This window comes from Cheilinus undulatus, linkage group 2, assembly GCF_018320785.1.
Source record: "Cheilinus undulatus linkage group 2, ASM1832078v1, whole genome shotgun sequence".
Lineage (NCBI taxonomy): Eukaryota > Metazoa > Chordata > Actinopteri > Labriformes > Labridae > Cheilinus > Cheilinus undulatus.
In genome coordinates, this window is record NC_054866.1 from 31,477,528 (window position 1) to 32,008,752 (window position 531,225).

The 531,225-nt window shown below is 38.9% G+C and overlaps 6 protein-coding genes across 10 annotated transcripts; 3 read left to right on the forward strand and 3 right to left on the reverse strand.

Moving 5' to 3' along the window:
* Positions 1-20,126: 20,126 nt before the first annotated feature.
* grik4 (glutamate receptor, ionotropic, kainate 4) lies at positions 20,127-328,690 on the forward strand. The gene is made up of 20 exons (XM_041814181.1): positions 20,127-20,419; positions 104,975-105,108; positions 166,091-166,255; positions 170,384-170,481; positions 208,634-208,799; positions 214,829-215,007; positions 222,694-222,747; positions 251,010-251,171; positions 255,821-255,973; positions 257,175-257,279; positions 283,702-283,809; positions 299,263-299,466; positions 301,864-301,977; positions 315,957-316,066; positions 319,004-319,177; positions 319,623-319,788; positions 320,516-320,741; positions 321,508-321,636; positions 321,747-321,865; positions 325,399-328,690. Exons 2-20 carry the CDS (start codon positions 105,027-105,029, stop codon positions 325,786-325,788), a joined length of 2,904 nt encoding a protein of 967 aa, XP_041670115.1. The 5' UTR covers positions 20,127-20,419; positions 104,975-105,026; the 3' UTR covers positions 325,789-328,690.
* Positions 328,691-335,071: 6,381 nt separating this feature from the next.
* Positions 335,072-341,398, reverse strand: ccdc153 (coiled-coil domain containing 153). The gene is made up of 6 exons (XM_041813799.1): positions 341,316-341,398; positions 341,160-341,228; positions 338,261-338,380; positions 337,933-338,025; positions 337,710-337,840; positions 335,072-335,386 (listed from the first exon to the last, which is right to left on the reverse strand). The coding sequence occupies exons 1-6, from the start codon at positions 341,365-341,367 to the stop codon at positions 335,258-335,260; spliced, it is 594 nt and encodes a 197-aa protein (XP_041669733.1). The 5' UTR covers positions 341,368-341,398; the 3' UTR covers positions 335,072-335,257.
* Positions 341,399-341,836: 438 nt separating this feature from the next.
* On the forward strand, positions 341,837-399,554 carry cbl (Cbl proto-oncogene, E3 ubiquitin protein ligase). 2 transcript variants are annotated; one of them, XM_041801686.1, is made up of 16 exons: positions 341,837-342,717; positions 351,877-352,124; positions 376,670-376,816; positions 377,475-377,631; positions 381,938-382,059; positions 385,934-386,071; positions 386,833-386,920; positions 387,615-387,746; positions 387,923-388,144; positions 388,940-389,071; positions 392,277-392,696; positions 392,829-392,917; positions 393,035-393,241; positions 393,349-393,437; positions 393,839-394,084; positions 396,437-399,554. In XM_041801686.1, the coding sequence occupies exons 1-16, from the start codon at positions 342,571-342,573 to the stop codon at positions 396,751-396,753; spliced, it is 2,901 nt and encodes a 966-aa protein (XP_041657620.1). In that variant the 5' UTR covers positions 341,837-342,570; the 3' UTR covers positions 396,754-399,554. The 2 variants fall into 2 exon arrangements, with proteins under 2 accessions (XP_041657620.1, XP_041657628.1); XM_041801694.1 differs by having other exon boundaries at positions 396,458-399,554.
* A 5,034-nt stretch (positions 399,555-404,588) lies between these two features.
* On the reverse strand, positions 404,589-470,517 carry mcamb (melanoma cell adhesion molecule b). Of its 4 annotated transcripts, none has more exons than XM_041805864.1 (17): positions 470,339-470,517; positions 420,409-420,533; positions 420,100-420,331; positions 416,808-416,878; positions 416,605-416,692; positions 416,301-416,480; positions 414,886-415,016; positions 414,651-414,780; positions 414,436-414,551; positions 413,693-413,834; positions 413,359-413,483; positions 410,538-410,679; positions 410,118-410,204; positions 408,196-408,237; positions 407,654-407,777; positions 406,270-406,381; positions 404,590-406,146 (listed from the first exon to the last, which is right to left on the reverse strand). In XM_041805864.1, exons 1-17 carry the CDS (start codon positions 470,400-470,402, stop codon positions 406,117-406,119), a joined length of 1,941 nt encoding a protein of 646 aa, XP_041661798.1. In that variant the 5' UTR covers positions 470,403-470,517; the 3' UTR covers positions 404,590-406,116. The 4 variants fall into 4 exon arrangements, with proteins under 4 accessions (XP_041661814.1, XP_041661823.1, XP_041661798.1 ...); XM_041805872.1 differs by having other exon boundaries at positions 404,590-406,151; XM_041805880.1 differs by lacking the exon at positions 410,118-410,204 and having other exon boundaries at positions 404,589-406,146.
* A 21,086-nt stretch (positions 470,518-491,603) lies between these two features.
* On the forward strand, positions 491,604-495,040 carry rnf26 (ring finger protein 26). The gene has a single exon (XM_041813321.1). It carries the CDS (start codon positions 492,064-492,066, stop codon positions 493,405-493,407), a length of 1,344 nt encoding a protein of 447 aa, XP_041669255.1. The 5' UTR covers positions 491,604-492,063; the 3' UTR covers positions 493,408-495,040.
* An 11,396-nt stretch (positions 495,041-506,436) lies between these two features.
* c1qtnf5 (C1q and TNF related 5) lies at positions 506,437-513,107 on the reverse strand. Its single transcript, XM_041813297.1, has 3 exons — positions 512,869-513,107; positions 507,425-507,669; positions 506,437-507,347 (listed from the first exon to the last, which is right to left on the reverse strand). Exons 2-3 carry the CDS (start codon positions 507,654-507,656, stop codon positions 506,827-506,829), a joined length of 753 nt encoding a protein of 250 aa, XP_041669231.1. The 5' UTR covers positions 507,657-507,669; positions 512,869-513,107; the 3' UTR covers positions 506,437-506,826.
* Between the last annotated feature and the right edge of the window lie 18,118 nt (positions 513,108-531,225).

Here is a 531,225-nt window from a genome sequence, read left to right on the forward strand (position 1 = left end):
ACCTTGACTATATCTGGCCCTAAAACCCTTGTTTGTATTTTTATGTGCCAACAACAGTTGCTTGCCACTTACTCTTCGGTTTGTTTTTCCATTTTAACCACATACATAACGCCAACTTTAAATTGTATCACGGGCTCCTCTTGTGTATTCAGACTTTATTTTGCTGGGGGTTAATCAGTTACTGCCAGACGATATACATAATTGAGATGATCAAATTAGTTGGGAGGCTAAGGGACACTGGGAGACATGGAGTGGAGGGGTGTGTAGGAAAGGAAGAGATGCATGAGGAGATTAAATGGGAAGAATCAGCAGGGAGCAGGGGATGTAGTCGAAGCAGGAAGGTTTCCAAGTTTGAAGAATGAGGGTGAAAGCAACAACACAAAGGTCTATCATATAAAAATGGTAACAAAACAATAAGTAGAATTGGTTTGAAGTTTCCCCCCTTTCCCTCTGTTTTACAAAAGTGGGACTGATAGCTGAAACTAAAGTTGAAGCTGAAGATTTAGTCTCTATAATGAAATCCATCTTGAATTAAAGGAACTACTTTGGGATTTTTACAGAGCTTTGCCTTTTGGATTGCTGCACACAAACCTTTATAGTCTCAAAGATAGCATCCAGAAGAGTGTACTATGCTGAGCTTCAAAAAGCAAGACCAGACACACCACAGGCAGCAGAAGTTTTTTTTTTTTTTATGACATTTTTAATTTTTGTGTAAATCTGCTCTCTTTGTTTTTGCTCTCTCCACCTATTCACACGGTGCTCACCTGATATAATAACAGCATTGAGGACGACACCTAATGAAACAAAGCAGGAAGATGATGTCAGTGTGCTTTGACCTCGGTTATTATAATTTCTTAGCATCATAATCACTATTTCATTGTATGCTTGCTTGAGTGATCTCAGATTTCAGCTACCGCTCTCTGTATTTCAGTGCATAGTAGATTAATACAACTATGAACCAATGATGACTCCTCTGTGTCTGTCACTCAACTGTTTCACAACCACTAGATGAATAAAATGAAGATTCCAGAAAAAATGAAATTAGGTCTTTTGTTCACTGCATGACCATGTGTCACAGAATAATCACACTGGAGATTATGCTTAAATTGCTTAATTTTCCATGCCTTCAAGTCCAGGAAACCGAAGTAATTACAACAATGTCAAACAAATTTCATATTTATTTGTATGTATTAAGCTGCAGTTGAAGGAGTTATGCAGTTATGATAGTCTAGTAACACAAGAACTCTCGTAGGCCCTTTGTTGTCAGATAAATGCATCACTGTGTGATAGTGGGGCTGATCAATGCCAAAATGGATGTAAAAGACATTAAAGAGGACAAATGACAAAATTTTGCATGAAATCAATAAACTAATGCATTAAGATGGCTAAACATAAGAAGGTTCAATCCAAAACTCAAGCGCCCCAAATCTGGTTGTACCGTCTATTTCATGAGAATAGTTAATAATGTCAAGCATATATATTTCATATCACATACCCCTAATTTTGCTTTTTTTCCTCACAGGGGCTACCCAAGTGTAGTCTATAGGGTTAAGGAATGTTCTTTAATACCAAACATTTCCCCCTGTTTCCCTGTAAGTTCAGGTTAAAGTGCTATGGTGCACTGTGCAGATATATTGTGTAGGAATACATGTACCCCATGTCAGTAGATACAGCATTTAAAAACCCACAAAGCAGCATGGGTGTTTCAAACAACATACATCCAAGCAAACAATAAAGACAAAATCTTTGACTTCTCTGAATTTTATACCTGAAACATGATTGCTGTTGGCAGGCTGTTCTTACAGTGTAGAGCACGAACAAAGAAAAAAAAAAAGACTTGTGCAGGTCTATGTGCTGTGACCATACAGCATGCTGTTAGTAGTGATTTGCACAGACTGAAGTGGTATTTGGAGTTACATTCCAACTCTGTTTGATGAGCTGCAGCAGCGTCACTACTGAAGCTGATCTGCTAAACTGACATTGCAGTGTTCTTTCCATGGGCTAAGTTTTGTTTGATCAGTCTTGGCCAGAAGTAGGACTAGAATTATTCATCTCTCTTACAGTGAATTCAGGGAAAATCTACAAAACTTAAAAAACATCATGTGAAAACCTTGTCAAGAATGAAAGAGAAACATTACATCTAAAGATTTTAAGGTGACATGGAGAACAAAACTGTTAGAAGCCATTTCAGCCAAATGGATTCTGTCACTTATGAACACAAAATCACAATGAACAGAAAACCCTGATGTACTGAAGGATCATCAGTGTTAAAAAACAACAGCTGCGTAATTCCTCATAAAGCACAATTTCATTAACACACTTAATCATTGCCATGGTTTTTAGTTGGATATGGGCCATAGAATTCAGCCTGCAGGTTGAGAATGTAATTAAGCTGATGGCTTGTGGTGGTAGAAAGACAATTTTAGGGAACTATAAAGCTCATGAACATGTAATGCAGTGAAATGAAGAGCTGAAAATCTCCCCCTCCTAGCCTTTGTAATATTGTCTCTTTCCACAGTGATTATTGATTTCTCTCTAATGAAAATGGAGGAAAGATTTGGTTTAACAGTTGAAATGCCAGGCTGTTTTTCAAAGGTTGCTATTCTGTAGCTGTGAGTGAAAACTGTCATAGTGGTAACAAATCAAAGGACTATATAAAGATAATTGTTCTTTGCATTTTGCAAGTGTAAACATTTTCTAAACAACCAATTCAGTTCTTAATTTGCTTGCAAAGACCCAACCAATCAATGAAAGGTGCACAACAGGTATAAAATGAAAATGCTTGAAATCCTGAAATTTTTCCCACATCTGCTCTTAAAGTGTTAAACTCTGGCATTTTCCCTGATAAGCCTAACACCAAGTGCTGTATGTCTATTGTGATTATTTGATGTAAAACCACTCACTTAGTCATTTTTCTCACTTTATTTTACATTAATGTATAGTTGTAAATAAAAGTCCAAATTAACTGCAGCCAATGTTAGATCTATCATGGGGTTCTCATATACTTGAGATACTTGAACTCCTTTACCTTAGGAAGCAACTCTCATCCCACCCAGACGGAGCAATCCGTTTTTTGGTAGAGAACTATGGCCTGGGAGGTGCAGACTCTCATCCCAACTGCTTCACACTCAGCTGCAAACCGTCCCAATGCTTCTTGAAGGTTCCCAGCCAAGAAAGCCAACAGAACTACATCATCTGCAAAAAAACAGAGATGGAATTCTCAGTCTCTGAACTAGAAACCCTCATCCTCTCGGCTGCGCCTCAAGATCCTGTCCATGAAAATCACAAACACAATCTATGATAAGGGGCAGTCCTGGCAGAGGCCAACGTACTGGGAACATGTCTGACTTAATGCTGAGAACACAGACAATTTGGTTATAGGGAAACTGCAACAGCCACAAGGCCCCCCTATTCCTGACGTACCCCACACATGGCCCCTGAGGGACATGATCACAAGCCCTCTCTAAATCTACAAAACACGACTGAATGAGCAAATCACATGCCCCCTCAAAATGTTTGGGGTGAGACCTCAAGACCCCCCTTGCCTAATGGTGCCAACTATTTCATAACAATGTTTAACTACTTCATGCTCTGACTAGCAGGTTGCTGATGAAAACAGATTTTTTTTTCTAATGGACTTAACGTGTAAGTAGTTTGTGTGCATTGAAATGCTATATAGTACATGTTTAGTCTTCAGGCCAGTAGCTTTCAAATCAGCACTTGGATCAACCGAAAAAAAAAAAAAAAAAAAAAATCGCAATTAAGTAGTGATCATGATCATTATCCTGCCATAAAAACATCACAATATTTGTAGGGTTTCATTTGAAACCCTAAATTAGACTTTCAATATTTTCTCTAAAGAAAGGAATGGTAATTAGTCATATCAATACTGTCATGGACACGATTATTGAAGTCTGATAATTAATACTCTTCTTAATTCTAAATAATAAGAATAATAAATAATAACTTTTCATTTAGTTAAAGCTTTACCTCCTGCTTTTCTGATGTCTGAGAGATTATTTTAAATTTTTAATAGAAATGGTAAAAAACATAAGACAATAGTGGATCCACTCATGTCTCTAAATTTGTGTGTCATCATTTACAGGGCAACCCCTTGTAACCTTTACAAACTAAGTCTCAGAATGACCACAAACCACAAGAGAAAATAAATAGAATTGATATTTGAATTAATGAGACAATTAGCCATATATGTCTTCTATGAATATGGCAATCCATTTTGAAGACTCCTTTATGTTGGATATAGTGAATTAGCTGTCAAGCTTGTCTTCTTGTTTTATTCTGTAGAGATGTTATGTCAGGGGGGATTCAGATATAAAATACAAGCAGCAAGGTCAGAAATATTTTGGATGTAAAGGGCGGCTAAAACTCTGTCAAGCTAAGCTTTAAGCTGACAAGACATGATGGGAGAAAGAGTTTTGAAGACGGGACCTTTTATGTGTCTGAACAATATATATATATGGGCCTTTTTCTGGTTTGTGGAAGAAAGATTTGTGTTTATAGCTCAGCTGTTGATGTACTTGTGTGAGGAAAGAATGTTCTGTAAGGGGGGATTTGAGTCTTGAAATATTTAAGTGTAAATGCTTGTTGCTGGAATTACTGTCATCAGTAGGATTTCCATATAAACCACATTCCTTGGAGGTGGTGCTGTGTTACATCTGCTTTCACGGAATCTGTGGTAAATTATGCATTTGACTGTGTACCCTCTGGGGACGAATATTGTACTCCAGGTCATGCATTATGAATGAAACTGAACAACTGTAGGATACATAAACATCCAGCATCCTCAGGTGAGGGTTAACACCCAACACGATTTCAAAGTTATGTTAGCTTAGTTATTGGGGCTATCCAGGGGACAGATACAAGGACGCAAAGGCACTGAGGACATGTGCCTTTGTTATTGCTAAGTATCACTCACAGGCGTCCTGGATCTCATAAGTCTCTCTGAAATCTTTCCCTTCTGGGAGGACAGTACACCTCAGGCTGACCTCATCTTTTTCTACAGTGTCCATAACAGTCCATCAGTTAGAGATTTTGTGAGAAAGCTTGTAACCAATCTTAAGCACTGTTGTATTTAGATGTCTTTTTACTGCACCTCATTGGCTGGCACCTCACCATGCTGATCCACTGCCAAATCTCCTAAATTGTTTTTTTACTACCTGAACGTTGTCAAGTTCAAGGTCAATATTGTCTTCTTAAGCCTCATCCTGGAGTCACAGTGAGCAAATGGAGCATCTCTGTTGGCCATGAGAAAGAGAGTCAGGGAGAGACACAGCAGGGGAGAGAGAGTGTGCATGTGGGTGTGTGTGGGTGTGTGTGTGCAGCTGCTCGTCGGTGTGTCTAGTGCAGAACTGATTTAAGGCCCCAGGCCACAGGAAGAAGGCTACTCTACACTCCAGGCACGTCCCTGAAACCAGCAGCAGAGGAAGCACTACTGCCATTCAGTAGCGTCGACTGCAGACGCCTAAATGAGTCGGTTCTGTCCTGCAATGCCCAACATGGCAGTCCGCCACTTACTCAGCTCCTGATACAACCTCCCCCCTCCTGCTGCTACCTCTCAATTCCTTCTTCCAGTTCATCCATTTCTTCCTCTGCCTCTTTCAATCACTCAGTCTCACATCTTCCCATTCAATCTTACTGCGTGCCTTTCTCTTAATCTCATGCATTCATTATCTGCCCATGCATTTGATCTTTCTGTCACCTGTTCTTCACATTTATAGTTCATCCTGATAAGTCACTTCATTCTGACTCGTTACTCTCCTTGAACTGCAAAGGCCAAACAGTCCTCATAACAGAAACTGTTACAAGAGCTACAAATGCCTTATATTTATAGTGCTATACAGCTTTGACAACTCCAAGCCTTTAACAGTTTCACAAAGAAACGTTCAGACTTCTTTAGCCTTTATTATCACAGACTAAGGATGTAAACATAATTCTCAAGACAGTCAAGTGTATGTTCGAAAAAGAGGTTGCATAAATGTGAGATAAAGCGTTATCTTTTATAGCAGTAGAGTGCACTACTTGCCTTTGACCTTTCTTGGTTGACTTCAGTCTTTAGTGTTTCATGCATTGGTTGGTGAAAAAGTGTACTGACTTGTGGAAATCAGAGGTGGACAATTGCAATAGAGTGATGGTAGCACAACCAACATGATGTAGAATAGAAAACAACGGCAGGTTGAAAATTCTGACATTAAAGCTTAAAATGTTTAGTTTGATGACTACAAATTTTAGTTTTTTGGCAGCTGTGTTGGTTAGATTTGAAATGGTTTATAGTAACTTTGTAGCAACTTTTACATTAGGAAAACCTTTACTGGAGCTGGGTGTACAGCGTGAATTTCATGTGATTAAGACATTAATTTTAAGTTGCACGACTCACTTGGAAGTCACAGTGCATCATATGCCGTGCAGTGTAAAGCAGGATATGAGAGCCAACCACAAACTAACTATGCCCTGACCAGCTGCACCCAACTAGTTGGACTGGACTGATTTTTGATATGTTTGATATTTTGGTCATTTTACTCCACACACTCACACATTTAAGACCAGAGCCATGAGCAGAATCCTTAACTTTAGGTATCCAACACAGATGGTGATGCTATATAGAGATATTTAAGGAGACACAGAAAGAAAGATTATATGAGTAGATAGGACCTCAACCCCAGTAGCTTTTGTGAGACTTTTTCAAAGGAAACCTCATAGATTTTTGTCACAGTAAAGCAGCAAACAGGTATTTGAAGCTGCTGGTGCCTCTGGAGTCCCATGAACCTTAAGGTGTAGGATCCTCCAGAGGCTTGCATTCATAAACCTACTATACAGCCACCCCTAATCAATGCTCACAAGCAGAAACGGTTGCAGTGGGCCCAGAAATACATGAAGACTCATTTTTAAACAGTCTTGTTTACTGATGAGTGCCGTACAACCCTGGATGGTCCAGATTGATGGAGTAGTGGATGGTGGGTGGATGGCCACCATGTCCCAACAAGACTGTGATATCAGCAAGGAGGTGGGTGGAGTCATGGGGAGAGAGCTGGTAGATCCTTTAGGGTCCTTGAAGGTGTGAAAATGACCTCGGCAAAGTATATAGAGTTTCTGACTGACCACTTTCTTCCATGGTATAGAAAAAAGAACAGTGCCTTCCGTAGCAAATTATCTTCATGCATGAAAATTCACCATCTCATGCTGCAAAGAATACTCCTGTGTCATTGGCTGCTATGGGAGTTTTTATTAAACAGAAGTATTGATTGACAGAATTTCGCACTGAAATGTAGACATTAAGCTTCAAAGGGGACTGAGGCTGGTGGCACTAGCACTGCTTGTGCCACATTCTGTAAAATAGCTTCACACTGTTTATTAGCTGCCACCACGATCTGTGATCCTGTCTCAAGGAAATGTATTTTTTCATGACTTTAGACTAGCCAGCAACATATGATAATAATTTACATTTAACTATATGTGAAATTATTCCCCTTGTGACATGACTTGTAGCATGACTTACAAAGTTATAATAGTTTTCATTTTTCAGTAATTTTTATTTTTATTTCGTTTGCCCTTTCTGTGTTTGATTTGAGTTTAGTTTTTATTCATTTTGACTGCTATTTTTTTAGTTAAGTTTTTATTTAGCAAAAATGCTTCTTTTTAGTTTAGTTTTATTAGTTTTAGTGTTAGTTTTAATTTTTTAAGGATAGATGTCAGGGCTGAGTGAGCGTCATATATTTTCAATGTAATAAAGTAGGCCACTCTTCACTTATCATTTATTTATTTAAAGATGATGTTTGACTGCAACTCTAGACATTAAAGTACCACTATGTGAAGTCTTATCCAATCAGATCAGGCAATTTTACACTCCCACACTTGGGTGTCAGAGCCAGTTAGTATAGCTGTGTAAAAGTCTAAAACTAAGGATATTTTGTCTCCATTTTTATTTTATTTCAGTTAGTTTTGTAAGGGCACAATATAGTGGTATTGGTAAAGCTTAGTTTTCATTTAGTGTCAGTTAACTAAAGGGATTTTTGAATTTTAGTTGTAGTTATTTGTTTTTTTAATTAACTGTAGTAACCTTGATGGCTTATCATGAAAAAAACTCTAAAACTAGGGTAGAGTCAAAATTGCTTTACATTTTATTCTTGCACAGTGTCAACTGATTCCCATTTGTGGTCTGCTGCAGTGTCTTTTCTAACCCCCCACCCCCTTTTTCCTGAGAAAAATTTTCAGTGCCTTAAAAGTTTGGGGCTATTTTCACTGTTTGGCATCAAAATTCCTAGTGAAAATGTTAAGTGCAAATGTTCTTGAAGCTAGAAGGATTATGGTCTGATTACGTCTGTTTGCCTGTAGAAAATCATTTATGGCATTAACTTCTATGTTTGTTTAGAAAACAGGATTTGTTTCCTAATGCATGCATATTTGTGGAGTCACAGTACAAAACTTTTCACCCAATGTCCCCTTTGCCACCTGAGGGTTGATAAAGGAGGTGGGTTAGTATCAGGGACGGTGTGACGACAGCTCATGAATTCTAAAAGCTTTATCAGTCCCCTGCAGCCAGCCTGGGTAGCTCACTGCTGCCTCTCGTCTCTCCTGTGTGTTGCTCTGAATATGGCTCTCCAATTGGGGTCACTGGATGGTCTGATAGGAAACTATACCCCCTTCATAACCAGAGGCAAAGAGTTCAGCAATAAGAAAAGCAGTGGAAAGATGGCACGTCTTAAGACATGCTCAGTGATGTACTGAGACATAAACATTAACAAAACAAGAAAAGCATTAGAAAAGACATGATTTTTAAAATACTCTTCTTTGGTAATTGTGCAAATTTCAGGGAGGGCCCTCTTGTGGACATAGCACATATATCAGTCAATTAAAGCTAAAACATTTCCCACTAAAAAGTTTGCTTATCTACTGTTGAATAAATTTAACTTTCAGCAATTTCCACCTCAGTTTCAGCTCATGTCAACAATTTTAATCCAGCTTTGTTAGACTGACTACATAACAACCTCATCTCAGATATGTCAAGAAGTTTTTGATAAAACCAAGCTTTAGTCTGTAGAATAAATATTACATGCATAACGTTTTTTTAATGATTCTTCTTTTCACTGTTGTTCAAGCATGTGGCCTTTATGTCATATAATTTTTTTTTTCAACCTCAGTTCACCAAAGTCATAAGTCATATATATATATATATATATATATATATATATATATATATTGCCAGTCAACTGTACAAAGACAGTGTGGAGTGTGAAGTTTTATTTTTAGGTAATTTTTTTTCCAGTTGTTTTAGAGCAGCTCAGTCTGCTGATATTTTTGGTTAAATTGTAGCGGATATAATGAACCAGTGTGTGAAATTATTGGCTTGCAGGTGTTGTGAGTGGACACTACCCCTTGAACAATGTTCCTGTAGATGAGCGAAAATGGTTATTTTCATTGTTCTAGCCTTGTTCCTTGGGTCTGTGTCAGAGCGTATGAAAGATTAAGAATGTGTAGTGTGAAGGCTACAGAGTAGTGTTTTATCTAGCCGTAGTGTGGGAAAAAAATGTTTGTTGACACAAAATTAGGGGAACCAGTTGTTTTAGATAGCCCAAGCTAAAATGTTTCCTTCCTGCTGACGTAGTTGATTGGTATCTGTCAGCTGGGTATTTTTGATGTGATCACCCTGCCTCACGGGGCTACGCAGAGGGCTTTATCTTTTGGGGAGTTAACTTTTGTGGAATTGAGACCACCTTTGCTCGTGTGTACAAAAGCGTTATTTTCCAAGTTTTCAATCTTTAGTTGGGAACTGTGACGCACTACTTACTCATTAAAACATTTTAGCTGCAATAGATACGATATGTGAGTTGTAAATTGCCGCTGATGTGTTTGTGAATGTGTGTCAAATCTGTGACTGCAGCAGAGGCCGTTAGGTAAACACACCAACAGCTGGATAACGGAAACCACTTAGCGAGGAAACAAGTAGGGCGTTAACACCGATAGCTGTGCTGTTGTGTGTGCGTCTCTGGTAAGGGAGGGGGAGGTTGCCCAGGAAGAGAGGAGAAGAGCTGCTAAAATCTAATTAAAAGTACAGATTTTTATTTTAAAATCATCCTAAAAGAAACTTGAATTAATCAAAAAAATCAATATATCACACAGGCCTAGTAAATTGTTTCATGCGTGAAAAGCATGGCTAAATAATTCTGATATAAGATCAGGAAAGGTAAAGAGAACTGTTGGAGCACAGCAGAGGTTTCGTGCCTATTAAGAGAGCAGCTGTACGCCCATGTCCACTTGAAAAGTACACTTTAAATTAAAATCAAGAAAAATCAAGTCATTTGTCTACATAAGATGAAATGAACTCAAATAAAAGCACAAAAATTGTCAAAACTTTGTGGACAGTCTCCTACAGAACCTCTTTTATTTTCTCTATCTGAAAAAGGAGCAGAAAAAGCTGCTCAGACTGTAAAAAATACATAAACACCACTCTATATTAATAAGAGTCTGATTTGCACAGGATTAGTATTATCTGTGGACCTCTGTGTGTGCTGAAATAAGGTAGGGCCTTTGCCCTAGATTTTTTAATCTGGAACTTTTGCATGGAATTCAAAACACAGATGTCCTGCAGGATTAGTACAAAAATTACCAGAGGCCCCTTGGTAATAAGGCAACCATGTCTTACAGAGTCTTAAGTCAATGTTGAAGCTATCTCAGCTGGTGCTTCACCTTAAATCAGGGTTCCCCAATTACTTTTTCCCAGGGGCAAAAATATTTCAGCAAGCCGAGGGCCGGACATGGATTTTTTTTTTTTGACACCTTTAAAATTTCTTGGATTTTTGCATATATATATATATGTGTGTGTGTGGGGGGGGGTGTGTGTGTGTGTGTATTGGTTAATTAGCTACTTTAGACAGAAGATTTACCTGCAAGTAATCTAAACAGGTCAGTCATAAATATGCTGTCCTTGTATCAGGTGGCATTTTTTTTTAACATTTTTAATGTTTGTGACCCACTGATACTAAATTCATAAGACTGGAATATTACTTAAACATTCATTCAGCATGACTGTTTTTGGCTTTAAAATGACAACCTGCTGTCAGAGAGATAGTAGGATTTTGCGAAGATGTTTCCCAAACTGCTGCACTATTACTGATCAAAGAGCTATAAACCCTCGCCTACTGAGTTAAAAGTTGACTTATAAACACATGTCTGAGCTACAACAGTCGTTCTTCTGCATGTACCTTCTCTCTGAATCCCCCTGACATCCCTGCATGTGTCATGAAGTGGCCCATCTCCGTGCGTAATTGTATTTTCGCGCTGCATCAAGACCAAAAATGCCGACCTCTCAAGTCATAGGACAGCCTGTGTCCAAATTAGGATTAAATGTTCAGTGTTAAAGAATTTGTTGTATCATTATGAGAGGAATTTATTGTTTGATGAGACCTGGAGTCAAATATGCCACAGGATGTCCCGTATAAACGTAAATGATCAAGACCATAATTGCACTTGTTGTTGACATAAAACTACATCTTATGTAAGTAAATTTAGCTGACATTAGTTTGGCATTACACATTTTTATAGTTAGTGATTATATCAGGCTGGAGACTGAACTAAATCACTCCAAAAGTGAGATACTATGTCTGCATTTGTGGCTGACGGACTATTACACAGGGAAAGTATTTGCTATCATGAGAGCAGCTGTTTCAATCCCCCACAAGAATAGATGCTTGGTTTTACAATGCAAAAACCTCTGACATTCATTAGGCCTGAGATGCAGAAAAACTGTCAGAGGCATGGGCAGAGCTGGACTCTATGAGAGTCTGTGCAGCTGTGCGCGGTGGTAAAATTTGTCATCTTAAAAAAAGAAAAAATCAAAATTAAACAAAATAATCCTTCTCCTTCAGTCTTAAAAAAAAAATCATGCAGTCTGTATCAGCCTCTTTTTGGACAGCATGTTTGCAGAGTTGAGGTGAAGAAGCAGTTGCACTGTGCGTCTTTTTACGATGTTTCTCCCAGCTCTAAAGAGAGTTCATTGTACCTATCCAACTCATTTATTGTATCATGTAATGACCTTTCCTTGCTATAATTGTGGAAAGATCACCATAAATGAGTGAAAATTTGTCTTTTAAACACCTAAGAAGGTTAATATTGAAAATGAATATATTTTTAAAAATTTCTGTCTTTTTTCTCAAATGTCTCGTGGGCCAGATGACACCTGATGGTGGGCTGGAAGTGGCCCGCGGGCCGCCATTTGGGGATGACTGCCTTAAATGTTAGTAAAGAGTAAATACAGTCGTAAGCAAGAGCTTCTATTCAAACTAGGTTTTGTTTAAACATGTGCATAGTTGGTCTACATACTTTTTTTCTTTTGCAGATGAATTGTGTTGCCATAATAATCAGCTAATTTTAGCACGCATGTCAAGGTTACTAGCAGGGATGTTCCCACTTGTCTATTACCCATTCAGCTAATTGCTTATTTTAATTGCTTTTAACCAGCTAATCTAACAAGAAGGAAATACTTAAAAAACAGTCAAATTCATCACAGGGTCACTGTTTTAGCCACACTGTACAAAGTATAACAGGCTCACATCACACCTGCTAACATTAGCAGCTAGCTCCGCCAGCCTTCAGTCCTCTTTGCAGATTAGTATTGTGCTTTGGTATGTGGCCTTTTCACTTCAGTTCAGTAGTTAGACTTAAGCCTACATACCACTTTATTTCCCATTTATTACTTTAAAAACTGTCATACTGCGCTGTTAGTACGACATGCTAACAGCTTAGCTTCTCATATTCACAATCGTTTAAGTGCCAGATGAGAGCTCAGACAGAAAGGCAGCAGGCATTCACTGAAGCTACAGCGACCTCTTGTGGCAGGTAGTTCATCACAATTAAAAAAGAATCACAGACCAGGATGTCAAGCCTGTGTTTATTAAAAGTAGGGTAATAGTTTAACCAACCTGTAAATGTTGCCTCGGTTAATTTGATGAGCAAATTAACCGTTTAACTGTGTGAATCCCTAGTTTTTGGACGACTTAAAGCTTTAGACAAAAAGCCTCCGCTTAAAATGACATTGTAACAACGTAATGTCTTTTTTTTAAAATGATAGGGTACATACAGGGACAGATACCACTGTTGACCACACAGTTTCATTTCAGATCAGCCTTAGCAGCCTTTACAGACCAGAAAGGCTGGGTCGGTCATACCCTGGCATGAGACACAGCTTATATAATTGCTGTTTTGCTTAAAAAAGATATTTCTTTTGATAACTTCACCAGCATTAATACTAACTAGCATTTAATGTTTATGCAACACTTGACTGTTCTGTGGCTGACAGTGCAGACACATGGTGATGATGATTTGTAGCTCTGAGGCTTAAATTGTGAACATCCTGACACTAATTTTGGAATCTGTGGTAATGTGTGCCTGTCAGATGCAATAAATGTATTTTTCCTTAGAGGACACTTCAAGCTTGACTGGATGAGCAAATCCTGAAATCTTCCATTTAGATTTTCCACTTGTAGCTGGAGTGATGGCAAGTGTATTTCCTTCTGGAAATATGTTGGAGTCAGGGGTTGCTATATTTCGCTATGAAGGGCAAATAAATCAAAACCTTCCTAACGTGTGGCCTCTGCTGCAGCAGCCCTTTGCTGCTGTCTTGCTTGCTCTCCCCAGGTTGTCCCCTCTCCCAGATTACCTATAGGGATTGATGGCCATGCCAAAGCAAAAACAGAAAAATCCATACCTCTCTGCTGCCCTTTCCATATTGCATTGATTTCGTGGTGAAATATCAATCTGCATATGACGTGGTGTTGCACATTCACAATGGTCCAGCACAGGTTTAGACGTAAATCAACATGAAGTGGCTTGAGAACAACATTTGAAAAGTTGTGTTGGATACATGTTTTCATCCTTTCCATGAGGTAATACATTTTGATCATCGAGAATTTATGAGTACACCTCAATTTATTGCTACTTATGCACTCACGTATACTGACATAAAACACACAGAGTGCACCTCTTCGGCAAATTCCAAATTAAGGGCTATAAAAAAGCAGGACTCATAAATTACAATGTTTTACCAGCAGAGAGGCCACATAATTACTAAACCCCTGTTTAAATGTATGCAGCTTGATGTCCTTTGATTTTTGTTTTGAGAATAGAAGCACATCCACAACCACACCTTTTCTTTTGACTTAATCTTTCATTCATAATTACATTTTTCTGTAATTTTGTGACAGATATTAAAGGCGCATTCTAGTTGCATTATCTGATAAATGTTAAGATTACAGAAATGTTGAAAAAAATGTTATCCATGTATTTAAAACTTTCTCAGTTAACATTTATATTCATGAAAGTGATTTGCCCAAAGACACAACAGGATACTTTTAAGAAGAAATAATAGAAATAATTATACTAAAAAAGTAACTATCAACATTATGTTACCATACGATACACTACAATATCAAACCATACCACACCATACATTACAATATGTTACAATGTATCGTAATGTGGATGAGGACATGATATTTTTTATATCAAAAAATCTGCCATGATAAAAGTCATTTTGATTTGATTCAGCAGCCTATTGACAATAAACAATATTTTATCCATTAACATTTACAGAGAAAAAGAGCTCTTTTGATGTTTAATTTACTAAAAGGTTTCTGTTTCATCACCTTAGAGCTTTACAATGACTGCTCACTTTTCCAACAGCTCTTACCTTCAGTAGTTGCAGCTGATGGCTGAAACAGTGAGCTCCTAACCTGACACGCCAGAAGGATTTGTTTTACACATCCATCTGGGAAAGCTTCAATAGGAAACGTTTGAGAAAAGGTAGAGGTTTTGAAAAATCCTCGGAGTATGATTGGGTGAACGTTCTGTCTGTCACATCTCTACGGGCCAATCAGAGCAACAAAGCACGTGACGTAGCCGCTAGCAAGCTGTGCGTGCGCAGTTACTGGGGAATAACATGAAACATGGCGGCTATAGACATGTCAGTACACGACTTTTGTCATTTTTGAAAAGAAAACAACTCACTGCTGTTCTTTGTTCTTCTTTTAACAAAAAAATGTCGTCAAGTTCTGATAAAACTGGCGCTTTAGCAGCATCCACGCTACTCTCTTCCTCCATAACTGCACCAGCTCTTGCTGCTGCTTGTGTACATCATGACTCTGCTGCACCTGAGAATACTGCCCCTCATTGCTGATTGGTCCTGTCACTTTCTAACTGGGCCCAAAAGGTTCAGATGGGAGCTTTGCAAGATGGATTCGCCAGTGAAAAACAAGGGAGCGGGCGTATCCATCTGCTTTGCAAGGTTAGTGAGCTCCAGCAATTGGACACAATGCTGAGGCACTCTTGTAGATTCTGTGGTTCTTTTACCCTGAGACTGTGAATAGGCTATGCTTTGTTTCACATAAAAAATAACAACAATTGTGTGCCCTACCCAAGCATAAGCCCTCATAACACTGTGTAGCAGCCTAGACTATATGGTGTTCTGACTGATGGAAAGGGAAAGAAAATGTGTCCATGACTTTCTAGAAGAATTTTTAAGTTAACTGCACCTTAGCTAAAAAGTAAAAGGTGAAATTATTCTTTAATAGAAAAAAAAAAAATCTGTAATATTGATATAATTTACAGAACTATTTTTTCAATACATCATTGGCTTTTTAACATCTACTTTCAACAAGTCTCACAACTCAAATGCCACTATAGCTGCAGTGGTAGAATCTGTTAATAAATGACAATGTTCACTTACGTGAAGTCAGGTTTTTAATTTTGCAACAGGCATTGTAACAACAGCGGTATTATAATTACATATTCTGAACAGCAGACGTTTTGACTCACTAGAGCAGAGAAAGCACTGGTGTTATTAATCATAATAATGAGGAGCCTGTAACTATAGCAACTATAGGGAATGGAGCAAACATAATTTGATTAATTACACCTGTGATTTTCCTGATGATATTTGACATTTGCATTTAGCTAAATTTGTTAACCCACTGTATATGTCAGAACTTTTTCTGCTTAGTAATTTTGCTGCCCTTTTTTTTTATATATATATAATCCTTTTACCATATGGACATATCTCTGTCTCGGCTGAATCAGGGAGTACGGAACACAGGGTGCAGAAGAACAAGATGTACGATAATTTTGGCTCCTTGAGAGTCTTTTCTCTTTGCTACTGCAGTTTTGATACTTCTGGCTTAAGTTTTCTTATTTTGCTGTTTGTTCCTTAAGCATGCCTGAGCATTATTTGGCATAGAGAGTAGTCCACATAATATCTTCACAAAAACTTGAGAGTAAAATTCTGTCAAGGATGTGGGCTTACAGAGAAATTGTTTCCTAGTGGAAATGTTTTCATTATTACATAGTCCAAAAATTTAATTATGACAAAATTCACTTCAGTGTTTTTCCAATGTAGCTTTGCAGGATAAAGTGCTTTGGACTTTTTTTTGTTGTTGTTGTTACCTATGACTACCAATAGAAGACACTAGGTCAACCAACCCCCCCCCCCCCCCCCCAAAAAAAAAAACAACTAACTAAACAATAAAACCCAAGCCATTATATTATACTAAATGTTGTTGTATTAAGACATTAAAGCAATTGAAAGCATTTTTGGTATTGAAGTTCATACTGATAGGTGTTCAGTAGGGTTCTGAGCAATGTGTTCCTACTAACAGAATCACTACATTTGACCATTTAGCTTTAATACAGAAGCCTGATGCCACAAGGCAATAAGAAGTAACTGGTCTATTTAGAAAATAATGTAAAAAATAAAAAAAACAGAGCTGGGGGAGTAGGAGCATCTTTTCTCTAAAAATGAAAAAAATAAAAAAACACAAAACAATGTTGTCAAATTTAGCATAGCTCACTGTTTGTACAGAGAAAACTGTTTGTGGCTAATGTAGGATGTGTTCACCTAGACTGCAATGTTGAAAAGAGTGTAGAACACAAGACAAAATAAAATGTAGGGAAACATAGTACCTGATTTTTGACGATTCCAATATGCTAATATTTACAAATTACTTTTAGCAAATACTGATACTGATATTTGAATGTAGTTTATACCTAAAGCCTACTTCTTTTTAAATATTTGAGGATGAATATACATATTAACACATTTACAGTCCTTAAACAAACTTTAAAGTGAAAGAAATGATGAAGATAAAAGAAAAAGACTGCCTGTTGGTCCAGACTAAAACTTCACTAATTTATTATTACATAAAGCCAGTATTTACAGCTAACAGATTTTTAGAACCAATGTATCAGTTTTACATGTCAGCTAAAAATGTCATGTCTGCCAGTACTGATATTTCAGTGTATTACATTATATCTGCTGATATGGGTATATATAATATATATAATTTTGTGCAACCCTAATAAAAAGTTGTATTGATTTAGAGCAAAAGAGTCTGCATTTGTAGCAACAACATTGCGTTGATGACTATTTCAATAATATTTAATATACACCTATAAATCAGTTACTATGAGAATCAGGGATGCCAGAATTCACAATATAATAATGAACCATGTAGTATGGCATCCATGGTTTGACACACCAGTTTTTTTTGCCTTTGACAAAAAAAAAATGTGGTACATATGCACAAAGTTACTCACACATACATACTAAACATTAACACATCATAGAAAGAAAGTGTAGGTTGTTGAGAATGGCTACATCCTTTTCCTCTTAGCTGTTAGAACCATGTTCATTTAAAAAAAAGATCTGAGACACTAAACTGACAAATACTTGCTCCCAGCTAGCCATTCATGTCCTTCTTTCCATTTTGTGAAGGGTTGGACTGCTGCATAGGCAGATGAGCCACTTCTTCAATCTGAACTTGTGTCGTTAATGTGGCATTTAGTAGTGGGTGTTTTTTTTCAGCATTGAACTTGATTGTTTTGTGGTTATTTTTGTGCTCTGGTGAAATGCTTTTTACACCTTGTTTCATTTCACATATTCCATGTTAATGCTTGTAGTAAGAGTATGATACTTGCTATCAATGCCATCAATCTGTCAACATATTGCTTTACTTATGCCTGAAGTGTTTTACATCCTAAACATCTCTTCTCTGAAATCTCTTGTCAAAGGAAATGCTTTCAATGTGAACAGAAGCAGGGATAAAGACATATCCCAAGCATGGATGTCAACTAATTATCAGAGAAGGGGAAATCTAAGGAAGGCAGGGAGCAAATACCTCCTGTCACCTTGCAATTTGCATTCTGCATACATGTTTTGAATGTATGCATATATACATGCATGCATGCATACATTCAGCTTTCAGAAGAAATTAAACAAAAATATATGTCTTACCTTAAAGCAATGCTTTATGTCTGCCATTTAAACTTTTTGAGAAATTCAAAGCAGGCCTATTTTTCCTGTTTGGAAAACAAAGAATCAGTTTTAATCAAATATTCAGCCTGTTGAGAGAGGAGGCAGCCAAGTGTAATGAGATCAAAACTGTAACGACTAACAGCCAGAACAAAACCATTGTTTCTTGACAATCTAATTCCAGGAGGGTTGACTGGGTGGTCAAATGTTAAACTTGAATTACAATGAAACAGTGTTTTATAGTCACTGTACTGTTAGATTTTGGAATAATTCAGATCTTATTTTGAAACCCTCAAGTGCACTCTTAATATAGTCAGTTTTCACAATGACATCAGTTCACAATTTTAGTCATGCATTTGGAACCGTTCAAATAATTCTTCTTGCACATTTTGCCTGTATAAAAACTGAAGTTAAATCCCAATGCGAAAGGATGTTTTCTACTTGTGTGGTTATTTGTTCTGTAGTCCTGTGAGACAACTGTCAAAGGTAATCAAAGTTATATCAAGTCTGAACTTAGTTACTCGAGCAATGACTTGTTTAATGAGAAAACTGCACTGACTTATTAAAAAAAATAACTCCTCAGGTTTATTGCTGAAGTTGTCTGTTAGCATAATCCTCTGTCTTTCTTTTACTTCTCTTGCCATGTGTGTTTGCTGGCTTTAGCTCTGCTCTTTCGTCCCTTCAACTCTGCTTTCATCTTTGTCAGGCAAACAGTGACATCTCTGATAAAATTGCTTTTTCACCTTAATCAGACTGCTGGTAACCTCTGCACAACCTTGGTGCAGAGAAGGGTCACGAAGGAAACTCTATAAGGTCTGAAGCTGGTTGTCACGGCATCATTCTGAGAAGTGATTATTCCTTTAATACAGACTGAATGCTGTCAACTTGTCTGTTTCTGACACTGTTTTCCGGTAAACATTTCATAGTCTTGCAGTCAATTGTCATAGAAAGTTTCCACAACAGTAAAAACTGAGAGCACTCAAAGTTCAAACAATGTATTTTCTCACCCCTGCAACTGGAAAGAGACTGTGTTAAATGCTAAGATTCTTATTTTCTTAGGTGCTACAACTGGATGTTGATAAAATCTTTAAGATTAAAATTAAAAACATTTCTTAAGCTGTAATACTCTCAAAGGTCCCACCTTTGTTTCAACTTCTCAGCCAATTTATGCATCCATAGAAACATACAGTGACAGTGCTCAGTTCTCCTGTCAGTTGTTTGTGTTGAGGCAGATTTTGTGTCTGCTGTGACGTAGCAGGTGATCTCAGCAAGGTGCTGAGTGATTAGGTTGATCCCGAGGGAGAAGTTTAATTCTCCCCTGAGTAAGAGTGCCATTAAAATGTAATGGCATTAGATTAATGCTCAACTTGTAAGTGACATTTTCTCTCTCATTTGCTGTGGAAATTGTCTCCCTATATTGTGTGCTGAACCTTGTTTTGAATGCTGATGAGTTTCAGAGGCTGTTAAAGTCTTTCACATTGACACTTTGAAAAATGTTGGATGTGGTATATAAAGAGGAAGGATATTTAGCTGAGTAAGGGACAAATAATAAAACAAAACCATCAGCAAAACGGGACAGTGAACTTTGAGACTGTGGTAAAAGTGCAGACCCCAGTCTTACTGTATATGGATAAATGGCTGTCCTCAGCATTTAGAATATGACTACAGAGGCTAAAACCTGAACAAAAATATTTGAAAATGCAAAGTTCACTCTGAGAGGACAGTAAACAGGACAGACTTATGACTTACATTTCTTGTGCTGCCTTATGGATCAGTATTACTCAGACCTTGTACAGCATTAAATGGGTTGCTTTCCTTGATGTTGTGTCTGTTTGTGTGCCTTATAAAATAAGATTTGTCCTCTTTGTATATTCTGGTCACATGTCTTATCTTTTTTTCTTTTCCTACAGTGTCTGAAGGCAGCAGTGCAGCAGAGCAGAGCCCAAGCTGTGCATGTGTGTGGAAACACATAACTGTGCAAGAACTGGAGGTACATGCTGTTTGTGTGTGTGAGATGAGGAGAAGCTAAGTGGCTACCACAACCACCCAGATCAGACAGCCTCCTGTGCTGCAAGATGGATTAAAGCCCCACACCTCAGGAGATCGAAGGTAGGAGATGTTTGGTAATCAGCTGCCTCTCACCTACTCTGTTCATTGACTGCAGCAAGAGAAAGGAAATTATGAATCACTGTGTTGTTAGGCTAAGGTCTCTGCTGTCTGTGTATTGGAGGTTTGACAGGACAATGGCAAGTCATTATGGAAGATGTCTACATAAAAACCCTTTATTTGATTTTGTCAGTGATTCCAAATCCACGTTGCACTTGTGAGATAGAGAAAGAGATGCAAGGAAAAAAAAACAGCTGCCAAGGCAACCTTAGCTCTTTCAGTTGTGATAAGTATACTTTATTACTCATTTTTTTCATAAATGAAAGTGATACACTAGTGGAGGTCAAAGTTGAACATAATTTTTGAAAGTAATAGAAACAGGCTAAATTTAACATGACACAACACATTGATGAAACAAAAATAAGGACAATAATGTTATCACTAACTGCACTGACCCTGATAAACATGATGGGCTAAAGGCAGATTTCACTGTAACAATACAGCAGCTTCTAGGTTCTAAATAACATAGAGATACTTGCTGCTTAAGAATTTTCTGCTGCAACTGCAGTGAAGGCTGCAGGGTGTTTTCTGGGAGACCAAACTGGGGCCGTGGCACTAGTTTAAACAAAACAAAAACAAAATTACAAAAAAGTTCATTGCAACCTGGCAGGGACACTCTGTTGTCTTCTATTGCATGTTTTTACAGAGCTTACTTAGGAGAACAAAAGCTGCTTAGTTGACTGTAATTCAGAAGTGTGTGCATGAAAGGGGATTATTTTATTGAGATTCTGCTGCTGGAAGTTTTTTTGTACCAGTTTTTTGTTGGTTTTGTATTCACGTTATGGAGCCATAAAAATGCATTTTCTCTATTTTTCACTGGATTCCCCTCTGGGGGGGTCTTGACCAGTTATGGAGATGAACTTTTACCTTCTGTTAACCTTCTTAGTTGGTAAACAACAACTTCTAGCTGAGTATTTTTAGCTGAAAAGATGGAAGAACCATCCAGAGGAAGTGAATATCTTTGATTCCCTTCTCTGTATTGTGTTTTTGTTCCCTTTGTGTTTTTGTAACAGCCACTGTAGGTATGACACATTCAACATTTTGCATATTTGTGCTGTAAAATACTACTCTTCATCTCCCTTTAGCACTTCAATTTAGATGGAGATCTTATGCAATGCTTAAAGTTCTCCTAAATTAAGGGGACCATCTCATTTGCAGCATGATTTTATCAAATGATTGAACTTTATGAAACTCTACATTATTTTTAATGATTGGAATCAGAAGTATTTCTACTGAAACGTGTATATTTATAGCTACAACATGATTTTAGTATATCAGACAGTTTTTCCAAAAACTTTAAAAGGGGATTTTCTGATAAACTGTTTTTCATTCAAGAACACTCTCATCATACATTTTACCATTTCATTGCAAAATTGAAATGCAGTTATACTTGGTGGAGAAGACTCTGCCCAAAAGATGCTCCCTGGATGAGTCAATTAGTCTGCTTTGACTTTCCAGGGAGTGCATGACTGGAAACCCCTATGTGGATAGTGTCCACATAGTGTTGGATGTTGTGTGTAAAGCACTTTGTGCTACATTGCATTGTATGAAAAGTGCTATATAACTAAAGACTGATTGATTGATTGATTGATACATTTATGACATTAAATATTAAATACAATAAAGTTAATTAAAAAGCAATTAATTCAAAGTGGCATGAATCTAAATATGTGGGTGCATTACTTTTTTACAAAGGGCCAGATAGGTTTGGATTTTTTTTCTCTTAATAAATAAAATCACTTAGAAACTGCATTTTGTATTTACTTGGGTTGTCTTTGTAAGATATTAAAATTGGTTTGATGATCCGATACATTTAAGTGTGATAAATATGCAAAAAAACAAAACAAAAAAAAACAAAAAAAAAACAGGAATCAGAAAGGGGGCAAACACTTTTTCACATCACTGTATGTGAGGTGACGTGCTGGAATATATTGATTCAAGTTTATGTTGGAATCACAACTACTTATATTTCAAATCCTGTTTGTACCAATGTTTTTTCTTACGTACTTTCTGCTGGCATTTTCTTCTATATGCTCCTCCACTTTCTTCAGGTGTGTGTCAGTCCTGCGTCATCAGCTTTGTTGCTAACTCAAGCAACAACAGCTCTCAGCACTGAAAATGTATTACTATGTCCATCATACTAAAATAGGGCCTGCGCTTTGTAAGGAGCAGTAAGACCTCCAGCCAATCTATATCATGACCCTGAAAATAATAATCATATACAATATTGAGTTACGGAAGGATTCACACCCCATCCTCATATGAAATCAGTTAACTAAATCCTTAATCAAGTCCTGAAATTGTTATCTCAGTCACTGTTGAATAATTTCACCCATCATAATTGCCTTTCTGTGTGATGTTTTCTTTTACAATGAAAGCATGTGTGCTTTCTTGCGTGTTCAGTCTGGTTTTACAGAGCCCATTTGTGCAGAGCCCATATTTTTTTCATCTACATTTTCACCATGCTAGAGCTGGCTGCCCATCTAAACTGAGCGATCGGGGGAGAAGGGCCTTAGTCAGGGAGGTGACCAAGAACCCGATGGTCACTCTATCAGAGCTCCAGTGGTCCTCTGTGGAGAGAGGAGAACCTTCCAGAAGGTCAACCGTCTCTGCAGCAATCCACCAATCAGGCCTGTATGGTAGAGCGGCCAGACGGGAGCTACTCCTTAGTAGGGCTGCAACAACGAGTATCGATAAAAATCGATAATTAAAAAAGTTTGCAACGAATTTATATGTCAATTCGTTGTGTCACACGATTATGGCGATTATGACCCTTAGCACACAGCCAAGATATCAAAGGAGTGTCTTCAGGACAACTCTGTGAATGTCCTTGAGTGGCCCAGCCAGAGCCCAGACTTGAATCTGATCGAATATCTCTGGAGAGATCTGAAAATGGCTGTGCACTGATGCTCCCCATCCAACCTAATGGAGCTTGAGAGGTACTGCAAAGAGGAATGGGCGAAACTGCCCAAAGATAGGTGTGCCAAGCTTGTGGCATCATACTCAAAAATACTTGAGGCTGTAATTGCTGCTAAAGGTGCATCGACACAGTATTAAGCTAAGGCTGTGAATACTTATGTACATGTGGTGTCTTAGTTTTTTTATTTTTGATAAATTTGCAAAAATTTCAAAAAAAAAATTTTTCACATTGTCATTCATCATGGGGTGTTGTGTGTAGAATTTTGAGGGGAAAAAATGAATTTATTCCATTCTGGAATGAGCCTGTAACATAACAAGATGTGGAAAAAGTGAAGCGTTGTGAATACTTTCCAGATGCACTGTATACACCATATAAAACAGATGAATACCATTTCTCCAACTGACACTTTTGATTAGTATAACAAAAGGTTTGTCCACCACACAGAGGCACAAATATGCACACTGCTCTCAGAATGTATTGCTTCTTACTTCACCCAAGTTATATTATACATTATTGAGCGGACTGGTAACAGAAAACTACTTTTCATATCCATATGGAAGGTTCCCCACACACAGCTTTATTATACTGTGAATACAAATAGCAGAACTCACAGTGTATTGTAAAGACTGAGTTTTTTCTGAGGCTTCAATGCCCTGTGAAATCTAAGACTGACAGAATTTGACTTTTTACTGACTTTGACTCAGTGAAACTGGTTTGAGGAGAATTTCATTGCCCGTGTGTGCAATCTTGCATGAGATGCAAGTGGTGAATATCACCTCTGTGCAGATGGTGTATTATTGTCCCTCAGTATGTGTCAGCTACATCATTCTAGTGCCACTGGGTAAATCCTTCTTCACAGTTTTACTGGAAACATTGTACTGGTTTTGGTATGTCATGCTAATATAATCATCTTTGATGCTGCGCTGTTGACTGAAGCTCGCTGCTGCCCAGAGGAAACTCTTTTTACCTGTTTAAGAGAAACACAGCATCTGTCTAATGAACCCATTCCCTGCTGTCCAAAAGAAGTTGTATGGGTTGTGGTGTGTAGATTGTGTGTGTATGCATGGATTTAATGAACTGTTTCTGGTGTTTGCGTGTTGACTAAATTCCTCTGTCTGCTCCTGTCTGCGTTGCCTCTGGGCCACCTGCCTTTTCCCTGCCTCCTTCTCTAGCTGCTCCTGAGAAGAAGAGATAAGGCCCACTGATGTTTGTCTGCTCCCTGGAAGATTACTGAGGCAGACAGGTACAAGGACTCTGGCAGACAGCTACAGTATACTGGAGGCCAAAGAAAAACTTGTTTGGGATGCTTTAGCTGACCACAGCCCCAATCCAGCTTGAATGCCATCTGGCTTCTTTTATGTCTGCTGTTGCTGCTCAGCTAATTACTGTTCAAAGAGAAACACACAAGTCAATGTGGGAAGTTTCTGGAAGTGGGTTTGAACTGTGGTCTTGTGAAGACAGCAATATTTGAACTCAATCATTAAGTTTTAGTCTGATTTACTGCTATAGAAATATAACCAGTATTTCAAAAATTGCAGTAATCGGAATTATAAGATCTGTCAGTAGGTTATCATACCACAGTTTTAATAAAACCACCGTTAATGTATGAATGAATTCACCATGTAACTTAAATGGTCATCCAAACTCATATTTCCAAAAGGAAACTTCAGTACTTAACTTTGGGAATATCTCATACCAAACCACTTAAAAAAACAAAACAAAAAAAACAAAGAAACCAAAGAATCAAAAATTCATCGCACTGCGCAAGCAAGTGCCTCTTATTCTGGCCATGAGATCAGTGCATACAGTTCAAAAAAAGAAAGAAGTTAAATGGTGCTCTGCTCTGGGTACTGAGGAAACATAATTCATCATCTGGATGATACCTTCATGGCCTCAGTAGTACAATATAGATTTGATTTCTTTTACACAATTAAAATTTAGCCCAAAGTTCCTGCTATAGAATGGTATAAAGACATGTTGAATATTGTTGAAGGGGTGTCTGCAGCAAAAAAGTTGATGATGATGATGTCGAGGTTGAGTTAGGTAGGTGAGTTAGGTAACTCAGAGGGTTCTTGAACACCTGTTTCTTCCAAAAGTATTATTTGTGCAAATTACCAAACAAATTGGGCTCATTGGCATCATCTGACATTATGAGCTTCTGTAATAAAAGAGTCCAACTCCAACTATGTTTATTTAAAACTGTTGCTGTAAGATCACTGCTGTCTTACATAGCCTTCAGCCGCTGTATGATGTGGACATATTTTTCCCCTCTGTGTCCATTGTTTCAGTTTGACTGACTGTCAAGTTCTGCCTTAGTTTGTGCGGTTTCCCCACTTGAAAGGAATGGATAAGTTAGATGCAGATTTTAAACTGGATTCCATTCAAAGACCAAGCAGGTTCTCTTCTCTTTCTGTCTTCATTTATTTGCAGTTGCAAGTGACAGACTTGGTTAAGAGGTAGGTCTTGAGATAGGTGAAAACCTTTAAATAACAGATTCACAAAAAAGAAGAAAAGAAAACACTATTTATAATGTGCATGCGTTGTAATTGCAAATACATATCTTTAGCAGCAGAAACCCAACAAAATAAACATCTAAATAACCCACTGTGCATCCCTCCCCCTAAGGGTGCTAAAATAAGCATTTAAGTGCAAATAAAGTGATCTCTTATGATCCTGCTTCAATTTAGACAATGTAACCAGTAAATATTTACATTAATCATGTTTTTAACTACTGTTTTAAACTTACTGTTTACAGTTTTTTAATGTCTGCATCTTAAATTTTTACATTGATGTTTAACACTTATTTAAACAGATCAATTTAGATACATGAAATCATGAAATGTTTTATCTTACATCTTGAACTCATGTATTTTTAAACTGTAGAATGTTTTTATGGTTTTTATCTTTTACATTGTTTTAAATAAATTACTAAATGTGTTCAGTATGAAATCCTTTCACATCCGCAAATAATGCAATTATGTCTGAGCTTAAAGAGACTTAAGGTAAATTGAGCCCCTTTAATTGCACTTAATAGTCACAAGAGCAATGTACTGTCAAATGAAATAAGAAAAACAACACCATAAGCACAGCAACCACACGTGTAAATCATTTAAGCCACATGTAACTTGGCGACCGACCCGGTGGCTAAGTAAGCATTAGCAACATTAGCAACGGCAGCACAAACATTTTAAAGCACAACAAAACCTCCCCCCCCAGACAGTCTCTATCAAAGCTTGCCGTCTTACCGGCTGCCTCTCTGCTGTTCATAGACTCTCCACTTCCGCACAGGCTTGCCATGGGCAGGTTAGTTATCTTCTTCAAACTTTGTTTCTCAGTTTCATTCATTCATTCACTCGTTGTTGGCTGCTCAGCTGATGCTGCGGGATGGTGTGCGTCGCTTTTTATGGTCCGTGCTGTACGAACTCACCATGATGGTTCCTTCCGGCCGGGCGGATCTGTGGCTTTGCGTGTTTTTTTCTTTTCCCGGTTTGACTTACCACTGATTGGTGTTTGATCAGAGCTGTTCAAATAGTTGTCTCAGTATTTATGTGGCTAATTGTGAAGATGCTGTGTGATTGTAGCTCAACAATGAGAATATGAATTGGTGATGTGGTCCTTCCACATGCCTGGCGGCTTCACTGGAAATGAAATTAAAGTTGAGATGTACTGGCAGGAGCATAGGACAAGGGGATAATACATGATTCACATGCAGTAAGCCTTAGCTGTGTAGCTCTTTGAATATACAATACATGGCAGAGAAAGCAAAGATGGGATCTAAGGGTTTGGAAAGAGTTGAGAGGCAGCCTTTAACAAGATGAAGTACAGATTATGAAGGGAGCTCTGACTGAATTAGACACTGAAACCAAGAATCACAGATCAACAGAATGACCAATGATTAATTAAGGAATAACTCTTAACAAGCAGGACAGAACAGCTGTCTGTATATAAACTATATTTTACCAGCAACTGTGTGAACTGTCTCTTCCATTGAGACATAACCACATGTGGCATGGTCTTGTTGAAAGTACAGTTGCAAGAAAAAGTATGTGAACCCTTTGGGATTTCTTGCATTTCTGCATATTGGTCATAAAATGTGTTCTGATCTTCATCTAAGTCACAACAACAGACAACCACAGTCTGCTTAAATTAATACCACACAAAAAATAATATGTTTTCATGTTTTTATTGAACAAAACATGTAAACATTCACAGTGCAGGGTGGAAAAGTATGTGAACCCCTAGGCTAATGACCTCTCCAAGAGCTAATTGGAGCCAGGAGTCAGCCAAGCTGGAGTCCAATCAATGTGATGAGATTGGATGTGTTGGTTAAAGCTGCCCTGCCCTGTAAAAACACACACCAGTTTTGAGTTTTCTGTTCTCAAGATGCTTTGCCTGATGTAAACCATTCCTCGCACAAAAGAGCTCTCAGAGGACCTATAATCAAGAATTGTTGACTTGCATGAAGCTGGAAAGGGTTACAAAAGTATCTCTAAAAGCCTTGATGTTCATGTGTCCACGGTCAGACAGACTGTCTACAAATGGAGAAAGTTCAGCACTGTTGCTACTCTCCCTAGGCATGGTCGTCCTGTAAAGATGACTGCAAGAGCACAGCACGAATCCTCAATGAGGTGAAGAAGAATCCTAGAGTGTCAGCTAAAGACTTACAGAAATCTCTGGCACATGCTAACATTTGTGTTGACAAATCTACAATAAGTAAACATTAAACAAGAATGGAGCTTCATGGGAGGACACCACGGAGGAAGCCACTGCTGTCCAACAAAAACATTGCTGCAAGTTTGAAGTTTGCAAAAGAGCACCTGGATGTTCCACAGCACTACTGGCGAAATATTCTGTGGACAGATGAAACCAAAATTGAACCAACATCAAAACCTCATCCCAACTGTAAAATATGGTGGAGGGGCCACCATGGTTTGGGGTTGCTTTGCTGCCTCAGGGCCTGAACGGATTGCTGTCATTGATGGAAAAATGAATTCCCAAGTTTATCAAGACATTTTGGCAAGGCAGGCAAGTTTATTTGTATAGCACATTTCAGCAACAAGGCAATTCAAAGTGCTTCACACAGGTCATTAAAATAATTTGACAAAGGGAAAAAGAAACAAAATCAAAATATTTTGCAGGAAAACTTAAGACCATCTGTCTGCATACTGAAGCTCAGCAGAGGATGGGTGATGCAACAGGACAACAACCCAAAGCATAGAAGTAAATCAAGGGTTCACATACTTTTTCTTGCAACTTTAGGTAAATGCCTGGTTATTGTGTGATAAATATACTTTGATTAAAAGTAAACTCCTTTTATAGGAACTGAGAAACATATGGGTAAAGGGAGGGTGGCTGGTGGCAGTTTTTGGCTTGCAATTAGTGGCAACATCTTGTCAGTCCGCAGTAATAACAGCAGTAAGATGTAAAGAGCTGATTCAATAGACAGCTTTGTAAGATGAATATGACACTTAAATTTGACAGCAGTTAGTCCCTTAAGTTTATAGTTGAATTATGAAAATTACTAGTTAGTTATTTTGACCGTCCATAATGTTTTGTGTGATTTTATACATTTGTGACATTTGATGGTTTCAAATATGGTGCAAGACTGAACCACTTCTCCAGCATTACAATGTAATGGGAGAACAGGTTGTGGAATGCTTAGAACGCAAAAAAACATTTTTTTAAACCTGGATACAATAGAAGTTTAAGACAGTATTTTCTTTCTTGATACCATTGTATGTTTTGTAGTTTTACTTGGTTCTTCAGGCTTTCAAGCAGTGGTGTGGAGCTCCCAGCCAACAGCATATATGCCTTTACTGAGAAAAACATGGCAGTGACATCACTGACTTTGTCCTCTAGTATCTGCCAAATGTTACAGGGTGACGTCTTTTTTGTCTTTTTGGAGGGAAAGGATAAAGCCTTTCAGTTTTATGCTCCTGGAATTAGAAGTCTGTGGTGTAGTTGATGTATAGAGAGCTGCAGGTATGGCTGAGGGCATAGCAGAGAGGTGACTGGAGTCTGCAGATTGTTGTGTTTCTTTGGCTGCATACTTGGAAAACCTAAAACATCCTTATTTTTCTCTTTACTGAACCACTGCTGCGATGCCCTGATTGGATCATTTAAAACACTTGCCACTGAAAGTGTAGAAATATCTATTCCATCCAAATCTCTTCCTCGGACCATGGTCTAAAATAAGAACCCATCACATGCCAAATTATGCAGGAATATGATTTAAGTAGAAAATATGTAAGACTGAAGCACTGTTGATGGTTGCTTTTGTCACTTCAATGGACACTTCACATTTATGGCCATATTAAGTTTTGCACTGACATGCTGCTTGTGTTTGACAGTAAATGATTGTATCACAATTCTTTGACTGACCCGTTCTCACCAGCGCTAACATAATTGTGTTTTTGGCTGTAGCAAAAAAATTGCCAGTTGTAAGCAACTATTTTATGTCTGAATTGGTAGATGCAGTCTCTGACTTTCTACTGCTTCATGGTTTGCATCCTTAAGCCAGCCACCATTCCCTCACAGTACTATGCCATGGTTTACAAGTGATTCCATACTACTAGTGATGCTATCTTCACAGTGCTGAGAAGTAACAGACCCCCCCAACACTTTCAGCAGGAGACATTATAAAATATTTCAACTGTAATCTTTAAATTATATAAATGATATAATATCAAACTAGAGTGATCTTTGGTTAAGCCCTTCTGTCATGGGTCTTTGGTTTGGTTGTTTTTTTTCTGGTTGCATGAATTTGGTCTCGATTCACTGAATACGACTGCCTGTTGACTGCCTTCCTTGATGATTTCTAACACAGAGAAGGAAATGGAATGATGGACAACTGTCAAGTTGCTGCAATAAAAGACATAGACAAAAGAAAGGACCCACTGAGAGAAAAATTAAAGACCGAGGGTATGAGGCGCATCGGTCAAGAAAAAGACAATGATTAGAGAGAGGCTTTCAGAGAAAAGAGAAGAGCAGACTGTCAGAGGATATAACGAGAGGAACTGAGGCAGAGAAAGACATATTAGAAACAGTATGAGAAGCAGAGAGGGGCTGTGATGAGTGAGTGCAGTTGGCAAAGTCGTCGCAGGATCTCCATGTGCGATCACCGTAAGAATGAGTTGTGGCCGCGGGCAGAGAGGACAGATGCAGCAGCTGGCTCCAGCGGTGTGTGGTGAGGGGTGGTATTGTTTCAGTCTTAGTAGCCACTCTCAAATCCCTTTTAAAAATTGTAAGGACCACCAGGCACAGTGACACAAAAACTGGCTGCTGTCATTGGGTAAGCTGTCTGATGGATGGGACCACTTTGCTAGACTGATAAAATGATAATGGGGCAGAAGAGGTCACAGTTTGGTAATAAGTCTGAGGCTGACAATGCTCTGTGTAGTTTATTAAGCTGGTGTGTTCAATTTGACTGTTTCGGCTGGTTGGAGGTATTAATGATGCCCATCAAAGTCCAGACTGATGTGAAAAGTCCAAAGGAGATGCTGAGTACGCCTTGTATTTGTCAAGTAACAATGTCTGTTAAACATCTAAATTAAGTTCTTGAATTTCTTGCCATAAAACTGTTGCTTTGATACAAAATGCATCATCCGTACACTGTTACAAAAAATAATACTATTTTAACAGTCAAGTTTATACAGTGAAACAGCTCTGATCGGGGTGAGTTTTTGTTGCCTGTATTGTTCACCATGAAGGGTATGATGCATGCACAGCCAGGCAGAGCTTCATGCACAGAGAGGGTTTTTCTTACAGCTTTGGTTCTGTCACAGTCTGTGTTTGGTGAAGCTGCATACATTTAAACTCTAGCTGATCTTGTGCTGTACAGCTGACACCTCTAGTATTATTTGCATAGGGCCCTATGAAATCGGTTTTATTTTTTGCCAAATTCCGTTTTTTCCGTTTTGATTTTTTCGAATTTAGTTTTTTTAACCTTTCCACTAATTTTACCATAAAAGAGTGTCCTGTTTATGTAAATGAATAAAATGTTCACTAATTAAATAGAAATAACCTTAAATTTATTGAAAAAGGGCCACAGTTGGCCCAGGAGCCGTTGTTTGGATAACCCTGATATAAAATAACTAAAACCAGTGTAACACTCAGATATTTCCAACATTTTAAGACACAGTCACATGTATAATCACACTGGGTCATCACTGATGTTTATAATGTAAATGAAGAAATCCATCTGTTCTCTCAAACACAGAGTGATAGTAACTTGATGAGAAAGTAACATTGAAGTTAAATGGTTAAAAGCAAACCTGTTACCTAGTTTCTTTACTCTTACAGTCTGCAACAGTCCATGCTACGCCTGACTGTAACGGTTCTCCACTCATCTCTCGCCATCCTCGCTGTCTGTCCGTCTGCAAAAATTAGCCGACACGGAAATTCAAGTGTTGACGCATCGTATTATTGTTTTTTTATATTGGTAAAATCAAATACCGGCCAGTAAAAACTCATCTGTACTTGCAGTTCACTACTTAAAGAAGAGAGCCAGCCTCACACCAGAACATGTTGACATGCTCACGTTCCTGCACCGCAATTTAAAGAAAACTATAATCTATTGTTCAGTCACTTGGGCTGGAAGTTTGATTTGTTGACATTAAACTTTACTTGTACTTTTGGACTTTGGATAGGCTGTTTGCTTTATTTATTTTTATGGACATACCAGTCACTTTCACGAAAGCCATCCTTTGGTTATTTGTAACCTGCAAGGCAAGTGAACTACTACTATTTAAATTGCTTCTACTTATGTAAAATGGGGATCCAAAATAGTATGCCAAGTAACCATGATCAGTCAACTAACTGGAAAATTTATTGATAGATTAGTCAACATAAAAAATAATCATTAGTTGCAGCCCTAAACCAAAGGGAACTTCAGTATCTATGGGAGGAATTATTAAGCTAATTCATACTCGAATGTAACATCATTGACAACTAGGAGCTGCATAGACTAGTCAAACAGTCGACTAGTCGGCCAGTCAACTAGTCAGCCAGTCGACTTTCCTGCTGTGTGATGATTTTTTTTGCTTGAAGTCGACTAGTCACTCATCACAAGATTAGACAATTACAATGCCTAATGTGTAGCCCAGGAGTGCCCAATACCTCGAGCTATGCTGGTCAATCTTTGTCAACAGATCATTTGAATAAAGTCGTATGTCAGTCGCCCCAGCTGTGACGTGATTGACGTGAAGAGTGGCCAGTCTACCAAGCCCAAAATGCACGGTGTGCCAGTGAACTAACTGATTTTGCAAGCAAACATCTCAGCCTATCTTAAATTAATATGTAACACGTGGGGAGCAAAAGACGACAGAAATACAAGGAGCATGCTCAGCGCACACAGCATGCGCTTCAGAGCACGCGCTTCAGAGACTGATAGTCCACTCAGACTTTGACACATGCTCCCAAGACTTTGCTGTACTTTACATATATACCGCTGCGTTCATATGCTTTTCGTTTGGAGAGGACAGCAAGGTTGAATCCTTGGCCTCAAAAAACGCCACATTGTTTCATATGATCTCATCTGCGCTGATGGAAGAGATCTTGTCATTGCGACTGACATTTATTCCAAATCACGGGCCCACGCTGGACAGTGGTGGAACTTACAGAGGAACAGTATCTCAGCATGATAAGATGTGTATGGGCATGTGCTTTCACAGTGAAATGAAGGGACAGTCAACAAAAGGGGGAGAGGGAGAAAGAGAGTGAGAGATTTGCAAGCAGCAGTTTAAACATGCCTACTATAAATTATGAACTATTGTGTGTCTATTAAAAACAAGAATTTTGAGGGACAGCTGATATGTATAAAACTCCTTTAAAAGATTGTGCTCTGACAGCTCAATTGGCTTTAACATGTTAAGATTCTGCAAGTCTCATACAACAGAGAGTTGACACTCCATTCACTTTCTTTCAGTGAAGAACTCACATGTTGTGTTGTTTCTGGTCTTAGAAAGTTGTTATTATCAAGCCCCCTTGCAATTTTGTGATTTTTTTGTTTTGTTTTGTTTTGTTTTTTGTAGGTAGATCACGCTGAGCTGGTCATTTCGTAAGTAGCTCACAAGCCAAAAAAGTATGGGCACCCCTGGTGTAGCCCTTTTAATTTATTTATCTAAGGCTTTTGACACTGCAGACCACAATTTACTGATAAATGTGCTTCATCACTTTGGCATGTCATACCAAGCAGCATCATGGCTTGCCAACTGTTTAATTGGCAATGTGTTTCGATGGCTGGGTCCACCTCTTCTTTTCTGGAGGTCCTAAAGGCGTGCCTCAAGAGTCAGTCTTAGACCTATTCTATTCTGGTATGTTATATACTGCATTAACCTTTTGTTGTGTGCGCTCATACCAAAAGATGTTTGTAAGCTGCTTGTTCTTAGGAAAGTATGGATTATGATTTTCAAAATATATAAAGTGTTGGTTATTTTAAACGGTACCCCTCTCCTAGAACCATTCATGATTTCATTAGTGACTAGTTGAGACCTTAAACCTTCTTAAGTTGTTCAACCCCTATTTACAACGGGACTTCATAAAATGTGGAGTCCATCTGACTTGAGTTTGAAGCCTCCGAGGGGTGAGTAGGTCTTCAAGTTGTGACTTCAGCTGTGTGCCTCACACACAGACAAACCTCTCTCTCCATGACTCTCTGGTGTGGTGAGGTAAAATAACTCAAAGCATGGATGAGTTTTCTTGAAGGTGCAACATTATGTCGCACAGTACTGCCCTGTGTTGAGCTACGTGATGTTTGCCTGTGTTTCGTGCAGCTGCTTTGACATGCTGTTTTTGTTTAGGAGGGGGTGGGGTGGGTGTTTGTGAAGTGAGGCACAAGTTGTGCCACACCTCAGTGATCCCCTGGAACATATTCCCCAGATTTATGTTCCTCTTTCTAAAAAACACAGCATTTTAGAAAATGCATTCAATTTCCATGTTAAGTAGTAAATTCCGTTTTTATTGGCCAATTCTGCGATTCTGTCCGTGATTCCGTTAACGCGGAAATCATAGGGCCCTACTTGCAGCTGTTGCTGAATTCACTTCTTCCTGGTTAAAAGGACACAAGAAGTGGCAGGATCTGCTTTTTGTGCAAAGTTTGATATAAGTGAAGATTTCTGATTTCAACTATCTATTAAACAACATGTGCACTAGGGATGTTGTAGTGCCCAAGTGTTTACATTAGTGGATCATCAAACAGAACAATATGACAGAAGTCACCCTTTGTAACCTAGCAACAATGAGTGCTGGTGAGCCATGCTCTGAAACTGAGGTTGTGGGCGCTGCCAATAAAATATACATACGGACACAGGCCCTTGGTGTTGGCTCTGGAGATTTCCTGACTAATAATAATGAAGGAATTGATTTGTATTCCACCCTGTCGCTATCCATGCAGTGGTGAGTGGAGAGCTGGGATGAATTTGTACAGCTCTTGCTACATATTTCTGTTCTCGTTGGGCTTTTAGTTTTCATTGAGCTGTGAACAGCTCTCCCACAACAGACCAGGTGGGGAGCATCTGCAAATGGAAGAGACAATTTGCTGTTGAATTAGCCGATGTTTGCATGTGAATGACAGGTCCTTATCAGCGCTCACACTGGCTGATCAAAGTTGAAAGGGGGTCAGGCTGAATTAAAGACTAGCTAATTAAAATGTCCAGGGAGCATGCCAACACTCGTTTCAATTGTCTCTTCAAGCTTTGGTGAGAGAAAGAGAGAGGTGATATTTGAGAGAACAAGAAACTCTTGGGGTGTGTTATCCTACAAGTTCATCTGATACAAGAGGATCGATCATTTAAATGTTTCTGTATTTTACTGGTGTGAAAGTCCCACCTATGTATCAGTGACTGCGTTTGGACTTGAATATCCCGGTTATGCATCATATCCCGGTTTTTTATCATATTCGGGATACTGTGTTTACATGTGCACAGAGAAACCTGGTTATTCATATCCCTGTATACATGAGAGAGACTAGTATCCCGGTTCCTGATCACTGAATCATATCTGCGCAGATAGTTATTTTACAGCACCAGAAAGTTAGAAATTTGAGAAAAATTAGATCACTGTTATTTTGGGTTTAGAACAGTTAAATACCAACATTAGGAATGAAAGGAAGATCTCAAAAGAATAAGCTTTTTATAACTTGATATTTCAAATTTTATCACAATTAGGCGATTATCTATGTTATTATTATTATTATTATTAGACACTATGAAAGTTTGGCAGAGACGCCAAGAAGTAACGAAGCATCTTGCAGTTGACTTACTTCACTAAATAATTTTTAAACAACTTCAAAATAAAAGTTTGTGAAAACTTGGGCAGCTCAAAGTGGTTCTTAAAAAGGATACGTTTTTATTTTGAAAAACACACCGGAAAAGTCATTGTTTCTACTAAATGTCAGGACTAGGAGGAGTTGACGGGCTGTGCAGGTCACTTACCGAGTGCCTTTTTTCCATCTTCAGCTCACAGAGCTCTAACTCATGGTGTGAGCGGTCATTGTCTGTCTCTGCAGTAAACTATGCACACATTTCATTCATGGCTGAAAATTCAAACTGTTCAGTTCACGTTTTATCTAAATTTGAGCGTGTTTTGACTGCCGTCAGATCACAGACATATCCTCTTCAGACACAGCCGCTCAGCTGTCACTCTCGCCGGGCAAAGCAGATCAGCTGTTCCTCCGCCACACAGATGCAGTATTTACAAGTTCTGTTAAATCAAAGTTGGCCTGCGCAGGTAGTCTACAGCAGCCAGAAAATGGTATACTGTGTATACTTGGCACAGTATCCTGTTTTCTTTTGGAGTTCTCCAGGTAGCAAAACCGGGTTTCTCAAAACCGGGATACTGTAATATTCCGGTTTCTGCAGACGTGTACATGTACAAAGAGAAACCGGGATACTCAAAAAACCCATCAGAAAACGGGATTCTCAAGTCCATGTAAACGCAGTCACTGATAGGCAGATATTGGTTTGAACAGATGAGTTTGGCTGAAGTTTTCATGCATGATTTTCTCTGCCTGAAAGCAGAGATGTGTTGATAAAAAATACAGACCGAAAGGCAAAGACACACAGCTGTTATAGCATCCACAAATGGCCCTCTCTGTTTTCAGCCTGTTCGCACTTTGACTCTATGATATGGCCTTTTTTAAACCTCCTATTTTCACCTTCTATTAAATAACAGACGCTCTGTGGTTGCTGTATGCATGTATGTCTGTATAAAGTACTGAGGCACTTTCTTTGATGGTTTAAAGGTCAGTTTTAGATGTACTGTAGATGTGCTGAATAGACTCTGTGCTTTGACAACAAGTGCAAGTAAACGCTACAATTTGAAAAGAAAACTTGTGGTGGTCAATACCAGCAAACCTGTTGCCAAAGGAAATGCCATTGGAGAAATGGACTGAAAATTCACTTACACTTGCAAAAGTTTAAATGCAAATGCATAAACAGCAGAAGCACTGAGATTTTTAGAAATGAATAAGATGCCGTAAAACCCACAAAACACATGTAAAAGAAAAAAACTTTAAATCCAGTCATCAAGATGACAGTGCTCAGGACCCACAGAGCCAGCTTCAGTACATTTATACTCTTACTTCAGAAAGAGAGACAATGCCGGAGCAGAATATTTCCAAAGAGCAATGCACTACTGGCTGGGGGGAGCCTGTTGGTTTAGGCTTTTATAGGTGAGGAGGAGAATCTTAAATTGAATATGAAAGGGGATGGGGAGCCACTGGAGTTCTTGTAGGACAGGGGTGATGTGGTGACGGGATCAGGTGTGGGTGAGGAGGCGTGCTGCGGAGTTCTGAATGTGCTTGAGTTTATTGAAGACTTTGGAAGATGTGCCACATAGATTTCTCTTGCAGTAGTCTAGTCAGAATGTTATAAATGCATGGATTAAAGTTTCTGCTGCTGGGAAGGAGAATAGTGGACAGATGCGGGCTATGTTTTTTTTTTGTTTTGTTTTTTTTTTTTCTTTTCAATTTAGATTTTATTGTTTCCTTCAAAAGCAATCATCTTAAACAATATTACAAGAGTCACTCATTTGCTCCAAGTAAAACAAAACAAAACAAAATTACAACTATACTTAAACACACTGGTATATTAACCAGTTCTGTATCATATACCCTGCATTGAACCTATCGTCCTGCCCATTTATGAGGTAGCCCAGTATCTGGTGGAGATGCTTTAGCAAGACAATCCCTTAACTGTAGGTACCTCCAGAAGTCCTTACTACTGAGATTATATGCTTCTTGGAGATTCTCAAATGTTCTATAAGTATTACTATGATACAGATTTTCTATATTTTCAATCCCCTTTGAATGTCACTCTTTCCAAAAGAACATTTTCCCTCCTATCTTTAGTTTTGGATTGTTGCATACTGAGGCTGATCCTATACAGAAGGGGGATATATATCCTCTCTCTTGTGCATAGAATGCCAGATGTCTTTAGTATGTGCAATTATTAGATTCTGTTTTACAATTTTAGGACACTGAGTTAAATAATCAATAGCCTCGGGCTATGTTTTTTAAGTGGAAGAAGGCGGTTTTGGTGAGTTGTGTAACATGTTGTTGAAATGTGAGTTGGGGGTCAAAAATAATTCCAATATTGCAAATCTGAGGGGAGGGGGATGAGGTGGATGTGTCAATATGTAGGCTGAAGTTTTGAGCAGATTTGATGAGGGATCAATGACCATGATTTCAGATTTACTGTAGTTTAGTGAGAGAAAGTTGTTGATCATCCAGGTTTTTATGGCAGTGAGTTGTTTAAAGTGGAGTGCGTGTCTGTGGTGATGGAGGTGGTGGAGATGTAAAGTTGCATGTCATCAGCATAACAATGAAAATGGAGACCGTGGCGATGTGTGATACAGCCAAGGGGTAACAGGTACAGTTGCAAGAACAAGTATGTGAACCCTTTGGGATTTCTTGGATTTCTGCATAAATTGGTCGTAAAATGTGTTCTGATCTTCATCCAAGTCACAATAATAGACAAACACAGTTTGCTTAAACTAATACCACACAAGAAATAATGTTTTCATGTTTTTATTGAACAAAACATGTAAATATTCACAGTGCAGGGTGGAAAAGTATGTTGTGATATTCAAGAATAGCCACTTTGTTCCTGTAATTCTTGTCATGAAAAATTTGCTGTGTAATGTACGTATGTTGATAGAACAGTACATACTATAAAGATGTTTCTGTTTTCAACACCGTCAACACTGCCTGTAAGTGAAGATGCTAAAGCGTTTTGACAGAATGCCAGTAGAAATGATGTAAGTGTAACTTATTTTATTTTATTTTATATTATTAATGGAAGAGCTTTTATATGAAGAACCCACTGTTTAGGAACTCTAAGCCTAATGACATGGTTGCACTGTGCTGTGCTCTTCTCTAGTTGAGTTGTAAAATGTATGGGAATCAAGAAGTAGGTAATATGCAGATTGATGATCAATTAAATTGTTATGGAGTGCTGGTCTTTCATACATATCTCTATAACCTTGATAACCATTTTACTGATGAAGATGATTGAATACAATTTGCCGAACAGTGAAGGAAAATGCTGTTTACAAACAGAAATAACATTTTTTCATTGGTGCCAGTGTTCTGTAGGTGTTTGAACCTGTTCTATCTAACAACCTAAGTGTGTGTTTTCTTGAACACCAGGGTTTTTGTTGAGAAGGTGTGATTGACTGACACTCAGAGTGAATCAGCCTAATGAGATGCTGTGTTGCACCTTGGAAATGATTACCTCAGGAGGGAAGGCATGAGATTGATGAGGGCAATCTTTGCCTCTGTCCCTGAGATGCACCAGTGCCTCTAACACCTTCCCCACCACTACCAACACACTATTTAGTTGAGGAGAAGTCACTTATGCATAACCTAATGACCCATAATAGTTCCTCTGATAGTAGTAACAAAAAAAGTCAGTAACGTTTTGTCAAACCACATCAGTTTTAGTTAAAAAAAAAAAAAAAAAAAAAAAATATATATATATATATATATATATATATATATATATATATATATATCACTTTAACCCTCTCACTTCAAACTATCTTAATGTCACTGGTCACAGCAGTTTATCACTGTGGTAACTGGAGGTTCCCCTACACTGCTATGGTGGTGTAGGTACATAATGATCCTCATTCTTTCAGCCTTGAAGTCTTTAATGAATTAAATGGCCCTTTGTCCAAGGAGAAAGTTTTAGATATGTTGTAAAGACATGTCACACACCAACAATTAAGTCTTGTTTCTCCTTTAAAACTTTAATGCTGATCAATCAATAACTGAGGTTATTGATGCTATAAAGAATGACTACTGAATCCCCCATTTGTTATGGTTTGGCCCAACCCTGTGGGTGGGCTTGCCTCCAAAGGATGCTTACAGACCCATTAATCAGGTCCCGGTTGATCTCCTCACAGGCCAGCAGTGAGCTGAAGGGAAAGCTTCTGGAGGTGAGTAGAGCAGCAGAGTTGGTGGCTAACAGTGGACAATCTAGCAATGGTTACACTGATCTCATACAGATAGTGCATGCAGACAGAGATGTTTTTACTACATCAGTCAATTGATTTTCTAGCAGATAATCATGAACGCCAAACTACAGTTAATTCTAGGGCTGCAGTTATTTATTATTTTAGTAATCAAGTATTCTTCTGATCACTCTGGTGATAAATAGGGAAATCTGATTTTAAAAAAATTGCATAAGCAGCATACTTGAAATGAAATCACCTTTGCCCTATTCAAGAGTCTGAGGAACTTCTTGTGTGTTTGATATTGCCATTATTGCAGATAAAACAGCTTCTTCTAAGACAATATAGTTAAAAAAGTGCATTCAAGCTCAATTGGCATAAAACATTTTTTTTCCAATTCTAAATGATATTTTCATGTTCCAGTTTGTCATCAAATTCTCTTTATTTTGTAAAGGTCTACTAATTTCAATTTCTATTGAAGCTTTCCCAGATGGATGTGTGAAACAAATCCATCTGGTGTGTCAGGTTAATCACAAGCTAAAACCTCTTCACCAGATTGTTATAGTCAACAATTTCCCATGACAAGACCATTTCAATTTTTTTTTAATTTTTTGGTTTAAAAACAATTGCTGTTAAAAAGAAAAGTTGAGAATAAATGCTGATAAATAAGGACAGTTTTCTAAGACTTCTTTCATGTGTATTAAGATGGGTCATGGTTACAAATGAGTGCCAGAGCTAATTTTATATGTGTCTTTTGATATTTGAGTGTTTTCAGAAGTGAGATAGGTCGTGTCTTCAAAGAAGCTTTCTATTCCACCAGGATGTTTTGTGCAGTCTACACTGACGCACAGAATGTCCTTGAGCTCCAAAGTTTGTCAGGTGAACAAAAGCAGAAGACATGTCTATGATACGTTAGCCTTTGTTTCCTCTCTCCACTCGCTTGCTGACTCTGGTTGCCTTTCTTCATCTCTCTAAAATCAGGGCTCTTTTTCCCTTCTCTCATATACAAACACATAGACAGTGGTGTTTCATATTCAAGAGCTATTAATAGAGTGTGTTCCCAAAAAGTTTGTCAGCATTGTGTGCTCACAAAAGGTTTCACATTCTCTTTAAGTAGAATACAGAGGTAACTACTAATCAGCTGCACAGAGCTTTCAAAGAGTAACCTCTTTTTGGATACTGGATACTAGGTCAAATGTTCATGCACAGAAAAACTATAAAAAAGTAGACCTGGGGAGACCTCTGTGTAGACTTCTAAAAAGTATCTGCTGTACTCTATACTGGTAGTACAGGTTTATAATTTTTGCTTTACAAGCCTCAGAATGATGGATATGATGAATAATTAAAAGACTTGTAAGATATTTTTGGAACACTACTTTTGCTTTTAAGCTTGGTAAAGAAAGAGACCCATCATGTTGTTTACAGATGCTGCTAAAATTGAGACAAAGTTTCTCAAAGAACTTTAGAGGAACTCATTATTTATTTTCCCACTTAAACATGTATATAATTAGTGTTGTTCAAACCAAATTTTGTTTTCGTAAAGAAAGCTTGAAATGAGTCTTAATCTTGATGATATTAGTCTTCACATCATTCGGACTGTGTTGTTAAAATGATTTAAAGGAGTGTTCACTTTACAAAGGTTAATGAACGTACTGTACAGAAAATACATTGACATGAATGTATAACGCTAACATTTATGTACTGGGTTTTCAGTGCAAAAAGATGAATCTCTGTGCTAAAAATTGTTGACAGCTACACTCCAAATAAACTTCACTTGATAAAGTATCTAAAATATTGGAGTGGTTGTAAAAATAGAAGCTTTTGTCAATTTTTAAAAGAAATGAGGGCCATAAGCCTGAGCTTTGTGAACCTCTGTCCTTAGACATCAAGAGCAAAACTTGTTTTTACAGCAGTGGTCTAGTTTTTAGAATTTCGGCTATCATTTTTATTGGTTGTGATCACACATCACCCATCTAATATTTTGCAGAGATCCAAGGGGTGAAACGGCTAGACACAGCTTTAATTCTGGATATCCTCAAGGGAAGCAACATGAGCTGTCAGGCAACCAGAGAGGTTTGAAAAAACATCCTCTGCTCAATACACCCGTCACAATTGATTATTTTTAAATGAAAAAGCAATGAACAGAACCAAAGTCAACACTTTCGTTATAGAGCCACATGCAGGTGTTAAGACAAAAGAGCAAAGTTTGAGACATATAGAGGATGGTTTAAATGTAATGGTAGGTTGGAGTGAAAACTTTTTGTGAAAACTGAATACTTTTGGAAGATCTCCAAATAGTTAAATACAATTAAAAGGATAACTTAACCTGTCTAATTTAAGCTTTTTTAAACTCATCTTAATGAAAATCCCCAAGGAACACTCCCCTCTTTCCTGAAACCACAAAGTAGTTTATTGGAATTGATGAAGCATGTTTACTTTTGGAAACTGGTTTAGTTTACCTCCTATCTGTAAATCAGCTCTTTCATCTCTTTCAGCCAGCGCATTTCTCCTCTTAGTGCATGTCAGGCTGCCACTGACCTCCAGATGTGAAGGTCTTTTAATGAAATATTGGACAGAAGGGTTGGCACCAGTAGGATTAAAGAAGTGTCATGAAAGGGAAAAAGGTAGCACAATGGACTGTGGGGTGGAAAGCAGGAGGGGCATGTTGAAAGACAGATTAACAACGTCTGACTCAGAACTTAAATACCCCCCTCTTTTACCCTGTCTAAAGTGCTGCTTTGACAATTCAGCCTCTAAGGCCTGTTAAGGTTTCTTTTCTAAAAATGTATAAAAGCTAATAGAATAGTGCTTCATCCAAAAAGATCGCATTTAAACAAAAGACAGTGCCTATTTAAAGTATTCAACCCTTTGGATGTTTTACCCTTTTACTGATTTTATAAATCAATCATGATCAATATAGTTTGCCTTTATCACTTAAAAAAATACAATAAACCTCTTTTATTTAAAAAATTTCTACAAAGTAAAATCAGTTAAATAAAAATATCTAATTTAAAATAAGTGACAGCATTAATATTCACTCCCTGCAAGTTAGTATTTTCTGGACGCAAATGTCACCACAATTAGGCTTGCACATCGGACACTGTAATTTTGCTTTATTGTTCTTTGCAAAGCTGCTCAAGCTCTGTCTGGTTGCATTAGGATCAGGCATGAGCAACTCTTTTCAAGTCCAGCCACAAATCCTCTATTGGATTGAGGTCTGAACCTTGACTCAGCCACTTCAGAACATTCACCTTATCGTCTTTAAACCATTTCTGTGTATCTCTTGCTGTGTGTTGGGTCATTGTCTTACTGGAAATCAGATCTTCCCCAAAGCTGTAGTTATCTTGCAGACTGAATAAGATTGTCCTCCAGGATCTTTTTATATTTTAACAAATTCATTTTACCATCTAACTTCACAAGCCTTCCACGGCTTGCTGCATAGAAACATCCCCACAGCATGATGCTGCCACCGCCGTGCTTCACTGTGGGGATGGTGTGTTTGTGGTGATGTGCAGTGTTTGGTGTCTGCCAAACACAGCACCTTGTCTGATGGCCAAAACTGGGGACTTTTTATGGACACCATATATCTATCAACTTTTTTTTCAACTATTGAGGATAGGCCCTGAAACCTTTGTTTTTATTGATTTAACACCTTTTTTGAATGCTCTTTGAGCACAGGATGAACCTAAAAACTCATCTGGGACAGTATAGAGATTGTCCATCCATCATAGTGAGTGCTAGAGTAGATGCCTCAGACAAGTCATGCTAAACAGCTGCTGAAATGTGGATGAGAAGGCATTTTATATCGCAGCTTGGTTATATTTAACATGCATTATAATCTTTTCAACCTCTCATATGATTGTAGATCTGTTGCTATAATATCAATAGAAGTTTTTATTGCTTTGCTTGTTCACTAAGAATTACCAGTAAAGGGCTTTTAAATTCCAAAGGGAGCCTTGTTTGCTCTACAATGCCTTTTTCTTGTTGCCGTTGAATTCAAGTTTGCGTTATGACATTTCAAATGTATTAAATTGGATGAATTGTCAATAACGTATCTGATTCTAGCTGAATCACGTCCCACACTATATTCCTTTCGTCCACTTGCCTTTGTCTACTGTTAAATATTGCTGGAAGACCAAAAGTCTTCTCGAACTTAAGACCTCAAAAATAGCAAGGAATCATCAATCTTTTGGTTCTATAAGATGTACTTAGCTTTACCATGCTGTGTGCAAACATTCTGCTTTCTGGTCTTTGTGGGAATGCAGATTTCAAAGTGCATTTGTTTTGCACGTTCTTGGATCTGTTCTCGTCTGTACTGTACCAGAGGTCTTGTACTGACACAGTTCAGTATGAATACAGTTGTATCTAAACACCCCTAGTATGTTTGCACTGTCAAGTGTGTTTGTATGAAAGGGAGTGAATATTCTAATCAGCACTGAAGACAGTCCTCAGGCTAAAAAAGTAAGAGGTAGCACATCTTGTAAGTCTACATTACAGCCTCCTTAACCAAGCATGCTGAGGTGTGCTGCATTTAAGACGAGGTCTCAGACTCCTCCCACAGATGCCTTTATAACACTGAAAAAAAGCCGGGGATAAACAAAACAGCCAGAAAGACTGACCCTCAGGCCATCACAACAAAAAGTAGAACAGTCTCTTTTGCTCTGCGGCAAACAGATGATATTCTGCTACATGCTGGGGGAAAAGTGTCCATGCTGTTCCAAACAAACTGCCATCTCTTTGTACTTCTGTGTCTTTGTAATTGCACCCCTGCATCTTATTCACACCAGCCAGGTTTACCCCAGCAGTAAGTCTCACCTATGCAGCACTACCCATGAATCTCTCCCACTGTCCCTGACATGGCAGTCCATTAAACTATCGTGCATCCTGCTCACAAGAAGAAATAGAAGCTGACACCCACAAACACATAGTTAAGTGCTTCAATTGCTATTTCCTTAGAGTTTTGACAGTTATCACATTAGGAGAAAAGTAAGTGAGAGATCTTGGGGATTTTAGGATGGTGCAGGGAGGCTGTTTAGGGACAGATATTGCCATTGTGACCTTCGTGGCTGTTCTCGGAGTTGCATTAATGCTGTTGTTTGGCTGATGCTGTTTGAATGAGGGGTTGCCACAGACATAAAGGGGTTCCCTGGGACTTATTTGGTTGGGTCTATGGTTGATGTTGCAGATCCTGCATGCGCCTCTTGGCATCCTGGGTGTAGGTTTTAGAGACAAGATGTGCTACAGGTTACCTGTTAATACTGCTGTTTAGCTAGGAAATGATTGGGGAGTTCATTTTAATAGGGCATGTGCTAGTTATTGCCTTGGGAACTCACTCTCTTCACAATAATGTTTACAGTGTGGGTCAGAATATAAGTGTTGCACCTTTACATCTTTATGCTGATGATACAATTTTTCATTGTCGTGAATATGCACTGAGCTCTGCAAAAAGGTTTTCTGCTGTTGTGCTTCTTCAGCCTAGAACAAGTTAAAGCTGCCATACATGATCCATCTAGGGAAACTAAAATTTGTTTTAGGTTTACAAGTGAAAGCATCTTTGGATTTTTCCTGGTTTTATCATTTAACCTGCTTTCACTTGGTACTCTTACTTTAATACTGTATGTAATGCGATGACATATCTGTTTGCCAGTAACTAATTGTTTTTGTGTGACCGTCCATAGCAACAAACCAAAATGGTCTCTGAGATAACCTATATCAATATAAGTTAAAAGCAAATACAGAAAACAATGGCAGAATACAAAGGGACTGAACATTTTATTTGCATTAAAAACATCTGACATGCTTTGTTCAAGTAGATATTTTTTCCCCACAACAACAACCAACTGAGGTTATAGTTTTTATTTATTTAATTTATAATTTTTAGGCTTTATGAAGGGAAATGCTAGTAAGTGGGTGTACTGGAGTGAAACTTTAAATTTAAAATGTAAAAGTTTGACTTTACATTGAAAAATCTCACCCACTGGATGAGAAATGAAACTATCGTAGGCCCAGCTCCATGCCTAAATCCTGCTGTATATCCACAGTATGCTACTGTTTGCCTGTCTCTTGGCCTGAGTAAGAAATTAGTGAGAGACTATCTACCAAGGCTAGCTCTTACTTTAGAAAATATGTGAAATCAGTCTGAATGTCTCTTGGGGTGAAAGCAGCCAACATTATTCCATTACTGTAGTCCATTCTGGCATTTCTTTACCTTTTGGTTCTGTGCTTTATCTTTCTCTCTGACAGAACTACTTTACAGCTCCAATGCACCTAATTTATAAAGTCAGTGACATGCATTCATACATTTTCCTCCTGACTCTGTACCAATATCCCAAACTGATTTCCATGCTGCCCGGCAGAAACCATTGCAACAGAGGAAGCAGTAGCAGCTAGACCAAGGCGGTTTGAGGAAATGACTGTTCCATTATTTATGCTCCCTTCACTTACTTTATGATGCCGTTAGGTGGTCATGCTGTTGTCCTCTGTCTCCTTTTATTAGCTGTGGTTCACCACTGCATTTTAATGGATACGTCAAAAAATGAGCTTCGCCTTTTGGCACTGTGGCAAACAGCCTTGGTCTCAGAGTCAATGAAACAAAAGGATAGACAGTACAAATCATAAGATGGAGCACAGTTTTAATGAGTTGGTTTGTTTGCCTGCTGAAGTTGAGATATGAAGCATTTTAACAGATAAGCATCTTTTTTCTTCGTGTAAGCAGTATTGGTTTGAAGTTACTTTATATGCAAGGAGTTTACAAAAATGAACTTCTATAATTTTTTTGTTCAATATCCAAAGTCCTGAAAAACATTCTATGTGTTTATGTGTGCTTTGTGAAGTTTTGATGTAAGTTCTTTTTCACTGTCCTTTTAAACAAGTACAGCAGTTTATTTCCCAGTCATTGTGAACACTGTTTACTTACTGCCCTGCAGGTCTAATGAAGACATAACTAGAAGTGTGATTGCCCCTTGCTGTGTTTGCTGTGTGTAGCTGCTTTAAGCGCATGTCTGCAGGGGCTGGACTTGTCGGCAGCACATATGGAAAACATTTGTACCAGGTGCGATGCACTGACAGTGTCAATATAACCCTTTAAAGTGTAAAATGTCATGAGAAGACTAGATCAAAGATGATAGACCAAAGACTGGATTTATTACTTAGGGGCATTTTTATTATTGTCTTCATAGAGTGCTGTAATTAAAGGGTTGAACAATGTTTGACTTGGTGTGTGCTCTGAAATAAAGTCTTTATATCTACTACACATTACATAAGTCATGCAAGAATAGAAGACAGGTGTTCCACAGATGTATGGAGTAGTATGTAGTAGTAGTTTGTATGGCAGCCTGTGGGGAAAAGTAGCTGAGGGAAGCCTGAAAGCCTGCCTCCCTAGGTCATTAAATGAAGTGAGGCTCAAGCAATAAGAGGCCTTCTGGAGTCCTCCTCTGGGATATTTTGAGCATCCAACATTTAGCTTCCAGCAACAATTTTTGGTGGTAATTCATTCATGTTAAAGAAATACATTGACTTATGAACTTAATATCAGCAACCAATGGAGCTCATGAAGCTCACATTGCTGTAGAATTTGAACCATTATTCTTCACACAATAATTTAAAAAATTAATCATTAAATTCAAACGAAGATCTTATACAATATTTGTTTACCATTTAAATTAAATGTCTTAAAAATCTTTTAAGAGTTTAAAACCTATGTCATCAACCTTGCATATCAGCATAACACTCATTTAGAGTACTTTTTCTGTTTTTATCAAAATGGTACAGTACCAGAATTTCCTGGCATTTGGTACCACTTGTTGGTCGAATATTGATCTGGTGCAAGTAACTGGTACAGTTTTAGATGGATCTCTACAAGATGGCAGTGTGAGCAAGGAAGGCAGGCGCAGTGTCGACATTGAAATAGACAGCTGGCTCAGTCATCCATTCAGTTCAGTAGGTTGTTTGCAATATCTGTTAGGGATCAGGTAGTAGGGGACAGCCATTAGGAATGAATGAGAATGGAGGAAGAGTGAGTAATTAACAGCCCTAAATGGATCTCTATGCTGTAATTACCATCAGAAAATTTCTGCATCCATTGGGTACGATCCCTACACTAGAGACCTGTGCAGGACTGTTTTCTTCATCCCGCTCCTGCCTGCTCCGGCTGAATTTCTGACCATTACCACCCGCACCCCCAACGTGTGTGTTACACTCCCACCCGCACCCGCAATGTGTATGTCCACTCCCGCCCGCGCCCGGCGGCAAAAGTGTCATGGAATACATCAAAAAGAAAATAGTGCCTTGTGCAAAAATGGGCCAAGAAGATCATGTGAGTGCTAACAACCTATTAATCTAAATGACTAAAAAAAGAATCAGCTGCACAAAAGCACGTACTATCACCCATCGACGGAGAGCATCTTTCTCCCTCACTCTCTCTCTGAGCGGTAGCTGTCAGTCAAATCTGCCGCGTTTCAGCACCAGGGACAGCTCATTTAGCCATTCTCAGCATAAACATTAATACCTTTCACAACACAAAAACTCGCTTTTTCAGTTGAAATAATTATTTATGAAACTGTACTTGTCTTGCCATTTAGTATTCAGTAGTAGATATTAATCTGTTATTCCATCAGAGCTTGTCTGCAGAAACAAAACTTGTCAGACTTGCCTTGTTTTCTTTTTCTGTTGCAAAGACGTTGTTTGAGCTCCTTTTCTACATCATTTGTTGACTCAATCATCCTGTCGCTCGGCTACATCCAGATCCCGCAGTGTTTTTTTCAGCCACCACAGCAAAGTTCAAACCGCCCGCTCCTGCAAGATTTGAGTTGGGTCCCGCGGGACCCAATCCCAATGCAGCCCTCTACCCTACACTTTACAGAAAAAGTAATTTTTACCACAGTTTAACCGATTTACCCAGTATGGAGGCGATCAATATCACAAATTACTTAGTCCTGCAAACCTCCTAGCTTCTAATGTTGTCTGTTCTGTACTGAGCAAAGAGACTAGCTGATCACCTTTAACATAAAAAGTCCTTGTTTGGTCACAACCATGCTTTTAATGGAAACAGTGATATACTATCAACTGAATAAAGCTTTTTGGGTAAATGATCTAGTGACGATGAGCTGTTCAGGAATGAGCCTGTGCTACGAAAGGGCTCTTCTATGTTAGCCGCCATGGCTGGCTCCTGTTTGATTGCCAGTTTCTTTTCCTCCATCCTTGTCATTATTCAGTCCCCAGTTAAAAAGCCAAAGTGGTACGAAATTAGGGGCCGTTTGGGAGCTAAACAACCACCTCTACTGAGCTGAGCCAAATGATCTGGATCTCTTAAAACAGAACGATTTTATGTCACAACAAGAGAGGCTGGAGGTTGGTGAGATGGACATCAGCCAAGGAAACACAGGTGATATCAGACTTTAATGTGTTAAACCATGGCAAAACTGTACTGAACCAGACTGGACCGTTTGTGGAAACAGACCATACACAAGGGTTGTATGATGCCGCTCATTCAGGCTTTAGAACAGGAGTGTCCAAACTATGCCCTGGTTGCCAAATGCAGCCCGCAGCAAACTTTAAAAATGAAATGAAAGATGGCCCATGTTAGAACATAAAGCTTTTGCTTGGCTGCATTGTACTTCTTTGTTTCAGCACAAGGCGGTGCCAACATGCTTATTCTCTAAACAAATGCTTTGACAATAAGGATTTAATTTATTTATTTATTTTTTAATTTGTGACCAAACTAAAATGACACTGTAAATGGTAAACATATTGGCAACCAAAATAAAACCGATGTCTTGAATTAAAATGTCCTTACTGATTACCGCAGCAGATAGCAGCACCAATAGCGTTCCAGGTGCGTAGCCAGTGGTAGCCAGGGCCCCCTGAAATGTGACTGATCACCAAGAATCCTTAAATTGATTGGCTATTTGCCTTTTCAACAACTAACTAGCCTAACTAAAAATAAAGCTACATTAGATTGGTTTTACTAACTTTCATATTCTCAAGGTGTGGGATATGAAAGTGGCCCAACCATTCTTATATATTTCTATATGTGGCCTTCAGTGGAAAAAGTTTGGACACCCCTGCTTTAGGAGGCTTTTTGATTCCTGCCTGCTGTCATTTCCCTGAGGTTTTAAAAACATTTGAAAAAAAAAGATTGTCTTAATACGTTCAGGACACAAAAGTAGCTTAAGAATTAACAGTGTTTGTATTTCTGTACTTTGAAGACTTGGCATAGTCACAAACTGCTCAAAACATGGCCTTTCTGGGTAGCATTTCTCAATGCAGAAATCATTCTTTGCTGCTGCCGTGTGACGTCACCTGCAAAGAGCCTTTACAGCCGTGAGCCTCAGCCATGAGAGGAAGCATGTCCACAACAATATCATTACACCCCCTTGTAGCTCCACATCCTGTATGGCTGAACGGAATGGGTTTTTGAAGTCGCCCCTGGAGCTACTTCACCCACAGAGCTGAGAAACAAAACAAACTCAAAGATTTTAGTTTGATTTAGCATATAAGCTTAGCTGGCTAGCCTGCTAGTATGCTATACTATGTTCACAGACAAATGTAGTATCAGCATATCCTTAGCATTTGGGTATCTTTAAAACACTACATTAAATGAACTAAGAAACTAAAATTAGGAGAACAGTTTTATGTTAATGTTGCAAAACAGAACATTTTTATCTAATATCATTTTTATTTCAATTTGATAAGCAACTGAAAGAACCTAAAATGCAAATCACAACCTGTTAGTCAACCTATTTTATTAAGTCAAAATGAAAGAAAATAAAAAGTACCCATGTTAAATGTCTATACTTGGATGTTTGACTGGCAGCTGGTGCTTCTACAAAGCTTTGAGAATCCAGCAGAACAAGTATTTCACTCGAGACAGGTTAGCCAGCAGCTGTGCTGGTCTAAATTTGGCTCAGGCTACTTTGGTAACATGTTGAATAGGTGCACAGACATGAGAGATACACTTTGCAGAAAGTTAACGTGGATCCTAATAAACAAGTCCATGAGAGATAGAAAGCTGAAAATCGTACCCCTAAAGCTGTTCATAATCTAGCTGTTAATGAGCTGCTTATAAGTGGTTGGTCTGGAAACCTTGTGGGCACACACCTATACAGTAGTATGAGGAGCAAAGCCATGGGACTAGATGAGTAATTACATGACATGGTCGCTGCCATAATGAAGATTTTCCAAATGAAAGCCTCACTGAAATTGTGCAAATTCATTCATAACAAGATTTCAGGATTGAAATACAGCAATGTAATGACTTTTGGCATTTTCAACAGCAGCTTTATCCTTGCCACAAAGCTATATTTGGGTTTTATTAGCTAATTAGAGATGTCAATTAATTAACATTAACAGCTGTGTGGAAATGAAGAGTGAAGTTCATTATCACCTTTCATTGCTACAGCACACTGCATCCTCTGCTCTTACATATGTTGACAGAAATGCACATTAATTTCCAATCCATCTGCTCAATGTCACATGGCATGTGTGAAGAGAGATCACCTTGAGCAGAGAAACAGCACCTGCCCTTGACAAGTCGTTTACAAGCCAGCTCATGATATTCAGGTGAGATTACAGTAACCCTTCATCTTATTCTGTTAATATGTTTTTTTCAATGTCAGAGCCCACCATTCTTTGCAACAGCAGGGACTACTTGTGTCAGCTTCATTTCAAACATCTTTAGTTAATTTTTCTATCCCTGCACTCTCAAGCTCTCCCATGACTTGATCATATTGTTTTTGGTTTATTTGGTGCAGAGCATTTGTGAATTAAATCATTCTCAACTTTCTCCACAATCCTCTATTCTATTTGAAAATCCCAAGGTGGGGTTGGGGAACAGAATATATAACAACAACATCAAGGGCCCTATTTTGATGGCATAGATCTTAAAGTCTACAGTGCATGACATAAGGTGTTTTGGGGCAGGTCAGTCTAGATTTTGCTATGTTGACACTGCGCAATCCAGGTGCAAATGAATGCACATAGCACAAAGATGTTGGATTACTTTGCCTGATGATACATGGACATGTTTGGCTGTAACACAACTTAAGCCAATCAAAGTGTCAGCTCTTAATGCTTATAATAGCCAAGTCTGCAAGTGGCTGGTGTGTTGATAGTTACATGACAGAGTTCAGGCTTTTTTCTTAAATCAACCAAACACAAGTCTGCTTCTGAATTTTTCTCCTTTCATTGTGCTGCTGAACCCACAGGATACATACCGAACACTGAATGATCTATGTAAATTTAGGATTACGGAGGATTATGTTTTATTTCTTATATTTCTATATTTCTTGTCCAATCCAGATGTGTTTGGTTGTTGTGTTTTAGAATCTCAGAAACAATGTTTACATCAAAATATGAAACTCAAGTCTGCTTCTTAATTTTTCTCCTTTCATTGTGCTGCGGAACACACAGGATACACACCGAACACTGAATGATCTATGTAAATGGAGGATTATGTTATATTTCACTAAAGCATCCCACAACATCAGAAGCAATCAAAGAGGCACAGTGGGCATTTCTGCAGTGTGCACAACAGTGTTAATTCATTAATGATCAATAATCACCACACAAGTTTGGGCAGTATCTATTAATCTAATTAATCCGTGTATTAAGGTAGACTATAAAACATTTTACTCTTTTCCACTTGGCAATATGCATTCGTAACAGACACTGGGTGGTCGGTTTTGCTATCTTACGATTTTTTTTGTTAATATGTTTTAGTACAAATCCAGGTCCTTGCTACATGAAAGGGTATGAGTCTGAGCACCTCTGCCTGTGCTTCTGTGTGTGTGCTAGATTGCACAGAGGAGAACTTGTAAAAAAAAAAAAAAAAAAAAAAAACAGAAAAAAAAGCCTCCTCACTGGATAACACAAGATAGGAACACACCACCTTTGTGCCTGACTACATCTCATTTTAAGACAAACACACCCATGGGTGCTGAGAAGAGCGCAAATTCATTTGCTGTTTAAATAGACTTTAGCGCTAGGTTTAAAAAATGAATTTTGTGTCGGTTGGAAAATAGGAAAGACACAGTCTTCATTCCAAGACACTTCACACGGGGCACCAAGTGTCTTAGCTAAAATCAGCCAAACAACCTCAGTCCAATTCTTGTCCAATCCAGATGTTGTTGGTTGTTGTGTTTCTGAATCTCAGAAACATTGTTTACATCAAAATTTGAAAGGATACCCTCTCATAAAAAAAATCTCTGACTCTACATTCAGACCAGAGACTTGGGACTCATCAGACAGCTTTGATCATCAGACCAGCAGGCCAAGCCTGCAGGGTCTCATCTTCTATGCCCCCTGCTCCCTGCTGTCTTTCCTCTTGCCTAGTCACAGTGAGAGGAAAGGAAGCATACAAACTGTTAACAAACTGTTTTTAAACCTTACTTGGATTACTTTTAAACCCTTCCAGTTCTCATACACTCTTTTTATGTTCTTGTTGGTTTATAAAAGTCTCAATTCAGACAGCAGACACTTTGAATGTGGTTGACATGGGTAAGTTGAGTGGTGTGGACTGGCTTTTCTTAGCATGGCAGACTCAGACTTTTATAAATACCTCAGCTTTAGTTTCGATGCTTTTTCAAGCAGTTTTGAACCATACCTTTATCAAATGAACATCTCATTAATCAACAAACTATTGAAATCTTAACTTCGTGTAAAAGGGGTTAAAATCAGATGACTCTAAGGAAAGTGAGACTTTGAGATGCAAAGATATAAAAAAATAAAATATTCACATTTAACATTTTATTTTAGTCATGTGAAGATGAACACTTGCAAACAAAGCTACTAATGTAAACACAAGAACAAAAGGAGTATACAAAATGGACACTACATATTTGTATAATTACCACAGGTGTCAGGTCCCAGCCTAATTTTGCCTTCAAAATATTTTATCCAAATGACTCTTTGTTTTTTCTTTCCATGTTATGTTTTATGTATTTTTAAGGTGTTCCTCATGTATTGTTCTGCAGCCTCCACATCCTTCTTTAGGTCACACCACCCTGATCATTCTCTATTCTGAGGCTTAGGGCTGATTGCAGGTTCTTCTTTCAGATAATGTCAGGTCAAGGATTGTTCACTACTTCCAGCTATCAGCATTTCCCTCGACCAAATCGAAAACTTTAAAAGCTGTCTTTCTGCTTGCACCCTTGTGATCCCTCAGATGAGATGGGTTGAAAAACGCTGGAAACAAGTAAATAGCTCTACATGCAGAGGAGTACATGAGCAAACACTCCCACATAATGTGGTAACATTGTGTTTGAAGTAGGACTTCAATTGGACTCCCCTGAACAGAATGCATCTTGGTTTCCCACACAGCACATCTCTGCTCCCTCAGATCAACATTCAGCTACTCTCCCATGTGGCCGGAGCTTGGAGGGAAAGCAGAGCATTGATGTGTGAATGCAGAGAGGAGCAAAGTTAAATGTTTGATAGTCACAACAACAGGACGGTTTCAGAGTAAGTATGTTTTGATCCTTGGTATTTATTTAACCTGAAGATGAATTCTTATTCCTCAAATTGTACAGAAGAAAAATGTTAATATTTTTTTTTAACAAACTCATCTCAGTATAAAATTTTGTTTTTTTTTTTGGTAAGTCTGTAGATCTGGAAAAAAGTCTGAACTGAAATTATTTGCAATTGTCTGCACTGTTTGAGGCACACTTACACTTATATCGAATATCCCACACCTAGAAATAACAATTTTATTTCTGCAGATGCCACAACAACACCCCATACACAGTCTTTACTATGTGTTTGACAATAGGTTCCCAACCTTGGATCCGGGCACCCCAAGGGGGTCTGCTCTGATGTCAGCATTAGATATGCATACATTCTCTGAAAGCCATGATTAGACATAATGTACGGTGTTGCAAACAGTTTAAAAAATTAAAATAAAGAGTATCCATTTACTTTTCTAAGAAAAGAAAAGTCAATTTTTTTTTTTAAGAAAATCTTGAAATGTTTGAGGTTTGAAGGCAGATATTGACAAGAAAACAAAATGAGTATTTCAGAGTTTAAAAAGCAGAAATTTATGAGATAAAACTCATAATTTTCAAGCTTAAATGATTGTAAATTTAATCTTAATTCAAAAATGTCAAGATTTTTTAAATTAAGTTGTTGAATTTAAAATAAAGTTTAAATAAATTTGTAAATTTACATGAAACAAAACTGAAAACAGCAGTTGGATAGCCCCAGTTTACAGAAATGTCTGTTCTAAGTCTAGATGATTAAGAAAATGTGCTAAGGAAAAAAAGGCTGGGAAACACTGTGTTCGACCATGTGGAGAAGAAGGGGCTTCAATCCCCTATTTCTGTCACATTAAACAAATATTTTTAATTGTCTATTATGTTTATGTCTTCAGATGAACAGTATTTGTAGATGGTGTCTCAGTTTGAACCTAATCACCCCTCGCAAATTTATTTTACATTCAAAAATTGTGGAGTGATGAGAAAACATCTGAAACCCCAGACTGGGTGGCGGTGAGGCTGAAAGTTGAAGTGCAGCATTGTATGAGACAGCAAAAGCAGTAATAGAGCAGAAGGTACAACTGAAATTTTTGAACCAAATTAGACAACCATCAGACAACCAAATTGGTGTGCTTGATAGGTGATTTTGAGAATGATTCATGTCAAGTATGTACTGAGTGCAGCTCAAGTTGTAGAAGTAGTTTGCAGGCAATTTGTATGAATGTGTCTGACACCAACACTCTCTTGCTGTATTAAGGCAAGCCTGGAATTTAAGAATTTCCTGAGCTTGTCCTGAAATGATCAGGAAGTCTGTCATGGTAGGGGCTTAGGTTTTAAGCAGAGACATTTAGAAAATGTATGCACTGCATAACTGTTTAGAAATTACTAAGTCATACTGAGAAACATGAAGAATTTAAGAGAGATTTTAAGTAATACACATAAACTGTAGAAAGAATTCGACAAACCCCGTGTGACATCAGCCGTCTACTTACAAAAGGCGGACTCAAACAGCTCTTGAAGCCAATCCGTGGAGGCTTCCATATTGAAATCATGGTCTCAACTGAACTTTGGATCAATCTAACAGCCCGCCCACTACGACTTCGTGTCAGCTAGCTAGTTAGCATTCTGGTTGACAGAAACGTAACCTCTGCCTGTCAAGCTATCTCTCAACCAAATGAGACACGCCAATCAGCGCGAAGTGAGGTTTATCCTAAATATAATCCAAATGATCATGGTACAAAAACATTCACCCCCCGTACAGTGAGAGCACAATAAGACACTAGCTAATGAGACACGTTTGGTATTTTGAACCAGGCTGTAAACCAGTTTATTTCTAGTGTAAAAACCATCTGTTTAACAGGTGTCCAGACAGGACTTTGGGTGTTCCTGCAGCCAGCATCAAGTGGACACTCGCAGTATTGCATTTTTTTGCACTTCCGCATTGGCTTGATTTTTCAGGACTGGAGGTTGCCGCTTGGTAATTCATTTAGAATAGTTTTCTGAGGGGCCTGTGCCAAATGTTAAAGTCCCTGTAAAGTGGAATCCGAACTTTGTGTCTTAATACACCAGATGTGTTTGAATATGGTTGCTGTAAACATGTTACAACACAGATATATGTGTGACTGAATTTCTGATTTAGACAGAAGTTGTTTTCCTCTTTCCTGGCTTGGTTTTATGAGCAGGACAAATATATGAGCCCATGACACCACCAGTTTTGATGGGGAATTACCCCACCCCCCTAACGCTACAGTGATTACAGTCAGTTGTTAGCTAATGTCACTGCCTTTGTTGAGAGTTAACAGCCAACTACATGCTGTGTTTTTGTTCATTGTGAGGTAAATATCCCTAGTCTTTCAGCCATGGTGGTCATTAAAAGCATCATAATGGAGAGATTTGTACCAGAAAAAAAGAAAACTAGAATGGCCATCTGAGGCAGCAGACCCACGCCTAAGCAGTGCCACCGAGGAACTTACGCTCCCACTGATTACTATGGTGTTCAAAATTGGAAGTCTGAGAAAAACTGAACGGGTGTACGGATCATCACCAAAATCTAATCGATTCTTCCCTGTCACTATCTCAATATTCCCTGAAAGTTTGGTGAAGATCCGACTTTCCGTTCGCGAGTTATCTTGTACACATACAAACAAAGAAACAAACAAAGATATGGAACACTTTACATAACCCCCTGCCGATTTCATCGGCGTGGGTAAAAATGATCCCCAACTTCTGTGTCTCTGCTCTGGCACAGAGCCAGGCCGCTGCACTCTGATCAGAAGCAGTTTTTGAAATTGAGAAAATGTTTTTTTCTCATAAGTGGGTGTGGCTTCATTCCATTCAGCTGACATGCCCACACCATCCTGGAGCAGATTTGACTGCCTCATTTTGCATGATTTTGAAGCCTGTGTTCAACAAACCTAAAAACAATATTTTTTGTATCACTTCTCTTGGATTTTAATGAAGAACAACTCTATTTCACTGAATAGAAAAAAAAATCTTCTGCAAGTCAAACAATTGTGATAATCATACACAAAAAATGAAAACAAAATCATCCTTGTTTTCTTGTAGTAAGTGAACTAGAGACAAGTTCTTTTTGAAAGTATTGTCACTTTCATTAACAAAAATATTATATGTTGTAACCATCTGACTAGAATTTATACTTAATATTTGATGTGTAAATCTTGCTTAAATTAGCCAGCTGTATTCATATATAATTAACCATAATTATATACAATGATATAAACCTTTTAAGCATTTTATCTCCAATTTTACCAATAAAAAATAAAATGATAAGAAGAATGCACTGTGTGTTTGTGTGGCTAGGGAGATTGAGGGAGTGGTGCAGGTCATTGAAATGTAGACAAGCAGTCAGCCAGATGCTGCAGAAATCAATCCCAGTGTAACAGATGGCAAGATCACTGGGAGCATGATTCTCTCACCTCTTTGTGTTGCACTACCTCATGGGATTCTCCAGATGCCTGTCTTCTGTAATGAGTGTTGCCTGCAGCACACACATGATTTTTGCAGATGCTTTCACACCTAGAAATGAGATAAAGAAGAGATGTTTTTTTGGTTTTCAGTTTTTGGGTAAATACTTGGGCATTCGGTAAGAAGTTAAAGAAAAAGAGAATAAAATCAAGGTGAAATATCTTCAAGCATTGTGGTTTCCAACAGAGCCTTCAGCCTTTGTTCAGAGGAAATTTACATTTTCCAGAAAAGTTACCATGTTTCAGGGACTTGATTGATTTCAGCCCAAGTGTTGTTCAGCAACTGTGTTAGCATAGAAATGGTGTGATGTTGACTTTTGCATGAGTGTACAGAAGAGTGAATGCTCTGTTACCTTTTCAAGGTCATCACAGCTGTTATTCAAAAGGTGGGATAATGTTTGATCATCAGGCTCAGCCTTGGTTGAAGTGGGTGGTAACTGTGCTCCAATCATACCGTAAAGATGGCTTGAGAGGTTCTGAAAAAGCTGCATTATTTTCTCGGTTGAATGAAAGGAATATTCTCAGGGTAGCATTTTTCGATCTGCTCAATGGTTTTCATATCAACTCAATCTGTGATTTAGCTGGATTAATTTACATTTTGGTCTTTAGTTCAAACCTTTGCTCCATTCTAGCATTGTACCATTCTACAGCAAATTTCACAGCTGTATTATCAGAAACAAACACATCAGTTTTCAGTTTGCTTTTGAAAACACTGAACTGTTTCGTGAGCTGTTGGACAGCCAGTTTGTCCTTGACACTGAATTATCATAATTGAGCTCTCTGTCTTTGTTGGCACAGCTTTTAATTTTGTCAGAATAAATGGCAAATGCTAGATGCAAAGTGGAATATGTTACCAAGGATTTTACTATGAATGAGCTTGCCTTCTCATAATGGTGAATTGGATCTTAATTGCTGAAAGGACGTATTGTTGATGATAGGGCAATGTATCAAATAAGGCCCCAGCCCAAACACACAGAAACACCAATTTGTATCTTAGAAGCCACAACAACATCCCTTTCCAAACATAGTCTTCACTATGTGTTATACTATCCTGAGACAGTAAACTACCTTCCATCCACCATTTCTGTCACACTTAAAAAAAGGCTTTGTTCTTCTGACAATAGAAAGTGTCTGGTAGGGAACTGTTATGTCAAGTTGCTCCTCCTCATTTCTTCTCTCCAGAGTGATATCTAACAAAGGGGCTGCAGGTGCTGTGAATCCCCCTGGTGCTTCCTATGCTACAGTGCGGCTGTACAGTCACTGGTACCTCTGGGGAAAAATAAGCTGGTAGAGAGAGCAAGTCCACCCCTGGAGAGCTTCAGGAACAGAAGAGAAAGCAGCAACACAATTGTATTCACACTGACACACTGTAGCGGATGCAGTCGGGGTTAAGTCGGGGTGCCAGCCAGAGTGAACTGTGAAAAAATAATTGTTTCTGTCACTCGAATGCTTCACCACAAAGGGTTTGTGGTACACACACAAACCCCACTATTACCCAAACCCAGCACAACAAAAAAACAGCAAGCATAAAAAACCACGCAACACAAATGCAGTTTCAATGATCCCCAGTGTAATCAACAGTTCGATGAAAAACCCACAGCTCAACCCAACACTAAACCCAAACAATCCCCAAAACCCTAAAGGCACTATCTCCGATCACCTATTTAAAAGTCAATACAGTCGCTTTCTGCAACAGTTTTTCCCTTGGCTTGAGACCTCCTGTCTCACTTCCTATCAAAGCCGGCTAACCGGCGTTACCTCTCTCCCTCGTTTCGCCGGGGAAACGCCACCGTGAAAAGACGTGGTAGCCTTCCAGGTGAACAGGACAGGAAAGAGAAACCAGTTCAAAGGAAGTGAGGAAACGTGCAGGTTTAACAGACTTAACCCCTTTTGCGCATTTTACGTGCTTTTCATTTTTCATTTTTCGATAATTTTGGCTGAGTTCATGCATTTGGTAGGAATTTTGGTAAGATTGTGTTTTTTAGTTTGGTCTTGATATTTCCAACTCAGCTCCTACAGTAAGCCTAAAATACACTGTGTACGAGCAATTGTTACACTTGGGACCTTTAGCGCGTAAAATGCGTTCCTCATACTGTAGCTGTAAACATATTATACATTTATATTTTCTGTTTCTGGTGCATCTTTGATGTGATTTAAGATGCCCCATATTTTGATTTACGTGAAGTGGTATGCTTGTGTGTATAGACCTGTGTGAGCTCCATGAAAGTAGAATAAAATATAAATGTATAATATTTTTTATAGCGACAGTATGATGAGCATATATTATGCACTAAAGGTCCCAAGTGTAACAAATATTTGAACAGTCCCAGGGGTTAATCAGACAGGCTGGCTGAGGAGACAGACGCAGGACGTATTGAGGCACTTCTTGATACGTGCTCCCTGGTAAGGTTGTGCCGTTTTTCTTCAGGGGCGTGTTCATCACACAGAGGAGCACGCAGGTATGGGTGCCAGTCGCCACAACACACACAGGCACAAAATCTCCCTCAGTGAACACAATCTACAAAAAAGAGAGTTACAGTAAAGATGTACAGGTTTTACACATGACTTCCTCCCATTTCTGACAGCAGTTAGGAAGATAAAAGCAACAGCTTAGCCTGTTCTCAGTTCAAATGTAGAGCCTAGGAAGCTTCAAACCGTAGTCTTCTTTTCTACACTGTTGTGCTCAATGCCTGACCTGACCCTGTCTTATTTTGATAATTTTTAACCTATTTATTTTGATGCACAAGTTCGTTCAGCTGTCCAAGCAGTGAATCAGAAACCATACTTTGTTGAAAAAAAGAAAATATGGTGAAATAAATAGTTCCTGTCAGGCTAAGGTGTCAGATTTCTATCAGGTGGAATCATAAACAGTTAAAACTGCAGGACTTTCACAACCATGCTCCTACAATCTACTTGTACCAAACCCATCCACAGCTAACAGTCTATAGAAAAGTTCATTCAAAACTTGTTTTGCCAGCCAATGTGACCACCAAACCTCTAGAATTATGGTTAATAGAATAAATACCAGAAATATGCTTTGGATAGCCATATATGGTAAATAACCTGCATGTAACAGCTATGAAACATCTAAAAAAGCAAACTCTATGATCCAGCATTATGTCTTCATTAGAAGCTAGTTAGATGTGCATATTTCTGTCTGAAGCCAACCTGCCAGACAGTAGGAGCCTGACCTCAACTTCTTAAACATTTTGTAGTGTTCACAAAAGAGCTGAGCTTGAAATTAACTGTAAAATGCAGTTTTCTTTACACTGATATTACAGCTCTAGTGTAGACAGATTACAAATGATGAATGAATTTTAGAATGATAAAATGATCATCAGGTGACCCGCGGATGGGCCACTCAGTCAGTCTGTATAGTAACTGATCCCCTCCGATATTCATGGCACACCTGCCCCCACACACCTGTGAGGGACCGTATTTCTGCCTGCTGTGGTGAGAAGATCAAGGAGGTTTCGGTGCAGACATGAGCCCACTGTCGCTGATTTTACCAGGGGTATGTCTGTTTGCAGCATGACATACGGGGGATTGCAGGATTTTCCTTCATTACAAGTGTCAGATGTGTTGCGAGAATTTAATAAATCATGCGCAATTGCTGCAATCTTGTGCCAAAATCCAGCGCTTGTTTAAGTATCTCAGACATAATACAAAGGGGGGGCATCGGTTATACACAACTTTAGAGGATAAATCAGTTACATTGGAGAACTCTCTCTCATGATACTGAGTCAAAGCATCCCAGCAAACATTAGACCCCAGCTCTGACACAGGGAGGATGGGGTGGGGCTGTCTGGTCAGTGAGCATGTGGGTTGGCTTATATCTTTTATTGTGAAGAGCTTGACGGAAGTACTGTGATTAGCATTGAGTTAGCTTAGCTTTGGCTGCTGTACTGGATAGTTTTTTGCTGATAGTTTAAAACAGCTTCTGACCTTATTTAACATCACAGCCTGGATCTTTGACTCACTGTGGACCACGTGAAAGTCAAAAGTTACTAAAGACCTCTAAACAGTTCTTTAAGCTGTTGTAAGATGAAGACCTGCAGCGCTGGGCTCTTGACAAGCTGAGACCAACCAAAGCAGTACTTAGCTTGTGTTAAAGCCCCAGGCAGACTGACTGAGACGGCACACTGACTTTGTTACGGTACAGCTGTCAAACTTTGAGAGCAAAGAACACGTGTTTTTGCCTGCTAACTGTGCTTAGTATCAACGGCAAGAGCGGGTGACATTTGGTTAGTTACCTGGCTACACGTAATACTAGAGCTAAATGTGCTATTGACTGAAAAAAAAAAGATTTTTCTGAGCTAGCAAGCTGGCAGTCATCTGCTTAACTTTCTGCTCTTGGGTTGCAGTTGGCCCGCGGGCCATGGTTTTGACACCCCTGCTTTACAGGCTTTAGACGAGATTCTTATTTTAACAGTGATGAAGTTATCGTATGTTTTTACAGAATACTGCATTGAAGCAGCTACAGAGCAATGCAAGGTCATCCTCAGTCTTGTCATCACTCTTTACAAAGTGACCGCTTGTGCCAGCAAGCAGCCAGATAAAGAGCCCATGCCAATGTCTGCATGTGCTCTCATGGGACTTCCTTGCCGACACGCCTTTGGGGGACCTTTACTTCTTTAGCAAGGTCATACCAAAAATAATATATGAAATATTTACTGACTTCAGTATTTTTTAGCAAACCTGTGAGTCTGCAAACACAGAACTCCTTTAATTCCAGTATAATTTTAGGGGGGAATTTGAAATGCCTGCCAATTTAGAAATGGTTTGTCTTCGATTTCTTATAAAAGTGATCCAGACTTGATAAAAAAAACAGTACATTTTCTTCTCTATGGAAAAACATTGACCTAATATTAAACAGTGATATAGCCTGAGATGAGGCTAAAGAGTCAGAGTTGGAAGCAGCAAGGAGGTGTGGAAGCGAGGCTGAAAGAAGTAGAGACAGAAAGCTAAAATGTGTAGGTGGCACCCACGCAGCCCAGCTTGGCAAAGTGGGCCCTGCATTAGCCAGAAGGCTGGGGCCCATTTGTCTGGAATCTCTTAGGAAGGGACAGATCAAAGCCAGGGCAGGAGGCCACAATTCAGCTTACACACACTGAGGCAGCACACATACACATTTATGCACGCAAACAAAGAAACACAGAGCACCCTCGCTCCCTTGGCCTATATTGATTTCTTTCTCTTTTCCCCTCCTCCAGTTCCACAGTCCCTACAATAAAAGCCAGTTCACACTCGCAAAGCATTTAGCATTTGGATACATCAGATTCAGCCGACAGCCTGTACACAGTAAACAACATGACACACTGTACAAGCTTCTGACACAAATTGTACAGAGGATATGTTTTTTTTAGGGATGCACGATAATTATCGGTACCGATAAATTCTCAGCCGATATTGCATATATTTTACATATTTTGATAATTCCGATAACAAAATATTAACCGATAAAATCAACCGATAACAAAGGCATTTGTTTTCTCTCTCACGAGACTACGCATTCTGAAACAGTAGGTGGCGCCATAGTATGAGACCTGCTGTTAACCACCAGAGAAGAAGAAAGATGCAGCCTCAGCTGTACTGACGGAGTATTTCAGTATATACGGGGAGGATAACAAGACAGTGTTTGCAAAATTTGCCCCGCAAAGCTCCCAAAGAGTGGAAAACAGTCCTTAAATTCTCAACTCTCACACAACGGATCTTATAAGTCACTAAAACACCATCATCCTAATGACGTTAAAAGGAAGTGGCAGTAGCCCCGAGCATTAGGACCAAGCCAAAGGTTAAGACGAGGCAGAGTGCTGATTAAGCAGGCACTCGAAACTGCAGAAAGTTCATCAGAGCCAATAGGCACTGCTAATAACGACAAATCAGTCTGACACTGCTACTTTCATAGATGTACCCCTGCCTGCTCTGTTTGATGTGGTTTCATTCAGTCTGAGCGATATTAGGAACAGAAGTTTACCCACAGACCACGGCTGACTTTACATTCTTAACCTATCTCTGATATGACTTATGTCAGTGCATATTTTTAATCTTTATGTAAAAAATCAGGTCTATTTCTGACTTATGCAGCAAAAACAAAAAAGAGACCCCCAAACACCTCCATTTGTTAAGTATGACAGCCTGTTATCATTTGGTTTTATGTCTAAGTCAGCTGAATTCTTTAGTTTATTGAAATGTCAGATTTGACCACTTGTCAAGATATTTAAATTTATTTCAAGGGAATGGGGGAAAAGTATGTCAGTTCTTTGTGTATGTTGTACTTTGGTACACAAATGTTTAAAAAAATAACAGCTGTAAAGTCAGAATTGTTTTTTAATATAAACACAAGTGATGTCAGTTAGAATTAGTTATAAATATCTTTGCTCACTACATATTAACCCCTTCTTACCCCAGATGTGCATAAAAACATCAAATAAACATATATTTTTTTAAATCAACAATTGAAAAAAAATATCAGTTCTTAACGGATTGGCCATCAGGAGTAGGAGATTAGCGGTTATCGGTATCGGTTCAAAAAAACACTTATCGTGCATCACTAGTTTTTTTCTTTCAGTTGCATTTTTTTGTTACATACTTGTATACTCAGAGACATAAAGGATGGCTGCTCCATAGAGACCATTTTTCTAAACATTTAAGAAGCCTGTTTAGTTATTTCTGAAAGTTGGATGACAAGACAGAAAAACTGTACACTCTGCATAGCCATTGTTAGCTTCTTGGCTCAAAACTTTGGCAGCTAACCAGTCAGAAGTCTATCGGACAAGTTCCTTCGGACTAGTTCCTTCGGACTAGTTCGTTCAAATGCAAGGACTGTAAGTTGACCAAAAAACGGTCAAATTTGAACACTTTTCCTTTATAATGTCACTTCCTGTGCATTTTAGAAGATGGTCCCAAGAGGATTTTTTTATTTGTCTAGTCATGATACACATGTGTATCAGGTTTCATGCATGTCATTCAAACCTGTGGGTGGGACTCTTGAATACCAGTGAAAACCAGGTTTTGGGGCCCCTGATGGGCCATATTTTGAGCGAGATGAGTGCAACCACCAGAATACGAATTTTTTCACCAGGATCGAACAAGCCACCAAATGTCGTGACTTTTGGAGCGTGTTAAGGCCCCCCAAAATGCAAAAGTTGCGAGAGAAAAATAATAATGAATAATTCCTTGCATTTCAACAGGGCTCTCGCACCGGTCGGCGCTTGGGCCTACAGTTTTAGTACAGATTCAGTAGGGTCCTTGCTCCGAGGTTAGGGCTTGGGCCCTAATAAACATCCATCCATCCAATTTACAAGAATCTCCAATTATTATTTAACATAAGTATAAATCAAAATCGGCATTCATTATTCTATCACTGGATATCCCCTGACTTTTTATTAATTATCTTTATGATTAAGGTTTAAGTGTCTAGTGTTTTGGCTTACCCACCTGTAGATATTTCTGACATATTGTCTTTCACAATGATCCTCACAGCTTCACAGAGCCCCTTACATAGCAGTGATCTCCACTCTGTAAATCAACAGCTGAATAAGGCTCGTGGGAACACTATTGCATGTATAATACATTATCATTTCACAAACTGACACATGTTGCACCTTTAACTGTGAAGTCTCCTCCCCTGATTGGCTGTTTGATTGCAACACAGATTTAACAAGGCAGATGACAAGTAACAAGACGTTTGATTTGTATCATCCTCACTGAACTTCGCTTGGGTGGTTCTTATTATATTGTCTGCTGAACAGCAAGGATGATCCTCTTATTCTATGTGTCAATCAATAATAACTGCTGCTTTGTTCATAGCGAGAGAAACATCTCTCAAGTTCTCCATCAGTTCTTGTCAGAGTTTAAGCAGCTTTTAGAGCTAATTTTTTGGATTAAGAACTACTGAATTGTTCATGAAAAATAGGTCAGAGGACTTAATGGGCAGTTTGTGTGGTTTTTTGACTGATTTATGACCTGCACATTCATGCTGTATTTTACCTTTGTTCTTTTTGAGTCAGCTTCAAGATGGGATGTAACATGCATGCATGTTTATAGTTTTTACTCGGTGTTTGCCTGTCCTCCTACCTGTTTTACATGTCATGAGGCAGCAGGCCTCCCTCATGACCTTATTTCACTTGTCATCTCCTTCAAACCCAGGCAGAAATTAAGCTGACAGTGTGTGGCAAAACATGTCAAATCAAATGATTAATATTTATCCACCCCCATCTTTCTTACTCTGTGTGTTCTGCCAGTGTGTGGGTATGGAGGTGTGGCTATGTACACCATGTGCATAGTTTTGATTCATCTCACTGAACTACTCCATAGAGGTCTTCAAATTGTTCATCGATCAATGATGATTGGTGGATCACAGGATAAAAAGCAAATTAACCCAGAGGGAACATCACTGTTTGTATTGAGAGAAAGGGGGTCACAGTCACAGTGAGCACAAAATTATTACTTTAAAATGTGTTGAGTGGGAAAGACTACTTGTAACAGTCAGTAATTCATATTTTCAGAACCAAAGATGAAGTAGCTTTGGTTGCTGCAGTGGCACTAAATTAACTGATCCAGGAGACTGAAGGGTCTTTGAATCTTTTAATTCTGACATTTAATTTTCTCATGTTGATCATGTTGGTTTTATAGCTATGTTGGGTTTAAGTGACTGATACTACTGATTAGGGCTGTTTTTGACAGGAATCTGGCAATACTATATGTATCCTGATATGGGGGTGCCGATACAATATATTGCGATACCATAAGCAAGGTGATATATTGCAATATATTGCACACACACAGAGAAAATAAGTCCACATATCCGCTTTGAATGCAGCAGAAGCAGGCGTGACTGGTTGCAGCCTGACACTCCACTGGATAGGCACGGGCAAACGGCTCGCTGTGTCTGCAAGGCACTTGTGAGTTCAAATGGTGGAATGTCTGCTGCCAACTAGTGGCCAGAGGTTGAAAATACATCACGGAACTACTGCACCGACAAAGAAAATTAATGATCAATAGAATATCAATACCGCATCTTAAAATGTCAATACAGTATTCCGCGGACAACCTCTGACACCCCTACTAGAGATGCAGCCTTCCATTTTTTTCCACTTAGGATCTGATTTTAATACACATGTCCTGATACCAATATTGATTTGTATGTTTTAAATCATAATTAAGATTCTTATTAGGGGTGTAACTGTATATATATTCATCCTGACCTGTCATGGTCCAGGATCCCGGTTTGGTGTCACACAACGGGTACGCTTGAATTCTTTTTACAGTCTATGGTCTGACTGGAGAAAAATGGCAATCACAGATGACTGTATTACCCTCAAACCTGGGTGGCAGTAATGCTCATAACTAATTTACTAATCGCTTTTAAACAACCAATGAAAAAAGAAAGAAGCAGGTAAAAAAAGAAAAAACACGTGAAGAAGAAAAGTAGCTATGGGCAGTAGTATAATGCCTGCAGTAGTAGAGGACAAGACCCATCAGCTTGTTCCCCTCACCAACATGTACACATTGTTTTTAAAACCCTTTGAGTGTAAAAGCCAAGAGGATGGAGAATATTAGAGACCCCATGACTATAAACTAGTAGGGGTGTACGAAAATATCAATACACTGACATATTGTGATATTTTGCGGCACAATACTGATATTTTTTTAATTAATAATTTACTTTGTTAGTGCGGTAGTTTGTGGTGTAATTTCACCACCTGACCGCTAGTTGGTGGCAGGCAGTTGACTCTTCCCTCTTCTCCTCCGCTTAGACAACGACATCACGCAAGACTTCCGGTCTGAGCGAGCTGGTTGCTTGGGCCTACACAGCAGTGGACTTTTTTTGGCTTCCAAAACATCAAAGACAGTACAATGTCAAGTTGTTTGTAGGATATGCCACGCCAGAGTGAAGTACTCAGACAGCACGACAGACCTGACAACATAGCGATAGCTTAGCAGCTAAAAGCTAAAGTGAAAGAAGCCTGCTAAAGCTACTGCTGTTTTTTACTCATGCAACCATAAATACAGTCAATACTTTGTTGTATCTGTAAGGAACTGTGCCGTGTAGTGAACGTTAGTGATGACGGCTTCCGTAATATGACCAAAAAACTGGCCCGTCACATCATGTCCTTCTCACGACACAGTCCATCAGTCCTTAAAGCTGGACATGAGGATCAGCTTGTGTCCATTAGTCTCCCTCCACAAGCACCTTGTCATTACATAAAGACATACAAGCTGATATACCTTGAAATATAAAACATTTGAGTACATTTGCTGTATATTGATTTATTTTTCCAATTTTCTCATAAAAATCCTGAAAGTATTTTAATTTACTACAACAAATGGGAAAAATCCTCATCTTCAGATTGCATGCAGGACCATATATTTTATAATACACTATATTATTTTTATTTATTTACTAAACAAATAATTTAATACATTTTTATTAATAGATTAATTCTGTTATATTACATATCAACTTAAAATTGCATAGCTGTTATATATATCAAAACGTCACAAGATGTCTCAAGGTGAAAATCATCTCTCGAGATCAATATTGCACAGACACCAGGAGCAACAGCGCTCCTGACAGAAAACAATACCTAACTGGAAGTTATATAAGATCACAAAGATACCCTGGAGACTTGAAAAATGTTGGTTTGCCAACTTATGAAGTACCAGAGCTGATCCGTGACCCATTCTCAGGGCCGTGCATGATCCGCCAATGCACAGTAAGTTCATCATAATGGTATGGAATGATTAAATGCTGCTGCTGGAAACCTGTGCAGTCTCCATGAGTTTGTGAATGTGCGCAGACTTGCTCATAGTGCCGGTATCTTTGACTTTGTAACTTCGATTCAGTCGCTGTTTCGTCATGTCTCCTTGTCTCACCGTCTGTCAGCCACACATCCATCAGCTGTTGGCTATGCTATCATCAATCAGAAACTCAACATGTGTACCGCAACGGGCCGTTGTATACAGTAAATGTAGCAAAGCAAACTCTGAACACCATAGAGTCCACTGTTAGCTCCAAAAACCGAAGTTATAGCCCCAGTTAAACACGCCGTGCTTGTTGTCTGACAGCAAATGGAGCAGAGACACAGACGCTCATCTGTGCGTCGTGTCCAACCCTTTCAAAGCTCATATGAGAAAAAAGACCACAAAATGATAAAACAATCTGTTTCTCTAAATTACTGTACAAAAAACAAACGTGTTATTGACAGAAATATTTCTTTTAAATATTTGAAATATGGATATACTTAAAGAGGATGAGAAATAGTTTGATTTTACTGATACAGCTCTTTATATTTCAGTCTGTTGTAAATAATTCCTAAAGTACTTTAAAACAATCTAAATGCTTTTAATATTACGATAATTATTATTATTGTAGCAATGAGTGCATAGTGTGGTAAAATAAAGATGTGGTAGACTTTTAAAATGAAAGGTTTGATTTGAAGAGCATTAAAATTAGGGCTGGGGAATTAACCATAATGTAGATTAAATTGTAATATGGCCTGCTGCAATTTTCAAATCCCAGAGGATGCAATATTTCCTAAACCTGAAATTTGTGTCCAAATACTAGTTTAGAATGTTTTTGCAGCAGAGATGTTATGCAGTACATATCATGCAATCAGTCTAGTGCCATATTTTCAAAATAGCGTAGAAAAAATCCTTTTTTTTTCATTTTTGTATGTGTTTCTTATTAAATTAGAGAACTATATAAAAATGATCATTCCTTTTAATACAAAAGTTAATATCAAATTTCCAAAATGAGTAAAAAAAATCATCACAATTAGATATTTAAAAAAATTATTCTGCCCTAGTTCAATCTAATAATGTGTCGGTTGTAGTATGGAAGGATTATTGCTTGTTTTTGTTGTAAAATACATGAGATGAGGATCTTAAGAAATAATCGCAATATTGGGTAAAAAAAAATTGCAATTTGATTATTTTTCCAAATTGTTCAGCCCTAATTAAAATGTACAGTTTGACTCAGAGTTAGACAAGATAAACTACATGTATCCATTGATAGCCTATTCAGTATAACAGAATTTAAACATTTTTGAATAGACCTTAATGCTTTCCAATTTTGACTTTCAGTTGTATAAAGGACATATATTCCGCTCATATATTTTTTTTCTAAAATTAAAAAAGTGTAAAATCTTGACTGTGTCTCATGGGCCCAAATCTTGTCTCGTCTCATTAGAAAAGTGTCTCGTCACACCCATACCGATAAGGCAAAGCAGTAGCTGGATAGGATTTTCATCTGTGAACTGTTTATTATGTTCTTACTTTTTACTATTCATCCTTATCACAGTCGGTTGATTTTTATGATTCCAAATAGATTCAAAACCCACTTTCTGTGTTATAAATGGAATAAGGTCTTATGCCAGCTCGTTTTAAATAAATTTGAAGCTTCTTAATCCACAGAATGTCCTTATGTAAATACTTCACCTTCACATTGCACTCTCTCATTATAAGCCAGCGAGTTTGCATCAATAGTTGCCTGGCAACTACAGTTGCTTTCCAATGTCTTCCTTGTGAGACTGGTGTAACCTCCTATCACTTGAATACCTTTACCTTCTACCCTTTCTCAGATTGATATCTAATTATTTTCTTAGTTATCTGCAGTTTTATCTTATTTTCCTATGTGGCTAATCTACTTTTTCATTGTTCTGAAAGCATAAAGAACAGATCAGTATGCTTTAAAAGTCTTTGCATTGTAGGGCTGGTACAAAAGCAGATGCTCAGAAGAAATCAATCATCTGTGCTGCCTTTTAAATCCCCCTCTGATGCTCTTTTATTCTCCTGCTCCTTTGAAACAGGAGCATTCACGGTATAAATAACAGCCTGTTATTTGAAAGCTGTGGTAAATAAGTCAGATTTACTTTTATAGTACCTCTCAGTCAAAACAAATGCAATTCAAAATGCTTTGCATGCAGAAAATGTTTTTTTTCTTTTTTTTTTTGTATCATTGAAATTATTCTTCAAGTTGTGAAAATTAAATTATAGTCTCAAAAAGTTAAATGTTTATAAAATTAGAGAATGTAACAAATGATGATGATTTAAAAAAAAACATCAATAATGATTTAAGGTTGTTCATTGAAAATGAAGCATTAAGAGCTATACAGCAGTGAGAGCGAGATTAGGTTGTTGGCTTGTTATTTTATGTATGAAACTACCCTCTGCTTTGAGACAGCCTCTATAGAAGGCTTAATCCAACTAACAGCTAGTCAGTGTAGGACTGTGTTTCAACAATATCACCAGAAAATTAAGAGAACATAAAAACTAAAGGTAAATACATTGAAATGATTTGGTACATGTTCTTTTTCATTAAGAATTCAAAATTTCTACAGATGATTACAATTCTCTGTGTAGCCAAAGTTGAAATACCAACTTTGGAGTGTGCTGTGTTGTTTGGGCATTACCCTCTGGTAGGTAAAGGTAAATTGATACCAGTGCAGTGTCCAGGTAAAGAGAGATAAAAAAAATAGTGACGGCATAACAAGAACAAAGAGATATGAAGAATTTCTTGTGTGTCCTAGAGAAGGCTGGGGACATACAATCCAAGTGGTCCATAATCAAAACCTCTCTTGTGATAGTGGCTGCTTGGATGTCCATCAGGAAGCTCATTGGTGCCTGTAGTGGTGGAAACCCAGCAACCTGCTGGTGGATACTGGTGTTGCCATTAGGCTAAAGGAGTAATCCTGGCTAGCTCAGGGGTCTCTGGAATCCCTAAACAGGTGCTGGCTGACTCAAAGGGCTTCAAAACCATTAGATGACTCAGGAGGGGAAGTCAAGGCTCAGGCTCAGACTGCTCTCAGAAAAAAAATGGGCTTTGGAACAGACAGACTGGAGATGTTGTTGGAAGGTGGAAAGAAGTCTCTAAGGAGCTACTTAATCCAACTACCATATTGTCTGGTTAGGTGGCAGGGACTGGCAATCTAGAGCAAGCATTACCTAAATCCTTAGCAGAGGTCAGAGTCAGTCAAAAAATTTCCTCGGTGGCAGGGCACCACGTGTAGATATGATTGTTCCTGAGACGCTAAAGGCTCTGGACTGGAGATGGGAACGGTTTCCGTTGAGAACCGGTTCCAATCAGCTCTATCCATCGACATCATTTACATTTATTCTTAACGATTCCCTTATCGATGCCTCACCTTTGCATGCCATAAAATACAGACCTCACATGTGAAAGTCAGCTGAACAGAGAAGCTGAGAAAATATACATTTACCGGGCTATACATTATCGCTGCGAGATATTTAAAAACACATTTTTATAAGCACTTGTTGGCGTGCAGGCATACGCACAGCAAGCAGAGCGTACGCCTCTCGAGCACTTCATCTAATCCTTTATCAAAATACTTTGAGTCTAAAATAAAACAGGTTTATAAGGAGATGTTTACATGAGCGGGAGAAGTTAATTGTTTAGGTAAAACAGGTTAAATCAGAGCAGGGGATCAAATAAAGTTTCTCTTTTCTCTCTTTCAATGACACAGACGTGCGCTCTTTTCCTCCCTCCCCTCCCCTCCTCCCAGATGAGAAGTAATAGCCTAATCCTAATCTAATATCATAGAATCTGGGAATGTGATGTAGTGTTATGTGTGCTTCTAAACAGAAAAAGAATTTAGAATGTGCTTCAAAGGCAAGCTCCATCCTGCTGAGGACGCAGGACACAGCACCTGTGAGTGTAATAATTTGTCATCACTGATTACAGCCAGAAAGTAGAATGAGAGCGTTTATAAACTCACGTTGTCTTAGAACACATTGGAGCCAGTGGTGCACGTCTAACAGTTTGACTTTAGAGAAGACCACCGCGGTGCCAAAACTGTGCCTGTGCCGTGCAAGGCCTTGGCGTGCGAGTATCTGTGTGCCGGTCTATACGTGAGTGTTTGTCTTTTGCAAAACTGTCCCGACATCATTAAGAGGACTTCAGTCATCACTTTAAAGCACGGTCATACACAGGCAGTGGTGCTGAGTGTTGAAAAATACACATATTCTCGAGGAATTTGTTATTGATGTGCGCTGATCCCACAGCACCGTCTTCATGATGCTAATCAAAGCAACCCATTCTTAGTGAACTGTCACAAACACAGACTAAAGTGGTCAAAAGTGTGGCTTCATTACTCCAAAAATGACGCACACAGGGCAATGTGAAACGTCTGTCAAACAGTGATGTCTAATGCATTACATGAATCTTTTTGTCCAATAACTGCTGATTTTGTACAAGAGTTCAATTTATTTTGATACCTCAAGAGACCTGGAATCCAGAGACTACTTTTATATGTATTTTAAAGTTTTTTCTTTTAAAGAAAATGAGCAGTAGTATTGTATTCTAATTCAAGTTAACAGATTAAAGATCCAGAGAGCAGTTTGTTTTAACTGAGACTTTCAACAAAAAAGAGATTTTTTGTATATTTTAGAATGTTGTCCTCCCAAACACTTGATGTTTAACAGTTTTAGCAATCCAAAAAGAAAATTCACAGGAAGGAATCAATAAGGGAATTGATAAAGGATCGAATTGATAAGAAGAATCGATAACAGCATCGATAAAATCTTATCAATTCCCATCCCTACTCGGGACACACCTCTTCAGTGTCACGTGGAAGGCTGCGACAGACTATAGGATGGCAGATGTTGGTTCTAAAAAGATATACAATTTAAACTGAAACATACACAGCATATACTAAAATATGCTAATAAATCTTAAACGTAGATGCAACACTGTGCTCCAGCTCTACATTCAAAGTTACAAAAAAGAAAACATAATCCTTAGGTCTCCCTCCAGCAATGTGCTAATACCAGCCTGAATAAGATAAAAGCCAAAAGTGCATGAGAAAATGATTCAAAATGGTCTTAAATATTCAAACCAGGTCTCTTTGATCAAAGGCAGGGCTTTTATTTGTGTCTGCTACAAATTGTATGTCTGTTGAAGTAATAGATATCAGAAAATGTGTTTAGAAGGAAAATGTATGACATCCACAGTGACTTCATACCTCTTAAACTATTCAACTTCATCAGAAAGGGTGTGCTTCCTTCCCTGAATATGTTTTAACCACTGCATGTTGCTGTCGTTGTATTTCAGTGTAACTTAGTCAAACTTAAAGAGGCTGCTGGGCTCTGCCATGATCTTCTTTTCTCAACTTTGTTCGTGTCTGCATCACAAAGGATATGATATGTCAGGGCAGGAGGTCCTGGCAGATAGATCCTGCTTTTATGAAGTGAAAAATTCTTGCTAAGGTTTAAACCTGAGAGATTTATGCTGCTATGAGGGACTTAGAGCAGGACTGAAATTCACATGCCTTATCAAGTCCTTGAATCTCAAAAATTTAGAAACAATTCAAGTTTTTGGATCCAGTGCTTAATACTTGAGCCTCATGACAAGCATTTGAATACAAATACAGAAGTAATCAGTATGCTTCTGATGTTGTTGTTTGTTTTTGGTTATATTATGGTACTGTCATAAGTTGGTAAAGTTTGAAAAAAAGTTTGGACATTTTAATTCTTATAAGAAGAAATCTGAAATGACAAAGCCATCTTTACACGGGCCTCTGATGTCTTGACATTGCCGAGAGCGTTAACCTGTTGAGGTTAAGTGTCCTCTCATGTTAAGTCCCTTTTTACCCACGCCGATGAAATCGGCGGGGGGTTATGTAAAGGGTTCCATACCTTTGTTTGTTTCTTTGTTTGTATGTGTACAAGATAACTCCAGAACGGAAAGTCGGATCTTAACCAAATTTTCGGGGGAATATTGGGATGGTGACAGGGAAGAATCGATTAGATTTTGGTGATGATCTGCGCACCCGTTCGGTTTTTCTCGGACTTCGAAATTTTGAACATCATAGTAATCAATGGGAGCATCAGTTCCTCAGTGGCGCTGCTTAGGCGTGGGTCTGCCACCTCAGATGGCCATTCTAGTTAATAGATCAAATCATTTTACAGGACATAAGATTCAGGCAGGTCTTCTTTTCTTTTTTTATTGCTGTTAAGATCCCTCTGCACAAGGCACTTTGCACAGAAATGAAGCACTGGGAAATATTCAAGTAATGTTTCTGAGAAGCTGCTCATAAAACTAGTCACTGCTGTGAAATGAACTACATGCTTGTTAATCAGTCACATTACTCAGTAAGAAAGAAAAAAATGTGAAGAATCAGAATAAACAAGATTGTGAAAATACTTAAAAATCAGTCTGTCTTTTCAGTCTGAAACCTTTTTTTCTAGTTTGGGTATTGTTTTGTGTGTGTGTGTATGTGGGTTTATAGAATTTGTATAGGCTGCCTCATGTTTACAAGCTTCTGTCTAGATCAGCTACCGGACTGCAGAAAGCCACTGACTGGCTTAACAGCCTGAACATCTCTGCCTTTTTTTAAGTTATCGATATGAGCAGCTCCTAGCCTCTGTTTGGTGGACAGTGATCAGTTTGTTTTCTAATGAAACAATGGGCAATAATGAAACTGACATGTTTGAGGAAAACTTTATTTTATATGGAAAACATGCTTTTTATCACAGAAAAAGTGACTGGGAGTACACCACCCACTCTTGAAGGCTATTTAAGTATTGTGTGTGTGAAAAACTTTGAATTCAGTCAAGGCATGTAGATCTAAACATTGTCTTCTGAAAACCATAAAACCCTATTCGCAGATCCATGACTGAGGATTTTGTCCATTTTAATTTTAGTGAGAAAATCAACATTTTTATGAAAATGACAAAGGGCCCCATATACTGACCTGCCAAAAGTGTCTTTAAGACAAATGATTTTCCATTAAATCTGTTTGCTTTGGACCTGTCAAAGCTGAATCAAAATAGTTAGCAATTTTAATGCTACATTTTTTGATAATCAAGGCTTTTATTAAAGAGAAGAGACTTTCCATCTCCTCTTGTTGGCTTCCGGTATGATCAAAATGAGATAAAAAGCTGCCTGTAAAACCCTTTGACAGGCTGAGTTAAAAAAAAGTTATGTATCTAAAGACATTTTTCATAAATCGGGGGTGTTTTGGTCTAAAATCCACAAAAACATTAAAAAGTTCAATTTGTTTGTCCCAGGGGGAGAGCTTCAACCTTGCTTTGTCATACCAACAGTTGAAACCAAACCAAATGTGCATTAACTAAACAAAGCAGACATACTGACTCATTTTGGAGGCACAAGAGTGTTTGTCCATATTATTATAGGAGCTGGACTATTTTTGGTATTTTTAGAACAAACTAATAATTGAGAAATTAAAGGTGCAGTGTGTAATATTTGCACTTGGTGGATCAAACTTGGTAAAAATGAAAAGAAAAACATTTATAAGGCCTATCTTAATGTGCCTTATTTAAAACAAGGGCAAAGAGCAACACTGAAAGCTTTCCATGACAAAGTTTTCTTATTATGTACATGCTTGATGTACACTTTATGTTTACCATCAACCTGCCAGGGTATATGGATGGAATTAGCCAATGGCTATAGTCTGGCACATTTACATGCCCATGTTCACTAATGTGCACTGCCCCCTACAAAAAACACTAAAAATAAACAAATACATGAATGAATAAATGAAATATCACCTTGATATACATACATACATACATACATACATACATACATACATATAAATATGTATGTATGTATGTATGTATATATATATATATATATATATAATTTTTTTTTTTTTTTTTTTTTTTTTTTTTTTTTCTTTTCCTACACTTGGTGATGATTCCAAGTGGCTCTTTCCTAATCCAGCAATGTACATTTAAACTGCATTTAACTGACTAGTTAAAGTGGATAAAATACTCTAAAAATAATCAAATTCACCACAGGGCCATTATGCTAGTGGGTGTATGGTGTGAGGCTGGTTTGCTGAACAGAGTTTGGCTAAAATTAGCGGCTAGCTCTGCCAGCCTTTGATATTCTCTGAAGATAAATACTGTGCTCAGTGGCACTACTTATCATCTCAGTAGAGTAGTTACACACTCGACAGCCTACATCCAACCTTATGTCTAACTTCTCATTCAAGATACTGCCATTCCGCACTGTGCCTACGACTTTGAACTGAAGTGAAGTTTATTTTGAATTTGTTAAATCAAAACAATTAAAAATGGTTATATACCTTCAGTAGACACATACAGAATCGATAATGTGTTGAAAAGAGAGAAATGAAACAAAACAAGAACACTTAATGAACAAGATTTCAAGTTCAAAAACTTTCAGACAACTAACTTGTCATGCTGTCTAGCAAAGAGCTTGGGAAAAGCTTTAGCGGGAAGGCATCGGCCACTAACTGAAGCAACAGCTCTTACATTTGAAGGATTTGATGGGTCCCCTTCTTGAAATCCGCCATCTTTTAAGAGAAATGTTTTTTAGAAATTTGCTTTCTGCTGGAAACAAGTTATGTAAGCTTTCTGTAATATTCTAAGCCCCAATATGAAATTCATACATAGCGTTGTTTGGTTGTTTACCAAAATGCAGAGACATCACCTGTTAGACTGTTTGGTATCTCAGGAATAGGATAGTGCTCTGGCCCACAGGAGGCTGCTTTCCTGTGATGCCCTGTGATGTTCTGTCATTAAGGAGAGTTGTGGATCTTTTTTGTGCCCTCTCTGAGCTGCCGTTGTTCTCTGTGGTCAGCAGTGTCTTTCCCTGATAGTAGGTGAAGTATTTGAACAAGGGAAGTGAGGCAAAGAGGGAAGGAAGAAGTTTTATGGAGAGACAAATGCTGAGAAAAAGGAAAGATAGAGTGAGGTCTGTGGTGAGGATAGAGGTGGGATGGGAAAAGAGAGCCAAAGGTAAAAACAAACAAAAAAATGAGCACAGTTAGGGTGGTACACTTTGATACTCTCCTGGTACTGCTGGAACTAAACATGTATCAGTGCTGCAGCTTTCCTGCCTGTTACTGGCTGATGAAACCTCAGTTGCTGGAAATTAAGTTTAATCAGAAAAAAATTGCCACACACGTTAGCTGTGAAATTTCATTAAAGACTTGGTGTATGTGAGTGTACCCTTCTGGAAGTATGTGTTTTTGTGTGTGCTGTCTGCATAAGCATATACCTGTACGGCTGCATGCAGTATTTGCACAAAGAGATATTATATTTGATGTGAGTCAGTAATGATATGCCGAGTAACTGTGTATTTGCAGCTTTGAGAGTGAAGACATCACCTTTGAAACCACCTTTTATCTCCCATGTCCTCTATGTTTATTCTTTTTTCATAACAGTTATTGAACATTTTAAATTCCAATTTAGAGCTACACCTTTGACAAGCTTCAATTTCACACTGAAGAAATTGTCACCTGCGGGGAAGGGTTGTATTTTGTACTGTGAAGAATTTAGAGCATTTGATGCATGAGCTTTCCTTTGGTTCCTTTTTGTCATGGTCTAGTGTTTTTTTGTTAAATTCACTTTTTTTTTAGTTATTTCTTCATAATGTTCGGAAATGTTGAATGTTAAGGATATTTGATTCACTGATCCAGCTTGTGACTTTTTTCATCATCTCACATTACCTGCAGTTTATTTCACATTTTTGTGTTTAGGGGTAGAAAACACGAAAGCACTAATTTTAACATATTTCAGTAGGAATAGAAGTTACATATCCTTTAGATAGATGTTTTCCTTTGTAAGTAATGTTTCAAATTACTCTTTTCTCAACAACTTTATTTACAGCATGCCTGAGTTTAAACTATTAGCCTTTTTCCCTACTTACATAGGTTTATTTATTTAAAGTCATGGCAGTTATATCTGTTTGATTTATGTTCTTGAGCTCCCTCCTAAACAACAGTTATTTCACATCCACAATGAAGCTCATTAACATAATTTATTTATTAACAAATACCATTAATCCATTTGTTACAGCTGCATACGTCTTCCTCTGCCCTTGGCTTGGAGTTCTGTCTTTATTTTAGTATGCTAGACACTCCTTAAACAGGTAAAGCACTGATAAGTCTGAGCAGGATTAAAGTCCTTCATCCTGCTATTCAGGATTAAACTCTCTAATCCTTTCTTCCACTATCAATGCCCCTTGATCAAGAAACAGGTCTCCACATGTTTAATAGGTGCAAGTTCAAGTTGTTTAAATTTTGCCACATTGCTTAGTGAATCCATTTAACACCTAAGTACCTAACATGATTGAAAATATGATTAAAAATTATTGAATTACTCTTTTAATGAGAATACTTGCTGAAGCTTTTCAGCTTGTTCTCAATCCAAGCTTGCATCCACTTTATGACACACTACAGAGTGATCCAAGCTGCAGCATTTTTCATTAATAGTAGTGATCAATATTTGGCATTTTGCTGATAATCGGTATTCCATTCATTATTCCACCGATAACCAATATGATTAATTAATTAAAAAGTCTGCTACTTTAGTTCTGCTGCATGTATTTCTTCCCCTTCGGCTCAGCCCCCCCCCCACACACTGTCTCACCTCTTATGTCCCACCCACAACACTGTCTGATTGGCTAAGACGTCACAATGAGAGCCAATGTATGCAGCAGCCCAAGGTGTATTATAAGAAGGCTGGAGCGATAAGCAAGTTTCTGTTGTGTCTTTCTGACAAGGAAATACAGCGGTAATTACTGAAGTTTAAAAATAGCGATCCTCCACTCTGAAGTTCTTAAGACACCACAATCTGTGCACTTCCTACGATGACAAGTCTGCCCAGTTTCACAGTTAAACCACAGAATATGCCAAATTAGCAAACTTTTTTTTGCCGCTATATTAGCTTCCAGTGTAAATAACTCGGGTTTGAAATTATGTATTGAGCTGCTGCTCATGTTGTTTCTCAAAGTTATAGTAGTGCCACTGAAGCAGGGTCCTAATAGGAGCCTCCTGACCGCAAATGTAGCATTACTCATCTGTTTGAGATTATGCTATTTAATGTCATGTTAGCCAACGAAAGTGTTTAATGTCTTGTCTCTTATAATGTATTCAGTGTGTTAGAAAACAAACTTTGATGGCTCATTATGACTAAACAATGATAGACAGGTGTTTTTCCTTCACTTAAAACATTAGAATTTTCTTTTAACAGTAATGGTGCTAAGATGTCCTGAGGCAGTTTCTGGTATTGTCATATAAATGAGGGAAATTGCTGCTTAATATCCTAAATTTGAGGAACTTTACAGGTTCTTAATGTATTGCCTACTTGCATATCACTTTGCTACCAGATTGAAGAGGGCAAAATACTGCAATATAATCAAAGATGATATAGATGACTAAGTTAAGTGACCTACCTGATTCAGATTATTGATATGAAAGTCTACTAAAACATTCCTGTTCTATTATAATTAAGATATCCCTCTAAATAAGCTGCTTCTAAATCAGTAGCATTTAAGCGATGACAACATTAATGCATCAGTAGTTATAATTGGGGCTGGGCAATTAATCTTGAATTACATTAAGGGTGCTCTCACACTAGGCCATTTGTACCGTGCCGTATTCTAACCATGCTGAAGCCCATTTGACCTCCTCCCCTGTCCCCTCTTTGGCCCGCACTCACACTGCTCAACACATCCAGGCCTGGGCACGGATATGTCACATGCCGACGTCATCACACGAAGCATCCACCGTTGAAAAACTTAAATGTGTTGATGATTCAGTATACATAAGTATTGTTTTTTGGCTGTAAAATAGCAACAGATTTATACGATATCTGCTCTAACACCAGAATTATTTCACCTGACCTGGGATCAGTAGCTACATTAACTATACAGAGTCCAGTGAGAAGAGAGAAAGCGGTTCATAGTGGCCAGTGCACTCTAAATTGCAGAATGGCATCCTGCAATTGTCTATGTCTTTAACCTGAAATGTGCGATAATACCAATTTAATGTAATTTCTATGTAGCAGAGATGTTACGCTCTGTTACGCAAACATGTAATTGTCTTTTTAGAGTAGTTAACAAAAATCCTGCTTTTGTTCTACATGTATGTGTTTCTCTTAATGAAAACAAGAATGACATAGGAATGATTTTTTTCTTGTTTGATATATAAAACATACGATAAAGAACCAAAAACTTCATATTAAATTGCAAGTGCAATATTGGAAACATTACATTCTTGCAAATCATACTGCCCTAGGTATAACCTAGTTGTGAAACATGTTAAAATGAAATGCTGTTTTGCTTTTATTGCAGAGTAAATTTATTTTGACATGAATATACTTATTTACACATTATATTTTTTTGACTTATACTTGTATTTGTATATTTTTACAATGTGGTTTTGCTGCTTTTACTCAAGTTAGGGGCACTAACATTTTTGGTTAATGCATAAGTGAAATGGAAAAGTCATATCTATCGATACCAATTCAGATTGAAAAAAATCACTTAAAGATTTCCACTTTTGTTGTACATGAATAACTGTTTCAAGTATGGGTTATCAGTTTAATGCACAACTGATAATTGGTATCAGTACCAAAAAAAATCGGTCGACCCCTTAATAATTGATTTGGAAAGTTTTGAGGGATAGTTCTCTTGCTACTGAGGAGTTAGTTGGTCTATAGGATAGAACAGTTGAGAACCACTGGTTTGAACTTTTACAACAAAAAAAAACAAAAAAAACTTTCAAGGACTAGAAACAACCAGAACTTTCAACATTGACAAAAATGCCTTATTTTTTGCTTACTTGTCATCTTCTGTTAAGTAAAAGGAGTTCCGCTGGGCAGAAATACAACTCCTCTGTCATTTACAGACTTTAATTGGTGCATCTGTATCAGGAAGGAAGTCTCAAACAGTTGTGCTGATTTCAGGGAGATTATTATCCTCAGCAGTTTATGCACATTGTTTTGTACAAAGACATATACCGTATATTTACCTTGCATTGGATATTCATGTTGAGAAAGTACATTGAAGTCATGCAAAGGAGAGGTTTTCAATTAGCTTCCTCTCTGAATATTGTGAGCTTGTGGCCTTGATTTACTGCTGATCTCAAGGGTTGAAGAGAATATGACCTAACATATTAATGAAAGCCTATAGCATGGTTTTCATGGGTATAGTGTTATGCTGAAAAAGATAAACGCAGAGGGGAACAAGTACTGTAGAGTGCTTCATCATCATCTTTTGACAAAAGGCTGGGATTAGGTTGCAGAGAATGATTGCACTTTCCATGTTAATGATCCTGTTTGCCTCAAGTGAATGCAAACTGTGAGATTGTGCTGCATGCAGATGTTTCTCTTGCATCCATAAACAATCGCTTCAGGCAAAACAAAAACATTTGTTTGCATCTTCAGATCCTGTTTCTCTCACTTTGGATGGATGTGCTGTGTTGGTTATTTTTTTTCTGAGGATTCGCATTACAAGCCCACCCTGTAAATGTATTACTCATGCGCATAAACACACATACAGTCACATTAACATCAGCCAAAAACTGCTATTCATCATGCCAATTGCTCATATGGATCGCTATCTTCCAATTCATGATTATATGAAAGTCAAGCCTGAGGACAGCAAGCTGTGCTCATACATGCTGCATTTTTTCCAGTACAGCAAGACTCAAGATTACATCAGTATCTTGTATCAAATAAAAAAAAAGTTTTGGTTAGATAAAAGCACAAAAATCTGTTAATTGACTGATGCCAGATAATCCAACTGGGAGACTGATACTGTTTCAATCACATTATTGGTCACCAGGAGTTGTCATATAAATTAGGACACTCAGAGTTAAAGTGGTTTTGGTATCAAAACAATTAAAAGTAGGGGTGGGATGAGATCTTGTGCCTCAGTTTCTTGTTAGATTGAAATGTCATGAGATTTCTTGTTGAGGTGAAAACTGTCTTTCGAGATCAATATTGCACAAATACTAGGTGAAGCAGCTTTCATGAGTGAAAACAACACCAAACTGGAAATGATAAAGATCACAAAGATGCTACTAACACTTAGAAGTCGGCATCTTGGAAAGAAATAGAGAAGATCCTTGACCTGTTCAGATCCCACCCCCTCCTCTTCCACCATGTGTGCTACTTGGCTCTGCACACGATGCACAAATGCATTGTCATAATTGCAGGAAATAATGGAATCTTACTGCTAAATACCTGTGCAGGAGATTGTAGTATTTCTGCCAATAATCTCATGTTGTTGTTTGTTTAAGCATTTATTATGGCAACATAACATGTTTGGCGTCTTAATCACTTCTCACAGATTTTACATTCAGATTTTGAGTCTGGTATGAAGCTCTACTGTTTACTCCTGTACATGACAAACTATTCATTTCTGAGCATGCGTTACCAAGTTTCAGTGTAACTTAGTCAAACTTCCTCTTGGGTCTGAGGACACAAACAGGTTCCTATTACTGATAACGGTAACAGCATGTTTAATATGTTCTTTCATCTAACTGACTGCTGATGTGGAAGGATTAGTACCAACAGATCCAGATATAAAACAAGAAAACACTCGCTAGAATAACCCACAGGTGCCTGCTTGTTGTGTTTAAGCCTTCAAATCCTGTAAAATTAAGCCTTAATAAGAGCACTGAGGTGAGATTAGCTTTGATTATATCATTAGTGTTAATGTAGCCTTTAAAGCTGTAGTAAGCGATTTATTTTTATTGTCGTATGCCCACAAAAACAACACAACCTGTCAGGGTCTTATTATTTGTTCATGCTGAAACTAGGTGTTTTCTTGCCTGTGATTCGGCCATTGATTTTAGTGAAAAAGCGGAGCAAAATCACTCCGTGAGAGCTTTGCCACCGTCAGTGTCCGATTCAGTGGACATGCGCATTCACAAGGAGGTATGTGAGAAGAGGGGCGGTGCTACAGAGCTCAAACACAGAGAAGAACAGGAAGGGAGGGGGGAGTAGAGATGATTCTACACGGTTCTCATCGAATGTTACATACTCAAGCTTTAACATCATGTTGATATTAACTTTCTGCCTTATTGCAATTTGAGGTTTTTCTTTTCAGGCTGCAGCAGCAAACAGCCTCCTTCCTCCTGTCATGTCACTGACTGCTCTCTGAAAGCACCCTCTGAGATTCGATTATAGTGGGTCACCTGTCTGAGCAAGATAGTAAAGTCAGGCTCACTTAGATATGGATGGTGAAGAAGGTACAGCAGAGGAAGAGCTGGAAGAGAGCCGAGGAGGTGCCAATGGCAGCCTTTGTTTCTCGAAGGATGCACACATTTAGGGCGATTTTTTGTGTTGGTGATACAGTAAAATCTTCCTGTGATCACAACAGCTTGGCTGACTTCACCTCCTCTCTTTGCCCTGTGTGAGACTCAGGAAAAATCCCCCTCCCACCCTCTCCTACACTCTTCCTCTCCTCCCTCCTCCATTTCCCTCAACACCCTCTCTGCCTTCATCTTCACCTCTCCTCACCCTCTGTTTTTCTTTATCCCTGCCTTCCTACCTCCTCACTCTCTTCCCACCAGTATGCACAGCACTGGAGTCCTCCTGATCCACCTCAGCTCCTCTGAAGTCTCATTTACTAACACATCTACAGTTTTCTCACTCCTCATACTCCCTTTATTTTATTTCATTCCCCTTTCCCCTTATCAACTTTCAACTTCCCTTAACCCATGCAGCCCTGCAGTGTCCATGCTTCTATTCAGTCACCCTCAGGGCTGATTCAGTTACATGCCTCTGCCCTGCTGTTACCTGTACGCCAGCAAAATACAGCATGTATAAAACAGACATGACCTTTGCTGCTTCTTTCAGGAACAGGTGTGCTAGAGGTGTGTAGACACGAGCATGACTTACATCAGAGATAGAAGGAAAAGACATGTTGATGTCTAAGCAGTTAAGGCAATAATGCCTCATAGCAGTTGCAGTTTTTTATAAAAACTCTTTTCACACAATGCATGCCATGGAAGGAAATACACATTTAGATGGATTTTGTTCATTTTGGGCCAACTGTAGTCACCCTTTTTAAAACAAATAAAGTGTATAACAAACTGACAGCTAGGGATGAAATGGTTACTGGTTGTAATGGTAACCATGATAAAGATTTCCACACAGTTATCATATCACTCCCATTTTATTCGTCATTAAAACCGTTAGCAATAACTGAGCTGTACCCTCACAGTAAATGATGTCCAGGCATCATATTACATGAAATTGTTTGAAAGATTGTGTTATCATGATGTGTTCAGGGTCAGCTTGATCCACTGATGATATCAGTGTAGACATGATGTTATGGTGTGTTACAATGAGATATCAGGAAATTTAAGAGGAAGCTGAATAAATGCAGTTTTGAGAATTTTTTTCCTGCAATATAAGATAGATGAACCACATTAAATCAGGAATTTTTTATCATTTTCCCCCCAAGCTCTACTCATCTTATACCACTTCAGTTAAGACAAAATGTTGTCATTTTGCCTTTCTGTTTTTGTTTTTTTTAACAACAATAGAAAAGTATTATCGTAGCATTGATAAGGACTAATATTGTGAAGGAGCTTTGGGTTGAAAAAATGACTTGTTTATCTGCTTATTCATTGGTAACACTTGTACTTTACTGTCCTTTCAAATAACAGTAGATATATTTATTGTGTTGTTTAAAGCATGTGGCATGCATGTTTCCTGGGTCAAAACAAAGATCCGGGGGATGCCTTGGACGCTGCCATTGAATCTGTGTTGATGAATGGTGAGAGTGTTGAAGTTGTAGAACAGTTCAACTACCTTGCAGCGTAATCCATCAATCCACTACTGCAAAGCTGAAATCAGCTGCAGAATTTGACTCATGCATAGGTCAATGGATTTGCTGAGCAAGACAGTGAGGCGTTCCCGGTATCTGAGCATGCGGGTGAAAATAAGAGTCTTTTTGGCCCCTTGGTGCTTCCGGTCTTACTGTACTCTTGTGAGGCCTGGATGCTGACTGATGGCCAGAGGTGCAAACCCTGACTCAACACATATTTGGGTATCATCGGCAAGACCATGTGTTTAATGATGGCTTGCTTAGGTGAGCAAGGATGGCAAGGGTCAGTTGCCTGATACGGGAAAAGCACCTGGCGCTCTTTCCTGGGCTTGACCCAGCTCACCGGATATTGGATGCCCAGGGCCCGTGGGCCTTTCCCGACACCAGGGGTGACAGTGTGCGTTGTTCAGGGGCAGCTGGGAGGATGCCATGAGAGACAGGGCATGGGCCTGTTGCAGGCCTGGAATCTGAGGAACACTGTTAGCCATGCCATGACGCAAAGACAGGATGGAGTCTTCCAAAGGTACTGAATTTTGGTTTAATTTGATTCACAAATAGTGCACTGTTTCTTAAATAAAGAGACCATAAATCATGGGAAGTCCCTAAAAGGCTAGTGAGAATTTTTGTTGAAAGGCAGAGGATTAGAATTTCTAAACTTTGGCTCAGTTAATTTTAACAGCTGTTAAAGCCATGTTTTCTCAACAGCTTACATGGTTGTAACTGCTGTAAAAATAATTTTTACCTCTTTTGTCCTCTCAGAAATTGCCAGAAAGGTGCTGTAAAACTTCCAAATGGAGCTGTTTCCTCTGTTTTTTCTCCTAGTCACAGTGACATTTATATTTGTGTGGTGCTGTTTCAGATGCTTTAATTATTCCGATGGATGTGCGGTCAGCGACACACCTGCTTCCCAAACAGGAGACTTTAATATTCAGGCTGTCTCTGTTGTTTGCTGTGGTTGTGGTTGCCAGGACAGTGTGGGTTGTCTCACTCTTGTTCTCCATCTGTGTGGGAGCTTCGGTTCACATGTATCCATTGTATCCGTACATCTGTACCATACTGAGAGGTCCAAATTGGTATGGTCCAAATGTGCGTACCTTTACACCCCTACTATTTTAAAAAGTTTTTTTTTTTTTTTAGTGTATTTGTGTGTGAGGTAAAGTGAAAAAAGTTAGTGTATCTAGACACATTTTTTCTCATGACAAGCCAAGGCTGACAGTTGAGATATTATTATAAGGTGTCAAGGTGTCCATGACAGTTCTATTCTATGAGAAAACAAACTAGAGGTCTGGAGCAAAGTGACATGTATATCTTGGTACTGAACATGTGAACATAATCCATATCTTGTACAGTGTGTTTCACATCTCTTATACAAATTGAATGAAACTGCAGTTATATTCCAAGGTCAGAGAGGATCACACTGAATAGTTATAAAAGATGAAATGACTGTGGTTCAGATTTTTTTTTTATCTGAAGTCATTCCTTCCTTTGTGGCTACAGACTTCTAATGTGTTTTTGTTCCTCAAATAGACCTATATATCTCATAAAATATGCGAATCAAAGGCAACCTTGAAACTCTCTTTTATTCTTTGCTCTTCTCGACAGCTACAACAACAATACCATTTTTCAGCATAATTCTCTACAGCAACACATAGCAGTTATGAGTACAGTAATTATGTTTTTGTGGCGAAAAGAACTACAGCCACCATAGATCATACAGCCTGATGAAGTGAATCTGTGTGGTTGTAACAACATATTTGCAGATGAGCAGTGTACACTGCAGCTACACAAAGATTATGTACCTAACCTCCAGAATCTACTGCTGCTGTAAGCCACGCAGAGCCTTGCGGCGGCATACTTCATTAATCAGAAAATTAATCTTTGTTGAGGTTTAATGGGTGATAAAAAGATAAAACTGCTGTTACATCCGTCTGTGTGTTTGAGGGTATTTGTGTGTACTATGTAGGAACGTGTTTGCATATTTCTCTGTTTCTTAATGTATGAATGCACAGACTGATGGAGTCAGATTTCAAAGTAATTATTGTGCAGACTTGGCAGCAAGCAGTGGACTCTCTCTTCCTCTCTCTCTCTCTCTGTTCATTAAATAACTTTAATGTAGTGCGTTGGACTAAAGGACAATATTTCTCTGTGAAAGTAAAGCCAAAAGAAGCTTTAAATTCTTACATGAACACTACATTTTCTTAATTCAGAGTGACCTTTATCCACTGTTGAAAACAAATGCACTGGCAAAGACTGCTTTTCTATCAGTTGTGTTGCATCTGTGAGGGCAGCTAGTTTCCAACTCAATTGAGACAGTGCATCATGGGTGACTTAAGTTGTTTCATGTAACATTTCATAAATACGGCAATGTAGTTATATTCCAACATATATATGGTTAGCAGGCTACCTGTGCCCAAGTAAATAACCCAGATGAGATCCAGAGGAGTGTGTCTCTTTATAGAACTGTCTCTGCTGCATCAAAAATACTGAATGCATTTTGCCCCCATATTCTTTTTCCCTTGTTTTAAGATTTTTGCTGCTCCTGTAACTTATGCCAGGACAACCTAGTGTAGAGGGACAGCAAGCTGAGGATATTCACAGTCATCCATGTTTGTTTTTCTTCTGAAGTCATGTTTGATCACTCAAGGTTATGGAGAATCTTGTGTGTGTGAAATTATCCTTATGTCTGTAGTCTCCCACATTATTGAAAATGTCAAAGATCTGAAAATTGTCTAGCCAGACAGCCTTACTTATTGTTTAGTTTGTGTGCTTAAATGTCATAGAATAGTTTTCAAGTACTAATTAGTTTCAAAAGGCTTGGATTGTCTTTCATCCTGAAAAGTTCATGTCTTTTTTTCAACCCGTCAGTCGTCTCTATATGGGCTTGACTTTTAGCTCCCTCATTCTTGCTATTTTTAGATTTTCCTCATGATTCTCAGCAGCTATATTTTTCTTTCTTTTTCCTTTGCCAGTTTGTGTAGGATGATGCCGTTTTTAATGTCATCTCTACCTTCTGTCAGATGAGCTAGAACTTGCAAACACTGTGCAAACTAAAATGAAGCAAATGTAAAAACAGGCACAGCAGAACTATGTTATTTTGACTATAAGTCCTTGTCCCCACCTTGGTTTTCTGTATTTGTTTCCTTTTTGGCAAAATAGTAAACATGAGCATCTCGATGCACATGTAGATTTTAGTGTTTGTGTTGCCTTTCACCTTTAAAATGGTAGTCCATTACAAATAAATTAAAATATACTTAACATCTTAATATGAACACTGAAAGCTCAAACATTTGAAGCATATGAATTCACCAAGGCAATAATGGGATTATTTTTTTGTTTTGAATTGTTGAGCATCTTCATCTTACTGTGTGCGCTTTTGGTTAATGAGATTTGTACCTTCAGGCCACATTTGATCAGAACCATTATTAGAAAATATTTTTTAGCAGAGAAGCAAATTCCCATTTACACAAGGTATTTATGATGTTGTTGTTTTTTCTTACTAACCCTTCTTCTGGTTTTCAAAGGCACATCGTCCAAGGTGATTTTAAGAGTTAAGAGTCAGTGTCAGGAGAAACATCCTCAACAGGCGAAATCCCTTTCTTTTAATTTATCAAAATCTAATTCCATTATTGTTTATTCTACCATCTCACAATTTTCCATATAACACCATATCACAACAGTGCCAGTCCTTTTTTGTCATTCTTGCTGCTGTGCAAAGCCTTTCAAAGGGCATGACAATGGCATTGTGTCGGCTGAGAATATGATTAATAACGTTACAGTCCTTTGTATTTGTGGCAGAAATATAATAGTATTTGTTCTCATACAGCCTCATTGTCCTTGCGCTCATGACTTTGTCCTTTGTGCTTGTTGTAACACTGTAAAACAGAGTGTGTGATTTCTAAATCTCAATCTAAAATTGCTCTCAGAGTAACATGAGCTTCTTCACTGGAAGGACAAAGACAGCTTTTGCATTACTTTTATTGATGTGTTCAGAGACTTTAATAATTTTAGACTTAGTTGACTCCAGGACAGACACTGAGCTGCTACCAAAGCATGGTTTGCTGCCTTTGATGCTAACCTCCATTATCCACCACCCCGCAGGTATAAGCCATTTCTCTCCCTGGCTGTGTGCTGCCACAAAGGCGGGTTAAATCTGTGATTGTTTCCAGCCAGGCTTTTATGATGGATGACCAGCACGGCTGCTTAATATGACGCCTACACTCCATACATACCTCCAAGAAGTGTGTCCAGATACCCTGTACTCACTGCTAGTGCTGATTTCTATCTTCCATTAAACTCAGTGATGGCTGGTTTCAATTTAACATTGGGTTTTAAATTGACTGGTTATACAGGAGACATTTATACTGGATGAATATAGACGTAGTCACAGGACAGGTCTAGATCTGGAACATGTCAGATAATGGTTGTCAGGGCACAGGAACAGAAATGGTTGGGGTTGGGGTTCATGTCTCTCATACCTTGTGGGTGATTTTCATCTACAGTGCGCATACACAAACATGTGTGGATAAACATCACTGGCCAATCAGACCAACTCCTCACCAACAAACTAAGTTAACTCGGCTACACCCACTGAGCCCTTTTAAGTTCACTATTATGTTTTTTTGTAACTTGCACCTCCCCTTCTCCCAGCATATTATAAATTGTGTCTCAGAAACATGGATTCTCAGTAGACATTGGCATAGCAGCCTCCTATAAGAAGAATCCAACATTCTGGCACTGACTCATGTCATTGCAGTTTCAGCTGCCATTACAGAGTAATTAGCAGTGGATCCAAGAGCTGAGAGGAACAGCCTTTAGTTAATTACATGAGATGTTTGACCCACATTGGCATCATTGTTTATACCTTCTGAATTAATTAACAGATAACAAACTGTATATTCTACACATTCTTCATTCCATCAGCGAGCTTAGTGTAGGAATGACCCTCCTTTATTACTTTCATGCAAGAGATAGCACGTGGATTTTATGCATCTCCGTTCATTACTTCATGATATGTAGTCTCCATTGCAAACATACTGATATTCAGCTATAGGAGAATGTGGCTGTGATGATAGTAATTTTACTCTGTCCTAAAGTGTGATAACATAATATCAGAGAAAATTGTAAATTATTTTGAATTTATGCCATTTTTGCAAAGAAAAACTATCACATCAGTCATTAACATGCACATGCTGAATAAAGGTACTAAAAGTCAGCCGTGTTTTTTATCACACATGGTGACCTTTCAGCTGTATATGAATGGATGTACTTTTGATGTATGCCTTGGAAAAGGGTCCAGGTTAGAGCTGTATGTGGATTTATGGATGTGGCTGTACTCAGCAAGGAAAACAAGCCACAATCCTATAGATGTGACTATAATTGTGGCATGAGGAAGACTTCTTAGTATTAGGAAAGAGCTCAGCAAACCTCAACAAATGGGGAGAGCTGGACAGAAAGACAGAGAGAGGGAAAGAGGATGATAGTGCTTTATCTCAAGCTACACAAGCACAACTTCCCCATGGCATATGTATGCAGTACACCACACACTGAACAAGCTTACTCACCTTTCCAGTGTATGCCATCAAATATTAGTTATTAGTTATGAGTTTTGATTTTTGAATTATATTTGTATCCAATTACTGTGTGTGTGTGTGTGTGTGGGGGGGTGTGTGTGTGTGTGTGTGGCGGGGGGGTTCAAGCCAGGATCACAAGTACTAATTTCATAGATGCAAAGCATTAAAAAAAAACAATATTTTTAAATGCACTTTCTTCCATCTTTAGTAGATTTCAACCAGCATCCATTTAATTTGGAAATATCAACATATTGTCAGTAGGGCTAAACGATTTGGGAAAAAAACTAATTGTGATTTTTTTCTCCAATATTGCGATTACGATTTAATATGAGACTATTTTTAGGTCCCTCATCTTATATATTATTCAACAAATAAAAGCATAAATCATTCTATATTATAACCAACACAATAACAGAAAAAAAATATGAAATGAGGATTTTGTCTCATATAGCAAGTAGCAAATTTGATATGGATGGCTATACTGAAGGGATAATAATTTTATAATGTTATTCTCATTTTGATAAAGAAAAACATCTACATGAACAGGGAAAGTAGGATCTTAGTAAACTATTCTGAAATAAAGACACTCTATGTATGCATAATGTGTAGAGCATGAAATCTCTGCTGCAAAAACTTAACGTATCAAATTGTTATTTGGACACATTTCAGGACAAAAAAATATTGCACTGTCTGCGATTCGAAAATTGCAGCAGGCCATATTGCGATTTAATCTTATTGTGATTAATTTCCCAGCCCTAGTTGTCAGTGCTGGGACGCTTTGCCTTAAACCAGTGACAAGATACACCTGTGTTCAACTAGATACAGTTCCTCAATGACAGGAATAGAATGCAATTTTCTTGAAAATTAAGATTTAAGGTCTTTATTGGAGGAACATGACTAGTTGAAGGAGTCGAGACTTTGCCACATAACTTCTTTTATCAGCAGTGTTTTGTGGTTTAAGTCCCCTCAAGCACTAATGAATTACCTGCCTGTGTACAGCTTGTATACATGAATAGGAAATATTACTCTAAGTAGGAACAATGGCTAATAACAAGGAAAAATACCCCTTAAGAACCAATATTATTCCTCTTACTTGCCTCTCTGCGCCCCCTCTTAAACAACAAAGAAATAATAAATTATATTCATAAGGAATAAAAAAATGCTTTATGGGATATTTGTTGCACTCAATGAGCTTTGTGTGTTACATTTTGTATTCTGTGCTGACAAAAACAAATGCTTTCAACACAAGCACCTTCTGTCTACTCTCACAACTGTTTAATCATAAATACAAACGTGGACAAAATCGTAGGTACCATTCTGTAAAGAAAGAAAAACCCACAAGGTGAAAAGCAGTCACTGTGCTGTTTGGTGTGCACCACACTGAGCATGGACCACAGAAAGCTAAGGAGACAGTTACCCCAGGAGATTAGAAAGAAAATCACAGACAAGCATGTTAAAGGTAAAGGTTTTAAGACCATCTCCAAGCAGCTTGATGTTCCTGTGACTACAGGTGCACATAGTATTCAGATGTTTAAGATCCACGGGACTGTAGCCAACCTCCCTGGATGTGGCCGCAGGAAGAAGATTCATGACAAATCGAAGAGACAGATAATATGAATGGTAACCAAAGAGCCCAGAATCACTTCCTAAGAGATTAGAGGTGAACTCCAAGGTCAAGGTACATCAGTGTCAGAATGCACCATCTGTCCCTGTTGAGCCAAAGTGGACTTAATGGAAGATGACTGAGTCTGACTGACTCCACTGCTGAAAGTAAATCTTAAAAATCAAGACTGGAATTTGTCAAAATGCATATTGACAAGACACAAGGCTTCTGGGAGAATGTCCTTTGGACAGATGAGATGAAACTGGAGCTTTCTGGAAAGTCACATCAGCTCTATGTTCACAGACACAAAAATGAAGTATACAAAGAAAAGAAGAGTGTACCTACTGTGAAACATGGAAGGGACTCAGTTATGTTCTGGGGCTGCTTTGCTGCATCTGGCACAGGGTGTCTTGAATCTGTGCAGGGTACAATGAAATCTCAAGACTATCAAGGGGAAATGTGCTGCCCAGTGTCAGAAAGCTTGGTCTCAGTCCCAGATCATGGGTCCTCAAATAGGATGATGACCCAAATCACACAGCTAAAAACACCCAAGAATGGCTAAAAACAAAATACTGGACTGATCTTAAGTGGCCATCTATGAGCCCTGATCTAAATCCTATTGAACATCTGGAGAAGGAGCTGAAACAAGCAGTCTAGAGAAGGCACACTCCAAACCTGAAACAGCTGGAGCAGTTTGCTCACAAGGGGTGGACCAAAATATCTATAGACAGATATATCAGTGACAATTGTGGGTTTTTGTTTCTTTAACAGAAGAGTACCAACTATTCTGTCCACATGTGTATTAATATCAAAATAAAGTTTTGTTCCCTGAAATGGGTTTTGCCAACCAGGAAGTCTCTGCTGCCCCTGGTAGTGCAGTGTTGCACAGTATGATGGTGCAAATGTGTCCTGATGATTGAGCTCAGAAGTGTGAATGGCTTCATATTCACAAACACACACCTGGTGTGCATTGATGCAAACAAAACAACACCCACTCACTAAAACAGAGTTTGTTGAATAGCAGAGGAGCACATTGTGAGATAGTGGTGATGGGACAGTTTAGATGAGCATTTTTTTCCAACATCCTTTCATCTCTGATTTATCCCTGCCCTTTTCTTCTCATTTTCTCCCCCTTTCATTTTCCCTCTTATGATTCATGAAATAACACTGATTTGTGGCTCTCTACAGGCCACTTGTGAGGTGACCCTGCCTCTTCAGTTCACAGGGCCCTTCAGAATATGAAAACACCGCACCAATGAGACACAGTCGTTGGTATGATGGCAAGAGTTCATTACAGCCAATTTGGCTCTCTTGGTTTCTGGAGGATTAAATGCATTAGTAAATATTGAATGAAAAGATAACTTATTAGTCTTTTATTATTTCAATTTTGCAATTCAATTTCACATACATGTATTGTGATATAATCTGCATCATAAATGCTATTTTGCAATAAGATTCCTATCAGTAAATACACAGTACATAATGAAGAAGTGCTTTTACTCACCTTTACTCCTTTATTACCACTGGATAAAAGAGTGCCAGCTTAGTCTAATAAGAAACATGTATTTCTACATTTATTTGGATACAGGGTGGACGTGTTTCTAAAATTGTATAAAACACGAGGTACAACAGATAGACATAGTGAGTCATAGATAGCTGAGTTGCAGCCTTCTTCTGGTCATTAAAGAGATATTTCAGAATTCTTGAAGTTGGTTTGTATAAGGTGCTCGGCGATAGTAGTGCTATTAGACTTGAGATATTTCAGTGTCTATTTCCCCTTTGACAAGAAATTGCTTTGAGTCGCTAGGCTATATAGTGCCATTGATAGGTATAATTTCTCCAAGTAATTTATCAAGTTCAAGGTAAAAATTGGCTTAAAAAACAGTGCTGGCTCAGTTGTTGCTAAATCGAGCATTTTTGTAGCTTTCATTTTTCACCCAAGAAGCTGCTGTGCTTGGCACCTCAGCGTATCTGATCAGCTGTTTGGGTCTGCAGGCTTCAGCAGAGGAAACAAGAGATGAATCAAAACTTAAATGAGCGATTTCAACTCGAGTGACAATGGCTTGCCATTTACTGTGGAAAAGAGGGGATACTTTTATGAGCTGAGTTACTCATATTCATCCACAGATAGAGACTCAGCTGAAAGAAAGAGAAGGAGAGAAATGTTAGTGAAGAATGGTTAGCAGGAAAGATCCAACATTACCTGGTGGTGAAGGTGTGGAAACTTTGAACCCATGCACAGGAACACTGAGAGCTGCTGCTGTCATGAATGGGACTTCACAACACTTTTTCATGACATTTCTAATAGAGGATAGGGGCTCACAGACATCTGCACCACTCTCCATCCCTGCCTCACTAAAAGCTTGTGTTATGTTATGGACCTTAGTGGTATTTTCTCTGCCAAAACCAGCAGACCCTAACAGCTGATCAGATACGCTTGGACGGATGAGCACAGTAGCCGAAGCTCGCATTGCAAAATAGTGCCAAACACAGCGGCTTTCTGGTTGAAAATGAAAGCTACAAAAATGCTTGATATAGCATACAACTGAGCCAGCATTGTGCTTTGGCCAATTTCTAACTTAAACTCGCTACATTATGCAGAGAAATTACACCCGTCAACAGCACTATATAGCATAGCTACAACAGCGCTATATAGGGTAGCTACTCAAAGAGATTTCTCATGAAATGAGAAACACACACTGAAATGTCTCCAGGCTAAAGGCACGGCTATCGCGAAGTACCTTATACAACCCAACTTCAAAAACTCCAAAATATCCCTTTAATCACAACTCACATTGTTATTGCAATACAGAATGAAGCACATATTTTTCTTATTTTACTTTTTTTCAGTCTTGAGTTTTGGAGTCTTAATTAGACTTCTGTATCTCATGTCAGCATCTTAATTGTTTTGTTGATTTGTATCTTCTTCATAGCTTGATCACTTCTAGTGAGTTGGGGGTGCTTTTTTGTTTTCCTGTTTTTTGAAAAGAGTAAAATTCCTGTAGAATATCTGACCTCTTCTTGTAAGAAACATTGCACACCGAAAAGCTTATCAGAGAACGTCTGCATAAGTGCACTGAATATTCTGAGTTTCATTGGTAAAAGTGGGATAGTTTGTGGATAGTGAGGCAGAGCAGGTTTCCATTTGTCCAATTCCCCTCATCAAGATAGGTATTGATTAGCAATTTGTTATCTGAAGTCACTTCTGTCTTCCTGTGGTCTGACTGGCAATAAGCTTGTCAGAGAAAATGGGAGGATCCTCATGATGGCCTGTTTCTGATGTCCTCACTAGCTTTTATCTCTTTTCAATCCCATTTATCTTCTTTACTGTTGTAGTCATCTTTTAAGGATCTATGACAAAATATGCTTATCACTGGTGCTGTTCTTCTTTTGTTTCTTAATGACTTTCTAGACAATATTGCCTGACCAGAGGCTGTAGTTATCAGATGTGTAAGAGAAACACTGGAAATGTTCAGGAAGCCTGAGGGCAGGGCTCACTTTGACTCTATTTGTGTGAGGGAATTGAAGCTTGGGTTTTTAAAAATGCAATTATAATCTATACCTGAGATAATCATTTAATTAAGTTTTAAAACAACTATCCTTTAGGGGTGATTCCACTCCTGGAAAAATAATGAATAGTTATTAATTGCTTTAACTGCTGTATACTTTTTAAATCTTCCCAGAAACATTTCTCTTAGAACTCCTGCTCTCAAAATGTTTTAAAATTTCATGGTCCAGACTAACCTGAGATCATCCTTTACTGGTCCTTTTTCTGCTCCTTTATTTTGAAGCTAGTTGCATCACTTTGAGTCATATATTCAGTTTATCCATCTTTTATAGCAACTTTTGCTCCCCACCATACAGTATCCTAGTCTTCATGCTTTTAAGAGTCTAGCTTTTCATTTTTTGATGCTGAATTCAGTTATACAAAATTTGTTTTCCTTTATTTGCTGATAGGAACCCTATGCAGAGCCCCACACCTGACTTTAAATGGCATGTTTTTATATTTCATGTTCACCCCCTTGTGTTAGGCACTGTCATGCTGCAGTCATTATGTGTGAATGAGAGCATGCAAATTTCTATGGGAATTTACTGGGGTTTTTTGCACCCTACTGTGAGTATGTTTACATTATAATCTTGAGATGCTTAGATTTTGTTAAAAAAGTGAGCTTCAGAGCTCTTTGTCTCTTAGAGTGTGAAACAAACAAATTAGGTTAATTTGACACTGTCTGCACTTTGTTAAGTGAACACCTTGTTCCTCTCAAGTTAAAGGCATTCTCCAGTTTCCCAAAAAAAAAGAAAAAGAAAAAAAGAGAAGGACTTTAATATCTGCCATAATATTGTGCAGATGATTTGCTCATGATTAGTAGTGTTTTCAGATGGAAAATCAGTTGCTGTAGCGTGGTGTTGGCACATTTCTCTCTCGGTACACTGTGATGCTGATAAATGCAAAAATTTTGCTACCCAGAGCGGCATGAGGGCAAGGCTGATTCAGCTAGTGTAACAAAGATAGAAAGTGTGGTGACAGGCAGAACAATAGGTGCTTGCACCTCAGATGAACACTGAGGACGCTTGTACCAACATTGCAGAACAGCATGTTGAACCCAGGAAAAAGGGCAAACTGTATATTCAAGAGGTTACACGAGTTATTTGACTCTTTCCTTGTGTATCTATACATATCTGTATTTCATTCCTTGACTGCTTGCTTTTCTCTTGAAAACTAAACTTTTCTTTCTTGATAATTGGCCTTTCAAGGAATTGATTTCGCATTTTTTTGTTACCTAGTAGCATTAAATAACAAAAAGTGTAATCTATTGGGAGACTGGGGCTTTCAAAACTGGAAACCATTTCTAAGAGCTGCAACTCCCACAAGGAGAAATGATTGCAGTCGGCTCAGAAATACATGAAGACTAATACTCAAACAGTTTTATTCATAGATGAATGCTGTGCTATACTGGATGGTCCAGATGGATGGAGTTCTGGATGGTTGTTGGATGGCTACCATGTCCCAATATGGCTGCAACATCTGCAAGGAGGTGGTGAAGTGATGTTTTGGGCAGGAATCACAGGAAGTGAGTTGGTGGGCCCATGCAAGGTGACCTCAGCAAAATATGTGGGGTTCCTAAATGCCAATTTCCTGCCATGGTATAAAAAGAAGGCCCGTGACTTCTGGAGTAAAATCATTTTCATGTAAGACCACACACCATCCCGTGCTGCTGAGGCCTTGGGTGTTATGGGCTTAAAGGGAGAAAAAATCATGGTGTGGCCACCATCATCCCTACTGAGAATCTATGGAGCATCCTTAAAAGAAGCTCTGTGAGGGTGGATGGCAGTTTACCTCAAAACAGCAGCTCTGGGAGGCTATTCTAGTATCCTCAAAGAAAATACAGGCAGAAAGTATTCATGGGCTTACAAGTTTGATGGATAAGAGAGTTGTTAGGGTGATATCAAAGAAGGGCACATTTGTTAGTATAAATTCAACTTGATCTGTAAAGATGTTTTTGATCGAAATAGCTTTGACTTGAGAAAAATTACCTCCTCATGCAAAGACTTACATCAGATTTGTATTTTCTTTCCTTTAGAAACTATTTAGTGATTTTTAACTATGTTTTATCATTTAGAACACTGCATTTTAAGTTACTTTGTAAAAAAAAATACCATTGTAATATTTATTCATTTTGTGGAATAAAATCCAGATTCTAATGTAATTGTTGAGGAATGAAAAACCTTTTGACTGCCAATTATGTAGACCATTTAGGAAAAAATGAACAAAAACAGTATATGAATAATAAATTGGAACAGTGTAAACATTGCTATTTATTCTAAAATAAACGCTGGACTCCCCACTGCCAATAACTGACCCTGTTCTCCTCACAGGGCAGTCACAGTGCTGTACATCAGTGAAAAGCATGTCATGCTTCCCTTTTTTACTTTGTTCCTCATTCCATTTGATGAGCCACTGGAGCATCAGACCAGCTTCCATCAACCTCAAATCACTCCTGAAAAGAGAAGGCTTAGTTCTGGTGTTTACTGCTGGGAGATCTAAGTGAGCATTACACTGGCTGTAACAGTCCAGTTCATCCCAGAGCACAAACTGTTGGGTCATTTTAGAGAACTGAACAATGAAATGCATATTTTTTTGCACACGAATACCTCATACTTTTTTCCTTTGTTCAGTGCTTCTTTTCTCTCATGTCTAGACATTTCTAACATTCTCTCTGAACTCTTAGCAGATATTCACCCAAGGAGTACACATTGAACATGCATATTAATTTTCTGCAGACTGTGACAGTCTCTCAAACCTCCTTCAGCATTGGTCACACATCACTTATTTCTATCTACAAGCTGCTTTCGAGCCAGTTCTGAGACTCCCGATGCAACAGCACATGAATATATGCAAATTTGGCAGACTCAATATGCGTCTGCCTTGCCTTTGGTTCAAACTGTCACTTTTAATGGTCCATTTGAAATTGAATTACACAACATTTGATGCATGATTGACAGTTTTGATATTCGGGTTGTGTAAACTGATGCTTTCACAGGCAGGTCAAACAGCTGTCAGACCATCCTGGTCTGTTGAAGGCTGATCCTCCTCATCTTGTCCTGTTGACAGAGTGCAGACAACCTGATGGTCTTTATTAACAAACCAATCTGACACCTCTTATCACTGTCTCTGACAGTAGGTCTCTCTGGATGTGTATTGCCTCCTCTGTTGATTTAGTTTGCAAGGAAACATGATTAATATCTATGCTGTCTATCTAAGGCGAGTTTGTCAGAAAGCCAGTCCTCCATCATCAGAGAGTGTGTGAGTGTGGAGATGGTCAAAGTAAAACCTGCTGTATTTTCAGCTCTGTGTAGCTTGCCTGAAGCAAGACTGATTCTCTCTTAAAAAGTTTCACTCCTCTCTGCTGATCCGCGTGCCCATCACCTGTCTGTCAGAACAATGCAGTTTCTTAAAATATGCATGTAGGGTCTAAATCAGGGAGAGTGTGGGTCTTCATTTGTCATTTAGCCATATTACTAACAGCCTGTTTGCAGTTTTTTTTTCAATTTCAATCTCTTTTGTATGATGAAAATAGACAAACATGTTCACTTAGTTGTACCAAGTTGTTTCTTCACTCTGTGCTCCTCCACAATATTTCTAAAATTTAGTAAATTTTTCCAAGGAAGCAACATCCTATTATGTTAAATAAACTTTAGGATTGTCCTGTATTCTACTAACCTACCCCAATTTTTCTTTTTTCTTTTTTCTTTTTTTTTTTTTTTTTTTACTTTTTAAACAGCTGTGATTACTCTGCAGTTCTCTGATTTCATCTCGGTTTCATCCCAGCCTCTGCTGGCTGTTCTGTGAGCAAAAAAACAAAAACAGAAGGAGAGTTACAATAGCCAGCATTTTATTTCATGATCCCCAGGCTATTCAGTATTCAGGGAAAGCTTGTACTGAAAATACAATAGGAACGATTCTCTACAGTATGATTACCTACTCATGCCAAATCACAGTAACTGTAATCTGTGCAATTGTTCCCACCATTCACAAACGATCCAGTCACTGCAGTGCAGTTGTTGGCAGTTCTGACGTAAAGGAGGAATCATAAGTGTTACATTGTCATGGAGTTTATGTGCACTGTGTTAATATCATAAGGATTACAAAACTTCTGTAACTGCAGCAGTGGCTGATCAGAACTGACATGTAGTTTTCCATTCTGTTGACTTGGTTCCATCAAAGGAATGCACAAGGATCCATGCCTGACTTTGGGGAAGTAAAACAGTAAAGTGAAGACGAGATAGTTTGACCCATAGATATGAAGGCATTGAGTTTGAAGATGATGGCTGCTGGGAATCAAAAGTCAAAAGAAAGAGAGAGAGAGAAAAGCTGAGATCTGGAGACTCAGGGTTCAGTTCTGTGTCCTTGAAAGATAATCCAAATAAGGTCAAATAGAGTAAAAATTAAAAAATCAAACCACTGTTTTCATCTGATCACTGTTCATTGCATAGTGTACTTTTTCAGTAAATACTAGCACAGATTAAAAATGCATACTCTCAACCTTTAAAACTGAGAATATGAACGCTTTGTATCCTGAACACAATTTTTTTTCCCCATTTAGTGTTTTCATTCTCAGATCAGGTCTAACTAGGGACAAGAGTTGGAAATTAGCAATTACCGTGAGCTCTCTGTGCAGCACATCAAATTGATGCTTTATGAAACTATGTTAAACTGCATCGTCCCTATCAAATAAATAAATTCATGCTGAAACCAAACCTTTCTTTTTTTTACAAGGGCAGGATGCAGTTCAAGTTCTGTCTCACAGAAGCAATAGTCAGAAAGGGATAGATTAGCTGGTTGTGTCTCAGTTCAGAGAGACAGAATCCCATTTTTTTGTGTGTTTTTTTTTTTCCTTGACAGCTGGACAGAGGTGATGTCCAAATATGGTCAGCCATGTACTTTTTATTCGAACCAGCCTTTGATCACCACCACAGTGGTACATTTATCCTGGCTAATAATAGTCTAAAACCTCCTCAGTGGTTTAGTTACACTATCAAACATCTGAAACTGTCCCAACATGAGGATTACTCTGTGTGAAAGACGATTATTAATGTCAAACAACTAAGATGCAGCTGCCAAGGCAGGAAAAAATATCAATTAAAGCGCAGCAAAATCTGTGTGGTCAAACGGACAGTCCGCAGTCTTTGTAGGTGGTCACATTTTCTTTGATTTTCATGGAAGTTGTGACAACATCATTTTAAAGAAAACACAGTTACTTTTAGGAAACATTAGGGCCCAGTAGCATTGCAGTTGGCACATTGCTGAGATAGCAGTTAAAAGCTTTATAACTCAGTCTATCAAACATGATGCTTATTTTTATGTCTGAAATCTGGCTTGATGTTTTCTTTAGTTGAATCTCTTGGGTGCTGCTGTGCTAAAGCATTCACTTTTGGTTATAAGTGCTGTGAAAGCATCTTACAATGTTTGAAACATGATGCTTTGTTAGTAAGCCTAATTGGACATTAAAGTGTAGTAATCCCTGTGTTCAAAAGGATATAAGCTGCAAAGATTTTTCAGTAGTCAATTAATTTTAGATCAAACCTCAAATCTGATGCTTCTTTTCTGTTCTTCGCCTCATCTGAGGACCTTGGGGGAAGACTTTCAACAGCTGTTATTTGCGTAGTTTTCCAAGGAAAGGTCTATGAAATGAGGTTGATGTGTTGACAGTCCTATCCAACTGTTCCCCAGGGCTCTCCTGAGCAATAACTCAGTAAGGCAGTCTTTGATCTCAAAGGATCTGTCTTATTCCCATCACAGACAGAGAACTGATAAACACTACTTTAATACCACCAAAGTGAACAGGAAGACGCTATAAAAGTCAACTTGATATTAACTCTAATCGTGCTTATGGTATTAAACAATGCAGAGGTTAGGGATTCAGTTTCCTCTTGAGAATGGAGTTCACTGATCCTGAAATCGAATCTACTGCCCCCCTGAAATAAACCGTGATTGTTACTGTCAGGGTATCAGCTTTATTTTATTCCTCTGGCAGGTCAAATAAGTTCAGTAAAAATATGCTGTTGCTGACTGAGTGAATCTTGTCAGGAAGTGTTACAGACAAAACAACCAACTCCCACAGAGTTGTACTGAATGATAATTATAGACTTGTTCTGTTCCCCGTGGGTCGCATGATTTTCACACTAACCTAAAGATGCTTTCCTGTCAGCTCTGCATAAACATCTCTTCTTCCCCAAATTGGAATGGCTGATTTGAAATCATAGTTTTGATGAGGAAAAAAGCAGGGTCTAGAAGATTTAATGTAAGCAAAATGTACCATTTAAATGAACTATTCATCATACAGTACTGCACAGCTGACATTAGCTGGCTCATACATCATGTTAGATGTTACTGTAGCTATAGACCTGTCCTCTGTAATCTGTCATGTGGAATCTACTGTCAATGGACTCAATTAACATCAAATGCATTTAGTCATGTCGGTGTAAAATGACGTTGTGGCCACAATGGCATCTTTGCTGGCTTTGTGCCATTACAAAAATGGAAGCCCTTGTTTATTCAGTATGGCTGCTGTAATCTTGCTGTCTGTCATCTTCACAGGTGCACTGCCTGACACTTGGATGTTTCATCGTCTGTGCATCAAACATAAAAAACTGGCTGACTGTATTTGAAAGAGAATCTTTGTTTTTTTTTTTCCTCTGCAAAGTTAAGTCCTCTATTCAGTTCTTTTTCTGATCACAAGGATCAAACACTCGTGATTTCTGTGAGAGCAGTACAGAAATCTCCCCTTGAACAGAGCAGCACTTGTGTTTTTCAAGCCTCTATGACCGTAAACTGATGAATCGTGTTAAAATGGACTTGAGATACCTGGAACATTGGTGTTTTATTGTTGTAGTCTCAAATTAATATTTCAAAAATGATGCCAAGTGAATATTCTCAGTGTTACTGGTGGCAAGCTAGACTATTTCATCTGCCAGACTGAACCATACATATTGATTCAACATATTAAAACTCAGCCAAATAGGAAATGTTGGATTCACAGTTTAGTTAACACCACATTTGAGAATTGCTCCAATAAATATTGTGATTAAAGCCTGTTTTAAACATTTTCTTCCACATTGCTATCCTGAATTGATTTGTCAGTAAGGCTGTTGCAGTTATTTGGTCACCCCATGATCATAGTGCTGTATGAGTTAAATAAGTCATTGGTAAGGATTTTCCTGCTGCAACATTTGGATATATTTGCATGGTGTGCTTCTCTGGATTTTTGCCCCAAGCATATTGTCCCATCATTTGTTTTTTATCTTTTGTGCAATTCCTTGTCAACCTTCTTTTAGTCGGGGAGAGACTATTGAACATGCATGGAAGATGGGCTATGGAGTGCAATAAAATCAATTACGGCTTATACTAAATCAGCACTTTTAAACCATCTTCCCAGGTTTTCTATCAGGCATGAAATGAAAGCCCTCTTCTGTGAAAGTCATGGATGATTGATGATGCAATTACCCCTTCACTTAAAAGACATAAAAGAGGAAGCTTTTCATTCTTGAAATTAAGAGTTTGTCATTTTTCCACACCATGAATATATATGCATGTAGACCCTTTTGTTGTTTTGTTGAAGAAATGTTTACCTTTTCTCAAGGGTATAAAGTAGAATGAAACCATGTCCACCACTGGTTGGAATGTGTCCCTATGAGCTGCTTTGCTTCTGTGAAATCTCAGACAAGTGTACGTCCAGCTGTTCTTGCACTTAAACTCCACCCATGTCTCAGAACATTATGTACCCTCCATAACAGCCACTTTCCTCATTGTCCTCTCTGCTGTTGGTATCTTAAAAGAGAACTACACCCAACTCCTGTCTGATTTATCACCAGCTCTGTCTGTTTTACCCTCCCAACATGAAAGTTTAAACACTGTTCTGGCACCAAACACAGTTTAACTGAGACTGATAAATGATCAATCACTGAGGACTGAAGGATATGGACTGCTGGCCACAAACAATCAATATTGCTCTTCACACATTAGTAACATATCTGCATTTTTTACCCTTACATTCTCTGTTAAAAACATTAGGGTTTCCCATCAACCTCTTGGTGTTCAGAAAAGTATTGTAGCCCGTACTCTTATACATTTGGTAAATTTAAATAACAGAGCCCTATTTTAATGGCTATAGTCATCCAGATTTGGCTGTTCTTGTTGTATCATCAAACCAGTTCTGTCATGAAAACACAGTTAAATCATCAAAACAGGGATATATGTATTTGGCACAGTATTAATTCTACACACACAACTATTACTGAATAACTTATAACTAAAGAATAGACACTGGCACAACCAAAGTCAGCCAGAAGACATCCACAGCATAGCCACAGCCTCATACACCATGCACACATATGACTAGTTTCTTATATCTATACTGCAGCACAGAATTAAGGTCATCACATCATAGCTAAAATGTTTATCAGAAAGGAATTTACAGTATTCATTAAATAATTCTATTTGTCACAACTGGTAATCACACAAGAACTTCTGAGAGGTTGGATTAAGTCTGCTTGTTACTAGGTTAAACTCTGTTAGATACAAGTCAGGCTTGAAGTGGTGAGATCTTCATCAGGGCAAATGTTTGATGCAAGAAGCTGGAAAACCTGAGCAACAACCTTGCTCTCACCAAATAACAGGGAAGAATACACAGTAAAGGAAGACAAGTTGTCAGAACTCCTGTGCGCCTCAGATTCACTCAGCAGTACTTTCATGCTCTCAGTAACTGATTTCCAGCATGCAACAACAGAGGGAGCAAGCGAAGAAAGGGATAGAGAGGTTGCTATACATCCGCAGGTTTAACAGGGTGCTGAACTACTTCGCTTTTCTGTGTGTCTTGATGTTGCTAGAAGCCTCAGTGATGTCCTTTCTGTATTTTGCAGGTGGCTGTGACAGGGGCACCCCCGGGGCAGGACCCATGAGGAGTCATAGAAGATGCTCACAGCCTGGGCGCTTCTGCTCTTCTTAGCCATGTGGGTGAGAAGCAGCTCCGGTGGCCCGCTCTCCTTCAGAATAGGTAAATAAGAAATCTAAAACCTTCAAAACTAGTTTGTCAAGTCATATTGAAAATAAACTGTTGCAAAAACATATTAACTCATGACATCTGGCAGAATGAGACAATAACTTGTATAGAGTAGTGAGCTTAAATAAACGGCATTATGATCAATCTAAAAGTGGAGCTAACTATGGACCTTTTGCATCAGACATCATGGTGTCTGTCCCATTCAGCCCAGGCAGCAAAAGGGACATGAGACTTACTGGATACCAGTGCTAACTAGATACTATTGACTAGGAGTAGACTTATTATCGGCTTGACTGATTATTGAAGCAAATTTTTGGCATTTGGCCAATTATTGGTATCACCTTTATATTTTATCAAAGTTCAAAATATGCTTTAATGGCATGAACAGTTGACACCTTAGTTGCCAATGCAGAGTACATCAAAAATGAATTTAATGACAATCTCGAAATAAATAAAACATCATATATACAATGTTATCTATAATCAATTATTATATCAATTATCAATAATCCATAAAGTGAATTAATCAAATAGTGCACAACTTTGGTTCCACTGCAGAGTGCATCTTCCCCTCTGGCTTTATTTTCATTGTCCACAGTCTCTACAAATGTCCTTTATGCAACACAGTCTGATCACCTGGATGTCATGAGTACCAGCCAATCAATACTTAAGCCTGGGTATCACTGACACAGTGAGCGTATGACATCACTTCCTGTTTACCTGCTTCTACTGTGTTGCTTTGTGCTGTTTACCATGCTGATAGAGCTATTGTTTAGTTGTCTATTTTCCTTTATTTTATTTGATCACATGTTTTTAGTTTAGCCTAATTAAGTATATTTTGTGAAGTAGTATAAAATTATATTGTTACAAACATAAGGGGTCGTTGCTTGACCCCTACTATTGTCCTTAAATGTTCTTACAGTAATCTCTTATAGAGCACATTTTGTACAAGGAAAGCTTGAAAGCTTTGAAAGCTTGAAGAGTCGAGATTAGATGTCATCATAAACTGATTAGGAAATCATTTATAATTAACCATCACAAATTAGAAAGGTGAGACTGTTGAGCTGGTTTGCCTGAGAGAACAGGTTTAAGTAACCAAAACTTAAACACACCCAAAATTAAAAGCAAACAAAATGGTTCACAGCTACCATGTTGGCGGTCAGGTGGAAATAAGGAGGCAAACCATACCAGGGTTTTTCCTGCACAGAGAATTTGGTGGCGGCCAAATTCCTTACCACCACCAGTTCATGGCTCATTTTTTTTCAGTCGGATATTCCACCAAGCATTTTCCTGTCAGGATCTGTCATTTCAGTCACATGTAACTGCAGTTGCATGCAACCACCAGTAACGACGGTGGCGCTGTGTCGAAATTAGCACCGGCCTGGTGCTAATGGTTTTAACGTTAGGGTTCATTTTTAGGCTTTGCTGTTTGTTTTCATAGCCCGTTCTGCGATGCTCTGGCTCAGCAACTGTAATCTCGCGTGACCCGCGATGACCTTTTACCTTTAAAAGAGAGTTCTGTTCACCCTAGCTCACTAGGTAGATGGCTGTGTTTCACCGATCGTCTCCAAAACGTCCCTCAGTTCCACTTCTGCGCCTCAGGAAAAAGTCATGTGGACTTTATATGAAGGAAGCATAACTTTCGGAATGTCTGCCCGTCTGTACACTTTGGAGAAAAGTGTTTAAGAACAATGGCAGCTCTTAAATCTCGGTGGAGAGACGGCAGAGCTAAAGTTTAACTAAGATGCTAACACCAAACGTAGCACAACAGACCCGAACATAAACAATTTTCTGAGTTAAAACTCGGAAAAGTCTTCAGTTATCACAACAGCCCCTTTATTCACAGGGTTTAGAACCATAACATGTTGTTGGGAGTGATTGATTTGGTGACATAATCAAAACATCTGAGCCCACTGATATGATATTAAACAGAGAAGACTTCACTGAGCTGGAGATCAGCTGTTCTCCAGTGAATTAATTCAGGAATGAAAACAATCAAAATCATTCAGATACACGGAGAAAGGAAATAACCATGTTTTTGCCAAATGTAGACTGAATACTCACATTAAGAGGAATTATGAAAGGAAAAAAAAGGATAGAAGGCTGGTTTAATTTGACTGTTTTCAATATTATTTTAACCCCTTGTTCTCCTGTACTAGCAGACACACAGATCTCTGTCTGTCCAAATCTCCTTGTGACTTTAAATTTGTTTTAAATTGTGCTTCTTGGAAAAAACTTGGTATTTAGTTTGTACTGTGATTGGGATTAATAATGCTAAGGAAGTTACAAGTACAGAAGGATGAACATGTAGCAGTAAAAACTCATTTTTATATTTATCTCCCAATTTAATGTCAAAGTAAGACACCTGGGCACCTGGGTGTGCCTCTCTACTATAGCCTGCTCTCAGCATTGCAGCTACAATAGCCCTAACAGGACCTGCACAGACAGCAGATGTTGAGAGGCTATTTTCTGCACTCAAGATTGTAAGATTTGGTTTAGAACACTATCACAATTCACGTCTACACAAGAATATTGCAAAGTTTACAATGCATGAACTTTTTTTTTAAGATAATAACACCCCTGCACAACAGACTTAAGGAGAGGCACCTGGATGTATGCTGTAAGGTAGCCATTGATGGTCCAAACCAGGAAGTCTTTGAATAAAAAGACTGCCTCAGGAGGTTCTACAAAATGTAACCACACTGTAAAAAATGTCCGTAGAAAATACGGCAAAAGACTGTCAAATAGCAACAGTAAAAGACCGTAAAACAAATAAACATATATTACTGTATAAAATACACAGAATTGCTGTAAATCAAGCAACGGTATGAAACATAAATTTTTACAATTAAAGTACGTAATAATTACAAAATTGTACCGTTTAAACGAAAGAAGATTGTGAAAATAAAGGAAAAATACTGTAATCTTCAAGACGGGCAATTACTCTAAAAATTACAGTAGTATTTTGTTAAAATTACAGACTTTTCTCTCATGTACATTTAAATTCACAGTAAAAATCTGTGAAAAAAATTGCAATCACATACCGTAATTTTAGCAGGGACAAGAGGTTAAAAATACTGCATGATCAGGAAAGTTCTGTAGAAAATACAGTAAAAACCTGTCAACCTGCAAAACCTGTGAACAAGCACCAATTTGTTGTTATGTCCACATTTGTTTCTCAGTGCTACACCACATGATGCTGCCTTGTGAAATAAACGGACAGTTACAGTTAATATGAAAACCTTATTGAAACCAAGAATGGTACCAAAAATCATTTTGTTTGTTCTTAATTTGATGGATGAAAGTGGTCAATTATTTTAGTTTAACTGATTTATTGGAAAAGAATGATGTTAATTGCTCTCACAAAGAATGCCATTGCATTTGTAAAGCCATTCCACTTCCTTTAATGCATCTAACACAAAATACATTGATGTACTTTAATGTTTCAGTCAATCTTTCAGAACTGGAATTGGATGACACATATTACCGATAGGAAATATAACAAGGTAATTGGAAAGAACTACTTTATATATACATAAAGAGAGAGAGAGAGAGATACATACTGTATATATAATATGTATATAATACAGTTGAATATATAGTATATACATTATATAAATACAATAGTTATTTTTACTGGTTAAACAACTTAAACATGAATGCAAATAGAATGACAAGAAACCCTCCATAATCAGTTTTAAAAATGAATGGGAACTGTACATATAGTCTATCAAATTGATTTCTAAGGGAAAAAAAAAATCTTAAAAAAAAAAACAATATGAAACCATGGTTTAGTTTCTGAAATTTTAATTTACTTCTCATACCTTATGTAATTTAATCTAAACTTCTCTTTACCTGTATGTGGGGTTATTTGTGTCTAGTAAATACGTTTTGTTTCATGTGCCAATGCTGTATTAACTATTGGAATCTGTTCAATAAAGTTGTATCAATATAAAAAATAAATATATAAAAATAATTTTGAAAAACTGTTTCCCGTCGCCATTCAACCCTGTCTACACAGGAACGTTTTCTATTCTGTCTGTACTAGAACAGCGATTTGGGTGTTTAAAAATGGAACAATTTGGAAACGAGCTACAGAGTGAACAGCTTTCAGTCACCTCCCTCCATGTACACTAACAGTGCTGCTTTCTCGAAATGCGTTTGCGCACTGTGGTTGCAGTCAATTGCCATGCGCGAATACGGTTTCGCGCAGGCGCGGGGAAAGAAAGACCTTATACGCATGCGTGTGTGGTTCGTTGGAAAATCAAACCGCCAACGGCTGCCTGGTAAACTACAGCATTTTCGTGTCTTCTGTGGTCTCGTGTGCGCGGAAATATTTCATAAAGTTGCTGTCTGCTCGTAGAACGAGCTGCAAACGAAGATGGAATACAAAGCAGGACATCGGCGTGTATTAATTCGACGTCACCCGGAGCATCAGCCTACGAGCTATTGGTAAGGTATGTAGAACTTCTTTTGTCGTAGTGTCAAATATTTCTTGAGTTCTTTTCATTCAGTAACACCACGTGTTTATAGGTAGAAGTTAAATGGGTCAGGAGGCATTTTGTTTCAGTTCTAGACCAGCCAACATTGCTGTTTGATTTGTATTTTTTGCTGTCATTTTAGCGTGGAGAACGTTTAACACTTGCTGTGTTGGGGACCATAAGTGAACCCCAAGCTCAGAGCTAACTCCGCCCACTTCAGACTTTTGAAAAATGCACAAAAAATGGGCGGTTGGATACTGGGAACACTGGGAAGAGGGAAAGAAAAAGGACGGAGTTTTCCAGATGAGGTGGGAGTGACCGTGAGGACCGTGATGTCCCCTAGCCAAAAAGTGAGAGTCCCGCCGCAGCACTGATGCTTCAGAGCGACCTAAGGTGAAGGATTTTTTCCCCTTCAGAGTCACATTCATATCTGTGTTAAGAGTCATATTCATATCTATGTTCAGAGTCATATCCATATCTGTGTTCAGAGTCACATTCATATCTGTGTTCAGAGTCCCCTGAGGCAGGCTTTCCAGCTTATTCCTACCCCTCCATGAATATGGGCGCAACTTCCGCTCCGTTCTATCTAAATGGGACTTTGCATAGAAACCAGATGCTAAACGTGACTATTAAAGCAATTTTAATACCAAACTACATAAACTTAGACTGCTTCACCTCAGACGGGATAATATTATTATTATTTCTCTAGCCTCTACTGGAGAGTTCAAATTGATGACATTACTTTAGATAACCTACAAGGGCATATTTAGCTAACTTTAGTAGCTTTATATCGGTATAAAAAGATACATTTCTAGTTTGTGGAGTTCTGAAATTCTCATTTTACAAACTAATCCCTCTTAAATATGGGAATTATATTTATAAAATTATCCATGACTCAAGTTGCCAGCTCTTCAGTTTGGTAAATGTCAAGTTTTGTATTAAGAATTAATGATAAATTAATACTAAAAGAATCACATCCCCGATGCATTTAGACAGTGGACAGCATGTTGTGAGAGACATATTTAACTTTGTCATAATATTAGTACCATGAACATAGCAGCAGGTACTGAGCATTACAGAAAATATGATTAAAACATTTCAGCTCATTGATTTAACAAAAATGAAGCAGTATTTTACAGCAAATATTTATTTATTTCAGAACAACCACTGTTGACACTAAATCACTTTAGTAAGCCTTTGGAAATATCATGTTTTTGCTATTATTGTTACTGTACTGGAAGTTCCACTTCCATTCATAGCTACAGTAGACCCCCAGGAATAATGTGGTATCCACCTTATTTACTTATCTACAGCTTATAATACAAACAGTGTGAACATGTGATAACAAAAATATAAATATTTACAAATTCCAGAAGAATTCCTATTGAAACAACTGTCGTTCTTTGTTAGCGTCTATAGTTAGCTGCTGTACTAGAATACATGTATTTAATGTAGCCTACTTCCGTTTTGGCACCGGAAGTTTCGCCCATATTCACATTTGCAGTAGCGGCCCCAGGAATAAGGGGGATAGTGTGGTGGTGGACTGTGGTGGTCCTGGGCACTACCTGTTGGCTCCAGCACCTCCTAAATGCACAATGGGGATATGTGCACATCAGTGTCATGGCACTAAAGATTTAATAGCTCACTTGATTTTTGCAGGATGCCACAAAGCTCAAGATTCAGAGAGGACAGTTGGAGGGCTGCTCAGAGGACATAAAGGGTATGGTGTTTCCTTCTCTCCTGTTTCGACAAAAAAGAAGACAACCTCTTTTGCCTTGTTGAAACATTCTTGCCAGATGGGGTACCAGTGGAAAGCCTGCCCCATGTATTGTTTTTTGTAGTAAGTGGATCTCAGAAACACTTTAAAGACTCATTTGGATGGTAATGGATGATTTGCTTGTAATTCTTTTCTACTTTTATCATCCTCCCAGGAGCCTCTTGCTAGGCTTCAAGGCAGCTCATGCTATGCATTGACCAGCATTGGGATCCACTCAGGAGTTCCTACAGAGGTAATAATTTTTCCTCTTTAGAGGTAGTTATATGGTATAGTGTAATGCTGGCAAAATGTTTTATTTCCTTCCAGCCATGTGCATCATGTGATACAATATCAGTTATTTTTATAACCGTGTTATTGTCACCTGTAACAACTGCTATCCTGAGGAAGACGGTTCAGGACAATAAGAGCCAAAACTAACAGACTGAAAAACAGCACATATCCCAGAGCAGTTGCAATAATAAACTAGAAAAGCACTCAGAGAGCGCAGACCTCCGCCATTAGCCCTATCTCCCAATAGTGAAGAGTCCTTTAAAATTCCTAGATCCAGACGATGATCTGGATCAGTCCCAAAATCAAATCAGTTCTTCCTTTTGCCATTTCTGACATTCCTGGAAATTTCATCAGAATCTATCCATAACTTTTTGGGTTATGTTGCCAACAAACAAACCCTGCCGATCACATAACCTCCTTGGCAGAGGTAATAATAATTGCACTGAATGGAACTGTGCAAAATTTACTTTGTGTACAATGACAATAAAGATTCTGGTTCAGATTTTTAGGTTTGATAGTATCCAAATTTTCAAATTTAAAAACAAAAAGAAATAGATGTGCAGCATTTTTCTAAACCAAAACTGTTGTGAGCAGAAAAAGCGCAAGGGCAAGCAAGATGACATACAGAGCTGTGGGATCAACACACACTCTAAGTGGAGAGGGTAGCACCAGTCACAGCTTAGTGTTGATTTTAGAAGAACATATAAACACAGCAACACCCGTCTGATAACTGCTTGACAGCTGGATCACTCTACATGTATGTCTGCATTTTGTGTCTGCTGTAGCTTCTGCCACAAAACACAAGGGATGTGACAAGACATTCAGCTCACGGGACAAGAAGAGATTGGGTCCCCTCCTTTTTTGAGTGAATTCAAAAATTGGATAGTACTTTGCAATCAGTGCATACATAAGTGTTCAAAACTTCTAAGTTGACATGATTTGGTGCTTTACCTTGTCTTTCTATTTTTCCTTACTCTTTTTTAAGGTCCTGTTTCTTCTGCTAGTGGTGACTAGGACTCCATTACTTTATACTGTCTCCGGTATTCCACTCTTCTAAAAAGACGCCAGTTATCAAGGAAAAATAATGGTAAGCCTTGCACAGCATTTGTACATACCTCAATAAATTCTTTAGATTAATCTTTCTTTAAGCAACATGAAGCCATTTTATGTTTATTTTATGTAGTTTACACCAAGCACTGCATTAATCTGGTCATGTAGAAATACCCAGAATACTGCCATGCCACTGCTTTGTCCAGCTTGTTCTCAGTGTTCTGATGATCCCACCATATGGGGGCCAATACAGTTTTCTGTGTGAGTCATATGTTTTCATTATGATTGATTTAAAATTCAGCGCCCATCATCTTTGTTACAGCAAAATCCTTTTGTACCCCAAAGCATTTAGGGTAAGTGTACCCATTAGGCCCACCAAAATCTAAGTTCACGTATTTTTCATAGATACTAAGATGGTTTATAAACATGATAATTTGTTAGAATGAAGGATTAATCCCTCATTTGAAGGTATATTTATTTACTTATGCATATTTTAGAGAACAAATTAAAGAAATGTTATGAATAAAGTCAAAAGTCTGGCATGGGCTTAATTGGTACCTAAGTACCATTTAAGCCCACGTGTGTTCCAAATAAGCCCACAACCACGTTTATTGACAGAAATTTAAAAAATCATTACATTTTTCATGTAGTAAACATATATTAATTCAGTAACATGTTATACATGTTAAACACAATTTATTTTTTGAACTTGGATTTAATGTTTGGCTTGTAACAATGGACCACCACAAACATGACTAAGTAGGCCTAAACCTAATTTTCATTGGCTTCAGTATTTAACATTTCATTGAACATTTTATTTAATATTGACAAAATTTGATTCAATATTGACAAAATAAAGAAAATGTGTTTGTTTTTAAAAGTATTAAATGACATTACAGTGAATCAACAATATCTTATTGAACTTGGATTTAATGTTTGGCTGTAACAATGATGATTTTAGGACAGTTGCTGTAATTCCTCTTTTTTTGTTGGCATTTTTCTCACTATAAACAATTTATTATGAAAAATTAACTGACATAACAATTCTTCTGGTCAGTGTGTGATCTGTGATGTACTCGTGTTAATGAAGTTAGTATAACAACATCCAACATGATTACAGCGAAAAGCTATCAAACCTCAAAATTTCTTTTTTTTCTATTGAAACACATAAGATGGGCTTAAATGGAACACACTGGGCTTAAATGGTACTACAGTGACTACCAGGGAAATGAAGATAATATGTTCTCACCAAAATTAAACAAATGTTTAAAGAAATGCCTGTAGGCTAAATATGCTGCAAAACTTGCCATCACAGTTATTCCTCTTCTGCCAAACTTTCTGAATCATCAAGGAATTCTTGTTCAAAGTTTTATGTAAGATTTATGTAAAATGAATCAGAAAACACTTAGTTTGTGTACTTATCATTTTTAATCATTAAGCAGTGTATCTATCAGTAGGGCTACATGTATTGACTAGTGATTAGCTTGCTACGCTAGCTAGCATGACTCATCTTTTCACATAAAACTAAATAGTAAGAAATTACAAAAAACTACCTGTTTATACACAAAAAAAAAACAAATCAATAATCTCTCAAATTACATAATATGAATGTACTTAACAAGTCAGTGGCTGAAAATGGTTGAAAAGAGGTTCTTTCTGAGGGGTCCCAAAACACCAAAGTTTTGAGGCGACTTTATCTGAGCCTTCTTGAGACTGCACAAATGTAGGCGGGCCTTTTTCAATATCTACAAATGTGATTGGTGTCAAACAAAAACTGACATATAATTAAGAAATTGTGTGATTGGACAAAATAATGTATAGCATAAGACAGGCCCCTCTTTTTTTTTTTTTTAAATTGACTTCAAAGTCACAAGTGGGCTTAAATGGTGCCTGGGCTTAATGGGTAGGCTTACCCTAATACAATACAATAATAACTTTATTCATCCCCGAAGGGAAATTATATATAAAATTATATATTATATTTACATGTAAAAGCAAATTCTATATTTATTTGGGTGGTCTTACAAGTAAATATATAAATAAAGAGCATAGTTTGCAAATATTTATCTTGTGGTTCAACTACCTAAAATCACAATATAACCCTTATGAATGGTTCATACCAAGGTCTTTTGCTAACACTTGTGGTTTGGGCTATTGTGTGTAGCTTTAAACCAGTGTTAATTAATGACTAAAACTATGACTAAAAATGTTCATCGACAGCTTTGTTTTCCATGACAAAAACTAGACGAACAAAAATAGATCTGTGATGACTAAAACTGACAAAAACTAAGTTTAGTTTTTGACTAGAATGTAATGTAGTTTTCGTTGGACATTCAAAATCCATGATATCTCTCCACTGTGGGTAATTCTGTCAAAAAACAATGCAGCTGTAGCTCTTCTGTCTCTCAGCTATAGAAAGCAGGGACCCCAGGTTTGGCAGGGTGCAGAGAACATTCCACTATGACTTGGTACCAGATTTAAGCAAGACAATAAATGCTTGGACTAAAAGTAAAACCTAAAATGTGAGGACTTTTATGGACTAAAACTAAATGGACAGAAATGACTAAAATGTGACTGAAACTAAAATTCATTTCACTTAAAGACTAAAACTAAGACTAAAATTAAAAATATCTGCCAAAATTAAAACTTCTTTAAACAATGAAATCAATTCAAATTTATGTTTAGTTTTTACAGCAATAGCTATGTCACTTTTTTTTGTGGTTCCGTATCTTCTTGGATATGTGAAGGAGGGGAGCTCAGTGGATACAAGCCTGGGCACCACAGCTCTAAACTATAAAGGAAAAGCAAATTGCAATTAATATGTCATAACTGTCTCATTATAATCAATAACGGAAAAAGTAATTGGCTGTTGTTAGGTGATTGCTGACTTAATAGCTGGCACTTGTGGGTACATTTGCGTTTCTTCACCATATTCTATTATAGAAATGATCTGTATGTACTGTACACACTGTTTATTTTATTCTGTTGTGCTGATTGTAAGCATGGCTTATTAGAGCCTAGTTTTCTCAAATTTACATCTGTGTAGGCATTAAACTGAAGCACTGAATCACTCTAACTTTGTTTTGTATATGTACTTCCTGCAGAGAGGATGGAGCCAGTCCAAAGTAGAACACCTGATGAACTGTGCTCGAGTCTTCAAGAAGATGAAGTTTCTTGGCCATGTGAAGCTTCCCAAGTGGAAGGCCTTCTTCAGTCAAGACTGGACTCATTACTCTTGAATCATTTAGGGGCAAGTGACTTTGTTTCATCTTCATGCATTACACCAAGGACTACCTGTCATACATATGGACACAAGCTTTTTCTTCCAAGATCTAAACTGCTTTGTGAGTATACAGACAAGTTATCAGATGTGTTGAAAGGTTTTTTATTGCAAACATATAACTGCAGAGTTTCTTATTGTTTATCAGAGAGCTTGAATCTTTTGTTAAAAGTAGGAGTATTAGGGCACTACTGCAAAAATCTAGCAAATTAACTGAAATTTCACATGTTTTGTACTTTTTTTACAGTAAATTTCTGGCAACCACAGCTGCTGGTAATTTACCGTAAAATTTAAAGTAAGGCAGTATTAAGCTATTACTGTAAAATCTGCAAACATCAGCTGTAATTTCTCATGTTTTGTCCTGTATTTTTTACAGTAAATTTCTGGTAACCACAGCTGCCAGTAATTTACTGTAAAATTTAAAGTTGGGCAGTATTTTGCTACTACCGTAAAATCTGCAAATATCAGCTGTAATTTCTCATGTTTTGTACTGTATTTTTTACGGTAAATTTCTGGTAACCACAGCTGCCAGTAATTTACTGTAAAATTTAAGTAGTTATAATAAAATACCGTTTAACTTTATACGGGTCTACTGTTTTTATTACTGAGATAGATTGTATTTAGGTTTACAGGATTTCTGGTGTTTTTACAGTAATTTACCGTAAACAGGTTTGTTTCATTATCGTTATTTTTACAGCCAATCCCTGTAGAAAATGTTGTAATAGAGCTGTAACTTCTACATCAAATTACAGTAAGTTGTACAGCAAATTACCGTAAATATGGTTACAGTATAACTGTTATTTTTACAGCAAATCCTTGTATAAACGGTTACAATATTGTATTTTTTTAACAGAAATTTACAGTTAAAAAAAAAACAGGTTTGAACTGTAATATTTACAGTTGTAGAATGAAAACACCGTTTTTTCTCATACATTCTCACCGTAATTTTTACAGTAAATCTCTGGTAACCACAGCTGCCAGCATCTTACCGTAAATTTAACGGAATTTTTTTTACAGTGCAAGGAGGGCCAAATGTTCTGCCACTGGCTGTGCCTTGTGCAAGTAAATGGTGGTTAAGCTGCCATGTAACCAAACTAAAATGTTAAACAAAAGCACATAAAAATAAATGAATATGCTTCAGAATAATACTTGTCATTTTTTAAATTCATGTAATTACAACTCCTAAAACAGACCGCTAGTAAAACACTTGTTTGAGCCAATTGAAGGCACGGTACATGTGCACCTGTGAGCCCACAATCAGGTACCACCACCACCTCATTTTAAGCCAGAAAAAACCCTGCATACACACATCTTTTGGAACTGTCTGAAATTACACTCATATTGGGATGATGTACACAACACAATTAAAAAAAAAAAAAACATTCCAAAGGAATATAAAGTAATGTACTCAGAAATATAAGTGCTTATATTACTGATAACGGCAAAGATTTAACTGAGATATCATTGTAAGTAAGAAGGCAATAACAAGAAACTGGTACAAATCCTACTGTAGAACAATAGTTAAAGAAGTATATAAAATGGAAAAAAATGACCTATCACGTATGACTAAAAGAAAAGCAGTTAAAAGAAATAGACTATTTATGAATCACTGTAAGGTACTTATGAACTGACATTCACTTGCAGATACTGGATATGTATACTCCTTTTTTAGATAATGGACTCATGTAACCGTGGCTGTATAATCCCTGCCTTTTGTTCAGTTTGTCAACTTTATCTATTTTCTTTATTATTTATTATTAACTTGTAAAAAAGTAAGATGTTTTACGTCATAATATTGTTAAGTATGCTGAGACAAAATTCAATAAAAATTCAAGTAAAAAAATGCAGAGTAGCCTCATGCTAACAGCAGTACTTTTGCTTTCACTTTAATGAGTGACATTATGAGTCATGTGTCTGCTAAAATAAGTATCTTTAATATGAAGTCAGTCCATTCAAACACAAAAATTTAACAGTTATAACAAAAAAAAAATCAAATTATACCAGGTATTGAATCAGAATCTTTATTGTATTACAAGATGAACAGTTTTAACTGGAGGACAGTCCTTTTATGATGCAACTTTTCCACTTTTATATAACATTAGTTATATAACCTAGTTAGTCTTGCATTTTTTTTTTTTGTTAGTCAGTGATAATATTATTTATTTTTGTTATAGCCAACACAAACATGGGAGTGAAAGTAAAGATATAGAACTATTACCTTAAATACCTAGGATATCCTATATATATTTTAAAAAATGCAATTGCATTTATCTCTACAAAGTCAAAATTATTACAGAAATTCCAAGTAAAACTGACAGAATTTCTGAGTATTTATAGTTCAAGATATTAGCTCAAAGTGTATCAGAAATCACTGTGACATTTTGCTTCTGGGTATAGTGGCAGATCAGTGGACCAAGGTTGAAACCGAGCAGCCTTTGTATCTTAGCGGACATGGTTGAAAAGAGTCATAACCTGCCTGACTCTGTTGGTAGCCAATGGGAGTTGTTCCGTCTTGTTATTATTCCTCTACAGTCAGCAGGTCTCTGACACCCTGTCACTTTCTCCCAGACTATGAAAAGTTTGACTGGTTTTTGTATAAACTGCTGATCTTAGGTGTGCCAGTGAATAGAAACAGCCAGAAAATAAGTTAAAACAGATGCTCAGATTGATTCTAGAGCTCAAGGACAATGCTTACATTACACATTCAGATTGTCATCAGTAGAGAATGATGGAAATTCAGTATATTAAATTTTTGTTAATTCCAGTGTGATTATTGTGAGGCTACTTTAAAAATTCGAGCAAGTCAAACAGTACATTAAAGGAGTTATTTAAGATCAGATGAAAGAGGACTTTTAGAAAGAAAAAGACTAAATAAACTATTGAAGATGAAAAGCTGCTTTTTTGAACACTCTTCTGCTGTTGTGGATTTAGTTCTGACATGACTAAGATCCAGTCTGTATGTTGTGGAGAAATCAGGTTCCTTACTGATAAAAGTAACATAAAAATTCAGAGGCTCATAAATGAATATTGGAACACAATTCAACCTCTTTCTGATCTTTCATGCTTTGTTTACATACACTGTGAGAAAAATAAGTGGTTAAAAAGTATCAGCATTTATTTAATGCATTTTTTGAAAATTACTTTCTATCCTGTCTGCTCCTGTCTCACAGCTCTGGTACAGTTCAGAGAAGGTTTGCAGACTTTTCTTTGTGCTTTGACATTATATGCTCCCCCAGAAAAGCAACAAACAGCTTCAGAGTGCACTAAATCAACAAGACTATGAACAAATCATTCTTTGTTCCTGAATAATATAAAAAAAAGATCAGTCAGTCCTGTGTCTAAGCGTTCCTGTTCATTCGCCTCTGTCTAACTGTACAAAAGCACCTCCACAGTCATGGTGGTGTGTGCTTATCTCAGTCATGTTGCATTTTTGAAGGATAATTAGGTAGCTGGCCTGCTTCTCCTTTCTTAATGTCATCAGTGCACAGCAACAGTCTCTTTGCCAGTGTACTGTCAGTATTTGTTTATGTGCTCTACAGTGATTGTGCTTCTGTGTATTCATGCACAGCACAGTACAGGACATAGAGCTGCACAAGCAAAGACACACAGGCTCACACACATATTTCAAAGCACACTGAGGCGCACAAACAAACCCCAAAACAGCACCACAAACTCCTGCCATTTGAGCTCCAGGAGATGGTATTTAACACGGCTGTCCCTCGAGTCCAGCCTGACTGGCATAATGTCACTGTCTGGCCTTCTCTGAATGTATCAGGGCCAAAAACAACCTCCCACCCCCGCCACATTCCCCAGCAGGACCAAACAGCAGCCAGGAGCAGACTCAGAGGAGGTGAACTGAGGAACTTAACCTTGTGTTTGCTGTGTTGTTGGTAAATCTGGAAACAAAATGGAGTTTAGTTTGAAGGTTGGTGGTACCTTAGAATAAGTTAGGATCACACAACCTCTCGTTAATATTCTTACCTAAAATATACAAGTACAAAGTTGTTTATTTCTGTCAATTTTTACAATTTTTTTTGTAATTTGCTGTGTTGTAGATGAATAGATTTTTCAGTTATCACTTCCAAGATTCAAACACTACCCATAAAGATAAAGCTGTAAGAATTAATGAATAGCATAATTAATATGAAAATAGGTCATTTAGAATATATTTGCAAAGAGACGATCTGTTTGATAAGGGAAATATTTAGTCCTGTCAGAAACGCACATGCCTAAAATGTTCAACAAGGAGTGATGCTGCATTACCATTTGCAATGAAAAAAAGTTTTAACCACCATATGGTAAAGCATTTTGCTTTCCCAGAACTAAAGCCACAAAGCTGCTGGTGTTTAATTTTATCCAGCCAATAAGGCGCAGCTTATATTGTCTTGAAGAAATCATCTTTAGCAGACACACATAATCACTGCTGGGAAATGATGTTGCTGTTTCTTTAACGCAGGGAGTGAAAGTGTTGGCAAATAGTCAACAGAGTCACATGACTGTTAATTCGAGCTTCATTCATCAGTGCTGCCAACTTTGTCTCAGACTCACTCTGTAAAAACTCAAGTACACACACATAGCCTGCACTGCCTCAGGAGAGTTCAGTACCTGAATATTAAGCAAATTATCTGCTGTTTGATTCAAATTTTGTTTGATTTTTAATTAAGGATGGATTGCTTTCCCATTGAGAAGTTTTAATTGAAATAAGATCAACAAAACATAGGAGCTGAAAGTGGTGATAATTCATTTTTACTATATTTTTAATTGAACTTTTCTTTAAACTGTTGTTTCATTTAAATGATTCATAGTTAACATTCAATTACTCATGGTACTTTACTTGAGTACTGTTTTCTGTACTTTTTTGAGTAGTTTTTAATGTCACTTATTTCTCTGGGATGTATTGCATGTTGCCACATCTCTCAAAGTATCTGTTTCACAGGAAACAAGCCTGGGTGAAAACCTGGTATATGACTGACCACAACTATCTGGGATGACTGTTGAAATGCCTGACTGAAATGTGTCTTCTGGCAGAGGGATTTTTTCACGATTGTTATTATTACTCACGCTGATGAAATTGACAGGGGGTTATGTAAAGGGTTCCGTATCTCTGTTCGTTTCTTTGTTTGTTTGTTTGTATGTGTACAAGATAACTCGAGAACAGAAAGTCGGATCTTCACCAGACTTTCAAGGAATATTGGGATAGTGACAGGGAAGAATCAGTTAGATTTTGGTGATGATCACAGAAAGCTTGTGTTACTCTTTGCGCTTGTTTGAATTAAGCCACATTATCCAGTTCAGACAAAACTGCTGCGGCTCCATCCAAGCTAATGACTAATGACTCTGTGTCACTCTCAGCGCTTACTGTAATGAATAAATGCTGTGGATTTCTGAAGAAAGTCCTGGTCTGGCCAAGTCAGGAGCTAACCGCTCCAATAGTAGGCTCTGCATTCAAGCATTCATTTAAGAAACCCTTTCCCCCTCAGCTATCACATAGTCATGCCAAAGTAGGTCAGTAAAAGAGTGAAAACATCTTTGCCTATATGAAAAGCATACAAGATTGTTTTATTATTTTTTTCAGAAAGAAACATGGTCCAGTTCTAGTAAAATGGACGCAATGCTAAAGCTATATCTGAGGCATTTACCACAGTAGAGGCAGCCATTACCGAGGGCTTTCAGTACAAGTGTGCTTAACTCTGTGTGATATGACTCTGAAAGTGAAAGTAGCATCACTCGGTCAGTCACTCACTCACTCACTCAGACACAGACAGATCCTTCTGTAGGCCTACCTCAGCAGTCAGCCAAAAATATATATTTGTACATCTAATTTTGACAATGTCAGAGCAGAATGGGTCCTGCACTCCCCCTGAGATATTTGGCACCCCCACTAGGGGTGGCCGTGCCCCAGGTTGGGAACCACTGGTCTAAGGAGCCTGAAGTCAAAACTAGCTGCAGAGGCGAGGTAAACATGATTGCATTGAGCGTTCAAGTTTCAGTCATTTGTCAAGTAAATTAAAACAATGAAATGTAATATGGTGAGTTTACAGTAGCTGGTCATACTGGAGAATAGGGATGAGGCGATTATATGGTTACATAGATAACCATGGCGTAAAGAGTCATGGTTAATTAATCCTGAAGGCTCTGCATTGCCATATGTCTCTGTTCTCACTTGCAATAAGGATGGGATGGAAGGTTATTTTCAGTGAAACAGGTGCTGTGGAGCTTTAGCAGACCAGTAGCCTGTTAGCAGCATAGCTTCTTAGGCTATGCTACCTTAGCTTTACTGTTGTTACTGTTGTTTGTGTTCCAAACAAGAGTTTGTGTTATTTCATGCATTAGAATTCAGAGATCAGTGCAAAATAGTTGTGATGATTGTGAAACTGGAATTATTTCTCAGAATGTCCAAATTCCAAAATAGAGTGTGTTTCCAAAGAACAAAGATTTAATTTACTTAGTGCTAATATTCTAACCATGACAACTAGAGTGATAAACTTATATTGAGATTGTTTGTGTTCATCCTCAGTTAATTGTAGTTGTTTCATGTCAGCATTATCTACAGCCTGGCACATTGTCGTGTCTTTAAAGCAAGCAGCTAACTACTTAGAGGCAGCCGAAAATCATGAGTTTTTGTTAGTGGAGCACAAACTGCAAACTGTAGCTAAGATAATCTGTTTTGGTAAGTGAGCTATCTGCATACATGTTTTATTGCTCAAAAAAAGAAAAAAAAACACTTGGGTTAAAGAATGTGGCAGGAATTTCAGAAAGCTGGATTTAAACAGTGCATTCATCCATTAACTTGTAGAGAACACTTTACAAATTGTTTTCACTCTCTAGAATAAGTGTCGGCATAGTCCCAAAAAATAATGTCAGGCACTATCACTCATGCCTGTGATAAATCAGAGAAAATTTATATGGAAAGTTATGTGAAAGTAAAATTATGAGCTGACTACTTTCCCCCCAGAGAGTCTCAGAGTGTCATCATATACAGGGGACATAATTAGTCATTTGGCTGTGCTTCAAAATGAATCTACTGAACTCTGCTTTCAAAAGCTTTCTGGATTTCTTTCAAACTCCACACCTGTCTGCCTGCCCTCAGCCACCAGTGAGGGTCTCTTCAGCTGTTCAGACTGCTGTTAACTGCTAAGCCAGTTAAGATCAGCTGTGTGAACTTTGAAAACCAGCTGCTGTCACAACTGGACCAAGGAACAGGACCCAAAAGCACAACAAAAAATCAGATGGAAAACTCAAAGCCAATTTGATAGGTAAAAGCTTTGTGCACAGGAGTCCAACATTCTGGCAGAGATGTCCAAAAATTGGGCAGAAAGCAAAGTAAAACAAATTGTTAAAAACTGGTCAGAATACTACACCAGGAAACACAGGGGAAAAAGGGTGGACCGTTTGTCAGAGGGATGAAGATGAACTGGAAGGGACTGGGGAGTTTAAACACAGTGGAGAGAGGGAGACATTGAGACACAGGTGAAACACAGGGGGTAATAATAGAGTCAGGGAACTCGTACACATGGAAAGGTCAAGAAATAGACTTGAAACGGGAGACAAAGGTAAACAACCAAAACAAAACAGCAAACCTGAATATGAACACATGGTTCACTGTAAAGTTAAACTGTGATGACCATATTTTATTGTATTATATGTAAATTTTATTTATTCATGCTGCAGTACAAATACAGCCTTTCTCAAAATGTAAACTATTTTTCTTAAAATAGAATTTCCTTTTTATTGGTGCTATTAACCCCTTAAAGCCTGTTATATCATATTTGATACATCCTTTTATGATACCTCTATCTAATCAATATGATCGTAAATTACTAAAAAAACCCTTCTGAATACAATCTGATAATGATAAAAATGCCCTAAAGTGGATTATCAGTTACCAAAAACACCTAATGTATTGAATGAGATCCACAAAATATATATGGTAAATTTTATGGAAATTCGAATTTTTTTTTTTTTTTTGGGGGGGGGGGGATTTCAGTAGAAAGTGAAATAAACATTTCAGTTTCAAAAAATTTGAATTTTCTGGCTATAATTTGTGTTTTCAGGCTTTAATGGGTTAACAATATAGATGGTCACATTGAATTAAACCATTTGGAAAGTAATGTTATATCATAGCTAAGCCATGATGAGCACAAATATGAGGATGACAGCAAATAAAGCTGGAAAAAAAAACTGAAAGAACTTTAATAGAAAATAATTTCTCACCTGTAAAAAGAGGCAAACATTAGTCGGAAAACAGCAAAAATGGGATAAAACATGCACAAAGGTGACACAAATGGCCAAAATGCAGCCTAGATTGTATAGCACTGACAAAACAACATGGCAAATGTTTGAAAAGTGGCAAAACTGGAAAAAAAACTGGCAAAAATGTGCAAAAAAATAAAAAAATCGGTGAGAAGTAACAACAACCTTTGCAAAGAAGGCAGAAAAACAGCACAAATGCAGGTTTAGCGTGAACTTTTGAGAGTTCAATAAAATGAGTCTGAATGCACTCCATCAAAACTTTGATGGACAAGTATAAAATCTATCGACTGTTAATTAAAAAATCCTGTCAAGCTTTCACAACAGGATCTCTTATTTCCCTTAAGCCCAGCGAGAGGCTCCCACTGGGTGTTTGCTCATTCAAGTGCTTTTAGATTCCGTGGAGCTTAAAGAGAACAGGCTAGCTCTCTTTTTTTAACCAGAGGTAAGGATTAATATTGATTGTCATGGAAAAAATCTGTTGAAAGCTCCTCACAGTGCCTCTAAAAGTGACATTTGATGTTGTTAATAATGGATTTTGGTAGTAAAAATGATCCATTGTCCTGTTTTGTGTTATTTTACAATGCCTGCTTTCAGGCCAATTAAATGTGCTTCAGAAGTTTCCCTCTGCTGTTTGAGTCGATACACAACAACCTTGAGTTGAAACCGTCTGAATAATTTTCAGGATTCCACAATGAGCTTTTATAACAACAGGACATGCTCTAAAGCTCTACTGAAGGAAACAGGACTGTCTGACACACAGTTAAAACCATGTCCATGCTGTTCAGCTATTAAATCTATTAATATGTAGTTTGTTTCATTGATTACCATTGAAACTAATTTCAGGCCATGGACACATTGTCAATATCCACATGTTTACTTGGCATGAGTAATGCAGAAGGCATCAGGGGAATGTAATAAACGATATTTTGCTGTCACTGACATTTCATGAATAATTACCTTTTTTATTAGGTCCTTGGGGTAACTCTGGAGCTTGTGTTTGCTGTTTTTATATGCCTGTTTATTTTAACTGTTATTTATTCTTGGGTCTGACACTTTAGACAAGGTTTAATAAAAATCTATATTCGTCCCTAAATGACTTTTTGATTCCACACCAACATTTACCTTGTGCTGCTTGTGTTATCATCAGGCTAAGTCCTTTGAAATAAAAGCAGTTTTTTTATCCAAACAGGGAATTATTCTTAGTTCAAGTCTGTACAAAATACAAGGTTAAGGTGTCCTGAAAAGTGCAAATGCAGAAACAGGGAATCATCAAAACCCAACGCCTAATTTTGTACATGTGCCATTGCAAATTTCTTACTTATCCTTCTTAAAAAATAAACACAGTATTCACAGTAGTTCATATGGATTTTAGTGTTTATCCAGCTCTAGTCATAGTTTCCGACCATGATGGTTGGATGATAAGAAAACAAATATCCCCTTCAAACAATTGTATTTGTTTCTAGAACCCAAATTTCCAAAGTTCAGCTAAAGAAAAGTACATTGAAGCTGTTTGTTTCCAAAGTTAAAAAAGGTGAAGTTAAGTATTAACTACTGTAAATAGGGTGGTGTGGTTTTCCCCAATATGTTCCTACTGTACATGTGACAATAAAGTCTGTAATACACAGACTACACATAGTTATAAATATTTGAATGAATAACAAAAGCTTAATTAGAAACATGTTTGAATATTTTGTTTGACACTTCATAATTTATCAACAAGGAATGGCTAACAGGAATAAAATTGTGCTTAGTCGACATCCATCCCACAAGCACAAAATAACAATAATGTTACCTTTACTGCTGTATCACATTTTACAGCCATGGCCAACGTAAATTAAGCATCGGCTCTTTGTGTATACCATAAGGGACAATGTGCAAAATTTAACACAGCTATTTTGCATGTAATTTATTACTCTAATTAAAACACCTGTGCAGGCCCAACCACACACACTTGTTCAACACACACTGTGTTAGCAATAAGTAGAGTTCAGACACATTAAAAGCAGGGTTGCTAGTGTATTTGTATGCAAAGTAAAACCAATAAAATGCCAAGCCAGTGGTCATAGAGTTGAGTAGCTTTATAGAAGCTGAAAACATCTTTCATTAATCCCGAAGGCTCGTTTACATTTGATAGAAATGCATTTTTTATCTCAGACATTTAAAACTTCCTTCAATATTCCCAGCACTCTTAAGTCACCCTAAACCAGCCTCTGGTCCTGGTGTGTCAAAGTGGGGAGTGTCAGAATTATTTGTCAAATAATCTAAAATGACACTTGCTGGAAAGACAATACAAAGGTGTTTTTGTAAAACATGTGTAGGCCTATTCTTACAGGATTTTACCAGTGAATGCATTCAAGATGTATGTTACTTTTTGTCATTTACGGATCACTAATTCTATATTGGTCCTGGAGAAAAGTCAGCTTTTATTAGATGGAAGTAGATGGAGCAACAAAGGAAAAAGATTGAAAACCACAGCACTAAGTAGAGAGGAAAACGTCAGCAGATTTTATATTGTGTGATACTGAGTTATGTGCTAATAGCTACTTTTAATAGCAAATAACAGCACACAGTAAGATCCTCTGTTTGAGCTTTTTTTTGTACCTTATGAAATGAAATTGAATGCACAAAGTGCACACATTATTTTGTATTAAGTGCCATATATTAGACATATAAAATGAAAATGTATTGCAAGATTTATGGTAATTAGATGTTCTTTAAGGTATGTCGTCTGTTGTTGTTGCTGTTGGGTTTTTTTTTTTGGTGCTACATTTAACTTAAGCCTTCTTTGATCTGAATGCATTGGACATAAATCTCTGCTGTAGCCTCATCCAGTCTGAAATGAAAATGTGTTCAGTTCATGTATTTGTCTCAATTGTGTTTCTTGTGTGTATCCAAGCACTGAGGGCGATAAGGGTCAGTCAGTGAAATTGAAGCCCTCAGGTAGAATCTTATAGTGTAATTAGCCCTGCTGAGCTAAACCCACAAGTCAGAGGCATCACACTGTCAATTCCCTCAGTTCAGCTCCATGAACACCCACCGTGACTTATCGAGTCCGGCTGCTGGAGCCGCCATGACTGACTCATTGTGCCCTTGCCTCCAGTCAAGTTAATTTTGCCCTCATACACTCTTGACATCAGTTGGCATCTATGAACTCATTTAACTCACTGTCAGTAGAAGAACTGAGAAGATAGCATGTTGGGAGGAAAGGAGAATAAATAACTGGAAGGAAAGTATCTTGTGTTGCTCTAAAATGTCCTGGGATTACAGGTTTAGTCCCTCTGAAGTGAAAACTTTCACTCCTTATGAATGTAGACTGATGTCCAGCAGAAGAGCAAATGTGAATTGACTTAATGATTATTCCCCCTGATTTTTAACCACTCAGCCATGTGTTGTGCAAGTCATTAGATTCATGGCATTCATAATCACAGGCACAAAGCTATACAGCAAATCTGAGCTAAAGGTCTTTTTAGGAAAACAGCTGTTACATAAAAACCAGACACACATTTCCCTCAGTTTCACTCAAATGTCAAAAAAGGTAATGAGGGCAGCTCAGAAATAAGACAGCACTTAATTACTGACCAGTGCATGCCTACGGGAAACATTGTTCATTGTTTTATTGTAGTTTTTTTTTTTTTTTTTTTTTTTTTCAAGTTTGTCAACTGATTTGAAAATGTTTGGGATTGTTTTTTGTTTGTTTGTTTTTTTGTATATTCATACATTCATGTGCATGCAAAGTGAAATCTCCACCTCAGGCGTTGACTTAAAGTGGGGTAGTTTATGATTAATCTCTAAGATTTTAATTACCAGGGCAAGAGCTGGGACCAATCGTTAAGTTAATGGAACAAATGGCAGATTGGAGTGATGTTATGCAATTATGCACACTACTTTGCTCCTGAGCTCACCCACATAAATTATTCAGTAAATCTGATAAAGCCACAGTGCATAGGCATGAAGTGTGTGTCTGAACTTAAGTTTCAATATCACACCCCAGCACACACAAACCACACCCTCTTCAATTATGTTAGTATGGCTGGGGTTGATAGAGATGAATTGAAATGAATGTTTGTTTGCAAATGTGCACACCATATGCACCTTTTAATGCTTCCCTATCCTCAGCTGCACACAAACATGAGAAACATTGGTACTTAAATTATTTACAGACTAATTACAAGCTGCAGGGTGATGTTTGTGGATGTGTAATGGGGCTTGCCACATGCTGAGAGGGATGTTATTAGTTTAGTTTGTACAAAATAGGATGAGGGCATGAACACAATCACTATATGCTTTACAGTCCCAGGGAAAGAATGAAGGTCATAACTGGGATAATGTGCAGCAGAATTAGGTAAATCCATCAATGTAGATCTATATTTTATTTATATTAGGCCAACAAATAAACTGTTTGTTTACAGCTGAGTATTTTAATGTTAAAATGCCAGACATCAGTGATACAGACTGCAGATGAAAGCTCATCCTTGACTTCAGGATTTCCGTAATCCGCCAAAGCAATTACAGAACTTTATATGCAGAACTAGTATAAGTTTTTTTTTGATTATGTGATCCCTGATTATTTTTTATCTGTAACTGAAACTCAAGGGGTAGTTTTGAGGTGAAACTCAATACACTGGTTCACATGAATATCGAGCACTTAACTTTTGTTAATGTGCAGATTAAAAAATAAGATCACACTGTCAAAATTCAGTGAGTGTGATCTTGCGAAGAATGAAGGCTGAGGATAACAATACAGCTGAAGTTAGGACACTACCTGTTACAGGGATGAACATTCTGCTGTTAGTTTGGTGGGTTCTCGTCAGCTAAGAGAACATGATATCTTCTTGCTGGACAGTAGTCCAACCAGTTTGCAATGTCAGACTTGACTGCTTCACAAAGTTGACTTGACTTGATAAAACTATTTTATGGTCACACTATGATCACAATAAGTAACTGTTTTATGTTAAGATGGCACCTGATTTAGTTAAGATAAACTTGGAATTTCAGACTCTTTCTTTTAAATGTCAAAATACTACAGGTCAATACACTTGTATAAGAACTCTTAATAAAACTGAATTACTGTTTTCCCCTAAGTAAGCCGTTTTCCTTCAAGATGAAAACTGTTTTTTTTTTCCCGTCATCCTCTGTTAGACCTAACCTTAGAAACAAAAGCTGCACATCCAGCCAGCTGACAGAACCTTTTCTTTCTTTTTCCTTGTCATGTTTTCAACAAAATAACATGACATCTTATTTCTAGTCATGATGGACATGATTCACTCATGCATTTATGTCATGAATTATTCTATGGCCCATCTCATTAACATTATAAGGACATTTCTGGACAACTTAATGGCCCTCTAGAATTTTTTGAGTGGGCTTTGTTCTTTATATTCTGTTTCTTTGTTAGATATAGACTCAGATACATGGCTATTTTTAATTGCCTTTCCACTACATGCTTGGTGTATAATCTACAATAACTTAATTCATTCTAATGCATTTTCTACAAAAAGATGTAGAGGAGCTTTCTTCTGTGTATTTTTATTCATTTCACATTTATACCTCATGAGCCGGCATCTAACAGACAAGGACATCAATTTTCTCTTTGCAGTAGCTGATTCTGTGTGCCGAATCTTAACTCTCAACATCCATTACAGTGAGAGAGCACTGCTTTTAAAGAAAATTAGATAGGATGATTTGGTTTATCATGATGGATGTCTAGCAAACATCTATTGTAATTCATTTCTTCTTTTTCTAAACCGTTTTGCACCTACAGCATGTGTACATCGTTGCCATACTAATGCCTTTTATCTAAATATAAGAAAACGTGTTACCATGGCCAACCTCTCCACTTACAAGTCAAGAAACTAAACTTTCTTCCCCATGTTCAGATTCATTAAATCGTGAATATTAATGCCAAAAATGTTGCACTTTTCCTCCTGTAGAGAGCTATTATCTCCTGGCTGACAGAGGGGGTAAAACAGCTTCTGGGGCAGAAAACACAACATCATTACTAGTATCATGCCCATGCACATGGCTCATGGCTAGGGTTGCCAACTTTTATGCATAACAATAAGGGACGCCCTGCACTCCTTGGGGCCACAGCCACCGTGGGCCATTGCCACATCTACCATAACTATTCTTTTTAGCTTTCTTGTGACCTACTGGTACTTTAAAAGAAAAAACCCACAGATTTTTATCAGGTAATTTTTGAGAAAATTGTGCTTTTGCCATAGTACACAGCATTTATTGAAAACAAATACTTAAAAAATGGTGGTCCAAGCTTTCCACATCATTCACCAGTTTTTTCTTCTATTTAAGTGAATTTTATTCAAAGGCACTACACTTCTAGCTGAGTACATTATTCTTTCAGTCTTTCCTCCCCTTTAAATCATAACATAAAATAGCAATGTGAGCACAGTTTGGACTGAAATATTTGTCATAAGTCCACTTTATATACCAAGATAGATAATAATAACATTTTTAAAACTTTGAATGTAGGGATCAATAGGTAAGTACTTCAAACTTTTTGAAACTTTTACATTGTTATGAAAAATACATAGTAATCTCCACTAACAGTTTTAGTCTGGGCAAAAATTGTTAGGTATGATATTTTTCTCAAAGGACTTTGATTTTTTAATAAATGCTGGTTCTTTCAGCTTGGCTAAACTTCTATCACAGTTGTTTTCTTCTCGTAAGGGACACATGGCATCTGAAGCCACGCCCACTGCGGCGTTACTTCTCTGAGCTGAGTGGGGCTCACAGGCTGACAGACAGAAAAACCTCATGATTCATTAAGTTTTTGATGATTCCTGATGTCTCATGAATGGAACTCCCATCAAGACAGGCTTTAAAAGCTGTTATTATCAGTCTCAGGGCATGTTTGGGTAAAAAAGAACAGTGACACCACCGTTTAGCTCTTTTGAGTCCTGAGTCTCTGTTACTCTCTGGAACCTTTTGTTTTAAGTCTGTCTGCCCACAGTCCTCTACAGAAGACACTTGAAAGCACAAACTGCATTTGGATCTTTACTGACTTTCACAGCTGCTGTCTGACCAAGTGTTTAATTCTCCCATTCACTACCGTGTGTCTATAATCACTCCAGCTGCGAGTGTTTGAAGCATCATCCATGTTTTGCAAAGAGAAGACCTGCCCTCCTCTGCCTCTGTTTTGCTATAAGTCTTAGCTGACCAATCCAATTGATGAATGCAACGGGTATTAACCAATCAGTTGCAGAGTAGGGCGTCGAGGATGAATATATGGAACAAATTGCGTCCCGTGATGCCTCAAATTGCCTTTAATTGTCAAATACGGGACGATTCCGTATTTTAAGGGACAGTTGGCAACCCTACTCATGGCTCATGCATAAACAGTACTAAAGCACTAACAGACACGGGCGTTTTCTCAGTGTTCTGGAAACTACAGAGTTAAACTGCAAAATTAGTCTCTAACTTTCCTGATGCCCTCTCATTTAGCTGCCTGTTATTCAGTTGTCATTATTAAATGTTTTTTCAGATATGCTTTAGCAGTGGTAACTGCTCGGCATTGTTTTTTATTGCCTGGTCAAAAAAAAAAAAAAAAATGCTGCAGCAAAAAAATGCTGCAGCAGAAAAAATAACTTACCATTATCATACATTATGTTATACATACATGTTATACCATTACATTTGCTTCTTATCTGAAAGTGTGAAAGGTTAACAGAATTGGATGTTTAATGGCACTTTATCCTTCGTCAGAGTGGTCTTAAGAGTAACTCTGTGACTGTGAAGCATTTATCAGAGTTGCAGTATGGGGGAAGAAACCATTTCTGTGTCGGGTTGTTTTGGCCTGCAGTGTAACATCACTGTAACACCCATCAGAACAGAGGAGCTTAAACAGTTTGTCACCAGGATGTGTGGGCCCTGCAGCAATGTTACCTGCCCATTCCCTTGCGATTAGTTACAAGGCCTCCATATAATTAGATGCATCTTTTAGCTTGACAGTAGACAGTAGAACTCAACATGTTTTAACCACAAAACAATTTCATTACAGTTACAGTATGACCTGTAAATTGAGGTTTTAACAAGGTCAACATGTTAGAAATTGATATGGGTTGCACACAGGCACAGGGGTGTGTTGTTGCCTCACAGCAAGAAGGTCCGTGGTCCATTTCTCGGTAAAGGCTTTTCTGTGCAGAGTTTGCATGTTCTCCCCGTGCATGCGTGGGTTCTCTCCGGGTTCTCCTGCTTCCTCCCACCACCAAAGACATGCTCATTAAGTTAATTGGTGACTCAAAACAGCCGTAGGTGTAAAAATTAGGGCTGGTCAATATCTTGAGGTTTTAATTAATATTGAAGTATTTCTATATGAGATATGGCATGGGACAATATCGTTTTACAATAAAATACAATACAAGAACTTTATTTATCCCTGAAGGGAAATTCAATCGTCTGGGAGTCTCATCTTTTTACTTTAGAATTATACAGCCTAATTGCTGTTGGTATGAAAGATATTCTAAATCTTTCTTTCCTGCAGCACAGTGATAAGAGCCGTCCACCACCGTTGTTTCTTTGCTCATTGTGGGAGATATGAAGTGGACGATTGATATGAAGTGGATTTTATTGATACAGTTAGTTTTACGTCAAAATACTTAAACGCGAGTCGCCATTTCGCGTACTTCTCTTGACTTTGTGTTGCTCTTTGCCCTTTCTTGCCTTCCTCCCCCTCCGAAACTTCACAAAACTCAATGACCCACCCCTCTCCCTCTCACCACAACAACAGAGAGACAACATGGAGCCCGCTAACAAAACCACTGGTGGGGTTCATTTGAGGTGTGAAAGCATGTGGACCAACTTGTGAACCAAAGGCAGGAAGAGGCATAGAGCGTAATGATATAGGGATTTATATGTGATTTAATACATTCAAATACATGTCGGTACCTTGCTTGGTGTCTGTGTGGCCAAAGCAACACGTCGTACTCTGTACTGATTTATTTGTATTGTGTAAACGACATGCTGGACAGCTCGACGCCTCGCTGGCTGCTTACAATGCCCCAGTGCAAAAGCAGAAACCCCAAGACAGCGTAAATTATGTGGGTTTTTTTTCATTGTTTATGTGGAAAAAAAAGACCGGCGGAAGGAGCTGAATTTTCGGTTTCGTCTTCTTCTACGCCATCTTTTCTTCCTGGTTGCTGTTTGTTTATGACAACAGTGCCCCTAATGGACACATATTTCCTGTTTTGTGAGCTTAACTCTTTACCTACTGACCCAGCGCCAGCGCTGTGTTTTATATGTCCGGAGTATTATTATTAAATCTGTCAAAGTTTGTCCGATCAGAAAATTTCCGACGACATTGGAACGCTGAGAATTGTGGGTATGCGCACATATATGGTTCATTACAGTACTCACAACCATATGACGTGGGCATTCATAGCAAAACACCAGCAGTATTGTGAGACCGCTAAACAAATCCTCAACACTGTAACTCCTTGAAAGTTTGCTCAATCTAATAAATTCCAACACTGATAGAGAGCTGAGAATCTGTGCTTTCAATATGTGATGTGTGGTATATATATATTATGATAATATTGAACAGCACCGCGAAAACAGCAGCTTTGGCAGAAGATGAGTGAAAAAGGAGAGTGAAGGAAGAGAGTAAAAGGAGAGCGAGCAAGAGTGGTGTTTTGTTTACAAAAAATAGCGTTAGATTGTGGCATTTGTGCGTGTCTGTCATGTGCAATAACAATATGTTACTTGAGAATGCTGAAAATGCATTTTTCCACCTTTTTTTGCACTAATTGTCACCTATGTATATAGTTATCTTTTGCACTGTGTTTTGCACACCCAGAGTCGTAGACTCAAATAATGACTGGTGATTGTTCTAAACATGTATAGGTTCACATTTCAAATGTCAGATCAAAACTTCATAACAATGAGCAATAACAAAATTTCTTCTCATAAAAGCCATGAAAAACAAATCCGTTTCGTGTATTTCTTCTTTTAAACTGCTGACAATTCCATATAATGTGCAATAATCATTAACCAGATGTTGAAAAGTCAAGTTCAAGTACTCCTGGGAAAAGGGACTAAAGCTCTTAGACTTAGGGCATTTCCTGATTATTTTACAGCCATAATAACAAAATATGTCCAAATTGCCATTTTTAGACTCAGTAGGTAAAGGGTTAACACAGAGAGGAAATATTTGTTACATTGCCCATGTAGGGCCCTATGATTTCAGCATTAACAGAATCATGGAATTGCCCAATAAAAACAGAATTTACAATTTATTGCGGAAATCGAATGAATTTGACTGAAATTCTGTGGGTTTTTTTTAGAAAAGGGAACGTATATCTGAGGAATATGTTCCCAGGGGAACACTAAAGTGGGGTACAACTTGTCCCTCACTCACAACATTCACCCCACCCCCTCGTAAACAATAACAGCATGTCAAAGCAGCTGCACGAAACACCAGCGAACATCACGTAGCCCCATACAGGGCAGTACCGTGGGACATACTGTTGCACCTTAAGGAAAACTCATCCATGCTTCAAGTTATTTTTCCTCACCACACCGCTCAACCCTCAGAGGATAAAAATCAAGTCAGATGGACCCGAGATTTTTTGGGTCCCGTAGTCTTAATGATGCTAAATTCAAATATGGAGATAAATATCGAATATTGAGATATAGCTAAAATATATCGAGATATACATCTTGGTCCATATTGCCCAGCCCTAGTGTGAATGTGAGTGTGCCTGGTTGTCTGTCTCTATATGTCAGTCCTGCAATTGACTGGCGATCAGTCCAAGGTGTACCCCGCTTCTCACCCAGCAACAGCTGGGATAGGCTCCAGCACTCCCTGCGACCCCTAACGGGATAAACGGTATAGAAAATGGATTGATGCATGGACAAATTGATATCAAAAGAAAAAGGGTGTTAAAAAGAGGCATCTTTTACCAGCACTAGCCTTGATAGCACTTTGCAGCCCCTGAGAACAGTAAAGCACAGTCTGCTGAGAGTGTTTTCTGCACTAGAAGAGTTATCACACACTTTCTGATCAACAGGAAAACAGTTCCCCCTCTGTGTGACTTAAAACAAATTATTTGTAAAGAAAGTCTCTAAATATGATTTAAACATTACTATTATTAACAATCAGAGATAAAGTCAGTCCCATGCTGTCAGTGGTGCTACACTTCCTCCACATTTATGGAGAAGGCCTGGAGTCTTTATGCAAGGCAACACTCTTGCTTCATAAAGGATAGAGATTTGTTCTGAGTGTTGAAACCCTCATTACATTCTCCAAGTCAGGCATGAAAATACTGATTTTTCCCTCTTCCCTAGCTCATCATCTTTATTCCAAAACAGTTACATCAATTACAGTTAATCCTTGGTTCTGTGTTTAAAACAATAAACATTTTCAACACTTGTGCATTTTTGTCTACAACAAGTCAGGCGTTCACTGAATCTCCCAAACCCCATGGGATATTTGAGCTATGAAATGCCCTGTTAATGGACAAGTTCTTGCTGCTTGCTTGTGCTGTGACTGGTTGATATTTGTGCTTAAATTTGTGAAATGAGTGAGTGTAATTAGAGTATTGTCCATAGTGCTGAAGCAAAACTCTTTGTTTAAGGCTAGCAGGAAGCAGGACACCAGCACCCAATCTATACCCTGTCGGTGTGGCACCTGTGTGAAACCAAAATGTTGTCAAGGTGCTGCACTCATAATAATACAAACGTATGCATGTCCCCAGTGTTCTTACTATACAAAACAGAAACAGATATTCTCCTCAGGGAGAAATGTATTTTTGACTCTGTTGCTTTAATTGATGGCAGCTATGCTGGAGTTAACAGGCATGAGTTTGTGTCGTTACAGATGCTTTATATAGGATTCGCTTTCCTGCTGCAGAAAAACACCAGTAATGGTCGAGATATAAACAATGATGATCTGTTGCCTACCTCTATGGCTTGGCAGTTTCTGGCCCTTTTAAATCTTTAGTTTTTTCCTGGTGCAGTAGGGGTCTAGTGACAGTCACATAGATTTCCCTTGTCCCTTGTTATAACCACAGTAACACTGTCATTCTCAAGAAAACACTGCTTGATTTTCTCCTTGACTTGATAGTTGTGCAACATTCCACATAACCAGGTGGTGATTTTGCACACCAATCTGATTCAGGCTCCTCAGTGTCAAAAGCCTTTTTAATCTCATCTATCCATTTATACCTGCACGAGAAAATTAAACATTCTTGCATGTGCAGCAAACAAAAACCCCTCTCTGACAGCAGGTCTGCGTTCTCTTGTCACCCAATTCTTCCAGCCCTACTCCATTATGATACATCTTTGATCATGGCTCACAGTGAAGAGTCTGGCGACTCCTCAGAGACCCCCTCCCTCCACAGCTGTTGCCAGGCCCACTGCCATTACACTCAGTTGGCGCAGCCATTGGCAGCTGCAAGCCTTGCCCTGAGCACCATCTCTGCCTGTTGTTATATTTGAAATTCATTGCCATGAGTTACTGTTTGATTCACAAGGCCCTTATTCAGGAGGCAAGAGATACAAGTTCGCTTAATGGCTAACAAACCCATAGAGAGTTGTTAGCATCTTATTCAAGGGTACTTATGATTGAGAGGGAAAATGTTACAGCAGAGCTATGATGTGATTATAAGATGGGTAGTTAATTTCACATTGTGATATTTGTCGTGTTACATTTATCAGATCTTATTGATCAGTGATAGAGGGAGACAGAACTCTTGCTATTTGGGATGGCGTAAGCAAGATCTGAGAAACAAGCTAAGGGAAAACAAACACCTTTAGCCACTTTGTTGTGGCTTTAATGTTTATCACATTTTTCTGATCTATGAATGCTACCTAGTTACCAAACAGAGATCCCACTGAGTCTTAGAATTGTTTATAACATAGTCTAACATGAAAAGGTTGAATTAAGATTGCACTCACAACAAACTGACAACATAAAAAAGTAAAACTAAATGTAATTTGCAACACAGAAGCTGAATTAAAAGTTTAAGGCTGGGAGGGGGGGAAACTCAACATCAAGAAGGAAATTATAAAAAAGGATGCATGTGCTTGTTTTTGCCTTAAAAAGCAACTAAAATAAAGCAAGCAGAAGGAACACATGAAGGAGGACATGCCTCTTTAAAGTAAGATAAAAAATACAATTAAAATAAAATTGATTCTTTTCTTTCAAAAAAGTTCTGTAATTCATCTAAAAAAAATGTCTTCCCTCCTGACTAAGTCAACTAAAGTAGCTTATTATTTCAATTTTATACAACAAGAAACACTTGGAAAGCAAATAATGGGCATTGACATACTCACAACCTCAAAACGGATTGTTTTAATGGCAGAAAAGCAGCTAATCAAGGTAACATGTCACTGTACTTGAAAGAAAGGAAACTATTTTTATGTAGCTTGTGATTCTTTAATTTTTTTGCATTTGATTTTTCAGGCTTGAGTTCTTTTTTTCCAATGATAAAAGCAGTGCAACATCACTTCCCACTCTCCTGACTGACCATGCCCCATTTTGTCGAAAACAAGCCCTGAGACTAAATGGTGGTTGATTAGAAAACAGAGGTAGCTACACAGTTAAATGCTGCTACACTGTATTTTGTGCTTCCAACAAATTAAAAAACATAATTAAGAATATACAAGGTATGGCTATCAAAAGAAAGAGACTGATGCCAGTACACAAATTTATTAAACAAACATTTTTCATTGTCTCTCTCCTTCATTATATTCCCCTTCTGCATCAATACACCGCTGCATTCCAGTCTTAATCAAAGCAGTGCAGTAGGTCTGCTTCTTCTTTGGACAGTTGTCTCAGAACCTCTGTCATTATTTCCTTAACTACTGACACAGACTCAAATGTGTTCCTTTGAGCAAAAATATGATCCCAGGAAAGTGGAAAAAAAGTCACACAGTGCTAGATCAGGTGAATAGAGAGCACTGTGATATATTTTTGTGCCAGAAGCTACTCTGCGGAGAGCACAGTGTGAGCTGGTGCATTTTCTTGATGAAGAAAGAGACATTTGCCAAATTGTCTCTTTATCAATGGAGAATGTAATCATTCTAATACTGATTCGCCAATCATTTTGAGCAGTTCGTTTGTTGAATGCTTTCAGAAGTTTTTGATGTGCTTGGGCATCCAGATCATTAATCGACTTGGGCATCCTCTCTGCCTTCTCAAATCTTTTGGGCCATGCAAACACAGGAGCATATGACATGCAGTGTTCACCATACACCTCAGTTGATCTACATAAAGATCAGCTTCTGTTTTGTTCAAGATCACCAAAAATTTCACATTAATATGTTGCTCATCTTTTGTATTTATCTGTTGCTCATCTTTCATCTTCCATCCATTTTCTATACCGCTTATCCTATTGGGGTTCCCAGGGGTGCGGGAGCCTATCCCAGCTGTCAATGGGCAAGAGGCGGGGTCCACCCTGTACTGGTTGCCAGTCAATTGCAGGGATTGACATATAGCGATAGTCAACCAGGCACACTCACACTCACACCTACAGCCAATTTAGAGTCACCACTTAACCTAATGAGCATGTCTTTGGTGGTGGGAGGAAGCCGGAGAACCCAGAGAGAACCCATGCATGCACGGGGAGAACATGCAAACTACGCACAGAAAGCCCCTGACCGGGAAGCGAACCAGGTACCTTCTTGATGTGAGGCAACAGCGCTAACCCCTGCTCCCCCTGTGCAGCCCTTATTGGAAACCTACAGCAGTTAATGATGAATACCCAACCTTTAACACTGGGTGTGACTGTGAACCACATGTTTTCATCCTTATAAGCATTTTCTCATTATTAATAGCCATACCTTGTATTTTTCATTCCAAATGATGGCGTCTAAGAGAAGAGCTCCTTGGCTTTGGGAACAAACTAGAGGCAAGTAAAGTTGGACTTTAATCCAGAGATTGCTGAATGACGGTGGGAGCTGTAGTCTGCTTGCCTGGCAACAGATGCTTCACTCATTTCCTAATGTATTCACATAGTTTTAAATGTTAGGATCCACCAGTGTTGTGGTACTCGAGTCCAGGACTCTGACTCAAGTCCAGGACTCGGACTCGAGTCCGACTCAAGTCCTGATTCGGAGGACTCGTGACTCGACTTGGACTCGAGCGCTGATGACTCAGACTTGGACTCGGACTCGAGCTTTCAGGACTCGAGGATGAAGAGGAGGACTTGAACCTTTTTTTTGTTGGAGACTATTTTATTCAGTAATATTTGTTGTTTTTGTGTGAGAAAACCCTGCATAACTGATCAGTGTTCATGCAGCACCCGGTGTGCGTTCGGCTGCATGCACGTTCAGGTGATTCTAACCTGCTTTCTGTTAAAACAACCAGAGGAGAGAGAGAGGAGGAGGAGCGGGGGAGTCTGGATGACAGTGGGAGCAGAACATGATAGGCTGATAGGTAGCTTAAACCTGTGGCTCTTCTCTGTATTCCTGCGGTAATCTTTACAAGAAATTAAACTAAAATGCAGCCAGCCTACCTTTGAATCAATGAAAATCTCCATCAGCTGCTCAGACTCATCATATTAGCTGCTGTCTAGAATAGAGTGATAAAAACTCTCAAACCTTGTAGTGGGTCCTGTTAGTTAAAAGTATCAATCCAGCATTGAAATCTGTGTCAACATCGGCGAGACAACGCTGATTAGTGAGCTAAACAAGGTGGCATACGGTGAAACTATAATGTCTTTAATGATAGTTCAGACTTAAGAGTATCGAAGGGGGGAAGAAGTTAAGACCTTTTTATTATGTGTTTAAATGTCCCATGGAGAAAATTGGAATTTTAGTTTATATTGACAAATCTGAATAAATGCAGTCATTTTAAAGGGGGAATAGTTAGTATAAGATAGAGGTAAAGCATGAGTTCGCTTAAAAACATGTCTCATTTTTTCACCCTAAATACACAAATAATCTTGTTAATATAGCTAGTATTATCGATAAAGATTGTTACAGTGCCTCTAGCCCTTTAGAATAAACAGTTGAAGAAATTCATACATTAATAAGACATATCAGCGTAAATCACCTGCAAAGCTGTAATGGCTTAAAAATGATTAATAATTGAATTTAATTTGGCTCTAGGTTTTAGGTACTGGGGACTCATTCAGGACTCGAACACTGGTAATGGGGACTCGACTCGGACTCCGACTCAGTTAAAGAGGACTCGACTCAGACTTGACTCTGTTTTTTTCTTTGGTGACTCAGACTCGACTTGGACTTGAACACTAGGGACTCGGGACTCATCTTGTTTTTTTTTTCTTTGGTGATTCGGACTCGACTTGGACTTGAGGTTTGGTGACTCGACTGCAACACTGGGATCCAGTCATTAACATGGTTTAACAGGTATGTGATGTCCGTTTGTGACATCTCCAGTCAAAAAATGAGGTTGATTTTCCAGTTTGACTTGAGGGAGTCTTAACAGACACTCATGTTCTTGTATAACTTTGTTTATTTTATCATGTTACAGTGAGAATCCCTGTTCACAACAGGCATCATCTTTATGTTTCACTCACTGGTCATTGGATAGAGTTCACATTGTTCACTCATTAGAGTTCTAAGCTTTTAGATGGCCAAAGACCTGATCGTTCCCATTCACCACCATTCATTAACAATTTAAAAAACACAACCTAATATGAACAGTAAAACTTTGATAGGAAAACAAGATCAGAAATAATCAGTTGCAGTAAAACTGTATAGCTGTCTTTGGGTACACTTGATTTTTTGTTAGGTCTGCTGACTTTGAATCATTTTCCTTCCCATTCTGGTTTATGACAATCCAATCATCCTTTGCCAAATGAGGAAAAGAGTAAGAGCAGAAGTACAAGTACAAGATTAGACCAGCAAACATTTAAGGATCAGATAGGGTGAGCTGGTACAGGTAGTGGAAAAATGACTCATTTTATGGTTGAACATCATGGCCACTGATGGCAAGATAAGCACCAACACAATTAAAAAACACTCATACAACAGGGACTCTGGGGCAGTGTGGCGGTCTATTAACTGTGTACAGACAGGTATGCTATTTTCACTGTGCAGCCATCTGTGTGATTAACACGCTCTGCACTGAATCAATTGACAGCTCTCCAGGTGTCGGTGTGTGTTTGCAGGGCTTCTCTTTTCCTCTCTTTGGCCTCTGGTCTCCATCAGCTCCCCCACTGTTCAGGGTCAGTGGATTATTGTCCCTCTTCTATCTCCTCTCCTCAGATTACACAGAGAACATTCCTCAAGGGAGGCGCCGTGGATTACCGTCTGCTTCCACTCACCTATGTCCTGTCCTGTCCCCAGACTCCTTACCTTATCAGCTACTGACACACCAGTAGGGACTCTCATGTGGACACTTCATCCACTGGTCGTTTTACAACCCCAGTGACAAGATCAGTTTTGTTCCTTAACCACATAAACTGCAGCAGAGGAACACAAATATACATACACACTTAGACACTGTTTCAGCATACGGCTTAAACAGATAGTGTTTGCCCTGGTATATCTCTCGAGGTCTGCCTGTTACATTGTTGACCCTACTATTCTGTTCCTGGTCTCTATTGTCTGTGTTTGTCGGTATAATGAGGCAGAAGAGGCCTTCAGTCAAAGCATCAAACTGTAGAAACAGCCAGTGAGACTCAGCCCCAGGGGCATAGTGGCTGTGGAAACAAAGGGTTTCTGAACTCTCTGGAGTTTCAGCAGTGGCTGAGAGAGGATGATCACGAAATACATGTATGCAGGCACAGACAGACCCACAGTACCTGTCACTGAATCCATGTTTTCCTCTCCCTGGAGCTTTATTAGGCTCGGCTCTTTGAGCTTTGGATGGAGCGGTTCACCACCTCAACACTCACAAATGACTTGTCCTGCATTTCCTTCCTCTGGAAATCTCCTCACCCCTTAACTCCATACAGCTTCTTCTTATCTTTTGAAGGTTTAAGTGTACTAAACCTCACGAGGAAAGCACCGAATCCCTGAAACCCAGTATCAGTGTCTCCCACCTTCAGTTTAGATATGAACCAACCTCATGAGACTTTGCCTCTCAGGCCATGCTAATCCAGTCAAACTGAAACTTCTCAATGACCCCCTCCAAATCCCGAATTTGAACGTCTCAAAATGTTGGCCAGTATTTGTCTCCTTTTCACCCATGAACTTTCCCATAGTCACTTAATGTGAGTTGGCTGAATTGGGTTCAAAGTAATAGATGGCCATGAAGACTTTTTTAAATTCTCTCGATGTGTGAAAGAAAAAGGCAGCCAAGAGCAAGGCAGAGAGGAAAGAAATGTAAAGGTTAGCCAGTGTCAGGGGACATCCAGTACATATAATGGCTGGTAATGCAGACGGACCTTAGATGCTTTGATTCTGTCTCTTTAGGTGAAGGATCCTCTCTGAGCTTTAGCAGTGCCTCTGTCTGCCCTGTTTCAGTGGTGATATGTTTATACTTCATGTGCCATGGCTTTCAAAGTCTCATCTTTTGACAACATGCCAGTGTGTATGACCGAGAGATGAAAACAAAGTGAAAGAGAATGACACAAAGAAATGACTGTTAATAATGTTCTTTTCATGTTTGGATTATTCTGAAGTTTTGCCCTAAAGCGACAGGAAGAGCTCTGGCCCCCTTGGGTGCTCCCAACCCATTTGAGTCACTGAATGTCTGTCCGTTTCCCCAGACTGTCACATCAAAGGCTCTCACAGATACAGGGAAAAGCTATTTGGCAATTCTGGATAATGGGGAGAAGGGTCCAGTGTTGTTAACTTACCTCTGAAACCTTTGACTTTTGAGAGGTTGTGTGTGTCTGTATTCTTCATATCTTTCTACTTTAACATGCTTCTTACAAATGATAAATTGCATGTTGCATATTTGGAGTCTTCCTCCTCTTTGCATTTTTCTTTTATTTTAACCAGAGCTGCCCACCACGTTCTCTTCTGTTAGTATTAAAAGGGGCTCCAATTGTGTAAAGATTCATTTTCCACTGTAGATTTATCTTCCACTGGGGGCAGCTCCATCCGTCAAAACATCTTATCTCAGTCAAAGTAGCCTTAAGGCTAGAATTTATGCAATTTAACCTCAGATTTCAGCATTATGGTTGTACCTTTATGTGATATTAAACCTTCTGACTTTAGAGTTGTCTGTTGATTCAGCTCAGTGTATAAGTTGAGCTTTAAGAGACTTATCCTCCAACATTTTCCTTTGCAAACTAAATGGCAGTTCTGTTTAATGGAGCAAATTTATGCCAAAGTTATACATTTTTTCTACAAAAGTATTCAAACAGTTTGTGAAATTAATGTATCATTAATCTGTAGGAGTGTGGAAGATACAACAAAGAAGCTTAGGAGCTTCTTTCATCATTTTTCCAAAGTAGAACACTGATGAACCAAGACAATATGTCAAAACAGTTGCCTTCCCTGAGTCCCTACAACAGTGCATAATCTTTAATCAGATGGTTAAATTCATCAATCTATTTTGAAGTGGTCATACATGTAGCCTTGTAGTTGGGGTATGCAATCTTAAATTGTGAAAAATTAGTGTATTGATGATGTCCTTAAGACTACAAACTGAAATTGCTGCATGCAATACAATCTATTTGTGTGTATCTATGCTCTTTGACCCTTCTGACATTTTAGAAATTGTCAGTATTTTAAGTCTCTTATTGTATGGGTTTTTAACACTCACAGTATTGTTTTTACACATTAAAGTGTACTTTTCAAACAGTATTGTGTTATTTCCTTTCACTTTCAAATTTGAGGTATATATAACTTTGATTCACGATACTCAATCACTTGCATTTTTCATACTAATTAAAAAAATTCCACCTCACATTGAATACCTTTGGCAAAGATCACTTCACTCATGCTGCAGAAGTGTTTAACATCAGAAACGCAATAATAACTGACCAGAAACATGAGTAGAGGAATCCCAACAGTGATTGCTGTATACCAGGCAACATTTAAACACTTAGGGACACATCTAAAAAACATCTAAACATTCTGCCTAAGGGCATGATGGGAAAACTCTGCCCCTTTGATTTGAAATGGTAGTGGGTGGTGCTTCTATCATTTCACTTTCTATAGAGTTGGAATAACATTGAATGGATTAACACGGTCAGCTAACTCAACACTTTTGCTTTGTATAAACAAACTATAACTATTATACAAAAACAATCATGAACAAGCTACCTGTATAAAGCCATTTTTGTAAGAATTCTGCTTGTAGCCACATTTTGAAATAAATGATGTGTGTAGCTGATGAACACTAAATAAGATTTAAAACAAGAGGACACACAAGTAAATCATAAGTGGTGAAGAAAATGCACAAACTGTCTCCAAAAGATCAGAATTCAGGAGACTAAATGTTTGGTGTCTAAAAATATTCTAGTGGAAGACCAAACCCCCTATACTGGTGTGTCATCTATGAAATGGGAAATTATTTATGCAAGTAAAAGCTGAATGGGAGCTTGGCTTTTGGTCAGTAACCTAGCATTAGTCTTAAAAATCAGAGTGAAAAAAAAAATCAATATTGTGGCCATAAAAAATATAGATTTTTTTCACCCACCTTTGTAGGTTTTCAGTCATTCAACACCTTTATCTTTGTTAATACTGTACATGCATTGCGATCGTATAGGACTGGAATAAAGGTTTGATTTCCCCAGGTTTCTCTAAGGTCCGCCTACTGGTCTGTTATGATAAAAGTGCCCCTGTTTTCCACTGTAATTATCAATATCAGTTAGCTGCAGGTTAAAATGCCAATGGCTCTTTTTTTTACCCTGCACTCGCCTGCTTTTTGCTGTAAGGGAATTACTACCTGATGCAACCCCAGAAACACACAGAGAATAAAGTATAAATAAAACAGTCCCATGTTACTTCAGATTTTCAGTAGTTTACTGAAAAGTGAGCCATTCGCCTTGTATCCTTTTCACTAGCTGTGGTCTTTTAAATCAACTTCCTTTCTTTCTTTGAGTCATCAACACTTCTGTTCTTTCCCACCCCCATCTTAACCTTTCCTCTCATCAAACTGTCTGCCACTCTCTCTTGACCCTTCAGACAATTACATGCACTGGATCTACAGTATCTGTAGGTCGAGTCTGTTGGAGGGAGATATGCTGACTGACACTTACTGAGAGCTGGAATTCCCTCAGGACATGGTGACTGTGTGCCTGCCAGTCCTCTTCCTACCTGTCTCCACTCCCTTGGGTTTAAAAGTCATACTACAGGAACCTCACCAATGCTCTTTTCATCACAAAACCGCCCTCCTCCTCCTCCTCCTCCTCATCATCATCATCATCAATGAGATCATCTCTGTGCCACAGAAATCAAGTTTAAACAGCTTGTCAGTCATCTGGCTGTCACAGTGTGCCATTCTGTTGCTCGTTGCAACAGGTCTGCTCAGGGTTCTTCCTCCATCTCCATCTCTTTCTGTCACTTTCCTTTTTTCCTTTTTCTTTCAGTCAGTAGCTTTCTCTTTAAATCTGTTTCCTCATCCCGTGCCTGTCACTCTGACTTACAGCGGCTCAGTCCAAGCTATCATTCATTTTAACTCATTTAGACTGAAAGACTGAGTGAAAAGGAACTTTTGGCATTCATTTCCAGCATCTTCCTCCCATTTCTTCCACTGTTGGCAGACAGGCTTATTTCTTTACCTTTAATCATGGCATCATCACTGAAGAGGTGGAAGGAAGGAGTAAACTGTGTCTGTGTGGATGTGTAAGCATGAGTACAAGGTTGAAAAGTTTAATCACATAGACATGCACTATTGTCACTTACAGATTGAACAGTATTGTTTTAATGCAAACCGAAAAAGTGACTTCATATTAATTAATTATACTGAAAACATAAATGTCAAACATCTTTTATCCCCTTTGATTGTGATGTAAGCATCATAACAGGACTAGAATGTCTAAACTTGGTGAGCTAGGATAAATCCACGCTGTCTGTATGTGTTACTGACTCTTGTCATGGCCCTCCACAGAGTTTACAGCCTTTAAAGAATGATCTTCTCTGTCCTGTCCAGCTTTGACAGCAGCTGGCATCACACCAGGCTATGCATATTTCTGTTTCTGTCGTCATATTTGACCCGGGGGAGAATTCATCCTTCCATGAAGGAATGAAGCTTCTTTTCCTTTCCACTCACAGCTTTCTTTCTTTGCTGTTTCTTCAAGTTTTTCTGAAACCCAGATCTCAGAATTAAATTGGAGCTTCATGCAATAGTAAAAAGGGTGAAAGTCAGGTGTTGTACAGGCAGGAGACAGCAAACACGAATTAGTTTGTTTGTTTTTTGGGTTTTGACCCAGTCAAGATGGCAGCTCTTAATTTAACTATCACAGTGTGACTTTCTGCCGGGCCTCGGCCATCAGGCAGCTGTTACTGTTAATGTCCACAATCCTCTCACATCATCCCCAGTGAGTGATTGGCGATCATTTTGTCAATTAAACCTCTGCTGTGAATGTCACAGCTACAGTTATTAGGACGGACTTGTCCTAGGACTGTGTGGAGCAGAATATGTTTGACATTTTAGTGGACTTTTTTCGATGATTTAAGTCATGTTTGGACTCTGCACTGTGAGAGAAATGTAGTCAATCAAAAAAGATCAGTGTGTCGGAACAGCAGTGGATACACATGACACATAAACAAGTCCAACAAAACATGGTAATGTTTTGTCATGATAAAGTGACATTTATCAAGGTGCTGCCCCTGCTAATGACACAAGTCGCAATTAAATCCCTACTGGTTGAATAAATGGGCAAATAAGCTGTCACAGTGAAAGATTTTTAAATTTTTACAGAGAATTATGAACAAGTTCTTGAGTTTGATAAACCATAAAACTAGTGGAGGGCTGTTAACCAGTATCGGCCCCATCACTGGTATAATCTCTGCCACGACACAGATTTTTGTAACATAATGATCATCAGTTTGAACGTGTTGTAGTGGTGGGCTTTAAACTGATGTCAGTATCTTAGCCAGTAAAATTTCTGCCACAGGATAGATTATAGCATCACCATTACGGTTACAAGTTTAATGTCTGTAATAACAGCAACATATGTGCAGCAAGTGTGCTCGCTTTGTGAAGCATCTCTGTTGGCCTGACTGGGCTTTAACACAAGCTGCATTCTGCAGTGGAACAACTGAGTTCATCTTTAGCCCAGAGCTGCAGCAATTCATCTTATAATGGCTATAACAAGTTTCTGTTTTAACTCATGACTTGGTTGTTTTAAGTCCATGATGTGTTTAAGTAGCAGTCTGTGGTGTTAAGGTCAGAGAAACAGCTGCAAACTCTGTAGCTGGGTAAACGCACAATTGTTGCTGCTAAGCTAAGTTAAATCTATTGATTGCTTCTTTGTAAAAGTTCTTCACAGTGAAAGTCCGTAGTTATTTTGTTTGAGTGCTTTTATTGTGACCACCTATGTCAGGAAATGTGTTTTTTTTCAGTAGCAGTTTGACACATCTCAGCAGGTGAGAAATGAAGTTAACACAGGAAGTTACAAATCATTTTCTGTGATCTAATATTTATTTGTATTGGGACAAGTATGAAGCAACTGTTGCCACACACTACAGCTAGGCCTTTAAAAAACATCATATTCAACATTAAATACACAAAAACAATCTCAACACTAAAAAGACAGAACACAGAATACATGAAATACATAATATCACACATTACTAAGTATGAAGGAGAGTGCAAGATTATACAAGACTGAGTCCTCTTTGAAAACTACTTCAGTCCTAGTTTAAAATGATCCCAGTCAGGATCTAGTTTGAGCTCAGGTGGTAAAGCATTCCACATTTTGATCCCCTAGACAGAAAATGTTGTTTGTCCCAGTGAGGATTTGCAGAAGGGCACACCACTCTCCATGAGATGCTCCACACATTACCAAGCCTTATACTCTGAGTGTAACCACAAGGTTGCTGAGCACCCTGGGCCTGATGGTTTAAACATTTATGAATCAGTTTTAGATTGGTAAATCTAATGAAATGAACAAAACTTAATATTTTGTATTGTTTTTTTTTTTTTTCAGAACATGGCAGAGATGTGACCTCATTAGCTTCCTATCCAGGATTTTAATTGCTCTGTTCTAAATAATCATCAGAAGTTTTATTGTTAAAGGTGCAGCTTGTGACCAGGAAGTTACACAATAGATTATGTGGGAGACAATCTTTGAGTGCCTGAAAGCATTTGCAGCATGGAATGGTAAACAGTCTCTAAGCCTAAAAAAGTGGTGGTTAGCTGCAGCAGTCCTGCAAACCATTACTTTATTTCATGAACCTGCCTAATAGATTGTCCATTGATTTTTAGATATAGCTCATTAGTGGTAACTGAGGACCAGGGCCCTGGTCACAAACAGATGCTGATTTCTTTGTGTTAAGTGTAAAGCATGAGCTCTGAAACCAAACAGCAATGGATTATAAAGGATAAGAAAGCTGTGTGGAAGCTAACGATGTGGCCTTTCCAGAAATACTAAAGATTGTATGGTCTTATGCTTAGACATGCGTTGAGTGTTCCTTCAAAGGCTTTTTTGGGGGGGGGGGGGAATCTGACATGCTTTTAATGTTGTAATACTGTGATGTAATAATGTTACAGTAAAGGGCAGTGAAATACAGTGAAAGAGATTTTCACCCATATCACCCAGCCCTATATAAAACTCACATATCACTCTTGCTGTCTTAATGTGTTTCATTTGGTGATGCATCGTTTGGGATAATCAGGGCCGATGCCAATGTTTAAAATAACATTTTGGCAGATACCGTTGCTGACACAGATGTTTTTTTTTTTCATCAACTGTTGTTGCTTGTTCAATTTTCATTAAATTAACATTTTTGTGGAAAAACAGTGCAATTCTAGCCTTTTATCACTTTAGAGGGAACAAATCCATCTACAAAAATCCATAAGAGAACCTCTTATTTGAACTTATTTTACGATAAAAGTTACTTTGAAAATAACAGCTTCAGCATAGCCTCTCTAGCCTGAAATAAATCCATTCTTTGTTTTCCTAATCAATCTCAACTTAACCATGTTGTTACTAACAATCATGTTTAATCCTTTATCTCATTTGACAATATATTAATATAAAAGCTTGACATATTACCCAGCTCTACCCCACAGGCAGATTCTTGGGAAAATGCAGATTTATCACCCAGCCCCTTGGGTCTACTTCTTGGTTAGATGCATATCTTTTTCTCTGGAAAGATTAGCCTCTCAGTATTGTTGCAGCTCACTTTGTTTCTCTCCTCCTCCAGGATTTGAGAAGCAGCGGTGGCTGTTATGCCTATCAGTTGCATGTAAAGCTTCCCTCTAATAAAGTAGTCTTTAGTACTAGTTAGGTGTAGTTTTTACATAGTTTTTACACTTTGATGAGGGCCTACCTATGTGCGTAAAAAGACATTTCAGGGCTCTCACTGAGTGGATCACATTAGCTGCCTCATTCCCCATCCTACAGATGATTAATCCAACAGGCTCTTTCAGAGTAACTGCTGTGTAGTTAAAGTTGTTAGGAGATCTTAGTCTGCAGCAATATGTGGCAAGTTAGTGTTTTTGTTCCAAGAGGTTTTGCATCATTTTTTAAACATATTACTCTTTCGGGTTGAGACGTCCAGCAGCAGAAAGTTGATTGGACTCCTCTTGTTTTGTTTTAAGTCTTCTGCAAATAGACTCTAATAAAGTAGTCTCTAGTAGTAGTTAAGTGTGGTTTTTACACTTTGATTGGAGCCCACCTCCCTGCATGAAAAGACGTTTCAGAGCTCTTACATCAGATGCCTTATTCCCTACTTCATCTGCACAGCCTGCTGGCGTAGGTAGACAATGGTAGAATGTTTAAAGGTTCCAACTATGTTTGGGCTAATTTTAGCCACATCACAGATGTCAAGCACCGCAAACTTGAATGATCAGGATAGACATCTGGAGGGTGTGGGCAGCAAAAACATGTCAGACTGCTGTCAATCATTGCTAATGCCATTTTAGCATTTTCTCATATAGCAGCAGGCACTTCAGATTTGTCTATTTTCCAAAATTGATTGATTGATTATCAATGCATGTCGGATTTTTTGCCAATGAAGGTTCACAAGGCCACCACTGGCTGAAGCTGAAATTCCACCGATGCATTCATACATCACTAATTTCATTGTTTATTTTAAAACACATTTTGAATGCTCAGTGAGCTGCAGAAGTATGTTTTAGGATTTTTTTTATCCTTTTGCACTTTGTTATTAATTTTATTCTGTTAATAATGTAGTTTACACTAATTATAGGCCTATGATTTTAAATATCCCAAAATGAGATGCCAAGAAAAAAAGGATGTTCCCAGGCTGTTATATTCCTATCCAGCTAAACAGGAATTTAAATAGCCTTTAACAGACTAATCTAAAAAGGAGGGTTGCTCAGAAAACAGTCAGATTCATTCTGCTGTGCTGTTTAGAGTGTGGATAAAGTCAGCAGCTAGCTCTGCCAGCTTTCAATTCTCTTTTGAGATCATTATTTTGCTTAATGTGGTTACTCATCACATTGGTTGAATTGTTATACATATGTATAACCCTTAACAGCCTTCATGCAACTTTATTTCCATTTTTAGCTCAAAACACTGCCATCCCACACTGTTCCTACAACATACTAAACGCTAAGCTTCTCACGTTTCCGTCTGGCTAAAGACCAGGGGAAAGCTATGGCAGGAAGGAGGCGGCATTAACTGACGCTACAGCAGCTACTATTTGCTGAGTCTACATTAAATCATAATCATCATTTAAATCATGCAGTGTCTAATTTGATATTCGAATTTAGCCATTTAGCTGGCTAACCGTGTGCATCCCTAGTAAAAATTCAACTCTTCCTTGCCATTCTTAAAATACTTCTGCAAATATCAAGATGTCAGCTTTATAGGAAAGCATTCTCCATCGCATGAACTCTGTGTGAGGAATAGATGCCCAGTGAGCCTCCCTGTTGGAGTCAAATTTTCAGGAGTGTGGCCTGGTTTCAATGAATCATAATCCCTGCTGTCTTTCTATGACAACCATTGCTCATTCTGCATCACCGTGCTGTCAGAAATAACCCATTCTTCTATCGCTGAAATGTTTGCCAACAGCTACTGAGAATGGATGGCCATTAGTGGGCATGAAGACATCAGGATTTCGAGCGTTGGCTCAGCTGATCCAGGAGAGATAGGAGTGGGCGGGCTACTTTGTACTGATGAATTGCTTTTAGGCTTCTCCAACCGAGTGGGAGTGAAATTGAACAAATATCTGCATCAGTGTGTCAGTGGATAAAATAAAAGACGAGAAAGCTCTGTGTACACAGGAGGATGAACTTTTGGCCCATAAAGCTAATGCCAAACCAGCCATTCATGCTGCTGGTTTTTGTGGTTTCTCACCATCATTTCTCTCTTGGCATCCACCCTCCCTGAGCCACATAGCCATGTCTGTTTTCATCAGTCTGAGTGCTCCTCTGACAGCTTCTCCTCTGACTCAATTTTAGGCTTTGTGGAAGTCCTGTACCCATGCTGACATTTGCATGGTCCTGTTTGAATCCAGCTGTAATCAACTTGTGTGCTTTTAGTTTATCTGATGTTACTGTGGGTCCACTTGAAATACTGTTGCACCAATACTTTACCAAAATTAAGCAGAAAATGCTGTTTAATATAGTGAACCAGCATCTGATTTATGCTGACCATCTGCTATCTGTATTTAATATCAGACCTTAAAGGATGTTTGCCAAATAGTCCAATTTCTCTCTTCCCTCTGAGTGCACAAGTTCAGTCCGTCACCCAGGACATTGTTGCATTTGAGTTTGATTTGTGAATCATCACCAACTAAATTATTATGCCTTTGCTGCCTTTCAAAAGTAAGAAAAATATCTATATGATTATTTTAAAAGCTTTTTGATATATTTTGATTTGCAATCCTTGGTTTCATTGTTTTTTTGACTGAACTTTGTGCCACTTTAAGAGACTCTTAAATGTTGCAGCTACTCTTTCTAAATGTTTTCTAAATCAGGGCAGATTCTGCAACTTTTCCTCTCACATTCACTATTGTATCAGCCAGTTGTGTATTTGTTCTTGGCTCACTGCAGCTGTAAAGCTGCATCGCTTTGCAGCAGTGCCAGGTAGTAAGCTACGAGAAGATGATATTGAATAGAGAATAGCTTATATAAACATTTATTCCCAAGACACAAAAAGGATCTCGTGTACAGGCAAACAATAACAGTATCACACGTATATCCCTCCTTCCTCAGAGTTGTGTCTTACAGATATGCTGCATGAGACCTGTGCTCACTGTTCCCTGAGGAAGCCTGCAGTCATATCTCAGACTTTGTATGTAAAAGAAACCTTGGCATACAAACACATTTAAGTTGACAAGCAAAGTGCACAAAGAAGAGAAAACATGAGATTGTAACACTCCCACATTACACAGCAAACCTGAAATTATTATCTTAGACAGCTGTCATCACCCTGTCTCTATCATCCAAAATCACTGTGCAATGAATTCTGGGATATAGACCGAGCCTTTTCTGTTTTTCTTTATAAGTCATGTAATGATGTTGTTTGACTCTCTTTGGAACTGTATTTTAACTCATTGACTGCCATTGACGTATATATATATGTCATTTAAAAAACAACGCTGGAGTGCCATAGACTTATATATACGTCAAAGTGTTTTTTCGCAGCTGGCACAAGGGGGCGCTCTCACACTCGCTATGAGTAATTTTGGGGTTTCTGGGATACGTAGTTGGAACACTACAGTCGGAAGTGACGGTAGATCAAACATCAGAGATGGAGACCCTGGGGTCAAAGAGCAGAGTTACGGAGGTATTCTAAGCTAAAAGTGCTAACCTAGACGCTGGAAGAAACTTTAAACTTTTGCCTGAGAAATTGCTTACTCACTGAAACCGACAGTGAACTTAATGACATGGAATCCAGGGATCGGCGCTTTTATTGATCTGCCTCAGCCGGCAAAGAGGCTAAAGAATGCTGCGAGGTCTCCCCCGTGTGTCGGAGAAATAAGGCAGCCTCTTGCCAGCTGGATGCATACAGCAACAAGCAGTAGAGGACGTGGGCGTATAGGGAGGTCCCATGGAGGCTGTCCAGTTCCAGAGTGTAAATGGCATGACAGTGGCTGGATGCATTGTTATTTATTTTACAATAAAATAACATTTCTTATACAATTTTCAGATGTCTTTTATGTCATTGAAGGCAAAATTATAACATTCAAATCACTGTTCTGCTTGACAGACTCTCTTTCACCAAAATGCATTTTTCTCAGCTTTCTAGAAAAAGAAGTGGTCTTTTTGGTGAAACTAGCCTCTATTCAACTTACGATAAATCAAGAATGGAACAAGTTACAAACATTTTTTTCCATGATGAAATAGAGAGTTTCTTCTTTCATTTGACATATTTGGTGTTTTCAAAATCATAGTACAAAATATTCTGTGGGTCTTGAAAGATGAGTCAAAATAGCCAAAACGCCGGCACAAGCCACTTTCCATTTTGTAAAATGGCTGGCACTCAGTAAGTTAAAATCCACCTTCTGTTAAGATATATCAACCACTATTACCATGTTGATAAACTGGTGTGAGAACTACTTGACCTGACTACAAGGTGCTCTTGTTTCATCCAAGAGAAATGCTGTCAGAGAGAGTGAAATACCTGCAAACAGCTTTCTAATTATCATTTCTTTAACTTCATATTGCTGTTCTTTGTGACATCGGCCCTCGTAGGTTCTCTGTGTAAGGAAGTTGTAAGACAAAGGCAGCGCTCTGTTGATAGCTTTACATTTACAGGCCCAGAGGGACTCTGTTAAAGGTTTCTTTTAATCCAGAAAATGGGGATTTCAACACCAATTATCATAAATTAACCTCTGTCCCAGTGATATCTACAGTTATGGTTGCTCCCCTATTGACCCTTACTTTAAAGACACATTGTGCAAATTAAGTTTAAAATCACAGGTGTGTGCACAAGCCAACACAAAATAAACAGGGACTACCTGACACTGAAAGACTTACAGCTGTCCAAGGTCTCTGCTAATTAATGCCAGGAAACTTTTAAATTAATGAGATGTTATCTGAATGTCTCTCAAGTCGAAAAAACTGCATCACTTTTTAGGATGTATTGGGCTTTTAACGGGTTTATTTAGAGAGGAAGACAGTGGATAGAATCAGATCCAACATGTACGTGTTTAATATCTCTGAGAGCCTGGTTTGAACTTTGGAGCAATATAAACCAGCATCAGCAGAGCCAGGGGGTCACTTACTGGTCTTAAAACATCGATGTTTTCTAAAAAGCCCAGAATCCTTCTAACCTGACACACCAGATGGATTTGATTCACACATCCATCTGGAAAACCTTCCATAGACAGCGTTTGGAAATGGGCAGAGCCTTTAAAAAAAAAACTCAGACGGTGATTGGATGAACGTTCTGTCACATCTTTACTGGCCAATCAGATCAACAAAACATGTGACATCGTAGCCCTGACGAATAAACTCCATAGATAGCTGCATAATGCGAACTGTGGCGACTGTTGACCTGTCAGTACACATCTATTGTCGTTTTTGAAAAGAAAACAACTCAATGCTGTTCTTTGTACTTTTAACGAAGAACTGTCATCAAGTTCTGATAAAACTGGTGCTTTAGCAGCATCCACGCTAATGTCTTCCACCATACTTGCACTGGCCTCTTCTCGCTGCTTGAATACGTCACGACTGTGCCGCACCCGAAAGGACTGCCCCTCAACACTGATTGGTCCTGTCACTTTCTAACCCGACCCCAAACGGTTTTGCCAGTGAGAAATATGGGAACTGGCGAATCCATCTGCTTTGCAAGGTTAGAATCCTTCATGTTATTAATTAAACAAAACTTTGTCCCATCCACTGTCTCTCCCTGGCTGAGTATGAGCAAATCAACAAACACTTTATAAATGTGGAAATAATACCTTGTGTTGCCATGTCTTACCTACCAGAGTCAGTAGAAAAGTGTGTGGGAATTAGAGTGTGAGGAGTATTATTCAGTCACCTCACCTTTGTGAACAACAAGACAGATTGCTGGCTAATTAGCTTATCTAGCCTACTGTAATGTACATTGAGTCTCTCTAGATGAAGACCTCCAAACATTCTGGCATCCACAAAGAGTGATTCTGCAGTGAAACAGGGACATTAGTTAGCTAAAGTGTATGTTTGCTTGCTAGCATCTGGTGTGATTAGTCTGCTAACATTAGCTGTGGTTAGCTTGCATGCTATGTAAGTCCCAATGTTCCCATTGAAGAGAGAGTTAAGTCAGCAGTGTTTGGGCATCAGAAGCAGTTCCACAGTTTTGTTTGAAAGAAAACTTTGGGTGTGTGATAAGCCACTCTTGGCTCTGCTCTTGAAGAATCCCGACGAGTATTGTTCAAAGAATTGTTAACATTACAACTGCAGGCAACCAGTCAGGCAGGACTCATCATCCAGGTAACTATTCAAATACTACAGCAGTGGACTTTTCCCCCTGGGTAATTAAGGAGTCAGATGTCTGCAAGAAAACCACATCCAAGACAAAAAAGAAAAACCTGTTTTATGATAGATAAGCTGTGTGTTGCTGCTGAGTGATGCAACAGGAAAAATAAGTAGATCAAAAACAGTCGACATTGCTGGCCTGTCACATAACAATGAAGCTTTCTTTGTTGCCAAATAGACATTTTTTAAAATTTATTTCTAAAATTGTATTCACACACTAAAGTTACCTATACACCATGCACCTTAAATTGTCTTAAACATTGCAGTTACCCCCAGAAATAGATCTGTACCCGGTTTCATTAGTGCTGTAGTTTCCTACCCAAAGAATCTGATGTAACTGTAAAAATATGTTTTTGAGGAGCAAAGAATGAAAATTTTGGATCTTCAACATGTTGTTTTATAGTTTCATAGTAATAAAGACTGTTTGAGAACCTGTTGATATTAAAATAATGTTGGTTTTGAGGGATTACTTTTCTGTGGAAGAGCTGTTTCCCCCTAAATGTTGAAATTTCTTTGGTAATTTAAATCTTGTTTTTAAAATAGTACATATAAGACCAAAATGATCTGATCATGTTGGTTTGGTCTACACTAATGAAGTAAATCAGGAAGAGGAAAACAAATGATTGTCATTTTTAGCAATAAGAGGAAAACTAAAGTCTAAGTTGATGTCTCACATGAGTGTTTGATTTGTTAATGAGCTGCTTTGTTATTTTTATGTATTAAAAGGGCATCAAAGTGCATGGCCTGGTCCATAGTGGCCTCTTAGTTTATTTTGTCATTAAGCTTAATGCAAACTTGCATTAGTACACAGCTCTAGTTCTGTGTTGGCATGTTATCAGGAAAAACAAATCTGATCCCTCCTGAACACAATGAAGTGTTCAGCCAGCTACAACAAAACAAGCAGACCTCTAATGAAGCTGCTAAATCAGAAGTTAGTGCCAGAAACTGGGGAAGGAAACATTTGCTGTGAATTGTCTCAGAGGTAAAACAAATCACGTAAATCACAAAGTGTACCTTATTTTATGATCACAAGTTGTTGTGTAGATCATATTCTGTAAACATGCTTGTCAACAATGTGGGTAAATCTTTCATCAATTGCCTGCTACCCTGTGTGCCAATTTTAAAAGAGTATCAGGTTGTGATGATGCCACAGAAATTTTTAAATGTCTGACAAGCCTTTGAGTGCTTCCCTGTCTTCCGTGTGTTGAATTTTACCCCATGGTTAAAATGATTCACAGGGCTGTAAAGTCCCGTTTGTGAATCAGGGGTGGTATTTGGCTAAGGACGTATTATACAAGAGGTTGAACTCTCTCATGTTCTGTACATGGAACATTTTTAAATCAGCACTTAAACATCTTATCACATCAAGCACCACAAAGAGCTTTTCTATTGCATGATTGAATTTATTCCTCGCTTTGAATGGGCTCTGTGTTTGTTTCTACCTGAGGTGAGAGCTGCAGCTCCTCAAAGTAAATTAACTACTGACAGTACATAATACAATCCATCTGTTGTGGCACGCCTGTATAGTGTATGATTTTAACTGAGAACTTTGATTTCCATTTCAAATAAAGACCACGTTTAATCACTTTACAGTTTCCATTTTCTTTGAAAGCATTAATTTGATCAAAGGCCAAGTCCCTCTGAACTCTCCCTCTGACTTTTCCTCAGAGCAAGACCCAGAGTTGGAAAGCACATTTCCATTAATTACTACGTTCAGTTGGTGAAGAGCTAGTTCATTTGATTCACATTTAACACTTGGACTGATGGAAAGAGAGATGTAGCTGTTGAGTTAATTGAGAAGCCAGGAGATCCTTCATAAGGATAATGGGTTTTTCACCCTTGGCTGCCACTTTGCAGAGACACTTCAATTCTGTATGCTTATGTCACAAAAATCTGTGTGCCTTAGACAGTCTAACACCATTTTCAGACCTTGCTATTGTACAATAGTTTCTTACTCTAACATAGTGAAACTCCCAGCAAGGAGAGAGCTTTCTTATAACTTAAAAGTTTAAAGTTCATTTAGCAAATTTCACACTTCCAGACCTTCCGAAACAAAGAACAAAGCAAGAGGAGAGAAAATTTCAAGGAAAAGTTTGGGCTTTTTATGTTACTGCTTTGTTGTTCCTTTATGAATACGTTTTTTAATATAAATGCAGAACTCATACTCACAGAAGCTACGATCCCAGTGTGTGTACATGTAAGTACTATCAAAGTGTGATTAAACATCTTACATTTAATTTATTCAATAAAATGTAAAAATATTACATAGTTTGATGCAGCATGTTTATAATATTTGTGTGATTTCCAACAAGTAACACAGAAGGCTGATAAAATTTGTAGAAATTGAAACCCTTTGAGATCTCTTTCCTGTGCTCTAGATACCTCTATCTCATTACATACCTTTTTTTAACTGAGCCTCACTTCTACAGCCCCAAACAAGCTACATCTCGTTGTACCTCTGGGCTACTCATTGATCATTTTCAGTGGATCAAGGGCCAGCTCATGTTTTGACTGCATGAAAACAGTCTTTCTAGCTTGCCAGCTGTCATGTTTTGACCTCCAAAATGTCAGCTCCTTTGAGACCAACTAGGGGTGTGAGATAGGTCAATCTTCGATCATTAAGGATTAGAGTGTTCTGAGAATCAGAGAGCAGAGATTTCGTAGGATTGGATTATATGTTGTTTTCAGTCATATGATCAGGAAGTGAAGAACACTGGTAACAAAGCTACTGACATGAAAAGGCCCAAGAGTGCAACTGATAGTTAAGTGTGTGCTCACAGGGTCGAGCTTCCATGACTGTCACACAGCAGCATACACATGTAAGCTGTAAAAATAAATAATCGGCACATCTGTGCTGTGGACAGTCCATTTTTTGCAAGCAGGAAAATGTGTCATTTGTAGCGGGAATTCACTTATCTGGGGTCAACCTCATGTAACTTAGCGTGTGTCTGAAGGGTCATATCAGTGTAGTGACAGCAACAGTGGCATGTAGCCTGACATGAGGAGGAGAGACACTGATTCTGCTGTACAGAGCTCACTTCTCTGGCTTCTGATGATGATTTCAGGCAGACTTAAACACGTGTTCATCACAGAATCGAGAAAATGTATGATCTTGGCTAAAATCCAAAAGCACAGAGGGGCTTGCTTAACTTACGCCAAGAGACCTGACGACAGCAGGTCCTTGCGATGTTACTATTGCAAATGTGCACATCGCCATCACGATACACATACAATATATCATTCAGCCTTAGTAGCAAATGTGCTAATGTATCAAATTAAGTTACATTTTACAGAGATGTCATGGTCTTCACTAGAAATCAGGGTAAAACTATTCCTTTTAAAAACTTGCTGCTGTGTTTACATCAATCTCCTTCACAGATCTTTGCTGGGAATTTGAAGTGTTGATTCTCAGACAGAGACAAGTTAAGGGAACTAAATGATAAAAATACTAATGAATCTAGGTTTCATATTTGATTTAAAAGACAAAAATCTTGGAGAGTGCTACATCCCCCAGTGCACAGTTGTGCCTGCTCTGCCGGTTTTGAACAAAGATTGAGCCAGTGCTTTTTAAGACATTCTGAAATTTGGTGTACAATTAGTGGGGATGCTGAGTAAGCATCAACACTATTGATAATCACGTTGGCCATTTTGTTTTTTCCCTTCGTTTTTTGGACCCTATTGCCTCTTTCACTCTTTGAGCTATACTCATCATTCTAATATCATTCTATTCACCTCTTTTAGGACATGGTGGCTTTATCTTTTTTTATTTGTAACTTTTATAATTTTTAAAATATTTAACTTTTTTTAGCATTTAAATGAATAGGGCTTTTCTAAAAAATTGCACTTTCGTCAACTCCTCATAACTTTAGCATTTCTTGGGCTGTTTTCACTGTTCTACTATCAAACTCTTTAGCTTCTGGTGCTCTTTTCCGCTATTTATAATCTTTTTTATATACTATTTATACTTTTAACTATTTTGCTTTTTCTAAAATTAAAATAACATTTCAGATAGGCCAGCTCTTTAAATCCTCTAGAACTGTTTTAACTTCTAAGGCTTACAACTTCAGCTCACTTCCACATTCAGATTTAATTTTTTTGCTTTAAAACATAGATAAACTCTTCAGCTATTTAGGAATGATTCATTATTGATATTTTTTTACAAACTTCTTATAATCACTGATCAAACTTCATGAATACTGAGCTCTCTCAGACGTTTACAATGGGGGTAAATGAAGAGGCTTAGAGTGATGATGTCACACTTAGAGCACAGAAGCTGTGTGAAATAGAGGCAAACTTCCCAAACAAACTGCTCTCCAGAAAAAATATTTGGTCCACAGTTGTAATATGACCATCAAAATGTAGCCACACATCTCCTCTTGCTCACAAAAAAAGATTTGAGGTCAAAAGGATCAACGGTTTTGGCACAGGGGGCTTCAAAGCATGACCGACACCTCTACAGCTGTTGATCTGCAGCAGTGCTATTTTTGAACGCAGAACCCTGAGTGCGAGCTTTTGGAATCACTTTTTTAACTTGCTCTTGAAGTATGATTTTTCACTTCCCACACAAAAAATATATCACAGCGGTCAGCAACTTCTGCTGATTTCCATGATACCTTTGGTTTTCTGCTAGATTTCACAGGTACAGCTTAAATTGACTTTGTTTGAGTGCATGTTCTGACCACTCAACTCAGTTTTCTGAGCTGTGTTTAGCAGAAGCTTTCACGTGTGACTAATTAGCTTTGATCTCAGTTGTGACTGATTAGCTATGATGTTATACAGGTTTTGATCACCATAGCAACCTGGGAGTCTTTCAGACACACACGTCAAGCATTAACACTCTTTTAAACTGTCACATACAAGTGGCTTTAATCTATCGTTTTTAAAGCGCTCGACTGAACAATATTATAAAACAATGTACTTTAGTGTAAATCTTGAGACAAAATTCTAAAAGGCCCTCTTTTTAAATGTTTTTATTTATTTATTTTTACATTTTTCACTAATCAGGTATTGCACTCTTCGGCTTTTATGCAATTTTCAACCATTTTTATGATTTTTAGCTATTTTTATGCCTTTTAGCTATTTATGCTATTTATATGTTATTTTCAGCTATTTAGTCTGGAAGGACTTGGGCTGGGAATCGGAGGGTTGCTGGTTCAAGTCCCGGTCAGACCATATCTGGACTTTGGTCTGGTAGCTGGAGAGGTGCCAGGCCACTTCCTGAGCACTGTCGAAGTGCCCTTGAGCAAGGCACTGAACCCCCAACAGCTCACGGCAGCGCTTCAACGAGAGCAGCAAGGCCATCACTCTGACATCTCTCCATTAGTGCATGTCCATGGGGATCCTGTTTGTGCATGTGTATTTGCATGTAATTCAGCCTGTGTGTGTGTAGCATGTGTAACAATAGAGTGTAAACTGTGAATTTCCCTTCAAGGATTAATAAAGTATAACTTGACTTAACTTAACTTAACTTAATGCTATTTAGCTATTTTATGCTAATTTTTAGATATTTTTTCTGCTATTTTATCCTGTTTTTCTGCTATTTAGCCATTTTTTGCTATTTTCAGGGATTTTTCTATGCGATTTTCAACTCTTTCTTTGCTTTTTCAGCTGTTTTCAGCAGTTCTTCCACAGTTCAGCAACCCACGCAATTTCAGCTGAAATTGCATTTTTATCTAGTTTTTTATTGATAGATCTGAGATTCTGCGAACCATCTTACAGACCATTGCTCTCTGAGCACACCTGCTTGAAGTCACACAGTTAAACACATTAAGTACAACTCATTACAAAGTGCAGAGCTATATCCCTCCCCTGCCTACACATGAAATTTTAATTGAATGTGTGCCTTTGATTTCATTAAGCTATGCAAATAATATACCAGAGATCTTATTAAGCTCTTGTCAGCTCAGAGAGATTGTGATGGAGGCTGTTAAGTGTATAAAGACTTTGATATGTCCTTTGTCCACAGATTTTTAATCAGAGATGAGTTTAAACTCAGATGACCTTTATGTGCTGCTTAGCAAAGCATTTGCGTCAGGCGTAGATACTGGATTGTGATGATGATATCAGATTAGTGGGTCTGTCTCATTCCTGTTGGCTGCATGTGGTTGGTGTTTGTTTGACTGTGTGTTTCACGGGGAAAAGGTCACTTCAAACATTGACTGAGCATCTTATTCCAATATGATTGGATGTGAAGTTACAACACCCCACCTGTAGATGTTGTCTTTAAAGGATAGTCTACAGGGCATCTACCTTTTAGCCAAGTAATGCTCATTGTGCCTTATCAAAAGGCACCTTTACAGTTGCACTGTTGTATCTCCAGCCTCGTTTAACCTTTGAGTTTGATCTGTTTCACTTGAGAACCTTTGAACAAACTCAGAGAAATTATTATTAATTAGAAATCCTGCATTCTGACATTTGCTGCTCATCTTTTGTAGTTTTTCTTTTCCCTGTCGTGGCACTTTATAGGTCATTTTAATGATGTGGTTATTCATGCATCTGATATGTTGAGGCTGATTTAGAAACTGATGTTAACGATTGAAAGAATGAGAAAGGAGAGACTGGCTGATCATCAAACCTCAGCTACAGGAGGAACAATGCAGCGGGGGAATAGTGGAATAGTGCGCCAGCGCTTCACCCTTTCAGGTTTTCTGTCGGTAGCATGGGAGCTTTTACTTGTCTGATCTCCATTTATTATTGGAACCTGGATTGAGATCTCTTTTACAAGGGTGAACTAGCCAAGAGGTCAGCAGCAAACATAATTTACATTCAAGAGACATACTGAAAAAACAATCTGTCTCTTGATGGTGGCGAGGGGGTCTGGCAGGGAATGATTTTCATGGACAGGATCTCAAGGCACAGCCAGGGAAGAAGGGTTTCCTGTTTGTTCCTGTCAACATTTGTTTTGTTTTTTTTGTTTGTTTGTTTGTTTTGGGTTTTTTTTGTTTTTTTGTTTTTTTTGCAGATTATGTGGTTATTTTGGCTTTTTCAGGCATGAGGCAATTTGCAACTGTTTGTTAAGAGGTTAGCAACTCCAAATGTAATGCTGTGGTTTTCAGCTGTAAACCAGTAGATTTCTCCCTTCAGGTGGATAGTGAGTTTCAGGTGAAGGATTTGCTTTTGTCTTGTTCAGTCCTCAGGATATACTGGATTGTTCGACTGAGAGATGGATTGTTGCTGTATCAGCAGTGTGGTCACTGTAGATAGGATGAGAAGCTTGGACATCCAAACAGAGCTTAGAGCTGCGGCAACTTCAATTTAAGAGAAGCCATAGGGGCTGGTGTGGGCATTGTGTTAGATTCTGCTTAGAGATCTTCTGGGCATGTCCAACTGGGAGGAGACCCTGGAGTAGATCCAGAGCTTACTGAAGGGATAATCTATTCCATCTGGCTTGGGAACACCATGGAATTCACCAGAAACAGCTAGAAAACATTGTCATTTGGGTCAGCTTCTCTAGCCTGTTGACACCACAACCTGGATAAGCATAAGACAATGAACTTACATTAAAGTTTCCTCATTTGAGCACATCAGTAATCCTGATAATTGTATTGATTTCCCAATGGGCAAGATGATGCTGTACAGTGTCAATGTGTCTGTTAACATTGCTTTAATATGCTCAGTTTGCATGCAAGTATACTATCAATTAGATATGATGTAATGATTTATTCAAATATTCTTCAAGCAAACTCTCTCTGCAGTCTTGTCTGGGTGGATTTACAGTTTATTATTTCTGCATATAAAATGTAAAGCCAGCCACTGTTACAATGATTTTACTAAGCAACGAGACAGGCATCACTTCTTGTCATAATTATAGGCTTATACTGTACAAAGAATACAATGTTCTGCACGGAGTGCATATAAATAATTTCTTGGTTTAACTGGTGTTATTATTTAATTCTACAATGACATTTGTTTAATGAAGCTGTATTCTGACACACTTTAGCCTCTCTGAAAAGCTACTGCAGTGACTAGAGCAGGGGTCTCAAACTGCCCACCCTGGGCCACTTTTGGCCACTTGGCTCTTCCTCCACAGACTGCATCATGATGTCAACATATAATGTTAGAATCTGCCCTGTGCAGGTGTCTGGTTCTGTTGTTGTTGGCCACTCATTAATTAGATGTCTCTTTTCAAACAAAAAAAAGTAGAAGAAAGATGGGCATTGCAGTATTTTTTATGGAGTTTAGATAAAATGCTACCTGTCTTGTCCGAGAGGAAAAAATCTGCTGTTTTAAAGGAGAATAATGTCAAGCATCATCACTGGACAGTACATGCTGAGCAGTAAGAGACGTGCCAGGGAGACCAAAGGAAAAGTGAGTGATGCGGTTACAGAAAGGCCTAAAGTTTCATCAAAATCTTTCCACAATGTCAAAAAAGATGTTGATGCAGCAGATAAGGCTACTAACTTGATGAGTAAGTTCTGCCACATGTGTTCTCCTGTTTTTTTATAGGCTGAATTGATGTTAATACAGGATACTTTTTACTTGTGATGCTAACAGTAGCTCATTCAGAACGTTGCACTTCCATGGACGACAAACTTCACAGCCAGTGTTCACACAGAAGCGGCCTATGATTAGTTTATGACAAAGTAGTGAGGATTTGGTCGCAGATAAAAAGTAGATAAACACACACTCATGTGCAGTGAACAATGGAGCTGTTTATGTGACAGCATCCGTCTTTGAAAGAGACTGTAGTCCGCAGTGTTGTTCACACACTGGTAAATGAGTTAAAGGTGAGATGTAGGAATTAAGTTTCACTTCTGTGTGCATTTAGCACATTCACTCTCCCACTCAACAGAATAATGAATCAAAACTCAGAATTCCACAGTAATATATAGTTTTTTTTGCTGTTATGCAAGTCGATCAGATCTCTGTCATTTATCTTTTGAAAATTTTACATTCCAGTGTGTGTGCAATGGTAGAAATGTCTTACTTGCAGTGAGCAGTTTTGCTCTGCACAGTGTATTATAAACATTCAACATGTTACATGTTGTTGATATAAATTGTGCTAGGAATATTTCTATGAAGAAGCTGCTTAAGGCATGAATGCCAACTTTAATGCCATAAAAAAGAAAATTTGCTATACAGTATCTCTTTATGTGAAAACAGAGGTGGATCAAATCCCCTAATTAACTGAATTAAGCTACTCCCTCAGTTGTACTTCTGGCACAGAGAAGCCCCATGTCAACTCATGTTTAACCAGTAATTATTGTCTTTAAATTGTCTAAATCTCATTTTCACCATCAAACACCATGAAAAACTACAATGAAGTAAATGATAGAGACACACGCACGTTTATAAAAAAAAAAAAAACCACAATAAAAAACACTTTCATATACTATGATCTACTGATCAGACATGTATTTGTTACCATCCTTAAATGTCCATTATTAGGCTGCACAGAGGAGCATCTTTCATCTGCCTATCATTGTTGCACGCATGCTTCCCTTATTGGTCATGTGAATACAGCTGGCTAATCAGCACAGTGCAAAGTTTTACCAGTAGGTGTGAGTAACACAACATAGAATATATTATCCTTGACAAATTTTAATGTTTTTTTGACATTAAAAATTTGCACAAAGTAAAACATTTTCTGTGACAGCTGCTACAATTATGATCAAAGCTAGATCTTACACAGTCGATTGTGTGAAACTTTATAAAGGCACAGACAAACTAACTTAGTCAGCTTGACATTTTTATCAGTTTAGTGAGAGACAGAAGCTGGCACATTTATTTATGCAACTTCTACACCTGCCAGTCAAGTCATGTTGTTATACATTGTTTTTGAGAAAGTAAAGCAAGGAAAAAATGCACTTTCAGTTAAAACAAGCAAAACAAGCAAGGTCATTTTCTTCTATTCCACGAAAGTTGAAGTGGCCTCTTTCAAGATGACAGGACCAAAAGTGGCCCTAAATCAATTGGAGTTTGAGGCCCCTGGATTAAAGTTTAAATCTTTTCTATGGAGGCTCAACATTGAGCATTTGAAAGACTCTTCTGCTGTCAACAGTATGTAATGAAGTTGTGCTTTTTCAGTGCTCTTTGGAGAGGTTTTAGAATTTGATGCTTTTAAGGCTTTATTCAGTATTTACATTAAGTAGCTCTCACCCTTTTAGAATGAAAGCTAGTTTTCACCACTAAAAGCTGCTCCCAGAAAGAGTGTATGGATTTATTAAGAACAGCACTGAACCATTGCAGGCACTTTAGATAAATGGAGAGCAGTGTAGACAAAATGTCACCTAAAATTTGGCGCTAATAAATCCACACACCTCAGGAGCTGCTTTCCTTGTACTGAACTTTTATTTTAGTCAAGAAAATATGAAAGAAAAGGATTTTTAAAAAAATGAGCTGTCTTCATGGTTTCTATGGATAATCATTATAATGCAGCTGTTACCAGTGGGGCTAATTATTGCTTTTCTTTCTTCTCCTTTCTTTTCTTCTCGTGTCTTCAGCTGCCATCCTTGATGACCCGATGGAGTGCAGCAGAGGGGAGCGTTTGGCCATTACGCTGGCCAAAGACAGCATCAACAGGAACAGTAACCGCTCCACCACTGGAAAACTGGAGGTGGACATCTTTGAACTGCTGAGAGACAGTGAATATGAGATGGGGGAAACAAGTAAGTACCACAAGGATAAAATGCCAATTAATTAGTGAGGAGGAGAGCGTTGGTGTGTTTTTATTTGTGTGAGAGGCTGTTGGTCAATATATGTGTGTGTGTGTACAGTGAGAAATGTGCAGAGAGGGTAATAAATGTGATGCCAGGTGCAGTCCAGAAATCCCAGCAGCAGGAAAGGTCTCTTATTTTAAACCCTGTCTGTCATTTCTTTCCAGGCTTACTGTTTGCTTTCAGTGTTCATGTTGAATTCCTCCTCTCATGTACACAGAGTTGTGTGATGGTTAAACAATGTTTGGTAAAACAGTAGCCGAAAGGTTATTGGAAACAGAACACAAGCTGATGCAGTACATGACAGTTAAACTTTCTATGTATATTTTAGCTACAGGAGTCCAACAGCTTTTTTTTTCTTTTTGTTTGTATTGACAACCATCATTCTCATGTGGAAGTACAAGGTAAAACTACTTAAATTGCACAAAAAAGTTTTATGTTGATGTATCAATAATGTCAGTTGAAGAGGACCTTCAACAGAAAGGTTTATGGATCCACTTCAAGCACGGCATAAGACAATGTCCAGCCACAAGGTTGTGAAGAATCCCTGCTTATAAAAACCAGCTCAAGTACTATGTGCTAACTGTTTGTATCAATGCTTTTGCTTCATAGCTTCCCTGAATGACAGTGGACTGTGTGGTCACAAGTTGCCCCAATGATTATCGTTTAAGCTTTTTAATTTTTAATGAAAACCATCCAAAATCAATACAGCAAAGTACAACTCTGCAGAAAACAACCAATACAAACAGCTATGACAAGAAGAGTGGGAATTGATTTTCAATGCAACACATTCACACTTTCAAAAACCCAAGAGCTTCAGTGGAGCTGCTTAATCCAAGAAAACACCGCTTCACTTGCCACAAGAAGAAACTGTATTACTTTCCATGCCTGGTTTACTACAAACCCTCCCTAAATGTTTTCCCTCCTCTGTTTCTGCTTGAGTGTGTTTGTGGATGTGTGTGGAAGGCATGTGTCTGTGTGCGCCTGCTGGATTGTGGATTTTGTGTGTTGTAAAGTGTTAGCTGGTGTGTGTAATTAGAGGCAGGAATTGGATTAGGGACGGATCAGTGGCCACTGTTAGATGGAAATATTACAGAGGGAGTGCTACCTGCCCAGATGAGTCCCACCCCCACCTTTAAAGCACCCAATATCTTCTGAGCAAAACACAATTACTAAAAGGTTTCCTCCTTGGACTGAATATTAAGGCAGAAAATGACACAATTAACTTACAGACATTCATTTACAGTTATATTAAGTTTGAAGCTCTACACATTAGCTGCATTTGATTGTGTGTAAAGTTTGTAATGGCTACTTATTTCTCTAACATTTATAGGTTGTTTCAAATATTTTGAATATATATCAACATACCTTGTTCATATGCCATCACCACAGTGACACTCAGTGGCCCTCATTTATCAAACTTGCATCAAACAAGCTCAGATTTGGGTATAGAAATCATCTTATGACAAGGCCCACATGTGATTTATGAAACATATCTGGACAAACACAGCATATGACTGAGCAGGTGTTGATAAATACAGAGGCTGAATACAGTTGTTATTAAATAGCACCCCTAGATAATCACGGTTCAGCTGGCCTCACCCCCAGAGTTTATGTCATGGGGGTATGTAATTCAGCAAAGATACCTGCTACCTTTATTATGTTTTCAGTCTCCAGGTCAGGGAAGTAAAGGAAAATTAAATATTTGTTGTTTTTTAATGAGTCGATTTAACCTGAGATAACAGAACTGTGAACTGAGAATTTTTTATTAGACCTGTCTTTGCCTAGAAAGGACATTTATGTATGCTGGTTGTGTTCTAACTGTAAAGGACATCTTGCATTGAAGTTTTTGTGTTGGCTTTAATTTCAAAATATATTGCCTTTCTTATCTACAGTATGTTGTAAGTTTTACCTGTTGTGTTAATGTTTGTGAACGTTCTTTACTGCATAAACAGGATACTTCTGGATTGCAAGGGTAACTAAGGTATCCTTGTGCCAAAACAGAAATTAATAATTAAGTTGTCAGAAAAAACTGCCCAGCTCTTGAAAAAGTGCTCGATACACAGAGTGAGGTAGATCTTGTAGCTAAAAGTTGGAAGCACAGTGATGTGTTTGGTAGTGGCAGCAGCATTATGCAGCACTTCTGTTTTCGCTACATTGCTTAACAAATTTATTAGACCACCCTAACACTAACCAAAGTAAGGTTTATGCCACAGCTGCCCTAAATTAACAGCATTGGTAATTACCAAAATCATTTTTTATGTTTTGCAATGGTTAATACACCAATATGTAGAAGCTCTTTAACCCAAATTATATTTTTAATGCTAAAATATAATTATTATTGTTATCCATGAATTTTCAAATTGACTGATGTACAAAAAAACAAAAAAATATAGTAAAGCACATTAATATTTCTTGATTAATATGTCAGATTATAGTTATTTACTTGCATTCCTGAACAGAAAAATTAGTTTTGGTGGTCAAATGTTTTGCTTGATTCATTTCTGACTTCTCAGAGAGGCCTAGTGAGCCAGCTCAAATTTGGCTGAATTCAGTTTGAAATTCCTCATTCCTGTTCAAAATGGTAAAACATGGAGAGCTCACTGAAAATGAAAGAGTCCGCATTAAAGCACTTCATGATGCTGGATGGTCTCTGAGACAAATTTATTAAGCACTGTATCTATTCTTCTTTTCTTCCTTATGTTGCCAGCAGATTTGTAAAGCAACCTCGTTAAACTCCCCTAAGTATTCCAAGTTTCAATAGCTTCTATTGATCAATGATAATCAATGTGAAGAGATGAAAAAATGGACTTGAGTGGACATTCTGACCTTCTGACCACAATTTGACCACAGTGAGCAGGACAGTCCAAGTCTGACAATTCACAGCTCTAATGGTACCTTGACACTAAGGTCGATGTCCAGCTGGTGTAATAAATAAACTATGGGGAAGAAGCAGAGCTTAGACAGCAAATCAGAATGCCACGGGGACCTGGAGCATATTCGCTGATAGATCACTCAGCTTCATGGTTTAGTGAAGTCACAATACAGGTGCCTATGTGTGTGTTTACTGTAACCGTGTGCATACACATGTATGCGGGTGTTTGTACAGTGTCAGTGTGTTCATGTTTAACAGCCCCCGTGGGTGAGAGGGATTACTTATTAATCATTTGATTCACTGCTTGTGTCAGTTCTCCACCTTGCCTCCATCACACACATTGCTGGTTATTGCTGTGCATTTGCTCCACTGACACCAAATGATCACCACATATGCCTACTTTGTCCACTCATGTGCACAAAACTGAAGTACAAAGTGTGTGTATTTGTGTCTTCCTCACATCAGTGACTTTAGCAGTTTAATTAGAAGCCAGGGATTATAAACTTCAAGAAATGACATCCTTTTTTTCCAGCTTGGGAGATTAGAGCCTATGGTCTGTGTACATTGGAGAGGAGTGAAAAAAAAATCCCATTTATTATATTATTTCAGCCCAAAGTTATTTTTCATTACCTGAGGTACAATCCGAGGCAATGTGGAGTGTAAAAAGCAAGATGGAATTTTTTTGTGTATGTCAATTTTGTGTGATGTTAGAGCATTCATGTGCAAATTTTCAAATACCAGATTTTATGTTTTCAGCCTTCAGGTATCACTTCCTGCTGCTATTTCAGTCCCCCTGCCTTCCTCACTGTTTGTCAGTCTGTTTATAGGTCTACTTTTTATCCCAATTTTACATCCATCTGTAACCATATGTAGAGCTCTACCATGTGAACATCCCCAAACCTATCTTGTTGTCATGGGCAAAATCTGTAGGATTTGTCTGGATGTGAATCATGTGTGGAATTTTAAAAACGGAGCAATGCATTTGGCCTTACACATGCTGAAAATACACAAGTAGTTTCAGGTGCTCCAGAGGTGGTGCAAATGTTGGCTCAGAGCACTATGTGTTTACAGGTTGAGATAGTCAGCATGTGCAACCATTAAAATCTGACTGAAGAGGGGCTTTTTAATGCATTGACTGTACTTTCCTTTCTTGGGTATCATTGACTGACTTGCTGTCTCCTGTTCCCTCTCTCTCACTTTCCCAGTGTGTCAAATCATGTCCAAAGGGGTGGTTGCAGTCCTTGGTCCCTCAGCCAGTCCGGCCTCCAACTCAATCATCAGCAATATCTGTGGAGAGAAGGAGGTGAGTTTGTGCGCCCAACTGGCAGGTCACCTGCAAACCCATGTGAGGCTGGAGTTGGGAACAATGATGCTCATTAGCTGCTGTGTGGTTTTGGGAGGAAACTAGAGGGGATGAAATCCAACTTGTTAGTGAAAATGATGAAATACTGCAACAGTGTCATAACTTTCCATTCCAGTCAAACTGAAGTCAAGGCACCACTGGGCATTTTATCCCCATTCCTCTCATTAGCTTGAAGTAGTCTGGCACACTGAGGCTTTGGTAGTGACTGTACTGTTGATTATTTTAAGAGAAGATACAACCAAAAAAGTGGGGTTTTTTGTTCTTATTGGAAGACACAGATCTACAGCTACTAACTCCTGCTGTTAACTTTTGACAAAACCTGACATGTTTTTTTGTCACCGTTCAATCAGCAAAATATGTTCCCTCCATTTAGTTTCAGAGCACAACAGCATGCTGGCAGATCCCAGCAGGATTCAAATTGGCTTGTCTGAACTCTGACATAGTGAGTTTTGCTGCCTGATGTTAAGACACAAAGCTTCTATGAATTAAACAAATACATAAACGCGATCTAAACTGATTAGAAATAGGGGAAAAAAATGCATATTAGCAGAGCTTTATCAGAGATGGTGTTTTGCGTGCTTGCTGCATATTTGTTGAAAGTTGGTTTCTTTTAGTTCACCATTCTTCCAGTTTTTACTTGTGATTTTTGAATTGATCCCAATCTTGCTATGTAATTGGATGGTGTGGACAGAGAAACCATGGTTTTTATGACATTAAGGGCACATTCACACCAGAGCTTCATGGTTCGCTTTAAACGAACTCGGGTCCGTTTTCTGGTTCGTTTGGACTATCAGGTGTGAGAATGACCTAATTTGATCGGTGAGCCTATTTAAAGACGTCCTATTGCCATCACACTGTACATAATGTCCTGTTGTACAGTACACCCTTAGTTTCTCATGAGACATTATTCCATTATTATGGCAGACAGACTGGGACTCCCTACTGTTCAAACTCTCTGTTGACGCTGACTTGCAGGTCTTTCTGCTTTAAGATGCCAACTGTGATAATACCACTGTATGAAGACTAAAGAGCCCATGAAGCACAGAACTGTAGTTTTGGGCTGACAAATGTGACATATTATAGCCCTTTTTCACCTTTTAACACCTTTTAACAAGCGGGGGCTCACTTTGAGTGTTTTTCTCTCTCTCTCTCCCACTGCACATCAGGCCGGTGTTTGTATGATACATATGATCAAGATAATAGGTATACAGCGTTGACCAAACATAATCTTATCAGGGCATCACGCATTAGTAAATAAACCCCAAAAGATATCTAGTTATGGAGATCAGTGTCTCAGTCATTAAGTGTGCAGTGGTCACTCGCTCTGCATCTCTCTCTCTCCAAAGAGACTCTTCAGATCTCTCCTGTAAATGCATCCTTCTGTCAAACGTCAGCCTCTGCCATTGTTTAATTTGTGAATGCATGAAGAAACTCCGTGAAGTTCCCGCGCTAGTTCTCATCGTGAATTAATAAACATCAAACTTCCTTGCGCAGATCAGCTATTTTAAATCAACTTGTGGGTGAAATCAAATAATGACGAGGCACGTTTGAACGTGATTTAATTAAAAAGGGCTAATGATGATAACACTAAAACAGAAACACAGTTAGGGAGAGAAAAAAAGCAAACAGGTGAGAAACAGGTGAGCTGCTGTGTGTGTAGCCTATGAAGAAAGGAGGGGTGGGGGGGAGCAAAAAGGGTTTATGTTAGTTTAATTTTTATGGAAAAGACAAATAAAACAGATATATTAATTAAGCTGTGATTAAAATAATCAACCTTTGGTGATGACATTTTTTTAAATAATAGACACATAAAATTAAAAATATTATCTCTATTATTGCAACAAGGGATATAATCATTAAAAGGAAAGATCATTTTTGTGATTTTTTAAGATAAAGGTTAGTTTGGCAACCCTCCTGTGCCAGCCCATCAAGGCCAAGTTGTTTTGAGTTCCAGACTTGGACTTTTTTGCGATTATTATTAGGGGTTATTTCTCGTCAAGATTTCTGAGATTTCTCGTCAAGGAAAAAATTCATCTTGCGAGATCAATATTGCGCAGACACTTGGAGCAGCAGCTCTCCTGACAGAAAACAATTCCAAACTGGAAATTATAAAAGATTACAAAGATGCCCTGGACTCTTTAAAGCTGACATATTTTACCCTTTTAAGACAAGTTCATATTGTTCTCAGAGGTCCCCAAAATGGCCTGTGAAGTTTATTGCTGAAAAAACACTTCAGTATAGGATTTTTACATATCTAAAAACCCCTCTGTTTCAGCCCTTCTCAGAATGCGCCGTTTCTTTGTCTGTGGCTTTAAATGGTAATCAGCTGTCTGACTCTGCCCCTGACCACTCCCCTCTGAGGAAATGGATGCAGCACTCTTGGTATTACAGACACCTGTTTTTCCAAAGTTTAGACTGGGATTCAAACCATCAATCCCCTAGACTGTAGTCAGCAGGGTAACCCACTGAGCTACCCAACATCACAGATAATACCTGAGAGGATCAGTAGAGAAGGGCGAAACTTTCCTCTGAGTGGGGGAGGGCCAACCAAACCTGGGGACGGGTGCTAAGGGCTCCTGGTGAGGTCACAAGATGTAAAAACTGAGAATGGCTTGTTTCAGCACACATTTTCTGAAAGATGGAGAAAGAGAAGGGGAGAGGGATTGGATTTTTCTGGTACTTGAGGGGATTGTGGACAGGCCAGGGACACATATTTGTGTTAGAAAAGCCTGAGAAAGTGATTTTTGCATAATATGTCCCCTTTAAAACTGTTGGTTTGACAGCTAATGAAGAAACGGAGCTGATCCGTGATCACCACTCCAACCCCCACCCCCTCCTTTGTGTGCGCTACTTGGGGCTGCATGTGATCCGCCAATGCATGATACATTCATCATAACAGTCCAAAATAATAAAATGCTGCTGCTGGAAACTTGTGGAGTCTCCATGAGGAGAATACGGTGTTTATTTAATTCATGTATGCGCACAGACTCGCTCATAGTCCCGCTGCCTTTGACTTTGTAACTTTGGTTAAGTCGCTGCCTCATCATGTCTCCTTCTCGTCTCACCATCTGTCAGTCACACATCCATCAGCTGTTGGCTGTGTGAATCATCAATCAGAAGCTTTACATGTGTAACACGACAGGTTATTGTATACTGCAGCGGTAAACCTGGAAAAACAAACTCCGTTTTGAGCGCCATAGAGTCCATTGTTAGCTCCGAAAACCGAAGTTATAGCCCCAGTTAAACACGCCCTGTTTGTTGTCTCACAGCAGACAGAGCAGAAACACACACTCGCTCACCAACACACACACACATTAACACACACGCTCGCCTGTGCATCGTGTCAAACATTGTCAAAGTCATATAAGAAAAAAGGACAACAAAACAATGAAATAATCTATTTCTGTAAATTACAGCCATCATCTTATTGACAGAAATATTTCTTTGAGTGATTTAAATATGGATGAGAAATACGGCGCACTCACACTAGGCTATCCATACCATGCCGTATTCTAACCGTGCTGAAGCCCATTTGACCCCCTCCCCTGTCCCCCCTTTGGCCCGCACTGACACTGCTCAATGCATCCAGGCCTGTGCACGGATACGTCACGCTCCGACGTCATCACACAAAGCATCCACCGCTGATGAATTTGTACGTGTATGAGCTCGTATAAGCTCCTACAGTCATTCCTCTGCGAGTCCGTATACTATGTGAACCCCCCTTGCATTCCTTTATGTGTCATGAACTGTACTATTTCTATGCATAATTCTGGATGCCTGCTGCACCAACCAAGCTCTCATGTCACAGGACAGCCTGTGTCCAGAGCAGGATTAAAATGTTTAGTTAAAAGGTTTTTATTCCACCATGACGAGAACAATTTTAACCATCTGATGAGAGCTAGAGGTGAAAACACCTAAGGATTAATAAACAATGTTCTGTTCAAACGTCAGCGGTCAAGACCATAATTTCACTTCTTGGTGACATGATATAGAATTAGAGGTAAGTCAATTCAGTGGATGATAGTATGACATTATAATTTTATAATCAGAGAGGTTAAATCAGCCGTGAGATTAACCCCGGCACACACTTGTCCGCGTATTTGGCACTCTCCTTTATGCATGGAGGATGAAAGGTGTGTGTTATCCTGTGAGCTGCTGTTTGTGACTCAGTCAAGGGAAGAAGCTTTATTTCACAAACTGCAAAACCTCTCACAGTCATTAAAGCCTGACTTTGCCAGAAACTGGCTAGAAATGTGGACTGGACTGGGATCCTGCTGTCTCTAGCGTGGGGCTGTGTGTGCTCTCTGTGCTCTCAAGTGGCTTCCTCTTGTTGTTACTTCACGCTACGTCACATTCCCACACTTGTGCTGCTTCATTTGCATCCATGCCATGCCTACGCCCACCTCGTCCTTCCATGCTGGGACCGCGAAGCGTGCCGCACCAAAACACAGAACGATTACACTCACACTGGCCAAACGTACCGGACTTTAGGCTGAAACGGGCCGAGGCACAGTACAGATGGCCTAGTATGAGTGCGCCCATAGTTTAACCTTACTATTGTAAACAGACTGAAAACAGAAACAGAAATAAACAGAAATAGAATGTTTAAAGTACTTTCAAAATCCTCCAAATGCTTTTATTATTATTGTAGCTATAGCAATGAGTCATAGTGTAGTAAAATAAAGACGTGGTAGACTATTAAATTGAAAGGTTTGATTTGAAGAGCATTGAAATGTGCAGTTTGAGTCAGAGTTAGACAAGATAAATTGTGTGCAAGCATTAATAGCCTATTCAGTATAAAAGGAGTTAGTTAAAACATTTCTAAATAGACCTGAATGCTTTGCAGTAATGACTTTCAGCAGCATAAAGGACATATTATCCACCCATGTATTTTTTTCAAAATAAAAGAAGTAAAAATCTTGTCTTATCTCGTGGGCCTAAATCTCATCTCGTCTCGTCTTGTGAGATAAGCGTCTCGTCACACCCCTATTTATTATACTAGCGCTGTGTGCATAAAGCTTGACTCAGTTGTTAAATACAGCATTACCGTTTTTTCCCTGCACCTACTCTCACTTTCCTCATTAATCCATTTTTTAGTGGTATGCAAGGTTTGTTTTTAATCTAACAATAGCTATGTGATTCTTATAGTTTTTGGTTCACGGTACAACTCTAGGCTATGCTTTCTTTTAATCCTGGCTTATCAGAGCCATTAATTGTTTCCAGAATTAAGCTTTGAACTGATGGCGACACTTCAATTTAAAACTTAGTTTGAAATTGGGCCAAATATACAGTATAGAAGCTTTGTAGCATAAGACAGTTTTCTCATTTTACAAATAAAGAGAGAAGTGAAAGCAGCCACTCTGCAGTTTCTAAATATTACAACAGGATAAAAGTCATGCACTGGAGATGACACTGAAGTAAAATTAAGTGACTCAAGACCCAGCATTAACCCACCATGAGTATTGTGCTTGGCAATATTGAACAAAATAGCAAAGTGGATCCAAACTCATGTTGAACAGCAATCTTGCCTGAGCTGTGTTTGGAATAAGTGAGAACAGAGGAAGATGCAGAGAGAGACAAATAGAGACAAGCAGAGAAACAACAACAATAACAACAGTTAAGATAGATTTATATGCCAGAGATAGACAAATGTTTAAGTATGTTTGGTATTAGCAGGAAGTTATATATGTTAGCGGGCTTAATATTCCAGCTAGCAACTGCTGGCACTGATACTCAGAGTTACATCATTTGAAATAAATCTGCTTTTTGAGTGAGTGAATGAGTCAGGCAGGTCCACAGCAGCAGGCTGTACACTGAAACAATCCAGAGGAACATAAGAGACAAGGGAGCTCAGTGTGCCAGCTCGCCCAAAAGTCTAAACCTATAACAGCATAACTAGGGGCTAGTTTGTGCCTGACCCAACCCTGACTAGATGCTCAAAATGGAAATTTTAAAGCCTTAAAAGCAAAGAGGGTGTCTGCCCGCCAGACCCTGATTGATTTAGTAGTACTAAAAATCTAGATTTTGAGTTTAAAAATTTGCAAAGCAACTGCCCTCTACAGATTGAAATCATGAACTGAATTGTTCTGTAAAAACAGAACACTGCCTAACTGTTTACCGAGCTCGTAGCAACCCACAGCCATATTTCCGTTGGACCACTCAGCAACCTTGCTGTGACACTAGAGGATTGTGGAGTATGCAGTGCTGTTGCCTGAGATCATGAATTAACTGTGTGTCTCTTAAAACAAGGTTGATATATACTTGCCTGTTTCTTCTGCATCATACATCTTTATTCTCCCATCGAAACTGTCTGCCGTTGTTGATCTTATGCGAGTTAGGGTGAGATCAGCCAGTAGAGAGAAGTTGCTCTGACACTTCTGGGATCATGGGTTATGTAGTGCTGTTGACCACTGTAAAATAAACCAAATACACCTTGTTTTCTCCAGAATTACATACACCTCTTTTAAATTATTTATGATAACTCAAAGAAAATAGTTCATTTTAAGCATACATTATTTTTTAGGAAAATGAAATTTCAGTTTCCTTCCTACTATTGATGGTACGTCTGGCTTGATTTGTGTTCGGAGACCATTTCTAATATGCAGGTTGGAGCTAAAAATAACTAAATTAACCAGTTTGGGGTGATGATGAAATAATTTTTCATTGGTACTGAAATGTTGTTTTGCTGTTATGTTATCTGTACTAATTTTGCATTTAAGTTTAATACAACTCTATTTTTGAATCGGTTATTGTGAAATTTTCACTTCAAAGCAGTAGGAAAGAGCAATAGCTGCCAGACAAGTCTGAGCAGGTTTTACTCCAGACGTTCCTCACCTTTGCTGGTTCTGTGGAATGTGTTTGACATCGTTGAATGGTTTGAAGGGTTTTTTTCTCACAGATGATTCAATGGGGATGCACAGTTTAATGTTCTGTGACATGTTTCTCACCTCACAGTGACATCAAGAGCAATTTGATTTTAGAGTGTTAACGGTAGCCACAGAGGGTCTCTTACTGCCTCGTCACCAACAGTTAAATAAAGACTATAGAAAAGGAAAAGAAAGAAGGACGCAGTGAATGAAGTAGAGGGAGGGAAAATATTGTGTGTATTGTTTTGCAATGTTAAAATCTACACTCAAATCCAGCCAGTCCATGTTTCTCACATTTGTGTAATACAGAGTTAGGCATGTTGCCCCCAAAATGTTAAATAAAATGTCATTAATCATTGTTTCTGGTTCCTTTCTAGTTAAGGATGATGCAAAATATTCAGCCACCTGAAGAAGATTTTAGGGATTTTGATGTTAAAACCAACACAAATGTATTTTTGGACACACAGCGCTCATGACCAGGACAGCAGATAAAACCCCCCACAGAAAATTATTTTCAGATACTTTGATCCTCTTATCTCATGCTGTTACATATAATGCACTCATAAGTATTTTAGGTAGTAAGGTAGTTAATGGAATAGTTAAGCTAATAAGCCTGCTGCTGGTTTTCATTTTAGTCATCACATAAAAGATTATCGCATCTAAGCGCTGCATAGCTGGAAAAGCCAGCAGTCAGAACCCTTTGGTTCCTGAGGATCAGGATTAGCTCTGGGTGTGTGAGGACTGGTGTGTAAGAAAAGGTCACATTGCTCTGTGATTGCTGTGAAACAGCTGCCCAGCTATTAGCTTTTGTCAATATAAGCTTATTTAAATGGGAGTTTAAAATAAACATTGGGAGCTAATACATAACATAACCAACAATAACTGTTTAATGAAGATGTGTTGATCCTGAAAAACATAATTGACAAAAACAGATATAACAAAACACAACATAATAGACACAAAGCTTTCAGATAATATAAGGTTTTATTAAAAATGCTTACAGACCTTTAATTTTAAAGTATTGACAACTCAAATTCTTATGAGATTGAGTGCAATGACAACTGACAGCTGGTGTTATTATTCCCATGTGAATTATACTAAAGTAACTCAGATATTGCAAGTACATTAAAAGTTCCCCACAGTGGGAAATTTAACAGCAAGAAACACTTCCCTGCTGAGTTAGATGCTTGAAGCACAACTTTACCACTGGGATGATAGACTTGTCATAAAACTAGTTGGTCCATACAGAAGAAAGGGGATGACAATATTTTGCATAGATGCTACGTAGCCTGAGAGATAAAGCACTCTGGGCTTGTTGCCTTCCAAGGCCACTCCTAGGCCAGGCCATTTCCTATTGGATAGAGTTGTTGAGTGCTTTAGCTGGATGGGTAAATGTAAAAAGAAGGTTTCCTTGTGCTCAACTGTCTGACCAAAAAGTGCAGAGACAACATATGTTTGTTAAAACTGGAAGCCTTAGCTTTTTGTAATCCAAATATAAATTATGCAAAATTTACAACCCTTCTCATTCTATAACTTTTCTTGAATACAGTAAACAGCACAAAAAGTAAGTAAATTTGTTTTTGGTAGATTGTGTCTTTGTTGCAACAATGCTTCTCTGCAATTAATCTTATACTGTTAGAAAGTCTGTTTGTTTCCCTATTAAATGATGCCACATTTGTAAGGAACATGCATTTGTGGTTTGAGCAGTAGAGCTGAGTATGTGGGTTGCACCCATTAAAAATTTGCCTGATTGGCAACTGATTGTCAGCATCTGTGAGCATGGGCCCTGCTACAGTGTTAAGTAGTAGTCTGTTAAAAGAATCGGAATGTGACATTCCACTGATCTGAAGAGGGCTTGTGTGACAGGGAAACTTGAAGCTGGTGTTCCACAAAACCAAGATGCAGCATTATTTGGAGTGAGCCCTAGTACCATCTCCAAACTGAAGGCCAAGTTCCATATAATGGGGGATTTCAGGCCACTAACTGGTTGTCCAAAGAAGATGACACACTGGAACTCAGGAACCATAGGCTGTCTTCCACAGATTTGCAGTCAATGATATGGCCATTGGATCTCTGCCCAGACAATCTGAAATAGACTGCACACAGCCAATCTCCGGTCTCACAGGACTGCCAGGAGACCTGCTATGACTGCTCTTCACTGTCAGTCCTGGTAGCACTGGTGTTGGCAACACGTCCACTGGAACCTGAACATGAGGCGGAACGTTATGTTCAGTGATGAGTCCAGATTCTACCTACAGCAGCTGGCTAATAGGGTTGAAAGTTTGAGAAGATGCAGAGAACACTATGCTGATTGCTGATGGTTACATATTTTGGTGGAGGCAGTATGATGGTGTGGAGCGGCATCTCCCTCACTGAAAAAATGGGGCTTGTCATCATTTCGGTCGGTCTCAATGTAGAGAGATATCGTCATTAAAGGGGACATATTATGCAAAAATCACTTTTTCAGGCTTTTCTAATAAAAATATGTGCCCCTGGCCTGTCCACAATCCCCTCAACTACCAGCTCAGTGGGTTACCCTGCTGACTGTGGTCTGAGAGATTGGTGGTTCAAATCCCAGTCAGGTCCTAAACTTTAAATAAAAATGTCTGCAACATTGTAACATAGGGAGAGTCACATCCATTTCCTGAAAGGGGTAAGGTCAGGGGTAGAGTCAGACAGCTCCATTAACATTTAAATCCACAGACACAGGAACAGCTCGTTCTAAGAAGGGCTGAAACAGAGGGCTTTTTAGACATGCAAAAATCCTATACTAGACTGTTTTTCCAGCAACAAACTTCACAGGCTTGTTTTGGAGACCTCTGAGACCAATATAAACCCTTATTAAAAGGGTAAAATATGTCCCCTTCAATAGATTCTGCAATCAGTGGCAATCATATATCTCCCCAGTCTGGGACTGAACTCTATCCTCCAACATTACAACACTTGCCCCCACAGACTGGTGTTTATCAAAGACTACCTCCAGAATTTGGGAGTGGAGAGGATGGAATGGCCTGCCAGCAGTCATGACCTAAACTTCACTGAGAACTTGTGGGATCAGCTTGGGCATTCTGTTTGTGATGTGATATGCTTCCTGCAACTGTTGCCCAGTCTGGTGCAGATTCAAGATTGACACAGACAGACAGAGCTTATCATGGCTAAAAACGATTACTACACTGTTATACCATTTCTGTTTATTTCTGTGTCGATTGCAATCAACTGATTCTAAAGTAAGTTTGTTCTTCTCTCAAACTTATGTAACCCAATGTCAAATGTGAAAACATCACCTGACGATAATGTGACCTAAAGTTTTTGGATGAGGTTAATGGTAGAAAGACTGCAAACCTTACCTCTAATCATTTCAATGTTTCCTCTGTAATATTATTATATTATTTTTATTTATTTGATTTTTAACTTTTTTTTGCAATGTTTCTTTCAGGGTCAATGCACAATATACCCAAAAATAAAGTCGCACTTGAATGTTTTGGATCATCAAACAAATTTTAATATCTCACAAAAACAACCAAGTAAATAGAAAATGCAGGTTACAAAAAAGATTTTATTTATTAAGGGGGGGGAAATCGAAACCTTTCTGGCCCTGTGTGAAAAAGTAATTGCCCCCTGAACCTAATAACTGGTTGTGCCACCATTAGCAGCAATAACTGAAATCAAGCATTTGTGATAACTTTCACATCTCTGTGGAGAAATTTTGGCCCACTCTTCTTCACAGAATTGTTTTAACTCAGTCATATTGGGTTTTCAAGCATGAACTGCCTGTTTAAGGTCACACCAAGGTGGCGCTGCTCAGCGGCTGACATGCTCGAGAGCTCGCTTGTGTTTGTTTGTCTGTTTTGTTTGATTTTAATGTGTTTTATTTGGTTTTAATGTGTTTTTTAATGGGGCATCCGCATGATAACTGAGGGTGTTTGCCATCATCTGCAAATCACTACCATTGCTGCTTATTTTATGGAGTATTTTAAACTTTTCTACGAGCGGAGTGTCATGCATTACCTACGGGAAAGAGGTGCTTCCACACCTGGCACAGTGAGCACCCTGTTTGCCCTGGACGCCTGGAATGTCTGCGGACAGCCGGTCGCTCCCCTATGTAAGGAGTCGAGGGGTACAGGGAGAAATCCAATGCCGCATTCGGGCAAGAGGAACGAGACCCCCACTTCCAACAATGATCTTATCCAATGTAAGGTCTTTGAGAAATAAGATAGATGAACTTCATGCCTCCGTACATTATCTATTTGAGTATAGAGACAGCTGTCTCCTCTGCTTTTTTGAGACGTGGCTAAATGACAGTTGATGTCAACAGTCTTGCTCTACCAGGATTTGGGACCCCAGTATGCCTGGATAGAGATCAACAAGCCACGGGAAAGACGATCGGAGGGGGCGTGTGCCACAAATGTGGTGCAAAAGCTACATCATGAGGAGCACAACAAGCACTTGGGATATTGAGCTTTTATCACTATCCCTCAGACCAACATATCTACCACAGGAATTTGGACATATTTTTGTGACTTTGGTCTACATCCCACCAGATGCAAATTATAGAGCAGCCACAGAGACTATTTATCAGCATGTCCAGAATCTGGAGGCCATCTCCCTGGTGCACCAAAATTCATATTGGGCAACTTTAATGGCTGCACATTGACATCAGTGCTGCCACATTACCAGCAATATGTTAAATGCTTTACATGAGGATCAAAGACCATTGATCTTTGTTATGGCAATATAAAAACTGCTTACAAGGCGATCAGGAAGCCACCAATAGGCACGTCGGACCATGACACTGTTTTTACTCCCCTCTTACAAACAAAAACTAAAAACTGAGAAACCCAATCAGTTAAAGTGTGGGATGAAAACAGTGAGCTTGCCTTACAGGGATGCTTTGATTGTACAAACTGGGAGGTGTTTGAAAGCACAGGCATTAATGAACACACAGATGTGATAACATCTTATATTAATTTTTGTGTAGACAGTGTCATACCCAGCAAACAAACAAAAACATTTTCCAACACCAAGCCCTGGGTAACAAATGAAATAAAACAGCTTTTAATAAGGAAGGAACATGCTTTTAAAGTAAATGATAGGCGTGCTGGAAAAATAATTCAGAGAGATATACAGATAAAAATTAACAACACAAAAAGGGACTATAAAGCTGAAGTTGAGCAGCTACTCACAGAAAAAAAAGGTAGGGAGGCCTGGCGTGGTATTAAAACAATGGTTGGCCTGAACTCTCAACAGGTCAGCTCTGCATATACAGCAGATTATGCAAATGAATTAAATAATTTTTATGCTCACTTTGAGACCAGTGACTCTCAGTTGGAGGCTAGAGCCGACTGGAGAGTAGGTGGCAGCCCTATTACGGCAACAGCTGAAGAAGTGCAAAATGCCTTCTCTAAGATAAATGCAAGGAAATCAATTGGCCCTGATAGACTGGATGGTACCACACTTAAGAATTGCTGTGTACAATTAGGACCTGTGTTCACAAAAATTTTCCAGGCTTCATTAAATTTACAATTAATACCATCATCATGGAAAGTAGCAAAAATTAAACCAGTACCAAAAAAGGCAAGTCCCAAGGAATTAAACAATTTTAGACCTATGCTTAAACATCAGTCGTTATGAAGTGCTTTGAACGTGTTGTTTTATCTCACCTTAAATGTGAAACTAACTGTCACATGGATCCTTTTCAATTTGCATACAGAGCAAAGAGAGGCGTTGAGGACGCAACAGTTACGCTTCTTAACCAAATTTATAAACATCTTGAAACTCAGTCATCATGCAAGTTCTTTTTGCTGATTTCTCTTCTGCCTTTAACATCAGCAATCAGAGCAGATCTCCTGGCTGTAAAGCTGTGTGGTATGGGAGTCAATCACACCCTCGTCAGGTGGATATTTAATTTCCTAACAAACAGGCAACGGTTTGTAAAAACGAATGGACAACAGTCAACTTTAATTGGCACTAGCACTGGGGTGCCACAGGGTTGTGTCCTTTCACCTCTTTTGTTCACACTTTACACCAGTGACTGCATAGGTGATCAGGATAGTTGCACATTAATTGAGTTTACTGATGATGTTGCTCTGATTGGACTTTTAAATGATAAAAAATACTGAGAGCAGCTACAGAGCTGAGATAAATCACCTCTACAACTGTGTATTGATAACTCATCGATTTTAAACACAAAGCAGACTAAAGAAATGATAATTGATTCTAGAAAAACCGATCAATCATTTAACCCTGTGGTCATTAATCTGTGCATGAATACAAGTATCTGGGTACTGTAATTGACAACAAACTGACATGGAATGCTAACACTAATTCAAGATTTGCAAAAGCTCAACAGCATCTGTATTTTTTAAGGAAACTGAGGTGCTTTAATGTGGACTGCACTAAGCTGAAACTGTTTTATAAAAGCTTTATTGAAAGTGTCTTAATTTTTGTATCCAGTGCTGGGGAGGAGCATTGTCCCTACAAAACAAAACAAAAACAAACTGGACAAGATAGTCAAAATAGGCTCAAAGATAACAGGAGAACAGATGTGTGGAATCACTTCTTTGACAGAGCGACACACACTGACTCTGGCCAACAAGATCACAGCAGACTGTAAACTCAGGATGCAGGTACAGGATGCCCAGAATGAGGACTAAAAGAGGCATCACATCCTTTGTACCATACAGCATTCAGCTGTTGAATAAACTCTGAGTGCACAACATGAACTTGGCACTCTGCACTCACAGCATCTAAATTGGGTTTAAGTCTGGACTTTGACTTGGCCACTCCAAAACCTTCATTTTGTTTTTTGAGCCATTCAGAGATGGACTTGCTGGTACGTTTCAGGTTGTTGTCCTGCTGCATAACCCAAGAGCACTTGAGCTGGTAGACAGCAGAATTCCTTATCCCATCAGTCACAGGAAGTCAAGTTTTACATTTTTACTTAAAACTGTAAAAAGAAAATACAAAAGAAAGAAAAACCTCTCCAGCAGAGAAGAGAACCCCTTCACATTTGAACGCACTAGATGCCAAAACTGATGACAGTCGGCCTGGCAGGTCACATGTTGGCATGGATTAAGGAATCTTTTACATTCAAACACCTCTCCACATAAATTTTTTACTTAACAGTTTATCACTGTAGTCTGAGAAGAGATCATTTTGAGGAAGAAAAGATGTAAGATGCACCACTAGCCTGGTTTGTTCTGCTTGGTATTCAAACATGCTATGAGTAGCAAACAAACCACTTGTGACACATGGTTGATATAGCATGGTTGTTTGTACAAATCCCTTTTTTCCACCATAGCTTATGGAAGTATGGTGTGTGCATGTGTGTTTAGTGTGTGTGTTAGACTTATTTCTTATTTCTCTGACCACCCAATCTGGCCCTACGAGCCTTTGGCCACAGATGCTGACACCAGCAGCTGGTTTCCTGGGACACTGGCAGCAATATTGCAGCTGACAGCCCTCACTAGCTGATCAGCGCATCATCTATCAGTCCCCATCAATCACTCCTTGGGTTATCCTGCTGCCATAATGGCAGCTTCCACCAGGAAACAGGGAAGGAAGTGGGATTTAGCCAATCTGGGTTTCCTGTTTATGATGACTAATAAAAATAAATAAAAATAAAAAAAAAAACCTACTGCAGGAGAACAGTTGACTGTGTGCATCATGTTTGGATTTTTTCCATCATATTCAGCGTCACAGCCAAACCCTGGGGTCAGGATTTGGAGGAAGGGCAAATTTTTATCAGTTAATCTGAAATATAAACTGGGGCTTTGGATGAGAAACACCTGCATACTGCTGTGCCGTTTTCATCATGCTTGGTTTCTTTCTAATGTCAATGATTAAAAAAAACTTTTAAAAAATTAGTGAATTAGAAATGACAGAAAAGATCAGAACTTTCAAGCATCTATTACCATTTCCACAAGTCTTTAAACAGGATAAAGCAGTGTCATCGCCCAGTGACCTCTAAAGATGATGCCAAATGACAGCTTAAAACCAACCTAGAGTCAGAAAAAGATAACAAAAGCTCCACCTTTAGCCTCCTGCCAAACTACTACAGTACACCCACCAGCTACTCCACCCTTATGATGCAAATGGCTGCGTAACCCTGAGCTTTTATTTAATCAAATCACATCAGATTGCTTTGCATAATAAAAAAGGATGTTATTAAATCAATTTAGCCCTAAGTTACCACTAGACAATAGAGACATGTCTTGCAAAGACCAAAGCCATTGAACCAGGCTGTAAATTTGTTTATTTCTGCTATAAAAAGGAACATTTTTAAATGTGAACTAATGGGGATTCTTGGCTTTGCTGCCAGCCTTGAGTGGACTGTTGAAGAGCTACAATTTTTGCTCTTCTGGATTGTCTTCATTTCCAGAGCCTGAATTTGCTACCTGGTCTCCCTTTACTATCCTCATTTTTACATATTTATTGAAAAATAAAAACTTCAGACTGAGGCTATTTTGCTATTAATTATAGGAAGCAATTAAATAAAGTTAAGGTCAGTCAATGAAATCTTCATGTTCCAAATATCCATATCTTAACTATCTAATTCACTGCTCTTTGCCAAATTCAGCTAAAGTCTTTCCCCCCAGTTTTTGTCCTACCTTTTTCATCTCTAACACAAAGAGGAAACTCTGTAACATCTCTGTGTCTGCTAAAGAAGGGAAACATATTCTTCCATGACTCAAAGAGAAGAGGTAATGAATATTAATGTCCAGGCTGATGTCCAGGGGTTGCCTCAGGCTTGCAAAACCATCCTGGTTGTAGGAGTGCGGAGAGATTACACTACTCTATTTTGTTATGGAGGTGTTCAGTTTGGCTTTAGAGGTGAGCCTGAGGTCCTCTGGGCAAACAAAGAGCACGCTGGATTGAGGTTGGGGGGGGTCAGTAGTATAGCTCAGGCATCTGGGATAGGCAATAATGAGAGATTTTTGCTTTGTACATACAGAGACACGTACAATCCCAAAACTCTGACTCACTTTTATAAAAACTGCCAGATGCTTTATATAATGTGGAAATTGCCTGTCAGTGCCATTTAGGGCTAGATGATTTTTGCTTTTCAGATTCTCCGTACCTTTCTCTCTGCCTTGTTCAGTGGCAGAAGCTGTACCTGTCTCATTTTCTGCCTCCTCCTCTGTTATGATCAAGTAGTTTTTGCAGAACTGTTGTTGAGGAAAGCCTTAAAAGTTTCTGAGCATCAATAAAAACGTTTTCCTTCCTTTCTAAGTATGTCTCTAACTTCATATTATGTTGGATTTTTAAAAAAATGACTTAATCAGTGGGCAGATCCACTTTGCAGTATTCCTCTGCTTGGCCAGACTGAAGAAATAGTTGAGCAGGCACAATCAGACAAAGGTTATTGCTCTAAATGGATTTTGAACAAATGTTGAAGCTTACTCTGCCGACACTATCAGGTCCAGAGATACATTTGTGCCATCACTGTGAGGCATTCATAGCAAACCCACACTACATATATTTACCACTGATCTGAGTGTGTGTGTTCATTTACTTGTTCATTTACATGTCTAGTAGACTCACCCTGCTGTGTTTGCCCCCGGTGTGTATAGAGCTGCCCAAACTGATTTAAAAGGCTGAGTTGTCCAGCAGCTCAGTGTTACACAGCATGGAATTGCTTTTTGTGAACTGAAGAGTTAGCTAGCCAAGCCAGCAAATCCTCTCTGGCCAGAGACCATTTACACGGTGGCTGTGCTCACTTTCAAACCATCTCCCTGCCAGGCACTGCACCACAGTTTGTCATGGCAAAGCCAGTACACCACATCTCCTGTTTGTGTATGGCCAAGTGCTGCTCAGCTCTGTTTACAAATGTGGACACTGGTATCATCCAGCTGTTGTACCTGCTCTGTCATGCATAATATACAAAGAGGACATAAAGAGTCTGGGGTTATTTTTAACTTTGATGGGCATGATTTGTTCTTGTTATGAGAAGCATATTGTAATCAGCTCCTATCTGCAAATAAACCCATAGCTGCTATGGTAATAGATTGTAGAAGCAAAACACAACAATGTTTTAGTGTATTTCCTTTTAGTGTATTTGATGAAAAAAGTAAATAACTTGGAAATGATATATATTCAACTCAACATAAAGGCTTTTTGTTTTGAAGTGGCAGTGCAGAATGTCACTGCTGCCCTCCACTGGAGGCCCAACTCCCGGGGCCTGTTTAATTCACCAGCCAGTAAATGCGTAGTAATGTCCATTTATCATCAGATTACAATGTTCACGTCAGTGTTTGTGACTGTTACAGACAGAGAGCAGAAGACAGGAAAGACGATGTCTCCTGGTCGTGAAGTCCCAATCAGCGAACTTTTTTCACTTCACCTCAGTAAATAAACACTACATGCAGTCTGATATATGCTCATAAATGACTCAGCGCAGGCTGGAGCAAGTGCTCCTGTTAACACTTACAGTTATAATACAGTAAATACAAACGATTATCTGAGGATATTTTGTTGGCTATATGATGCCAAAGACTTGTTGCACCATGATCACGGAATTATATGATTAAAGGCAGGTGCACACTCATCATTTCTGAGTCAGCTGTTATTTTAGTACAACAGAATAATGATTAAAAATATTCAATAATGCTTCATAAAACGTGTAATGCTCTTTATGAAGATTGTTCAGAGGGTGCAGTGTGGAGCCTGTCATGGATAAGGCTGAGATTTATTTATTTTATCTGCACGACCAATCAATTGGTCAGTGTGTGGGCGTAATTTTGGTCAACAGAGATTTTTTTGGTTGACTACAGAGCTATTAATTTAATCTCAAAATTTAAGAAAAGTTGAATTTTATGTTGGCCAAGAAAGAAAAATGATTTTACCTTCAAACCCCTGTGACCCTGTGGGTTACAGTTAGATGTTATAGTGTGTTTTGGTCTGTGGTGGAGTTGACAGTGATAACTGAATAAAGTTTGCACCTACTCGCTGATACTACAGAGCTCTATCTTGGTATTTAAACAGTTAATAAGCCACAGTTACATTGTGATCTCTTAATAGTTCCTTCAGATTTGGGATTTTAAGTGCAGATGAGCACAACACCATAAAATACATAGCGGGCCACTGGCAGCCCTGCGTGTGATGTGTTTTGTTTTTGTTAATAAGATAATAATAATGATAGTAATAATGATTTGCAAGGACAGTACGTGATCTTCTCCACAATATGATGGTAAACTACAGAGTCAGTGGCCTTACCTTTTCCCTTAAAATAGCCTTTCCATTTTCAGGAGGTTGCTTCAATTAGATTTGGTGTTCTGGTTGCACTGTGTGAACTGACGAACTTCTTCGATTGAACAAGACCTGCAAAGCACCAGCAAATCTTGATATTTCATAATTTCATGCCTCTTAAGCTATTTTATTGTTTTATAAACTAACAGAGGACAGTCTGGACACAGATTCAATAATGCCCTCTATTCTTCTATTGATTTAACAAACACTTCTGTCCTTTTAGTGCACTCTTCCCCAACTCACTGGACCATTTCTCATTTATTTTCCCTTTTCGCATGCCTTGGTTTTACCAATGTCCACCTTTCTATCTTTGTCCTGTAATAACTGCTATTACTGCCCTTACACAAGCCACAGCTCTCACCATGGTAAGGTTCTTGTTCTCTTCTTTCTTTGTTCTGTAGTTCCTTACACCCTCATCCCTTTTTCATAACCTTTTCTCTGCTTCTCCATAAGCCCTTCTGGACTCCAGCAAAGATGACTGCAGGATCAACATCCTGAATTGTTCAGAAAGCTAACAGAAACACCAGGAGAAATAATATTCCAAAGCATGCTCCCTCTCTGTGTGCCTCTCCCTAATCACTCCCCATCAGTCTCACACTGAATCTCTATGTCTGGGTGTGTAGTGGTATTAGTTCTGCTGTGTCAGTCTTGTTCTGCTTGGGGGGTCAGCTTATGGTTCAGCTCTCTGCTGTAATTGGGCCTAAAAAAACAATTTATGTCAAATCAAATGCTCACCGGCCACAAGCCACGTTGTTTTGGCAGCAAGTGACACATTATTGGTCACAATCAGTAATCAAGTCTGATTAAGCGGTGCTGATCTGCATTTTTTTTCCCAGAGCAGAACAAGCAGCTGGAGGAGTAGCCACAATGTGATGTACGTATATAGATTGAATTTGAAAACTTAAGCTGTAGCTTGCTTATTCAGAGCTGTGCGGGAGCAGTAGGTGCCTGCTGAATATCAATTGGATGTCTGCGCTTCTTAGACACTCAAAGCTTGTTTTTTTACCCCCAAATTCTCCTCTAAAAAATGCAAATAAGAAATGACATGTAATGCAAATTAGCCTTCGGGTTGTTACCTTTAATACAATCTGCTTGTACCCTCAGTTGAATGCAGTTCCTGTTTGAACACTCAACTTTTCATCCATTTATTTCACTTCTTTTAAGCCCTCCACTTCACTTTCAGTGTCATCATTAGGATTAATAAGGATCTGTAGGAACTAGCACATTTGTCCTTCAGTGTGTTATTAAAGTTGCTTCAAGAAGAAGAAGAAGATGAGAAATCAAATAATAAAAGAACTTTCTAGGTTTGAAATCATTTGCTATTCAACCTTAATCTTTAGTATCTAACTGCCTGTGTCTGCATGTTTGAAATATCTTATGAATTACATTTTAGACTCTGGAGTGAAAATTCATTAAAAAGTTGTGATAGCAGGTGAGGAGTAAAGATCCAAGAACTGGAGTTGCATCATCTAACCTACTCTCTTTTACCTTTTTTGGACTTTGCCAAAAAACGGTCAAAATCAGGGATTATTTATCTAACACATCACAGTGGCATGGGGTAAACAATTTTGTTTGTTTGCAGAATTCAGTCAATGTTAGCAGTGTTAGCAACACCAGCCTTGCAGGTTATCATTCACATGTCTGTGCTTCAGTTGCATGTGAGTATAATCTGACAGCCTATGTACAGATTTGTGCCAGTTTTCCAGATCAAATTGACCTGAACTGTGTTGTTCCTACAAGATGCTATCACTGCTATCAGCTCATTGTTGTTTACATTGAGGTTAAAGAGCGCTGTGGTAGTATGGCAGTGGCCAGTAACTGGAGCTTCTAGTTGCAGGTGGCTACATTACAGTTAAGATAGAACCTTTAGCCAGGCTGAGGGTATAAACTGATTAGATTAAATTAATTGACTAGTAATTCCAGTACCAACTATGGAGAGATCTGACTGCTTAGCCAGCTAATCATGTGCATTCCTACTTGTGCTGGTCCTGTATTGCTAACATTAGCAGGGCTAGCTACCAGCATTGGTAATGTGTAACTGTGTCCCACATACTAATGTATGGCCTGTACTGAGTTTGAAGGCCTGCAAAAGTGACCTGTTGATTCTATAATCCCCCTGATGGGATGAAGATGGACCAATATTATCTTTGTCCAAAATGAAAACAAGTGATTCAAAAAAAAGTCAAACGTCTGATCTCACATCACAGGCCACCACCAAGAGATCAAAAAAGTGCAACAGCAGCTTAAAAGTGCTGGCAGCACAAGGCATCAAATTATCAATCTGCCAGCCAGTGCTGATCAGATCATTGAAAAACAAGATGCATTTTATTAAACAATGAAATATTTATATTCGTGTCATTTTTTTCAATGTCAAGTTTCAGGCGAATACTAAGGCCTAAAACACACCATCACTGCCTGACTCACACCCCACTGCCTTTTCCCCATAAATATATACGTATGATACACCACTGCTCTTATCTTTTTTATCCACTTACCTTGTTTGGCAGTGAGCCAACCCCCAAATGTTCAAACAGCAAGATTTTGGTTGGATGGGCACTCATCAACCAACCAATTGACCAAACAACTGTAGGGCGTCAACCCTACTAAACACATCAAAAAACTGTGACCAAGGGCACACATATCCCCCAACACGCTACAATATTTTAAAAAAACTGTCATTAATACGAGCACCTAGACTAGAAAACACATTGAAATTGAAAACAGCATTAGCTTGATAATGAACTAAAGGATTATTTATCAACACTCCAGTTTTTACTATGTAGATTTAAACAAAATCAAATCTAGAGATAATGAAAGATTCACACCCCTGTTAACTCATTTATTGGTTAGGATGTTGTTGCAGAAGTTTGTGTCACACATTTAAGAAGAAATTTAATTATCTGTAGTATTCAATGGGACTTGTAAAATCAGTCTGTGGTGACATTTACTGAAATATATTTAACGGTTTTTAACATTCACAGTATTTGAGCTTTTGTCTACTGTAGTGTATAGAGGCAAACACTTTTATAGTTTCTTTGTCTTTATGCTTGTAGCTGTTCAGGCTAGATTAAACAGTGCACGGCATAATGTTAATGTTAATCTGGGTGTCTCGCTTTACTTGCAAACACAACACAGGTGCGTCTTCTGTCTCTGCCTGATCATAATTGGATGAGCACAGCTGTCGTCTGACCATCTGCTGACCCTTTTCTCACAACACTATTGTTCTATTTTATCAAGGCAGCAGCAGAACCGCCATGTGCATATCCAAGTCTCCTATATTGTCAACAGGATGCTGTCTCCTGTTATGATCCCCGAGATATAAGAGATAGAAAACAGGGACTCCCAGTTAAACAGCACACAAAATGGATTTCCATTTCACTGATTGCAGTCATTAAGGGTATAAAAAGGGATCCTGGTCTCTGTGACCATTTTTCTTTTGTTTTGTTTTAGTCAGCTGTGTGAAGCAGCCTGGGTTGTGTGTGTGGAAGTATACAATAGTCAGCTGATATTGCTCAGCTTTCTGCCAGCTGCTCATTGAATACATGCACTGACATTTCACTCTGCAAACTGAAACTCATTAAGAACATCCAGGTCTTTTGTCTCTCCATCACCATGTTTTTGTTCCACTCAAAGGCCAGGTTCTCTCAGGAGGGGTTTTTTGGAGATCTGTTTGTTAATGTTGGGCTTTGCTTCGTTTTGGTGTGCATGTCAAACAATTGGCTTTATTCCCAGAACTGGATTAAGAAAACTGTTAGATTAAGAAAAACTCTTTTACAACCAAATCCCCCAATAGAACATTTTTAGTTCAACAATACCAACATGTTTTTCCCATGCTTCATAAATGTAGATAGAAATGTAGTCAGCTTTTAGACCATTTACTGGTTAATATAACTTTATTTAACCAAGCAGGGGTTTGAGACATTTCCCTAAGCCAAATTAACACTTTCTTTTTTATAGCCAGCACTTACAACATTACCATCATAGCTGATAGTGAAACAGAGGAATTTAAAAGCATTTCCTCTTTATTTCACGAAGACTGTAAAACAGAGGAGTGAGTTGGGAAGCAGGCCTCTCTGGAGGAAAGGAACTTTTTCTCTCTGAACTGGCAGATCAATGAGATAGAGATCTGGTGGTCAATGTTCCACTCGCCTAAAAGGCACCCAGGGATCCAAAGCACACTTCATCTTTATCTCTGGTCTGCTTCTGCTCTGACTGCAGGGACCTGATGCAGGATCATTACTACCACAAATAGAGATCTGACTGCGTGTGCTGAGGTCGGGAAGAGTTGGCTGCTGGGGATGGAGATTGTCTGTAGGGCAGCTGTGACGCCCAGCATCTCCTATCTCCAGTGTCGCATCTTCTGGCTTTCTCCCCCGCAAGATTCTCATCTGCCATTTCTGAATGCCAACAGCTGGTGTTCAAATCCCACATGAACCTTTTGGTTTGAAAGGGGATCAGGTAGACATAATAGACTACCACCTGCCCTCTTCCATCTCCTGCCATCTGAAACAGGATCCTCGCCAAGTCCACACTGACTCTCCAGCCTTGGCATCACACTTGCTGACTGATGGACAATGACTCCAGCAGCATCTGTTCTCTAATGCTCAGTGGCCAACATGGTTCTCTGGCTTTCATAAAGGCTACATCTAGCCAGGCGTGGTGCTCTGTGTTCTGCTTTTGGGTGTTTTTCTGTGATTGATGATCTTCAAACTGATTAGCTCTGTTCACATATTGACAGTGAATTAACTTTCCTTTGGCTTAAGTGAACCTCTTATTCAGCTCACTGAGGTTGAGTGACTTCTCTCCACTCAGCTGCCGTGCTAAGTGTTTTCAAGGACAGATCAGTCTCTGTGTGTTTCATGTATTGTATGCTAATTTATAGCCAGGTCAGCGTGTGGTTATGTAAATGAATCACTTCAAACACTGATGAACAGTACTTGTGGTAACTTTGCTTGTGTCTTAATACTCTATTAAACTGAGTTTTGTTCTGCTGCCCTCTGAGTTGAGGCCAACAGATGTAGTCGCTCATTATGTGTCTGCTCTCCATATGGCACTGCTGCACATCCATCTCCTCTTCACCCCGCCTCTCTCAGACCCCCACCTGGCAGGCACTTGTAACATTCACAGTTGACAGGTAGCTGAATTGCATCTACTTTTCAGCTCAACCACAGCAACCCAGAGCTACTTGGACTGGACGTAAGGGGAATTAGCTTTAACCTCCACTCCATCACACAGCAATGACCTCCTCACCAATGCCTGGTCAAATTGGCAACTATGCGTCTCGAATGTGACCTCAAATGTTGTATTTAAGAGGGGTTATCAGAGGTTATTCGTAAGCTACAAAACAATAAAAACCCCTGGTTGTTCTAACAAGCAACTTACAACACACCTCGACTTGGCCTTGTAGTTTCAGGATGTGCTGGTTTGTTTTTCTTGTTTCTTGCTTTAAAGCAGCACTATGTAGTTTTTCCACCTTAATATAATATTTCTAGAGTCATTGCGATGGTACATTACCTTACAACAGGTTGAATGACACCTCTGTCATGGTCTGGGGGGGTCTGTATCGCCTTCACTGGTACAATGTAACTTCGAGGTGGATGGTAGGAACCCTTCCACACTAAAAAACTACAAATTTCTACTGCTTTGACTGCTTTACAGCATACGTCACTTCCCCTTCCTTCCCGATTCATTGAAAAGACGGAAGTCAAGGTGAAAGCTAAACATAGAGTTGTTATCATGGCTGAAGCAGCGAAAAACCCAAAGAAAAGAAAAGTTTTATCAGAGGAGACAAAAAAAAGAAAGCGGGAGAGTAACAAGCTGAATGCCCGGACAAGAATAAGCATTGGCCCGGCATTCACTCGCTGGCGTGAGCTGAAAGACGAGGAGGGATGTCCGACCGATGCTGATTTGGCCCTGTTATTGTTGGACTTGTAAGTATATGTTGATTGCTTACCATCTATATACATTACTCTTGAGTTTGTAATGTGTCTTTTCATATCACTAAGGGCAATCTCGTCATCAGTTTATTCACTATCTCGCTTTAACAGGAAGGGGGCCGGGGGCGACTTCACGGTAATAAAACCAAGTTGAACTTAGTGATTTTCAACATCGTCATTTAAACAAAAATAGATACATTACCTCTTCACTATCCATCCTGCAAAGAGCCGCTAAAGATAGAAGAGTAGTTTTGAAAGTAAGTCCCGTCTTCTTTCATTCACTTCCAAAACAAATGCACGCGACTGGGAGATCAGGATCTTTACGGCAGTACGCGCTGGTGCTCATGGGTAATTTAGTGTTCCTTCTGGTAAAGCACTACTGCTTTTGTCCACCGGCGCGACAAAACTACAAAAAAAGTGAAAGTTCTGTAGTGCTGCTTTAACAGTTTATATGAGCAGAATACATTGAATCTTGGTAACCCTGAGACCTAGAAAATCAAAGAGAATTTAAATAGTTTCTAAATTAATTGAATATAATGGTTAAAAAATATCACTGTGAGAAATCCTTCATTAACACTTTCTGTTCATGTTTAATGTCCTTTTCTTAGACTTGAACATCAGGACACTCCGAAACATTCTTTCTCATGTTTCTTGTTTCCAGTTCTGCTTTTCAGCAAACCTTTTCTGCAATATCAGAACTGTCAAAAACAATCATGGACATTCATTTCTGAGTCAAATTTAGTGTTGCTAACATTTCTGGAAGTGTTCTGACAATCCCCCCTTTTGGCAGTTTTAAAGTATTGCCAAGGAAGTACACTTTATATCAACATAAACAAGGATGCAGTTCTTCTTTCAGCCACAGGAAAAATGTAATTAATGTCTACACTTACTTTCATAAAAATGAAAAACTCTCCTAAACTTGTACTGTGATCTCAGTTCAACAATGATTTCAGCCACAATAGATGAGTCAACTAGAAACAGACTTTTGAAGCAAGTTATTGTAATATTATTATTATCATTGTACATATATATATATATGTGTGTGTGTGTGTGTGGGGGGGGGGGGGGGGGGTGTACACAGCTTAACAAATGTATTAGACCACCATCCAAAGTAAGGTTTATGGCACAGCTGCTCTAAATTAGCATTGATAAATACCAAATCATTTTTTATGTTTCTGCAATGGTTAATACACCAATATGTAGAAGCTCTTTAACCCAAATGATATTTTTCAGTGCTAAATTATTATTATTATTGTTATCCATGAATTTCAAATTCACTGATTTACAAAAAACCTGAAAAAATAGTGAAGCACTTTAATATTTCTTGTTTAATATGTCAATCATAGTTATTTACTTGCATTCCTGAACAAAAAAATGACTTTTAGTGGTTGAATGTTATGCTTGATTCACCTCTGACTTCTCAGAGAAGCCCAGTGAGCCGGCTCAAATTTGTGTATAAAAAGGTGAATTCAGTTTGAAATTCCTCATTCCTGTTCAAAATGGTAAAACGTGGAGAGCTCACTGAAAATGAAAGAGTCCGCATTAAAGCACTTCATGATGCTGGATGGTCTCTGAGACAAATATGACAGGTGGTCAACTAAATTTGTTAAGCACTGTATATATATTTATATTCATGTTTGGCTTTTTTCCTTTATTAGACAGAGATAGGACATTGGATAGACCTGTAAACAGACATAACAGAGTGCAGTGAAGTGTGGTGAAAGAGCCAAAGGCTAGAATTGCACTTGGGCCGTCCACATACATGGGGTGACACCTAACCACAAGGCCATCTACGCCCCTTGAAGTAACTTTTGGGAAATTCAATCTTTTTCTGTCATGATGATCACTCTGTCGGATTAGCGATCACAGGGCCAAATTTGTGTCACGGCATTGGGGGGGGTCTGGCGTGCATGTGGTCTGCACTGAGGTAGCGGCACACCTGATTAAACTGTGTTTGTTTGTCTATCCTCACATTATGATGAATCATATATTAGCTTGATGCTAATGCTAACAGCAGATACTCACCAAGTTGCTGCAGTGTATTTGGTATTTCTCCACAGTATTTCTGGGTTTTCAGTCTGGTATTCAAAGCTTCAGAAAACTTGTCCTCTATCTCACAGTTTGGTTTCATCAGACCAAAGACCTTGATCATGGAGTCTTCCACATGCCTTCTGGCAAACTCTACTTGAGATTAAATGACTTTCCAAAAGTGACCACTTTCTCCAAAAGTGACTTTCTCTTTGTACTCTCCCATAAAGCTCTGGCTGATGAAGAACCTGGGCAACAGTTGTTTTATGCAGAATCTCTCCCATCTCAGCTGTAGAAGCTTGTAACTCATAGGTGTGTTGGTGGCCTCTCTAGCTACTCTCCTTGCATGCTTGCTCAGTTTGTGAGAACGGCCTGATCTAGGCAGATTTACACATATGCCGTATTCCTTCTATTTTTTGATGATGGTTTAAACTGAACTCTGGGGAATCTTCAGTGCCTTGGAAATTCCTTTTTGTATCTATCCCCAGCTTATACTTTTCCTTCACCTTCCTTTCTCTGAGTTGCTTGGAGTGTTCTTTTGTCTTTATGGTGTCACTTGAGACACATTCACTGCACTCAGGTGATCCCTATTTTCACTAACTGTGAGACTCCTAGCACCAGTTGGGGGGCAATATTTATGCAGTAACTTATTTTATATTACATATTTTTGTTCAATTGGCATACTTTTTCGAAATCTGTTTTCACTTTTTCATTAAAGATTTTTTTTAGTTTTGTTTTGTTTATTTTTTGTCAAGAAAAACATTTTTTAATCATAAAAAGGGTAAAATATCCAAGGGGATGAAAACTTTTGATAGGCATTCTCTCTGATTTACAAACCACATTTGTATTTTTCAACAACTATCCTCTCTTGCCCCATAATCTTGCTAGAATGTTATTGTTAAGGAAGCCTTTTTTAAAAAGCAGAATCCTGTTGTGAAGACACAACTCAACATCACAGAAACATAGGAGAAGCCAGGATAAAAGTTTTAGAATTGCATTTTTGAGAATCCTGTCCCCTTCAGAGAACTAAAATGAATTTCTGGGTCTCTCCACTGCATTGTAAGTACAGTGTAACTAGGTTGAGGTATTTTTTCCTGTCAGACAAAGGTACCACAGTTTCTTGTGTGTGAAAGTGTGCACATGTATGTGTCTGTGTGTTACTTGTGAAAAGCCGGTGTCCTGTGAGAGCTTCCTCATTAAATGCCTGTCAAAACTGCCATCCTTTCTGACACACTGCATGAAGCACGCACACACCCACACATGCACACACAGGTATATATGGTCAAGAGCACACACCAAGCCAGAGTAAACAGACAATATCACATCCTGTGAAAAGTAGTTACCTTTTGTGGTTGGGCTACAAGAAAACATAAAGTACTTTATGTTCTCGTCCTCCTATACCCACACTAAAACAATTTACTTTTGACTGAATCTTAATCAGTATGACTTTGAATATCAAGAAAATTTGCCTGAGACAACTCGAGCAAAGAATGTCTCAAGATAATGCTGTTTAAAAATGAATAATAATATAAAGATATCATATCGAATATCTTATCCGGCTCATCCTCTGCTTTTACCAGTCAAATAGATTTAAGCACACGTTCTTGATCATCATGGTGTGTTTGTCAGCCTTTCCATTTCCAGTGCTTCTTGATACTTAAAGCTAGTGAAGTCCTTCGCTTATGATCCAAGAATAATTGAGAACCAATATCCAGCTTTAGTGATTACATAATGGTTACATAAACAATTTTTATGTCTTCTTGTTCCAACTGCAAATAAGTACAGCATCTTCTAAATAATAAATGAGAACCACACCACTCTGCTTTAACTTGAAATGCATTGTGAGCCCATGGAGACCAAACAATAACAAAGCTAAATGCTGATGCAGTTATTGAATTCCCAGAAACTCTGTGTCTTGAGAAATGAACCAATAAAGGAGAGAAAACTAGACAAACTGCATTTGACAACAGAATCAGATTTTACACTGCTAAATTTAATATCGCAATTTAATGACTGCTGATTGCAACCCCTTTGCCATTTCTCACCCTCTGTGTGTCTATTTAGTGTCTGTCTTTCTCTTTCCTGCTTGAAAGATAATTTTCTTTCCCTCGTCTGTCTGTTGCAAAAGTCTTATCTTTCCTTTTCTGTAGTTCAGATTTTCACAGTGTTCGTACCCCTCTGGCTGTCCTCTCCGTTTAACCTGTTTCAACTTCCCACTCACTTGTGTATTCCTGTGTCACTGGCTGGTCCCTTCTCCACTCGAGTCACCATGATACCTCCTCTTACTCTGCAGATACAAGATTATTAAAAAGCGGAGTAGTTACCTTTGGCTTTACTGTTTTTCTGTGATTTTCCTCCCCTCACAATTTTCAGATGTAATAAGTTTTTCTCCCACACTAATAGTGCCTAGGCCCTGAGCAGATGCTTTTAGAGACACTTCCTTCTAATTTTGAATCACAGTTAATGTAATAGAACAAACAAGATGATATTAACTCTAACAATTTTCTGTCCCCAGAAAAATAGATTAATATTCACAAAATGTCCCCGCATGTAAAAGCTGTCTCTACTTGAAGGTGGGTATTAACATGGGTATGAAAACAGTGCATACATTTAAACAAACAGTGAAATAGTCCCAATTAGTGCTATTGATATGACTAGCTAGCATAGAGCTAGCAGAGCTAGCATATTCAGGACCAACTGCATCTTTTTCTTTCTTCCTATTTTCACATGTATTACATATTTGGTGGATTTAATATGTTCCAAAATTCACCAACTGCACATGTATTAAGTCTGGCAAAAATATTTGCTTTGTTGTCTGCTGCAGGATGTTAGCAAAATGGCTTCTATGTTTTCATTAGTATTTTCAAAAACTGAGCCACACAGCAGATTTCAGCTACAAATATTAATATTGGTTTTAGATATGTTCAATGTTTGGAACTACAGAAAACTATCTAAAGTTAGGGGGAAATCCAACAGGAGATAAGCCATTTTTGTCTGACTTTTGATAATGCCTTATTTAGTTATTTTACAGGGGCTGTACTTAAATGCCTTTTAAATTCTTTTGGCTTTGAAGATGCTGTATTTAACAACTCAGTTGAAGGAGGGTGAATTTCACCGGTCAAACAGGACCCCCACCTTGTGGAAAGAGGCAGTACTCATCTTTGGTTACAATGTTCAGTCTGCTTTAAATGTCTAAGTCTTGGTGAAGGTACCAACCTGAGCTGTAAACATTCTTGTTTGAGTCAAATTGCCATCTCTCAGAAAGAAGCTCCATGTTTTATTGAATATGAAACAGCGCTTTTCTAGTCTTCTGACTAATCAAAGTGCTTTTCACATTGCATGTGACATCCACCCATTCAAACACTTATGGCAGTGGCTGCTATTTAAAGTGCCCGGGGATTAAACCCTCGACCTTCCGGTTGAGCAACAACCAACTCTACAACAGAGCCTCAGCAAATGCGCTGTCATGAACAGATGCTGACAGACTCTGTCTGAACAGATCTACATATAAATTTAGGTCATGGTGATCTAGCACCAAGTATTGCAGAGCTGCAGCTGCTGCACACCCAACAGCTTCAAATCAGTCAACAGCCTCTCCACACATCACAACTGTCACACACTTCAATATGCACTAAGGTGCAAGTACCCATTCTCCACCACTCACTGGCTAAATTATCGAGTTATCCTTATGTGTCTGACCTCTGACATCTGCTCAGTTTATGTCAAATGGATTTACTGTCTTTTGCAACATTCTTCCTATCAAAGTGTTTCAGTGAGTTGTTAGCCAGTTAAAAGGAAGCCAAAGAATGTGCAAAGGACAGGCTCAGCAAAAAGAAAAAGCACTGGAAGCCTATAAAACAATGAGAATATAAACAACTTTACACAGAGTGGTTTGGTAAACTATTTCTGCAGTTAAAATCCAAACTGATGAAACTGATAGAGACTGCAAGGAAAATTAAAGGAGGTAAACTTCACACACTCCTGATGACTGTAGGAGGCATTTGTGCTTTTATTGGAGAGATAGGATAGTGGATAAAGCCAGAAACAGAGATGAGAGTCGGAAATGACATGGTGATACTGCCACAGGCCGTACTTGAACCCGGGCCGCCCTTGTACATGGGGCATGACCTAACCACTAGGCCATCTGCGCTCAGGTAAGAGATTTAGAGTTCCCATTGTAGACTCAGCAGAACTTTTTTATTCTTGAATCTTTTAAACTTCTAAATAATGACAAATAAGGCAGGATGGATACTGGATTATGATTTCTGTTTGTATTTTTGCAATCCACTCCAATAACCTGATGTTAGTTGTCTTTCCAAAGTTTTCAGAAATTGTGTATGAATACTCTATTTTTAATTTTGATTAGTAAAATGTTGAGTGTTGTTTTTTTACAGCTGCAGCATGGCCAAAGAGCCAAAGACACATTTCTAATTTTGTGAGAAAGTAAGGTTGGTCTCGAATCTTCAATCACTTCCCCAGCCAGATCAAACTAGTAGGATCAAAAGGCATTAGCCCATAATGCTACACTTTACAGAATTACATTAAAAAAATGTTTACATGGTTCTTTGAGCAAATGTTTCTTGCTTAATGGAATGATGTCCATTATTTACTTTTTTTTAGCTCTAGTTTTTCTCACACCCCCCAAACAAATGTCTAAGCTCTGTTAGCTTATCTGAATTACTGTCTGTCATTCTTCATTTACACTGTGTTTATAGGATTGTGATTTAGTTGAAACAGATCAATTCTGTGGTTGCAATTAAGACTAATGAACTGATGCAAAGTTGCAAAGCAATGAGCTGAAACGCACCAGATGGAAAGTTTGGATATAATTCTCTCCTCTAGAGACTTATTTCATCTTTGGCAGTCATGTATCCCATTGTTTATGAAAAATATTGCTTAAAACGCTTCAACAATAATGGTAAAGCCAAACTAAGGAGTAACATTGTCTATTAATGTAAATCAACAAGTACTGAAATACTAAAATTGTGCCAGCTGGGAATTAAACTGATTAGAGGTAGATCAGTACCCAGGACTGTTGGCATAGCAAACATTTCTTGCAGAGCAACTGTGAAAATGATGCAGCTGTTATTCTGTTCTTGGGTCTTTGATGCTGCGCACTGCACAGACACGTGTAGGTAACAAGTTTCTTTTTAATTTTGGGGATTAATAAACAAGCAGAGGCTGATACTCGCTGTTGGTTATAGATAATAAGCCTGGCAAGTGACTTTGATGTTGCTGACAACTTGCTCTTAGTATTGTGAAGATTTCTTTTCTTTGTTTGGAGTATCCCTAAGTTTGTGATTAGAACATTTTGTCTCTACTCCACATGAGAAGAGGATAGTAAATAACCTCTTAATCATATTGTTTGAACCAGAGAGTATTGTGTTAAGACATAAAGACCCTTTTAAATTTTGTCTCATTGTAATAGAATTTTATACAAAAATATTTTTGTATCCTAGTAGTGTTCTCACACTGTTTCTTCACCCCTGATTACAGATGAAATGGGTTTTTATTTAGGAGAAAAAAAAATAATGAACTGTTTCCATTACTTACTAAGGGAATGGCTATTATTTCCTTGAATCGTGGCTGCATGTTGTTGTGGAATTTGATAATAAATCAAGATACTGAGCCAAGTAATTCCCAGGAGATGCCAACATTTCTGGCATAAGGGTCCACCAGGCAAATGGAATGGGCCAAAGTTTTTATAGCGTTAGTATGTGCATGTTTTTTGTAAGCTGCTTTTTAAGCCCCTTGTTGCTCCAGATACAGCTTATCGAAGCATGTCAGGTGTCTAGGTGAAAGGGTTTGCATTGCACAATGTGCAGAACTAAAGGAATGACAAGGAAACGAAGTAAACAGTCTAGGGTATGCAGAGAATCAGAAAGGTAAGGGACAGAAGGGCTGTGAGAAATCGTACAAATGCAACAGGGAGGATGAAGGACACCGCTGAAGAAGTGCACATTTCCCAGTGTGGTGTACGGCTATGACATAGGTTTTAGGATGCCTTGAGATGAATGAATGGCCTTCCAGCGGTGGCTGTCAGTTGTGGCTGCACTTCGATCCATCCAGACACCCTGGGACTCCATTACACCCTGATGTGCACGGATGAAAAACCAATCGAGGGGATGTGGGGACGACAGGGAAAGCAATGTTCAGGGCTGGGAACTGCACAGACAGGCAATCTGCCATGATGAAGAGGCTCCTTTCCCTGTAGCTCCTCTCGGACCCAGCATGTCCTCCTGCATCCCCTTCAAGCCCCGATGCGCTCTACTGCATTGCAGGGCAGGCTAACCGACCCAGCACCTGCTTCACTCCTCAGCACTCTTCCCTTCCCTGCTTTTTCTTCAGAACTTGCTTTTAGCCCTGGTTACATGTGTCCTTTTGAGAAGTCACATGGTTAAGTTCTGGCTTTGTCAGAATAAGGCTTGTAGGCTTGTAGGCTTGTTTGAACTGGTGGTGTAATTTGTTATTTTCCTGATGCTAAGTAGATTTGTAGCCATGATGCTGCGCTCATGGGACACTGAAGGCTAAAATGTTAGCTACATTGTGTTTAACTTCCTTTCTGTAAGCTGACTTAATCCTGTGGTTGACAGTCCTGTTCATACAGTGGTTGGTTAAATTCATCACGGGAAGCTAAGGAATAAAGATACTCGCATTGCAAATCTCGACTTTTATATTCCATACGTTAACCATAACAATCTCTTGTTTGACTCACACTAGAGGGATTTGTATGTAATGATTCTGACTGAAGACCCGGCTGGCTTTATTTTAATCACTTGTGCCTGATCAACAGCACATGTGCAGTATTAGATATGATTCTGCTCTATTATGTGTTGTTTTTTAGTTTGATCTGAGAATCTTAGTTTGCTGTTAATAATTTACTACTTACAGATAACACTTTTAGATAAATATGTCTAACTTCAGGGTTGAGATACTGATTTGAGGGTGTTTGATGATCTTATCACTGATTTAAGTTGTTTCAGAAAATGCTTCCTCTTCTCAACACGATCTCACAAACTTTAGGATTACAGTCACTGTCTTTAATGTCAATAACTTTGTACAGCTAAACAGATTTGAGTGCATTGACACTGTTATTTGGAAAAAGTAGCTTAAATTCCCCTGCCTTTTGCTCATTTTGGCATCTGAATATTTATCCATCACTGCCTCCCACCTCACCTCCACTTCCCAGCATCCCAGCACTTTCACTGCCCAGCAATGGAGAAATGGAGAGACTCTGCTACCCAGAGCCAAAGAACTGCCAGCTGTCCTGTCTGCTCACTTGTGGGTGGCTTGACTGGCACACGCCCTGTGTTACAGTCAACTCAGCCAGAACTCTGTTACCCAAAGCTTGTTGCCTCTGCCGACTCTCATTCAAAATTCCTGTTTCTATTCTCTCTTTGTCTTCTATTTATTTATTTATCCCTGAAAGCAGCCCAGCTGACTCCTCGCCCTGTAAAGCTGCTGTAGTCTTCCCCTCTTCCTGTGGCGGTTCAGCACAAGTCCCCTGTTCTTGTGGAGCTTCAGCATGGTTGCAACAGACTCCCCTTCCTACTGCTGAACAATAGAGCCCTCTTTGTGCCAGTGAGCCTCAGCCTTCTCTTTCTGCTGCTGCTGAGCTTCACTTTTCTCCTGTGGAGGTGTTTTAGCTGCTCCCGGCTTTCTTTGGCTCATATGTGTGTCAGTGCCTAAGCTTTTGACCTTCTGTTCAGTGATAACATCTCAAACCTCCTATGTGGTACATCCTGGTCCTCCATTTCTGGGTCCTGCCTTGGTCCTCTTCCAGATCCCCAGTTACAACCATTATAATATCAACCCAGGTTGGAAAAAAGTGTACTTAGTTGATTAAAAGTGCTCTTTAAGATCACAAAGTAAGTTTGTAGTACTCTTGGCATATTTACTTTGGCTGTAAGGCTGTGTGTGTAAAAATATGAAAAAAAGTTAGCATGTTATATTTTTTCAGTATGTATTTATCAACATCAAATTAGTTTTATTCTTACACAAGGTGCCTTAAAAATACATACCTCTGTACATACCACTCAAAAGTGTATTTGAATATTTATGTAATAAAAAAAGAACTGGATTTGGTTCAAAGAAGTGGATTTGGCTCAGTTCTTACTGAAGATGACTTCACCCATTTCTGTGGGGGTGTGGACATCCCTACTCCTACTTAAGAGGACATTAAAACCTCAGATACAGCTGTTAAGCTAGATGGTTTATTAAAAGTGGTCAAAGCTTAAAATAAGGGCTGTACCCCAGATATAGTTGGTATACTGGCAAATCTCTTCTTAGCAGTGTGGGATATTCAAGGACCAATATGGTTTGAAACACAAAATTATGCAATTAAAAAGGGCAGCTCCATAGATACCTAAACATGGCCTTTATCACAGTACTACCAAAAACAGGAAAGGACCCCTTGATTTACCACATACTGGCTAATCTCATTGATAAATATAGAACTGCAGATATTTTCCAAGGTCTTTTCCATTAGGTTTAGCAGTGGTTTTGAGAATAATTTGCCTTGACTAATTTAGGCTTTGTTAAGGAGTGTTTAGCCTCTGCTAATATCCTCAATCCTTACACAAACTGAATGCAACCTATAAAATCTCACCTGCCTGTGGCCTGTTTTTTGTAGATGCTGGAGAGGCATTTGATCCTCGGGAATTCTCATTTCTTTAGTGAGTACTAAAAAATATTACGTTTTGAGACAAACTTATTGATGCGGTTAAAACACTGCTCTCCACTCCTTCAGCAAGGGTTTGTGAGGCATTTATTTGATATAAAACGGAGCATGTGGCAAAGGTATCTTTGTCTCCTTTCATTATTTTTAATTTATCCATCAAACCTCTAACACAACTTGTTAGGAACTGTTCTGAAAGGTACCCTATTACAACAGGTTCAACATCTCATTCAATATCACTCTATACAGATGACACATGAATTTAAATTGCTGATACTACACAAACTCTCTTCTATTTAAAAATGCTGGAGGAATTTGGGTATCTTGATGACACATGAATTTCTGTCATAACAGTCTAGGGTGAAATATTTGTCATTAACTCTGTTCATCCTCACTTGTTAAAATAGCTCAGGAATTAATCAAATCACAGAAACAGAGAGAAATAACTCAGATCAAAGACTGTTTCACTCAGCTTGAACAAGAGACTCACTTGAAATGTTTCAAGGCTTTGTCTCCTGTAGCTTGAGTGTCTGAAGCTCAGTCGCACAGTGCAGAGCACTGGTCCGTGCCACACTCTGTGCACACAGCACAGCTCACATGCACGTACTGGTTCACTGCTGAGCAGGCTGACAGGATGTCAGCTTTATCAAATCGTATTGTTGGTGGGGCCAATTAGACTATGGCGGTAAAAATTTGACAGTGGCAGAGCTCCATGGTGTAGGTAATTGATGAGACATCCTGTTATTATCAGTTAATTGTTCTTGAAGTTCTTTCCATTTATCTGTAAGACCAGTCCATATAGAGGCCCCACAAGCCTCAGGCTCAGTTTTTTTAAATTTTAATTTTCTTTCAACTTTTAACAGTTGAACCAAACAAAATTGCTTCACCTTTAGTCATAACCCTGCTGTGAATTACACCTGGCTTTAGTGCCGATGTAATACAGAATAAGGCTGATGATGGTAATAATAACAAAAGTTTTTTTATCAAACAACAACTTTAGAGTTCCTCATTAAAATGATATCACTTGCTCTGCCTTGAACATGGCTTTGGTTTTGGTTTTGTTCTTTTTTTATTTCAGAATGACTGTTTCTGATGTTGAAGTATTGAGAAAGATGAACAAATCACAGGCTTCTCTTCAAAACTCCCCTCACCGACAGAGCGGAAAACTGATCCCCAGATCTTCCATTTGGTATGGTGACATATCAGAAAAGATAGTGAACACCAAATTGCCCCCAAAATCAAGGTGTGTGTCCAAGGCTTAGAAAACTCCCTGATGTTAAGGTTGGCACCTTATGAAACTTCAGCCTTCAGTGACTGAATGTCAGAGTGAAAGGATGGATGTGAAAATGGAGAAAAACATTTTAACACTATCAATGATTATAAGACTGGAAGTGCTATGTAGATTAAGATCTTCGCACAGCTCTCCTACACCAACCACTGTGTCTATAATATTTTTATTTATTAATTTCTGCACCTTTCATTGCATGTTGTTGTTGTGGTATACTGTATTTAAAGAGTGCATGGAGATTGTTCTGTATCCAGTAACTTGGAAATAGAATCTCTCAGATCATAATAACCATTAAGACATTATTTCGGTCTGTTTTGTCAGATATTTGTTGTTATTGATAATTGTTGTACTTGTTATGTACAATGTAATACTAGCCTAAGATGTAACAGATTTTGCAACTTCCTGTTCGTGATATACTGTTTTTTTTTTTTTTTTAAACTGTTCCCAGATGTAGGTCTAGTATCCAAAATTAATATAAATAATGTTTTTTGCAAATTTGAGAGCATGCTGAAGTTGATTTGTTTTATTTTAATGGACACGTTGCCCCCTGTGTACCTGCCTTGTGAAGTAGATGAGCAAAGTATTGTTTCTGTTTTATACCATTCAAGTAACCCTGAGTAAAGAACACTTGTTTTTTCCCAATGATAATCCCAAAGAAAGCCATGTATTAGTGTTGCAGTACTCAAGACTGGTCTTGGTCTCAGGACCACATTGTGAAGGTCTTGGTCTTGTCTCGGACTCGAAAGCATTTTTACTCGGTCTTGTCTCGGTCTCGGACTGGCCGGACTCAGGATTTTGCATCAAGACTTGTCGAGACTAGTACTGATCTGCTATTCTTCGACTTCATCAATGTGTTTATAATGACCAGCACTTGCTAACCCCCCTTTTTTTTTCCTAGACTGGGCATATAATATCGTTTTCAGTTGGACTGTCCCTGATTATTTAATGTTGTAATTTGACTTAAAATAGCTGCCGTTTGCTCACTGATTGTTCTGCCTCCTTGGAAATCTTTTTGAGGGCCTTATGTGTCAGACACCTGCAAAAACTCAGACATCAGTCCATCTTATTTCTAGTAAGAAAAACCTATGAACATTTACTTTAGGCCTCATTCATCTGACGAATCTAGATAAACATCTCATTTTCAGATTTTTCAAATAATTCCTGACTTGTCATTGACTTTTAAATACATACAAGGATTTAATTTTTACAAGAAGTTAGTTAAAAAAAAATTCAGATTTGAGATTTTGCATGATGTACTTTGGCAGACAGGTTGTTTATATCCATCAGATTTATTAAAAAGAAAACTAAAATCAAAGAGAGAATGCTCTTTAACCGTTCAACCTTGGCATGCTTTTTAAAAATTGATTTTTATGGCCTTGGTCTTGGTCTTGACTCAGTCTCAGCTTGTCTTGGTCTCGGTCTCAATTCCCAAAAGTCTTGGTCTTGTCTTCATCTTGGTGCACTCTGGTCTCGGGCAAGTTTTGGTCTTGGATAGTGTGGTCTTGAGTACAACACTACCACTTATCATCCCAACAACATATCATGTTCATGCCTGTGTTGTACCAAAGTCCCAAATGAAACACACAGCTGAGCTGCTTCCTATCCCATTGAGCTGGGGAAGCAGATGTTTTGTAACAGTGAGTAAGGAGGTGTTTGCTGGGAGGTTTCTTTAACAAGGGCTTGTGTATGTGGGTAGAACAGAAATAAGTTTTTATATCCTTACTTGTACTTAACATGAGCTTCAATGCCTCAGTCACAGAAAAATCAGTGTATTCTGATTATGCACATTACCACAGACCCCTGGGCTATCCTTGCTTGCAATACATCATAGCAGATTAAACTTTTCCTACAGAGCTGTTTTCCTCATCTGCCTGTCTGCTGACATGGAACTATTTTTATTCTGCAGTTCAAACTGATATGTTGTGTTGTTTTTGTTTTTATTATGGTTGTCCTGTATGCAGAAATCTGCTGCTCTTTGAACATAAATGTAAAAATTGATTGTGAATGATTTCAGTGCAACAGATAGTCTAACATCAGCATCTCTCTGCAGGTACCGTACGTCAAGGTGGCTCCAGAGGACATTCTCAAGGTTCAGTTTCCCCGATTCACCACGCTTGATCTGCGACCAACCAACACGGACATCAGCCTGGCTGTGGCCGGCCTTCTCACCTTCTTTAACAGCACCACCGCCTGCCTCATCTGTGCACAGGCTGACTGTGAGTGCAGCGTTCACACCCAAAATACACAATAACAAACACCAGGGGAGGATGCTCACATGCCTGCCCTACATCTGCCAACAAAGCGCAAACATTTTTGTTTAGTGTCTGGTATCCTTTAACACGTGTTAGCACACATAAGCTTCTCGCACACCGACTGTGTTCAGACAACAGATGCAGAGCTTATCAACATCTCACCTTGTGACACGCTCTCTTCTGAAGCAGCTGCTGCACTCCACTGCAAAAAATCCCTCACAGTTCCTTCACCTGATGTCTGCAGCCCAAAATAAATAACATATACTGTGTTCTTTTTTTTTCCTTTATAAAGTCAACACCTTTCTTTTATTTTTTACAAAAAAGAGACACAGCAAGTACCACTGTCATTCAAAAACTGTTCTCAACCTTCCATCTTTGTATTATTTCTGCAAAGCTCTATTTACACTCTGTAAACACAGCTTGCCATGATAGAAAACATCGTTTAGACCAATTAAAGAGTGAGGTTTGGAGTTTGCAGCTGTTCCCACTGAAAATCTGACCACACAAGTCAAAGGCATCTTTAAATTCTAAAGATACTTGACTGGATGACCTTAAAAAACCTTGAAAATCTCTTCAAGTGAAGTTATTTTTATAAATAAAGAGGAAGATTAAATCAGGGCTTGTTCCCACCCTCTTATAACCCAACAAGCTGTAATTACAACTCCCCAGACAAAGGCAGCATGACCCTGAGTGTCACCTGCTAACCTTTTTCCTAATCAAAGGACAACTTTGAAGGAAGAAAATAGACTTTAGACACCAACAGTGTGTCAGACAGACCAGAGATGGCAAAAAAGAACACTCTGAACCACTGACCCCACATATCATGGTTCTCAGTTCTTCATCCTTTCAACTCCTGTTCTGACTCTGTCTCGGGCAGCACTTTGGAGTATTTTCTCTTTGTGACCTTCAAGATGAGTTTATTTTTCTCAAAAATCAATGAATTTTGTGTTTAACTTTGTGTCCCACACCCATTTCATGTATCATGAAAAAAAATGCTTTGTAGTTCTTTCTCTAGGTCATTACTAGGCATTTTAGCCATTTATTCAACTAGGGACTTAGATCCTTTTCTTATTTTTTCCACAGAGAGTTAATTAATATGACTGCAGAGAACAGTGATATCACAGTCAACCTTTTTGGAACCCTCATATTTTAATATTTGTAAGTTTGGTGAAAAGAAGCTCATTTAAACATTAATTTTCTTCTTCTCTCTAGTTATGTTTAGTGAGGGGGCTGATGGCAAGGCGCTGTTATTGTGTCACTGTGTTAAGAGAAGCCTGAAAACTAAATTAAATCATATGAAAAGAAATGACGGTAGATGAGACGTAGATAGAAAGCACCAAGAAGAGCCTAAAATGAGAGGAGAGGAGAGGATGCTATTCAGCAGATGTGTGTGAAGAAAAATATGGTGATTTAGTTGAGGGGAAGCAGAGAGGGGAAACCACAGATGAATTATACATCATTTGCTACAAGAGGGAGACAGTCCAGGAAATGACGTGGCTGTATTGATCACAACCTCTCATGTAACTCTCTTTCATTTAACAGAAAATGCAGCAAATGGCAGCATGCCTGGATTCGTGTGCATTTGTATTAATGTGTGTGTATGTGAAGGTGTGTGTTTAGCAGTAGCATCAACTGAAACCTATTCAACCTTGGCTCCGGCTCTCTCAGCCCCGCCTCTCCTCGTCAGCTCACACAGTCAGCTGGCCAGTTTGCAGAATGCTGTCCATGGGTCGTCCTCATGTGCCAGCCTCATTAATCACCCGAGCCAGTGACAGCCTAATAGAGCGTGGCCAATTCATGAATATTTTCCCGCCATGGCTGAGGAGGCAAAAGTGGAGGTGGAGCTGTGCCCAAAGGCATAGGGCACACCAGGACGCACATTAATCTAGCTAACCTCCGATTCTGATGGCAGTGTGCAGTTTGTAACTATCAACCTGAGTATCATACATGTGGTACACATTTTTGATGGTGCAGCTGTAGTTTTATGTTGGCTAAAAGAGACACAAATGTACACAAAGAATTCCTCACATATACTTGGTGCAAACCACAGGCAGTGTGCTACAGCAGTGCTCTTTTATTAGTGAGTCAAGGGGTGCATTTTTCAATACGGCGAAACAGAACATTGGCTATGCTCTGAAATCCTACAGGAGCTGCAGAACAGGTTCAGTGTTTCTAACTTTAACACAACTGCAGGCTTCAAAGTCACACCTAGCATCTTTTCCTCCAGAGAGTACGGCTTGCCATTTAAGATCAATGCAATGTCCCTTTGCAGTTCTGTTACTCTTCTTGCTTATTTGCACAGCGTGCCTTGTGGTTTATAACGTAGTAATGGTGATGATTGCCTGCCAGTATCATTACATTAATTACAGTTCTCTATTGCGCACAGTTTGTCAGGACTAGTCTGCTGCCTCTTGTTTCACACTCACTTTGTGGGGGATTGCCATCACTAACCTGTAATCACAGTTGAGAGGTGAAAAAGACATCTCATTGGCTTGAGAACAGGAAAGCATACACAGGTGTTAGAATAACAGATATAGTGATAGCAAAGGAAAGTCTGTATATCTTTGATGACTGTAATATTACTGCTGCAGCTAACGACACCAGTGTTGACAATAGATGTAGGTAGTCAAGTTGATGAATGTGTACAGTTTGTAATTATTTTCTAGACTTAAACTTAGAGTTTATCACCTATTATGGAAGGTGTTGTTGGAGTTTTAATGTGATTTGAGTCTGATGTCGAATTAGATCCAGGAGTGAGCAGCGAGCAGTCCATTAGTGTTCCTTCCACGGTTCCAGCAAGTAAAACGTCTTGTGGCAGCAAGATTCAGCTTTAGGACGAGATCGGGGCTCATTTAGTCCTTCTGAGGCAAAGGGAGAGTTCTGTCCTTCAGATACCAGTGGACTTTCTGCAGCACTCCTGTCTAAATGACGACAAAGGAAGGAAAGAAACTCTTCCTCAACCATTGTTGGACCCCAGGAGGAATAGCCAATGCTTTTGCTTGTGCTAATGGGGATGAGAAAAAAAGACTGTCCTAAACTCAAGCTAAAGCTGGGAACACATAGCAATGGTGGAAGACAACTGGTCTGCTGCTTGCATGGCAGTGGAGTGGCCCTGTTGGGGGGGGTCATGCTTGCTTTTGATGCCTGTGGACCCAACGCAGAATCTCCTCAGGCCTCCTCCTACCAGAGCGGAGAATGTGTCCTACTGTAAGGGCTCCTGAGATAATGAGTGTCTCACGTTCACTGAAAATTCCCTCCAAAGGTACTGCAACTCAGGCTTCAACACTGCAATGTAGGCAAAGTCTTTGTTTCATGAAATCCACCACATGACTGATTCCCAACAGTGTCACGTAGGACTTAGCAATTTTTCAACCATGGTGAGATAAGTACCCAAAAACATATGAGGTAATACCTTTGTTTTTATATACATATACAAATTTATGTATGTGATTATTTGTTTCCATTATTTTACTCTGGCCTCACAAAATTAACACTGAATTCCAAATTTACTTTGTGTAAACTGTTACCCAGTTAACACTTGACATCCTCCTTATCCCCCCGACAAACACTCACTGGCTGCAGGCCTACCTTTGCTCTCAGTTTGCACAGGCTGTCTGCCTTCTCTTTTTGTCTCTGCCTTTTAAGTGGTATTTTTTAACTTTCCAAAGTTATGATTTTATTCAACATGAACACATTTTTAGGACACCCAAGCGTGAGCAAGAAGCTTCTTTTGATGCCACTTTTGAGCGGCGGTTTCATCATTTTTTTGCGCATGTTGTGTTGGACAATTGGACATAAATTAGCATGATGAAATAATATATGTTTGACAAAAGTGTATTGAGGTGTAAGTCAGAGCTATATCCCATCTGTTAAAATAAAGGTGGCAGGGTTCATGACTTATTGCAGCCAGTCAGCAGGGGGAGCTCTGCATTTTTTTGGCTTCACAACTGGCTGTTGCTCCATCCCTCTTAATACAAAGTCTATAATCTTTTTTATGACACTTAGAGGCTCCAATGCAAGCCATAAAAACTGTAAAACAAGTCCTTCCTCTCTGTTCAGGGCTACATAGAGACTCAGTATAATACACTACTTTCATCTAGGCTGTTGGATTTGTGTTAAAAGCTACAGCTGTGGGCAAAAGTTTTATTATAGATTCTGAATCACTGACGCCTTTCAAGGAATTCCCATTCAGTTGTTAATAGCAGGTTTATGTTTTAAACTGCCTCTGCATAGTGAGGTATTTGCTATTAAGTTCTTAGCACGTTCGTTCGTGTGGACACTCTCCAGTGACCCTTTAGTGACACCTTGAAAGGAAAATGAGTGGTTGCCTGGTTCTTGAATGCCAGCCACCTTCATATCTGTCCTTGTCCTAGAGACACTGTCAGGGCCATGTGTGGATGCTTGTGAGGGAGAATGGTCTCACAAACAAACAAGATTATATTCCAGATCCATTTTGATATAATGCACACAAATGACAAAAACACTTCAAAATCTTGTAAAAGAGAATGCGTGTTTTCTTCACAGGACATGTTTTTCCGACTTTCTCTGTACTGGGACTGACACGAGTCAAACCACAGAATAGTACATTTTTCATTCAGCTGTATGTTTGTTATTTGATTGAAGCAGGTTCAGCTGAGCAAACAGTGAGGGAACAACATGGCTGCTTGTGTTAAAAAGACTCACTTCCCTTTGAATTCTATGCAGCTTGAACACTACAGAGAATATGAGCTTTTCCTTAGTGTGTCACTCCATTCATGTGTTTGAATGTGTGTATGGTTTTAAGCAAGCCACATCTAGTGTACACACAGTATAATGTCAGAACCTTGATGATGTGAAATTGTATGCGAAGCTACAGCATGTGGATGCAGGAGGCAGATGAGCAGGGCAGTCTTAGCCAAAGCTATTTCAAGCTCATCAAAGTAATTCTGCATTAAGCTACAGAGGAAGCTGATCTGACAGGTTTGGAGACATGGATGGGCAAGGAAGCCGCAGCCAAGAGTGAAGTCTCCTGAGTGCAGAGAGCTAGGTAGAGGAAAAACAACTCTATGATATACTGCCATTCAGACAGATTGAAAGACAGGCAGAAGCTGAGACATAATTGCAAGAAGCTATTAGACATGATGCTGGCGACTGTGATGCTGCTGGAGCTTTTGTTAATGGCCTGTGGAAAAGCTTAAAGAGTCAGCTTGATAACTTGAAATGGCTATCCTAAAATTAGTCTCTGTGTGATAGATCAACTGCTTTCCTTTCACCACAGTAAAAATCACAAAAGTCTGTTGGGGCCAAAGTCTAAAGTGCCATTTTATTATTTTATAATCAGAAAAGCATGTGGCTCAGCTAAAGCATGTCCTTGTCCAATAAGTTGCATCCTTCTCAGAAGACTCTCCTTGCCAAGAAATGGTATTTGAATGTAATAAGATCTGCCAAATAGCCAGTGTGAGACTAACATTGCTTTCACAGCTACACACCTTGGCCCCCTACACTGAAATCATTCAGGTGGTTGTTTTTAACTTCTACATGTAGACCAAGCCAACATAAACTGTCCAGTTCTGCCAGTATATGGATGCAAAGTGAGTGCTATAGCTTCAGGGAGCATTTTAAAGAAGTCTGCTCTGCTTTAATTAGGAAAAATCCCAATTACCCTAGAGGAGTCATTCATACGGTCACAGAGAAGGAGAAAAGTTTGCTGAAATGTCCCTTTGTGTGTGATGGCTTTAAAATAAATTCAGTAAAGATATATAGCTGGCTTGTTCTGAATGACCAATGCTTCTTTGTTGTAACATGTAGAATTCAAACCAAACAGTAGGCATGTTTTTGCACGTAAAGATGATGTACTGTATGCTTATAAATTTCATATGTGCATGACTTTTTTAACTCAGGTTTTTCTTAACTTGAAAAACGATTAACACGAAGCTTCATATCATTGAAAGAGTCCTGGTTTTGTTATAAGAAACCCTCTAATGTGTGTGTGTGTGTGTGTATCTCACCGGCAGGCTTATTGAACCTAGAGCAGCTCCTCCGGCAGTTCCTCATCTCAAAGGAGACTCTGTCAGTGCGCATGCTTGATGACAGTCAAGACCCAACCCCGCTCCTGAAGGAGATCCGAGATGACAAAACAGCCACCATTATAGTTGATGCCAACGCCACCATGTCACATGTCATTCTCGAACGGGTAAGTAGGGTTGAAGTCATGTTATACCAAGGTCTTTTTCAATCTGAGAACTCAGCTTTACTCAAGGTCTCCCATCCTAGCTTGCTTTATTCTGATGAAATGTTCCAAAGAGCCACATTTTTATGATTTTCATGCATTTCAGAAGGAAAAGTATGTGAAAAATGCCAGTAGCAAAAAGTGTTAAAAGCTTAGATGTTCAGGTTAAGAAAGTTGCTTCCTCCAAGAAAGGTAACATGTACAAAGACAATGTGTGGCAGCTTCAACAAAAATTAAATTTCTTCATTTGCAAAATAATTTCATTGTATTATACAGTAAAGTTCCTCAATTTTACAATTATCTGTTTTGTTCATTTCATTTATACCACAGTGTTCTTCCTACTTTTCTTTTGAAAATAAAACTAAAGCCCTACACAGGACTCTTTTTTTAATACCACTCCCACCGGATTTCCAACCATTACAGCTCTCTCCCGTCGGCATCCTGCATGGATTCTGACAATCCATGTCAAATTGTCAAAATAACAGATAGTGTATTTAATTAAAGGCAATATAAATATTTTCACTTAAGCACCACCCAGATTGGGTTTCCCTGTCTGAATGGAGGTTAACTCTTAAGAAAACAACCACAACACTCACATCCTCATCATGTGTAATGTTGCCACACAAGGATATAAAAAGCAGTTGCGAGTCTCAGTCTGATCTAGCTCCTGTTTATGACTAAGTAATAACAATGTCGAAGAATTATATTCCAACCTTATTTACATATCATTTATTTTAAAGTCATACAGAGATGAAATTGTTTCCTGATCTCTGGAAAGTTTGTGCGTCATAAAAACTGCAGCACTCTCTATTTATGCCGTGCAGTTTTAAAAGCTCCTGATGCTTAATGCATGAAGGCCAGTATGCAAGGAAAGGGTTTTTTTTTCCCCAAATAACTGCATATAAGATCAACGTCTGTGCACACCGGTCCATACTGTATGTGCGGTGACAGGCCAACAACTATTTCCTTTCACTACATTGACAAAAAGTCTTAATGGGAGATAGCAGAGCCTGTAGTCAACAGCCTAGAGGTGCAGAAAGAAGCAGCTATATTTATAAAGCGTTACTGACCCTTAGTGGAAGCAGAGAGTGAGAGTTGACGGACACGCAGTCAAACTGCAGCGCAGCCGTGCTGGAGCAGAGACGTATCTGGTGTTTTAGGGGTAAGTCTGTACTGCATACACACTATGAGTCATCACTGACCTTGCATGCAGCCATGCTGATAGAAGACCAAATAGAACTAAATTAGTTTGGAACAATGCCTCAGTTCACCGTCTTAAAATTCAAAACACTCACCTGCCAGTTAGCATATTCATAATTTACAATAGAATAACTGAATAAACATATTTCAGGTTTCTAGGACATGTTATGTTCATTTTTCAACTGAAAAACAGGTAATAGAAGTAAATATATTCAGACACACCACATGTGATTGAGGGCTCTCTTTTACTGCCTCTGCAGGCATGCTTGATCCTGCCCAAGCAGCATCTCACAAAATGTATAAGAAATAGATTACAGATTAACAAATCTGACTGAAATATGTACATATGTATAGGATTTCAAGCAATATTTTCGTATTGTTTTAACCTCTTGAAAGGGACTATACCTTTTAAACATTTATAAACCTTTAAAGAAATTTTACAGTTGTTTTCATGACACTTTTCACAATAAAAGTGCTGTTATATCACCACAACTGTTTTCATTGCCAGTGACTTTATTTAAATCTGATCAGTTGTTTTAAATGAAATTCTAAGTATTTACTTTTAACTAATTAACTTAAGAGATAACTATTAAATTTCTCCTTACAAATAGTCTGCATCAGATACAAAAAGGAAGCGTCTTTTTCACACTCTTGATGCATTAGCCCTCTTGAATCCAAAAACAGGTTATGTGTATTTAAGCACTTTTGGCAGACAGGTTTACAGAGCCTGAGGTCATAAACATGGTCCCAAAATAAAAGGCCAATGAACCAAGCTAGTCTGGTTTAACAAACCTACTGCATCAAAATTAAATGGATGAGAGCATTAAATCTACTTGTATACCAATGATTTAGCTTCTATGAATGAGGATTCTGCATAGTTAAATGGATTGGTGTATGCAAGAAGAGAAGATGTAATAAAGGGGGGATTTTGTTTACTTTCTTGCATCTTTACATGTTTTGGATTGAAAACAAGCTGCTGTTTAAGTCAGAGAGGCAGATTTAGATCACTGATTTTTTCATGACCTTCCGGTCTTTTTCCCATCTGTTGCTTCCTATTCCTTAGATTACTTTTTTGAATAAAGATATATATAACTTGGAAAGCAATTAAGTTTGTCATGTGTGAAAAAACAATTTTCTTAGAACATTAATGAGCAATATTTCTGTCAGGAGCAACAGAATGACCTTCATGCTTACCATATATGGAACCTACCAATAATTATCATCCTTACTAGACCTTAAATACCTTTACTTCAACATAATGCAAAATCTTCTTCTTATGGAGACGTTGCTTTGCATCCATGAAGGTGATCACGAGAGCTGAGGAAGCAAGGGTGTTTTGAAAGAACATATGGCCTCCTGGTAATTAATACACACCTCATTATTTCTAGAAGACGATGGATGGATGGTTTGAACGGTGGTGACAATGACTGAAGACACAAGGGGAGAGGGAACAGAAAAGAGAGATGTTTCTCTCACATTCCATCTCTTCCCTTACTCTCTATATTATAATCTCTCTCACAGTAGTCTACAGTCTCAATCTTTCTCCTCAATCAAGTGTTCATGCTACCATCAGTGGTCATCCAGTCACCATGGCAACTGTGGCAACCCCAGGCCACAGAGCAGCAGGAGTCCACAGCAGGATGTCTCTCTTGCTCTCTTTTTGTTCGAGTTACTTGTTCTGTTTTTCTCCTTTTCTTCCTCTCCTCAACAGAAAAGCATGTAGAACAATTTCACTATGTTTTTTTTTTCCCCACCTCCCCCTGCGGTCTTGCATACAATCCCTTTAGTACTCTTTATCTTTCATACCGTTTGTCTATCATTCTGTTGAGAGGCAGTCTTGACACATATGGTGGAAAGTTGACAGTCCTGCCTCTCCTGTAGAGTGGCCAGTAACACGTCAAAGCTGGGTCCAACTTTTTTTCATTCTCAGATGATGATAAGAGCACACTGATTGTCCACAGGGACAGAATCATCTTTTCTCATGCAAGACACCCCTCCTTATTTGTCTATTTACATCGAACATCAAACCTTCGTCAGACAAAGGCCTCCCTCTCTGAGGTTTTAGTATCAAGAGGGGTTTAGGTCAGCTGTGTTAGCACTCTGAATGTAATCTTGTTCAGTCAGGCCTTCATTGTTGTATGCAGCTGTACAGGACCAGAGTGGGAAAGACAGTGAGTCGAGTGTATGGGGACCAAGCAGTGTGTGCTCTGGCAAAAGGCTGCCATAGAAGAACAAGAGATGAAGAAGTGAGGGCAGGGAATCTGGTTTTAGATTTGGTGAAGGGGGAACTGAAAGAGTATTTTTCATCAACAAATTGTTTTGTTTGTTTCTTCTGAATGGGATGTGGGAAACAAATAAATGCACATCCAATTTTCATGTCAGTTAACTAGTAAAGTGTCACAGGTGGCATTATACCAAGAGGAAGTGTTCTGAAAAATGAATTGCTCAAAATATATTGTTGAAGGAAAAAATCCCACTAGCTAACTTTCCTAATGTGTGCAATACCAGGTTCATGCATTACAATGGAAAACTTGCTTGCAAGGTATCTTCAGTGTTCACTCTGGATTGTCAGGGCTGCTAAGGTGGTTCACTTCCTACCAAAGTAGAGAAGTATAGTAGCAAGTGCAGAACATTTAATCTGCTCTTGAACCGGTTAGGTTCAGAATGAGAAATTAACCTGTATGAAGCAATGACCACTAACCAATCAGATTTCTTGATCATGGAGCTTTGTGAGCTGTGAGTTCAGCAGAGGTGAGGAGGATGAAAGACAGAAAAACACTGTGGGCCATCGTATTCTTGGTGCAGCAAAGGCGTCTTTCCTAGTTCCCCCATGATGCAGTCTTGATTTCTATGCGCACCCTTAACTTGCTTGACTACTGGGGTGTGACAGTTGTGATCTCGTGCCCAAGATCTCGCAAGATCAAAACGTCACAAGATATCTCATCAAGGTGAAATTATCTCAGGGTATCAGTATTGCCCAGACACCAGGAGCAGCAGCTCTCCTGACAGAAAACAATACCAAACTAGGAGTTATAAAAAAAAATCACGAAGACACCCTGGACACAGGATTTTCCTGAAATTTTGGGGAAATTTTCCCTGTAGACTGTAAGAATTTACCCTCAGTTTTGGGATTTATTTAGAAAATTTCCACAATGTTATTTGATTTTTCTAGTAAATGTAAAGAAATTCACAAGGAGCTTTTTTCAACTTTCATTAGCAGGACATTTCCAAGAATCTTTCAGCAATATGCCCAGGATTTTTCAGGAATTTTCACTGGCAAAATCATTAGGGAATTTTTGGGAACCTTCTTAGAAGCTTTTTGGAATTGTATCTGGAATATTTCTCAGAAACTTTCAGAAATGGAAGAAAGGATGTATTTACTTCAGTCTCTTTGTTTTGTTATGCTCTGTACTGTCTGAGGTCAAAACAGCACTGTTATTTATTAAACAAATATGGTTGAAAAAATACCAGAAATTTGGGTTGCAATGGCTCATAAAGGTGTTGGTAGTGGGTCCTAAGGCTACAGAGACAAGAAGATTGGGTTCTTTCAAGAATTTTACTTGCAGCTGCAGTCAATGACAAATGCACAGGCCAAAGACAAAGAATTCACACATTGACAGTCATTTATACACTTGACGACTGATCCAGGGAGTCACCCCATGTAACCACTTCAGTTCCATAAAAGTACATTCCTTGACCACTATTTCTGGTAGGCTGCCAACTAAGCCAAACTTAACTTTGTTACATCATTCCAATGTAAAACACAGTATTTTCTCACTAACAACATCTCCCTTAGACCACCTAAGACCTGGTCTAATGTCTGTGCATCAGAGTTTTCTTGATATTTAGAGGGTGCATTAGATAGAGGGACATAGAGTACATAGAATTTGAATGAGTTTGTTTTACATACACACGTTGCTCAGCTTCTCCACAGTTTAATATCAGATATTTTTATTACATTTTTAATGGGGCAGAGGGCTGAGAGACTGAAAGCTTTTGTTTCTGTTTGTTTCCAAGCTCTACTCCATGCGTGCAGAATACTTTGTGTATTCTATTTAATATACACAGAAGAGCACACACTAACATGCTCGTCTGCAAGAGGTTGTTTGATTTATAATAATTCTTAAACAATATACACAATGGTAACTACAAACTGAATGAATACCAGAATGTGTTTCAAAGTGCTGTCAAATTATGAATGTCCATTTACCATTGTTGGAGAATATCATCAAATATTCCGGCAGATAAAAAGAATAAATAGATGCTTCTAGCCCACCTTTATAGTTGTTAAGCTTGTTAGGACTATTAATCAACATGAATCCTGTCTGGGTAACCAGAGATTGTTGATAATTAATGAAGTTGTGCTTTTGTGCATATATGACGTATAATCTAGTCAATTAATCCAGCCTCTTTGTACTCTGCACCTGGTTAGTGCTTTATGTAAATAGTGAATAAAGATCCATAAGGCCAAATTATTTTGTACTAAATGCTTTAGAGTGCGATTTACACCATAAAGATGGGCTGCTTTTGTGTCACATTTGATATTTTATTAAAAGGTCACATATTATGCAAAATACACTTTTTCAGGCTTTTCTAGCAGAAATGTGTGCTGAAACAAGCTCTTCTCAGATTTTCCCCTAATGATGTCATTTGGGGAGTTAGCACGGCACCCAGGTTAAGTTGGCCTTCCCCGCTTGGAAGAGGTTGCCAGCTAAGAGGAGGATCAGGACAGCCACATCTATTTCCTGGGAGGGGCGGAGTCACACAGCTTATTGACATTTAAAACCACAGACACAGAAACAGCTCATTCTGAGCAGAACTGAAACGGAGGGGGTTTTAGACATGCTAAAATTCACTGGAGTGTTTTCTCAGCAACAAACTTAACAGGCATGTCTTAAAAGGGTAAAATGTGACCTTTTAAATATTAATATATATTTAAAATATATAACCATAAATGACATTATTGAAACATTGTACAACAGAGTCTATAGAAAGCACTGAAGAACCTATTTTTTTTAGATTATTTTTTTTTTGGGGGGGGGGGGCTTTATTTGATTGGACAGCTGACGGGAGACAGGAAACATACACTGAGATGTTGAGAATTATAGCCTCCTCAGCATATGGGTGCCTGCTCTACCAACAGAGCTAAACTGGCATCCAGCCTTGTACTTTTATATGCATTTAATACATAAAAGCACTTTAAATTGTGTTTTCATTTTCATTTCAGTCAGACACCAGTCCATATGCTGTTACAGCTGCATCGGAAATATTTCATCCTAAACTGTCAGACGTACCACATATGAGAACATAATATAGGGGGCGAAATAAAAGGATTACAGAATGCAGGCATTCAATTGGGCATTCACTCTCAGTAATTGTAGATTGTGTAAGTTAATCCTATATGACAATTTTCTGACAGCAGACTTGTTAATGACTATGATAGCTTAGGACATTCTAACAAATAACTTACCTATAGCACAATATTTGCATGATACTTGAAGCAGTTTACTTTTAAAGCATGCCAAACGTATTTAAAAAGGGAGTTTTTGAGAATTCTGAAGAGGTCATTGCACAGTATTACAATGAAAGTTGTATATGTTTTTGCTTTAGCTAATTGGTTCCTTTCTTTTTCTCATTGTTTTATCATTGATGCTCCTGCAGAGGAGAACAGACTGTATGCTCCTAGTGACACTGACGACAGACGTTATCCTTTCTGCTGCTGTTAAAGTCATTTAACAATACCAAATCTTAAAATACAATTAGAAGCTAATTAGAATGTAAAATGTAAATTTTGGTAGAGTTAGGTGTGGATGAGATGCTGTTGAACTGCTTTCATAAATAGGGTATGAGGTTTAATTCATGATCATGTGGAGTTTTAGTCAGGATTAAATTCAGCTCTTGTTGATGTTTTAAACAGTTTGTTTGATATATGTATGTCCCCTTTATATTTTTTTAGTTATGCTGCATAGCAGAGTTGAGCAGAAACCTATAAGCTGATCATTTTTAACAGTAATTTGATCAAATAAAAATATGAAAAGTTTGTCCTGTCCTTCACAACTGTTCCTCACTGTGACTTTGATTTATTCACATTATAAGATAGGGTGTTGGGCAGCATACTAAAGCACCTCTGAAATTAATTGCTCCATTGAGAGCCATCATCAGATAAGAATGTGTCTTGTCTTATCAAGATGTGGATTTGATCTGTCTGCTGCAGAGTGGAGCTAGAGTTACACCGAATCCCTGACCTCTTAACTTCTCTTCAGAAACCCTTTATTCCTGACTGTCTGCGTTCTCTGTTGTACTCTTTTCCTCCCTCCTTGACCTGCATCTTAACATCTTTGTCTTCAAATGGAAATCCTCAATTTTCTGTTTTGTGCCTTATATAACTTTTCTCTCTAACATTTCTCTTTATCTCTCCCCTTCTGCCCCTCTTGTTTTTCTGCTTTACAGGCATCAGAGCTTGGAATGCTGTCAGTCTACTACACGTACATCTTCACCTCTCTGGTAAGCAAACAGAAGATGGCGGGGTTATTTGGAGGCTCCTCTGATTTCACACCTGCAGGAGAACATCAGTACTCTAATTTTGTGTCCCTACAGAGAGATAAAATAGTCAACTTTGATTGGTAAGATAATTTTAATAAATGGGGGAGTGAGGCGAAGACAGAGAAATTGTAGCATCGCTCAAAGCACAGTCTGTGTTTTCTTCACTGTATGTGATTTCAGATATACTGAATGTAGAGACTGCGGCTAGTTTGCCCTTGTTGGCTCAAGAGCTCTTCTGGATCAAACAAAACATAATAATTGTTATTATGATTGCTCCAAGTACTACTGTTGTTGTTGCTGTGGCTGCTGCAGCATGTCTTATTATCATGAACTGTGGAAAGCCTGCCAAGCTCCCACTGAATGAGTGATGAAGTCATCATACTCAGAGTCGACAATCATTTCTATCTGTGAATGAGCTAAAAGCACATCTTTCTTTCTTTCTTTCTTTCTTTCTTTCTTTCTTTCTTTCCTTAGTCCACAAAGTCCTGTAATCAAAGGGTCTGAGATCAGTTTTGAGTAACTTCTCATTGAGAGCCCTTCTAACAGTTATTAGAACTAACAGTATATTAAGCCTTTCCACTATTAATTCCCTGTTAAACATTTTATCACCATTCCACCTCTTACCTCATGAACAGCCTGCAGTAAGTGAATTGCACTTGTTGAACAGAGGTGGTTTTAATATTGCTTTGTACATGAAGCATCATACTGGTAGTTGCATACATTCTACAGTGACATTGTCCTAAAAAGAAAAGAAAGAAAGGCAGCAAAGTGAAATCCTACTTGGAAAATATGCTCTCAGACAAGTAAAAGACCAGCAACTGAACTATGACAAGGTATACATATTGAGTATATTTCTCATATTAACAGCTTTTGCAGTGAAATCATATGTGGTTGTTGAGTATGGGTAATGATTCTGTGCCCAACGTATGCACTGAAATTAACAGGAATGACCCCAAATGAAAGAGTATTGGTGTGTAGGCACATTTAGGCTTTGTGAGGGTTATTCTGAGATCTTAACGAAGCTCAGAGAAATTTGATGCTGTCGTAAACTCACTAGATAGCAGCTCCCTAATGGAAATTAATGAGGTTCTCAACACTTTTCTCTAATAGCGCTGTAAAGATGATTCATATCAAGCTGATTTATGACTCATTAAGAGTTGGCTGCAGCCATCCTCATGTTTTTCATCTTCAGCCCTCGACATAGTCACCTCTGCTTTTGTGTTTTTCTGCGCCTCTTTTTACCTGTATCTTGCTCTCCATTTTATCCACTGCTGAATAGGCTCCTTTGTCACTCTCTTGTAGTGTTGCTGTACTGAAAAACACAGCAGAGCTCAGAGATTCATGGCAGATACTAGAAGATGACCCCTTAATCCGCCCTCCCGCTACCATCAACACCATATTCTTGAAACCATGCCATTGCTCATAGATGGCATCACTGATAGCTTCAACTGACATCTTTATAATGGTGAGCTGTGAGGTCTTAGCAGCTGTGGATATAATGTAAAAGCTGTCAGTAGAAAGCAGACACTCTGTTCTTATCCCATTTGTCATTGGGGTATTTATACTTATTATTGTATTTTTAAATGAATTTGTACTGAAACCCTGTTCACTTGGATACTTTTGCTTATAACAAAATTTGTAAATTTTTAAGGTCCCAATGGACCGATTACATTTTGTCCATCAGCCCATTTTTTATACATTAATAAAAATACTACTCTAAGGCAACAATTGTTTAAAACAGAGCCATGTCACTTTATGTTATCACATGTTAAGATGTACACGTCTATATGTGTGTGCATGTTAAGTAGAGATTTTGCAGCATATTCCTGATCTAGATATGGGCCTGGGTGATTCAGCACCACAGACAGCGCTAGCATCAATGGTATCCAGAACTGCAGGGACAGCGTATTGAGGTGCAGCTTTCATGGTATCACAGGTTTTTCATGTTTAACTGAATAGTGGACCGATATTTTGTTCTATGCAAAACCTTTTGATTTTACTTGTTGATTTTGATTTGACTTACACATGTGGTAATCAAGTTCAACGCTGCATGTGGTCTGACATATGCTCATAAATGACCCCGCGTGGGCTGGAACAAGTGATCCTGTTAATAGTTATTGTTTTGAATGAATACAAACAGTCTGAGGGTATTTTGTAGGCTATATGATGCAAAACAGAAATATAAGCCTGCTCACCAGAAGCTGTTCCAAAGGCTTATTTAATGAAGATTATCACCACATTTCAGGCCCTAGCCCTTCATCAGACAGCTGGCTATATGATGCCACAGAGTTATTGTACCATGATCACAGAAATTATATGGTTAAAGGCAGGTACTCACCAATTGTTTCTGAGTCAGTGAGTTATTTTAGTACAACAGAATGAGGATAAAAATACTTAAGTGCCTCATAAAGCTTTTTGTGTTGTAATTTTTATGGTCATTCTGACTTCCATAGGGTGCAGTGAGGAGCCTGTCACAGATAAAGCTGATGTTGAGAATTTTGAGGGGTGGGGGGTGTTAACTACACAACCAATCGATTGGTCAGTGTGTGGGTATAATTCTGGTCAACTAAGATTTTTTTTGGTTAACTATAGCCCTACAATGAAGTGGGAGCATATCGGGGTTAAGTGTCTTGCCCAAGGACCCATCAACATGTGACTGCAGGAGCCGGGGATCAGACCCACAACCTTCCAACTGCAGGACAACCAACTCTACCTACTGAGCCACAGTTACTCACAACATTAATACTTCATGTTGCCATTTAATTGACTTAACATGTTCATAGCTTAAAATGTTGTGTTGGCAAGATTTTTTTTTTCCAATAGAAATAAAGATCAGTTGGCTCAACAAGTGGGTCAACTATTTAAGCTGAGCTGCCAGAAAATGTTTGCTCAACTTAAACATTTATGTTGACTTGAAATGTAGATAAAATAATCTAAGAAACTCAGTATAATGTGTTGTGTTGATTGAATCAGTTATCAAAAGTGCACACAACACTTCAGAATTTGTTCACTCAGCACTATTCAAGTTGGATTTTTTTTACAGTGTACCTACTGGCATACTGGCACACACACTGATTTTTGCAATATATACCTGGCCTTTATTTTAGGTAACTTAGTGTTGATGAAACAGATGCTGTTCAGGTTGCTGAAACATCAAGGCTTGACAGCTACCGCTGGTCTATTTGCAAAAAAAATAAGAGAAAAAAATCTTAATTTTTGTGTTCTTCCACTCATAACTATTATGAACTGTCTTGAATATTGTTAACGAACTAAAAGACAAGTCAAAAAACTAGAGGCTTAAGTAGAGATTGCTTTGACTTTAAGATGTAAATGAGACAGCATTTAGCACCTTGTTGGTGGTGCAAAAGTAGTGAAAATGTGTATTGACTACTGCAGTCAATATACATCTGCCTTAGTATAACCCTAGAGGAAGCAGATCCTTTTTAAATTTTTGGAAAGCTTATTGACAGGACCATTTAATGGACTTTTTCTTTATTAATGAATTGTATAATTGGTATTTTTATTGATAAAATTGTATTTTCACTAAGTCTTATATTTAAAACCATTGCCTCCAAGCTGAAAAGCCTCGATGAAATGATTCTTGAGCAGTTGATGCACAAGCAGACGGATGATAAAGATGATCTTTGGCTCTTATCTTCTTATGCGTGTGTGTGTTGGTTCATGGATGTGTGCTCTGTTACTAGTAGCAGGTGTTCCAGTCCAGATATTTTCTTATCTCAGTGAGAAAATAACATTTCTGAAGTCGATTTAAAGGTTTGGCTTATCATTTACTCTTCCCCTGTAAAAGCTTTATCATTATGCAACCAGTGACCTTACATATTTACATCTCTCTAATAGTGTTTTTAATGAACAGGATAATTAGGAAATCACCTGTGGGGCAAGACCGCCAGTATATGAAATGAACAGCTTAGTGCATGGGGCTGTCTTGTTATTGCGTGGCTCTTTTTAAATGTTTGATTCTGACTGCCTTCGTACTCTGTGATGTATCATTACGAAAACTCAAAGCTTATCATGATGAGCTCAGCACAAGCAGTATTTAGCACTGTTACAGTGGTGAGGAAAGCCTTTCCTTTAATGGGCTAGGCTCATGTTGACAGCCATCTGCCAAAGCCCTGCTGGTGTTGGAAAGGGGTGGAGGCAGGAAGAGAGAAGAGGGGGATGCAGAAAGAGGGACAAGAGAAACAACAAAACAACAAATGGAGGACAAACTTGTGGCTATCATTGCTATAAAAGCATCTTTCATTGTGTAGGATATGGCCATAACTTCAATAATGATGTCAGAAAACAGAACACTGTAATATTACCATTAGCAGTTAGGATGATAATGATATACATGGAGAGGACTACTGTTAATAATTATAGCAGCTAAAGTAGAGTTGCTCTTAAAAGTTTAAAGCCTACTCTTAAAGGTAGAGAGGGACTTGTTTTGATGTAGCAGTTGTGATCATAAAATCAGGAGTTCTATTGTAGGACCAATAATCTCAGTAAGCAGAATGAACTCCAGAGATTTAATATAAGGCTACTGGTAAAAGGAAAAGACAGGAAATGAAAACAACACAAAGAATAAAGAGCAAGTATGCATCAAGTAGCTGAACTACTGAGAAAAAAACAACAGAACTGAAGACGACAGACATTAGGTAAACACAAAGTAGAGCATTGTTTCAGCTATGGTAATGTTTACAGACTCTTAATTGAAATGAAAATGTTCTAGACTTTGACAGTCACTGGGCTTTGAACTTCAATCAGGTATTGTATTGATTCCTGGTCCCCACTGACTTTGACCTGCTCCTTCATCAGTAGAGCTAATTGGCAAATTAGGCTAGATTTAAGAAGCCAGCAGAGTTAACTACTGCTATAGACCCAGTTCCAACAGCATAATCCAGCGGTATATTTGCTTCCTTCTTGAGGTTTATTTCCTCAGTGATGATCTGCTCACTGTAAACTATTTCTTGAATAACAAAACCAGCTTTTATGAAAGAAATGCACCACATTATCTCCTGATGGGCTTTCTTGATGTGTTGTCTGTGGGAGCATTGCTCAAGGTTCATTGTAAGAATATTGTTTGTGTTTTGACATCAGTTTGACATAATTAAATCTCACTTTTCTGTTAAAGAGCAGATTCACATTGCCATGGAGAATTAAAGTGTTTTGAGAATTGTTTTTAGCATAGTAATTGTTAGTTGTACAGAAGTTGTTCCTTTAAAACTAGTGCAGTGTGCCTATTTTGAAATTATTGTAAAGGAGTGAGACAGACCACATAAAGCTAAGATATAGGGTTTTTTTGTTCCTCCCTCTACTTTCTCTCTGAATATTTTTAGAGATATATCTCTAAATGTCACAGAGTTCATCTGATGTTTTCTTTCTAGGTCACATAAGTTGGATTTTGCTGTCTGTTATACAAATAAGTTTTTTTGTTTGAGCATGCCAACCTCAGACTCTCATTAATCAGAGGAGAAACAGAACTCATGAGAACCTGCAGTTACTTGAACCAATTAAAATATGTCTGTTTTAGCAGAAGGTTTGACCTCCTGATGGCACCAAATTCAAAGCTCTTGTTAGGATTTTAAGCTGGTGATGAAATAGGCTGAAATTAGCATTCAAGCCTTTGTATGACCTTCTATAGCAAACAAAACCATCAGTGGCAATGTTGACTTTTTCTGTATTTTATTAAAGCTTAAAATCAACATGTAGGGTTGATGTCAGATGAAGGAATTTACCATAAATTGCCAAAAAAGTCTTTTTTAATGACAAAGATTATCAGAGTCAAACATTTGACTATATAAAGAAAGCGGACTGAGATATTTGTTTAAAAGCTCATCATGTTTTTGATCAAAAGAGCCTCTAATTCAGTTTCATAGTTGTCAAAAGATTTAGTTTGGCTAGAGTATAGTAAAAAAACAAGTGAGAGTTAACTTCAGACATTGTGGTTAATAACCCAGTCAGTCAGTCAGTCTGTATTTGTATAGTGCTAATTCATAACAAATACTATCTTAAGACACTTTGCAAAGAGGGCAGATCTAGGCAGTACTCTTTGTTATATTATTCACATTAATCCACCATCTGCACAGCAATAAGCAACATTTAGCTGATAGCCAGGACACTTAGGCAGCTGAATATCTGCTCAAGAGTGGTCAGTCAGAGTGTTGAACTCTTCCCTTAACAGCTGCTGTAAGCAAACTCTCACACTGGCTGACAAGATTGCAAAAGGCCCTTCTCATGTCCTCCATGAGGAAAATCAGCTCATGCCCTCTGGGAGATGTTTTAGTGTGCCAAAATGTAAGAGGAACAAGTACAAACACTCTTTCATTCCTCACTCCATTCCATTATTGAACAAACAGTAGAGCATGCTGGATCCCCCCAACACACACACATATATGCAAGGTTTTCCAATTATTTTATTTTTTTATTTATTTTGTCTTGGCTTTTTTGAGCCCATGGCGTTAACTAAAGGCATCTTTTTATATTTCAGGCACAAAGACTCTGACTTGCATATTGACTAACAAACTGTATAATGTAGTGTTATCTAATCGAATCGTATCTATCTTGATAACAGACTGAATATTCTAGTATTAGCCTTAGCAAATAAGATGGTAACAAAATAGAGAGGAGTGATAACAGTAACTGTAATAGTTAAAGTTGAGCAGTTCTTAAATTGACTTTAACATTTTAGGTAATGAAAATGGATGTAAGGCTGATATCAATAGTTGAAGCACTCAGGCAGGTCCAAAGCAGCAGGCCACATGTCCATATTTGTAACTGTGTGTTATAGTATTTGTAGGAACAACTGTTTTATGTTCATAGACTGAGCACGTAAGTGTTAACATTGGCAATTATAATGATAATGAAAAATGGAAAGTAAGTATATCTATAAATATTGAGCAGCTCTTAAAACCACTTTGACATTTAAAGTAACTTGAGCCCACAGTGTGTACCATCCACTCCTTCCCCCAACCGTAACAGGTGTGTCAAATCCCACCCGCATCCCGCACATTCTGGCAATCTGTGTTAAATATTCAGAATAACTGGCAGTGCATTTTAATAACGGCAATATTGATATGTTCTCTCAAGCACCACCCTGATTAAGTTTCCTCTCTGTATGAAGGAAAACTAAGAAAACAACCACCTCCTTGTCATGCATAACAGTGCCACACATGGATAGAAAAACAGCTGAAGCCTCATACTGATTTAACTCCTGGTTATGGCTTAGTAATAGGAATGTCAAAGTAATATCTTCTGAACTTATTCACTTATTATTATTAATTTCAAAGTCATACAGAGATGAAATTGTTTCATGATCCCTGGAAAGTTTGTGCTCCCTAGAAACTGCATTGCACTTCCATCAGCTCCAGCAGACAGTAGGCTAATCTTTACTGTATTTATGCTGTGCTGTCACCGTCCTCATCATTACATGTTTAATGCAATAAGGCCAATTTGCACAGAAAGGGCTGTTTTTGCCCCATGTAGTTTCATATGAGCTCAGTGACTTTGCGTGCATATTTGCGGTGATAGGCTAACAACACAAGGAGATCACTAAAGATGTCGGATGTCAGAGCTGGGAAAGACATCACACTCAACTGGGGTTACTGGAGGTTGCTCCAACTTTCTGAGGAGGGAATTCCAAGCTCATGGCGCACTTTTAAGACATATATGCGACTTGGAATTCCTGAGTTCAGAGATTGTCTGGGGAGCTCATAACAAATGGAATGTATTCAACTAGATGTGGTATTCCCAGCTCTGACATCCGACTTCCAAGGTAAATGGAACACAGCACAAGTCCCTGAATGATGACTCAGTGCAACATTTAGGATTTTTTCATGACCCCAGTTTCGAACCAGAACACCCAAGAAGTTTTCTAAGAGGTATCAAGGATGATTGGAGCAACAGTGTGGTGTAAAAATTGAATTGTACACACAGACAAGTTGTCAATTATAGTATTCAGATAGTAGATGGAAGGCAGGTAGTTGGAGCTGGACAGGCCCACAGCAGCAGGTTGTCCACACCATCAGCACTGGTGGAAGGAGTCATGCCACAGCCAAGTCAATGTAAGGAGACACCCAGACATGGTGTTGGCATCATAACCTAAAGAGCTAATGGTCCTGTTGGTCCTATGTTGGTCACTACTACCCCACTTGGTGTGAAGCAGCTCAGTTTTGTCTGGTCAGTTCAAGTTTCCTTAAATAACCAAGGATTTAACAGTTACTCTAACTGAAACACTACTGTGATATGAACCTGACTGACTTCACTATCACTATTGGAGCTTCCTTAAGTAATGCCATAAAAGTTGTATTAGTATTTCAAAAGAATATACACATGTCAGACACCTTTTGCTGTACACATTATTGTCTCTAAGTTGGATAGTTTTAAAGCACACCTGAAGCCAAGGTCGGACTACCTGTTTTCAGCCCAATTACCAATTACAGTCATAGTGACCCACTGGCACAGAAAATTTGTGGTTTCATCTCTTGTAGTGAGTTGTAGTGAATGACAATCAAGGACATGTCTGAGACACCTCATTACCTCCTGACAGAAAGTCTAGCATGGTTGGTTTTTGTCCTGCCTTCTATGATTTGTGCCATGATGTAACACGCACCAGTAAGATCACAGAGCACACTGCATGTGCAGCGATCACAAATTTAAACAAACCAAAAGGCAAAAAAAATTATTCATAAAGTTGGTGCTGTGATATGGAACCGTGAGACAGAGGAAAAGTTTGTCAAGCTCTGACTGCAACATCCCTGCCTTCATGATCTGACATAGAGGGACCACCACAAGAGACTGAAAAATAGAATAATGCTGGAGAGAAGTACCAATAAGTGGGTAACTGCTGTTAGCATAAGCATAAAGCTAGTGTAACAGACAACAAACGTGTAGTCTGGCTTTAGGCACACAAGAAAAAATCAGATCAACTTTATCCAATATTAATAAAACATGATATTTCTAAGAGATGCTTTTAGAACCTTCAGCTGCAATAATCAATCATGCAGTATTAGGAAAGTGATGATGAATATACAAGTTGCTTAAGAGGGGCATGAAAGATTAATTATGCAGTTATTAATATTACATTACATTCTCATAATTTAGTTATGAAACAAAACTTTACAAATGTTATTCTAAGTGTTGCACATCTTAGCTCTGCTTATAGTCTGCTTCCATTGCTATAATATCTAACAAATAACCTACATGTTTTTAAAGCTTACGCTGACTAATGGAATATATTCCATCACTTTCATAACTTCTCTATCCTTCCTCACTCTATCTCCTTTTTCTCACCCTTGCTCCCCCTTTATTCTCCCACCATTCCTTTTCCTCTTCTGTGTCTGTCCTCTGCTGACACTTCATTTATCTCTGCTCCTGACATCCCTGACTAATGATCTGCCAGACTGCTCCCCTGCCTAATCTGTTTCCCCTGAATCATCTCAAGACGCTCATCAACGTCCTTGCATGTCCTGTCTCGAGTCAGGCGTTTTTGTCATGCCCACTTATGGTTTTGAGTGCTTTCAGTCCTCGTTGTGGTTCTGTTTGTTTATTCTGTTAGATATTTATGTTGATAATCTGGTGTGAGAAATTAAAGAAGGAAGAATTGCAACCAAGCTGAAATATTGCCACGCATATCAATGAAGTTAATCTAAAATATGAATTAAAGATATAGGTGCTCTACTTAATTTTTGCCTATTGTGTGCTACTCCTCATGCTTACAACAGTTAATAAATTAGTGAGGCTTCTATGGTGAAGATAGATGTGAAAGGATTACTATCATTGACCGTCATTACAGCTAATGATCTCCAGTGGGCACTGCCTGTGGTGAAAACTGATTATTTTCATTGTGTTTCCCATTTTTAAATCCATACAATTCAGAAAGTTACACCTCACAAAAGCTGCATGAATTTAACTTTAAACATCTAAATAAATTGTCCTGTTTGATGCAATGTGCAAGACAGAGTGTTAATTGATGATTCTGATCCAAATCAGACACTGGTGATGGGGAAAGAAAGGGGCAGAGGTAATACTCTGTAATACTCAACATTGTTTCTTTTATTCTGTGTGATAAAGCTCTCAATGCCGGTTTATTTCTCTCTGGCATTAAGACCACTTAATGCCAGCTTTTAATATCCTGGGCTTTAATTGTAATGTGGGAGAAATTTTGGCCCTTTGGTCGCAGTATGAAAAAAGATGAAAATAAAATCATGTTTCAATGAAAAATCTGAGAAAATGAACAGCTCCACAGGGATTTTAAGGATTCTCCATGTACTGGCAGCTTTTGTTTATTTGTTTTCAGAGTGATTGAGATCATGCAACTTCTCTAACATCAACATAATGTATCATCTTCAGAAGAGCCATGTGAGCACTTGTATCCTAGTCGTGATGGATTCCTACACACAAACCATGAAAACATACACACACACTCACATAGGCACACATTTGCCAACACAAACCCTCAGTCTCCTCTCCACAGCTCCCTTTAAAATGATTTGTATCCCGTGATCCGAGCTACTTCGCAGGATTGAATAAATCACATCAGGTTGGCAGTGACTCATCATATGTTGACGGGATGCCTAATGTCATTTGAAGGTTAGGTGAGCACAGGATTGGGCCTAGCAGCGCCTTGCTTTGTGATGTCATTTTGAGTCTTGATGAAAGCACGCAGGTTCACTCTAGCTTGCTTTTTCACTGACACACACTTGAATCCACACGAACCAGTCAAAAACATGCCTTGACACCCAGTGCTGGCTGACGTATTACTCTTCTCTTCAAAGAAGGGCAATCAGTTCCCCACCCCAACCCCTCCACACCCCCACACACACTTATCCGCCTGTTTGTTTTGTTCTTCATGTTTCATTTCCCCTCCACACACCCGTGATCCTTCTTGTCACTGTAGTCATTGTCATGCAACGATGCCTGAAGAGCTGCCAGCACTTCCTTACTGTCACACACACAGACACAAACACACATGAATGCCGCAACCCAAAGAAATGAACTCATGTACATGCTCCACCACACAAAAACCCCTCACTCCCAAACACACATACACACAGCTGGAACATGTTGACCTGCTTATCTACTTGCCAGTCTGCCACTGAAATAACCTCTGATTTTTTTTTTCTCTGTTTGATGTCAGAAAGAGTTAAACACCATATCCACATTTGATAACAAGTCAGTTCTAACTTAAATCAGCAGTGTCAAATTTCCTATTTCCACCTTTCCACAACACAGTATTACCACACCCTGTTTGTTGTTTGTTTCTTGACCACTAATTTAGCCACTCATACACATATTCCCTCATCTGATTAAATTTTGGTGAGTTTAATTGTGATGTGTTCTTCTGAGGTTTTCATCTCCCATGAATGCCTCCGTAGTGACACAAAATTAACCTGACATGCCAGGTAAACTGTTTCATAAATCCACTGTGTGGATATAGTTCACATTCATCTGGGAAAGCTCCCATAGAGTGTGTTTTTGACAGGCAAGACTTTTCAGAAAATTCTCAGAAGGTGACTGGATGAATGCTCTTTTCGTCACACTCATTACAGGCCAATCAGAATCAGGGCCGTAACCAAGATTTGACAAATACCGAGGTCAAAATTTGGTGGTCCAAGGGCAGCACTGACATACAGTGCTTAACGCATTTATTAGACCACCACCCAAAGTAAGGTTTATGCCACAGTTGCCCTAAATTAACAGCACTGATATTAACCAAAATCATTTTTTTTAATGTTTCTGCAGTGGTTAATACACCAATATGTAGAAGCGTTTTAACCAAAATGATATTTTTTTTAATGCTAAAATATAATTATTATTGTTATCCATGAATTTTCAACTTTACTGATTTACAAAAAAACTGAAAAAATAGTAAAGCACATTAATATTTCTTGATTAATATGTCAAATTATAGTTATTTACTTGCATTCCTGAACAGAAAAAAGAGTTTTAGTTGTTGAATGTTATGCTTGATTCATTTTTGACTTCTCAGAGAAGCCCAGTGAGCCGACTCAAATTTGTGTATAAAAAGGTGAATTCAGTTTGAAATTCCTCTTTCCTGTTCAAAATGGTAAAATGTTTTTAGTTTTAAACACGTTTTTGAAAGAGTCCTAAAATATTTATGTTTTCTCGTTTTTATGACAGGTGGTCTAATAAATTTGTTAAGCGCTGTAAAAGGCAGAGGCAGGAGATGGGGGCAGCCAGTCAGCATCCACGAAGACTCATTGAAATTGCATGAATGTAATGGGTTATTGCAGGCCTGTACACCTTCAGATATTTCTATTTATATGGTGTGTGTGTGTGTGTGTGTCTTAGGGGTAACTGTGGTTTTGATTAATCCACTTGTTGTTCATAAGGCTGTACTTCACCTGTACTTTCATCATTTAGCTTTTTATTTTTGTATCTGGCAGGATGTAATTCATTTAAATAATTCAAATACTAAATAGTGAGAACTCAAATACAGCACAAGCGTAAAAGTAAAATTTAGGTTATACAATGATACTATTACTCTTATAGTTGGTATGTTGTTAAATTTAGGCTATATAAGTTCCATTATGATTGCCAAAGAAAACCTCTATGGTCATTACATAGTTTGAACTGGATCAGAGGACAGTGTTGTTTGTTTAACATCAGTGTGTATATGGTACAAGGATAATCCTGTCCTGGGTGGTAACTGTGGGCAGTACTTGACTTCTCACTCATCACTTTTCTTTCTTTTTCTCCCCCTCTCATCCTCTTCCTGTCCCGTTTTTTTTCCCAAAGGAGAGCAAGGTTTGGGTAAATTTCTCCAATTCTCTGGTGATAATAATCACCCAACGACGCAGTCAGCACAGAGTAACATAAACACAGTCCACAGCAGTATTATACTGACAACGTTAACATTTATTTCATTCAAGTGAAATCAACATCAGTTACGTGACGTCGATATAATTTAACATTAACGTTACATTGACAGCACATTTTGGTCGGATCAGATGATGTTTATCTGGGGTGGGAATACATTAAATGTAAAGTGAACTTCTATTGCGTTACTTTGGCTGGATTCTGTTGTTGTGGTCTGTACATTAGAAATCAGTACAAATCTGGCGGATTTTTGGATTTTTGAGGCAGCCCACAAACCACTGCGATGACCAAAGATCGTATAGTTACGAGAGGATGATCTACCGCACAGTGATGTAGAGGCACAAGTGATGTCCGACACAAAGTATACTTGCAGTCAGTTATATCACCTTCTTTTTGTCACTTGAAAAAAATACCGAGGACATGACCTCGGTGTCCTCAATGGTAGTTACGGCCAAGATGAAAATGTCAAGACAAAATGAGGTTTTATGCATGTGCAGCTGCGCAAAAAACTTGGCAGGCAAACGTGTAAACATCTTCTCCGCCAAGAGAAGCCTCCAGTGTGGCTCTTTGCTCTTTTTTTAATAAAGTAACATGAAACAATTCTGATAAAACTCAGGTTGTCCCAATCACCATTTTTCAAACTCAGATTAGCCTAGATTAGAGTTTCAGTGTTTTTGTAAGCAGAAACAACTGAAGCAAGCAGAAAAACTACGAGATGTCTCAGCCTCATTCCATTTAACTTAGTATAGCTAACATTGTTGTAAAACAACTTAAAATCAAATTTCTACTCAGACTGGTGTAATAGCTCTGTTTCACTTTAATTAATAGTAAAAAAATAAAGTTACATTTTTCTTAGCGCAGTGGTCAGCTTGGTCTTAGCAAACAAAATATAAATTAAAAAAAATCAAAATTACTTCAGGTCCATTTAAAGTGGTGTAAACAGCTTCAATAGTCACAATGAATTTGAAATATTGCAATCCCACCTAGAAGTGGCTTGACTATATTGTGTCACAACAAAAACTAAACTCAAGAAATGAATTTAAAAAATCCCAACTCCACTTTAAAGTGGTGTAAACAGTTTGACTTTTATAGGCACACAACCAATTGAATCATACAGATTCAAACCAAGAATCCCTGTTAAATGTGGCATCCTAATCTAAGACATGAACAAAAACACTAACATTGCAGTAAAACCTGAATATCAAATACAAGGCACCCTTGCTATCACAGTGATATTTCTAAGCTGCTACAGACCTTTTTCATTCCTCACTCTCATTTCATCACCCACTGTTACCTTCAAATAAAGTAAAGATTCTTGTTCAGGACAACCAGCATTTTGATCACCTTTCCTGTGATATTTTGTGCCTTATTTTATTATTTTATTGGACTTAATTTACCAGGAAAGCCTCATTGAGATTACAAATCGTATTTACAAGAGTGTCCTGGCCAAGACAAGCAGCAGCAAATTCACAGAGTTACAAACATGAGACCTTAAAGCATAAAAACACTACAAAACACAGATCAACCAATCCAGGTCAGCAGAAGTCAGCAGATCAGAAAGTAATCAGTCAAAACATCTACATCCTGTTGCATAATCACTCTCTCCAGGGTATTTATCTTTCCTCTTAAAGTCCATAGTCTGCTGCTTTAGTGTAGCAGCATTCTCCTCTGTTGCTATAGTGAAATAACCATTTAGTATCTGATCAAATTGGTAGTATTAGATGCAGCCCTACTGCTACTACTTTGCCAAATGATTGTGTTTTCAGATGCAGCAAGTTCACGCTTAAGCTTGAAGTATTTCCATACTGCTGACATTTTAGCCACTGGGTTGCTAATAGAACTACTCCCACTGCTGCTCTGTCGTTATATACTTGCACGTTTAAGGCCTGCTGCAAATTGTGCTCCTTTTATGACAGCTGAGTAACTAATTGACTGGGATATTTGGTTTAAACTGCTGATTGCTGATCAATTTAAAAATGATTACTTTGGCTCCGATAGGATATATGCGATTGGGATCGTGAAACCTCTGGGTAAAACATTGGCTTTTCTACAGCTATAATTGAGGTAATGGTTTCAGCTGGAGCAGCCACTCTATACGTGGTCTTACAGTAAAAATCAATCCACCCTTAACAATTGCAAACTCATGCTGAGGCAGGACAGCAGAAGAGTAATAACATCTTTTCTTTTGTGAAAAGCTTTCAGTGCTATTCTGTTCTCCTGTTTTAGAAAAGACTTCTGCTCCAGGTCTGGTAAATCTGCCACCACACAATAGCTACAACCGAGCTACATCGGCAGAAGCCATTGCTAATGGCTACAACTACGTAAGCCCACCTAAAGCCACCACTTCATTCTCCTCAAAAGTTGCTGAATGGTCTAAACAGTGTTCTGTTTGGCACAAACGTTGTGGATTGGAGCTTTGCAAGATGAATTTGCCTGATGACAGAGATGGAGGCTGGCATACCATCTGCTTTGCAAGATTAACAGGAAAAGCCTTTTGAGAATATTTAAGACATCATAGTGTAATGCATGTCTGACTCCCTCACCTGCACTAATGTGATTTTTTATTTATTTATTTATTTATTTTTAGTATCTCATTAAAAAATAATCGTCTGTCACACAAATTTCAGAAGCTTGTTTCTTCCTTCAGAATATATAATAATACTGTCCATGCTTGTCCTTGTTGTTTCACCTCTCCAGTGCTCTTTATTTGCCTCAGTCTTTGCTTCTCTATCTGTTCCTCTGTGTTTCTTTCTGGGTGTGTCTGGTATTGATAGTAATTTTGTCTCTCAGATACAGAATTCAATTTCACAAGTTTATTGTTCTGTTAAAAAATTCCTGTCCCATATCTGTGAATGTGAATGAATGCAGGGAATATCCCTTGTTAAAAAAAAAAAGTAAATAAACAAGTCCTCTACATTAACCTTGCCCTCCATGTGCAGTGTGCGTGGTAACACAGAAGATTTATAAATAAAAAAAATCTTGTCAGTCAAACTGCTTTAGAGGGCAGTGACTGTGACTGTGAAATGATTTGGATTTAATTAATTCCCCTCCACTGCTTATGTAAAGTTCATATTTCCCTGTTTAGACACAGAGTTTGAGAATCAATCATCTGAGTAATGGAAAAGGTAATAAGCTACGTGGACGGTGACAACGGAAATCTGCATCCAGCCAGAATAAAAACTAAGTCATTATTATGTCACAACAAGTGTCATTCACCAAGTAATGTCTGCCTGCTGCTTATTTGTAACCCAAACACATTACCTTATGTAGCGAAGAATTGCTTTATGTTGGTGCTGTGGAGAGGAATATAATACAGAAATGAAGCTTGCAATAAAAGGGGGAGGACAAACCTTTTGATAAATTATTTCCACAACACTTACTGATTTAGCTGATTTAAGTATTATGGAAAGTTGAGTTACAGCAGATTGCAAGAAATGACGGCATTGTTATCTTGATTAAATCAAATTAAGATGTATTCTTGATACAAGAGGAAAACTTTTTCCATATCAGCATCATATGGTTTGAGCAGCATGAGATTATATGATTATTTAGTAATGATGCTGTTCTCATGTGTGAAAGGGCTTGAAAACAATTCTGACGACAAATATGCACACTTTAACTTGGAGAGTGAAATGCTCAATTAAATCTTGAAATCAATTCATTATACTCCATCTCAGATTTTACAGATAATGAATAATCTCTCTCCTATCTTAATCAGTTTTTTAGTTTACTGGTTTAAAAAACACACATTATTAAAAAATGTCTCTTTTGAAAGCTTGCTGGAATCTTTTTTGCTCCAAATATTTATCTGTTTATTGTAAAGAATTCATGTAAGGGCTGAATTGCTGCCTCTGTATAATGCTGTGACTCCAGCCACACAGCCATCCCATTTATTAACCTTGATCAGCCTGTCTGTCCACCAATCCTTCTGTCCGCCCCTCCATCCGTCCATCCATCAAACCATTTTCTTGCTCCTAAGATCAGATACCTTCTCTTTTTATGCAAAAGAAGGTAAACTAAAAGCTTTGTGCTTTTGCTCAGCTCTCTTTTTACTGCACTCTTCTTCCACAATACCCTTATTATTGCTTATGCTGCACCAATGCATAAACAAGACCCCTAGATACTAGAACTTCTTCAACTGAGGCAGAGTCCACCCAAAGGAAGTAATCTACTATTTTCCAGCAGAGAACCCCGGCTTCAGATTAGGCAGAACCTCATTCAAAGTGTCGCACTTGGCTGCAAATTGCCCCAGTGCCTGCTGGAAGGTCATAGTTTGAAAAGGCACACAGAACATCATTATCTTTTAGAAACAGGGATGAAATCTTCTGTCCTCCCTCCTCATTTTGAAACCCTTCCATAACAATCAGAAGTTTAGAAACCCCTATGAAAATGGCTGCATGATGAAGAGCTACCTAAAATCAAAGGAATTGGGACTGCCCTCTTGTCTGACCTTTGGAAACTGCTTTCAGGACTTAGTCAGACCATGGGATCTGGCTAGGCTAAACCCAAGGTACATACGTGGAACACTGCCTTTTGGCCCACTACCCAAATGCACAGGCATGGAGAATGGGTGCACTGAAATAGTTGGTTGACGGAAGTGGTGGCCTTGGCATCTGATCCCTTGCTCACCTTGTCACCCATCTCAGAGAGAAACCAGCTCTTGAAAGTCTTTATGCTTTGACATCGTCAAGTATTCCCTCAAAGAAAGGAGAATCACAAACAGATCAGTATACATATCAGTATGCATGACAGGCAGTTAATCGTTCATGGCTAATCTGGATGCCTAGCTGGAGAGTAGAAGAGGTCTGTTGATGTTTGAAAATTATTAATCAATCAGGACTCCAAAAGAGAATGCGTGTGATAGAATTCTGATCTGACATTAAAGAAAACCAAAGCCAAAAGAGACAAACACAGAGCGACGATAGAGGTTTTTCTTTGAAACACTTCCAATGCCCTGGCGTATGTAATATGAGCCAAGCCTTCTCACCTCATCACCCCAAACATAACTTTCCCACAAATGCAAACAAACTCTGAGAAAGCTTGTTTACCATCACAGTAAAGGAGGTGAACTTCCCAAGTCTCTTTATCTGAAAGATTAGTGAAGCGTTCCACCTCTCACACTCTTACCTCTGTATGTGCGAGGAGTTTTGGCTTATTGATTACTCTGTGTCAGGCCCATTACCAGAAGCTCTCCCTCTGAGCCCTATGTAAGGATGACTCACTGTTGACAATTGTATTACAGCCTATTATCTTCCAAATCCCAGGGCTTGAGTAGAGCTCAATGTAGGGTCGTCTTTGGAAAGTTGAAATTGCTTACTGACTTCATACCTGACTTCCCTCCCATGCTCTATTACTCTCTTCTCTGCATCATCACAGCCCACCTGCTCACTCAGCTCATACCAGTTTCACACAGTATCAAAAGGCAAGGCAAAGGGGATCTTGGAACTTATTCTCTGTTGTCTGACAGTAATTCAGCCTCTATCGTTTAGACAGACTTATTTTACTCACACTGAAGCATTCTTAAAGAGTTAAGCACTTCTTCAAGATACCTGGTTACTATGTGGCAGCTCTGTTGCCTCACAGCAAGAACATTCCTGGTTCCTGGTTCCTGCTTGGACATGACCTTTCTGTGTAGAGTTTTCATGTTCCTCTCATGCATGCATGGCTTCTCTGTGGGTAGTCCAGCTTACTCCAACAGTCCAAAAACATGCTCGTTAGGTTAATTGGTGACCCTAAATTGCCCGTAGACTGCCTGGTTTGTCTCTCTGTCAGCCCTGTGATGGACTGGTGACCAGTCCAGGGTTTACCATGCTTTTAGCCCAATGAGAGCTGATACTGATCTTTCCTTGATATAATTCATTCTGTTGCAGGTGACTTAGTCGTGACAGGAAACACTGATGATGCGGCACAGCAAACGCTTCACTTAGAAAACAGAATTCACATCTAGTCTCCACTTCATTATCTGCTGCATCTCTTCGGTGTTTTTTTGCTTCCATATTTCAGCCATGAACTCTCTACCCCACAGCCAACTGTGCATCTGTAGATGTCCAGTCTTTATTTATAAATCATCTGTTGTGTGGTAGCAAAGCTTTTCAATGAAATGGAATGTACATGAGAAATTTGATTGACTTTTTTGGCTCTTAATGCTTTTGTCCTTTAAATTGTGATTTTCTTTTTTTGTGCTTGCTTTGTGCTGTCATGTCTCTCCATAAAGTCTTCTGGGTTAGAATGAATAGCTTCCTGGAAGAGACAGACTGTTTCAGATTCCAAACATATGCTAGTGTCTGCAATATTCATGGCAGTTTGGCCTCCACCAGGCTAAGAATTATTCTGGGCATAAGGTCTGTTCCTCACAAATAGGCTGTTACTGTTGCTGGTCAGACGTAATTCTGTGAATAATGGAATAAAATTGGTCATTTGTTTCCAGCACTGCAGGAACGCTGCCAGATTGTTGTGATGTATACGGCCATTAGATGCTTTCAAACAAAGCTAATGTATCAACCCAAGCGTAATTCACTAAGATATATGTTATGTTAATTCTATGGTCATCTTTCAGTGAATAAAACTAGCTGACCACTGGGAGTAATGGAAGTGGCAGTAAGTGACTTGTACAAGAGGGATGACTTTGGCACAGTTCATGTACATTCAGCACAACATGGCATCCTGACAGCAACTGGGTCCTCAAAGCCACAGAGAAATGCAATTACAGTGTCCAGCTGCAGCAGAATATTGAGATAGATTTAATGATCAGAAACCTCAGTAAATCATCAATCTAGTTTTTCTATTACATCTTAGGTTCATAACAGGACTGCAGGCATGACATTTGGTAATGCTCCCTCACTCCTCCTCCTCTCTGGCCGTCCCACGCTTGCTGAGAACATCATAATTAAGAGGCTTCATGAAGCTTTAGAGCTTAGCCTGAATTTATATGGCAGTTGATAAAAGCATAAAATGATACATTACCGAAAACATTGTGTGAATCTTTGAAAATCTTTGTGCAGTGGCAACCAGACCGAAGTCTCAAGGTTTCAGCTGGTTACACTCCTCCCTCCAGTAAAACAGAAAGGACATCTTTAATAGTCATTTTAGTGTTGTAAAAATCAATATGCAATTTACAGAAATTTTAATCCATATAGGCTGCTGTGGTCTTCCTCTTTCTTAAAGGCTTGCCATGATAAATATTTCATTTTTTCTTAATTTTCAGATTGACGATTATGAGTAACACCACTTATTGCTGAGTCTCTTTCAGGCACTTATTGAGATAATTACCCCTTGGCAGTTTTATCTGTCCTTATAATGTAATGCTCCCCTCTTGAACATTATTTTAATTGACCACAAAGTGAAGGTGACAGGGGTCATTCTTAAACAAACCAAAAAGAAAACCCAATGCGCAAAGCTGCCTTCAAAACCTACAAAGCTTCTTTGGTGTGTTTGGCTGTCATGGTTCTTTCTCAATATTTTCATGATCCTTACTTCAACAGTTCAATCCCCTCTGTCCCTACGCGTGGTGATTCTTAAGTTTAGTAAAGTATCTTTTGATAGACATGTAAGTTACTATTACTGCCACGTCTGTCACAATGAAGTCTCCAATTCTAGTCGTCATTGAAGAAAAGAAATGGAGTGTTTTCAGCAGCAACTTAACAAACATTTTTTTATAAATGAGAAACTTAACTTCACACAACTCGGAAAATAAGATATTAGGAATACCTGGAGTGTTAAAAACTGGATCAGAAAATAAAACCAAGACTTTTAAGTTCTTAACTGTCACCCTGTCATGGCATAAATGTGACTATTTCTCTGCAGCATAACAGATGAGTTTTCCATTAGGACATTTTTTAATTCGAGAGGATCGTGTGTTTTTTTCATTAGTGGGTGGGGCTTCGGTGCATTCAACTGACACACCCACAGCATCCTAGAGCAAATAATAATGCCTCATTTTTCATGATTTTGAAGCTTAATTTTTTAAACATAGAAATGTTTTTCATGACTTAAATTGGTTTATAACATATTCGCCTCGCAAATGACAAACCTAGTTTACAGATTTGTAATCACCTGTAAGAGTTAAATGAAAAATTGCCTAATATTCATTAAATGAACAGTGTGAACACCGTCACTTAAGTGCTGTCCATTAGTTATCCAGTCAGGCTGGATTGGTGTTAATGCAAGGTATCGAAATGACCTTACTCACTGGTCATCTTTTACTCAGACACTCTGTACCTCAAGCTGTCTCTTACCACTAGCATTGGCCTTGCCCCAGCTCATAGCATCAGAGTGTCTTAGTCCCAGTCATCCCTGACAAACCACTCTGATGATCTCTTGATGCTTCCAGTGTGCCTCCACTTCCTGCCATACTCAGTGCTCTTGCTGGGGTCTTTGATCACATATCTTTGGACAGTATCAGTAAGCAGACTGCTCTTGACTTGGCTGCGTTAAATTCCTTCCCCACTAATGAGATTTGCAAGCAGAGCTTTGAGGTCTTGCTGTGCAGGCTCACAGACAAGCTAAATTAATTTTACTTGTATGACAGTCCTTAGTCCTTTTTTAATTTACATAGAAAATATTCCCATGAGTCATCTGATGTGTGGCTTCAGTTCATTGTTGTGACTCACTTGACATTATTGCAATGTTCCTCAGTTTACACAATCTTTGGCCGACAACTCTAGCAAACTGCATCAATTTAAATACCACTGTTACACATTTTTCAAAGAGACAAAATGTTCAGATGACTCAATCTATTGAAACAGAGATATGTTTGATTTTCACCCAAGAGAATTACTCTTAACAATCCCTCCATAGCATTCATATATATCACACAACTCCCTATACAGTCAAACTTGTGCTTGAAAGGCTTATCTATAAACAGAGCTTTTCAGCTACAGATATCAAAGTTTCTGTCACAGGATGTCGTACCATGTATGCAGCAGAGATGTAATCTAGAGAATCACTCTAATCTCAGCATTTCTGTCCTATTTAGGGAGATGAGATCAATGAACAAAGAGGAGAGCTGAAAGAGGCTGCCTGGTAAAAAGGTTTTGGCTTCATTTTGGATATCCTGTTTTGAATGGTGGATTTATCGAGGCTTACAGCACCGCAAAGAAATATTTCACTGTGTGTAGTGGAGTAAAGGCTGTATAGGGGGTTGAATTTATGACAGGAAATCCAACAAGCAGCAGCAGCAGTTCTCTCAGGTTCTCATTATTCATTGCTCAAACTATCTACATCATAACAAACACCCATTGGTCACACATTTGGACATTTTTTGTTGGTGAATGTACATGTGGTCATATGAAAAAGATCCAGTATTTCAAAAGTAAGAAAACAATTAAAATAGAACTAGCCAATAGAAACAAAAATCCTCAAGAGTGAGAGACTGATGATGGAGGCGAAGACAAAGAATGGAAAAGAAAGAAACTTCCAGGTTGTGAGGTTTTCAGACTGAGCAGGGGAAGCAACAGTTTTTGGTTGGTTGGCTCCAGTTCTGGCGGCTGATGGATCTCCAGGTGACAGCCGGTGTCAGGGGGCCTTCAGCCAGGCTGTCACTCCCTCGCACTATACACTATCCCTTCCCTTCTCATCTCCTTTTAAAGTCTTCAGTTGCCAGCTAATCTTTTACCTTCATTATTTTCATTACTTCAGCCTCTACCTTCCATGCATTCCCTCTCCTGTCTGCCATCATCATTACGGTCTTCCAAGACCTTTATGGATGACAGTCAGCTCCCCAGCTGCACTATTTTGCCCTCCAACTGTGTCTTTCTACTGTTTGCCAACTTCCTTCCACTGACACTTCATGTGTTTAGTATGCAAGAGAGCATCATTGCTTATGTGCAGGGATTTATTCTGTTTCTTTTAGACCGTATGTTTGTGTGTGCATGCATATGTGTGTTTGAATTTGACTGATTTGGTGTCAGTGTTTGTGCCCTGAAACCACACAATTGCAGCACATTAGTTTTCTTCAGACACAGCTGGAGGATATTTCTGTGACCTTGGTCCTCAGTGAGGGTGTTTATGGGTTGCTCAGTTTGTGGGTTTTTTCCTCATGTGTCCATGCATATACAGGCACTCTTGAGGGGCATGCTTAATGATAGGCTCATTTGCACAGCTTTGCCTCTAATGATCTATTAAAGTACACTTAGCCAGTAATTATACAGCCAGTCCCAAAGGGATTTTAAGGCCCCTCGAGGGACAGCTAAAGATTCAAGAAGACTATAAAAAAAGATGAGTCTTACGTAATGTGCCGGAATCAATAATATAATGGTCTTCAACTTTGCTGTGGGGCTATAATGGAAATGAAAGGATTTTGTCAAATGAGATTTTTTTCCTGATGTGATAGTTAAAGTTAGAAAAAGGATTAAGTGTTCCTCAAGCTTTGCTTCTTCTGAGGAACATGTAATCCCTCTCTAGCTCCCCATTTTCTGTCGACTTCCTCTAATTACCTCATTTCAAACACAACATGCGAAATCAAGAGGTCTAGGTTATCTGTTTCTTTGTAGTTGGTTTTTAAATTCAGTAGAAGAATAACAAAGAACAGACAGCCTTTTCTCTAACTAGGCAATTATCCAAGTCATTAACAAAATTGTCTCCTGAAGTTTTTTTTTTTTCTGCCTCAATAAATGGCATGTTAGGTATTAAACTGTTTTTGCCCCATTTTCAGTTGAAAATTTATGTTCTCAGATGTTATCTGTGTTCGAAACTGATTGTTTTATGCTCTCAGATTCTGTCTTTTACCATATTTTTCAACATTTTGTAGTCCTGGTGCTGCACAAAGCAGTCACAAGACACTATTGGAGCAGGGTGGCAAACACCAAGTTCAAAGAGATGTTGGTGGGTGGATACAGTAATAAGCTTGTGTAGGGTTGTAGAATACACTACAAGTAAGAGTATGGCTTGCAGGCTACAATTCACTCTTCACTCTCTTCACTGGTGAATGCTTGCTTTCACAGAAAGCTTCATAATGAAGATGGCGTATCTCTGTTACCGGACTCAACAGAAAGCCCCATCCCACAGACTAGAATGAACCTAGTCATTGTTTTAAGGTGACCTTACACACCCTCTATCTCCTATATTGAAAACTAGTCCTTCTTTCTTCTGTCTTTTCAAAAATACTCTGGATGTTAGGGCTTTAGATCATATCTTTTTCTATCTTCCAAATTGTTATCATTGGCTCTTTTTGGAGTTAAAATTGACTCTTCTTAACACTAACCAGTGTTACTGTAGCTCAACGCTTTTTTTGAAGTGTAAGAAATTTACTCCCTCAGTGTCACATTTTTATAAAATGTGAAATATTTACTTTCACTTTGGGTGCAAATTTGAAGTTGTTGCAGTTTTCAATTACATTGGCTTGCAAAAGTATTCATACTCCTTTCTTATTGTTATAGCCACAAACGTAAATATATTTTAGTGGGATTTAATGTGATAAATCAACAAAATGGTGCATAGTTGTGAAGTGAAAGGAATATTATACAAGGCTTTTAACAAATAAAAATCTGAAAAGTGTGGTATGCAAAAGTATTCAGCCCCCTGGAGTCAATACTTTATAACCACCTTTTGCTGCAATTACAGCTGCAAGACTTTTGGGGTATGTCTCTACCAACTTTGTACATACAGAGACTGAAATTTTTGCCTATTCCTCTTTGCAAAATAGCTCAAGCTCAGTCAGATTTGATGGAGAGTGTCTGTGAACAGCAATTTTCAAGTCTTGCCGGAGATTCTCAATGGGCTTTAGGTCTGGACTTTGACTGGGCCATTCTAATACATGAATATGCATAAATCTAAACTATTTCATTGTAGCTCTGGCTGTATGTTTAGGGTAGTTGTCCTACTGAAAGGTGAACCTCCGCCCCGGTCCTAAGTCTTTTGCTGAGTCTAACAGGTTTTCCTCCAAGATTGCCCTGTATTTGGCTCCATCCATCTTGCCATCAACTCTGACCAGTTTCCCTGTCTCGGCTGAAGAATAGCATCCCCACAGCATGATGCTGCCACCCCCATGTTTCACAGTGGGGATGACACAACAACAATGGCTTTCTTCTTGCTACTCTTCCATAAAGGCCAGATTTGTAGAGTGCATGACTAATAGTTGTCCTGTGGACAGGTTCTCCCACCTGAGCTGTCTCTGCAGCTCCTCCAGAGTTACCATGGGCCTCTATGTTGCTTCTCTGATCAATTCTCTTCTTGCCCGGCCTGTAAGTTTAGGTGGACGGCCATTTCTTGGTAGGTTTGTAGTTGTGCCATGCTCTTTCCATTTTCGGTTGATGGATTGAACAATTTCAACTTTATCCCTGACCTGTCTGGCGTGCTCCTTGGTCTTCATGGTGCTGTTTGTTCACTGATGTTCTCTAACATATGTCTGAGGCCTTCACAGAGCAGCTGTATTTATACAGAGTATAAATATACCATTAGCCCTATCTCCCAATAGTAAAGAATCCTTTAAAAAATTCCTGGATCCAGACGGTGACCCGGATCAGTCCCAAAATCTAATCAGTTCTCCCTTATGCCATTCCTGATATTTCCTAAAAATTTCATGAAAATCCATCCATGACTTTTTGAGTTATGTTGCTAACAAACTAACAAACAAACAAACTAACTAACAAATGAATAAACCCACCCAATCACATAACCTCCTTGGTGGAGGTAACTAAATATCAAGTTTTCCCAAGAAGCACAAATTAAAACGAATTTAAAGTCACAAGGAGATTTGGGTAGACAGAGCTCTGTGTGTCTGCTAGTACAGGAGAACAAGGGGTTGAAATAATATTGAAAACAGTCAAATTAAACCAGCCTTCTATCCTTTTTTTTCCTTTCATAATTCCTCTTAATGTGAGTATTCAGTCTACATTTGGCAAAAACATGGTTATTTCCTTTCTCTGTGTATCTGAATGATTTTGATTGTTTTCATTCCTGAATTAATTCACTGGAGAACAGCTGATCTCCAGCTCAGTGAAGTCTTCTCTGTTTAATATCATATCAGTGGGCTCAGATGTTTTGATTATGTCACCAAATCAATCACTCCCAACAACATGTTATGGTTCTAAACCCTGTGAATAAAGGGGCTGTTGTGATAACTGAAGACTTTTCCGAGTTTTAACTCAGAAAATTGTTTATGTTCGGGTCTGTTGTGCTACGTTTGGTGTTAGCATCTTAGTTAAACTTTAGCTCTGCCGTCTCTCCACCGAGATTTAAGAGCTGCCATTGTTCTTAAACACTTTTCTCCAAAGTGTACAGAAGGGCAGACATTTTCAATGTTATCCTTTCTTCATGTAAAGTCCACATGACTTTTTCCTGAGGTGCAGAACTGTAACTGAAAGACGTTTTGGCGACAACTGATGAAACACATCCAGCTACCTAGCTAGCACCTACGGCGAATGGAACTCTGGTTTAAAGGTGAAAGGTCACTGTGGGTCGCACGAGATTACAGATGCTGAGCCAGAGCATGGTGGAACAGGCTATGAAAACAAGCAGCAGAGCTTCAATTAACCAATCTATAACGTTAAAACCAGTCCAAAGACTGGTTCGTGCTGCATTTTTACTGATCCAGAGCTCTGCAGACTGATGCACTTGGACCGCTGACATCAAGATCGGTTAACCGATCCATATCGGATTATCTTTACACTACTACCTTCTACTCAAAGTCAACACCCACTGCTTCCTCCTACCCCACTGTGCTCTGAGTCGGTATCAGTTCAGTCATCCACTGGTGTCTTCACACCAGAGTGACTCATACTCTGTCTCCTCTTGATCTGAGAGCTTTTTTTTTTTTTTTTTTTTTTTTTAACACCTACCTGCTTATCAGTTATTTAATTCACTGGCCTTTTCACTCTTTTTGTCTGCATGTCCATTATCTGATTTGCCTAATCCCCTTTTGTTCATTTTCCTCAAACAGATGAAAAAAAAGGACATTTTGTGTATCTGATTTTTCTGTTGCAGCTCAGCTAAACTGTAGACCTCACAAGCTTTGATATCTCCAGGTGCCAGCAAAGATTTCTTTTGGAGTTAATAAAATATGTGTTGTATAAAACGTGTGCTTGTTTGTGACAGTTTTGATTCTGAGTTAATCTGTTAAGGCAGCACCACCGAGGTGGGTTCTTACATGGCTTAAAGAAAGTATTAGGGAAGTGTTGCAGCTTTGATACTCTTTTTATATATAAAAAAGAGCCCCCTCCCCCCACCCCAACAATTTACCCCTAATAGTATTTTCTTTGAAACATCTCAACTTCCCTCCTGTGTGTCTTTTAATCAGTTAACCATTCATGCATGTAAACTCTGTTACTATTTATTCTCTCTATTCTGTCTGCTCTGCCACTTGGCTTCACAACAACCCAGAGTCACTTGCCCTCTCTTTCTGTCCAAACCACAGATTATATTTCATTTTCATATTTTATATATGATATTTCAAGAAGCATAGTTAGGGGGATTGAAAAGGGGGTGGGAGGGAAAAATTGTTGCTGATTTTATCAACCTGACCCTGAATTGTATCATTTCTTGTGTAGTTCTGTAGGAATCATATCTCTAAAAATGTATTTTTTGGGGGCGAAAAAAAAAACAGATTTGTTTTTATTACATTTGACTCTCATCCACACCCACCAGTCCTTATCTTTAGAGTTTCTAGGCGTGATGACAGACAGGTAGGCTAGGCTTGGTCTGGCAGTCATAAACAAGATGGCACAACAGGCTGCCGTGTGAAAGCTGCCACCCGAGGGTGGTCTGTGTTCTGACACCTCTATTAACCTTCAGATTCCATCCTTTGTTACACCCTTGCCTCCCATCCTTCCTGCTCATCCTAATGTCTACAGCAATGTCTACACCTGTCTCCTGTCTGCTGTTCTCTGGGTGGAGGAAGACTCTCGTGTCCCTGGAGCAAAAAGAAAGCCATATAACAAATTCTCACTTGTCTGTCCTTCAGCCTAAAATATTTCAATACACCACAGATTTCTATCTGACTTTGTAACTCATATGTCAATCTCAGTGTTCTTGTTTTTCTCCAACCTGTCTCAGGTGTTTCTGTCCATTTCTCTCTAGTTCTCACAGCTTATCACTGCAGCTTCCTATTCATTCTAAAGCCTTGAGATACATATAACCAGTACAAAATGCAGGGTCTTGTGCAGTGATGTGTTGCTAAATGGTGAGATTGTGCACATTACTGCAGCCTTCTCATGTCAATCACCTGGAATAATGGGATGTAATGGAACTAAATAAGACAGAGCAAATCAGATGTAAACATGACTGATTAAGACAAGGGTTTTTTTTTTTACATTGACAGTAATTCAGTATATCATTCTTTGTTATTTAAAGCATAGCATGGCAGAATATTTGACAGCTTCCATGTAGGTTAAAGACCAATAATCTGTTTCTCTCTGCCTGTCTCTTTTTCTCTCTCATTTTCCCCGCAGGAGTTTTCTTTACTCCGGCTGGACGATGTGGCAGACCAACGAGTCAACATAGTTGGTTTTTCAGTCTTCAACAAAACTCATCCCTTCTTTCAGGATTTTGTGCTAAGCCTAAACCGCTCCTGGCAAGAGAACTGTGACCATGCACCCTTTGCTGGCACCCCGGTAAGTGTACACAACACACACAACTCTACGGACTTTGAAGAACAAGGTTAGCAATTTATTGTGTCCTTACCGAGTCTAAACAGGGCCTTCCCTGGCATTGCTCTTCATAAAAAGCATTTATCTTAAACTGATCAAGTGAACAACACTGAAGTAGCACTTCAGACAAAAAACAATTGTGTAGATGGAACGTAGAGCTGATATTTATCAAGATAAATGTTAAAATTGCAGGTGATGCTTTAGGCAGTTTTTTTTTTCCTAACAGCTCATTATCAGAGTTTGGTGCCTACTTTATCAGATTTATGAGGGCCTTGTCTCCACAAAATCCACTTTGGAGGAAACTTCACATCTAATAAGCTTCCCCCCTTAAGATTATCTCATTCTTATCAACCAATCTCTCTCTTCTGGCTGCTTTCCTGACCACTTTAAAACAGCCAGTGTGTTTTCTTTTCTTAAGAAACCATCCCTAGAATCCTCCAACTTTGCCAACTACAGACCCATTTCTAAACCTCCATTGATTTCCAAGATCCTAGAAAAAGGCGTTGCCCTTCTGGTCTACCATCTAGTTGAAGGTCAAAACATTTTTGACGCATTCCACTCTGGATCCCACCAAAAACACTGCTTTCACTGAAACTGCTCTACTTCAAGCAACCAATTCTCGTGCATGATATTTCACACATTAAGTGATTTATAGTATTGGGCAGAAATTCTTCACTGTAATTAAGACAATATTTTCTTGTACTATTCTGTCAAAGCTTGTTGCATGTAATTGGAAATAATTGCTAAAACAAGAACAACACATCTGGGTGGCATTCTTTATTATGCTAAAGGCCTTCATTAGAAATCAGAAATTAAGCAAGTAGAATAAAGTCCTTTTTCTGTTTAAGTCACAACTGATTAAAAAAAAACAAAAAAAAACTCACCAATCACTTTATTTTGCTCCACACCAGCTGGGTGGTGAAACAGATTAACAAGAGTCTGAACAGAGCATTAAAAAGAACTGTGTTCTGGGCACAGCAGGTCACTAAGATACTTCTGAGCCTGCAGCAATTAGGACTTGTGACTAATTAGCTAATAACTAGAGAGAATAAAGGCTCATGGAGGCAGGGCAAGATAGTGATTAACTCATTAAGACATACACAAAGATAATATGCCGTATTTTCTTTAACAGTGATTAGGTCTGGAGGAAATGTAAGTAAAAGGCTCACATGTATAAAATTATATACAAGCGACCTCTTTACATAAAGAAGTGTACCTTGGAGACAGCATGCAGCTGCATGTTAGGGGTTAAAAGAAGGTTTTGCATGGGGGACAGTATCATGTAACGGAAGTTTTGCTGCCTTCAAATAGCTCACTGTTGAGTCAAATTATTTATTTTATTATGGCAGCATCAAGCAGAGAACTCTCTCTCCCATACATGCACACACTTAAAGATGGACAATAATCTTTGTCATAACAGGGACCAATGTACAACATCATCGTAAAACTGAATATGCATGTTCCAGGGATTGGTCATGCTGAATGTAAACTCTTCTTGCTTTTTTGAAAAGTTCTTAAAATTACTGCAAATAAAATTTGACACTAGAAATCTTCTTTTGAACACTTACAGATTTAAAGTTTGACCTTACACATTGGTTTTTCCTTTTTTCTTTTAGTCATTTACTTGATGCACCAATGTAGAACTGCATGAATCACATGAAATGTCATCTTTTCAAATCAGATTTGGCCTCTTTTTATATTTAAACCCAAATATAATACATGCCATAGGTTCTGCAATGTGACCTCTGTCTCAAAAGCCTGGTTTGAGTGAATGCAACTCTGAAGTCACTCTTCACTGACACCGTTATATTTCTGCACTGAACAGGACAAGCTAGAGTAGGAGTCACTGGCAATTAGTGAAATAATCATGGCAGATTGTGTTGAAGGAGGGAACCTCAAAAGTAGTTGAAGTGATGGTGGTCCATCTATCCACCCATTGTACAAGCATTCCAAGGTCAGATGGGGCTAGTAATCCCTCCAGTGAGCTCTGGGTCTAAAGGGGAGAGAGTCACCCTATTCTGATACCTGAACCACCTTAAATTGCTTCTCTTGGAATTGTGGCTACTCCATTCTCCCTCTGGATGTCCAAGCTTCCTACCCTTTCTCTGAGGCTTAGCCCACTAAGCCTTTCAAGAAAACTCATTTCAGCTACTTCTGGTTCACTACCCAAAGCTCATTACCATAGGTGAGGGCAGAAATATACATTGTCTGGTAAACTGAAAGCTTTGCTCCTTAACTCTTCAACATTCATCCTCCAGCCTGATCCCTCCTCTCCTGAGGCACAATCTGAGGCCTTCTCCAATTCTACAAAACATATGTGGACTTGATAGGCAAACTCCTACGCTCTCCCCAGATGCTCTGCAGTGATAAAGAGCTGGTATACTGTCCATGGCAATGACATTGTTCCTCCTGTATCAGAGATGTTACAATTAGCTGGACTCACTGTTTCAGCACCTTAGAATATACTTTCCTCAGGAACTATGTAGTATTATAACCCAAATTTTGGACACCCTTTGGTCCCCTTTTCTAAAAATAGGAACCATCACCATGGTCAGCAATTGACAGGCTATATCCCAAACCCTCACATGACACTTATGAGGCATGTCAACCAAGACAGCCCAACAATGTTTAGAGCCCTTAGCTTTGCAGAGTGAATCTCATCCATACTGAGTACGCTGCCACTAAGGAGCCTGTTGACTACCTCAACAACCAAGGTAGATAGCTGGCTAAGGTAAGGGCAAGAGCTTCCCCTGGATTGTCAGTCTGCCTCCTCATCAAAATTTTGTTCACTGGATTCTTCAGTGTTCTTTCCACCTTCAATGACATAACCAGTCTAAGTCAACAGTTTCTAACCCAGTCCAGCCCCTTTTTCCCATCCTGAGTCATCTGATGGTTTTCTAGAAAAATCCTTATTGGCCAACTATTATTCCCTCTCCATTGCCCTCCTGATGTCCTCTCACATCTGGGTTTTGGCTTTCTCTTCTTTAGAAGCCACAGCACTCTTTGCTTACTGATGGTTTTGGTGTTTTTATACCAGGAACCCTTATAAATCACTCCATGATCAAACATGCATTTTATAAGCATCCTATGATTAGCACTGAAGTCTGATAACATTACACAACTACAGACAAGAGTTGGAACAAGCTGTTCCTCCCAATCACCTTCCTCCAGGTTTCTCCATCATTGCCCATGCAGGTGTTGAATTCTCCCAAGTTGAACTGTTGAGTCCCAAGGTGAAACCTCATCAATGACTCCATCCAGCATTATCAAGAAGGTCGTGTTCTCCAAACTGATGTGTGCATAAGCACACACAATAGTCAGAGCGTTACTCCCCAAAACTAGCAGTTGCAGAGTGGCAGCCATACTCCATACTTTTCCAGTGCATCTCACCTTGGGCAGCTTCAAGAGAGGAGAGTCCAGCTCCTCTTCAGGAGTTTGATTCTAAAATGAGAGCTGGACATGAACCCAAATACATCCACTTGACAGCAATCAACCACCAGCACCAGTGAGGTGATATCCTATATTCTGAGACACAGTCTGCACCGAATGAGGCCAGCATACCAATGCCCTCTGACCCCTGCCACCAGGTCTGCCCTGTGTTTGACCAGATGCCCATCTCTGCAGGTAGTGGGACCACAGGGGGCTGGCTCTGTTTTTTTTTTTTTTTTTTTTTTTGGGTTAAACCTGAATCGGCCCAAGGGAAGGAAACGTGTAAAGTTTGCACCTCTGTTGTGGCTTTAGGGGAGTTCCAGTGTGCCCTACTTCTTAGCAAGGTTCTTGCTCCTTCACAAAGGTTTTTCTGAATTGCTTTTAGCAGTTGTGTTCAGATCACCTGTCTAATAAAAAAGTTCTTATTTAATGCTGTAGCTTTGTCTTGCTTCCTCTACCAAGATGTTAATCCTTTGTGTAAAACCTAAAGAGCATCAGCTTGTACTTGAAATGTCTTCATGGGCTATTGTTCTACACTATATTGCTCTTAATGAGCAATCCGCTAATTACAGTTTCCATTTAAAGGTTGTAATACATTATAGCCTCATTGTTTAATGGCCTTTAGTAGTTGTCTTTGCTTAAAAATCCACCCAGTATCAGGGCCATCTTATCTCTTGTTCCACTGCACAAATACAAAGCAAGGAGACCTTACGGTAACAGTTCCCTTACAGTTTCTACACATGAATTTTAATCAAATGTACATAGTAGGATGCAGAGCTAGTGACAATAGGTTTGTTTGTACTGGGTGGATGAGAGGAAAAGCTGCCTTTCCCACTGTTTCTGGCCCTTGCTGAGAGTGGTGGGCGGTAATTGGAATGGTCAGGGTGTGCCAGCTTCATTGGGGAGAAGAGAAGGAAGGACAGTCTCTCTGAAAAGGGGAGAGACAGCAGGGGGAGAGAAAGTGAGGTGGTTTCAACACTGTCAGCAGATCAGAGTCTTTTTAATGATCTAATGGAATAATCTCACTGCTACTCTAGGGACAAGTTAACCCCTTACCGACTGCATACCACTGATAGGTTACAATTGCAGTTGTGTGCAAAGAGTTTTTGCAGCCTGTGTGAGTGTGTGTTTTTGTGTATGTATGCACAACGCGTTCACCTTCTTCTCTCCCTCTCTCTGTGCAGCTCTCCTCAGCTCTGCTCTTTGATGCGGTATACGCGGTGGTGGCAGCCGTCCAGGAGTTGAACCGTAGCCAGAATGTTGGTGCCACTCAGCTCAGCTGCAAGTCCTCCAAGATCTGGGAGCACGGCACAAGCCTCATGAACTACCTGAGGATGGTGAGACTGCTTTGACGCTGTAAAGAGAGACTATAGAACTGTGTAGTGCTTTATGGTAATGGAATGACCTTTAGTATAGATACCACTCTGGGGTCTGAGGTCTATACAGTTGAGCCAGAGCTCCTTCCATTTGTCAAATGGTTGTAATTCATATTTGTCAGCTTGAAGTGAAAAATTATTTGGCCTCTTGAACATTCAGGAAACTCCCAAGAAGATATTTGGACAGAATAAAAAAAAACTTACCAGTAAACTTTCATAAATGAAAGTGGTGTGGATATATTATATGCCTAAGGTAAGGCAGCTATTATGGATTGGCACATTTCGTACACTGAGGCATTTCCAAGTTTTTTTTTTTTTTATAAATATCACAGAAATGCTAACAAAAATGGTAACAAAATAATTCAATTAAAATATTTAATGGAAATTCATCCAAAAATGCACAATAGGTATATAATCCCCCACCCACATTAAAAAAACAAAAGAGATTAAAATTGAGTTTGAAAAACAATCAGTTAAAGTGTGAAACAACTCCAGCTTTAACTCATAGATATTCAGAGTAAGGGGTAGTCTTATATCATCTGGGAGAATGCACCATAACAAAATTTTACTGTACAGTGTTTTGTCCTAGGTAATCCTGCCCCAGGTACACTCAGGGTCCAAAAAGGCTCATATGACCTTATAATCAGAAAGAAAGTAAAGTAGTATTTTTTGCATTGTGCTTTTCTAAGTTTAGCATTTTTAAAGTTGGGCCAGTTTCCTGACTCTTGATTGCAGCTACAAAAAGAACATGAAATAAAATAATTTGTGTCCTGTTATAGTTTGTTGTCTGTGCTTTCATCTTCGTTAAAGACACATTTCCTGTCCTCTTGATAAATATATATTTCATCTGCACACACCTAAAAAAAAAGAACGAAAGTTGTAAATGAGCTGTCGGTAAATAAAATGCTTTTACACTAGTAATGTGAAACATGATGTATTATCAAAATACTCAAATGGGACATGTTTGACTGTGTCTTCACTCTCAGAGAAAGAAGACTTGTTTGTTGTTTTTTTCTGGATAAACTAATTTCATTTTTCTTATTGGATTTAAGTTGGAGATATAACAACCTCTTCCTCATGTTTCTTTTCTAAATTTTGATGTGTTTTAAAATAGAGTTTCAGGTGACACTTCATAACATGCTGCTCTCTCTCTGTTGGACAGGTAGAATTAGAAGGCCTTACAGGCCATATTGAATTCAACAGCAAAGGCCAGAGGTCGAACTATGCCCTGAGGATCATGCAGAACAGCAAGGAAGGCCTAAGGCAGGTAAAGTAACATCAGTTTTATGTTGGTATTCTCAGCAAAAAAATCACAACAACCATGCCCCAGCATAAAGTTCATCTGAGTGGTTCAGAAGAATTTATGTGTGAAAGAAGCCATATTTCTGAAGTGACTCACAACTCCATTTTCACTGCCCATAATACACTTGTTACTGCTGAACACAAAGCTCTTTAGCACAGTCTTGCTCTCAGCAGGGCACTCCTGCTGTCAAATGTTACACTTGTTGTCTTTATGGCAGAAATATAAGTCCAGCTGGATCATTCAGCAGGGAGGTGTGTTAACACTCACTCAGCTGAGATTTTTTGGGGTAGGAGTCACCATTATTCTTTGGCTAAAGTACAAAGGTTCTCGATATCAAATTGAAATACAAGGGTCAAAAAAGGGAAAGCCACAACAGCTATCTTCAGGCACATTTGTATGAGTCAAGGATTAAGTTAAAAAGCCTTTATTAGATCAGGTCATATCTAATAAAAATCCATAAAAGTAAAAGAAAACGCCAAGTGGTTTTGTCTGACAAAGGGTCTTCATCGGGGCGTGGCAATAACAAAAATTAGACGTAGGTGAGGTTCATTTACATGGCCACATGGCCTTGGGGCTTAAACTGACAATGGCATGTAGATAAAATTCAAAAAGCAGTTTATAGTATCGTAAAGAATTGTAAGAGAGAGAAAAATAATTTAAACAAATAGATCTTTAATCTCATCAAGGTTTTTCCGAGTTAAATAAATAAATATTGATAATAATATTAATATGTGTAATGTATAAAGATGAAAAAAAGACACAAATGCAGGATGCTCCATAAGATGTAAAGGACTGCAGTAGAAGCAATAACACCTAACGACTGAGACAAAGGAGCAAGCTGTGACTTCAGCAAGACTCCAACTTTGGAATTTTGTCTGCGACTTTGAAATTGGAGGAAGCGTCATTAGGTTTAAGGACACCTTAAGACATTGTAAACACCATCAGAATGCAGATATCACATTGACACCAAGTACCATAAAAACAAGAAGAACCCAGGCGACGCAGGAACCCAGCTGCACAGGCTGAGACCAAAAATAAATGTGAGAGCTTAAAAGAGAAACAAATAGGAATAGAAGCAAAGGGAGAAGATAAAAACAGTAAATGTAAATACAGTGGGAAAAGAATAAATAAATAAATAAAATAAAGCACAGGTATACAAAAGTCAAGCAATAAAAGAGATAAAAGCATTAAAGTAGTTAAGTTAATAAAGATTAAAGATGACCTTAATAGGGAATAAAGTCAAGTAAAAGATTTAGAGTAGATAAAATACGCTAAGAAACTAAAAGAAAGTAAAAATCTGTGAGAAGATGAAAACCAAATAAGAAGACGACATCACATAAAAGCAAGTCTATAAAATGAGTTGTAAGAAGGGATTTTAAAGAGCTCACTGATTCTGCATGCCTTATTTCCTCGGGCTGGTCATTCCAAAGTTGAGGGGCCCTGATGGAAAAGGCCCTGTCAGCTGTAGTTTTGAGTCTCGACTTTGGAACGACCAGGAGGCCCCCTCTGAGGATCTGAGGCTGCGGGCTGGCTCATAGGGGGTTAATAGTTACCCTACAGTATATAGATTGGAGCCAGACACTTCAGTGCTTTTAAAGTAATGAGTAAAATATTTAAACCAATTCTAAAACTAACAGGAAGCCAGTCTAAAGACGCTATAAGGGGAGCGATATCACAGCGTGACAGCACGTCTGCATTTCTGGCAATGGGTTTGATGTTTGCTGCTTGGTGACTGAGGTGACTATTGATGAAAGGTGAGCAGTGAGGATTAAACAAAAAAAAAAACAAAAGTGGTAACCCACCCAAAAATGATGGATAGGTTAGATTATTTAGTTATGTATTTATTCCCTTTATTCCTTTATTATTTATTCCCTTTTTTGACAATTAATGCTTCTTTCTTCAAGGGCACCTTGCTTTAACCTGGCATTTGCCACACAAACGGAAGCACATGGTAACATCTCTTCTTTTCTTCAAATATAAGAGTATTTTTTTTAACTATATTAATGCAACAACAGAGTTAAAATAACCCCATTTCCTAATGATGATGATTTAAAAATATTGATAGCCTGCATTTAAGTTTAAAACACAAGGTCACACATCATATGTTGAAGGCATCTGATGGAACATCTTAAAAATGTATAAAGTTTATTTGCTACAGGTTTATAAAATGCCTGGCTTCAAAACAGAGCATCCCAGAGAGGCTATCTGAAGCAAGGACTGGTAGGGGTTCACCTCTCTGAGAGACTGTGCAACAATTCAAGTAAAATGTTTCTATATGCTATAAAGGTGTGGATTTCATTTTCTGCAGCACTCTTTATTAGAAAAAAATCCAGGCAGTCTGAAGAAATTTCCATAAGCAGGTGACAAGGCCAAAAACCAGTTGTAGGGGTCTATGATCTCAGGGTCATCAGACAGTACTGCAATAAAAAGCAGACACTATGCTAGTGGATATCACTGCATGGGCTAAAACTATTGCATGGAAATCAAGTTCAGCTCTGCATTCACAAATGCAGTCTACTCTCTACCATGCGAAGAGGCAACTGTACGTAAACCTAATCCAGAAACATCCCTGCCCTTCAGGCTCATTCAATGTGGACTCAGGCAGAATGGAAAATTGCACTGTGATCTCACAAGTCAAAATTTGGCTTCCTGTTTTGAAATTGTGGGTGTCCAATCCTCTGGGCTTATGAGGAGAGGGACCTTCCAGCTTGTTACTGGGGCTTAGTTCGAAAGCCAAAGTCTGCCATGGTTTGGGATTGCATTATTTTACATGCCATGGATAACCTGCTCATTTGTGAAGGCACTATTTATTGCTGAACTTTACATACAGGTTTGGAAAAATACATTTCTCCAAGTAGAAAAACCTCTTTCTCAAGAAAGGCCTTGCTAATTGCGATTTAACCAGTAAAACCACATTCTGCACAAATCACAACAGCATGGCTACACAGCAAAGGAGTCAGAGTGATCACCCAAGACTACTGTAATTAACCATTTAAAATAGTATATTTTTGAAACGTACAACAAAGGTGATCAGCTGAACTCATTCATCAAGCCATAATAGGATGACAGTACTCTTTTAAAACAAGAGAAACTGGATTGCTCTGTTCACTGAATACTGACAGAGTGGTTAAAAGAAGAGGTGATGCTGCTGAGTGGTTAACATGACCCTGACCTGACTATTGAAGAGATTCCTAGCATCAAATTTGAAATGGGAATTTTAATTTCTCGGTTTCAACTCTGTTATGTTTTCTTTGTGATATTTTTAGTTGATTATGTGCTTTCAGTAATTTCAAAAAGGACTTTCCTGCTGGGTTCGTTGGTACAAAAATGTTTTCAACATACAGTGTCCCTATCATTTCATTTTCATACCTGTCTTGTGTAAGAATTGATACAATAACAAAAGAGTAAATCAGAAGGGGCTGATGATCAATACCAGTCACATTTCCTCAGTAGATGCTGGAATATCGGGTTGTCCTACAAGTGTGTTCATCAGCTTCCTTTGTTACATGAAATTATCTAAATGCACACCAGTCATTTCTGTCTGCTAAATTTTTATTTTAACTACCAATTTGATAAGGGAGCATTACTTTGAATAGTTTCCTAGAATTACACAGACTGAATGTAGTCTGTTATTAAATATAAGTACAAAAGGCTTTTGGCAGGTTTGAGCAACAAATGAATAGCAGTAGAACTAATGCTGTTGTGCCATGTACTGTTTTTGTTCCCTCTTTGAAAACCCATGACCAGGAGTTCAGCCAAACGAGACATCTAAAACTGCCTGGGGAAAATCTGTTTGGGTAAATTGATCGCCTGATACTCTCCCATCCATCAAAAGCATCTCCAAATGCTCCAGTGGAGCTGAGCCGTCACCAGCAGTAAAACTCAGTGGTTGATTACCCAGGTAAAAAATAAAGGTTGGAAAAGAGTAATGGATTGGAGGCGGAACAAAGGACCAAAGATAAACATCAGCTCAAATGTAGCAGAAGCCATGAATAGCTGTGTGATAGAGGTGTGGATCAGAAAAGAGAATTTGTCTGCGGCTGTGTCTCTTTTCATTTTTAAAGCTAGGTAAAGCAGATTTTTAGAACATTTACAAAGAACCCCTTTCTTACTTGTCAAAACTCAGCACATGCTTCTGTTTGCACATTGATGTGTTCTGGCAGATGTGACTGGGAGCTTGATAACTTTGTCCCCTGGAATATAGGGATAAATAGGAGCTTATTGGTGGGAAATATGATGTTAAAGATGCAATATAAACTAAGCAAACAAGATCAGACGGTTTCCAGTCGAGTTAAATCAGTGAGAATATATTTTCTAAATCTTATGGTTTAAAGTAGAAGTGAGAATTTCCATGCCAAAGAACAATTTTGTGAAAAGAGCAACAGTATATTATGAACTTCTTCATGTACATAGTAGTGCCAGTTGTACACAATGACTAATCAGCATGTTTTCAAAGGAAAATGGGCAACTGTTTCTGCAAAGATGTTGGATTAAGCTTATTACAGTCTTGAGCTGTTGAGAGAAACATTCAGAACGTGGAGTGTGAGGAGCTGCATACTAACAGTGTGTGTCTGTGCGAATCATTAGCTTTCATACAGTATGTATGCCACCAAGTTCTTCATACATGTTTGGCTTGCAATTTTTAGACTGTAAAGTAGGGGTGGGCGTTTGGAAGAAACCTGCCAACTCGAGCATCCTTAATGTTAACGATCAATTAACTGCACATAGACTTTCTCTTATTTTTCTTTGTGTAAGTGGTTTCAAAATGAAAGCTGCGAGCTTTTCCTTACACACGCAGTCAGTTACACAATATACGCCCATGTTGAACTCATAAACAACAACAGTTAGCTTCACATAACCACCGTTAGCCTGTTAGTACATCAGCCACCAATGCCATCATAACTTAGCAGCTTACAACAGCCAAATACGATGCCCTCTCCCTCTCTCCTTAAGTTAAATCGCCGCCTGATGGGTAAGATGTCTCATTGCTTTTGTTAAAACCCACTCACAATGTCATGATGGTAGATATTGTTGTGCAGTGCAGAGTAAGATGTGTTTAGTCTCTTTATTAAATGCCAACATCAGATCGACTAAATTCCCCGTGATCGACCAAATTCTTAATGACCAATTAATCAATCATCAATGAATTGTTCCCATCCCTACTGTAAAGTTCAACCAGGGATATCCAGTGCAATTGCCGATCACTTTTGGTGCCCTTTAAAAGGCAAAGATTGACTATAAGCCAAATGATCCTTGAAGCACCATAACATTTTTTGTTGATATCAGTGAACACTACAACATCTCTGAAAAATCTGATGGATTTAGCACAGAATATGTACTTACATACAGTATACTGTACATTGCAGATTTAACAATTATACTGCTTCTTCGTACAAAAGGCAATACATACACACCACCATAGACTCCCAAGTTGGGAAAGGTTCTGAAGTGACCTGATTCATTAAGCAAAAACTGTTTCTTAATTATTTTATGAACCCTGCATGGTGTAAGATTTGTTCAGTCCTGTTGCTGCTGCCAGTCTGAACAAAGACAAATAAACTAAACTGTGTGCACATTATCTCTTAAACTCGATCCAACATCCGCAAAAATCCTTTGCTTATTCCAGCTTAATTGAATGTAGCTTTTTTTTTTTTTTTTCTTTTTTCTCCCTCTTGGCTTCTTCACAGCTCTCAGGCAGCCTATACAATAAAAGGATTACACCTAACTGCCTACTAGAACCACTTTAACCTTGTTTGCTGTAAATGCCAGGTCTAAATATGTCACTTTTTATCTTAAGTGCTGATGTTTGATGTAAAGAGATAACTGAAATCCCTTAAGTTTGAGCTTTTTATGGTACTACACCAAACAATATCCCCCCCGATATACGTGCCCCACTCTGAGAGCTATAACATACTTTTCCCTGCTGCTGCGATTATTGTGTTTTTCTATCACATTATGCTGCATTATTTTTGATGGCTTTAATTTATCCATAATCCAACAAACCATCACCATTCTGCTGCAGCAGATAACTATTTATGCTTCTTATGTACAGCCTGTGCTACTACCATGACAGTTTGACAGTGCAGTGATGAATGTCTGACTTCCACACCTCTGTTTTTAAAACATTTGACCCTTTCAATCAGGTTGATCTCTATGAAAGCAGAGATCGAGTTCCCACCTGAATGTGAGAAAAATCTGACATAAGCAGCCTGTGAAGAGTCAGACATACGACAATCTGCCTTTATTAACCTTGTCTGCGTCTCCCCATGTCCCCTTTTTATACTGGCACTGGGCCAGGCAACAGAAGGATAATGCTATCAGGTCTAATGTGATGATTTCAAGCAGAAGTATTATAAAGCAGCTCTGCCAGGTATGGTAATGGGGAGAGGTGAGGTGTTAAATGGGGGAATGGGTGGGAGGGGTGTTTGTTTGGTTGAATAACACCTCCCACATGCTGCTGGGTTAGGGCCGCTTCAGCCAGACAGACAGTGGAGTTGCAAGGGCTTTGGCAGAGACAAGTGAGATGGCTCACTGCCCACACACACCATAATGCAGAGCTGCTGCAGACTATTTGCAACTCCACATTTGACGTGTTGATATGATAGGGTTTTGTTTAGCTAAAATTCAGTTGTAGGATCATAATCAACCACACCAATACTGTATCACCAGGTACTGCAAATTATAAAAAGAGGGCTCTGCTTAAAATGCAAAGAAGAAAAGAAAAGGAAAACAGCCTTCATCAACGTCACTTCGACACTGTGTTGAGGGAAATGAGGCATTTTATTTGTGGCCACAGACCTCCATTTTTCTACTCCTAGTCTTCTCTCTTTCCTTACTCGATAACACCAACCATTCCCTCATCTCCGGCTCTTTATTTGCGCAATAGATCGCCTCACATGTGTGAGCATAACCTCCTCAGGGGTTCAACACACTGCAGCCAATCATGGCCACAAAATTGAATTTCTCTCTCAGACATTTCCACTCATTGAAACATGTCCTGGTACCCTTTCTGGCCCACATCTCTTTTTATTTATCTATTTAATGGGCTGTATCCGTTTGTCTGTAATTTGACAATTTGTCTGTTCCTAATTTATTTACACAGGGTTTTTTTCTGCATCACTTCGTCAACTTTTTATGCTTTATTTTTATTAAAGTTGCAGTTTACTTGTTACAACACATATTATAAAATGGAACAGACAGATTATCAAAGGTTATACCATACAATTCATTTTGCAGTTATATTTTAGCTAAGTGTTACTCTCTCAAGTGTCCATTTTGTATCATTATCAGTTCATCTTATCTTCTGGATGAAATGAAACTTTTTATTTTATTTTTTTTTCTGGTATAGGACCTTTGCAAAACATTTTACATACAAACCAAGGCAGTCCAACAAGGTTACTCAGAAAAGACAAGTGGGTAAACAAATTAATTATGAATAATGATAATAATAAAGCTATATAACAAATAACTTCTTTCTATCGTACTTGTGTTCAGAAATGTTATCCATTTGGGCCAATACCCACAGAATTGATAAAGACAAAGTCTTAAAAAAATAATAAGCAGAAGTAAATTTCTTCATGTCACAGTGCCTACAAAAGTATTCACCCCCTTTGATGTTTTACCCTTTTTTGATTTTATAAATCAGTCATGGTCAATTTAATCAGGCTTTTTTTTTGACATAAAAAGGTACCAAAAAAACTTTAATGTAAAATGAAAACAGATTTCTACAAAGTAAAGTAAATTAAACAAAAATATAAAAGGAAAAATAGATGATTGTATAAACATTCAGCCCCTTTAAAGTGACTGACCTAATTCAACAGAGTTCCAGCCAATTTGTGCTAGGAGTCTCACAATTAGTGAAATGAGGATCACCTAAGTGCAGTGATCTCTCTCTGTTCTAGTATAAAGACACCTGTGTCACTGGTTTATCAGTATTCCTGGCTACCATTACATCATAAAGACAAAATAACATTCCAAGCAACTCAAAGAAAAGGTTATTAAAAAGTATAAGTCAAGGGATAAATACAAAACAGTTTCTAAGGCACTCAGCATCCCCCAGAGTTCAGTTAAATCCTTCATCAAGAAATGGATGGAATATGACACATGTGTAAATCTGCCTAGATCAGGCCATCCTCACTAGCTGGGAGACAGCAGTTACAAGATTCAGCAACTAAGTTTGGAGAGACTCTACATACAACAGCTGTTGCCCAGGTTCTTCATCAGTTAAAGCTTTAAGTGAGAGTAGCAAAGAGAAAACCACCACTGAAGAAAACTCAGTTAATGTTGACTAGAATTAACCTAAAGGGATGTGGGAGACTCAAAGGTCAAGTGGAGGACCAAACACTGCACATCACCCTAAACGCACCATCACCACTGTGAAGCACAGTGGTGGAAGCATCATGTTGTGGGGATGCTTATACAGGGAGAGGGTAAAATTAATGCAGCAAAATATAGAAAAATCCTGGAGGACTATCCTACTCAGTCTGCAAGAGAACTACAGCTTGGGAGAAGATTTATTTTCCAGCAAGACAATGACCCCAAGGATACAGCAAAAGCTACACAGAAATGGTTTAAAGACAATAAGGTGAATATTCTGGAGTGGCTGAGTCAATAGAAAATCAGTGGCTTGAGCTGAAAAGTGCTGTTCACTCTTGATCCTCATGTAACCTGACAGAGTGTGAGCAGTTTTGCAAAGAAGAATGGTGTAAGATTGCAGTGTCCAGATGTGCACATGTGACTGAGACCTGTCCACATAGACTCAGTGTCTGTAGTTCTACATGGTTTATTAGACATTAATTTGTAAAAATCTGTTTTCACTTTGACATTAAAGAGACTGATTTTTTTTTTTCAAAAAGCATAATTATATTGACCATAATCGAACTATAAAATCAATAAAAGGGTTTTACATTTGAGGGGATGAATACTTTTTGTAGTCACTTTAATTCCTTCACAACTGTTATCCATTCTACTTTTGTTGGCAGTTCCTTGTCGAGTCACTTCCTGGTTTACATTATTATCTTTCAAAACTTTATGAGTTATGAGTACCAGCTCTGACTGGAGTGTTTAGCATTCTGTATGGTTAAATTTTAGAGAAATTATTTTAGGCTTTGTTTGAACACCAGAACTTCACATCTGTCGTATTAATTAACAATGAGTCCATACAGATTCTACTTGAACTGTGCAGTTTGGGTCTCATATATCCGACAAGTGTCCATAATATACAAGATCTCAACTTTAAAATCTGATTAAAAGTCAAATTTGACACACAGAAGTTTCACTTTTTTTTTTTTTTAAAGGTTTATTTTTGGGCTTTTTCGTTCCTTTATTAGAGATAGGAGGACAGTGGATAGATTTGGAAACAGGGAAGAGAGTGGGGAGAGACATGCAGGAAATGGTGCCACAGGCTGGATTCAAACCCGGGCCGCCTGCGTACATGGTGTGTGCCCTAACCACTCGACTACCGGTGCGCCCCTGAAGTTTAACTTCTTTAGGGGGCTTATGGAATTGTGGCTGCTTAAATGTTTCGTTAATGCTTGTTAATCAGATCTTCACACCCCCAGAAAAATGGTGGTATTTTTTTTTTTCTTATTTTGAATGATTCATTATTGAATTATCAAAAAGTACATTTTGTTCAAGTATCATCTGCTGAAAAATTTCTCACAGTGAAAATAGGCTGTAATATAATTTAAAACGCCCCATCTAATGCTTGCAAACTATCAGTATGGATGACATTTTAGTTAGCCCACCTTAAAGCTGCATGACGCAATGTTCTTTATCTCTTCAGTTTTGGCAGGAAAAGTGAATATCCCAGCTGCTCCTGTGTTGGCAGACGGCTAGGCCAATGATGATGGTGTAATAAGCTGCCATGGCATTGTCTAACGGTCTGGCTGAGTTACCACCAGCACCTGTAACCGCCGGCTACAATCATCAGATGAAGCAAGAGAGGCAGGTGGAGTTAGTGAGAGAGAGGAGAGAGATTAGAAAAAGGACAAGAGGATGACAGGTGGAAAGTAAATGAGACAGAAAGGGCAAGCAAGGAGAAAGGGATGGGGAGAAATGAGGGACAAAAACAGCTATAAAACTAGAAACAGTAAAAGGATATTTCTAATATATGTAATACTAACAGCTGGGGCCCTACTTTAGCTGTCACTACACCTAATATTAAAGGCAAAAACATTGACCTTAACACCTATTTCTCATTGAAACTGCTAAGCATTTTATATTAAAGGAATATGTAATCCTTTTCTGTCTATTCAAAAAGCAGTGTAATGAGCGAGATAAAGAAGCCTGTTACACAGAACTGTCTCAGTGTGAGTGTTCATAGCTTCTGACTGTATATTCTCCAGATGGTGCACACACCAGGGGTATGCTGTAAAACAGTATCATTCTGGATTTATACAAATAGCTAATATAACTCAACCTGTTCATCTGAACACACAAGCAGCTGTCTGCTCTCCACAAACATCAAACAGAGCCATTTCCAAACTCTGCAGTCTTGATGCAGGAACGGATCACAGTGTTTTCTGTTTGGGCCATGTATGATGGCTGTTGTCTCTTTACTGTAAAGTCGGCTGTTGGTCTGCTAACTGATCTGACGTCTGTTCATAGTGGTTATATGCTGCTGTGCTAATGTGTGTATTCATCTGCAAGCCTTCTTTTTCATGTTTGTTCTAGTGTGTGTGTGTGTTTGTGACAGTGTTTATTTGTGATGGGGTTGGTGCCAGCCCCCACAGCCAGCTTCCTGGCTCTGCATGCAATCACACACATCGAGCCCGCCACCATCAATGCATGTTTATCAGAGGCACAAGTCTTTCCAAAATAAACACACTACACCACAGCACACACACACACACACACACACACATATATATACACTGACAGAGCAGTCCAGCCTTTCTGTAGCCCCCTGCCTCTGTATACTGGCCCTTATTTTCTGCATGGAGCTCACTGGCAGCAGCACCCCTGTTAACTGGAGGAAGCTGTAAAATGAGTAATTATTGCAGTTTGCGATAGGCAATCTGTTCCCTGTTACAGCGTTAAGCTCTGTTGTGTGACATTGCAGAGGAGAGAGTGCTATGTAATCTACATCTGTGTATGTTTCTGTTTGATCATACATACTACACATATGTGCATGTCTTTGCATTGCAGGGGGGCTACCGAGCTGCAAACACTTGGCCAGTTCCCATAGAGAACAGAATCACTAATTAAGTTTTCTAATGGAGGCACTTAATCACAGCTTTGCTATAGAGCAGCCTAAGATAGAGAGAGAGAGGGAAAAAAACAGAAAACTATTTTTAGTATAAAAGTCAGTTGGAGAGACTGAAAGAGGCTACAGTAGAGAGGAAGTGGTGAATAGGTTACAGCAGGACATGTTGGCCAGAAGAGGAAAAGGCCAAAGGCCGACTCCAGCATGACTCAAAGCAAATTGTTCTCATTACCAAACCCACAGGATCTTGGTACAATTTGGATGCACAGGAATAGATGTGGCTCGGACATAACATGCTTGAAATGTGTTTTTTTATGAAGCTCGCAAGGATAATGGCTACCAGACATGAAGCCAAGCTAAACTGTGATAGCTAGAAAGGTGAAAAAAGCAGCAAAGAGTGTGAGGCACTTCTCTTCTCTATTGACCAGTTGCTTTAGCTCTCCCTGAAGCTGTATGGTTTTTTTCACTTTGTTTTCTGTCATCTTAAAAGGCTGCTCCCCGATCTAAAAGCTGTTTTCCCCTTAAAAAATAACCTGAGAAGCATTCTTTTTTTCCTGATACTTCTGCTGAAGTAATAGAAAACTCTCTCTAGGCAAATGCACGCATTGCCCAAACAACCCCTGACAGATTTACTGAATTAGAAAGCAAGTGTCCCAACCAATCCCTTTTATCATGCTAGATTACATTTGCTGCAGCATTACGAGTGAATTGCCTAAATACAGAGAACTGATTAAGTTTCTGTCTCAGGTGGAGAATACTCCCGCCATGTTCCACACAGCAGTCAAATTCATTTTGATTATTTTCACTCCTGAATACATTCTAGCTTTAATATAGAAGCGGCAGCAGGAGCTCAAACCATTTGTACTTCTGATGTAAATAAACAGGAACCTTGGCTGCATTACACTTTATTTTAACCTTAGATATTGATCTTTTGATGGTGTTTTCCTCCTACGTATTTTAGTACCATGTTCTCATTTCTCTGCATTTGTACACCCAAAGTGAATCTTTCTAAGAAAATCATCGATTAAGTGTTAAATCATCTTGACCTGCCCTGGCGCATCCTTTCAGTTCTCCTGAATTATCATTTTAACATTTACAGCCATATAGTAGTTTTATTCCTTTTTCTTTTTCTTTTTCTTTTTTTTTTTCTTTAAATAAAAATCATTTCCTTGGTGTCCTTGTGTCAAGGTCTTTAGAGGAGGAGCCAGTCCTGTAAGAGAAGACCCTTTTTATCTGCATCTGCCTTCCTGTATCTGAGCTAAAGCTGAGTTCCTGGAATATTGGAGACACGCACACACATGCTCGTACACTGTCAGGAAACACGCACACACATGCAGCAGGGGTACCACTTCAATTTGCACGAAAATGATTCGAGCGGTGTTATTTACACAACACTTCCTCCAGTTAAAAGGTGAATGTGCTCGTTCAATTTCTTTCTCTTTTCTATTGGATTTATTTATTTCCTGTCAGCGCCGCTGCTGCGTTTATTACGGCAATCTGCTTTTTCCTTCCCTTCCCCTCCCCTATTCTTCACACAAAACCCCATCTCTGAGAACATTATTACTCTAGCTGCCCCCGCTGCTGCCGATGCAGATGCACTCAATTCAATTTCTCTGCTGCAGCAATGTGAGGGAGGGAGGGAGGGGACAGGTAGAGCGAGGTAGAGGAGTTAGAGGGGGGAAGGAGGAAAAATGTAAGAGGATAAGAGGTGTTGGGTGGTGCACAGCAGGTCAACAGAACTAACGCAGCCTCCACCTTTTTTACTTTCCTTGAAGGGCATTATCATTGGAGCCCAGTGTAGCTCAGCACATCCTGACATGGCTTGGATCTCTTTCTGTGCCTCAGGCTCCAGCAGAGATGAGTACATCTTAACTAGGTCTGATAGACGTATAGGGTCTTAAATGCTAGAGCTACTGCCGCCAAGGTGAGAGGAAGTTAAGAGACTGAGGCAGCCCTCTGATCTCCTCCAGCTTCTACTGTTTAACATGTTTCTGCCTTTGATTCTGTGTTTGTTGTGCAAGAAAGTCTGAAAGATTTAGTGTGTATGTGTTAAAGCCATACAGTTCTAAACAATAATTACAGCTTTTTTATCACACAAGGTCTGGCTCTTTTAAATCTGATTAAGCAGCTCCAGGTGGGCTCTCAAACAAGGTGTTCTGCTGCTGCATATAATAGCAGGCCTGCAAATTGAGTCCTGCCATGAATAATTTTTATATACGTCTTTTTTGCGTCAAGATTTAACAACACTGCATTACAAAATTGTCCCAGAAAATTAAAAAAGGCCAGTAACATTTAAAATCTGTGTTTAAAACACCCCTGATAATACCCATTCACTGTGAACAAAGGAAGTGTAAGACCGCTGACTCTATTGGGACAAACAATAGATTGAAAGGCTGCTATTTCCCAGCAGAGGAAAAGAAAACAGTGCTATAAAATCCATGTTTATTTGCCACTATGCATTGCAGCTGTATTATTTCACAGTAAATAACATTTGTGCCTGAGAAGTTGCACAATGTCTCTGAGGATCATCACTTTAAACCTGTCGGATAAAGATTTCTTCTCTCCCCTTGTTTTTCACAAGCATTTTATTTCACTTATTGTTTTATCTATTTCTCACCATAATCTGATTCAAGTATGTTGGCATCACTGTTACACTCAGTAAGTGGTCTGAATCAGAGTGTTTATCTTTGCTGTTTAGTTTGTGTTTTTTTCAGCCACTGGAGCTGCAGCTTGTCAGCACACATTAATGTCTGAGGATCATCCTTTAAACACAGTTTCTCTTTTACCTTGATGATGCGCCATCTTTCCCCCAGTTTCTGCCTCATTTCATGGAGATGACTTATGGTGCTCTGTGCCTTTCCACTGGGAAATTTACATCTCAGATTCATCTGCCTGAAAGTTCAAATTGAAAGTTTGAATCCAGGACAATTTTTCTGTCACTCCCTCAAACAAACTTTTCATGGGCCCACTCATTTTTTTATGATTACTTGTTATCACATCATCATTGTATTAGACAGAATGTTCTGACAGAGTAAACAGTTATATAAAGTTTAAAAGGCCACGAGCCCTCTTGCTAATGTCAGTAATGCAAAGTCACAAAGCCTCTGATCAGTTTATGAGCCCCTTTGCCTCCTCTCGTTTATTGCGCACGAAGACGGCTGTGTTATGAGTGAAATGTTCTGAGTGCTGCAGACAGTGCTTGAGGTCATAGAAGCTATGAATTTGGAGATGGAATAACTTGTCTGCTAGCAAAATACTCAAGTAATTTTTATTAAATTTCCTCTCATTTCATTTTCATTGAATGGGGATGAATACTGATCACAAGTCATAAATGTAATTTAATTTATCGCTTTTGAAGTATAATTAGAATGTCTGGTTTGATATGGATGGGCTTGATTCTGACTATAAGGCCTTGTGAAACTTGTGCGTGCTTGTACTGAATAAGCTAATGAATTCTGACTTGATGTTTTTGTGTCTCTTTAACTCACACGCCACACACACACAGTCATTTTTAGAAGCGATGTGAAGTCTGTGTCAGCTGCAAGATACAGCCGCTGATATAAACCTCTTAGAATGGTGGAAAGCTGGGCTGCATTGTTTACAAGTCATATTAGTCACTTCTTGACATATTCTCCCCTCAGACCTTTATGAAATCTTTTTTTATCTAGCATGTTGATTGAGATTCAGTCAAAACCTCAGAGGAAATCTGAAGACAGTCCGAAATGCAGTTTGAAGCAACCGCCTTCCCCCAAGTGTAAACAAATCACATCAGTGTTCAACATGTTAGAGCTACTATGGATATGTCAAGCAAATCTTGTAGCACCAGTCAATGCATATTGAATCATAACCAATAGACATGTCACACAATAGAGATCAAACAAGGAATTAATTAAATTCTCCTGAATAATCATTTGGCTCAGAGTTAAAAGTCTTTAACTGCGTTTTGAAATGTATATGGAAAGTATGGAGGCAGACACTGACATCACAAGTAAACACACACCCGCATCATCTGTGTGTCTCCACTTCTCTCCTTTGTTTGGTCTCTGGGAGACGTGCAGCAGTCCCCTTTCCTCTTTTGTTTTTCTCACTTTGCACTTTGCTGGCTGGAGATGGGGAATAGATCAAAAGCAGAATGGATGAGCTGTTTTGCAAGATCCCCCAGTCTTAACGGATTTCAAGGCTGGGTGAGACTGTGTATGTGTTGCTTGGCTGGGTGTGTGTGTGTATGTGTACGTATTTAAGTGTGTATGTGTGTAATATGCATGTACATGCAAATCTATGTGTATGTGCCTGAGTGTCTCTGTGCCTGTGTGCCTGCAAGTTTGCCTCTGTGTCTCTGTTTTTATCAGTCTGCAGAATGCACCGTTGGATTTCTTCTAAGACGCTGGATATAATGTAGCTACAGAACAGTCATACGTTGTTGCTTTATAGCTATTGTTCTTTGTGTTCTTCCCTCTGTGTTCAGACTGCTTTGTGCTCTCTCTCTTTTATTCCACGAATCTTGTCACATTGCTTTCATCTGATTTTACATAAATGTGATCATTCTTTTTTATGTTTTTTTTAACTTAATGGGGGTGGAAGTTTAACTTAATACTAAAACAACAAAATACATTTAGAGGTTTTAAAGAAGATGAAACAAAATATGCAAATACATTGTTAATGTCAAACATTATGTACTTCTTCAAGCTAACCCCAGTGATTACACATATAAACCGATCTTTATTAATGCAGCCTCCCAGAATTCTGTGTAGGAGGTTTTGTGTTAATGCTGAGGGGTCTTCATTATGCATATCTATAAATTAAAACAAGCATTTATGCTTTGTCAGTGGTGTGTTATCTAACAACAGTCATTTTTTAAACTGCTGGTAATGTCTCATGCAATCATGCCGAACAGTCTTGCCATTAACAATAAAGGTGCATCTTAAAAAGATTGACTATCATGGAAAAGGTCAATGTTTTCAAGTGATTTAATGAAAGAAGTGAAAGTTCATTATATTCTAGGATACACCTCATTCAAAGTGAAAGATTTCAAGACTTTTTTTCCTTTAATGTGGATGATTTTGGCTTACAGCTCACAAAATCCACTATCTCAAAATATTAATATATCACAAACACCAATCAAAAAAAGGATTCATAATACAGAAATGTCGACCTTCTGAAAAAAATTATGTTTACCTATGTGCTCAGTGCCTTTTTCACAAATAACTGCATGTTCTATATGTGACGTGGCATGGAGCCAATCGGTCTGTGGCACTACTGTGGTGCTTTGAAGCCCAGACTGCTATGATAGCAGCCATCAGCTTGTCTGTATTGTTGATTCTGGTGTCTCTCATCCTCTCTTTGACATTTCCCCAGACATTCTCTACAGGGTTCAGGTCAGACCAGTTGGCTGGCCAATCAAACACAGTAACACCATGGTCAGCAAAACAGTTTCTGGTTGTTTTTCACTGTCCTGCTGGAAAAGGAAATTAGTATCTCCATAAAGCTTCTCAGCAAATGGAAGCATGAAGTAATCTAAAATCTCCTGGTGCTGACGGCATTGACTCTGGACCTGATAAAGCACAGAGGACCAACAGCAGCAGCTGACATGGCACCTTAGACCATTGTTTAACACTGGACTTCAAGAACCTTGGATTCTGTGCCTCTCTTATCTTCCTCCAAACTCTGGGACCTTGATTTCCAAATGGAATTAACAAATTTACCCTGATCTGAAAAGAAGACTTTGGACCACTGAGCAACAGTCCAGTTCTTTTTCTCCTATGTTGGTTCAGGAGTTCCATACTAGGAACATAACACTTGTAGCCCCTTCCCTGGACCCTTCTGTGTGAGGTGGCTCTTGATCCACTGACTCTAGCCTCAGTCCACTCCTTGTAAAGTTCCCCTAAGTTCTTGAATCTGCTTTGCCTGAAGGCTGTACTCATCCCTGTTCCTTGTGCGCCTTTTCTTGCCAAGCCTTCACTTCCAGTCTACTTTCTATGAATATACTTTGATACAGCCTCTGAGGACAGCCTGCTCTTTCAGCAATGACCCTCTGTGGCTTACCCTGTTCATGAAGGGTGTAAATAACTGTCTTCTGGACCATAGACAGGATAGCAGTGTTCCTCATGATCGCAGTTGTGTGAACTGAACCAGAATAAAGGTTTAAGAAACCTCTTCAAATTAGACATATCTACAATATTTTAATAAATTATTCTGAGATAGTGGATTTTTGATTTTCTTGAGCAGTAAACCATAATCAGCAAGATTTAAAAATAGGTAAATCTTGAAATATTTCACTTGTGTGAGATAAATCTTGAACATATGGAAATTTAACTTTCAGTGATAAATCACTGAGACTTTTACTTAATATTCTATTTATTAAATACACCTGCGTATCAATTTAGCTTCATCACATTTCAGCCCAGTGAAGAGTCAAGACAGAGTAGGTTTGGATGAAGGTAATGTATGAGCTTGGATTTGAACAAATGCCTCAGTCTTGTTCTGTCATCTGCTTTTCAGTAAGTTCTCCAATCAAATAAGACATTTAGATAGTCAGTCATGTCCACAGGGAAACAGGCAGATCGGGGAGTGTGGCTGCGAGGGCATCCATTGTTTACTCTCTTCTCTAACGGGAATAGAGCACTCAGAGAACTCACAGCACTGCTTTGAAGAGCTGATCTGACAGCTGAAAGACCTCCTCCTCAACCCGGAGCTTTGTCTCTACAGCGAAAGAACAAGCAGTGCCATTATTCACCAAAATGCCAAATAATGGGTGTGATAACCACGCTTGGAAAGAATTACTCAGCCCATGTGTATGTTTTCAAAAGCAAGAACATCAGTTTTGACTTGCAGAAAACAACAAAGTTTTGTAGTGTAAACAGGTTTACTTACACCATACTTTCTCTTAGGCTTTAAGCAGGAAATACCAGTAAGAATATTACAACAAGACATACAATTCTGCATCAGATCCTAAGCCAAGACTTTACCCAAACCTCTGCTCACTGTCTGGTGATGCCACCCACCTACCCCACCATCCTTGTCTGTCTGTCTAGCCCCCTGAAGTTTGCCTGCGGCACCGCCCTGATTGCTCTCGTCCCTGTGGTGATGAGTCATACCACAGAGAGGTTGGGTTTAAAGATGGCCCATTTTCCCAACTCACTGCTCCACAGAGAAAACATCTATAACAGTTTCACAGGAGCATACACTAAAACAACTTATTTGCCAATGAACTGAACAATGTGATCTTTGTAAGAAAAAGTGAAAACGCTCTAAATCTGACAGTCCTTTGTTTTGGTTTAAGCGGGTACTAGCTGCTGATTCAACTGGTGGTAATGTGTGTGCTAATGGGGAAAAACTGCATCTACTTCAGCATATTTTCATCAAGCTTGGATAGCATAATGTGGCTATAAGAGCAATAAAAGTCCGTTTTCAGTGGCCCATGAGAAAATTATGACTCCATATTACACACAGCCACACAAACACACACACATCTCTGCCTTGACTCAGACTCATTTGCAGCACTGTGACACCTGAATGCTTTAGCCTCAGTGTAAGTGGGCTGTATGACATTATGTTTGATAATGGTAGCTATTGCCTCTCTCATACATGATGGATGTGTCTGTCACAGCGCAGTCTCGCCACACCTTATTGGACACGGCATTTTTCTGACAGGAAAATCAGCCAATCCTGACGCTTCAGTGAGCAGCCCCCCTAATCTTTTCTCCGTGCTGTAATTCCAGGCTGCAGAACAAACCCTGGGTAATCTGTTGCGGGGTGTGTAGTTCCACTTGTTGTCACCTTCTCTCTCTCTTTCTTCACTCTTTCTCTTTATTTTACATTCATATTAATTCTCACTCCGTCTCTCTGTCTGTGTTTGTCACACTTTTCTGTCTCCCACTTGCCATCTTTTTCTCTTGTTCTCTCTACCTTATGTTCTGGCTCCCTAGCTGGCTGCTTCTCATTGATTTTCTTTCCATTCGCCAGCCTCACAGCATCTATTCAGTAAGTGATTGACATTCCCCTGCATCTTTCTCTTTCTCTCTCAGTCTTTTTCCTTTTGCTTCCCCCTATTCCCTTCTCTCTTATTATACCCTATTCTTCCTCCTGCCTACCTGTTTCTCAGGAAAATAAATAGTGCACAGTGTTTGCGAACAGTCTAAACTTTGAAATCTGTTTCTTAGATTCACTGGCTGCTCTGCTCCATAGTTATTTATTGTAATCACAGCGTAAATACCAAATTAATGACACTGCAAATGAGAAACTTCAAGTTACAGCTGTTTATATTGTTGTACACACACAGCCTGGTGTACGGCAATATGCAGCTTCCTCTTTCTCTGTGATAAAAGCTTACGAGTTTAATAGATTCTTGGGTAGTGCTGCATGCTTAATGGGGTTTTATGCAATGGTTTAGCGCTGTTGCCTCTCCAGGATTAATGGTTGGGGTTGCTTTCACTTTTAAGTTAGCACAACCTACAGAATTATTAGAAAATGTGCTCTAAGGGAAACAACATGTAGGATTATCGATGATCTTTCCTTGCTGTCAAAAGTTCTGTAATTATAGTGCGCTCTATTTAATATTTCATGACTTTAATTAGTTATGTATTGGTTTTCCTCTAACTTCCAGACACCATGTTGTCATCTTTTCTTCCTGTTTGTTCTTTATAATGAGCAGCCTTTTATTTCTACAGCTCAGATCAATAATAAGAACTGTTATTTATTGCATTAAATCTCAGATAGAATAATTACAATCTTTGAGGCTTTTAGTCGATTTGATAAATGCTGGAGCGTTTTTTCTCTCTGATGTGCATTCCTGCTTACATTAGCAGATGTAAACATCTTCCTTCCTGCTCGTAGCACTGACTCAGACAGTACAGCTCTGTTTTCTCCCCCTCCCAGCTCCAAGAGAGTTGACGGCAGGGCCACCAAAAGGCCAGTTCCTCCCCCGCCGGCATATGCTCCTTCCTCTCTATTCCTACCCTCAGCTCCCTCATCTCCCTCTCTCCCTTCTCCACCTCCTGTCTGTGGGCAAAAGTCACGGTGCCACCTTATCCCATTACCCTCACAGTCACCCTTGCGCTCAGACCTTTGGTGACACCTTGTGTGCCTTTGCTGTGCCACAGATCACCACCTCCCACCACCTCCACAGGCTCTGACAACTGATTGTATACGCTGATTGCCGAACACCATATTTCACAGGTCCTGTTTTTTGGGTCGTGCTACAGCATGTTCGCATTTTCTCCCTCTCTGTCTCCCGGGGCCGACAGCAGCAGAGTGAGAAGTGTGTTGTGCAGAGGGAGGCTGGGAAGAGCTGTTGTCTATTTGTGTGTGCAAGGTGCCTGTTTCTCAACAAGTGCACCAGAGGAAATGGAGGGAAAAGATCTTTTTGATCATACACTCCCAAAGGAAATCTTTGATTCTGGGAGCTCTCTCTTCTTTTTTTTATATCTCACATCAGAATTCTTTGCCAGTGTTAGGAGGAAGATTTAACAGCTTCCAAATTTAGGCACTGATCAACATGAATGGGTAGAAGTCTCTTGAGAATTTTGGTAATTTAGCCTTGAAACCAACTATGACCAAGCTTGGAGAGCTTTGTTTACCCTCGCCTTTTTTAATGAGACTTCAGCCACTGATCCTCTATCAGTTTATCCTCTCCCAAAAGTCTCCTGACTTGTAACCAGATAACTCATTCCAGTGACAAGGATCAAATCACACTAACGCTGCATTAAAACTAAATTAGAATCCATATTTCTCATTAATTCCTCCTATAGAATATTCCTCATGGAGGGAGGTTGATAATTATGATAAGGGATCTTATTTCCGCACAGTCTGCCCAAGTTTACATAATGAGTCAGACTAAAAAAGTGATTAAAATAGTCATTTTGTTTCACATGAAGCTGCACAGGATTCTTGTTCCTTAGAGGTACAGTGTGTAATTTCAGACTAATTGCGTTTAGTTAAACAAACCTGGTAAAAATGGAACAAATTTTGTAAAAGACAGGGCCCAAATTAGCGTTTAATCACCTGAATATTAGTGCTAGTTGATCAAATAATAATCAGATAATCACACAAATCGCAGTGATTAATCATGATTTATCACACATTTAAATATGCTACCATTTCCATAAACCTCTGTTTATATTTTTATTTCTATATTTATATTTATTTTAATTTACTACAAACTCTTTGTTTGCTCTTTATTGATCCATTTCACACTACCTTGTTTATATGTATTTTTTCCTTTCAAAATCTTTGTCTCGTTGCTCTACAGTCAGTCTTGACTTTCAGTTTTTCACTATAATCATACGGCTTGGTCATATATCTGTTGTTACTGCCGATATCAGAGACATATATTTTAAAATGTCTGTTTATGGTGTTCATGTTCGCATATAGACATACATACAGTGCTTAACAAATTTATTAGACCATCCTAACCCTAACCAAAGTAAGGTTTATGCCACAGCTGCCCTAAATTTACAGCATTGGTAATTACCAAAATCATTTTTATGTTTCTGCAATGGTTAATACACCAATATGCAAAAGCTCTTTAACCCAAATGATATTTTTAATGCTACAATATAATTATTATCCATGAATTTTCAAATTGACTGATTTACAAAAAAACTGAAAAAACAGTAAAGCACATTATTATTCCTTGATTAATATGTCAAACTATAACTTTATTTTCTTGCATTCCTGAACAGAAAAATGAGTTTTAGTGGTTGAATGTTATGCTAGATTCATTTCTGACTTCTCAGAGAAGCCCAGTGAGACGGCTCAAATTTGGGTGAATTCAGTTTGAAATTCCTCATTCCTGTCCAAAATGGTAAAACGTGGCGAGCTCACTGAAAATAAAGAGTCCGCATTAAAGCACTTCATGATGCTGGATGGTCTTTGAGACAAATATGACAGGTGGTCTAATAAATTTGTTAAGCACTGTAACTGTGTTATTTATGCTTTAAAAACTTCTCTGTTCTTTATATTTATACAAATGTGTTATATTTACAGTTGGGATTTTTGTTAGTCTTCCACCCTTTGCTTTTTGTAACGCTACTGCTCTATTTCCTCCCTGGGGAAAAATACAGCTTTTTTGAATTGAACTAAATTGAATCGCCTTAGCAATAATATCCATGAATTGAAAACTTAATCAGCAAACAAACACATCAAGTGAAACATAGCTTCTGCTGTAGAATGAATGCTAACTGCTTGCCTTAAAGCCCCTCGTCTTTTGGCGACCAATTCAGCGATTGCATTAGCTAGCTTAGTTTCTATTGTTTGTTGACAAATCCAGGTCTGCTGCATTTTACCAGTGAAGCTCAACAACGACAGCTTGATCCACTGTTGATGTTAGCGTCTTTTCTAACATACAGCTTTGGTTTTATCTAAACTTTGATTCTGCAGCTTATTATATCAAAATTTGCCATTAAGCAGACCTGGGTCTTTCTTCTCATTCATCACTTTCTCCTCTTCATCCTCAGACATGTAAACATCCATCCTGGAGAGCTATGGGAGTAAAATTGTGGTTAAAGTTGGTCATGTGATTAATTTGTGTCATTATTTTTCAACGTGTTAAGGTTTAAAGATTAATCACGGGCGTTAACACTAACAGCCTTAATGAATATCTAAAATTGTTTTGTTTTTGATCAACTTATGCCCATTCACATGGGATTAGTTTTACCTAGGGATATGTGGTAATTTGTAAATATTGCGCAGAGTGTCTGTGCCTTTAGTCCCATGGGAATCGACCAGTACTGTAATTTTTGGAGGGCAAATTAGCTATCATATTTCAGCACACCCATAGGTACACAGGTAATTCTGATCTCATGCAAATTGGCATCTCTGTAATAACCTCCACCAAGGAGGTTATGTGATCGGGTGGGTTTATCCATTTGTTTGTTTGTTTGTTTGTTTGTTTGTTTGTTTGTTTGTTAGCAACATAACTAAAAAAGTCATGGACGGATTTTCATGAAATTTTCAGGAAATGTCAGAAATGGCATAAGGAAGGACTGATTAGATTTTGGGACTGATCAAGATCACTGTCTGGATCCAGGAATTTTTTTAAAGGATTTTTTACTATTGGGAGATAGGGCTAATGGCAGAGGTCTGCGCTGTTACCACTTTACACCAGGAGATGCCGGACATGAGTAACTTCAATCCCCGCAGCATGTTTTTGGTATCTTTCTTTCCAAAGTTTTGGAGTTTATAGAGTTTGAAAGACACACGCCCGGTTGAGGAGACGAGTCAGAGCGTAACAGAGAGAAAGGCAACGAATTGTAGCAAGAATACTCACAATACTGGGAGGAATATTCACCCTCTGCCATGACTTTCAGTCATCTGGTGAGACCATGGGTGCTTCCGCCATGACAGTCCACACATAGCGAAGCAAATGCTTTGCCTCACCATGTCTCCACCCCACCAGGGAAGGAGTAATCGTCGAATTAGATTTTGGGAGTGATCTGGATCACTATCTGGATCCAGGAATGTTTTCAAAGGATTCTTCACTGTTGGGAGATAGAGCTAATGGCGGAGGTCTGCGCTCTCTGAGTGCCTTTCTAGTTTAGGCATGTCATTGTTTTTTTAATGGTCCATGCAGCTTTTTTGTGCCTTTTTCTGATCAAGAAAAATTAGAGATGCAGCATAGGAGATTCTTAACAAAGTTTTGACACATATAGATTATGAATAGTGCATCTTGTTCAGTTAATTTCATCTTATGTGTAATAATGGTTTTAACCTTTTTCATTTCAGCTCTGCTGTCCAAATGTGCATTTGCTCACTGCTGCTCTTTTCATATGCACAGTGCTTCTGCTCTGCTTCCTATAGCTTCTCTTTGCAAATGTCTGATTTTACATCAGTGCTACTTAGCCATACATTTCATGCATAACACAATTTATGCTTTGAAATGTGTCGCTGAATATTTAGTGGTTAGGCTGCCACAGCTGATCTGCTGGAGAAGGGATATACTGTGAATGCGTAATGATACTAAAATGATAGAGCACAGAATAACAACAACAGCATCAATGGGATGAAAACTGTTAAAAGTAACAGAAGAGGTTGATATTGACTGCCCCATATATGCTGTTCCCCCTCAACAAAGTAAATATGGGGCCCCCTCGACTTTCAGTGTATTCCTTTGTCAGATCAGCTGCAGATACGCACAGCCCCATTATGCAATCTTGATGTGTAATGGGTGAGTTAGAGGAGATATTTCACTAGTTTATTAGTCATAGAATAAGCCTTTTATTCATAGAAAGGAGGGTCCCCTTCACAGACTCTGCCATCTTGGATTTTTGCATCTTGCATGTTTGGACAGTACCACAGAAGGAACCAGGTAAGTTTTTTTATACCACTGGTTGCCAGTGGTTATTTTGACATGGATTTATCTCAAGGCCATTGTCGGTGAAAATATTCAGAAACTTGCCTACCTTGAGTTTCTTCTGTCAGGTGCTTGAATGTAATAACACCTCTTTAAAAAGGGGGTATTATACTTTCCCAGTTTTTTTAATACATAAACATAAAGTCACAATGTTGGGTGTCCATACTCGGCGTATGCAAGTTTTAGAACCCCAAGATAAACGTATGCGGCAGTAATCTTGGAATTAGCATGTAAACGGATGAAAATGGTTCATTGAAAATCTCTCAGAGATTTACCCAAGATGAGATTTCGATGGAGCAAAGTGATGAGGTCATCATAATAGGATCTCCTGACTGGTTCTAGGTTCATCCATGCTGTCGGCAAAGCGGAACAGACCGCCTCCACAAGGCCTTTTAGCCATTTAGCCATTTAGTAACACAGTAATTAAACACTTACCAAACAGATACGTCCTGCTCTATCCTTCGCTTCTGCTGGTTTTCTTCCCCCTCTAGCTCTCCAAACTATCAGGATCAGAACGCGGGTCTAACACGTACGGACGTATATCAAAATTCGCCATATTTAATCAGTCGGACCGGTTCACTCAAAGTTTACAACTACTAGCATAACAACATAGCCACATTGGAGGTGGCGGGCACAAAACATTGAGTCCTGCCGCCAGCCAGCCTCTGGACAATCGACCAATCGGAGGAAAGCAGGTCTGTGGAGAGGGGTGTTAAAGAGACAGCAGCGAAAACGAAGCGTTTCAGACGGAGGTTAAAACAAGGGTTTTTCAGGACGCCAGTGTGAGAAACATGAGGAGTTTTTTGAGCTGTAAACCATGTAATGCTACTACCTGGGTATCAGAGAGATGTGTAAAGCCTTGAAAAAAGGCATAATATCCCCACTCTAAGCTACTGTGATAAGGGAGCATAAATTGTTTCCTGATAGCTCTGCCCATGCTGTGGCATCCATGTTATGTTGCTATTACAGTCTAATCACAGGCAAAGATATACTGCAGCTTAAAATGTGAATAATAAAGATGTAATATGGCAGAGGAGAGCAAAGGACAGTAAATTAGCAGTCTGTGAAGGAGTCAGAGTACTGTCCTCATGTCATAACTAAGAAAAACACCCTTCATTTTACTGCATTTTTTAACTTTACGCTCTACCTGGAGAGATTTTAATAAGCTTCAGGGTTGCAGAATTTTCCCCACCATTAGTGGAGGCACGAAAATCTTTCAAGGTCAGAGCATAGACATCATCAAAGTTTTTTTTTTTTCCTGCCATTTCCAGTATGGTAAAATGCAGGTGAGGAAGGGAAGAGGCAAAGTGGATTCACAGACAGGCTCATGTTTGCAGACACTGCCCTCATTGTGTAGGAGATTGTCAAACTTTGGTTGAGCAAATAATGAACAAAAAAGAAGATGGCAGACACAGATTGAAAGAAAATGGGGGAAAAGATTTTGTGTGGGTTGGAGGTGTGAATCCCCACTCAATGCTCTGATGAAAATGAGAATGTGGCTCTGCGCCACAGGATTTGCCGGTAATTGGTTTAATGAATGCATTCTGTTGCCTCTGATTGAACACATGCCCCGTGCTTGCTCCTTGAGGAGGCACACAGATTTAGGCTTTTTTTTTCCCTCCTGCAGTGCTTCTAAGTTTCTCCATCATCTCAGAATATGTTGACTTGTTCACTGCCTTTTTCCAGTCCTGTGTTCAGTGAAAGTCAACTGTTTTTTCTTTAGAGAAGAGAGGAGCAATTAAGGGTAAATTGTTTCTATCGGCCTTTCCCAGCTGATGGATTTAGTGACTGATCTGTGTGTGTGTCTGTGTGTGTATGCTCGCTCTTTGCAGATTGGCTTGTGGCACTCTGAAGATGGACTGTCCATGGAGAGAAAGCTTCCATCAATCAATGTGACGGACACCCTCTTCAACACCACTCTTACCATCACGACAATATTAGTAAGTACTACTGTATGCACACGGGTACGCGCGCTTCCACAGCCTGATTTTATTAGCTCAACTCCCTGGCTGAGCTACATGTGGCTGACATTCTGTGGTTGACAGACAATTACCATATCAAAAGCCCATTTTGTATTTTCAGATCCAAACTCAGTCCTCTTGGGATCAGAGGAAGTGCTGCTGCGCGATTGTTTTGCCCTGAGTACTTCAGATGAGGGTACATCACAGTGCATCAGCAGGAGCTAATAATTCACCATGTCAGCCTTTTTCAGCCTCTGTTGTAAATAAAGATCCTGAGAAGGCTGCTTCTCACTGCCTCTCTATATTACCTGTTACCTAAGAAGGCGAGTTTAAGCCGTTTACTTAACAACCTGATGTGACAGTGATCAATATTGTTTGAATCCTTTAAACAGCAAAATCCCATATTTTAGCAAATGTATTTTTTATGCAAAATTCATAAAATTCTATTTTTATAAACCATATTCCCCGGACTAATTAAGATAGTAAATCCTGGAAAACCTCATTTCAAGACTCTTAAAATTTTCTCTTCTCCCTGGCAGATATTTCTAAGATTGAGAAGCAATTCAAACAGCTTTTTAATCTTCTGTGTATTATATTGTAAGATGTCATTAGTGAGATTAGTGTAAGACCTTATATTATTGAAACATTCATCTGATCTTAGTGTAATGAGATAGCGTTGACTGGAAATTAGAAGATAGAAATTCTTAAGTTTTGCTGCATCCGAGCAAAACACAAAAGGGAAAAATATATATTGACATGTTACTTAGTTTCATATCTAAGTCATAAATAAGTTAATTATGAATGAAATGAATGAGCCTGTGAATAAGTCAACATGATAACAAAGGGAAACAGGGCTGTCATCTGAATGAATGCCTGTCATTGTTTTACAAGCAGCTTAAAGTATAACAACTCAACACAGTTTGTAGACTTCATTGGAGGCTAGATTGGATGACAAACATCCAAGGGATATAAAACAACTTATTCATTATTCAATAGGACAAAAGTTGTCAAACCACCTCTTTCTTCATCAAAATTTTACAGCACAACTATGTAGAATGGCTTGAATACACTGATGCCTTTTTAATCTATCTCCTAGAGGTCTGTGCCTTTTATTTTTAGAAGTTCTAAACACACTGAAACCTGAATCCAGTGTACAAAAATGTTTGACACATTCCCGACAGCCTCCCCTCAAAGAATGTATTAATGTTTTTCATAACAGAAAAGGTGGAAGTAAATGTGCTGAGAATCAAAAGAAAACTTTTCACAGAAGTCAGCCTTTGCTTTCACCTTTAGACGCCTGTGGTTTCTATCAATGGAAACATGCTAGCCACTCAAGGAAAATAAAGCAGATCTCAGCCATAAATTGAATGTGGAGATATTTCTGGCATGTTCTGCTCATAGAACTGTTTTTCTCAGGCATTGACAGGATGATTTGATAAAATTTTTAGGATTTGATGGTTTGCTTGTCAACAAAACTACAACTATTTAGCAATGTTAACTCACTGGAATCAACATCTAGCTGCTACTCTGATTGAGTTCACAGGAGCAGTGTACTTCTTCAGCTTGTGTGTTGCAGTGCTCCTCCTTGATTTCTTAGACACTAAAGCCCTGAAGAACTACACTAAGCTGTTTATAACAAATATCTCTCCCTAACTGAAAGCAATATGGAGTAGCTCTCTGTACCCTGAACCACATCCTCATCTAATGGTCCTAGACAGCGGGAGAAGACGTCACAGGTGTAGGCATGTAAAGGTCTTAACCAAATTGCAAAATTGATCTGCAGAGGGTCAAATCCAATAATCAGAAGGCCCCAAAACAATCACTTTCCAGTGGTAAGGTGACAGGACTACACAGCTGACCTAAAACTATACAATCCAGTTTATTTGAAGTAGTTGGGAAGAAAGAGAAAAGCATCCACTGTGGATAGTTCAGCACCATCCTCCTCTTGTTCATAGCTCTTCCTGCAGGTGAAGCTATGTTTGCTTTACTGCTGCTTGGTTAGAAATGCCAGAAACCCACCAACTCAGATACCAGACAGGTTACCAGTCTTCAAAGCCCGCTGAGCCCAGGGCCAATTTGTGCTGCAGCACAGGTGTTTACTGTATGTTGCTCAGCTGTCTGCAATTTCCCTTGTTTTGGCTTCATTACCACCTGCATCATCAGCTATCTTGAAATCCTTCCACACCATCAATTCCTCTGCATAGTTTTTGGTAACTCTAAATAAGCTTTGTTAGATGACCTCCATCTTGATCACATTAATATTCACCAGATAAATTAGCCATGTGCTGCATTACATAGTAAATTGTGTAGCCATACACAGAAAGTAGGTTAAAGCCCAATGACTTAGACTTTATTTTAAAACTCTCTTGGCACCACATCTTTTGCCCATTAATATCTTGCAGTTGAATCACTGCCTATAAATCACAGTAAATACTAACTTATATAAGGGTCAGTGACGAGGTTTGTCAAGATGAAAAAATAATATTTCCCAAAAACTAGTTTTTAAAGCATGCATTTGGTTTGTCAGAATGTAAATTTTGTGTTTTGGTTGGTTTCAGGTACTTTAAAATACATTTTTTACATTTTTTGTCAAAAAGTTAGACTAAAATGAGCTGAAAATGTCAAATGATGTAACAATAAAATAATTGCACTTATTTCATATTTTATATACCTATGGTTTATTCAAAGGTACTCATGTGAACAAGTAACTCATCCTCAAATATCACACAAAAATAGATTTTAACCAAGAACCTTACACTTGAATTTAATGCATTGTTGTAATGCTGAACTTGGGATATGTGCCTAAAAAATCTCCATTTTCTAAATTACTGGTGGCAAATTTTGCAAAAAAGGTTTAAAACCATTTGATCCCCTTGTGATAGAATAGTTCATTCTATGCTATATTCATTTTCTGTATATTTTAATATTTTGATGAAAAACAGTGGTTACACCAATTGACACAGAGCGGTTACACCACCTGACCATGTTGTTCTTATAAGATTAAAGGCCATGTTTGTTTAACAATTTGATACCAACATCACACAGAATATTCAAAAAGATAACTTGAATGGATCTTATAAATTCGTTTATTCATTTACTTAATTATTGACAAACTTATCTGACAACAAAAATAGTTGGACTGAACTCACATCTTCAGGTGTGATCAGAGAAAATCACAGACAGAATCACTAACATGGGACAGTCCTGGCAGGGCCAACATGCACCAGGAATGTGTCTGACATTGTATCGAGGATGCAGACAGGCTGTGTCTGAAACCACTCACTCATTCACCACTCCTTATCCACTCTATAGTAAGCAGCATAGAGTGGATAAAGTGGATAAAAATTATTTCAGACATTACTCCAGCCGCCGGCGATGATGCCATCGCCGTCTCACAATTAAAACGTTTAGCAACAACAGCTTGTAGATTTCCATGACATCGGCTGAGGATCGAAATTAAAGACAGAATTTCACTGAAAGCTGATAATGAACGTATCATATTTTCACAGAAATAAAATACTAATAGAAAAAAAGTTTTGTTACGTTAGTGGCGAAAAAGTAGATTTTTTGTGTGCATTATAACTTACTTCTGCATAAAGATGATGTTCTCATATCTTATAATCCTCATAGGGGGAAAAGATTACTTCATTTTATATCCTTAACATTTTCTTACAGACTAAATATTTTGGTATAAACCAACAAACAAAAAAGTATTAAATAAAGTCTTTAAATGTGTTCCTGTGCTCCTCTCATTTGGCCGTCATGTTTGAGAGCACCAACCACGATGCATGATAGTTAATATTTGATGGGCTATAGTGACCATTGGCTATTCACTACTTTTCACAATGCATTGTGGGACAGAATGAGTGTACTATGTAGTGAATAACAATGCTCACTCAAAATTCGGACACCGACACAAAATGGTGTTTCTACTATACAGCTAGTGCACTATATAGTGAATGGGGAGTGATTTCAGACACAGCCATAATTTTTACTATGAGGGACAGGATGGCTCACAGCAACAGCCCCAGGGTTCAGATTCCCAAGGTACTCTCCACATGATCCCTTGAGGGACATGACTGTAGGACTTCTCCAGGTAGATTAAGGAGTTTGTCAAAGTATTTTTGGGGTCAACAGTCCAGACCAGCACTTCTCCACTCCTGCTGAAAACATGTTTATGTTGTAAATGAACATGTTCTCTCAGACAATGAGATTTCCAGAACATCCTTGGAGAATCCTAAAATTTTTCCCAATGAAATTAATCACACACCAGGCTTTTTGTTTCTACAACTGCCAATCCATGGCCCCCAAGCCATTACATCCTGTCTGCTGCTTTCAGAGACCCCAGAGTAGGCCAAGCCCAGAAGGCCTCCTTCTTCAGCCTGATGACCTTCACCAGTGGGTTTTCAGGTTGCTATCATGACAGGCACCAATAGTCCTCTTGATGCAACCACTCCCAATATGGAAGCTTTAAACACCACTTGGACTCCATGTCCCCAACCTCCGCCAGGTAGCACAAAACTTTTTATGGATGGGAGTTGAAAATCCATTTAGGCAGGGACCTCCACCTGAAGTTCTCAGTTCATTTCACAACCTGTTTAGGATTACCAGGTCTGTCTGATGGCCTACTCCACCATCTGATCCAACTGGTAGTGATCAGCTAACAGCCCTTCTCCCTTCTTTACCTCAGTCTCCAAGACGTACACGGGCAGATCTGATAAGACAGCTACAAACTGTATCATCAGTCTCTAAACTAGCATTAGTATGGGCAGCGGACAGTGGTTACACCACGTTGACATTTTAGGAAGTCAACTGGACTCCAAAGATTCCCCAAACTATCAAAAATACACAAAACTATAATTGTTCAAGACATTTATCTAATATTCAACAGTACTAGTGTAAAATTGTGCCAGACTAGTTTATAGAGTGTTTAGTTGGGATTTTCACCTTTTTCAAAAAAGTTGAATTTTTTGTACCAGTTTTTTTGGTTACACCACATAGACATTTTTTGCCTAAATTGCCCGATTATTCTCTCAAAGTTGATTGAAACCTGAAAATTTAGACTAGGGCAGTGAAAGGGGCATAAGTGAAGGGAATTAGTATGAATCTGAATAATATTCACCTCTTTTAGATATTATTAAAACTTTCGGCTACCTTGAAACATGTGTCACGTCACTGACCCATAAACCCTGCAATCAAGGAAAGGTAGATCTCTAATCTTTTTTGTCATAGCTCCAAGAGTTTATGCTTAAAGCAGAGCATTTCTGGTGTTTCTTTCCATGTGTTTGCTGTTTCTCCTTTAAAAAAGGTTCAGAGGTTCATCATAAGTGAAGCCACCCACTCACATGTCAAACTAATGTTTAAGTGTGGCTTATTATATTGCTGAAATTACACACAAGTAATTTATTTTTGACAGATCCACTTTCAAACGGTGATTAATTCCTCATCAATTATTTTCTAGCTTTTTTAATTATTTGAGCAGATGTGTTAGCAATTTCCAACCTTCATGAGAAGAATGTAACATTGTGATTAGCTCCCTCTTTTCTGTACAACTGGAGCTTTGATAGGTCTTCTGTTCTGTTGTTAAACATCAGACATGATGAATAGCTTTATGTCAGAGCTTCTAAAGAGCTTTCTGAGTTTCAGTCAGCTGCATGTGTGTCATGCCTCCTCTTCATCTCTTGATATACACAAACACATAGACTATGGCACACACAAGCCTGCCAGTCCTCCTCGCTGATGAATCTGATGATAAGACACAAAGTAGCTTGTAAGCAGAAGCAATTGGCCCAGTGTTTTATTCTGAATGTCTGGCTTATCTGTTTTGGGGGCTGTGGGAATGAGGAAAGGACATATTGCCATATTTCGCCACTAAATGGCTCACTGGTCTCATTGAGACTGATTGGTATTAAGATCTCACGGTTCATTTCATACAGGAGCAGAAGGGTGCAAAGGGAGGATGGAGATCTGTTTGTGTGTTTGGGTTGAGGGGGGAGTACAAATGAGACAATGTTTTCACAACAGAAACAGGGTGTGAAAGAAGGAATTGGTCGAGCACAGAGCTTTGATTTCACTTTGGAGATATAGAGTCCCTGGACTAAACTTGGGACGCCACCAAGGAGCAATTTTCGGTGCCTATCACGGCTCATTCATCATGGTGTGATTGCCGTGTCGCCGTTATCTCGCTTGTTGGCGGCAGACAAGCTGTGGCTGAAAGGCGCCATACAAATACCTTACCTTTGCTGCCAGCCTGGGAGGCGATATGCATTAGTGTGTGCTTGTACTCCCACTTACAGTATTAATGGAGGCCCTCTTCCAAGTGTTCATATAGTGTGTATTTGTTTACACTTTGACATGTGAACCTGGTGTGCTTTTCAGCACCGTTTCCTTACAACTCCATATCGCCATCACCTTCCCACTGCAATTTCATGAGCTGCTCTGGGAAGGAGAAAACCCAGTCACAGAATTGATTATCACTTTACTGTGTGGCAACAAGCCATGTGTTTGTGTCATTGATTGAGTTTGTTACAGACATCGTTTTGGTCTCACAGAAATAATATCTCTATACCCTGAGTAGCCAGTAGATGTAATAGAAAAGGCAGCTTTTATCCCTGACATAAAATTCTCTTGTATGGTGTGTGGTATTTCAGTTTCTATCAGCTCTGAAATTCAGCTGCTCGTTGAGCAGTAGAAAGAGTCTTCTGTTTTCATCCTGCAGTGTATTTTTAGCCCCTGGTCCCACGTGATTTGCATTGGGATGGTGAAACTGCTTGAATTTGTGGAGCTACAAGTTATCATATTTCTCAGTGAATTTTTGTCAAAAAGGGCATCTTATTACTTTTTATGAGACCTCTCTTCCAATATTTGATTCCAAAGATAAACTGGTATGAAGGAGTATCAGTAACAGAAAAATAGAAATAAAAGGGTCCCAGCAGCAAGAGCAATAAAAGAGAGAGAAAGACTAAAAATACAGTTCAGACACTGTTACCTTTGTTTGTTTGACCTCCCCCTACACCGTGTATCACCCAAATAGAATCAAATTTTGCTACTCCTTGGATCTTCTGAATGAACTCTACTTTCAGTTTGTCATTTTGCAATGTCCAGTTCACTGATCTGGACTTTGCTGATGATGCTACGATCCTTGCAGAGACTGTAGATGTCCTTGTGGGGGCTTATCATGCTTCAGGATGAAACTGAAATGTGGGGAAAGCATGTCTCCTGGGTCAAAATAAATATCCAGGTACTTGGGGATGCCTTGGATGCAGCAATTGAATCTGTGCCTGATGGTGAGAGCATGGAAGTTGTTGAGCAGGTCACCTGCCTTGGCAGCTTAATCCATCAATCCATGCTCAGTGAGGCTGAGATCAACTGCAGACTTGGACTTGTGCATGGGGTAATGAGTTTGCTGAGCAAGATAATGTGGCGTTCCTGGTATCTGAGCATGCAGACAAAAGTCAGAGTCTTTCGGTCCTTGGTCTTTCCAGTCTTACTATCCTCTTGTGAGGTCTGGATGTTGACTGGTGGCCAGAGCTGTCAACTTTACTCCTAGGTAAAAATGTATCTTCAGCGCATCTTTGGGTATTGTTGGCAAGACCAAGTGTCTAATGCTGGCATGCTCAAGAGAGCAGAAATTGGAAGATCAGCTGCCTGATACAGGAACGGCAGCTGCACTTTTACAGACACCTGGCATGCTTTCTTGGGCTTGATCTAGCTCACCACATACTTGGTGCTCAGGACCCGGTGGGCTGGTCCAGACACCGGGATGACTGTGTGCGTTAGGAAGGGTCAGCTGGGAAGCTACCTGGAGATTTGGGTATGGGCCTGGTGCAGCTTAAAGGATGGCCATCAGCAGACCAGAGCAGTACAGGACCAAAGTTGATGCAGTGAACTGCCAAACTGCATATGCTCCCATATCTGATCTGACTTTCAGTCTCACCTTGCACAATGACAACACAAACACACTGAGAAAACCTTAAATCAAAAACGTATTTTTAAGCTCAAGAGCACATGAGGGAGGATAAAATCACCATATTAGAGTTAATCACTCACATCCTGGATTTTACATTTGAGTGAAAAAGTGTTCACTCTCTTTGCACCACCGTCACATAAATTCATCTAGTTACTGTGCTGCCAGCTACTCATTACACAGTCTGCAGTGCTAATACATCACTTATTTAATTAGGCTTTTAAATAATTTTCATGCTAAGTGCATGTAGAATTTGGGACCCCTGTTATAGCTTGTTTCCAAAACAAAATCAAATGAAGCAGTGCTTTACCTGTGAGTACATCTCTCTTTGGTGCCAGCCTCCTGCCATTGTGAGAGAATCAAACCCCTCTTAATATTTCAGTCCCTTCCAAGACCCATTTTTCCTGTTAATGCCTGAAACCTGCTTTAGTCCCTTCTGTGAGAGGCATTGCTATCTTTGTCGGCTCTCTTGGTCATTCTCCCAGACTGCACTCTTGTCATTGAGTGCTGTCGTATCCACTCACACATGTGGGTAAGAACCTAACAGCGCTCATATTGCAGACTGATAAAAGCAGACACAGACACTGATTAGTTGGCACAAGTGCTCAGTGAATTTGCACACAGACACAAAATCCATTCCCATTTCAAAGTTTGTGTGTACTTGTTCCCTCTCTCTCTTTATGTTCATCTCATTTGTGCTTCTGTTTTCTGCCATTTATGTGCTGCCAAGCACTAAACCATTTGTTGAAATTTTGCTGTATGAAAAATTAAGATGACCTGACCCCTTTTCTAATGACCCAGTACTTTTTTGAGCATTGTCAAAGCTTTTGTGGATGTTCTTCAAAGAAGACTACAGAACCCCTTGGAGAGTTTTCTATCTCAGCTGCCAGATTCCTGGACCCTGGAGAGTGGGTTTTAAGGATAAGAACAGTTGAAGAAAGCGAGGAGGGTTGTGCCGAGACATCTTGAACACCCGGAGGTTTTAAAAGGCGGGGGAACTCCTCTGTGGTGTGTGAATATCACCCACCGGTGCACCTGGCACTATGCATATTTAATATATGTGTGTACGTGTTCTTCCTTGTGAATGCATAAGAGTGTGTGTTTCTTTTCTCAAGCTGTCTGCAACCAGGTTCCTCATGGCCTGGGAATAAAAGTCTGCTTTAAAAGTCTGCATTTCTTTATAGCTTCAAACTCATAGCTTTAGTGCTGTTTTGCTGCTCTGTGCAAAAGACGGTAGATGGAATTTCCTTGAGATTTTGCCTTTATTGAAGACAGCTCTTTCATACCCCCTTATAGACTCTTCTACCTTTTTTATATTTATTTTCTCATGATTTTGTTCTTGTCCTCTCAAAGGATTCAGATGGAAGTGGTTGTGTCACTGATCTCTTTTGTCAGTGTTTGGTGGAAGTTTTCGGATGAGTATGAATTGCAGAAGGAGAAATGAACTGAAACTGAGGACAAAAACACACATAAACAAAAGAAGTAGAAGGAAGAAAACCCTTTTTTCCTCGATAACAGCAGCCCTTGTGTTATTGATCCCTGTTGGGTTTTCGCTGGTGTGATTGATGAGTGCTCACCAGGTCCGATTTTATCAGTCTTTACTTAACCATGTCAGCACAGAGAGACTGAGGGAACAAAAGAGAAGGTTTTATTGCTTTAATCTGAGCAATGACGCATCCGTAATTTTTGTCTATGTTATGAATATAGGAATGCAATCAACAAGAGGCTAAAACATGTTTTTGCCTAGAAGGACTCTAATATTTGGTCCTCTGTGCTGCTTATTTGACTGTGGATAGTTTGTGGGTTTTTTTCATTTCCTTCCTAGTTTGCAGTCCTGCTCGTATTCTGTACAAATGTCTATGAAAGCCAACCCCCTTAATAATAATAATGATGCGGAAATTGGAAGCAGAGTGAAAGCAACTGACTCAGTCCAGCTGTACTGCAAGTCACTGCATGAAAAGCTTCACCAGTCTTTGAGCTGTGAAATTAGCATTTAAATGTACCTCAAGCATGCTGAAAAATGAGCTTGCATTGATGCCTTGATATGCCAATGGGGTGAGATCTGGGGGGATTTTTCAGGAGTTAATGAACAGACTTACATGTAAATGAATGTTTTGTAGTCCATCCTTCAGTATTATCTGACTTCTCCTGCTTGTTTGTGGAACTAGGGCTGTCAAACTGCCGATGCAAATCTAAAACTATGCTCAAACTGCTCAACCAAAGAGGCAAATTAATGAAAAAATACCTTTGCAAGGGCTACAATCCATACCTGGGGTATGGGAATTAAATAATAACTGAAAAATTATGTTTTAACTAGAGCATGCAGAGCTTGGTTTCACCTTTCATTTTTATCATTTTTTATCTATAGTCAATTAAGGTCATTATTTGGGTTAAAAAGCTAGTTTACACCATTATTTATTCCAGTTGTCAACTCTGTCAGATACACTTCAACTCCAGCAGTTGTTGGTCAACTCAATCTGATGTTTTTTAAGTCCATCAGAAGCTTTTCAACTCTTGCAGATGTTTGCCAACATTGTCAGACATTTGTAGACTCTGTCAGATGTTTGTAAACTACATCAGATGTTTTTCAACTCCATCAGATGTTTGTCAACTCTGTCACATACTCTTCAAGTCTGTCAGATGTTTGTTGACTCCAGCAGATGTTCAACAACTCAGGCAAATGATTGTCAACTCTGTCAGATTTTTGTCAACACTATCAGATGTTTGTCAACTCAGTCAGATTTTTGTCAACTCAGTCAGATGTTTTCAACTCTGTCAGATTTTTGTCAACTCTGTCAGATTTTTGTCAACACTATCAGATGTTTGTCAACTCTGTCAGATTTTTGTCAACTCTGTCAGATGTTTGTCAACTCTATTATGTTCTCAAAGTTCTTGTAAGTGGGATTTTTGTCACATGAGTAAAATCTGTATAAAGCTATTTTCAGCCACAGGGCTTCACCTTTGTCTAAGGGGAAAAAATCACAATACCTACAATTACAGTTCCCCCTTTGCTACTTTATTTCTGCTTGAATAACTGCCACATTATTATACTTATAATTAGAGTAAGCTTAAGCATTCACCACTAAGAAATCATGACATAGACTCCAAATTTTCATTGCTATGCTTTGTACACTCAGAATCCCTTTAGACTTCTTCCCTCTGACCTGCTGTTGTTTGTGTATAATAAGGCAGTTCCCTCCCTAAAGAAATTGCTTCTCACAGATGTAATAAAGGCACCAATTACAGTTTACAGCTCTACATAATTAGGAAAAAAATAAATTAGTATTATAAAAATGTGATCTCTTGGAGAAAGGTTTGGGAATTGATGCAATATTGACATTTTACAGCAACAGGAAACTGGATGTGCAATTAACTAAAAATTCACTACACTGTCCATGTTTATTGTGAAGCTAGAATACACTGTCAAGAGCAATGCTGTGCCTCTAAGGTGTATTTATCCACTTATTTCTTTATTTTGATAGCGTTAACCTCTATGGGACCAATGAAAACACAATATTAGGCTTGGGCTACACATGTTGTAATGGGTTTGTTAGTTTAGATCATCCCTGGCTTGAGTCTGCTTATTTGACTAGTCCTTCAACACACACACATTAAAGTGTTCGTTTCCCTTTACTGTAAGTAGTCTCCTCGTAATAGTCATCCTCGTCTCTGCAGCATGTCTGTTTAATCAAATTTTGAGCCTGGTTAGATAAACTGAATTCGTATGCAGATCGTAGGTGCAGAGTGATGCAGACAGAGTGAGTCGATCAGTCGTTGTTTAATTCTCTCTCTTATCGCAGCACGACAGAGAGCTGTGGGCTCTACTGTCCACTGAAGCAGCAAGAAGGATGCAAAGTCTCCCAATCCTGTGTCAAAGTGATCTAAACCCCATCCCTACACTGATACCGGTCAAAACCAAGCAGTTGCTATGACAACGAGGCAAGTTAAAATAACAGTTGATGCCACCTGATGTGTGCCAGGTTCTTAAAATGTTTTCAATTTCAGTGTAACTACTATTTTTGTGGCCTTGACTGTGAGGGAAATAAATCGGCAGTCAAACAGCTCAAACAAAAATGTGTACTTCCAGCTGTGGCAATGACAAAACAATTTCACTTCTATTTCTGTTCTCACAACAACACTGCGTATGCTTTGCCCTGTCACAGCCGCTTTGAGTGGCTTACGCACATGACCTGTGGGTGAATTTTCCTGGCTGTAGGCATTTATGTTAACATGAGTCTTCAACAATCTCTTCAGTACACCCATGATTATACAGACATCTCTGAACAAGGTTTTTTTTCAATTGCTTCATCAAAAAGAAGAAACGGCTACTAAAACTTCTGTCCACAACAAAACATAAAAAGGCTTATACTCTTTTGTTTTATTTTTACAATCCAGGGTGTGGGTATAAAAAAGCTTTGAGTAATCATTTTTATCTGATGCTGTGTTGCCAAAGTAAGTTACTTTTAGCTGGGGAGTGCAAGATGGAGCAGTAGCAAAAGTGCTACATAACGCTGTCTTTTTTATGACATAGTGCAGCCTGAACCCACCAAGCTTGACAGTTACATTATTTGAAGAATAGCACAATGAATGCCTCCAAAAATACATCACTTTGGGGGTCTTTAAATCTTCCTACTACATCAACTAAATGACAAAAGCAGACATAAATAAACAGACAGCCGAACGAAGAGCTGGTTCTCCAAGAGACAGGTAGTAAATACAAATGTCTGGGGTGTGAAAGTGTCTGTGTGGTGAGAGGTAAACTACATTTGTTTCTTATCCACCTTTTTTGCTGGATGGTGCAGATTAGCACGCACCTGTCTGCTCTTGGTTTTAGTGCCTAGCTCTGCCTCAGATCCACAAATCTCACTTTTCACTGAAGGCAGTAAAACTGATGTCTGGTCTATGACCTCTAAAGGACAAATGGGCTACTTGCACCATTCTCCCCTGCTGTTAAATGTTTAGTTAGCCTCTGTAAAGCAATCACATTAAACATTAAAGTGGAACTCCAGCCATTTAGTAGCACACTTACATAGGCAGTAGTTTTCTGCAGTAACAGTCTCATAACATTAAGTGTAATAGTAAGACTGAGCCCCTAAACAAACAAACTTTTTCCCATGATTCAAATTCATAGTGTATTTTGTTAAATGCTCCCTTCCCACATGGCTGGACTGGGTAGAAAATTTGGCCCTGGCATTTTTGGCTTAAACTGGCCCACACACCACATTAAGCGTTTCATAACTGAAGAAACCATTCCCTTTTCCCAATTAAATACGTGGAACTATTTCTCTAAACTATCACATAACTTAAAGTAAATTGGCATAGACACATCTAATAGTTAACAATTAATAATTATTAACAGTTTTTTTGGGTATACATATGTTTATTTCATTTATGTGCATTGGAACAACACAACACTCATGTCATCATCTGAATGAGATGACGCGCTATGGCAGGAGACCGAGGAAAACCCCACTGCTCACAAAAAGACATAAAAAAGCCAGACTGGAGTTTGCAAAAGTGTACCTGAGTAAGCCTCAATCCTTCTGGGAGAACATTTTGTGGACAGATGAGACTAAGGTAGAGCTTTTAGGAAAAGCACATCATTCTACTGTTTACAGAAAATGGAATGAGGCCTACAAAGAAAAGGACAACAGCACCTACAGTCAAACATGATGGAGGTGAAAGATATTTTAGGGCTGTTTTGCTGCCTCTGGCACTGGGTGTCTTGACTGTGTGCAAGGAATCATGAAATCTGGAGACTATCAAAAGATTTTTGGCTGCAATGTAGGGCCTAGTGTCAGAAAGATGGGTCTGCGTCAGAGGTCAGGGGTGTTCCAGCAGGACAATGACCTGAAACATACCTCAGAAAGCACCAAGAAATGGTTGGAGACAAAGCACTCGAGAGTTCTGAAGTGGCCAGCAATGAGTGTGGATCTAAATCCCATTGAACACCCATGGAGGGAGCTAAAAAAAAACTGAGAGACCTGGAGCAGTTTGCAAAAGAAGAGTGGTCCAGAATTCCAGTTTAGAGGTGTAAGAAACTTGTTGATGGTTATAGGAAGTGATTGGTTTCAGTTATTTTGTTCCCAAGGGTGTGCAACCAAATATGAAGTTGAGGGTGCCAGCAATTTTGTCTGGCCCTTTTTTGAGTTTTGTGTAAAATTATGTCATTTTGGGGGTTTTTTTGTGTTGTTCCAATGCACATAAAGGAAATGAAGATGTGTATACCAAAAACATTTGTAATTGCAACAATTTCTGGGAGAAATGGTGTATTTTCTGGAAAAAAAATCCCCGGATGCCAATACTTCAGTCCGTGACTGTAGAATTACTTGGTACTTTATTTTCCCACTCCACAACATGTAAGTTAGAACTGAACTATTCAACAACTACAGCAGCTGTTTTTCTGAACTTATGACCACATTTAAAAATAAAAAGCATTAAAATATGCTACATCAATACGTACCAATGCAACTGTAATATTAGCATAATGCAAATTTAATCACAGGAAACTTTTACTCCTCTATTAATAATAAGAGCACTTAATATTAGTGAAAATACTAGCACAAGCCCACTTATATGTAACCAAGACAAAGTCTAGATTTTGGGACAATTACTTACAATGAAGTACTGTATTAAGAGGACTTTCACAACCATCTCTTCATTCCTTACCACAGAAGAGCTGATGATTTCATCTCACACCGTTTTACTTGTCTTTAAATCACAGTCTAATTATATTTATAAGCCTATATTATGATACATTACAGAGCTCACTGACCCACCGCTTCCCTCTTCTCATGCTCATAGTGTACCTCAGCTTCTCTGTCACACACCTATCTCAGCTGGACCAGTGAGCTAAGCTGGTGCTTGGTTGAGGCAGGGAGGGGGGGTAGATCGACTGGCCCTATGGGGAAAATGCCCAGCATGCCAGATTGCCAGTCCAGACCTGCTCCCCGCAGATACAGAAGATGGGAAAAGTTTAATACAAGCCAACTAAATGGTGTGCTGACAAAAAAATGTATTCTCTGGATGTGTAACCACTGAAGCAGCGATACATTGTACCAGCAAGTTACATCATTCACACCCTCTCACTTCATGAGCCTTAAGAGGACTTGCGCCCATACATTTTACTTTATTCCATTTTCCTGTGATAACAAGTACATTTTGGTTCTTTTCTGTGGTTTCCTCATATAACAAGTTGATTTTGAACAATCTTATGTAAGAACATAAATGTATGACATGAAAATAAGGTAAAATAAAATGTGAGGTTACATGTCTGCTTTGGGCCTCTGTAGTAATATCAGATTTTTACCTCCTTAAAAATGCAGAAAAAAATGAGAAATTCAGGATATTCTTTTGCTGTCCAGTATACAGGTCTCATCTCTTGCTCCATCTTGGATCTTTAAATCCATTATTTACAAATTGGTGGTGTTGTACTGTACGTAATGCAAACCGTTTGTGTTTTTCAGGAGAATCCATACGTGATGTTGCGGCAGAACCACCAAGAACTCGAGGGGAATGACCGCTATGAAGGCTTTTGTGTTGACATGCTGAAGGAGCTGGCAGACATTCTCAAGTTCAAGTATCGCATCCGGCTGGTGGGGGATGGAGTGTATGGGGTCCCTGGAGCCAACGGAACATGGACCGGCATGGTCGGAGAGCTCATCTCAAGGGTATGTTGCCTTCAAACAAGCCCTGCATCCATGCATGATCTTATTTTCTTGTCAAATACATCTTTTGGTCTAAGGCATTTAACATTCAGATTCACAGTTATATCACTCAGCTCTCTTATACTTATCAGCCAGTGGCTTTCCTTCCTTTTTTTCCATTTGGCAGTTGGCCTTTTCAGCTGAAATATTGTTTTCACTGAATCAGTCACAGCAGGTTGGTGGCTTATTCCCTGCCAGCTTCTTTCCTTAAGCCTTCTGAACTGACCTTAACATGCTTTTCTCTTGAATCCATCTATGTTGTTGCTGATAAATCTCTAAGAGAGGTCTTGGACCCTTACAGCTACATGGTGTGTGGAGGTTAACAGGCAGACACATTTACATAAGGGAGCTGAAGAAGAGATAGAAGGGAAATTGGCGTAAAGGCACGGGTGAGAATGTAGAAAAAGAAGAACGAAGTCGAGAGGGACTGAGTAGATCTTAAGGGGTGATCTGTCTTAATTCTGTGGGCTAATGGAGGGCAAAGTCATTAAGTATGTAAAGCAAGGAGTGCCTGTTCTTGTTATTGTCACAGCCTGCCACTGTTCCCATCCCCATGAAGTTGCCTGTGGAAGTCTGACCTTCAGGAGCGCTGCAGTTGAAGTTGACACGTGTCTCCATCAGCAGCTTAGGCTCTGGAGTGGCTAGGCAGGGGGCGAACGAAAAGTCAAGACATGCTCGTGAGGGATTTACCAAGGGATGAGGGATCTCTGGAGCAATGTTCCACAGTGGACAGAAAGGCTCTAGCTTGTTTGGTTAAAGGCTTAGAAAGGAATGGGAAAGATGTTGGAGTAAAAAGATTTTGAAGGAAAACAAAAGAAGAGTCATGTTTTAAAATTATTCACACTTCGTAACATAAAAAAGGACAGCCTGAGGTTACTCTAGACAATGTATACCTGAGTCCCTGCCTGCACCATTCACACTTTGCTGTATTTCACAGCATGAGAGTTATTGTTTTGAAAGGTGTCAGACAGCCTGACTAACTAGTGGACATGCCAGAAGGAATCCAGAGCAAAGACTAAGAGCAGAACAGTGTGTGCTGGTTCATAATCCACAGTGCTGCAGTAATAGAACAGAGCCACATTATGTTATGATTTAATAGAAATGGAAACAAGTATGATGCAATATTGAACAGCCAACATTACAAGTTTTTTTTTTACCAGTTATACTAGAAGGCATAACAGCCGGCAGGCAGGCAGAGAAATCCAGTAATCAGTATTAATATTCTATTCCAGCATAAATATTTCAGTGGCTGTTCCGACGTACGTGTGTGTTCATTTTTCAAAGGATCAGTGACTTTCTTTGTTGAAATTGCCTCGATGGTTGTTCCTGGCGTGTGGCTTCCTTCCGGCTCTAAAAGCAGGCATCGCACTTTCAAACAACATAGAGGAAAAAAGACAAGGCAATGGGGGATGGAGGATCAGAGCCTGCAGGCAAAGAATGGGGCAGCATGAGACATTAGACTTCATGTGATGTGTATGCTATAGGGCAAGGTTAAAGAGGTGGAAATTTTTAATGTAACGTGCTAATTGAAGCACAAACAGCAGGGTTGGAGCTGCAAGTTGAAGTTAAATGTCTTCTGGTGGCAATTTAAATGTGCTCTAAAGGTTAGGATAATTATAAAAAAAAAACAACATCAATCTATACCCCATGTCAAAATAGATTTGGATAAAAGCAAATCTCTTTCATTTATGTCAAGTGCCCCCTTTCCCCGCCTCTCTTTCCTGGATACAATGTGTTGTGAGTGACATCTGCAGTGCTGCAGAGCTCCTTTCTCCTCTCACTCGTCCTCCCTTTCCTCCCCATCTTCCCAATCCTCTTAGTTCTCCTGCAGCGGACAAAGAGCAATGCGTTCTTGCTTTCGCTCCTTGCTCCTCAGGGAGATGAAAAATCCCTTGCAGTTGCACTTTGCTGGCCTGTATTATTAGCAGGGAGCCATCCAGCATACATTGACCATTTATACATATGTGTGTCTCTGAGTGTGCATTTTACCCACTGCTGCTTTGTCAAGTGATTTGTCTTGACAGTGTCCCTGTGATCAGCCACAATTGTTACCCTGGGCTGTCTTGTGCCCTCTACATGCAGACGCACGCACAACCACTCACAAACAAAGAGAGCCAATGCTGGATTATCCTTTCTACAGATAACGCCACTGGCAAACAAAGAGGCTATGGACACAAAAGGGCATTATTAGGGAATTATTATCCAGTAGCCCACTTACTATGTCATCCTTGAGGCTCTAAATGATCTGTTATGTCATAAACGTATGCTATGTCCTTGCAGCTGGGTTTGGTAAGCCTCTGGGGGGGTTTCTTTGGCTGTTTGTTTACATGATGTGATCTTTATTTGCCCACTTTATTTCAGAAAGCTGACCTGGCAGTAGCAGGCCTAACCATCACAGCAGAGCGGGAAAAGGTCATCGACTTCTCCAAACCTTTCATGACCCTTGGCATCAGCATCATGTATCGCGTTCACCTGGTGAGTTACCTTCAATCATCACCCTCCCTTTCTAAACAATCGAACAGGCTTTCATACGAAGCCTGTAGATGTATCACAGGGGGTTGTTAGCTTTCTCTAATGGCTTGAAAAGAACAGCTCTCACTTCAACCCCTCTACCTCTCAGTTGCACTCTTCCCCCGAGTGTTTTCAAGGCTGTTTTCTTCTAGCCCTTAGTCTTACTTTCTCCTTTATTTCCGCTTTCTAGTCTGCAGTGTTGATTTCCTTCACTTGTGTCCACTTCTCCTGTGTTTGCCCATTTACTCCTTCTGTTGCTTCGGCCCCCCACCCGACTGGCACCAGATGGCATGCTTAACTGTGTTAACTTTCTGATGAACATAGCACTTTCACAGTTGTTTTCTTCTTGCCCTCTGAATGGGTTTTGGCCATCTTGTTGTCACACAAGCAATGCCCTCCATATTCCACAGAGAGTAAGCCCAAGCAAGAAACAGTGAAACACCAGCAGTGCAGGTGGAAATGAGCCAGTGTTTGCAGACTCAGTGGCCCATTAATCATCCATCCTCCCCCAAAACCCAAGGTGACACTGCAAGGCCCTCTATGACTCTGGCCACAGGCCACACTGAGGTGTTTTGGCACATGCGCTGGCTAACATTAGTGCAGCTTTCCCAGAGGAGCGTTTACTTACATCCCCTCTAGTCCTGTCTCCCCTCCTTGTAAACCGCCCTCCCACTCACCTTCTCTCACTTGGCGGGCAGCGCTAATAAGTGTAGCAGTGAGGCGTTCAATTGAGCGCCAACTGTTGGGGGAGAATCAATCGATGTCCGCAGCAGGTGCAGTGTTAAATAGGCTGCTGGGTAGCACATCACCTCTGAAGTGGGGGGCAGGCAGGCAGGTGGCAGCATGAGAAGGTGATATGTACCTGGAATTCCTTAAGGCTAGCCACAGATCCACAGAGCTCAATTAGCACCAACTTGACCCATTTGACAGGAAATTCCAGGATAAGAGGTCAATAAGAGCAATGTGAAGAAAGCAGGTATTAAGAACAAGCACTGGTGTGGAGTACAGCTAAAAAGAAAGGACAGAGAAAGATCTGAAGGAGAGAGGAGAAATGTATCTCTGTGTCCTCTTTTTCTCCCATCATTTCCTCATGCTTTTCTTTTCTTTTTTTTTACTTTCCCATCACCCCTCGGCAGTTTCTCAGATCCGCCCCATGGCAATCCCTCTTCATGGCTCTAAAATTCGATATTTGAATTTCTGTGACTGCACTTGTTTAGTTCTAATCCACCGACTATTGATCTGAGGCACAGTGATTTCTACACGGGGGGTTGCTGCTTATTTCAAACTTTAAATGAAAAATTCAGGGTGATCAATAAGAACGGCAAATGCAATAAAATAAAAGCGCCTGTTGGGTATTAATTACCATCAGACTATTGGCCGTTTAATCACCAGCTATCTTCTTTGTCAGTATGTGTTGTGTGTCTCTTAGTCTTTCTTCCTCAGCTACACACTCTTTTTTCTCTTTTAGAGGGCAACTTTTTTCCATGTCAATAACTTCCATTTATTAAGGCTGTTAAAAGTATTCACATATTCAGCCAAGCAATGTGAACAGTACTTTTTTATTGACACCATTAAAGAAAACAAAATCCAATTTTGGCAAGTTGACTTGAATGACCAAGTTATTTCAACTGTTTGCTGACTGTATCTCTGCTTTTAAGTACAAGTCAAAACAGAGGCATAAAAGTAAGAAATATATACACACTGTATGGACAATAGTATTGGAACACCTGACCATTACACCAACAGAGACTGTAATGACTTTGTATTCAAATATATGTGTTCTAATATGGGCCTGGTCCCCCTTTTGTAGCTATAACAGCATCCACGCTTGTTGGACAACTTTCCACAAGATTTTGGAGTGTTTTTTAGGAATTTGTGCACATTCATTCTGTAGAGCATTTAAGAGTTGACCTTGTCCAATGATGTTGGATAAGAAGGCCTGGTTCACAACTTCCTTTCCTGTTTATCCCAAAGATTCTCAATGGGGTTGAAGTCAGGGCTTTTTCCAGGCCAGTCAAGTTCTTCCACACTGGACACAACAAACCATGTCTTTATTGTCCTTGCTTTGTGCCCCTGGGAGCAGTCATGTGAGAATATAAAAGGACCTTCTTCAAACTGTTGCCACAAAGTTGGAAGCATTGCATTGTCCAAAATGTCTTGATATATTGAAGGATTAACATTGCTTTTCAATTGAGATAAGAGGCTTAGCCCAAATTCTGGAAAACAGCCGCATACTATTATCCCTCCTCCACCAAACTTTATGGTTGGCACAATGCAGTCAGGCAGGTTACGTTCTCCCAGGATCCACCAAACCTACACTCATTCATCTGCCTGCCAAACAGAGAAGCGGGATTCATTACTTCACAGAAAATGTTTCCACCGTTCCATAATCCAATGTTGTGTGCGTTACACCACTCCATCCACTGCTTGGCATTGTCTTCGTTATATGAGGCTTGCATGCAGCTGCTTGGCTATGGAAACCCATTCCATGAAGTTCCCACTGCTCAGTTTTTGTGCTTACATTAATGCCAGTGGAAGTTTAGAACTCTGGAATAGTCTACCCACTGAGCTGAAAATGGAAAAGTAGTTTAAAGATTTTAACAGCGGTATTAAATCATGGCAGACAGAGCCTTCTCTTGTCTTTGTATTTTATCTGTCTTAAATATTTGAACAAATGGTCTGTGTTCCTTTTATATTTCTTTGCTTTTTCCTTGTTATTTCTAACTTTAACTTCTGAAAGTCTCCCTTGGTCAGGTGTTGCAAACAAGTACTTTGTTATAAACACTTTCAGCATCTGGGACCTATGTGTGATTAGTGTCACAGCATTATGTGCATAATAGAATACTTTTGTTTTTGTACTCAGTGAAGACATGTTTTGTGAGTGAAACCCAACAGGGGGCAGAAAGTTAGCTAGCACCAGCTTACTGACAATTTACATCCAAAAGTTATGGACTATCTGGATGCTTACTTTGATTGTTTGGCAGTAGAAGACAAGTATTCTTTGTCTGTATCGTCTCTCAGCTCCTCTGCCAACTGTAGGTGCCTCGCTAATGGTAGTTGATGTCTGCATCATCTCTCAGCTACAGTCAACAGAGGAGCTGATAGGCAACATCTTACAGGGACAAGCTAACCCCTAGCAATGGGTTAGTTTTCTTTAGCTATACTCACTGTCAGCTCAGCGGGACAACAGTCCAACTAACTGGTCAAAGTCTTCAACTTTGTATACTTTGTGGAGAAACCTAGTTTTTATACTACAGAAAACAAAAGGCATTGAAGTCTCTCGATGCATACAGTTGTGCACTTTTTGTCATGTCCTGGGCACTAAATACAGGGATGTGATGGGTGAATTTGTATATTAAGGATCATACTGCCAAACCAGAAGCAAGGACAAAAAACACAGCTGTACAAAACCCATATCAAGACAAGTCAAACAACTATACACTAACAATAGGCTTGACTGGCTGGAATATTAACAACTTTTGGTTGATTTTTTAACTTACTGTGTTAATATCAGGGTATAGTCAGGCTCATGAAAAGTATTAAAAGTTGGCAAACCAATTTAGCAAAAATCAAGACTTCTAAAAAGTATTAAACAATCTAGAGTGACAGACCACAAGGACTTGAATGGTGTTGCTGATTTCCTTCTTTACGGGGCTAACCTTTCTGCTTTTTTTTAACATTTAGTTTGAAGCACAAGTGAGATTCTGATGGAAAACCACCAGATTTGACGTCAGTCTGCATACTTGTTTATGTTCTGGCACGTTGACCTATCAGTGCATTCATAAAGCTCTGCTGTCCCTAACTAGCAAGTTAACTGTGTGATTTAGTGATGCATACATGCAACTTTTCTGAGAAATAGTTGGAGGAGAAGGTCTTAAAGCTGAGGCTGGGACTGATACCTGTTAACATTTTACAGCACTGGAAATAAAACTAGCATAGAGTCTGTTAATGATAACACTGCTAGCATCTCAAAGAAAGCTTTATTTGTATTCTACAATAGCAAATACAATCTTTTTTCTTAACTGTGTTGTCACATTTTTATCTTACAATCTGCACAAAAAATGCATATACATAACTGTCACCAACTGGGTTATAGGATATATCAGAAGGGTCTTAAAAAGGTCTTAAAAGGTTTGGAATTTGATGTCAGATTTTCTGTATATACCCTGACTTTACATTACAATCACTAAAAGGTTCTGCTGCTGCCACAATACACAGGACCATAAATATCTACATTTACCTCAAATAGTGTCATTTTTACTGTTTTACTGGTTATCTGGCTTGTTTCTCCCTGTTTCTCTCCACTTGCTTCCACTATTTCCCACAATGCTTGCACAACTGCAGTTGTAATTGTGCTGTCTACTCCTCATTTGTCTGTGTAGAGTTCTTAATTACCTGTAGTATAAACATGTGTCTGTTTTTAGTAAGAAAAGAAGAGCAGGAGTTTGACTCTCTGGAGGCATCACTGCAGCCTTGTTCACTCAGTTTGTTGTCTGATTTTCATGGCCACACGTTGAAAGGAAATATTGGAACAAATCTCAGACAGCCTGCAGCGTGTGTGCAGAAGATGAGCTCAACCCGTCTCAGTTCTCCAGCCGTCTTGCTTGATTATTATGAGGTCTGATGGGAATAGGTAGTTATTTGTTGTGCACAGTCATGTACTGCGTGTTACGTGTAGCATCCTCTGAGATGGGCATGTGGTTACAGGCTATAGAATACATTTGATTTCTTTTCACATCCAATTTAAAGAGCACACCTTCACCTCATCTGCCAGTATGATATATTAATATCAAAGATATGACATAACCTGGAGCTAGTGTGAAGCACTTCTCGTAAAAATGTCCCCCCATTGTATTGATCATCTGTTTGACAAAAAGCCATTTGCTATAACCCCAACACCCCAAGGTACTTCATATCGGTGCCAGTTCCACCATTTAAACATTTCCATAATTTTGGTGGCTGTGCGACAGAGAAAGCATATGTGTTTGTGTATAAGAGAAAGAGCGAGCTGGGCTTAATTAGACGTAGGAGTTAATTAGGGCTGTGTGGAAGCTGCGTTAGCTTCAGCAGCCGCCCCCAGGGTAGAGCACAGCATACGGAGCTTTATTGACTTTCTGGCCCCACACGACCTCAGACAGAATTACACAGATGCAAACACATGTAGCCCCTGCACATACACACAAACATAACATGCAGAAAACATAGGCATAAATCCTTGGATCCTGGCAAGCCCAAGAGGCAGCAGGATGTTGTTATGAGAATGAACCTGTGACCTCTGCCAAATCAACTGCTCTCCTCAGATTGCCCCTGCGGCCAACTCAACAACTGCAACAGCTGACAGCGTCGTCTCTGACACACTTAGAAAGGCAAACACTATCAAAGAGCCGAGAAAGGAAGCAGAAGGTAGGGAGGCATGGAGAGGGTGAGGAAGAAAGATGACATAAAAGAGAATGAGCAAAAAATAGGAAGAAGGAAAATGACGACAGATAAATGAGAGCAGGGGAGTGAGCAGGACAGGGAGAGAGACAAAATGACAATGGAAAGTCTTCGGTGAGTCTGTATTCAGGCAGGCAGCCTCGGGGGGTATAAGTGTGGTATGAATACCAAGAGGCAGGATGACTAGGTGAAATCCTTGTCTGGATAACCTTACCAGCTCCTTCAGTCACCCTGACGTACAGGCAATCCCTCGATAGAAGGAGACAGAGGGGAGAGAGAGGGAGATTGGGTGAAGTTGGATGAAGGAGGTAGAGTGGGAGATGAAAGTGAAGAAGGGTAGCACAAGGTAAAACAGTTCAACTCTTCATTTGCATATGAGGTAGCAGAAGAGGGGACATTAGCATGCTTCAGTATGAACAATTCCTTGCTCTTCTGTTTGTTTTAATGCAGATGTATAAGAGGCTGTAAAGGGTTTTTTGCCCTCTGCCTGCATTCTCGCATGTCCTTTGATTTGCCCTAAGCCTTCTTATCATCTTAACATGATGGTAAACCTCTACTAAATGATCCCCCTGCCTCTAATAAAAAGCAATTAAAATTAATTTAAACATGGCAGAAAATTTGTGAAGCACAAGGACAACCTGTAGCTAATTATGTACCTTCTTATACTCACATTAGATGCTTATCCTACCATGAAATCTGTTTCCTGCAGCATGTTTACGCTGAATATCTAACTTGTGCTATGAGGCTGCCCATACATGGTGAGTCCTTTGTTTCTTCCAAGTCCATATTCGAATTTATGTCTGGTGTATTCTCCCCCTGCTTGCTGCCTCTGTATTCAGCAGGTGCTCCCTCTGGTGCTTGCTGTGCACCAGGCTGCCTGAGCACGTTCTGTATGTGCCCCACCGCAGATGACTGACAGCGTAGACAGCTGCTGACGAGCTTTGAAATACAAACACACAGCTTCTGTCAGTCCGTCTTACACACACTGACTGAAAAATGAAGAGCAAGCAGACCACCTTTGTGAGCTCAATGTTTAAACAGTAATCCTGAATGGATGAACTAGATTTGTGGACTTGTGACGTCTTTAACTGTGTACTTTACTCAATTTATAACTGTTAATCCATGTTTATTTTCATGTTAACTTAATGTTTGGATAAAAGAATTACATAGACCTGTGCTAAAATCAGTGCCATTGAGTCCTGAACTCCGGAGATGAATCAGATGTAACTTCAGTGAAGGACAGATGCACTGTTTCATAATTTGTCTGACATCAAAGGGAACAGAAGTCAGTCCTCCTCTCCTATGGGCCACCTCTGCTCAAAAAGAGGACTCAGTGTAGCACTTTCTGTGCTGAACTGAGAAAGCTGTGGCCAAACAAACCTGTATCAACAGATTCTGTGGCAGCACAACAAGCTTTAAGCACAATATTAGCTTGTTAACACCTCTTTTAACACCTCTATTACAAAGAGAATGTGTTATCAAAAGTTCCAGTTTTTCACACAAGAAGCAATATTTATTTCATGTAGAAGTAATATTGGAACAACAGTAACAAGTGTTGGTCCAGTACTGATGCTCTTTTTTGAAGCTGTCGTTCTTAGACAAAAACATACCAGGCTCTTTAGCTGCTAAATGTTACAGTGTGTTTGATAGTGAGTTGCTAACTATACCCAGGGTGCAAACTACCAGGGAGCTTGGCTCTTCTAAATAAGAGATGAGCTCCCTTGAAATCAGTGTTTCTGCACTTTTGGGGTGGTCTCTAGAATACTGCAAGTGTACTATTCTTTGCCATGTGTTTTTTTCTTTATCATGATAATATGTAACATTAGGCTGTATAATCCCTGCATGAGGTTATTCACCATATTTTTCTCCATTCATCTATTCAGTGTTTTTCATGTAATTCATGACATCACATTTAAAGTGTAGCCGTGCAAATACTCATTCATGTTTAAAACAAAAAAGCTCCAAAGGCAAATTTAGCCACTAAATTTTTGAATTATTCATCTAGGCCTATTAACTTATATTTCAGTGTTTCTAGCTTTCCTGCACAGCTGATCGAGGGGACAAGGAGCATCTTATCAGGCTAAATAGTTTCCATGTAAAAAGTCCAAACATAATTCTTTTTCCAAAAATCCTAATCTTGATTTTATATTGCAATTATTGTACTTGCACTTTCAGTAAGATTTTAACTTAGTTCACTAATGGGTCATTTGCACGGTGTGGTCTGCTTCAATTTGGTTTGGCATAGTTTGTGTTTATTTGCATTTCCATGATCAAAAGTTAGAAAGGGTCCTAGATAGCTGACCTATACTGTCCTATTTTTTGGTACCCTTCGCTAGGGGCCAAATCTACTCATCAGTCCCAAAAGAGTAGAGCTACATATACAATAGAGGATTTGAGCTGATGTTTCAGCACACGACATGACTGCTCAGCTGGGCTGCAAAACACAGCTGTTTGCTGTATGAGGAGTGGGTGAAAATGGGAGAAACAGGGGAGGGAGGAAGAAAAACAGACTAATATCTGCTTAAATTAGGGATATTTGGGCTCAATAGACACCCATACTGTTTTCTGAACTATGGACATTAATTTGTGGCCACAAAACAGGTTTTCAGACGTTTATGTGGACCTAATTTCAAGTGCACAAAACAGAGCATGAGGGCCAACATCAGCCCAGTTTATTAGTGATAGGTGTGAAACTGATTTAAAGATGGAGGTTTGTTAATATGAAACTTTAGATTGGTTGATTCTCCGTATTGCAGTGATTCTTTGACTTCTATTTACTACCGGTAATCAGTGAAAAGCTGATTTTGTGGTTGTTTTACAGCCTAATTCTAATCTGTTGTCATTAAGTGCCTACCACTGTAGATGTTATTTTCCCATATGGCTGATCTGCTAAAGGTATTAATTTTCCTTAAAAGTAAGAGGAAGGACCATAGAATTGGGTTCAATTATATTCTTCAAATTTAACTTGTGTTCCATCTATTGTAATAGCCCAGCCTCATCTTTTGTCTTTATTAATGTACTGTTACTGCTCAAAGCATTTCTATAAACATATTCTAGCAGCTCAGGATCTGTACTGGCTACCATCAACGTTATCAGGATGTAGTTTTTAAAAACATTTTCAGTTGAAATAAACTGTTTACTGCTTATTCCCTACTGATTTCTGTAACTAGTACGAACTTTCTGCCACTCAGTGGCTGAACCAGAGACTCTTACTGCCTTTGACATCACATGCATACCTTTCAAAGTCCATCCACCAAGTGAGGACATGAGTGTCTGTGGAAACGTAGAGTTTTGGGGTTTACGGTACCAAACCATACTAAACCTCCTGATGGAAATGCAGCTAAACTGTTTCCTCTCTGGCTCACTGCACCAAAGCAAAACATTACAGTACAAAACAATAGTTTGGTTCAAGTTCTTAGTTTGGTTCAAGTTCTCAAAAAAAAAAGAGCGCTACAGTAAATCTCACAGTTCTTCTAATAAATATAACTGTAACAACTGGTAGAAATAGACAAACAAGAGGTAGAGTCTGGCCAACTGGTTTGAGATTCATTGTAATTAGTAAAAGCTTTTCAAAAACTTGTCACTCTGTTTCAGTAATCTCAGTTAAACAATAAATGTACTGGCAATGATCCAGATCTGTCAGTTACGTTGTTGCCATGGAAATGACAGAGTAATTTTTTTAGTGAGAAGAAGGTGTGCTGTCATGCTGATTTGAGCACATCCTAAATATGTAGTTGACAAATCAGATAGTTCAGTAAGATGTACTTGTTGTATAATGTGGTTTGGAGAATGGTACATATAGATTTGATGTGGTCTTTAATGGATTGTCATATATCAGCAGTGAACATGTAACCCCTCCACCTCACTCACACACCCATCCCCATCCACAAAAGTTAGCTTCCTTTGAAAGTAGTGGTGTAGTTGTCATACTAACTACATAACCATCTGCTTACGATGGAGGGGAAAATAGGGGCTGCCCAAAAAAACAGGGAAAGGGGAAAATTATTCTGGGCTCAGATGCATTGGGTGGCCCAAAGAAGTTAGCAGAAATGCAGCCCGTCCTCAGTTCAGGCAATAACAAAACATTTAGTTCAAGTCTTAATATTCAACCTTCAAAACATGCAGAAAACTATGTATTTATTCTTGGTGTTGTTATGTTATGTTATTTGAATGTTACTTTGAGGCCAGTAATGTTGGGTAGAGTATAGTTGTGCTAAGACCTGCATAAACTCTGAGTGCATGAGAAGAGAAGAGAAGAGAAGAGAAGAGAGGAGCTGTTGTGAGCATTTGACCCCCAACAAAACCTTTACTTTTCAGTCAGCTTCAAAAACTAACGGGAGCCAAGCCAAGAATGTTAGCCAGAAGGCTAGTGCTAACACCACTGATCCATCCCTCATGCTTTGATATTCTTTAATCACATCTGGGAACTCTCATTCACTGGACCTTTAAGGGGTCCACTCATTTCTTCAGGCAGGCTTGGATGTACCCAAGCAGAATAAGTGGAAATGAGGCTTAAAAGGCACAAAAAGAGTCACAGAAACAATAAAGTTACAGCTTTAAAGTCAAAACAATAAGTTGAAAGTCACTTGAATGCTCTGTAGAGTGTAAAGGACCTGCTGAATAAAGTGGCAGTAATACTGTGGCTTATCCAGCATTTTAAAGGCAGCCTTTCTCATTAAGTTATTTGAGCTATTGATATTATAAGAATAACCACCAAATTCAAAGCCTTTAAAAACACAGAAAAGCAGGAAGGTAGAGTTATTAACATTACGTTTATTAGGCTGTGTTTTTTTCTGGGACTCAATGTACATGACCTAAAATGTTTGTTAAATGAAAATGTTTCTGGAGAAAACATCCTGACACATTTTGGAAATATGTACACAGATTTTGAATAATTTTTCAGCAGTTCCCTTTCAGGCTGAATCTGAATCTCTGTGTGCTCATTAGTGTGTTTCTCACAGCCTCGCTATGGATAATTTCCCCCTGCAACTCCTGAAAAACACAACTTTATGTCTTAGTGTTAAAGCACACATATTACAGCAACAGAGTCAAGAGTTCTCAGCAGAGCTCAACTCCCACTGTTTTCCTGTTGCCTTGTGATCTCTGTCTCTTCCTACCTTTCCCTCCGTTTCTATTTCTGATCTTCTCTTCTGCACCTCTACTTCTCCAACATCTGTTAGTATGGGAGTCCCACGTCTCCTAAGCTCCCTTCATCTTAATAATAGCACCTTGGTGGGAGCTTAAGATTCGGTCACGCGGGGCAGGCTGTTAAAAAAACGCTGGCACAGCATGCACCAAGCCAGACCAGTAAACACAAGAACTCATGTCAGCATGTACATGTAAACCTGGTTCTGCTTGTGGCAAATAATACATATGCAACACTAGTCTGCATCTTTACCATGCCACTCCCCTATTTTCAGACCACTATCATCTGAATCAAGCATTACACTCCAAGATAGACAGACGTTAAGACAGACAGGCTGATCTGAATCTAAAAATGACACAGAGTCTCACTCCTCCTCTGCTGCTTTCTGCACCACTTCTTTTTTACCCAGGCTAATATGCAAGTGATTACAGACGCATTAATGAATTTTCGTCTCCCTGCAAGTCTAAATGGGGGTTCGTTTATCATAACAAATGCCTACCAATATAATTTCACCCTCTTGCTGCAAATTAAATTCTGGAGGGCCTCGGAGATGTATTGCTGCAGAGTTCTGGCCTGCATGACGTCCCTGAGGAGTACCTGATTGAGAATTTTTTCATTAAAGTAATTTGGGCTTGTTGACGTAGGGGAGGGGGCTATTCAGTGCCGCTTGTCAACACAGCAGTAGAAGATAAGAAATTTCTACATGACTGAGTGATCCGCTCTCAGAACAACACTTAGACAGTTGGCTGTTTGATCACCTGCAATATTTAACTGTCTGGCTGGCCCTGACAGCCACCTCCATTTCATAGTCATTAACAGATGGTGGACGTGCATCTGTGAGTGTATGCTGATGTTTCAGGACTACATGCTGAATATGCACAGAAGAAGTATAAGCATCCCAAACACACATAAATAAGCACACACACACAATGGCTGTGATAGCTGGCGCTGGTTCACCAGTAATTGGTTTCATTTGGAGGACAATAGCTGTTGGTGCTGGATAATGAAACATTAGGAATTAGCCCACTATATTCCCGGTGGTCTGCGTGCTGCCAACCCAATTTCAGCCACTTTATCTCATCCGCCACTGGTTACCAATCCAGACCGGCGCATGGAGCCCATAGCTGCTTCAGAGCAGCTAGTATTTCTGTCCAAGCCAAAGCTATTAATCTTTTTCAGCTTTTTCTCCGAGCTGGGACACTCACTGTGCGCTCAGAGTCATACAGGAAGTCAATTATAGGTCACAGAAATGAGTTTCTGTTTAATGTAGCTGTAATAGTTTAGTTGATTATTTAACCTCTGTTTCCCCACTGCATACAACCGTGTAGAAAGCACCAAACACTTTCTTTGTTCCTGTAATAATTTTTACCTTTACTTGTTCTCCGTATGCAAACCTCATACTTGATCTAACACTGTCTTATGTCAGTACATGTGAAAAATATATCAAACAGTGCATATAAAAAGTATTCAGCCCCTTGGATGTTTTACCCATTTATTGATTTTATAAATCAATCAGGGTCTATATAATTTGGCTTTTTATGACAAAAATTGCAACAAAAGAAAAATGTCTTAAACATCTAAGTGAAAACAAATTTCTACAATGTAATGTCAATCAAATGAAAATACACAATGGAAAATAACTGATTGCGCATCTGGACACTGCTTCTTTACTCCTTCCTCTCTGCAAAACTGCTCAAGCTATGTCAGGTTTCATGGGAATGAGGTGTAAAGAGCGCTTTTCAAATAAAGCCAAAAATTCTCTGTTGGATTGAGGTCTGGGCTTTGACTCGGCTACTTTAGAACATTCACCTTGCTGTCTTGAACCAATTCTGTATAGCTTTCGCTCTATGCTTCATCATTGTCCTCCTATAAAATAAATCTTCTCCCAAGTCCTAGTTCTCCTGCAGACTAAATAAGATTGTCCTCCAGGATTTTCCTATATTTTGCTGCATTAATTTCATCCTCAACCTTTTCAAGCCTTCCTTTTTTCAAGAAGCATCCCCACAGCATGATGCTGCCACCACCATGATTCACAGTGGGGATTTTTTTTTTTTTTTTTTTTTGTGGTGATGTGAAGTGCTTGCTGTCCAAACACAACATCTTGTCTGATGGCCAGAAAGCACCATTTTGGTGTCATCAAATCAAAGAACTATCTCCCACATGACCATGGAGTCTCCCACATGCCTTTTGTGAACTTGAGTCAAGATTTGATATGAGTTTTCATCAACAGTGGCTTTTGCTTTGCCACTCTCCCATAGAGCTCTGGACATTTTTTGTATCCATCCCCTCACTTATACTTATTAATAACCTTTTCTCTGAGCTGCTTAAAGTTTTTTTTTTTTTTTTTTTTTTTTTTTGTCTTCATTGTGTAACGGTAGCCAGGAATACTGATAAACCAGTGACCAGTAAAACCCAGTGTCCAGACACAGGTGGCTTTATACTACAATCACATTCACTGCCCTCAGGTGGTCCCCATTTCACTAGTTGTGAGACTACTAGCAACAATTGGCAGGACCTCTGTAGAATTAGGTCAGTCTCTTTAAAGGGGGTGGATATTTATACAGTCATTTATTTCACCGTACATGTTTTTATTTAATTAGCATTGCTTTGTAGAAATTTGTTTTCACTTTGACATTAAAAGTTTGGGGTTTTTGTAAAAAGTGTGAAATTATGTTGAGTATAATTGATTTTTAAAATCAGTAAACAGGTAAAAGATCCAAGGCAGTGAATACTTTTTATAAGCACTGTATGTGGCAAGGCGAAAGAACAAAGAAATGGGTTCATTCAGTTTTGTTTTTCTCTTTTTTGGAGTGCCAGACTCCCGGAAATCAAACCTCTTAACTGCAATGTTTTATCAATACACAGCTGTGTGCCACTCTGTTGACAGTTCATGGAAGACTGAGTTTTTGCTTTCATACAGTGTTGATCTGAATGTGTACAACCAAATGAGATACATATAATTATAGTGCTATCAGTTTAGGACAGGAAAAAATCACCCTTATCACATTGAAATCCCTTTATTTACTGTCCCAATTACATTTTTCATCGTTTCCAACTTTCACTGGCAGAATTAGATGCTGTTGAACAAGGACCAAATTGGAGCCAAGGGCAAAATAATCACTAGTGAAATTCAGCAACATTTCTTTTAATTAATTACCGCTCTCACTGTATGGGGGTGATGTTAGAGACTTGAGATGTTTTGTTGCAAGCTAATTAGTTCATATTCACTTCTACAAGTCAGCATTTAACCCATGGCGTGTTAGCACATGTTTTAACCTCTTTATTAAAGAGTAGCATGGTCTTAGGAGGCTTTAAAGATTTTTAACCCTGCACTGTGTGTTTTAATGTTTGTATTATACAGGGACGCAGACCCGGCTATTTCTCCTTTCTGGATCCATTCTCCCCTGGCGTCTGGCTCTTCATGCTTCTGGCCTACTTGGCTGTGAGCTGCGTCCTCTTTCTGGTGGCCAGGTAAAAGAGCTCAGCAATGAAACACACTCTGCTCAGATAAGAGGAAGAGAGGAAACAGTGAGTGACAAACAGAGGGGGGAGAGTATAGAGAGTAAGAACACAAACAGGTTTATTTAAGGGTTATACAAAGGAGGAAACAGGTGTCTGTTCTCTCGCTCTTCTTCAGTTGATCTTCCACATCAAGGAGAAAGAGAGCGCGAGAGCAAGCGGGAGATGTTCCCCCTCCCGTCTGTATGTCCCCAGCGTTACACTGACACCTGCTGGTTAGTGAGGGAACTGGCAAAATTGGTGCTGCTTATATTAATGCTTGTACAATGAAAACATAATCAATTACACACTATCTTATAATGGAAATTTATCATAAATGCAGCCTTTAATCTCATGTTACATTCTCTAGAAACAAATAACAATACCCCAGAGGAGTAGATGTGTTTCTTCTTTTATGAGAATATTAAAGATGTTGCTGAAATTTCTAAAAACCTATTAACTGAAACGTTGTAATTGGATCATGAACATTATGTGGACAATATGCATTCAATGTGGTGATAAAATGTGCCAGGAATATGATAACATACACTAGTATATTGCAAATTAAGTTTACATCAGAGCACAAGAGCTGTGTCAGATCCTTTCCTCTGTTCTTGTCATGAAGGCATCACAAATACTGAAGAAAGTTTATCTAGAGCCTTGGTTCTCAACTGGTGGGTCGGGATTCAAAAGTGGACCGCAAATCTATTTTTAGTGGGACACAGATGTGTGCCTAGAAAAAATGTGGCAAAAAGTCAAAGATATGCTTTTAATAGTATTATTTTTGCGATTTTTTGGGGCCTTTTGTGCCCTTATCCATAGAGTGTGACAGTGGATAGAGTCAGAAACATGGATGAGTGAGGGATGGAGAGACATGTGGGAAAGGAGCCTCAAGCTAACCCACCCACATAAGTGGGGTTGCACCTTAAACCACTAGGCCATCTGTGTCCCTAAGATATGCTTTTATTTTGAAGGAAATGTCTTCTTTTCTTTGTTTCATCACATCTTTTGTTCCATCTCAAGTCCAGACTTACCACTTGTTCATTAAAAAACATTTGGTTATGATTGAAAAATATATAGGAACTTTGGGTTGTAACTTGTTTAGGATGAAATGATGAGTCCTGACACTAGACCAGTTGAGAACCACTGATCTAGAGGACTGAATATTTTGCTTTAGCGGCCTGAATCAAACAAATCAAGAGACTAACAACCAAAGTTAAATAATTATTAATTGATGCTACAGTGCTTAAAAAATTTATCAGACCACCACCCAAAGTAAGGTTTATGCCACAGTTCCCCTAAATTAAAAGCACTAGTAAAAATTGGTAAAACCAAAATTATGTTTTATGTTTCTGCAATGGTTAATACACCAATATGTAGAAGCTCTCAACCCAAATGATATTTGTAATGCTAAAATATAATTATTATTGTTATCCATGAATTTTCAAATTGACTGATTTACAAAAAAAAAAAAGAAAAATAGTAAAGCACATTATTATTTCTTGATTAATATGTCAAATTATAGTTATTTACTTACATTCCTGAACAGAAAAATGAGTTTTAGTGGTTGAATGTTATGCTTGATTCATTTCTGACTTCTCAGAGAAGCCCAGTGAGCCGGCTCAAATTTGGATAGAAAAAGGTGAAATCAGTTTGAAATCCCTCATTCCTGTCCAAAATGGTAAAACGTGGGGAGCTCACTGAAAATGAAAGAGTCCGCATTAAAGCACTTCATGATGCTGGATGCTCTCTGAGACAGGTGGTCTAATAAATTTGTTAAGCGCTGTAACTCTTCAGTACTGTTGATTGAAACATAAAGGAGTCTTCCACTGACAACTCTGGACTGAAGACCTGCTTTATTACAACAACCAAAAACCCCAGGGAAAAACTGCTGGGAGGGGTGGGGATATGATTCATCCCTGCCTCTGCTTGGACTGAATGCATCCAGTACTTAAACAGTGGTGATCTAGTGTCAGCATTTACTGTGCGACTGGAATGCTTATGACACACGACCAAAACTCTAGGGTTATGTGCCAGTACCTAATATCCTTGTCTGATAGTCTCACACAGCCTGAGTTCTCACACACTGATGAGTAGAATTCAGATGGACCAGAATTTCAACTTTGTCTGGGGCTGATAACATCAAAAGTTAAAACCTTTTCACTTTCTTGTAGATGAATAAATTCTATATGTTTTTTTTTTTAATAAAATGCTGGAGATGTTTAAAACAAGACCACAATAGAGAGTCTTTAACTTACAAGTAATATTTATTTATTTACTGGCACTAGTAAAGCATGAAATTCTTATTGTTCAATCCAAAAATATGGATGTGTTTTTTTTTTTGGGGAGGGCTATGCTAAAGACCCATAAATTAATCAGAAGAAGACTGTTGCTGACTTCGATGCCAGAAAGTTCCCTCTTTTTGGTGACAAGTTACCATGTAAATATGGGAATATTATGTTGGTGAACTTGAAACTTAAAATTGAGAAGTTATTCTTCAATTTCTTTTTTGATTTCAACTTTTTTTTGATAAAATAAGGCAGATCAGAAGAAATGTGCACCTTTATTTCAGGAAGTACACGTAACAGGGTTGTCACATAACTTGAGTTTTCTACAGATCATTTGAACTTAAAAATTAGAATTCTCCCACTCTCTGTTTTAGTTGGCAGCACGGGGGGAATGAAAAGCAGGTTGATTCTCTCTTGAGAGCCAAGGTGACTTTGTGCTCAGTGGAACATTAGAGATGTTTTCCTCCTTATCTGTTTCTCTCTCTTTTTCTCCATTCCTCTCAGCTCTGTCTCTTGAGTTTTGCTCTTGTCAGAATACCAAATCCAGCCTTGATACCCGCTCATGCTGAATATACTCGTCTATTCTCTCTGTTGTCAAACTCTGTTGTCTTGTTCTCCTCAGATTGACTCCCTATGAGTGGTACAACCCCCACCCATGCCTAAAAGGTCGCTGTAACCTGCTGATCAACCAGTACTCTCTGGGCAACAGCTTTTGGTTCCCAGTTGGAGGTTTCATGCAGCAAGGATCTACAATCGCTCCCCGAGCTCTGTCAACACGATGTGTCAGCGGAGTCTGGTCAGTGTTCTCTGCAAAGATGCGCAAACTTGCATGCATTTACACACTTGGTTTTGTGCACATTGCTCCATCATGGTGTATCTTATCTTTTGTTTGGTCTTGAAGCTTGAGTCCGGATTTCAGGGACGTTTCAGGGTTCAAGATGAAACATTTATGGCTGTTTTGCATGTGAATACAGAAGTTTGTGTATGTCTGCTTTTGCAGCAAAAGCTCCCTTCCTTTCATCCAAACTGAACATAGTCTCCTTCATTTGTACTCATCGCCACATTCATCCATCTACCCCGTCATCCTCTGAACGTTCTGCAGTGTCTTCTTTCCTCAGGTGTGCAGTTTTTTTATTCTCCCTCGTTTTCACCCAGACAATCTGTCTTTATACCCCTGCCTGCACATTTACATACATTTATAGGTGAATTCATATGTTCTTGTCCCTTGCCTTTCCCAACAGGTGGGCTTTCACATTAATCATCATCTCATCCTACACTGCCAACCTGGCTGCCTTCCTAACAGTGCAGAGGATGGAGGTGCCCATCGAGTCCGTAGATGACCTGGCAGATCAGACGGCGATAGAGTATGGCACCATGCATGGAGGATCCACAATGACCTTCTTTCAGGTCAGAGGTTAAACACATAATTGCACGTTATCGATTGTTTTTACTATTAAACAACCAAACCCACATATATACACCTCACCTCACCTGCAGTGATCAATGGGCCATCAGCCGTGTTATCCTCATCATCCTCTTCCTGTCCTTCCTGTCTTTCTCATCTAACCACAGGTTATATCTGTTTCCTGTCTGTTCCCTGACACACACTATTCAATATGCCTCTCCTTGAGGAAATGTGGCACCGTCCATGGCCTTATGAAAGGCACACACTATCCGCTGTTTTGCTCTGAAGATTTGACCTTACAAGAGAGAGAGAAACAGATAGTATTACAAGAGGAGAGACAGTGAAGGATGGTTAAGAGGGAAGGAGAAAGAGACATTATCCTTGTCTTTTATTGTGCGTTCACATCCACTGGACCTTGAATAACTCAGGAAAGACATGCCAAGAGAAGGGAGAGGACATGTTGGGATACGTTTTCTGCTCTTAACTCTGATGCTGCATAAGCAGGACAATATATGCTAATAAAACAAAGATCCAAATTTAACTGCAAACACCTTCTGGAGGGTTATAAACAGGTTTGAATAAATCTATCAGGGGGGAAAATGAAAAAGAAAAATAATGCAAACCAATCTCCACTTCTGCAAAGCTGAGAATATATGTATAAGTGACAGATACTGTTGTTCTCTGTCTCCCACTTCTAAATTTGACTGTTGATTGTGTCTAACTTTTCAGAACTCTCGCTACCAGACCTACCAGCGTATGTGGAACTTCATGCACTCCAAACAGCCTAGTGTGTTTGTGAAGAGCACAGAGGAGGGGATCGCCCGTGTCCTCAACTCCAATTATGCCTACCTGCTAGAGAGCACCATGAACGAGTATTACCGCCAGAGGAACTGCAACCTGACGCAGATTGGAGGACTGCTGGACACAAAGGGCTACGGCATCGGCATGCCACTGGGTGAGTGGACAATGATGGGGTGGGGGAGAAGGGTTCAAAGATGGGAAATTTGATGGAGACATGGAGGGGAGCTGAGGTTGAGGAGCAGAGGATAAAAGCTGATGTTTTTTCTCAAATATACTGCATAATTCATACTGAATCTAAGAAGAGGGAATTGAGGAGCAGGGGTATTAGATGGAGGATACACCATAAACGTCACATTAGTGCATTACATTGAAACATAAATCCTCAGAAAAGCCAAACCATTAGCTGCTATCATGAGGGAGAGTGATGCAAAAAGTGAGAAACATAAAAAAAAAGACTTACTACTACACTTTTAAAGAGCAGCCATTTCCCTGCTGTGATGGGAGAAGTGAGGAAGAGAGAGGGGGAATGTGAAATATTGTTCCCTTCACTGTACGCTGGCTTCACCACTCTGCCAGTGTAAACACAGGGTTTATTTACACTTTGATCTCAGGTTGAGTAGCGGGAGAAAAACACACACCTTAAAGTAAACAAGATTAATTTCAATTCCTTTGATCTTAAAAGGACAGATAAAGCCGGTGTTTAGTGGATCATATTCTATACCCCATACTGTGATGTGACCTGTATCACACAGCTAAACCTCTGTAAACCCTTTAATCTTATATTTAGAGCCCTTTCCCATTCCTTTTGTTCGAAGTTATATAATGGCAGAACATAAATGCACATTTACCACAGAAAATACCTTCCCTATTGATGTTCCTATCTATCTGAATATCTTTTCACCGGTTTTTCTACCACACAGGGTCAGTTTACCGTGACGAGTTCGACCTGGCCATCCTTAAAATGCAGGAGGACAATCGTCTGGAGATCCTTAAGAGGAAATGGTGGGACGGTGGCAAGTGTCCAAAAGAAGAGGACCATCGTGCCAAAGGTTTGCCTCCAGCTAATCCTCATCTGCTTCCGCCACTTCAGCTAGTGTCTGGAACAACACTTCAACAAATCCCTTTTCTTGTCACCCCCTCTGTATCCCATTGTCTCTAGGTCTGGGCATGGAGAACATCGGTGGTATCTTTGTGGTGCTTGTGTGTGGCCTGCTGGTGGCCATCTTCATGGCAGTGCTGGAGTTTGTCTGGATGTTAAGGCAGGCACCAGGAAATGAGGTGAGAGAGGGTTATTTAACCTGCATCTGCTTTGTCTCCCTCTCCCCTCCCTGGTACCCTCACCCACAGGGAGCTGTGAGACTCTCCAGCTTTTAGCTTTGACAGAAAGTTCAGCAGGTGTCTGCTTCCTCATTACATGTGTCATCATCAGTAGAGCCTTTTTGACAGCACAAAACCAAAGATATACCTCAATTATACCTCACAAAGAGTTAATGCATATACAGATTATTTTCTCTTTGTAGCTGTGAAAGATTCATACATATATTCATTACTTAGAAGATGGTGCATAATATCAATCACTGAATGTAGCTGGATCTAATTGGTGGTAAACACATACTTAAAGGTTCCTGCCAATGAGATTTTACTCATTAAGATAATAGATGTTGCTTTTAATTAGCCTTAATTTGTTTATATTTTACTGAAGAGATGTCTGCCATAGTGTGCCACTTTAAAATTTTCATTATTAGAGTCAGCATTGGGCTGTCAGTGACCAACTGTGGAAAACAGGGGTGAGGATCTAAAAATACTATACTCTATAAACACAAAAAAGACTATTATCGCCTTTGAGAGACTCAACATGCTCAAAATATATAGTATGTGATTGTTGTAATCCTAAAAGCTGTTTAAATTTTAACTCAGTAAAGTACCTATATATTTTAGTGTAACTTTATCTTTCTGAGGGCCAGAGGAGTGCATCCAGTCTTTTAACAAATCTTCTTCTTTAAAAGAAGCATTTCTATCAAACCAAGAAAAGAAACTTCTCATATTATAGGAGGCATTTTTATCTGACCATTTAAATTGCCTAAAAGTGTTCTGATCTGTTGTGAAGGAGGTCTTCTCCTCTACTGACAATTAAGTGGTTGTCAAATATATCAGAGGAAAGGTGTGCATGCAGTGATATATCTGATTGTCCTTTAACAAAAGATACATGATAATGTCTTTACAAATGAACTCCACACTGTGATTTAAATTCAATAAACATGCAGAATGTGAAGTCAAAATCCAACTCATGTGATTTCTTCTTTTTAAGAGGCATAGATTGATTTTTCAGTCTGACACACAGACTATGTGTGTGTGTGTCTTTGTGTGGACTTGGGTGAGGGTTGTGTGATTTCTGCCTGTTTGGATATGTTGTTCTTCTAATGCCACTTTTGTGTAATGTTAACCTCCTGAGCCCGAGAGACGCATGCTATTCAAAGTTAAATAACTTTGGAGCCATAAATCGCCACTTGTTGTTTTCCTCCGAAAGCCCTCTGCTGTGCCATTCTAATGATGCTGTCCATGCCTTCATAGCTCTTTGAAGATTAAATCCACACAAGTTACTCTGATACTGAGCGCACTGAACAATACCGAACAATCACTCCTTCCGCTAGTGGCTAATGCTGTCCGCCAGCACATTCACAATGCGTTGTGATTGGGCTGTGACAACCAATGACAGGCTGTTCTGTCATGCTTCGTCAAACACAGGGTTCCTACTGATCTTTGAAGTCTTAAAAAATCTTAAATCTCACATTTGAAATTTAAGGCCATAGAAAGTCTGATTTCTACCTGGGAGAGCTCTTAAATTTAAGAAGGCGCTTTGAGTGAGACATGTCCTTATCCAGTCTTTTTTTTCTAGCCAACCTGTATGATTTTAATCATCTTTCTCCACAAATTGTTGCAAAAATATTCTCCATAATTCAGGGAATTTAAATGTTGGAAATTTCCTTGGGGAGGACCCCAGACCTCTCTCTGATTTTATCTGACTCACTGTGATATAATCAACTCTATGCTGTTGTGAAACAATCTCTAACATCTGAGCTACCAAGTTCCCCTCTAAAATATCGGTGCAGCCCCCTTATTTTAACACGTCTTCCCTTACAAAAAGCGTTATTCTGCTTTTAATAGTTAAAAGTGTTTAGAATCAGGTCAGCACACCTGGAAAAAAATGTGTTATGATACATATATTGATAGAATAGAGGCATTAAGTGTGCCTGAATTCATCAAATTTGGGTGTGTCATCTCATGCCTATTATTTTTAACAGTTTACCGTCCAAAAAGTGGGATTAATTTTTCGCAGTTCAGGTTCTTAAAAAAGTCTTTAAAAATCATAAATTTGATTTTTAAAAGTGTGTATGAACCATGCAAACAGGGCATGTGCAAATACTTAAACTGGTAAAGATAGTCTGAATGACTCATAATAGAGAGAAAGAGACACAGAGAGACTGTGATGTGTCCTTCTGTGTCACTGCAGACAGTAGCTGCTTTAAATAATGACTCAAATTCCCAAAAGCATGAAGACTTTTGGAAAAATTTGCAGATTTTGGAGAGTTTTTGCCTCAGAATGACTTTTTTATTTTTTTTTTACCTTTTTGGTCCTAAAGAGAACAAGATTCTGCAAAAGAACCCTTAAGGCCCATTTATACTCCTTTTACATACAAAAATGTATACATCCTTTTCAAACGATGTTACCGTCACTGCTCACATACTTCCATGTGTCTTTTACGTTGGCATGGATTTTAACCAATACATCCAACGGGGGGCCTAGAGTCAAAAGTTTATGACAACAACAAACTCAAAAACAAACATGGCGACTGTGGAGGAGGTACTGATAATGTACCTCTTGCATAAAAGAAAAAAAACAGAGGCAGCGTTTCTAACCAACTCGGACAACTTTTCCTTAAAAAGTTCCACCATTATCATTTCTTTTTCGTGTCTCACTAGAGCTATGTATCAGGTAGTGACAGCAACACTGCCCCCACGGTTTCCGGTGGTACTGCTCCGTTTGGCCTGTATCTGTAACCTTTATGTAAACGTGCAGAAATACAGATGAAATGATCGCAGAGCATGGACAGGGGGCTCCATCAGTATCCGGATTCGTGTTCATTGTTGAGCATAAATGGGCCTTTAGTCATTATTGTTGTTTACTGTGTGTAATACATGAAAATATTTGAGTTTTACCTTCCAATTTTTTTTTATTTTGTCTTTAAATTCCCATATTTTTTTAAAGTTCTGCAGCACACGTGTTCTTAAAGCCCAAGTTGTCCTGAAAATGGGATGTTTACAGCTTGACTCTGCTCCACAAGGTTGATGTTTTATAAGCTTTTTAAGACAAAATAAACAGGCGAGACACAATGGTTGAAAAATAGAGTAGGGCTCAGAGGGTTAACAGGCCTCTTCTGTCTTGATCTGCATCTGCAGTATAACTTCTACATCATTTACATACAGTTTAAATGTAGTCATCAACAGTCCTGAAATAAAATGTATGTTAAGTCTTTGTGTGTCTGAAAAGTGGGTTTACTGTCTGTCTGCCGTCCATGTAATCATATTTTATATCCGTTTGTCAGAGCTATAGCATCCATTTCTCTGTTGACCTTCCATTCTACTCTGACTTAAAAAATAACCATGAAATGTTTATGTTTTGTGTGTGTGTGACGTCCATCAGTCTGTCCTGATACAGTCAGTCAGTCAGTGAGTTGTCTGGCCTCTCTCCCTTTCTCTCCCTCTCTTATCCCCTCTCCCCTCTCTTTCTCTCCCTGTGTGTGTGCTTGCAGCAGTCAGTATGTGAGGAGATGCTGCGGGAGCTCCAGGGGATCGTCCTTTGTCGGGACAGCCTGCAGGTGAGGCGTCGGCGGTCTGCTTCCATGATGCGACCGCGACCTCTACCCCTGGAGGACCGTCGGGCGCGAGCCGCCGCAGTCAGCCTCAGCAACGGCAAGCTGTGCGGGGGGACCGGATTGCCTGAACCCCTCTCCCACAGACTGGCACAGGAGGCTGCTCTGGTTGCAAGGGGCTGCAGCCACATCCGCATTTGCCCAGAGTGTCGGCGCTTTCAGGGACTGAGGATGCGTCCTGGAGGGGCTACAGGAACCCTACCCTCTCCCACGCACAGTGAGGAGAGTATAGAGTGGGACAAGACCACAAATAGTAGTGAACCTGAATAATGCCAAGTGACTCCAACAGGACTGACTGTCCCAGCAGCCACCTCTCTGCTTTCCAAGGATCAGAGATCACGTGGTATTGTGGTTCAGCTGATCAGAGCTTTATCTTAAAGGGCGGGGCAATGCTGTGAACTTTGTTCTTCCCTGGAGACACGGCCAGTCGACAGTTTTGGATTCTCCTAGGGTGAATTTTTTCCTTGGACGTTGGAAAAACTGATGAGTGTGTCTCATTGTGGTTTTTCCCTGTTGGCCCTTTGTACCGTGTAAAACAGGACGGACAAGAACAGCTACGGGGCATTTGTACTATGCAGTATTTTCAGTCATTTATCATTGTGCTTTTTCCTTTTTTCCTTCTTTTTAAATTATTTCTGTCCTCTGTTGGATTATCAGTACTGAATATTGTTATTCTATTCTTCTTAAAAAGAAAACTTTAAACGAGTTCCTTTTTTATCTGACAATTTACTGTATGAGCGTATATTGCCTCTGAAGAGCTGCAAAGACAAACAGTCTAATGCAAGGTCATCCTTCAAATCCTTTTATTTTAAAAGTGCCAAAAACCATGAGTGTAATCTTGTGGCTGAAGAAAGCACCACAGCCTTGAGAAGACAACAAACTGAACCGAGAAAACAAACAAAACAGAGACATTCAGACAAAGAGACTTTTTTATAGTAGTGATATTCTATTAAAAAATGTTTTAACTGTTGGTCTCTCTGAAAGACAGCGATGCATGTCCAGCAGGTTGGCAGGAGCTCTTTGAATGATAAATTGCTGGTGGCTGAGTCGCTGAAAGTATGATTTCCTGTTTTTAATATGTGCTTAAAACGCTGATTGCTTCACACAACATCCATTTATTTTCACCCTCCATTTGTCTTTAACACCATGAAGCATTTATCGTCTCATAATTTGTCCCCTAGCTGAAAAATATATCCACTGTCAGGGATATTTTCTGTGTCTCACATATTTAAAAATGATTTCAGCGTCAGTGGATAAGCTAGGGTGGTAATGACAAACAGCATATATTAGAATTCAATTTTTAACAATGCTCCCCGATAACGTTAAAGGCTTTTTATGTCAGCATTTGACTTGTGTTCTGTGGTGTTTCAACACTGCTATGGAAGAGTATTTCAGTTCAGATCAGCCTAACAGCTCCTTGACGTTTTAATTCTATAATTTTTGAAAAATGCTGATGCAACACAGAAAGTTTTAATCAGGTCTTAAGGAGGCAGATCAAGTGATTTTGGAAGTGGTAAGATCAAGGTTGGACTTATAAAATCTTTCCTTTTATCAGTTTATAACCACATCAATTCATTTTTTTTTGTCTTTATTGCACCATACTTAAAAAAAACTAAAACCACCAGCAAAACTGTTCTTACTTTACCTTCAACAGAGACTGTGACTTAGTATTTTCCCAGTGAACTCGATCTGTTTATAGCTGTTACTGTATGATAACCTCACTGTTGCACAGAAGGAATCAGCGGTCATTCTCATGTTGACACTGCTCCTCTCTTATCTCTAATCTGTCCATCATTTTAAAAAATGCCCATCAGGTGCTGTCAATCATCATTCCTCAGAACTAGGCCACCAAACTCTACACAGCTTGAAGGTACTGCTGCAGTTTCTCCTCTATTTTTTATAAGCTATGTTCACCTTCTATCTCTGTCAGTTTTTTACCTGCAGGTTCTCTGCATATTCTGTTTAAAGTAGCAGCCTCTTTCTTTCTCTTTGTTTCATGTTTTTATATATATATTACTTTATTGTCAGCCAACCCTCATTTTTCACATGTCAAAAAATCTAAAACATCTCATCCTACCTACACACATATCAAAGCCGTCTTTCCAATCCAAACTTGCCCATAGCAACCACCCACAAACTTGACTAGGCAGTAACATTTCTCTTTGAGACATAAAGACGTCAGCCTACATCTTTCTTAGTTCCTGAATGGTTTGACAACACTCAAATTTCCTGTTCAAAAGGGCAAAGCAAAACAAAACTAGAGACAGTACAAATACAATATCAAGGTAACATATCCATAGAGCACAGGGAGGAGACTGACACATTTATACAAATTACAGGAGAATATCAAACACAAAGTTTAGCCAAAAGGGGCCTGAAAGACTTAAAAAAGAAGCCATGATTTGCCTCTGTAGTGTTAGTGAGGACTGATGGAGGATTATAGTCAGTATCCTTAGATAAAAAAAATACATTCCTTTGAATTATTAGTTAATTAGCACCCTGAAATTTTATACATGTTTATGTATCATTGATCATAACAAATATCTGACATGTGTGGGTTTCAGCTGTTGCCTTGTTGTTGTGTCATTCTGTCTTTTGTTATTATTCATATACACAGTAACATCTCTATAAACAACCTCATCCAACTGCCTCAATGTATTCAAAGCACCTGTTCCTGCATGAAGGGCTGTGATTGGCTGCTGTTTCTGAAGCTGGTGAACATGTGAAACTGGTGGATCAACTGCTGACAGACCTTGAGAAAGCTGCATCATTGTGCTGGTACAGTGCATCAACTGCTCTGAGCATTTTTGCAACTGGAATCCCAAATGTTTGTGTCTTTAATTGTATTTCCCTATTTTTAAATGTTGGTTCACTCAGTTCAGACAGCATTCGGACTCAGGTCTGCAGCGGTGTTTGAAACAGCACTGAATCTGCTTCATTTGGCATCCCAAAGAAATTAATGGGTATTCTGGAGGTATCATGCTAATAGTGCCAATTCGCCTAATCTTCAAGTAATCAATGTCTTACAGTCAGCGTGTAAATACAGTTTGATCAACAGGGTTCCCCAGTAATGGTCCAAAGTGTTGTAACAGTCCTTACATATCCCCCCCCCCCCATATGTGTACAATGTTTATATGGACACATTAGACATTTAGACAAAAGCGCACAAGCAGTTTGTGAGCATTAGGATAAAAAACTCTGAACAGGCTGTAAACTTTCTATATTTCTTTATAAAATAACTTGTTAAAGGCAAACAGCCAAGAAAATGGTAAAGAAAAAAACGACATTTCATTATGAGTTTTATAAAAGAAGTTTCTATCCATTTGCTGAATGTTAACTTAGAAACTCATGAGAGTGTGGAGGCTCTCACTGCACCCAATGTGAACTCCTTAAACACTCCAAACATTTACAGGGGTGCTAAATCAAGCGTAGTTGGAATGAGATTGCCAATTACCTTGAAGGCAGGACGAGCAGTGGAGTAAGAATTAAAACAAATCCCACTGAAACACTGGGCGGCCTTCGCTGGGAGACCTCTGAGTGAGATGGCTGCTATATTTTATATGCTTTATTTTCTTATGTTGACATTTTTATCCCATTATAAATACATTTCTAAAAACAAACCTCTATTCTGTGGGGTTCTGGGTTTGTCTTTTCTTTTCCTCTTGATTTATTTGACCTTCCAATCTGTTTAGATCTGCCATGCTAAAAAGCCTCTGAGTGCACTTTGTTTCCTGAGTTTATTATTTAGACTGGAGAGATATTCAGGCTGTGCTCATGTTTTTGTTTGTCAGTATGAGGATGTATGGGGTTTCTTGCAGAGTAAACATGACGATTTGTTGAGTGAACCAAAGGGAACTGATGCATCTACCCCTTCTCTCTCCAGTAACTGAATTAGTGTCTGCACACTCGTGAATCCGTTAAATAGCTGAGAACTCGTGTGGGTGTGAAGTCTTAACAGGGGGGCTAATGAGTTTAACAGCTCACTCATGTGCTATATTTGCATCAACTCAGCCGTAGTCCATCTATCACTGTGATTTTCAGTGAATGTTTCTGCCTCCTCAGGACAGTGAGTGAACGCCAAGCAACTAACTGCATCTGATTTATGGTTTCATTCAGACTCCCCTCTCTCTCCTTTCTGAGTGCCTGTCTTACCATCTCTCCTTGACGAGTTCAGTCACCAACCTGCATGTTGAACGGCTTCTTCCCTGCACCCACAGATCTCTTTAACAAGAGTGACAAACACTCCCTGACACTCACCGCCACCTGTATGTCATTGCTGTGTCGACTTCATTTAACCGTGCTCATGCTTGCTGCTGCTCCAGGTCCATAAATACATCCCATCCCTACCCACCAGTGGCGAGCTTAACTGCTGCTGGATTTATGGAGGCCATGACAAGCACCTAGCACCTGCAGAGGTGTGTGAAAATCTGCTTTACTCTTCAAGTTTTTCCTAATGTAGCTCATAGCAATACCAATTTCCCAAGAGTTAATTGTCATTCAAAGATTATGTCTCTTATACACTGAGTCTAATGCGTTATCCCTAGCTAACAGCTCACACCTCTTACATACAAGAGTAACTTTTAATCAGCCTACTATTTGTCAGCAAAGTTTTTGCATTCTCTTCACACAAAACTCTTAATTTTGAAGGTCTCTTCTCACTTCTAGGAGGCCTACACCTGACACCTGAAATGGTTCTGTGGATTTTTTAAATATCATGTGTCTATAGACTTGTATTCAATATCACTGAATTGCTTTCTGACAGCAATGTTCAAATCTATTCATCCTCTCTCCACTGCCAAGATTGCATCTCTTTGTCACACATTTTCTTTCTTTCCTCTGACAGCAGATATCTCAAGGTTAACAGCTTGCATGTTTACATCTGCTTCATAACATCCACTAATGAGCAACAGATCTAAGGACACCAATTGGCAGACAAAGCAGTCAGTCAGTGGAGCCGACCTAATTCACAGTGAGACAGGAGCACATTTTAAAGTGAGAGCTTTCCCATTGATTTGCTAGCAGTTAATTGCAATAGGTTTGTTGTTGTCAGTGTTGTTGATGTTGGGATGTACTCAAAGAAAAGGTATTCAGAGTGAAAGAATTCTCTCCGAGGTGAAGTGCTGTCAAGGCTGTTCTGCAGCCTTTTGTAGTTGGCAGTTGTTGTTGAACTTATTGACCAAAACATCTTGGCATTGTTTGTCTTTCAGAGAAATAAAATGGAGCTTCATTTACTTTGTGTTTTGTTCCCTCACTATTCATTCTCACCTTGATCGATGGCCCCACAGACGGGGAAGCATCGATTACCTAATTTTGTGTTTCTCTCCGTGTGTGTGGGTGAGGGTGAGTGTTTGTGCATTGCGTTGGAGTGTTTGTAAGGGCTCTCTCTAATGCTCCAGCCTCCATGGGAAATCACTGTGGGCATCTGGATTCATCAGCTGGAGGGCCTTTGGTTGCATCATTACCCAAAAGCTGAATAGACAGCCAAGTGGAGTTCCAGAGGAAGCGCGGCAGCCAGTGCATATTTCCAGGTATTCATGGGGAAAATTAAAGCAGACAGCGTTTACTGTGGAAATCGATCAACAGGGTATGACTGCCTAACAAAGCCACGAGTTCTTCAGATTTCTTCAAAGGTAAAACAGACATAAAAATTCAAGAGGTGTTCTGTAAATGGGGTTAAAAGTATGCGTTAACCTTGAATTTAAGTTCTGAAGAGGAAGTGCTAATCAGTCACTCTCCATAATGACTCTGCTTTTTTACAGAGCCTCATTTATCTCCCAGAAAATGCATCAGTGACAGCAGACAAACATTAGCAGAGTTATAATTAGAATCAGCCCATTAATCATACACAGCATGGACAAAACACCTGCCTGCCTGGTGGTTGTTTAAAAAGTTTACCTGGGAATACATTGGGTCTAAACTACAATTGAGAATGGGATGATTTACTCTCTCTCATGGTTAAACATAACCTCATGTTATGCTACATTATATTTCGACACAACTACCTGACATTCACAGGGGAAATGTGCTTTATTCTTAACATTTCAAGTATCTTAAAGCTCAAAGTCATATTTTACAACTAAAGTACATGTAGCTAATGATAATAATAATAGTAATAGCTTGGACTTACATAGCACCTTTCACAAGACCTAAGGTCGCTTTACAGAAGAGTGGAAAACAAGGCACAACACAAAAGACAAGCACTAAGTTGAGTGTACGTAGGGAGCAGATTTTGGAGAGACTGTAAGCTGTGGTGAACAGGTGGTGCTTGAGGAGTTTTTTAAACATGTCCAAGGATGGAGCTTTGCTGATGTTTTCAGGAAGGGAGTTCCAGAGGATGGGGGCTGTAGTCCTGAACGCTCTGTCTCCATAGGTGCGAAGTTTGGTGGTGGGAAGTGTGAGAAGGCCAGCGTCTGAGGACCTTCCTTCCTTTTTGATATGGGACTGGAAGGAGAGGGTGGAGCCCATAATGATGCCCAGGTTTCGGACCTCGGAGGATGGGTGGATGGGATTGTCATCCACATGAAGTAGGAGATCTCCAACCTTTCTGAGCAGTGCTTTTGGGACCACAACCATGAGCTCTGTTTTATTGCTGTTTAGTTTGAGTTTGTTGGCTGACATCCAGGTTTTAATTTCTTGCAGACAGTTGACCAGTGAGTGAGGGGGGAGCTGAGTGGATGGTGTGGTGTGTAGATAGAGTTGTGTGTCATTGGTGTAGGAATTGAAGCTGAGACCATGTTTACAGATGAAGACCATGTTTGCAGATGAGCCTCCACTCGGATATAAAGTGCATTGTTCAAGCTTCAACAAGTTGTGTTTTGTACTTAGATTTTTATAACATTTCATTTATTCAAAAGAGTTTTTATCAGATCCTCCAAAAAGATACGTTCCTTCTGGATGGTTTTATATTATGTTTGACATTTTAAAGGTGCAGTATGTGACATTCAAAACAGCAGTATAGCAGATATCAAATGTGTCATAAAAATGAAAAAAACGTGTTCACACTCACAGGACAGCTACAGCTTGTTGATTTGTCTTACATGTTTTATTTTTCATGCCAGTCTCTGTCACCTCATGAGGGAAGAAAGATGGCCTTGTCCACTTAAAGATGCTGTAAAAAGAGGCACAACAGACTTTCCAAACAGGAGAAAACACTGTTTTTAGTTTACAGTACAACCCTAAGAAATAGAAATGAATGATTTTAGGCAACATATCTGAGTCAGTCTGACAAAGGGCTGAGAAAAAATCCTCTCATGGCCACTCTTGTGACCATTTGAAGGCGACCAGTACTTCTTGTATATAAAAGTAAAATGGCACAATGGTATAGGCAATAATCTTATGTTTGAATCATTTTCCTTTTGATAATAAGTAAGTTAGGTTGTCCACACACTACAGGGTTTTTAGCCTGATTTGAGGCCAGATTTGCCGCCACAGACGATTGTGGGGTTGTATCCCGAGTGGAGGCTCATCAGAAATGATTATTTGTTTGAGTAAGCTTCAAGTGTGTGGTGTCAACACCAATATTTTATCATCCAAGTCCCATCTTAGCATCGCAGACCTCTAATCATACAAACAAACGTGCCTCTGCTGTAATGCCTCCAGTGAAATACTGGGTAAAGACTGGGTAGCGTCACCACTGAGATCTTATGTCCTTTCACTACTCTCAAACATAAACACGACTACCTTAATCCCAGGCAGAATGTCATGCATACTCTTTTCTTGTTTTATCATTTTTTCTGCAACTGTAACTCATGCCAGGACAGTCCGCTGAGGATATTAATAGTCATCCATGTTTATTTTATTCTGAAGTCACATTTGATAATGCGAGATTCTGTGAAATCCTGTGTGTGGGGAGTCTTCACTGTGAGGTCGTTGGCAGGTGTGTGGGCTCCAGTAGTCTTATGATCGGGTTGAGTCATCTAGGGTGTGCTCAGAGGATCCTAATATGAATAATTGTTTGCAGTGGTCCTTGGGTCTGTGGTCTCCAATGTTTTTTAAAATCTCAGATTTTAAAAATTGTCCCGTGTGTGGCCAGCATTACTCTAATGTAAGAAATGCATGGTCAACCTAAAAAAGGGCTATATAAAGTTAGAGGATTATTTGTATAACCTGCTATTAGATTTTAAAGAGCTTTTGAACATTTACAACCAGAGCTGTTTCCATTAAAATAAAACCCTAATCCAGTTTTAGTTGCTCATTATGTCAAAATACTTCTCTTAAATTTAAAGCTTATGTGAGAAACTTTTGGTTTGTGTCTTCTAGTGCCCCCTGTTGTAAAAGCATTACTTTTTAACCTCTTTGCTTATTTTGTTTTGTGTATTTTTAAATTGTTTTTATTTTTCAGCAAAACATCATCCTTCTTTTTTAATCATTAAATGTATCTCTTATCAAAAATCTTTGCCATAAAAAATATCAAAACCATCTGTTTCTGCACTATAGTTATGACTTCCTGACACTTACCCTGCAGGAGCACATTCAGACATTGAAGTAATTATACAGAAATTATCTGTCTTTATCCAAATGCTTTTTTTTTTTTTTTTTTTTTTTGCTTTTGTAGCTTATATTGAGGCTTCAGTTGTGAGTTGAGTCTCTTTCAAAACCGTAGCTAAAGCTAGGAGCTTGGTATTTTCACAAAAGTTTATCCCCCGCATTTCTATCCCCACTGACAGCTATTTACATTTGAGTTTTTATAGAAGAAATTTTACTGTTTAACAAGGCTTATCTTAAACTTAATTACATTTTTGCACCTCACTTTATTTTTTTGTCATTTTGAACATCAGTCATAACAATTAAACCCTAAATAAATAAAATCTGTACCCACTGAAGTGCTCCTTGTGGCTTGATGAGAAAGTATTGTTTTTTGGATAAAGGCCTCTTGAGCTGTGGTGCTAATTGGTCATCAGAGGCCCGAATTATCTTAATCCCAGACTAAATGATTCATTACCTCACAAATGAAAGCCCACCCTGTGAAAAAGGAGCACAAATGACAACCTTGGAAGAGAAATCTGTTGATCCCTGCAGGGAAGGACCACTTGTATCAGTGCTGGCCAGATCTACATATTTCCTATATAATTAACTGTTCTTTTTCCTTTTTCTTATTATAAACTGCAAGACTGCATCATGCTGACATTCCTTTTAATAACTTCTAACGTTCCCTCTTTATATGGTTTCTATTTGGCAGTTTGAATGAAATCACTGCAGACCAGTATTATTGCAGCTGAGCAGTTTCTAACTCCTTTATGGTTCTTGCTGTCAGGTCACCTTGCATTTCCTCTTACCCAGTTTGGCATCTGGTCCGCTGATTATTAAACAAAGCCTGAAAAAACTAGATTTCCACCTCAACATAATGACCTGATGTAAGGCTTTACTGTTAAAATAATTAATAAAATAAAGCACAACAATCATCATGTAAGTATCATCTTCACATAGTTTTATTAAACTTGGGCAATATCTAATGAAGAACCGAATTCATTTCAGAATACTCTATCTAGCACTTTGGGTATCCTCAACACAATCTCTGACATCAAATAGTCATTAGCTACACCTAGTGGACAGAGTACAACATTACACTCACTAAAGGGTAAGCTGTAAATGCATGCATAAATAGATCCGCCTGTTTTCTGCTGCGATGATGAAATATGGAAACAACAGCCACCCCTTTTAGACACCCTAAATCATGAGCTGAAATGGATAATGTTGCAGGGATCACTTTGGTTTGGACAAAATGTGTCATGTCTGTCTCTTAGATGTTGAGGGCACTCAGGCCAAATTCGAAGAGCAGCTCCTTGTGATCCTGATGAAGCTCTGCACTCTCACCCTTCCATCCTTGTCCAGCCACAGAAAGCTGGGGAGTCAGGCTGTCTAGAGTCTCCTGTGGAAAAAACACAATCAGCGAAAATGAGATGCAGGCTTAAATTTTCCCCTTAAATCACCGGTTGTCTAACCTGATCTCCTTCCTGCCCTTTAACCACTTTGAACTCAATGAGTTTCAGGACTGCGCTGATGGAAAAGAGGCATAATTAGATTCTTTGTCACACAAGGGGAGATAGAAATAATGATAATTACTTATTAAAAACCCTGGCTGCATAATCACAGACTGAGTCTGTAATAAAGGGCTTCAGTCTTGACCACTTATCTTTGAAGATCTGCTCTCTGAAAATTTACATCTACTGACTGTGCTCTACTGGTCTTCATCTATGGCCATACTGACCACTTTCTATTTGGAGCCCTATTGTCCTTATGTGAGGGAATATAGTACGCCTATAGGTTAGCATAACATTTACATCATTATTGTGGGAGTTGTGAGCTTAAGCACTTACTGCTTTAAAAAAAAGCCACAACAGAGTTCCTGCTAGACAAAGGGGACATGTTCCAGCACTGAGAGAAAAGCTCCGATTCTAATCCTCTCTATGGCTTTTACATCTTACTCATAACTCATTTTCATGGCCATCCAGTCTTACTAGTAGACTGATGTTGTATTGCTTTGTTCAGCCTAAAACACTAACATTTAAAGTTCACTTATGCATATTCACTTATGCTTATGCATCCAAATGCCTGCTTTTGACATTTGAGAAAAGGTTGGGCTGTTTATAAACTGTTTGAGGCTTTGTCAAGCCATATCACAACTGTTACATTATCTCTGAAAGTTGTGTAAAAAACAGAAATTAGTCTCAAATCAACTATGACTGAACATTGGATGTAAATTGAAGAAGCTTTTCATTACGATGTGGTTTAGGATTTTTTCTGTGCAAGGCCAAATAGTGGCCTCAAAACGAACATGTTGTGTTACTCGTTACAACAGAAAAGTAATCCGAGTACTCTAACAGATTACTTTGTAATGCATTACCCTTGACACTGGTGACTTGGGTCTAAAGTTGAGGATGATGTTAGATGGTACTAGCTCAGCCAGTTGAAAAAAACTCAGCAGAAGTAACCCAGTTTAAACCCGTAGAGGGCAGTAACATGCAGATTTCTTACACAATATGTGCAGTTTAAAAGTTTGTGCTCAGATGTTGAGAGTTGGACCTTTAGTATCCAACAATCATACAGTTACCATTATGCATCAAAGTAAGTGCATCACAATATAAAATGTGTTTTAGAGACTGAAAATGTGTTAAGAGTTTTGCAAAAAAAAAGTGCAAATGAGAACTGCAAATTATCATGACTAGGTAAAATTGCCAGGTTTTGCCAAAATAGTGATCAGTTCCATGAACTGGTTTAGACCCCTGAAGATTTGGCACAAAGAGTGGGGTTTTGGTGTTTTAGCAATTGTGAAATACTTTAAGAAATACTAGGTATGTTCATTTACATTCCCTGAGGATGATGAAATCTGATTCTTGCACTTGCAGCTCTAACATGGAGGGATGGATAGGCCCAGCAGCCAGATGAACCCTCCATTGTCAGGTTGTAGTAGTATTTGATGGTTGACAAATGCTTTAGCTACTGTGAGTGGGTATGGTTTTAGCATATACAATACAGTGCATGGTCCCACAGCATCTCAGAGCAGAGATTACAGCCTAATCTTTATTAATCTGAAACTGAGATTGATATATTTAGGGATTTCTTTGGGTGATTTGGCCTGGTAGTAATGACACAGTCATCTATTATAAAACAATTTAAAAGCACGTTTTTTTATTGCTGTACACGATGGATTTTAAGTAACGGTAGTGAATAAAATGCTATGTTAAACTATTAGACAAAACTGACTCTGAAGACCGAGGTTGTAAAAAGAATCAGTCTTTTATGTGAGTAGCGCGGCAGTGAATTTAATTTTTGCCCATTAATATTAATGTATCCCTACAGTGTCATTAACTTGTTAACTTTCACACTCTAATGTTGGCACAGCGCCACAATCCCAAGCATGGACCTGATCATTATAGAGGAGTGGTTCTCCCTAGAGATAAGTTTTGCTCAGCTAAAAACAGATAAAGGCTGATCTCACTGCAGAGGCAGGAGGAAAAACTGATCTACACCCAGTCACCAATACATCCTCTATAGAAAAACAAAGAGTAATGGGGACAAAGCTGCCCTTTAGCAGGGACAGCACCACATCTTTCTTCCTAACTGGATTGACACATACTTGTATACATGCAGGTTTACAGTGCCTTAAAGATGTTTAGAAAAACTACAGAAGCCTGTTAGAGGCTGCAGTTTGTTTAAGTTGCATTTTTAGGTGATGAGAGTAAAAACCGCACATGCAGGATCTTCTCATAGTCTGTTTCCATGTTGTTCAGCTTGTGATGGAGGTCAGATATGATGGCGTCCTTCCTCTGTTCAACCTGCTCTCGTTCTCTCTTCTCTCTCTTGAGTTCATCCTGACACAACACTATGCACACAAATAAATACAGGCATGCAGTTATTTTGTGTGGATCTCCAACAATTGTATTTGTATACATGTTAAAACTTCCTGTATCATACCAAGCTCCTCTTTCAGCTGGCTGACTTCTTTCTCCAGCCTCTTTACCTTACTGCTAAGCTCCGTCTGCATGGTTTTGTACTGCAGTCTGAGGTCTAAAAAGACATTTGTATGAACAATGTCAGACTTGGCCTTTATTACTGATTCCCTTTGCACAGCTAATGCAGCAATCAGCTTAGGCACCCAGCTAATTAGACTTTTTGTTCTCCAAAAATTACCCCAACCTTGGCAAACACGCCCCTTGTCTTCACATCCCAAAGGGACTAACGTTTTATTTCAGGTTATTAAAAGAAAGACTAATTGTTGTTTCATGCCTCGTCTGTAGCCTACCAGAGTTGAAGTCCCTGTGGTCTTGTCTCTCCAGCTGCAGCTTCTGCTCCATGTTTGTCATGTGTCTTCTCAGGTCAACTCTATCAGACTGGATCTTTACTACAGACTCACACTGTAAAGCTGTGGTAATCACACAAACACAAGCATGCATAATGTACACTCCAGTCTGTTACTATTTTCTTTCAAGAAAAACTCACATTTAAATGCCTCTGACTCTAAATCTGGTTTATGTTTTCACACACAAGCTGTAATTTAGTGTAGGTATCACAGATGGTGCAGCTATAGCCTCCACTGGTGGGTGGATTCAGAGGCCTTGATTCAATGAAAGTAAAATCCCAACAATGCAAAATACTCTCTTGTGCAATACATGGAAAGTCATGCATTCAAATCTTATTAAAAGTAGAAGCACATTTGTATTGTTTGCAAATTATGCTAAAGAGCGTAAAGTTGTAATTGTCTACTTGTTGGACCTTAAACAGTGTGTTAATGTTTAAATTTAAAACTTTCTTTATAATATCTACACTAAGCATTTGTAAAGCATTGATAATGTTTACCCCAGCATTCATAAAGCATTATTAAATAATTTGTATTTTTTAAACATTAGAAAGGCTTTATTGATGCATCAGTAAAGCCTAAGAGAAAAACACATGATTCAACATTTATAAAAACCCATTAACTAATTGATATGCCATTATAACAGAGCTATAAAAATGTTTAGCGGATATATTAGTAAAGGATTAGTAAAGGCGTACTGTTAGGGTGAGGGTCAGTGTTATGAATATTTCTTTAATGCATCAGAGCAGTATTTATGGCTGTGTTTATGCATGACATATAGAAAAATATATGCTTTGTAACTGACAACTTTACCTTTATCAATGCATTGATAAAGAGTTTATAGCTCAGTTTATAAATGGAAATTAAATGATTATTAATGTTTTAAACATAATGAATACAGATGAGGACAAAACTATCACCCTCCTTATGAAAATATAAGTTTTAAAAGTATTTTCCATGTGCTATTAAACAGATGAAGGATTTCATTTTTAGCTCATCTTCTTCAAACAGCCTACTTTTATTTTTTAAACTTACATTATTTTACTTTGCACACTGAAACAAAATTCTTTCTCAAAAACCACCAAAGTCAAAATTATTAACCCCCTTTAGAACTGTCCTGTTTTTTGAGCCATAGCACAAACCACTGTTGTTCAATGATGAGCTTTAGCTTATTAATGCTCAAAGTTTGTGAAATGAAATTTAAACTGAAGGTTATCTTCCAGTTTAGCTTTAGTTAGGGTTTTAGCTGTCACTGGAAAAACATCTTGACAAAAACATAATAAGTCAGTTTAGACTTGAGGAAAATAATTGTTGATGCTCACAAAGCAGGAGAAGGATATACAAAGTTAGCACAGCATTTCCAAGTGTCAAAGAACTGGTGTGAGAAGTATCATCAAGTAATTCAAAGATCTGCTCAATACAGAACAAGCCTGGCAGAGGTAGGAAAAGTAAGATTTAAAGACTCTGGCAAGAAAACTAGTGAGAAATGTGTCTAAAGAACCCAGAACAACTGCCAAGACTCTAGTGAATGATTTAGACAAGTTGGGAATTGTAGTCTCAAAGAAGACAATCATTAGAGCCCTGCACAGGAGTGGACTGTGAGGTCAAGAAAAACTCCACTTCTGCAGAAGACATCTTCATACTAAGGAAAACCTGGAGAAAGATTATGCAGAGACTGGAAGCATGTCCTTTGGTCAGATCAGACCAAACTAAAGATCTCTGACCACAGAAGCTGTGTTTATGTTTGGAGAAAGAAGAGAGATGTATAACCCTGAAACACTGTCCCCACAATGAAACATGGTATTAGGCTGTGGGGATGCTTCATCGTGTCTGGAACTGGGAATCTTGTAAAGTTGGATGGATTCAAGAAGAAAGAAGGATATGTGAAAATTTTAAAAGAAACATCAAGCAGTCAGGAGCAAAACTGAATCGGCATTTGGGAAATAATTTTTAAAAATTAATCTTTTAGGGGGGTAATTATTTTGTCCTTGTCTGTATATAGCAATGCTATACTAATACTATACTAATGCTTTATTCTTGAATGAGTAATGCCTTATTAATGCTGAAGTGTGTAGTTTTATCAAATGCTTACAAGTTGTATTGAAAATTGTAGCAAAAAGCTGTAGTTTTAAAAAGGATGTTTAACCCTCTGAAATATAGTAGATGTAGGTACTAGTGCAAAAAGCACAAGTGCCTGTAAATCAAGATGCATTAACCACCATTGCTAAAAACAACTTTATAAAGTAGTATATATATAACAAGATGTGTGTGAAATTTTGAAAAGTAATATATAACAATGTCATGAAATGATTTCAGAACAGAAAAGAATATTTTTGGTATTGTTAATAAATAAGACGATTTGGCATGCCACAGTAAATTTAAATTTTAATGAGTAATATTTGGTTTAGGACATGTATCCATAGTAGTAATAACATCAAAAATCATGATAAAAGAAAAAAAATGATAAAAGAAACATACATGGTGTTATGATAAGTCAATTATTAACCTTTAGCTATTCTTTTCATAAATAAGTAATTGTATCAGTCATGTAAAAATCTGCTTTATTTAATAGAGAAATGTTTTCTGAGAATTTGGGCTTGCCATATGTATATTTTTGTAACACCCATTGCTTTATCATTATTCATCACTGGTTAGAAGGTACACTGGGCATGCTGGTGTGAGGCATAGTACAAGTAGAATTTGCACTTGTACTTAAAAATCTTTTAAAAGGGTGGTTATATGCTTGAAATGCATTAGGCTACATGTGAATATTAAAGGAGGTAGCCTACTGGCTAAAACAAGGCATAAACGTCACATAGTCAGTAAACTTAAAATTCCTGCTCACCAATGTGATCTTGTAGGACGGCTATATCCAGAATACTGCGTCTGTACTTTGCCTCCAAGTCATTTTCACCTGCAACAAAACATAACTCTCATTAGTTCCAAAATAAGTAAAAACAAAGACACAAACTATACTATTTGAATTGAATAGGTTTATTACATTTTTCTGGAATCTTTTTTGTGGTCTTTTTTGTTTTCTTCTTCGGAGGCATGATTTCTCTCAAAACCCCTTAGACCTTAAGCCCAAACAAGCTTCCCTCAATGAATGGGAACACACTTGTATACACAGGGATGAGCTTTTGTTGCCTGCTGGGCCTTGGTTGCTGAGTGGGTTGCCATGGCACCAGCTGTCCAGCTTGATTGATAGTTGACTGACTTTATTAACAGCCAATGACAACCCGACTGGGGCACTTTTGCCTTTTACATCGTGCACACTTGGCCATGCAATTGGATATTTACTTTCAATAGGAGACACATTTAAGCGTCTTTTGTTGTTAGGAGTGACCAACTCTAGCGCTGTGGGGTTTCAAGGCTGCATTCAGCATCTCCTCCACGTTTTATGAATGCTGGAAGGACTCAAGCACGCGCCCGAGTACATTCAAGACTCGTGAACGCGCAGAGGGAAGGCGTGGAGTTTGGGATGTGAAGGGGGTGGGGGGCAAACGGAAGGGGACGTACAGGAAAGGAAAGGGCCGCACATACACGTCACGGGGGAAACAAGAAAATACTAAGCAATGTTTAATTTTCGCATGTATTTATTTTCTCGTGTTCCTGATATGTCTGTGAGGCGTTCGCAGTTTTCGGTGCAACTTCCGCTGTCCGGTCATCGGTGAGTGCTCCGTGTCGTCAGCCTCACAGCCCGCAGAGGAGGTCTGACACTGTCACACAGCCACTCAACTTCCCGTCAAGACACAGCACAGGCGAAACGAGCTGCCACTGCTGACAAAAAAAAAGGGAACGACATCGGAGTTTGTCAAGAGAAGAGGACACACGTCAGTCCACGGGGTTTCTGGACAGAGAGACGGTGCTGTTGCCCCCCAGCCGAGAGCGAGCGGAGTCAGGTCTGTGCTCTGCTAATTAGCCTGCGTGGGTCCCCGCAGAGAGACAGCACGGCTAGCTGCAGCACACAGCGGCTGCACAGGGTGTGAGGGACTTGTTTTAGCCACAATCGCGTTTTCATCTCACAAAGCTGATGCTAGGTTAACTGATGGGAGCCTTTATGCGATAGCCATCCCAGCCGCCCTCTACCCCCTGCCAGACCCTGGCTCGGATTCGCCACTCGGGCGCTGTCCTCGCCGGGGGGTGCCGGATCACCACCGCCCGGTCCAGCTAACGCCAGGCGGCGGTTCGGTCCCCCTGACCCCTGCACTGCCTCGCCTGTCTGCCGCTCTGGCCGACCTTAGTCGAGCTCCGACATGGCAGGGAACCTCAAGAAAGGCGGAGGACTCATCGGTATGATGAAGGATGCCTTCCAGCCCCACCATCACCACCTCCACTCCCATCACCAGCCTGGGGCCGTGGACAAAAAGACAGTGGAGAAATGCTGGAAACTGATGGACAAGGTACGTAAGTCAGCTAGTGATCAACGCCAACTAGCGTGAATGTTAGCAACCGCTGTGGAAACAGAGGGAGACTGCTAGCTACCAGAAGCTAACTAGCGTTAAGCTAGCTAATCTGCTGCAGGTCTGTTGTCGCTAACGCCAGCGAAACTAGTCAGCTGGGAAACATGGTTAGCTTGCGTCTGCTAATTAGCTGATCTAACTGCATCATGTTGTGTCATTTTAAAGATGGGATTTAAAACAACCTTATACAAACGACTAAAACAACGTCCACAAAAAAGAGCAAAGGGATTTTGTAAACATCTGCTTTAGGAGCGTTGCCTCTATGCTAACTGTTTTGTTGTCACATCTTGTACATGTGCATTGTTTGACCACCGTTTTATTCTAGAATTACCGTAGACATTAACAAATAAGGTTGGCGGACGTCATGCAACCAAGGAGTTGAATTTAGCTAATGTAAGGGGAATATTGAAAGTAAAAGAGCTCCAAGTACATTAAAAGTCTTTCCTGTTCATTTTTTTTATGAAGGACTACAGTCAACACTCTATAACCCAATAGAGAAAAATCAGAGAAAAAAATACCAAGAAATCTGTCCTTATAACAAGGCCAATTATGCTCTTTCACAGGGGAGACTCATTTCACAGCTTAACTTCTCGGAAAAGTCTGCAGCAGTTTGACCCCCAGTTTCCTGTGAGATTCACACTGCAATATTCGAGTGAATAGGAAGACAAGACACTCTTTTGTGTCTTCTCTTCCTCTTTGAGGCCTTAGTTCAGAGCTCTGTTAAGGGACTTAGCCAAAGCTATTATTTAAGAAACCACTTTCCAGTTTATTTTACACAGCTAGCATCTGTGGTTCATTGTCAGATGGACTTTTCTCCACATTTATTGAAGTACAAAATACGAATAAGAGGTACTGTAGCTGACACAGATCAAAAAACATCAGTTACACCACCACGTTTGTTCTAAAAAATCTTTTGTGTACGTCTCTGTATCATGAAATGTAATCCAGATCAGATGACTGCACAGCTGACCTTACATTGCTTTAACCATCTGCACAGTCAGGTTAGCTTTTTACAGTCCACAGTGTAAGAATAATTTACTACATTCATCTGACCCGGTTAAACAGTTATTGATAGTACCGGTGTGGTGAGAACAGAATATCTTACCTGCAGAACAAGCTAGAAGATAAAGTATATTTACCTTACCGGAATGATGAAAATAGCCAGGGAAATGGTATACAGCACTGTCTGAATGAAAACCACAGCCCAACATGTGCTCTTGACCTACACCTGCAGAATAACATCTTTGTTTTTCTCTGAAAAGGCCTCCTGCAGAGAATAAGGTTAAATTTTATCAGAATTATGTCACATTAGGCTCTATCTGGATTACCTATTCTGAAAGTGTTTAACACAACAAACCTGTTATTCTGTCTGAAACTTTGTCCAAAGGTTAGTTTTTTAGTTTGGTCACCTGTATCTAGTTGGAACTTTGTAAAGTTTGAAACTTGACAATGCCACATGCTTCAGGATAATTTACTTTAAATGACCCACCAGCCAGAATTGGACAAATAGGCTACATTTGGATAGTTTATTTTTGGTGAGTTAATCAAATCTGTCAGGCATGTCCTCATCAGGTAATTTTGGGTCCATCAGGGCATTTGTGTCTTACGTTTACTGGAAAAATTTATCTATTTATATGCAGCTTAGCTCAGTGATGCATTTTTCTGAGCTTGTCTGGCTGTCATAGAAGGTGTTATCATGTACTTAAAAAGAGAAGAATTTGACGTTTATACTCTTTATTTGTATTTATTAATCACCCTCTATAAGTGAGTTATCAGCTAGCAGAGCGCTGACCCCAAACACAGTGTTCATTGCAGTCTTATCTTGTAGCAGTGCTACTGGATAACATGCATATAATTTTGTTGTTCACTGTAGTTTTTTATCAGACTACCTAGCATGAGCATCAATAATTATGAATTTTCATGTCTGCAGTGAGTTTCAGACTTGATTTCTGAGCTCCGCAGAAATGAAAAACTAAATCTTTGTTTTTATAGCTGTCTTAAAAGTTACATGAGCCAGCTTTATTCAAGTTAATTATCCTTTAAGGCACTGGATGTACAAAAAGTACCCGGTTATTCTATGCCAGGTGTGAATGAGACTGGAAAAACTGAAAGAAAAGAGAAAAAGATGAGTGGAATGCAGCGTAGCGTGGAGACAGTCAATATTTCACTCAAGCCTTGATTGGCATTGACGTCTGAGAGCACTCAGTTGTTTTGGCCTTGTACGTGTGCAAGCATGCATGCGTATTTGGCAGAGTTATGGGTACAAGTGTTAGCATGGTAGATGATAATGTTAGTGATGTAACCTTGGCAACAGTCTTATCTGGTGGCAGACATAAGCAGGGTAGACCGTCTGCATTTAGAGGCCAGGAAAGGGGTTAAATGAGAGAGGGCACAGTGTTGGTAATGACACTGAAGGAAAGGCTTGCTTTCTTTTAGTTCAGTTGGACATGTATGCAGATTAATTATTGGCTCTCATCCAGACAAACCACAGGCAAAGTACCAAAAATACCTTCAGGATACAAAATGGTCTTCAACATTTGGTTCTGATGAAGCTTTAGGCTTGCTCTCTCAGTTGGGCTGTATTATTAAAAATGTAACTGAGAAAACTATAAACAAAATGCCTGTATTTCTCATTAGTGAAATGCTAAACTAGCCTCTTGACAATCCCTACTTTCTTTCTAAAATTTGTATCCACAAATAAAAAGTCAAAGTTCATTATATCAGTTCCATTGACACTTGTTAGTGGTGAGAAGTTGACCTTTTGCTGTCTAGACACCAACAGGCCCACAAGCTAAAAACATTTTGCACATTGGGAAATCAGAACTTCTTAAAATACACTACTGTCTGGTGTGACCTCGTTCTTTTCAGGGAGGCATTTGATGCAGTGATCATGAAGCAACTGGCCCCTTTCACATACTAAAATCAAATATTTCTCATATCGTACACCTTCAGTACTGTCATTTTAGAGACACTTTTGATATGGAGAGGGAGGTAAAGATGCTGGATAATTAAAAACAATGATCCAAAATGAAAAGCTTACCTGTGGTTGACACAGAAGAAATTCAGAGGAGCTGATCAGTTATATCAGATTAAAAACAAATATTGATGATAACGTTTAACTTTTCATAAACTATAAACTGATTTGTTTTATCCTATAAATAAACAAACATGCTAAATTAAACACAGAAATTCTTTGTCAAATTGGCCCATTAAATCCTGTAAAAAGTAGCTTCTATTTATGATGATAATAAATTTGATTTCTTGTGTGTTTCACTTGGGATGCACTTACTCTAGGGCTAGTTACCCCATATATTGTTGAAGCCTACTTTTCCACCCTCCCCATTCCTGCACTCGGTGCCCCAAGCCCAACCGGGCCAGGGCATATATACGTCATCACTAGGATTGAGCAGTATCGAATTTTTAATTCAGTTAAACCTTATTTTACCATGGTATACAGCACTACCTTTATGTAAATTGGTTAAAAATAAGATTTGGTGGCACGCCGGTAGTCAAGTGGTTAAGGTGTGCGCCATGTACGTAAGCGACCCGGGTTCGAATCCGATTTCCTGCATGTCTCTCCCCGCTCTCTTCCCTGTTTCCTACTCTATCCACTGTCCTATCAAATAAAGGCAAAAGGGCCAAAAATAAATCTTAAAAAAAATAAAAACAAAAAATAAGATTTGGTAATACTTCTTTTGCCTGTTTAAAACAGTGATATGAAGTCGTTCACAAACTTCACTGGTTAACTTAAAGACTTTAGGACAGAGGCTCAAATGAAGTTGTTTTCTCTTTTGTCCTCTTCCTCTGTAAGCAATGACGCACATTCATGCTTTTCCTCTTCTCATTTTGCTCAGTGGTTGTTTAAACAGCAGCCTTATAACACAACTATTACAAGGCAGGATCTGATAATGTGAAGTACTGTTTTGTGTGCCTTAAGTCCTTGGTTCCCAACTTGGGGTCCAGGGCGCCCTTAAGGGGGACACCCAATATTTCAGGAAGTGGATGCCCTGTCTGCTCTGAGGTTGAAAAAAATTTTTTTACATAGTAACTAAAATAATACTTAAACACTTATGAATAGTTCATACACAGGTCTATGGGTCCTTTATGTTTTTAATGCATTGTTTGTTACTTAAACACACTAGCTGTATTCTGTTACTGTGTGCTTAATGTTGAGTGGACTGTGTCCAGCTCCATGGCTGGAAGGTGTTGCGCTGCTCTGTCTGAAACAATGACAAAACTTCTTCAGTTTCAATCAAAACTTGTAAGGCAGCGCAATGTGTGCAACAGCGGCAAGCTTTGTCATGCAGGGAGTTGAGCTTTAAGGCTTTTCATTTTATTCCTCAACAATGATTTACCTCCAGGAGGTTTGATGTTTTTATACTGCACATTGTGGATTGCGCTTTAGCAAGCTGTAAATTACAGATGAACAGATATCAGATATAAATGATGTTTATCTGTTGTATGCAATCCACTTTATGCTAGCATCTAGTATATGTAGGGCCCTCTGAAATCCCCCCCCCAATTCTGTTTTAATTTTGTGGAATTCATTTTTTAACCTTTCCACTAATTTTACCATAAAAAGAGTGTCTTGTTTATGTAAATGAATAAAAATTTCACTGATAAAATAGAAATAAACTTAAATTTATTGAAAAAGGTCACCAGTTGGCCCAGGAGCCGTTGTTTGGATAACCCTGATATAAAACAACTATCACCTATTTAACAGTCAGATATTTCCAACATTTTAAGACACATCCACATGTATAATCACATCCTAACTGATGTTTATAATGTAAATGAAGAAATCCTTCTTTTCTCTCAAACACAGTGACTTAAAAATAGACTTAATAAGAAAAGTAACATTAAAGCTAAATGTTTAAAAGTAAACCTGTTATCTAAACTTTCTTTACTCTCGCAGTCTGTAACAGTCCATGCAGTTTGATGCTGCATTGTTCTACTCCTGACTGTAACGGCTCTCTACTCGTCTCTCTCCATCCTTGCTGTCTGTCCGTCTGCCTCATATCAGGTATCACACGTATTGGCTCGTTAAGCAACCAAAGGGAACTACAATATCTACGGGAGGAATTATTACACTAATTGTTACTTGAATTTAACATCATTTAGACAGCGGGACTTCATAAAATCTCGAGTCTGTCCGACTCAAGTTTGAAGCCAACGAGGGGTGAGCAGGTCCTCAAGTTGTGACTTCAGCTGTGTGCCCTGCGCACAGACACACCTCTCTCTCTCTGTGAGTCTCTGGTGTTATGTTCCTTTTTCTAAAAAAAAAATACAGCATTTCAGTCAAATTAATTTAATTTCTGCGATTTCAGCATCAAATAGTAAATTCCATTTTTATTTGCCAATTCTGCGATTCCGTCTGTGATTCCCTTAACATGGAAATCATAGGGCCCTATATATGTAGCAGGTGATCAAATAAGACAGCACAGAAATCGGGCCTTTTGGACATACCCTGAACTGATTTTATGGTCAGATGTGAGAGAAAATGTTTCCATATTTGGAGTGTTACAAAGTAAGAATAGTTTTTAAAAACATTGGTATGAACATGGGTTTATCGACTAAGTTGTCATTGTAAACATTGGTATCTGCCCTGATTTTTACAATCGGTGCATCTCTGCTGTAAATGTCACAGTTTGACTTCAGAGAGGACCGTAGTGTGGTGCCATCTCATGACGCGATAGTACAATGGTGTTCAAATAGTGACTCCTTTTTTAAAGGATTTCTGTCTTTTTATTGCATTTCCAACCACAGGTAATCGCGATGCTGCTTAAAATGGACACACACTTGTAGGGAACTCAGTCCAAACATAACTCTGCTTTTTTCATGATGGTCTTCAAAGCTATTTTCAGATAGGGCTGGGCGATTATGGCAAAAATCATAATCACAATTAATTGAACTCTTTTCCTCGATTACGGTTAATGGATGGTTAGTCCACCCCATGCCTCGGTTTGTGCTCCAAATATTTGTATAATTTTAAAACAAATAACTAAAATTTTGTATATTCTAAAGTTTAATGCATCAATCTTGTGTACTTCCAGAACAAAATATTTGGCTTAATCTATAAAATTTTGTTCTCTTTAAACAGTTTTGTGCCCTTGTAGTAATTAAACCAGAGTGGTGCTGATTCCAGTGTGACTGGCCATTTTCAAATGAATTTTCCTGGTCTCAACTCCTGATAAAGATTTGAGATTTCACATATTTTCTTTCCTTAAAATCTGTCATTGACATTAGTTACTGACATTGACTTGAGTTACAATTAAGCATCAACATGGGTAATATAGCAAAAACTACCACAGACTGTTTTATAGGAAAACTAACCTTTATCTGAAAAAAGTCACAAAAATGATCATTCCTTTTAATGATCATATTCCTTGTTGCAATAATAAAGATAATATTTTAAGTTTTTGTCGCAGATGTTTCTTATATTAATCATAGCTTAATTAATGCTATCTGTTTTTATCGGGGTGTTTTTTTCACAAAATTAAACTAACATAACCCCCCCCACAGGTTACACACACAGCTGCTCACCTGTTTCTCACTTGTTCTGCTAACTTTCTCTCCCTAACTGTGTTTCTGCTTTAGTGTTATCATCAGTAGCCTTATTTATTAAATTGCCTTTCAACTGACATCTTCATTTTTTTTTCACCCGGGATTTGATTTAAAACAGCTGATCAGCACGTGGGAGTTTGTTGTTTTATTGATTCACGATAAGAACCAGCGCAGTAACTCGATGGAGTTTCTTCATACAGTCACAAACTAAACAATGGCAGAAGCTGACGTTTAACAGGAGAGGATGCATTCACAGGAGAGACCTGATGAAACAGTATGCAGAGCGAGTGACCACTGCATACTTATCGATTGATCACGGATGGCACAGATCTCCATAATTAGATATCTTTGGGGTTAATTTACTAATGTGTGACACCCAGATAAGATTGTTTGGTCAGCGCTGTATATATGTAACCTTGTTCATGTGTATCATACAAACACCAGCCTGATGCTTAGAGAGAGAGAGGAATGCTCAAAGCGAGCCCCCTCTTGCCCGCCCCGCAGTTTGAGTAGCATTTCTGTGTAGTTTTGGATGGGGCCCTAATGCCCCAGCATTAATGGAGAGATTTACAAGGGGACAAAACTGAAATAACCGACACAGCAGGTTTATGTCGGTTATTGGCTCTAAATGTCGGTTTTGATTATTTTTTTTATTAATCGCCCAGCACTATTTTTAGATACCCTGAGATAAGGTACTTCTGTGTTACCGCCCAACCTTAGTCATCACATTTAGTGACATGCAGTTTACAAGATATGTGACTCAACACAGTGGAGAAAAATCAAGGAAATGTGACGGTAACATTACACGCTGCAGTGGCCTATTTTGGTTAGTTTTGGTCTGATACAGCCTTTTAGTACCTCACTATCATTTGAAATAATTGGTCCCACCTATTACATGTTGTGTGTACCTTGCTCACTCATGGGCAGTCTTCTTCCATCCATGCCAGGGCTAAGGAAATGTGCCATGCCTCAGGACAGTACAGGTCACTCACAGACTGGACTTTGGGGCTCAAGTATGCTTGGGCAAGGTATGGTTTAACTAGTGTGAGTGGGCAATTATAAACAATAAGCTGGCATGTTGGGTCTCATTTTCTCACAACAAACCAGTGGCTTGCAAAAATAATGGGCAGTTTTTTTTAACCCTACTTCCCTGCAGCTCTGTTCCTGCCATATTTCTTTCTAAACCTCTTGCACAATTATTGGAGAAAAAATTGGCCAAATCCACAAAAAGAATGAGCCACGTCCTGTTGGTGACATGCAATTGTTCCGTCAGAGTTGCACCGAAGAGCCCAGGTTCAGATCAGGGCATGAGACTCTGGATTTTTCTAAAGGAGTGTTTTTTGAGTTAGAGAGGAAGTTAATCTTAAATTTAGAGATAACCATGTCTATACAGAGCTTAATATTAGTGTTAATGTTCCAGCCTGTCTGCTGGCATCTTCTGTAATGGTCAACGAGGGGACTGAGAGTCAGTGCAGCAGTACCATGGGATGGCTGAGGACAGGTTGAACATTACTTAGGATGTACCATACTGGTGAACATCTTTGGCTCAGTTTCAATGTTTTATGAAGCCATCTAATCGAAGATTATCTCCCTGCTCAGCCATTACAGAGCAAATCCTCTGATATGTCAATGATTAATGAGTGCAGGTTCTTGTAGATTGTTTGTAGGTTTTTTAATGCTGGGCCAATTTATTTCTTCTTATGCACTTGTGTTAGCTAAAGCTTATATCCTCATTGTCAGTATGAGTCTGTGCTTCAGCTGTTCATATTTGCAAGGCAATCATACTGAAATGTTGAGCAAAGAGAATTTATATTTTTTCATGCAGAAGTGGTGTAGGACGTGCAGATTGAAATGAGGAAGTGTAAACATGGACTGCTTCTCTAAACATGCTGAAAAAGTGCAGTCAGACTGTGGTAACCTCTGTTTGTTGAAATGCTAGTTGAAAAATAAGACAAGGCATGCCTATAAAAAGTACAGTCAGTAAATAAAGAAATGAAGATGATAAGACTCGCAATAAGATCAAAGAATGCAGATCTGCCTTTTCCCTTAAATCTTTCTATGCAAATAAAAAAGGAAGTGTTTGACACTGAGGAAATAACTCCGGATTCCATAAGGGAATAAATCAATGTATCTCTGCATTTTCCATTATCTAATGCATAGACTTGCCACACTCCGAAAGCTTGCCTCTGACAGGGCTTTTAGAGGCCTTTCTCTCAGTCTTCACCTTTGCTGGCACTTTCCATTCTGCATGTCTCCTCTCTGGGCTCTCTGACAGTATACAGCACTACAGATAAGTGGTCTAATGCAGAAAAGAGCTGTATTATGCAAGACTCTGTCCATAAAGTATAAATAATGTCTTACTGATACAGAATAGAAATGCCTTTTTGAATTTTACATAACTCTAATTTTCCTTCTCTGTCACTCTTAACCTCTCCACTCTCTATTCTATCATCTGCTTCACTTCTGCACCCACTTTTTGTATCTAACTGTATCTTGTCCTGCCCCCCAACCCCTACACATCCTGCCTTTCTGCAGGTGGTGCGTCTGTGCCAAAACCCCAAGCTGGCTCTGAAGAACAGCCCCCCTTACATCCTGGACCTGCTGCCAGACACCTACCAGCACCTGCGCACCATCTTGTCTCGTTACGAGGGCAAAATGGAGACTTTGGGGGACAATGAATACTTCCGGGTGTTCATGGAGAACCTAACCAAGAAGACCAAGCAAACCATCAGCTTGTTTAAGGAAGGAAAGGAGCGTATGTATGAGGAGAATTCACAGCCCAGGTAAGAAAGTGGAAATAAATGACTATATCTCAAATAAATTAGGTATGAATTTAGCTGTAAGTTGGATGAAAGCAGCATAATTGGAGTTTCTCCATTCTCTTCTGAGTCATTGTGTTGACTCCCATTTTCAGACGATAGCTGCTGCATCACAAACACTTCACACCTCCAGTTCTTTCATTCATTTTGAGTTATTACGTCTGAGCGTGAACAACAGCACCCTTCCCCAGCCCTTAGGGGCGGTTGTAGCCTGAGATACATCAAAAACAAGAATAGAGAGGTGTTGTGGTTTGAGCATGTGAGCTCCTCTGTGGTCAGGATGGCGCTTAATCTACAGCTGCCTGCCTGCCTGCCTGTCACTGTTTCTGTGCCTCTTTATCTCTACCATCAAATTCAACATTCTCTTCTCATATAGCTGTCTTATTGTAATGCTTTTGTTCCTGAAATCACACTGTCTCATCTCTCTCTTTCCCCTGTCACTTATCTCTCCCTGTCCCTGAAGAAAACAGGCCCACATAATGGAGTTCATATTAGATCTATTTGAAGGGACTTCTAGAAGCATGATTAATGAGATATTGTACTTGTTGTACTGGTTTTAGAAACACCAATTGAGACAGGGGATTCTTTTGAAGACAGAAGATACTGCTAAAAACCCCAAAACTAAACGGAGCTACTTTTAAGCACAGTTCTGTTCAAACAAGTTTATCTCATTAACACGGTTGTGTTAATGAGACGGCTCTCTTAGATGCCGACCACTTTTCTTTTATAATTTTTTGTTTTTCTGTAAGCTTTGGGATGAAGCTGGATGATATTGTTAAAAGTATTATTGTTATTATGTAATGAGATAGTAGTATGATGGATGGATTCATGAGGTTTTCTCTAAATGTCTTTGATTAAGGATTAAAGCCAGAGAAAAATACTAAACCTGTAAATGCATCCTCACCTTCCTTTGTCATCAAGACTTCTTTTCTCTGTCTGCTCTTGCTCTTCTCTTCAGAAATGGAAAATAATTTTCCAAGCAGAGTAGATGCTAGCAAAAAAAAAAAACTTCATGACAAGTGTTGAAATATTGTGTAGTTTGTGGTCTTAATAGAGTTTAAATCAGTATGAACCAGATCACAAACAGGCAACAGAACTCTTAAGCTGGTCTTAGATTAGGTGTGTGAAACGTGCATTTGAGCAGTTTCATGGCCTGATTTTCATTTCGGTTGCATGTTCACCAGACTAGGCTGTCAGGCTGCTTGTGTGAGCACTGTGTCTCACACGCCTGATATGCCTCTCACACGTGGATAATCTAGAGGATAGAGGGCTCACCTAATTTTCTTTGACCTTTTTGTCTTTCAGCCAAGATGGACAGGAAAAAATACATAGAGAAATATCTTTACCTTGTTTTAGCATATATGTATGTCAGTCTTAGTAGAATGTTTGCAATCTGTTTCCTGATGATCTTGAACAAGGCCACAAGCCAAATGGGTCGATCTGATATGGTTGTTTTCTAAATTTCAACTATTATTGAAGCTCAGTGTTTACACATGGGTAGAATATGTCACAGCAAGATGAACACAGTAGGAGTACACTTCCAGTTTGTGTTTTTCAAAGTAAGAGCTTGGTTTAGCATTTCTATGGAGACACTCGCCTCGACTGTACAGGTTTATGTACAGAATGCTGCTATTCTGAATTTTCCAGGTTCAGCTCTGCAATGAATGAAGTTACTTGTCAATTTATTAAGGTGAAACTTGAAGAAAGACAGGGCTGTGACAGCAGAAAGATGCTGCAGCAAACGCTCGTCTGATCAGAAAGCTGTGATACGTGAGCCAGAGCTGACACCTGCAGCAGCTGCACGCAGCAAAACACACCCAATCTGAAACAACGTCCGTTTTACTGCCTTGATTTTAGAGGTACACTGGTTGTGAAAATATAGGCCAGAGTTCGTCCATCAGGTGACTTCCTCTGCCAAATGAAAATCTTCCCTGAATCAGCCGTTTATTTTTTTTAGCCGTCCAATATTAAACTGATGTGACTTTATTTGGCAAACTTTATTTGAAACAATATTCAGAATACATCCAGCGCAAATTACATTTCACAAAGATGTCTTTAGTGCATCTCGTCAAACACGGTATATAAGAAATATATTGTTAGAGAATTACCAGAAAAGGGAAAAAAACACACATAACAAAAGTTAACAAAGAAAAAGAGGCAATCCTAATCTTCAGATAGGTCTTTTATCAGGTTTTAAGTATGTATAGCTTCATGTTGTTTTTATGCTCTCAATAAAATGTTTACATTTAGAGTTTAAAGCTATAAAGCGTGGGTGGGTTCTTTGCAACTTTAATTTATGAATATGGCATTTACCAAGTAGTATCAAGAGGTTAATTGTCTGTATTTTCAGACAGTAGAACAACATCTTAAGTTGTGAAATTTATTTTGCACTATTTGTAATGTAATTTTCAACAGCCTTACACCATAATTTGGTCAAAGAGTAAGTGCATTATGACATCTTCTGACTGCGTGCAATAATCACAATTATATGGCTAATGTCAGCAAATCTTAAGACATACGAATTTGTGATAAAGGCGTTATCTATTATTACCTCCGCCAAGGAGGTTATGTGATTGGGTGGGTTTGTTTGTTTGTTTGTTAGCAACATAACTCAAAAAGTTGTGGACAGATTTTCATGAAATTTTCAGGAAATGTCAGAAATGGCATAAGAAAGAACTGATCCGGATCACATTCTGGATTCAGGACTTTTTTAAAGGATTCTTTACTATTGGGAGATAGGGCCAATGGCGGAGGTCTGCGCTGTTACCGCTTTACACCAGGAGATGGCGGACATGAGTAACTTCAATCCCAGCAGCAGTTTCTGGGTGTGTTGCTATTCAAAGTTTTGGAGTTTACAGAGTTTGAAAGACGCACGCCTGGTCGAGGAGATGAGTCAGAGCGTAACAGAGAGAAAGACAGCGAATTGTAGTGAGAATACTCACAGTGCTGGGAGGAATAGAGGAATAATCACCCTCCGCCATGACTTGCAGTTGTCTGGTGAGACCATGGGTGCTTCCGCCATGACAGTCTACACGTAACGAAGCCAGTGCTTTGCCTCACCATTTCTCCACCCCACTGGGGAGGGAGTAATCGGTGAATTAGATTTTGGGAGTGATCCAGATCACCGTCTGAATCCAGGAATGTTTTAAAGGATTCTTAACTATTGGGAGATAGGGCTAATGGCGGAGGTCTGCGCTCTCTGAGTGCTGTTCTAGTTTGTGATTTGTTTGACTTGATTTTAATAATATGATTAAAGTATGAGGGTATTAGAATATTTTTAGTACTTAAAATGAATCTCTTGAGGATCAAAGAAGGAGGCAGCAGTCGACCTTCACATTTGTGACAAAACAACTGTAGGGCAAGGTCAGTAGAAATATTCCTTTCTGCATCACTGTGTTTTCAGTGTTACCATGTGTTCTTTTCCAGGTTAATGTCAAGACGATGCATCTCATGTCTAAATGCCTGCAGACTGAAGTAAAGGACAGGAGATATGTATGGTTATTTGGATATTGTAAAGCTTTTCAGAGGGTTTTCTGGTTCCATATGGAGCAGAGGAGTTTACTGACAGGTTTCTGGATTATTGCATTTGTTTTTCAGAAGGCCTTCAAAACTGCATAAAACTAAACATCTGTCTTAGAATTTGTTGAAAAAAAAGCTTAATTTGCTGCTTGTTAATTTATTTTCTTGTCATAAAAACAGAGTTGTCAATAGAACGTAATAGTGTAATTTGGTCTTAAAACATACATCCTTTTCTTGTTGCTCAGTTCCTCAGTTCAGTGCTTCCTCTTAGCCCCCTTGACGGTAACCTTGAAGACAGAAAAATCCCCAATAAACCAACCAGAGAAAATAGAAAGCTTTTATCTCCACCATCACTATTTAACATGAACTGACAAAGTTGTTGTCAGCCGTTTTAACCATTTCTCTGTGAAATCACATCACATCATCACTTGATTACACTGAGAGGCTGCACAGAAAGAAATTCCTAGTTAAAGCAAAGGAAACACACACACACACAGAGTAGCCAGGCACTACACACAAAGACTGCTATTGTTTGTGTGCAGAAGGCAGTGGCAGTGACACTAACCAATGGGTATCAGCCCACTTAAGAATGCTTTAGAATCAACCAATGACGTGGAGCCGCTACGGAGACTAGTATGTGGTTAGACTGCAGCTGAGCTCAGCACATGGCTCACAGTGAGAGGTTGAACTGTGAGGATAAAAGATAATCTCCCTACCTCAATGCTGAAAGTTTGATAACACAATGCTTTCACTGAGTTGTCGAGTTCAGTCTTAATTTGAATTTGACAACATTTACATTTATTATCTCCCAGCAGTCAAGCTTTAGTCAGTTTCAGTATGTGATGCTCAGTGACTCGAATGAAGTTGAACAGCAATCAAACATGGATTATTGTGTTTTTATTTGAGCTCATGAGAGCCCTGCATGCAGTGTGGGTGGACATGCTATGTTGTGATGGCGTGCAAATTTCTCCGAAATTTCTTCCCTCGAGATTTAGACACGCTATTTATCCAGCCCCCTGTCCCATATGTCCCTCACTTACAGTAGTGATGAAGTAGAGTCTAAGTTGTGTAGAGAAACATAAGGTTTGCTTTTGTCTTTGAGCAACAGTGCAGCCTTGACTTGCATTGACCAAAGTTGTAAAGCTGCATATTTTTATACATTTACAGATTTCTTGTAATTGCAATTGAGAGTAAGAGAAAATGTTACGAGTTTGCAGAAGAAAAGCATGAAAGGGTGTCTGCTGCCTGCAAGTGAGACTTAATTATTAACACTGGCAGCCCATATTCAGTCAGGATCAACAGAACAAAGTCAGCACTTCCTCCTTGTTTGCCTCGCTTACTTCCTCTTTTGACTTTTCACAGCACAGGCGAAACATTTTCTGACCTCAGAGTTGACAAAGACTGAGACGGAAATGAGCAAGTTTGAATGGAAAATGCAGCTTTCAGCCCAAGTGTGGAAAAGCTTTTCCTTTTTAGCTATTCTGAGCAGAGAGTGACTAAATCATACAGGGCTATAATCCATACCAGATTACTCTATGAAATGGCATGCCATTGCAAGATTATCACAAGAGAAAAAATAATTAAGGTGATTGATCTATACATTATTCAAAACATTTTCTAGAATTTTTCATTACAGATTCAGCACCTGTGCAAACAAAAATGGAAGTAAATGTGAAACACTCATCAGTTTTTGCTTTTCTCAGTTTCATATTCCTGTCAGCTGACTCTTTAGTCAGCTGACATATAAACAAATGGGGCGAACATATAAGATAAAATCCAGATTACAACATTTATAAGACTGGGGATATTTATAAGGTGAGCATTACTGTTTCGCCTGAAGTGTGAAAACAGCACTTATTGCCTGCTTAAGTTTTATGGAGTAAAGGAGACATCATAAAATTCCTTGTTTTCTTCAGTTGACTTCATTAAATCCAAAGATACTCAGTTTACTGTTTACATATATGTATATGTGCCTCTCACACGTGGATGATCTAGAGGATAGAGGGCTCACCTAATTTTCTTTGACCTTTTTGTCTTTTAGCCAAGATGGACAGGAAAAAATACATCGAGAAACATATTTACCTTGTTTTAGCACATATGTATGTCAGTCTTAGTAGAATGTTTGCAATCTGTTTCCTGATGATCTTGAACAAGGCCACAAGCCAAATGGATCAATCTTATATGGTTGTTTTCTAAATTTCAACTATTATTGAAGCTCGATATTTACACATGGGTAAAATATGTCACAGCAAGATGAACACAGTAGGAGTAAACTTCCAGTTTGTGTTTTTCAAAGTAAGAGCTTGGTTTAGCATTTCTATGGAGAAACTCGCCTCGATTGTACAGGTTTATGTACAGAATGCTGCTATTCTGAATTTTCCAGGTTCAGCTCTGCAATGAATGAAGTTACTTGTCAATTTATTGAGGTGAAACTTGAAGAAAGACAGGGCTGTGACAGCAGAAAGATGCTGCAGCAAACTCCCATCAGCACTTCCTCCTTGTTTGCCTCGCTTACTTCCTCTTTTGACTTTGCACAGCACAGTCAAAACATCAAAAAAAATTTGATTCTGGGGTCATGATTTGCTTCGGAAATTGTTTTCAAATTAAACCAGTTCCCAGCTCACAACACATTCCCTATTTCTTCTAAAGAGGTGATAATTTCAGCATCTACTCCAGTTTGCTGTGCACTGAGGATCTGTAAATTATCATTTGACATTTAAAAGCCAAACAAAATGTGTTCAGGATAGCACATTTGTGATGTTTTTATCAGCTACTTATAAAAAAGAAAACAATAATTTGTCCTTCTATTGCAAATTAATTTACTATGAAAAATGTGTGGGCATAAGCAGTAAACTCAGTGCTTTGATATCTGTAAATAACCCAGATGCATAAGACATGTAGGTATCAGTTAACATGGTCACTTGTTAAGCTGGTGTTTGAAACAGACAATCAATCCTGTTGTTTTATTGTCTGAGCAGTTCAGCAGTTGTTTGCTGATGTTCTACTCATTTTTACTCTGGGTGATCATGTCTGTAAGACTTCATGTTTTTTTTTATGGGAAAACGGTACAGGCTGAGTAACTCATGGCTCCACAGACAGTTCATCAGTGTATTAAGCACAGTAATGTCAACATTACCAACGCTAATGCTAATAGTATAGGTCATGAGCCACACGTCTCCAGCTGCATCTGTGTTGAAGACAGCACACGGAGGAAAATACAAGTAGCGGGTTTGCTGTGCTCAAACTGTCTGCTGTTGAAAATGGACTCAGGATTTGATAAGGTACTTTTAAAAAATAGTGATTAATTGAAATTTTGATTTGATTCAGAATTGCAGAATTTTAATGTGAATCGATTATTTCGGCACCTCTATTATTTGGCAAGCTGAAACTGGCAATACCATTTTAAGCACACATACATTTGAGTTATGTCCTTACCACTTGCAATGTGTAGATTTTTTTTTTTTAATATCCTCTTTTAGCAGTAGAGATCTACTAACTGTGAAAAATAGGGCTGATAAAGATGTTTAACATAACAGTTCATCTGTTGACAATGTTTTTCCATCATTTCTTTCTGTGTAAAAATCCCCATGTTTTACCATAAAAAAAACAGATCAAGCCTTGTCCAACAGCTCACTTCTTCTGCCCAATAAAAAGTCTTTTAATTGATATTTAACTGGTGTATTTTGGCTTAGAAATCTTTCCACACACAATGGCTTATTGGGACTGAGAGTGTTGTCCTGTCCCAAATTTGTTTCAGCTGCATAGTCTCTTAGTGGACTGATTTAATTTTTGCTTTTAAAAAGCGTCAGTATTTGTTGTACACATTGTTCCTGAGCTGATACAGTAGAAGAGTTGATTAGTGTGTCTTTAGAAAAGCCCTTTCGCTCATGCTTCTGTACGGATACTGCTCTGACCTTTCTGTGAGACTCTGTTTGATCATCTTCCTGGGTTACTCACTCTGTGTATCCTGACCACTGTCGATAAGTCCAGCTGGTCACAGGGGGTGGTGGGCTTAGAGGCTGCAGGTTGATGCAACTACATTGTGGTACAGGCTACTCTGCAGGAAGTGATAGACCAAGAGCATATTCCAGCCCATTTTATTAAAGCAGTTATTGTATGTTGTCTAATTTTTTTCAAACATCTTTGTCAAGTGAGAGGCATTTATTGAAGTTTGCTGTGTTTTAAAGACTTGTCAGCCTTTTGAAGTACATAAAACAACTCGACTTGTTGAGTTTTTATGTACAGTGCTCTGTATTGTTTTATATTTCAGTGAGTACATGTACATTAGCCTGTCTTTTGGACTGAAATTTGGCATTGTGATGTTAATAAAAAGTAATTTCTTCTTTAAAAAGACAAAACAGCATGTTTGCTTAATTTTGTGGGTTTTTTTGCCAGCAGTCATTATTAATGAAACATTGCCTCTCCTATTCAAGTGTTGGTTATATCTTAATCTACACACTGTGAATAAACTGTACAGTAGCGATGCAGGTTATTAGATTTTAGCGAATATCCAATATGCCAATATTTCCAAAATCATTTTAGCTGGTAGTGTTACTGACATACACTACAGTGCTGAACTTTTAAGGCCGAAAGTTGAAGCTGGAAAGAGACGTAGATGTGGCGAGTAAGCCATCTAAGGGCACCACCAGACAAGAAGGAGGACTGACACAACTCCAGTCATGCTCTGGATGTCTTTGTATATCACCAGGGCCAAGGGAAAATATACAGTTGAAAAAACTACAAAGTCCACACCTTGAGAGTGGATTAAGGGGTGGATGGGACGAGTAGGCATGGCCTAGGGTACCATCCAGGTTGGTAGTAGGGTTGCCACGAGACCCTGGTGGTGTTGCAGATGTCCAAAAGGCCCTAAAACCAACGAGAGTCTCAGTGTTCAGTGTTTTACAAGGGGTGAAAAGGTCCAGACAAAAGAGATGCCATCAAGCTTGACCTTGGCTGCCAATCGGCACACGTGTCTACATGTGTTGAGCTTAACTCTGGCATATGCACGTGATTGTAGATGCTTACCTCTTATGTTGTCAAGAACCCCCAAGTGCCTTCTGCGCAAAGAGGGGCTGAGTCAAGTGGAGCCGAGAGAGAATCAGGGAAGTAGATGGTCTGATAGTTTTTTTTACGTTAAGGACTTCATTTACAATGCTCAGGGCTCACAATTGGCCTCCTTGAACATGTAGTGTCCTTAGCAGCTACCTATACCTGATGGTACATTTTAATAATTTACTGATATTTTAGACCACTATATGGTATCTACTGCAAAGTATTTTTCTATTTCATATCTTTTTATCAAAATCATGTTTGTGATTATGTTGTGATTGCTTTTGCTGGTGTGGTTGCTTTGAATGGAGCCTATTTTTCACTTTGTTGGAATAATCATAGCACTGTTTTGTGTGGTAGGTTTGCTAGATCCTTCTGCTTGCTGTCACAGCACCTGAATGACTTTATTGTGTTTTAGTAATACTTCTAACTTCTAAAGTTTATTTGTTGCTGAGGTCACATCTGGCTAATGCCTTCAACGATGAACAAAACATCAGAGCATGAAATTCATTCTGTAGCCATTTACAGTGAAGTGTTTCTGTGCCATCAATGATTGATGCAGTTACGCCTGCATAGACAGAGCTACTTTTCATTGTATGGTTCACTACCACTGGTATTTGCAAATGTCATTTGCACCCATTGCTATTTTAGTCTGCCAAGAGAGCCCTGTCCTAAAATATGACTTCCTTTTTTCTCTGAAGCTACCCGACATCCGTGTGAAACAAAGGTCTGTCTCTGACAACCCAGCTCTCCACTTTGACTATCTGAAGAGACATCTCATCACTGCAGCAGCTGTACTGTAGGTCTGTGGTTGCTGCAGTATTTGGTGGAGCCATTCAGAAATACAGAGGTGATGTCAGATCCAAGGGTTAACAGGAGAAGATTTGCATGAATATCTTGTATTCCTGCTTTATCAGAAGCTTCTGAGCTAACTGTAATTCAAAGATTTGGATACTCCCACTCATGTTTAAAAAAAGGAAATACACGCGTCATCTGCCATAAAAGGTTTGACTTGTTAGTGGACATAAAAATGAATATGGGTCTTCCTGGATCAAGATTACTGGAAAAATGATAGGTCTCCACACAGGCTGTGTACCTGGTGATTTAACTAAGAAATTTAAAAGTAGCTGGCTGTCCTTGTTAATGTCACAAATCTCTAAGTTGTTCAAACGTTGAAGGTGACATTAGAGTAGCAGTGTTGTCGTAAATGTCTAAGCCAGCAGGCTAACAGATCTATGTGCATGTTGGTCTGAATGTGTGCATGACAGTTGTTAGAAAAAAAACTGATTTACTTCAAAAATTCATTTGTAAATGTAATGACTTATATTTCAAAATGTGCTTTCTTTCATCCCGAGTAAATTTTCAGCCGCAGACAATTTGAACATGTTTGTGTCGCTCCTGACTCATCAGCTGTGTTGCTAACACTAGCTAGTGCTCAGCATTTGTAATGTATGACTGTGTGTGCGATGTACAGTCTGTGTTGTCAGTGGAGACATCTAGTACATCCATTAATTGAAGACAGACAGACTGTTTACATTGGTTACATTGGTTGCAAGGGGTTATATTTCACATCCATTAGTGCAACCTCACAGTCTGTGTCTGGGAAGGGCAGAACCTTTGAAAAATTATTTGCGGGTCGCTGGATGGATGTTCTGTCTGTCACATTTATTATGAGTGACAAAATGTATGATGTAGTAGGCATGTGCAGCTTGACAGGAAGCTGCTATTGTTGTTTACTATCAGTGGAGCCAGTTGGTAAATTAAACCTTTGGCAAAGCCTGTCAGGAGAAGTGCAAAAAAATGTCAAAACTTTCAGAGCGGAACAACATGATCCATCACCTGTTTCATTTCAAAGATCTGCACTCCTACATCATCGACATCATTAAGGTTTTGCATTTATGTTGTGATGATCAATGTCAGGGTGCTGGTTGGTGGGCCATCCGCCCATAAACTGGGTCTACAATCAATGACGCTCTTCCTGCAGGACCAAATTCTGGTCCTGGTGTATGTTTGATGCGTGTCTTCCCCCTACTCTCTTTCCCAATATTTTGTGTTTCTGAACAGTTCTCCCATTAAAAAAAAGGCAAAAGCCAAATAATAAAACATTTCAAAGCTAATTGGGTCCCCAAGAGTCAAAGTCAAATCGATTCATAAGAAACTGAATGTTTCACACCTCTTGTGCTTTTGCAACACTTGTAACTCTGTAAAAGGACACAATCGGGCACTGATATTAGGCAACTGCAAGGTAGAATGAAAAAGTGTGAGACATGGTGACAGCAGTGTTTTGTCAAAAAATAAGCACTTGAACTTTTCAGATATCAACTGGGTATCTGATACCTTATTTGGCACATGTCGACACAAACAAGGTTTAGACCTTAAGCATACTCATGGTGTAACTACACTTCAGTGTTTAATTCTGAAAGTGATTCACTGCAGTGCAGCTGTCACAGTGCTGTTTCACACCTCTGCTCCTCTCTGCTGCATTCACTCTTTGATCAAACTGAATATGCTGGATTTTTGGCTCTTTTTGCGAAACCGAGATGAATTAAGAAAAAAGAAAGTTTTGCCTCTCTCGGTACCGTCACAGCAGGGAGTCTCCGAGGCTTTGTCATGATGGAGTTGGGTGTAAAGAAAGAAAAGCTTTTAGTGGTTAGCCTTGCAGCCAAACAACTTGCAGTGTGGGGAATGGAAAACACAATTCACACTGCGGGTGTTTCAGCTTCAATTACATTTGCCAACACTTCTAGCTTGAGGCCCTATGAGTACATATATGCTCACAAATAGCAGAGCATCATGGTTATTTATGTCGCTGCGGTACCTGTGAGCAGCCGACTCATGTAGTCCTCACACTATTAGATTATGGTGATTAGCATGACGCAACTCACTAGCTTGTCTGCCCTGCAGGGTACAACAAGCACTTGCTGTTAAAGCACAAAGAGATAAATAAGTTCAGATACGCACTGAAATGTGACTGTTCAACCGTGTACAGGGGATGAGGCTTAAACTGCTCATTTGTCCTCACTGTCTTAATTTATTTCTCAGTTATCTGTTCAGCTGACTCCAAAGATAAATTCTCAGGAAGAGAGATTAAGATAAAAATGTACAATTACCTGGAGAAATTGGTCTGAGTTTTTCACAGGTGCTCAGCTATATAATTACCCACACCGATGAAATCGGCAGGGGGTTATGTAAAGGGTTCCGTATCTTTCTTTGTTCGTTTGTTTGTTTGTATGTGTACAATATAACTTGAGAACGGAAAGTCGTATCTTCACCAAACTTTCAGGGAATATTGGGATAGTGACAGGGAAGAATCGATTAGATTTTGGTGATGATCCACGCACCCGTTGGGTTTTTCTCGGACTTTGAAATTTTGAACACCATAGTAATCAATTGGAGTGTGACTTCCTCTGTGGCGCTGCTTTGGCGTGTACAGCCATTCTAGTTTAATTTCTAGGGTTGGTAAATGGTCTTCAGCTGCTTTTCTAGTCATCTGACTTCATAAAGCACTTTTTGCAGCACAGGTCAAACTTCTGCATTCGCTCCATTTACACACTGATGTGTAAATGGAGCTACTACTCGTAGTAGTAGTTTTAACTACTCACATTCATACTCACAGCAATTTGGGATTAAGAGTCTTGCCCAAGGACACAGATACCGTATGTGACTGCAGGAGCTGGGGATTGAGCTCCAGACCTTATTGTTGATGTTGAGAGGTGACAAACTATGCCTACTGAGCAACCAGTCTTTGGCTGTAGTCAACCAAAGATAAAGCTAGTCAACTGAAGTAACACCCATGCACTGGCCAATCGATTGGTCATTCTTACACAAATAAACTGTTTTCCTTGATCAGTGACAGTGTGGGCAGTGCACACTGGCTGAGTCTAAATGAAACAAATAAACACACACAAAGAATTCCATGATTACTGCATAATAACTGTTAAGAATTATATCAAAATAACTACAGATGCAGATGGCTGAATGGTTAGGTAGGGGGCTGGCCTGGGTTCGAGACTGCCCTGTGGCTCCTTTCCCTCATGTCCTTCCCCACTCTCTCGCCCCTGTTTCTGACTATCCACTGTCCTCCCTTGTAAATAAATGCGTAAAAAGCCCTAAAATAAATCTAAAGAACGCCCACCCACTCAGCTCGTCTTGTTTTTCAACCATCACAATTCAGAGGATGGAGCCACTTGTTTCAGCTTGCTATCAGATTTTCTAACATAGAATAAGCCCCCAAAGCAGTCACTGTAAATTTAAAAAACCAAGTCTGTAGGCCCAAATGTAAATAAAAACTTAAAGGGATCGTTCAACAAGGGCTGGGGAATGTGGCTTAACATTTATATCACAGTATTTTTGCAGTATTATTTTCCGGTATTACAAAGTTAAAAGGGATAACACATTTAAATGTGTATTTAGATGTTGTAACCCCTATTCAACCCCTTTTCTCATGGTATTCTCAACTCATGTCTGAACAAGCAAAATATTAAACTTTTATTGTTAAGTACTTGTGGGAAATGGTGTGCTTATTGTGATTTAATTTAGCTTTAACAGAGGTGCCGGTGAGCGTACTGAGTTACTGTGTTTGCAGCTGCTTCTCTGACCTTGTTTAATGCCACAGCTGGCTTCTTTGAATCATCATGGACTTAGTCATGAGTTGAAATGCCCCTTAAAGGAGTTATTTAAGCTGTCATTAGCTGAAATGTTGAGCTCAAGTCGATCCATTGCTGTTCTGTGCTTGTTTAAAGCTCCAGACAGGTTGGCAGAGACACTTTGCAAAGTGAGCCCACTTGCTGTATTTTGCCGTTATTACTTTAAACAAATTAAACTTGGAGAGGAAGTAACAAGCGTTTACATTATTACTGTGCTTCACATTTATCACACTGATGCAAATGAGTAACGTTTGGCTTCTTACCTGGTTTCTCTAGTGTCAGACTGGAACATCCTGACGACTGGACTCAGGCTGAGTTGTTGTCCGTCACATATCTCTCTGCTGTGCTATCAGTGGCATTGATTTTGGCTTATTCCTGCACTACAGCACAACCCAGAAGTTTAAACTAGTGATGGCGGTTTTGCAAAAATCATTTATTTAGCAGAAATTTTACTGGTGGAGGTATTGATACCGGTTTACAGCCCACCATTACTCTCATCTTTACTCTCTCTCTATCTGCCACCAACATAAACACTAATGTAGAGATGGAGGTGGAGACGCACATTGCACAGCTACAACACAAACAAAATCCTGCTCCCTCCACACATTTGTGCTCTGTTGTCAATGTCTTTCTAAGTTCATTAAAGCATAGCTGCTGTTAAACAAGTAACGTGATTTCTCTGGGTCAATGCTTTTTACTACAAACGCTTACTGTCTACATGTCTCTTTCTCTCTCTCTCTTTCTCTCTCTCCCCCTCTCTCTCTAGACTCTCTTTCTATCTGTGATTGTCCAACCAGATTTTCTTAAAACAAAAGCTCATCAACCAACTAATCAACCATCCAACTAGAAGGTGTCAGCCTTAAATGCTCAAGTTTGTGTAAGAAGCTTGTAAGTGTGTTTGTCAGTGTGTTGTGTGCTGCCTCATGGCTGTTTCCTGATTGTGATCTGGACTGAGGCCAGTTCCAGAGAGTTAAATTTATAAAGTGATGATTCAAGAAAACTGTGAGCCAAAATTTCAACCATTCTCTCCTCTGTTTCCTTTTCGGTCTACAACATTTCTTTTTGTTTTCTGTGTATTTCGGTTTTGTGTATGCACTCATAAAATGGCATAAATTAAGCACAGTCTCAAAAAAATTCGAGTTGGTTTTCTTTGTGAGAAAACCAATAGCAGCTCCTTGTAACAGATTTTTTGTTGAAGGATCAAAATGAATCTAGATTTGTACTGATAGAAGCTGTTATATTAATAATATTATGAAGACAAAGGGGTGGATTTAAACATCATGAAGTATGGGTGTTAAGATGTATTTTCTTTTTTAGTAGACCCTCTATGTTCTTGGCAGATGAGGTTGTGCAACAGTAGAGAATTCTCCTTGAGGGGGCCATTGATGGCTTCTGCATAGAGAAACGCTACCCAAAGGCCATGTTTTGAGCTGTCTACATCTCTGCCAAGCCAAGTGCGATGATATAAACATTCTTAACTCTTAAGCTCATTTTGTGTCCTGAAAGTAATGACATTTTCGGGCATTTTTAAAAAAAAAAGCCTCAGTTTAAAGCCTGGACGAGTAGTGCCACCACACAACACTCATGTATGGTCTTTTTCCACAAAGCAGTCTGGTTTGGTTCAGTACAGTTTTGCCTTGTTTTACCACACAAAACTCTGGTCTTACACGTGTTTCCTCAGCCGACGTCCATCTCACAAACCTTCTGCCCCTCTCGTTGTGACAGGAAGTCTGTCAGTATTTAAGACATCTAGATCATTTGGCCTAGCTCAGTTAAGCTGGATGTTTGTCTCCAAAATGGCTTTTCATGTGGTACCGGTTTGGCTTTTTAAATGTGGGTTAAGTAATGACAAAGGATGGAGGAAAGGAAACTGGCACTCAAATGCGAGCTAGCTACTGCAGCTTACATAAAAGAGCTACTTTGTAGAACAGGCTTGTTCATGGACAGAACATCATTACTCTCTTACCCCACAAGGTAAGGGTAATTTTTGTGATAAAACGAGTATGTTTTTTAAATGTTAAAGGGGCTTAGCAAGCCTCTTATCTCAGTACAAGACTCTTCTAGACTCTTGTCTCCATCTGACTAGAAGAAGCTAGAAGGTTTGCATAACTGAGTATTTGCGATATTGATCATCATCACGCCAAGTAAATCATTTAAACGGGGTTAAAAAACACTTTTTTTGTAAAGTGGTGGATTCATGTTCAGTGCATACAGAAAATGTCTTATAACTGCAGCGTAAGGGTCTATTTAGAACTATAAAATACTAACTTTCCTCTGATATTTTTATTTCTAATGGCTGTCCCAGCATCCAGATCCCCAACAGACATTCAGTATCACATGATTGAAAACTACCTATTTTTGCTTATTTGCTAAGTTACCCTACACTAAAACTTTTTTAAAGTGTGTGAGAACATTCATGATTTTGTTAGCCCTGGAGTTAAATACTCTTAGCTGACAATTTATGTTTATAATCACCAGTCATTTGTCATATTTCCCATTAGATGGAATAAAATGACTCAAGCAACAACAATCAGAGATTATGTACAGTGTCAGCTCTTATATTTTTTTAAGATTTATTTTTGGCCTTTTTATGCCTTTATTGATACTGGAGGAAAGTGGACAGAAATCGGAAACAGGGACAAGAGAGCTGGGGAGAGACATGCGGGAAAGCGCCACAGGCTGGATTGTAACCCGGGCTGACTGCGTACGTGGGGTGTGCCTTAAACCACTAGGCCCCCCTGCGCCCCCAGTTTCAGCACTTTTATTTACATATCACATACTCTACTACTGGCACGAATGACAACCTCCTCATGTTTACAAGAAATCACACTTAAGTGCAAATGTGGCTGTTTTAGATATTAAACAAAATGCATTTTGCCGATATTTTTGCCCAGATTAACCTTGACCTTCCAAAAAAACAATTAGTTTAATTGAAGATGAGATCCACAGAGCCTAGTGGTACAAAGATAACAAACAAAGGTTGATATTTTGTTGGTGTAGTTGTCCTCAAAATACTTATGAATGACCATAGTTTGTAGTAATGAAAAAACTTCAGAGGCTTTGTCACAGAGTTCACTTGTTTTTCTATGTGTTTTTCCAGCTTTAAGCCTCGAGCTGAAAAAATAATACAGCTGCACGATGATATTACAGCTACTTGTGACTCTTGCCAATCCAGACAGGCTCTCTTTCTGTAGTGTCAACCCTAGCTGGCTGTGCTGTGGTGTCTTAGCACAGTGCGGTTCTGGCTGGCTAGCTGTGCTACTTTATCACAGCCAGCAGGAAACAGGAAGGGAGCAGCCAGCTGCAGGGTCAGAGGGCAATCTATAGCATGAGGGGGATGGTGGACAAAAAAGTGAGTGTTCTGAAAAGGGGTTTGGCTTGTTCCTGTGGTCATGGTTCAGATGAGTGAGACAGAGAAACAAAACATTCAGGATCGTACATCAGTCCTGAGCAGATCTGTACGTCTGAAGCCCTCTGACTCTGCATTGTCTGTGTTGGCACAGCAGCTTCAGTCCAGGTCACACCACATACAGGCACTCAGTCACTCAGAGCTGCTCTTCTGGATGGAGATGCACACAGAGACAGACTCAAGCTGCTAGATCAACTTGTATGAGTTCAGACTTAAAACTGCATCTTACTTAAAAAACGTTCTGAGTAATATTCTCTCTCCATCACAGTCAAAAAGACGCAACAAAGTCTCTTTCAGTGCGCAGAACTCATGCCAGGGACAGCTGTGCCACCCTGTGAGCGTGATGCCAGTCAGACCAGTGTTCACTTTCACACTATCTTTTTCTCTGTCTCTGCTACGATATGGGTGTCTATGTAGGCTCACTGTGTGATCTTCTGGGGCGTCTCCTTTCAGTCTTGGCCTGAGACTTATGTTGCTTGGATGTTATTTAAACAGCATGCACATACTACAAGAGTTTGTGTGCAATCACATGTCTGGGGATTTTTTTGAAAGAGTGTTTTTCACTATGTGAGATGCTTCCTGTGCTTTTACAGGCACCTTGGTTTAACTGTCAGTCTTCTGCACAAACAGTTTGGGTTTAACTTTAAAATTACATTTATTTTTTTTTCAATATTTTTGGGCTTTTTGATCATTTATTTAGAAAGGACAGTTGAAGAGGGACAGGAATAAGGGGTGAGAGAGTAGCATGCATACATGCACCAAACAGAGCCAAGGTGGGAACTGATCACCAGTGCGTTGAGGACTAGAGCCTCTGCACATAGGTGCCTGCTCCACCCACTTGATGGTGGTGGTGTGATGCTTGGGGCTCTTTTTTGGTCACAACAGTACACATAATGCACTACTGCCTTTGCACACATTTACACTTCCACCCAACAAATGTGGAGCGCTTCTGTTCATTTTTCAAACTGGTGAATTATTTTTGTTTGCTGGTGAAAAGCGGAAAGAAATTGTCTCTGATTGCATTGTATAAAGGACGGTTGGTTAGACAGTGCATCTCCACCTCCTGTTGGCTGCAGTGAGTGCATACACAGTCTGTCCTATTAAGGGATCCAGCTTTGTCTGTGGCGTCCTCCCTTGATTGCGAGGTTGTGCTCACAGAGTCTGTACATGGTCAAACATTTCCTCAGCCATGGATGAGTTACAGTGCTTAAGTATTTGTCCCTTATGTTGAGGGACGAATAACATTCCAGTTTGCTGTGTTTTTGGTCGATTCTTGCCAACTAGTTAAATAGTTTTGTTTTTGTTGTTGAATAATTCCGGTCCCTTCGGGACCCTCAGGTCAGGGCTTTGCTTTGTAGCATGTTGGGGTCCCTTTAGATGATAGATACAGTCTTGTATGAAAGTATTGGCACCACTGGAATTTTTACAGAAAATACACCATTTCTCCCAGAAATTGTTGCAATTACAAATGTTTTTGGTATACACATCTTCATTTCCTTTATGTGCATTGGAACAACACAAAAAAGCAGAAGAAAAAAGCCAAAATTGACATAATTTTACACAAAACTCAAAAAAATGGGCTGGACAAAATTACTGGCACCTTCAACTTAATATTTGGTTGCACACCATTCAGAAAAAATAACTGAAACCAATCACTTCCTATATCCATCAACAAGCTTCTTACACTTCTCAACTGGAATTTTGGACCACTCTTCTTTTGCAAACTGCTCCAGGTCTCTCAGAGTTGAAGGGTGCCTTCCTGCAACAGCAATTTTGAGGTCTCTCCATAGGTGTTCAATGGTATTTAGCTCTTTGCTGGCCACTTCAGAACTCTCCATTGTTCTGCTGGAACACCCATGACCTCTGACATAGACCCATCTTTCTGACACTAGGCCCTACTTTGCGGCCCAAAATCTTTTGATAGTCTCAAGATTTCATGATTCCTTGCACACAGTCAAGGCACCCAGTGCCAAAGGTAGCAAAACAACCCCAAAACACCCTTGAAGCTCCACCATGTTTGACTGTAGGTACTGTGTTCTTTTCTTTGTAGGCCTCATTCCAATTTCTGTAAACAGCAGAATTACCTGCTTTTCCACAAAATGTTCTCCCAGAAGGATTGAGGCTTACTCAGGTACATTTTTGCAAACTCCAGTCTGGCTTTTTTTTTTGTTTCTTTGTCAGCAGTGGGGTTCTCCTCGGTCTCCTGCCATAGCGCTTCATCTTATTCAGATGACGACGTGTGGTCCAAGCTGACACTTTTGCACCCTAAGTCTGCAGGACAGCCTGAATTTGTGTGGAAGTTGACTGAGGATGTTTACCCACCATTCCAACTATCCTGCGTTGCATTCTTTTGTTCAGTTTTCTCTTCCATCCACGTCCAGGGAGATTAGCCACAGTTCCATGGTCATAAATTTCTTGATTATATTACACACAGTGGACAACGGAATTTCTAGATCTCTGAAGATGGTCTTGTAACCTCGAGATTGTTCATATTTTTCCACAATTTTGCTTCCTAAGTCCCCATATGATTCTCGGCTCTTCTCTCTCTCCTCCATGCTTGGTGTGACACACACAGGCATATAACACAAAGGTTGAGTCAACTGTTATATATTCTAACTAGCTTCAGGTGTGATTTCTAGATTGCCAGCACCTGTTACTGCCACAGGTGAGTTTACATGAGCATCACATGCTTGAAATTAAAGGATTTACCCACAGTTTTAAAAGGGTGCCAATAATTTTGTCTGGCCCATTTTTTTGAGTTTTGTGTAAAATTATGTCAATTTTGGCTTTTTTCCTTTGTTTTTTGTGTTGTTCCAATGCACATAAAGAAAATAAACATGTGTATACCAAAAACATTTGTAATTGCAACAATTTCTGGGAGAAATGGTGTATTTTCTGTAAAAATTCCAGTGGTGCCAATACTTTCGTCCATGACTGTAGATCACTTTTAAATGCTCATGCTGTATTTTGATGAGTAAAGGATGTCGTCCTAACTCAGCTGCATACAGGGTCTCAATTTGATCCCTGTCTCATTCTGTAAAGTCTTTGTTGGCGTGTGGACACCAGTTTTCGCAACCATAAAAAGAAATTAACTCTAAAACAAAGTCCAATATTTTGATCCAGATTTGAACTGAATATGAAGCCTCCTTTTGATGGCATAAAAAGCTCTTCTTGCCTTGTATTTCATTTTGCTCCCAGCTTTATTTAAGTTACCTGTGGTGCTCATGATAAGGTCAAGTTTAGTTTAGTGTTTTGTGTGTTTGATTTCAACTGTGTTACAATAATCTATACTGGCAGAGCTTGGATGTGTTTCTCTTGTGGAAAATCATAATTTTGGTTTTGGTTAGGGTCACTGTAAAAGCCCAGGTGTAAAAGAAACTGTGCAGAAGATCCAGGTGCTGTTGTAGTCTTTCCTTAGTTGGAGAGTCTCTTTCTCTCTTTTGCTTCTGCTTTTGGTAAAAAACAAATATGGCTGAGATCATCTGAATTTTTCTGAAGCTTTTTTACTTTTTGATATAATCTCTGATTGAGATAATGGAAATTTCATGGTTTCATAACATGTGCCATAGAAAGTATCAGACATTTTAACAGTCTTAATGTCTGTTTGGATTAAACCACTGGTTCTAAACCGGTGAGCTGCAACCCAAAAGTGGGTCCCAGCCCACCACACCATCATGTGTGCCTTGAAAAAAATGAGGCAAAAAAATCTACCATGTGCTTTTATTTTGAAAGATACGTCTCAGTGCCTTTGTGTCATTACAACTTGTGTTCCCTCTCTAAATCAAACTGCACAATTTTTTTTTCATTAAAACACTTCGTTATGATTGTAAAATGTCAGAACTGTGGGTCACGATTTGCAGTTAAGATTGTGGTGGGTCCTGATGCCATAGCAGTTGAGAATCACTGAATTAAATGATAAAATTAATGTTTTTTTAACCCCAGAGACCAGAAACTAACTCTACTATAATTTCTTAAAAAAAAACATATCTTCTGGTTTTAATCCCTTCTTGACTGTGTGATAGCGCAGAAATATCTGGATTAAAAGTTGTTAATTTTGCACAAACACCAGCTTTGACTACAAAATGAAAAAAAAATCACATTTTGGAGGTTTAATTCCTGTGATGAAAAATATCCACAGCAACTTGAGGGGAAATAACGACAGGTTTATATTTATCTTTTACCAGCAAATGACCTCTTTCTTGCTTGGTCTTTTCTTGTCTGAAGTCATAAAGTTACTGAATGCATGCTGTAGACATTTTTTGACAGACTTGATTTAATTGCCCTTTGGCCTGTGTAAAATATGTAAAATCCAGCTGAGTTTCGGTCCCTTTAGACCACAAAATTTCACTCCAAATTGTGCCCTTGGAACTGCAGCCCCAAGTGAGAATCTTCAAACATATCATTAGAATTTGCTGGTGAATTAGAGATGAATTTTAATGGTGGATGTGAAGTTTTCATAAGCTTGAAGTCTTGAGTAACCTCGATGAATGTTTCAAGTTGAGAGATAAGGGGAATGAATATATGGATTAATAAGACGGTAAACCAACCTAGAGTAGATGTGGAAATGAATGCTTTCAGTGAGGAGAGATTAATTTCTATGCAGAAACTGCAGAGAGAGGATAACTGTCTTCTTGTGATGACGTTGTAGATGAAAGTAGAGCAGGAGCTGAGGTTCTAGTAACAGATGAAAGTAGAGGGTAGAGAGAGGCTGACAGGAGAATGGATGACTCTGCAGCTTTAAGGCTCAGTAGGCCAATGAGGTTAGAAGGCAGGAGAAACAGAGGAGGACCTCCTGCTAAGATGCTTGCTGCTGACTAAAAAGACACAGACATGCAGTGTCACAAATGCCTGCCTTCCCCAAGATGACACTAAAAAGAAAAGACATTCCCGACTGCATGTGCACGAGCTCCCCAGGGAGTACTTGAAGGTCTCATTTTCCACATTGCATCACTGATGAGGGGTGGCCCTGACTTCAAAGGCGTACAGTCTCTGCATCTGGCTGCAAGTCCTGGGCTGTAGATTTGAAGTGGGTAGAGCAGTTCAAAAGATTAGACACCCAGCTACTAGAGTGTTCACTGTTTGAGGATCATTTACTGCTGAGAGGGTATAAATAAAACACTTTATGGCAGCGTGCAAGCTCTGCGTTCGCTCTTTTAGATCCTTGTCTGCTCTTTCTGAAGTAAACTATCATCCCAACAAGGGCCAGTCTATTTTGGCAGCTTCTCAAAGTACACTAATCTTATTCATCCATCTTCAGTGACTGTCCTCCTTCCTCATTCACTCTCTCCACCCTCCTCCCTCTCTGCACTCACAGGGTGTGTAGTGTAGTGTGGGGCAGCTGCAGAGTAGCCATGCTTTCATTGCTGTCTCTTGTGCATGTCAATTCAGCACGCCCAACAGCTAAGCACAATCTCCCTCTGTGTCGCCTCATAAATCATGGCTTTCTCAGCATAACACTCCCAATGCTGTGATGGGCTGCAGGGGATATGGTGACAGTAAGCGGCTTCATTTGACCGTTTCCCCGTCTCTTGTTTTGTATTCCCTCCTCTCACTTTTTTTCTGCTTCCTTTTTTCACCACTAGTCTTTGGTCTTTTTCTGTTTCCAGTGTTTTGAACTGCTCTCTGTGACGAAGCTTTCTATAAGCACGTCCTTTCCCTTACATCTCACTCTGTTTGTGTGCGTGTGAACACTGCTGTGTTGCCTCCCTGGACCTGTGACTATTTCTGTATCATGGAAGCAGCTAGGGACAACGCTCAGTGGGAGAAAAACACCGAGCAGAAACACGGCCTTGAGTAAAATGTCATTATTTCCTGCGTCTGTATGCTCCATCCTGAGCCTCCTCTTGTAACAACCACTGGTATAACTTTATATTTTAGGAACTGTTTTTCTTATAGAAGTGAAACAAGAGTGAAGTCATGAATCTCATGAGTATCATCAAGCCTCACATTAAGATTGCTTGAGTGTCAAAACTTCCTTAAGGGAAATGAAACATTCAACAGAGAAGATGCAACTAGACAGCACACATGTATGAGGAGATTTAAGGTTTTCATGATAACTTTAGGTCAGTTTTCTTTCTTTATTTCTGTACCTGGTGTACATTAAGCTTCTTATTAACTTTCATTGTACAAAAGGGGAACACATGGGTGTCTATCTGCTGTGGATGACAAGATATTTACCGTCACTTCTGCTTCACTTAGCTTTAAAAACAAACGTGTGAAATAAAAAAAAAATAAAACAAGTGACATGGAAAGACCTTTGAGAATTTTTTGCATAACTGTTAGCCACATAACCTCACTGCACAAGGCTTCACTAAGTACAGTGCTGAAAAGGTTACTTCTAATTGCTGACCATGGAAATTGCCAGTAGATGCACGTTTACAACTTTTTTTCTGTTACTCTCCTTGTTATTTTCAGACTCAGTGGCTGGAAGCACCCATGGAAAACTTTCAACACAATAATTAATAATCAATTATTAATGATTATTCTTGTATCAAAGTCAACATTTAAGAACAACTTTTTCTGTTTTTCTTTTGGCGATCATGACTGTGTACTTGATAGCACTTGCTCATTGATTCCTTTTATTTTTTCCCTGTATATTAAAAGTATAAAAATCTGGATTTAAATTTTCACAGCTAATGGCTTTAGTTACACTTTAGTTTAATGCTGCAGTAGAAATGGGCTGTAATTCAGTAATACCGTATCCCGGGGTATTAGAAAATAGCCACAGTAGTGCTTTAATTACCGTCATGGAGACAGCGCTGCATAAAATTCATTTGCGCGTCTTTCTTGAAGTAGGCTAACTTTACTTGTATAAGAACAATTCTTCAATCGTAAATCCCGCCCAACACCCCTGTAAATGTTGCCCTTCAAACCTTGGTCTTTGAGAAATTAGTACTGTCATTGTGGATTTCCAAAAGTGATCCGTCTTTATAATTAAGTGACAAAGATGAAAAAATATATACAAGATATAGATAAATCAACATACATAAAATTAGAGCTTGGGTTGTTGTTCTGTTAAAAATGTACAATACCTTATATAAAGGAATAATCATGCTTATAGCAAAGGGTGGGCATTTACAGAAAATAATGACTCAATTTTTCTCATAGCTCTTGAAATCTCCTCTGAAAAAGGTGAATTGTTCCATCACCAAATATCACCAATTACATCATACCAGTATACTATAAATGAAGCTACTGGCTTAAGCCTGTTTTGTTGGCCCAACATGAGTTTTAATGATTTGCTTCACAGTTCTTCCAGCAGCTGGAGCAGCCTGAATGATGACATTTCTGAACTGGAGTGATAAAATATCTGACAAGACTCTTCCAGCTAATGCTCTCCATGAAGTCGAGCTTGTTTCTTTCCAATGAAATTCAGATTATTTTTCCAAGTTTCTTCAGAAATGAATTTATATAAGTTTCCCTTCCCTATATCATATTTACCATGGGTTTATATTGCCACTGTCATGGCTGTGCTCATGGTGATTAATGCTGGTCTTTACTGTAGTATGGCATTGTCTTAATTATGATATTATTGATTGTTGCTGGTCTATTACAATAGGCCACAACAAAGAGTATGCTCTAGACCTGCCCTCTTTATAAAGTGTCTTGAGATAACTTTGTTTGTGAATAAGCACCATCAAAACAAACAAACAAAGATTTATGGTTGGGAAAGAATAACTTGTTTAGTGTTTTCTAACTTCATATCTTAAAGAGTAGCAATAAATATATATAAAACTGGAATCATTTTAGGTCTGGAGTCTCCTCTGTTGGCATGTACAAAACATTTGAGGAGTCAAGTCTCTAACACTGAAAGCTGATGATGGTTTGACCAAAGTGCAACAGTAAAGATGTTAACTCTTATGCCCTTCCCTCTGCTTCTTTCACAGGAGAAACCTCACCAAACTGTCATTGATCTTCAGTCACATGCTGGCTGAGCTGAAGGCCATCTTCCCCAGTGGTCAGTTTCAGGGTGACAGCTTCCGCATCACCAAGGCAGACGCTGCAGAGTTCTGGAGGCGCGCCTTTGGGGACAAGTAAGCCTGAATACTTACAGCTACATTTGCATTACATAAAACTGAAAGTATAATATGGTGAGAAAATATATTTGAGTGAAAAATGGAATCAGAGGAAAGTAAACCAGCCTGTATGAATGCAATCAGGAAAAATATTAAGCCACATGTAACAACTACAATGTTCAAGCAGGGTTTTTTTCCCAGTACAGTAATACTTAATTATCCCCTTCCATTAAGTAACTGTGTTGTTAATGTAAATCTTAAATTTCCATCAGGAACTGACCAAATATGTTGGCACTGTTTTAGACAGTATTATATTGAGGAAATTCTGGTTGAAATTCATTGAGACTTAACTGTTTGCACATCTGATCGAAGTCTTAAAACTAACCCTCTGACGATCTTTATTTTGAACAATTAAAAAGCCTTCACCAAAAACAGAATATCATTTTACTACATGTAAATCATTCATCAGGAGATGCAGGTTTTTTTAAATTTATTTATGATGAACAGTAGAAGTGTGAAAAAGAGCAAGTTAGAAGAGGTATGATCAAATCTGTCACCAGACCTGTTTACAGACCTGTGGCCTGCCAACAGCACAATAATTCTAAAGTTTTGATGTGAGGTTTCAGTTATTTTCAGGTAAATGCAACCATTTATTCTCTTGGTTTGTGCTTTACAGGACAATTGTGCCTTGGAAGATGTTCCGTCAGTCTCTCCATGAGTTTCATCCCATCAGCTCTGGACTGGAGGCCATGGCCCTGAAGTCCACCATAGACCTCACTTGCAATGACTACATCTCTGTCTTTGAGTTTGACATTTTCACAAGGCTATTCCAGGTAACAAACACACACACTTCATCTTTATAATCATTGAGGTGTGAGATAATATGACAGAAATGTGCAATGAAGTGTATTAGAGAAGTAAGGGACAGAGAGTTCTTTATAGCAGTCCGTTAACCTTGCTGTAGGAAACACATTTATTGACCCAGCTGATAATAATGAACAAATCAGCAACTACTCTTTTGACTAATACCATTAGCATATTAGCAGAATACACGCTGTGGTATTCACACTTTCTGTTGAACTTTCTTCCTCTTTTCTTGCCCAGTGCTGATAGAAATGTTGAGCATAAATATCCTCCTCTGTGAGCGATCTCTTTTTATACACAGCCAGAATGATTTTGTTGTTTTTCAGTTAGAGAGTGGCACTTGGATCCTTCTCAAGGATGTCAAGGCTCTACTTTACTGCTGGGTAATTTGTTAGAATTATTTGAAAAATGTTAAATGATTCCCTTAACTGGACTCCCAACTAAGCATGCACTCTGTGGCTGACCATTGTTTGAGTTGTTTTCCTTTGCCAAACCTCAACTCAACTTTCCTGATGATAGGCGAAAGTTTTAACACATTTCTCATGTAAAGAGTGCATCTAACCATCTCCGTTGACTAGCAGTGCATAGCATGCAGCCGGACATGGCAGAACTGGAGTATTTCAATGCATATGGTAGTGCACCTGCTGAACAACACCTTTAAAGCTTGTTTTTCCCCATCATTGGACTTCAGTAGTGACAGAAAGAAAGAAAGAGAAAGGTTAAAGTAAGAGGAGGACAAAGGGCATCCTTATCAGTAATGTTCAGAGCTTACTGTACTGTAATAAACATTGCACCAAATGAAAGCACTGACATGTTTACCATCTTATATGTCAACCTGCTATTACTTTGTTTAAATTTGCATTTCCTCAGACCTTCAGTATCATATCTCTAGGAGAGGAGTGTATGTCCTTCATCCCCTCTGTGACATTATCTGGCTACTTGTGTGGAGGACACAGACAGGCTTAATGAAGCCTAAACAGATTACAGACATTTCCTATGACACTCCCTCATACAGAAAAAGCCCTCCTCTAAATGTCCTCAAACTTAGAAGAGGAAGTGAGCCTGTGGCCATTTGGAGCTCTGTCCTTTGCTGCAAACTGAACATGAGATGCTTTTTATTATTACTGTCAAAAACACTTTTTTTGTTGCATACAGTATTATTAGGCTGAAGCATTTGGTGCTAACTATAAACCAGTTTACTGCAAGATGCTTGCTTGCTTTGTGCAATATTACATGGACTAAGTATGTAATGCCCATTCACTACATTAACCAGAAACAGGAGCTCATAAAGCAGACCATTTATCTGGAATACAGTTTAAGCTTTTCTACAAAGACTATTCACCAGTTTTGCACAGATAAGACTGTGCTTTTTCAAAACAAATTACATGCTATACATTGTCAACAAAGTTTTATGCATGCTGCAGACAATACTTAGAGACTTGCACAGTTGTCTTAGTGGCTGTACACAATAACGCTGACTCCAATTTTAACATCCCCATGCAAAGTTTGCTATTCTATTCTGCTAAAATAAAGTAAAAATCCTGTATAAATATCATAAACAGAGTGCAAATATATATCTGTCAGTACATGCAGTTACAAAAAGTTGAGTCATTATTTTTGTTTAATTAAAACTTGTTTTTTTTATGCTTGTAAATGTTACTCTGACTGAAATCATACCAAAATGTATTTCTCAAAGTTGGACTAAACTATCTAGATGTGGTGGTTGGAGGATGATTAACTCTTGCATGTGACCACCTCAGTTGAACCAAACTGGACCATGCATTGCACTAAGGTTCCGCAGTCTCCACATTCGGCTCTGACACAGAAGTCAAATTGCATAAATGCTAAGCGTAGCAGAAGGCACATTGTCATCCGACTTTAAATATTTCCATAAGCTAGAGAGATAGAGTAGTGCTTGTACACTGAGATGAAGACAGCTGTACAGATAAAAGGCCGAAACGAGTTTTTGTCAGTAGCTTATTAATCAATAATCAGCACATTCACTGAAAATACAAATAATTATTTGCTGCAGTTGTGGATTGCTTACAAGTCTTCATTTGTATCTGTTTTTATTTAAAAAAAAAACACACACACACACAAAGGAATTTTTCAGAGTAAATTTGTAATAATTTGCTTCAAATGTCTATTACTTAAAAAACTTTTGCACAGAAATAAAGCTCCAATATGAGAAAATTAAGGATGAATAGTCAGTCTTTCAGCAGCTGATATCTAGCCGTCTAGCTTGTCTTGTTTATGAGATAATATGAAAATAACTTCCACAAATAGCTTTGAGGATGAGTGCTGTGATCACAGATCAGTTAAAGGATGTAAGGTGCAGACTGGCTCAGCTGTGACTTGGCATAGCATTACAGCATTCATATGTGAAGGTCCTTTAGGCTTGGCTGCACATAAATAAGGTAGTGTAAATATTAACAGATGCATGCACTTTAACCAAGAAAGTTGTCCTAGAAAAGGAAAATAAAGAAAAAGCGTCCAGGTGAGGATTGATTTTTTTTTCCCCTAATAAGTTACTAAGAAGCTTATTGATGTCAGTCATCTGTGAAGGTTATCTTTATTCTGCACCACTTCACTGCTGTAAGGCTTCAGATGCTTAAAACACACCCCAGATTATCTTATGAAATAAACATGACTGCAATTGCCATTTTTTGAAAGTATATTTTATTAGATCTTTAGGCTGCACACACAGTTGATTCAAACAGCCAGTTTAGTCTCATTAAAGTGTGGCATTTTGGTCTAATAATTACACTCATAAAAAGGTATGTTGAATGCATTTTAGAGGATCTTAATTCAGACAAATGAGTGATATTCACATTTAAATGAGTCTTTGACCATTCCAGGGTCAGTGGTCATACTTGTGATAAGTGGGTCAAGGACTGTAGGACTGTAGCCTCTGTACATGGGCACTTGCTATTCCCTGTTTTAGAACGAAGAAAGTCAGTGTCAAATATTTTTTTATTTGAAGTGTGATTTCGTTTTGCTCTTATACAGGTATGCACAATATTCAAATATTATTTAATCAAAAAAATGTTTAAAACTGTGGCACATTTCAAACAATGTAGTGCTGACCACTGTCTGCTCAGCTCTGATGCTCCTCTGAGAGTCACGTTTTGTGTGGTCACACCTTGCTCATCTGGACTAGCTACTAATCCAAAATCCCACCAAAATACATCTTTCTTTATTATCCGTTCTTTGAATAAAGTTCTGGCATAGATCAGCAAACAGAGGGGCTAACATGTTGATTTGGTGATATGTCCTCTGAAATACATGTTGGCCAGCATCTATAGATTCTATTTAACATGAACACAGCAGAAAAGAAGGATTGACATTTAAGTCACTGGAGGCGAATGTTGGGAGGGCCCTCTTTGATGCAGTTTAATAAAAAGTGACTTAAATGACACTTAGTTGTCCATTATTAACTCTATCTGTGACTTTTCTAGCTCATTTTCAGTCGTATGTGTCCGTTCTGCTTTCTTTCACACACCAGACGGACTAGTGACAGCAGCTGTGGAAGAGTGCACTCAATACCACACTCATTCCCTATGGGGTAGTCTGAATTGTATGTTTTTAACATAATTTCTGTTCCCAAAGTCCAAATCAGCTGCAGGAGACTCTATGACTTGGGGAGCTGGTCTCTTTAAATCATTTTAAAAGTAAATTGAAGGCACTGGAGGATGATGCTTCAAGCTCTAGATGTTTTGACCAATGACTTTGAGCTCTGTAACTCAGGATTTGTTTGATCTGTGTTTTTTTTTTTTTTTTTTTTTCAATTGTTGTATTTCAGGTCTGTAACTCTCTTAACTGTGCTGCTGCCTGTCTTGGCCTGGACAGTCTTGTAAATGAGATTATTGATCTCAATAAGATTTTCCTGGTTAAATAAAATCAAATAAATATTTTATTCTGAGGTCTTTGAAATTTTTATTTACTGTAAGATATGCATCATGATTTCTGTATAGTTAAAAAACAATCAGAGTATTGCCTGTTAGGAGCCACTTAACCTTCCTCATTCTGTAGCTCCAGATGGCGCCAAATGAGTTGCATGCTGTATTAAGTGTTGCAAATTTAGCTTAGAGACATTTTTTATTGCTTGACCTAAAATGAAAACGGCCATAACAAATCACACTGAAGTCGGCAAGTGGCTTTGTTGGCGTCATTCATGATGCACTATATTTTCCTGCTGCTCATGTCATTACTGCTGTGACCGCTCACTCACACAGCAGATGAGTCACTCTCATTTTCTCATGTCTTTGTGTGTAGCCTTGGTCGTCCCTGCTGCGGAACTGGAACAGCTTGGCAGTTACTCACCCGGGGTACATGGCCTTTCTCACCTACGATGAGGTCAAAGCACGGTTACAGAAGTTCATCCATAAACCTGGCAGGTGAGGAAAAAACACATGTAAATGAAAACAGAAAAACACACCCTCTGATGCAGTCAAAATCCCCTGCTATAATTTGTTGCTTTCATTTTTAACATAAAATCACACTGAACATGGTGTTCACTTTAGGAATTTCTGCAATCAGATAAAGTCCATCATCTTCATTGTCAGGTCATGTGGGCCAGAATGGGGCATATAATGTTGCTGAGTTTTCACTTAGGGTGCACACATGCATTAGTTAAACATGAGTATTTGCTGATATTTGCCCTTTTGACAAAATGCAAATCTGTTATTTGGTCCCTTCTGTGGTACTGTACTGTCCTGAGAATCCATAAAAGACTGGGACGGTCTGCCTTTCAATATATAACCCCCTCTGACTGGAACAATCTGACTAATCTAGTTAGATCCATTACTTCTTTTCAACTCCTTTAGAAATTCTCTCTTTCTTTAGAAACACCTTGCTCCTGTTATTAGTTTTGCCTAAGTCAGTGTAGTAACTCTTGGTCTGTCTGACACTGATTGTAAGTGTACATCAGTGTGAGTGTGTTAGGGCTGAATGATATTGGAAAAAACTGACATAGCGATAGGCTTTCTTTCTGCAAAATATATTTTTAAAAGAATTATATTAAAGAGGAAATTAAAACAAGTGCAAAGTGCCTGTTTAGCTACATTTGTTAGATTTAAATCAATATCTATGTTTTTGTTATTATTTGGCTGTAAAGTTATTTTTGGGTTTTAAATATCACACTGTGTAGCCCTCTGACAGTGTTTCTGACACAGAAACACTGAGGAGGAGGAGGGGGAGAAAAACAGAGAAGCAGGTGGACTGAGCAACTCATTTCTTCATGAACTTTATAAATAAACTCACCACATACTTCCTAAAATGTCATCAACTATTTCTTACAATGTTGAAAGTTAATGTTTAGCCAACAAGAACAGCACAATGTGTAAATTGTGCTGCTCAAGCTGCTGTGATTGTAGCACACACCAGCGCACACATTGAAGCTGTAAAATAAACAGTTGGCAAGTGTTGGAAATGCACGCCCTCTGGGCCAACACAAAGATCCAGGCATTTGGGGATGACTTGGATGCTGCCATCGAAATGTGTCTATGAATGGTGAGAGTGTGAAAGTTGTTGAGCAGTTCACCTATCTTGGCAGTGTAATCCATCGATCTGCTGACTCAAGGCTGAGATCAACTTGTACACATGCATTAGGCGGTGGGTTTGCTGAGCAAGACTGTGTGTTGTTCCTGTTATCTAAGCAAGTGGACCAAAGTCAGAATTTTTCGATCTTTGGTCCTTCTCATCCTACTATATAGTCTTGTTAGGCCCAGACTGATGGCTAGAGGCGCTGCCTGGACTCTTTTGTGACAACTTCTCTTCAGAGCATCTTTGGCTACTGTTGGCAAGACCATGTGTCTAATGCAGACTGCTCTGAAGAGTGAGGGCCAGGGAAGGGTCAGCTACCTGATACTGGAGCACCTGGCGTGCTTTCCCAGGCCTAATCCTGCTCATCACATACTGGGTGCCCAGGACCCGGTGAGCTGGTCCAGATGCTGGGGGCTCACACAAATACAGTGCAGCTGGGAGGATACCTGGAGAGATGGGATGTGGGCCTGGCACAGGCCTAGAGGATGGCCATCAGGAGACCAGAGCAGTCCAGGACCAAGGTTGACATGGCAAAGTACCGAACATGTATATGCTCCCATTCCTGATCTGACATCCATGCACTCATCTAGGATCAGCCTTGTGTAATTGAGCGGTAGCAGGACCTCCATGCTGGTGTAGCCGCTACAGGTGAAGGCCACAGCTTCATCTGTAACCTGGATGTCTATGCAGGAAACATACACACTATACCTGTAAAGTGTTCAGTTCTCTGACTACTGATTTTTTTTTTTTTGGACGGACCTAAATGCAAATTAGTCATGGAAATGAGAAAACTCATGTTCTGGCTGACATGCAACAACATAGAAGTGGCAGTCTGACGTTCTTCAGGTCACATGACAAACGTCCTTACGATATGGCTATTGCTCAATGCGTGCATTGTAATCACAGTTGGAACACAAAATGTCGTTCAGCCCTAAAGTGTATATAACTATACAATTAAAGGTTTGTATTGCTCTTTTCCTACTGAATGCAAATATTGTATTGAGTTGGTGGGAGAGGGAGTGGTTAGGTTGGGACAGCTTTCTGTGTATGTCTTTATGTTGCTGTATTATATTGTTCTTGTGGTAATGTCTTTTTGCTGTCTGTATTGTAACGGTCTTCTAATTTTTTTGTTTTGTCTGTATTTTTGTTTGGGACCCCTTGTAAACAAGATAATTCATCTTAAGGTTCTCCTTTCTCAAATAAATTTACATGCAAGTTAATAGAAAAATATATATATATATCAAGGTGATTAAACATTAATCTAGATAGACCTAATTATTGATATGATGGTTTTTTTTTTTAACCAAGTTTGTTTCTCTAAGTGCTGCTATGTGAAATATTACACACTGTACCTTTAAACACTGGTATCAACATTGGCCCTGATTCGTATAATCCGTGCATCTCTAGTTTCCATGGGTAACAGTCTTATTGTGAGTGTGCTGTACCACCAGGTTTAAAGAATAGATATCTCTATGTTGTTGCATGATGTATGTATAAATTCAATGCAGGTTATAGTGGTTTTACTTTGTGTAACAGCAGTCAGTGATGACCGTGTGTATGTGTGGGTGTGGTTGGGCATGTGTGTGAAGGATCCAGGGCAGCATGGCACTGGTACCTAGCATCAATGGCCTGATTGTATACTAAAAGCTGATGTCACTATTTTGGCAGGGCTCTGCTTAGGACCACATTGACATCTGAGCTGTTACTGGTCAATGTGAGTGAAGGATTTCGACATTGTGGCTTACAGCTTACTGTCAGAGGTGTCCTGTTAGTATCAGCGGCACAGCAGCTGTTTCAGCTTGAAGCTATCACTTACAGCGCCTTTTTCCACTTGTGAAGCAGCTCGAAAATTATTCCTTTGTCTGAAATCCTTATTCATGCACCCTGGTATGGATTAGTGTAATGCCTTTTTTGGGCCTTTCTCAGTCACATACCAGTGGTCTGCAGCTTTCCACCAGTGCTATGGATAGAACGCTCACCAAGACAGGGTTTTTGCACACATAATTCAATAAGTCTTGCAATTCATTCATTTTTTTGATAGAAGAGGTCAAGATGGTCATTAAAAGACGTAAAATGGAAATGTGGAAGAGTGGCTGCACGTCTTTCCAGACTGATGATGTTACTTTTATAGACCCCAACATCCAACTTACTTACATGACTACTAAAAGTTACAACCAAGAACTCCAAAATCTTGTGTATATCTCTGATAGTTTTTACTAACATCAGTCTTCTCAGTACAGTCTCTGTTCAATCACTGCTTTGGGTCTTAGTGTTTTATTTCTTCACTTGGGTTGGTGTCGTGGTGTGAATGCATGAGTAGACTGTAGACACCACCTACTAACAGTATTTTGATTTTAAAACAAAATGCAGGCTGCAAAAAAGTAGAAGTAGTTTTTGTATTTTGTATATTTTCCGTGCTGAATTTTCTCATAAAATCAGCACCATAACAGCTTAACTATTAGTCTACAATAACTCTATTTAAGCAAAGTATAAGTATTTATTAGGCTCCTGGATATTTCCTGTGGTCAGTGTAGTTCAGGCTTCTTGGATAAAAGGCATGTATGTATGTATTTTTGTGTGTGTGGAGGTTATTTAATGCTCTTAGCCCTTCATGTGATGTTTTTGTTTCTCAAATACAAATACATACACATTTGAAATGTGCTGCTTGTCTTCTTGGTGCAACAAAGAGTGCTCATCACATTGTTTTTCCCCTGACTCTCTTCTCAGTTACATCTTCCGACTGAGCTGTACAAGGCTGGGCCAGTGGGCTATCGGCTACGTGACGGCAGATGGAAACATACTCCAGACCATTCCCCACAACAAACCCCTCTTCCAGGCCCTCATAGATGGCTTCAGGGAAGGATTGTAAGTCTGCTGGCATTGCCTATAGACGTATATATATCTCCTTTCCTGGGGGTTCAGTGTAAAGGATTTGGACCTCTGCTCTTTGCCTCTGTGGTCTTCACTTGATGTGGTTTTAATAAATAATCTGTAAATTAAGCTTCCTGTTTTATGCAGAAGTTTTCCCTATATTTTCTTCTCATCTTTCCCCAAAGCATGAATCTCTGAGTAAACTATGCAGCTCTGCTTTGCATCCCATGATTGAATCTGCCTTTCTAGCCCAAACCAAACCAGGCGTATCATATTGCCTGTTGCCATCATTTCAGTGTTATCATAACCAGAATAGAAATGTTGGTTTCTAATGTGCAGCTCAGTCAGCGGTTCAGCTGGCTGCTGTGACACTTATCTTTCCGTGCCAGCTCTGATTCCTCTATTTAATGAAAGCTATGCTTGGCCTGTCTCAACCTGTAATCACATTCAACTGGAAAAGCCTTTACGCTTAACCGCCTGCATCTACAAAACATTAGTGAAATAGTAATTACAGCATCTGACTCATTTGTAAAATAGTCTTGTACTGTACACTCAGCAGCACAATGATGATAATAAAGCATGGTGGCAGATTGAATGAATGGCCTCAACAGATGTTTTCATTACTGCAGCCTGTTAGGCATACATTCGGTTTAATCACATCATCTAATTATGCTGAAAACTTTTAAATGAAAATGCTCACCTCAGGAAACTTTACTGTGAGTACCTTCTGATTTTATGTTCCTCTTCATCTCCAGCTATTTATTCCCTGATGGCCGGACCCAAAACCCAGACCTGACAGGACTGTGTGAACCTTCGCCTCAAGACCACATCAAAGTCACACAGGTCAGAGCTGTGAGCTTCACACTCCAGATCCAGCCCCTGATAACTTCTTTATTCATGCTGTTGTTTGGCATTTTATTGTAAGGTTAAAAGTCCTCTTTTTTTTTAACTGGACACACAGATTAGTAAAGATCTAAGTTGGATATAAAAAAGATTCAACGGTACAGTGCCTGACAAAAGGAAACAGAAGTAGGGGACGTAATAAAACACTACACAGGAACTGACATTGTAATGGTTAGGTTGCTAACTAGGTGAAGTTGTTCAATAAATAATATTTTGTGTCTGACCTTTTCATATAATATGCAGTGAAATTGAAGATTAATGAGGTGAATTTGGCAGAAAATTAAAATGCAGTAGCATGGAAGATCCATGTCAAACTTTCTGCTATGTAGGAAGATATTTGAATACAGTGTTTTTGACGGAATATTAAATGTTGAGTCATTTACTTTGAACATTATAACTTTAACCTCACATAAACAGTTTTCCCCAGAGTAAAATGTCAGGCTCTTCTTCTGTTTATGAGCAGACTTTTTTTGCTCGAACACAGGACTGAAACTAAAAACACGCCCCCACATTTTTCACTCCCAAACCTTCTGGGCTCTTTCTAAACGATCTCAGGTGCTGTTAGCTTTGTATGATGTTACTCTCTGTGTTAAGGCAACAAGAAGCTCACAGTTGTCTCATTTTTCCCCCTCAGGAGCAATATGAGCTGTACTGTGAGATGGGCTCCACTTTCCAGCTGTGTAAGATCTGTGCTGAGAACGACAAGGATGTGAAGATTGAGCCCTGTGGTCATCTCATGTGCACTTCGTGTCTCACTGCCTGGCAGGTACAAAAGTGGGCGGATGCAGACGGGTTTGTGTGGGATGGCTGCTGACAATTCAAGTGTCATAAGTCATACATGATGAGAGAAAAACTCATTGTTGAAGAGCTTTTCTCTACAGACGTAACAGACAAATATTAACACATAAAAATCTTAAACATCTGCATCTTTGTATGTCTCAGGAATCAGAGGGTCAAGGAACGGGCTGTCCTTTCTGTCGCTGTGAGATTAAGGGTACAGAGCCCATTGTTGTGGATCCTTTTGACCCTAAGGACAACAGTGGGGGCTCCTGCAGGAGCCAGTTTGGGGCTGAGGGTGCCCCATCACCATGCTATGATGACGATGATGATGACAAACTTGAAGACCCCCACCTCATGATGAGCAAACTTGCCTGCGCAACAAAGGTGAGATTGTGAAAAAGTTTATACTTCAGACAAAAAAGTTCTCATGGTTTGTAGAGTTTCCACTCGAAGCTGTTCTAGTATTTCTCACTGATAAAACACTGAGACACTAGGCTTAGTTAGTTTGATGTCTTTGGTGCCCCACTTTGGCTCCCCCTGTCCTCTTCTCTGTTTTTATGAGACCCATCCCTGCACGGATGAAACACTCTGCTGCCTTGGCTTTTATTTTTGTGCACTTCAAACTCAGAGCTCATATCTAAAGTCTTTCATCTCCATCTTTCAAGGTGCCAAGGTAGCAGCTTTTTGGTGCCTTTTGGTATTTGATATGTGGGGGCATTCTCCTCTCCTCAATCTTTAATGTGCCTCAGAGAGGCTCTGTGTGCATTAGTCTGCTTGTACTGTAGGTGAATACCTGAGATCACACACACTTTGATGTGGTTCCTGGGATGTCTTTGGCTTTGATTGCTGACCCCGCCTCTTTCACATCTTTGACCACTTCTTTAAATGTGCGGGTGTACTGTGAAGTACTTGGCTGTACTTCATAAATAATTAGAGAAGATTTCTGTTTTGTTTCATCCTATTTGGGGTTGAAACAAAATGACTCTTTGATTAATATATTTTTTCCTTCCACCTTATTTTTGAGTAATAGTGTAAGCTCTGAAATTGAAAAGTGCAGACAAATTATAGACAAGGAAGTTCTGTTTGAAGTTGAACAGACGTTTCATTTACTGCAGCGTTTTAAGATTGTTTGATAAAAATTAGACAGTGCAGCTTTTAACATGGTGTGTATAAACCAAGGTGGAGCGCCCTCCGTCACCCATGTCCATGGCTCCTCAATCCTCTCTTCCTCCTGTGCCGCCCAGACTCGACCTGCTACCGCATAGACCTCCTAACCCTCCTGGTGCCTCTAGCCCAGGGGTCACGACTAAGGTAGGTGACCTTGAACTACATTTCCAGGCACTTTTGAATCGTGGAACATGAAAATATGTTATCATTCATAGATGTTGGGGAAAAAAATCTGAAGAAGTTGTGTTGTTGTAGATGAAATTTACTATTTTTTATTGCAAACTCTTTGAGCTACTATGTTTGATCTAACATGAAAGCTACTTCAGTGTTGCACCAACATAAAAGTGCTTATGGTGCCTGAGGATGATGTTTTTTCCTGGGTTTAACTTGTATCCTGCATCATGAAGCTGAATGAAAACTCTGCTGCTGAAATGAATGTCTGATGTTCCTTGTGAAACAGCTTTGCCATTACAGTATAAAAGTCTTCATCCCTTCAATGTTTTACCCTGTTATTGATTTTATAAATCAATCATTGACTTTTTTGCTGAAAAATTACAAAACAATTTTAAATGTCAAAGTGAAAACATATTTCTACCAAGTTATGTCAATTAAACAAATACATGTAATGTAAAATACGTAAGTGGATAAATATTTACCCTTTTTAAAGTGACTGACCTATTTCAATAGAGGACTAGCCAATTACAGCTAGTAGTCTCACAATTAGTGAAGTGGGGATCACCAGAGGTTAATGAATGTGTCTGAAGTGATTGCACTATAAAGACACCTGTGTCTGGAAGGTCCAGTCACTGGTTAATCAGTATTCCTGGCTATCACTACACCATAAAGACAAAAGAACACTCTAAGCAACTCATAGAAAAGGTTATTGAAAAGTATAAGTCAGGGGATGGATACAAAAAAAAAAACATGCCAAGGCACTGAACATCCCCCTGAGTTTAGTTAAATCCATCATCAAGGAATATGGCACATGTGTAAATCTGCCTAGATCTGGCTGTCCTCACAAACTGAGTGACTGTGCAAGAAGGGGACTAGAGAGAGAGAGACCACCAAGACACCTTTGACTACTTTGAAGGTGTTCCAAGCTTCAGCAGCTGAGATGGGAGAGACTCTGCATACAACAACTGCTGCCCGGCTTCTTCACCAGTTACAGCTTTATGGAAGAGTGGTAAAGAGAAAGTCACTGTTGGAGAAATCTCATTAAATATTGACTTAAGTTCACCAAAAGGTATATGGGAGACTCCATGGCCATGTGGGATAAAGTTCTTTGGTCTGATGAGACCAAATGGTGCTACTGAACTTTTACAGGAGCTCAGTGGAATCCATCCTGACAAACTGTATGACTGTGTGGTACACCAGCTGCACTGCAGCAGAGAGGAGAGACCTGCACCGTGTGCTGAGAGCAGCTCAGCTCATTGTTGGGATGGAACTACCACACCTCAACTTAGTTTACACCACCAGGATGGAGAGGAGGGCTGTCAGCATAATGAGGGACACCACACACCCTGGACACTCCCTGTTTGACCTGCTGCCCTCTGGCAAGCAGTTTAGGACAATAAAAGCCAAGACCAACAAACTCAGGAGCAGTTTTTTACCCCCGCGCAGTGGCCTCCATCAACACCATACCTCTCTCTGCGCTAGAACTGAAATAATAACATTGCACTACGACTCAGAAATTGAAATATATGTTCATATGCTTCAGTCACTTTATTTCCACTTCAGTCACTTTATCCGTTTGACAATGCTGTTCTAAACGTGCATGCAAAAGGTGCTGCTTTTAGCTATTTTTTAACTTATTTAGCTTTAATGTATATACTTTGCACTGTTCTTGTTTTTATTGTATTGTGTTTATTCTTGTCTACCTCTTTTTTTATTTTTAATCGTAGAGAAAGCCTAATTTCATTGTACTTGTGTATAATGACAATAAAAGCTCATTCATTCAATGAATTTTAAGATGGCGTTTCCTCAATACGCACATTCCTGCTCTTACTGAATCCATTGCTCATGATATAAAATGGACTTGGTAAATGGATTTCAGCTAGTACAGTTCTTCTAGTCTGACTACTCAGTGTGTTTTATGATATACTTCTTGCAAATATTGTGTTTGGATTACGGGGTGGGGATGAGAGGGAGGGAGGGATGGGGTAGGGTGGAGGGATGCGTCTCTCTTTTTTTTTTTTTTTTAAATGTTGTTTGTGTGTAAAGCACTTTGTGCTACGTTGTTTTGTATGAAAAGTGCTATACAAATAAAGATGTATTTATTTATTGATTGATTGATTATTAGCCATCTGAAAACACAGATGGTAGCATCATGTTGTGGGGATGCTTCTCGGCAGCCAGCCCTGCAAGGCTTGTAAAGCTAGAGGGTTAAATGAATGCAGAAAAATAAAGGAAAATCCTGGAGGAAAATTTCATTCAGTCTGCAAAAGACCTACAGGTTGGGAAAAGATATATTTTCCAGCAAGATAATAACATGAAGCATACAATGAAAGCTTCACAGAAGTCGTTTAAAGACAACAAGGGGAATGTTCTGGAGTGGCGGCATCAAAGCCCAGACCTCAGTTGAACAGAGAATTTGTGGCTGGACTTTAACAATGGCTGTGATTTCCATATGGTCTGACAGAGCTTGAGCAGTTTTGCAAAGAAGAATTGAGTAAAATTACAGATGTGCAATCCTGATAGAGACCTACGTACACAGACTCGATGCTGTGATTACAGCCAAAGGTTCATCTACTAAGTACTAACTTGAAGGGTAAATACTTATGCAGTCACTTATTTTACATTATATACTGTAAGTATTTTTCTTCAGTTGACAGTACTTTTTAGAAACATGTTTTTACTTTGACATTAAAGGGCTTTTGTGTATTTGTTTTGTCAGGTAAACCAAATTATATTGACCATGGCTGTTTTATAAAATAACAAATGTATACAATAAATTCAGTAAGTTTGACTTACTCCTATTCTCTCTGTAATACAAGAGAAGTGGAAAAAAAACTCAAGTCTGAAGACGAGCATGCTGATGTGACACGTCACTTAGTTGCAAATAAAAGCTTGAAATGGGAGCTCCTTGGTTTGGGGATCTATTCTCCTTGTCGTCATAGTTCCTTGGATCCTTGGATCCAGCACCCTATTTAAGGATGTGCGTGCTCTAGTTTAGATTTTTCTTGTTTGTTTTTAATCTCACTTACTTTTCTGTCAATTATGTTGATGAATTCATAATGCAGATGTCTTGTTGCTAACAGGATTATTCTGTACAACAGAGAGAGTTTCCTTTGATTCCTCATCGATACTGATGTACTCTAAATTAGCTCCCTGCCTCTGTTTCTCCCCCCAGGCAGCATCTCACCACAAAGACAAGCCTCTCCCTCTCCCGCCAGCACTGAGGGATCTCCCCCCTCCTCCCCCTCCCGACCGCCCCCATCCAGCCAGTACCACACAAGACGGACGGCTGCAAAGGCGGCCCTTACCCTGCACTCCCGGGGAGCCTCCTCGAGATAAGCTTCCCCCTGCACCTCCTAACCGGCCCCTGGCTGACTGGAACTCCCGTCCTGTCCCAAAGGCCCCAACCTCCTCGTCCTCCTCATCCTCTTCCTCTTCCTCATCAACACAGGTCTCCAGTCTGGGAGGCGACATCAGAGCAGGTGTAAGGGAACTCTCCAACAGACACTCACTCCCTCTGGCCCTGCCCTCTGCTCTGGATACACGGACCGACTCACAAAAGAACAACAGCTCCCTCAGTCTGGACCATCAGCTGGTGAGAGGACATGCAGAACTGGACATTCAACAAGTTTTATTTTTATTACTATTAAATATGATTTGTATTTTTACTTGCATTTGCATGATTTTATTGCATTTTAAGGTTTCTGGGACTCTGCTTCGTTTTCAGAACTTTGCTGCGATTGCTAGTCAAGATTATGACAACCCCAAAGTGAAGCCCTCATCTTCAGCAAACGCCATCTATTCACTAGCAATCAGGTACGTTACACACACTTCATAATGACATTAGAGGAGTCAGGTGTGTAATATTTGAAAAATCAAATCAAAGTAAGCCTCTCTTCTCTGAAGATGCTTGTGCCTTCTTTTTCCTCCCAGACCCTCTCCAGCCCCGCGACCGGTGCCAGGAGAGGAAGCCCGTGACAGTGAGGAGGAGTCAGAGTACATGATCCCCTCCTCCCGCCCCATCTTGCCCCCCATCACAGCAGCACCTGCAGGGGAGACGGCACCACTTCCAAGGCCTCCACAGCCTCAGCCGTTATCTGCTCTCCAGTCTCAGGCCCAGACCTCCACTCACAACTCACGGTATTTCAGACACTCCTTGAAGCAGTTTAAAACAGCATTTGTAGATGAGCCGTTTTCTTGTATTGCATCAACTGATCGTGTTTAATCATTATTATTTCTAAATGAAGGCTGGCTCTGGCTGAATTAGAAGATGGATCTCAAATGTATGAAGCCATGTACAACATCCAGTCCAGGTCACAGCAGGCTCGAGATTCAGGTATTTGGGATCACTGGTCTTTGTTCACAGTGGGAACAGGATGAGGTCAGCATGAGTCACTTTGATGCTCACTCATCTAAACCTCTTATTTAAGTTTTTCCACCCATGCAGTGATTCATTTGTGTTATCGCTGCTTTAAAATGAACTTCTGATGAAACAACACTCCAGCCAGCAAATCAGATGACCTGAATAATAGTTTCACTTCCAATCAAGATCCCCACCATTTGGAAAATACAACTACTGCTACAAAATCATGCTTTTGGTTAAAGTTCTGACTCTTAGAATGCCTTCTAGGAGAAACAAAACTATGATTAGTGTACATATATGAAAAATTAGGCAAGTGCTGAGTCTGTTTATCACTATTCTACTAAAGCTTAAACATGGTTTTCAATCTCGCCCAGATTATTCCGAGCTGCCCCCTGCGACACTGACCAATGGTCCCAGAGAGCAGGCAGCAGCAGAGGACAGGGATGAAGAGGAAAACGGCTATGATATACCTAAACCTCGACTGCCCATGCCCCCAGCCAGACGGACCCTCTCCGAATTGGGGGGATCATCTTGCTCATCCTCATCTTCCTCATCATGCTCATCCTCCACAGCAGCTTTCAGCCGCCTTTCTCTAGACTCAGAGGCTGTGGCTACAGCATGTAAGTACACTTGTTTGAAATCAGAAGCCTCGGCAGCTCAGAAAGAAATAGAAAGAACCTGTTAGTATATAAAGGAAATTCCTTCTTTGATTTGTGTGACCTGAGAGCAGGGACTTCCTCTAACAGTCTTAGCATTAAGAGTTGGACCTTAACACCAGTGATGGCATTTACTAAATAAAATGGCCTGGATTTGGAGTATGTGTCTACAGCCTCTTTGTTCAAGCCCTCCCCCGGCCAAAAAGCAATTAAAAGTGCAGATTAACAGTAGCACAAAAATCCTGTGACCTAGAGTGCAGTCATAAAGGTTCATTATAACGCTTTGCTGCAGCTGTACAGATTCTCTGCAAGCTTTCAGAAGTCATGCCTAACCTACTTAAAAGTGAGAAAAGGGTAAAGACTGTAAGCTAGTAATATCAGAGACCTTTAAACTTCCTACACAGAAAGGGTAATGCTATTGCTGATGATGCTGATGGTTCTAATCTTGCACAGAGTTTACATTAAGTCCCAGTTTTAGTATTTTAAAGATACAGTATGTAGAATTGCTGCATGAAATATCTATATTAATCTAAAAAGTGACCATTCCTATGTTATATAATTTTCTAATTAAGTTCTTACAGCCTCTCAAATAATTCCTTAAATTTTTATTGACAGAGAAATTATTAATTTTTATAACTATAAAAGGATGTTTTTTTTATGGAGGCTGCCATAGGTTGTGAGATGAATAACCCAAGCTGACCTCAGTATCATGGCTCCCCCTCACAGTCAGCTACCCAGTGCTGCTCAGCTTCTTAAACTAACCTAATGAGACAACTGTGAAATTAATACAAAACACTAAAGTGAATGCATAATTTTTGTTAGTTAATTTGAAATGCACAGTATTTAAGTTCTGCCACCGGGTTCTCAGTCAACGCAATTACACATTTTCAGCTGATATGATGTAACACAGAATATGTAGAATGTAACACATTCTACATATTGTAGCTTTCATATAAACTAATGAAAATACTGACGTACCATAAATGAAGGATTTTTTTTTGGATGGGGATGTCCAACAATCCAGCTGTAACATTTTAGTCTTCTCTAGTCTCCATAAACAAAACTTAACATACTTTTAGTCAGAGTTTTTATCAGCAACAATCTATTTGTAGCATGCAGTAGTCCTTGTAGGGATGTCACGATTACCTGTTTTCACAATTAATCACGATATTAAAATTTACAATTATTTAATCGTAACGTTTCCTAAATACCGTCAATTTACAGAAAATATTATGCCAAGAACCATATTGGTACATCAGCACAACTTGCCCGGAACGAAAACAAAGTTACACAACAACTGCATGTCACCGCCTCATGTTGCTTCGTGCAGTTGCAGGCAGAGGCATGTCACAGTCCCAAACAAGGTCCTGTAGCCTTTTTATATGTTTTCTCTGAGAGAAGTACATCGTAAATGTGCAGCATTTATTGATTGTTTACACAGCAGATGTGATTTTTGTTTAATTCCAAATTGGATTATTGTCATTTTATTTGTACTTTTTGGTTACTTTACATTGTTGATATATTATTTTGTTATGAGAGCATCCAAAGATGGAAATAAATTGAATTCAAGACCAATAAGGAATGTTCCTGTAATTTTACTTACTCATAGTAGTATGAAATTGATTAAAGCAAAAATAATCGTGATAACTGTAAAATCGCGAGTATTTCTCTGACAGTTACCGTACCAAGAAATTCTGTAATCGTGACATCCCTAAGTCCTTGTAGAAAAAAGGTTGTTTAATAAATTTTTTGTCATGCATTTTGCTGAGGAAATTAACATTGCACTGAAATATAGTAATATGCACCTGACACAGCATCAACAGCTCTATCAGACATGTCTTACTCTCTAGAAGAAGGTGTAAAAGCAGGTGCAGGAGGAACAGACTGCTGATTTTCTCTTCCACTGTGCTTATCAGGAGCCTTTCATGAGACAGTGTTATATTTCTCTGAGTAATCTCCTCGTCTCTGCCTCAGTTGACATTTAGCACCTGTGATGATTGCCGGGTGTCTGAGTGTTCCACTTAAAACCCACATCTGTGTATTTGAGAACCAATTAAGCTGCTCTCAGACAAGCTGGCAGAGCTCTCAGATCAATTAGAATCTTTATGAGCGCTTTATTAAAGGTTGCTGCAGTGGGAATGTCATCCAGTTCATCATTTATACAGTATGATAAAACCATAGAGCTCACCTCAGGTTAATACTAAGCATGATCAGAAACAAGGAGAGAATTAATTTTTAATTTTCAGTTAAATTATTTCAGTTAAAAATGGTTTACATTAATCTAATTTGAAGCTTGTTTTTTTTTTTTAATGTGAGGCACATGTTGTTTCTGTAAAGCCTTCTCAGAACCGGTTGAAGCTCCAGAGAGACCTCCAAAGCCCCTGCCCAGACGAATCAACTCAGAACGCCGACCCAGTCCTGTCCCTCCCGTTCCTGCTCTTCCTTGCAGTGGGGCAGCAGGAGGAGAAACCAACCCTCAAATAAGCAGTGAGATCGAGCACCTCATGAGTCAGGGATACTCTTACCAGGACATCCAGAAAGCACTGATGATTGCACAGAACAATATTGAAATGGCCAAGAATATCCTCCGCGAGTTTGTCTCCATTCCCTCCACCGCGCATGTTCTTACATAGCACACTCCTGTTGCCTCTCTCTCTTGTGTTTGCTCTCTCGCCCTAGCTTGGCCTAGCCTGGTTTGGGTAACGGTTGGCTCAGCCCCACCTAAAGCCCATTGCCTGCAGTGCTCGCTCGGTGCTGGCTGATGCCCACTGTGGATTTTTAACTGGCTTACAGCACCTCTGGGAGGCTGCGCCCTGCACTCCATGCGCTTTCAACAGTGTCTGGCCTTCAGACTGCTACAGCTGGCCTCTTCATTTTCAAAGACCTTTCTGCAGGTCTGACAGAGCGCATTTGGAACAACGGGACGCCACAGGATGCAGGACTTTTGTAGAAATCCTGGGAAGACAGACTCTTATCTTTCATGTTGAAGCCTCTTGCTGAAAATGTAACCAACACCTCACAAATAAAACTAAAAAATGTATGTCTATATAAGATTTAATATATGAGTAAATATATATTAAATGTGTGTAATATATACAGTACGTGCATAAACAGTGTGTAAAATGACTTCAGCTTGGAGGGTCACTGTGGATACAGGCAGTATGGGGGAGTCAGGGACCAGATTAACAGGTAGTTTGGCCATTTAAGAGGGCCAGACTATAAGGAGGATGAGGAGGAGTGCCCTTCCTCTTATTCAGCAGCTAAGGCGACGTGCAGACGAGCTTTTTCATGACGAGTCTGTTTTGGCCTTTTGATTAACTCAGTTGCTTTGGTACGTTTTCTTTCCTTCTTTTTTTTTTTAAGGAAAAAGGAACATGCTTGTTTTGTCATGGTGTATTTTTCAAGGTAGCATAACGATGGTTTCAGGTCTGAACAGATGTCTGGCAGTGTGAGTGTGCGTGTTTGTGTTATGCGAGTGTGCCAGACTTACTCCTCACGACCTGCTCTTAACGAACCCATGTTCCTGTACAACATGAATGTGGTTTTACAGTCAGTATGCTCAGACCTGTGCTCTGCAAACGTACTACTGCTTTCTGCGTGAGTGTGGCTGTAATGCCCGACAGTGAGATTATTAGAGGACGTGCTAATGTTGGCGCCCTGCAGTACCAGTGTTGTGTGATCCGTGGTGGCTGAAACGTTTCCATTCTGTCTTTGTCTAACGTCATTGGCTGGCTGGTTTGGATTTCTGTCTCCAGCTCAGTCCAGTTTAAAGAAACAAAAAAGTCATTGATTTACTTTGGTAATATGATCAATATTATTATTATTAATTCAGAAGTGCTTCACTGCTGCTACTATTGTTAGTGCTAAACAATTACGCCTTAAATGTACATTTGTGAATATTGTGTTTAACTGCATCTTGCATCTTTAAAGTGACAGTATCGTGTGTTTCTTCAGTCCATAATGTAGCATACTTGAAAGTACAAGTGGCTTGTGAGCCAGCAGGCCTCTCAAGCTGTTCACTCTTCAGTGTTTTTAACCTTTTTATATCTACTTCCTGATTCTCACACAGTAGACTCTGCATAGCATTTAAAAAATGCATCTGGTGTGGTGAGCCATTCTCTCACTGATTCAGGCTCCTCTTTCATGTCAATTTTCCTCACTCTGCAGGAGTCCCCCTCTGCTTTAAAGGGAGTGATTGCTAAGGCTTTATTTTTTATTAAAAGTAGGCTCATGGGTTTGCTGGCCCACTCCCAAGTCTACATTAAAATCAGTATTTGGGCCAACTATAAAAAAAACTAACTCAGGAATGTAAATCTAAACAAAGAGGCGCTGAGCCTGGCTGTCACAAACGGAGGAGAAACCAGCTCACCTGAGACGACATGTAGCCAAAAGGATCCACTTTATGAAGTCACACAAGTAGCCTATTTCTTTATTCTCTCTTTATAACTTGCACATTATTTGTATTATTTCCAGCGTTGGCAGAAAAAGAGACAGCAGCTTTGTTTCCAGGTACTATGAATGAAAAAGAGAAATAAATGCATGGAGCTGTAAGGTACATTGTGAACCTGTCCTGATATATGAAGAAGAATATTTTCTGGGAGTGTAAATCATGTGAAGAACTAATGAGCCTGAGCTTATTCTGAAAAATGCTGTCTTTGATGGAAAGACATCCTGTGCTGTCCGACTATTCTTTTTCTGTTTCTAGTTGCCTTGAAAAGCTCTTGTATGATGGCTAATTGACGAGAAGCTCCATATTCCTCAATACTGTACAAATGTTTTGTTGAGAGTGTGTCGAGTAATTATTTACCTTTATGTCTTGTTTTTCACAGTAAACTAGTTTGTGCTTCGATACTGTCACTCTAAAGAAAAGCGAATTGTACAAAGTCAGTGATATGAAAAGAAAAAATAGCTGTTTTATTTTGCATTCCTGTACATGTGTTTTGTTCCAAAGGTTTTGTTTACTTCTGTGAATAATTCTGTGAGCAGTGCCATATGTTCAGAGATGGTCACCATGTCTCGAGTCAGGCCTTGATTGTAAAGAGTTTGTTGGTATTGATCTCTGAAGGCCAGATTGTGCAGTATTGCTTGAATTAATCTGTCCTCCTCTCTGCCTTGTCAGCTGTATCAGACCTTGTCTGTGAGCTCTGGTGCTGATCTGTGAGAAGTCTCAAGTTTCTTAAACGGCAGACAAACAGATCCCAGATCAGCGCTCGACCTCACGGATGCTGGACACGTACCAGATCCCCCTACCCCCACCCCGCCCTCAGTCCCAGTGTTGGGGTACTTTGACTTTCTGCCAGAAGAGGGAGCTGCTGTTCCATGTAGCTGTGTCGCTTCTTGTCAGTAAATGGCATTCATTAACTTTTTGATGGTTTTTAAAGCTCATATCAGTTTGAAAGTATGCACAGTGCTGTTAATAAAAAGATAAGCAGAAGTCCTCAAGTGTCTCTTTTTGAAGAATATGTGAAAATCTTTAACCTACAGAACCCGATAATAATAGAAAATGAGTGCCAGAGAACAAAATATCTGTCATATTAGTCAGATATTTTTATTTTGAAAAATTTTTACTGCTAATTTCATAAAGGTGACCCCAAAAAGTCAGATCTCTGTTGGAAAGAGCCGCATTCAAAAGCCAATCTCAGCTGAACACCTGCTTTTAAATTAGGATCATTCCTTTCCAGCTCTATGGGGGTGTTAATTGTTTATTTTTACATTTATTAGCCTGTTTTCTCCAAATCAGGCATGACTAATAGCTGGTCTTAGTAGAAACTGCTTATTTATACATTTAATGCAATTTTGAAAATAACTAGTTTAATGTTTCTTAATGTGCACACGAATCACAGGAGTCACATCTCAACTGGCCTTTTAAATCTTTTGAGTTTCCCACACATGTCAGAAAAACAGTGTCAGAAAAATAATAAATGAATAAATGAGAAAAAATACATATACAAAACATACATGAATAAAAGTACACAATACTTTAAAAAATAGAAACAATAAATAAAGTTTTTGGAAATACATTTGTGCACACAAAAACCTGCTAACAAACAGTGACACATTTATAGAAGGAAAAAGAAGACCTAACACTTTTGGTTTATTGTGAACATGACTATCTCTACAGGTTCCCTGTCTTCATTTTACCATGTCAGTTATTAAAGACCTCTTGGTTTTCCAAGTATTTTACTAATGAGAGCCAGAGGGTTATAAAAATTTGGCCTGTTATGTTTTCCTAGAGTCAATTTTTTTTTCTTTTGTTATTTTAGAAATTTAGAAATCTGATCTAAAAATATCATAAAGGTCAGGGGGAATCCAATTTTTTCAAAACAAAGGAATACATTTCTTAGCAAAATATGTTACTGCAATTAATAACCAACATTTTTTAAATAATACTAATAACTTTATTTGTATAGCACCTTTAAAAACAGAGGTTTACAAACGGCTTTGACAATCAGCGAAATCACAGTTATGACAAAGCATCAAACACAAACAGCAAAACATCACAAGAAAGACAAAACAACAACAGAAGAACCAATGAAAAACTTGAGCGGAGCATAGTTTTGTGAAAGCTTAAGCAGACATGCATCCATCTGTCCTTTTTTTTTTTTTTTTTTTTTTTTTCTTAAAGCTAAATTTCCTTTGATTTCAAGCAATTTTGGTTGTTTTTTCAAGACCATGGCTACTTTATGTCATTTCAAGAACACACTTATTTTTCCTGCAATAATGAAGAAATGTCTTTACAAAATGGCTGAAATGAATTCATCATCACAGAAAAAACAGCAAAATAATGAGATTATTAAGTCAAGATCTTGAGAAACCACCATAAAATCCACCAACTACTCAGTCTCCTCCCAACCAACACACTGAATTTTATTTATTATTTTCATTGAAATTTAATGTTATTACTGTATATAAGTCCATAAACGTACAAAGACAGAATGCATATTGTCTTATTGTTTTTTTCTAACAAATCAGATTTTTTTCATTATACACTGATTAAATGTGGAATTATTTAATATGTAAATTTATATTATGTGTAAATATTTTATGCCATTTTTTTATTTTTTATAATTCTTTGGCAGTAAAAGATCTGTTCATGCCAATAAAGCAAACTGAAATTGAGAAAGCTGGCCTTCAGTTATCACAGAAAAAATGAGAAAAGAAGAAAGTATCCAGGCATGGGCTTCTGTATAATTTACTACTCTTAATGACAGTTTAGCATGATCAGCATAGGTGACATCACTGGTGATTTCCTTGTTTCTTTGGTTTTATTCATAAGCATCTCTTCACTGAGACTGGAAAAGGCGACGAGCGTGGGATAACTGGACTCTTGAGAAGCAGCCTTACCAGGAACAAAGCCTTTATTATCTGTGTGAATAACAGGTGCGTGTTTCCTGCTTTGATTGGACAGGGGGCATGGGGGTTGAGCTCTTCAAATATCACTGGAAGCAGTTTGTGAAAACAGATTTGAGTGTATTCTTGTAGATTTGAATGACACTTAACAATACAGCACAGGAAAATAAACAAATGAGCAGGATGAGAGCATTACAAAGAAATCCGCAGACACGTTCAATACTTCAGTGCTGTTTCTCTGTCAGCTTTATATTTGACAGTCGAGTAGGGAAGTATTGCTTTTAGCTGCATTAAAAACCATAATTTGATTTGACTTCCTTGCCAGTTGATCAAATTATCAGCCAGTATGAAGAATTTACAACCCTGTAACTCAGCATCTGCTTTTTGTATTCTTACAGACACTGCTCCTGCATGTCTGCAGGAGAGAAAATATAGCTCCAGAAAATATGAAGTAACCACTTCAAATTTTCCTTAAAGCTCTACATGGAGTTAGTCTAGTTCAGTATCTGCTGAATTTCATCAGAGGTAAACCTGTACCTCAGTCTAAATGGACTTGAGTTTGTACAGAACATTTCTGGTTGTCTGACTACTCAAAGCTCCTATCCATTCACACCCATTCATTTCACATGCACACACTGATGGCAGAGGCTGCAGTCACCAGGATTAACTAATCCCATTCACACACATTCTGATGTGACTGATTTAGTGATCATATGACGAGTTATCAAACAAAGCAGAGCTGCTTGAAACTGCTGGGATAAAAAAACCTCTCAACAGTAAGATGGATTATAAGAGGCATGCTAAGATGCATTACTGTGGCTGAAATCGTAATTATGTTACCAGTATTGACTTCAGATTTCTTCCAAAGTTGAAACACTAGTTATCTATTGTTCAGAGATGAGTATGGACACTTCTTTTTGTTTTTCTAACCAGATGTTTTTTCTGCAAATCAACTAAAGAGAATATCTTATTCAGTTGGAAGAAATCTTGTATCCAGTGAGGGATGGATAATTACATCAGTTCAACATCAATATCTGCTGTGCTGAAAAACATTGACCTTTGGCAAATAATGTTGCATGAACATTTATCTGTAGCCACTAGCCAGTGTTTACTTGTGTCCAGGCAATTTAAACTGGCATCAAACAACTGGGCAGAAAATCTGCTGAATAAACTCTGATCTGTTTTCATGGTCAACCGAGAGAAAATGTTGGCGTAGTGAGAGCATCACACCAAAAGCAGTGATGAAAAAACATAGTCCATCTGCTTGATTTTTATTTTAAACATCATATCTGTATCAGTCCTCTTTAACTTAAATAGTGCATCAATATGCAGGTGTATTTCAACAAATTTAAATATCATCTAAAAGTTCATTTTTTTCCTGTGATTAACTGCAGAAAGTTTAATTCCATATATAAAAAGTGAAATATTTCAAGATTTTTTTGTTTTAATCTTGATGATTACGGCTTACAGCTCATAAAAATCTACCATCTCAAAATATTAGAATTTCCTGGAAAAGTCCAATTTGCAGAGGTTTCCTGAGCCTTCATTCTCTCACTCTGTTTTAGTACACAAAACCACAATGATGGGGAAGACCACTGATGTGACTGTTGTCTAGAAGGTCGTTGATGCATCTGTATACAATAAAAGGAAAAAAAGCTTATTTTTTTTAACCCCAAGACACACCATTGCTTAAATGGTAGAACCAGAGAAAACATATTTTTGCTGTGATGTCTTGATATTTTCTGGTGCTCAAATAACCCCTTTTTTCTCCGGATTTAAAATGACAAGATGAAAGTGACCTTGAAGGCTTCTGCTTTAAGGTTTTGAAATTATTTCCATGGTACTTCAATTATTTAGATCTAAATAAAGGGTATAAAGACAGCCCCTTGTGACTCACTCTATATATTTAAGTAGGTTTTTGTGTCTAGAGACCAGCACACACAAATGAAAAATATTAAACTCTGCACCAAATACACAAGGGTGGACAAAGTACATGACTATTGTACTCAAGTTAATGTACAGTTTTTCTGGTTCAATTTTAATTAAGTAAAAGTTAAAGTGCTGGTCTATAAATATAGTCAAGTAAAAGTAAAAAGTATTTAACTGAAGGATTACTTTAAGACCTGAGTCGCTACTGAGGAGTTTTACAGTAAAATATGATCTTTCCTTGTTGGACAGCACAAGAGAATAGATCTCTAACCAGGTTGTTCAGGTAAAGTCACATCTCTATGAAAAAGTAAAATACACAGCCGTGAAGTGTCTATATTTGTCAACACTACATATTGTTAAACTACACTTTTGAAAACATTAAATATTTAATATAATAGAGCTGCAGTACATCTTGAAAATCTGTAGCAAGGTTGGTTTTCTCTGCCAAGAACAAATCAGAGTCTACATCATAGCAAGGCAATGCATACTACTACAGAAGATGCTCTATGTTCCCTTGAGGATCACCTGAAATCTCAGGCAGGAACTCTAACTCAGTGAATAACTTTACTCATGCGGCAAATGTATCTCACATAAAAAAAACAATTCGTCGGAAACTTGAGCAAAAGAACCCCAGCAGAGATCACTGTACAACAGGAAACATCCAAACATAAAACACATATAAACCACTCTGCCTAAGGGCATGATGGGAAACTTCCCCCACACATCCCTCCAGATTTTAAATTGCAATGGGTGGAGCTTAGACCAATTGACATTGATTACAGAGTTAAACACTGGTGGATCATCACTGTTAAATGCTCCAACACTGAGGACCATTTCACCCAGAATAGAGTTAAAATTACACTGGGGGTTAAAATCAACTCTGAAATATTGAACCCTGAGAAATCAACACTCCAGTTTTTGCTGTTTTGAGATGTGGTGTGGAATCTACTACTGCTACTGTGTAGTCAGCAGAGGTGGAAAAAGTACAAGTGTATTGTAAAAGAACTGTTACTTTGATTAAAACTCACTTAAATAGAGGTCAAGTGCTGATTTTAAAATGCACTCAAAGAGCACAAGTACCCAGAAACAGTACTCAGTTACAGTAATTTGATTAAATTACTTGCCACTCATGCAAAAAGCTGATCTTCAAATTCCCTGATTTTGGAATAAACAGCTGCCTATGTCAGACAAGGACACATTTTAGCTCTTTTTATTTTTCAGTCAATCTTTATTTGGTATAATTTCAAAAAACTACAGTGATTTTTTTCAGGGTGTTTTCCTGAATTTTATCAGTGACATTTGTTTTTACATTTTACAACTGCAAGGTATTAAAGGCATTTAAAAGATTTTAAAAATCTGAAACAAATAAACAATGGTAGTTCTAAAAAAACAGCAGAAAAACAGACTGTCAGAGGGGGGAAAGGGTACGATTGTATAATACCTGCACATATTGATTGTCTTTATTTGCATACATGGCGTCACAGTCACCTTCCCCTCCTCCTCAGAAATCACATACCTCACTCACAATGTCTCAGACAATACAAAACTAAAGTTAAAACAAAAAGTAACTCAACAGAAATGCATCTTTGTCTATTTAGGAGGGAAACGTCATGCCGTGAACCATTTCTATCATGGACCAATAATCTGCTCTACCCTCATTCTACCTCATTTAGAAATAAATGAAACAATAAAAACAGCTACAGAACACAAGTTTACCAGAAAGTCAAAAAATAAAAAAAAATGGTTTCACATTAGAGAAACTCATATTCATAAAGAACCACAAAGAAATCAGTGCACAGAACATTAAATAAAAACATTACTAGCAATACAAAACACTGGTTTTGCTAATGAAACAGGCTTTGGTTGAAACTTTTAAGGCAACTGTAACTTTTTTACCTGGCTGTTTGAAATGCTCACACTCAAAAAAAACAACAGAGAAGGAGAGGTGAGACAAAGTCAAGAAAACAAACTTAAATGTTGTGTAAAAAGACGAATCGGCTACAAATTTAAATCTAGACAAACATGAGTGTAACAGTAAGTGTTAGCTTACAAATGTGACCGATATGTGACTAAAATGACTTGAATGTGTATCCAAAGCAAAAAGGTAAGATTTTGGTGAGGCTGGAACTGGCTGTAAAGGGGGGAGCATCCCAGCATCCCAAAAAAATTCAGTGTACAGACTTTAGCAAAACTGGAAACGCCAACAACAAAAACAAAAAAGATACACATGTTTCATAAAAAGCACACAAACAAAATCAAACACTGTCTGGTCATCTCCTCTTTTTAGGTGTTATTTTAAATAAAGAAATATATACATAGATTATAATATGTACACTTGATAAAGAGCTATATCAGGCTGCTCTTCAGTGATCATGGTGCCTGAGGTGAAGTGTAGTCGCATATAAAAACAGTCCCTGGTCGTGTTGTGTTCTAACTATTGTTCTACAATCAGCAGTATACAAGGCTCATGTGAAGGACAACCCCAGAGGACAGATTTGGTAGCAGAGTTATGCTCAAATCATCTCTCGTCAAAGTTCGGGTTGCATTCCGTAGAGAAATGTGACATGAGGCGCTGTAAGCCAAAGCAGCAGCCTGGTGATGGGCGGAAAGCCGAGCATTTCCATGAAGTAACTCTGGGAAAAGGACCTGTGGTGGAAGCGCGAAGGCAGCGGTGAGTCTGAGTCTGAGAGGGAAGAATGGGAGCAGCTGTCACCTTCTCACTTCTGCATGTCCAAGTATGCACCGCCCTTTACTCCAGAGGACAAACCGAAATGAAACACAAAGAGAAGAGGGGTTAAAAATCTTAGCGCTGCTGTGGTCAGATACATCAGAAAACAAGCATCTGATTTATGTGCAAAGCAGACATCTACCTGGTCACTGGGAAGCTGTTTCTCCCCGTTAACACCAAGCAGCACAGCTTCCTCAGTATTGTCACTCTTCATTTCCACCACTATGTTATCTTTGCTCGACTTCTCTTTGGTGCTGCAAGACAAGGACAAGTCGAAGTCGATAGGGAAAAAACTAAAGGTCATATTTATAAAAATCCGGTGGTTAAAGAGTTAGATATTATTTATATAGAGTCTGTATCAGACCCATGAAAGTTGGTGTATAAGATTAAGTAGAAATTAATCAATCATGATGGAAATTCTTGCACCAGGTTGCTCCAATATTGAAGTACAAAAAGAGGTAATAGATACAGAAGGGTCTCTTATCATCAGGATTGTGTATCTGCCCATAGTCTGCATGAAAGATGCAGACTATAGGCAGAGTCCAAGTCTTTAGGGAACATTTTCTCTTTAGCTGCTAAATGCTACAGTTTGTTTCCCAGCTAGTCCAAACTTTGGACATCTTCCACAGGTTTATAACACAGAGAGTCTGAAGAGCCTGGATTCATCCCTGTAAGCACTACCCTACACATAAATTATCCATTGTTACACAAAACAGCCATCACACAGGCTTTAAGCTGCAGAGTTGAGGTGCCTATGATGCTGATTTCATAATTTAATAATACCACTTCCAGCATATGGAGACGTATTGTCCATATTAGAGTAACATTTGTGTGTTTCTATGTGTTTTGCAAGAGTAACACTAGATTTCTATCTTTGAAAAAATGTGAAAAAATAGATTCACATGTAGGGTGTCACTGTTGTGCAATGCACTCTGGGTAGTAATGTCAAATGATTATCTGATTTTCTTCCCCCATCCATACTCATCTTCATCTACATTACAGTGATTTCTTTCTTAATGTCCTCTTCATTAAAACTGCACTCAGGATAAAATCAACCACCTAGAAATACCTAATTGCACTCATCATAAGCCAAATTCACCTAACAAGTCCAGTTAAATATTTTATTCGACGATGTAAAAACAAAAAAATAAGTTCTGTTTTACCAACACTAAGTACAAATATCTGCCAAATTTTCCTTGAGTCTCTTAAAACAAGATGCAGCAATTAGTTTGAGACTGTACAGCCCATGCAACCATTTAATGTAACTAATCAGAAAAGTCTGTTTTACTGTTACTACTAAGTTGATCTTTTTTTTTTTTACTGAGTGCAAGCAATGCATCCTTATATTTTTGTGTATCTTGGAAAAATATGTTTGGATTTATAAAGCGAATGTAGATTAAGTAAAATTATAAAATTTGATGGATACATCTGCTTAGATTGTAGTCTCTTCAGTGTTAAAGTTAAAATAAGAAGCGTCACTCTCAATATATTTAAACTAAACATCAAACTGGTTCTGATTTACTCACAGGTCTTGCTTGCCAGACCTTCCACAGATTTTGCCCTTCTTGTAGAGGAAGTAGAGCACACTGCCCAGGATGGCCAGCAGCAGGATGCAGATGATGATGACTGCGATGATGACACCACTGCCCTCTGGAGGACAAAAAGCACAAGTACAACCACAGTTATTCACTGCAACTGGATTAGGAACAAGAAAATCTCATGAGGCCGGAGAGTCCGATATAGGAGGGCATCAGGCAGGCTGTGCAGCATTAACAGTGTGCAGGAAGAGAACAGCATGTGTAGGAAAGAGAGCAGCACTAGCATCACCATGGTAACCTTAAACCAGCAACCTATAAAGAGGAAGTCGTTCATAAGGGAAGAAAGAGAGATGTGCTCATACTACAGCATGACAGCGTGCAAAAAAAGACGTGAATGTGAAGGTGAGCAGCTTAATGATTGTGTGATGTTGTGTTCATCAGGAGAGGAGAGGGAGGTCTGATGGATGCAGGGAGGAGCTGCAGAGCAGAGCTGGAGGACAGGAGACATGAGGGAAGACCTTCATACAAACCTTTCCTGTCTTTCTCTTGTGGTATTGCTGTTTGGGCTTTGACTGAGAAGAACCACATGATCACAGTTATCAGGATGCAATAAATAACTCATATCACACACAAACACACACTTACAGAGGCAGCTCAGATCTGCAGCACAGATCCAAAACATACACAGCAAATGTTTTATTTGAAAAGATCATATCTTTGATTTAAACTAAACTTGCAGCTAAGCAGGCCAACTATGGTCAGCCTGGGCTAATCTCATTTCAACAGCGCTATGCCAAAAACAACAACCAGGGACAGTTTTCCTGAGGGGCTGGAGATGGCATGACGTACAAGAGAGGCAGAGAGAGAGAGAGAGGCAGAGAGAGAGAGAGAGAGAGAGAGAGAGAGAGAGAGGCAGAGAGAGAGAGAGAGAGAGAGAGAGAGAGAACACAAGGCGGTGGCTGTAATGGGAATCAGGAGACTCCCTGAGAGTGCATTTTAAAGTATCAGCTGCTTTCTAGTTGCTGTGATGCATGTGTGTGCTTGTTGTTCTCTTAGATGAATTATTGATAGAATTAAAAAGTACCAAAACTTTAAAAAACAGAATCTGTTCTATAAGACAAGTGTGCAGGAGAAAATTTCTTTCATTTAAAATTACACTGTCATTACGCCGTAAAACAGTAGTTCTCAACTGGTTGGGCATTGGGACCTACTGCTGCCTCCTCAATGAGCAATTGTGACCCAAATTTCTGAAAATTTTCAGTTAATCAAATTTATTCAACAATGATTTTGAAGTTTGTATCTAATTTGGAACAAATGTGGCTGAACAAAAAGACAGGAAAAGTACATCATTATAGAAACCCTAAACTGATACGTATGCATACATTGTACTTTATTCTATTTCCCATGTCAGCTGTATATTCTGGTTGTTATCTAAAGATTCAGGGACACCTAAACATTAAAATAATGGTGGCATCAGACCAGAGCCTTGTATCTCTAAAATCACCACTTTTCAGGGAAGAAAACGCTGTATTTTTCCAGCTATATTTTAATATGAAATGGTCATAGTCTGCATCTTTGTGACACTTTTTATTGCTTTAAAATTGGTTAAAACCCACTGACAGATGTGAAGGGTGGCATAAAGCACTGATTTATGAAAAAAAAAAAAACAAAACAAAACAAGAAAATCATGAAAAATGTAGATTGAGGTTTTGGCCTTACAACAGTAATAAGAAACCAGTATTGTTTTCTTCAGAGAAGAAGTTAAGCAGATTTACATCTAAAGAAAAGGAACAAAATTAACTTGTCATCATGGAAAACAAATAAAATGATATTTATGGATGTATTTTTGAACTTTTTTGCCACAGTTTATTCCAAGAACACCTTCACAGCCCATTTAAAACAGTGTCTCCACCCACTTTTGCTTGCCGACCTACCAGTTGAAAACCACTGCCATAAAATATTTGTGTTTCTGGTGATGATGATCAGTTGCTTTGGGCTTCTATTTTTTGTTGCTGTGGTATCCAAACAGGTAGTAATATAATCTAATTTTCACTACTGCAAAGTCAAGATTAAATTCTGGTCTAATGACAACACTGGGCCCCACAGGGATGCATTTCTTATGCAGAACAGTAAAGGTGTCAGTATTTTCCTGGGGAATAAATGCTGCTATGTCTTCATTTCCTGCTTATTTTTGCAACAGATTAAAACAGAGCAAAGTTTAATCACATAATAATAAATGAACACAGAATTATCATTACTGTACCAACAATTTAAAGCCACTGCATTGATTACAGACCTCAGCGAGATCACACACTCTAAAAAAGTTTAAAACGTTATTTTGCTGCCTTAGGAAGTCCTTTTATTAGATTTATTTTGATATGACCATTTCCTGTTTTTTTAGACAGTTTATTACTGAAGCTGTGCTGAGTGGGCAGAGTGGTTTTGGTCTTACCTGTACCTGAGGCAACAGTAGTAGTAGTGATGGTAGGTGTAGTAATGATTGTAGTTGTAGTTACTGGTGCTGGGGTGGTGTTAACAGCTAAAAAAAGGTAAAGGCACACACAAAAAATGGAAGACATTTCCCGTTAACACTGGGGGTGGAGGGGAGCCCATTTAACAGCCACACGCAGCTTCACAGCAGCGACCTCGTCCAGGAACAACAAAAACAACACTGAATGACATGTCCAGAATCACAGGCTACACGTTAGAGCACATCACAGAGCTGAGGGCCTTCAGACGGTGTAAAAATAAACATCAAGTGACTCAGACAAGAAGGGGAGGAACAAAGGGAAAGCAAGGGACAACACATAGTGACGTACATAAGAACACAAAAGGGTGAAACGGGGAAACACGAGCAGCAGGAGGGACTCACTGGATTTAATGTTGAAGGTCAGGCTGTCTTTGCCAAGCTCATTGGAGGCGCTGCAGGTGGCAGTGATGTCAGAGGTGACCTGGACGCTGACCCTGCTCTGAATCCCACCATCAATCACCATTTGCATAACCTCGTCAAGAACCTGAGACAAAAATATGTGATATAATAATTGATCCCAAATCATTTTCTCAAAAATGATAATGAAAACCTCTGTATATGAGTATTTAGTATTGTAGATCAGTTAGAGGCCAAATATCAACATTTCATCACACTGTATTTAAATCCTGCATACTGTGTTAGAAGTATGCACAAGAACCTTCCTCAGCATGTTTAATCCAACGACTGCAACTGAATATCTCTATTGGCTGATCTGATAGTAGGTGACTTAAGTTGCACCAGCTTTTAGCAGCATAAAGGTCAAATGTGACCAACCACCTTCTTCATGATCATTAACTTCAGTTCTAACAGCTGAGAGACAACGTTTGTGGTAAACAGTAGGCTCCACCAATCAGAGATGTCACCATGATCCTCATTGATTGTGAGTAGAGGAGCTCTTTTTCCTGAGACCGTAAATAAATGTTTTTCCTACAACCCTGATCCCCAAAAAGTTGGAACACTGTGTACATGTATATCAAGTCAAGATTGCAATGATTTGCAAATGACATAAACTCATACTGAATTAGCAATAAAACATAAACAATATATCAGATGTTGAAATTGAGACATCTTGCAATTTCGTGAACATATGAGCTCATTTTGGATTTGATGGCAGCATCACATCTCCAAAAGTAGGAACAGGGCCATGTATCTCACCTCTTCTTTTGACAACAGTCTGTAAACATCTGGGGAGTGAGGAGACCAGCTGCTTTGAGTTTTGGGAGATAAATGCTGACTCATTCTTTTTTAATGAAGGATTCTACCTGCCAACAGTCTCTGGTCTTCTTTGCTGGATTTTTGAGGCCAGTTCAACTCAGGACTCTTCTACTGTTGCTGGTGGGATATGTGGTTTAGCATTGTCTCGCTGAAATATGGGGGCATATCTTGCTCTAAAACCTCTATATTTTAGCATTGGATTGTGCCTTTCCAGATGCCATAGGCACTAATGCGACCTCATACTGATCTGTGGGCCAATAAGAACCTGGATGGTCCCTTTCCTCTTAAGCCCACAGAACAAGGCATCCATGGTTTCCAAAAAGAGATTCAAATCTTGATTCATCTGAACACAGAGCATTTTTCCATTTTTCATCAGTCCATTTTAAATTAACTTGGCCCAGAGAAAACTGGAGCATCTCTGGATCATGTTCACATATAGATTCTTCTTTGCATGACACAGCTTTAACTTGCATTTTGCTACAGTTGGGCCAAAACCTCATATCTCCAAAATCACCACTTTTCAGGGAATTAAAAAAAACTGTTTTTTTTTAGATTAAGTTTAACACTGAACAGAGAAAGTACGCATCTTTTTGACCCTTTTTATTATTTAAATTTGTAAAGCCAACTGGCAGATGCAAAGGGTGACCAATAGCAATGGTGTATGGAAAAAAAAATTAAAATAATGAAAAATGGAGAGATGAGATTTTGGCCCAATGCCAGCAATTTGTGGATGGCACAAAAACTGTGTTGACAATGATTTCGTTAGCCAATCAGTGATTTCCAGAACAGAATCATGCCCGTTTTAATGCCGTGCCACCCAAGGGCCCAAATATCACCAGCATCAAATACTGACTTTCAGCTCTGTCCCTCACAGAGATTTCTCCAGATTCTCTGAACCTTTAGATGATATTATGTAACGTTGATGGTGGAGTATTCAAAGTCTTAGCAATTCTAAATTGAGGAACATTTTTTCTGAGATTGTTACACAATTTTCAGATGCAGTTTTTTGCAGTTTGGTGAGACTCTGCCTCTCTAAAATGCTCCTTTTATACCCAGTTTTGTTACTGACGTGTTGACAATTAACCTAATTAGTTGCAAAATGATCCTCCAGCTGTTTTTCATTGGTCCCACTTACTTTTCCTGCCTTTTGTTGCCCTGTCTCTTCTTATTTTAGATGTACTGCTGCCATCAAGTTCAGAATGAGCTCACATTTTTCAGGAAATGGTGAACTGTCTCAGTTTCAACACCTGAAATGTTGTTTATGTTCTATTGTGATTAAAGTACCGGTTTATGAGATTTTGCAAAACACTGCAACTTTTTTGAAATTGGGGTTGTAAAACAAGGTTGATAACATTCAAACCTGTGTCTACTAAAAGAATATATAGCATATTTTCACACTCTGGTAGCTTGTGGTAAGTCTGTCTTAGATGGCTGTGATGCTGTGACGCTGTGGCCAACAACCAAATCTGCAAATGCAGCCTAGACTGTAGGATGTTGTGGCTGAGGGGCACAGCATGGAGTGGTAAGTGGGCAGTTAAAGTTAAATTAAACCCCTCCCCCCTGTACAGGATGTTTTTGAGGCATTGTTCTGTTCTCACTCCATTTAAAGATTTTTTGGGGCTTTTTATGCCTTTATTACTTGAGGTAGACAGTGGAAAGAATCAGAAACAGGGATGAGAGAGCAGGATAGAGCGAGAAAGCAGCCACAGGCCAGATTTGAACCAGGGCAGCATGCGTACATGGGGTGTGACCCAACCACTAGGTTATCTGAGCGCCCTGTTTTCACTCCATTTAAGTTGCTATTTAAAGGATCTCTTCTCTCTTTAACAGTCTGAATTAAATAAATTAAATAATAATTATAATTAAATGTGTTAGGTTTAACAAACAAGTAGATTAAAATCCAATCTAGCCACAGAAAATCTGAAAAAATGAATTCCCTCTGCTGTACCTGAGCATCTGAGGTGCTCCAGATAACTTCAGGAGTTGGGAACCCTCTCACATCACAGCTCAAGTCGACTGTTGTCTCATAGCTCTCCATCTCTGTCTCTTTTGGCTTCAAGATCTCTGGTGAACCTGCAGAGAGATGATCAAGAAATTAAACCTTTAAAGTCTACCCAGTCCTGCAGATACTACTGTATTTACAATCCTACTGCTTACATACAAATATAATTGACCGTTTTTATTATAAAAATAAAGGGAAAAAAAGGAAATGGTAAGAAAATACAGACTAATAAGCTGATTACTGAGAGTAAAAATTAATCTCTAACTTTTAGCAGACTAACCTTTGACATTCACATGAAGGGACCCGCTGGTTTCCATCCCCTCGATCTCAGGAGCCGTCACCACACAAACGTACGTTCCTGCTTTGTCAAACGAAGCGTCCTCCACAGTCAAAGTGTGACCCTTTGAAACCTCCACTCCATCCTACACAGCAGACACAAAACACTTATCTAACACACACTGACAAAGATTTTGTTTATACACAGGTTTACAGTGGACTTGTTTTTAATACAACTACTGCAGTGAACTTTGTGCATAAAGCTGTATTTATAAACCCCAAACAGTTGACAAAAAGTCCTGTTTTTACTCTGAGCTTTTAGGAATATTTATGTCAAATAATACTCAAATGATAGCTACTCATTATGGCAATTAAGAGATGACTGAATTTAGTTTTATTTAGTTAACATTTACTAAAAAAAAGCCAAACCACTTCATCACTTTGAGTTACAACTGTTTGCAGTGAAGCCAAAATCCCCCTCCCTTTACTGATGGAGCAAGAAACATGGCGCATTGTTCTGGATCTAAATGACTGAGCAGCAGATGGGTCACATAAAAATGAGGATGAAAAAATATGATGTAGTCTGCTCGTTGTTTAATATCTCACCATAAAGTTTCCCCCGTCAGATGCATTAAGTATTTATCCATCTACATATGTCTAATACAGGCCAGTGTGATATCTGCAATTTCTGTCTGTGGGTTACTTAATGAGTTTGTATTTTTGATGAAATGTACGTGTATAAGTCACCTTTAACCAGACTGTTTGTGTTTGCAGAGAGGAGAGAGCGTTGCAGGTCACTGTCACATCCTTTCCCTGATCCACAATAACAGATTCTTGAGGTTTGACCACGGCATCGTCGAGGTCTAAACACAGACAGAGCGGTCAGAAAGATCAGAGAAAGGAAGGACTTAATCACGCTGCGGCTAAAATGTCATTATTTGTAAAGGTTGACGTTTTCTTACAGTTCACAAACACAGTAGTGTTTCCATGGTAGGGTTCAAATTCTGCATCATAAGCAGTGCATTGATAAACCCCGCTGTCCCGACGGGTCACATTAAGCTTCAGGATATTAGTATCAAAGGAGTCATCATCCTACAAAACACCACACACAAATAAACAAATTAACATTTGAGTAAGCTGTAAAGCACTCATAAGAACTGAACAATTGAAAAACTATCATAACTGTCATTTTCTTACTCCCAAACGCTTGATTGAAATAATAGCGGAAGGAGGATTTCCATTGTCTTGACAATGAAGCTCTACAGAGTCTCCTTCTTTGATTTTTCCTTTTGGTGACTCTACCCAAACTTTCACAGCTGTGGGAGGATCTGAAACAAAAAAAGAAGGTTTACAATTAGACCGCAAACCTGAACTGTGAGATTGTTTAAGCAGCAAACCCAGGTAAATCTCCAACAACACTAGTTCACTGAATTGAATTAGACTGTGTACGTCAGCTAAGTTCACACTGCAGGTAAAAGTGACCCAAATATGATTATTTTGTCTTATATGTGACTCATATCTGATTTTTCTGCAACAGTGAAAACAGCAAAAGTTGCACTGACTCTGATCTTTTCATATCAGATTCAGGCTAGTGTGGCATTCCTGTTATCTGGGAATGCGGACGAAAGTCAGAGTCCTTTGGTCCTTCAGATCTTACTATACTCTTGTGAGGCCTAGGTGTTGACTGATGCCCAGAAGTGCCGACTAGACTCCTTTGTGTCAACTTCTCTTTGGAGCATCTTTTCGTATCATTTCAAGACCATACAACTAATGCTGGCATGCTCAGAAGAGCAGGGATGGAAAGGGTCAGCAGCCTGGTAGGGGAATGGCAGCTGTGCTTATACTGGTACTTTTCTTGCTTTCCCAGGCTCAGAGCTCACTGCATACTAGGTCCCAGCACCCGGTGGGCTGGTCCAGATGCCTGGCATCATAAAGGTGGCAGCTGGGAGGATATCTGGAGAGACAGGGCGTGGGTCTCGCGCAGGCCTGGAGGTTGGCCATCAAGAGCAGTACAGGACCAAGGTTGACATGGCAAAGTGCCTAACTGGCATATGCTCCCATACCTGACCTGACCTGACTAAATCAGCTACATATCTGATCTTTTGGAATCTGACCACAGTCTGAACAGCCAGGTCACATTAAATGTGACTTTGAGACCATTCTTGAGCTACACAGAGCACATTTCTCTGCACACAGGCATCAGGATCGATGGAGTCTCACACTTAGTGAAGACAATCATGGAAGACAGAAGTGATGGAGCCAGTCAGTGGAGGGACAGTGAAGTATTAAACCTCATAAGTATTAGGGTTGACACTTTTATACAAGTTTTATTTTGAGGGGTCGTATCATAACCCATCATGACCTATTCTGAAAGACTTTTGAAAGAAATGGCTGATAGCAGTCATGGTCAGAACATGTGTCAGTTTTACGAGTTGAATCATAATTTTGGGGATAAACTCAGTAATGTTTACATGGCAGTCTGCATACAGGCCATACAAAAAATGTATGTGAGCAGCCAAACAAAAAAAAAAATCAGATATGATAGCAAAATTAGAACTGAGAATTAAGGTCTGAGGTTTGAACATAGCCAAGCATAAACCATTGACACTCACAGTATACAGGGATGCTGATCCGCTCAGTCTCAGTCATCCTGGTTCCTCCAGGAACAAAGTATGTAACCTCGCAGTAGAACTTATCATCTTTGTCCTCCTTCACCACCTTCAGATTGAGTTTACTCTTCACAGAGAACAGACCACTGGATTCAACTGTGACAGTAGGAACTACATCCACCTCTGGAAGACAAACAAATATGAGACAAGGGAGGGGAGGAGAATACAAAAAGTCAACAAACTGCAAGATAAACAAGCTAAAGACGGGTAAAAGCGAAGCATGGATGAAAATGTTGCTTTGTCTCACCCCCTGGTATGTCCTGTAGTGGTGTTTCGTTTCTGTACCAAGTGATGTTTGGCTTTGGAAATCCGTTTTTAACCTCACAGATGCCAACCTGGAAGAACAGAGCAAGTTAAAGAAGACCAAATTCTGATAAATTAACTTTACATTGAATAAAAAAACATAATCATCTCATCTCCTGATGTTTATCAGAGAAAATGTATCATTACCTGTACTGGACTGTCTTTGTTCACTGAGATCCCTGTTTGCACTCCCTCAATGGCTGGTAATTCAGGTGTTTCTAAAGGAAGTTAGAGCAGGGTCAAATTTCAAAGTATTATTGTTCTGGTAGCTGATAATTTGCATCTGAAACAATTTCAAATTGTTTGGATGTCTCTGGTAAAATTGTATAAAACTTTTCCATAGGTGGAAAAAGAAAATGACTATTTTACTCAAGAACAAGTACTATCATTCTGGTCAGATTTTACTTAAGTAGAAGAAAAAATACTGGTTTATAAATCTACTTAAGAAGACGTAAAAACTATTTATTTTAAAATTTACTTTAAGTACTGAGTATTGAGTAACTACAAAGGAGTTGTATATTAAATATGATCTTTCCTTATTGGCAAGAACAACAAGGGAACAGATCGCCTACCAGGTTGTTCACGTAAAGTGACACCTCCATAATAAAGTAAAATACACAGCCAAAACTGACGGTGCTAAATCAACACATATAGAGTTTTCTTTAACACTTTAACAGTGTCTATATTGGTACATACTTATAATACGAATATTGTATTTCAAAAGCTTTTGTACAAATTTAGCAAATAACAAAGTTATACACTACATTGCATTACATTATAAGGCATAAATTGTTCACATAAGTCTGAAGGCCATTTAAATCAGAATGGAGTTCAAAATACACTTTGGGAGTTAAAATAAACTCAGAAATCTTCAACCCTGAGATATCAACACCCCAGTTTTTGTTGTGTACAACAGCTGTTTGGGATGTGATGTGATGTGAAATCATTCTTTCTCTATGTGCTGCTGTGTAGTCAACAGAGTTTTGGTCCCCAATAAAGGTACAGTTACTCTGGTTAAAATTCACTTAAGTCAAAGTCAAAGTACTGATTTCAAAATGTATTAAAAAAGTGCAAGTACACAAAACACTACTTAATTACAGTAATCTGAGTAAATGTAGTTAGTTACTTTCCATCCCTACTTAAAATGCCTGTTTTTTGTCTGAGAGAACATAAAGTGTTATTTGAAGCTCTTAAAGAACTTAAAGTGATATTGAAAGTTTCTGAGATTCTGCCAAAGATGATAAACGCATTGAAATCCAACAAAATGGTTAAAAGATGTTGGAAGTTCATTCCAAAGTCAGCTGAAATGTCAGTTTGTGGGCTTGGAGCTGGTTTCATTGTGAGAAGGTAAGTTGTATTTCAAAGGGCAGTTTCTGTATACAAGAGGAGCACCAGATATTTAAGTGTATGCTGAGTCATTGTTCTGTTGATTAGATGAAAGACTGAAAATCAGTGTTGAGCAACAGCAAAAATGGAGCATTGGATGCACTTATTTTTGCATATGAATTGTGAAATTCTTTTGTCATCTTAATTCTCGTACATTTGTATTCTATATTTAAAGTTACAATATGTAGAACTTTTGTACTATGATACAGTTTAGGACAAAATTATGAGCCCCCCCTATGAAAATGTATGTTTTATTAAGTATTGTGAATCCCGTTAAACAGAGCAATTCATTTTTAACACAGCTTTTCCAAACATCCTAATTTTACTTTGGAAGCTTACATTATTTTACTCTGTACACAGAAATAGACAGACTTCACAAAATCCAAAAACTACCAGGATCAAAGTTATTAGCCCCTAAGCTAATAGTCAGTTGTGTCTCCTTTTTGCTGGATGACAGCATGCAGCGTGTTTCCAATATGCATGTTGGAAGCATATTTCCTGTCTCTTCTGCAGAAGTGCATTTTTTCTTGGTCTGAAATCTCACAGTCCATTCCTGTGCAGGGTTTAGTGATCGTCTTCTTTGAGACTACAATTCCTGGCTTGTCTAAGGTCATTCACTAGTGTCTTGGCAGTTGTTCTGGGGTCTTTAGACACATCTCTCACTAGTTTTCTTTCCAGAAACGTGGAAATTTTTCTCTTCCTACCTCTGCCAGACTTGTTCTGTACTGTGTGGCTCTCTTTGAATTTCATGATGATACTTCTCACTCCAGTTCTTTTTTTGTGAACAACTTTTTATTGAGTTAAGTCAACAACACATTTTTAACATCTCACATAATTTTTAAGTTGAAGGCTTTAAAAGAATTCATATGTTTGAAACAGTGGTGTCATATTTGATGGATACCTTTATTTTTATGCATTTATGAACTTTTTCAGTCTATGCAGACCTCGATGCAAATATGAATCAAACCCTTCAGCACTGGTTGTTGCATAGAAAGGATGTATTTGGCAGATCTTTTTTGTACATTAGGTTCTGATTAGAGAAACAGCAAATGCTCTGCTTTCTGTTCAACACTACGAACAAATTTTGTCTTAATCTTTCAAGAGCATGTGTACATCTGTTTATGTCTTGTCAACTCTCTCCAGTTCTTGACGTACACTTTTATACTGTGTGAAAATTGGAAGATAACCCTAACCCTTTAATGCCTATGGTATCATATTTGATACACACTTTTATGAGACAGCTATCTAATTAACATGATCCATGAATTACTTTAAAACATTTTAAATACAATCTGATAAATAAAAAAAATGCCCCCCAGTGGATTATCAGTTTCCAATATGCCTAACATATCAAATATGATACAAAAAAAAATAAATGCTAAATTTTTCTCTTTTGGATTTTGGTAGAAGGTTAAATAAACGTTTCAATTTCAAAAAATTAGAACTTCCTGGCTATTATTTGAGTTATCAGAAATCAAAGGGTTAATTTTTAACTTGATTTTACAAACTTTGAGCATTAATAAGTTAAAGTACATTATTGGACAACAGTGGTTTGTGGTATGGCTAACAAAAGAGGCCAGTTCTAGAGGGGGCTAATAGTTTTGACCCTGGTAGTTTTTGGTTTTTGTGAAATTATTCTGTGGCTGTGTGCAAAGTAAAATAATGTCAGCATCCAAAATAAAACTACGATGTTTGGAAAAGCCATGCTAAAAATCTTTGCTCAGCAACACTGGTGAAATACTTTTTAAAAAGTGAAATTTTCATTGGGGTCTAGCAATTTTTAAAAATCACTACTCTTATGTTTTATGTACATTTTAGTCTTACAATACCTTAAATGTTAACAATAGTTTTCAACACTTAAGGAGTTCTTAATGATTGTGTCCAGAGTGCTTTGTAAATAGCTCACAGCGTGAACTATGAAAGTCATAAAAAGTATTTCTCCCTCAAGAAACCAAATTCTGATTTCAAACTCTTCCCTGTGCTCTAGTTTAAGGTGAGCCTGTAGCCTTTTTCTAAGTTCTGGTTATCCCTTGGAAATAAAATAAATGCTTACGGAAGACTTTCAGCTTTGTGCGTCCCTCTGCCACCCCCTCTGTCAGACCCCTGATGAGACAGATAAACTCCAGTTCATCTGTGAGTTGCACATTGTTGATGGTCAGCACCACCACTCCTGTGGCTCCAGTCCCGTTCACACTGATCCGGCCTGTGAACGGTGTGCCCTGTTCCAATAAATTCACGCCAGAGTCCTGGTAGTAGATTCTCTGCTTCTCAGTTCCTCGTGTCACCTGAAGGTCAAAGACAAACACATGAAACTCCACATCCACATAGATAGACTGTACCTCAGTGTGTGTTAGGAACTCACATAGAACCACTGAATTATTGTGCCCCCCAGGCCTTCAGATGAATTAAAAAAGCAGGTGATCTGAGCCATGTCACCCTTGAACACCTCCACTCTGTCCTCCATGTTCACCTCCACATAAGCCCACACTGAAAAACAGACAGAAATTCTTCAATTTAGCTGTTAGAAACAAAGAAATAACAGTTTTAACCCTCAGTCTTAAAGGTTTACAGGCAGGTAGCTGAAACTGGCAAGTTTCCATCTAAACCTCCTCAAGTTAACAGAATGGTGTGAACAAAGAAAGCCAAGTACACCTCACTGAAAGGTCATTGTAGTTAAAGAGACAGAAATATGTCATTTGGTGTGCATCATACTATTACAAATAAAGACTAAAAAAACAAATGGTTTTAAATAATTGATGGATAAATGGCTTTACTGTTGCTAAAATTCCTTTAAGTGCTCTGTGCTACAGAAAATCCATCAAAATGCTACAAACTCCTTATCTGCTACAAGCTATTAACCCCTCCAGCAGACTTTTATTATGTACCAAATTTAACTATTTCTTTCAGTCAGTTCTGCAAGCAAGATCATTCAAATACACTGACAACAAATGTTTATCTTTTAAATGAGTAGGTTGTAGCTTTCAAAAACACAATGTGGCATTAGATGAAGTTTGATTCCTGCATAACACAAAAATCACACCAGCTGTAATCAGCTGACAGCCTGCTGATTGAATCCTTTCTCTTAACTACTTTAAAACAATCACAGTGCCTTCTCACGACAAGGAAGTCCATTAAATAACTTCTATATCACCATTCCTGCTTCAGCAGTGCTAAATTTACTTTGAAAAACCTGCTGGCAAAGCTTTGCCCTGGGATACTTTCCTTTCCAGACTGAAAGGCTGTGATTCGCTTGCGTGGGGAGTGTTTAGCAATGATCTCCATGGAAAGCCACGGTATCTTTACAGCAGAGCCACTAGCACCAAGTTTACCTTTATTTCCATTTTGCAACAAACTATTAAATTGAGGGCTGTTCAGTTAGAGCAAATATCATATTCATAATTATTTTATTGATAAAAGACCATGATTCACACACAGTGACTCACTGAGTTTACATCTTCTTTATCTATGTGTGAATCTCAAATGATAGTTTGCCATGTTGTCTTGAGGGACAGCTGCAACTAGACTACAAATTTGAGAGGGGTCTGGCTGCAGACTGCACATTTCTGATGGCCACTCTCACAGACTGACCATCTGAGACATATCTCAGAAAGGAAGTGCTATAATTTGCCTGTACAAAGTATTTCAAGTTTCCCATTTTTTTGAAAAATTTGAATTTATTCATAAACAAAGTCTGGCCGTTACATTCATGAAATAACCACATTGCAAAAATAACAGACTAAGAAATATTTCATAAATAAAACAGTAAAATGTCGGAGGTCTAATCTGGTATAAAATTATGTATAGACCTGTTTAAGCAGTAGTTACATGAACAGTGACTCGCTTTAGATTTGTTAGCTTTAGCAACATGAACTTTCGCAAATGTTGTTAAAGCTAATGAGCTACATAGATAATGCACCTATGTGGCTTATATTGCTGCTTTGTGAGCTTATCTTTAGCTACATTAGCTTTGTAGATCTATAGCTATGTTATCTATAGCAAAGTTAGCTACATTAGCAATGCCAGTTTTAGCAAACATAGCTTAAGCAAATTAAGCTATATAGATAATGTTCCTATGTAGCTTACATAGCTGTTTTGAGAGCTTAGCTTTAGCTAGGTTTACAATGTAGCTCCATCTTCTATAGCTATCTTAGCTTTAGCAATGTCAGCTTTAGAAAACATTTTAAAGCTAACTGAGCCACGTAGATAATATACCTAAGTGACTTAAAAATCTTCTTTGGGAGCTTAGCTTTAGCTAAGCTAACTATCTAGCTACATAGCTCCATTATCCATGGGTAAGTTAGCTTTTGTAATGTGAGCAAAGCAAACTCATGTACATAGATAAGTAGCTTACATAGTTGCTTTGTGGGCCTAGTTTAAGCTCTGTTTGCTATGTAGCTTCGTTATATACATCGCTTAAGAGCTACATCAGCTAGCTGGCTGCATTAGAATGTTTTCATGGAGGACAAGCTTTTTTCCCTGTAAGCAGACTGATTACTTTATTTAATGTTTTGTAGCCGGGTTCTGCAGATCAAGTTTTCTACTTTTAACTTTTGGCATCCCAACCCTTACCTTAACCCTAAACAGAAGTTTAATCGGATTATATTTTTTGAAAGGTGTAGCATGTATTTCTGTTCTGAGATGCACAGTCTCTCAGATGAAGTCAGAGTGGCCGTCGGAAATGAACAGTCTGCAGTCAGACTGTCCAGGAGGACAGAGGGATAAGTTCTGCAAATTATTCTGGATGGTTTCAGGTCTGAATCGTAAACAACAATAGCTCCATATAACTGAGGTCATTTTACATTTGTAAATAACAAATTTGTTATTTGGGAGCAAACTGTGCTGTAAAAGAAGGGAGGATGCACTCCATTAACCATATATGACAAAACCTATGGGCAAAACAAGCACACCATGCCATGCAGCACAGTAGTTGCTTAATTTCACCTATCTTGTTTACACGATGATCTGATTGATTGACTAGCACAAGTTAAATCTATGAATGCAGTGTTCCTGACTGAAACATCCACACCTCTGACCAATTTCCTCAACCTCTGTGGTTTAAAGCCAACCACAATGTGGAAATAAGATGTCCTTATGAACAGTGGACTTGGAGATGAAGGGGTTGCAAAGATTACAACTCCTTTTTAGAAGATCTGTTTTAAATACTTAAAAAAAAATGTTCTCATATAAATTTAAATGGCAGGAGTGAGGCCACCAACTGAAAAGGTCTGCTACATGAAACAGATAGGTGTGATCACAAGATCATACTAATAGAGCTTTAGTCAACAAGGATGGACTCAGTGTTTATGATGAACATTCTCACAACCTGAATGTTGCAGAGCAAACACACTTCTGCTTCCACACCCTGTTGATACAAACTGCAAAGACAGAGAAGAGAGTCATGGTGGGTCAAAGGGAAGAGAGAGATGCTATGACAAGAATGAGAAGCCCACCCATGTCCACATTAATGTGCTGCATTCCTTCATGTCACCCTCTCACAGGAAGAAAGGCTCATTTTACAGGCTGAATAGTAGCTCCACTGTTCTTCATGATCTATGTCTAAGGAACGACTGGTTTTCCCCTTCCAGGGGACTCACTGAGGAGCATCCTTTTAGGAAAAGGAGGGATCCCCAATCTCATTCACTCTGCAGTGTTCAGCAGATATATGACATGCCATCAGCGTCTGTCACAAGTCGGTGAGATCTGACTTAGCCATGTCTGAGTGTCTGTTTATTATGCTTGTGAATTAAGCTTTCAGAAATAGCAGAAATACAAGAGTTTATACCAAGTGCTCCTCAGGAAAAACATGAATGAGATTCAGCAGTGTCCTCCTCCGACCTTTTTCATCTCATTCATTATAAGCCTTAAAGAGCACAGCAGACACAACCCAACACACCATGAACCGTTAAGTCGCACATTACAGAAGCATTCACAAGGAGGTGCTTTTATTACATCATGTTAATATATCATGATTAAAACATAAAATCTCTGTATAGACTTAAATAAGGGCCAAGTACACAAGGATTTAAAAATAATTGTAATAATTCAGTGGCAAAGTTTACACTGCATATCAGGGACTTTGTCAGAAAATAACAAAGTTAGCATAGTTGTTAACATCAAAGCTCAGTTTTCTTCACATGACCAGATCACAGACTTATGTCATGATGATGAGAGAAAAGAAAAAAACATGCTCTTTCTTCCTGGCATGAAATATTGAATAAGCGCCAAAGTGTTTTGCCACTTAACCCTCCTATCCTCATCAGAGCAGCAACTTTATGGTGGTCTTTGTTTTTTTCCTGCTCTGATGAGGTGTACCAGCAGAGGCATGATTCTGCCTTTTTTTCTGATTTTGCTGTATTGTGGATGTTCTGGGTGTTAACCTCGGAAAGTTAATGCAAACCCTTGGTCTAAAACAGCTCATGGAGTGTGGCAGTAGGACTTTGATTAGATCATAGACATCTTTTCAAGAGGAGCCTAAAGATTTTGTTGAAGCTGTGAAGGAGGGGGAAAGCAAACATTTATTGTTTTAAAGAAACCACAACAGTGTAGTGTTGTTATGATGATACTACACTCCAAAGAGTGTATTTGAGTGTTTGTTGAGTGATATATTTTTCATGAATCCAATCCAGTTTTGTGTTTTAGTGGCAGTAGTATAGTTTGGTGGGCTATTTCAACTTGAAATTGCGCGTTGTTCCTTTAACATAGGACTATGAGCTTAGGTAAAGTGCATCAAGGTTGCCTGGGTGTTCTGGAGTTTTCCCAGAATGTCTTTGGATGTTAAACACTTTTGCACCATGAGTGAAGTTACTGACTCAGAGAAGTTCCACCTGTGTGGACCAATGAAAACATTATAAGGAAGATGTACTGAACTCTCTGGCAGCGCACATTCTAGCTCAAACACACTTTAAAGTCTTTCAATGTAAGATTGAACAGTTAAAGGTTTTCAAAAACTGAGTTGTATCAACTTAGTCCAAAATAGCTGTCAGCCTATTTAGTCACTTGAACATTTTTTTAGTGTAAGTAAACAGTACTCTATCACTTTTAAGTTTTTTTTTGTAACTGTACTCATATTATTTGAGTCCCTTAATCTGCAGGGTTTACCCAGCATACCTTTAGGCATTAGACACTTTTGCACCATAAGTGTAGTTTCTGACTCATAAAGATAAGTCCTGCCTGTGGGGAGCAACCACAGTCTATAATGGATGACTGAACAAGATGGAAGGAGATTTCCTGGTTCAGTGTGCACCTTTGAGTTTTGTGACTTGTAGTCACTTAAATTAGCCTACCTAGAGTTGCATGAATGTCCATGATTAAAATATGAGAAAGAAATAAGTAAAACTTGCAGAGGATGAAGAACATGTAGCTTTACTAAATGCACTTAAACATCTTGTTTTAAATCGGACTAAATCACTATGTTTAAGAGTAGGACAGTTTCCCCAGTAGTTTAACTTAAAAAAAGTCAAGTTAAAAAAGTTAACATAAATGTCTAAGTAAAATTGAGTTGCTATAACTTAAAGTACATTTGACTCAGAAGACCCGTGTTAATATACAACTTGTTAATCTGAGCTGGGAAACTTCATTCAATCGTGTGTTACTACTTATTACAGACTTTGATACAAGTTATAACCAAACGATGATACTTCTTTCAATACGTTTGATGATCATCCTCTGCAAACATATTTGAGTAATTTGACAGCACACAAGAGTTTTCCTGCATTTTAAATGGATTCATTCCTTTCAAATGCACCTTTCTTGTTTTCTTTCAGCGTTGGTACTTTTAATACCCTGGATCATTAACATAATGGTGATTGTATTGTATTTAACACAAACAGGACCAACATTCTGACAACCTTAGCGCCACATGATGTATTTCAAAAAGGACTGAGAAACCATCCCATACTTGTTCACAAAAATTGATGAAATTAATTTCACATCTATTTGTATTGCAACAAAAATAGGCAAAATCCTAGATGAAAATGAATGCGATGGCAAAATGATTAGAAGAAATACTTGTAAGAAATGCAGAATGCATTTCTTACAGTCAGCCCTCACACATCAGGGCTGACTGATGGAGAGATTTTAGGGCAGAACATCCCTGCCTCATTACAGCAAATGCATTACAACGTCATCTGCACAGATAACAAACATTTACCGGCTAACAAACAGAAACTGCCTCCAAACTAAACCTCTGCTGTACCTTGAGTTGCTTTAATAATAAATATGCCTCCACTGTCTTTCCTGCATCCCCCCCATCCCTCTCCCACCTGCCTCCCCCTCTGCTGTGTGTTGCTGTTTACCAACGGCTAATGGACCTGCAGGATGCTTTCCTGTTAAAGAAATTCAATTAGTCTGTCCAACATAGACATTTCCTGGCCATTAGCGATGGTAGGGCAACGCTGACTCACTCATAGCATCCCCTCCCCCACCTGAGGTCTCACCTGCAGTAAAAGGAGAGATTCATAGAAAACTGATAATTCAGACTCTAGACTGAATATTTCACAAACTTTTTCCTCATCCTGTGTCTGACAGCTGCAGTCTGTTAGCTTGTGGGATTCTCAATCAAATCTCATTAGTAATTTGAACAGCATTTATCTCCACAGTGCATCAATCAGAGAGGCTGGCACTCAAAGACCTCACATCGATCCCCTCTGAAGTTGAGAGAGCAGGTATTGGAGTCTGAGTCTGTACACATTGGATAATACTCCTAAATCAGTGTGGAGGAATAAAGCTAAGCACCCCCCTCTGACAGCAGCACACTGGTCCTCTCTAATTTTATGAGCTCCCCTCTGCATGCAATAATCTCTCCCTGAAAGTGTCTGTTTGACCCTGAGACAAAAACTTCACATGCTGAGTGTGTGATTGCTATGAGAAAGGGAAACATACTGCTTCCACTTTCTAACTAGCTGCTGCTGATTCTGATCTGCAGCAGCTGGGGGGGGGGGGCTGTGACAGCCTTCAAAGTAATCATTGGCCTGATGTGATGTGGCTTTTACACGTGGAGATAAACCCAGCTATGTGCGTGTGTGAATGTGTGTAACAATTATTAATTGAATACACACAAACATATTCACAAAACTTACTAAGCAAGATCACAGAACAAAACACCAAGGCTTGCCTAGAAACACTTCTGCAAGAAGCAATGTTAAGAATAGCATCAATAGAACTGCGCAAAATCTAGATTCAAGAGGAAAAAAGTCAGATGCTAAGACTTTTTGGTTCCAAAGTTATATAACTTTTAATAACCTGTGTCACTTCTTGCCATATGTGACATCGCTGGTCTGAAAGGGTTTTTTACAAATATATAGAACAATGACTGTCATGCAGCCTCCAAACTTTGTTGCTGCACCAAACCAGATCACCACAAACACACCATCCACACTGTGAAGCACAGTGGTGGCAGTATCATGCTGTGGGGATGCTTCTCGATAGATACCCTGGAAGGCAAGAAAATGTATCGGGTGAAATGAATGAGGCAAAATAAAGGAAAATCCTAACCTTGCAAAGCAGATTGATACGTCTGTTTCCGTGTTTCTCCCTGGCAAATCCATCTTGCAAAGCTCCCGTCTGAACTGTTTGGGCCAGTTAGAAAGTGACAGGACCAATCAGTGACGAGAGGCATTACTTTCTGGCGCAGTGGAGACGTGACATAAGAGGCCAGTGCAGTTATTGTGGAAGAGCTTAGCGTGGATGCGGCTAAAGCACCAGTTTTATCAGAACTTGACAACATTTCTTCGTTAAAAGAAGAACAAAGAACAGCAGTGAGTTGTTTTCTTTTCAGAAACGACAAAAGTTGTGTACTGACTGGGGTGGAAGAAAAAAATCGATACAGCATAGTATTGCGATATTTTGTCTGGTGATATATCGTATTGTCTCATCCACCAAGTGTCGATTTTTTTAAATTAATTGCTAATATAAACTGAAGTCTATGATAATGGAAAAAAGAATCAATTATTGGATAATTTGTTTGTCCAGTGAGGTCGGTAGAAGTGATGGTGTAGAGAAGGAGAAAGTTAGTACAACAAACATGGCAGCACCAGGGAAAGGACATGAGGAATGCAACCAGGACACAAACAAGGTGGACATGACACACGAGGTCTGGAAGAAATGCTACATGAAAAAAAAAAAAAACACTGCGGAAATACAACAAACATGAGGGAAGGCTAATGCTAAATTAGCTAAACAGTTGATCGCAATACATCGCAATACTCACTGTATTGCAAAACATTAAAAATCGCAATAATATCAAATCGTGACCCCATATAATATCGTATTGCAGGGTGACAAGCAATTCCCACCCCTAGTACTGACATGTCTATAGTCGCCATGGTTCACGTTATTCCTTGGTAGCTGTGTAGGTGCACCTCGGTAGCAGCTACGTCATATGTTTTGTTGCTCTGATTGGCCTGTAAAGATGTGACAGAACGTTCATCTAATCACACTGAGTTTTTTTCAGACCTCTGCCCTTTCCCAAATGCTCAGTATTGAAGGTTTTCCAGATGGATGTGTGAAACAAATCCATCTGACGTGTCAGGTTGGGAAAATCCTGAAGGACAAATTTATTCAGTCTGCATGATAACTACGGCTTGGGAGAAGATTTATTTACAGCAAGCCAACGATGCAAATCATACAACAAAAGCTAAAAAGAAATGGTTTAAAGACAACAAGGTGAATGTGAGTGGCCGAGTCAAAGCCCAGACCTCAACCATTAGAGAATGCAAGGATGGACTTGAAGAGAGCTGTTTACGCCTGATCCCCATGCAACCTGACAGAGCTTGAGCAGTTTAGCAAAGAAGAATGGAGCAAAACTGCAGTGTCCTGATGTGCAAGACTGAAGGAGACCTATCTACACATACTCAGAGCTGTGATTGCAGCCAAAGGTGCATCTACTAAATACTGACTTGAAGGGAGTGACTCAAATTTATTCAAGGGATTTTTGTATTGATGCAGAGTTGTGTCTGAGTTTGTATGACTGTTTCCCATGTTTCATGTTTTTGCCTGGCTGTGAAGCAAATTTCCTTTAGGGGCGCTTAAGTTGAAGTTCAAGTCAAAAAAGTTCAAAGGCACGCACAACCCAAAGGGTTAAAAACTGGGTACTGAACCAAGAAAAAACACAGGAAAACAGAAAAATAAGTCCACACACCAGGAGCTGCTCCGAAGCTTATTTAATGAAGATTATCACCACATATGTGATAATTCAGGCCCTGGCTAGGAAGTTCAAGACATTAGAATCAATTTTCTCATGAAACTCTGCAAGAAAACTAAAGTGAATATACCATCATGTTGATTTGTTTCTGTAAACAAAAGTTTGGAAAACTAAGTGCTTAAGTCATTAAAAAAATTTAATAAAACATCTAGGAGGTTGTACCAACAGTAACAGTAACAGTATACACACTGAGATGTTTTCAACATAATTTGAGGTATTTTTCTGACATACAGTCACCCTGGTGCTATGAAAAAAAGATTCACACACCAAAAGAAGAATAAACACTTTAAAGAAAACACAACACAAACCAGGGAAACACTGCAGTTAAAAGGCAGATCCTGCTCTGATTTATGAGGCTAATTGATTCTGGCTCGCACAAACGAACACATACACAAGCGTCTCAATGAGTGTCAGAGGAGCTGATAATTGAGCTTCAAAGAGGCTGCAGGTGATCTCTAACAAAAACAAACATCAAGCTTCAGCACACAGAGAGAAAGAGCACCCTGGATTCAAAGACTCTGCAGAGTGAGGTGCTCTCAAAGATAAGACAAAATAAGTCCTATAAACAGCTGTTATAAAGGAGAGCAGAGGCACAAAAGGATAAGATAATCTCTGGGGGGAGTGCTATCAAAGACTTTGTTTTGTCTATAATGAAGTCAGAGCCTTTTGTCAGATCACACTGTGGGTGTGTGTGTGTGTGTGTGTGTGTGCGTGTGTGTGTGGGAGATGATAACAGCGCTTCCTGCCAGACTCTCAGCATCTGTGCCTGCTTTTCCAAACCTACAAAATCTTCTCACTTTGTCCTTTTACTTTGAGAGAAAAATACAGAAAAGCTCTTAAAACACATAGAACTTTCATCATCTGAGAGTCTTAAATCAGGATGAGTTATTTTCTAATTTTATGTTGGTGTATTTTAACCAGACAGCTTCTCTGACAGGTACAGTAGACAGATGAGATATGACATGTGTTTGTTCAAAGGCTGGAATCTGTTCTGACTTTCTAACCATGACAGTCGACCTGCCCACCCTCTCTGGCAGCCGTCCCAGACCACAGATGGTCGTGTGTTAGGGAGAGGAGAGGATGTCCACCTTGATCATGCTGGCATTCAAACCAGATCCTTGCTCTGGACCACTGGGGATCCCACATAGACTAATGGAGACAATTTAAAAGAAAATGTTCTCTTTGTTTTGTTTCCCTGATGTCCTTAAACATATTTCACTTGTGTATTACTACAAAACAATCAGCAGAAACCTCGTGACAACACAGAGGTCTCCTTTTAACTCATTATGGGACTTTAGAAATCAAAGCACTGCATCAGTGGAGATTTAGATTTGTCCTATTTTCTCTTTGAAGTTAATTTTGGTCACACTGGACAGCTTTTCATTCATTAAATGATGTTTCCTTAATCCTTTATCTGTATAAATCTACGTAATCAAAGTGACAGTATCCGTTAACCGATTGTTGCAAGGTAGTCATTACAGCCAGGTTTCCATCAAGCAGTCTGGTTTGGTTTGGTTTGCATTACATGCAATTATCTTCCTTTTCAGTGCAGGAAGTTGGGAAAGTTACCAAATAAAACAAGACTAGGATAATACCTAGTATATGGCTGACCGCAACTATCTGGGATGCCTGTTGAAATGCCTGACTGAAATGTGTGTTCTGGCAGAGTGATTTTGTCATGATTGTTAGTAGTTTATTATTTGTAGCCAAAGGTACAGTAAGTTAACCTTGCAAAGCAGATGGATGCGCCCGTTCCGTGTTTCTCACTGGCAAATCCATCTTGCAAAGCTCCCGTCCAAACTGTTTGGGCCCAGTTAGAAGTTGACAGGACCAATCAGCAACGAGGGGCAGTACTTTAGGGCGTGGCACAGTTGTGACATAAGCAAGCAGCAACAAGAGACCGATGCTATTATGGCAGAAAACATTAGTGTGGATGCTGCTAAAGCGCCAGTTTTGTAAGAACTTGACAACGTTTCTTCATTAAAAGAAGAACAAAGAACAGCAGTGAGTTGTTTTCTTTTCAAAAAGGACAAAAGTTGTGTACCGACATGTCTATAGTCACCATAGTTTGCGTTATGCATTTCTACATGGAGTTTATTCCTCGGTAGCTGCGCATGCGCACCTCAGAAGCGACGATGACGTCACGTGTTTTGTTGCTCTGATTGGCCCGTAAAGATGTGACAGAACATTAATTTTCTGTTCTTCTCTGTCAATGCCAAACAGTTTATTTTGCTGTTGCTATTGACTCTTGTTTCGACAGTAGAAATCCCATATCTCCACAGTCTGGGGCTGAATGCTCTCCCCCATGATGAAAACTCTCACTCCCACAGAGCGGAGATCATCAGAGACTACCTCCAGGGTTTGGGAGTGGAGAGGGTGAAATGGCCTGCCAGCAGACATGACATCAACCCCATTGAACACTTGTGGGATCCGCTTGGGCGTGCTGTTGGTACCAGAGAGACCAACACAACACAACTCAGCTCTAACCACTGCTCTAACACAACTTCACCAACATAATAGATGGGATAAGTTTTGATTTCTGATCATTGAATGTGTTTTACATGCATTTTCCTTTTACAATAGCCCTATCCTCTACTCTTCTTTAAATTAGTCTTCGCAAAGCAGTCAGGTTTATTTAGATGTTGGTCCCAGATAAAACAAATTATGTTTGCAAAGATTCTAAAGCCCTCTGAGGACACTTCAAATTGTCCTATTCAAGAAATGATTCAACCTGATTTGTGACCTTAAATGGCCTTGTTCTTTTGCAGGACTTTGAGTGTACGTTCACTGAAAAAAAACACAAAACAGGGTCGGATTTCTTGAGTTCCTACAACAGTAGAAGTAAAGTAAAGATGTTTTGATAAAAAATGAAATTGTAGAAATGGCAGAGAGAATTTCAAAGTAAAGTTGCAAAGACAAAAATGTGGATGCTTTCCATTCATCTTTATACCAGCACAACAGAAAATCTATACAATTTTAAGGTGTCCCACAATAAGTATGAATAAACTGTTTTCCTATAATGAGCACATTAGATCTTAATTTGAACAACAAAAGTTCTGAGTAGAAGGTTAGTCAGATTTAACTCCACACGGATGCCTGGCAGCTATTTGCATGGATGCTAAAACTGAATAAAATTCCCCCAGTCACAATGCGGTCTGCAACACGTGAATTGCATTTAAGTGGTTCGGTCACAAACTCAGCTGTCCCATCATCATGGAAAGATTAGCAAAAATGTTAGAGGACCACTGCAACACATTAAATCAGCACTTTTAGCCTCTACATACAAGAAAATGGTACAGCCCCTTTTGCAAAGAGAAAGAGTATACTGTAAGAAATAATTTGACCTAATGTTATAATTATCTCACTCAATAAAGGACATATTTAAGTCAGTCTTCTGGGAAGTACTACACAGCATTATAATTTACTATCCACTGTATATTTGAATATATGCTTCATGTTTTTTTTAACATGCTGTGATTTATGCTTGTCAGATTAAAATTTTTGTATATTGCTTGCAAGATGTGGAGATACAAAGTACATGACTGTTACACTAAAGACTGTGACAATAAGGACCAGGTCTGTGGTTTGGTTAGACAATAAATGAGACTGGCATTGCTCCAAGAGGTTCTGGTTTCAGACTTATGTGACTGTGGTTTTGGTTAGATTTTAATAAAATAATTCCTTTCTGCATTCCTTGAAATTCAGATACAATAGATTTCAGAATGCAACAGTGCATTTCTAAGGACAGATATGTTTATCTTACTGCAGCCCTAATATGCAACATAATAAGTGTGTTTTATTTCGAATTAGAGATCTAAATGTTCAGTACATCACATATTGTGAAAGGTTTTCAATGGTTAAAATATTCAACTGATTTATACCCTGTTAAGACTGTTTTCATGCAAATTTAACTTCCAGATAGGGCAAAAGATATGACACCACTTCATCTTCTGGTGACCATTAAATAGTAGATATCAACAAAATCAGTTAGACTTGTTTCTCCTTCATGTGTTAGCAAAAGTGAAAACTGTCCTATTGGTGGAGAGGTACCAAACTCCAGGTCAACCAGGACACTACCTGTCAAGAGATCTCTTATATGAGTGGACAATCTGACATTGATTTCCTTTGCTCTGCTGCCTGTGGTGGAAAAAAAAAAGTACTTTTGAAAATCTGGGGAAAAGCGTCAGATCAAAGCAGCAGCAGCAGCGTCTGACAGGATGATCGCTGAGGTCAGAGGTCAGCAGACACAACCTGAGATCCTTCAGCCTGTCCGTCTCCTAGATATGAGCTGGGATGAGCCAGAGTGCAACAGGATCTGGTATACACTGACATCTCTAAGCCTTATCTGACTAGTGACCTGAACTTGAGACTCTGGCACTAAACTCATCATGACATGCTTTGTGAACATGTCATGACACGCCTCCCTCTCTGCTGTTTCATTCACTAGTTTCCTTCACTAATTTTAGCCGTTTATCTGGAGTCGTCGGCTCTGCTCAGGAAGCCAGTTTTGCTTACATTACAGCCTTTATATAACCTGTTCCCTGTCTCATGAGGCAAGATTTTAAGGTAGTGTATTAATATTTACATACTGAGGATTCCCAGGCTAAGACTCTGATTCATATTTAATTTATTTCTGGCATGTTTCCTCAGAAGGATGAGGCTCCACTAAACCCACATATGGAAGGGAATGAATATCATTAAGAGGTCACAGATATCCAGATAGCAGTAAATGTTTGATCATGAACTCAGTTGTAACTACTTACACTAGCCTATCCAGTCAAAAAGACCACTGAATATGAGGCAATACAGTTATTAGTAACAATGCATTGTTCCCTTTTTCTAAAGGGACACAAATTATATTTTACAAATGGACCTTTTGAAAACTTTTGTATAAAATAAAAGAATGATGTGATAATAAATCCTAGATCAAATGAATTCATGCATGCATGACACAAATATTGTAAATCTCAACATTTTATCACATTTTATGAGTCTTCATACACTTTTTTGAAAAGTTGAGTCATTACAGCTGGCTCTAGCTTTTCAACCATGAACTTTAATCTGTAAAAAATCAATGCATAAGGCAGCAGGGTTTTAAATGATAAAGCAGTTTAACACTGTAAGTCTTACTAATCCACCCATTCATCCCACAATCAAACACTGATTGTGATAGCTGCTATTTAGCCAATACCCATATCCATAAACTTTCACACACCACTGATGTAGCAGTGGGAACAAAATGGGGTTAAGTGTTTCACCCAAGGACACATCCAAAGAGGCAACCTCCGGTCCTGAAAAATGAAGCCAGCACAAAAAGACTGCAATACGGCAAGAGTCCACTTGAGGCTGGCTGCAGGAACACCGGAAGTCAGGTACACAATACATGTTGCCGTAATTTTTATACAAGATATAAACTGGTTTACAACCTGGTTCAAAAAACCAAACATGTATCATTAGCTAATCTTCATGTACTCAAACTGTACAAGGGATGAATTTTTTGTACCACAATCATTTCAACTGTATTTAGGAAAAACCTCACTGCGCACTGATTGGCGCGTCTCATTTGATTGACAGATAGCTTGACAGGCAGACCCTGTCAACCAGAAGGCTAGCTTTAGTGATAGCTTAGCTGACAGGAACTCAAGCTCAGTGGGCGGGCTCCCTTCTGTCGATAGGTTGATCCAAAATTTGGTTGAGACAGCAATTTCAATATGGAAGCCGCATTGGCCTCAGAAGTTGTTTGAGTCCACCTATTGAAGTCAAAAGGCCAACATCACACAGGCTGTGTCCAATTCATTTCACAGTCCACGACACATCCACAAGTGACAGAACCCTATATGCTGACAAAATTGTACAGACACTTTGGTAAAATAAACATGTGACTGTAAGAGCTGGGGATCAAACCTCAGGCTGCAAGGGAACCACCTCTACCCGCTGATCCACAGATCACCTCATTGAAGCAAGCACCTTCTGCTGGGCAAAAACAGCGTATTGCAACATACCAGTTGTCTTTTTTTTTTTTTTTTTTGGGGGGGGGGACTAAAGTTTTAGGCCTGAAGTGCATTTAAATATCAGTGCAGATATCATCATCAAGCTGAAATAAATATGTAAATATCAGCATATCGGATATCAGCAAAGTCAAATATTGTGAGTCCCTAATTTTAACAATACAATATCAGCTAATTTAATAATTAACAATGTCAAAAAAGTTAAAAAGCTTTAAGAAAATGTCTTCTCTTTAAAAATAACAGGTCCATAGAAGTGTAAATTCTGCACCAAGTGTTGCCAATACATTTGTGTATAGAGTGTGCAGGTGATTTTATTATTCCTTTCCTCAACACTCATCTTAACACACACACATCTATACACACATATTAACTTTTAATAACTAGAAAAGCACTCGGAGAGCGCAGACCTCCGCCATTACCCCTATCTCCCAATAGTGAAGAATCCTTTAAAAAATTCCTGGATTCAGACGGTGATCCGGATCACTCCCAAAATCAAATCAGTTCTTCCTCATGCCATTTCTGACATTTCCTGATAATTCAATCAAAATCCGTCCATAACTTTTTGAGTTATGTTGTTAACAAACAAACAAACAAACTAACTAACAAACTAACAAACTAACAGACTGACTGACTGATTGACTGACTGACTGACTAACTAAGAAACCCTGCCAATCACATAACCTCCTTGTGGAGGTAATTAAAGACAAACACTGTAATGCCTTGGACTTCATTTTTTGTTTGCAGGTATCAATATTGATTTTACCCAACATTAAAAGCTCTAGTATCATGACGTCTCTGGTTGAGGGATGGAAAAATCTGACAACCTTGGACATCACTGCAGATAGAAAGCTAACACAAAGGAGCATAGTTATAATCATGTTAAAATTTAAGAGGCTGTATCACAGTTACTTTATTAGATGATGTTATTTGAAACACAGCATGCATTCTCAAGAGTGCATGGAGATCTCAAAAACCACCGGTGAAGTGAAGTGACAGCTCCACAAAGTGTTTCAAGTCATGTCACATCTAAGAATAACGATGGTGTATCAAGTCTTGTTTGCTTACATGATACAGCAGAATTGAAAAGCAATGACCTGACTGAAAGCAGAAATAGCAGCAATGCTACGGGACAGGAAGAGACCGAGAGAGAGGAAGCTTGGAAAGAACAGAACTTCAGTCAGTCTGCTCCTTCAGATATAAACACGTCTGAGTAGGGTAAAATGAGAAATGAACGTGGGAGTCTAAAGATGAAAAAGGGCTGAAGAAGCAGTTTGAGATGTGTGAGTAAAAGGGTGTTTGCTGCTCTGACAGCTGCTGTGGCCTCTGACATTTATCACACTAATCCCTCAAAGGCACACTTGTAGTATCTCTGGGTGAGAAGGAAATGTTATCAAGCTGGAGATAACAACTTTCACTCAATGTGCTGAGAGGAGAAATACACAGAGAGACATACTACAATGCCTCGACCCACTACTTCCTTTCCTCCTGACAAGCTTAAGGATGCTTAGAGAAGCCACAAAAAGACAATGGTTATATTTACGGTTGATCAGTACATTCAGCAGATTTCTGATTCACAAAGAATAATAAATAACTAATAAAAACCGATGAAAAAGCCATTTAAATGCTGACTGAGTTTATCAGTTATACCCTGAAAGCCTATACAGTTACTGCTAATCAAGGGTATAATGTAATTAATTAGATTTATTTCAGTATAATATTCAGTATTCAATTTTGCTGTGTATTTTACTTTACTACAGAGTTGTGACTTCACCTGAACAACCTGGTTGGAGATCTATTATCTTCTTGCTATCAATAAAGGCATGAAAAAGACAAAAAAAAAAAAAAAAGAAAAACTGTTTCCTTATCCTCCAAATTCAAACCGGACCCTGGTCTTTGTCTAATTATGATAAAAAATATGGTTCACATAAACAAGATGGCATTCCCTGATGCCTGTTAATAATAAATCTCATCTAAAAATACCCTCCAGATCCTCCTGGAAGACTTAAAGTCCTCATGGACATATTCAAGGGATGGGCAGACATAGCCAGAGTCTTGTTCCTCCTTCACTGATCCATTAGCGGAACAGAAGCCCCACTTAGTTTGGGTCAACTCACCCCAGCTAAATGGCACAGAGGAATGTTACGGGAGACACTTAAAAACGTATACACTAAAGGCCCTGTCACTAGTTCATCAATCACATCAGTCCTGTGACGCCACAGGGCATTTTAACACACATCACTCTGTCCGCTCAGCCTTTTTCTCACTCTCAGAAAGAAAAGGAGTCACACTAACTCACAGTCCCCCCACACAGCTCCTGGCACAGCATGCACATTTCTTTATAAACTCCTCATGCTCCAGTTTACAAGGCCATGAATGAGCCATGCAAGCATGAGACTTCTCTGAAGCAGAGGCTAAAAAATTTACAAGATATGTGCAGCCACTTTTGGAGTATTTAAGATTTTGTGGCTTTATTAAAAATAAAACAGGATCAATCCTGTAATCTGTAATTCTGCAAATATTCCAGACTTCTTTGATCCACAACAGACGATGGAGCTCATTCAGGAGCATTCCATGAAACCCCCTGACCCCAAGGTCTCTGGCCAGTCCCTTTTACTCTATTTATTAATATGCATGATTCTTTTAATACTGTTTTTCTTGCATTAGTTACCAGTTAGCCAGACTTTGTTATAATGAGGACTCTAGTGACCTTGTTAAGGTTGTATCAGTCAGACACATTTCTAATCTATCCTTGTTGCTGAGACCTTTGTTGGACTTGGTAGCTCTGTTCCTGCTAAGTCTGCGGAAAAGAGTGACTACTGAACTACAGAGGACATTTTAACAGTGGCAGCAGTCAGAAACTGAACTCCAGCAAAATTTCAACAGTTTTTGGTATGTTTATCATGGTTGGAAGAATTAGAAAGCCACAAGTGGCTCATCAGTGTTTTTAAATATATTATTATTAAAAATGTGAGAGAGAAAACACACTTTCAGGTATTCAGGTATGTTGTGTTGTTATTGTGAAAACTGATTGGTTGATTTGATGGATTGGAATCAAACTAAAAGACAAAGTGGTTCAGCCTTCTAAAACTAAAGTACTAACTGCATGTTAATATGGACAACATGCTTCAGTCACCTTCCTTTGCAAAGTGAAGAATCCAAACATTTTGGGACAGCCATAACATACTGCCCTGGTGATGTATTTTAGAGCCAAGACCTGAGCTTCAGAAAACTGGCTAGAGGAACCTTAGAAAGAAAGTCTGATGTGTGCCAAATAAAGCACACTTTGAACTTGGATCCTGAGAGCAGTGAAGTCCACAGCAGAAAGACTCTTGAGTCAGTTCGGAGCTGATGCTTAGGTTTGTGCAAAGTTCAATGACTATATCTTTGGTTTTCTTTACTTGTTTTTCAATTTCCTCTTCTACTACACAGTTAAGATCGCTACAAGCAGTGTAATTTGACAACAGGGCTGTCAATCACGGGGCACAGATGGCCTAATGGTTAGGTCATGCCCCATGTACATGGGAAGCCCTAGTTCAAGTCGGGCCTGTGGCTCTTTCACCACACATCAACTCCCACTCCCTCAATCCTGTTTAAAGCTCCATGCACTGTCCTGCATCTCTTAAATACATGCAAATAAGCCCCCAAATAAATCTTAAAGGAACTGTCATGATGCTACATCTCCTATTTTTTGTGTCAAAAACCTAATAAAACAAACAAACCACTCAAAATAAACACTTGTATATAAATCAGCATAACAATGAAAAACCTGACTGGTCTTCCATAAAAATTTAACTGGAGTGCATTTTAACTTTACAGTTTGACCCATTTGTACTTCACTGATATGAAGGAAGTTTGAGTTTATGGTCTATACTGCAACCAGTCAGCAGGGGAAGTTCTAAATATTTTGTCTTCACTCCAAGGCAGCAGTTCTGTTTTCAGTCTTAATATATATAGCCTCACATGAGATGCCAAACTTAACAGCAACACAACTTGATTTTTAGTTTGTTTACTTTCAGACATATTTACCTTGTTGTAGAAAATGTGCACATCAACATTGGTAGAAAATGTTTGCGATCTGTGATGATGTCCCTGATGAAGGCCAGGAGCTGAAATGCATCAGTTTTAAGAAGTTGTTCTCTAAACATGTACTATTTGTGAAGCTTTCAGTTTCCACATCTGTACAGAACAACATAGGAAAGAAACACAGTTCGAGTACTCTTCTGGTTTGTGCTTTTCAGAGTAAAAGCCCATTTAAGCATTTCTTCGGAGAAACTCCCTTCATGTGTGCAGAATGCTTTCATTTTGAATAGATCCTCACACAGTTCCACCATAAATTGAATCAAGTGACTTGCAGGGGGTTCACTGAGGTAAAACTCATGAAGAATGGCAAGGCAGGAGCAGAGGAGCAGTAGCGGACATGCGCCACACATGCACGCAGCAAAACATGCAGCTGGTCTGAAACAACCAAAGACTTGAAGCAGACCTAGGGATAATATTTTTCCTTCCAAGAGACATTGTCAGCCCTTTTATGACAAAAAATAAAGAAAGCTCCTGAAGGCACATGCTAAGATAGTATAAAGGCAATGATACAGATCATACAAGTGCAGTTTTACATGCAAGATTATCTGGCACAAAAACATAGTATAACAAGTTATATTTATGTCAAATAAGAAGCTTTTGAATATGATCATCAAGAGAGTAATCTAAAGTTTTACTCTGTCATTTGCAATGTGAAAAAAATAAGAAACTCTTCAAACAGAGTAACAGCCTTTGAATGTACTTCCATGTACATTTGATGGACTGATGTAACACCCTGCTGCATTTATTTACAGTCAAAGTTTAGCCCACTTGGGGGGCTGGTGGCCTGAAGGAAAGGTCACACCCTGTGTATAGAGGCTGTAGTCCTTGAAGTGGGCAGTCCAGGTTCAAGTCCAACCTACAGCTTCTTTTCTGCATTTCATTCCTCTTACCTTTTCTGTCCACTGTCATATCAAAGAGACACATAGCAATCCAAAAATAAATCTTTAAAAAAATCAAGCCTGGCTTTACTTTTCCTAGTTTTGATCTAACAGTGTCACCTGGTTTGTCCTTGGCCTCTGACTCTTTCTTTGAATGCTGAGGCTTCCTACCAGTATGCTGATAGTCAGTAAACAGAGAGGAAACATGTGGAGAGACAGACGTATGACATTACAGTTTTATGGTATTTACAGTACACCCTTTAAGACACCCTTCATCCTTTTTTACACCAGTTAATGACCTGTTGTAGATTGTCAATGAATTGATATGAATTGACATTACAAAAACTGAGTGTTACAAAGAGGCACAAAGCCCCATCTGTTGAGCCTTTGTGGGGCTCAGGTGATCTTTTAATTGCTGCGTGCAGAGACAATAAGATGGACAGTGGCAGCTGCAGAAACCAAACTGCACATTCCCACGATGCCTGAGAGAAAACAAGGTCAGCTTGTCACACTGACCTGCCAGACACTTTCTTTAACACTCATACACAAACACACACTTGCTGATCCCCAGGGTGCTGGAGCCGAATGCTGGCAGTATCCACTCAACATGCCATCTGAATTAACGATTTCCAAAAAGGCAGAGGAGACGAAGTAGACGAAGAATGTAAATATAGTGAGAGGATCAGAGCAGACCACACAACAAGGGAGAGAGGGAGGGAGTCACATAGCACGCTGATTTCTCTCGTTGATCTGACACTAGATTCCATTTCATCGGACCACCTGTTAGGCAGACCGACCCAGACCAGACCTGGCTTGGTTCTCAGTATACCAGACTCCAGTCAGTCCTTCAGGAGAGCTCCACTGACTTACTACCAAAACAGGGTGATAAAGCTTTGGATGGGTCTGTTTTTACTGTTAGTAAAACTAAGACCTGACAACACAGTGAACACAGCAGGAAACATTTATAAAGTGTCTCAATTGTCCTTGAAAGGTTAGTTCACCAAAATATAAGATTAAGGGGCCTCCCTTTAAGATTTCTGCTGCAATACAATGTTGATGCATAAAATTCTGACCTTTTTCTTCTTATAATTTAACCTTAAATTTGGCTGCACTCACACTGCAGATTAAAGTGACCTGAATCTGATTTTTTAATTGTGTTTGAGCCACCTAGTCTGTTGTCAACACATTCTACAAACCAACTCCACCCTGTACTGGAAAACCAACTTAATGCAAAGTTGGTTAGTAGAATATGGCTGATGTTAGCAGGGCCAGCACCACCAGCCTTTGATCATTCTGCAGATTTACATCCACATTTGGTCAGTTATTGCTTCGGTTATGTGTGAGTATAAGCTGACACATCCTCTGGACAATCTATTCCCTGTTCCCTCGATAAAACTAGTGCTACATAGTTCCTACAAGATGCTATCACTGCTATGAGTTCATCTTTGTTTACGTTAGATTAAAACCCTTTTTCCACCTCACATTTCCTCTCTCTTCAGGTCTCCTTTCAATAAGGGGCCAAAAACAGAGGAAAAAATATACAAAGCTTCAGATAGATATAATTGTGGTTCTTGTAAACACATACATACTGAAACATTCTTTAAGCTTCCATTGAGAACTCTGCAGTTTTGTTTTTAATTTTGGAATCCCCAAAACGGTGTCTCTTACTGTACCAGACTGTCATGTCTATCTTTTTTTTAAACAAAATTTCACCCTTCTGTAACCTGGCACACCAGATGGATGTGTTTCACACATCCATCTGGTAAACTACTCATAGACAGTGTTTGGGAAAGAGCAGAGCCTTTGACTTGGAGGGTAATTGGATGAATGTTCTGTCTGTCATGTCTTTACAGGCCAATCAAAGCAATAAAACACATGATGTAGCTGCTACCAAGTTGCGCCCCTACCGAAGGAGTAATCTCCAAAGGGAACTACATAACGCAAACCATGGTGACTGCAGACATGTCAGTACACGACTTTTGTCGTTTTTGAAAAGAAAACAACTCACTGCTGTTCTTTGTTCTTCTTTTAACAAAGAAATGTTGTCAAGTTCTGAAAAAGCTGGTGTTTTAGCAGCATCCACGCTAATGTCTTACGCCATAATTGCACCGGTCTCTTGCTGCTGCTTGCTTACATCATAACTCTGCCGTGCCCAAAAGTACTGCCCCTCGTCACTGGGCGTATCCATCTGCTTTGCAAGGTTAACCCTTCTGTCTTTCAACAAAGAAAATAGCCAATGTTCAAGAATCTTTCTCATGAAAAACAGCAAGGCTTTTTTTTATTTTTTTACCCTGCAGTATTGAGTGTTGAATTCAGACACTAAACATTTTCATTCAGGAATGATCAACCTCTATGCCGACACCCTCCTCTGCTTTTGGAGCTTGTGAGGAGACATCAATATTAGTTTCAGTCTTTTTTTATAAGCAGCTAAAAACTAAGCTTTGACTGAGTATAAATACAACGCAAAGCATGGATGCACAAGTACCCGGAACCCCCAAAATGAAAACAAATGAGCCCCTGAAATCCACTGGAAAATAAACTGCATTGTCAAAAATTGGTAACTACAAAGAAATCAAATAAATCCCTGATGCGACAGTGACATTCAACCTAAAGCTTCTTCGACAAACAACCAGTATGTATCAGTTGTGATCATCTCTGTGGACAAAGTCATGCCTCTTATCTCTTTGTGGATCTGTTCTGTGCATTTGCAATGTTTTTTTTTTCAAAAAAGTTCCCATTCACATCTTTTATGAGGCAAACTGAGCCAATATGAGTCAAGATCAACACAGTATGACTCTTGTCTGCGCAAAGAATTTAAAAAAGCCTGTTTCCAGAGTGTGCTTTGATGCACTGTATCTCATGCCTACTCCACTGTAGTAGATTCAGGAATTATAAAAAAAAATAGGGGATGCAGATGGCCTAGAGGTTAGGTTGCACCTCATATACGCAGGCGACCAATGTTGCTCCTTTCCCACATGTCTCTCCCCCACTCTCATCCCTGTTTCCAAATTCTAACAATTGTCCTCCACTCTAAAAATAAGGTCAGAAAAAGCTCAAAAATAAACTCAAGGGAACTCTAAGAGTGAGACACTGTAGACATTAGCATAGTTTGACTTTGACTGATATGCTTGCTAGTAAGTATTGTCAATTCTGTCTTGACTCATAGCCAAAACCTTGTCCATCTTGTACTTGGCATCTCATTTTGCTTTTAGAAAATTGCTAAAATGCCAGATAGCCATGCAGTTATGATATACGCCGCATGTAAAGACAATACGGTCCTCAAAGCAGGCAGTCCAGGTTTATCTCCAACACTCATCAATTTAGTATATCATTTTCTGCCCTCTTATCTCCTCAAGTATAAAAGTCCCCCAAACAGAAAAAAGAAATAACATCTAACCCAAAATGTATTTAAGTTACTGTCTGTCTAACAGCAGAAATCAGTTAAACTCTCAAAATGTTTGAACATACAGTATGTTTGAATAACACAAAAATCACTGCATGTTTCACTCAATACTTTGAAGCAAAACTGTTCATTTTTTCTTTTCAATAAAGACCTCAGGTGTGCAGACTTCTGACAGAGTGCTGAACCAGCATCACAGCTGTGAGGAGCCAACCTCAGACCTGAAACTGTGAGGAGCAGCACAGATCACTGACCTGAGGCTAATCCCTCTTTAGTGAGCTGCTCTTTGGTCTCGTCTCAGCAGTTACACTCCAAAGAGAGTTCACTCTGTTCCCCTGCCTTTGATAACTACTTGGCAACAAAACAAGACCTTTTCACCTTTACTCAAAGTTCCCCTACTCAGCTATTATGCTAAGACTCTCTCATATGTATGGACATACATGGACTAAAGGCTGAAAAGGCTGCATGGCTTTTAGCGTAACGTGGGATGTAGTCATCTTCCCATGTCCAAATCCATGACTCTAAAATTGCTCTCACAATCTTACAAATCCATGCTCACTATTCTTTCTGTCTCTGTGCGAGGCTTTGACTGGATCTCAAGTGGGCCATTTCCTCGTGGCTGGTCCCATGGTGGTACGAACGCCCCCTCCATCCTTTTTCCCACGTTCAAAATGACAAAATGGTCTCCATGTCAGCCTCCACTCTGTGAGCAGGCAGAAATAAAACAACACAAGCTGCTTGGAAGTATGGGAAAAGCCAACAGGGACACAATTTTTTTTTGCGAGGGTACAGGGAGAGAGAGCAGTCCCATGACATGGCTTCACAAGTATGAGATGTGCATTGCTCACTGCTGGCAGAGAACAGCTAAAGATAGACTGCAGACACACGCTGATAGTTTTTTAACCACAGCAGCTCTCTCCTTTTTTGGTGGCATCAATAAATCGCAACATTGTTGTGAATTTTTCAACAAGAACCCCATTAGCTATCTTTTTGTGTTTTTTATTCAACAAGTACAGGGGAAAAAAAATGTAACCTTGAATATCAACAATGTTAGAGCAACAGGAATGCCAAATACAAAGTGTCCTGTCATCGTCAGGTAGTGATTGCCTTCAGCTACATGGAATAGGTCACAGTGACATGTAGAGGGGAAAAGAAGCTGAATGTCTTTACATGTACTATGTCATGTGATCCCATGAATCAGGAACTTAAACGTCACGGAAAACTTTTACTTGCAGGAAACCCGTTTATCTTCAGCAGTGGAGATAAGAAAGGTTAAACTGTCTAACATTTATTAAGCATTTACTTAACATTAAGACTCAAAACAGACAGATGATGATTTTTACTGAACATAAAACCTATTACATGATGGCCTTGCACAGAGTCGTTTTGGCAGCAAGAGGCATCCCTACTAGTATTTAGTGAAGCAATTAATCTGACATCTTAAGGAGCTCCAGGAAGAGAAAAAAAAAATTCTCAGTTGTAATAAAAACATGCATTTTCACATGGATGTTTCAAATTAAAAGGTGAAAAACCTCTGACTTGGCCTACTGAGCCAAAGCCACCTCTACTCACTTATGGCTGTTGGCTGGCAATGAACTGTGCATGTAGTCTGTGTTTTTACTGGGAACTACATATTGGCAGCTTAAGTCCTACTCACACTGGATTAGAATTACCTATTTATTTTGGGGCTGGTTGCCTTCATTAGAGATAGATGGGACAGTGGATAGAGCCAGAAACAAGATTAAGAGAGTGGGAAACAACATGAAGTAAAAGAGCCACAGGCTGGACTGCGCACCTGCGTATATGGGGCGTGGCCTAACCAGTAGGTCATCTATGCTACAATGTAGGACATTGTTAAAGTTTTGACACATACAGGTTATTAACAGTGCTTTTCTTCCACTTAATTCCACCTATGTTAAAAAATGACTTTATCTTATTTAACTTCTTAAACTGAAACTCTACAGTCCAAATGTACGGATGTGTACCACTGCTCTCTTAATAAACACAGCTCTTCTGCTATTCCTTCTACAGCTCCTCTTTACAAGTGTCTGATTTTATGTATTACTCAGCCATATATTTCACACATGTTCACACATTTCGGATAACTTGCGCAGCCTCAGTGTATAATGGAAGAGTTAGGGGAGTATGTTCACTAGTTTAATGGCAATGGGCAGTTGCTTCAGGTGTAAAAAATGCTAAAAATATATGTAGAGAGAAATAAAAACATTCACGCACACACAGGTTGCCTATTGGAAACTGGTAAACAGTGTGTGTGGGACACTATAAAATGTCACCTGCAGAACGCAATGTGTATGACACTGCATTTTTTGCAAAAACTTTAGGAATACAGATTCAATGTGTTTTAACTGCTGCAGCCATGCTTCATCTTCATGAAGCATGGCTGCAGCATGGCTTATCCTGTGCAAATGCACTGCAGCAAACACTGGCATCAGGGGATAGTTCTTAAGTTACCAGAGGTCTGTAAGTAATTCTAGTTCCATGCAAATAGTACTTACATAACAAAAAATCATGGCTTTCAAAGGTTTTTACTTTGGAAAGAATTGGAGTTTTCAATTGAGTTATACCAATTGTAAAAACGAGGGCCAAAACCAATATTAAAAATACCAATTCAGCAGATGCAGACACCTTTGTTTTTTCATCACTTTTTTTGTTGTAAGAGTCCTACTATTCCAACATTTTGTCTCACATTTGACCATGAAGAGACCAATTTGTCAAATTGGTTTCTTCTTCTGCCCTGTTAAAAATATCTCAGCAGTTGGATATATTAGATGCAGCATAAAACTGGTTGACGCTTAGTCTAGTTACTTGCAAATATTGTCCTGAGCTGGTGTAAGAAGTGTCTTTTAAACAAAACCTTATCCAACCTCCTTTTGACAGTCAAATGCAGCTACATCACATGCATGATTTTTGCTTTTAAATTGTAGAATTCCATATAAGCATTATATACAGTTTATGCTGTTAAGAATTCATTTTGACACCTACACAGCAGCAGAGGTTTCAGACAAGATAGATACAGTTTTCATCAGTCTTGATGCTAATGGTCTTATTTGTTTAAGCAGGTCATATAGACATCAGATTGATATCAGTCCTTATAATCACCACCAGAGAGCATCCCAAAGGAGCTTTAATTCAATTTCACTGTGTCATGAGACAATGATTCAAGTAAACAGCTTTTTAGTGTATGTATAGGTCAACTTCTGCCGCATCAAGGATACAAAATCTACTACAGTCAATACACACTGTATGGGGTGTTTACAGCATCTATGCTCCCCAGTACTATTCTTGGCTGGCATTCCAGAGGTGTTAACATGAGTAACTGAAAAAAATAAGAGCTCTTTTTGTGTTATGACACCCTTTTAAATATGTACTGCATTACAAAAAGAGTTAGAGTTACCAACAAGCTGCTTTGAACACTGGGTGCACAAATTTATATCCACTATGACTCATCTCTGGCTCACATGCTTTACTGGCCAAAAGCTTCACCTATTAATCTCTTGATGGATAAAAAGATCACTTTAAATTTCCTCACATGTTCTGATCTGAGGCCTGTTTGTGCTGCATGATGAAGCAACAGAGCCACGAAAACAATGACCTCTTTTAATTGTATCAGCTGTTTCTACTTGTAGGAGGCGGGTAAAAATGAAATGAATGAAACTGAATCAAACCATATCAGATCTCTCTTCGCTTGATGTTTGGTGTGACCTAGATAGAATATATTTTTCAGTTATCACAGTCTTCTCAGAGGAGAAAGAACTCAAAGCAGGAAATGATTATCAAAAAATTTAAATGATGCAAAACTAAAGTTGCAATTGTACCTGTTAAAGATGACAAATTTAGGCCTAAATCATCCTATAGATAAACACCGCACCAAGAGAGAAGAGCGAATCATAAAAGTTAACTACAAACCCACTGTAACTAAACACTAAAGCCACGCAAACACATCAGTCTGCTGTGTGGAGTCAGCGGCATGGTGTCATGGCTGAGGCCTGACAGGTTGCATTAGGTTAAAAGGATCCTAATGTGCATTAGATCTGCACGGAGCATTATTTCAGGAAAACAACATCCATTATTAAGCAGGGTGTTGAACTCAGAGAATACACAGGGATCCCGACAGGACTATGGTCTGCACTTGTGCCAAATCCCAGAGGACAACTTCTGCTCCAGCTTTCCACTTCTGCTGGTCAAATCTCTGCTTTTTTGTCTCTAGAGCACCAAACTACGGTGACCCTGACAGCTCAGCAACCTGCAGCTTTGGTCAACACATGCAAATAAACAGAAAAAAAACAAGCAAATTTGGAAAAAAACTTCAGGTAAAAGGTCAAATTATTAAGCATCATTACATATTTCATTAGATCTTTATTAAGAAAAATTTGTCCTTTAGTGTTTTCATCATTATCTGGCACTTTCATGCCTTTATTTAGAAAGGGCAGTGGATAAAGTCAGAAACAGGGATGAAAGAGAGGGGAAAGACACAGGATTGACAGGAAAGGAGACAATCGAACCAGGGGCGATTGGTGATACACGTAGGTGATACGATAAGTGACAATATGATGCACTGCAATGTAATGCAATATGATATGATACATAAGCAATACATACACGACTTCTGTACTCAAGTAAAAGTACAATTACTCTAGTTACAATTTACTCGAGTAAAAGTAAAATACTGGTCTATAAATCTAATCTAGTAAAACTAAAAGTATCTCATTTAAAGGTTACTTTAAATACTGAGTACTGAGCAGCTACTTAGGAGTTGCACAGTAAAATCTGATCTTTCCTTATTGGCAATAAAAACAAGAGAATATGGATCTCGTATCAGGTTGTTCAGGTAAAATCACACCTCTTAATAAAATAACATACAAAGCAAAAATGACAGTGTTAATTAAACTCACATAGAGTTAAAGTTTATACTTTAAAAGTTCCCACAACGGTCTATACTACATGTAGTTAAACTACACTTTTTAAGAGTTAAATATTTTACAGTACGACAGAGCTGCAGTAACCCCTGAAAATCTGTGAAAAGGTGTTTCTCCCTTGGCAAGAACAAATCAGAAAGTCAACCACACTGAGTTTGGGTTTATTGAGAACAGCGATGGAAGACCAAAATACGTGGTGTGTCTTCATGTGAAGCCATGGCACCCACCAAGCTAAAGTGTCATCTGATAACAGAGGTGTCAAAAGTATTCACATTCATTACTCAGGTAGAAGTATAGATACTAGGGTTTAAAAAGACTTCTGTAGAAGCTGAAGTATCAACTCAAGCTTTTTACTCAAGTAAAAGTGTAAAAGTACTGGTTTCAAAACTATTTAAAGTATAAAAGTAAAAGTAATGTAAGGGGGAAAAACACTGCATTAAGGACAAAAGCTTAGGCAGCGCCACAGGGGCCTATAGTGCACTACCCCACCTCCCCAAAAAACATTTTTCCAAAGGCCATAAAGACTATAATGTTATATTAAAATGTTAATGTTGAAAAATTTGGGATGCACCACACGTCTGCTATTTCCTTGCTGGAGTGTGATACAATTTGTGTCATGTGCACAAGTGAGATGGATCACGTACAAACCAATAGGGTGTCGGAATGGTATTATGTTTATACTTCTCATCCAACCACAATCAAATTCACTCTATCCAGATGGCGCGGTTTATCTGGATAGGTTTTGTGTGTTTTTTTTTGAACCATGACAAGCCAGAATGAAAACAGGCTGAAATGAAATAGGAGTAACGAGGCTATTTTTAAAATGTAAGGAGTAGAAAGAACAGATAATTGCGGAAAATTGTAAGGAGTAGAAGTAAGAAGTCGACTGAAAAAAAATTGCTCCAGTTAAGTATAGATACCCAAAATTTCTACTTAAGTAAGGTAACGAAGTATTTGTACTTCGTTACTTGACACCTCTAGATAACAAAGCATGCAGAGGTTAAGAACAAAACAACAGAGTTTTTCCGACTAAAGGGTGAGGAATACATCCAACAAAAACTTGGACGGTGAACCTGACCGCAACCTCAGAAAAAGTACAGAGGGCTTCTAATTTGGCTGCTCAAAGATCGCAAAAAGAAAGAAGCCACACTCAATTGGACAAGAGCTTGTATGTAGGTTGAAGAGTTTCAAATACAGCAGGAGTACAAATGGCAGTTACCATATGTTTAATCAGTGTGAGGGTTATGTAGGGGTCCTTGGAACATTTTCTGCCCTGTATGGGTTTCCTAGCCTGGAAAAGTTTGAGAACCCCTGCGCTAGGATTAACTTAAGTCACAGGCATGAACTCTAACTCAGTGGATAACTTCACACATGGTGCAAATGTATCACACATAAAAAACAACATTCCAGCAGAAACATGAGCCGAAGAACCCCAGCAGGGATCACTGGCAACATCCAAACACAGCTATACACATAAACAGATCAAAACAATCTGCCCAATGGTATGATGGGAAACTCAATACACACATCCCTCCAGATTTGAGATGGCAGTGGGCAGAGCTTACATCAGTCGATGATTTTACAGAGTTGAACTGACACTGGTGGCTTAACACCGTCAAACAACCCCAACACTGAAGATCATTTCAATCAGAATGGAGTTAAAATTACATTTTGGGAGGAAAAAATCGACTGAGATATCAACACTGCAGTTTTTGCTGTTTTGGGATGTGTTGGTGGTATTTATCTATCTATGTGCTACTGTGTAGTCAACAGAAGTGGACAAAGTACAAGAGTAACTGTACTCAAGTAAAAGTACAGTTACTCTGGTTAGAACTTAAGTAGAAGTAAAAGTACTTATTTAAAAATGTGTTAAATAAAAATACAATTACCCAAAAAAGGTCTCTGCACTTCCTCACAATCAAAGTATTAATATTTGGTACTAGCAGTTGGATAGATTCATCACGCAAGCTAGGAAGATGATATTTCACTTGTTCGCTCAGCATTTCCGTTTTTTGTAGCATTCTGTTATTTTTATAAGATTATTAGGGGGGTTTTGTTGGCCTTTTTTTGTCCTTTATTTGGACCGGACAGCTGAAGAAAGACAGGAATCGTGGGGGAGGACATGCACCAAACAGTGCTGAGACCGGATATTGGTCCCATGACCACAGCCTGTGCAAATGGGACCCTGCCTTACAAACCAATCCAAACTGGTACCCTTTTAGGAGATTTTCAAGGGCTGTGAGACCATCTGTGTTATACTTGTGACTCTTTGTAAATATTGCAGTCATGCTGTCAGTCTGAAGCTGTCCACCAAACACATTCAATACATAAAGTCTGCCTTTAAGACTCCGACTCAGCTGCAGGCACTGCAAGAGGGATGACAAGTTATTAGCAATAAAGCTTCCCTTTCCATTAATTAGCCATAGTTCCTGGTAAACAAGCAGCACATGTATGACTCTAAAAAACTGAGAGGACCAGAGGGCATGAGGAGAGGCCCCCTTGCCTAGGCAGCGTGTTTTTCTCACATTGGTGAGACTTTGCAGTAGAACAGAGAGGACTCTGTGTGTTTGACCTGACAGTGGAGACGATAGGTGAAGAAATGCATAAAACACAGAGGCAGAGTTAAAGGGAGGATGAGGATGGTTCTGCATTCTTCTGCATTCAAATATTTTATACAGCTTTATCATTACATAATACTGCAAATATAATTTAGCATTGGTTTGACTGTCTATGCAGCATTTTAAATCACTAGAGAAAAAAGAGGGAGCCATTGGAGGTACAGAAGTTTGACGATGCCATAAGTGCTCTGGTTTTATATCTGTTTTAAGTTTCACATCACCTCTCATGTAAAGTACACTCATGCCTGCTATTTATCCTGACCGCTATAAACTGCCCTCATGACTACACACACATGACCGTATATCATGCTGGATAAAATCAATCTCACAGTAAGCTTTTCACGACTCCATGTGCACCGCGACAGCTCTGCAGGTGTTTTTCTTACTGAAGTCTGGAAACCACATCTTTCCCACATCAGGGGTCAGACAAAAAGTCTAACTCATCTTCGCAGCCCATCTTAGTTATCATGTGATCAGAGTCAGATACATGTTTCCTCAGGTGCTGGCTCTGTTCTCACATCTTGTATTCTGCTGCATTAATGTCTTCATGATGCTTCCCAGGGTCTCAGATCTGCTGGCTGGACGTCCTGCAGCTCTGTGGATGCTCATGTTAAAAGCTTATCGGACAAAAGTTTGGAGATAAAAGTCTGAGAGTAGATGAAAACGGATTTCCTCTCCTACAGCTGAGACCCATATAACTATCTCTGTTGTGCCAGGTCTTTACACTTTCTACTGTTACAAGTGGAAATAAATTAAAAAATAACAACCCCTTGACATTTTATAAATGTTTCAGAGGATGGGGTATTCTTCTGAGTTTAAAGGCCCTTTGGTAAAATAAATCTAATGCAACATGTGTGCTTATCTGTTTGTGTATCTGTCTTGCTGTTAGAGAGAGCCTGTGGGAGGTGGAACTATATTTAATTTGGATCATATGATCTCATTATATTTTATTCCTTAAATAGCCTGAGGTAGACAGCTTCAGCTCACACTATTCTCATGTGGAGAGCAACATTTTCCTCATCTAAAGACAGAAACAAAAGCAGAAATGATTTGTGCACACAACAGAGGTTGTTTTCATAAAGCCTCAGTACAAATAGTTCTATTGGTGAAATTTTCTGAATATTCTTACAATCATGATGTTTTCCAAGAGTTTACCCCTGAAGTTAAGACCAGATCCTGTTGAAGATAAAAGATATTCACAGAGCTTTTAAGCCTTAAAGAAAGCCCTGAAGTGAAACAGTGTTAGGAGCAGTGAGGAGGACTTAAGACTCTCCACAGCAGAGGAGAAAATGGCAAAAGATGAAAAGATAAAAGAAGAATACTCCAAACGCTGGATGGCAATGAGTTAATAAACTCTATGGATCAAACAGAAATAAAGGTGATCACACCTCTGAGATATTTTATAACTGGAAAAATGCAACTGTTAACTGTTACAACAATGTTACAGCCTTACACTAGCATCAGTGGGATTAAGCACTGAAGCATTACATTAACATGTGTGAATACATGAAACCACCAGCATAGAGGCTGCTGCACAAATGGGTATGTGTTTTCAAACATATTGGGCTATATACTTAAAAAAATTGACAACCAATTAAGGGGTTGTTCTATGGGAAAGTATTCATCACAAGAGATGCAACACTTGTGAAAATCAGGGCTGTTTTTTCATCTGTTTTTATGTTTGAACAAACTCAAAATAAAAATCTGGGTGGTTCCATGTGTGGTGCGCTGAGGAAATGTGTCCATCTAGCCACTTTGGCATAAAGACCAGATCAGTGGAGGGCAGCAGTGATGGTTATCCTTCTGGGTCCCATCTCCACACAGGATCTCTGAACTCAGTCACAGTGACCATCAGGTGCTTGGTCACCTCTCTTATCAAGGCCATTTTCCCCCTATTGCTTGAGAGGGGCCTGACTGCAGACCGTACATTTCTGACGGACTGTGTAGAGAGACACTGTATATCTGGTTGTATTTCTGGTTTTAGATTTTTTTTTCACAGCTTAAGCTAACATAGCTACACTAGCTACATCATTAACATTACATAAGCAAGCCAGTGTAGCTAAATTAGTTTTAGCAATGAGAACTTTAGCAAATGTAGCTAAAGCTAATGTAGCTATGTGGATAACATACCTACATAGCTTACATGGCTGCTTTTTGAGTTTAGTTTTAGCTAAATTAGCTACATAGCTACATTGGCTACATTATCTATAGGTAAGTTTGCTTTAGCAACGTGAATTTTAGGAAACATAACTAAAGCTTACTTAGCTACGCGTATAACAATGATACATAGCTAACATGGCTGCTATGTGAGCTTTGCTTTAGCTATGTTTGCTACAAAGCTCTAGTTTATGCACCTAATGGAGCTAAGTAAGCTACACTGCCTTCATTTTTGAATGTTTTCAAGCCTCTTCCCTGTAAGCAGACTGTCTCCTCGGCTTTATAAAAGATTTGTAATCAGGTTTTGAAGGTCACGTTTTTGACTTTTAACTTTTGTTATCCTAACTGTTACCTTGAGCCTTACCCTAAACCTAAACAGAAGTTTAATCTGTTCTTATTTTGAAAGTTTCTAGCGTGTTTTTCCACTCTGAGATCTGCTGCGTTTAGATGAACAGTCGTGAGAGTGGTGTGTGCCTTTCCAAATCATGTCCAATCAAAAAATGTGCTAAAGCTGGACTCCAATCTTGGTGTAGAAACATCTCAGCAAAGATCTAGAGAAATGGGAGGAACCGGAGCTAAATTTCAAGAATTTTTGCAAAAGATATGAATACTTGAGTTTTTGTTTTCAATAAATTTGCAAAACTTCTAAAATTCTGTTGTTACTTTGTTGATAAGGTACTGATTTTAGATTAATGCGAATAAAAAGGCTTTTTTTTCTGACTGTAGCATCAGGCTGCTGAATAACAAGAGTGAGAAAGTTGAGGGGGTCTGAATACTTTCTGAGTGCACTATAGCAGCCTTTGTCATCAGTGTGTGAATCTGAAGTGAATTTGTGTGAATGGGTAAATGTAGCCTAATCCTCCGTGCTCTGAGAAGTCAGATCACTAGAAAAGCGCTATACAAGCTCAAGTCATTCACCATTCATGTTTAAACATGCATCTTCTGCCTGATAAAGACTTTTTCTCTGAATCAGCAGTTTGGCGCGCTGGATGCCAGCATTGAATTGATATAACACAGCAGATAAACATCTACTGACAACAGTTCATGACACATTTTTTTGCAGATGGGTTGATATTTGTCAGAAGGGACTACATCAGCTGATACCAATGTTTAACAGATATGTCTGTGTATCCCTAGTGATCATCACGTCACAAAGTTTGATTCTATGATTAATTCAATGATCAATTTTCCTGTCCTTCTATGTTCACTATCATTATAATTTCCCCCCTTTTTTTGATCATCAGTTACATCTTTTATCTATAAAATATTTACACCTACAGGGCAGATCAAGCCTCCTCATTAAGATAAAAACTGTTTTTCACAATTCCAATAGCCAAACTATGTAGATACATGATGGTTTTACAAAGAAATGAGCTGGTTATGAAGACTGTGATAAGTGGAATACAGCAGACATCCTGCAACTTATAACAAAGTAGTTGTATGTCATGTGAGGCTTTTAAGTTCCCAATGGACATTCATTCTCACAAATTCAGAAAGAGGGAGTTTTGAAACATCAGTGAAGTTAATGAGTATTTGCCTGGTTGCATTTTATGAAACACATATGGCCCATACTTCGTAATCCCTTATCCTGTGTGACAGTGGGAATGGTGTCGATTTCAACATTTTGGCAAAACTCAATACGCCCATGCAACGCCCAAGAATGATCACTATTTCTTAAAGCTCAGCCACAATGTAGAAACCATCACACAACACTGGAGTCAATGTGACTGACAAAAAGGCACAGCTGGCTCATCTAGGGGGCCAAAAAAGCCTTTGAAACATAGCGAAGAGAAAAAAATTCATTAATGGCATTTTTATGGCGACATGTCAGCTCTCAACACTGGTAAATCTGTCTTCATGCATTTTAAACAAAGAAATGTTGTTTTCCAAAGTTGGTTATATAAGAATTATGTCTTTAGGAAAAAGGCATTTAACATTGTTTGTACCCTTAGTTGCTGTGATAAAAAATAAACATCCTTTTCCATAGTTGAAGCTTTTACCTCCCACATATTCGGGTTGCTCGTTTAATTTTGTATCTCTGTTAGAAATACAGCTGCAATTTTAGTTTAAGTAAAGGTTTAGCAGCCAACACTAAAACTAATGTTTAAAGCCAATATTTTGTGAATTTGCAGAGAGATTTTTTTTTTTTTAATCCTGAGCACTAAGCTATTTTTACCACTTATTGTCTCAAAAGCTCATAAAACATCAACCCTGCGTTGCACCATCAAGCTCTAAACATACTATTCTCAGGACAAACTGGGATTTAGGGATATGTGTGCTGCAATGATATCACTTGATTTTTTAAAAAGTTATGGGACTATAAAGACAAATGAAAAAAACCAGACAGAAATAAACACTCAGGTATTTATGTGTGACATACAGTTGACAATAATGACCAAGACTTTGTGGGGAGACAAACTTATTCTCCCATCTCTTGGGGACCAAAAATGACAAAATAATCATTCTGTGGCAAAAAAAGTCTTCAAAATATCAACATATTCACATAAAAAGTCCTTGCATTTTTTGAATTGGCAGGTACATCACAGGCTCTCTGACTCTCTCTCTCTCCATTATAACCTAGAGTCCTGCATAATCTGAGCGTTAAGACATGCAGTTTTGCAAAGCATGATACGACAGGGCAACAGCCTGCCATTGGTTGTCACAGCCCGTGTGACTAAACAGTATGGTGGATAGCATTAACCGTTAGTGGCAGAAACGACTGAAAATGGAGGAAATAATGGATAAAAAGATGGTCAATATCAGAGTTAATCTTGTGTGAATTTAATCTTACAGACCCTGAAAAGTCACCCAATTTCCAGACCTCTATAATGGCTATGAAGGCTTGTATAGCGTCACTAGAACAACACAGCATGCTGCAAGAGGAAAAAGTAAGTGGCTATGATTTATACTTTGACATTTATCTTTCTTTTGGTAACCTGTGTCTTTTCTTGTTGTATAAAACAACGTCAGTCTCAGGGGGTTAAATCTTTAGTTTTGGGCATTAGAGTTAGTCAGTATATTATCATAATGATATGAGAAAACAATTTACTTTGTTAGTTCCTCTTAAACCGGACCTTTACAATAAATGTGAACATGTTTTTTCCACTGAAATTGAACTGTGTAGAATTTCTTGAAGTTGGACCCACAAGCCTGGCTAATGCAGTAGGGGGTCAAATCATTCTAGTAGGTATACATCTCAATCAGTTCCCAAGTGGCCTAGAGTTCTGTGAATGCTCTATAGTTTCCAATGCTGGACTTTGACTCAAACAGCATAAATGCATAGAACAAAGCCAGAAAGAAAACCAGACAATTTATGTTGTGTCAGCTAATACTGTATGTACAGAGCTGAGAAGTATGTCTATATTTTCACTAGTCAGAAAATAACTATTTTCCAGCATGCTAACTTGTTTATAGATTGTGACAATAAAATTTAAACCTTATCACATCCATCAATAAATGGAAATAAAAAATAAATGTTTATATACCAGGAAAAGGACGGTAGTCTTGTGAAATGGCCTCATCAATCTATAACAATCTGAATTGTGCATGTAAATACGTATACCAAGTTTTACTGATGTGATCTGAAGTTTTGCTGAATAATTTGATATTAAAAGTTCTTCACTGATGACAAGACTGAACTTAAATACACCTTCAGAATATGATTATTCCTTGGTTGTGCTGAGTCTAACTCTGGATAAAACCCTATTTAAACCTACAGACTGCCTGCATCCTACAAACAACAACACAGCACACCACCCTCCCTCTCTGTTCAAAACTGGAACTCCACTTCTTTTCTTAGAAAATCAGCTGATCAGTCCACTTACTGGGGATATAAAAAGAGATGCGATCATAATAGTCAGACACAAACTTTAACCTTCATGTATCAAAGTTAGAAAGATATGCAAAAAATTCAGACAGTGTGGGGAAGAAAAAACAGCAAGTTGAATGCTTTTTGTAATTTGGTTGCACTTCTCTAAGGGATATTTGTACTAATAAAATATAGACACAAATTACTGTAATTCTAAAGATCATTCATGCCCTTTTTAACCCCACTCTCTGGCATGTCACTACGGCTTACATAACGTCAGCTCCCCAGTGACCGCAGCAATGTTGATATTTTTGGCTGATGAGAGCTTTCTCAGTTTGTCTAAACAAGAAAAAAAGGCACTGAATTTAGGGTTTATTTCAGGACTGATAGAATATTCAACACCCTTGTTCAGCGCCAGTCTGTTGTTGCTACTATGACCCAGGATGAACTTGAGGAAAGCATCCCCCAATGTGGGCTTTCACTTATTAGAGAGAAACTTCACTGCACTCTGATGTTTGCAGACAAACTGAAATAGAAACAGAAACATCTGAAACTAACAAAATACAAGAAAAGGGGATCAATCCAAGAATAAAGTGATTCTGGTGTTAATAAAGTTAACAGCTCTGTGAATATTGGCTCCCCATTTATACTCAGCTGTAAAGAACCCTGCGATGTTGAACCACTGAAACAGTTTAAGGTTTAGTGCCTCGCTCAGGCAGGACCTGACAGTTTGATAGCGACATTTCAGCTTAATTCACTACAGCCAGCTTTATAAACCAACTCTTCGTGACTTTTAAATTATTTCGCATAAACAATCCTGTAGTGTTTGTCAAGTGAACTTCGCTTTGAATACAATATATCACACAGAGAGCAACGCCAACATCCTGCTTTTTTAAGGCTGAAACCTTCACTAAGACCCTGTGCATCCTGTTTGTGTCTATGTAAGCAGCACATTGGCCTTTGGACCTCTCACACCGCTGTTAAAAAAAGGCTTAAGGTCACAAATAAAATCCAGGACAGGTCATTCTGGAGAATTTTTACATTTTTCAGTGCCAGTCAAACAAAGGCTCTTGACTGGTTTGATGTCCTGGTCTGCACAAAGGTTATACTGCTTGTCTGAGGATGTGCTCACACCAGGGCCAGCTGCTCCACTATGCTGAAGCACAGCTGTCCCCCTGATCGAGCAGCTTAGCACAAATACGTCATGATGTCCTTGTCCTTATGTGATATTGGCATTGCTGTCTATGGAAGCATGGCCACAAAGACAGCAAAATAAAGAAAAACACAAAACAACATGACAGTAACTCCACTCACTTTGTGTTGGGGATGAATGATACTAGATTTCTGTTAACCAATATACAGATACTTTCACATTAATTTTTCGCTTTCACTGATACAGATATTTAAAAGGAGTTAAGACCAAAACATTCAGTCCATAAAAACAGAATTTAAAATTTGAGGATCAGCAAATAAACAAATTTCAGACTTCAAAACACACTATAAAGTGTAAGGAATGATGATGAATGAAGAAAAAGACTTCCGCTCACGTAGGTCTGTTGGTCCAACCATAAAACTCCATTAACTTGTTGGTAGCGCAAATATTTACAGTTGATATGGGCAGATTTTGATAACCAAAATATTGATCAGCCTTACTTTAAATTATTAAAGTACTAGGGAATCTATAGTTTAAAACATAGTTCTGAAAAGTATAACAGTACTGAAATGTTTTGATAACTTTACATTGGCACTTTACAATTACACCTTATATAAAAAAAAAACTACAGATTACTGTGGTCTTCTGGAGGTAGTTCTTCACCAGGAGCCACATATGTTTTGGGTCGTTGCCATGTTGGGAGTCAAAGCAGCAAACCATGACTCAGTTTTGCTGCTGACTGCTGGAGGTTTTCTTTCTAAACCTTTACATATCCTTATTTCTGTATGATTCCTTCCACAGTATTCCCAGTTCCAACATCCTCACAGCACAATACTTCCACCGCTGTGTTTCATTGTGGGGACGTTGTTCTTTGGGTTATACACCTCTCCCCTTTTTCTCCAAACATAAGCAACATCTCTATGTCCAAAGAGCTCTAGCTTAGTTTCCTCGGACCAAAGGACATGATTTCAGTCTGCAAAATAGTTTTCCAGGTTGTCCTTAGCATACTTTAGTCTGGCTTTGAAGGTGTCTCTTCTGCAGAAGTGGAGTTCTTCTTGGTCTGCAACATCACAGTCCATTCCTGTGATGATCTTCTTTGAGACTACAATTCCTGATTGGCTAAGTCATTCACTAGCGTCTTGGCCGTTGTTCTGGGGTCTTTAGACACATCTCTTACTAGTTTTCTTTCCAGAGTCTTTGAAATCTTTCTTTTCCTACCTCTGCCAGGCTTGTTCTTGACTGTGTGGCTCTCTTTGAATTTCTTGATGAAACTTCTCACTCCGGTTCTTAACACTTGGAAACCCTGTGTTAACTCTGCATATCCTTCTACTACTCTTTGAGCATCAACAACTCTTTTTTCTCAACTCTAAAATGATTTCTTTTGTTTTTGCCAGGATGCTTTCTCCAGTGACAGCTCAACACTCACCGCAGTTTTAATACTGTGTGTAAATGGGTTTGTGCTATGGCTCAAGAAAAAGGTCAGCTCTAAAGGTCGCTAATAATTTTGAATGTCAGTAATTGCATACTTTCATATTTCACAGATGTAGTACATTAGAAAACGCTCTTAGATGTTATAGTTTGTTACTGACACAAGCAGTGAAACAGCGACACTTCTTTAACTAAAATAACACCTGATGACAACAGGTCATTAAGCTGTGCTGCAGTGTCTATGTGGTCATATGTGTCTTGGCGTCTGGGGTCCCCTGGGGAGTGAGTTTTCAGGACCGTGGGGATACCAGGTGTAAGCAGCTGTCGGTCTGATCAGTTGACTTCAAAGCTTGTTAGCATGGGAGCTACTAACAGTCAGAGGAGAGCTGCAGATGCTGTGTTTGCTGAGACAAGCTCAAACTTTCTGATATGAGTAGATTTTTTTTAGCCTGCAGCTAAATATAGAGCTATACATCAAAGTACACTAAAGCTGTCCAGTGGGTGTTCAAGCACTTCAGTATGGCTCCCAAATGAAAAGCTTCATCACACATCTGCAGACAAGGCTGATATTGTGTTTAGGCTTTCTAAGCAGCTCTTAATATTATGTCACCAGACCGTGTTGAAAGTTATCATTACAGGCTTTGAATTGAGACAGATTTTGATAAATTAGAAATTTAATGAGAGCAATTATTTAAAGAAATGTGAGTTTTTACTTTCAGAGCATATGTATTTGCCCATTTAAAGTCAACATAAAAACAACCAAAGCGATTGTTCTTTGGGACAAATTGTGAACAAAGCGTAGTGTTTTCTTTGCTCTCATAGGCAAAAAGGAAACAACACTGAATATTATTTTCCCTCCTTCCTTTGAGAGAGTAAACAGGTGCTGGATCGCTCGCTGTTGTTAAAATATCAATCAGCACGGCTTGGCTGCAGATTGCTTCTTCTGTATTATTCAAACATTTGCAGACACGGCGAACACACAAAATGGCCCCGATGACAACAACACAAAGTCTCCACCAGAACAGCCCCACACGCCCACTCCATCTCTGCTTGCTATATTGACCAAGGTAATGGTGATAATGGATGTTATTCCAGCAATAGGAAGATCAAACAGTAAAATGAACCGTCTACAATTCAGTTTCCCCAGTGCAAAGTTTCAGCCCATTATTCAGTTCAGCTGGGACATCAAGAAGCCGTTCCCATAAAAAACACCTGAAAACAAATACAGCTTTTCTGGTACTTTCAGCACTCACACACACATTGACCAATGAGTAATGGGTGTGTTTTCTTCTTCCTATCATTTCCTCACATTGCACTTAAAACCTACACTAGAGCAAACAACATTAATGCAAGGTATTAAAGTTTTATTCAAACCCAAGAAAAGCCACTTTACTATACAGGACTATTTATTACATGATAAATGAACAGAGTCTGAGGTGACTTTTCATACTAGACAACCGATGGAATTCTAGCAAGACCACCATTCTGGAACATCTACAACGTTTTTTTTATTATTTAAGAAAGTATGCATAGCGAGAATTGCATTTGTTACCATTCAGAGCTGTATGTTAACTTTTTTTTGCCCATTGTGCTGGTGCTACAGAGGTTGACAATAGTTGACAAAGAGGCTGTAGCACAGAACAAAAAAGAACAAAAAACCTGTAGCACAATATATAAAATGTTTGTTACATCTGTAACCAAAATATATGCTTAGTAAGTGAATGTACTTGAAAACAAAAAAAAACAAAACAGCCTAAATTACAGCTCTCTGTTAATGTCTAACAAAGCAAACAGCCAATCATTGTCAAGAATTTTAGGATGCAGCAGAGAAGAGGGACGCTGATGGTTCATCTCTACATTCAGACACAAAACAAGCAAACTGCTAGAAGCTGACTAACTTTATAGAAATGTTGGTGCTTGAAGATGATTAGAGCAGTATGATTTGGAAATCAGACCTTGAGATAGATCAGACAGAGGAGCAAATGAGCTCCATTCATGCTGCTATTTGCTCCTGTACACCTTTTTGTTTACTGACAGTTTTAGTCTTTTTCTGTGTATCCTATTTACTTAAACTTTAATGTGTTCTGAAGTATGTTTCTTTATTCATTTTTAAACTGTGTTTCAAGGACTGAAGTGTTAGGTCTACACATTTATATATTGGTATTGATATCGGATAAATGTAATTTGTAAATATCTCATGTATAAACCCCAATACTGTGCATTCCTAGTCAAACTAAGAACTAGAGTAAAGTTTTATGTTCTTATGTGGGCCTTTTCAATGGATTTCTTGCAGGCCAATTCAAAAGGACCAAGGACCACAGGTGGCCCACAGCCCATAGTTTGGACACCCCTTATATATTTACTTATACTCAGAGTGATCGGAAAACATTTCTGACATTGTTAGACCTTCATTAAACACTGTTAGAGTTTGGTCCATATTCAATCACACTGGGTTCTGATGTTTATAGAGGTAATGTAAATGAACAGATCCCTCTTTTCTCTCTAACACAGTGTATTAAAACCTGCAGTACTATTGGAGTTATACGGTAAAAACCTGATGATGAAATGTTTAGGAGGAGTGCTGCTTTAATCCCAAGTTTTATATTAAGGCAGGTAGGCTAGACAATGTTAAAAACGAGTATCTGCTAGCTTATTTCTTCATTCTCCTCAACCTCTCCAATTACTCACAGATAGTCACAGAGTTGGCTGTTAGTGAGAGGACAGAGCACTCAGTCTGCGCTAACTTCTGACCAAAGGTTAATGTATAAAACGATGCAACTTCCCTTCACTAATATTGTAGCTGATGCTGTTTGGTTAACAACAAATCCACGTCTGGATTTTTCATACAGGTCCGATATGAGACAGACAGACAGCAGCGGATGGCGGAGATGAGGGAGGAGCATGGAGGAGAAGATCAGTGCAGCCACACGCTGCATAAACTTTATGTGCATTGTTAGGGTAAAGACACGGCCCTTAGCCTCCGTATGAGCTGCTGCAGGCCACTCTCTCACCATCGTATCAGCTGCAGAGCGTGGCCGCTCACTCTCCAGACGCGCAGGATTACGCATGGTGAGAGGAAATAACATTCCCCTTGAATTTAAAATGTGCCAGAAATGTAAAATAAATGAACTGGGCATGGATTTAAAATCTCAAATCAAAGTGGGCTGGAGTTTTTGTGGCAACAAGTAAAACCTAAAGTCTTATCTGCACGTCTGGCATGCATGCACCTCTCTCACTTTGTCATAGCACCTGTGTGATAAAGAGTGTCAACCTCGTAGCAAAGACAAATTTTCTGGTAGCATTTGTAACATATATGTCACCACGTACAGCCCTGCCATTAAATAAGCTATCTTGCCTCCTATAGATAAGAGTATATCCTTTCCTATTTAGAGGCTTAATGCTAACATTAGCTGCTATGTTGTTTGAACTTGAAATAAGTCAGGATTTTCCTTGAATAATTCACTCTCAACTGTCTTTGTGGCTGCTGACAAATGAGTGTGAGAGATACCTGAAATTTAGGCTGTACAATATCACAGTACCTGGGGATTGAGAAGAAAATGGAAAAGTAAATCAGCGTGGCTTGGTTTGGATCAGCACAGCCAAAAGTCATGGTGGAAAAGCCCCATACCGTTCTGGCTTTGACACAGCATTTAACAAGTTTAACAGGCTGAAATCAATTTAAAAAAACACAAATTTGTTGAATTGTCTGGTAATTAAAGTACTGTCTAGAGACTTTACTGTTTAACTAACTAATCTCCTACAGCATGCAACCAGGAATAAAAACATTTGACATTTATATCAGTATTTTAGCTCCCAGCCTTGAGGATGACATCAGAAAATATCTGAGAGTACAGTCAGGAGGGTTGTTATCATTGTTTCATCACATGTTAAAAAATGTTTTTTATGTGCCCTTGAAAAATCTTTTTATACCTCAAGCAATACCTCCAAGCATGACAACAAAATAACAGTTAGAGTTTGACATTCATCTTTCAAAGCCATGCTACATTGTTTTGAAGAACAGCAACAGCTGAGTCCACAAACAGTGATTGCAGTGTGGCTTACTGGATAATGGTGCATGAAAGGCCCCTTGATTCTGGACAGTGACTTGATGTCATTATTGACAAAGCAATCTAATCTTACCACAAGCCCAAAGTGAAAGTCTTTGATATGAGAGAAAAAGAGTGAAATGTATGTGCCATGCTCAAAATGGGAAAATAAGTATGCAAAAGTCGTAAAAGTGTCACTTCTGCATCAGAAAGATAGCTTTTAGACTTATAAGGATACCAAACTTGGCATGATGCAGGTGACATTGAATGATATTGATACAGATTCCACCCACAGATTTGGCCTCAACAGACCCAGAGAATGGGCCATCCCCAGCTGTGATAAATACACTACAATACAATACCTTTATTCATCCCCGCAGGGAAATCCAATAAAAAAGATGCTTCGCTATTGGAGCTGAAAACTGTGACACATTATCAAATTATTTATTTACGTCTCTACCCTTTTAACCACCTTTCCACAGATTTTTGCCACTATTATCTGACACTTTCATAAATTTTGTGCAATTTTTGCCAACTTTTTCCCCTTTTAAGCCATTTTCAGCTTCTGCCACACTTTAACCCCTTTTCATCACTTTTTCCCACTCACTTTTGCAACATGAAACCATTTTTTTCTCCTTTCATTACCATTTTACCACCCTTTTCTCCCAGTTTAGCCACTTTCTAATCCCATTTCATTATCTGTTGATGCATTTCTGTAACTTTTAACTAATTTCTGCTACTTTTAAAATCTCATTTCACCACCTTTTCTGCCCATTTTTGCCACTCTCTGCCTATTATTGCCTCTGTCGACCAGTTTTTGCCACTATTAACCCCCTCTTATCACTTTTTAGGACCATTTTTGCCCATTCTTAACTGATTTTCACTGTTGTTATTCCCACTTGCCGCTGTAAACACATTTTTGCCACTTGAAACCCCTTTTCGCCATCTGTCTGCTGGTTTTTGCCCCTTTTAACCCATATGTTGCCATTTTCCCCCATTTTTTTTGCCTCTAATAACTCATTTTTGCCACTTTAAGCCATTTTGATTCTGTTTTAAGAAAATGGATTTACACTCCAAAGAAACTTGTATATTATGGCATAAATGGATTAAAATATATTATTTACTTTAATAACATATGTTTATCTCAGCTTCCCTCTACAATGGATCATGACTTTGCTGACCTCCATAGGCCCCTGAATTTGGCAAGGCCCTGGAAAGCTCTCCCCTTTATCCCCCCTTATGAGTGGCCTTGAGGCCTAATATTGGGTAATTTATCGATTTCAAACATCAAATCTTTGCAGCAAACCTACACGGTAGTCCAAATTCCACAATAGCACGGGCAATGCTTCGGTATGTTAACATTTGTCCTTTGCCATACTGTTAACATCACTTACACTCTGAGTTCCTGTAGCACAGAACTAATATCATGTGGCCTTTGTTCTGTTTCCTGTCCAGGTTTCCCTTCAGGATCTGGACTATGTTTCACTAATCTTAATAACCTTGATTTCACCAAAACAATTGAAGACTTCTTCAGACTGATGTTGCACTGTCATGCCCTGGATTAAACACAGAGCTGGACTGCACTGCTGCTATTTCTGTGGTAGACCGAGGAGTCTGTTGCATGGGAACACATAAACAGAGAGCCTGAACAGCTCTGGGCTTTATGTCAGGACAGAGATAAAACACCATGTGCCATGATTAACTTTATCCACACGGATTGTTTCCATCAGCTGGTTACTAAGATGACCTAAAGAATATGTAATATTTTCAAATATAGGAGTATACTGTATACTGCAACAGTCAGCTCTGAATGAATAATGATGCTTTTTCATGAGTTATTACTTCCACTCAGCTAGACTCTGTTTTGTTTTGACACTAAGCACTTTGTTTTCCATTAAAGTGCATTTATTCTCTGATAATACCTTTATAGCATGGATGCATAAACTTGCCATGATGTCCAGTGCAAAAATGCTTTTGGTCCAGAGACAAAATGCTATTTTTGAAAGATATCTTTTGGGGGCTTTTCCCCTTATTAGACGTGAAACACAGGGTTAAGAGACCGGGGAAGCCATGCACGAGCTATCTGTGCGTGTCCATGAGTATCCATGACAATGCTTTCTGACTCAGTGGTCGAGAAATGTCTTGACGTCACATTTTAGTATGGGGCCAGCCCACTTGAAAACTCCCCAGAGGTGATAAATTGTATATATTTGCAAATTTAATATGCTAGCACCAACAGCCTTCAGTGTTAGAACACCAAAAAAGATTTAACACTCTTATTCTGTAACAATTTCCAACCTGCTCCAGACACAGCTGCTCATATGCATGTCATGAAACAGCTCCAGTCTTTGCTGTGGACATGTGCCGGAAGAGGTCTGAATTTAGGGACTTTCATTTCCAGCCCGTTCTGCTGATCTTCTGCCAGATTACTTCAATTTTGTACGATGCGGTCAAGACACAACAAGGACATTTATTGTCTGCGACCAGCTCACTTCTTCTGAAGAGCAGCAGTTGTTTTGAGCACGAGAAACTGAAGCACAGAGCACAGAGTGATGACCTTTAAATGAGTGAGGTCTAATGTGGCTGCTCTCTGGTCCTGCTTGATTAGTGGATGTCACAGGAAGTGAACAGTTTGGCTATCCAGGGTCACCGCCACAGGTCGGAAGCATGTGTGTCTTTTCTCTGATGTCACCCCGGGCCGGAGCAGGAGAGGTAGCAAAGAAACAATGGAGCACATTTGTAGTCCCATTATTCAAAGAGGTCTTTGTAGATACAGCAGAGCAGAGTGAGTTTAACAAATACTGAGATTATAACTGGAGAGTATTAGCCATTACCTCAGCGCTTTACGTGGAGCACAGTTTGCTCAAAACAGATTACAGTTGGTGTGATTGGTTGATTAATAAACCTTTAGGGCTGGAACATTACACTTAACTCACGACATGATACCTAGCAGGTTCATGATATGATTCATCACAATTTTTTAATGATATTGTAACTGCTATAAATGTGATGGAATTTAAAGAAGTATGTCTTTTATTTAAAATCTCTGACAATAAAACACGTAAACTACCCTTTTCCTCATTCAAAATAAAAAAAATCTAATATGTTTTCATTTTAAAGTTGTACAGATCTTTAATCATAAAAAAGGAACGATAAAAATGCAGATTTTTTTTATAAAGGCATGCAGATTATATCTTACCAGAACTACCGACTGTGATAATGATTATGTGTCTCCATGAGGCATCCAATTGCCAGACAGTGAACGTGCAGCCGTGAGTCAATACAAGCTGTGTTGTTTTCTGTGGTAGTGTGATTTCTGGAAATATCCAAGGCAAGGGCTGCCCATGAGGCCCAATGAACTCTGACCTAAAATACCCCAAATCAGTTGATCCTTGAGTCATGATTGATTAACCTTGCAAAGCAGATGGATCAGCCAGATTTCATATCCGTCCCATCTTTCTAAACTAAGGTCTGAAAACATACTGGATAATGTTCTGGGAGAGGGAGGGTAGCAATGGCTGCCACCAGGGAAGCATTTAGCTTGGATGTCATTTAGCTAAGGAATGAGCATTTGTTCTGATTAGGGTTGGGTGCTGTTTTGATTTTTTTCCAATACCGGTGCTAAATTGATCATTTTTAAAAGGTGCCGGTGCCTAAACAATACTGGGTGAGGGAAAAATCGATACAGTATAGTATCCCGATAATTTGCACGTCGATAAATTCTATCGTATCTTCCGCCAAGTATACATCTTTTTCAAATTACGAGAAAGGAGATATTTTGTACAACCATCATGAAAGCACCAGGAAAAGGACATTAGGAATGCAGACAGGGCACGAACAACACGGATATGAAACATGGGGTTTGCAATAGTGCATGAAAAAAAAAATACTGTGGTAATATGATAAAAATGAAGGCTAAGGCTAAATCAGCTAAACAGTTGAAAAATTGTACAGCAATATATCACAATATATGGTATTGCAATACTCTGTGTATTGCAAAATGTTTAAAACCACAATTATATCGTATCGTGGCACAAGTGTTGTGATAATATCGTACTGTGGGCCACTTGGGCTTCCCACCTCTACTAAACAGTGCCTAAATCGCTACGTTTAAGAGAAAATTAAGTATTCTTAAAGTTGGCAGCTGAATAAAATCCATCTCAGTATCATAAATGATTCAAAAATAAGATGCCAACTGAACATATAAGTAAAAGAAACAGGTATAACTTCTTCACATTACTTATTTTGTGCCTTCCTTGAAGCAATGAAAACTGTCTTGTACGTAGGTACACTAGGTATTGGATGTGTTGGTATCAGAACTATGTAGGTACCAGATTTCAATACTCATCCCCAGTTCTAATGAGCTTGACCATTGGTCTAAGACCTCCAAAATCTAACCGGTCCACCCTTGCGCCAAGTCTGAAGGAAATGTATTAAACCCTACATGAGACACTGCATTCACAATAATGGACAGACAGCTACCTGAAAACATAAGCCTCAGCAACAGCCAATATGGAGGCATTTGGGACCTATTCAAAACTTCTGTTCAAGGTAAAAGAATTCCTGCCTTCACTGGTTAAAAAGGAGATTTTAATACTTTTTTATATTTTGCTTTAAACGACCCAGATCTGTATCAATATTTCATATATTGTGATGTACTATACAGCCCTATCAACTTTTCCTCATTGATTAAGCCAAAATACGGATGATTTTCTGTAACTAGCCTCTTTAAATAAATATATACTTCTTCTGTTTGTCATTTTGATTATTTTATTACAGAATCTGGAAGTACTTCTAGCCATTTCAAAACTTTATTCTTGTAAACCAAACATACCAAAAAACAACATGCCATGTCTTTTTGCATCGGCCTGTATTGTCGAGAAGAATTGTTTCAGCGACAGCAGATGTATAATTCAATTTAAAATCATACTTCTAAATCTAACCCAGGTGAAGAAGCTCCACAGAAAATATCCAATGGCTTATTTAATGAGATTCAAATAATATCCCCTGACCAAATGCTTAATAAATATTTAATTAATGACAGGGTAGAAATGCACTGGAGGTGAAAGATATTAGTCCAGCCAGGTGTGAGTCATGACATGGGGCTGGAGAACATGACCAATGCTCATCAGGCTGAACTTAAAAAGGAGATCAGCACAATACAGGCACAGGAAAGACTCATGTGGTTAAAGACAAGCAGGGGTAAGGAGAGGTGAAGACATGCTGCAGTCAGTGTTACAGAAAAGGGAAGGGTGGGGGCACTGAACAGTTATGGTTGACCAAACAATCAAAGCACCAACACTAAATGAAAAGTCCTGTGGAATGGAACTAGATAGCCCCATAACACCACCTATAAATCTACACTCACACCTCCATAAATACACTTATCCCACTCTGTCATTATAAACTCTGATATAAAAAGTAGTTAGAGTGAAAAAGAAATGATGATACTGTAAATTAAACCATGAAAGTTTTCCATGCAGAGATCTAAGTACAAACTTGTGCAGTGAGAGCTGTATCTGACTGGGGATGTTTCTGTGTGAGGTGGAAACATGCCGAACAGACAGGGGCTGACAGAAAGCAGACTGAGCCTGCTGACTACAACCGGACCTCTGTGCATGCCAGTGGCTAAAAATACATGCAGCAAACTATCCAAACTAACCATACCTAGCATGCAAATCAGCAAAGTGTGATGCCTACTTGTAGGAAATTCAATTAGATATTACTCAGTTGGACTAACATTTTTGTTTGGCAGAACTGAGCAGCATTCATGCTCGCCACAAGTCTTTTACACCAGTTAAAGGGTATGTATGCTTTGAGTGTCATGCATCATACATTTTTAAAACCATACAGCTCCTTTTCTGACTGAATAAATAGTGAATAGGACAAGTGAAACTGTAATCAGACTATGTTAAACTGCAGTTACCTATCAAATAAAGTTCAGTTCAAATCCATTTCAGTTAAGTTTTGCACTTTAGAGCCTCCTGGATGTTGTCACATTTTTATAACCTTCAGTTAGTTTGTGTGGTGACCTGCTGGGATGCCTTTAGGGGGATTTTAAGAAACCAGGTTAGCATAAACATTCACCCAGGTTACAAAAACACAGCACTGCAGACTTTGATGGTTTACTGCCTCTGGTAGATTTTAACTTAAAAGTAATGTAAGCAACAGAGGACTGTGCAACATCACATCCATTCAGCGTGCAGGAGCAGTACCACCTACACTGAGGTACAGTTTATATACAGGAAACAGCAAACATAAAGCCTCCAAAGTTCCCATAGTTTAATAAATCACCCCCATGGCTCAAATCTATGACAAAAGCCGAATTGCACTGTCAAAAGACCTCATGACGCTATATAAAATCCATCTCTGCTTTTCCTACATCACCCACAATGAATTAGCCCTACTTTGATAACGAACATGATACAACTTTATTTCTCGTGCTGTGTTTCTTCTTCGCCTACCTGTAAAAATGTACACAAACTATTGGGCTAGCATAAACCATCTATGTCTCACCAATGACAGTTCAAACTCTCGCGGTGTATCGTGAGGGAGTTTGTTCCTCGTGCGGCTACTTACCTCCCCAGGTGGAAAAGGTGACAAAAAGTCCGAGGAACAGGTAAGAACCTCTCCGAACAGCCATGGTTGTTGGTGGGCACAGCTGCTGTCCGAGCAGGGGTGTGTGTTAATAATGTGTGAGTGAGTGTGGAGGTAGTCTGACAGGGACTGGTCCTGCTGGGAAACTAACCGTGAGAGACTGAAAGAGGAAGGGAGGGGAGGTGCAGAGCAGCGCGCGGGAGGCTAATGATGCAGGAGGGGCAGACACTTGAGGTCCGACGCTGTAAAAAATATCAGTCTGTGCCAAACATTCAGGCGTATTATAGGCTTCAGCGAAATCATATTTTATTTATACAGAAGTGCTTAAAAGTAACTCATGTAAGCCATTTTTTTTTTGCTTTTTATTACATGATTAAACTGACGAAAGATTTGGGCACAAGCTTAATTGAATGACCGAGGTTGATATTTTTTGCAGCGTTTATGAAAGGAGGAACTCTTAAGTGAAAGCAGGAGGGCTGAGGACTAGAGAGAAATATAGCGTGGAGTTATAATTTACAGCTTTTTTATTTCCCAAGACTGTGGGTCGATACATTCAACCACCAAAAGTTCTGTCATTTAACATTACATAACAGGATCCATGAATGAGTAAGATTAGCTTGGCATGACGTGCTGCATTATTATGACACGAGTGGGTGTGGCCCCTCATGCGCCCTCTGGTGTGAAGTGATAACATAAAGTCATCTTGAGGCCAGATTAACATCAGAAAGAAATAGTGCGTGGTGGACTCTAGTCTGTAGGGCAAAACATTTGTGCCCACTCAATCAGAAGAGCATTTATGAGGTCAGGCACTGCTCATCTGACTGCCAAACTGAAAAGCGTGTTTTGTCACTTCACAGAACAGGTTTCCACTACTCCACAGTCCGTTGTCAGTGTGCTAACATCACTACATCAAACACTTGTCATTGGACTTGGTAATGTGCAGCTCCCATGCAGCTGTTCAGCCATGAGAACCCATTACATGAAACTCCCGCTGCAGTTTTTAGTGCTTACATTGTTGCCAATGGGAGTTTGGAATTCTTCAACTCTTATGCACCATGCACCTTAGCAGTTGTTGATCCCAGTCTGTGGTTTTATTTGGTTTTCCACTTCATTGGCTGCATTGCTGCCATTCCTAGATGCTTCAGCTTTCATGTAATGTCACTTACAGTTAACTGCAGATATCCAGCAGGGATGATATTTCATGAACCGTCTTGTTGCTAAGTTGGCATCCACCACAGTACCACTTAAGCTCACTGAGCTCTTCAGAACAGCCCATTTTGTATCACAAATGTTGATGCTTGATTTTCTGATTGAAACATGTGAACTCAATAATTAACAGGTGTGGCCAAATACTTTTGTCCATATAGTGTGTTTGAGGAAACTAGGCACTTAAACTCACATTATAGACACACGTACAGCTTTGGATTTGTTGGTAAAGTTTTTATTACTCTGCATTTTGCATTCTGGATAGTTTTGTTCATGCAGTTTCATATCAAGACAACCATCTTATTGTGCCTCTTACCATGAGTCAAGGTTTGCTTTAAAACCCCACATTTTCTAGTAATTTCACATGAAATGTTTGTGTTTATGTCTGTTTTACTCACAGATTTGTGTTGGCAGAGTTGGAAATGTGTGATGTCCTATGTTTTGACATAGAAGTCAGTTATAGTAGTATAGGATTTACTGTTAGGTTAATTTTCTTTTAATTTAACTGGACAACTGAAAAGAGGCAGGACACCAAACAGCACCAGCATCTGGATTTGATCCTGTAATCAGAGCGCTGATGATTATTGCCTCTATTTATGGGAGCCTGTTCTGACAACTGAGCTAAACCTTTGCCCATTTTTATTTTGTACAATTTTTAACCCAATATTTTATATTTTATATCCTTACTCATTTTTTATTGGAAAATAGTAAAAACACAACACTGGCAGTGCAACATCATTAAGCTGAATTCCATCTGAAAGTGTCATAAGAACATCTTTATCAGCATCCATTTCCTCATAAAGCAGTGAATGATACTCTCTCTCTCTCTGTGCTCAATAAGGATATAAAGAGGGAGTTGAATCAGCTTGACTCCCTAAACAAACCATGTGAAAACAGCGCCTGCCAAAGGAGTTCATATCTTTTACATTATGCACTCTGGCTTCAGGCCTGTCCATGATAGGTAAAACATTTAAACAGAATGAATGGGTTTGTCTGTGAGGGTTTGGATAACATCCTTGCTTGATAAAATAAAAAAAAAGCACCCACACATACTGGGATGAACCTATGGAAAACAGTTCTCAGGGTACTGATGGGGTACCATTAGTACTCATATTACCAATTATTGACATTGTATTTGCCAGTTTGCCTTGACAAAAGACAAGCAACGTTTTAAAAAGCTTTGGATGATAATTAAGCCTGTAGTTTCCACTGAGTGAAGCCCCAGGTTGATCTAGCATCAGTATCCAATCCCAAAAATCACCAGGACAAGTGAGTAGTGGTTTAAGCTTTTACATGAGTAAAAAGTAAACAAAAGCATACACAGTATTCCGATCATTTTCCACAGTTATCCAAAAGAGGTCATTCATAAGAGAAAAATAGAGAGAGATAACAGCATATTAAAGGGTTGGAGTTAGCCAAGAGAACAATGCAGTCAATTTCTTACTGTGCTTCACAAATACATTTTACACTTAACAAATTACTGTATATCATGTTTTTTCAGGCTTATATCTGCAACCCACTGAAATTGGCTAATATCGCAGCTCTCAAGTGTGATTTTGCATTCAAACAACTGTTCTTCAACCAGAACATGGTAAAGATATTTTGAACTCTATCAATTACAAGTTCATCTCAAAAAATTAGAATATCATGAAAAAGTTCGATATTTTTTGTCACTTATTTCAGAAAGTGAAACCCATATATTATATAGACTCATTACAAATAGAGTGAAATATTTCAAGCCTTTATTTCTTGAAATGTTGATGATTATGGCTGACAGACAATGAAAACTCAAAATTCAGTGTCTCGGAAAATTAGAATATTGTGAAAAAATTCAGTATTAGAAAGTCATTGTGTCACATTCTAATCAGCTAATTAACTCAAAACACCTGCTAAGGTTTCCTGAGCCTTTAAGTGGTCTCTCAGTTTGGATCAGTAGGCTACACAATCATGGGGAAGACTGCAGATTTGACAGATGTCCAGAAGACAGTCACTGACACCCTCCAAAAGGAGGGTAAGCCACAAAAGGTCATTGCTAAAGAAGCTGGTTTTTCACAGAGTGCTGTATCCAAGCATATTCATAGAAAGTTGAGTGGAAGGAAAGAGTGTGGTAGGAAAAGGTGCACCAGCATAAGGGATAACCGCAGCCTTGAGAGAATTGTCAAGAAAAGTCTATTCAAGAATTTGGGGTAGCTCCACAAGGAGTGGACTGAGGCTGGAGTCAGCAGATCAAGAGCCACTATGCACAGACGAATCCTAGACATGGGCTACAAATGTGGCATTCCTCGTGTCAAGTCACTACTGAACCAGAGACAACATCTCTGGTTCAGGAGCGTCTTACCTGGGCTGTGGAGAAAAAGAACTGGACTGTTGCTCAGTGGTCCAAAGAACTCTTTTCAGATGAAAGTAAATTTTGCATATCATTTGGAAATCAAGGTCCCAGAGTCTGGAGGAAGATTGGAGAAGCACAGAATCCACGTTGCTTGAAGTCCAGTGTGAAGTTTCCACAGTCAGTGATGATTTGGGCTGCTATGGCATCTGCTGGTGTTGGTCCACTGTGTTTTCTGAAGTCCACAATCAACGCAGCCATCTACCAGGACATTTTAGAGCACCTCATGCTTCCTTCTGCTGACAAGCTTTATGGAGATGTTGATTTCATTTTCCAGCAGGACTTGGCACCTGCCCACACTGCCAAAGGTACAAAAAGCTGGTTCAATGACCATGGTGTTACTGTGCTTGATTGGCCAGCAAACTGGCCTGACCTGAACCCCATAGAGAATCTATGGGTTACTGTCAAGAGGAAGATGAGAGACACCAGTCAACTACGCAGTTGACCTGAAGGCTGCTATCAAAGCAACCTGGGCTTCCATTACACCTGAGCAGTGACACAGGCTAATCGCCTCCATGCCATGCCGCATTAATGCAGTAATTCATGCAAAAGGAGGCCCAACCAAGTATTGAGTGCATAGAAATGAATATACTTTTCAGAAGCCTGACATTTCTGTTAAAATTAACCTTTTTTATTGATCTTATGTAATATTCTAATTTTCAGAAACACTGAATTTTGGATTTTCATTATCTGTAAGCCATAATCATCAACATTTCAAGAAATAAAGGCTTGAAATATTTCACTCTATGTGTAATGAGTCTATATAATATATGGGTTTCACTTTCAGAAAAGAGTGACAAAAATATTGAACTTTTTCTTGATATTCTAATTTTTGAGATGTCCCTGTATTTAGTTCAACATCTCAACCACAACCAACCTGTTGCTGAGCAACCCAAACATATCTGTCTGTATTAATCTGGACAAATTTTGTCTGCTGACATGTCAACACCTCGCTGAGGCAGAGTGATAAGTCCCGGTGATATTGTACGGTATATCAGCACACAATCAAAGCCTCTTGTCAAATTTTTAAAACTCCTCTACTTGTATAAATCAATATAAAAAGGTGTATAAGACAGATAAATAAGAAATATCTAAGAAAATAAATAACATAGCAACTACAATACAGTAAGTAAGTGTCCACAGAAGTCACATTTTTATTTTGAGTAAATTTAAGTTGACTATATCTTTGATCCAGAAACTAACAAGTTAAGTTATGAAGTTACAAGAGCAACAAATTCTAGTTTTGACACTGGTTTTGTTTATGATATTGTGCTGTTTGGGCTAATACAGTTGGGCAGTTTCTGATAGTTGATAGCATTACTTTGACAAGGGTAAAGGATAAGAAATAGCTATAAGGAGGAGAGAGTGGGTGTGAAGATACATGAAAGGTCCAAGGTTAGGAACTGAATGTGGTGTTTTATTTTGTATTCATTGTCTTACTTTGGTAAACTTCCGCTTTTCTGAATCTCGTGCTGGTTGCTACCCTTACTCTGCTCTCCCTGAGGCATCCACCCCTCCCCCCCCGGTGCTGTGGAGAGGCCACACCTGCAGCGAATCACTTATTTGACGGGCACTACTTAAGATCGGCTGCAGCTCTCTACAGCGCCTGAGTCTTGCCTACCTTACCTCACGGTAAACTCCAGCTCCAGGCTCACTCTCTCTCGAGATCCTCAGAGAAGTTTCCAGTGTTCTACTGATGATTATTATCAGTGATTTCCAGTGCTTGATATTTGTGGACTTACCTCTAACATGCCTCTCCTCTTCTTCCAGTGCCTCCAGCTCAGATCACCGCAGCCAGCACCAGCACACTCTCTCACTCACCTGGACTCTTGGAATTCCCCCTCCCTTGTTCACTTACCTGCACAATAAAACTGTTAAAATCTGCTCCTCCGTTTCCGCATTCTGGGTCCAACTGTACCACTTTACATAACACTGAACCTGCAAACAAAGTAATGATGCCTGTTGCGTGTTTGCATGGGGCGACTTTCTCTAAGCTGACACACCAGATAGACTGTTCCATATATCCATTGCATGGATGTACAGTATAAATTTATTTATCCTTTATTTTAGCAGGGAGAACTCACTGAGACTAAGGTCTCTTTTCCAGATGTGCCCTACAGCAATAAAAGTAAAAAACATGAATCAGAGGACTAATCAGAGCGACAAGACATATGAGGTAGTAGACATGTGCAGCTCCAGTGCAAACCTGAGCTGTGCAGGCTAGCGCCACCGTGAACAGCGAAGCATGTTGGTGGCAAAAATTAATGCAAAACCTATTGGAAGAAGTTTAAAAACATCTTCTCTGCAAAGAAAAACTTTAGGTGAGGCTTTTTGCTCTGGTTTTAATAAAGAAATGTGGTTAAGGTCTGATGAAACTGCTATTTTTCTACAACTACATCCAAGCATACTGCTACTGTGGCAGTACAACTCAACCCCATCAATAACATTCACAAACTCGTACCAAAGCAGGTTGGCAGAAGAGCGAAAAAAACATCTTTCTTTTTCCCATCATGAAAAGCTTTCAGTGCTGGTCTATACTCTTTATTTAATAAAGTACAGATGAACAAGTGGTTTAAGGCGCGCCCCATGTACACAGGTTGCCCAGGTTATTTCTGCATTTCTTTATATATATAAATGTGGTCCAGTACTGATAAAACTACCACTATATTATAGCTACATCCAAGCTAATTGCTATATTGGAGACAGCAATTGCTCACAATGCAACTTAACCCCACCCGTAGCTACTGCCTCATTCTCGTCAAATGACACTGACAGGATAGAGCTGTTTTCAGTTCGGCAAAAAAAAATGAGGATTGGAGCTTTTCAAGATGGATGTGACTGATGACACAGTGGTGAATCCGTCTACTTTGCAAGGTCAGACTTTCTCAGTGGACTGAGCTAAACTTGTACCCCATTCAAATTATTTTTGTTGTAAAACTTTAAAGTCTTTAAGCTGCACAAACAAAGTAAAATAAAATAGCTAAATAGCTAATGGTACCCCAGTGGGACATTAAGTTCCCCATTTGGCATGCCCCCAAAAACACTGAACCTACAAGGGATGAACAACTTCCTAAAGTTCACAGTCCATGATTGGGTCCACTCAGCCATTTTACAATTTTAAAACTTTTTATTTGGGACTTAAATGTGTGCTTGGAGACCTTTTTCTAATTACCTTTATTGCTTTTCACAGTCATCAAACTGTTTTCAAACTACAGCGACCATTTAATCTCAGTATTATTTGATCCTGTGTGAACTATCTGCGTCCATGCAGCTGGAGGCAGATCAAAGAGTGTTGGGATGTGTCATGCACACTGATCTCTGTAACCTTTGCTGCTGGAAAACACCGTCTGCTGTCTGTGACTGCCAAGCGGATCACCACTGAGTGTGTGAGCCACAGGAGCGGGCGATGATACCAAGTCACTACTGTCAGAGTCCTGAAGGGAAACAGAGACACTGGTGAGAGAAAATATGTGCTTTATTTTATATTGGTTCAATAAGGACAGTTTGTCAAGGCTTTATCATGTTTTAAGAACATTACTGGAGTTTATTTTGCTGTGTCCTCAGAGCATGGTGTCTCCATGGTCTATTTCAAGCTATGATTTTTAGACATTTTTTTCTTTATTTTCATTTGGTGGCAGCTAAATAAGAAGGCCGTGAGAGAGCTGCGGGGATCTTTTTTCTCTGTATTTCTCTGCCAAACTCTTGCACAGCAAACTTGAACTCAGTGCGAGGTAAAAATTCTGAGCTTTACCAGGCAAGAGATTTCATGGGATAGTAAACACACTGATAGCCCTTTTTAAGTAACTAAGCATTACAGGCTAATCATCAGTACTCTTCCTGGTGAAGCCTTGCAAAAAGTGGTTGGCACTCTAAATTTTTGTTGTAACCTAAAGTTTTCTCATATTTAAAGTTCACTTGCTGCATGCTTGTGAGATCACAGTTTATTAGTGACAGAAAAGTTGTTCACAACATGACGTGTGTGTATCCAGCATTAATAAAAAAATGTTTTTGTTGATCCTACTTAATTTTATTAAGTTTAGCAGTTGCACGCAATATGTTTATCTCGATCTAGATACAATTTTTTTGTTGACTGAACTTAATGTTTTTAAGTAATCTCAGAAGAATAATTCAGGTAAGTTTAATCTAACATTTTTTTGTGTAGCAGGTACTAAATTTTTTAAAGAAAAGTCAACTAAACCTAGGTTAAACAGACTCGAATGAGTGGAGTTGAGTTAACTCAATTTATCAATTTTAGCAGTTGCACAAAAGAAATTTGTCTAGATTCCACATATGTTTTTTCTTTTTAAGTTGACTGAACTTGTCTTCTTTAAGTAATTCCAAATTAGAGGTATATTTACTCAAATTAAGAACACAGTAAAACAAGATGAGTATATTGTAGGTAACTGCTTGCCTTAAAACGTCAAATAGTACTCAGTGATAAAGGTTTTTTTGTAACGTTACCATTTCACCTGGTGGACTAACTTATGCCACCACTTGCAGCAATGACTGTTAGTCACCCACTGAGCCAGTAGGTGAAGTTTCACCAATATCTTTAGCATATAACTTTGTCCAATATAGGCAGGATATAGGCCAATAAAATGATATATTCAGTTACAACAAATGTTTTTAGTATTTTTTTATAGTCACCAAAGATTGCAAGTAAACCCCTGAACACTAAACTACACAAATAAGTAGACAAAAATGTGGAATTGTTATGCAATCTAGACAGTGTACCCTTCTTTGCATTCTGCCAGTTTTAAAAACACAAAAACAAATATTTACATTGATATGAGCTGGGAGAGGGACTTCAGAAATGTCAGTTTTTGCCTTTTTTATTTTAAATTGACCACCACTTCTGTCTTTCTTTCTTTCTTGGCAGCTTTAGGATATAAATAAAACTTCATTTTTTGTCCTATATAGCAATACTTTTCAATATGAATCATTAAAAAACACAGATTATATGGTTTAAAGTTATTTGTAAAGTTTAGAAAAGCAGCAGCATCAAAATGTTATATTGGAGTGTCCTGTTCCTACATGGTCACAGCAGGTGAGCATCAGAAATCAGACAGATGGCAGGAAGAAAGCGTGTCTGCTCTCTAAACCTCCTCTGATGACCTGATATCTCTGTTGGTCTGTTTATCCTTCCATCCTGAAGCCATTAGAGCGGACTGCCGGTGCAGATATGAGCTCTGTCACTCTGTTTGGATGGAAATGTGAGGCCAATGCTGATAACAAACCATAACAGTTTCCCCCCCTGCTGTGATGTGGTGTTTATGGGGTCTTGTGTTAAAAAAATCCACACAACATCCTAAATTTGGATGCTGTATATTGCCTCTACAGCAAAGATAACAATTGTGATTGTTTGATCCGACACAATGTAGTATAAACACAAAATTCGAATGTGTTTCAGCAGAGTTTCCTGCATGCAACATCAGATTCTATGTCGGTACACTGTCAATGCATACTGGATTTTCCTTTAAAAAGATAATTCATAAATGTAAGTAAGGGTTTGTTGATGTGTTCACTTCCTTGCAGTTCTTATGGTTTGTAGCAATAGCAGAGCACTAGCCGTTTTCCAAACAACTATGTTAAGCCTCTCAAGGTCTGTAAATCATGGCTGTATCTTCAAGGCTACCATGTGAGCAGGGGAGGCAAAGGTGCAGCTATGAGTCTATAACCATGTTGTATAAAAAGAAGCATTTTTTAAGGCACCTCTTAAAATTCCTTGTGGACAAATTACAAGAATTTCCCCTTTTCACCCTGGATTTAATATGATACATCCTGGACAGTGCGTTTGGGAATGTCGGGGGGGGCAATTGTTTTGAGAATGAGACTGGAAAAGGAAAACAGAAGGAGGAAACCCCCTTCCCTGCCCCCACACAGTTCCCAGAGAGTACAGAGGCCTAAATGTGACATTAAAGTGAATCCTAATGAAAATGTCCGTCCGTTAGTCTCTCTATTATTGAGCTTCTGTGGCAGTTTTCTCTTTTAGAGAAAATTAAGACCTGCAGTGGATTTCTTTAGGGCAGGGCTGTTCAGTTGGTATGGAATGGAAGCCAGTTCATGAAAGAGGCTCCATATAAATGGCCTGAGAGATGCTGCATGACATAAAGTATATGCAATACTTTTAATAGATTCAATCAGTCAAACCGTTTTGGATTTTCTCGTCTATAACAACCTCTAAAATGGACACATGCATGCTTGTCTTTATGGTCTTTGTGCCAGTAAGTGACTTTTTCTGTTTGCCCAAAATTCATGCCACTAGATAGATATGATCATTTAGCTCCCCCTTCTTCAGCACAGGCCTGAAAAATGGTGCCGCGTCTTTGCTCTCAACATGAGGTTTGCCCCAAAATCATTTTGCAGTTGTCATCATGAGAGTAGGGATATATTTCTGGATTTTGATACATAATTGATAGTTTATGAATACTGTAGATCATTTAGCAAGATTAAGTGTCTGAAGGCCTTTTCTGTTGGGATGCCCTACAAACTAAAACGGATTCTTAATTTTTCTATGGGGGTCCTAGGGGGGCTTTGCTTTTCTTAGATGCAAGGACAAAAAGGGTTGGGAGCCACATGTTGTAGCAAATAGTTTTACATTTTTGATAAGGTCACTTCCTCTGTGGGCCAGAGTTTGATTAAGAAATGAATAAAACCCTCTTACATGTTTGTTCAATAAGAAGCTACCACTGACAGCTGTAGTGGAGAGACAGGAAACAGCTAGCCTTTAAAAACTCTGTGAAGTAAAAATAAATCTGTATGTAGGTTTGTTGTATGAGAGGTCACTGTGTTATGAACCCCCGGGTCAAATTTCAGCCAAATAAAACACCTCTAAGTTTATCAAATTAAGCTTCAAAATCATGAAAAACGATGGTGGGATGGATGGTGTGGTCGTGTCAGTTGAATGAGCTGAAGCCACGCCCACTCAGAAGAAAAACGATCCTCTCAGATTATAAAAATGCTACAATCTGAATGTTGACCTTGTGATCAGAGTGCAGCTGCCTGGTTCTGAGCCAGAGAAGAGACAAAGTCTGTTTTTTGGCTCAAATCTCTGTAATGATACTTTGAATGATCCATAGGCCACCGTGGCTGATAGATTTGGAAACTTTACCTCACAATGACCAAAAAAACAGCATTTCACTGACTGTTAACGTTCAAAAAAGGCAGTGACATCAGCTAACAACAGACTGTACTGAGATGAACTGCTCTGTGATTTTATATTGTAGTGTTAGAGGGGTGGGGTCTTTCCCCCCACTGTGGGCTTATGATGTCATGAGTCCATATATTTGCCCCGCCCAAATTAAACCAAGCCAGAATAGAGGTGTAAACTGTCTACCAGTCCAAATCCAGAATTCAGTCACATCTAGTGTCACATCTAGTGTCTACCTCAGTGTTTACACATGTTTACAGCAACCATATTCCAACACATCTAGTGTGCGAAGACAAAAACTTTGGATTTCACTTCACAGGGTCTTTAAACACTCATACACTTTCAAAAATCTCTACACAGCAAGAACTGAGGGTTAAACATGTCAGAGTTGATTTTAACTCCCAAAGTGTATTTTTAACTCCATCCTGAATGAAATGATCTTCAGTGTTGGAATTATTTATATAGTGTTAAGATGTGTTCATATATGTGTTTGAAATTTGGCCATTTTACACTGAGTTGGGATTTGTTTGCTCACATTTCTGATGGATTGCTATGGTTTTTGAGTGAAGTTATCCACCAGTGGCTTCCCACCTGTGAAAGCAGATGGTCTTTCAAAAGTATTGTGCTTTTTTTTTTCTTCTGATCAAAGAGCATTCTAAAGAGTGTTCTAACATTTTACATTGTGGAAGATATGCAACTCCAGGTGGTAAACTTGATAAATTATTTAGAGTGCATTATAATTTTACAAAAACTAAAACTGTAATAACTCCAAATTATCCCTTAGAGTGAGAGGAAAAATCAATATTATAAAAGCACCCTGAATGTTAAAACTTAAAACTATGAGGGAGTTAAATATGAACACTTTCCAGACTTTTCAAACGATGTTTATTTTTTTTACCATACAACCTCTGTAATCTGGGAAAGAGAGTTGCAGTAGCACAGCATCAATATGAGTAATAAATGAGAATTTAATTTATTTACAAGGCTCTACCTTGTCAAATAAACACCTTTATCTGGACTGGAATAATTGAAACTCTGGTCTTGAACTTTGCTCCTTTAAGATTTCCACTCCTGAGGCACTGATTTGAGTGTCCTTACCATGCACCTCTGTATGTGCCAAGCCTTTGTGATTGATGACTACACACGGCTTCTGTTTATCTCTGCATGGCTCACAGAGGAGTGCTCATCGGCTGAGGAAAGTCTGAAGGAAGGAAGGAGAGGAAAAGAAGTCATTCTTTCCGAGCCACTGAGGCCAGACCCGGGAGCGAGTTGTTTTGGGGGGCAGTCTACCCAGCATGAGAGGCGGCTATTGTCTGAGCTGCTACAGAGGACGGGGGGCTTTTCAGTACGCAATGGTATGGTGAGGGGGCTCTGGGGAAGAGTGGGAGAGAAATTTGAATTTCTGCTAAACTACGTCACAACAACAGGGATTGTGACAAAGAGACACTTTGATAGCTACATGGGACGAGAAATGAACATCACTGCTTCATGGTGATTATATGGAATACGGGACATTAATCATAATAAATCCACCCACTGACATGTTTCTTCAGTGTCTCAGCTGGAGAGCATTTCTGTAAAAGATGAAGACAAAAAAGAAGAAGAATGAAAAGGGTATTAGCTTCAGTTTAGACTTGATTGGCGTTATCTCTTTTTTGGGGTCTATGAGACAGAGGGGAAAAAAGAATTAAAGGCCTACTATCCAAACAAAATGAATGTTAAAATCAGATTCTTTAAAATCATCATTTTATGGCTAATTTCTGGAGAATAAGAGCCTAGTTTGTAAAATCACTTTTAAAGAATATCAGAAACTATTGGTAGATTTAGGATTATGACATGAACTTAGCCACAGAAAAGGGAACTTCTTATGGACTAAAAAGGAAATAAGGGACTGTTAAAGGGGAAATATTTGATAAAACAAGGTGCAGTTTACTGTTAAGCTGTCTGTGAGTTTTCATAAGTAACATGAGGCATTAAGGAGCAGTTTGGACTTATTTTACATTACTGGAAAGGACAATAAAGCATGCAACTAATGCAAGCAAAAAATAAATGCACTACTTATGGATCCTACTTGATTGCAATAAATGCATTAATGCTGACCAGCTGACAGAAGGAGAGAGGATTGCTGATTTAAAATATGACAGGTGCATGATGATTGGTCAAAGGAAGTTGTGGCAGAATCTGATTAGCTTAGAAATTAAGAGTTTCGTGTTGCACTCCCATCATTCAGTAGTAGGCAGAGGAATAATCACACCATCCTGTCTGAGGTGAAACAAATGATGTTCGTTCACACATTTTGATCTCTGAATCTCTAATAATCAGGATTATGTTATGGTAATTTTTCTCTGTTGCTGGTGAACAAATTAAATATTAGACATTTGCTGGACAACAAGCTTTTATTTCTTCGCAAAGAAAGGTCCACCATCACACACGAGCGGTCTGTATGAAGAGAGAAGTGTGGCGTAAGCTCCATAGGAAAGAGAACATCATTATGCAAACACCAGTTCCTCGTTCCTCAGAAACATGCAGAATTCCCACAAGAAATCACGGTGGCTAAGAATAAGGTACCGATAAGTTAAAAAAAGATGGATATGAACCACCTGTTTCATATCAGTGACAATATTGGCCACATAAAAAGACCCCCAATTTTCATCCGGTGCATTTCAAGAATAAAAACCCCCATCTCATTTCACATAAGCCCTAATATTGTTTGTAAAAAAGGAGAGAACAATAAAATAAATCTGTATCTATTTTGGCCTGTCCCAAGCTTATATGTCACATGTTATATGGCTTAAATGCTTATTTTTAAGAATGTGTTGCTTCTCTCTGAAAATAAGCCATTCAATATTTTGGGTGTTCAGACTGTTGATTATTAACCTATGATGCATATTTTTTTACTATTTAAAATTACTGGCAAAATGACGCTTTGATTAATAAGGAATAACCCACAAGATTTATTGACAAATATTTCTTCATGATAAAAAATGATGTTTTTGTGCTTCCCTTGACTCCTGCTATCAAGACAACTGTTTTTAAGAAAAACTCCTAATAATGAGGAAACAAAGGATCTCCCTCTTCTTCTTTGCTCTGGACAGATGCAGAATAATGAGTCATGATACAGGATGCTGCAACTCTGTCTCAGACTCATGAACATCCTGCAGATGCACAAACGAGGTCCTGAGAAGAGCAGGAATGTCCCACTGAGGGACCTGTGAGGTCTTTGTCACCCCGTTTGTATCTTTCAGAGGCACATCAGGACAATCACCACTATGTCTTTATCTGTAATATTTCCCACTCTTAATTTTCCTACCTTTGTTCTCATTTTTTTTTTTAATATCTATCTCTCTTTTAGCGTGCAATAAAGGCCACGGCCCGAGGCGGAGGGTTCTGAGGAATGCAGGGTCCTGCTCCGGGTCTCCACCAGTCTGCACTCGAGTGATTTCTACTGTTTGAGTTTGTGTTTTCCCAGAGAAGCTTCTGGTCGACCGCCTACCCTCTGTCCTCATTCTAAAAACACACAGAAATGCACATGCTGTGGATGTGTTCTGATTGTAAATGTATGTGAGCGCAGTGTAGTGACTGGCTGGCAGCCAAAGTCATCACTGAATCAGTTGATCTGAAGTCCCAAAATAAACCAAACAATCTGGGAACATGACCCAAACTTAGGGTCATGGTCGTGATGACTGATTTTCAGGATTGTGGGGTGACTGATCTGTTTAAAGACCCTTCAGTCATCATGAACAGTCAGGAAATTATGTTGCAGTGTGTTCTAGATAACCACTTCACGATATCCTATTCCATTTTATAAATATAATTTTAATCCGTTAAATTAAAACATCGCACTGCTGGGAATGAATCAATCTAAATGCACCGATGTTCATGAAGGCTATGTAAGCATTTGTGAGCTACTAGAGCTTTTACCCCCTGAAAAACATCACATTTTCTTACTATCTTTCCCTGACAGTGAGGAAGTGGTTTGTAAATTTGGTTCACATGATTACTGATTTTCAGGGTCAGAAAAACTTCATGAGAGGATCAATACTGCTCTCATTTCTCTAAACTAGGCTATGATTTTATCAGATCCCCAAATACAAATGAAGAACACAATACAAATGGTAAGATTTTATGTTATTTTATACAAAATAGGAACTCATGACATTGTAGACCACCCATGCTTTTTAAAGAGTCCCCAAAGAGACAAGTATAGAAAAAAATAATCATTGAGTACACACCAGAAACTACGTCATGCTAAGGCTCAGCGTGGTTGTGGGAAACTCTCTAGTGCTGTCACAGTATTTCCACAAAAGCACAGAAAACCTTTTTGTACCAAGATGTACCTTCATTGTTTTTCTGTTCATCTCCCCTTAGGGGCTCTGTGACTTTTATATATATACAAAAACACACACACACACACACATTTTAGTTACTTATTCTGCACAAGAATAAAATCTCATCAGTGGACAGAAGGATTTGAAAAAACTTCTCAAATAGCTTAGTTGTTGCTGATAACTTGCCAAAGGTGCAACAAAATACAGCAGAGCTGTATATACTATGAATATAACCCATAGTAGTTATATTAGCTCTGCACAGAGACCACAAACAGCAGAACTAGCTGGCAAGGCTCTGCCCTAAAGTAACAAAATCTGTCCTTTAAAGCTCCTGTGATCAACTTTGGTTTGTGCTGAATTTGGCACCCCCTCTGGACAAAGTGGTAAGTGGTTTCTGATTATTCTTATGCAGAAATGGCTTGGCCCCCTGAAGGACCCATAGGGGCCCTCCCTATACGATCAGTAGTGCTAGTACCTGCCTTTGGCTAACACTCCGCCTTTATCCTGGCTTTGATCAGCTTTAACAGATAATTAAGTGGTTATTTTGGGGTTAAAATGCCCTTGCTTTTTTAGCAACTTTTCTTCTCCTTTTTTTTCTACCATCCCAACTTTTGTGCAGTTTCTGCAACACAAAACACGAAAGCCCAAAATATACCAGCACCGGGTTGTCATGTCTTGTCATAGGACACGCCTGGATTTCCATCCCTGGCACACACCAACGGCAGCACGTCAACACTCAGACTTCCCACCAGCCACTGCATGGCCAGATGCTTGATACCAGAGGTGAGAACAAAAGATGGGGCTAAAATTATTTTTCAGTGCTGTCACACAGAGCTGCTACTACAGCAGCCGAGATGGACCAAACAGCTGTTATCTCAGGAAAACTCTTGGCCAGCCGTGCTAGGAATAGAGCAGTGGTGATAAATGCCACAGTGAGGTGCGTCTATGCGGGCATGCCAGGCTTCGGTGTGGGTTTTTTCATAGAAAATAATGGAGCGATTCTTCAGTCGCACGTGAGATGGCGCTGATGTGTTCTGGGCTCCAAGTTCAACCTGGCACTGCATAATATTAGCATAAAAAAGCATTGTTCCATGTGAAGAAAAATGGATATGTAGACAACATTTTTCTGAGGCTAATAAAATGTTAATTTCTGTATCTCTTATGTTTTTTAAATGCTTTTTTAGATGGACCATTTTCCACTCCCTCCACCGGTATCAAATGGAATTGTACCCAAGATATCTTTCCTATTTTGATCCCTTCATGGGCGGCCTTGTCAGCTGGTGGTACTTTTTGAGAAATTTAAATATATCACATGCCGAAAATCCTCATGGAAAATATATAAAAAGAATGAGAAAACATCTGCAACTGTTTCCTTTTGAAGTCAGCTCAGTGAAAGCTGTTAAAAGAGACAAAAATGACTATTTAGACATTATCAGTCTTTTTGCTGGTGGTCTCATTTGCTTTTGTTGGTCATAGAGCGATATCATCATCTATTTCATTCTGTTTCATAACCAGCTAAAAACTCCACACATAAGCTTTAAATTTCATGAATAAACTCTCTTTATTTCATCTTTTGTTATGTTTTTGGTGTAGGAAGCCAAAGTGAACAAAGGAAGTGTAGGGCAGTTTTCCGTGGTCTGGTTGTGTAGCTTTCTTTGTGGGGACCATTTACTTCATAAGGTCGTAACCACCCCCAAAATTTAATAACTCATATGTTAAAACATCAAATGTTTTTTTTTTCCTTTTAAACTTTTCTCAACTTTTTTAGAACAATTAACTCACCAGAATCTTTATTCAAAAAATCATGAAACTGCCCACCTAAGGATCAGTTAAAACTTCATAGGTCACATGTCAGTCTACAACATTCAAAAACATCAGGAACTGTAAATGCACATATCTTCACTTTAGCAGCCTTTTGGATTATGTAGAATAGTTGTCTTCTAGTGAGTGAAATAGACAAAGAAGTGGAAGGTGGGGTCAGATGCTCACATAGCTTTAAAGGGTGGAAATGACCCAGCGGGTGAGAGGCCCAATTGCTGCAAAATTGGTCTGTGGCTCTTTGGCTGTTTATAGGAAGCACGTCAAGGGGTTTGTTTGTCCTCTAGTCTCTGCTTCATCCTGTTCAAGCATCTTTTGTTTTCAGGTTCTGTCGCTGAGTGATATCTTTGGAGGCTATTTTTCAACTCTTTGCTTACTTTAACTTTGACAGTCCTAAAGTTACACCTTCTAGGTCTGAGTTCAAGATGGATTTCCTGGGTTGCCATTATTGATGAAGGACTTTATTTCAACTGGAAGTTAGGCTCTGAGGTTGCTGGGTTTAACACAAAACTGAAGAAATATAAGGAAAATGTACACCTTTTTCTTTATCTTTGTCCTTATTCCCTCTTTCATCTAAAAATGTGTTAGAATAATTTTAAAGAATTAAACTTCCTCCTGAGTCCTGAATAAAAGGTTGGCTGTGTAGAAGTGACCCCCATAGGTAACTCAAAGAGGGGCTGCAGAAGGTTCCAGATGGAAGCAAGCCCTTTGTAACCCTCCATCATTTAGAGAGGAAGGGGTTGGTTGACCAGAAAACAAAAAAAGGAAGCTGACTACAGGCTGGCTAAAGCACCACAGGGAAGGTTAGCGACCATAAAAGGAGCAGGTCCAGATGCTCCCTGCCAGACACAAAGTAATGCTAAATACCTTTTATAGCTTCTTGCAATGCTTTGACGTATCCCTGTTGTGTCATTAAATGCTTAAACAAATGGTGTTGTCCAGCGTCAAGAGGTTCAAGGCAGGATTTCCCATGATCTTATCAGACAGTTTCCCTTTGCAAAGAAAAAAAAACAGAAGTTCAGCGTTGAGCAGCTCAGATGGGGAGGATGAAGAACAAGGCGAGGAAGGAAATGCTCCTGATATTGTTCAGGATTGCAATGCCTTTGTGTTTCATTGTTGCTAAAATGGCTGAGGTAATGGGAGAGTATGGCTCAACAAAGTGAATCTGCGTTAATGTAGATGGAATGAGTTCAGGAAATGGGAAGACCCGGTGATGCAGTAAAGGTCAGTAAATTGACTGCAAGGTTGGGCAGTTTTCTTGCTCACTCTATGTCTCTCACACACATGCATGCACACAAATATACATACAGGTGCATCTAGAAAATCATGTTAAAGTTCTTTTTTCCCTTTGATTTACTTCGTAAGGTATCACTTCATTCAAGTTTCACCTCAAATTAAGTAACCTATTTCAAGACTTTTTTGTTTTAATCCTGATGGTTAAAGTTCACAGCTCACAAAAGTCAAAAATCTAATATCTCAGAATATTAGAAGATAGTGGAAAAGTCTAATTTGAAAAGGTTTCCTAAGCTTCCATTCTCTCACTGTGGTTCAGTGCACATAACCACAATCATGGGGAAGACTTGACCCTTGTCCAGAGTAATATCATTTAGGTCGTTTCCACTAAGCGGTCCGGCTCAGTTCAGTGTGGAATGGCACGCATTTTTTTGCGTTTCCATAGAGCAAAAGTTGAAAAGGGTCCTAAAAACAGACCTGTTCTGTCCCACTTTTCAGCACCCTTCCGTAGGGGTACCAATCTTGCCTATCCATACCACAGATAGGCAAGATAGCCGTGGTACGCATCATTGGCAACACAGCTGCTCAGCTGCTTGGCTCTAGGCTGCAAAACACGGAAGTCTGCTCTGTGAGGATCAGCCCACCAAGTCAGGGCATGGGTGTCTGTGGAAACGCAAACTATTTTGGGGTTTAGCATACCAAACCATACCAAACTGTACTGAATCAAACCGGACCCCCTGATGAAAACACGGCTATTGTCATCCTCCACAAGGAGGGTAAGCCATAGAAAGTCATTGCTGTGATGCAGGTTGCTCTCAGAGGCTGTGTCAAAAGCATATTCGGGGGACTGGAAAAGAAAAATGTGGTAAGAATAGGTGCAAAAGCAATAGGGATGAGTTCAACCTTAAGAGGATTGTCAAACAAAGCAGATTCGAGGAGAAGTGGACTGAGGCACAGATTTTATAGCACTTCACGCTTCCATCTGCTGAGAAGTTTTATGGAGGTTCCAAATTCCTTTTCCAGAACACGGCACCTGTCCAAGTGAAACCAAAAACTACCATAGACTAATTGGCATCCCACATCACATAGATGCAGTAATTTGAGCAACAGATTACTCAGAGCATAAATAAGCATTATCTTCCAGAAGGTCAATACTTCTGTATTATAAATCCTTTTTTGGACTGATGTTTTGTGGTATTCTAATATTTTGAGATAGTGGATTTTTTTGTAAGCTGTAAGCCGTAATCATTAGGACTAAATAAAAATAAAAAGGTCTTGAAATATTTCACTTTGTAATAATGAATGTAGAATATATATGGAAGTGTCACTTCCTCAATTAAATCACAGGAAAAAAAGAAATCTTTTTAATGATATGCTATTTTTGAGATGCAACTCTACATGCATACACGTGCTCATTTGTGCATACACTCATATCATATCACTGCAAACTTAAACAGTACATGCATCAAAAAGGTTTGAAGAACAATGAAAGGTATTTCCCTGATTTCCCATTGATATGTAACCTTGCATAGCAGATGGATACGCCCGTTTCATTGTTTTTTACTGACAAATCCATCTTGTTAAGCACCCATCTTGAATGTTTGGGCTCGAGGCAACAAAAGGACGGTGCAGTCATGGAAGAAGATATTAGTGTGGATGCTGCAATAGTGCCAGTTTAATCAGAACTTCACAACATTTCTTCGTTAAAAGAAGAACAAAGAACAGCAGTAAGTTGTAAAACAACTTTCAAAAACAAAAGTCAAGTACTTACATGTCTATAGCTGCCATGTTTTGCGTTATTCCTCGAAAGCTGTGCATGCAGCTCGATAGCAGCTACGTCACGTGTTTTATTGCTCTGATGGGCCTGTAGAGATGTGACAGACAGAACGTTCATCCAATCACACTCTGAGCTTTTTTCAAAGCCTCTGCCTTTTTCTAAACGTCTCCTATTGAAGCTTTCCCACATCCATCTGGCATGTCAGGTTAATTGATGTGTTTCTTTTAGAATCAATCCGACTATAATATCTAGTTTTCAAAACCACTGGATGAAAAAGAGAGACATTTGAAATTCACACAGTTGTGGCAAGGATATTTGACTAGTTTCATTGTCATTACGTTATATTCTGCTATTATAATTTTTTTGTTTCTAGATCATCTCTTCCCTATTCTTACCATTTTGATACTTGATTTGCTCAAGAACCATAAGAGCAAAATGTCAATGGATCCACAGATTTGTTTTACCTTCCTAGAACGATGAAGGGGCCAGAGTTAAACATTAAAAAAGAAACAAAGAAACAAAGAAAGAAAGAAAGAAGGGTTATGATGATATTATTAATTAGAATATCTATAATATTCAAATAATTATAAAATTTATGCACAAAACAATAAGTAGCCTATACAATTTAACAGTAACAGATTTGGTCAGCTTTGGTTAATGTGTTTAGGCTTATCTGTTTAATAACATTTGTTTTGACTAAATAAAAAAAAGGAATTAGGGAAGGTTTGAGAAATTTGACAAATAAGTAAATTACAATAGTCTGTTAATTCTATTAGGTCTGTTGCCTTCAGTCTTCAATAGATTTTTCAGTCTCAGGGAAACAGTCTGAAGTCACTAAAAGATAGAGGGGACTATCTGAGCTTTCCAGTTAAGTAGCTAATAAGGAAGTAAAAGTTTTGCTCTATGGTTTAGAGATAAACAGCATTCCTACAGTGAACCTAATAGTCCCATTGCTATAAAAGGACAGTTTCTGATATTTACCCTCATACTAATGACATAGTCAAGATAGCCAGACGTTTAGCTTTGAAAACAAACACAATTAGTACATTGTTATCTTATCAAAAGTGATATTTATAAAGTAATGAGTTTAAAACGATTAACAGTTGGGTAGCCTACATAGAAATCTACAATATTACGTCATGAAACGGTAAAAAACATGACTATACACACTTTACTGAAACGCCAGCTATTTAAAAGGTTATGCAAATTTTAAAATATCGATTTTTTTATTTCAAATATAATATAATTCTGTATTTATAAAGTGTTTAATTCTTTAACGTTTTATTTCAACGTATTTGTGATGTCACCGAAGGATGTGACGACGTTAGCTGATTTGACCAAAACAAACATGGCGGCCGAAACGATGCAAAACAAGCTAAGACCGTGTTTTTTTTCCCTGTATCTTTTGGTGTCACTTGCCTTTTTAACGAAAATATGTCGTTTAGAGTGTCCGAAAAGACCTTTGGATGTGTTTAGGGTCGGTTTTGAGCCCATTTTCAAAACGAAACCCGGAAAACGAACGGAAGTGTCTGCCTCTAATTTGAACCTAAACATCCGCCTTTGCAACGCGTGTGTTTACGTTAGCTCGATGCCTCAGCAGAACAATAATTCGTAAAAACGTTTTAATTATTGAACTGAAGCGAGGTATGTTTTCACGGTACGTTTTTGTGTTGCACAATAGAGCTATAAACGAATGGAAAAGATGTAGTTGACGTTCTTGCCTGCAAAACAGACATGGACTTTGCCCTGGAGACAACCTGAAAGCACGAAGAGATAGCGTTTTACACCGAAAAGCTTTGGAAACTCACCATGGGTTTGGTGAATTTCGTTATCTCTACAGTAGGAAGATGTTTGGACGCCGTGTGTTTACTGTTGGACCTGAACTTTCTCATAGTCCACAGTGTGGTTCAGACTGTCCTGGCGGTCGTCTCCTTCATAACAAGCTTGCCCACTCTCCTCCTCAACTCAGTGCTGGAGTTGGGGAACTTTATCGTGTTTGGCCTGGTGTCTACGGCAGAGGCGACGTCAAACGTAGCCCATGGGACAGTCACCATGCTGGGGAGGTTAGTGCTGGCTCTGGAGGGGCTGCTGGAAAGCCTGAAGATGGTGGGTTACCTGTCCATGCACATGCTTCTTCGTGGCAAGGAGCACATGTACAGAGGTCTGCTGTCAGTGGTGGAGTGCTGTGGCATTGCTTTCAGCCTGGTGGTGTATCTCACCAACACTGTTGTCAACTTTGTACTCATTACAACCCAGAATATTTACCTGGCAGCGGTTAGCGTGTGGCAGACAGTCTCTAGCCCACTGCAGAAGGTCCTGGAGCTCACGCTGACCTCTTTCACCTTTCTGTACAGCAGCCTGGTTGGGACTTCTGCGTTCCTGTTAGCTCCCTTTAAGCTGGTGTTGGACTTTCTGGTGTCACTTATTCACATGTTTATTAGCATCTTTATATTGAACATCTATGGCCTCCTGCTCACTATCACTATTGCTCTGACTACCACTGTCTACCTGAACCCAGAGCTGACCTGCGAGGTGGCTGCAAGACTTGTGGATTACATCAACTCTTTTCCTGCTATGCACAGACTTTTTCTGGCTCTACGACGCCTCACTTTGGCCTTGCGAAATGTCCCACGTTTTGTGCAAAACACCATGCAGCGCCTGCCAAGGATGCTCCAACACCTGTATATGTTAGAGAGAGGACTTTGGCAGCAGCTGTCACGACTCAGCAGCCAGCTCAGTCTGGCTCTGAGGACTCAGCTACACAGGGACAACAGGGAACGCGGAGATGGAGACCCTGCAGAGGAGAGGCGGGACCCACCAGATGGTAGAGCAGGAGACGGAGTCCATGAGGAGCCACTGGATTTAATCTTGCCCTCATCAAGCACAGAGAGACCACTGAAGCAGCAGTCCTCTTCAAGCGAGGAGGGTAAAGCTCTGCCTGCGAAGGAGCTGCTGACTCTGCTAAAGGAGCAAGAGGAGAGGAAGAAGTGTGTGATCTGTCAGGACTGTATCAAGACTGTGGTGTTGCTGCCATGCAGGCACTTGTGCTTGTGCAGGGACTGTACAAACATCTTACTGAGGCAGCCCATCTATCAACAAAACTGCCCGCTCTGTCGGCATATGATCCTCGACACCATGGATGTGTATTTATGAGAGTTTGTCTTTATATTTTTACTACAGAAAGGATGTTGTATGATCTATGCTTTTGCCTGGCTGTATTGAAAAACAAGTACAATTTTCTTGATAAGACCAAAGTAACAATGCCTTAGTCCTTCTTAATCCTCCCCTGGCGCAGCTACAAGCCTCTTTACTTGCTGTGAATATGTAAATCTTTACAAACAGTTCTGCAGTTACATCACTTTGTTGCATAAGGGGAAAAAGTCTTATAATTGGTGCAACCAGGCTTGACAGCACACACTAAACTAGTTAGAATAATATTACTGGTTCTTGATTTATTGAGGTTTATTGGTTTGAAATAAAGGGATATCAGTGCACAGTGCAGGTACATGCTTGCTTTAAAAATATACTCTTACAGTTTCAACATAAGTATTCAACAAAAATGAAATAATAAAACTCTGTAGAGCTGAATAAAATTACAATATACAAATTCCAAAAATGAATAAGGAGCCAGCTAAATGTTTTCAAAAACAATAACAGTGGTTTTACTTTTTTATTTCCTATAATTTTCTCTTCTCTGATTTGTATTTTTAGAACATAGTTTGCAACAATGCAGTGCACTCAAAAAGTAAGTTTGGGTGTTTTAAGTGTAACTTTATTTGTTGTTACTTTATTGTTTTTATGGGAGTCAGGATGTTAAAATAATCCAGTATTGCCACGTTGAGTCTCAGGTCTTGTTGCCATTGTAACCAATCAGTGCCCTTTCCTGATAGTGATGTTTATCATCACTACTGTCTTAAAGTGTTGTACTTCTAGTGAGCCAAGTTGTAGAGAGATGAAATCGATGCTCTGTGAATCCACATATGCTGTATGTGTGACTGCCATGTGTGTTTTGTCAATGAATGCCTCTTTTGTATTTTTTTTACCTTTTAATTTCTGTAAAGGAAAGGACCACTTCTTTTGTAAAGAGGGTTGCTGTATTTTCTGAAAGTTTATTTCCAGTCACATGACAGAATTCCACTTTATTCTGTATATTTGTTCTAAAGATAGGGCTTATTCCAGTCCTCCAGCAGAGGTTTGTTACAGTCAAACCAGAGATACAATCCATAAAAGGTTTTATCTTTCATTTGTCTTTGATACAAAACAGGTTTCTGCTCTATAAAAGGACCATAAACTAATAATGCTTCAAATACATTGACTTTTGTTCCTCTTTAGTTGCTGTCAAATCTAGACTGTTGTTTACCATTGTCTAAAGTTTATAGGGCATTATTATTACACGGTTTAACATTTTATTATTCGGGGTTTGGTTGTGTGAGGTCAGATTGGTAAATGGCCTCATTTGTTTTTGAAAAGCTAATATAATTGGTTTGATTAAAAAAAAAACTAGATCTGCAAATTTCAGACTTTTTTTTCCATAGTTCATCACTCCAGTATCTTGGAAGTGGTCTAACTGAAATCTGCAAGGTTGTCAATTTTTAGGGACCTGACTTTTCATTCACAAATTAAAGATTGGAGCAAACACCTCATGTGACCATCATCTGTTTCTACTTGCAGGTTGTACGAGGTGTGATGTGATAGGATTTGAAGAGATGAATGCCTTTTTAAGAAATGCTTTGGCTGTCATTATTTGGCAAGTTCTTTGTTCATAATAAAACATCAGAGACTTTAACTGTGTGTTATTTATGTCACAGACTCACTGCACTCTTGTATTAAGTCTCTCCAGATTTAATAATTTAATAAACACACTTAAATAGTGTAGATAAAGAGTAAGATAACAAGAAAAGGCTTTAATGGAAAAACTGAATGCACAAAAAAGAAAAATACAAAGGACAGATACAACAATCCATTATGTGAATACCAACTTAAAACGATTGCAATGTCCACCCACATTCTGGTTTACAAATTAGTTGGCAAGTGTTATTGTCATGTCCTATGCTGCTATGGTGATGATTTCAAGCACAGCTCAGAGGAGCACTGCTTAAAGGAAAAGGACAAGCATCACAAAACAGTCTTTTCTAAGAAAGTATACGGAGTAAAAAATGAAATAAAAGATAAAAAAAAAATCAGAGAGATGTAAAAGACTGACAACTGAATTCCATTCAGCTGCTGAGAGTCCTGGTTTCTTTCATGACTGGGTGTCATACTGTGGTGAGTCTTTTTAACAAAAGCACTTCTTACAATGTATGAGCATTTTCTGAAATCTCCCTGGTTTGTCTGTTTATATTTGCTCTCAATAGAGGGTGACTTCCTTGTCAGGCAAAGGGAGAGGTCACAAGAGGCAGGACATGAGATAAAATAAAGGAAGCAGTGTACAAAGCAGCAGCATCAGATGTTGTGATTACTGTTTATGCCTTCATGTCAATGGTACATTGTAGCATTATAACTCAAGTATAGCTCAGGTATCAAAATTTTTTTGTTAGTTGAGAAGTTAATGTAAGGTAGGGGCAGGACTAGATAAGCATTGAGCTTCATTCTGCCCCCTCTCGAACAATGTGGGGTTGTGCATATGTATGTAGATATGTATAGATGTATATGTGAGTATGTATGTATATGTGTGTGTATATATATATATACATATATATATATAATTTTTCTATTTATTTTTTTGTTTATGTGCATGATGATGGACTGGCAAGTTGTCTCAACGACACTGAGCAATATATTTTCTTTATTTTTTTTATTTTTATTTTTTTTGTTTTTGTTTTTATGTTCAAGATAAATCAAATCAAAAAACTGATCTAATTACATATGGCGCCTATTAAGAAGTACTCATCCACTTGGATGTTTTACCCTTGTATTGATTTTAGAAATCAATCACAGTCAGTATAATCTGACATTTTTGAAAAAAAAATCTTTAATGTCAAAGTGAAAACTGATTTCTCTACAGAAATAACTCAAATTAAATGAAAAATATATAAGATAAGTAATTGACAGCGTTATTTTCATACTCTTCAGGTCACAGCATTGAGTCTGTGTGGACAGGTGTCACACATCTGGACACTGCAATTTTACTCCATTCTCCACGCAAAACTGCTCAAGCTCTGTCAGTTTGCACGGGGATTGGGTGTGAACAGCCCTTTTCAAGTCCAGCCACAAATTCTCTATTGGATTGAGGTCTGGACTTTGACTCAGCCACTCCAGAACATTCAGCTTGTTGTCTTTTAACCATTTCTGGGTAACTTTTGCTTTATGCTTCAGGTTATTGTGTAATTCTTCTCCCAAGCAGTAGTTCTGATGTAGACTGAATAAGATTGTCCTCCTTATTTTCCAACATTCATTTTATCCTCTACCTTTGCAAGCTTTTCAGGGCTGGCTGCTGAGAAGCATCCCACAGCATGATGCTGCCACCACTGTACTTCACAGTAGACATGATGTGTTTGTGGCAGAGGTGGAAAAGTGAACGACTATTGCACTCCAGTAAAAGTACAGTTACTTTTGTTTAAACTTAAGCAAAAGAAAAAGTACATGAAAAAAATTACTCAATTACAGTAACGTGAGTTATTATATAAGGAGTTACTTTCCACCATACTTTCCAGTTACTTTCCATTTGTGGTGATGTGAAGTGTTTGGTGTCTGCCAAAAGAAGATGAACCATGCTTTTTATATGAACTGTAAATGGTTAGGAAAATACTGTCCTCAAAAGCAGATTAGAGTATGAAGTAGTCGAGTCAAAATGTGAGTTTTGATGAAGGTTTGGCATCAGTGAAGTAAAGCTGACCCATAAGCACGTTTCCATCTTACATTCCAATCATACATAGTTCACTTAGATCCCCATTTTTTTACCAAATTTGGTTTGAATCATTTCACCATCTGTTCTGAGTGTTCACACAGCCTTAAATTTGCCCCCAGGGGTTTTCATATGTAGAGATTTTTACAAGTTGAATACAGTAGGAAGTGCGTCTCTGGGGGTTTGAAACATGAGATTACAGATTCCTTTTTTGCACATATGCACTGACAGAGGGTTCAGTGTTTATGTCTTGCATCTGTGAGGATGAAAGGGTCATCTGGGGGCTGCAGAGTCAGAAGAGGTGGGCCCCTAATGGTCATATGGGACCACTTCCATTAATATCCAGTAATTCTCCAGGTCTTTGTGGTTGTCAGATTCATTTGTGTTCCCAATGTTTTGCAAGAAATATTCCTGGACGAACATTCAGCTAAAACAAAAAAGTGCAGTCTATGACATTAGTATATTTGATGTTTGTGCATGTTCTTGCAGTTCAGAGTGTCTGGGATACAACAGGAACAGGACAGTCATTTTTTCTATCTAAGAAGCATGTGCATACATTTTTTCCTACTGTGAGACATAAAAAGGTTTTGTATTCTTCCAGGGCACTTAACACTCTTTAAGAGTTAGTAGTAAATGAGGTGGTGTTAACTGAGAAGGGGAAGTTTAATGCTAGAGGAAGAGCAGGGAGGAGTAAACCAAAGGGAGCTTTATACTCCAGGGATTCGACCTCTTCCTTTTGACCCCCCTGGTCCTGGTTGCAGAGCAGTGTGGGAAAATGTCAGACTCCAATGCACTCTTTCCTCCCTGTATTTTTTACTGTTTATAATAAATGTCTGTGTCTGCACTCTCAAATTAGATTTTTCTATCATCTATACATTTTGGTTTCTTATTCAGTGGGAAAAATTTACAACAAGAAGAGTTCCAACCCACAGAAGATGAAAGATGAAAGCTACGTCTCATGAACAATAAGAGAATTCCCCCGCATACATGAGCTATGGGAATGTGATGTTTCTATTCCTGACACCATCCATCACATCAGGATGTGGCACGATGCAAATACATACACAACAAAGCTACAAATGTGAAGCATCAAATGACAGAAGAGAGTAGCTGAATGTAAACAGTGTGACAGTAATGTGATGAGGCAAGCAGCTCATTAGTCAGGACCTCCGCCCACACCTGACTCCACTGTGATGGAGCAGTTTGTTGTGATTAATCCTGATAATCCTGATACCCGTGAATAAATGCAGTGTGTGATGTATGGGCTTCACAGAGATTAGGGGTTAGGATGGGGGGGGGGAGCTCCTGAAGGAAACTGGCAGATAGCCATCAGGTCACAAGGTTCATTATGAATCACCCTGTGCTATGCAACATTTCACTATCAGGCTGAAATATGCAACACAACAACTGAGATGACAAGATAGAATAATTAAATGTGTTAGACAAAAGGTAACTTGTTGACTGGTTGACAGATGAACTCTCATTAATATTCCAAAGCTTGGGAAAAGTTCTGATGCCATGCCAAAGCTCTTCTTACTGACTGTTTTTGTTACTTTTATTATCAAATCAATGCAATACAATCTTTAATACAATCTTTTTCATACAACTGATATATGTGATTTATTGCTATTAAGTAATGTCAAAGGGTGTAATAAATGAGCTTAATTCTTTAAATTGATTGACAACAGTATTGAAAATAATATCCATAGCTGAGATTTCAGATGTGTGTAACATTTGATTGTTAAAGGGATATTTCGGTATTTTTGAAGCTGGGTTGTATAAGGTACTTGGCGATAGTAGTGCCCTTATCCTTCATTATTCTTTAAACATGATGAGCTTGGAGAAGCTAGGCTAAACAGTGCAGCAGATGGGTATAGTTTCTCAGTGTAATTGAGCGAGTTTTAAGTAAAAATGGGCCTTAAAACAATTCTGGGTCAATTGTAAACTAAATCTAAATATTTTTAAACGTCCAATTTTTCACCCAGAAAGCCTCTGTGTTTATTTTGCAATGCAAGCTTCTACTGCCAGCTGTGTGCTCTTCTGCCTCAGCATATCTGAACAGCTGTTATGGTCTGGAGGCTTCGTCAGAGGAAACAACAACTAAGCTAAAACAACACTAAAGTGATTTTGACTCTAGTGACAATGACTTGCCGTTTACTGTGGCTCAAGGTGATTCTTTTATGAACCGGAGTACACAGGAAGTTCTGTGGATGGAGACTCAGTGGGAAGGAAGAGAGGGGAGCAACTTTAGCGTAGATTGGTCAGCAGGAAAGATACTGACTTATACCTGCTGGGACAGGTGTGGAAACTGTGAGCCCATGGTAATGAGACCTACTGTTGTCAACACTTTCTTGGGACATTCTTGATCAGAGGACAGTGGCTCACATATGCCTGCAGCCTGCATCACTCCCCATCTAGAGTTCCCTGCTTTACTGAACGCTGATGTTTTACCAACCTTCTCCAACTTTCTGAAGATGAATAGGAGAAATCAACCCCGACCAGAGGAGATGAATGGAAATTAGTCATCCATGAAAGTTTATGGCTGTGTGGCGTTCTTCTGGCTGAACAAGCTACAGTCAGCACAGTATGTTTGTTTTATGAAAACACTGTGCTAGCTGAAATGACTAGTTTTCTTGAACTCAATCACTCAGCTCACGCAATGACGCTGAGAAACTATACCTATCTGTTACGCTGCATAGCCTAGTTTCCTACATTGTATCATATTTGAAGGGGCAGCGCTCACTGAAAGCACTGGCAGCTACTGGCACTACCATCACCAAGTACCTTATACAACCCAATTTCAAAAGTACTGATATATCCCTTTAAAAGAAAGCAGGATGGGATTTTAATTAGAAAAGAAACATTGCTGGCAGGTCTGTACATGATCTGCAAAGAGATGAAAATAATTATTTTGTCCACAAGAGGCACCAAAATCAACACAAACACAGGTCCTGTAAGGGAGCTTTATTGACTCTGAGCTTTAAGTTAAAAGTCCACACCAGTAACGTACTGACTGCACAGGTTTTAATTTGAAAAACCATAAATATCGGATTTAGCGATACTTTCTAAATAGCCCTATTTCAAAAGCTATCAGGATTGACTATTCTGATTTTTCTTAAAATCAATCTGTAAACTGAAATCAATGTTTAAATTCACTGCAGTGGAATAGGTGATGAATTAGCAGTAGCTGCTGGCAGGTGTGCTGTGTTTGATCCAAACTAATTTCATCCATTTTAATACAATTCTTTCAAAATTCTAATTAAAAATGTGTTAAATCTGGCATTTTTACTTGTAACTTACTTGTAATTCCTGGGTAGAAGCACAGGATTGGTTGCACACATGTTTCAGAAACACCAACTATGTGACTAATGAATGAAAATGCATTTTATTCTCAGTGCATGTGAAATAGTACTTAACATACACCTCATAGTCCCCGATGTTATCAGTGGAGAATAAAACCGTCTTATACTGTAAATCTCTGTGGCTAAATGAGCTGATTCATTTTACATGCTGAGCTGCACAAGGCTCAAGACTGCAGTTAGTATTCACGTTTTTAATGATGCATCACTTCTCATTTATTATTGACGGAGAGAGGAGTACATGGTGGATCAGTGAGGCTGATTTATTGATTGGTCTACATTTCTGAGGTGTTTCACTAAAAAGGGTTTGTTTTATTAAAATGACCCATCTGGTGAAGCTTTGTTTTTCTTGCACATGGGGCACTTTACACACATACGTTTCAGTACTTTCATACTCAAGACCTTAATTCATCAGTTATCAATTTAAAAGTCTATTATGCCTTGTTATATTTCTTTTTCTGCTTTTGATCACTTGGGAAAAAAAAAGTGTTGAGTTTCAAATGGTGAATGCTTTTGAATGAAATCACTTGGCTCTTTTGTAATCATTCTGTGTAAGAAGGTGCTAAATTTGTGTTGTGCATTAAAAATGTATTTTTCTGATAAACACGTCCTAAAGTCACCATGAATCAGTCCTGGACCGCTCATTTAAAGCTTAAAGAGGGAATTCTTGACGTTGATGTTCATGCACAGAGAAGTGTGACAGTGGCTGATCTGTGGAACAACACTGCCCCCTGCTGGACAAGGTTTACTTTAAACTTCAAACTTTAAAATACATCTGAGCCATCTTTGGAGAGAGCAGTGGTTCTCAACCCATGACAACCAAGGAGCCAAAATGTTAAAAAACAAAACAAAACAAAACAAACAATACCTTAGCCACAATCCAAACCTGGAGTGTGTAAAAATTACAAATATTTCTGTGTAAGAATGCTGACAATTTAAGAATCAAATCATTACCTAATATCATTACTGAGTACTGAATATACTAGTATTAGATAATTGAAAATTTGACATTCATCTTGGATTAATAAAATGGAAATTAAATACATTTAAGTGTGTCTTACAAAGCTTATAAAAATCTAAATATGACGGGTGAAAAAGTCATATTTTGAAAAAGAAAAGTGTTGAATTAAAAATGTGTTCCTTTACACAAGTGATCATTTAGACTCCAACCTGCACACATACTGTATCCTTTTCAAATTATTGAGAAAACAATGTAAAGTAAAATGCATTGAGCTTTACTAAAATGAGCATTATTAAAAATGTGGAAACTCATGGACTCAGTAATATGTAAACTAAACTTGACTTGTGAGTTCAAATAATATAGTATATAGTGAGTGTAGCATTAGTGTAAATGCACTGCAATTACTATTACAATAAACTTAATATTTCTATGTAATAAATACTGATGATAACTTCTATACTTTAAGTGTGCTAGACTTGTTTTGAATGTATTATTCTAAGTGGAGTTTGCAGTACTTAAGTTAAAACATTTTCTATGAGTGCGCATACTTCTCATTCAATATTCTTTTAGAGCACTGTAAACCATTAATTCAAAGAACTCAAAATATCTTAACTAGCCAATTACCTTGAAAAATGTAACAAGTACTCACTGATGAAGTAGTATTTTTCACAGACCCTTAAGCTAGCCTAAAGCTGGGCTATCTTTGGCACCTATTAGCAATAATGGCTGTGACCCACTGCCCCCAGAGTAGACTCAACATGCCATCATCTCAGCATTGCTTTCCATAGATGGGACCTCACTGACTGAGTTGGTAACTTCACTCATGGTGCAAAAGGATGTAATTTTCAAAGGCATTCTGGGAAAACTGCAGTTTAAGGGATGATAGTCAAATATTTTGAGTACAATGACACAAAAAAAATTAAATTGTTTGAGTACTGTTTAACCGTTATTTATTTAAGTCTCGAAAATCATTGAGGTTTCCATCATTTACAATGATGTCGAGATACTGTTAACTTAAAAGTAAAAATGAGTTCCATCATCTCAGAAAAACAGAGTTGAAATAGCTGGTTGGTATTTTTAAATAAACACAACTCAGTTTTTATTACCATGTTTCACCATTTGGTCTCACAGAGTAAAATAAAAATCACATTTATTGAGTGTTTTTTACTTTTTCTAATGAATTGATCTTATCTTGCATGTCCTCTCATGCACACATCTGAAATATACAGACAAGAAATAAAGGTTAATAATGAAATCTGACATTTAAAGTTTACTGTGTAAGTGTGGAAAATAAATTGATTGATGTGACTTGCAATGGATCATTTTGATATTAAAACTGACCTTTTTCAAGGTTTTCTGGGGGGATTACTTTCCAGGCAACACTTTAAAGAGCCACAGGTCACACATGGCCACATGTGGCTCAAGAGCCTTGTGTTGAGTATCTCCATGTTAGAGTGATGCCAAACAATTGCTTCAGCTAACAGAGGGACTAAGGACACTATAGCACACATATTTATCGAGGATACTATTGTTGTTTTTCCCTCGACAAAATGATGTCTCAGTTGGAGCCCTTCACTCAAATGAGCACATTTTATGCCTGTATGGTTCATCTGAGGTATGAGATTTTGAGGGACACATTTGTGATGTACTAGGATATTAAAATTGACATTTCACAGGAATTTGTCTAAAAGCTACAAATTCAATGACTGTGATGCATCCATTGAAGCCATTATGGCTCTGATTGAGACGTGTGCTGGTTATGTTTGTGTGAGCTTAGATAAAGGAGGGAGGTTGGTCAGGGTTATGGCTACAATATCAAGAAGCCAATCAGAGATGGGATCAGTCAAAGCAGTCACATACTGAAATGATAGTGGCTTTCTGGCACAGTGAATGTCTATTTCAGCTATAATTTAGGCTAATATAGATATAAATATTAAGTATCTTAAGCATTTCTCTGAAAGAACCTTTAGATCCTCATTAAGTTATATGCCATGCATGGAAAAGGTGCTATTAATCAAATAAATGAAAACTGATAGAGCAAAGATAGTTGTAAGTCTTGTAGTCACAGGGGTTTGCAGGGTTTTATTTTTATTTTCTTAAATCCTAACTTGGCCCCTGTATTCTAAACACTGTACACTTTAGCCCTCCTTACTACCTTACGATCAAAGCCTACATCTGTCTTGACAGATAATCCAGATGTCAAACTCTTGTCCTCATTTTACCCAAACAGACATCCATCTTCCAATGGGATCTCAGTAAGTCAGGGTGATGTCACCGTCTGCCCGGCCATCGGCTTCAGGCGTTTAGAGAGCAATTTACAGGCCATGAACTAATGGAAATAACTTATTGATGCCAGGGGAAGATTGATCAACTCCCTGCTTCTCTCATTGTGCCCTGGAGGGAAAACTTACGAGGAGATATTTAAAGCTTAATCATGTGTGGGGAGTCTTGGAGAGTGAAAGGAAAATAACATTTCCTCATCTCATGTGTGAGCAGCTGCGTTTGACGGGCTTAGGATGGCTTATTTGGGTCTGCCCATGTTTTCCCTCCTAAATGAATAACACTGCTCTAAGAAAATGTCAAGATATAATGAGAGGGACTCAGTTAAAATACAAATTTTCCCATTTTGATTTATCAGAAGTTACGGGAAGAGGGGGATGACTGGCATTCACCAGCTCACAGTGTTGAAAAGCAGCTGCAGAGTCTGTCAGGGTACTTACAGAGTTTGGTGGAATCATTAGACGAGAGGTAAACAGAATAAATCCAGTGGAAAATGAATGTTTTCCAGCCTTTTTCATTTTGGTATTTATTGTGGCAGAGCTCTGCCGCTGGGGATGAAAACCAGAGTGTTAGGTGTTGAGTTTTATTGATATGCTGTATGAGCAAAGTTAATAAGCAACCACAGAGTATATTGAAGGTCCTGTGAGGAGTTTTTTTAGCTGGTTAGGAGACACAATTGAATCAAAATCAGTGCCTCTTAATGGAAAAAGCAAACAAGACTATTAAACTTATAATTTCTATACAGTTATTTTTAATGCTGAAAACACTGCCACAGGGTAGGTGATGAACGACACTGCAGAAAGTAAATGGATTTTTTATCAGTGATGGTTTTGAAAGTTAAAAAGTGAACATGACAAGAGTTTTCACTAGAATAACAACTTTTTCATGCATGGCACTTAAACTGCAAAGAACTACTGTTCGGTCAACAGGGGGCACCAAATTCAACATAAACTCCTTACAGGAGCTTTAACACTACATCTACCATCAGGTCAAATTTACCCAAGGCTGTTACTCAGGTGAGATAAAATATTAGTTTTTGACGTTTCCTTAGAGTTAAAGATTACATAAATCCAAATTTTAAAATGTAGCTGTAGTGGACCATTGTGGTTGGTAGATTTGGCAAATTTGCCTCACAATGAACAGAAGGCAGCATTTGACTGACTGCTGGCTTTCAGTGGGGGCAGTGGCATCAGCTAACGGCAGACTGTGCTGAGATGAGCTGCTCTGTGATTTTATATTGTGGTGGGGGTGCTGGGTCCATCCCTTCTGTGGGCTCATGACATTGTGAGCCCCCATATTGGCCCTGCCTACATTGAACCCAGCCAGGAAAGAGATGAAGAACTTTCTAGTGGTCTACATCCAGGGTTCAGTCACGTGCAGATCTCGGTGTTTTCACATGTTTGCAGCAGCCATTTTCCAACATGTCTAGTGTGTTGGGACACAAAAAATGTAGCTCTAGCAAAAGTTAGAAGACTGTTTGTTGCATGTTGATCTGATAGTTTATCACACACTATGTTTCAAGCCTCCACACATGCCCACGCATTCTCATGTATTGATCAGCTGCTCCCATCACCTGGTCACTTTTATCAAATAGAACTCCCTCTCTGTTATACAATCAAATGCTGTTGCCTTTTAAAAATATCTCCTTCTCCTGCACCAGTTCATTCCTGACACGGTTGCAAGTGGCCCTTCCCATCACCGTTAAGTCACCAGGAGGTCATCCTCAGCTGTCAACCCCAGTCTTTGCAGTGAGGGCAACCTCTTTAGCCCATAAGCCTCAGTTGCCATCTGGTCAACCCTTGTCTTCACAGTCAACACCTCTACCACCAATGTCCACAGGGGGATAAACCTTGCTGCTGCTCAAGACAGACACCCTTTGATCACAGTCATGCTCTTGTTGAGTTCAAGCACAAAATGTAGCACTTTAAAAGTTTCTATACAATGCATGCACTTTTACAATTTCATCATGAACACCATCATAGATAATGTATATATATAGTCAACATAGCTATAGTTTAGCAGACGCTACATTTGCAAAAGCTAACATAGATATGCTAAAATATACAAGCTACATTTACTGTGTATGCACATAAGCTTAGCTTTAGCAATGTAAGATATTTGGCTAACTTACCTGAGTTTGCTAAAACTCACATTGCTAAAGCTCATGTCCCTAAAGCTAAAGCTAACATATCTATATCTGCTTATACATAGCTAAAGTAGCTATGCTAGCTTTAGCTAAAGCTAACAAAGGTAAAGCAAGCCACTGTTTGTGTAACTTCTTCTAAAACAGGTTCATGCATAATTTAATCCCAGATTAAACCTTTCTTTTTTTAACACATATATTTTGGGGCTTTTATGCCTTTATTGACAGAGGAGAACAATGGATAGAACTGGAAACAGGGATGAAAGAAACGTGGGAAAGGGGCAACTGGCTAGATTTGAACCTGTGACACCAGCATGAGGGACGCAACCTTACCACTAGGCCATCTGTGCCCCATCCTGGCTTAGATCTCTGACCTTTTTTCCATTTCATTTATGAAATGTTCCTTTGCCTATTGGTCTGACTGAGACAGTGTCTCACAGCAGTGGTCTGTAAGCCAGACCCCTGTCCATGCACTTGTGTTTGGTTACAGATATCTTTAGAGGCAAGCGCATGTCTGCAGAAGATTGCTGTAATAAAGTGAAGTAGCTGATGCAAATGAAGAGCCTATATATCCCATTTAAAAGTCCTGAGCCACTTTTGTTTTTAACACTAAAATGATTTATTTTTATGTTGCTGTGAGGAGCAGATGTTAATAAAGTGCAGTTTAAGTGTAAAAGCTGTTTGAAGTTGTGGCCTGGAGTTGGCTGAAGGCCGTTGTCACATCATCTATTACGTGAATTAGGTGTCACAGCAGTTAAAAGACCGCTTAGAAGAATCATCACCGCCCATATGTGAACACTTCACCCTCACCAGTACAGTATGTGCCCCTGACAGAACCATTGTCTGGATTGTTTTTAACCTATTACCTAAATACAGATGTACAATGTCACATCTTATTAAATCGTCTTTATCCAGAAATTCTTAGTCATATAAAAGGTGGTGGTTTGTTTTCCAAAGTTAGAGATGACTCAGTTTTCAGCACATGTCATGCAAACACTGCAGAGTTTTTCCAGTCTGAGTACACAAGGAAACCTGTGAAGGTGCTGTCAGTCTTTGTGCTGGAGTAAAAGCCATTGTACTCGGACAGAGCCATCTGGACCCACACCTGGTCACCAGGGACGAGATGGAGCAGGGAGCCACCCGACAGAGACGCCGGTTTGGGCCAGTTGCCGTAGTACTGGAAATAAGATGCCACGGTGTGTCCGTTCTTCATCAGGTCAAACTGCAGGCTTGCTCTGTATACGGTGGCGTGGACACTGAAGTAGTAGACTCCAGGCACTTTGCAGGTAAAGCGTCCCGTCTCTGAGTTGTAGTCACCCTGCTCGTTCAGCATGACCTTGTCAAAGTGGACGGCCTCGGCTACAGTGAGGGGTAAAGTGTGGCCCTCAGATATTTTTGCACTGAAGGCAGATTTGGGAGCTACGGCGCACTCTCCTGGCTGGCCCCTCTCCCCTTTTTGCCCTGGGTCACCTCTGTCTCCAGTGAGTCCTCGAACGCCTGTCTCACCTGTAGAAGAGGAAATGCATGAGAATCCACCAGTAGACTTTAAGTAAGTCACCCTCATGTTTCTACAATTACCCCACCTGGGTATCCCTTGTCCCCCTTTTCTCCCTTCTCTCCTGGAGGAGCATCCCGCCCATCTCTGCCATCTCTCCCAGGCTGCCCAGGACTGCCGTGACCTCCCGGAGATCCTGGGATACCAGGAAGACCGGTGCACAGACTGGGAGGGATCTTGTTGTCTTCTAGCTGGTTTGACAGATGGACTTGGAGGAGGAGGAGGGCGTGAAACAAAGACAGCAGTCTGAAGGATGTCATTGCAGAGTGACGGCTGAGAGGAAAGAGAAAACACTCCAATAGTATATAGGTATAATATGCACCATTTTGATGTAGCAATTATTGAGTGTATCTTGATTTAATTTATCAATGAGTACTGACTTTCTAAAAAAAGAGAAAAGTCAAATTCCTCCTGGGTTTGTTGTTCTTAGCTCTGTGTTTACACTGATAGTAATTCCTTAAGCTTTTTGTGGATCTTCACCCAACATGCCAGGGAAGAGAGAGATGACCACACTCAGAGGTATAATGGCAGGCAGTACAGTTGACTTATCCAGCTCTTGCAGCTACACAATGGACAAAATTTTGGCCTGTAAACCTCTAGAAAGCTTGATTTTCCTGCAGCTTTATTGAACATGCCATCCACAACTAAGAAAAATGGTCAAATGGGGTAAAGACAACACTGACATGAGGCATCCTGAGAGGCTAGAGACTAAAATGTATTTTATCCTGTTTCTCACATAAACGACTCACATTTTGGCTTGAGGGACGGCTGAGGAGCACCATCTACTGGTTTATTTATGATACCAAAGTTCAAACTGGACTGGTCAAAAAACAAGTGCACCACAGTTGCCCCCATACACATAATTTTAAATGAACACTATAATTATAAAGCTGAGGAAGGGATTGCAAGTTTATCTTTTTTAACCAACAGCAGAAGTAAACAGGGAAAATTATGTTTAACTACATGTATGAGCACTCAAAGTGAAATTCTGATTCAAACAAACGCTTGCTTGATGTTTGAGTTAAGCTCTTTTCAAAGAGGCGCTGGATATTGAGGTGAAAGGGGAGACTGCATCAGTGAAGACAGGCCTATAAGTCCAGGTGTTTTTTTTTTCTGAAAATGAGGCTTTCCTCCTTTGTTTTCAAAAATAACCCTGTCCACTCATGTTATGCTCTGAAAAACATCTTTGTACACATGAAAATGCAAAACCTTACTGTTGGGGCCAGCTAAAGGCCAGCTAAGACAACACAGATACTGCCTGATTTTGGCCCGCAGCTCATCGTCAAACGTCGAGGCCAGATCATGCGTGTGGGAATGACAAACACTCTTGTAGTGTGAAATAATTAACGATGTATCCAAGACACCACCTGACCAACAAGACTAGCATGTCAGACTTTTCCTTGCATGGATGTCTAGTTTGACACCCTGACCCACCATCAACAATGGGAATCCTGACACCCATCAATAGGGAAGATTTTCTTCGTATCTTTGTATCATCATTTACCAAACCACATCAAACCAGTCAACACTTTTTCTGCCTCTGGAGATTTATATATACAGGGATTATCTTGAAATTTTATCACATACGTATCTGAAGTTCTATTTGAAGTAGAGCTGGTTTATATTGTCCTCCCCTTCATACATAAGGAGGAGTCCACAACTGTTTCTTGCTTTGCTTTTTCATCTTGTCAGAGCAAAAGACCACAAGAATCACATAGATCACTTCACTCTGACTTGTGAACCCACACACACAGTCATGGAGACAGTGGTGACATCAGGATGAGCGGTCAGGATGGCACTTAAACCAAAAAATTGTGCAGTCTGAGCAGCCTTTAGGTGCTGCCATGTCAGCATACAGTAAGTCCATCTTTTACCGTGCACACGAAGCAGCTCACTCACTAACAGCAATAATATCCTTGATGGAACATTTTCTCTACAATGATCAGTTCATATTCAAAGTTGTCCTGACAACCCAAAACTGCAGACCCTAGTGCCAGGGTTTGTGTCTTCAGAGTGCTGCATGAATCTGTGGTGACCTCCGTAGACCATTCAGGTGCCCCTTCTCTTCAACATAGTGGGAGAGCAACAGTGTTTGTACGTATGTGTATAGTCCTGTTGGCAACATAAAGAGGTGCATTTTGAATGATCTGAAACACCATTTGTGTGTGTAAGAAGGGCCAAAACAAAAACAGCAAAAAAGAAGAAAAAAAAAAAAAAAACACTCCGTTTTCAACAATACCCATCTATGTGTGTACTGGGCCATAGACTTAGATGTTTTACACTCCAAGCAGATATACATGACAATGTGTAAGGAAATGCTTTAAAGGCTTTTTAAAAATTATTATGACTACTGAATCTTCATCAGTGCAATGAACATCTCAGTGGTCCAGCCATGTTGGTTTGATTTAGCTAGCATAATTTATCCATCATAATAAGGACCTTACAAGTATTTCCTTCCATTCTGTTAATCATCCTTCATGTGAATCAACACATAAATTTAGGATTTTTTGCACTCTGGGATGTTTGGTCATCGTTTAAATTCCCTCCCTTGGCTTGAATTAAAAACTGAATTATCTAAGCAACATGACTGAGTCAACATCATTCACCAGATGTCAGTGTTTTTGCCAGATGTGTTGGGTAATGATGAGTAATTTAGAATTTAATGACATGTTGTGTCTTTCTCCACAATGGCAGATATCTTTTGAAAATATTACAGCATTAAATGTGAAGAGAAGCATAAACAAATGGAGATCTCTACTGACTCTAACAACACCCACGGGGAGCCTTTGTTTGTTGACATAGGGTTAGTTTTTGGGTCAAACCAGTGATTCAGATTTCCCAGTTATAATAATAGCATGCTCTGTTTCAGAAAAGACACATGGTGGGAGCTGATGGAGACTAAAATGATGATAAATTAAAGCCTGTTTTAACACTAACAGAAGCAACATTAGCAAAATTAGCACGTATTTGCACAGGTTAAAATGACACTTTCTATCTACCGATTTTTAAATCCAGAAAGAGGAAAATAAATGAAACTGGTGACATCATCATGAATCATGTCCTCAAAGCCAAACATGGCCCTCTCATTTTCTACACAGGAGTTTCTAATCAGACTTGTTGAATACCAGACTGACTGCTCAGAAAGAAGTCACAATCACAACCTCAGTGTCATCCTCAAATTCTCTGTTTCTCTTCCCAAGATCTCCTCTTTGCTTGTTTTTGATTCATCTGTGATCTTACTTCTTTGGCTGACCCTACACGGGCAAGATAGAAGAAACACTTCATCAATCCAGGAGAAAGAGTAGGAATGTGGAAGTATGAAACGTGGGAGCCAAACTGTACTGTGTTCATTTAGTAAGTCAGAATAATAATAATAAAAAAAAAAATCAGAAATTTGGGTTACAATTTCTCATTGAGGACAAAAAAAATTAGGGATCAAACTTGAGAAGACGGTTTTGTTGTGTTTATGTTTGTGAACCGTCAAGGAATGCAACATCCATGCTGGCTCTTACTGGTTATTGCTGGTATTCTGTCCAAGGTGGACCGATGTGGTTCTGACAAGCTTTTTGCTGGGTCATGCCTGGGTAGGGGTGAATTGGACCCAAACTGGACTAAATTTGATCAGTTCTTGTTCTCTCCCTTGTTTGGAGGTAGGGTGTTTTCTCTGAGGCCATCAGTGCTTGTGTTAGAGGTGTTATTAGCAAGGCCACTAATATGGGGGGGGGGGGGTAAAGGGGAGAGCTTTCTGGGGCCCAGCCAAATGTGTGGCCTATGGAGGAAAAAAAAGAAAAGATTTTATATATTACTGCTGTAGTACAGTATAGCCTTTTTCAAAATGTGAACTCCTTTTCTGAAAATATTTTCAATTTTTCTGCTAATGTCACTGTTGTGGATGGACACACTGACTAAACCATTTGGAAAGTAATGTCTTCATAGCCAAGCCATTATTTGTCAGAGTGCCAGAGAATACAGTAGGAGGAAGTGAAATAACCATAAGGGAATAATAATAATATAATTGCATAAAGGGAAAAGGTGAACATTGGCAAAAAGGGGTTAAGGCAAAATGAGTGAGAAATGGTGAAAAGCAGTTAAAAAGTAGAAAAGTTTGGTTAACAGAGGCAAAAATTGATTTAAAAGGGCAATAAAGTGTCATAAAAGGGTGGAAAAATGGGTTGTTAGTGGGAAAAATGTGTCAATAAAGGCAGCAACAGTGACAAAAATGGACTAAAAAGTGGCAAGAATAAGTGACACACTTTTCAGCTCCAAAATGAAGTAACTGTTGGTCAGCATGTTTGAAGGGCCTGCTCTCTGAGTTCTTTAATTCTGTGGACAGTCCTGGGTAGTAGTATTTTGTGATGGACATTTGTTTGAATTGTATATTTCCCCTAGTCTTTTTTTACCCCCCTCATCCCTGTCTTGGAAGATATAACAAAGAAACGGCCCCAGCCTGTCTCCCCTCCTGAGTCATAAACTGAACTGATGAGCGGAGCAGGACGGCTCCTTGCTGTTTTAACAGAACAGGTTTCTTGCTGACTCGCCATTTATGTTTCTATTTCTGAGAAATTTTGTTTGTGCTTATGAGAAAAAGTAGACTTTTGATATTTCACAGACCTTCAAAGTGTAAGTGAAAGTTTATATGAAAAGAGAGAAAGAGGGGTAAGACAGAGCTGAAAGAGAGAGTGAAACGCTGAGGGGAAAAAGGAGGAGGGAGACAGAAATGCATGTCAGCGTTCCTGGCAGAGGAGGAGAGCAGACAAGAGGACTGAGTCTGAACAGCTGTCTGTCTGATTACTAACATGAATGTTTTCAATAACCGTGTAATTCAGTGCTACTAGACCAACAACACATGGAGTGTTTACTGTACAGCTACACACACGATCAGGATTTGTTTTTACATTTTTAATGCTGGTTCATGATCTGCTGCTGTTTTTGTCAGAGAGTCAGGACAATCCTTTAGTTCTGGGTTGCTGCAAAACCCAGAGAAAACTGGAGGTAGACACTGGATAGGAGGTCAAATTTTAGGTGATTTTGCTCCAAACTACAGAGGTTTTTGGATAAAAATTCTGTTGTGGCAAAAAAAAAAAAAAAAACAATGAGCAGAAGTTTCAAAAATGTTGGCATTTTGCCTCAAGGCCAGCTGGAGTGCACTGATTTCATCTGCGTTTACTGTAACTCAGTATTAGTGTGTTATGAGCAAATACAGCTGTAAATTGTAGCAAGAGGCCATTTGGATGCATAATAATAACTTTCGGATACAGGGCTTCTACTGTAATACTTATACTTTTATTTTGAAGGTTCAGAACACTTCTTAGAGCTTAGTACTCATAACTAAACAAAACACAGAAATGCACTCTGTTGTTCTGATTCTTAAAACAGTCTCTCAGCTCTGCACCATGCCATGTGCTGTTTTCTTCAGTGTAAAACAGAAGACAAGTTTTCTTTAACCCTAAAAAACATCATAACCAGACTCACCTGATGTTTATATGGAAAGTCTTTGAGAGCTGCTACCGCTGACAATGTCTCCGAGTCTCAAATCCAGAAGAAGCTGTTCCTCCAAGCCCGAGAGTCCGTCTGGGGAGAACTGAGAGGAAATGGTAATGAAATCCAATTAGAAAGTGGGGTGGGTGGGAGAGCACGGCCTGAGGGTGGAGGAGAGAGAACAGGGTGGATACTGAGGAAAGTACTTGATGCTTGTCCAGTACAAACAAAATAGACACGATGAAATACAGCACTGACCAAATCAATATGAAAGGAGGGGTTTAGAGGGGACTGGAGAAGTTAAGAAGGGGATGGTGAATGGAGGAATGTTTAGATGGTTACATAACAGTGTTTGGGAAAATCTCCAAGAAGCCACCTCAGAGAGTTCAGTGAGCTGTGGTCTGAAAAAGAGGCAAATGTCATCGCAACAAACAGCTAAACGAGACGTTGCAGTTTCTTTGTAACAAGGAAAATGTCTGCTTCAAAAGTCAGAAGAGAAAGCAATATAGAGAACATGCTAAAACTTTTTAACTTTAGTCAATAGAACTACAAAGGATGAACTCTGAGGAAAGTGAGGGTAAATGACAGCATTGCCTAAAGATATATCATACTTTTTTCCACCTTTCAGTACGGTCTTCTGTTGTATAATAGATAATCTATGCCATTTTTGGTCAATTTATAACATGGATCAAGCACCACAGGATGACTTTGACCCTGTATAAACCAGCTCTAAACAGCCTTTCTCAGAACAGTCTATTTTCGGTGTGTGTCTTGACTGCACACACTGGCATAGTTAAAGCAGGAAAAGAGCAGAATCCCCAACTTTGAGGATTTTTTTTTCTTTGTAGCTATTGGATAGCATCTCAAATCACAATGAAAACAGCAGGAATACCTTTTTTTGTGTACCTTCCCGACTATAATAAGGGAAAGAAACAAGCAGGTAATGAGCCAGCTGGCGCAAAATTATTTAGCTGCTTGTTGTGTTTGCTGGCAATGCTGTTTAAGTGTGTGAGAGAGACAGCAGGAATGGTTTCGTCGCTGTTTGTAGTTATTTGAACAGTGATTACAAGACAAGCAAAAACTGGAGTGCTGACATTTCAGTGTCGAACACTTTAGAGTTGATTTAACTCAAACCGTGTATTTTTAACTCTATTCTGAGTTAAATAGCCTTCAGTATTGATCGATCAGCTTCAGTCCAACTCTGCAGAGAGTCAGTTGATCCAAGGGCCACCCTCTAAAATTTCATGGGAGGAATGAAGGGTGGGGGGGTATAAGTGGAGGTTTCCCATTATGCCCTTGGGCAGACAGTTTGGATGTGCTAATTGTATTTGCATATGTTTAGATTTATAGGTGCAATCACTTCGTGTGCTCATGTTACTGGTGGATTGTTGTTTGATGTTAGATGCTTTTGCATCAAGAGTGAATTTTTCCACTAAGTTTGTGACCTAACACATGTTAAATTCTATGTAGTTTCAGATGACCTGGCTTCATGCTTGTCTGTCTACTTTGTCTTTGCCAGAAGACACCCCGCCTTGTCACAAGTGTTTGACATGAGTTGCAAAGTCAAGTAAGTATGCAAAGTGCATTGCAATGTGCACATAATAATAACTTTAGATACTTAAATTAATACACAAAGTGAAAGGAGGTAACACGATGTTGTGTGATCTTTATTCTTTTCAGCCCTATATTCTGGTACAGAGAGCGCAGGAGAGGTGAGCAAGAGAGGCAGAGTTGCATCTTAGCCCCTATACTCTGCAGTACCTGTATGGACTGGATAATCGGGCAAGTAACAGGAGCAGAACTATGGTAGAGTGTCATCTGGTGATGTCCAGATCACTGGTCTGGACTTTGCTGATGATGCTGTGATCCTTGCGACTGCAGATATCCTTGTGGGGCTCTTAACTTGCTGAATGAGGAGACTGAAGCATTGTGAATGCACATCTTCTGGGCCAAAACAAAGATCCAGACATTTTGGGATGCCTTGGATGCTGCCATCCAATCTGTGTCTGTGGATGATGAGGGTGTGGAAGTTGTAGAGCAGTTCACCTACCTGTAGTGTAATCCATCAATCTGCTGACTGCCAGCCTGAGATCAACTGCAGGCTTGGACTAGCACGAGGTGATGGGTTCTCTAAGCAAGACAGTGAGTTGTTCCCGGTATCTGAGCATGCAGATGAAAGTCAGAGTCTTGGTCCTCCCGGTCTTACTATACTCCTGTGAGGCCTGGACGTTGACTGGACTCTTTTGCTACAACTTCTCTTCGGCACATTTTTTGTATCCTTGGCAAGTCTGTGTGTCTAATGCTGATGTGCTCAGCAGTGCAAGGGTGCGAAGGGTAGGCTGATTGATACTGGAATGGCAGCTACGCTTTTAAGGGCAGGGTTGGGCACCTGGTGCCATGGACTCCACATTCATACACTGATGGCAGTTTGCTATGGAAAATTGGCCATCAGTATTAGCTAATCCCATTTAAATATATTCCCATTTTCACACCCCTAACGAAACAGTGGGATTAAGTGTCTTACCCAAGGACACGCAGTCCCATCGACATCGATATGTGACTGCAGTAGCTGGGGATGGAACCCACAACCTTCCTATTGCAAAACTAAAATGGCCGTCTGAGGCGGCAGACCCACGCCTAAGCAGCGCCACCGAGGAACTGACGCTCCCATTCATTACTATGGTGTTCAAAATTTCAAAGTCCAAGAAAGACTGAATGGGTGCGCGGATCATCACCAAAATCTAATCGATTCTTCCCTGTCACTATCCCAACATTTCCTGAAAGTTTGGTGAAGATCTGACTTTCCGTTCTGGAGTTATCTTGTACACATACAAAGAAAGAAAGAGAGAAAGAACCCTTTACATAACCCCCTGCTGATTTCATCGGCGTGGGTAACAACTGACTCTACCCACTTAGCTACAGTTGCACCATGGGCCTGCACAGGCCTAGATGATGGCCATCAAAAGGCCAGGGCAGCACAAGACCAATGTTGATAGGGCCAAGTGCCAAACTGGCATATGCCATCATACCTGACCTGACTTGACAGTTGATTATGACCTGATTTGTACAGTGTCATGCAGGTCATGCAGGGCTACATGACTGTACAGTGTGAGTTCATAAATCGTGCACAATACTTGTGCATCATAACTGCTGAAATTCGCCTAGCATCAGTGGACATACATTCATACATCATTATTACTCCATTCGTTCTGGCTTTCAATATTACACTGAAAGTGGTCATATTCAAGTGAAAGTTTGGTCATTTCCTCTTCTTCTGAGCTCTCTTGGATATTAGTGAAGCTATCCTCTGCTGGTGTAGAAATTAAAGTTCTTCTTTATTGGGAACCATAAAGCCCAGTACACAGCTGTGCACACAAGGAATGGCTGGCATTATAATGAGAAATCTTTCCACACTAGATTTCATTCCACCCTTTTGTGTTGTGATTGTCTACATGTTGGCTGGGGCTTTCCAGCAGAAAGGACTTATAACATGATGGGTTCAGGTCCTGTTTTAGAGTCAGCCTTGATTGTTTGTTTTAACCTAAGATTTTGAGCTAGTTTTGTGTACCAAAAATAGCAGACTTTGACAGGTTATGGGTAATACAGTGTTTTGGGTCATATATTAAGTATACATTGACATTTGGGCTGTTGGGATAATCTTGCCCACGGTGTGGGAGAGAGTCTATCTCACCAGTCAGATAGGAGGTAATGGAGGTCCCTGTAATCTTGGGATAACAATACTATTTTTCCTATGATAATGGTCCAATATCTCAAGATCTAGTCAAAACATTTGCATTAATATGTTTGAAGGGAAAACAAGCATTTTATTCTGAAAAACAAAATACAGAAGAGGGGATGATGCTCTCTTAGGGTGTCCTTACAAAACATTAAGAAAAGCTCAAGTCTAACTTTCAAAAAAAATGCTGTTCACTGAAGAAGAGAGAAAAAGATAACTGTAATCCACCTAAAAATCCACAAAATAAAGTTTAAAAATGTTGAATGACAAAAAGCAGAGAAACCCTGATGTTAACTTATTATATTTTCACCAAGTTGTAGATTTGAATTTGACAATCAAAAACAGTGTTGAGGATTCATTCATGTGATTTCTTCTCCACTCAGAGATTTTAATCATCATGGCTCCAAACTAAAGCGTTTTTCTCCATCCAGATAACGCATTACCAACATCAGGTCTCCCCTCTAGCAAAGCTCTGACACTGTAACCTTTCTTTTTATCCTTCAGTGGCCGTGTTAAGATGATAAAGTGAGAGGTCTTATGTTTTTGGGGCCAGAGAGGCCAGACTTGAGCTGTTACATTTCCCAGCTGCTTTAAATTCAGGCCAATAAAAACATGTTTTTCACTGGTTTTAAGTGGCGCGTAAATAGAACTGTGCCAAAATCTGGAGCTTTTTGGATGAGTGTGAGGCCAGAGGTGTTAAGTCTGATGTTTGTTAAAGAGGAGAAAATTGAGAATAACAGGATGAAATGATGGTGTGAGAGTGTTTAGTGTGATTTAGGGGTCAGTGATTATATTCAGCAGCTCTTTTTGATTAATTCTCCTGAGGTCAAACAGTTACAGTTGTTTACCTCCTGCTTCTGGAAAGGATTTACGTCTACATTTGAAAAATATGAGAAGGGAGCTGTGAATCTTCTCACCAGTTTAAACTCAGTTTAATATGTTGAGGATTAGGATAAAGTTATTCATTTTTAAGGGTATGCCAACTTTGATCAGCAGTTGTGTGATGCTCATCGCACAAAATTTGGTAATTTTAGGCTCAAAGATAAAGATATTTGTCAATGAAAACATACCAAGGTTAACACTTAAGAGTAGTCCACAAAACAATAAGTAAAGTCAGGTTACTGCCACCTACAGGAAAAGGACAAATCATAATTTTAAGCAGTTGTTTGACCCAATGGCCTTAGACTGGGCCTATCGAAGAACAATGCTGAGAAGTGACTGCAGCTAAACTAGCTCTATGGCTAATTTTGAGTCGTTTTGGTCAGATACTGCCCTCTACAGGCTCATTTATACTCTATGTTTGGTACCAGTTCTGTCTCTTCTCTGCTTTATTACCTCCACCAAGGAGGTTATGTGATCGGGTGGTTTTGTAGTTATTAGTTTGTTTGTTTGTTTGTTTTTTTGTTTGTTAGCAACATAACTCAAAAAGTTATGGATGGATTTTCATGAAATTTTCAGCAAATGTCAGAAATGGCATAAGGAAGAACCGATTAGATTTTGGGACTGATCCGGATCACCGTCTGGATCCAGAAATTTTTTAAAGGATTGTTTACTATTGGGAGATAGGGCTAATGGTGGAGGGCTGCACTGTTACCACTTTACACCAGGAGATGAGGGACATTTGTAACTTCAATCCCAGCAGCATTTTGGGTGTGTTTCTATTCAAAGTTTTGGAGTGTATAGAGTTTGAAAGACGCACGACCGGTCGAGGAGACGAGTCAGAGAATAACAGAGAGAAAGACAGCGAATTGTAGCAAGAATACTCACAATGCTGGGGGGAATAGAGGAATATTCACCCTCCGCCATGACTTGCAGTTGTCCAGTGAGACCATGAGTGAGACTGTCAGTGCATCTGTTGGCACCAGCAGGCAACACTTACACCATGACAGTCCACCCTTAGCAAAGCCAAAGCTTTTCCTCATCATGTTTCCACTCCTCTGTGGAGGCACATGGGGATGGATCCAGGAATGATTTTAAAGGATTTTTCACTATTGGGAGATAGGGATAATGACAGAGGTCTGTGATCTCCTAGGGCTTTTGTAGTTTTTTTCTGTATCCCTGCATATTCTCCAGCGTTGGTTTAGACTTGCACAAATTGACTAAAATCCCAATAAACCAGTCATGAAATAGTTTGTTCAAATGTCTTTTGATAAGAAAAACATGTCAGACCTTACTTCTTTGGGTGTTCTCAATGAAACATTAAAATAGATGTTGATTTCTTGACAGAAATGTGTAACTGTATGTGTTTGTCAAAAAGGAAAAAATGTTGGGAACCACTGCTGCAGAGGCTTTTAACTCCCTAACGATGTTGCAGTGTTGAGCAATGCGGAACATTTTTGAGTAAAAATTGTTCAAGTTGTTTAGAAACTATAAACATAGGATATTAGATCACCTTCCACACAGACAGACAACCTTAAAAGACAGTACACAACCTCTTTAATATTTCTTATCATTGTATTCAAATGACCTGAAAATCATTTCTTAATTTGAGTTTTCCCAGAACACCTTTGAGCATTCGATAGTTTTGCACCATTGGTGAAGTTACCTACTCAGTTAGACAAGTTAGTCCGCCTGTGGAGAGTAGCCATAATGTACTATGGATGATGCACTAAACATGATGGAAGAAGTCTTCCTGATACAGTGGGCCCCTTTAAAAATTGTGGTTTCACACAAGCTGGCAAACCTTGAGTGATGTGAATATTCGAGATTAAAGAAATAAGTAGATATTAAAGTAGATGAGAAACATGTAGCTTTATGAAAAATACCTACTTACAATACTGTAATACCTTGGATTTAGCCCTCTATGGGACATGTTGCCTGTAGGAAACATTCCACTTTTTGGCTTTGTGCACTCACATAATACATTCCCAAGTATGATCGAATACTTTAAAAAATGGCAGGACCTTAAGTAACCCATAACAATGTTCTGACTTGTCATATGACTGTCTGGAAGCCATCTTGAAACCTTTTGTGCAGACAGATGCCCAATCCCAATGTCCACACTCACACACTCACTGACCTTGAGGCGCACTCCTGCTAAGCCGTGAGGGCTTAGGACTGTCCCACTGTCAAATCATAAAGAGCATGACGGATCTCTTGCTGACTTTTTGAGCCCTTCATGCACCCTTTCTGTGAGTGGGCATCTCTGCAGACTTAGCATGAGGCAATTACCCTTAGTTCATTGCAACAGGGTTTCTTGGGGGAATGCCCGCTGGTAAACACTTCAAAAGTGAAGTGAAAAGAGTGGAATTGTAAACAAAAAACATGGAAGACACAAAAAGGGGCAGACCCTGCAAAAATAAGTATTTTTCCTGTAAGTATATTATATAAAACAGCCTTCATCCACTGGGAAAATAGGTCTGTAGGTGAGGCATGCTTGTTTTAATCTTTGTTTTAAGCTCCGCAAGATGCCAACTGTCAACAAAAAAACAAAGGGCTGCCCCATTCCTGTTTCTATCACAGCCTCATGCACTCAATCACTTTCCAGGTGCAGTCAGTTAAGTCAATAAGCGCTCAGGGCTTAGGGTTTAGGGAGGAGTTTGAGATTCAGCCATTCTCACACAAAATAGCTCGGCCATTTTGCTGCAAAAGAACTGCAAGAAAATATATTTTCCAGATATGTCTGAGGCTGGAACAAAAGGGTACATAATTATCAGTGGGTAAAGTTTAATTTCTGGTTGTTAAATGTTGCTTTTTTGATGAATAAATAATGGAGAATTGTTAAAATATATATGTTGCCTTGAGGCAACACTGTACCATTATGGAAAACTGCAAACACTACAGTGATTCACAATGATACCATTGTATTTTGGTATTGTGCATTTAGGTATAAATCTGTGATTACTGAAATGAAAACGAGGACAAGTACAGTGAGATTTGAGGAGAATGAGGATGAGGAAAGTGAAAAATGATGTGGATTAGAATGAGGGCAGTGAGGGTAAATGTACAGCCAGTATTACAGGTCCACAGTAAGATAGATACTAAAAATTAATCTTTTCATAGTTAAAGTTCAAATAACATCAGTTGCAACCTGTTGGGGCTACTTTGCAATTCCAGTATGCTTTAAAAAAAAATGTGTTCAAATTTTAAATGATTTTGTTTCTTGTTCATTCTATACTGTACTGGGACAGTTTTGCCTTGTGGCAAAATGGCATGGCAATGGCATGTTTTTTTTAGTCAGTTTTATGACAAAAAAACACCACAAACATATTTTTTTTTCACCTGGCATCACGTTGTGTACCATAGAGGGTTAAAACAAATTTTTAAGTGTTTAGAGAAGGAAAGTTTCCACAGTGTAAATTAACTGTAATTTAAACCAACATATATGTACAAGTAAAATGAATTTGATATGACTTAAGATGGCTAAAAACCTGTTAGTGAACAAATCCTATCTCTCTGGTTGATGCTTAAATTATTTTGATGTCATCAGCTGCCTCGAATATTTCAATTACTATTAGCTTATCAGGGATTACGTTGTGGGATAGCTAGAAGGGTTATATGTACATGGTAGCAAGGAAATGACACCGTTCTGTACTTGTTGTGCTTTTCATTCAACAGTTGGGACCTAGAAATAATTAACAGTTCTTCTTTGGGTTGCTGTTGTTGATATTATGTTCAATATTTTTCATAAGGAGTGTGTAATTTATAAAGATTGTTTTTACTTGTACTTGTTTGGAAAAATGTATCGTTCATATGTTATATTCTTTGTGACATGAGAGCTGTGGTATGTCCAAGTACAGTAAATAGTGATTCACTTCATCTGTTAGCAGTCAGCTGTTACAGCTGAGCTGAAGTGCTGATGCTTTTGTGGGAAAAAGAGTAAATGTCAAAAATCTGATGTGATTTTAATTCCTATAAACCGTGCTGTTGGATGGGTGCAGAACTATTCAATTGTATCAGGCAGAGAAATGTTGTGTTTATGTCATTATCAGGTATCAGGTTGATTTCTTGGATTTGTAAATTCTTATGATTTCAAAGTTTGAGAATAAATACTTGAGTAAAAGTCTGTTGACCGTAGCTCTCCTGGAGAACTGCAGTTTGCAAAACCACAAGATTGGAAAATAACAGTAAATGTTTCACCAGAATTAATCAAGTTTTTATGAGTTTTTCTGACATATGAAGGCAGATTTAATGAGATGATATATCATGAAAGCAGGCACACGCCCTGCAGTTATAAATTTAATAGATTTTCTTTGACATGTATGGTCACCCTAAGAGAAAAAGAGTAGCAGTGCTCTGCTTGAACACATGGCTCTGCTTAGCGTTTTAACGCTAAAGCATCAGCTTTATGGGAAAGTGATGGGAAGGAACAAGAGCTGACTTTCCTTTGAGTTTGAGTCATCTGGTCGTTGTGGGAAAGGCTGTAAACGGGCTCCTGGAGAGGAGCTGTAACTGAAGCGAGACCAGAAGAGTGAAGGCCTGCTTTTAATTAACAGAGCCAGTATCAGCACATTCTGGGTCTTCCGCACCGATTTCCTGTAAATATCCATAAAATGCTGGGGGAGGATTTTGGTTCATTTGGATCACTCAGCAAGTAACAACATCCGTTAATTTCTACTGTGGTGGTACAAAGTGAAAAAATGTTCCCAGGCTATTGATTTCATAAATAACTCTACTTTGAATTTCCATCAACATTCACTTCATACAAAATTCACAGCTCAGTCAGAGAATCACGCTTTTATACGTCTGTACATGTATGTAATATGTGGTGTGGTCTGAAAAGGCCTGCAGCTTCATGTTTTGGCCATGCTGCCTCTAGCCAGTAGGTGGTGCTATAGGAGACTAAACATGGACGTGGATATGGTCATATTTGTGCTCTGACCATAACAAGTTTGATCTACAGACAAACTTTTTCTTTGTTGAACTGGGAAAGTTTGAGACAGAAAATCCAAATATTTCTGCAACAAACATATGAATAAATAAACCAATAACAATAAGACTTTAGAAAATATTTCCAAAAGGTTAACAGGTTTACTTAAAAAATTCCAAGTATTTTTCAGTCACCCTTCCTGTGTGTTCTGATTTCAGAAACATTTAAACAAAAATCAGTTCCAAATTTCTGAAAGATTCAAATAAAACACATTAAAAATGAATGCCAGAAAATATTAATCAATAATAATTAAAAAATATTATCGTGATTTTGTGTTGGAATCTTCAACCAAATGTGTCAGAAATATCCACAAATGGTACAAAGAAATATTCTAGGAAACTTTACTTAAAATTCCAGTGAATTTAAAAAAAAAGTACAATTTCCTAGGGACATTCCCCAAATTCTTAAAATAAATAAATAAATAAATAAATAAATAATAAATAATCAGACTTTAATTTCAGTAAAAATTGTCAAAAATCCTAGAAATTTTCCTGATACTTGTTTTTACCAATGACAAGAAAAACAATCCTCTACTTCTGAACATTTCAATTATAATTCTAGAGAATTCTACAGAAAACTTCTGTACACTCCCGACCCAAACTAAAAAACTAAACTTAAAAAAAAAAAAAAAAACCCACTGTTTATTAGTTTTGTCGACAGTGGTCCCCAAAAGTTACTGAAAATTTCGGTAACAAAATATGGAACACTTTTGAGAAAACTCCTGCCAAATCCCCCAAACAATTCCCATTTTATCAAAATTATTATGATTATTTTTAAAGGAAATTATGTAGTAGTTAAGTAGTAATTGTTTTAATGTGTTTCCAAGAGGTCCCAGTTTTTTTTCTGATTTAAGAACAGGCCATGAGATTTGCCCAATGATCCAGATGAAAACTCACGCTGAGGCAGATTTCTGTAAAATTCCAATGAAATCACTGAAAAATCCATCAAATATTGAAGAAAATTCCAACAAATTAAAATAAAGTGACCTTTCAAAAAAGGTTAATTAATTAATCCCTCATACCCAGCCTTCAATACTCAAATAACCCCTCACATTTAGCGGTGCATTTTTCCTCCAGGCCTTAGTTTCTTTGAGTCCTGAGCAGCCCCATTCATCCCTCTGTCATGTAGATGGACTCTGGAACAGGAGAGGCTGAGGGCAGACCAGGTGATGGATAGGAGTGGCTCCTTGTCATCTGCTGCCATCCTTGCTCTCATTAAGCTGTAAATTTTCTACGACAACACCAGCTAACACAAAAACACACAGGCTTCTTCTTGTTGCTTCTTCGTGTGTAACAATAAAACTGCCAACAGGCTCACTCTGTCAGGATGCACAAAGGCCTCAAAACTTCAGTCAGCCTGTAAAAATGTTAGAGAAGACTTCAGTTGGAGTAAAATACAGCCAGAAAGCCAAAACATGAATTTACCCACACCTTTAATGACTAATGAATCACATGTAGGCATATGGCATCGAAATAATCACGGTTCCCTGTAGAAAGTGGTTAAGTGGCTCTAAAAACAAGCAAAGTTATTGTTCCTTGTTCAAAATAAAAAATGACTGATATGTGACAATACACCACTCCTTGCCAAATAAAATGAAGCCATATGTATCAGTGTTTCACCTGAAAAATGGGCCTTAAGTTACCAATAAGATAAACACTGCCATCTACTGGACTGATATGATATTCTAAATGCTGTCCAGCAGAGTGTGTCTCTTTCTGCTCCCCCTGAAAGATTGTGCGTTTTTTCTTTAGAAAAGAACTGAATCAGCAAAACAGAAAAACAGGTGGAGTACCCTTTACACCCTAGGTCAGTATTAAGGCAACTCCAAAGATAACCTGTTGGTTTTTTTCAAGGGTAATAATGAGACAAACCTTTATATGCTCGGTGCATTTAGATAGTATTCAAACTTTAATCTGGCTTTCATACATTTTGCATTGGAGATGCTTCTGTTTAGTCACTCTGCCATAAGCCCAGATCAGTGGAGGGCTGCAGTGATGGTTGTCCTTCAGATTTAGGTTGAGCACAGATAAACATCCTCCAAATACAAACCTGTGCACCCATATTATTGTGCAGTAGAGTCAAAAATCCATGTTACATATTTTTACTGATGATTTACAATCTTATATAAACTGTCCTCATTCCTGCTGTTTGGATCATTTTCTGCTCCTCTTTGTCTCTTCCACTGAGCCTCATTAAAAAGATGACCAGAACTCGTCAGTCTCCTCTGTCCCCTCCTCTACTCAGAGTCCATTGACCGGCCTCTGAGAGCCGAGCACAGCCCCCCTCCCTGCTGTGTGGGCCTGCTTGGTCTGGAGGCCGGCCGACTCAGTCAGTCGGTCAGTCACGTCCTTTCTGTGGGTTTGGATCTGTTCGGCCGTGGGCAGACCCCCAAGAGAGGGGGTGAACATTAACCCAGGTCCCATTCAAGGTATCCCACTACTCCTCATAAATCATTGACTATCCAGCATCAAGACAGCATCAGCATGAACACATCAATCTGTCAGGACACTTTTAAACTCATTTACAGGTTTTCAGCTTCACATCTAGTAAATTTAGATTCTTCCAAGGGATTAAAGACTTGATTTTTTCCCTACAGGTGTATGGCTACACACCTTTAGTGGTCCTGGTGGTAAATTAAAATTTTTTCTCTGGTCAAGTTCTATTTGGAGGTCAGCTAACAAGTGTACTTTTTATACACATAGGACTGAAACTCCTCTTACTACTTCAATACTAAATAAGATCATTACAGTTAGAGGAGATCCATTCTTCACCACTCAGTCAGTTACTTTTCTGTAAAAACACAATCTTTGTTAGGAGGATTTCTTATTTATGCCATAATTAATGATATAACATACACTTCATCAGAAAATAGCAGTTTTGCTCAGATGATTGAAAGCTGGTTTTCTTCCTCCACTTTTTATGGCTCTTTAGCATTTTCAAAATATTTAGGATAAAAACAAAATGTGTGCGGTTAAAGTTTATCTTTTACAATATATCATTAATTAAGTTTCTAAATATCTGACATATTTCTGTTTTCAAATGATCATCTTTTTTATGTTTATCAATTCATTCAAGACCTAGATGACAAAATGGACTATAAATGTAATTTTCATTTTAATGTCTTTGTTACTAATTGATTATGGCTTGAAAAAATTGCAAAATGAAAATATTACTTGCATCAGGCCAAAACCTTCTATCTCCAAAATCACTACTTTGCAGGGAATGAAAAAAAAAACCCACTGTATGCCTCCAACCAATTCAACACTAAATGGTCATGGATGTTTTTAACCCTTTTTTCCATTCATTTTTTAAAACCTGGTGACAGATGCAAAGGTGAATAGTAGCACTGATTTATGAAAAAAAAATTAAAATCCTGAGAAATGGAAAATTTTTGCCCGACACCAGGGAATGTTTGATGAAAATAGTAAACACAAAAGCATTCAGTGAAACAAAAATATTTCATGAAAAATATTTAGTTAAATGTTTTCACTTGAAGAAATATTGGTAATATTTTCCATTTTTTTCTTTTTTTTTTTTTTTTGCATTTTATTATTTTGTTTCCATTTCTAAAATATTTCTTGCATTTCATAAAATATTGCTCTTTTGTATTTTTTCTTGTTTATATTTTATATTGTGTTGTATTTCTGTTTATACTTAATATTAGATGTTTTTCTAAATGTTTTTCCTTTTTAATAAAAAATCCTAGCATTTTGTTATTTTTAAAAAATATCATTTAATTAAATATGTCTTTTGCATTTAGGGAAATGTTTTGCAGTGGTTTCACATTTCACAAACTATTTTGTGAGACTATTATTTTGATCAGTTCATAGTGTTGCATCATCTTATTCATAAATTGTACACCATGCATTACAAAAAAATGTAAACAGTGCATCCATTTATGTTTGTATTATTTTTAATTTAAGTTCCATGCCTGAATAATTCCAGTGTAATCAAAAATGAATGTAATTCAATAAAAGTTATACCTACCCTTTTTACTTTCAGACGTGTTGTCGTCTACTTATTGCTTAAAAAATAATGACCCTTTTTACTTTTATTTTTATATTTTCTTCTTTAATCAATATTACTTGAAATTGTATGCATTTGCTCACTCTCTGTAATATTTTTAGGCTGGAGCACAGTGCCTTTAAAAATAGGATACCTTTAACATACCATGAAACTGCTTTTTACATGAATTTTATAAATAAAAATTGCACTTTTTAAAATGAATGACTATATAAATTCTTCATAATTTTGTATTTATTTTTATATATAATTTCCATACACTTCTTAACACTCAACTTCATAACTATAGTCAATAACAAATTAAAGTTGATACATATTGAACAAGTGTGCAGAATACTGCAGGGAATAACAAAAGGTTCATGCAAGATCCATAAAAAACTTACTCTGGTCTTTTTCTTATTGACAGACAAGCATTTTCAAATGTTTATATCTTGACATGTTTGTACTGCTTTGAAACATGCTGGCAGTCAAAACATACCACGGTCAAAAACACTTTGAATATAGAGAATTCTTTGGACAGTTAGTGAAGCACGCTGAAATAATTTCCTTACAGATTAAAAAAGAATTTAGTAAAGACACTCATCTCTGATCTCAGTTTTGTATAACATATCAGAAGCCCCAGCTCTTTTCTGGATGCAGTGTTGGTGTCACTGTAGGTGGTGCTGCTGGCGATAAACGCTGAAGCCTGACTAATCTCCATGACTGTGCAGCAGCACAACAGAGGGCTCGTCGATCAGCCCGTCAGAGCCGCTCCATACATGTGTATGTATTTCTCTGCAGAGAGGCTGGCGTTAACTCTGGTCGCAGTGACCAATTAGCCCTGGCAGAGAGTGGCCTCCTGACCCTTGATCCCCTGCTGGGTAGTCCTATCCATTAACCCCGGGGGCCTCAGCTGGAGTTGATGTAGTGGCCTTTCTTCTGACTCTGATCAACACATGGGCACATTAGCCTAGCACATAGCTTCTACTTTCTGTGTCTCTGCTGCTCTGATCCCTGGGTGTCCTCTTGATCATTCTGTGACCTCTCCACTCCTCAACCTCACAGAAACTTCTGGTCCATCAGCAGCAGAGATTTGTCCTCAATCCTCAACAGCAAAGCACATTGTTTTTTAAAATCATGGTCTGACTCATACTCACACAAATTCCATTCTGTTTGTATTTTCATCTATTTATTCATTCTGTCCATTACAGTGGTTTTGAAACAACATTTAAGAACATTTCACAATTTTTTTAAAAAAAGATATCACATATTAAAAGAACTACAAAGATGTAGTTAGAGATAATAGTAAATTGCTGGTGTTATATAAAGCTAAAATATTTAATAAAAACTTTATTTTAATTGCTTATAATGTAAATCAGATAAGTCAGGTAATAAATTATTTTCAAAAAATACAGTTTGTATGGATTACATTTAAAAAATTTTACTTTGTTCACTTGCTAGCCAACTGCTTTAGCGATCAAAAGTTAGCTATAAAAGGAAAAAGTCATTTTGATATTATATGAGTGGGCTTCTGATGTTGGTGACCATTTTAGCCTGTGGTTGATATTTGTTGACAGCTTAAATACATAGACCTGTTTTTGTCGGACTGAGCACCGGAGTAGGTGTCTGTCTGATGGTTAAGTTAGCTACTGTTTTACACTGATAGCACCTCATAGGAGCTTATGAGAGTGAGGCGAAAGAAATGGCATAAATGTTACACTCTTAAGATTTCAGGTTATTGGTACTAGGCATAACAAGGAAGGTCCTTTGCTAATGTAATTACTTATGAACATGGGTAAATTCCATCACAAAATGCCTTGGTATGGGTGCGCAGATGGCCTAGCAGTCTAAGGCGCGACCCGTGTACGTGGGCGGCCTGGGTTCGAATCAGGGCTGTGGCCCTTATCCACATGTCTCTCCCCACTCTCATCCCATTCTCAACTCTATCCACTGTCCTCCTCTGTCAAATAAAGGCACTAAAAAGCCCAAAAATAAATCTTAAAAAAAACCCCGAAAATGACCTAGGTATGGCTAGGTTATTGTTCAAAGAAAAGCAGAAGTGGCCTAATAATAAAAAATATTAATCATTTTTAGTTGTGAAAATTCATCCTAAATATATATAAAAAACTTATTGTTTTTAGATAGATGATGCCAGAAATATAAATGTCCCCTTTATGTTAATTTCCTCTTCTGTCCTCTAGTTCCTTACTTTCTGTTATTACACCCCTGCAGAAAAATTGTACCAAGATAGTCTGGCTGCAGACCACCAATCTTGCGGACCACTGCTTTGAGATGCCACATCTGTGGAACTGTGAAAATAAAATGGGAATAAACTTCCAGTTAGGGTTAGGATACCAAAAGTTATAAATAAAAAACCTGACCTGCACACACTAATTACAAAAAGTTTAATGAAGCAGAGTAAACTGTCTGCTTACAGGAAAAAGCTTGCATTCCACGAAAACACTATAATGCAGCTAAGATAGCTAGGGCTAATGCTAATGAAGCTAGGTGCCACATAGATATTGTAACTGTGTAGCTAAAGCTGTGCTAATGCAGTTACATTAGTTATAGGAGCAACATAGCTACATACTAACTAATGTAGCTAAATCTAAAGATAGCAAAGCTACATTAGCTACATGCATGATGTAGCTAAATAACTTACATAGTTAAATCTAAAGCTAAAGAAGTTACAGTAGTTAAGTGGGTAACGTGATGCTTACAAAGCTACAATAGCTAGGCTGTAATGTAGCTAAATAACCGGCATAGAGAAATCTAAAGCTAAAGAAGTTACAGTAGTTAAGTGGATAACGTGATGCTTACAAAGCTACAATAGCTAGGCTGTAATGTAGCTAAATAACCGGCATAGAGAAATCTAAAGCTAGCAAGGCTTCAATAGATAAGTGTGTAAAAAAGCTACATACCTAAAGCTAATTATTTTATTTCATTTTTAACCTTTGTTTAAACAGGAGAAAACCCACCTGAGATTAAAAATCTCTTTCAGGAGTGTCCTGGCCAAGACAGTGGCAGTGAACAGAGTCCCAGGCAGACCAAAAACAGTCATACACAAACAACGTATACAAGATATATAGTCCACATGCAGCAAAGGTACACACACAACAATTTAAACAGCAACTATTTACCAGAATCAGCCATAATTGTAAATTAATCAAAGCATCTGCAGCCAAATGTGTCTGCCTCTGAGTCTTCAACCTCTAACTAAGCTACATTAGCTATGTTCTTAATATAGCTACATAAGTAATGTAGCTGAACCTAAAGCTAACAAAGCAACACTAGCTTATTATGTGATGTAGCTACATAACTAACCTAGCTAAATCTAAAGCTAACAAATCTATGTTAGCTAAGTGCATAATGTAGCTATATATCTAACATTGTTTAATCTAAAGCTAAGTAAGCCACATTAGCTAGATGGGTAACAAAGCTATATAACTAACATAGCTCAATCTCAAGCTAACAAACTGCATTAGCTATGTGGGTAACATAGCTACATAAATGATATAGCTTAACGTAAAGCCTATGAAGTTACATTAGCTATGTAGGTAACATACAGGGAATCTCAAAACACACAGAGGGACAAACTACAAACTTTGCACAAATGTCCACAGACTTTGGAGGTCAAAGGTCAAATATTAAGGTCACTGTGCCTCATCTCTTGCTTGAGAATGCAATATCTCCTAATGTCTTTAAGATAATTTCTTCAATTTTGCATAAATGTTTGGCTCAAAGATGAACTGATCAGATTTTGGAGGTCAAAGGTCAAGTCATTCGGCTCTTATGTTCATCCTTTGCTTAAAGACCATTTTTGTTCATCCACCATTTCACTTTCACTCTATAGTAATTGGAACCATTGTACAGGCACAATACAGCTAGTCAGTGGTTCTTTTTTCCTGAAAGTCCTGATTAATTCATCATACTTTATTCATTATTTTTCTTCCAGTGGCTTTTAGCTGGTAATTAAACGCCTGTGGGGACACCACTTTACTAATGCTATTAACTCAATGTTATAGTGTTAATTGTTGAGCAAATATAACTTCAATTAGCAGTGAGAAAATTCTAGAGTGCGTTTCTAAAAGCACCTGCTAATGAACCAATCTTGTATTCAAACCCTTCTCACTTAAATGTCATGTTTAGAGTTTAGTGTTGCATTTCAAACTCTAACAGATGCTAATGAGCTTCCCAGTATTTCAGTTTCTTTTAGTAAAAAGGGCCAAAGAGGCTTGGTTAGATCTTTAGAGGCTTCCTGGGTCTGAAAATCAAAGGCCTCTTTGAAAACCAAATGGAGCAACATCAGTGGATTACAAGGCTCTCCTCAGCAGGACTCCATGATGTAAAGAGCAGGTCAACTCAGGCTTTAAAGCAAGGGTCAGGGCATTACCAAACCATCTAAATCACAATCCTGATAAGGTTTTAAACTTTCTGAATGGCTCAATCATGCTACTGTAATGGCCGATTTAAAAGATGCTTCACATTTAAGTTCAAGGATATATTTAAAGCAGCACTGCTTCAGCCAAAGGGTTGATACACATAGCAGTGAGGAGCTAAAGACAATTATATTTTAATTAGCTTATAAAGAGGTTCCAATGGTAGTATGGTCGAATGCCAAAAGTCTTACTATGAACTGGAGTATGTCACACTTCTTATTCATATTCACTCAACAACGCTGTGTGTTACTACATTCAGTGTGTTTTGACTTTATGGGCAAAAAATCAATAACTCAGCATAGTTT

Coding starts and splice junctions, on each gene's coding strand:
- mcamb (XM_041805864.1), bottom strand. CDS start 470,402: ATGGCTGTTCGGAGAGGTTCTTACCTGTTCCTCGGACTTTTTGTCACC. Junction 414,552..414,650: donor CACTACTGTGTTTGTGAACT/GTAAGAAAACGT, acceptor GTCTGTGTTTAG/ACCTCGACGATGCCGTGGTC. Junction 410,680..413,358: donor GGAGCACCTCAGATGCTCAG/GTACAGCAGAGG, acceptor TTTTTGTCTCAG/GTTCTTGACGAGGTTATGCA.
- cbl (XM_041801686.1), top strand. CDS start 342,571: ATGGCAGGGAACCTCAAGAAAGGCGGAGGACTCATCGGTATGATGAAG. Junction 377,632..381,937: donor TTTTCACAAGGCTATTCCAG/GTAACAAACACA, acceptor CTTTGTGTGTAG/CCTTGGTCGTCCCTGCTGCG. Junction 386,072..386,832: donor GATGGCTTCAGGGAAGGATT/GTAAGTCTGCTG, acceptor CTTCATCTCCAG/CTATTTATTCCCTGATGGCC.
- c1qtnf5 (XM_041813297.1), bottom strand. CDS start 507,656: ATGACATCCTTCAGACTGCTGTCTTTGTTTCACGCCCTCCTCCTCCTC. Junction 507,348..507,424: donor GGGGGACAAGGGATACCCAG/GTGGGGTAATTG, acceptor CCTCTTCTACAG/GTGAGACAGGCGTTCGAGGA.
- rnf26 (XM_041813321.1), top strand. CDS start 492,064: ATGGGTTTGGTGAATTTCGTTATCTCTACAGTAGGAAGATGTTTGGAC.
- grik4 (XM_041814181.1), top strand. CDS start 105,027: ATGCTCACAGCCTGGGCGCTTCTGCTCTTCTTAGCCATGTGGGTGAGA. Junction 208,800..214,828: donor CATCTGTGCACAGGCTGACT/GTGAGTGCAGCG, acceptor TCTCACCGGCAG/GCTTATTGAACCTAGAGCAG. Junction 283,810..299,262: donor TTACCATCACGACAATATTA/GTAAGTACTACT, acceptor TGTGTTTTTCAG/GAGAATCCATACGTGATGTT.
- ccdc153 (XM_041813799.1), bottom strand. CDS start 341,367: ATGCCTCCGAAGAAGAAAACAAAAAAGACCACAAAAAAGATTCCAGAA. Junction 338,026..338,260: donor CCACAGGGACTTCAACTCTG/GTAGGCTACAGA, acceptor ATGTCTTTTTAG/ACCTCAGACTGCAGTACAAA. Junction 335,387..337,709: donor ACTATGAGAAGATCCTGCAT/GTGCGGTTTTTA, acceptor TTTTTTCCACAG/GAGACTCTAGACAGCCTGAC.